The following is a 576,716-nucleotide window of genomic DNA, read 5'->3' as shown; positions in this document are numbered from 1 at the left end:
GAGCTCAACACAGGAAAACATATGGTCAACTATCTGATGCAGTGTGAGTACAAACACATCTGTAACTAGACATAACATAACTCTTGGTCAACTCAGTTCTACAACCGACATTTTTCCTTAAACTAAAGGTAAGCGATAATTAACTCGATTTACTGGATTAGTTCCTGTTAATCAAATTAGGATTACTCTACCGCATAAGCTAGAGCTATTAGCCTGTCCATTAGTGACGTAATAGGCACTTTAAGTATGACTGTCTTAGGATAAACATGTGACGAGGCAATAGGTACTTAAGTATGACACGGTATGACTGTCTTAGAATAAGCATGTAACTTGTAAGGTGCAGTCCCTTCTCACTCTCTCTTTGAGTGGCATGGCAGCGCTGGCTCATACCGTTCCTGACAACCTCTTAGAACCTTATTTACTGATCGTGGTTATCCGTTATATGGGATTCTGGTTTCCTTTTGTTGGAGGGTCTGCCAGAGAAGTCCATTGCAAGCTGTTGTGAGTCATCCAGGTAACACGCCAAGTCATGTGGGTTGGAGAAAAAGCGTGGTCTCCCGTGGTCCATGATCTTGAATTTGGCTGGTCCTGCAAAGGAGAATTGGATGCTTCTAGCTCGCAGCTTTTCTCGCAAGGAAAGGAATCCTTTTCTTAGCTCCACTGTTTCCTTGGAGTAATCCTGGGTAAAGATAATACGGTGCCCCTCCCAGACAATATGGTGATTTTTCCTTGCGTACTGTAGTATGGCTTCTGTATGTTGATACCCAAGTGGCTTGCAGATGAGAGGACGGGGTAACTGTTGGGATCCATGACTCAAGGAAGGCTACGCAGGAGTCCGCATCTTTTTCTGATTCTTCCGGCACCCCAACTAGGCAAACGTTGCCTCTCCTATTGCGGTCCTCTAATTCGGCTGTCTGGCGTCTGAGGTCCTTGGTAGTAGAGTGTAGTTGTTGGATAATCTTTTCGCTGCTCTTGGCTTTATCTTCATTGTCGCTTATTCTTTGCTCAGCTTCGCTCATCCTTATGCTCATGGTGTTCATATCCGCTCTGATAGCAGTGAGCTTGAGTTGCATCGAATTGGTGTTGCATTTAGTCGATTTCGCAAGGTCATGCACGTCTGCCAACTTTTTTAATATCACGTCCAATGTGCCAGAGATATCACCCTTTGTTTTGATGGGTGAGTCTGAGAGAGATGATTCAGGCCGGACCTTTTTATTCTTGATTTCTCTTTCCGCCATACTTGGTATTAAGTATGACCAGAACACTGGGAAATTTTAAATGTGTATGAAGGCACCAGTGGTTAGAGATGGGAGCCTGGATTGCCGCTGAACGCTGAAGATTGCTGAAGAATCGCAGTTCCTTCTAGTAGCTGATGGACTATGACAGTATTGCTGGTTTGTATCGGTTTACTGCCTGCCCCTGACTGGGTGTAGACTGTCGCAGTTGCTGACAGTCGCTGACTGACGTTGACTGTTGTTGATTGTCTCTATTGCTGGTCTCTGTCAGAGCTCAGAGCTAAGAGCAGATGTCAAGCAGGTGTAGAGCAGGTGTCCTGGTTCAGCTGACTACTGTTAAGGGAACCGTTCAGCAACTGGGCCACTGATTCACTGCCTTGGGGTCTTGACAGATGCTTCCGCTTGTTGCTACTGACTGACTCTACTGACTAAAGCTGGCTTCTAAGAGCTTCACGTTGGGAACAAACCAATTGTGGAGCAATTGTAGGGCAAGTTAGAAGTAGCGCAGTCATAGCAGTTATAGCAGTTGTGCGCCTGTCAGGTTAGTCGGTGCCAGACCCCCCCCCTCCCCCGAGAAGGAGAGAGCGCCAACCTCCAGCGCTTGAGATCAGCCTGCCATCCTTCCTCAACAGCTTGATCCTGGTACTATTAAATAGTGGCTGAGTAATGGCTGGTAGTATTAAATAGTGGCTGAGTAATGGCTGAGAGATGCAGGAGCAGCAGAAGTGGGATCAGGACATGAGGAACAGGTTAGTCGCTATTTTTAAACTTGCTTAATCCGCCATTTTGAAGTCAGGCGCGGCGAGCTGGGTGGTGGATAGGGGATCAATTCTCTTGTACATGCTTGGAGGGTTCAAACAAGGCAGCAGCCATGATTTGGCATAGGGGCACATGAACAGTCCAGAAAAACCCCTGAGCAGGACAGCATTGCGAGGAGGCAGCCTGCGTTTGAATCTGGCTCTAGTCACTGCGCCATTTTAAGGTCAGGCTTATTGGCGTGAATTATGCTGTCTTGCCTCCCGCTGCATTAGCATGTTGTAGGCACCATCCGTGCACCGCAAATGATGAGGAAGAGGAGCGCTCACCTCTGGTGCAGAGAATCTCACGTTGGAAGGGTCCCGTGATCAGCGAAGCTCCGCCGACGCGGGATCGGAGATTGCGATCCTAAGATGGCGGCTGGGCATCGGGACTCCCGTCTGTCAGACAGAGTGGGTATAAGTCCCTACCTACAGCACCGAAGTAATAGCAAGTCGGCTCTCCAAGCGAGCCGAGTCCTGCGTTCCTCAATTCCGCCGTCACGAGTACCTCTCGAGCCCTGAGACACACTGCATCAGTTGCGGTTCTGTCCCTGTGTGGAGCGGAGACAGATTAGGCGGCCATTACCACCGCCGTCCAAGCCACGCCCCCCTACTCGCTGTATTTTCTAATACCCAAGAAGGACGGGACACTAAGACCAATTCTCGACCTCAGGCCCCTCAATCATTACATACAATCATATCATTTTCATATGATCACTTTACAACAAGCGCTCCCACTGCTGCAACAAGGCGATTTCCTTACAACACTAGCTCTAAAGGACGCCAACTTAAACATTCCTATACATCCTGCTCACATGAAGTATCTAAGGTTTGTACTGGAAGGACAACATTATCAATTCAAAGTCCTTCCATTCGGGGTTATAACGGCACCAAGAGTATTCACAAAGTGCCTAGCAGTAGTAGCAGCACATCTCAGGAGACCGCAAATACATGTCTTCCCTTATCTAGACAATTGGCTCATAAAAGCCAATTCATTCAATCAGTGTGTTCAACACACACATCAGACAAATCAAACATTGCACGACTTAGGGTTCACAATCAAATACACCAAGTCGCACCTGCAACCCTCTCATATACATCAGTATGTAGGGGCTACAATAAACGCGTCTACAGCTCTAGCGTATCCCAGTCCAGCAAGGATACAGAGCATTCAAGCCTTAGTCACAGTCTTCCAACACCAACAATCTCTGCAAGTCAGAGTGTTCATGAACCTAATAGGCATGATGGCATCTTGCATCTTCTTAGTACCATATGCAAGACTGCAGATGCGTCCGTTACAGGAATGTCTAGCACGACAGTGGAACCAGGCTCAAGGGCAACTAACAGACCTGGTGTTGGTAGACAGCCGCACACATCGCTCTCTGCAGTGGTGGAACACCAAAAACTTGACAAAGGTGCGGCCGTTCCTCGAACCTGTTCCACAAATAGTACTCACAACAGACACATCTCTCACAGGAAGGGGAGCCCATCTCCTACATCATACGACTCAAGGACAATGGACCATTCAACAAAGATTGTTTCATATCAACCTTCTGGAGCTGCTAGCAATGTTCTTAGCACTCAAAACATTCCAAGTACAAAACAAAGCTGTCTTAATCTGGATGGACAACATGCCACTTATGTATTATATACAAAAGGGGGGGGCATACTATCTACAACTGTCCCAGCTTGCACAGAGCCTTTGGAGATGGGCCATTCCACACAATATATATCTGCTAGCAGAGCACAATCCAGGAGTTCACAATCAGATAGCAGATCTGTTGAGTCGGCAGAAACAATACATTTATGAATGGGAACTACATCCGCAAGTTCTTCAACCATTTTTCCACAAGTGGGGTCATCCAGACATAGATCTGTTTGCCATACATTAAAATGCAAAATGCCCAACCTTCGCCGCCAGGTTTCCACACCCGCTGTCCAAGGGCAATGCGATATGGATGAACTGGTCAGGCATATTTGCGTACGCTTTTCCGCCACTACCACTAATACCATTAGTACGCAAGCTCAGACAACAGTCTCTCAAATTAATCCTGGTAGCTCCCACATGGGCACCCCAACCGTGGTTCACACTGCTAGAACTCTCCCTAGTTCCACACCAAAAGTAACGCCTGACACCATCCCTGCTAACGCAGAACCATGGAGACATCGGACATCCAGACCCCAATCAACTGAATCTGGCGATCTGGCTCCTGAAGTCTGAGAGTTTGGTTATCTTAATCTACCACCAGACTGTATGAACATAATTAAAGAGGCCAGGAGACCTACTACCAGATCTTGTTATGCTGCTAAATGGAAAAGATTTGCCATTTATTGCAACAATAACCAAATTGATCCCCTGGATGCTTCAATCCAGAATATAATTTGCTACCTTTTACATTTAACAAAGATGTAATCTTGGCATATTCACCCATAAGCTTGCAGCAATTGCAGCATATTTACAAAACAGACATCTGTCTCTTTTTAGAGTACCTGCTATTAAAGCATTTATGGAAGGATTAAAAAGAATCATTCCCCCCAGGTTACCACCTTCTCCAGTGTGGAACCTAAACGTTGTTCTTACAAGACTCATGGGACCACCTTTTGAACCTTTACACAAATGTGAACTGCAATTCCTCACATGGAAAACATCTTTCCTTATTGCTATTACCTCTCTTAGAAGAGTAAGTGAGATGCAAGCTTTCACAATACAAGAACCATTTTTACAACTACATCGTAACAAAGTGGTTCTAAGAACTAATCCTAAATTCCTTCCAAAAGTCATTACTCCTTTTCATTTAAACCATTCTGTAGAGTTACCTGTGTTTTTCCAAAACCCTGACTCTGTAGCAGAAAGAGCTCTACACACACTAGATGTTAAAAGAGCTCTTCGCTACTATATAGATAGGACTAAGGGCCCGATGTAGGTAATTCTTATTTACCACTTCTTAAATACCGAATTTTACCGATTCGGTATTTAAGAAGTGGTAAATATGAAGGGGGGAGATGTAGGTATTTCCAGATGTGGAAATACCGAATCGTTAAGATTCGGTATTTACCGATTCTGTAATTACAGAATCGGTATTTCCTATTGATTCCTATGGGCTGTGAAGCCCATAGGAATCAATGGGCAATACCGATTCTGTAATTACAGAATCGGTAAATACCGATTTTAGCAAGGGTGCAGGGGGTGTCACTTTGACACCCTCTGGCACCCCAAAATTAGGCATGTGCGCCATGTGGCACACAGACATGCCCTAAGGGCATGTCTGTCTGTCACATGGCTAGGTGTGCATGCACACATGTGCATGCACACATGTGCATGCACACCTGAATTCGGTATTTTAACACCCAATTGGATTGGGTGTTAAAATACCGAATTTGTAGGGCCTTTGGGACTCTGAAGAGTCCCACCTACATCTGAGATTTACCGAATCGGTAAAAAATACCGATTCGGTATTTTACAGAATCGATAAATTTACCGAATCGGTAAATTTACCGATTCTGTAAAATTGTGCTCCTACATGCCAAATCTGTAATACCGGTCGGTAACGGCCGAAAATACCGATTTTCGGCCGTTAACGACCGACCTACATCTGTCCCTAAATCTTTTCGAAAAAACAAAACAATTGTTTGTATCTTTCTCTCCACCTCATAAAGGCAACCCCATCTCTAAGGGTGAAATTGCAAGGTGGATTGTAAAATGTATAGAAATATGCTATCAAAAAGCAAAACGTACATTAACAGTTCCTCCTAGAGCGCACTCCACACGCAAACTAGGAGTCTCTATGGCTTTCTTAGGGAACATCCCCCTAGAAGACATATGCAAGGCAGCAACATGGTCTACAACACACACCTTCACTAAACACTACTGCAAGCTGCAGTAGGCCAAGCTGTCCTTAAAACTCTTTCAAACTACTGCAACAGATACAGGTGACCACCGCTAGGGGAGACACTGCTGCACAATCGATGCAAAGCATAGTATCTGCAGCTCATATGCCTCGAACGGAAAATGCTACTTACCAGTATGCATCTGTTCTTGGCATGTAGAGCTGCAGATTACTACACGCCCTCCCGCCTCCCTGAGACCTGTATCTGTTCCAGTTTTATCTTACTTAGATGCACACGCATGGACATCCTTTTCTTTACTTCTACTAACTCCACCATTTCCCATCATGGCAAAAAACAATCTAAGGATGGAGCCGATGCCCATGCGCACTATCTTCCAAGGGACTATCTCGTGACTACAAAAGACTTCTTCCAAGACGACAACAACATGCAATCATCCGAGCCCAACACCAGGTGGTGATCTAATGCAAAGTGTAGTAATCTGCAGCTCTACATGCTAAGAACAGATGCATCCTGGTAAGTAGCATTTTCCATTTTTGCATGGTGCCCCACTTTTTGCCAAACTGTTGATGTACTTTGACGGAGTGTGCCCTGGGTTCCTGCCAACCAGGTACCCAGGACATATGTTCTTTCCCTAATACAAAACCCAGTTGGCACTCTTTGCCCACATGTCAGTCTATTGTAAATGGTACCATAGGTACCAAGGGACTGTGGCCTGGGAAGGCCTCAAAGGCTGTAGTACTTATTGTGCCACCATTAGAGGCCCTGAACATTTACACACACAGTGCAATTGCAGGCTTTGTGTTTTAGTGCAGAACAAAGTAAAGAGTCGACATGGCGCACATCCCTTTGTGCCATGCTTACAACCCACTGCCCTGGCATAGGTCAGCCATCCCTCTAGTGGGGTGCACTATGCCAGTGTTTAGGGTACAGGTGTATGAGCCCTTTACCCCTACAGTGTCTAAACCAATTCTTGGAAGTGCTGTAATGCCATTAAGAGTATATGGTGCTGGGAGTTTGTCATTATGAACTTCACAGCACCATAATGGCTTTACTGAAAACTGGAAAGTTTGGAATAAAACTTATCAGCACATTAAACCCACACTAATGCCCGTGTGGGATTTATTGAAAAATGCACTTGGAGGGTGTCTTGGAGATGCCTCAGGAAAAACCACTTAACTCCAGTGTCCTGGCTGAGTGGCTGCTCGCCAGCTGCCACCACCAGACATGTTTCCGGACCCCTGGGTCGAGAGCCTGCTGCTCTTGGGAGTCTGAAACAATGCACACCCTGGGACGAGGTTCCAAGCCTTCTCCCCCAGGATTGGCAGGGTCCACGAAAGGGAAGATTCAAAGGCTTGCCACCTTTGTGAGCTACCACAGCAATTTTTTGCAACTGCTCCCCACCGGTTCTGACCCCCCACTTTGGGCAGGAGAATTCGCAGGAAAACCAAGTGAGGAAGGGAGGTGTGCCCCCCTTTGCCAACCCCACTCCTCAGCTGGGGGAGGCGAGGTGAAGCACAACTTTGTCCCGCCATCTTGCAGATGGGAAGGACCCAGCCAACTAGAGAGAGGCATATGCCCCCTCCCACTGGAGGGTGGCATAATAGGGGGTGTACCCACCCCAAGGAAGGGACCCATTGGTCCCATCCATTACCTACCTGTAATGCCCCTAAATCTAGTACTTAAGGGCAACACCGAACCTTGCCTCCTCAGACATGAACCGACCAGAAGAAGTGAAGGACCAAAGAAGCTGTGCTGAACAAAGAAGACTGACTTGCCCCAGTCCTGGCCACACCTCACACGTGGTCCAGCGAAATCCCGGTGTATCTTGCAGACAGCAGCCCTCAAGAACCCGAATAACCTGCCCTGCATTCCAAAACTAAGACTTTGTCTCCCGTGAGCACCGGATTTGCTTACTCACAGACTCTGGCTCCGGCCAGATCCATGAGCCTGCACCACTCTGCAACTGACACCCACGGCGATCCTGACTGGAGATCTGGTGATCTCTGACCGGCCTCAAATCTCCAATCGACATCAGCAGTCCCTTTTTGGAGGATCCCCCAACTATGACTGGAGTTGGTAAGAAAACCCGACACTTAAAGACACCCCTGCACCATATCATGTGTGCGGAGCTAATCCGTTTAATTGCGTCACCAGTGAGGTTTTAAGAATTGCTTGGGCCTGCGTTATTTTAGATTGTCTGCCAGTCCTCTGAGAACAGATCCTTCCCTAAACTGTGCACGAAAGGGATGAAGCATAGATGTATTAGGGACATGTGTTTTGCAAATGGGTTCAGCCCATTTAATCCCCTTGGATTTTTCACTTTTGATTACATGGTGTTTGGACTTTTACTGTGAATTTACAGTAAATGGACAGAGAGTGCTAACGTCCATTGCCCGTCTTTTAAGATGAGGACACTGCTATGAACCTAGGGTAAAAGGCCCAAGGCAGGTTACACGTGAACATATAAGCATATCTGTGTGCTGGCTGCGTGTGTGAGATTACAGTCTTGTGCTGCCTGCTATCTATTGACAGGTAGCCTGTTGCAGAAGTGACCATCAGGGACTGTTACTGGCCTGAGGTAGGCCTTATAATATAAGTGAACATTCACAGTGTAGATCTGCAGTCGAAAGGTCTGGGGTCTTTAAACTGTATTACACATTATATCTGAAATCTGCACTAAAGTACAGTTTTAACCCTACTTAGGCAGTAGCGGCCGCCATAAATCGAAAGTGGGGGGCAAGAGGGTGAATTAATTTTTAAAACGTACCTTTTCTTCTGCTTACGCAGCCGCTGCCTCTGACGTCCGCCTCGGGGCTTTCCCAGCGGCCTCTGGGAAAGCAGGCTCCCTACCCAATCCAGAAGCTGCTCTCACTATGAGAGCAGCACCAGGTTTGGTCTGAGTGGCCTGCTCTGCCACTCAGACAGTCCCTAGGAGCCTGTGGTGTTTCTCCAACCTGGCTGTGAACACAGCCAGGTTGGAGAAACAGAAATGCAAATGTATGTATGTTTGGCCAGCCTAGGACTCCCGGCCAAACATTCATGAGCACTTCTAAGTGCCCGACACTCCTCGCTGCACTGACCTCCTCACTACATGTACGTGTAAGGCAGTCAGAGAAAAATAAAATTATGTTATATAATTTTATTTTTCTGTGACTGAGTGGGGGGACCCTCCTCCACTATTATGGAGGTACCACCCTGTACTTAGGCCTGCAGGGTCCAGCGAGGTATATCAATCTAGAGGAAAACCTGCACTCCGATTATAGATCCTCAGGCCTTTACAACATATCTACACTTCTTTTTAAGAACAGACATAATTCCCTGATTGAATTGATAGATTCCAGGCTTTTGTCCCCCCTAAATAGGTCAAGCTATTACTCAGCTGGCGTATTGAAGGCCTCCTCACAAAATAGAGCCGTTAATAGTGTTTGACCAAGTTTCTGGGAAAAGAAGTGGTGGTGAGGAATGTTGCTTTTTTAGGTCGAGCTAGAATACGCATGCGAAGCATGCATCTAGCTCAACAACTATAGCCGTCCGTCTCCTGGGAATCTGAGACAGGGGTCGGGCACGAGCGTCGACTTCACCTCGTGGGCGCGCACGCCCAGCCCGGCGCCGTGCCCATCCCCTGTGTCATATTCACAGCAAGACAGGCTCTCGCCGCTCTCAATCGCGTGCATGCGCACACACACACGCGCACACACACACATACACGCCCCCCCACCACCCCGCTCACGCGCACACACACAGCCACGCACGCACACACCCCCCTCCCCCCTCCTCACCACTACAGTAGACCGCGAGCTTGCCCTCTGCTGCTGCCGGTCCTCTGCTTTAATCCGACTCCCGACCGCAGCTTCACTTCATGCCTTTCAATCGCGCCCCACGCTGCTGCCCGCTCCCTGGCCACACACAGAGCAAGGTGTCTCCGCTCCCCGCCGCTGCCGCCACCCAACGCTGTAATAACGAGCCAGGAGGAGTCTCGTACCTGGTGACGCGCTCCTCCTGCCCCCACCGCAGCTTATTTTCAGTTTCTGCTCTCGCGTTTCTTGTCCTCCCCGCCCTACACGTAAGCCCCGCCCCCCGTGCACCTCCCTCCCCTGGGCTTTCACTTGTTACATTTCCAGATAGGCGGCTCACAGCACACATTCATATCGCGTGGAGCTGAATGTGAATCGACTCCAAGATTACTTACTTGTATAACTCACAGTTGTCCCCGCACCCTGAAGCTTTAATGCGAGGAATGCTGCCCGTGACCCAGCTCTCTGTACATAAAGAAGCGCCCTGAAATGGCGAGGGTGGGGGTGTGCCCCTCCCGGGATGCCGGGTGTTCTTGGCCTTCAGCTGTACTCGACCGAAGCTGCACTAATCCACTGGGAGGCTGCACTTCATTAAAGGGCACGTGCAGCCACGCGCCTCTCCGGGTCTATAAGCAAGTGTCTCATGCAGGCTTTAAACAGCAGTCATATGCTCTGCTGCTTTACGTTCCTTTGCGAAGTTTTTAAAGCGCTAGGTTGCTTCACGGCGCTTCTTACAGTTGTGAATGCATATGTAGGGGCAGGCTTAGTTAGCTGAGAAAAGTGATGCAGGAGTACTTTGAGATACGGAAACGGTGCAAGAGAACCTATGATTGGATGCACAGTATGCTCGAAGCGCTATAAGTGTAGAGTTGTTTATATCGTCTTTCTTACCAACTTGGAAAACACATGCACCTTTATATGTTTACTATTGCTTAGTTTTAGTAATGATGGACATTAGATCGTGGAGTTGGTATTGTATTTCTATCTAGGACCCTAATTCGATATTCCTAATTTATGCCCTTATATGGTTATAATACATAATATCCTTATAAAGGCATAAGAATCATATCCATATTTAGCCGTAGCCCATGCAGTCCACATAAAGCAAGGCTACCTCCCCGGACTCCTAGAAAGTACGAGTTCTCTAAACAAACCAAACCTCCAGCAACCTGGGAAATCCCCACAGCTTTTGTTTTGATTCGTCCTAGAACTCCTGTGAGCACTGTAAGAACGGCCAGTTCTTAGTGACATCTTTATTGACGTCTTATGTCCAACCTTACGTCAAACCCGGCACCTTTCAGGTATAAATATACCAACGTTGCCTTAAGCAAACACACGGTGGTGGTTTTGGAGCAGAGCGGCTATCTACTTGCCCGAGAGCCCAGCTGATGCGAGAGCCCATGGACGCCGCCCCTCCTTTTTGACGCACTGAGAGAGACGCTGTCTTTTTTCCTGCCGAGAAATCCAGCTCCGGTTTTCTCAGCCACCCTCGCGGGTTGCTGGGATATCGAGTCCTGAGAGAGAGATACCAGACCTCCTGCTTTCTATTACCCAGGTACGGAGCTGACTAAACCCTTAAAGAGAATTCTTGATTCAGATTCTTGGCAAAACCAACTTAACTTAAACTGCTACTTACTTACTCCTTCCCACGTATTCGGCTTAGGTCAGGTACACCGGGGTAGGCGTATTTAGAAGCACCAGTTGAGTTTGTTAGTCAATGTATATATGTATGTATATATTTTATCTATTTTAAAGTATCATATGGCTAAGAAACCATATCAATGCTTTTACAGTATTATTTCATAATACTCCTTTTACTGTACGCACTTTACTTTACTATGAGTATTGCAATTGTGGCAATTCATTTCTCTTGCATGAGAAAGAAGACTGCTCAATAAATAACACCTTTTATTGAAAACACCCGTCTCTCTATTCTTTGCACTCTGGTGAAACTAAGTATGCACGATTGACAGAGTGAAATAGCTGTCTATTGTTTTCACATGACTCTAGAGATACACTCTTATTCTGAGGGAGCAAAGTTGTCATGTTTTATGGTTGTCAGAAGCTAATCCCTTCTTGTCTATCCAGGGAGGTTAAACTCCTCGTTTATTCGAGAAAGTTTCTAGTGACCTCTGAGCTAGCTGGCAAACCTTAAGTCTAATATAGTCAGTAGAGACCTAGATGACCTCAGTCCTACGTCTACACTGCTGTTTATATTATTCCAATGCGCAGAGCCTATTGGGAATATAGGAACTACACTACATGTGCAACCATTCAACAACAACTGGTTCAAATATGTTCTCTCAATGTTTCAAGCTTTATTACAGATGTCACAAAAAGATGTTAATATTTCACATCTGTTCTTGGATTTCATTCACAATAAAATACACTGAACATAATCTTCACAAAAGTTATTTACAAAAGTTTAAGCTATTGCCATTATAAATTACAATCCCTTTTATTTAAGTATTAATTATTTAAAAAAATTAAAAGCCGTTGTTATTTGTAATATCAATACATCTAAGTTACGTAAATACAAAACATGTTGCATTACAAATGCTATAGGTGTCACATTTGCGAAAGTTATAACTATTGGCATTGTAAATGACAAAGCTATTAATTTAGATATTTTCAAAGCCAACACATAAATAAAAAAATTGTCATTTACAAGACCAATAGCTCAAACTTTCATAATGCGAGACCTATTGCATTGCAAATGCTTGTTGTAAATTAGCTTGTCGCTACATATGGGCAAGGGCAGCCTAGGCCCACAGAAAGAGAGTAAGAAGGCGAGACTCTTTAGCGCAACACAGGTGGGGCTTGACTTTGAAGTTTCAGTAGGAAGGGATAAGGCAGCTGTGTCAGACAACTTAAAATTGCTTTATTGAAATGTGAAAAGTGAAAGGGTGTTCTGTTGGATGGCTGTGGAAGGGAACTCGAAGTTGCCCATCAAAGCCTGAGAAAGCACATGGGGCCATATTATACAATGCAGTGCATTTTCCTTGTCCGCCCCAGGTGCACCTTTCAAAAGGTGTGCACAGCAATAACAAGGAGAGTGCTCCATATTAAATTGAATGCACTACCCCCAGGGCAGCCGTGAGCTCCCTGGGGGCAGCTCATTCAAGAGAAATATGGAGCAATTTTGAAGCAGCCGCTCTTTGTTTCACTGTGCAGGCGTTAACCTGCCTACACTTTTAAGAGGGGTGGGAGATCCCCTTGTAGGTGGGTGCAGTGAACTAACTGCACCTGCCTGCAAAGGGATGTCTAGGAGTCTATAGGACCTCATTCAAAACTTCCAGAGGGCTGCCATCAGGGGACGCACTGATAGGGCGCAACCTGTTAGGTGGTGCAATGTCAGCGCACCTCCTGACCGCGTCTTTACCTTTGCTCCCGTATCTATAATACAGCTCGGGCACTGAAGCAAAGCGATTCCCTCATTTGCATGGGCCCGCTACCATGCAAATGAGGGAACGCCCACTAATTATAGCACTGGCGCTTTGTGTGCCACCGCAATCTATATTACAGAAGAGTCCGCACAAGTGCCTGCGGCCTCTTCTGTAATACCAAAGTGCTCTGGGGCATGCAAAGCGGGTGCAAATGCCCAATGCGCCCCTCTCCCCCGGGGTACTTTTCATTATAAGGCGCCAGGAAGAGGACAGGTCTGACACAGGGAGCCAGTAAACATAGTTCTCAAGGAAAGGTTCCCTTTGGAGACTTGAATAAAGTGCTACTGGTAAGTAGGGATGGCCACCAGGAGAGTAAGGAGCCCGGACGGAAGCTATTACCATTTAATCATTAAAAGTTTCCATATTTCTCTACAATGCCCCTTCCCCTACCCCCAAGAGAGCTAAGCCAGAGGGTCGACACTCTGCATAATTTTCTTCTTCTCAGGAGGGAGGTCCCTATCCCAGAACCAAGTTTTGGCCCTATCTTCTGCAACTGCACAAGAAACAGTCTACCCTGGGACAGTGGGGATTTTGTCTGGGGAAGTGGTGTGCACATCTCTACCCCCAACCACCAGCAGCAGAATTCCCACCTGCGGGCAGAGGAAGCAACATGATGGCCCCAGCACCGTCATAGAGTGTGTCACTCGGTGGTGTTGTTGGCCAGGCAGTGCAGGTGTGACTCCCCAACCTTCACAAAAGTCTGTGCCACCCCCCTAAAAGTGTCAGGGCCACCCGACCTACAAACAAATCGAAAAGTGCAGCTCAAGGCTGCTGAAGTGTGGGAAGCCACTCATTACAGATGAATACCCAAGGAGAATAGAATACCCCATATTCCCTTGTAAAGGGATCCAAATTTACATATTTGTTTCAGGGGTACCCCAAGAATGGAAAGAGACGTCACCAACATTTGTATAACATGTATGAGGGGGCTGCTGGAGTGCAGAAGCTCAACCAGAATGTTTTTTTTTTTTTTAACTCTCGGGATTGAATCCCTGTATCCAGAAGAGGCTTACTCCGATTTCAGCTCAGCTCTAGAGCTCTTGGGCTCTAGAGTTTGAAGGTCTCGGTTGGCTGATCCTATCGTTGCAATGGTAGCATAGTAAAACTAGAAGAAAGACTCTGAGATCCATTTATTCAATGTTTTCTTGATAATGTGATGGTAAACAATACTAGATATTATAGTATAATGAATGATAATACATGTTGGTATTTCCCCCATTCACTTCAATGGTGGATCATAACATAACATGTAATGGTACTGTCCCCAATGACTTCAGTGGTGTTGCATTGATGAATTCTAACATGTGGCTGCTTTTACTGATGTGGTGACACCTATACAAAACCAGCAGGCCTGCCGTATTGATAATGCCCCCTTATATTATGACATTACATCTAATATAGGGGGAGGGTATTTTGACTATAGGGTTCACAAACCACTAGGGTTTTAACGTGATGACTGTCACCAAATCTATTCCATCTACCTAATTATACATATTTGTAAATTAATGTGCAGTATTTAATAGAATGTGTGTAATAAAAGCTCTGACTGGGCAGTAATTTATATAAAATGTTATTGGTGTTGTAGGAAGCTAGCTTAGTATATGGTGCACATTTATTTAACTCCTTTGCTGCAGGGGTAATTTCCCCACGGTGCGGGGGGGGGGGGGGGAGTCCGCGTGCACCTGTGCCCGTGACGAGCCCAGCTTGTCCTGACTCACAATGGAGCTGTGCTCATGACGAGCTGGGCTCGTCACAACTCCGCCCACTGATTAATTCTCCCCCACAGGTGGGAATTAACCGCGCGTGGCCGTTATGACGAGCTCAGCTCCACTGTGACTCATGACGAGCTGAGCTCGTCATGAGCACCGAATGAGTGAATCCAGACAACTCTTACGATGATTTTAGGGGCCGTGGATAACCTTAGAAAGCTCTCTAAGTGGTAGCTGTGGAGAGCAGCCTTAGTCCAGAAGGAGTGTTAAGCAGCTTGTTTTACAAGTACTAATTGTGTAATGTAGGTTAAACAAAATAAAACACACAGTCTAGTTATAATATATATTATACACATTTACCAACACATTGGTATATCTCCTACCCGAAGATATAAACACAATACACACATTATTTCAAATATGAGACTCGGTAAATATCACAAAGACACAGTGGTCTCCAGGAGGAATGCAAGTTTCGAACAAAGTTGAGACTTGACCCAGAAAACTTAAAAGAGCTGGGGAACCACCCAAGGTAAGTACCCAGGAATCCCACTGAGGCCGCGTGCAGAGCGAAAATACAGCCACACACTCAATGCAAGTCAAGAGGGAAGTTGCGGTTGTAGTTTTGCAGAAGAAGGACCCTTCCCAGAGGTCCCTGAAGAAACCCCATGGGATATGGAAGGTTAGAGAGTCACCCCATCCGTGGATACCGCAGGAACCAGGATACCTACATGAGGGAACCTGGTGCCTAGGTGTAAAGTGATGCTGGGAACCGACATAGACCACAATGGATGAATTCAGTAAAGATGCAGCTGACGAAGAAGGTAAAAGAGTCCGGTGGAATCCAAGGGGGGATTCTAGAAGAGGAGTACCTGCAAGCAAAGGGGACAGAGTCTATGCCACTCAGGAGTGACCAGGAGGCACGGTAGACCAATGACCATCGATGACGTAAGATGCAGGAGAGATGACAGTGACCCTGTCTCTGCAGCTGTGAGGACCAGACGATGCTGTGAAAGACCAGGAGCTGTTCACGAGCTGTTCCATGGCAGAAGTCGAGAACCAGGGAGTCTGTTTCAGGCAGGAGCACCAACAAGCCTTGGCAGCAGCAACAGACGTGGAAAACAAACAAGGTGCAGTGTCAGGACCAGCAAGGTACGAAGGGCTCACCAAGTGCAGGAACGTCAGAGCAGGCCCTGAGCAAGTGGGGAGCCCACTGGAGCCACAGAAGACCCTCAAGAGGACCCACAGGCTGAAGGCACAGGAGTCGCTAGAGGACCTCAAGTAGCTCACCAAAGTTGCAGGCCCATGGTGCAGATGATGTGGTGAGGGCAAAGATCTTGGCAGAAAGAAATGCTGGAGACTAGACCTTCTTGGTGTCCAAAGATCTCTGGAAAAGAGTCAATGAGCCTTGGCAAAAGCAAGTCAACGCGGCGAGCAAGGGTGCTATTTCAGTGATTCTGCCAAGAGATAATGGCTTCAAACTTGGTGAGAAGACCGTGCAGGTCTCGCGAGAGTTGCAGAACAACCACCTGTGCTGCTGGGCTTTTCAAAGTCTGGAGAACGTCAGGAGCCGCAGACCAGTCAGCTTAGTTGCGGTGCCTGGATATGCAAGAGAGTGACTCCTTCACTCAAAGGCGGATTCCTTTGGATGTCTTAGATGCCCACAGGCCTGGAGAAGAACCAGGATGAAGCACAGACAATACAGAAGACTGGCAGGACGACGAGACCAGGAGAAGCAGGAGTTTTTCCAGATGCAGTCTCTGTTCCCAAAGCAAAGTCCAAAGAGCCCAGACGGTAAAAGGAGAAGTGGTTTTGGAGCTGAATCCTGTCCCACAACAAATCTGAAGAGCCACCACAGGTTAGCCCTTTAGTACCCAAAGGAAAGGATTGGGATGATTAGGGGTCCCCCCAGAGGAGGGGCTGGACAGAGGGGAGGATGCTCTAATGTCCTTTTTCCAGTTTCATGCCAGAGAGGGAGCCAACGGCTCCCTGAACTGGTTTCAACTGGAGTATGCAAGTAGGCCACCAAATGTGCCCTTCAAAGCAGCCTGGTGGCGCTGGCAAGCGCTCCCATCCCATCCCAATACACTAAGTCCTGTCTAGGAGGTAGTCACGCCTCCCTGTGACCAGAAACCTATTCCACCTTCCCCTGCTCGAGCCTGGCTCAGCAGCAGGAGGGCGGAATTGTGTCTGTGGTCGGTGCAGTACTAGCTTGCTGTTAGATCCTGAAAGGCTGGTACAGGAAATACAGTATACGGGATCCTACATCAAACACTGGAATCTGAGTTGGGGTAGGATTCGAACATGTTTGATACCAAACATTGCCGGTTTCGGTGCAGCCAATATATAGTTAGAAATCTCGTAATTAACTTGATGTCCACTGTATGTATAAAATGGTTGACTGTATTTACAAAGCCTGGAGAATGGACTCCTGGATTCGTAGGGGGAGTCCTGCTCATGCAGCGCACCCTCACACTTGTAACCAAACACCCTGCCTTCAGGATTGAAAGGCCTACCTTAGGGGTGAAATATAGGTTTGAAGTGCAGTGACGTGACCTCAGATATAAGGAAACATCTGTTGAGTGGTGCTAGCACCAGCTCACACAGGCTGCAAAGGCAGGTTTGTAGTCAGTTTGAGTGGTCTCTCATGAGTGGCTTAATATATGCTGAAGCCCATGGGAGACCCCTATTGTACATATACCCTGGGTACGTCAGTACCATATACTAGGGACTTTGAACGGTACATCAGTAGCCAATTAGGAAGGTACCAAAGTACTTACCATAGTCCAATTTAGGCAGAGAACACAGTGACTAGGGTTCTTATTAGCAAAATCCCAGTCAGACTAGTCAGAAAACAGAATGACACCAGCAGAAAGTGGGGGTACCATGAAAGCAGATCATACCTTCCTTCAGTTGTGTAACAGTGAGCTGGTGTTATTAGCACACATCACCTCTCCTCAATAGGCCTTGGATTCCTCTGCTTCCCTTCCCAGAGAGAGTGAAGCACTACAATGGGGTGCGTTGTTCCCAGTGAAGGAGTGAACTTATTACTTGTTAAGGACTTGCATGCCTTGCAACTAAAAACCAAATGTCTTACAACACCCTTCCAATTAAATAGTCTCTTATGGACTAGATTTCTGATCACATCGGAATCATATTGAGATCCCCTCTTAAAACATTTGTAAGGAATAGATTAAACTCAGAATGTCCGAGACTATCCCTCAGTAATGTTATGTTGAATACTCCTGCTACTTTGTTGATAGGGCTTGGGTCTCGTGTCATAAAAAAGTTGTTGATTTCATTAGCCCAATAACAACCATTTTTGAGAATGCAGGAATGGCCAAGGAAATAGAGGCACAATTAACCAAACTGTTTAAATTGGGTGCAGAGCCATTTGTCAATAATTGGAATGCAGCAAACTCAGCCCTCACTCACCACGTGAGAGGCAAGATGGTGGTCAGATGAGGCCGTAGCTCGCACCGTGCCGAGAGCCCGATGGCGGATTAAATTTATGCTTCTGCTTATGCTGTGGGTGAATACGTGAATATACGGATTTGACTATATCTGAATATGCCAATCGAGTAGCAAAGGCAAAGGCGGCACTGGGAGAGAACGATGCAACCGGAGTTCACCTGTAGTGTCCTGACTCCGCAGGGGTGGTATCTGCAGCTGGTGGCGGCTTGCATTGGACTGACGCTGCTTAGTACCCGTAATCTTCGAAATATATTCCTTGCGTTTTCATGTCGTTTAGTGACCTCCGCTTCAGCGATCCCGGATCAGCTTACCGGCAGTGTTATAGGAGGTGGCGGTGAGACCGCTTTCTGCTCGGCAACGGATTCTGCGGATCAAGCAGCAGTGCGGGCAGAGCTAGCAGCGGTGGGAGAAGCGGCTACCTGTTCAGCAGCGGATTAGGGGGTGCTTGTGGAGAGTACAGAGAGCACTGTGAGAGCGGAAATGGCCCCAAAATCAGGGGCAGTATCGGCGAAGGCGAAAGCAAGACTCGCCCTGAAAACCCCTGCTGTGGCAAGATCGCCTGCTGCAGAAGTAAATTACTTGGTGACTACACCAACACTGGCGCACAGAGAAGATACCGGTACCGCTACCGGTGCAGGAATCAAATCATTATCAGAGAAGAAGGGAGGAGAAATGACAAGACCGACTGGTCCCACAGTAGTGGACCTCTTGAGAGGCAATGGCAGCAGCAGAAACCAGAGGGGCAAAGAATACAAAGGAGGTACTGGACACACAGGTATGCAGAAGGGCCTCTGAGTCTGACTTACAAAATGAGCATTCTTTGTTAAAAAAGGTGGGGGTGGACCAGAAATTAGGCTGAGCGATGATGAGACTAGGGCTCTCCCCAAGGATGCTAGTACCATCGAAAATAACACCAATGTGAGAGTGGACAATGCGGAAAAAGCAGACAATGCTGCCAACACAATTATTGAAGCCCCACTTCAGATAATATCGCAAGCCGAGGCAGAGATAGAGGAGGAAGGCTTATGTGCTGGAAGAAAACCCGAGAAGGACTCCGAAAAGGAGCTGGATTTCTATTCTGTCTCGGATGGAGGAGAGTGGTCAGATGAAGTTACAGACAGCAGCAACCCAGAGGCAAGTGACAGTGATTTAGAACTAGAGCTCTCAGAGGGTGGAAAACCCGGAATGTCCAGAGGAGAAGGAAAACACGGGAAAACGAGCTCTCATGGGACTATACTCCCACGGTCCAACTTACAGGTACACCAGAGATGGGAGTGAAGGGAGGCGAGACTACTACTGCGCTGACACTAGAGACTATCATGCAGGCGATATCCGCTCACCGCAAGGAGACCCAACAGGACGGCCGCCTTGCTCAGGCGGCAATGAGGAAACTACAGGGAGTGGTGCGAAACCTTTCCAAGACATGTAGCACATTCGGGGAGCAGATGACAGATCTGGAAACACAGATCTGTACCGCATAGACAGATTTGGCAAGTACCCAGGAAATGGCTAAATCACAGGAAGCACAGATATCTTATATCCAGTGGAAACTGGAAGGTCACGAGAACTGCCAACGGTGTAATAACTTACGCGTTCTGGGTGTTCCTGAGGGGGAGGATGCCCGCAGATATGTCATTGATTTATTTAGAGAATCGCTCTCTGAACTCACGGGCTGGAATTGGTCCTTAGCAATTCAGCGGGCGCATAGGGTACCCTTTGTGCAAAAGCATCCAGCCAGAGCAGGGTCATTGCCAAAAGCTATATTGGTTTACTTCGGCAGCTTGTGGAAGCAGTGTTTGAGAAGCCAAGGCCCGAGGCAAAACGTACTAGGAATAGGCTCTCATATTTTGTCCGCCCTGACTTCTGCCAACGGTGGAGGCTGAGGCAGATGATCAAACCATTCCAAGATAAAAGGGCTCAGGCTTTTTTGAACCTGCCTGCAAAGCTAAAGGTTATCTGGAATGGGCAAACACGCTTTTTTCTGTCCGAGATACAAGCCAAGGAATACCTGGACAGCCTAATACCGGGAGAAGAGCCGGATAAGGTTTAAAAATGAAATAGATGCCTTCTTTAGCACTTTGTTCTCTGGGCTCTTTCTCTTTTATTTTTCTCTTCCTTTGATCCTTGTTCTCCCTCTCTTTTTTTCTCGAAGGCAATACATTTAAGATATCGAGGGAGGCCAGTTACTGCAGCTGCTCAGCATATATTGAATAAAATGACGGTTTATTCACGGGCACTCGAGTTGGTGCGATGCACTCATCACACACAGACATATGTCTGAGTGTCTCTGGGAGGGGATGGGGGGTGTGGAGCGGGGGAGATGGAGGGGGCAGGGGGCACATTTTGGGAAAAACACACAGAGAAGAAGTAGGTAAAAGGAGACAGTTGAAAGACAGATACATAACTCACAAAAGCAGTTGTTTAAATGGAAAAATGTTGCAGAAAATCATTGGGAAAAGAGGACTAGTACGAGTACTAGAAATGGTTGGAACTGTTAGAATTAAATTAAGATGGGGAGAATAAATATCTGTTCAATACATGTGGCAGGACTCAATGATGTAACTAAAAGGGGCAAACTGGGGGAGCTGGTAAAATTAAATGCATTAGACGTCATCTGTCTTCCAGAGACCCATCTCCCTTGCGACAAAAGGCATCTGATGGTGATTCAGGGTTATATTCTATTGGTAGCCACAACACAAACATCGAATATTAGAGGGGTTGCCATTCTGGCCAAAACTTCATTGGGCCCAGTCAAGCGTAAGGTAGCAGATAAGCTTGGGAGGTGGGCCATAGTCGAGCTAAGACTAGGCTTTACTATATGTTCGATCTATGGTTCAAATTATGATGATCCCCAAATCTTCGAGGATCTTGAGGTAGAATTGGCAGCGTGGTCTACACCCCTTATCGTATGTGGGGATCTGAATGTTGCTCTAGATCCATTACCTGGTGTTAATAACCAAGGAAATTACCTAGGGTGAAAACCAAGGGTATATAGGGCACTTAAATCACGTATAAAGAGCCATGGATTAGTGGATATGTGGCAGGCCAAAAAAATACACCTCAGAGTTCGGGTAGCACTTATTACTCGTTCCCACATAGGAAATATGTTAGGATAGATTACTTCTTTTGTACAACAGACCTCCTTAATAAGGCTAATATAACAATCCTACCTAAGGTCATATAGGATCACAATCCGCTAGTTCTGGCGGTGGAAGTTTTAGATGGTATTAAAAATAGGGGAAAATGGACTATTAGTCAACAGGGAATATATCGAGCAGATAAGAAAATGGTTAATCAATATTTTGATATTAACAGGTATAGTGCTTCGAGAATAATAGTTTCTCCCCTCACACCTGCCTAAAAAGTGTCCCAAACTATCACCTATGTGTCCAAAATACGATATATACGTAGGGTGACAAATCAGGAACTAATGCGAAGGTTGAAAGTAGCAGAGGATGAGCACGCACTTTTAATTAGGCAGGGAAGAGAGACAACGCAGAGTCAGGTACAGATTCAGACTCTTAAGGCAGAGATTAATGGGTGGGCTGCACAAAAATCAGCAGAGGAGTTTCAGTCCTGCCGTAATAACTCATATGAAATTGGAGAGTTAGTTGGGAAGAGACAAGCTCTTCTCACTAGGCAAAAGTCAGTGCAGAATCAAATCTTAGCTATCAATAGGGGGGGGGGAGTGGAATATACTGATCCGGATGACATAGTTAAAACTTTCCAAGACTACTATCAAGTGTTATACTCTAAAGAAGGTGGTTGGGAGGAAAGTATTACATTAGATGATATCAGACAGCTGGTGACAAAAGAGGACTTGGGGGATGTTTTGAATGAAGATTTAAAAGACGAATTGGAATTAGAGATCTCACAAGAGGAGATTGAAATAGCAGTGCAGAGCCTGGCTGCAGGAAAGGCCACAGGCCCCGACCAAATACCCCTTGAGCTACACAAAATCTTGGGTATGACCATAATACCCCTCTGGCTAGATCTGTTTAAGGGGATTCCATATAATGGAAACCAGAATTGTCGTCTTTCCAAAAAAAGGGGAAACCTCCAGACAACCCAGGGTCATATAGACCAATCTCTCTAATCAATACGGATATAAAAATATACTCTAAGATCTTGGCGACTCGGTTAAGAAGGGTCAATGGCCGTCTGGTCTCCCCGTGGCAACATGGTTTCATACCAGGAAGGCAAACAACTTACCATATCCGAAGAGTAATCTCATTGTTTGATATTATGTCAGAAACGGGGGGGGTCAGATGGCCATGATCCTTCTGGACGCCAAGAAGGCGTTTGATCGTGTAACATGGGAATTTTTGTGGGGAATCTGGAGCTAAAGGGTTTGGTCAGGGATTTATAAGAGTGATTACAGCAATGTATTGTGACCCAAAATCTCGGATACACGTAATGGGCAAAGAGTCAGGGGAGGACTCAATACGCAGGGGAACCCCTGCTCACCCATTTTATGCGCTCTATATATTAACCCGCTCTTGGTGAAGATGCTCCAGGCAGTTCAAATTAAACCTATTTGCACCAGGGGGTATCAGACAAAAATTCTGGCTTACGCTGATGACGTGGCAATTGTGACAACAGATCCCGAGGAGGCCCTAGACGAGATTACTTTTATGTTCTGCTTGTATGATTTGTGTTACAAATCGAATAAAGCTTTTTGATTTGATTTGATTTTGATTACTTTTATAACAGGGAGGTTCGGCAGGCTATCAGGGTATTGCCTGAATAGGGGAAAAAACTATTGTAGTCTGCACACAGAACGTGGAATTCGAGGACGCAAGGTGAGCAGAATCAGCAGTCTATCTAGGGGTGCATGTCACGGCAAAAGTGAACAAGATAATAAAAGCAAATTTTGACACACTAATTAAAACTATAGCTTTGGAATTAAAGAAGGTCCATCTGCTTCATGGAGGGGAAATTTCCTGAAAAAGAGCATCTTGCCGAAATGTTTATACCTGTTCAGGTCAGTTCCATTAGCTCTGGATGATATCCTACTTAACAACATCAATTCTATGCTTTCCAATTTTGTGTGGCAGTACAGGAAGATAAGGAGGTCTATGAAATCGCTGACACTGACATAAGATCGAGGGGGGTAGGCAATCCCAAACATTACATTATATTATTGGGCAGCTTTGCTACATCAAATATCATTTTTATTGAAGTTGGATAGAACAGATTGTATGAGCTTGAGTGAAAAAATTCCCACAGGTTTCGAATTAACAATAGGAAAAGAAGCAGCGGGGCTTCTTTTAAAACCAGTGGAGCACAGCTATTATACCAAAGTCTGGTTTAAAATCATAGAGTGCATTGCGTATCTGGAAACAGATATCAAAATGTATGGGAATCCCGAGAGTCACACAATATACCCCCTTATGGCATGGGTCACTCTTTTCGAAGGACACTTGTGATATTTTGAGACAGGAGTAGGAGAATAATGGTATAACTACCATTGGAGAGTTTTATGGTGGGAAACAGCAGCCGCAATTCTTGGATCTACAACAGGAGTTTGGGATACACCCTAATCAGTTTTTTAAATTCGCACAGGTCAAGAGTATCCTAATGGCATATAGACCCAGGGTGATGATTGAGAAGATTCCCCTGATGGGTCTAATTAGAACTAAGTCTTGTAGAATCAGGGGCTTATACAATCTTTTATTGGCAGCGATGCCGGATGATCTAGAAACAAACGAGGCATCATGGGTAGTAAAACTGAATAATCCAGATGTAGACATCTACAGGAGTCTAGAGTTATCTGCGTAAATCTTGTTAGCCTTTAAAAGCACAGTTATATAAGACTATATTTAACTTGTATTTTACTCCTGCAAAGCTTTTTTCATGGGGGGAAAAGGGAGGATGATCGGTGTCCTAGGTGCGGGGTGGGCCCAGCCACATTGATACATATGTTTTTGTTGTGACTAATCGACCCTCTTAAAATCTGGGAACCTGGTCTTTTGGAGATCCTTATTTGGTAGTAATCTGGAGTTAACTGCTACACTGGCAGTCTTGGGGTATGACAGCTCTCTCAGTTGTAACAAGGAACAAGATTATTGCTTGTTTCTAGGCACAGCTATATATTGGATAATGCTGGCAGCACGATGGAAGGATAAAGAACAACCGCACCTTTCAGATGTGGTTAGCCAGACTTTTGGGAGTCTGGAAACAGGAGGCCGCCCTATATGCATGTAGAGGCAGGAAAGCTAGAAGTCGTGGGATAAAAATGATGCCTGCATTGCAAAGCGGAGTGGGGAGGCTGGGGGTGCGCAATAATGATAAAAAGTATAACAATGAGAAAAATAAGTCCTCTGTATGAATTTTGTAATCATTTGTTTGCCCCTAAGCTATACATCCAAAGGAAATGTTCATTTTTTTTCTGAGATGAAAATTTTTTGTATTTTGATATGAGAGATATAAGCAATGTCTATCTTTTCGGGTCCATTCTGAACACCGTATACCATATGTAGTAGATCATGTGTATACTTGCTTTTTCTTTGTTGCGAATTCTCTTATTATGAAATTGTGTATTATATATTTGCATGGTTAATCCTCATACTGTGAAATCATGTATTATATCTGATTCTTTTGGGAAAATATCTTCTCTGGAGCGAATTAAAAAAAATAAAAAAAGGAATGCAGCAACCTCGGAGCAACATTACAAAGGTCTCTTGATTACATTTTTTTACAAGCTTTTGCATTTTTTCAAGTGGTAGTCAAATTTTCTCTATTTTGAGGTTTTAACTTAATTGCAGTTTGTGGTGGAAAAAGATATGACTCTCGCCCATGGGCAAACCTAAAAAGATATACATTTCTGAAAAGTAAACGAAATTCTGAATTCAGCAACGGATCATTTGTGCAAATTGCTCATGTTTTCTCAAAGAAACTAATTGTTGAAACAATAAACGATGTAAGAAACACAGGAAAAATATAGAAATAGCTCACAGTGGTTTAATCTGTAACTATTTGCCTTGATGAACAATTGACAAAAATATTATACCATTACATCCATCAGGCCCTTCCGGTTGCAGGGATAAATACTATCAAAACACACAATACCTAGAGCCTACAACTGAGCTGCAGTTTTTTTTATGATTTTTCATTGTTCGGCGACCACAAATTCGTTTTGTAAAATTTAATGAACAAAAAATGGGTATGAAGGAAACCTATGCATTTATTAAAATATGTGCAGTTTAGACCAACTTGTTATTTGTACAACTCTGAATTTGGGGTTACTCATATTATCCATTCTAGTCCCAGCCACACAGTGAGGTACTATCTAGGGAGAAGTGTGGAAATGCTTGGTGGTATGAAATATGTGGATATCCCCAGATTCACCCCCACTCTCCTGACCCATATGTCAAAAATATTCCAAAATAATCCAAATTTCCTCTTACTTGCAATACAGATACTGTAGGCCTCAGGTGAATAGACAGACTGTTGGGGCTTTAGGGGTTGGGAATCGGCTGGATTCCTGGAGGCTGGTAAGCTTCCCCCCCCACCTTCCCGAGGAGGGTAGAAAGACTATTGCACCTGTTCTGTTGTGGAGACACAGCCCAAAGCTTGGGTGGGTCAACCCCACCAGTTAATTTTTTAAGAAAGGAAATAATGTCCTGGTGTCTAGCTGGGTTTCTGCTTCTTGAGGTAAATTAGGTATAAACACCCCCTTTTACACTCCAGGGAGTATAAAGACTGTTGAAGCCATTTTGGGATGAGGGCTTGGCCCAGTGCCTGGGTGAGTCACCTTAAACCAGTCTTTATTTTTTTATTTCTTTTAAGAAACATTCTCTGGTGTCTATGGACTTTTTGCTCCATTATATAAACACCCTCACTCTCTTCCGACCCAGGGGAGACAGAGAGATTGTTAGGCTAGGGAATGGCATATCAAGGGGGCTTTGCCTTTCCAAAAAGTAACCCCCGGTGTGTAGTGGGGTGAATCCTTGCTTGCGGATTGCACTCTGAGGGCCCTAGCAGAGCTTTCCACCGCAACAAGAGCTAAAACAGTCCATGTCATTTGTATGGGCTTCCAGGTCTCTTGCGCCATCTCGAGAGAGCAAACAGATGAACAGCAGGTCACCCACAAACTCACCAACTAAACCAGAGCATGGCCACTAGCGTTTCTTGTAATCTGTGCACACCAAGTGACAGACTGGGGCATTCAAGCAAAATAATCTGACCTGGATCACTGACCAGGGTTGAAGCTTCAAATGAGCCCTCGTTGGGACTTTCAGGGCACCACGAAACTCGAAATTCTGAACACTGAGTCACGCTAAGAAGCGACATGCTTGGTTTATTTATTTTAAATACAAAATATCACCAATGACATTGGTGTGGAACATTTTGCACCACCCATGTGGGAATGGCAAATGCCTCACATGTGTAGTTTAACACACAATTATAATGTTGCACTCCCCTAGTACTTTATAACAGTTCTGCCTATTAAAGTAGAAAAACCTTTTTTTGATCAGTTCTTCCGGAACGAAGATAGGGTTCATCTTAGGCTGTTAAAATAATCCAAAAATAGCAGATGTTTAGCACTACCAGACTTCAAACCATATTATTGGGCACCCTAGTTACAGGCAGTACCCGCAGTGGTCTAAGATTGAAAAAGACTATGTACTTGCGCTCAGAGGCAGCTCCTACACTAAGGCAGATGAGCGTTGCCCCATTGCTCGTTGAGCAGCGCAAAAGAAAATGATAATAACAAAAAATTATTATCATTTTATTTTTCTTTGCGGAACTTCAGCCAGGGCTGGGCTTGTGGACGTCAGAGGTAGCAGGGGTGGTTTGCACTCCCTCCCTAAGTGCGCATGATGGCTTCCCCGGCACTCTGGGCTGGCCAAACAGTCATGCGCACTTGGCATGTTTTTTCACTGGTCTGTATTGCACAGCCCAGTGGAGAACATGCCCAGCCTCCCAGGTACTGCCTGAGCGGCAAAACAGGACACTCAGACCAATCACGACACTGCTCCCGCAGCCTTGTGATTGGCTGGGAGAGTCCAGGTGCCTGGGTGCATCCAGTGGCAGAGAGCGAGGACGGAGGAGAGACGTGCGGCCGCGAAGAAGGTATGTTTATTTTAAAAATAATGTCCATGCCCACCTCCTGGCCCCCTCCTCCCTGCCCCTCTACCCCTGTACGGAGGCAGCCATCCACGAATAGAGAGGGTGGCCTATTTTGCCATCTGATTTGGCTCTGAAAACAGGACAGACCCCAGAATGCTTATCTCTCAATTCACAAAAATAGACAACTTTTACAATTTGAGGTGCCAAACCCAAAAGACTTAACCTCACTATCTTCCCCTCCCCGCACACTACTATTTCTCCATTGGCTGAATGCATTTAGCCAATGGAGAGAGCAAACCTGTTGGATAATCCCAGATCTTTTCTATAATACGATCATAATATCTTTAATTCAAGCTAAGAGCAATTTTAACATGAGGGACGTAGAGACACTGCAATATGCACAGCTTAAGCTTAGGGATGGGAATATAAGAATACATGGGATCACTTTTACGAAGGGATGTGCATCAAAAGCTCAGCAAGTATGAAAAACAATGAAATACGCTTCAAACGTATAGATGATTTGTATTACTGTCCTGTCAAAATTCAATTAATGTACCTGAATTCCAAACAGGGGCTGCTGGAGGGGTTGTGGAGATGCTCTTCTTATAATGTAGGCTTGCCCCGAAACCCACCCTTTTTGGAAGGACTTGGCAAACTAATTAAGGAAGTTTTTGGGTGTCCCACTTCCTTTGGAAATCAATCAATCAAGATATTTATATAGCGCGCTACTCACCCGGGGGTCTCAAGGCGCTTGGGGGAGGGGGGTCCGCTACTACTCGAACAGCCAGGTCTTGAGTTGCTTCCTGAAGGAGAGGTGGTCTTGGGTCAGACGGAGGTGGATGGGGAGGGAGTTCCAAGTCTTGGCTGCCAGGTAGGAGAAGGATCTTCCTCCCATGGTGGCTCTTCGAATGCGTGGAACGGCGGCGAGGGCGTGGCTGGTTGATCGTAGCTGGCGGGTGGGAGTTTAGAAGGTCAGGCGGTTGTTGAGGTACCTGGGGCCCAGGTCGTGGAGGGCCATGTGTGCGTGGGTGAGGAGTCGGAACGTGATTCTCTTGCTGACGGGGAGCCAGTGCAGGTCTCTCAGGTGTCCGGAGATGTGGCTGTGTCGGGGGATGTCCAGGATGAGTCGTGCAGGGGCGTTCTGGATGCGTTGGAGTCTTTTCTGTAGTTTGGCTGTGGTTCCGGTGTAGAGGGTGTTTCCGTAGTCCAGTCGGCTGGTGACGAGTGCCTGGGTGACCGTCTTCCTGGTTTCGGTGGGGATCCATCGGAAGATCTTTCGGAGCATGCGTGAGATGTTGAAGCATGATGATGAGACAGCGTTGACTTGTCTTGTCATCGAGAGAGAGGATTCCAGGATGAAGCCCAGGTTGCGTGCGTGCGTGGTCCGTTGGTTTGGGTGCGCTGCCCAGGGCAGGGGGCCACCAGGAATCGTCCCAGGCAGAGGGTGATGATCCAAGGATGAGGACTTCCGTCTTGTCTGAGTTCAGTTTCAGGCGGCTGTTCATCATCCACTTGGCTACGTCTTTCATCCCTTCGTGTAGGTTGTTTCTGGCGGTGGCTGGGTCGTTGGTGAGGGAGAGGTTCAGCTGGGTGTCGTCGGCGTAGGAGATGATGTTGAGGTTGTGTTGGCGTGCGATGGCTGCGAGGGGGCTCATGTAGACGTTGAAGAGGGTGGGGCTGAGTGATGATCCTTGTGGTACGCCGCAGATGACTTCGGTGGCCTCGGATCTGAACGGGGGGAGGCGGACTCTCAGGGTTCTTCCGGCGAGGAACGAGATGATCCACTCTAGTGCCTTCTCTTGGATTCCGATGTTGCTGAGGCGCTGCACTAGGGTGCGGTGGCAGACAGTGTCGAACGCTGCGGAGAGGTCCAGGAGGATGAGGGCCGCTGTTTCCCCGTTGTCGAGCAGGGCTCGTATGTCGTCAGTGGCTGCGATGAGGGCGGTCTCGGTGCTGTGGTTGGCTCGGAAGCCGGACTGCGAGTGGTTGAGGGATCCGTTCGTCTCGAGGAAGGCGGCAAGCTGACTGTTGACGGTCTTCTCGATGACTTTGGCAGGAAAAGGGAGGAGCGAGATGGGGCGGTAGTTCTTGAGGTCGGTGGGGTCTGCTGATGGTTTCTTCAGGAGAGCGCTGAGTTCGGCATGCTTCCAGCTCTCCGGGAAGGTGGCGGTGTTGAAGGAGCAGTTGATGATGTCCCGGAGTTGGGGTGCGATGACGGAGTCGGCCTTGTGAAGACTTGGTGGGGGCATGGGTCGGTTGGTGATCCGCAGTGGATGGTGTTCATCGTGTGGATGGTGTCTTTGGTGCTGACTGGGGTCCGGGCACGGAGGGTGGTGGTGGGGGGCGTCGGTTCGGTGGTTGGGTGCGTGGTCTGTGCGCCGAAGCTGTTGTGTATGTCGGCGATCTTGCTGTGGAAGAACAAGGCGAGAGAGTCGCAGAGGTCTTGTGAGGGAGTGATGTTGTTGTTTCCGGCGCTGGGGTTGGAGAGCTCTTTGACGATGCTGAAGAGTTCCTTGCTGTTGTGTGCGTTGTTGTCAAGTCGTTCCTTGAATGCTGTCTTCTTGGTGGTGTGGATCAGCTGGTGGTGTTTGCGGGAGGCGTGCTTGAGGGCGGTCATGTTGTCTGTAGTCGGGTTTTTTCGCCAGGCTTTCTCGAGGGTATGGCAGTTCTTCTTGGAGTTCTTGAGGTCGTCGTTGAACCAGGAGGCTTTCTTGCTGCCGGGCCTGCTGGGATGGTTTTTCAGCGGTGCGAGGTGGTCAGCGTAGTTGGTGATCCATTGTGTGAGGTTGTTGGCTGCTTGGTTGGGGTCCGTTGAGCTGACGGGAGGGTGATGTGGTGAGCTGGTCGGTGGTGATCTTGTTCCAGCTCCTGCGGGGAACTTGTTGCGGGTGGTGGTGAGTCGTGGTCCTTCTGAAGCTGAAGTGGACGCAGCTGTGGTCTGTCCAGTGGAGTCCGGTGGAGTGGCTGAAGGAGATGTACTTTCTGGAGGAGAAGACTGGGTCAAGCGTGTGTCCGGCGTAGTGGGTGGGGGTGTTTACCAGTTGCTTGAGTCCGAGGTTGGCGAGGTTGTCCAGCAGGGTGGTGGTGGTGGTGTTGTCGTTGTTGTTCTCCAGGTGGAAGTTGAGGTCCCCTAGGAGGATGTAGTCAGCGGAGGGGAGGGCGTGTGGGCTGAGGAAGTCTGCGATGTCTTCGCTGAATTTTGTGCGGGGTCCTGGGGGTCTGTAGATGAGGGTGCCTCTGAGTGTGGTCCTGGGGTCGGTGTGTATCTGGAAGTGAAGATATTCGTCGGCTGTGAGGGTGTCGTCGGAGTTGGTCGTGATGCGGATGGTGTTCTTGTGGACGATGGCGATGCCTCCTCCTGTCTGGTTGACGCGGTCCCTCCGGGTGATCTTGTATCCGTCCGGGATGGCGGTGGCGATGTCGGGCGCTGAGGAGGCGTTCATCCATGTTTCCGTGAGGAAGGCGACGTCTGGAGATGTGGTGTCGAGCAGGCGGGTGTTGAGCAGGTTGCACTTCAGGTGGTTGCTGCTGGTGCTTGGCTTGGCGGGGGCAGTACAGGTCCGGGAGCAGGAGAACTTGCAGGATTGGCAGGTGAAGTGTCCGTGGGTGCGTCTTGGGGTGGCTTGGTAGCAACCAGGGATCCGGCCGGTGTTGAGTGCGTTGAGGGTGGCGGCATCTTAAGTCCGGCGGGTTGGCTGGTATCTGCGGGGGTCAGGGGGTCTGGCGCTGTGCGCGGTCCAGGCGCGGACGGGCACAGACAGGCTTGCCTTTGGCGCGCAATCGGCGCGCCCGCTGCGCGTGAACGCAGCGCACATGCGCGGACTCTGCCATAAATGGAGAGTGGGGGGGGTGCGGGAGGAGGGAGGAGCAGCTGGGAGGCGGGAGCGGGGTGGCGGCGAGGAGGGTCGATGGTACAGAAAGAAGAAGGGGGCGGGGCCGCGGGGGAGCAGCGTCAGGGAGCGGGGAAAACAGCGGGAAAACAGGCGGCAGAAGGCACAAAGTAGCAGAAAATACAGGGGCCCGACAATAATGGGCACAATAGCAGTGAAAACACAGCGCACAGGCGGCAGCAAAAGTACAAAAACGGGATGAGCACAGAACACAATCAGGGGCACCTGAGCCCTGGGGGCAGTGGCGCTCAGGAGTCAGCAGCGGGGGCACCGGCGACTCTGGAGGAGCCACGCGGCGGGTGGAGCGACCGGCTCTGACGAGGTCAGGTCGGGTCACAGCTCCCCGTCGCGTGTGCCACTGCCTAAGTAGTCAGTGGAAGGGAGGAGCAGCTGGGAGGCGGGAGCGGGGTGGCGGCGAGGAGGGTCGATGGTACAGAAAGAAGAAGGGGGCGGGGCCGCGGGTGAGCAGCGGCAGGGAGCGGGGAAAACAGCGGGAAAACAGGCGGCAGAAGGCACAAAGTAGCGGAAAATACAGGGGCACGACAATAATGGGCACAATAGCAGTGAAAACACAGCGCACAGGCGGCAGAAAAGGTACAAAAAACGGGATGAGCACAGAACACAATCAGGGGCACCTGAGCCCTGGGGGCAGCGGCGGTCAGGAGTCAGCAGCGGGGGCACCGGCGCACTCTGGAGGAGCCACGCGGCGGGTGGAGCGACCGGCTCCACCCACCGGTCGCTCCACCCGCCGCGCCTCTCCACCACTGTTGTGGTAAGGCACGACAAGTGCAAGCATAGTTCTAAATCGGAGTGATATGTTGCACTCCAGTGTCTGGGAACAGCAAACATGGCAATAGACTTGTTCTGGAAGAAAGCACCCCCTCCACCTCTGCCACACATTCCTGCCACAAACCATGGGCTCAACTTGTCAGCACAGGCCCTGCCTGTCTCGTAATGTGGGCTCTGACTGCAGCAACTGGCACTGTGCAATATGCCACATGCACTCCCATGGTGGACTGCATGGAACTTTTCAAAGAACGGGGTCTGGCTAAAATTGCCCCGCACGGCGCCTTTTCTGATGATGCCCGTTTAGGTTGCAACTTTTGGTAGCGTTCAAGCTTTAGCACAAGGCATGGTGCCTATTACATATCAACAAGCTTTTAACAGGAAAAGAAGCATGGCGCATTGCTGTACTTGAGAACTTGTTTGTAAACGATCGCTTTGCAAAGTATTTGGACACAGCTGCTGTCATGTCATCATCTTGCTTGGTAACAGCTCCTGCCTCCTGACGTAGTTAGTTTGCCGTACTAACCAATTAGTTGTTTCTTAATTGAACTAATGGGGTTAAGGCGACGCCAGTGGAAAACATCTCTTTTTTCACTGCACAGAGCCGTCAGGTAAATTAGCAGGTGCAAGCATTTCCCCAGACGCAAGGGACTGACTCTTCGTGCTGCATGTGTGTGCGTCACACCGGCCCTGTGGGACCTCTGAGGATAGGCCCCGGCAGAATTACAGAAACTCCACCTCCGCTCTTTGGTGGCTTCTGCGTCATATCCGTTTTCTGACAAAAATGACGCACCACCGTTAATCAAATAACGTTTTGAACCTTTTCTTGGCCTTAGTAGAACATGTCTTTGCGTGGTATGTCGGCCAGCAGCAAAATAGCGCAAACAGGCATCTGCATTTTTTTTTCCAACACTGCAAAGTTTTTGTAATATGGCTGAAGTTATTTTACAATCTGAATGAGAACTGCTTCATGTCACTGAAGTTACAGTTCAGTTTGATACTTTGATAACTCTACAGTCGAAACATTGCGATTTACGACATGTACATGTGACTTTTAATCTAAAATGTTATTGTTTCAGGATGTGCCATAACAACATAAAATGTTTACAAAGCTTCCAATTGTTTATTCCCAAAGCATTCGAAAAATATCCCAAAATTATAAATATAATAATAAAATCAGTTTTAAATCAAAGCTTGAAGAGCAGTCTTTCCCTATATGCAGAAAATGGCAATAAAATCCAATACATTCAGGGGCTTGCGTCACATTTGCACCATGTAAAATGGCACCTGCATGATGCAGGGCTCTCATTTTGATTAAAGAAGCCTTGCAAAGCCATTCTGTGTGTCGTTGAGTGGCCTCATAAATCATGAGTAAGGCGGCACAGCGCAAATCGCTGTGTCTTCTTACTCTGTGCCCTGGAGGCGTTAAATGCGGTGGGTTTTCCCACGCAAACACCCATGGAATTTGACTCTGTCAAAGATTTACAAAGCAATGTAAACCTGGGGAAGTGCTAAATCTGTACGCCCGGCCATGTGTGCTACACAAAGAAAGAGGAAAATGAATCTTATGAATGCTATTGTGCATGAAGGTGCCTCTTCCTGCACAAAAACAATTCTGCCTGCCATGGAGGCACCTTTGCACGTTGGTGCTAGACTGCCAAAACGGGGCCGGAGCAGGCTGAAAGGACAGGAATGCACAGTATTGCTTAAATACGGTGCATTCCTACCATTTCCCTTTGGTCCTTTGGTATAGGGCAGTGCAGAAAGGTGTCTTACTGCGCTGCCCTACTCCAAAGTACCATAACTGAGGTCCTGAATATAATAAATAGCATATATATATATATATATATATATATATATATATATTTATTTATTTATTTTCTGGCATCCCTTGCCATTCACCCTGGCAACTTGCATGTGTCAATGTACTTCAATAATTTCGCTATAACCTTCCTCCTTGTGCACCGCCTGGGGTCTTGGAGATAATTAATGTGTCGTCCGCAAACAACAGTATAGGGGTTTTTTCTCCTGCTAGTTTTAGAGCATCCGTTTGGGTAGAAGTCCTACTGTTCACTATTCCATTAATGTATAATGAGAATAGCGTTGGGGCCATCACACACCCTTGTCTCACCCCTCTTTCTACAGGGAATGATTCAGTGACTTCACCATGGCTCCCCCATCTTATTTTAGCATTGTTATCCTCATGTAACCTGATAATGAGTGTCAGTAGTTCTGGTGGCATCCCTAGATCATGTAAAACATTCCAGAGTTTAGCACAAGGGACAAGGTCAAATGCCGACTTAAGATCAACAAATGCGGCATGCAAACTGCTGTTACCCAAAATGACTGTCTTCCAGTAGAGCAGGACAAACCTAAACACCTGGTCTATGGTGCTGGTAAAAGCCCGGAATCCTGCTTGCAGGGGAGATAAAACATTGGATTTGTCAATCCAATCCTGAACTTTATTCAATAACAATCTCCCCATTACCTTTTGCATACAGTCAATCTGACTGATTGGCCTGTAGTTCCTTCGGCATGACTTGTGCCCTTTCTTAATAACAGGTATAATTTCTGCCCCTTTCCAGGGTCTGGTATTGGGGCTCCATGGGCATTGGCATTAGTCAGCAAAAGGATATATCAGCACAATTTTTCTTTATCAAAAATTAAGACATCCCCGGGTATACCATGCGGCCCTGGTGCATTTCCGACCATGATAGATCTAAGTGCCATTTCCACCTCAGCCCGGCAAAAGGCCGCATCTCGGTAGGGTATTCTAATAAAATCCTCCTCCTCTGCAACTATTTTTAGAGCATATTGTGCTTTAAAATGAGTCACCCAGTCCCTTTGAGATACATGATTTTGCGGCTGCTGGGCCTGACCTCCTCTACCCCATTTGTACACATTCCAAAATGCTTTGGGATTTTTCGAGGCACAAGCCTCCCTTAAATCCTGCATCTTTTATCATCCCATTTTCTCTTTGCAGTTTCTGGGTGCTCTTATTAAGTACATTGTGCATTTCAAACTATTATAGGATCTACTGCTTTGATAGTTTCCCCTAGGGCAGACCGTGCCTCTCGACAATCTTTATGAAACCAATGCTCAACTTTCTGACATAAAACCTTTTTATTTCTACCCTGCTTATAAAAATACGTACGCAGATGAGCAAAAAAATGATTATGGGTGTTTGTTATTTGATCTAATGCCTTGTGATTTGCCAACTTATCTTCAAGCTCATTAACAGCACTATCCAAATCCTTGTTTATACAACCTATCAGGTCTGGCGACGAGGTGACCTCTGTTACGGTGCAGAGTAGAGAATACACGCTAGAGCACAGAACCGTACATTCGGGGCTTCCTGATGGGAATCAAGGAGAACGTCGAGAGCCGCCAAGACTGCAGACTTCTTCCCTCTAGTACCCCTCACATAGACATTATATATGTATATGTTTTGACGTGCACGCGTATTCAATCTAACTGCCTGGATATCTTTACTCTGGGTTAAGAGTTCCTGTATATTTAGATGTAAATTTTGCCGTACCCAAATGGTCAAATCCCCCGATGGTCTCCTCTACAGGCTGGGATGTAATAGTTTAAGTACCCTTCACAAAATAGAGGAGCCTCTGCTCAAGTCTCTTGAAAAAGACAGATGTCATATCCCTTTATATGTGTGTGCCATTCTGGAGAAACCATCTTCTTACTTAACCTTGCGATATTCCACGACAATATAGCGTTCTTGGATAGTGTTGTGCACGAGGGCGATGACCCAACAGATAGAAGGGGAGAAGAACTTCCCCCCCTCCTGCACGCCCACTATCCGTGCTGAAAAAGGCCACATTAGTCATAATGGTTTGTGCCGTTACTACAATAAGATCCTTAGGACACAGAAAACTGCCTAGGGACCATGTTAGTAAAAGTAGATTGGGCCACTTCTACAGTAGAATCCTTAAAGCACACATGCCTATTCCTAATTGTAAAATTGGAAATTATTCATTCTCGATTATTTAGGGGTTGAACTTTACACAGTTAATCGTTGTTGTCCAAGATAGAGCTCCCGACCATGCAGTGTGGCCTATATCTGGGCAAATAATCGCTACTACTGCTCGGAAGGAAGCGTCTAAATTGGATTGCTGAGTGCCCAGGTGGAGAGGTACGGAACTCCAGTGTGAAAAGATTTTCCACTTATTCTGTGCTTTTCATAATAAGCTCAATACAATCAAAATGATGGTTAGGTGAAGATAACCTTCGGGCTGCTACTATGTCTTCCCTTATCACTGAACGACAACCCCTAACATGCCTTATCAAATGGATAGCCTTATTGGTTAGGGAGTCCCAGGTCTCTATGCCTCTGCGTGCATCATATTTTGGTACATTTGTCATAATAATTCTATGAGGATTATGTATATATGGAATATTAGGTAAGATCTTTGCCCCAGGTCCAGACTGGCAGAGTCCAGGCTGAATGCCACTCTGTGGCTGCTCCTCAAAACCAGAGGTTCTTCTACGGAGAGATGATTGAACCCTCCTTTTGGCTGCCTTGATATCACTAATGCAGTTACTTAATACTTAATACAGTGTGAGATGTATGTTTTGACATCAACGGAGGTCCTATTTTCATGTTTGAATTGGCCTTATCTGGAGAGGGTAATGCCGTGCTTGAATTAGCTCTACTAGCTGAGGTTAGGATGGGCCGTGTGCCTATTTCAATATGTGGAGTGGCACTTTGCAGACATACTGTATGGTTATTATTATTTACACTCCATTTCCCACCTCGAGTTGAATCTAATACTAGTGATTTAACCATTAAGGATAACTGCTCTATCATACCTCTTATGGTGCCCTCTTCTGCTTTTAATGTATTAACTAGTTAGAACAAATCCCGACATCCTGCATCTGACCCTGGCGCTATAGCTTGGCTTTGTGTAGCTTCTGTCAATAAAGACTGATCCTTCACTGGCCTTTCACCCCCATCAGAATCTTCATTATCAATAGCCATCAAGGGCTGGAATATGTTAGTACAGATAACTCGGAGGTGGACATGATCAGTGTTAGACGGTGATTCCTTCGGGCTGGTATTTAGATCCTTTGCTCCCACATTATTCCTTTCCCCATCATTGCTATTTATTTTACCTCCTTTCTTTTTTTTTTGGTTTGAGGAACATATCCGGAATTGCCAGTTTAGAAGATTGACTCTGCTGTGGATTTTTTCCCTTACTGATTATAGATGTCCTCGATATAGGTTCTAGTGTGTCCTTGCACTCACTAATTCAACTATCAATGCGGTCCATCACACAATTCCTGCCTGCTGTTTTTTAAAATTTCTTAGCCTTCTTTCCCCTATTGCCCCGGGTTATTCTTGCCCCTCCAACCTCCTCCCCCTCCCCACACTCGTCCAATTGCTTTCTTTTTTCCCATTAATAGGATATTCCAAGGCCCTGATCCACACTGTGCCTTTCTATTCAAATATAAGAGATGTGCTTAACTTCAAGGTCTACTTTACCAGTCAGGCACAAAGAGGTGTGGACAACAAATGTTGTCAATCGAAATGACTTAAAATAAAAAAAATAACCATCAAATAAGACAATAGTAAGCTGTTCACACTTAAAGCTACATTGGGATCAACGGTGTCACAGTACCTTACATTCGCCCCTTAAAACAGTTCTACACCCTGGCCCCAAATATCAGGAGAGTAGCCCTGCCCTGCCTCTTCTGGGCGATGACGGGCACAGGACGGGCCCGTCCCTGGCCTGGGCACGTGTCGCGCACGCCCCGCAACGCGGGATGTGAGAGACGCATAAGTGAGTCAGATGACACCTCCCACTCAGCTGCGAGGGATTACAGCCAGCCGTTGCACTCTGGGACTTGGAGTCCAACCAGAGTGGTAGTGAGCGTCGTTACCAGTGCAGAGCAAGAAGAGGATTGCACCCCGAGGATATCAGGGATAGCAGGTGGCAGAGCAGGTTCAAAAGCAGTCTCGTCACCCTCCGGTTAAGTTAATCTGCCCAGCAGCAGCAGTTCGAGCGTCTCGCGCTGCGGGATGTGAGCGATGCTTAAGTGGGCTCAGATGACACCTCCCACTCAGCTGCTAGGGATTACAGCCAGCCGTTGCACTCCGGGACTTTGAGTCCCACCAGAGTGGATGTGAGCGTCGTTACCAGGGCAGAGCAAGAAGAGGATTACGCCCGAGGATAGCAGGTGGCAAAGCAGGTACAAGAGCAGTCTCATCACCCTCGGGTTAAGGTAATCTGCCCAGCAGCAGCAGTTCGAGAATTCCACAAATCCATTAATTTCTGCATAGAATTTGCTAATGAAAATAGGAGAGCAACATCTGCAAAAAAAATATAGTTGTCGTCTTATTGCAGTTTAGACAGAGCAATCTCAAATTCCTAAGAGAGACAACTTTATCTTTGAAAATAGGCTAACAAGTAACTGGGACAACAGCCATCCCTAACAGACACCAGGTGAATTTGGTGAAGTGTTCGTGCATGCCGCACTACTGTCCTAGCGTACTCTAGCTGATATTTCATAGTACATGCTTTGGGAGGGAGGAGGGGGGCAAACCAGACTGACAACTGTATTGTGTGTGTAAAAGGCCGCTTTATTGAAACAGGTGCACATCACAAACTTCATTTACTGGCTCCTTGCCTTACAATACTAAAACCTCTCTAAACATCGAGTTACCTGACCCCTTGGGTTTCTTCCCCCCCGCCCCTACGATCCCCACATGATAAAACATCCCCCACCCTGCAAAACACAATACATTAAATGCAAATACATTACATAAATCCCATAATACCCAATCCTATCCCATAACCTTTGACCTTCTTGACTCCCAAACCTAACCTCCTACCCTTCTTCCTGCAACTGTAACTAATGAGCCCCAATGTAAAACCTCCAACCTGTTTAAACCTTTCCCCGATCCTGAAACCAACTCCCCAACTTTACGCTAACTACCAAAAAACTCCAGCCAAACTTGGCCAACTTCCAACACCAACACCGCCACCCAGGAAATGTTGGGAGGATAGGTGTCTACACCGCCTCCCTACTTATCCTGCCCCCCCCCTCACCCCACCCCGCTCCCCCCAACCTGCACAGAACCATCCCGAAACTCTAACGAACCCCCAACAACCGTGCCAACACCTCGCGAAGCTCCAGCAGGTACAGATCCATGCCATATGGGACAAATGTAGCCCGTCCCCCTTAAACAGTTCCGGGACGTTGAACCTTATGTCTTTATCGCCTGGGGATGCACCGCCCCCCTCCACACCAGACGCGGCACAAACTCTGTCCACACCACCATACATCCTGACCACCTCCTTTTGATCTCCCCCAGATCCCTCCTCATGGTCCTCATAAGCACGAGACCAGTCTCCCTCACCATGTAGTTTTCTCCCAAGTGCAACACAAGGACATCCGGACACCTACCCGCCACTACCATGGAATTGAGAGTGGATACCAGTTCCCGCCACAACATGCCCCCTTTTCCTTTCCAAACAATAGAAAACACATTTGGTTGAATCCCAAATTGTCGCCGAAATAACTGGATTGCGCCTGCACCATGGCCCTCCTAACAAAAGAATGCCCCACGATCCAGACCCCCATGCCCCTGGCGAGGGGACCCGCAACAGAACCTAAGAAAGAAACAAACCGTAAATGCCGTGTCCCCCATATTCACCGCGCTCTTCAAACGCTGTGCGCTTCCCGAATGTACCGCAGATAGCAGTCCGATGACCACCTGCCCAGCCGCATGATGTCCCCTCGCCCCTGCCCCTGCCAATGAGCCTCCGATGCCGCTCCGATTCTGAAAGAATGGGTGCCAAAACACCTCCCATCCAGCCCCAGCCTCCTCAATGCCTTACGCAGAACCACCAGGAGCTGTGCCGCCAACACCCGCCGACCGTCCGCGTGTCGAAAAAACGCCCCAGCTGCCCCTCCTGATTCTCTCAGGCGCAAGCCCCACCTCACCGCCCCCCCCCCCCTTCCGACGCATTCGCCGACAAGGAAACCCAACGGCCCACACCCCTCTGATCCGTCTTCGCAACCCTCAACCACACGCGTACCTCTCTCATCCCGAATGACACATCCGACCATTGCAACCCCGCGTCCTTCCTCACACCCAGCAACTCAGAAACCCTAAAGGCTCCCGCAAACATCGATGCCATCAGGGTCGCAAACAAACACGCGGAGAAACACACACCCGGCAAAGCCTCGATGACCTGAACCAGCAAACCCGGCGACTACGGCTGGCGGACCCTGCACCCCCTCCCTCATTCTCTGGCCCACTCCTCCAACATGCGGGACCCTAGTTCCCCTGCCGATGGCGCATACCCCCACAGCAACTTGCCCATGAAGGCTATTCCCGCCAGTTTGCCTGCAATCGTGACCCACGAGAGACCCTTCTCAATCAAATCCAAAATGAATTGAACCACATCCTCCTGCCTTTCCCCTGTCACGTCCCGCCTCCGCGCCCCGGATGCCAAGAAATCACCCCAAGCAGTCAAGTACGTCACCTTCGTCGACACCGACAAGGACCCTAGAACCAGCTGCAACATCCGGTGCTGCCTACGTACCACATCTGAGGGGGAATGCTGGTCGACTCCCGGTCTGCATCCTTGGCTAAGCCACGGAATCTCCCCCACTGCGAACGAGACAAAGCATCCGCAATGTCATTGTCGACCCCGGGCACATGCACCGCGCGGAAAGCAATGTCAAAGCGCAAGCATCCCAACACAAACACACGCAGCAGCTTTAACACCTGTACATCTCTCGACTGCAGATTAACCACCTCCACCACCGCCATGTTGTCCACGAGAAAAGTTACCCTCCTGTGAGCCAGCACTTCCCCCCCACAACACTACCTCCACCACCAAGGGAAAAAACTCGAGGAAAGCGATACTCCTGCCCCCTCCCCCCCTCCGCCCACTCTGGGGGCCACTTCTCCGCGCACCACCGCCCCTGCCAGTACAGCCTGAATCCGTCACTCCCCGCCGCGTCCGAGAAGATCGTCACGTCCCACACCAGTGTCTCCTCCAACTGCATGGGAATTCCATTGAAATGCTGCAAGAAAAAACGCCACATCCGTAAATCCTCTTTGACTCCCACAGGGAGCCGGACGTGGTGATGCGGCGGGTGCTGGCCCGCCAAGGCCCTGGCCAGCCTTCTACAAAAAGTCCTCCCCACGCGCACCACTCTGCACGCGAAATTGAGGTGGCCCAGCAACACCTGAATTTCCAGAACCGTCACCTTGGGTCGTGCCACCATTCCTTCCAGCAGCTCCAGCATGTGTTGCTTTTTATCCACTGGTAACCGGGCCTCCATTGCCACCGAGTCCAGTTCGATCCCTAAAAAGGACAGCGCCGTGTTTGGCCCCACTGTTTTCACCGGTGCCAGCGGCACCCCCAGCTCCCCCATGAGCTCTTGGAACCTGTCCAGCGCCTCCTGACAGTCCACAGAACCGGGGGAGCCGACCAGGAAAAAGTCATCCAAGTAGTGTGTAACACCTTGGTGACCCGTCCGTTCCGTAAACAGCCACTGCAGGAACGTACTGAAGCATTCGAAAAGTGCACATGACATCGAGCAGCCCATCGGCAATGCTTTGTCAACGTACCAGCGGCCGTCAAAATGAATTCCCAGTAAGGCCCAATCGTCTGGATGGACTTGGAGCAGCCGGAAAGCCGACTTGATGTCGCACTTTGCCATCCTTGCCATTGCGCCCGCCGCCACTACCAAGGCCATGGCCGCTTCAACGGAGGAATATGAGACCGTAGTCTTCCGCTCGTCGATGAAATCGTTCACTGAGGCCCCCTCGGGCCAGGACAAGTGCTGTATCAGCCGAAACTGTCCTCTCTCTTTCTTTGACAAGACCCCTATCGGGGAGACAATGAGCTCCTCTAAAGGCCAATCCTCAAAAGGACCCGCCATGTGGCCCTCGCAAACCTCCTTCTCCAGCTTGCTCCGCACCACTTCCGGATGTTCCCTGGCGGACTTCAAGTTGTCTGCCCACCTTCGTCGCCTGGGGACCTCGTACCCCAAGCGAAACCAGGTCCTGGAAAACCTGCCCGCAAACGATCGGCGGCCCCCGCATCAGGGTAATCGCGTAGCGCCGCCACTAGCCGATCTACCCTAACCGGCGTAAGAGCCCTTGGACCCAGGACCATCTTCACCTCTGCCCGTCCCTGCCATTGGCTGGGGATATGCTCGCTGACCACCTGCTGCCCCTCGCTGCCCCCCTTTGGATGTGCCCACCACGCCCAGCACCTGACCAGGGGTGTCCGTACTTCCCGCAGCCGGAACACTCATGCCGGAACCGGCAATGCTCCCGTAGTAGTCCTAACAAGGGCCCGCAGTGCCGGACTGGCTTTTCGCCCCAGCCCCCACCCCTCCCCGGGTGGGGCGGCCCTGAAAGGGCTGGTAAAATTATAGGCAGGCCGCTCGCTGTAAAACTGGTCTTCCCGGACCCCGCCAACCCCATCGTGTGTTGCCAAAGATCAGTATCCAGCTCGCCCTATTTTGCCTCTGGGTCCCAGGCCATCCTCGCTCTGAACTCTTCATCATACTGCGCCCAGGCGAAACCGCCCCCCCCCCCCCGTGATCTGGGCCTTCCTGACCATGTATTTAAACAAGGACACCGACCGCTCCGGAAATTTCTCGCAGTACACACTCGCAAAAATTAAAAAGGCCGCGTCCAATTCTCTATTGTGAGGGTCACTTTTGGCCTCTTCTGGAGTTCATACTCCTCCTCTTTCGAACCCTCCTTTGCCCGCACTTCCCGATGGAGTAACTTGAGAATCTCCATGTACTCCACCTTCCAAATCTGTTCCTTCGTAGCCAGCATCAAGTGCGCCCCCAGTGGCTTGGTGACCCCCATATATGGGAGCTTCTTGATTTTTAGCTCTTTACTCTCCGGCTTAGTGATGTCCTCCCCGGCCGCGCCCGCGTCGCCCGATGCCGCCGCGCCCGAAGCCCCGGTCGCCCCTTTTGCCTCCTCCAGTGCACCTACGCCTGCCGGCTCCTGGAGCGCTGCATCCGGCCCTACTCCCTTGTCTGTCACATACTTTCCTTTGTGCAGCCACACACCCCCAACGCCCCCCACCCCCACGGACACCAAACGCGCTGCCGCTGCCTCTCCCGTACCTGTCACCAAGGCATCCACCGTCCGTCCTCCACTATGATGTTCCTTCTACGCCGCTCTCGGCTCCCAACGAGATGTCCGGGCCGTCCGCTCCCGCTGGCCTCGTGACCTCTGCAAAACACTATTGACAACATTATTACACCCCCCTCCACCCTCGCCATCCCTCAACTCGCCTTCCTCCAGGCTATCATCATCCTCAACCACTTGCACAAAACCTGCTCCACACCCCCGACCCGTCGGCGGAGCCGACTGCCCCCTTCCAGCCACATCAAGCGAAAAACGCGCTCCGCTCCTCCATCGTTGAGACTCCCCAGACCGCTGGTGCCCCGTAGGTGCTGGGGTCGGGCCTTCTTATGCCGGCCGCGACGGGATCCCCCGCCGGTACCAGGTTCGCCACGGGAGGCTCCACCCTCCCTTCTCCTTGGCACCGCTGGGCCGCCCCCAGCCCTGCCAATTCGGGAACTCCTCGGCGCTCTTCCTCCTGCAATAAAAATAGCCAGAGTGGTGTGCTGGGTCCCTCACTCCACCTGACCCACCCTGCCTCCCCCCCCCTACCCCACGCCCCCCCTCCTCCCCCGTCCGACCTACCACCTCCTCCTCGTCGTTGCTCCACGACAGCCCCCCAACCCCTGCCCCTCCATCATCGGACCCCGTTTCCCCCCTGCCAGCCACCCGCGCCTTCCCCCTGCCCCACCGAAACCTCCCCCCCGCCCCACCGAAACCTCCCCTCCAGCCCCCCTCCCTCCCAACCACAAGGCCTCCGACCCCCCAGGCCCCCCGCGCTTCCCTGACCCCTTCCTCCCAAGACTCAAACGTCCAAGCCCTCCCAGTCCCCTCCGAGAACAACAGCGGAACCACCCCCCTCTCACCCCGCTCCAACTGGGCCCCAGACCCCTCCCCCTCACTCCGCCTGGGGAGCCCCCCGCCTTCTCCAGGACCACCTCGCCCAAAGCACCACCCATCCACTGGTGTCCCCCAGCCCCCCCGCCTTGAACCCTTAGCCCGCCTGAACCTCCTGTCGCCGCCCCCCCCTCACCCTCCCAACTTGCTGACACCCCCGCGGCCCCCCTTGGCCCCCCCTCCCACCACTCCTGGGCTTTACCCCCCTTTTCCCTCCCCTCGCTCTGCCTGCACTCGAGGGAGGGGGCTGCCACCACCCTCCCCCGAGCGATTATCGCCGCATCCCTGGGGACCGCTCTGCTCCCAGGGAACCCGTTTAGCCTTTGCTTTGCCGCCTGCCCCTCCTGCACGCACCAGCAGCTCCCCGCGCACCGCGGGGGGGGCCCTCTTCGCGCTGCCCCTCTGCGGTGCACTCTCACATGTTCCCAGCTCCCCTGCTGGCACCACCACGGGGGAGGCGCTCCGCGCACCTCCCCGGCGTTTGTGCCCAGAAGCACGCACCAGCCCGCCAGCGCCCGCACCAGAGGTCCCGGGCGGAGGCGCGACCTCTGCTCCGGACCCCCCCCCGCACTTCTGTGACCGCCCCCGAAGCAGTGGGGCGGTCACAGACGACAACCGCCTTCCCTGCCAGCATACCCCCGGAGCGCCCTCACCTCAACGGCCTACCCTGACCCCCCGCCCCACAAACATCCCCCGCCCCCACCACCAGAGACCCTCCCGGCCCCTCCACATGCCCAGGGGGCCTCACCTGACTCCTGGTCATCTTCCTGGGCGGCGAGCAGGCCAGAACAGCCGCCGCCACCGCAGCCGACGCGCTCCTCACCGGCCGCCCCCCACCTTGGGGGCCCATAAGGAGGTCCATTCGCCCAGCCTCACTGAGCCGGCAAATGGCCTCCAGGACACGAAAATCCTCCGTTGACATATCGCAGCAACTACAAGACAGGTAAGCGAATACGCCTCTAAAACGCCCGTGCTACTCGCAACTACCGCCCAAAAACCTAGACAAAAACCTCTCCTTAAGCGCTCCCAGCCACCAGGTTACACAACCTAAAATGGTGGCTGGTCAGGCGCCGTTAACCCTTTTATCCCTTTGGGCTTCCTTTCTCACTTTGGGCTGCTTTTGGGCTATCCCCAAGCAGCCCAATAACCTAAAACCCCCCTCCCCCTCCCAATCTGTCCGGGCGGCAGATCTCGAGGCTCGGCTGCCCCCAAAACCCCCTTGGATCGCCTTCTTCTAGCGTTGACCACAATTTATGTCTATTATCCAAGTCAAACCATGATTTAAGGTCAATCAAGGTCATATGCATTATTTGTACTGTCACTACACCTCATGTAAATCATGCAAAGGCACATGGTCTGGTCTACAGTGCCCAGCCCTGCGTATCTATAAGTACTGTGCCAATATCCACCCAGAGTGACCAACTGGCATGGGTGAAAATTCAGGAGGATGAGTGTAAAAATTCAGGGCAAAGAGTCAAAATTCAGGACAAAAATTCCAGACAAAAGGTCACAATTCAGGACCAAACTTTGGGACAAAAGGTACGTACGTTTTCCAGACACATCAGAGGAGGTTGTGCAATAATATATAAGTAAATAGACAACCAACATAAGTACGTTTATATTAGGTTGAGACAAAAGTGCACTTTACCGTTTTTCGCGCAGCTTTGAGCAACTGTGAAAGTCTTTTTGTGGTATTTCATATGCTTATGATCTATTTATATGGTTACTGCACTGGGTTGTCTAGTCTGATATTTGGTTTACAGTTCAGGGTCTTGAGCAGGCATATTTGGTGAGAGAAGTGGTCGGGAAGATCTGCTCAGATGGACTTTGTTACCAGCATCTCACATCTGAGTGCCATTTTGAGATTTAAAGCAGCATGCATAGAATGTAGCTAATTGGGACTTGCAGTGCTGGACTAGAGTTAAATACTCTGAGTAGCCAGCTTTGTGTCAGATCGCTTCGGTAATCCATGTCTATTCAGCTGGTAATGACTGGTTTAGGGGCTGGTACAGTACTTAGTGATGGATAAGAACCAGAGGACAGGTCTTGTGTGAGGACAGGAAACTAGTTATTAACTAACCTGCATGAGCTATAATTGGCAATACACAACTGAGTGTTATGGTATTATTGTGGGCCAGAACAGTAAGATAGGAGTTGACATTACTATATCATGCCATGGTAAGCCATATAGCAGCCCTCCTTATTTTACCTTTATATGATAAATCAGTCCAATCAGAATGCTGACTGGCCTATTTCATTTGTGTCAGATGCACAGAAGTGTGTTACAGACCAGATACAGAACATTTAATTTTGAAATGGAAGCACAATGCCAACATGCAGTTCTACTGATAAAACTATATAGCGCACAAATATTAATGGGTGGAAATGAGGTTTCAGCGCCTTTATCGGGTGAGCCTGTTTTAGAGTACAGAGCCGGCATTGAGATGCAAGGCCAAGAAGCACACCCAGGGTACAGCTAGAATTGACGCCTCACTTGTCTACTATGTTTCATTTAAAGTTTCAAATAAAGTAAAGTAATTTAGCCACAGTTTTTCTGCTGATGATAATGTTTGTTAGCAGGTCCATATGGCCCGTGACCACTTATTCTGCTGCAAACGTTTTAACCTTGTGTAAAGCGTTGCACACTTTTCATCTCACTTGTTGTTCGTGTCACACTCACTTCTCGTAATCAGCATGAGTAGCTATTGTTTTGTGCATGCTGTTCCCTGTAGTCTCTTCCTGGGCCCTGGCATTTCAAATGCTATAGGTGTCACATTCGCGAAAGTTATAACTATTGGCATTGTAAATGACAAAGCCATCAATTTAGCAATTTTAAAAACCAACAAATAAATAAAATATGTCATTTACAAGACCAATAACTACAACTTTTCTAATGCGAGACCTATTGCATTTCCAATGCTTGTTACTCTTGCCTACCCTCCCTTATAAGCTATTTCATATTTTCTGTCTTTCAGCGCTGCAAGGTCATATAAATGACAATATAATCACTCCATTGCAAATTAAAAAAATAACGCAAAAAATCATTGTTATTGTCAAGGCTAAAAGCTCTACCTTTTACAAATGCTGGACTGATTGCATATGCTTGTTTTTTAAAAGTAACTGGCAATGTTACTTTTATCCAATGTGTTACTTTTTTCTTCCTTGCCTCCAGGCCCACTACATGCCTTAACTGCCCAGACTGGAACATTGACATTTTGTATGTGGCAATCAGCCGGCATATAGAATGACAATGGTTCCATCAGTCTGTGAGAGGCTGGGGAGGGGCTGCTCTTGAGCACAGAGGAGTGTGAGGCGGACCCAGAAGGGAGTTCTCATAACAGGGAGGCTTCTTAAAGGTGACAGTAATCCCCCCCAAATTACGGACAAAAGGCGTGCGTTAAAGGGATCATCATGAAAAACGCATGTGAGATCCAATTTGTAGTGTCCTCCGGCCGGGTAGTGGTGCAGTCTACCGCGCTACGAGGCCTCCCTCCAGTGCCGGCATGTGTCGTCACGCGCCGGCTATAAAATAAAGGGGCGTGGCCCAGCTCAAGCAGTCGGGACCACGCGGTTAGCAACTAAAGCCGTGTCTCTCATTTAAATGCGGCCGCAGCGCTAATCTAATGCACGCGCACACCGCATATGACACTGGAGACGAGGCGGTAAAGAGCCTGAGTGCATTAAGTAGTGTGCTTTGTCCCCAGAAGTGGTTTAGAGCCTTTGATCTGGGCCATATAACCACAGGGGAGCTGCTTCCTCTGCCGAGACCTGCTGTGTGCTCCTGGCAGGTGTGCTCCTGTTTGTTGAAGACCCCCCAGCCCCGGAGAGTGCCTGGAGAGGAGAGGAATTTTCCCTGCATGCCCGGCCAGAGCTCAACCTCGTGGGTGCCCCACTTTCCATGGAAGGAGGACGTTGCAGTGAGGCCTGCTCCCCAGGTTACAGAGGGAAGACCCAGCTGCGCTTTCGTCACCCTCGGCCAGGCGACTGCTACTAGGCCCAGGAGGTAGGCCGAGGACGTGCCGCGAAGAGTGACTGTGACTGCGCTAGGATGGTGTCAATCCCGGCCATTGAGCCCTTTGTAGTCGATGGCGCCCCCTTTTCCCTCGCCCCGCGATGGAGGGACTGGACTGACCATCTCCAGATTTACTTCGAAGGGGCGACATAGCCCGGGAAAGGCACAGGGCCCTACTCCTCCATCTGGGAGGCAAAGACATCTACCTTATTTACAAAACTCTGGTAGTGTGGTTCCAGAAATCCACAAACTCCTTCTCAGGGGTCTTACCAATAAGTCGTCCATTCAAAAGCAGCAAAGAAATCAACAGAGAATCTGAAATATGAAAAGACATCTTTATTACAATTAATTGTGAGGCTACGTCACCCAGTCACACCTAAAGCAACTGAAGGAGGCAGCCTGCTGAATGGTCTGAGCACAGACCCTTTATACCAATTATTATGCCCTAGTCACACATTTGAAGTACATTCCCAGAACGTGCACACAGATGCAAACCCCACTTTCAAGATAAGTCCAGGCCATAATCAATGTCCACATAATGCGTACATTCTCTGGCTGACAAGGCCGGATAAACTCAAAACACAGCCCATGTCATAAATAGCTCGTGGAGGTAGGAACAGGAACAGATGGAAGTAAGATAGGCACGTTTGTGTGTAGTAAATCTTAACAATGTCCTGTGCTCTAATCTATAATCTTGATCAGCTAAAGGGCAGGAACTGGTTTGGCAAGGAAAGGCCAGCTTCTAAAATTAACTCCAGCGCACGAAGAAATCCCTGGTTAATGTGTATATATGATTCACAACAGGTCAGACTGCTTTGCTCACAAACTAACTTCTGAAAACCTATATAAAAGTAACACTAGATGGCAGTCACGACACATAACAAAAACCCAAGTTTCAGAAAAGAAAGTCTTTAAGGAAAGAAACCATTTAGATATTGTTTAAGATAACACATGCACAAGGAAACTTAATGGTTAACAAGGTCCTAATCAGTAATTGAAAAACTCACACAACGATCAGCTAGCGAAACTAGTTTTACAAAAGGTCAGTTCCAGGTGAAAAGGGTTACTCTCTGTAGTTCATTCAGAGACAGAGAAACCCATGCTAAGGTTATGTCCTTAAATACTTGTTCTGCCACAGTGAAGGCCTACTGTAAGGGCAATCCACAAAATGGCTGCTATTCACAAAATGGAACCCGAGGGTTCAAGATGGAAACTCTGATTTCAGGGTGCTTTCTTCACCGAATGCGACGAAAATGATTGTGCATAGTATACTCGTCATTTCCAGTCTGCTGATACCAAATTCGTCATGATACGACGATGTTTCATGACACTGGTCCAGAATTTTCAGTACCACAGTAGCGGCCACACCCAAAACATATATGACGCTGCTCCATGCCCTAAACGCACACTTTGAGCCGATGGCAAACAGAGACTATGAAATATTTTTCTTTCGCCAGGCCAAACAGGAAGCGGAGGAGTCGTTAGACGCATTCCACGGGTGGTTGAAGGAACTGACCAGTACGTGCGGATATAGAGATGAACAGGAAGAAATCCGAGGTCAGATAATACAAGGTTGCTACTCGTCCAAACTCAGAGTGAACATCCTTCAGGAGGACGGCAAGTCTCTAGCGGATGTCCTCACCCTGGGCCGGTCAAAAGAGCTATCGCAAGCCAGAACATCCCACATGGAGGCGGCTCTCCACCAACCTATCAAAACGGTCAATGCAGTGGAAATGGCAAACGCGGTGAGGCCAGAAGCGCACCAAAACTCAGGGAGAAGACGGCAAGATAAGAAAAAGGAATGTGGCTACTGCGGAGGCACGCCCCACCGCATGCAAGACTGCCCAGTGAGAGGGAAGAAGTGCAGTGCTTGCGGGTGGATGAACCACTTCGCGGCGGTATGCCGGTCCACGAAACCACGGAAAGAAGCAGCGCAAGCAGTATCTGAAGCACACGACAGTGAGGACATGGACGATGATGCGGGAGACTATCCGGTCCACTATGTGTTTGCAGTAGACCAACCACGACGGAAGAGACGACGACTTCCCAAGTGCAGAATCAAAATCCAGCAGCAGGATGTGAGAGCCCACATAGACACAGGGGCCTCGATCGAACTAATGGGTACAACCAACTAAGTCCACGCCCGCCGTTGCAGGAAGCAAGGATCAGGGGGTTTGCGTACGGACAAAAGACACCCATCCTGCTCCAGGGATGCCTCAACACTGAGCTGAAGCACCGGGACCTCAAGATCCCCACCACAGTGTACGTGACCAAGGAGGGAAGTGGAATGCTGCTAAGCGGACAATCAGCAGAGGAGCTGAAGCTTTTCCCATTCGCCATGGCAGTACAAGGGGAGGAACTGGAGGTCATCATGGAGGAATTCGAAGACATCTTCAAAGGCATTGAATGCCTGAAAGGGAAGGAAGTCTCTCTCCACATCGACCCGTCAGTCCAACCAGTGGCGCTGAAGCACAGGCGGATCGCATTCCTGAAAGGAAGTGACAAAGGCAGTAGTGGTGAAGATCTTCCTTTAATTGCATCCAGTGTTCAGCTCTCCCGGCAGCAACTGCCGTCCCGGGAATTCTACAAACACATCGTACATCGCCAGTGAAAGGAAGTGACAAAGGCAGTAGTGGTGAAGATCTTCCTTTAATTGCATCCAGCGTTCAGCTCTCCCGGCAGCAACTGCCGTCCCGGGAATTCTACAAACACATCGTACAAGAAAGGCACGAGTACAACATAGCTCGTGGATAAAGCTCGTGGCAGTTAAAGAGATAGCACATCCCAACAATTCCACCTGCGGAAGAAGGTCAAAGAAGAGCTAGAGGCACTAGAGAAACAAGGGATTATCGAGAAAGTCAGTGAACCCACCCCATGAGTGTCCCTGATCGTAGTGGCATAGAAACCGAAACAGCCAGGCCAGGTCCGCATCTGCATTGACATGCGCCTTCCAAACGCCACGGTGAAAAGAGAACTTCACCTAACCCCCACCATCGATGACATCTTGGAAGAGTTGAACGGCGCAAAATGGTTCTCGAAAATGGACCTAGGGTCTGGCTATCACCAACTGCCACTACACCCAGACTCTTGATACATCACCACCTTTTTGACGCACGTCGGTCTCCGAAGATACCGACTCCTCAACTTCGGGATCTCGAGTGCCACGGAGGTATTCCAAAACACCATCCGTAAAGTTCTCAGCGGACTCCTGGGAGTCTTGAATGTGAGCGACGACCTGCTCATATATGCAGTGTCGATGGAAGAGCACCACCGCAGACTTCGCGGGGTTCTCCAGAAGATCAAAGAATCCGGGCTGACACTTCACAAAGAAAAGTGCCAGTTCTTGAGGAATAAGATCAGCTTCTTTGGCTACACGTTCTCTGACAAAGGAGTAGCCCCGGACCCCGACAAGGTGAAAGACGTCCAGGAAGCCCCAGCACCCTCCAACATCTCGGATATCAGAAGCCTCCTGGGGATGGTGAACTTCTGTGGGTGGTTTGACTTATCCAACCTCACGAAGCCCCTCAGGGAACTGACGAAATCCACCACCACATGGCAATGGGGCCCGAACAGAAACAAGCCTTCAAAGATATCAAAGCAGCCCTGTCGGCAGACACAACACTATCATACTTAGACCCGGCCCGGTCCACCAACATTGCTGGAGACGCCAGCGCTTACGGGCTAGGAGTTGTGCTCACTCAGTTACAAGGCAACGGAGAATGGGCCCCGATCGCATACGTAAGCTGCTCCGTGACGGACACGGAACAGAGATACTCGCAAATTGAGTGAGAAGCGATTGCCATCCACTGGGCCTGTCGGCACTTTCACGTCTTTGTATACGGTCATCCATTCCCCGTGTCTACCAACCACAAACCCCTCATCCCCCTGTTTCAAGGATCGACATCCAAGCCTCCCCCGACGATCGAAAAATAGATCCTTCAGCTGCAGGGGTATGGCAATAGAGTCGAATACAAGCCAGGCTCCTCCAATACGGCGGACTACCTATTGCGACATCCTAGGACCGCCACCAGAGTGGAAGAAGATGGCGAGGACACTGAAGAATATGTCCGGCTTGTATCGGAAAGATCCCGGCCACTCCCCATGAGCCTTGAAACAATTGTAGAAGCCACCCGGACTGATGAATGCCTGCAGCTGACCATAAGAGCGGTCCAATTGAATGACTGGCGCCCCATTCAGTCCACCATGACTAGATGGACGCCACAAGCAAAAGCCGTCCTGGAGTCCATTATGAAGGTCAAAGATGAACTTTCGGTAGACAGCAGTGGTTGTCTACTCAGATGCCCATGACTTATGATACCCTAAAGCCTTGCTCAAAAAGCCATGGACCTTGCACACAGGGGACACCAAGGCATGGTGAAAACGAAGAGCCGGCTGAGGGCAAAGGTGTGGTTCCCAGGAATGGACCCCCTGGTTGAACTAACGGTCATAACATGCTCCTGGTGCCAGGCATCGGGCCAACCAGATCGCCCTCACGCCGTCATCCCTGAAGAAAACCTCCAACGGCCATGGGAGTGCATGAGCGTGGACTTCGGACACCTCTCAGGCGGACGCTATGCCCTGGGGATCATTGATGACTACACGAAATATCCCGAGGTCGAGATTGTAGGAAGCCAGACACCCACGGAAGTGATTAGTAAACTTGAGAAGATCATTGCGACCCATGGCATATTCGAAGTGGTAAAGACAGACAACGGCCCACCTTTCCATGGACAGGACTTTGCAGACTATCTCAAGGCATGGGGAATTCAACACCGGAAAGTGACCCCACACTGGGCTCAAGCAAATGGGGAAGTAGAAAGGTTCATGCGCCCTCTCAACAAAGTAATACGCATTGCGCATGCCGACGAAGCACCACTTCAGAGAGCCATATATAGCTTTCTTAGGGAATTCCATCCGACACCATATCTCACGATGGAAGCAGCTCCGGGGCCGGCAAGCATGGGCCGAGTAGTGCGTGACACCATCCCACATCACCTGAGCTGGACCCCGTCTCAGATTGATGCCGGAAAGGTCCTAGCCAACAGGACCAGTTCCAATGACCAGGCCAGCGCCAACCGACGAGCCAGAATGTCGGTCATTCAAGAGAGGACAGAGTCTACGTCAAGGACAGGTACCCAGGAAGCAAGTTCCGGCTTCCATTCGAACACCAGCCATGGACAGTCATCCGCCGCACCGGCACCATGATAACAGCCAGAAGAGGGACCAAGGAAATCATACGCAACATCTCTTTCTTCAAAAGGGTACACGCTTGAACTCCGGAACATCCGCTAGCGGACAACTTGGATGCCAGACCACGTCATTAACCAGAAGAGGAAGGACCGGATGGTAACCATGATCCCTGCAGAGCATCCAGACATGTCTGGCCATGGTACCCCTTTGATGTTTGGAACGCCAGACAGAACCCCGCCAAGATCTCCAGAGGGTAAAGTCTCACAAGAAATTACCCCATCATTGCCATCTTCCTGGGGAGAACACTCCAGATACGACCTGAGATGCAAACAGGCTCCGTCCTCCCGCCTGGCCGGGTTCATGGTGTGATGAACCAAGGACTGGACTCTCCTAAGAACTGGTAACAGGTCTACGCTGTCAGTATTTTGTTTGATGTTTATTAAAGGTTGGAAGGAATGTAGTGTCCTCCGGCGGGTAGCGGTGCAGTCTACTCGCACTCGTAGGCCTCCCTCTAGCGCTGCTGTATGTCGTCACGCGCCGGCTATAAAATAAAGGGGCGTGGCCCTGCTCAAGCAGTCAGGACCACGCGGTTAGCAACTAAAGCCGTGTCACTCATTTAATTGCGGCCGCAGCGCTAATCTAATGCACGCGCGCAACGCATATGACACAATTAACGGACGGTCTGTGACATTTATGGCCGGTTCATCACCCTATATCCACCCAAGTCTGTGGATGATTGAACAGTACCCATCCATAAATGTCACGTGACCAAGCTAGGCCGGATTATTTTTTATGCCATTTGTGTTCGGTGGAACCATAGCAGCAGGTTGCCAGGATAATAGGGTTTTCATTAAACACTTTTTACAGTACCAGAAGGTAATGTTCAGTGTCTTTCTAATATAGGTCCTCTAGCACAAGGTAGACAGGCCTTTTATTCCGCCAAGCATTTCCCCGGTAGGGAAGAGTCCTTGGACGATGCCACTGTCACTTTTCCCAGCTCTCCGAGGTTACCTGCAGCAACCAGAGGGTTTAAAGAGTGAAGGAGGGAATGGGAAGGTAGAGAAAAAGCAATCAGAGAGGAGAAGAGAGAGAAGAGAAAGAGATAGAGAATACATGGAAAGAGATTGCGTAAAGAGAGGTAGGTAGCATTTCTGGTTTGAGCATGTTTGCCAGGGCTGCTTTTTGTTTGCCAATCCGGCCCTGCCTGCAAGTCTTCATAAATCTTGGGTAATTTTCTTTCTGTGCTGCAGAGTGTATAATGAGAATGCTTCTTTTGTCATCTAACTATTCAATACAACAATTTTGTGACAAAATTCAGTCAGGGGTACTAGCTCTCATGGCTCAAGTGATTCTTGGATTTTGGAAAGTAAGCAGGCATATCCAAGATTATGCAAACATTTTCGAGCATTGATCAAATTAAGACACACATTCCTCATTGTTGTCCATTCCCAGGACCACTCCTAAGCTTTATTGGGGTAGTTTTCTTTGTAATGGGTCCCAAGCTTAACAAAGTGCCACCAACAGCTTGAACTTGGGGCGAGGATGTGGTCTCACAGCTAGAGCTGCAGACTTTGGAGCTGGGAAACTAAGGTTCCAGCCTCAGGTTCGACTCCACATCTTGTCATTCTGGGCAAATCACTTAATCTCCCTGTGCCTACCAAAAAAAATAAAAATAATTATAAATGTGTCCTTGTGTAACGTAACTAGTGCTCATGTACAGCGCTCCAATACCTTCGGGTGGAATTCGCCCTAGATAAATCTGCAAAAAAAACAAAAAAACGTATGATTTGGGCTTACTTTAAATAGGTATTTTTATAATTTGACAATATGATCCAACGTTCCTAGAATCAAGAGGGCTGCAAGTGGCGGACATTCTTTTGCCTGTTTGGCCTCTTTACTGGGGAACTCTCTGCCTATTAATCTTAGATTGAATGTCAATCTGTCTAAACAACTGAAAACTCACCTGTTTACTTAACTGAGATGGTCCTCCGCAGGGAGGGCAATTGCGGGAAAGCCCGAATCGGGTAGCAATGTGCTTAACAAATGATGTTAATAATATTAAATAATAATAATAATAGGATGAATCCATGAAGTGTCCAGTAGCCCCTACATCTAACATAATGACCATCTCACCCTGTGAGCTTCTCCGATGGCAGCTGCACTTTGTAAGGTATTAGCGAGATTATGTTCAAGAGCTTTACAAATTTTACTACAGTTGGGGGTAGGGCGAAATTCGAGGTTTCGTGAAAATTTTAATGGAGCCCTTTTTACGTATATCCCTTTTTCTCCTTGATGATCTATGATGCAATTTCAAGGTTAAATTAATGAGATTGGTACAATTAGTGGGTTGTGGGTCGACCTGAGCTAATGCAACCTTCAACTTCTCTTTCAAAACGTGGAACAACTCAGCCTTCTTCTCTTCAGGACACCCTGTTTCCGTGCCTAGTCTGTTAAACTGTGTCAAATACATTACTCTGTAACTTAATTGCAGTAATTCAAGATCCGCAGTTTTGGCTACAATTTTGCACTCAAAAACCTTTTCAAATACGTCCCTAAATGTATCCCAATAGTGGAATCAACAATGCTGCTGCACCTTTATTCAAATAAGATATAAAGATAGGTGTTCTTGATTGACAATGGGGAAACACAATTGGCCTAACCATAAAGTGTAATTGCACTTGTGTCATGCATATCTTCCCCCTGGTTCAATCCCCCGAAAAACGTTCTGGAGATTCCAATGAAACCGGCACAGGAATAGTTACTGACACAGCTGGTGGCGTATTACTATGGACCTGCCACAGCTGATCCAGGTCCTGCCTTCAAATCAAACTGTCACCTGACTCAGCCTCTAACTCGATTCTGTAGCTGTGTTACCTATCCTGCCAGAACTGCAGACTCTACTCTAGAAGCTGTTCGGTCTTCTTTGAACTCTACCATCATTTTACGTTACTCTTTGTTGGACTTGTCCTCTCTGCAGGGTCATCCCCAAACATTTTGCCTAAACCCTCCTGTTTTCTGAACCGGTTTTTATTTGTACTTTTAGGACTCCATGCACTTTACCACTGCTAACCAGTGCTAAACTGCTTGTGCTCTATCATTTAAACATGGTGAAATAGGTGGCGTTTTTACCATTTGGGCGATGGGGCGTTGCCCCACTAATAATTATCGGGCAATTTATTCGAGCGGCGCGTTAATAAAAACTTTTATTAATTAACGCGCTGCTCGAATAAATTGACTGATAATTATTAAAACTGTGGCATCATGTCTTTAAATAAATCACGTGACGTACGTGACATGGCTGGCCCATTGACTGAGTCTGTCGTGTCGCTGCTGCTGCAAGTGCGCACTGCGCATGTGGTGTTTGCCCGGCTGCCTTTCTTCAGCAAAGTATCCAGTGGGCTTTGAAAAGCAAGCACCGCTGAGTACGGGGTTTGCCTAATGCCACAGACCCCAGTGGTCCCAACATGAGCAGCGTTTTTTTGATGCTCACTCCAATCCTGATGCTGCTCTCTTTAGAGAGCAGCTCTCCTCTGAAGAGAGCAGCGTCAGGATTGGCTACTGGGTTGTCATTGTTGCAGTCTAGTCTCGCACCGCGGGGGTGGGAGCATCCAACGTGGGGCAATGGCAATGCCCAATCACTGTAATGGCTTAGTGTTAAGCCATTCAGTGATTGGACAACATTCTGCAGTTGCTGGGAAAATCGGGCCGGCCCACAGCCAGTCACCCTTCCTCCTCCTCTCTACTACAGCACAAGAGCACGTGCAGCACTGCAGTCGACTCGTTGTGGAGATCGTTGGAACTTGGAGAAGATCATCTGACATCCAGTGAGTGACTGTGTGGTACCGTGCGTGTCAGTGTGGGCAGTGTGAGCTCATAATAAAAGTAAAACAGCAAATGCAAGATAGAAATATGTCGGAAAGAATGCGAAAGCTGTACAGACTCTTAAACGTTTTGAAGCAAAAAGAGACAGAATTGCAGTGTTAAAAGAAACCGAACACCACTCATTTTAAACCCAGCAGTGACTGTTATGCAAGTGCTGGCTTTTGGCCCTTCCGGGACACCAAACCAAGCTTGAATGGCGGTGTGTTTCCCTGACAAACGTGGCAATCACAACTGTGTATGTGGGCACAACCAAAATCAGCACTTCTAGAAGGAACATTAACTTGCCGTCCTTACAGTGCCACCTGTAGTGAGCGAGCTAGATGCTGGGGAAAAAACAAAAATAGCTTTTCTTTGGTGTATGGGGAGTGTTACAACTGGTAACATTTAATTTTACTTGGAGGGCTATAAATCATCCAGACAGGCCTAATTTTCCAATACCTTGCACGAAGCACTTGCTGATCCCACCACCAATGAGTTGGGCGTTTTAGGGTAAAGAAGTAGCTTCCCTTTATTTACTTCAAGAGTTCCACCGATTGTCCACCATGCTGCCTTTCATTGTCTTTGTTACAAACCTTAAGGGTGCTACAGTATGCAAAATGCTAGCAGGGGCACATTCCAGCTGGGGCTGCTCCAACACCTTGCAGCATAAAGCCACATGTCCACAAATCTACCCTTCCTCCTTCCTGCTTCCTGACTCTTTGTTTCACTCTTGCAGATTTTTTTAGTTCCTGCTTTCTCCCTATTCACTGTTTATCTTTCACTTTCTCCTCCTTTCCGCTTTTTCTGCTTATCTCTCTCTTTCTCTTGTTCCGGGTCAAAGTCTGATGGTAAAACCTAAGTCACAAGTTCCAGAAATGACTGCAGGTGCCATTTGCCTGCAACATTTGCACAGATTAAACTCCAGCTAGGTTGTCTGGGTTTAAGACCTCACGCTATGCTCCCAACATAACTTTTGAAATAAAGCCGGTATACTTTTGCCCTGATGAGGGCTGAGACTTGCATGTGGGTGAATTTAGGACCTGTGGAAGGATGCCCGCCCATAGATCCCTACCTCATTTTGCACTAGGGTTCTACTTCAAGGAGTGGGAGGTTGAGTGAGTGAATTAATGAGTTCAGTCTGTGTGGGGAAGAACAATTCTTTAGTGATACCACATGGAGGCAAATAGAAGTATTTTAAAGCTTAAACAAGTGAATGAATAAGCAACCGAGTTAACAAATAGGTGTATCGTTTTTGTGGACTGAGGTGTCTTAGGGAGAACAGTAGTAGTTGGGGGTACCAATAAGAGGGAGCACAAAGGAATATTTCAATGTAAACTTCCTAACTCACTAATTCTGAAAAAGGCATGATTCCTTGCATTTGCCTCTTCGCAGCCTCAAAGATTGTTGGGTCAGAAGAGAAAGTTCTGGAAAGTTGAAACAAAAGAGCGGACAAACATTTAAGAGACCCCCCCCTTCCAAGTTACTTATTCCTTTGACCCTACTGTTAACATCTATAGTTAATATTGTCAAACAATGGCATGGTTAAAACCTGAGCATACCTTTAGTAATTTATCTGCAACGTCTGCATTATTGTTGATGTTGCTGAATGCATAAAAGACCAGGTACCAGACCTGCAGTATGTGTAGTCGCCAATGCAAGCAATGCTTTGTACCAGAAAGAAATCGATGGAAACTGTTTGCAATCGGTACAAAGTCATCAGTACTTAATTAAAAAGAAATACATTTAAAGTGTATACTATTTATATATATTGTGCAGGGTTTCAAAGTGTTTGTTAGGAATTCAAATTGCCATTGCTTATTGCCACAGTTAAATACCAGGGCTGCCCATAGTGATTCCACCTAATGCCTCTTCCTCTGACCACCCTACCCTTAATCTTTCGCTATCTCACTTGTAGGTTCTTCATCATTAAAGCTTTTTTATTTACCTATCTTTCTCTTCCTCTCTTTTCTGCCTCTCTTGCTCTGGGGGAAAGTCTGATAATGAAAATTGGTCCCACTCCTCCAAAATTAGTGCTAGTCCCTGCAGTTGCCACTACCTGCAAAAATTGGAAACCAAGGCTTAATGCCACCTACTCAAGTGTACTTTTTGATGCTGGACAAGCTTTCACAGTTGCTTTATTAACCTTCCTGCTTTCTCTAATTTGCTTGAAAATGCACCATGTGTCCACTCTTTTTTCAAAATTTTCTCGGGGGGAAATCCCCCCGAAACCCTCCTTAGGGGGTTCGGGCTCGCTCCCTACGCTCACTCGCTACGGTGCAGTATGATTATCATTTTATGCCCCACCACTTTCAAATGTCACCAGCCCCCACTGAGGCTTACATCAAATTGAAACATTTAGGGCCTGGTTACGAAGATGGGATACTACATTACAGATATCTCGTGCCCCGTATTATAAGTTTCATAGGATTAAATGGATTTGTATGGCATTTGTCTTCTGAAGCAGATTAGTCTGCACACAAAAAGAGTCTCTATGTTAAAGATGGATATATGCCTGCTCTGGTTAGTTTCTGCTGTGAGTCTGACCACCTGTTCTACAGGATGATGACCCCAGTCTGGATTCCTCAGATGGGCTGCCACCAGCAAAGGAGGGAACGGAGAGGGAAGACTGTAGTGATGGAACTGTCAGAGGAGCATGTTGTGTTTCAGTACTGAGTATGGCTGCTAAGAATCAAACTTTTTCTATTCCTGAACACTCATATGCCCTCCCCATCCTTTTCTGTGGTCCGTGTGTTTCCGGTCCAGGGAGGACCTGGCCTGGCAGTTCAGTCTGGACTGTTCCCGTGGGGTACAGGGTCAAGACTGAGTTGCATATGGCTGGGTCCAAACTGGGGTGGCGTAGTGGGCAAAAGAACGATGGATTTAACCCAGATCTATTGACTGGGGGAGAATGTTTGGATTGTAAGCATTCCGTCCGTCATTTGTTTGCTGTAACACTTTTCGCCCTAAGTGGGATGGGTATGCCCAGACGTGGGTCCCTTGCTCACTGTGCCACTGGATTCAAGCTAGCCTGGCTAAAGAAGGATGACATACCCTGAACCGGTCCCAGTATGCTTATTTTCGGTACAGGGAGGACCTGGCCTGGCAGCTCGGTCTGGACTGTTCCCATGGGGCACAGAGTCAAGACTCATTTGCATATGGCTGGGTCCAAACTGGGGTGGCGTAGTGGGCAAAAGAATGATGGATTTAACCCAGATCTTTTGACTGGGTGAGAATGTTTGCATTGTCAGCATTCCGTCCATCATTTGTTTGCTGTAACGCATAGTGCATGAGTGGTATATCTGCACTGGGTGTATGTGTTCCTGGGAAGAGGACAATACAGCGACTTTGCAGTACTATGCAGTACGTGCATGTTGAATGCATGTGCTGGGTGTATGTGTGCCTGTGAGTGGTAAAATACATGGCAGACTATGTGTTCCATTTTGGGAGACCCATGGCTGCATTGTAAAACATGAGGAGAGGAGGCAGAGGACTCCCCCAGACAGATTTGTGTAATGCTGCATTCCTGTACACTGACCAGGACACACTGGTGTAGAGAGAGCCAGGCTTTCCATGTACACTTCAAAGGGTGTTCTTTGATTCAGAGATAAGTCACAAGGCAGGAGCCTGGGCACATCACGGGAAGGAGATGGAGTTGATAAAAGAATCATAAAGAGTAGGGCGGGGCCTTGACTTAAGCTTTTGATACACATATCACTGTGGCAAATATCCAGATGTGGACTCTAGTCAATCCCATGGCCTGTGTTGTGGGGCTATCAGCCTTGGAGTCACTACTGCTGTGACTGGCTGCTTTCTGTAGGAAGGCCAGGGCAAAGGAGAGGGCACTTCAAAAGGAAGCAGCCCCCCAAACATAAACTTCAAAGCTTCAGATCCTAAATCACATTTGGTGTCAGGAAATGGACTATAAGACGGGGCGGTTGAGACTCCATAAATTGTCAACTGCCAAGCAGCAGTTGGGGTGTGCAAAGAAGAGAAGCTCTGCAAGACTTCTGCCTGAGACCAGGAGAGGGGGCCAAGGTCTGATAGTCTGGCTGAGGGGACATCATCCAGGGAATCCAAGACCACCTGCCATGGAGCCTGGAGCAAAAGCACCTGCCTTCTTGCCAAAACCAGTGTGCCCTGTGAGGAAGAGGAGGGTGATTAATGGAGCAAGGTGCAGTGGGGAATTCAGTTGAATGGATTCCCTGAGTGAGGTGTGAGTAAACGGCTGCTGCACAAATTGGGTTGTTGCCTGTGTGCACAAGAAATTTGGCTACCACCCTTTGCCAAAGGTTCGCCGCCATAAACTGAGCCATGGATATCCTTGACTCGGTCGGGTCGGAGCCTGTGCGCAGTGAGACATTGGTGAACCCGTATGCCAGGAGGGGCCACCACAAATTGAATTGTAATCATCGCTGTGCCGATTGGGCCAGAGCCCATGAGCACTGAAGGAAAGGTGACCCCATATACCAGAAGGGGCTGCTGTGGATGGATTACTGTGTGGAGTGGGTTGCTGCCCTTGCGTAGTGAAGAGCCAACAGCCCTTGGTTGGACAATAATTTATTTCTGCTCTTATTCTGAGTGGTGAACCTGTGTTCACCCCTGGATTTACCTCCCTCCCGAGGGAGGCTTGGACTGCTCAGACCTCACAAGTCCTGAGAGTCAAGTGCTGGAGGGATACTAGGCCCAGTTGTTCAGGATCCATAGTATGTCCAGGCCCTGGGACATCAGGAGTAAAAGGCCTCAGATCCCAACAGTTAGGCCCAGCAGCTTCTGCTTGCCCTGTGGCCCTCTGAACAAGGTTCTGACAGACTTACTTTTAAATGTGCTGCTTCTCCTCAAAGTTGGGAGAAGCAGATAATAGCTGGTTTCCAGATTGGCTGAGAATTACATTGTGATTTTTACACTTCTCAATGAAAGCGCTTGTCACAGGAGGAGATGGGGTCATCGGGGAGCCATTTGACGGAGTTGTGGTAAAGATTCCTACGTTTGGACTTAGTTTCTTTTCTGAAAGTCGAAAATCTCCAGCAGGATGAAGCTGTGGGCTGCAGCTGACAAGGGCTCCATAAGGCCAAATAACCCTTCTGCGAGGTGCTGCTGAACTGGATTTGCTGCTGCAATTATCATAGCGAAGCTGCAGTGAAGTCAGGTTGACCGTCAATGCACCTTGGGTGGTTCGGCGAGCAGGTAGGTCACCGTTCCCATAGCACTTACGTAACAGTCTCCTCCTGGTTCTTGTAACAATTTTTGGCCGAACATTTACCAAGTCCCAAGTTTTGGATATGGACTATCTGGGCACCTTTAGCACCACTTTCAATGGTCCAGGACTGAAGGGGCACAACTTGGAAGGTCAGGACTCTCTCAGGATGGGTCCAGCTACAAGTTAAAGATGGTTGGAGCCTTTTTCGACCCTAAGGGTCTGATCAGGTTGCCAGCCAACTAGTCCTTGGAGTCGCTCTGGAAGTTTTGGGTTCAAGTAGAAATGCAGGTCTCAAGCAGCAGGGTGGAATTCTGAGGGCACAGAACAGGCTTCAGGCAGGAGAGCATTCTTTCTTGGTCTAGCAAGGCAGTCCTCTGACGTACACAGCTGGCCACAGCAGCAGGCAGTCCGCTGAGAATCATTCCCCTAATCCAGAAGTGAACTCAAGAGTGGGTCCTATTTTTATACCGGGCACCCACTTTGAAGTGGAAGAAACTTCTAGAGGCGCCCCTCACAGAAATGTCTGTAATTTCCTGCCTTCCCGCCCTGGTTCCAGTCAGTATGTAGGCACAAAAGGCTAGTGTGAGTGCTGAAGCACAGTCTTTTGAAGTGCAAGTAGGGCTGTGCACAGCTCCCTCACCCTGCTTCAGATGGCCCACCCAGGTACACCTAGTCACTCTTTTGTGTGGTTGTTTGAGAGAAATATATAAAAGCCAACTGCCAACTACACCTAGCCATGTGACCCAAGAACAGGCGGCAGTCACCAAATGTTTAGGACAAGAAAATGCTAACATTCTAAATGTGCTAGAGTTTAAGGAGTTAGGTCCTGGGTCGTGGGAGGGGCTGGACCATATATATCAACATCAACATACAAATTGACCCTCACACCTTTGTTTTACAACAAAGGTGTGAGGGTCAATTTGTATGTTGATGTTAACATTCTAAATGTGGCATTTTTAGAATTGAGATTAAAATCCAACTTTACCATTAAAGAGGATTTTATATTTCAATTCGTCAGACACCAAACATGACTTTCCTATGCACTTCCAATCAAAAGTTAGCACTTATTAAATATGATAAGGTAACCTAATGTTATTCTTGTGGGAGAGGTAGGCCTCACACTAGTGTAAAACAAATTTGTGAGTTTTTCACTTTCAGGACATGTAAAATTAAAAGCACATGTCTCACTTTTTAACTACAATGCACCCAGCCATATGGGCTAAATAGTACCTACATTAGAGGTAAAGAGGGAGGTTGTGGTTGGCAAGGGAATTATTTGCCAAGTCGAATTGGCACTGCCAACAGGATTCACTGGCAGACCTGAGACATGTTTAAAAAGGCTACTTAGGTGGGTTCCACAATAAGTGCTGCAGGACCACTAGTAGCATTTAATTTACAGACCCTGTGTACATGTAGTACCATGGTACTAAGGACTTATGATTAAATTAAATGTGTATAAGGATATTTTACCATATTTCAAGAAGAGAGCATAGGCACTTTAGCAGTGGTAAAGTACACAGAGTCCTAAGGCCATGAAAAACGATTTCATAAAAACAGGCTTGGTGAAGGCAAAACGTTTGGGGGTGACCCTGTGGAGAGGGCCAAGTCCAACACCAATGGCAATATATTTCTACAGCGGAGTTCTAACATCACAATGCCTGCTTCCAAAGTCAGCAAACGAGGGGAAGGGAGGTCAAGTCATGGAGCATAATTAATCATAGCCGAGGATGGATCATGCGGAGAAAAAACAAAAGCAACATGTTCGACATCGTCAATTGCATACAAAATACTTGCAGAGGCTCAAACATTCAAAAACTGGGGGATAACAACAACTCCGTACATAAAACCAAGATATCCGGAATTACTAATTCCTGCTGTTACAGAGGGAGCACAAGATTCTGTAATTAGGCACGGAATATCGGTACTTAGAACAGTGAGGTCAAATGGAGCAAGAAACATGAAACATAACAGTATTACTAGAAGTACCAAGGACAGGACATCATCTCCAACAGGATTAAGTGATCAAAGATGGATCGCCAGAACAATAAACATCCATGCAAATTGACAAAAGACAAACTTTAGATCGATTGAGGAAAACCACTTAAGAATATACTCATGAAATGTTAATGGACTGGCCTCTAAAATGGTGGTATATCTCAAAGAGGAGCCAAGAGGGAAGAAAAAGACCAGGGTCGCCCTCCACTCATAAGTCATCAAAAACCACTAAACCCTGTCTTATGAACGTAAAGTATGTCAGTATTCCTTGCAACAGATAAGTCTCATATCAATAATTACTGTTGTACTTCCCTATCCGAAATTGTTTTTTCGGGGGTGTATTACTACAATACGTCTAATATCTTAAAAAAATCTTTAAAAATATATATATTGGCCAACGTCTCTTGACAGTCACATAGAACAACACAGGATGTCTGAAACATCAATCTACACAGTGCATCCGTACACAAAATGAAAAGGAAGATTTGCAAAAAAGTGTGGCGAACAGGATGACACCTCACGGGAACACCACCCTCGGGGTAACTGGTAGGTACTCACCAGATTGGGCCCCTTTTCTCATCATTTCAGGAGTCCTATGATATGGTTATTTCCCTCTACAGCTGGTACGAGTGAAGGGAGCTGTTAGAGGGTAAATATTATGAATATGGCAACTCAAATACGGACTTGGAAAGTGGTGCATTGGGTGTTTTTAATTTTGTAATTATTGTGCTTTCCTCTACTTGACAGTCAAAATAGAACGAAGTGTCCAACAGTGGTGCGGTGACAAGGTGTGTAGCCCTGATGAATTTGTCAAAACTTTTGAGGCAGAGAAACATGTTGGCGATAGGTAATGGTATGCGATGGTAGCTACCAGCCTTTTTAATTCAACAGATCACGCATGATAATTAGGAATAAAGTTGCAAAGAGGTGTGCCTGTTGATTTTAATCACTTTTTGTCACGAGCAGAGTGAAAGTTTCTGCTACTGTGCACTTTTCACATTTCTGTTGTTTTGGTTTGGACACATTCTTGTTTCTCTAAAATGGTGGACCCGGATTTCATCGGCTATATAAGGTCGTTTGACATTTTGGTACTGCAAGAAACATGGCACGCAGACCCACCGCACCTTCATGGTTTTTTGCTCTGCTCCTTCTACGAGACGCCACAGAGGTGTCTCGTAGAAGGAGCTGAGCCACGCCGCTCATGAAGCCCAGGCTGCCTGATCCCATAATGGCCGCCACCCGAAGGACACTCCACTTGAAGCACTCCGACCGACTGGATTTGGCCCCCCCCAAGTACATGCAGCCTCCACGGTGGGTCGTCTGTGACCTACTTCATTGAGATGGGGGCCCTGACTCAGAATGGGGGCCCTGGGGTGCAACATGCATGGAGCCCCGGCTGCCTGACCCTGGAATGGCCGCCAACCTCAGACGCCCGACCTAAGCTGACAAGAAAATTCACCCCCAATGAATTATAGAGAACCCCCCACGAACCTGCAACCACGGTCTTCACTCTCTGTCCTGCCTGAGGCTCAAGAGGAAGGTCCTCATCTCGTGCAGGAATCTTCAGACCCTCGGGGGGGCAATGCCGAACAGACCCCCCCAGACACCAAAATAACCCCTCCCACACCCCCTCAGACACCAAACCTACCCCCCCATGCCCCCGGGCAACGCCTCATACACCGAACCGGCCCGAGGAGGAGGAGAGCCTGGAAGTGTCTGCTCCAGACCCCGCTCAGCGGCACCGCATGGAGAACTCCACTGTGGCGCCTGTGAAGAAACGGACCTGCTTTCTGAATGCCTCGCAGCAGATCCATGGGAACTTTTTACCGAACTACCTACCCCCTACCCCTCCCTGCTCTACTCCTCTCCTCCTTCCTGCTACTAACCTTTGCCTTCACCTGTCCTTGCCCTAGTCCCCACCCTGTTTACCTGTGAATTTCCCGTGTCATTTGAGAGCTAGCTATTTTGTCTGATGCCCGATGGAGCTACCTGGTTTGGCTATAGGGGAGACAGGTCAGGGATTCCCTCCTTGGATGTCACCTACCCAGTCGGTCTTTAGCCAGACTTCCTTTCGTCTCTCCTGTTGTCTCTTCCCGCTTCCTCCCTCTATTTATACCTCTACTTCTCTCTCTCAATGTATTGAGACTGAACTATTTTGTCTGATGCCCGATGGAGCTATTTGGTTTAGCTATAGAGCAGATGGGCCGGGGATTCCCTCCTTGGTTGTCACCTACCCAGTCGGCCTTTAGATAGATTTCATTTTTTCTCTCCTTTTTGTCTCTTCCCCTATCCTCCCTTTCTCACCTTCCCTGTTCCCTCCCCTCTACGCTCCATTTATTTTGCCCTCCATGTTATTTAAATGTTTCCCACTGAGACCTAGCTATTTGGCCATAGCCCGGTGGAGCTACCTGATAGCTATAGAGGAGATGGGTTTTGGGACTTCCCCATCGACCGTCACCTACCCATCCGGTCTTTGGGCAGATTTTCCTTCGTCTTTCTGCCGTTTCTCCCTCCCATCCTGTTTTTCTGCGAACCTCTTCCCTCGACACTTGAGACCGAACTACTTTGTCTGATGCCCGATGGAGCTACCTGGTTTAGCTATAGGGGAGATGGATCGTGGATTTCCTCCTTGGTCATCACCTACCCAGTCGATCTTTAGACAGACTTCCTCTCGTCTCTACGGTTGTCTCTTCCCTTATTCTCACGTTCTCACCTCACCTATCCCCCACTTCTTTTCTCTCTCCTTCCTCTTCTCTCCTAAATGTATTGCTAATGGTTTAATGTAATGTGTAATTGGTGATCTTTTTCCGTTATACTGTTAAACCACATTTTGCACTTCCTTTCGTCCCTCCTGTCGTCCCCAACCACATCCTCCCTCCCTCTATTTATGTCTCTCTTTCTCCCCTCTCTCAATGTATTGAGACTGAACTTTGTTGTCTGATGCCTGATGGAGCTACCTGGTTTAGCTATAGGTAAGATGGGCCGTGGATTCCCTCCTTGGTCTTCACCTACCTAGTCGGTCTTTAGACAGACTTCTTTTCGTCTCTCCATATTGTCTCTTCCCTTATCCTCCCTCTCTCACCTCTCCTGCCCCCTCCACTACTTTTCTCTCTCCTTTCTCTCCTCTCCTAATTGTATTGCCTAATTTTGAGGATTTATTGTGTTATTGTTGAACTTTTTCTGCTACATTGTTGTTTCTCATGTAAAGCGCTCTGATACCTCTGGGTCTAGCCAGTGCTATATAAAACTCTTTAAATAAATAAATACATTTATAGGTGCCACAAGGAGGGCGAAATATGGTCATCTTCAAGGTGGTTTAGTAACCTTCGTTTCAGCCACTAGTGCCCACGTGGTCAAAGAAGTTGGACCATCTTCCCTCAGTTCAATGGCAGTAAACTTTAATGGGCGGGAAAATGGGAGGTCTGTGTAAGAGTTTCATTGGGGAGCTAAGGAGATGGACCTGCCACTCTCCAAGTGAGACTGGACAAGTCAATAACGACTGGAATGGTAAACCACAGTTCAATAAATAGCAGGACTTTGAGAGTTTTTCTGCATAGAATACACACAATGGCTACCTTGGCTACTTAGCTATCAAGAGAGAGAGTGGAGCCGTAGCAGTTCCCAAGATAGCAAACAGCCTTAGAAGATGTGGGCAAAGGGCCTATCACCAGGAACCTGATAGTGGGGTTCCAATATGAAGCATCAGAAGAAGTGAGAAGGAGCTATGCCTTAGCTAACAGGTTTATGTCTCGGGAAGTTGCTGGACATCCATCTTTGAATAGGGAGAAAAAGTTGATTTAGGTAGATGGACCATCAACTTCCCTTTCCGAGCAGAGATGAAACAATGACCTAAAGATTTGCGATTTACACCATACTTTAAAAAGTGGTCCCCTGCCTGACGGAGAAACATATCTAGGGCTATATGACGATATTAAATATAAAAATGGGGCAAAATATTGCAGGGTGATTTCTATTGGCTCAGAACTAACTAGTGATACAGTGACAAACTGTGTCCCTTCCGCCAGAGATGGTTTCAGCAAACTTAGAACACATCCCGAGATGCCAGCTTGTATCAGTCTTGTATCAAGGGTGGCATGGTTAGAGATGTTGATAGCCACAGACAGATCTAACAAAACTAACCCTCGACATCACCCCCATCTGTAACTTCCTCAGGAAATCCAACACAGAGAGCATGGCCAAGTCTGCTCTTCTATGCAGACAACATCAAGTCTGGCTAGGATCCAAAAGCCGGGTTCCTTCTGCAGATTTCTGGGACTGCTCAAAAAGGAATTTTCCAAGCTTTTTGCTTACATAAGGGACTAAAGAGATGGAGTACAAATTACTTGGATCATCCACGCTCAGAGACAGCATCTTCAATATAAGGCATAAATATGAAGGTTTGTAAGACATTTGGCACGTCCCTGTCCTTAGGAAGTTATTGAACAGTGTAATAGTTCTTGATCCAACCATGGGATAGACTGCTTCTTATACTTGACTGCACAATTATTATCGGGTGATCCAGAAGGCCATCTACTAGAGAGAACCATCAGTACCTACACCTCAGAGATGGAATCAATGCTCCAAAACTAGTTTTAGACCTACTGCATGAACTCTATTTCCAGGTACTCATGTAAAAGGATTGAGGAGGAGACGATGGAGTGAGTGTGGGCAAGAGTTTGCATCTCTAACATTATTCTATATAGCTCCTTATAAAGACTGGGGCTTTATTAATCCGAGCAGGGTAGTAAGTTTCTTTTGTACCACCCCAATACTGTTTTTATAAACAACCAACAAGGCACTGTAGGTATTTTTTAATAGGAGTATAGGTTATACTCTACTTCCTCTGGGGTTGACAAACTCAATACCTTGGGCTCAAGAATTTGTGTGATGGAAAACAGTGATCTGATTACTATTCGTGAGAGAGACCACTGAACCCTGTTCAACATACTCCCAGTTATTTCGATGATAAAGATGCTACTTTCTAAAGTAGGGAAAGCATCAGAATCAATTTATCATGTCTTCTGAGTTTAAGGTTGTTCTTATTGAGGTATCCACTTACATAATTCCCTTCACACTCTCTTCAACCTTTTCTGTAATAAATGCTACATCTGATCAATACAAGTTGTAATGAACTACTATCAAATATTATCATTGTTTCATAGTGGCTACATAAGATGAGATTACAATATTGACCACCCTATGCACGATAGCAAACACCCCACACTAGCAGGTGGTTTACCAACAGTAATTATATAAACAATGTTATCCATAAAATACCTATATATGAGTAACAAAATAACACTGCAGCAAATGTTCTCTGACACCAAGGAAATAACATCAACAGTAAGACTTCTCGAATCAGCATGAGTTGTAATACAACTATTAGCTGTAAATATATTTCTGAAATGAAATATTTATATTTTCAAGCATCATTTTATCAGTTTCTGAAAATATACTCATTGTGCTATCAAAACACAATTTTCTTGATCACAAAGTCATTTCACCCAAACAGAAACTTGTAATTTTTTATTTGTTCACTTTAAAACAGCTGTTTTTATTTTTGGAACCTAAATGGTTTGTCCTCAAACACTTCCCTAAACACTGCCATTTCATTTTCATCAAGTATTCCCAAGTACAACTCCCTGGCATATTTTTTCTCATATGCCTATGCATTACCATCCCGTTAGCGATGACTACCATTAATGCCAAAAGTGCCCACAATGTGCCAGAGATATTAATCATTTTTGATGACCTATAGTGTGCCAATGTTTAACACCATAATGCCAAGAATGCTAAGAATATGCAAAGGATTGCCACCAGGATCTCAGCTGTAGCCACCATCAGGTGATATCTAACCATCATTGTGGCAACAATTACCCCCATGTGTCAAGGGCCACTGGTGGTCCCACAGCTAAGGGGCCGCTAGAAGGCATATTGAGGCCCTGCCCTCTCTCTGTCTCCTACCTTTGGCCCCCAGGTTCCTCTGCTCATTAGTTTATCTCACATCTGGCTCAGTAAGGTCTGTTCCCACTCTGCAGGCCTGCACTTGCTGTGCATTCACTATTATTGGCATTCTTCGCTCACATAAACAATATGAGTGATGGGGGTCTGGAACATGACCAATTACAATGCAGCATTGCCTCCTACAGATTATGCTGCAGGACTTCACCATCAGTTACACTGTGTGTGTGCTTGGTAGGCTCCCATTGGTTTGGCTGGCTGCAACTCTGCAGGACTGAAGCTCACCATTGCTGACTTTTGTACTTTACAGAAGGGGATGGTTCTCAGCATAAGACCCCGTGACTGACGTGATGTACTTGCTCCATGTCCACAAGCTACTTACTGGCATCTGGTGGGCTCTGCACTGTAGACCACTCTAATCATCAATCTAGAGCTGTGTCCCGGGGTGACCGGGGACACGAGGGGTGGGCTGCCCTCCTCAGGGGGAACCTGTGCGGTAGCGGAAGGAGAGGCGGAGACCGTGAATAAAGTTCTTAAGGATGGCTTTATTTGAGTGTAAGTCTTCCGGCTCCTACTGGTGATACGTTCTCTGGCGAACGCTGCAGGGTCGTAAGCAGGCTGGCGATGAGGGTCCAGGATGGCTCTTGCTTCAGTTCCCCACGTCGACCACTCGGGCTCCGCATAGGAGGAAAGAAGACAGGAGAGTATCAGTGCTTGAGACACTGCTGTTTTGTAAGGGACCGGGAGTGAGGGAAACCAGAGGTAGGTGATTATCACACACTCTTAGGAGTAGGTAAGTGCTCGTGAGAGGGAGGGGTCGGGGTAGCTTGATTACTCCTGTGCACTTCACTTGGTGTTGGTAGGGACTTGACCTCCCATCCACCCTGCCATACGCCCCCGTACCTGCTGTAGCCACGTTCCTCCCGTGGGACCGTGGCGGGGCGGGTCACAGAACCGGTGGCCTCCTGGCTTCTCCGGCACCTCTGTTCTCCGGGGTTGAACGTCCTCTTCCTCCTCTTTACTACGTCTCGCTCTCCTCTCCTCTCCTGGGCTAGCAGCTCGGGAAACGCCGTCCGACGCTTCCTGGTTCCGGGTCCCTTTTGACCTCGACGCGTCAGTCCCTGGGGGCGTGGTCTCTCTTCTCGGGTCCGGATCCTTAAAGGTGTAGACGTCCTCTTCGTCCGCGGTCGGCCACCAATAACCCGGGTCTCCTGCTTGCCAGTCGGCTTTGGCTTCCGGTTCCTGAGGCTGGGGAGAAGAAACGGAGGTGGGTGAAAACGCGGGGCCGGACCACCAGTCGGTGGTCAGGCCCCCTTCCAGGGTCCCCCCTGAACCCACCCCGTCACAAGCTGTTAACTTTACATATAGGCACCCAACAGCAAACATACAATGCAAAGTGTATTGGAAGCCCCACTAGTTGCATATCTAATAAATACATTATTTATAACATTATTTTTAGAGACTGTCCATTTATATTCATCTATCACTCACACAATATAAACTTTCATTCATCTTGCACAACTCCACATGAAACTTTTTATACCAACTGTATATTTTAAAGCAACAGTCATCTACCTAAAATCATCTGTACGTTTCTGACTCTTTTCATATTTTTCAATATCACTTTCATCATGACGCAGTTCACAGAAATACACCAATGTATTTACGAATGCCAGTGGCAGACGTCAATTTCTATATAAAATGTTTACAGGTAGAAAAATAAAAGACATTGCTTTTCTTTCTTGCTATGAAGAGTAATTCTATGCTACAGGACTGTAAGAAGTCACCCCAAAGTGCAATAATATCCTTACTTTTATGAAGTGAGGCGGAAATACATCCTCTGATTTAAAAGGCGATGAATGATTGGAAAAGGTCCGAACATGTTAACATACATACTCAGACCGGTGATCCCTGGGTGCCTTTGATGGCTACTCAGAGACTGTTTCGTGTTTAGACAATTAAATAATACTAGCAGATGCAGAATATTAAAGTGTATATACTTGAAAAAAGCAAAATGTAAAATTGAAAATGGTAAAGCACTGTACAATTGAAAGATTTGAAATTAAAGGCTAAAAATTAAGTTGGTATCCACAGCTTAAATCACGGAAGTAGGATAAGTATAGTAAACAGACCCGTGGCCTCAATTGTATGCGCCAACAAAGCGTACATTCAAAGCAAAGCAGATAAAGTGATATGCAAGTCTTTGGCATATTGCTTCATCCTTTAGAAACAGGACCACATTTTTTAAAGGTCCATCTTTCCATTAAATTTATATTTTCATTTTTTTCAATATTTTTGTTTGTAAATTAAATATATTATTTCATAATATGTGTAGCTTGGCGTATACTTGTTTCTGTACTTCTTTTTCTAAACAGATTTTATTGATTTTTTGGATGAAATACAATAGCAAGATGAAAAGGAGAATTCCATCCCAATTAGTAACACACATCCCTGCCCTCCCCCAAGTCCCTAGTACCAAGCCAATCATGGAGGATTGTGCCCCTTGAGGAGACAGCCTCAGGCGCAGTTGCCAAACCATAATTTTCCCACCATTTGCCCCACTCCGCCAACCTGGGGGGCTGTTGCGATTTTCATTTGCGTACTAGGTCTCTCTTGGCAACCTCATGCGGCCCCAAACTCATCCATAAGACCCAGAAGGGCCACTTTTGGCGTTATGTGTCTGTATTTTTGTTTATTGTTGTGAGATTCAAATCATAGAAATTGCTTAGGTCAGTAAACCGGGGTCCCCACAGTTATTCAGGGGTGGTCCACTTATGTCAAAAGGTTGAGAACTGCTGATTAAAACCATATTTAACAAAACACACACTTTTTAAACATATGCATCAGATCCTTAGGAATCCTTCTATTGATCAATTCCATGTATGAAGGGTGCAGCATGTTGAATGAGATACCTGTTGCATATGATGCTGGGGAGGCCTTAGTATTAAGGGGGCAGGCTACATTTGGCCTTGCATTAGATATTTATCTATTTGAGAAGTTTTGTAGAGTACGAACATGACCCGTCAGGGTATCAGAGCGCTGTACAAATAGCAGTCAAGTCATACATACAGGAAAAAATGCAAAAAAGGAATAAGCAAGCAGCAATAAAGATACAATATAGTATAGTGTGTGTGATACATATATCATTAGTGGAGCTATGAAGACTTTTTTAGTGGAATTCTTCTGTATCGTACCCGTATGCAACATTATCAGCTAGGTTACCCAGGAGTGTGTGTTCATGTGAAGTTAAAGAGGAATTGTCTGCTCTGCATGGCAGGTGGTCCCATACCATTACTCACAATGATTTTTAAAGAGAGCGATAGAAAGGCTTGTCACGAGAGGCCTTTGCATTTTAGCCTGCAATTGAGAGAAATAATACCTCTTTTATAAATGCAAACATGGCACTACCTTTTTACAAGTGAAATTGCACTAATGAAGCCTGATGCCACCTTCAATAGCTCATATAATTGTATTTGAAATTGACTCATCTCAAAAGCTTTTACGATGAAACAAGTACAAATGGATTTCGACCGCTGCTGTGCACCACACACATCATGTTTACACGACGCCATGGTTGATGATGTAAGTACTTTTTATTGTATGTTATGCACGTGTGTATTATGTAAAGCCGGACTAAAATTTGGTATGAATGCTTTAAAACAATTTGCTCAATGTCACGGTCCTTGGTACTAAATGAAAGTGGGTGCATTATGTAGGTCATTTTTCATTTCGAGTAACTTCCTTTAGAAAAGCTCTTTTCTGTGGAGGGAGGGTTTGTATTTTATGCTTAATCCTCCTCTGTGGGAAGTCAGCCAAACTGCAGACGTGTCTCACTTTTGTGGCAGAGTCATTACAAAATTCAGCTGTGGCTCTTCTCTCTGAAGGAGATGATATACATTGTAGAAAAGGCACTACTTTGTGGGGTCACCTGTACTAACAATTGGCCTAATTAGGACTATAGTGGTCTCATAACATAACATAAAATGTATATTTGTAAAGCGCACGTTCACCACTACGGGTGTTTGTTGTTACCCAACTCAATGGTACTCATTTTTATCGACCTCAGATGGAGGAAAGGCTGAGTGAACCTGTGACCATGAGGTCGAACACAGGCCCCTGCAGTAGATGCATTAGTCCACTGAGCCACTGATGGACAGTCGTAGCAATGGTGGCGGTGTGGCGCTCGGCCACACTGGTTTTCCGACCGCTCTATTACAAGTTGGGCAGTCGGATCGCCATGGGATTGCCGCAACTGCGAGTGATCAGAGATCCCAGATTGTTGCAGCAGTCTTGAGGCCACCATATGCTTGGCAGTGCTGCTGCAGCAACGCCAAGCATACTACAAGTTTCCTCTCTGCCACAGTTTTCATGGCAGTGAGCCTGCCATTAAAACTGTGGCTGAGATTAAACAAAAGGGGCCCTACAGGACCCCTGTTGCCTCAGGCCCATAGGGTACAGGCAGGGGGGCACATAGTGTGCCCCTCTGTCTACATGCACCCCAGTTCCTGCATGGTATGAACTGCAGAGTCCATCCAGTGCAGAAACTGCCTTTGGCGCTTATTTTTCAGAGGCACCGCCGTGGGACCAACAAAGAAACGCCCACCAGACAGGAGAAAACTCGTAGTCTGGCAGGCGTGCACACATGGCTTTGGTGGTGTGGGAGTGGGGTGGCTGCTCCGCTCCAACACCGCTAAAGTTGTAATGGGCCTTTTATCAGAGGGAACTTACTGGCAAATAATACTTTACCAGGGATGTTTGGATCCCCTCTACAGCAGCATCATCATTTAGGACCCAGTTTAGAGGAAGAGTACAGTAACCAAGAAGACATTACAGACATACTGTTCACCCTCACCTCCATTCACCTACCCAATGAGAAGCTACAGGAAGGCTAGTACTGGCTCCATCATTGAGAATGCTTTGTTTGTGGTTCAGATGCCTTCACAAAAGGTGATAAACTGGCCACCAATTTAGGCTTGTCCATTTTCAGCTGTACCCTCTGTGATGTAACTCACAAAGGTCATACACAGAGCTGCAGGCAGATGCCCTTAACGTGCTTGCTAGACCTGTAACAACTGTAGTATGCAATGGCAAACATTGGAATAGTAAGAATATATGAAAAACTGATATTATTTCCATGTAATATCAAGACTGTTAGGAATCAATCAATCAATCATGCCATTTGTATAGCGCACTACTCACCCGGGAGGGTCTCAAGGCGCTTGGGGGGAGGGGTATGCTACTGCTCGAACAGCCAGGTCTTGAGTTGTTTCCTGAAGGCGAGATGGTCCTGGGTCAGCCGAAGGTGGATGGGGAGGGAGTTCCAAGTCTTGGCAGCCAGGTAAGAGAAGGATCTTCCTCTGGCGGTGGCTCTTCGGATGCGTGGTACGGCTGCGAGGGCGAGGCTGGTGGACTGTAGCTGGCGGGTGGGCGTGTAGAAGGTCAGGCGGTCGTTGAGGTACTTGGGCCCAGGTCGTGGAGAGACTTGTGTGCGTGGGTGAGGAGCCGGAACGTGATCCTCTTGTCGACGGGGAGCCAGTGCAGGTTCCTCAGGTGGCTGGAGATGTGGCTGCGTCGGGGGACATCCAGGATGAGTCGGGCGGAGGCGTTCTGGATGCGCTGGAGTCTTTTCTGTAGCTTGGCTGTGGTTCCGGCGTAGAGGGCATTTCCGTAGTCCAGTCGGCTGGTGACGAGTGCCTGGGTGACAGTCTTCCTGGTCTCGGTCGGGATCCAGCGGAAGATCTTGCGAAGCATACGCAGGGTGTTGAAGCACGATGAGGAGACGGCTTTGACTTGTCTGGTCATCGAGAGGGAGGGGTCCAGGATGAAGCCCAGGTTGCGTGCGTGGTCGGTTGGCTTGGGTGCGGTGCCCAGGGCTGGGGGCCACCAGGAGTCGTCCCAGGCGGAGGGCGAAGATCCCAGGATGAGGACTTCCGTCTTGTCCGAGTTCAGTTTCAGGCGGCTGTCCTTCATCCACTCGGCGACGTCTTTCATCCCTTCGTGTAGGCAGGTTCTGTCGGGGTCTCTGGTGAGGGAGAGGATCAGCTGGGTGTCGTCGGCGTAAGAGATGATGTTGAGGTTGTGCTGGCGTGCGATGGCTGCGAGAGGTTTCATTTAGATGTTGAAGAGGGTGGGGCTGAGTGAAGATCCTTGCGGGACGCCGCAGATGACTTCGGTGGCCTCGGAGCGAAACGGGGGGAGGCGGACTCTTTGTGTTCTTCCGGCGAGGAACGAGATGATCCACTCCAGTGCCTTCTCTTGGATACCGATGTTGCTGAGGCGCTGGACTAGGGTGCGGTGGCAGACCGTGTCGAACGCAGCGGAGAGGTCCAGGAGGATGAGGGCCACTTTTTCCCCCTTGTCGAGCAGGGTCCGGATGTCGTCGGTGGCTGCGATGAGGGCGGTCTCGGTGCTGTGGTTGGCTCTGAAGCCGGACTGCGAGGGGTCGAGGGATCCGTTCGTCTCGAGGAAGGCGGTCAGCTGTCTGTTGACGATCTTCTCGATGACTTTAGCAGGAAAAGGGAGGAGCGAGATGGGGCGGAAGTTTTTGAGATCGGTGGGGTCCGCTGTAGGTTTCTTCAGGAGGGCGCTGATCTCCTTGAGTCCCCTCCATTTTTGATAGATTGAAGTCTAGCATGTACAGAAATAGCTTCACCTTTCAAATTTCCACAGCATGCTGGCTCTCACGGTTGATGGCCTCCTCATATGTCTAAAGCACAATACAGATATTGTTTGTCAGCTGTTGGTGTCAAGAAAGCCTTCCCTGATGCTCTTCCAGAATTGTTGATGCATACTTGACACTGGTTGCACCTCTCACAAAGATTGTTCACTGCATACAATGTGGAACTTTATTAGGTGAATAGTGACGTCGACTCGTGGTGTGGCAACTTATGGTACACAGAAATGTTGTGCATTGCAATAATAATAGTTGGAATTTACTACTACCAACTCGCGAAATGATGGCAAGCCACCAAGAACCCCGCCGACAGAGCAGCTCACAAAACAGCCCTCCGCAACTAAAAAAGCCAAGAAAGCAGCTATCACCACCTGCATCAACTCTGCGGCCCCCCCACACAAAGGAACTCTTCAAAATAGTCAAAGAATTCTCCAACTTGACAGCCCTAGAACACCATACACCCCTCCCAAGAACTTTGCAACTTGCTCTCAGACTACTACCACAGCAAGATCTACAACAATTTCAACCTCCAATCCACCACCCTCCACCCCAACAACCTCAACCAACCAGTAAATATCAGCCAAACCATCACCACCTAGTCTTCGCTCACCACCTGGATCACCTCAGCCATCATATCTTCCATCCACTCCAGGGCGCCCACTGACCCCTGCCCCCACCACCTCTACAACATCGCAACAAACCCAATCAGCACGCAACTCACCAGTAACTCCATCTCCACAGCAACCTTCCTGGACAGATGGAAACACGCAGATGTCAGATGCCTCCTCCACCGACTCCAGCGATCTAAAAAATGATTGTCCGATCTCCCTGCTCCCCTACCCACTCGAAGTACTTGAGAAAGCCATCAACCAGCAGCTCACCAAATTCCTGGAACAAAACAAGGATTCTGTGCCAACCACAGCACTGAGACCTCACTGATTACAGCCACAAATTACTTCATAACACTTCTCGACCGCGAAGAAACTGTGGCCCTGATCCTCCTTTACCTCTCAGCGGCATTGGGCAATGTCTCACACAACACCGTCATTAACAGACTCTACAACAATGTCATACAGCAAGACACCCTTAAGTGGATTGCCTCCATCCTTACAGGACACACACATAGCATCTCACTTCCTCCCTTCACCTCCGCACCCAAAGACATCATATGCAGAGTACCACAAGGATCATCGTTCAGCCCAACCCCATCAACATCTACATGACACCCCTTCCAGATGTCATCAGATCCCACAGGCTCAACATATTATCCTACGCAGATGACACAACTGATCCTCTTGCTCCCTGAGGTCCCCTTCAATGCCAAAACCAACTCCTGCAACGCCGTAAACAAAGTAGCCAAATGGCTGAGAGACAACTGCCTCCAACTCACCTCTGACAAAACTGAAGTACTGATCTTCAGGAAGAACACCTCCAAAAGAGACCACAGCTTGTGTACCGCTGAACTAAGACCTACACCCACACCAAATAACCATGCACCTAATCTCGGCATCATCCTCAACAGCCAACTGACCTTGAAATGGCAAGTCAATGCATTTGCCTCCTCCTGCTTCCACACTCTTTGCATGCGCCGCAGAATCCTCAGATGGATCCCAACCAACACCAGAAAGACTGTTACTTAGGCCCTTGTCACTAGCCACCTTGACTAAGGCAACTCCCTTTATGCCGGCATCTCAGAAGGCTCCAGACCATACAGAATATTACAGGTAGACTCATCCGTGACGTTCCCAAATGAACCCACATTGCCCCCCCAACCTGAGAGACCTCCACTGGTTCTCCATCCAGAAGAGATGCCAGTTCAAATTCCTCATTCACACCCACAGAGCCCTCCGCAACCTAGGACCTGCCTACATCAACCACCGACTGAACTTCCACCAACCCTCTAGATACCCGGGTTCCTCTTCAGTCACCCTCACACACACCCCGCGCATCTGTCACAGCCCCAGCGGTGGCTGCTCCTTCTCCTACATCACTGCCAGGACCTGAAATGACCTTCCCCTCCAGCTCTGTATAGCCCCCTCGCTGGCAGACTTCAGAAAAAGACTCAAGACCTGGCTCTTCGACAGAGACACAGCGCCCAGATACCCCTAGGGGTGACTTTTGCGCACTACAGGTGACTGTTGCACTCTACAAATGCTGTTAGATTGATTGATTTGAGAAGCTCTTAGGAGTCAAAGCAACCTTTTCGTGCACAAATTAACAATACATTTGTTTTCATGTACTGTGGTGAGTGCTGCTACCAGCAATTCTTTATTTACTCTTTCCTACTCCCTGTATGTGGGTTTGGTATCCATAATTTCATGGAAGGCCTGTAGCCCTGTCCCAAGTGAATAAACATGTTCATTTTAGTTATGCTCATCCTCAAGTTTTCCACACTGTCCCAGAATGAGTGCACTGTTTCTTGCTTGTGTTGTGCCTCATCAAACCTGAACACATGCACATTTACTAAAGTGCTTCTCCACCTTGATAGCTACTGTAGAAGTAGACCTGTGCCAGACTGTGATGAACTTCCGGCCTGCTTACAACCAACAAATTCTGTTTGGTTATGATAAAAATGAAAAATTACCAACAAATTCAGTATTAGTGCCACTACCAAACTGTCAGATGAAATCAATTGCTTTGGCTTTTGTGTAGTACAGGCATATAGACACAGACACGCAGGCACCATGCAATGACTTAGATCACATGTGCAACTACGTGTGCACATATAAGCCAACATAATTACAGACACCCACATGCATAGGCCACAAGATATAGAAATATTTAAATACAAAAATACCTGCACCCATGAACACGGCCCACTAGACTTTGAGTCACCCGTGCACCCACAACAACTAGTATAGGTATACATGCACAGAGGCTCGCACATATAGGCAATACACATACCGTCACACATATAGTGCCATGCCAGGGGCAGCTACTTTGAAGCACCATCACTAACCTCCTAGTTGCTTCAACCTATACAATGAGGTAAATGTTGAAAATGAGTACAAACTCAGGATGGCTCCCAAGGAGGGTAGAATGGCAGTAGACCATGGTGACGATGAAAGAGTATGGAAGTTAAGATAGGCAGAATGATGTAGTTTGATGCATTTATGAAGCAAAATAAATAGAAGAGTACTGTTGTGATAATCTGTGGATGGCGAGTTATTTTTTAGGTCAGGTTTTGGTTTAAAATTGTGCAAAGGGGATCTTGTCAGCATTAACTAAAACAAATTGCAATATACAAAGACATACATTTTTTACTAATATGGTGGATAGGAGCAATTTATGAAAAGTCTTTTTGAGGACAGTGTTTAATTTTGCAAACGGAATCCCACGCTAACAGATCTTTTCTCAAAATTTTGATACAGGGTGGCCCACAGTCTGAAATACTCATTAGGCAGGTTGCAAATTGTGACTCTTTCCGTTTGGCCTCAATCGCAGGGGTGGTGGCCTGCAAGGGTCAGCAAACCACCTTCCCTCTTATGGTTTTCAAAAATACTTTTCTCAAAAGTTTCATTGAAAGTTTGCAGGGGTCCCCTGGACCATTGCTTACTCCCACTGAAACTTGCAACCCGTCACAAAGCGGAAGGAGTCCAAATGGGACCTCTTCCCTTTTGCAAAAAAGTTACCACACCAACTTGGGAGACTATAACTTTTCAAACGTTTGCAACCGGAATTACAGTCTAAAACCATTTATACATCTGGGACCAAATCACCATTTCCAAGGGATGCCCACAGCACATCTCCTATGAAATTTGTTGTATCTTGATATATTCTTAATGACGCTGTAATGTTCCAAATGTCACTCTGTGCTCACTGGATTCCAGAGTGTGGAATCCAGGGAGCAGTCCAAGAATAGACAGTTGCTGAGGAAGTTGTCCATGGATGCATCTGGGGTTGTTATGTACTGAATAAACTACTTTCCTACTTCAACCACTGTACTCCTAGTCTTTACAGTGGCCACGAGGACGGGATCCATTTAAAGTATCCAAGGAAGAGAATCAAATTGATGTGGAATTTCTCTTCTGAAGACTAAAGAAGTGGAGTTTCTCTTTTGAAGACTTTCTGCAACAACCCCAGATTGAGACTGAACATGGTATGAACTTTTAAAATTACTGATAAATATATATATACAAAATTTTTTTCCTTTCTACATCATTTTGAAATAGCGCCGATGCGTTAATGTCGCCTTCAAAGCTTTAAAACTTTAAATATGCTTTGTTGCGCTTTAAGGGAAATTTTGATCTGATACATGTAACCTTCGCTTGATGAATATATGCCATTTCGTGGGAAATTACATCTTGGCATTCACTTATCTGTACTCATCTCGTGCTAAGGCAAAGCATCGTAACTGAACTTTTGCTCCTACCTTTTAAAAAATGCCGTGTTGATCTCCGGACATCTCCGCATCATAACGGGACCACATCGCCCGTCACGGCTCTCTTCTTTGTGCTGCGACGCCTTGAGGCATCACGTCATCACGTTGGATACGCTATCCACGCACTACGGCGGCCATCTTGAATCTCCATGGTGACTATCCAAAACATTTTATCGTCGGCTGTTCTCTCCTTTTCAGCATGAATTGGATGTAAACACAACGACGATTACAGAAAACAAATAAAAGCGGCAGCGATTACAGAAAACTAATAAAAGGCCAAATCTACATGCATTAAAAGATAATTAAAGACAAATTATACATGCATCAAAAACGAAGGCAAAATTCATACATACAAATGAAAACAAAAACATTTTAACATCTAACATCAATGGAACTATGGATGAAATAATATATCTTCAGCAACAATTGAACAGTAAGCTTTATTGATGATACGCTGACAACGGTGGCTACATTATTTATTTTAATTCATTTTAATTTCTTTCATAACTTGTGATATATTTCAATTCTTGTATGAACATGGATGTTTCTTCTTCTGTGGTTGCTCCTCCTAAGTTTTTACAATGTCCTGGTCCTCCTGCTATGAATTGGGAAGATTGGTCAGAATCTTTTGAGACCTATTTAGAAGCAATCGGTGGTGACGTATTTCTACCATCTAGAAAATTAGCCCTATTGAAACACAATTTAGGAGTTGAAGGCAGCAAAGTTTTAAAAACTTTACCTGTAAACAATCGTGTTGTTTCAACAGTTGCTGACAATTATCAGACTATTGATATATATTCTGAAGCTTTAAAAGCTTTAGAGGAAAACTATGGAAAGAAAACTAGTATTGTAGTTGAAAGACACAAATTTTTCTCTAGAGCACAATTGCAAGGTGAAAATGTACAGCAGTATGTAGCTTGTTTAAGAACCTTAGCTATCACTTGTAAATTTAAAGATTTACATGAAGAGATTATCAGAGATCAATTTATAAATAGAGTTAAAAATATAAAAATCCAAGAACGCTTGCTTGAGCTCAAAAATCCATCCTTGCAGAAAACACTTGATACTGCTAGAAAAATGGAAAACACTTCCCATTATGTTAAAGAATTGAGCTCTTTACCACAAAAAGACAAAGACGAATCTAGTAGTATTAATGCTTTGAGTAGTGGTTACAAAAAAACAGAGTTCAAAAATGATAACAAAAATATGAAAACTAATGCTTACAAAAACAAAAGCAGTTTTAATAAACGAATATGTTTTAGGTGTGGAAGTCAAAAACACACTGCGGAATTCATTAAATGTCCTGCTAGTAAAGTCACATGCATTAAATGCAAGAAGATAGGTCATTTTGCCAAATGGTGCAGAACGGGTGATAATAGCAATTGGAAACGATCTGTTAATCTTGTAGAATCTCAGTTAGACAGTGATGATGATGAAAATGATAGCAATGAAAATGATATTGAAGTAATGGTACTGTATGATGATTCTGTAAATGATATTTCTGAAGATTACTGTCCTCCCAAATGTGAAGTGTTGATAAACCAAGTGTATATGTCGCTTTGGGCAGACTCCTGTTCGCCATATACTATCATTGACAAAAACATGTGGGAAAATGGTAACAAGTACACTTTAATATCATCAGACGTACGACCTAAAGGATATTGTGGAATAAAGTTACCTGTGATAGGTTATTTTGAAGCACAATTGACCTTTAAGGGTAGATCTTGTTCAACCAAAGTATATGTTGTCGAACAAGGTCGACCATTATTGAGTTGGAAAGATCTTAAAAAAATGGGATTGTTATTAAATCCCAATCATCCTGATCAAGTGGTGTTATATGAAGATTATTCTGAACAGGTATTATTAACTAATGGAGAATCTTCTTCCAAATGGGAATCTGTTTTTCCCCAATTGTTTAGCAAAGATTTAGGGTGCTTAGTCAAATTTGAGCATAAGATAATATTAAAAAAGGACAGCGTACCTGCAGTACATAAGGTAAGAAATGTACCATTTGCCTTAAGAGATCCTTTAAGAGAAGAATTGAATAGATTGTGTGATGCTAAAATCATAGAACCTATTGAGGCCTCAGATTGGCTTAGTCCCGTTGTTTTGGCCCGCAAACCCAATGGCAAAATTAGGATGTGTGTGGACCTGAGAGATTTAAATAAAAATATTTGGGTTGATCGACATCCTCTACCACATATCAATGAGATGATATCCAGTATTAAAGATGCTATGTACTTCTCATCAATTGACTTATCAAATGCATATCACCAAATCAAATTACATGCAGAATCCAGGCATTTAACGTCTTTCATTACGCCTGAAGGTGCCTTTCAATATCTCAGAATGCCATTTGGGTTGGCATCTGCATCTTCTGTATTTCAGAGAGTCATGTGTAGTATTTTGAAGGATGAACCGAATGTAAGAATATTTCAGGATGATGTTCTTATTTGGGGCAAAGATGCATGTTCTCATGACAAAGCAGTACACAGTGTTCTGCAGAAACTACAACATGCCGGTTTGACTGTATGTGGTGAAAAATGCAAGTTTGGAGTGAAAGAAATAGATTATCTAGGACATACAATTTCCAATGAACGTGTTAAACCTAAGATAAAATTATTAGATGCCATTGAAAAAGCACCTCATCCTATCAATAAGGACCAATTACGGTCATTTTTGGGACTTGCAGAATACTATTCTAAATTTGTCCCAAATTTTGCTGATAAGGTATATAATTTAAGGGTGTTGATGAAAAAAGGTGCTTCTTTTGTATGGTCCACATCATGTCAACAAGCATTTGACAATATCAAAAAAGACATCACTAAAGCAGTCGCTCTTAAGCCGTATGATCCAAATCACACTTCCATAATTGTTGTGGATTCTAGTGCATACGGTTTAGGCGCTGTTCTGATGCAAAAGCATAGTGGAGTTGAACGCATAATAGCTTTTGCATCTCGTACACTGAGAGGTGCTGAACCCTCGTATTCTGTAATTGAAAAAGAAGCGCTGGCATGTTGGTGGGGTGTAGACCATTTTAAAACTTTCATTTGGGGAACTGCATTTGAATTGAGAACAGATCACAGACCTCTTATTGACATTTTTACCACAAAGGGTGCCTCAAGGGCTACGCCTAGAATAGCTAAGTGGTTATACAGGTTACAGGGATACAATTTTCAAATTAACTATGTTCCTGGTCACAAGAATATCAATGCAGACTGTTTATCACGTCTTCCTTTACCCAGTGACAAGGATCATGCAGTGGAAGATAATGATGAATGGTTAGTAGCCAATATTGAAGAATCGTGCAACAATGCATTTAATAAACAAAAATGGGTTCAAGCTGTGGCTGATGACACTGTGTTGCAACAAATTGTCAATAATCTTCATCTTGGTGTTGATTTATCAACTTTGGATAGGTCCATTCTAGCTGATTATAAAATGATTTGGCATGAGTTATCTTTTGATGATGGCATACTTAGGAGAGGCAACAGATTGGTAGTACCTTTAACACTACGAGACAAAATGTTGAGTTTGTTACATGAAGGTCATAGTGGAATGACTAGCATGAAAAGGAGAGCTAGGAATGATTTTTGGTGGGTCGGTATGGATAAAGACATAGATAGATGTGTTCGGAATTGTTTTGCCTGCATGTGCAGTGATAAATCTCACAAATCTCAAGAAACCACTATTTCTGCAACTGTTTTTCCGGATGGACCTTGGGACAAAGTCGCCATCGATATTTGTGGTCCATTTCATGTTAAAGGTATTGAAAATAAGTTTGCAGTTGTTTTAATGGATTTTCACTCCAAGTGGCCTGAAGTAGCTTTTGTAAAGGATATTAAGGCTTCCAATGTAATTGAATTTTGTGAGGAAATTTTTCGTAGAGAGGGTTATCCGAGCATGATCTTATCGGATAATGGTCCACAGTTTATAGCTGAAGAATTCTCTGTTTATTTAAACCAAGTTGGTGTAAAACACATTACCACCTCTGTATATAATCCAAGAGAAAATGGTTTAGTAGAAAGGTTCAACCGTGTGTTGAAAGAATGCATTCAACTCGCCAACAATAATGATGAAAATTGCAAAAATGCTGTTAAAGAAATGTTATGTGTTATAGAAATACTCCTCATACGGCTACAGGAAAGTCTCCCTTTTCCCTATTAAAAGGGTGCGTGGCTGGATCTAAGGTCAAACCAAAATGGATGTCAAGAGATCTTACAGAAAGAATTGATAGTAAAAAATTAGTGAATAAAGTGCGACAATATCAAAACAAATATGTACAAGATCACAATGTCAAAATTAATCGTAATATCAGAGCATTTAAAGTGGGTGATTGGGTACGCTCACAGCTAATGGGGAATCGAAAACCTGGATCTTCCAAGTGGTCTAAACCCAAACAAATCATATATGTATGTGGAAACATAGTGAAATTGGATGATGGGAAGCAATGGAATATAAGAAGTATAACGAAATGTAATGATCTGGAATGCAAACAAATTAATGGTAAAAAAAAATGGTCCTTCGAAAACATTTGCTACAAAGAAAGAAGATGTGCCTATTTCTGCATCTATTTCTGCATCTCTTTCAGCTAGGCCCAAGTGCAGACCATTGTGGATGAAGGATTACATATGTTCGTAATTTAGGTGCACCATAAGTGCATACAAGGGAAATGTAAGTTTGTATCACACTAATTTTATTTTTCTTTTAATTTTTAATCACATGTTAATATATTGTTATTTTGTATTTTTATAGGAAGGGAGATATGTTGTATCTTGATATATTCTTAATGACGCTGTAATGTTCCAAATGTCACTCTGTGCTCACTGGATTCCAGAGTGTGGAATCCAGGGAGCAGTCCAAGAATAGACAGTTGCTGAGGAAGTTGTCCATGGATGCATCTGGGGTTGTTATGTACTGAATAAACTACTTTCCTACTTCAACCACTGTACTCCTAGTCTTTACAAAAGTATGATATGATATCCAGTTGCAATTACGTTTTAGTAGTTGTTAAAATTATACTGATTATTAAAATAGGTTTTGTACATGGGAAATAACTTTTTTTGCAGTCATAAACTCTGAATCGGAGTGTTTGCGGCCACAATAAAAGTTTAGTACATCTGAACTAGAATTATCACAACAGTAAAATGAGGTTATACATCAGTGGCGGCCACCTCAGGTAAGTGCGGTGTGGCAGGGCACGGAAGGGGGAAGCCAACAGAAAATGGTGAATAGCTCCACCTGGAAGCATCATTGAAAAGGCAGCAACACGTTGACTATCTTGCCTTCATGTATCAGAGGCGGTGTGGTTAGTTTCTTTAGTGATTCGGCCTCTCTTTAGACTCTCTCTCTCTCTCTTCTGCACAAATGATAGCCACATATTTTTTCTCCAAGTAGACGATTTGATACTAGACCACTTAATGTAAAGAACAGTGAATTATTTGTCATTGGTTTTTTTTGCAGAGTTTTTTATAGAGTAAACTTGACATGAATCGGGTATCAGAGCGCTTTACATAGCACCAGTCATGTTACATGAGAACACGCATTCAATTTTGTTAGGCACGGGGAGATTAAGTGATTTGCCCAGAATCACAGGATATTCAGCGTCATTGCCGAGACTCGAACCCAGTTCCTCAGATTCGAGGTCGACTGCCCTAGGTGTTAGGCCAGATCCTTGCCTAAATCCTTGCCTTGTCTAGATCCTGGCCTTGCCTCATTTATAAAAGCACATTGTTTTGTCCAAGTGCTTTGTCTATGGCAGGGAGACGGGTCTAGCTCCCATAAATATGCTTGTCTTGAATCCACTTCTTCCGACCCTCGAGCAACTACAGAAAAACACACCCATTTGAAATCTGCCTGTCTTCAGTAAAATCATCGAAATAGAGGTCACTGTCTGACAATCTGAGATTAGTGGTGTACCTAAAATGATGGGGTCCCCTGCAGAATAGAAAGAAATGGACCTCGGAGTCTCCCATGGCTCCCAAATATTCATTGGCCTTGGCAGAGTTGGCCTTTCTGTAGGGTTTGGGTATCCCAGAATAACTGGGGACCCCCCTGTGCCCCAAACGCTGCAGGGGCCTGTGATTCTCCCCTGTTTGCGTTGCGTTGAAGTCCTAGAGAATGTATTGTCAGTATTAGGCACTGACAAAAAAAGGCTTTTCTGCATGCAGGTAATGTTGCAGGCTGGATAATAAGCTGTCAGATATCTCTTTGCTTCTGAATCTGGCATCACTTTTTTACATCTTTATTACATGAAATGCCCCACGGGGCACAACAGACATTTATGGCCACTATTTGAGCTCCGCGTGTCACATTAGCATTACAGAAGAGTCAGCAGACACTTGGGAGGTCCCTTTTGAAACATGGATCACAAGGGAGCATGACCTCATGCAAATGAAGCAAACACAAGGATATGATGGACAGAGCGCTGAAACTTTTCAGACACTCGCCACCAGTCACAGATCTGGGTTGAATCCATCATCGTTCTATAGCTTACTATGCCACTCCAGTTCAGACCCAATCATATGCAAATCAGTCTTGACCATGTCCTTCACGGGAACAGTCGAGCCTGAATTGCCAAGCTAGGTCTAAGGGTAACACCCCTCATCAGCCAGGCTAGCTTGAATCCAGTGGCAAAGTGAGCAAGGGCTCCATGTCTGAGCATACCCTGACAACTTAAGGCAAACAAAGCAAACACAAGGAGATCATGGACAGAACACTGAAACTTTTCAGACACTCACACCCAGTCACAGATCTGGGTTGAATCCATCATTGTTCTTTAGCTCACTTCGCCACCCCAGTCCAGACCCAGCCATATGCAAATCATTTTTGACCCTGTTCCTCATGGGAACAGTCCAACCCGAACTGCCAAGCCAGGTCTTCCCTGGACCAGAAAAAGCATCCTGGGACCAGTTTCAGGGTAACACCCCCCATCAGCTAGGCTAGCTTAAATCCAGTAGCAAAGTGAGGATGGGACCCACGTCTGGACTTACCCTGCAAACTTAGCGCCAACAAAGCAAACACGAAGAGATGATGGACGAAGCGGTGAAACTATTCAGACACTCATCCCCACTCACAGATCTGGGTTGAATCTAACATTGTTCTTTAACTCTTTTCGCCACCCCAGTTGAGACCCAACCATATGCAAGTCAGTCTTGTCCCTGTTACTCATGGGAACAGTCCACCCCGAACTCCCAAGCCAGGTCTTCCCTGGAACGGACACAAGCATCCTGGGACCGGTTTCGGGGTAACACCCCTCATCAGCCAGGCTACCTTGAATCCAGTGCAAAGTGAGCAAGGGACGCACATCTGGACATACCCTGCCAACTTTGGCAAACAAAGCAAACGCAAGAAGATAATGGATGGAGAGCTGAAACTTTTCAGACACTCACACCGAGCCACAGATCTGGGTTTAATCCAACATTGTTCTTAACTCAATATGCCAGCCCAGTTCAGACCCAGCCATATACAAATCAGTCTTGATCCTGTTCCTCATGGGAACAGTCCAGCCCGAACTGCCAAGCCAGGTCTTCCCTGGAATGGAAACAATCATACTGGGACCAGTTTTAGCCTACCTCCCCTCATCAGCCTGGCTAGCATGAATCCAGTGACAAAGTGAACAAGGGACCCACGTCTGGGCATGCCATGCCAATTTAGGGCAAACAAAGCAAATACAAGGAGATAATGGACAGAGTGCTGAAACGTTTCAGACACTCGCCCCCAGTCACAGAATTGGTATGAATCCATTATCGATCTTTAACTCACTTCCCCACCCCAGCTCAGACCCAACCATATGCAGATCAGTTTTGATCCTGACCCTCATGGGAACAATCCATCCCAAATTCCCAAGCAGATCTTCCCTGGAATGGAAACAAGCATCCTGGGACTGGTTTCGGGGTAACACCCCTCATCAGCCAAGCTAGCTTGAATCCAGTGACAAAGTAAGCAAAGGACCCATGTCTGGGCATACCCTGCCAACTTAGGGCGAACAAAGCAAACACAAGTAGATAATGGACAGAGAGCTGAAACTTTTCAGACACTCATCCCCTGTCACAGATCTGGGATGAAGCATTATCAAGCTTGAACTCACTTTACCACCCCAGACCCGACCATATGCAAATCAGTTTTGACCCTGTCCCTCAAGGGAACAAACCATCCCGAACTGCCAAGCCAGGTCTTCACTGAACAGAAAACAGGTATCCTGGGTCCGCCATTGGGGTAACACCCCTCATCAGCCAGGATAGCTTGAATCCAGTGGCAAAGTGAGCAAGAGCCCCATGTCTGGGCATACCCTGCCAATTTAAGGTGAACAAAGCAAACTCAAGGAGATAATGGATGGAACACTGAACATTTTCAGGCACTCACCCCAGTCACAGATCTGGGTTGAATCCATCAACGTTGTTTAGAGCACTTTGCGACCCCAGTTCAGACCCAGCCATATGCAAATCACTCTTGACCCTGTCCCTCATGGGAACAACTCAGCCCTAACTGCCGAGCCAGGTCTTACCTGGAATGGAACCAAGCATCCTGGGACCGGTTTCAAGGTACCACCCCTCATCAGCCAGCCTAGCTTGAATCCAGTGGCAAAGTGAGCAAGGGACCCATGTCTGGGAATGTTAGAATTTGGCAATTTATGTACTTACATGGACTGGTTATATATTATGTTATGTTAGCATTTAGAAGGCTATGATTTGCAGTAACTGCTAAACATAAAATGTACCCCACCGAGCTACCTTTATAATACAAACTTAGGTTAGCATTTGCGGCTCCATTTTGTAGTTTGTAGGCCATGTTAGGTGGTGACTGATTCAAGCTCTGCTATCTGTATTTCTTACTTCAGCGAAATACTGTGTTCAACTACTTTTTTTTTCTCTTGTGTTCAAGGTTGGATTTCGACTCACTAATGAATAGGCCATTCTACCTTTGCATGCATATTCTTCCTCATAGCCCTGCTCCTACGTTCGGAGGAGCCAGGATCTGCAAGGCAACCTTGAGATAGTACTAGTGTGTACCCACCATGCAGGTGAAGCCCATCCTTCTGTGCCTTCTTTGTTCATGTACTTCTCAAGCCGGTAACTTTCCACTGGAGGCGTGGTTGGGGATTGTCAGAAAAATTAATATGCATTAGCAAGGGTTGTGGAACTGGTCCCCTCGACAGCCATCTTCGGGTGCTGATCAGATTGGGCTCCGCTGCAGTGTATTTTACTAATAAATGATTGTTTATATTCTCTGCTGTCTGACCGACTCTTTATTTGTTTGGAAGGTTAGGAGGTGGTCGTAAGTGACCCTGGTGGCCCTAATAGAGTCACTTCCTTCACGTATACCCTTTCAACTTAGGGCGAACAAAGCAAGCACAAGAAATTAATGGAAGCAGCGCTGAAACTTTTCAGACACTCACCCCCAGTCACAGATCTGGACTGAATCCATCATTGTTCTTTATCTTACTTTGCCACCTTAGTCCAGACCCAGCTATATGCAAATTAGTCTTAACGCTGGCCCTCATGGGAACAGTCTAGCCCGAACTTCCAATCCAGATCTTCCCAGCACTGGAAAAGGTATCCTGGGACCAGTCTCGGGGTAACACCCCTCATCAGCCAGGCTAGCTGGAATCCAGTAGCAAAGTGAGCAAGGGACCCACGTCTGGACATACTCTGCCAACTTAGGGCAAACAAAGCAAACACAAAGAGATGCTGGACGGGGCACTGAAACTATTCAGACACTCACCCCCAGTCACAGATCTGGGTTGAATCCAAAATGATTCTTTAGCTCTCTTCGCCACCCCAGTTGAGACCCAGACATGTGCAAATCAGTCTTGACACTGTTACTCATGGGAACAATCCAGCCCGAACTGCCAAGTCAGGTCTTCCATGGAATGGACACAAGCATCCTGGGACCGGTTTCAGGGTAATACCCCTCATCAGCCAGGCTAGTTTGAATCCAGTGGCAAAGTGAGCAAGGGATCGACGTCTTGGCATACCCTGCCAACTTAGATGAACAAAGTAAACACAGGGATATAATGAATGGACGGAGAGCTCACACTTTTCAGACACTCACCCTGAGTCACAGATCTGGGTTGAATCCAACATCTTTCATAAGCTCACTGCGCCACCCCAGTTCAGACCCAGCCATATGAAAATCAATCTTGACCCTGTTCCTCGTGGGAACAGTCCAGCCCGAACTGCCAAGCCAGGTATTCCCTGGAATGGAAACAAGCTTTCTAGGACTGGTTTCAAAGTAACATCCCTCATAAGCCGGGCTAGCATGAATCCAGTGGCAAAGTGAACAAGGGACCCACACCTGGGCACACCCTGCCAACTTAGGGTGAAACAAAGCAAACACAAAGAGATGATGGACGGAGCGCTGAAACTTTACAGACACCTGCACTGTTTAATCACTTCTTTCACAAGCACTATGTGTTCACGTCTGCACTTTAAACACGCGTTAGAAAATGAATTGATGCTGCCATCAGTCTTGTGTATAAAAAGTATTTAAGCAATAATTCCTTTTGATAAAATATGAACTTTTGAATATAAGAAAGTGCGATTACGTGTTCTTGTTGCAATTAATTTACTGCTATAATCTGTACCTTTTTCCCATTGACTCCCATTGAGATATTGTTGCCGGAAATAATGCAAATAAAGGGTAGATTTTGCCACTGCCTGCACAGTATTAAAGAGGTGGAGCAATGGCAAAGTGTCTGCAATAGCAACAACTATGCACTACGTATACACGCCTTAGACACTTAGGGGGGATGCATAGGTATCCTAGGGACTTCCCAGCCATGTCTCAGCAGGTGGGTGCAGTCACACATTGCATTTGCCTATTGAAAGGATCCCTCCCCTTCTTATCAAGCGTTGGAAATGCAACAGGTCACGCATTTGCTGGAGTTGGAGCTTTTGGAATTATAAATGCCAATGTTTTTTACCTATCTAATAGATATGCTCTCCCCACCTCAATAAAATAAAGTACTCCGGTGTGCTTTTTTTGAATTTATTAAATCTACAATGGTGCCGTAGCTCTAGGAATGAAAATGGAAGTTCCGACTCCACGTTAAAACAAGCAGTGTTGTGAGGGTGCAGTATCACAGTCACCAGGTGTCCCTTGGAATCTTCTGGCCACATATGGTACTGCACCCTGCAACATGTCTAGACAAAGGATACGGCACCGCGGTGAGAACTGCCGACTGGGGAGCTGGGGATCCTGGTCCGAGTCTGCTGTCAGGTTCATCATCCTGTGATAATGGGCTGATTGTTTAATTTCCCTGAGTGGTGTTAAATAAATTAAAGAGTTTTTAAAGTAACAAAAAATTGAGCAGTGGCCTCGGAGGGTAATGGGAGCCTGCGAGGAGTGTTGTGCGAGGGGGTGAGGGAGAGGCACAGGGAGATTAAGGGATATGAAGCAAGAAGCAGTGTAATGAGAGGGGTGAGCGGGAAACACTGGAAATAAAGCGATGGCAACTGCAAACAAATGATGCGACAGCCATTTCACTGCACAAGTAAACAGAACAGTTAACAAGCAAAGAGAAAGGCCAACTAAAAAAAAAAAGAGTTCTCTCGAAGGATAAATAACCTGAATGGTAAGAACACATATAAGAGGGCCAGTTCTCATGTGAAGATACAAAATTCCAAAAGGAAGGACTACTAAGTGTATTCACCAATGAATAGCCAGCATTTCTAAAGAACAGCAACAGGAACCAGTGAAAAAGATGGCCTTTTTTCAAGCCCATATCTTAGATACCCATTATCAAAAATGGGGTGGCCCAACAAGTCAAAGACCTGGGCATTTATCGCTATAAAAAAACAAAGGTCTTCAACCCCTACTTTCTTTAGAGTCAAACAGTACTTTCTCACAATTCACTCAGTTATGGGATATGTCTCTCAGATCAACCCTGTACATTCAATGTAATGTAGCGCATACAAAATCCAAAGGGAGCAACAGCCTCCAATACAAATTCAAGGGCAATTTTTATTCATTGCTTTCAACATTATCTCTATACAGGTGAGTTTTCAGGTTGCCCAAAGCGAGCGTGCATAAGATGAAGTTAAAGTACCTGGATTGTGTAACACATTTTCTTGTGCAAGATAACTTTGGAAGCAATGTCTCCATCTATTGAAAATTGTGTATAGAACTTATATCACAGGTCAGGTTATACAATAAACACTGTATTGTTAATTGTAAATAGACTTGTATATTTCTTCTTCTTTTTTCCTTCACTTCTATTAAGCACTTTAACTTCATCTTATGCACGCTCGCTTTGGGCAACCTGAAAACTCACCTGTATAGAGATAATGTTGAATGCAATGAATAAAAATTGCCCTTGAATTTGTATTGGAGGCTGTTTCTCCCTTTGGATTTTGTATGCGCTACATTACATTGAATGTACAGGGTTGATCTGAGAGACATATCCCATAACTGAGTGACATATCTTAGATACAGCATGTCTCAAAGAGACAGCGCAAGTGCTGCCTAGGTGAGACCTAAGCATGAGACTGGAGCAGCTGGAATTGAAAGGTGGAGCTGTGGTTGAAACCATGATTCTGCCTTTCACTGATGTGCTCTCTTCAGCACATGCGTGGACTTGCATTTTCTTCCATGAATGGGTGCACTGTCCCTGTCTGAGCTGAGCATAAAGTAAAGAGGGTGCATTACATCACAGATATAGTATGTGCAACCAATCTGTACTACGTTTCTAGGGGCTATATTACACAGAGTGCTATCAGGAACAATAGTACGACACCAGTTGTTTATCGGGAGACTCAAATAAATGCCATGGGTTGAGTGCCTATCATAGAATTGGTGAACTTTGTTCCTTCTTTCCTTCATTTATTTAAGGTAATGTGGCAGCCGTTTTGATAGTATGCAAACATTGTTTTTCTACATTTTCAAGATGGCTGTCACGCTCTGATGTTCCACAATTTACTATATGCTTGAGATGGCAGATCACAGCTACTTCTTTGCCAGTGCTGGCTCATTTTAAAAGCACCCGTCATTGGGAAAGCCAACAGCGGAAACCACAGAGCATTGGCAAAGCAAATCCGATTAGCTTTGCCAATGCTTGTTTTAAAGAGAAATGTTCCGAATGTCATTTCTACCTCTGTATATACCACTGCCAATGCCACTTGAATCTTTTAATTTTGAATCTATTTCCCAACCCACTTGAAACAGATAGGCCATCATTCCGAAAAATATCTTTATAGATTTGTCTCACAGATCCACTGTCACTGTACCTTGTTTTCATTAATGATTGATTGTTGTTGGGACATTTCATACCTATTTGCTTTAATAAAAATCCTTTTAGAATTATAGGTCTCACATTACCAGTACCTACAAATATATCTGATTGACTTCACCCTCGACTCCTTTTAAAAACAAGCAAGTATAATGCATGCAAACTGAGATAAAAAAACATATGGGAATGTATGTACACAGACCAACACATCCAGAGATACTAATTTATAAAAAGCAGAACTAACAGTGGGGCATCACAGCATAAAGTCCAACAGTCATGTATAACCATAAACAGTAGGGCTTACAAGGCAATGTATACCGATGCAGCACAGGATGATGTGCAGGAAGGATTACAGCATGCTAGTATGTGCAGGGTGTTTCTTGACCAGGGGAGCACACGATGTTCACCAGTGGTATAGAAGTTATGCAGCCCAGGACAGTTTGTGGAACACATGACGGGATGTACTAGATGATGTTCCTCAAGAGACATAGGCTGTTGAATCTTGAGGTTCTGAGCAGTGTAGAGGAAGCTGAACTATCTTCCTTAATGCAAAGAGATCCAGACTTGAGGCCCCAATTTACTGTCCAGTTCTAAAAATGTATCCCCAGAGACTTTTTCCCATGGAGGTGGGTAACATCATGATGAATCTGTTCACTGTTCTACCACCTTCAAGTCCTTGATGTGTACGCCTATGATTGGCAACATATCCTTTTCTATATAAGCTTTTTGTGGGCCTTGAAGGACTAACTCAAGTATTTCCACCTTGAAATCTCAGGTGGGTCTTTGACTGCATTGTGAGCGTGGCAAAATATAGCTTTCTTCCTCAGGTAGTTAATGAGTGCCTCAAGAGCCCGTTTTAGTATTTTAAACCCCTTCGCATTGGAAGACTCATGGTGATTGGTAGTGGACCATTCCTGCTTCACTTTCCGCAATCCAAAGAATGTCCACATTCAAGCACAGTAGTTTCAGTGGTTACCACTTGAGGTGTGGGTGGATTCAGACGACCCTTCCACATCTCTCTAGGTTCCTCTGATTCACCCCCTACTTCTGTCAGAACCTGATGGCACTTGATATTGGTATCTTAAACTCAAAATCATTGTTAACTGGTTTCCAGTGATATAAAGTGCACTGAAGAATTAAATCTGTTTAGAGGTATGGTGGTGGGAATAGAAATAGTGTGGTCACCATTACTCTCTGGTCACATGATCAAGACATTGCCATGGCCTGAGGAAGGCCAAGAATGTCTGCTGGATTAATTTTCGGAGATAGAAGGAACTCTGCCAAACATCCATCTGGACGTACTCCCTTGTAAAACTTTAACTTCAAGTTAGTAACAGACCAGAATAAGAAATTGTTGTTCTAAGTGGAAGTAATGCTTCTGCTGCACTGCTAAAGTTTGAGATGAGGTATTTATGGACCTATTATCCAAACTGAGGCAGATGCTTATTCCGTCTGGATGAAGCATTCAGACCTCAAGAGACATAATTGTGAACAACCTGGAAAACAGACCAGAGTCCATATGAAAGGATGCAAAATTAGTAATGCTCAACTGGCATGGTGAACCGGCGATACTTTTGAAAGTTTCGTTGAAATCGGACATGGTGCTAACCATCATGAATATTCATTGATATCAATGAGTCCTCTGGTTCAATCAGGAATACTTTGCTGTATGCGAGTGACCAATTTGTATATGATATCTCTGTCTCACTTGTTGGATTTCTTGATGTCAACACTATAAACGTTATGGATTAAAAACCTGCGCCCGCTCGCTCTTGAAGGTTCGATTGTCTGTTTTCTATGAAGCCGCCCTGTATGGCTTGTGTTTGTCTGGACCCCTTGTGTATTCTACACAATAACCATTATTTGACACTATAATGCCCCAAACTTCTTTGGTGTTGCGTGCATATCAAAAAATCAACCTGCGGGTCTTCTGAGAAATCCCTCAGTTAAGACAGCTGTGCCATAGAACACGGCATGGAGGACTTTCCCAGTTCATTTTATTCCTGCTTTAAGGACTCCTGCACCGACCCCAACATTGGAAGCTTTCATGCTTGGTACTGACTTTTAGTATCAATCAGGCTCTTACCTGGAGAAATATAGAGATTTTCATTAATACTGGACCATAATGTAGGAAACAAATTTCTGGAGGATTTCTGTGCCTATGGAAAGGACCTATAACCGCTCCCTGTTTGAAGACAGCTGGTGAGTCTTCTTGGTCTGCCCTGTGTCTGGAAGAATGATATCTGTATAGTCTTCAGCTCCTGACAGGACCTCAGACGAGAAGACAACCTCTCTCCAGTTTCAGATCCAAAAGAGAACTCCCTACTCTGATTTTCTTGAGGTGAAAGAGATGGACAGGAACCCATTTGCTTATGTTGGGACATTACTCTGTGCTTTTGGCCTACAGCACCCACTTTAACTGTATCCTATGAAACTTTTTACATAAAGAGCATACAGTGCACCACCCTACTCTCACGGTTCCCCCGTTGTCAGCACTTTTGGCGACTGTGCACTCTTTACCAAGGCCAGGACATTTGGTCAGTACATTAACGAACAAGACCCACGAGCCTTTCGCAATTCCTGCTCCGGACGTCTCACCCTACCCTGGACATCTTTCAATTACAACCTGACCGATGGAAGTAGGCAATGGGAGAATTGTATTCTTCCGTAAGGAGTCTCAAAGATTGAGAAAAGCAAGGTAGGGGATAATCTAAAACAGAATGAGAAAGCGCCGTCTTCGGCAGAGTAGGGATACAAGTTAGTTACTGTGTGAGTAGAATGAAGAAAAGAAGAACGAGAAGACAATCTAAGCTCAATTTAAGTAACAACACCGCTCACACTGAAATGCGTACTCCCATTTTGGTCGCTTGACAATCAATATTTTTTTATACTGATGCAAAAATAGACAAATACATAAGAAAGTACAGTTGTTTCTCCCTGTGTGGCCCGCATGCATTCCACAATTGCAACAAACATTTTCCAGGTTCTCTTGCACAGGGAGAAGATGAAGACTTACAAAATTATTCAATCTGACATTTCTAAATTTGGATCTTAAAAGCAGTATTTGATATTATTTCTAAACATACTTTTTTTTACAGTACAAGTAGAAATGTGAAGAGTATCCAAACGAGTCTAAGCAATCAACAAAGTAGGTGAAATCCTTGTGCTTTATTTTTTGGGGGAATAATGTATTTCCCAACCCATTTAGTACATCAATTCCCCCCCAAAGTCCCCTTGCAAAATAAAACTGGAAGAATATTATTTAAAACTAACTTTTATAAACATTCACAAGTTATCAACATAAAAATTGCTTTTTAAGCAAACTTTGATATTAAAATAATAGAAGTTTCATTCCATCATAAAATCCCCTTGCAGGCAGAATATTGCGCTCCATCTGCTTCAGTACACAGGTTTTTGAGGTTGATCCGTACTGGATTGAATCAGCAGCACCCTGCGATTGATTATCGATAGGACATACTCTAAGACAAGTGGAAGTACCATTCCCTACTTCACAACGGGTTCCTAAAGTACAAATGCACTGTCATAACACGGTAACACCGGCGAGGTTAAAGGTAGCCCAGGTAAAAATCATCGAAAGTAAAGGCACTTCCATGCGGGCAACGCTTGTCTTTGAGTACATGCTGTATCACTGTTGTAAAAATACAACTACTATATTATTATTAATGCGCGGACTAACCATTGCTATCCGTCTTCCTTAGGAAAGTCACATATGGACAGTTAATCACCAGCAGCCGCAAGTGGCGTGCGCCTCGAAGCCCTCAGCAGAAGTAAAGGCTGTTATGTCCGTGGTAAAGTACGCCTGAGTATAACTTCCGGGTGAGGATCCTACCGACTCGACTCTAAAGGTCGTGCCACCACAGCTAGTACCTTTTTTTTCTTTAAATGCGTTTTAAATAAATAAATACTAATCACAGTGGAAGGGGGAGGGGCCTAGGGCTCGGGGGGCGGCTCGGAGAGCGACTGCAACAGATCCTTGTAGAAGCTCGAGTTCATGAACCGGGGGTAGGAGTCTCTGTGCATGAGGGTGTAGATCTGGAGCTGGGCGTCGTCGAACGTGCGCTGCGTCGGCTCCAGCATATTGCGGTTGATGACCTCTCGCACCCGGGAGTCCAGGCTGACCTGTGGGCGGAAAGAGAAAGACAGAGCTTTATGCATGTCGGGTGCGGTCATGGAGAGGTGATCAGGGACAGATGTATTGATGCAGAATGAGGTCTATCAACAACTGACTGCTAAGTGCAGAAGAATGCTCAATCCGAGCTGTAATTTCCAAACTTCTTAATTAATGAGAGCACCAAATGTACGCAGTTCAAAAGATAACATACAAACACTTATCTAATAACACAATTACCTCAATATAAAACAGGTTTCTTTTTTATTTATAGCGCGAGCTGAACCCGAAGGTATTGGGGCGCAGCACCAGTTACAAACAAAATGGTTTACATTACATTACAGTTACATTACAAAAGGAGGCGTTCATTTTTGGTAGACACGGGTAGATTAAGTGATTTGCCCAGAATCAGAGGATGTTGAGCCAACGACGAGACTCGAACCTGGTTCCCCATCTCCAAGGTTGGCAGTTCTGGCCGTTAGACCACATCCTTTCGGGTCGATAGATAAGAAAACAACCCCACCTCCTCTTCTATCTCCCAGCCCGCCATGAAAAGGCCGCAAGGAGGACGCCTTTCCCTAATTAATACTCCTAGCCGGACCCCCCACTGCCCACCTGCCCACCCCGAGGTCCCTCACACTGGGCAGCTCCCTTCTGGGGACCGACTAACAAGCGAACAAACAGCAAGGAACCTCCCGACCTGCTGGCTGCCGGTAGCTCCTGAGTATTGTTGCAGAGTAACCTGCTGCTGTTTTGTTGCTGAGTATAACATTGGTATTTAAAGGTCAGCAGAATGTTAATGACATACACTGCCTGGAGCCACCTCCATTCGCCTGCGCTCATTAAATGTATGTCAGAGCGTTTGTTGATTTAACTCAGCCGCCATGTTACAGTTTGAATGTGCATAGCAAAAAGTGCAACCCTGAGCTATGTTTATTTGTGCTTTGTAGCCTCTGCACAAAAGGCGCAGGGGCTGCAGTTTCTCATGCAAGCCTGTAGCCCCTTCACTAATACTGAATGTCAGATTGCGTGCTAATGTTAACTAAACTAAGTCAGAGGCAAAAAAGAGGGCTGCGCTGAAAATCCACCACTCTTGCATACATGCCAACATTTCAGAAGAGCAAAGTGGGAGATTTTGTAAAAAAAATCGGGAGAATGGGGCCTTTAATCGGGTTACTGTCATGTATGGGCTTTGGAAGTGTGCTGCTGCAGGATCGGACATTTGAAACGCAAATGCACGTTCTTTTTCTTACCTTTCAGAAGCATGTAGCACAATGGTAGGCAGAGAAAGGGTGATGCAAGTGTTGAACACTGCTTGGCCTGGCAGGTTGCTGGCAGTGCATTCACCCTACCGCCGCCCGCCCCTGAAACAGCTTCCTGGGTACACCACACAGCCGCCCGAGTACTTCACAGGTCTTTAAAAGAGCATGCGCTTGTTAATGAGGCTTAATTGTTTTTTCATCCCTTCTAGCCCCTGCATCGCCACTCTGACTTTTGCTGCAAGAATTAGCACGTTACACAATACCAAACCCTGTCAGCTGAAACCCCTGAGGAATCGGGTTTTTGTTTGCAGGAATCGGGAGGCGGGAGGCTAGCCTTCAAATCGGTAGTCTCACGCCTGAATCGGGAGGGTTGGCATGTCTGCTCATGAGACATCTAGCGCCCTGCCCCAACACCCGCAGAGAGGAGCATGGGTGGTCTCAAGGCTTTCTTTACTTACCACCTCAGTGGAGGAGGTTGGTCCCGGCCCGATCACCATTCCGGAGGTCAGGATTGTACAGTCGCAGAGTGTGTCGGTGGCAGTGTTGTACTGCACAGACACTGTCCGTTAAGATGCTTAGTACTGCCCTTACACGGGTGGAAGTTATAAATGTACTGGATCCGTGTCGTAAAAGTAACATTTAATCATTAATGAAGGAAACATACAAACACATGGACGGTATACAGAGTTCAGGGAAATCAGTTCCTTTTTACTCTTGAGATGAATCAGTCAAATTATACACGGCTGTCCAACAAAATAAAGAATGTAGGACTGTAAAACACTTAGTGGCTGATCGTGCTTAGTGACATGGTGCTGTACACAAATAATAACATAAGGGACATATAATCACACAAATGGACGAGATATTTTACACAAATGTCCAACATTAGATGCATTAACCACAGCAGGATAATGTATTCCTTATTCTTGTTGTGGGGTAGCGTGGACAAGTTGAACTAATAACGTCGATGTTTCGACCCTAAGATGTAGTGCAGATTCATAAGCATCTATGGCGGGTCTTCATCAGGACGAGAAAAGATAAAACAGCCTGGTGGACCGGAAGTGTAGTGATTTACTTCCTGGTATAATATTCGTGGAGGTGCCAGCCGACACCATTCATGGTCGTCTGTTCTATGCAGGCGTGATTTTAATTCATCACCATCCGGTGGAAATAGGGATGCGTGCCGCCGTAGCGATCACCCAGAATAGAGAGAGTCAGGAGAAAGACGTCCTCAACCATCTTGTGCTTATTGCGAGCCCAAGATGGACAAGGGCGTCTTTCTCCTGACTCTCTCTATTCTGGATGATTGCTACGGCGGCACGCATCCTTATTTCCACCGGATGGTGAGGAATTAAAATCACACCTGCATAGAACAGACGACCATGAATGGTGTCGACTGACACCTCCACGAATAATATTTCAGAAAGTAAATCACTTCACTTCCGGTCCACCAGGCTGTCTTATCTTTTCCTGTCCTGATGAAGACCCGCCATAGATGCTTATGAATCTGCACTACATCTTAGGGTCGAAACGTCGACGTTGTTAGTTTAGCTTGTCCACGCTACCCCACAACTAGATTAAGGAATACATTATCCTGCTGTGGTTTATGCATCTAATGTTGGACATTTGTGTAAAATATCTCGTCTCGTCTCGTGTGAATATATGTTCCTTATGTTATTATTTGTGTACAGCACCATGTCACTAAGCTCGATCAGTCACTAAGTGTTTCACAGTCCTACATGCTTTATTTTGTTGGACAGCCATGTATAATTTGACTGATTCATCACAAGAGTAAAAAGGAACTAATTTCCCTGAACTCTGTATACCATCCATGTGTTTGTGTGTTTCCTTCATTAATGATTAAATGTTATTTTTACGACACAGACCAGTACATTTGAAACTAAGGGGCAGATTTATGTCGGACTTGTGCCACGTTTACGCCGCCGTTGCGTCACGCAACGGCGCGGAAACGTGGTGCATCCCTGCGACCTATTTACAACGTGACGCATCTAGGCAGATGCGTCACGTTGTAAAGCCCTGCGCCACATGAAACCTGCGTCAGGTTTCATGTGGGCGTTCTGTCGCAGGGTGGGCGTTCCCTCATAGGAAAGCCCCGTAAAACTGACGCAGTGAAATCTACAAGATTTCACTGAGTCAGTTTTACGACGCTGCTGGGTCAAATCCTTACGCCTGCTTAAAGCAGGCGTAAGGAGTGACGCACCACGTTATGTATGGGTGGCCTCTGTACATTGCAGGAGTTGCGTCGCACTTGCGACGCTACTCCAGCAATGCGCCGCCCGTACACCACAAGATGCGTCACGCATCTGCCCTTCATTGCACCATGGTGCGCCGCATTGTAAATGCGGCACATCTGTGGTGCCGCAAGGAGGGAATTGTGTGACGCATCAGTTCTGGCGCATCCCTGCTGATTTGCAGAGATGCGCCAGAACTCATAAATCTGCCCCTGAGTATACCTGACTCCCGACAGAACCACTGTTATTGTTTTGCATACATACCCAGGTTCTGAGGGTTACTGGGTTACCCCATTATCTTTAATGGCTTACATGGGTGGAGGCTTTGTGGGATTGCAGTTGCACTTGTCAAACCTTTATGCTTCTCTTCGTAAGTAGGGCAGACCACCATCAAAGCTTGCCGTAGCCATGGTGCTCTGCAAGCTTTCTGCACAAGTGCATGCATGGCTTCTATTGCTTTGCTTTCCAAGAGGTTACTTCATGGATCCTCCAGGGTGCTTTGTGGTCGACCAGGCTCTACGATACAACACGCTATGCTAAGACACATTTGATTGGGTTAGAAATATAAATGGCTTGAGATGATCTGACTTTATAAACCACGGGTACCTCCACAGAATTGTGGATATCTATCCACAGAGCAACCAGGATCACTCGGAGAAACCTCTTAGGATACAAAGGGAAGATGGTCGAAAATAGGGTTACATTTGTCATCAGATTAATCCGCAGTTAGACTCGGCGAGCGTAAGGTAAGTGGTTTTATTTAAAAAAAAAAATTGACCTCTTCCGTCGTCTGTCTAATCCCTACCAGCTCACCGCTCTTACCTGTGCCGGCCGCCACTGGCCCCATCAACATTCAATAATCAAAGCCATGAGAAATGACTAACTCTGCCTAGGTGTGCCAGCCCCTTTGAGTCATCAACCTAACATGTTGCTGAGCCTGACCCTGCCCTAGCATTCTTTTTGTGACACCAGCAGAGTTTGTGACCGACTGCCTCCCAAATCGTACAAAGGCACTCATCGACCATATAATTGACTGTGCCAGAGCCATACAATGTGACAGACTCTTGCTAGCCCGCACTGCCTGCCCACAAACACTGAGTCACCATGGGACTAACCACACATTTGTACTACTTATCTTTCCGGTGCTTTTATCTGAACGTCACATACAGAAGCTCCTAATATGGGGTGCTCAGAGGTGCACCTAGAATGTAACAGAGTCAATCCAAGGGCTACTGATCTATTTTGACAGGTTCGACCCAATCCTGCAGGCCTTGTACGCAGGCCTTAGAGGCAGCCATGACATCTGACTGTATTTTATCACTGAAACAGACTCTGCAGCCCTTCAGATCGCCTCCGAGATATATGCCTCTTGACTCTACCTCATCCGTGCAAGCCTCTTTGAAGTGAAACCGCTGCCTGGAGACTTCATCCCTCCACGTCTCTGCCTGAATTCTACTGGAATTAAAGGACATCGCATTACCCCGGAGACCGAACAAAACGTTCATTTGCATACACCCGGTGCAGGCATTGTTAAGTTCCAGTGTGTGCTATGCATAACGTTTGAGTGAATGAATGTTACAATAAGGGGCACGTGCTTTGCACATACGAACATTGCTACAGAGCAATGATCTTCAATCTTTTTAAAGCCACGCCAACCTCTTGTAAAACAATTTCATTTCCCCACCTCCTCCCGAATGACATTCAAGATCATTTTATAAAATTGGCAGCTCTGAAAATATTTAGGATATCAGAATTTGCAGTATTGTTTAGTTATTTATGTTAACAATGTAACAAAAGAAAAATACGCCAACATGCTACTGGCAGCCTACTCTCCCTAAAAATGTAAACGTATCCATAGTGTGACACTACAATATGACACCACTTTAACACCTACAGCATATGGGTGACAGAAACATTACTAATGGTCCAATCCGGAGTGGCAGGCAATTCGCAAGTTAAACCCAGTGCAGGCATTTCAAATTTAGTGAAGTTAAAATAGGGCAGCCGTGGCGGTGTGTGTGTGTGTATGTGTGTGTGGGAAGGGCGGGGGGGGGTGGGCCAAAGGTTTAGGGGCATTCAAAATATTTGTGATTTACTAATAATTTTGACAACATTTGATTGATCTGCATGCCACTTGGCAGAGACTTAGGGGGTCATTATCCTATCGGATAATGGGACCGCCCGCCATAAGGGCGGGGTCCCGTGGGGGGTATTAGGATGCACCCGCCACAGTTGCGGGCGCATACTGCATTTTCAACATTGTGGTGGACGGTGCTCTCAGCACCGCCCACCACAATGCTAAAAATGCATGTATGCATTTGCATACACAAAGCGGCAGGCACCGCGCGGTGCCTGCCGCATTGCGTATGCAAATGCAGGGGGGTACCACCGGTATCCCCCATGTGCACCCCCCACCTCGCCTTCACCATGGGGGCCCGCAGTGGGCCCCAAAAGTGAAGACCACCTGCCTTTAATGCCGCCACGGAAAGGCATCTGTTTTGGCCCATGCAAATATGGCTGGCGGTGTCTGATAGACACCGCCACCATATTAAACCTTTTCCGCCCCGCCCGCATGGCAGTGGCGATCCGCCAGACATCCTAATGGGCCCTTTAGCCTGTGCAGCCTTTTTTTGGTGCCACACTAGATTGGCGGGCCATCACAGAAACATTTCTGTTGGCACCACCATTACCCAAAATGATCGGAAAAACATAATGAACAAGCATTTGCAATGCAATAGGTCTCGCTTTTGCAAGCCTTTAAGCGATTGGCATTGTAAATAACAAGGCCTTTTATTTATGTGTTCTAAACCCAACACATATATAAAATGCCAATAGCTCAAACTCTCGCAAATGCGAGAGCACTTTAATGTTGGACGCTCCCCTTTCTTTCGACTCTGATCATGGTATTCAGGTAACAGTGACCAGCGCCTGAACAAAGAAGCACTGACAATATTAAAGTGAAAGCGTTCACAGAAAGCCACTGAAGTGAAAGTGGCACGAGCTATTAATTAATAAAATAAATAAGCGCGCCCACTAATGTGAAAGAGGATGCCTGTAAAATAAATTATTAAAAAAGTGCGGCTGCTAAACTGAAAGCGGACAGCGCCGTAAATTAAAAAATTGAATAAGTGCAGCCGCTATAGTTAAAGTTGACCTCATAGTAAGTTAAATAAAAAATACAGTAGTAAGCGTGTGGCGTGCAGCGTTTTCGTGGGTGGAATAGGGGAAAAGCATTATGGAAAATAGTGCTCACCAACTTATAGAGCAGAGCATATAACAACACGAGTAAAAGGTCCAGGTCTAATGGGCCGTAACAAATGTAGACAAGGCGGTACCAAGGAGGAATTAACAGGCCTCATAATGAATCAGACGCCAGCGTTTACAAAGGACAAAGGCACAGGCCAATTAAAAATATGGGTGGAGAGTGGGTGGGGCTTCTAGTGCATCCCCTAATACAGCATGCCTCGCAGAGCGAGCAGTGCATGCGTGCTGCCGCTAGGCTCGACCTAAAAATGGGCTTTCATAACTACTGAAATATATATTTTGAAATGTTTGTACAGTTTGTGTAATAGCTATTTAAATGTGTTTTAAAAAAAAAAACCTGACACCTTACATACAGCCTTTCATTTCACACTTTGTAGAGCATGTCAGACAGTTGGATTTACAAAATCCTGGAATTCTGCAGTCAGAGAAAGAAAAGTAATAGTAACAAGATGTTAACTGACTTCTGACCAGTCTCTATACACATAGCAAATGTGACAAGATAAAAAAAATTAAAAAAAAGTAATGGCATCTCTATTGCTCCTTCGCTATTAGTGAACAGAACACTTGTTTTTTGTCAGCAAGCCAGAACGGGAGAGTTGATCCTAAATGTAGCTCGCCCTGAAAATCGGACTCACCATAGCGAGTGGGCAAATATATCTCTCGAGGCTTGCTCCCAGTCATTGGCGCACAAGACCGGAGCATCCCTTTGGTTCTTTCATCCCACACACTAGAGGTGGGTGACCCGCTTAAATCTGGAGCCAGAGGTCGAGCTCAGCTCGAAGTCCTCTTGGAACATCCAGCCCAAAACTGTCTAAGGTTTAATGTGGCTCTGCCTGCCACCCACGCTGCCATCACCAACCAACAATTTTTTTTAAAAAAAGAGAAAAAAAGCACCAAGAATTGGTGTTGAAAATGAGCTTGAGATAGCCGGGATCAATCCTGGCTTTCCCGCAATGAATAATTCTAGTGATTCTTGCCAATTATCAGATTTTATAGTCTCTTTTTTCTTTATTACATGTGAGTACCTTCCAAAATATGAACGCACGGTGGGCGCTATACAAAAATATTCTGAAGTATCAAGGTGAAACACTTCTGCATGTTAAAGTAATACCTTTAAAAAAAAATCACAAAATGTAAAGAGCCTGTCCTATCTTTACTTGAATTGTGTTGCTTTATTTAGCTGCCAGCTGCTTCCAGGGCTCGACTCTTCCTTGTAATTTGTTGGCTCATGCACCTCTACCCAACATGTAGGTTCGTAAGCACACTTTCTGCCAGCAATGCATGAAAGCGTCCTTGCCTTAAAGCTGACGGGGACCGCAGCGCATTGTGGGCCTCCGTTTCAGACTGTGCAAATCAGGACTACTCGGCTAATACAGTAAAATGCATAGTGCTTTAAATGAGCAGGTGCTTCATACCTGTGCTTCTATATTGTGAAAGGGAGAGCACCTGCACTTCTCAGTAGCACACAGGTACTCTGGGACAGCAAGCTTCCACACTTCTCAATAGCACACACGCACTCTGGGTGAGTAGGTGCACTTCTATAATTCCAGTTCAATCAGTGATAGTCCATGGAGGTTCGATTAAGAGCGTGAAGCAGTCAGTCCGAACTGGCCATGTGGCGTGCCCCTCCACGGTGACTCTGTACTGATTCATAGCGCCCGAGGCTGCCAGACCTCTTGTTGACTCAGTGTTCACTCAAGATGTAACTTTTACAACCTTTCACAACTACCTGTGATTTCTAGGAAGAGACCACCCCGCTTCCTGCTCTGGGACAGAATCTAGAGGTACAGAGAGGAATGCATGTTCTTAACACGTCCTCTTTGGCCATACATTGAAATACAGCTTTCCTGTGCTGTGTTATGTTATGTTAAGTGTAATTTATAAAGCGCACTGACACCGAAGCTTCCTGGCGCTGACAGACAGAACAGATGAGGGGGGAGCATAGATAACAAGTTCTAGCCAAAGATGGGGAAAAGGTGGGTTTTAACATTTTTCTGAAGGTCAGGAGGGAAGGGGAGGATTTGATTGGGAGAGGGAGGAGATTCCAAAGCACAGGAGCTAGGTAGGAGAAACGGCGGCCGCCGAATCTCTTAGTTTTACTCTTGGGCGTGATCAGCAGATCGCGGTGGGCTGATCGGAGATTGCGTGTGGGACAGTGAGGGCGAATGAGGGATTTTAGGAAGGCGGGACCAGGGCAGTGAAGTGCTTTGAAGGTGAGGCATGCCACCTTGAAGGCGACCCTTCGATCGACTGGGAGCCAGTGGAGGCTCGTGAGTAGAGGCTTAGCTGATTGCCATCTGGGGGTTCCATGAATCAAGCGGGCCGCTTGATTCTGGACAACTTGGAGACGTTGTATCAGGAATTGCGGCAGGCCGTGGTAGATGGCATTAGAAAAATCCAGATGGGAAAGTACCAGCGAAATAACGGTTTGGGTAAGTGCCGCCGGGGGAAGAAGGGAACGAACTTTGCGGATCCTCCGAAGTTGATACATGCAAGAGGAGACCACCGCTCCAACTTGAGCTCTGAGGGAGAGCTCGGTGTCAATGATGACGCCCAGACTCTTTACTGTTTTTACTGGGGTGGGGGGGAGCCAAACTCTGGGGGCCAGAACTGTGGACCCCAGTAGGTGTGACTGAGTCCAGGGAGGAGGAGCTCGGTTTTGCCGGGGTTCAACTTCAATTGGTTCTGGTTCATCCAGAGTTGGATGTGAATCATGGCTCCGTGGAAGGTTTTGATGGCATGTGGTGAATTGAGAGAAAAGATGATTTGTAGGTCGTCAGCGTAGTTATAAGTGACAATATCCCATTTCGAAAGTGACTGAATGAGTGGCCGAAGATAGAGATTGAAAAGGAGCGGGGAAAGGGAAGAGCCCTGGGGGACACCACAGGACGTGGGGGTTTGTTTGGCAGTGTAGGGACCTAGGCGGTGTTGCCATGATGGCTTCTCTAGGGGCACGGATAGGAGCCCGGATCCCTGGGCGGGGGTGCAAGGCTCTTGTTATAACACGCACTATAGTTGTGCTACATATTGTAGCCAGTGGTCGAAGTGGGCGGGAACGGAAGGGCACGGCGTGCTCCTACTTCTTTTATTAAAAAGATTCCGTTCCCCTACTTTTACTTTTCAAAAACTGTGTCTCAGGATGGCAGAAATAGCAAAGGCATTCAGGTAAGGCTCAGCTTAGACAAGGGCATCATCAGCGTATAAGCAAACTACATTGGTGGTCTTCCCCACCGTGATCCCCAGGGGCCAAGTGCTCGGGACAGCATCACTGCCATCAGCTCCACCGCCAGAACGAACAGTAGCAGTGACAGAGGACACCCCTGTCTAGTGCCCCTATGCAACTGGAATCTACCAGAGACCACACTACCCATCCTCACTCTGGCACCTGGGTCAGTGTAGAGTAGTTTAACCCATTGTAAATACTTGGGACGGAGCCTGTCTTCTCCAGTACCTGCCGGAGCTAGCCCTAGGCCACTGAGTCAAATGCTTGTTTGATGTCAAGAAATGCCAGGACATAAGCATCTCCCTGTAGATGTGGCACATAATAACCATGTGATAGCCGCCGCAAATTTTATAGGGTGCTTCTCTTTGGAATAAATCCACACTGATCAGCGTGTATTAAAGTTGAAAGGTGGGGCAACAGTCCGATGAGGATTTTTAAGATCCACATTTAACAGTGAAAGTGGTCTATACGATGAGGCCTCCATGCAGATACTGCCTAGTTGAATTTCTTTGTATGAGTGTTTACTATGTCACAATCTCATTGGTGTGTTGGAATCAATTCTTCTTAATTGTCTCAATCAGATGCAATGACAGATTGTCACTGATGGCTGGTCAGGGCAGAAATAGGTGTGTACAGGTTGTATGCAGAAGATTAGTCTCACATTTTGTCCAGGTTGTTCTTTTGTCTTGGGGCAGCAATGGAGAAGGCTTGATTCCAAGTTCTTGTGGGGCATGGCTTTTGAATCGGTATATTTATGGTACTGGTGGGCAAACCTTTGAAGCAAGGGATGGATTTATTAGTGGTCCATTTATGAATTTGTCCAAGCACCCCCTCTCTCCACCGAGTTACCCGTATCAGGGAATGGGTAACTTTTGTGAGGTGGGGGATTGTGGAAATAATCCAGAATATGGGTGTTTGAGAATTAACCTATGGCAAATCTTTATTCCCCCACTTGTTTTAGACCAAGAGATTTCAGTGGCTGAGATATCCTGATGAAGCAGTATATTGCCCTAAGACTGAGTGTGGATTCTTTTTTATCTAATTATATAAGCGGAGATCAGTTATTGAAAATAAATCAATCACACCCGAGTTCATTATGAGAGTTAGAGAAGCTGGCCGACAGAATGCACTTGAACTATAAAATGTAAAAGGCGTTTTCCCTAAATCTAGTGAGAAAATAAAATTGAGCAGAGTCATGCAATCAAGAAGAGATTGAAGCTCAATGTCATAATCTGAGATAGCAGCAGCCACTTGTGGTACACAGGCATGCAGGACAGAATTACTGTGGGTTGTAGAAAGCAAATTCCATTGGAATTCAGCATTGCTTTGTGACCTATTTAACTACCGAATTAACAAGAAGCAACATTTGCAGTGATGCATTAGCAAGTAATGTACTCTGTGGAGTTTCATGTGCTGAATTTCAAGTGGAATCAGATGCAATTTAAAAACAAAAAATGAATTATTTAAAACTTGGAAGTTCACACATATGTACACTTTAACCTAGGGGCACCAACCACTGTATTTTACAGATATTGTTGGCTACTCGACTAGAACTCCATATGAAGAGTGCTTCATTTCCCCCTTGCACAGACTTGATATCATGAGCATTTGCAGAATTACTAACTTTTACACAAAACATATTGTGGAATTTTAATCTGCTGCGAAATGCTTCCAAAATCCATAAAATCACAATCAACATTTTCCACCAATATGTTTTAAAAACAATGGACAGAATCCTTTTAAAATGGAATAATGATTTTGCAAAATAATAACTTGTTGTTTTCTTTCGAAAATACAATATATCTCTGTTGAGAGATAAACAAGAACTGACAAAGCCAGAGGGTCCGGTTTTAACGTGATAATGCATGTGACACACATTCACAAATGCTGATTTGCTGTGTTTCATTCACACATGCTGTTTAGCATATTAAAGTCAGACCAATTGTCTGTCAGACTACAAAAGAACAACAACAGTGCAAAGTGATGACCAATTTCCAAAACAAGTAATAATCCAGTGACAAATGAAGTCAGTGTGATTTTCCATCTGGGATATAGGTTCCATAATTCAACATTGTAACAGTATCTAAACATATTCAGAGATGGGTTGTCGGGTTAAAATCACCCAATCAGTTTTAAGCTCAGCAGGGATGTGGAGTTCAACTTCAAAATTTACTTTGATTTTTGTTACCACAAACACTTGTTTCTGTTAACTCCTGGAGGGGGTAGCTCGTGTACTGTTTAAAATGTCCTTTTACTGTGTATACTGAGCTGTTTGTATTACACTCACATGTGACTGTTAGTGTTATTTAATGGGTAGATCGAAATTCCAATATAGACACGTATTTTATAACATAAATCACAAATTATTTATCACACTAAATGAGATCTATTAGACAAATGTAATCTTGGCGTAATCCTCATTTGTCTACGTATTATTTTTTCCCACAGATGCTGTCAGTGCCACGCGCAACAAAAACATTCGATTTCATTAGTGAGCCATTTTTCTCTCACTCTACCTGTCAAATAGTCAGTTGATGGGAATAAATCACCTCAACATGGCCATCAACAACACCTCCACCTATGTTTTCATCTTTCTTCAAAACAGAACAAGTATCACTATTGTAGGCTCAGGCAGGATTGTATTTAAGCTGGAATCATGTGCGTAATTTTGCATTACTCTTCATGCGAAATTACTGCAATGTTGCTACCTCGCCATGTTGCATAGTTATGCTGTGTTGGCAGTAAATGTTTACTGTGAATGCACGGGAACCCCATGAATGACAGGTTGTTTGCGGCGCTTTTATTTTTTACATTATGCTTTTTTAGCATGAATGCGTCAAAAGTAGAAGCGATGATGCATTTCTACCTAGGATACAGCACCAAATGCCAATTTTGTATTTTGCCTAATTATGCCTAATTAAAATTTTACAATCTGAGTAGAACAGAAACGTTGATTATCAAAGAAAACTGAAATTTCTCTCAGAGAATACTGGAATAGGCACATTCTCATGAGAGCTATGGCACTATTCATTGGACCACGGGGGACAGGACCCACCTACCATCAAGACATCCATTTTGTGTGAATCCAGCTTTAAAATAGTGTGGTATAGTGGGTGCAGGCAGTGTTAAATGTTATATTTTATGTATTTTGTTTTTTGATGCTTTGATAAATATCTAAATGGCCTAACATCAAATTGTTTCAAACCCTAATTCTAATTGAAACCAGGTGCAAATGAGGAGGGCTACCAGTTCATGTGTGCTAGCTACATGTTACATGTGTGGTTTAGGGGAAAGCACCCATCTAACACAACTTGGCCACCTGCTGCCATTTGATGCAGGGAAGTGTATCCTATGCATAACACTGCTGCTCACGTTTGCGCCATGCCACAAGGCTTTACATTCGTTAAACAGCATTTTTTTGCACGCGCGCTGCCATTGACATCATTAGTAGATGATTCTTTGTAAATGTGGCACTGCATACTTGTCTATGGGTCGCACAACGTAGTGCTATTCTTTACACACCACTGTGGTATATGAAGGGTAGTATAATTGTAGCAGAGTGGTGCAGCAGATATGACCATCATGGATACTAGCATGGAGTGCCAGCTATTGCCTACCGATGAGGATGTACTTGAGGAGGAAAAGTCTGCTTCAGAAGGCACATTTATTGACAGTATTCAAGGCCATTGGAAAACATTGTGCTTTCACTATAATGAATGTTCAGAGTATTATAAGCTGGCTTCTCACTGGGGAATCTGTGCAATAAATAGCCAAACAGTGACTGACTCTTTTCTGGGATACAGACATACAACTCTTTGCTTGCCAAAGCTTCCATTGGACAAATAGCATTATGACATGAAGGAGCTATCTGCAATTGAACCAGGAAACGAGAATTGGCAGAGGCGGGACATGTAATAATTCTAGTCGTTCTCATAAATCCCCCACTGCCAAGTTCGTTTTGCCTGTTGGTGGGGTAGGGTGCTGGTAGGAGGGAGTTGAAATGGACTTGGCTGCTCCTCTTGCACTTTCTCCCACTTCCCTACCTCCCACCAACAGAAAAAAAATGGCCTGAGATGGTGGATCTGGCTAGGGCAGTGCGGGGGCATCAGTACAAATGGTCCCTCCTATAGCTTAACCCACCAAAATGATGATCCTTGGATTTACCTGGGATGGGCTAGGGAACCTATTCAGGACCATTAATGTGTGATTTCACTAATGATGTCACATACATATATGTATGAGGTGGCCTGCAAGTGAGCACAGGCCATCTCATTAGGAGCTTAATAATGCTCAGAAAGGATTGGGCAATGGCAAACTGTCTCACAGCTCCCCCAAGGAGTTTGACCTCCCATCGGTGGGAGAAAACATATAAACAATAGATGCAAGCCTAGAGGAATCCATTGGCAACCATAATGTATATATCGCTCTGAAGGGCATCCTGGAAACACCCAATGGCAGCCAAGGTGTTTAAAAGTTTAGTGCTCTGTCAGCATTTGAACTCTTGGACGATTACTTAGTGGGTCCTTATAAATTGATGGACTTATCTGTCTTTCTGGTAGCATCTAATCCACTGATCCCCTCCCCTCTTCATCCAATGGGTTGATTTGGCATCCATTCAACTCAGGACACACTTATATTCGTGTTATTTTGGACACATTGTTATGTAATTTGTTCTTTATTACTTTTTCACCCGCTTTTTTCACCTCTTGTAAATTCGTTTTCCGTGGAAAGATGAAAGAGTACTGATTGTTTCACTTGTAAACGTTTTCATTTAGTCCAGTCATTGTAACAAGAATTTCAATTCTACTAATTAGGAATAAAACCCCACATATTAAGTTACAAAATCATGCTATCTGAATTTTATTCTACTGAATTGCACTAAGTAATGAAGAAAATCCATCAGCATGGCAGAGAATAGTTACATTTGCAAGATAAAGAAAGGGAGAGCAAATGTAAGTATTCCAGTAGTGAGTGAACGTGATCTTGCCAACTGAAGTAAACACCTAGACTTTTACATTTGTGAATATCGACCTTCAACCTGCATGTACGTTCTTACCCTGGAAACAAATGCGGATTTACTCCTGCGGAAGGAATGGAAAGTGAATTTCCATGGTACGAAAGGTTATGTGGCACCCCCGTATTTTATGAGGGCACAAGCTACTGGGCTTCTCCACAGTGAAGCTTTTTTCCCTGTGTAGCAAAGACACTTAACTGTGCAAATGCACATTTGCTCATTATTTATGCTTGCAGCATTTCCCACCTGGTAAAAATTCTGCATACATAAATTTGTAAAAGACGGACAGATGATAGATGGAATGCAGAGCAAATCAAACATTCACCCCCAGTTAAGAGATTTGGTCTAAATCGATCGTTCTTTTGCTCACTATGCCACCCCAGTTTAGACCCAAATCAGTCTTGACCCTGTTCTTCATGGGAACAGTCCAGCCCGAACTGCCAAGCCAGGTCCTCCTTGGACCGGAAACAAGCTTCCTGGGACCGATTTCGGGGCATCACCCCTCATCAGCCATGCTAGCTTGAATCCAATGGCACAGTAGCCAGGAACCACATCTGGGCATACCCGGTGCTCTTAGGGCGAGAAAGCAAAAGACACACAGATGATGGACGGAATGCAGAGCAAATCAAACATTCACCACAGTCAAGAGAACTGGGTTAAATCCATCATTCTTTTGCTCTCCCTTCCACCCCAGTTTAGACCAGCCATGTGCAAATCAGTCTTGGCCCTGTTCCTCATTTATGCTTGCAGAATTTCACACCCTGTGAAAATTCTGCTTATATAAATTTGTGGCATTGACATACTCTTAGATTTTCAGAAGTACTCCTGAGAATCCCTTTAAAAATTAAAATTCCACTCCAAATGTAGGAGCAACCTTAACAAGGGCAGATCGCTTACATTTGCACAAAAGGCCTTGTCAGTCAGGCTATTAGACAGGAGTTACTGAAAATACATCTCAAATAACTTGGCATGCAAGATGCAGTATTGTTTATGATGTGCGTCTATGTTTGGTAGATACCGTGAAAACTCTCTACCGTATTCCTTAGGGAAGCTTGGTGTATGTTTAATTTGGAGGGCACTTAATATTTTAATACCAATTAAATAACAACTATTAAAATATTGAGATAAAACGATTTTTACCTCGAATAAAATGAACAGAGTTTGCTTTGTAGTATTTGCTACATGTTCCTGATCTTATGTTTTTTTATAGAGGCTGTGTGTGCCTAAAATTAATAATTTGTGTGTCCCCAATAGAGAATTAACATATATGGCAGTGTGGAAACTGTGACTGATGGCCCACTCATGATTTTGTCAAAATTTTGCCTCCCAACTGATGAACTTGTTAGATTTCTGAGCATATTCGGGAATGTTAAGATGTGTGAGGTGGCCTAAATTGAGGTAGGTACATTCCTTTTAATATACAGTGAGCTTAGGTATATCTAGTTCCTGGTGTCAGTTGTGCTGCATGGTGCAAAGAGTTCCATGCAAATTGCTAGTAGATTCATGGAGACATTTTGAAGGGCTTCAAAGTGAGTTAGTGTACTCTACCACAGAAGACTACAATGATCTAGGTGTTGAAAGGAATGCATCAATGACTACTTGTATCTTTCATGAAACCACAGTAAATTCGAAAGCCTAAGTGGAGAGGTTAATGATCATGCCTTTTCTGAAGCATATAAAAATGTTCTACTTTACCTTGAAAAATACGCCTCGCCTTTTAGTAAATAAATGCAAAACTTCACAGGCAGAAAGTACCTGGGACACATGCTTCTAAGATTTTGATGAAGGCCGATTCTTAGATGTAAGAAGAACAATTTTAGACTGATAATCTCTATCTGTATTTTATATCTATATTAGGCTTCCGACTTTTAAAACTGCAAATAATTGCCTTTGCACATTTCATTGAGTTCTTTAATGGGTTTATTGTTAATATATGTTCATGTTCATGAATTTTGCTCTTTGTTCAGTTCCTTTATTGTACAAGTGGATATTCTAGCTACTAACATGTATTGGACCAGGTTTCCCCACCCAGACGTATACAGGACTTCCAGACACTTTCAGATAAGATGAGACATTCGAGCTGTGTTGAGGTACCACTATGTTTGCCTTTAGTATTGGATATCAGTCCTATACCCATCATATGGATTAAGTGCTCAAGGCGAGGTGAACACCACCTTGTACTACGAGTCCATTCCTGGAACCAATCATCATACAGTTGTCAAACAGTGTAACAAAATCATCATGATCTTTGATTCAGAAAATGGTGACAAACCTCTTTAGGTGAAAGCATAGAGATGTAATCTTCATATATTAATCTAGCTTTCTCTTCAATGACATTTTTGTTGGTTTCCTTCTTTAAATCCTCACAGGCCATCCAGAATAGCATGTTCTCCTCACTGAATTCTGTCCTTAGAAATTCCCGAAAGGCATTTCTTCCTGCTGGCGTGGTCATCACCATATCAAATGACTGTCCCCAGTTGTTAACATCTTCAAGTGTAGGAGGCGGGCTTAAAATGAGAAACAAATATAAAAGAATACATTTCTCGTACAGAAATTCCAGTTTCCCTCAAAGAAATGTTTGTGATATTGCAAAAATATTAGAGAAAGATAATTCTTATGCTGAAATGTATTTACCTGCATGTTATATACCATTTTTTTATTTTGAAAGATAGAAATACAAACATATCACCAGACATGGAGGTCAACATTTATATTTATGAACAACGAAAACAATTCAGCAATTCTCCTCTCTATGACATTGAGCAAGCTAGTTATTAATCGAAGTCCACTTTTGAGGACTCCATTCAAATTCAATAATTAAAGTCTTAGATCAGAACAAGGAAAGTGATGATTTTATGTTACAATTTGCAAATAAGAACATTTGTTTGCATGGAGGTGTGGAGGCATGTGAGACCTCGCTAAACATCATATTAACTAATCTCACAATCGTTTTGGATAAAGCAACTCATTTCTGTGATAGTCACATTCCTTTAGTGCTTACACCAGGCCAAACTCATAATCTACCTTCCTAGAATTTCTTTGGGATGCTCAAATAATACATGTAGAATTGTAGAAGAGAAGCTATCAATAATGGTTTTGTTTTTCGCAAATGAGTAATTGAAGTTTGAGCTATTTTTAATATCACCTGGATACCCAAAATGGAAAATTCACAAGTTATTGATAGTCCAATGTTTATTTTGTGTATAGGTCTCCGTGAACACCATCAACCCTGTAAACAGATCCCCTAGATAAACTGTGCAGAGGAAGAGGGCTTTGTAGCAGCCACACACAAAAGGTTCTTCCTGCTCCTTCTTCAAGCCTTTCTTGTATCTCATATAATAAGATGAAATGGCATCTTGTCCTCTTCTCACATTGTCTGCTGGCTTTTCCTCCCTTCATCCTGTAAAGTCGTCTAAAATATCTTTTATTCTTACACTGTCGCCTACTTCCCTCTGTAATCACCCCCTACCCCGGGCATTGGGCTGGCAGTAACTCTGTCAGAGCCATTGCCACCAAGGAGAAAAATATCCTGCTTGCCTTAGTCTGCACAGACCTGAGGGATGGGGTTCTTATCCTTCAGCAGTATCCAAAGATAGCTGATATACTTTAAAACCTGACCAATAGAAAGCTTCAACTACTCCTTCCATGAAGTTATGAGCCTAACATACTTAAATAGGTCTTAACAAGACTATTACCGAAGCGTCCCGTACCCAACCTTTCTGACCAATTATTTAATATTAAGTAATTTCCACTCTTTGAAAACCTACATGGATCAACTCTTTAGAAACAGCTATAAGTTGTCTTACAGACAATATTCACATTCATTTTCACGTTTCAATCTGGTTCCTCAGACTGCAGTGCAGGTTAGTGAGACGGGCTTGTTTCTTGAGTCCTGTGGTTATTTTCAAGGAGTTTAATAAGGGGAAATGTGTGATTTTTATCCTAATACATTTCTTGATAGTATTTTCATCTTGTTCAGTGTGTTAGAATCTGCACTTCTTTGTTTTTCCACATTTTTCTCTACCCTCACTCAGAATATACCCAGAATGAATGCCTGCCTATTCATCATCGCTGCTGTGGCATGTCCCACAGGTTTCAGCAGGCCTTCAAGTTCTTATCTAATTTCATATGCAAACAAGTTTTTTGTAAGAACTTACGTATCTCTTTAGACGACTTCTACAAATTCTTGTGTTTCTCTTGCAGGATTCAAGGAATCTCTTTTGGTGTTTAGTAATATGTTTGTACTAACACAAAAGTACGTCTTAATGTACAAAAATAGAGTTTGGTACTTATTCTTTACTCCACAATGTTGATGGTGGCACATGTACTACAGAAATAGGGTTAAGAAAAGCAAATTATGTTTTGTCCTGCTAAACACCTCTGTAATGTGTGTTGTACAAAATAACAAGCAGAATCATATTAGGTCGCTGTAATTTCTATATTATGAATGTAGTAACTCTCTTTTAGTCTAGTTAAGAGTCTAATAAAACTCGATTCTCATTACTGGCAGAGAAAGACCTGGGTACACATAAGACAACATTGCCACTTTATATTACTAATATTCATCCTCTAACTTCTTTACAAACAAACCCCCTTACCACCGGGAATTGAGAGACCAATATAATTATCACCTGTTTGTTCTGGTGAAGCCATAGTGTTTGTGGTAGGACTGATGCACAACTTTGCTTCTTATCATGCATACATTGTGTTCATAAATTAATTACATCATTCACCCTTACCCCCAGGTGGATTTATTTGTTTTCTTTCTAATCTAGTAGGTAGTTGGAGATTCAGTTTCTTTAGGAATTTGATGTAGTTACAACATAGGAGAAATATAGCATCCATGTCTCCTCACAGGATCTTGTACTTGGTGTTTTCTACCATAATCCTTTTACTCAGTACCGGATGTTGACTCCTAGATTGATAAAGCTATGATCTGGCAACAGGGTTGGACAGGATGCCCCTGTTTGTCCTTGTCAGTGAAATCTTAGTGACTGACATAACTAATCAGCAGGACACCACTTGTCAAGTGGGTACCAATATCTCTTTCGCTTCACCTGTACAGCCAGGGATAGGATTTATGGCAGGTTGGCTCTTAGCTTCAAGGTATATTCCCTGACGATCTCCCAATGTACAGGTCCCTAAACCCACTGTTCTCCCAGCGCCAAAGATCCAGCAGATTGTCTTTGTCTTGGTACTTTGGACTCCAACAGAAGACAGACAGGAGAATCACATCAGGCGGAGTACACCTCTATATCTCAGGACAGATGTTATGTTATGTTATTTGGGCAGATCAGTGGGCTGCCTTTTCCAGCTGTGTTAGTCAAGATAAGTTCAGGGGAGGACTATAGTGAATGGGAGAAGAACACGTTTTGCTTCTTTATTCGGGGAGTCAAGAAGTTTTCGTGAATCAAATACTGTAGTTACTAGGCTTGTGAACCTAGTTTGGAATTTATAAACAAAATAACTTAACCCTATTGGTGCACTTGTCAAGCCTTTGGGGTACCAATCCTAGCCGTACCAAGGCTGACTCTGATTTACCACAGTGTGGCAATCAAATCTTAAGAGAGTTTAGGTTGGGCAGCCGAAGTAACCCACCATACCTTTTCTCATTCCAAAAACCACAATCCCTCACTTTCTGTATGGAGCTCTCTATCCTCTTTGTGCAGTGCAGGAGTGGAGGAATGGGGTCTCTCCAACTAGGCAGGGACAAGTGGTGTGACATTGTCTCTCTGAGAAATTCACAAATTTCTTATAAAATTACACTGAATTTAGGATTCAGCGATTATAGATTCAACCACCTGGGAAACGTGATTATACATATTAATTGAATTCAGAGGGTACCAGACACATTATACTCGAGACATTTAAGTGTCCTAATAGGCCCTAGCAAGCCTCAGAGAAAAGCAAAAGAAGTACCACTCGAATAAGAAAAAGGGCTTACCTATGTACAGATCACAGGCTTAACTTATTTTAGGCATTACTATTGTTAACAGTTTGGGCTGCAACATGGTGAAAAAGTTTATTTTAAAATAAAATATACAAGCTCCCCAATGATGAGCTTTTTAACCGCATGCGTGCGGCGCATTTTCCCGCTGTGTGCTGACTTTTAAAAAAACCCGCGGTTCATGACGAGCTCAGCTCGTCATGAGCGTACGAGAGGTGTACCTCATGACGAGCTGAGCTCGTCATCAGCGTCGAAGGGGTTAAGTGTTTTAAGGTTGTCAATAAAGTACAGGTATTCATCTCAGTTATTTGATTACCCTTCTTTTATTTTAATGAGAAGCAGAAGGCTATGCATTAATCACAATTAAATCTGTCCCGGGTGTATCAACAATAATTATAGGATTACAGCATTAACAAAAAATGTTTGACCAAACTTCAGTAAAGTGTATGTTGTTTTCGAGTGTTGTTCTATACTTATGCAATTTCTGGAATTCTGAATACGGATCAATAATTTGGCTAATACATCAATGCACTGACCTTGCCGGGACTGGGCCATATCATGAATAGCTGCTCTGGTTCGGCGCAGAGCTGAGCGCCCGTTTGTTGAGTTTGAAGGGGCAGATTTACAAGCCCCTTGCTCCACGTTTGCATCACTTTTCCCATGTTAAATCTGCCCCGTAGTGTTTAAAGTTCATGCATGTAACCAGCCGCGGTTCGTGCAGCTAACAGCGGTGAGGCCGGGTAAAGGGGGATTCCGAGGGATAATGCAGAGTGAAGATTAAATAAATATTTTTCCTCAGCATCGTTCCTCGAAATCCCCCCTTACTTGGCCCCAACGCCCACAGCTGTTACCTGCACGGACGGTGGCTGTATGTAACTCGGAATATCCCCGAGTTACTGCATGAATTGTAGACAGAACCAATCGGAAACAAAGCGAGGCTATCTCTGCTCACTATTTCCGACTTGTACTGCCTGCATTTCATGCACAGGCTAGGAGTTCTTCCGAGTTATGTGAATGAATTTAAGAGACCGTCCACGCACTGAGCCAGCGTAGTTCTGTAACCGCCCATTTGTTCATCACATGAAGGCAGGATGAGGATCAGTGCTTAATTTAAATGGTGGTTGCGGGTGTGTCCCACCTTCATTTATTTTGGGGGATCCACACTTATTTTTCCTCATCAGACTTTCACTCAGAGCAAGTGAGGGGAAAAACACACAAGGGGAAAAGAAGGAGGAAGAGAAACATGGAAAACGCAGCTAAAATAAGAAAGCACAGGATAACTGGAATACAGACCGTTGCAGGAATTCTGAACTGGCACTGAACATCGGCTAAATCCTACTTATTTCCATTGTGCTTGGGCCGCCCCCAATAGCATTACACTGTGGATTCACATCCGCTACGAGGGGAGTCCCGCACACTTCGCTACTTGGGGAAAAACATACACCATGAGGCGCAGGGCTTAATAGATGGCAATCTAACAAGAGCCATGGCATCACTGTTGCCACCGATGGCGTTTTGGAGTACATTGTCACTCACTGTACAGGACCTGGAATCACTGGCCAAGATGATGATGATACCCCACTTATTGTTCTTTTTCATAAGCTCCCAGTCCACTTTTCCAAATCCAATCTTCACATGTTACACTCAGCACTCGGGAGTTTCCAATGGAACAAGGGGAGAAGGCGAGTAGCGATTTGTAAACTACAATTTCCAGTAGACAAACGAGGGTTGGGAGCCACACATTTTGCGCATTAATATTTGGCAGCACTGCTGCAGTGGCCTACGCCTTGGCTAGCAGGGCGCTTTACAGAAGAACTGGGTCTTCCCGACATCACCCGTGCACAACAAGTAGTCCAACATAACTTCTTACCCAGTGCCCGACTCCTGACAAATGCGAATGGTAGCATATTAGAGCTTACATCGCAGTTTGCGAATCATGCGGAACATCCCTCGATGCTCGCTTGAGATCCTCTTGGGTTCCCTTGCCCCCTTTGATGATCTGCTGGCCAGGACAGAAGTGGAGGCCTGGGAGACAGCAGGAGTAGGCAACCAAGGGGCACTATTCCGTGATGGAGTACTCGTACCCTATGATCAATTACGAAAGGAGTATGAGTTCCCAGTGGGGCATATCCTAGCTTACGACAGTCTGGTGGCCATATTAGAGAGGCACTGGTGCATTACAGACACTAAACCTCCCCAACACCCTCTGATTCACATGCTTTATATAATGGGCAGTAGCTACAGGCTCATTTTGTGGCTCATCCGAGCTCTAGCATAAACCACACAGGACCCACTGGCTGCAACTCATAGATGCTGGGAAGGGGATGTAGGAAGAGTGCTAACACATAAAGAATGGGAAACGGTGCTTATATACCTCGGAAAGTAACCCGGAACACTAACTTCGAATACATCCAATATAATATCCTCCATAGAGCCTAGCTTACCCCAGCTAGACTACATCAAATGTTTGGATCTTTCCCTAGTTGCCCTAGGTGACAGCACGTGGGAGAAGACACGGTACAGAGGGGGTGTCCCCCCTCTGTGCTTCGCGACATCTGTCACACCCTTCCACATTGCATCTTACCCTTACTTAATCTTTCCCTCAACTCTGGCATAGTCCCCAGGTCATTTAAGGAGGCCGTACTGGTGCCCCTGTTAAAGAAACCCGGCGCGGACCCAGCGGTCCTCGCTAACTATCGGCCCATCTCCCTCTTGCCCTTCCTGTCTAAAATCTTGGAGGCACATGTCACTACTTGCCTCTCGCAATTCATTGAGGAGTCCAACTTCCTGGCAATCAACCAGGCCAGTTTCAGACCAGCCCATTCTACAGAGGCTGTGATTCTTGCCGTGTTGGACAACCTCAGAAGCAACGCCGACAGAGGACTACCCCAGGCATTAGTCCTACTTGACTTATCGGCGGCATTCGACACGGTGGACCATAACATCTTACTCCACTGTGTCGAGTCCGCCGGAGTCTGTGGGCCTGCTTTGTCCTGGGTTAAATCTTTCTTAGAGGGGAGATCTCAGGCAGTCAGTTTGGGTCCTTTCAGCGCCACCAGCGTCTCGTCATCTTGCGGGGTCCCTCAGGGATCTTCTTTGTCCCCTCTTCTTTTTAATTTGTACCTTCAACCCCTCCTCCACTCTTTAGGTAGGTGGGACATCACCGTGATTAATTACGCGGATGATTTGCAAATTATTTTCCCCCTCACCTCCCCTGACGCTGTCACCAACTTTCAGGCGGCCATGACACACATCCAGCACTGGATGAACCAAAATCAATTAAAGCTCAACCCTGGCAAGACTGAGCTTCTCCTCCCTGGGAGAAGTGCCCCTTATTGGGGCCCCCAGTACTGGCCCATTGAGCTTGGTACACCTCCCTCTCCTGCTGGCTGCGTAAAGAGCCTCGGGGTCATTATTGACTCTGGGCTCACTCTCAAGGCCCAGGTGAGTGCAGTAACATCCTCCTGTATGTTCCAGCTCTACAGGATACGGAAAGTTGCCCACCTCCTGACTCCCGAAGCCTTGCTACAAGTCTTAATAGCCTTGGTGATGTCCCGTCTGGACTTCTCTAATTCGATATATCACGGCCTTCCCAAATCCCAGCTGTCCAGGCTACAGATTGTTCAGAACCAGGCTGCCAGACTTGCATTCAAAATCCCCAGATGGCAGTCGGCCCAACCTTTATTACATCAACTCCACTGGCTACCAGTCAGTGAAAGAATAGCTTTTAAGGTCCACTGCCTGGTCTTCAAGGCTCTCACTGGTCCCTCCCCTGCTTTCCTGAAGTCCCTGATTACTCCTTATTGTCCCTCTCGCACCCTGAGGTCCACCCACCTCCAGCTCCTAGTCGTTCCCCGTTTCAAACTTACTAAATCTGGTGGTCGCAGTTTCTCTCACCTGGCCCCTAAGCTGTGGAACTCTCTCCCACTTTCACTCAAGACTTCTTGTTCCCTTCTTTCTTTTAGGAAATCTTTAAAAACTTTGCTCTTCTCCCATCCCCACTAAATTCCTTCTGTCCAATCTCAGTATCCTATCAGCGCCAGGAAACTCATGGTGACAGCGCGCTCAATAAATGCCTCTTAACATTAACATTTACACATGTTTTAGAGCTTTCCGGGAGTCAAATCACGGTGGAAGGAGGTGTCAAGCACGTTGATGGAGGTGACTGGTTGCACGGATGTATACACATTGGAGGGCGCTCTGCAGGGACTGTTTCAGTACCCCAGAAATATAAACGCCACCAATAGATTCATTGATTTAGCCCTGTTTATTACCCGTTGACTTATAGCCATGCACAGGAAGACTCAGACACCGCCAGGTGATGCACATTGGTGCAAGGTGACGTTTAAGTGGGGGCGGGCTGAAGCAATGGCGCTTCGACAAGAGAAAGCTCATAGACTACGCAAATGCCCAAAGACAGCAGATTGGGAAATGCTGTTGGCTGATTTGAATACTCATAGTGAGAGTCTTGTTAACTAGCAATGCCGCTTCTGTTTGCGCTATTGTGTGACTCTTACCAGATTTGTGACCTCCCTACTTTACTTATAGTTGCTCTCGGCTTGTATAGGCTCCACTGTGCTCTGGTGCTGACATTACCATCTGTTCTCTTTTACACATAAAACAATGATCCCTGAATGCATGCCGAGGGCCATATACGATGCTACACTGCTATGTGTAGACACTTTAATATATTTTAATGACCTCCTGTGGAGATTACAGGGATGAGACATGTAAACGACCCACGGTGATGTTTGTAATACCAATAATTGGGCTAATGCCTCCGCATGACCTCTTTTATTTGTTCCATTGTTTTCCAAGTTTGTAGAGTGAACCAGGAACTCCTGTAGATATTTAAGTGATATCCTGTTAATCCCAGTAATGTTATGGGAACGCAGATTATATGTATATGTGTTTCCACTGATCAGATGTAACTGAAGGAGGTGTTGATAAATGAAAATAAAAATTGGTTGCAAAAAAAAAAAAAGCAGAAAGCACATATGCAAAAAAACTAAAAAGAGTGAGATTAGGAGCGAAGGAGTGCCTGATGGTAAATTAAAGAGGTATATGGTGGCATCCTTGTTGTTTGGCACTCTGACTTTCTATAACATTAGGCATGGGCCGCAGGATTTTAAGCAAAAGTTTGGGCACCGCAGTGGTAGTTTCTCCTTTAGCTCTCTGGGGCTGTGCACCTCTGAAATTTCTACACTTTTGCCACAAAGAATATTAAATAGAGCTATTTATTTAGGGATACAATTGTATTTTTAAACAAATCATTGTATTTAAGTCTTGGCTGTCTGTCCAAGCCTGCCTTCCCTGCCTTGCTTTGAAGCAGGAGACAAAGCCAGGCAGTAAATCAACTTTCTGCAATGTGACGCACGACGCAGGGCTTACTTTTCTAAAGGTCTTCATTGCCATTGTGGTCTATGGTGGTATCCACTGTAGGCCAGTGATGCCTCAGAGTCATAGTTTAAGGCACCGGAGTCAGCATCCCTGTGTGAGGCCAGACGTCCCTCATTCACAGTCATAGATCCCACCCTTTCCCAATGTCACACAGTAGGGCTGATTGCAAGCATATGATTTGGATCCTTGTCCTTGGTAACTGTAAGTGTTATCATGCTAATGTGTTATGTATATTGTGCTGAGATCCCTGGTTATGCTCACCTCCCCCACTATGACACCAAGTGCCTGACTGCAGGTCGCCTGCCCCTTTAGAAGTGGAGCAGCTGTTTTTTCCCCTGTGAAATTGATCCAAAGGACTACCAGTCTTTTTGTTCGCTTGCAAAGTTGATCCCAGTATCTCAGTCAAGAGGAAGGGAATAATATGTGCTTATAATAAAGAAAGTTACATGCTGTATGGTGTTAAAACTAGCCCTATCTCAACCCCTTAACATTAATGCCAAAAACATGGACTGATTTACAAACAATAAATGTTAAAATGTTAAGGTAATGCATGTCAGCGATTTAGTTCCTCTTTTATTTCACATGTTTTATTAATCTTGCATTCTCCAAGAGTGTTAGCTATTTCATCATATTGTGTTTATTTGTTGTTGTGCCTCTTATTACTCTCGTATAGTACATACATTGAGTCGTGCCAGGTGTTTATGGGGGGCTTTGAATGAGTGTGCTGGCGCTGAAGCTGAAGGCAAAACAAAGTGCCTGTCGGTGGATTGGCCTCTCTGCAGAGCTCACACAGAACAATGGTCATGTATTCCAGTTGCAATTGAAATTCTGTGTAAATGTGTGTGAAGGTGTAAACAGATGTCAAAATATTTACAAGGAAAAAGTAAGAGAAAATAAAATGCTTAAACGTGAGTGAGTGTAGTGTATGTTGGGTGGTGGTGAAGTGAGGGATATGCGAGCATTACCTGGAACTTAATGAAGAACCCATTATGAAGAATTCTCAAAAACGAAATGCCAATTATTATTGTATGGATTGCGAAGATGAAACTATTATAATCAGTTCCTTTATGAGGAAATGAATTTAAACCTTCAGTCATACTAACCCTAATCCTCAGCCTCATCTTAACCGTAACTTGAACCGTAACTTTAACCCAGTTCCAGATTTTCAACTTCATTCTCGATCATGCAATCCTTTACCTATCCCTATCTCTGGCCCTTGCACCTATCCTAACTTAAAACTATTCTTTATTGTAACTTCTACTCTTGTATCACCCATGCCTCTTTATTTATTATAAATAGTTGATTTTTACTGAGAACAAGGTGCAATTCTTCAACAGTATTTTTGTTTTCACTAAGTATATCATGTGTCCAACTATTCTTCGTGATAGAGCTTTCTTCATAATGGTATTTGTTCATAATTGTTCTCACCCTGTTAGACCTGGCTTCTTTTGGTGTGTTTCCCCTGTCTTTTGCTTCTGACCTCCTGGCTTTTGTGGTATGCTGGATATTGATTTTACTGGTTTTCGTGTTTTTGTGCATTTTAATACTGCTGATCAGTACTAAAGTGCAAGTGCTCTCACTGTAAGTGGTTTTTCCGTGATTGGCTTATTTCTAAGTCCCTAGTACACTGCACTGTGTGTGCCCAAGGCCTGTAACTCAAATGCTGCTAGTGGGCCTGCAGCACTAGTTGTGCCACCCACACAAGCAGCCTTTCATAGGGGTGTGAAACCTGCCACTGCAGTGTCTGTGTGTAGTTTCTGCTGGCATGTCGACCTGGCAAGTGCACCCACTTGCCAGGCCCTAACCTTCCCTTTTCTCCCATGTAAGCCACCCCTAAGGTTGACCCAAGGTACCCCTGTGGGCATGTTCCATTGTGAGGGAAAGGTAGGACATGTACTGATGTGTATCACAAGTCCTGATAGTGAAATACTATGCAATATGTCTCATAGGTTAACATAGGAGCTGCTTGGTAACATCTTACAAGCCTAACTTTCCATGGGGACCAGATGGAAAATGGAGTTTAGAACTCGGGGTTTAAAAATACACCTTTTAGTAAAGGTAATATTTCTATTCTGTGTTTGAAAATACCACTTTTAGAAAGTGGGTATTTTCTTGTCTAAACATCTATGTGCCTCTGCCGGTTTGTGTACGCGCTGTTTGGGTTTTAGACTGACAGGCGCTGGTTTGTGCATTCACACTAGACAGGGATACAAAAGAGGCTAAGGTACGTCCTGCCTTTCCTGGGTGACTCATAGCCTGGCTGATGGGTCTGTCCTGCATCTAGAGTGGTGGGAGCAGTTGCCACATGCACCTGAATGGACTTTGTCTGCCTTCCGCAATGCTGTCTCCACCACCTGTGATGAACCTGACCTCAGAAAGACAGAACTGGATTTTATGTGCCAGGAGAACTTTGTTTGTGCCAACACCACAGAACTTCAAAGGGAAATGTGTTATAAATATTGGGGCTCAGACTCCAGGACTTTAGAACTCTTTCTGATCAAGGAACCTGCAAACAAGAAGAGCTGGAGAAGCTGTGAGGATAGACTAGAACTTTTCTGTGTGCTTTGCTTTGTTGGCCTCCAGTAGTTGCTTCTGTCTTGGGAAAAAAAAGGACTGCATTAAACTTTATGCAATTTCTTTCTTAGTGTCTCCAAGGGCTTGACGTAGAGCTTGCCCTCTGTTCAAGAACAACAAAGACTTCAAGATCCTCTGAGTACCAGCTTCTGGAACTGGATGCTTCAGTTGCCACAGAGGAAAAAAAAGCAAAACAACGCCGTCCCCGACGCCGCTGCTGGCTCCGTGACCTGAAGGCACTGCAGAGGGCACTGCCTAGTTCTCGCTCAGGGTGAGCATGGGCATCCGATATTCTATGTGTCATCATGGACACATAATGATTGCTCTGCCATGATAACATTGCAGTTATTCACACAAGACCGTACAGAGGTAGCGTCTTCTTTAAGCATTATTCTGTCTGTTCTGCTGATCCCTTGACGATTCTCTTGATCAACCAGAGCAGACTAGACATATACATTGATTCAATCACAATAAATTCTCTGCTATGAACAAAACAAATCAGTAAATGACTGGCAATACTTGCCATGTCAAGATTCTGGCACATTGTTTATGATAACCAGAATGGATTTTCATGAAGTTGTTCAATTCTTTGAGTTAGAAAACGACACTAGCACTATCAAAAGATGCAATCGCGAACTATGTGTATTTGGATATGTACCTCCACACATGACAATGCAGCAGGTGGTGTTTCTATGTATTGTTGCTATGTTTAAAGGTCTTTAGGGTGCTTTTAAAAGCTTTTTGCCGGGCATCCACTGCTCTTGTCCCGAAGGGCTGTATCTAGGCAGATTTGCATGCAATCCAATATTACAGTCAATGAGATCATCCTACGTTATGTTTCTAAATGGGGATTATTTCTGTATTAATTGGTTGGTGTTGAAACCTCAGATGAATTCTTTATCTGTGTAAATGACCAGTAAAGCTTTTCTTAAATGTTTCATGCTAAGCATTTGTACAGAGATGCCTTCTAGAGGGATTTGGGGATTGCACTGATTAGATGACAAAACAGCTGCTTCTAAGAGAAATAACAACAACAGTTTAGGCATAACATGTTGCAGTCATTTTATTAACCACAATATAAAGCTAAATCACATGTAAATGTAATACTCTTTAATCGCATTCAGTAATAATTGCCCTCTGCAAATGTCCTTAGGGCCTATTTGTCAAGGGTTTGCAAATGGTTTACAAAATCAGCTCAAGTGAACCAGTGTTAACGATTTGTTAGGACAGTCCATAAATATATTCTTCATGATCAATTGTGTTCCTATTTCTTAAACTAGTCATCAATTAGACTTATGCCATTCCTATAATAAATTAGATATACTTAGAGGCAATGCACACAGTCCCCCCTTTTTGACAATGTTTAAACCCACTTTGAAAAAAGATTTAGTCACTAATTTGCTGAAACATTCTAATCTTGACATCAATATCATATGTGATAATTGGTCCTTCAGCGGGCAACTTGTATCCTAAAATTGGCACCCCAGTACTGTGTTTTCTTTCACCAGCTATGGAACTGGAGGACCATTCTACTTCACCTTCTTCACCAAACCCTTGCCAAGTGTCAAATAGTGAATGGGGCATTTGAGAGATGGTCCAAACTATCTCTAAAACGTATTACTTGAAAAAATGTTATGGATACAGTATCATAAATGACACCACTCAGTTGTGTCATGACCTCTTCCCCTGAGCCCCCACAACAAGCTGTACACAATCTTTTACAGAAGACCATGGTCAGCAGGATCTGGGTACAAGACATGTCATTTGATCACCTCTTGCACCAATCCTTTGTGTCCTCTGACCCCGCTGTGTACAGCATTTGGTTACAGGCAGCAAACTCTGGGCACAGGACATAGTCTTCACTCATGCCCTGAACCTAATTTCCATGCCCTCTCTGGGCTTCCTACTTTTTAAAATCTGCAGTTTACATATGAGTGCATTGGATTCAACACAGTAGGAACTATGTTTGTTTATGTTTTTTGAAGTCGTTGGATCCAGAGCCTCCACTTTTTATCTTTTGGATCCAGTGACACTAAATGTTTTCTTTTTTATTTACGTTTTGAGGGCAGGACCTGCTCTGCAATGATTTCACTCAATTTCTTAGCTGTGATCAAGCAAAGCTGTACCAGTTGAACATTTTATTCTGTGATGAAGAATCTTCTGTATACTTTATTCTCAAAACACAACCATCTTATCATTGATGTAGAGCTTCTTTATAACACTAGTCAACATGCTTTGTTGCTGGATACTTATTTTCCAAATGACTTCATCAGACTGTCCTTGTTATTACTACTCAAGACACTACTATCAGAAAAATAGAAAGAGCAAGGTACTAATGCACTTAAATTAAAATCAGAATGACTGTTGTATCCATAAGTAGATTAATTTCTCATGCCTATTGGAATAGGAGCAATGAAGACTGTTTTAACTTTTCTCTTTTTTCTCTGGCACAGGAAGACTCTTCTCTCTCTACGTAATAACAAAAAACCTTTGCTCCCACAAAAGGTGGTAGTAGCCAACTTGAACTCTCTTGAGTTCAAGTGTGGGAATTACCAATGATGAAGCATGCCACGAATATGTGAGCGAGGGCCTTAGTATTCCCAGTGGTATATGTGTCCCTAATTCCTATTTTCAGATATGATTAGCCCTGTTCTTCTTTTCCTTTCTGTGAAATATTTTGATAGGGAGAATGGAAGAATGGGTATTTAGGACCTCTTTTCCCTTATTTGCGATATATTGTATTTTGCTATTGCCAAATCATTTCACTCTCTGGAGGGCTGTATCTTCTGCTTTAACCTGGTGCATTGTTTTTCAACGATAATCATCGATAATTTTGAGAATATCAAGGGGCTTATTATCAAGAAACAGAGTTAAAATGATCGCCGCTTTAGCGGCAGAAAACTGCTGCTGAAGCGGCCATTGAGAATTCCAATAGAAGCCCATGTTCTGGTGTCAACATGGGCTTCTATTGGAATTCTCAAGGGCATATTATGAAGCCCATTGTCGCCGTTTTAGCGGCAGTTTTCTGCTGCTAAAGCGGCCATAATTTTAACTCCGTGCTTGATAATATGTCCCCAAGTTCTTTATATCCAGCGTACCCAATATTGCCTCACGGGCAAGTACACAAAGGAATTTGGGGTCTATTTTTGCTTTCTTATCATTGAGTGAAGTGGAGATAGTCATGTACTGAAGCACCTTCAGTACTTCCTGAATGTCCCATACCACGTTGCTTCCTTACAAGGACCGAAGGAAGCTTTTTGCAGCCATGCATACTATTTCAATGCCTTTCTTGCCTTTGGCAGTGTTACAATTGTGTGTAAGAAGGAAGTGTTCTAATCTTTGATTAAAAAATTTGGACTTGATTCAAATGATATGAAGAATTTTTGCACCATTAATCTATTCTCAAACTGCTTCGCAAATTTTGGAGAAACATATAGCCAAGTGGCTCTCCATCTATCTTGACTCCTCATAGCTTCAAGGCTGGTTAAAGGCTTTCCTTCACACACACCTAGACACAGAATCAGTATTAGTGCAGTCTTAGATGAGCTCTGGGCCACCAGGAATCAAGGAGAGCAAACAAGTTACCATTCCTAGACTTTTCTGAGGAATACAACAAAGTTGACCACTCTATTTTGATTGAGTGCCTATGCATAATGGGTTGAACTTTTCCTGTGTTGAGATTATTCATATCCTGCTAAATTGAGGGTCCAGTCACCAATGGAGTATTTTAGAGGTTATCTCTCTCTCTCTCTCTCTCTCTCTCTCTCTTCTATTCTGTTTAATGTTTATGTTTAGTCACTAGGGAGCTGGCCAAATTGTTTGGCTTTCAGGTTTTCCACTACATCGATGACAACCAGCTTTTGCTTAAATTTCAACCAATTGTTCCACCTACCAGTGTTAATGTCTAAAATCCAAGATGGAGAGTGCTCATTTTGTTAAGCTAAATAGCGACAAGACAGTAATCCTCCATGCAGGAAGATGACTGACGCTGGTCTTTCAGGTTGTGGTCAGGTGAGCTTGGGCCTTTCCTTATCTGCCCTGGTCAGTAAATACTAATAATCTGGGAATCCTGTTCAATCAAGAGCTCTTGTTCAACACCCAAATGACAACAGTCTGGTTCACTGTTTTATTAAATTGAAAATGTTGAGGAAAATCCTTCCTTTGATATCTGACTGTAAACATGTCACAAATATGAGAGTGAGGGTACGTGGTCACACACCTGGATTATTGCAATACCCGGTACCTAGGGCTTTTTGAAAGGCGTCAGAATCACAATGTATGGATGAGAGACTAGTCTGATCTTTGGAAATTTGATTATGGTATTTTAGTGAAGCGCTTGTTGCATTAGTTTCTGATGAAATAGTAAACTCAGAATTGTGTTTGACATATATGTCTCGTCCTGTGTCTTTGCCACATGTTGGGGCATCCCTGCCCCATGTTCCTAAGAGGCCTCTGTGACAGGGTGCAACACCTTTACTGAAAGGCTCATGTTTTAAATATTTCACTGTGGAGGCAGAGCCTTTCAGGTACTTGACCCCCAGCTTTGGAAGACCCTCCTGGTTAAGATAACGTTGTTAACAATCCAATTTTGCTCGGTTTAAACATGCTGGAAAAACCTATTTATTCTGCTAACTTTTTCTGGTTTTATCATGGTCCCTCTTTTAAGTTCCAAAAGCCAAGACACACTTGGGTATATGTGTGCTTTTATTTCCATTGGCTCTTGTCACATCATATTGTTGTGGCTCAGGTGTTTTTTTCTGAGTGCCACCCGAGACCGTTTGCTTTAGATAAGTCAGTGTGAAAACCGAAGAAGGACAAGAACGAGGACAAACCATTTGAATAGAAGTAGCTTGATTGGTAGAACAAAAGCAGACTTGGAGTGCAGTTCGGTGAAGAAGTATGTGTGTATGTATGTACATAATATTTGTACAGTGCGAGCCTAACCAAAAGTCGGCAGAGAGGTACACAGGGTCAAAGGTAAAGATACATTGGATGAGTTATTAGAGAGATAGCTGTATTCAGGGAGCAGAAGTGTACTGTTACTACATTGATATGATGAAGTGCGTTTTTAGGACATATGTTTTCAACTCATTCCAAGATTGGACATGTGTTGAAGATACGTTTGTTATGTTATGTTATTGGTTATGTCAGGCGCTCTGTAGCAGGTGTGTGAGGCCAGCCCTGGGGCTTACTCGAAAAGCCAGGTCTTCAGCTTCGTGCGAAAGTCAAGAGAGGAGGCCATGATATGTTGTGGGAGGTTGTTCCAGGCTAACACATTTGAGCTTACAAAACTTTTCACAGTCCACACGCCCACACGCCCAAACTTGGAAGTTCAACTTCGGCCTCTTCAGCTGACTACATCAATAGACCTACATACCTTTCTTCGAATTCTGGGATGCCCTCGCTTCTACCTTCACGCGACGTCCTCCGCGCACGCTCCTCTTCTTGATTCCTTACTGTGAGGCTGCAAAAGACAAGTAGAGAACATTACTGAGCTTCCACAGCCAGCCATCCTTGGTTGGTCTGTTATATACCTTTTCAGAACCATATGGTAAATTCTGATACTATGCGTATACTCAGCCGCTGTCGGTAGGGGAGTACCTGCCGGGGCGGTGATGTGGGGAGGGGGAGGGGCAGGGTGGGGGTTAGTAATGTATGGATAATGGAGGTTTGTTGGTAAGTAAACATTTAAATAAATCAAACTAATTTCGTTGTGCGCACTGCATCCCCAACTGCAATGCAGTGCACGCAACGAAATTCGTTTGATTTATTTAAATGTTTACTTACCTGCAAACCTCCATTATCCATACATTACTAACCCCCACCCTCCCCCTCCCCCCCCCACGTCACCGCCCCGGCAGGTACTCCCCTACCGACCGCGGCTGCGTATACTGTAAGTTATTCTCAAAACTACGGTAAGGGAGGTTGGTAGACCCTTTGTTGAGGATAAAGGGATACGTCCTCCCTGTAAAATTACCCAATCAACATCAAGGTACCCCTGTTAGAAGAGACACTATTAAGAAGGGGGTTGTTACGTGCCACACCTTTACTCCACTGCAAAATGAGGTAGGAAAAAGGGGAAAACATATTTTTTATAAATAACCCTCACCCATTCTAAAAGTGGCATGCCTCACATCGGGTTCACTCTGACCCCTAAAAGTCAGGGTGGGCTCGACCATGTTCCAGGGAGCTCGTTCTATATTGTTAACTGGGGGGTGGGGGGTTTTACAAGTAGGTAACATCTTGATGTGAGGCATGCCACTAGCAGAGTGGGTGAGGGTTATTTATATAAAGGATTTTTTCCCTTTTTCCCACCTCCCTTTGAAGTGGTGTATAGGTGTGGAACGTAACAACCGCTTCTTAATAGTGTCTCTTCTAACGGAGGGGTACCTTGATGTTTAATGTATACCGTAAGTTAGACAGAAAAAAGTTCTTACTTTATAGAGCTATTTTTCAAGGCAATTAAACATTTATAAAACTGGCACAAACAAATGAGTGATAAAAATACCAGCATGCAACAGCTGACAGACCCTATTTTAAAATCAGTGTTAATATATTTCTTCCTTTGAGACATTTCTACAGCATGTTATCCCAGGACCAACAGGACTTTTACATTAGGCACAGTTATTGTATATTCATTCCTGTTAAAGACACACGCCTCATTTATGAGGCCCCTGCGCTGCCGGAACATCACTTTTTGTGATGTTCCTTGGCACAGGAGACTGCTCAATCTTTACGAGGCAGCACTAAGCCACTTTTTTGTGGCTTAATGCTGCCTCGTAAATATTGTTCCCTTTAACACAGAGAAATCGTAAATCTGAGGCATGCGCCAACAATGCATTGTGCAGCACACATAGAAGGAGGAAAAAGCCTCTCGTGATTGTTTTTGTGCAGGAAGGTTTCCCTTCTTGCACAAAAATAATCATGTCCGCAATGCAGGAACCCTTGCACCATGGTGCAAAGAGGCCTGCGTTGGCGTACGGCATCCCATTGTGAGATGGTGCAGGGGAAAAGGACAGGAATGCGCTGTATCTGATAAGATACAGCACATTCCTGCCCTTTTCTTTTGCCGTAGGACAGTGCAGCAGGAAGGCCTACGGCGTTGTCCTATGGCAAAACCTCCTAAATGAGGCCCACAGAAACCAACTAAGATATTGGCGGAACTTTGGGACCACCAGTTACAAGTTTGTCCTTAACCCCATTGTCGGCACTCTGTAGGGCCTAATTATGAGATTCCCACATTAACAGACAGTAATACTGCACCCATAATTACCATTACTGGGGATTATGTAAACCAGCTCCCAGCATTTACAGAGGAATATCGTTTTTGGCAGAAATTCCCATTTTTGGCCAAAATAGGAATAACTGCCCACTCATAATGAGGGACTGACTCTCCAGCAGCGTCTTTGTTGTAATTTTATTGCTCACTCCCTTCGAGACAAATAGATGCGTATCTTCTTTTGGTTGCATTGCCTCTTTCATTAATTCAAGGGGTCTGAGCACACATGACAGAATACCCTATTTGGGTTCAGCATACTACTCTGCAGAGACCGCACACAGCCCTCGCACTGAATGCAGCTGCTGCGCACAGGGGGTTGAGATGGAGCTGGTCCCCTCGGGGATGCAGCGTTTGGAGAAAGAGCTGCTCAGCTCCTTTCAAATGCTGGGCCCGGGGAAGAGCATACGGGCCTCCACAGGACTGCATAGGAGCTTCAGCAGGCAGATGGGCCATTCTGCACAGTATCGCTAAAACGGCAAGCTACTGTAGGCGATATTGTGCACATATAATAATAATAATAATCCACATTTGTATAGCGCACAATCACCCGTTAGGGTCTCTAGGCGCTGGGGGGCCGTCGGGAAGATTAAGCAAGCTATTGCCCAGAGTCGCATGGTGCTGGGCTAACCTGCCGCCGGAGCCGGGAATCGAACCGTGATCCCCAGATTCCAGCGTCAGTCGCCCTGGCCGCGGCGCCACACCTCTCCCAGAAACGTATGCATCGCATTTCCTGTAACAGAATGGTATATGGTTGTTTTAATCCACCAAAGAATTCTGGGACATCAGAGGTGAAGATGCTGCAGACTGAGACAGATATGATGCCAATGAACGGATTGTTAGTTACATGCATTCTAACATTCTAACACTAATACCATAGGTAGTTTTTGGAGGTTTACATCTTGGGCTGCACTGTTGACCCCTCACACACAGCAGATGTACATACAACAATCTACAACATTTAAAATAATAATAATAATACCAACATTTGTAAAGCGCAAAGGTATGCTAGTGATGTACACTATCAGTAGCAGTAGACAGTAATATTATATACATTAAGAACAATATTGTTTAATTTGTATGACCTTACATGAATAAAAATAAAACGAGTAAAATATGTTCTTCATTCCCTATTGTTTTATTAAAAATAGCACATATTTAGGCAGTCAGGTCCTTATATCAACACATGAAGAGATGCACCCATGGTGTGTGCTATATAAGTGCAGTCCTTAATTAATTATATTTATCTTAAACACTGGTAAGTGACTCATTCTTCTGATGGATACTTCTAACCGAAGATTTGTCGCCTTTAGGGGATAAATACCACAGACATACCTCCCAAAGTGGTGGATATGTGGAATGGCTCACACCAAAATTGTCCTGCAGGAATGAATAAGCCAAATTCCTTTCCATTCGGACTTGATTTTTTTTTTAATGAACCAATGAAGCCTACATAATTAATCACTGGTTTGCCACCAAAGCCATCATAGGCCGATTGTATTGAACATAGGGATTCCCCAAGAGCAACCACTTGCTTACAGTTATAGATATGTAAACAAATGTCAGTTAGTAAGACAATCTACAACATTTCTTAAGTGAGCAAGTCTTGTATCCCAATGGATTGTCAGAGGTGGTAACTAGCACCGCAATTCTTGACTACTGCATTAATCTGAGATTCCGTGAAACAATAACACTGTGTAATGGTTTTGCATTGGTGTAATAGCAATCCAACCTTACTGACCTATTGCCTTCAACATATGTTTTTCACAATAAATAAGTCTGGCCTACTGCCTTTGGTGTAACTTTTCATAATACAAGAACAGACAAATGACATCATTAGCTTGTCACTATAACCAATTCATACTAACTGCCATTAGGATAATTTTTCCAATGAGGCAAAAAGTGTCATACAAGCACTTTTTTTAGCTGAAGCTTATTGCTGCCCAATCAAATGCTGTATTATGAGGAATCAACATATAAGAGCCTAAGCCTGAGGTCGCACTTGAAAAACCAATGTCAAACATAATGCTAATCTGGCAAGAAATCAACATATCAGGCAAACCGTCGTCTAGTGTCTTGAATCACGGACACTTTCCCGCTGTCACTCCAACACACACACTCACTCTGCACCGCTACTCTGTGCCACGGATAGCAGACAAGTTTGTACAGAAGAGCTTGCACACATACGTACTCAGCACCCTAATAGGTGCCACTGATACCCAGTAGGTCAATTGGTTACACACTGCAGACCCCATGGCCCTAAGCCTCCCTCCGTCCTCTAACTCACCCGATTGTCCTCCACCCTTGGATTGGAGACCCCCCCTGGAAACTAGGCTGCACAGGGCTGAAGTCACAATTTTGCAGGGTCCCAGGAAGCAAGTGGAGGGTAGACAGCAAGGAAATTAGGAGGCAGTCAGCAAAAGGGGTTTGGCAGCCACTCGAGAGGTTCAGCTACAAGATGCAGAGCAAACACAGACCAAGGGCAATAGATTGTCACACTAAAGGGGTCACCAAGGGCCTTCTAGCACCGGCCAAGTTCTGCGAAGCACAGGGTGGGTCACTTGGGTCTTGTCTCGCTACCGATCGTTTGCAGAAGTATTCCTCCAGCCCAGTCAATCACTCTCACCACCTAGGCCCAAGCCAGGCAATACTACCAGGCAACATGGTGTCATCGGGAAAGGCCGGGTGAAGCAAGGGCAGTTAGTCCACCACTCTGCAGGCCAAGTAAGGGAAGAGTAGATGAATGGGGACTGAAGTGTGGGGACTCTCTCAAGGATGAGGCTCCCGATCAGGGACACATTGATCAGAGTTGCTCCAAGGCAATCCGGGCACAACGCTGGGTGCGCGATTATACGGGGCGCACCAGACCGTTCAGGTCACACACAATGAATAGTTTCAAAATCCATACCTCTTTGGAAATGAAGCACAATGTCTAGTGCACATCGATTTTGGCCGCACCAAACAGCTCTAGTCACACACACAGTGAAGATTCGCAAATTCCGTGCCTCCCTGGAAATGAGGCACAATGTCTGGTGCATGTTGATATTGGTTGCACCAGACAGCTCCGTTTGTACACACATGCGCAAGTTCAGCAGTGCTTCACGAGGTAGAAAGAGGCACTACTATTGTTACGCCCCACCTCTGAGGGTTGCAACCTGTGATTCATACACCGCACGCAGTGAGCATGGAGTCAGCATGTCACATGAGAGAGATGCGGCCCAATCGACAAAGTGGGCTATGCTGGGTCCCGCAACTGGTGAATCCCCTGGCCACCAACAAGATGCTTATGAGGGCCAAGGTCCCCACAATCCGGGGGCCACACACCTTAGATGCGGGCCCGAGTTCAGTGCTCTGCACCAGACAATCCTGACTCAAGGCACCATTTTTAGGCCACGCCCATGCCGCGCTGTCAGTTGGAATCCAGCAGACAATGAGGGCACTTGAGAGAACGCAGCACTTCAGGTGTCCCAGGTAGAAGGTAAGGGTCCCTCTTCGGATAGCTTTGATGTCCCTGGGACCTACGAAAGGAAAAGGGGCAAGCCCTTGGAGAACCAACTTCAGGATGCCACACAGCAGTAGGTAGTCGGCCCAGGCCAGCCCCTATTCAGGAAGGGCAAGCGTTCCCTTTCAATGGCAGTAACCCTCCTTGTGCATAACAGAGTCCTCTGGTAATGTGCACCACGTAGTACCAGCTTCTCCGGTCCCACATCCCTACAAGCGTATCTCACCCTGTGCTGAAGTATGGCACCAGTAGTTATACTGGAATGTGGCTTTGAATGAGTTGTTTGTAGATGGAGGTGGGAAAGAGGAAGGTGGGTCAAACTCAACATTGTCAAAGGTGATCAAACTGCTTGGTGTAAGAGTACCAGTTCACCTAGATGCATTATGGTGGATGCAGTAACAAACATTTACTCACAAGTTGAAGAGTTTTTGCCATGTTTTGACACCACACAAGCTTGTATCTCTGTACACTTGAACTTATGATTCTTTATTGATCTTCTTAAGATCTTTGATACGTTTCGGTACTCATCAAACGTGGGATTACCAATTTATTATTAGGGATGATTCTAGTGGTCCTATAGGCATTAATATGTAGCTAAGAAAACAGTTTTGAGGGTTGAAACTAAAAGAAATCTGAAACCCTAATTAATAACAGTCATATGCTGAATAATCAATCGCATCCTCTTAAGCTTGCTGCTGCTGCATGTATGTAGTTTGCTTTTATCCTGTGTTTTTACCTGAGATACACATCGTCAGAGTTCTCAGACTGCATTAATAAGTCTTGCTTCTGTGAAACGGGTCTAGATCAAGAAACCAGCCACGGCGGGTAGTAGGTTTTCCTGCAGGGCGGTGACGTGGGGAGGGGGAGGGGCAGGGTGGGGGGTTGTAATGTATGGATTACAGACTGTAACAGGTAAGTAAACATATAAATAAATAAAACGAATTTCGTTGCGCGCACTGCATCGCATTTGGTGATGCAGTGCACACAACGAAATTAGTTTTATTTATTTATGCAGGGATGCGCCAGTTATTGTAAATATGCCCCTTGCTATTTATCAAATGTTATATTTAAATTGAAAACCCTTAGTATTTGTTTGTCATTCCTTGCATCACACTTTGGTTTCTTGATGGTCTTTTGAGTTATTTGAACTCTTTTGTACAGCATGTTTCTACAGAAATTGCAGCTACATCCCGTGGTACAGTGAATCAGCGTCCTTACTGATAAGAACATCATATAATGAGGACCATCATTTAATTTCGAGAGCAGCTTTTCAAAAATGATGTACAGTAAAAATCGTAAGTAGTATGACTATAATGTTATATTTATTTTTGTAACAGAATAAGAAGCTAGCCACTTGGTTTGTGGTCCCTTCCTCCATCGTTCCTGTAGGGGAGTGAAGAACAGTCATCTACAACAGAAAGCAGTTCTATCAAACCAACAACATCCCCTGTCTAGGGACACAAGAGAACATTTCAAGTCGTCTTCGTGGTTAGCAGAGCCCATACTCTTTAAATCATATTTCTTCAAATTAAAACTATAGAAATCACCTCTGGAGTAGAGTTTTGACACATACCCCTGCAGTTCACACAGACAGCAAACGCTTCTGTCTTGCAGTAGGAAAAAACACACACCCACACCCTCAATTCAAAGAAAAGTACATCAATATTACACAGGAAAACTTAAAAACATCTCCATTCCAATGTTTTTCTTTGATATAGCATTCACAGGAGACTGCCCAGGCTTTCCCTCTTCCATACCCCATATGATGTCAGTCAGAAAACAAGACTGGCGGATCTTGCTGACCATCTCGTGGTTAAAGTGATCTAACTGAGAAGCGAAACAGGCACTTCCCTTGAGCAGTAGCTTCAAGTCTTCCAATGCATGAATGCAAAGTAGCCAGTGCAGGGGCAGTGTATGACTGCAAGTCTAATCGATTAAGGAAATACTTTTAGGTTGGTGGGAAATGGTTTGAAGAGGGAAAAGATTGCTGAGCAAATGTGAACGCCAGGGTTCTGCACTTGCCTCGTCCTTGTTTAACCTTGCCCTGGAGACACTCAGGCTGCCCCTGGCAGGATCCAGGGTCTCTACTCCCCCAAATGGAGACGACGCTTGTAATCCAGGCCCTTATATAGATAAGTGTTTAACATTTACATTGCAACCCTTTTGCATTGTACCCTTCACTGTTATCCATCTTCGCTTTTACAAGCACCTTTTGGGTCTTTTGAGTTATTTGAACCAATAATTCCATAATGTGTCTAGCTGCCTCCCTAATGCGCTCTGTGATGCACTGAATCAGGTTCTCTTGTGGGACCATTACTGGTTACTTACTTTACCTGGACCCCCCCTTTTTTTGTAATGGGGAGCCAAGCATTCTCATTGTTTAGTTTGTTCAGAATTGACAAAAAAAATCATACCCCACAAATTATAAATATTTACATAAATATAATATACAAAATGTTTTACTCAGCACTCCAATCAAGTCACAAAGCCAGTACAACTCTATATATAATATGAGTCAATTATCCATGTTTTGATTGAACATAATAGAAGAGTCCTATGGGTTTTTGTTATTTGCTTCTTTATTAATCATCTTCTTATAAAAAATAATTTTTGATTGTAGCCATAGCCAACACTGGGCAAGATGCCATACATGGACAGCCAATTTCGAGGGACACGTTTGATCAATAACTCATTTAATTGGGGAATCAAATATAACACTTGACAAAATGGGATAGGAAGAAGCACAGAATAAGTCCGAGGGAGGATGAAACGTGTTGGCTATGGCCACAACAAAAAAGTATTTACTCTTGTTACCCTTATCCATACCCTTGTTATCATAATATAAAACGTGTTTTTAATAGTTGAAATATCACTTTGAAGCACTATCCCCATCCCCCCATACTCTATAAGAAAAACTATGGCCTCTAAACTCCTAATCTGAATGTCAACGAAACATATATATATATATATATATATATATATATATATATATATATATATTACCTACTGGCGGTCGCCAGTAGATAGATATAGTTAGGACCTAGTTTCCATAGGAAATCCGCAACATTCTATTTGGTCGACGAATAAACGCGAAATTCTCCAAGAAAATGCCCTGCTCCGCTCTGCTCCTTCCCTGAAAGTTTGGGGGTGATTCATGAAGCGGGGACTGAGAAAATAGGGGGGTCCCAAAACGTGTTTTCCCCATGCAATTTTCCATAGGGAACTTTAACCAGGACTACAGCCCGAACGGCTGAACGGAATTGCACCAAATTTGGCAAAAATGTAGAGTTCGGTTCGCAGATTACCCTTTTGTTAAATGGTGTAAATCTGTTCAGTATGTTCCTGAGAAAATCAAAAGTAAAATCATAGATATATCTATAGATGAAGTACCGTACTCTGTACTGTACTAAGTACTGTACTCTGTACCTTCCCCAGCACGAGCTGCATGGTCATTGGCTGTCAACTGTCTGTCAACACTCCAAACCAGGAAGTGTTGGCAGCCATCTTGTGCCTCGGTAGAACCGAGGCACAAGAAAGCAGTGAAACAAATGTGCAAAACACGCATAGGGGACAGGGTAGAAACACCCTGACCCCCTAGGCTTGCTCAGGGGGTCCCACAAGGACCCCCAAGGCCAAAAAATATACATATATTTTTTTTAAATCACGGGGTACGCGTAGGAACGCGTACCCGTGAAAAAAAAACCCGGTCAGATTTTTTGTCAAATTAGCCCCCGGGGGGCCAAATCCCGGGGGCATAATAAAAAAAAGTGTGGGGGGGCCCCAATCCCCCCCACACTGCCCCGGGGACTGCCACCCCTGGGGCAAAGTAATTATAATAGCGGGGCACACACAGGCCCCCCGCAGCCCCGGGGACCGCCACCCCTGGGGCTTGTATATGTATGATGGGGGGTCTCTAAGGCTCCACGAGCCCCGGGGACCGCCACCCCCCGGGGCTTCATTTTTTTAAATAAAAAAAACCTGTGTGGGGGGGCTCAAACCCCCCCACAAGCCCCGGTGACCGCCACCTCCCCGGGGCTCTAATATGTAAAATAGGGAGGTCCGTGATGGACCCCCCAGCCCCGGGGACCACCACCCCCCGGGGCTTTTAACAGGTGGGAGGGGGGCGCGCGGCCCCCATCCTGGAGCCCTCGATGGCCTTGGGGACCGCCACCTCCCAGGGCCGGCTCCTGCAGTGTCCCGGGGTGCCTACCCCCGGGTCACTGCTGTTTGCTATGGTAGGGCGGGAGCCTCGCGGCTCCCACCCTACCACAGCAAACTGCTTTGATTTTTGAAAGAGAGAGCAGGAAACCTGCTCTCTCTTTCAAAAATCAAAGCGTTTTGCTTCAAGCAGAAAAGCAATGCCGGCTCCCGCAGGATGCAGGTAGCCGGCAGGGACCGTGGGGGGCTTGGGGACCCCCCCACGGTCCCCAACGGAGAGGGCAGGCTATGCAGCCTACCTTCACAAAAAAAATAATAGAAAAGTTGGCCATGCCCCGGGGCACCGGAATTGGCCACGGGAGGGGGGCCACGCGGCCCCCTTCCCGTAAAAAAAAATAATAATAATTGGGGGCAGGCCCTGGGGGATGGGGTCCCCAGGGCCCCCCCAAAAAAAGAAAGTAGTTTAAAAAAAAAACGGGATCGGGTGGAGGCCACGCCCCCTCCCTGCACCTCTCTGCAAACGCGCCCCCTAGCACGTTTGCAGAGGTGAAACTAATTCCACTTGCATACTGGGGGTCACTGGGGGCCAACTAGCCCACCAGGAGCCTCTAGTATGGGTCAGGGGGCTACCTTGCAGAGAGGTGTAATGAGGCCATGCCCCTTTTTACACCTCTCTGCAACGCAGCCCCCTGGCGCATACTGGGGGTTCCTGGTGGGCTAGTTGGGACCCCCAGTATGCAATGGGAATTAGTTCCCCCTCTGCAAACGCGCCAGGGGGCTGCGTTGCAGAGAGGTGTAAAAAGGGGCGTGGCCTCATTACACCTGTCTGCAACGCAGCCCCCTGGCGCATACTGGAGGTTCCTGGTGGGCTAGTTGGCCCCCAGGGACCCCCAGTGTTCAAGGGGAATTAGTTCCCCCTCTGCAAACGCGCCAGGGGGCTGCGTTGCAGAGAGGTGTAAAAAGGGGCGGGGCCTCATTACACCTCTCTGCAAGGCAGCCCCCTGGCGCATACTGGAGGTTCCTGGTGGGCTAGTTGGCCTCAGAGACCTCCAGTATGCAAGGGGAATAATTTCCCCCTCTGCAAACTCACCAGGGGGCTGCGTTGCAGAGAGGTGTAATGAGGCCACGCCCCTTTTTACACCTCTCTGCAACACAGCCCCCTGGCGCATACTGGAGGTTCCTGGTGGGCTAGTTGGCCCCCAGGGACCCCCAGTATGCAAGGGGACTTAATTCCCCAACTTAGAACACGCTACAGGGCGCGTTTGCACAGTGGTGAAGGTGGGGGGCGGGGTTTGAGGTGATGTGAGTGCAAACATGCCCTGTGGCGCGTTTTAAATTGGGAAATTAATTCCTCTTCAATCCAGAGGTCACCTAGGGGGCAACTAGTCCAACAGGTATCTCCAGTAAGCGCCACGGAGCTGTGTTGAAGTGTGTCGTAAAAAGGGGGCGTGCCCTCTGAACACCTCTCTGCAACACAGCTCCCTGGCCCATACTGGAGGTATCTGGTGGGCTAGTTGGCTCACAGGGGACCTCCGGATTGAAAAGGAATTAATTCCTCAACCTAAAACGCGCCACAGGGCGTGTTTGCACACATTTTACCTCAGGCCCCGCCCCCTTCCTTCACTATTGAGCAAAATATTCCTGTAAAATCAGCCGAACTACGAATTTGATTTACTCACCTGTTATCAGGAGAGACGTCAGTGCTGCATCTTTCAGCCCACTACTGATCCTGAAAAGTAATTCTAACCATACTTACAGTAACGTGAATTTCCTTTTATAGGCTAACATTGACTGGTTTCACTTGGAAATTTTTCTAAGTGTGGAGTTTTGGAACTTTAAAAAATTCCTTTAAAATCAGACGAACTACGAATTCCGATTTACTCACCTGTCATCAGGAGAGACCTCAGTGCTGCATCTTTCAACCCACTACTGATCCTGAAAAGTAATTCTAACCATACTAACAGTAACTTGAATGTCCTTTCGTAGGCTAACATTGACTGGTTTCATTTGGAAATTTTCCTAAGTGTGGAGTTTTGGAACTTTAAACAATTCCTGTAAAATCAGCCGAACTACGAATTCCGATTTACTCACCTGTTATCAGGAGAGACCTCAGTGCTGCATCTTTCAGCCCACTACTGATGCTGAAAAGTAATTCTAACCATACTTACAGTAACTTGAATTTCCTTCTGTAGGATATCATCGACTGGTTTCACTTGGAAATTCTTCTAAGTGTGGGGTTTTGGAACTTTAAAATATTCCTCTAAAATCAGCCGAACTACGAATTCCGATTTACTCACCTGTTATCAGGAGAGACCTCAGTGCTGCATCTTTCAGCTCACTACTATTCCTGAAAAGTAAATGTAACTGTACTTACCAGTAACTTGAATTTCCTTATATAGGATATCATTGCCTGCTATATAAAATATATATAAATAAAAAAAATATTAAATAAAAAAATATATATTACAATTTCAATATTTTTTTCCATTTATATTAAAAATATGTAATGTAATTTAAAAAATAAAATATCTAAAAATAAATACTTTAAAACAATGTAGTAAATTAGTATAAAAAAATATAACAGTTAATACATTTGAAAATTATCATTTACAAAACCTTTGAAATTCACTGAAAAAATCATAGGTTTCAGCCACGTTATATTTAGAAATTAGCATTTAAAAAACCTTTGAAATTCACTGAAAAAACCATAGGTTTCAGCCACGTTATTGTTAGGAATTAGCATTTAAAAAACCTTAGAAATTGATTGAAAAAAACATAGGTTTCACACATGTTATAGTTAGCTGGACATTTCACTCATACAGAACCATTGAAATTCCCCCGTTATAGTTAGTTCAGCTAACTATAACTCGCGCGCTCGCGATGAACTGCTGATGACTTCACATATTACATCACTCATGACATGGTCAGTGACATCACTCATGACATCACTGATGATATCTCAAATGACATCACTGATAACATCACTGATGACATCATCCAGTGAATGTGTGTCTTTCTGAAAAAGAAATATTTTTTATATATGTATATCTAAAGGTTGATGGAAGAATAAATGGGTAAATAAGTGTCCAAATAGATGGTTTTTTTTTTGTAAAATTGATTGTATAACTGTCTTATTAAGTATATCTTAGTGAATACATGTATTAGCGAGTAATGTTTAAATATGTAAATATCTGTATCAGTGTCTCACTTTGTGTATAAGTGGCTGCATGGGTTGGTGAGTAGCTACATGAGTGTCTATATGGGTTATTAGTTGTTTTTTTAGTATCAGAATGAGTGTCTGTATGTTTTGGTGGGGGGTATTACTTAGCGCACCGATGCATGAATGACTGACTCACTGTTTGTATGTGTTTTGAAGACAGAATGTGTGCAGGACTGTATGGGTGGATGTGTGTGTGTATGGGTGTGTTAGTGAGTGAGTGACTGTCTCAATAGTATCTTTATGAGTAACTACATATGTTTTAAACTAGTATATGTGAGTATTGATGTATATAAGTGAGTATATGTGAGAGTGAGAGATTGGAAGAGTGCCTTTATAAATAAGTATGTGTTTCTATAAGTGATTGTTTAAGAGAGTAAGTATGTGTACGTTTCTGTAGAAGTAAGTGTAGTGGTGTGTGTATAGCTGTATATGCAAGTAAATGGATGTTTGATAGTTTATTTGCATGTTTGAGTATGTGTGTGAGTAACTCTATGGATGAGTATCGGTGTGTAACAGGATGTTGGTGAATGAGTGGATGTGTATGTAGATGTTGGAATTACCTAATAGGTGGTTTTTCAGTAAATATATATATATATATATATATAATGTACCTACCAAGCTGCAACAATATAAATGTAATCACAAAATATTGTCTTCACTTTATTAGTCAATTGCAGTGTCCTTAGCTATATAAGATTAATAAAGTGTGTTTGACTTTACAAATGAGATGTGTTTCTTTACAAATACGGTTCAACTATCTATGGCATTTATTTCTACTGTTCTGAGATGCACAGGGACTGGGCTATAACCATCTCACATTAAAACATGTTATAAATCAATAAGGGTGAAACTTTTTACCTCTGAGATTGTAGGTAATGTTGATGTTGAAAGTGCTTGCTGCCGGATATGGCTAGAACAGGCTGAAGTGCTCTTATTTCTCCCAGAGGAGAGGATACACTGATTGTGCTCCCCTAGGAACTCACTCACTCCCCGCTGGGCTTTATAAGATTTGCAGAAACGGCATGACTCGTGTATTTGTTGCATGCATAGAATCAATTGACTGTGGTGTTGTCTTTTGTAATCCCAAGGCTCTCCAGCAGAAGTTCCATGATGAAGTAATTATTCCCTGGGGTAGATTCTAGATTCTGACTGACAGGGCAGGAAAACTTTATCGAATGATAGATGGAAACAGGCCTGATTGGGCGGACTCTGAATGAAGCATTCTTTCTTTTCCATACCCGCAAAATCAGCAACATCAAAAACAGTGACATCACGTAACATGATGGGTTCCTCCTGCAGAATGTGATGAAGGGCTCTGAATCTTCCACATCTCACAGATTTTCATTGGTCTTGGACTACGTTGGGGCTCGCGGAAGGGTTACACCCCTGATCAAGAACAAGGTATACGTTTTCACATGGGTTTTAAAGGGATTCCATTCATGAATCGCACTGCTCTGGATATTTATTTTAGTACAAAGTATGATAGAGACATGTATATACCCATAAAGAGGCACAATCAATGATGCCTGAGTGGTTGTGAGAGATGGAAGGTGGCACTGCAGATGATGTTACAGCATGGGCACAAACAGGTTTTTCTAAATGACCAGCCCTGCCAAGTACCACTCATCAGGGGTTAGACTAGCACATTTTAGTGTGGTGTCAACATCACTGCACTAAAATACATTAGTAATGCATTATAGCTCGGCCCTGACTACCCCATGAGGATGCGGCTGAATGAGGAGCTATATAACAACAAGTGTGCTGGCAGTGTGCATGTGCTCCCTAGGCTGCCTAAGAGCCTATTATCAGCGTCTAGATAGGCACTGTGGCCTCTTTATTCGACATGGACAAGTTACAAACTAACAACTACACACATTATTGGCACTGTACAGCCACAGCTTAAATCAAGCTGTGCCCAGCTGCCTAAGCCAGCATACCTAGTGGTCTGTCAGCGTGTGGTTAAAATAAATACACACTCGGAAGCAGGACCCAGCATTGCATTTCTGATTCTGGCGGGGGTGGAGGTGGGGGCACCTTGCACACTGTTCTTTTCCTGAAAGAAGCCACCCCACTATTACCACACAGTGCATTTATTTCCCCACTTTGACACCTCAAGTAGCTTGCAGCAGCTTTAATTGTTAATTTCTGTGCCCGCTACCAGAGTGGTGTCTCCTCGGTCCACGCGGGGCGAGCCCTCAGTGCTGCTCTGTGGAGGAAGTACGTGTGTAGGGATGGCACATCATGGAAAAATGCTTTACAAATTCTGAGCCCACCACCACAGCCTCAGGAAGCCCCACCACAAGGTACACTGCACGGGTGGGGCCCAGATGATAAACAACACCTGCCCTCCACGTGTTGGGGCGGTGTGAGCCACAGGTGTTGGTGTCAAGTGTCTTTAAAAGGCATTACTGACCAGCGTGTCGCTAACAGTCACCGGACTGCACCGCAGCACTGTCTGAGTCACCCGAACCCAGAGTCAAGAGAGACTGACTGAGGTGCACAGTGGACTGACTACCAGCATGACACCAGCATGAACAGAGTCGAGCATTCTAAGCAACATTGAGGTAATTAGAGCAGATCAATCCACCCATGCAAAACCATAATTAGGCAAACAACACTGTTGAGTTTCAGCATTTCCCAGCAGTGGTAAATTGCTACTAATTCAGAAGGGGAAGCACTGGCTAGAGAGTGATCATGCTGTCTAACAGGAGACTGTAACATTGTGCTTATACATACGAGTTTGGATTTAATGATTGGTCTGATGCAGGGTCGTAGCTACCATTTGTGCAGTGGTACCAGGGACAAGAGGCCTGAGGTGCCCATGACTGAACCCTGATGATTGCTACATTTCATAAAACAAACTGCAGCCAGATGACTCATTACTTTGCTTGCACGAGGGCCAGATACCCAGTATTTGCACTACTGACCTTGTGGTAAGTGTATGATAGGTCCATAGTACTACACCCAGGTGCTGCAGTAGAGCAGCTGTAAAATGTAGGATGTTAGAAGTCTGTGCACATATACAGGAGCGTTTTGAAGGAGTATCTGCATTGCTGAAAGTTGATGGAGGCTGGTGACAAAATTGTTTTACAGTACTATCCTCTTAGAAAGGGGCAGTAGTTTAGTGTCCTTCCATTTCAAGTTTTTATTTTTGGCAGTTTCAAGATCTTTATGTAGATTCTAGTAGCTCAAAAGGGTGTGATTTCTGATATTTATATCTTTCCATGCACTTCATTGCTTGGTTTTACTTGCGAGAAAGGGTCACTCTAAGTGTCACACATTGGTCAGTGAATTTCACTCATAAGTAGACTGAAACCATGGAAATGTCATACATAATGAATCTGAAAACTTGACAGCTATGAATGACATGTGTGTCTATACCTTAGCCAGCTCCTGAGAAATATGCTGAAATACAGCATTTGTGCTGCAGAGATTGGAAGGTAAAAAACTACAATTATAAAAATGCCATCAACAGTTTTACTGATGTGAAGGAGAGGAAGAGGAGCCCCAATACCGTTACTTCCTGTTGCCCCCTCCTTTCTCTTCTATTGACATCAAAGGAATGCAGGCCCACTTTACTTGCCTCATCGCTACCAGGACAGCTCTGTAAGTCTCAGCCAGTCTGGGATGGGGAAGGCCACAGGCATTCTCTTCTAGTTGAACGTGGCCGGGGTGTATCGTACCCTACCGCTCCACTTCCCCGCTCCTAAAAGCGACACCAAGGCTGGCATGGGTGAGGTGGCATCATACAGGCACTGCCTATCAACATTTGCACAGGAATAGGCAGGCTGTATCTAACTCCTTGGTTCTTCAGCATACCTACCACTGGATGGAAAGTGCAACAGATGGCAATGTAGGGACTTGTGATGTGTGCCCTTACTTTTCAGGTGAACATCCATTTAGGCCATAGAGAAAAGAACACCTGCTAGAGAAAAGAACACCTGCTCTTCGGCAACTGACCACACAAGAAAACACTGACCATATATACTGTAGGGATACATTCAACAGAAACTTATTGTTAGAAACTGAGTTGTTGGTTGACTGGAGTAGGAGCCCTAGTTTAACGGCAAACACATTCCTAGTCAGGGTAAGAAGCGGGCAACCCCTACATTAACCTGTGCCTACCCTCAGGTAGCTTGGCAAGGAGCAGTCCGGCTTTATTTTTATAGGCAATGTGTAAAATATTTGTGCAACACTTCAAATAGTAAACAATGAAAACACCACCCAAAAAGATTCCACTCCAGGTTAGAACATAGAGCTTAATTTAATAAATTAAACAAGACCAAAACAACAAAAATTCAATTTGTAGAACTTGAGACATTGAATTTCAAAGTTTTATGTAAAATAACGGCAGGAAGCAAAAATTGCTATTTGGGATATTTGGTCGTGCACGACCGGCACATAGTAAAATATCAGGCCAATCGTGATAGAGCGCAGACCAGCTACAGGGACCCAGTTAGTTGACCTAGCGATCTTCATTGAGAAGAAGATCATTAAGATCCTAGAGGACATTGATGACTTTTCAGATGGGGAACAGTTTCTCCCCTTTAAAAGAATCAGTATCACTGTGGTTTTTCAACTTAATAATAAGGACACAGAGATGCTAAATCTCAAGAATGGTGTGAGACAGGGGGCAAATTTACAAGCCCATATTGCCATAGGAATGTCTCTTTTAGTGACATTACTGTGGCGATATGGGCTTTGCCTTATTTACAAGGCAGCGTTAAGCCACTTAACGTGGCTTAACATTGCCTTGTAAATAAGGCACCCATTCACACTATACTTAGTGTGAAAGGGGTGGCCAATGGGTGTCGCGGTGGGCGTTCCACCGCAACACCTATTGATTTTGACGCTGCCCCATATTTACAAGTGTGGCGTAAATATGGGGCAACACCAAAATTAAGACTAGGGAAAACCTAGTGTTACCCTGGCGAAACAAGAAGAAATGCTTTATTTCTCCTTGATTTTGCTGTTTCTATGTGTGCTGCGTTGTGCAGCACACATAGAAACTACAAAACACCATTGATTGGTTATTTACAGGAAGGTGTCCCTTCCTGCACATACATATTCATTAAAAAAAGATGACAAGCTGCAACTTCTATCTGTGCTGTACAAAGCACCACACAAGGAAGTTACAAAATGCCATTTCGGATTGTTTATGTGCAGGAAGGGACACCTTCCTGCACAAAAACAATCCTTCCCCTCAACACAGACAGCGCTACTCTATGGTGCAAGGGTGCCTGCATTGGAGCTAGGCTGCTAAATTTAGTGCCAGCGCAGGGAGAAATGCAGGACTTCACTGTATTCTTGTAAATATGCTGCAGCCCTGCGTTTCAGAAGTGGCGGAGTGCGGCATTAAGCCAATAAGGCTACCGAAGCGCTCTGTCAATTCTTTTGTAAATATGCCCCAGGATCTCTCTGGGAGCATCACTTGCCAGATGGAAATGTTTTGATCCTATCTCTGTAGAAATGTCCTCAGTTTAGCCATAACCACTATGCCAGGTTCCCCTCTAGACCCTCTACATCCTAGACAGTGGAAGAATTGGGCAGATGAGCTTATGCCATCATAGAGACTATCCTGTAACCAATCACTGGAGTCAGGGGTGGTACCACGTAGTAGGGAAAAAATCTATAATTACACCTTTGTTGAAAAAGCCCGCAGTAAATCGGCAGTTTTGAGTAAATATAGGTCTAGCTCCCTTCTTAGATTCCCAGTAAAGATACTGGAACGCCATGTGAGTAGGACCCTTTCTCTTTAACTGGAATCGTATTCCTTGTTGGAGGAAGAACAATTTAAATCCAGTCCACAATGTTAATTTTGCTTGATTTGTCAATAGCCTTTGACACAGTTTACCACCACACCCTGCTATCAAGGCTAACATCTTTTGGTTTCTGTGGTACTTTGTTAGAGTGGATAAAGTCCTACCAGTAGGAACAATGTCAGGCTGTTGCATTATCAAACTATCGATCTGACTTTAGAGGTGTTTAACGAGGATCAGCACTGTATTGTTTAACATTGATATGAAGCCTCTAATTTATTTAATAAAAATGCATAATATTACCTTGAATTACTATGCTGATGATACACAGTTGATCCTGTCTCTTAATATTAGTCAGCAGGATGCAGCACATTTATTTCAGACCTGTCAAGCAGACATTGTACAGTGGAGGAAGGGGAATTCCCCTGAATTAAATGGGGATAAAACAGAATTCCTCTGCTGTTCAGCAAATAAAGTCCCAATGCCACTATCCACTAGCTTCTGGTCTCTACCCACAGAGACACAGTTGCACCACTCTGTGGCTGTTCGTAATTTGGGAGTCACCTTTGATGATCATATCTCTCTTGAGAGGTAAATTAATAATTTGGCTGGGGTTTGTTTTGCACTGCTCTGTGGCCTCAGAAATCTGTTCCCGGTGCAATCTGTACAGGCAAAATTTCTATTAGCATGGAGCATTATACTGATTCAACTTGACTATTGTAATGCTCTTCTCCCTGGAACACCTGAGTATCTGGTTAGGAAATTGCAAAGAGTTCAGTCTGCTGCTGCTAAACTAACATTAAATAGTCCCCGATGGTCCTCTGCATCGACTGCCCTTAGAGAACTCTACTAGCTTCCTATGGAACAGAGGATCTTCTCAAAGTCTATGTGCAACGTGTTCAGGACCCTTCAGAACAAGGGCCCGGTGCTGTTGCAACGTAGACTGATAAGATATGTTCCCAGGAAGTCATTACATTCTGCCACCGCAAATCTAATTCAGATACACAGGTTCTGTAAGGTCTGACAAGGTGGACAAGCCTTTTCAATAAAAGCTGCTCAGTTGTGGAACAAGCTTCTGCCCAATCTAAGAGCACACACGTACCAGTTGAGATTGCACTACTGACCTTGTGGTAAGTGTATGATAGGTCCATGGTATTACATTTTTACCTGTGTTTTAAATTTCTTTTTTTTTTAACTATTCCAAAATGAAATGTTCTGATTTTTTTGTATGAAAATATTAAATATACTATGTTTTCACACAATTTTTAACCAAATTGTACCTCTTTATGATTGATTAAAATGATGTTATTGAGACAGAATTTTCTTTTGTTTGTTAATTTTTCCCATATACCATTGTGTGGACAACTATATGTAATTGCCTAGGTGTTGCCTTTCTTCGATTACACGCAGGTGCTGCAGTAGAGCAGCTGTAAATTGTAGGATGTTAGAAGACTGTGCACATATACAGGAGCGTTTTGAAGGAGTATCTGCATGGCTGAAAGTTGACGAAGGCTGGTGACAAAATTGTTTTACAGTACTATCCTCTTAGAAAGGGGCAGTAGTTTAGTGTCCTTCCATTTCAAGTTTTTATTTTTAGCAGTTTCAAGATCTTTGTGTAGATTGTAGTAGCTCAAAAGGGTGTGATTTCTGACATTTATATCTTTCCATGCACTTCATTGCTTGGTTTTACTTGTGAGAAAGGGTCACTCTAAGTGTCACACATTGGTCAGTGAATTTCACTCATAAGTAGACTGAAACCATGGAAATGTCATACATAAGGAATCTGAAAACTTGACAGCTATTAATGAAATGTGTGTCTATACCTTAGCCAGCTCCTGAGCAATATACTGAAACACAGCATTTGTGATGCAGAGATTGGAAGGTAAATAACTACAATTATAACAATGCCATCAACAGTTCTACTGATGATCGGGGGAACATGGCGGCAGCTAGTTGAGCTGCTGCGGCGCTCCGATCTGTGTTCCCGTTCGTCTTTGCTTACCGGCATTAGTACGCTCTCACACCGTCCCGATATGCAGCAGATCTGACCGCGAGCCCCCATGGAATCAAGTTCTCCCCCAAATTTTGAACTTATCAGGCTTTTTCAGGGGGGTTTCTTTGTTTCGTGTAATTGCGTGTAATTGCACGGCGGAGCTCCTGATTGCAGAGTTCATGTGCGTTGATGGGGCGTGCCGGTCCTGCTCGGAGTCTTACGGCGCCTAAGCCACGCCTCTCCCGCTTCCTCAGCCCGAACAGCGGTTCCAGTTCCAGACCGGATTCAAGCCGTCTACAACGCGGAGCCTGTTGCCGACTTCACTGGTATTGCAAGCGCCGATATTTCCGCAAAGCACCCGGCAGGCTGCTTCTGGCTTGCAGCTTTGGCACTTGGCAGCGCTGGAGCTCCGTCGTGGGAGAAGGACCCGCAGTCTCCTTCCGGGACCCCGAGGCGGCTCAGGGGGGTCCGGTTCTGGTTCCAGCTCCAGTTCCATTTTCTTTTCACATACCGGTAAGGGGCGGCTGAGGAGGGTGGAGGAAGAGGAGGATATTGAGGCATTTCCTGAGAAGGTGGCTGGCACGACTAGAGCTGCACTACCAGCACTAATTGAGGTTCAGACTCAGCAGGAGGGTCAAGTTGATAAGGGCTGTGAGTCATCATGCAGAGAGTTGGAGGACTCCGGTCCGTTGCTAGTTTCAGAAAACTCTCCCAAATCTAACCTAAAGCAGGTAGACAGTAAGGGGGCAGCGGGTCCCAGTAGAGAGGAGGTTAAAAACACGGGGAGAACAGGCTTTGAGACTAGCATAAGCCCTGACCCCTGTAGTAACAACAGTGGTTACCAGTTTCAAGCTTCATGCCAGACAGCATTGGGCGCTCTCTCAAAGAAGAAGCTGTCCTCATACTTATCTAGAGAAGTTAAAGCTAAGCGAGCCTTCACCTCCAAACTAGCAAAAAGTGCCAAAAAGAGTGCTAATGAAACCAAATTAGCAGCCAACTCTGGATCAAAAAATAACACCGTCGTTGCGGGCCTATTTTAAGGCAGTCCCACAGATTTTGCGCCTCCCTGACCAACAGCTTTCCGAGGACACTCCTCTTCTAATGGCTTCACCGGAGCCTGTGGGGCTTATTGTACCAACTACTCCCGAAACTACTCCTGAAACTGAAGAAACAGCTTCCTCTACAGAAAACGAGATGCAGGATAAAATTGTTAATGCAGAGTGAGGTGCCCTTAGTAACAATGGGGCTGAAGATGGAGATGGAGCAGCGATTATGGCGATTATGGCTGAAACCGAGGGGGGTCTGACAACATTAAGGTTGGCTCCTTAGCCCCAAGAGAGAGTCCAGTGGAGATGTTGATTGCCTCCCCTAATTCCATTACTATTCAGATGATGGAGGACTCGCATCCCTCTGGGCCATCGACTCTTTTACCTCTTTCACCTTCCCCTGCATTATATTCAGCTACGCCACCGCTTGAATCTCATTTGGAATTTCACCCAGCCACACAGCAACTTGGGCTCCTCAATAACAATGTGCCTATAGAAGAAGACGGGCTGCGGGGGGCAACAGCCCCTCCAGATTTCAACATCGGTAGCGGAGTAAATCCAGCTTTGACCTCTTACTTGCAATCAATGTTTTCATCTTTGTCAGTAGACATTAGGAAAGGCTTTGAGGACTCCGCTTCCATTCAATCGGATATTCGGAATTTTTGCGAGTCCTTGGATAGGAAAGTAGGCACTCTTGCATCAAGAACAGAAGGTCTGGAAGACACAGTGTCGGGTCTCTCATTGCATCTGGATGAAGCCAAGACAGATATTGTAAAGCTGAATAAGGAGGATCAGATTTTGTCAGAAAGATTGGAATCATTGGAGAACAACGCACGTCGAAGTAACCTCCGTATTCTTAATGTACCAGAGGGCAGTGAGGGGTCCGACATAAAGCAATATATCATTCATCTGCTAAAAGACTGTCTGAAATTAGATCAATCTGTGGAAGAACTGTCTGTGGATATTCAACGTATCCACAGAGATCCCTTCAGGAGGAACCCTCAAAGAACAAAGCCAAGGAAGATATTAATAAATTTCCACACCTATACTCTCAAAGAATCTATATTAGGTCTGGCATTAAAGCAGAAATCCTTAAGCGGGAAGGGATTCAACTTTCAAATTAGGTCTGACCTTTCGAGGGCCACGCTAGACAAACAATGGGAGTTTGGTAGAAGGCTTGAAGCTTTTAGGAACCTAGGGGCAGTAGCCCATCTGGTCTTTCCGGCGGCCTTGAAAGTCATGCATAATAACACAATGCATAACGTCAGGTCAGTCCAGGCAGCTGATGAACTCCTGCTGTCCCTAGGGAGAGAAAAAGATAAAGATAAAAACAAGGGTTCTTCAAGTTAATCTATTAATCCCCAGGAGATTAGTATATTTGGGAAAGGAAAGATCGCTTAAACCATGAGTTGATGAAGGAGGTCCAGGAAAGGAAACAAAAAAAAAGGGAAGAGGAAAGGATTAACAGAAAGGATAAAGAAAAAGAATTAAATTTTTTTTTTTAAAAGGGTAAGAAGGGGAAAAGAGAAGGGAATATAAAATGAATAAATAAATAAATAAATGAATAAATGAATAATTAAAAAAAAAAATAAGGGGAAAAAGAGATAAAAAAAAGGAAAAAAAAAAAAGAAAAAAAAACTTTTGCATCATTGGTTATGTTAATATAATAATTAACACATTTAATATAAAACTTAACATGTATAATTTTGCTTCCCTTCTACCTGAAATAGCTCTCTATTTATTTATTTTCTCTTTGTTTCCTCTTCTCCTTTTTGCCACGATTAACCCCTTGACCGCGGCGAAAATTCCGCCGCGGTGCGGGTGATTTATGGCGTGGGCGTGGTTCGGACGGCCCCCGGCCGTCCTCCGCACACGCCCACCGTGACGTCGGACGGCCGCCGGCCGTCCGACGCATGGAAGGGGTTAAGGGGTTATATACAGACAGGACAGGAACACAGAAGGGGTGCTATCTTCTGGTATATCCAGATAGATAGAGTAGGGGTTTCCCACGGGTGGGGGAGGGTTTTGGGGTGCTTAGGGGAGGGGGACAGCTGGGAATATTTCTTTAAAAAAGTCCTCATTTTTTGCTCAGTTCTATTTTTTAGGTCCTCATTGGGGAGAGCCATATATTTTATGGCAAATATTAGCTCTAATATTAAGGGTTCTTTTACTCTGGGTATCGGTCATGGGGTGATGGGGAGGATGTTCCTATGGAGAAGATAGGAATTCTCTCCTGGAATATAAATGGCCTACGCACTAGCCCCAGAAAATGGAAAATATTGCAGTATTTGCGAGATTCAGACGCTCAAATTCTTGTACTCCAAGAGACCCATCTTACAGAGACTGAGATCACCTCTGTTGTTAAAAAAAATAGATGGGTAGATTTTTGCGTATCTACTACACAAACTCTAAATTCCAGAGGGCTGGCGATCCACTTTAAAAAATCTTTAAAGGCAAGGTTAATTGATAAGCTCGCAGATCCAGGAGGTAGATGGGTAACTGTCTCTGTGATGGTGGCGGGGGCTCCGATTACGATAGTAGGTTACTATGGGCCCAACCACGACGACCCCTCAGTATTGAATACTGTATTTTCCCACCTGCTTTCGTATCCGGAGCCCACGATACTGCCTGGAGACTTTAATATCGTTTTGGACCCTATGCTGGATAAATCACCTACCAATAGATCGGTAACCCCCTCAAAAACAAGGGCCTTTTTACTTGACAAAATGAAGGAATTAGGCTATGTAGATATTTGGAGATTAAGATCTGGGCTTCAACAAGGTGTCTCATTTCACAACTATAAATACCATCACCAGTCGAGAATAGATTATATCTTAATCAGTCAACAACTAGTTAAACAGGTACAAAACATCTCTCATCTCCCATTCCATCTTTCCGATCACGCGGCCATCTCTCTAGAATTGGGCGGGCTGTTGAAAAACACACCTAGAGTTTGGTCATTTGACCGTTCATTACTTACTGCTCCCGATGAAGTTACCGCTTTAAAAATTGAAGCACAAAGTTTCTTTGATAACAACATTGGGTCCGCTTCCCCCGGGTGTGTCTGGGACGCATTTAAAGCCTTCTTGCGAGGCATAATAACAAACAAGGTCTCACATAAAAACAAAATCTATAGAGAATCTGTCACCTTATTGGAAGCTGATATGGCTAGGGTGCAAAAGAAAATCTTGCTACATCCGGCCGTTTCCCCGGTAACTATGAAACGTTGGCAAGACGAGTTATCTACCCTAAAAGGAGAATTGGGCTCAATTATAAATACTCGAGTCCTTCAGAGATGGGAGGCCAGTAAGCTAGCACATTTTCAATATGGAGAGGGGGCCGGCAAGCTTCTGGCCTGGAAAGCCAAAACTGATCGAGTTAGAAATAACATAGCTCAAATCAGCATTGATCAGGTGACTCACTCAGCAGACGCTGACATTAGAAGCGCCTTTTGTGATTTTTTTAAGAACATCTACCACGAGGACAAACATGTTGAGGCTTGTCATGTTGATGACTGGTTAAACAGGGTGTCTCTCCCCTCTCTTTCACCTGAACAAAGGGCCACCCTAGATAGATCTATAACGCAGGAAGAGGTTAGCCGTGCCATCTTAGACAGCAAGAAGGGTAAGGCATCGGGTCCCGATGGCCTTCCTTCAGAGCTCTATCTGACCTTGTTGACAATAATAGTTCCTCCTTTAACTTCGCTGTTTAATCAGATCTTTCAGGCAGGGCTGTCTCTCCCTAATTCGTGGAATGATGCTTCTATTACTTTGATTTTGAAACCAGGTAAATCAGCCTCAAGTTGTGGGTCTTATAGACCTATCTCGATTTTAAACGCGGATTATAAGTTTTTCATATCTGTTCTTGCCAATAGACTAGGTGTAGTGGCACCTTCTATATTACATCAGGACCAGCGGGGCTTTGTGAGGGGTCGCCAACTTTTTGAATTAACCTATGATCTTATTGGGGCCATAGACATGGCGACGGCGGACTCTCTTCCCCTTGCTGTCATCACGTTGGACGCCACCAAGGCCTTCGACAGGGTCAATTGGATGTTCCTGTCGGGGGTCTTGGGCAAATTCAACATTGGGGAGGCTTTCCGCAGAGCGGTGAGCCTACTATATCAGAAGACTATGGCCTCTTTACTAGTTAATGGTGAATTGTCAACCCCATTTAACATTACTCGGGGTTCGCGGCAGGGCTGCCCCCTCTCCCCTCTCATATTCGACCTATATATAGAGCCTTTCGCCCAACGATTAAGAGATGACTGTAACATCAAGTCTTTTTCATATATGGGTTGGGAGAGGAAAGTGGCCCTGTATGCCGATGATATTCTCATCTTCTCTTCAGATCTCCGTACCGCTCTTCCCTCTATAATTGCTCTGGCCCATGACTATGGTGAGGTATCTGGATACCAAATCAATGCATCTAAAACTGAGATGATACAGTGGAACGACCCCGAGCCAGTGGCAGGGGCTCAGTTGAGTCTTTCCATGCGTTATCTTGGCCTCACTATTGTTAAAAACATAGACAAAATTGCAACGCTGAATTTTTCATTGGTTGCAAGAGAATGTAGAAAACTTATGAGGTCTTGGTCTACACTCCCGCTTTCTATTCAGGGTAGGGTTAACCTTGTTAAAATGTCTATTTCGCCCAAAATTTCCTTTTTGTTTAATACTGTTCCGCTTTATTTTGAGCCTTCTATCATAGCAAAATTGCAAAGCGATATTAATTCTTTTATTTGGAATGATCGCATAGCTCGGATATCATGGAAAAAAATCAGGCGTAGGAGAGAAAAGGGTGGTCTTGCAGCTCCGGATTTACAACTATATGCGTGGGCTTTTCAATTCTCCCATGCCAGGATGCTGCTTAAGATGCCCACGAATGTGGGAATAGGCACTATGTTCTCCGCACTACTTAGAGGAGAGGGAGTTGGCCAATAGGGTTTCTTGTTTAAATTTGGGGATCCTAAGTTTTTAAAAAAGGTGAAGCTGAAGGTATTATTGGGAGTGACAAAAACGTGGGTTAAGCTAAGAGGCTCCATAAAACTAGGCTATTTTGCAGGCAGGTCTCCAATGTGGGATTCCCCGGGGAAACCTTGCCTTGTGGATGACCGGAGCACTGTGTGGAGGCTCTTACCTTTCCTGACTGTCGCCGTTGGATTACCGCGAGGGAAAACTCTACGCCTTGCAGGACCCGCTGCGCGGGTCCCGCTGCGCCTGCACCCACTGAAGGGCTCGTGTGGGGAGCTGAAAACTTCCTGGACCTCTTGCACACCGGCAGGGCTGCGAGCAGCCTAGCAGGGACTCCATTGCCCAGGAGTCCCTGCGTGTCACACCTGTGGCCGCTCTCCCTGCCGGCCACGCCCCCCGTCTGCTTAAAAGTGCACAAGATTTACTAGCAAGCGGGAAACCTTGCCTTGTGGATGACCGGAGCACTGTGTGGAGGCTCTTACCTTTCCTGACTGTCGCCGTTGGATTACCGCGAGGGAAAACTCTACGCCTTGCAGGACCCGCTGCGCGGGTCCCGCTGCGCCTGCACCCACTGAGGGGCTCGTGTGGGGAGCTGAAAACTTCCTGGACCTCTTGCACACCGGCAGGGCTGCGAGCAGCCTAGCAGGGACTCCATTGCCCAGGAGTCCCTGCGTGTCACACCTGTGGCCGCTCTCCCTGCCGGCCACGCCCCCCGTCTGCTTAAAAGTGCACAAGATTTACTAGCAAGCGGGAAACCTTGCCTTGTGGATGACCGGAGCACTGTGTGGAGGCTCTTACCTTTCCTGACTGTCGCCGTTGGATTACCGCGAGGGAAAACTCTACGCCTTGCAGGACCCGCTGCGCGGATCCCGCTGCGCCTGCACCCACTGAGGGGCTCGTGTGGGAAGCTGAAAACTTCCTGGACCTCTTGCACACCGGCAGGGCTGCGAGCAGCCTAGCAGGGACCCCATTGCCCAGGAGTCCCTGCGTGTCACACCTGTGGCCGCTCTCCCTGCCGGCCACGCCCCCGTCTGCTTAAAAGTGCACAAGATTTACTAGCAAGCGGGAAACCTTGCCTTGTGGATGACCGGAGCACTGTGTGGAGGCTCTTACCTTTCCTGACTGTCGCCGTTGGATTACCACGAGGGAAAACTCTACGCCTTGCAGGACCCGCTGCGCGGGTCCCGCTGCGCCTGCACCCACTGAGGGGCTCGTGTGGGGAGCTGAAAACTTCCTGGACCTCTTGCACACCGGCAGGGCCGCGAGCAGCCTAGCAGGGACTCCATTGCCCAGGAGTCCCTGCGTGTCACACCTGTGGCCGCTCTCCCTGCCGGCCACGCCCCCTGCCCTGCCCCAGCCCTATTTCAAAGACAGAAGTTACCGCTGCGCGGTAGCGACCGGGGCGAAGACCGGGCAAAGAGCGGGCCGTTTGAGGCCGTTAGAGAACGTGAGAGACTGGACTGGGCCATTCTATATACATCAGGTACCTCCCTTATACCTACCACTGGACATATTAATTTACTGTCACACTCTTGGGTGCCCTTGAGTCACATTGCTCACTATGAGCAAAATGGAGACAAGGAGCAAAGCTAGCCTGGCAGCTAATGGCCCCATTACAACTGCCCCAAATCAAGGTAAAATTGACAACTATTTTTTGAAGGCAGGTTGCCTTTTGATAGATGATATTACCCTCCTGGAAAGACGAATCTCGCAGGAAATAGAATGGGTCAGGAGATCATCGATGGGGGTCATAGCAATGGCGAAAACTCCCGAGGACAGACGGGTCATAGATAGCTCACAGCTTGGTGCTTGTGGTGGGGTACAGCGAACAACTAGTGTAGATCTCTCCGAAGGAACACTAAGCGATCTAGATGATATGAGCCTTCTTTCACTCCCTCTAACACAAATCACCCAACCACCAGATACTATAGAAATGGGGGAGGATACTGATATAATCATCCAAAGCCCTATCTCTCTGAGGGAAGAACTTACCCAAACTACAGCTGATACCCCAAAATTACTAGGGTCATCTAGTGTAGATCGAGGGCCAAGGGAGGGTGCCATACAAAAGAGGAAAACTGGGAAACAGAGCACTAAGGAAAGAAAGGTTAAAAAAACGAAGTTAAACGTAGGGTCAATACACAATACAACTAGCATAGATCATAATTCCCAGGATAAAACACCACCTGCGCTATTAATTGACCCTTCCCAGGAACCGCCCAATGACACCCTCACTGATCCGCCACCCCCCTCCATTGTACACAATTCTGAGGCAGCTGAAGAGGACATAACACTAGCTGACATAGGCCACCTCCTTAAATCAATAATAAGCCCTCTGGAAGCTCGCCTGATAAAAATGGAGGCGAGATTAATTAAAATTGAGAAGACTGCCTTACAAGTTATCCAGGGTTGGAAATCGGGGGCCCCTCGACCTACATCCTCCTTCATTGATCCAAAACATAACAACAACTTGGTTCCCCCTAAACCTGCAAAAGTCAATGAGACAGGAACAACAACTGTTGCGGGTGCTAAAAATATCAAATTAAATAGCAACCAACTATTAAAATCAAAAGCTAAATCGGCAATCCCAGTGACTTCTGGAGGTGTCCCCAACAAACAACCCCCTATCACGCAACAACAACCACCGATAGCTAACGATAATACGCAGCCTAATTTACAACGTAAAAGTCCCCCCAAACCCCTGTTGAACACCAATCAAAACGCACCTGATTTGAACAATCCAATGGTAAAACCACTAAGATCAGTCACTGTCAATCTCCCACCTGAGGTAGCTCAATATACTGTTATTTTAGTTGGGGTCCCCGAATTAAAATCAGACTCACATGAGACAGGGGAGTCACTAAAAAACAAAGTAATCAATTGGCTCTCAATACATAGACCGCTTACTAGAGGTAAGACCAGCGATATTCGCATGGTAAGAAGAGTCTCGTGGGTAGGTAAGAGACCTAAAACAATTTGTGGTGACTGTATACTAGTGAGTTTTAAAGAATCAGGAACAGTTTCATTCATCTGCAGTTCTTTTCTGGAGGATGAAGGAAGTACCAGTCACCCAGTCCCTCTTTCGTTTTTTTATCCATCTAACGACCATGTAAATAATGTACAGAGGAGAGGATATCACCAGGACTCACCGGGAAATTGGGAGGGTAACCAGGGAAGGAGGAGAATCCCCTTTAATCAATTACGAATACCCCCTATCCATCCATCTACATATAGCGACTTCCAGGGATGGGAAACTGTACAGAGAAGAGGAATGGGAAGGGGTGTATTTGATAGAGAGGAGCCATGGCCCCCAAGATTCTGTCAGCCACCATTTCTACCACTGTCTAACCGTTATGACTGTCTAGAAATGGTGGACTGACAGCTGGCTTCTGTAGTGGGGGCAAAAGAGACTCCATCAGGGTTTAACCAAGGTAACCATGTCTCCCTTAATTTTAGAGAGGAGAAATCCACTAATAGGGCCCCAGACCTACCCCATGAGCTAAATAAAAGGGAAATTATCCTAGAAGCCCCATTAATGGATGAAGGGCAAATAGACAGTGCCCTACGTCCAGACCATACTAGCACAAGGGCTAGTCAATTTGGCACTCAGCCCGCCCCTCAAATCTTAAAATTGCTTTCGTGGAATGTAGCCGGCCTCACCAACAAAATAGATTCGGATTCATGGGCTGAGTTAATACATCCAAAAAGTGTTTGTCTCTTCCAAGAGACCTGGACAAGGGATGAGACTGCCTTTAGGGGATTCCAGACCTTTTCAATCCCCGCTTTATGGGGGGGGGGGGAGAGGCCGACCATCTGGGGGTATAGCAACCTGGGTTGCCTCAGACCTAGGATGTGTAGCCTCAAGATATCCAGTAGACTCAGAAGATATACTGGCCGTCCTACTTGAATGGCCAGGTCCCTTTAAATTATTAGTTATAAACATCTATTCCAGGCCAGTTCAAACAGCGGCCATTTCCAAAACTATAGAGTCACTGTCGTCCATTCTAGAAACCATCCCTGGGGACATGTCTTACCTAATAGGGGGGGACTTCAATTCACATTTTGAGCCATTACCTGGTCTACTTGATGGACCCTCCCTAGAGGAGGATTCAAGTTGGCAGGTCCCTCAGACTGAAGCACCCCCTCCTAGAGCTTGGACACCTTTGGCCGTCCAAATAAACACCCCAAATCTCACCTATGGTTTGAGAGCTTGTAACGGCCGCACTAGGTCTGACATCCCGTCCAAATGTACATTTAATAAAGTAGGGAGGCAATCCAGATTAGATTACTTCCTGGTACAAATGCAGGCATGGAAAAGGGTATTGGATTTTAAAATAATAGATAGGTATGATAGTGACCATAACGCCTTGGAATTAGACTACGCCATCCCTTCTCCGGGGGAGACGGTGTTATGTGTCCAGGAATTGATAGGAGGACACCTCTTGGAGAATAACAGGAGGCGGATAAGATGGGAAAGGCTCGCATCCAGTGGAGAGAAGCTAGCTGCCCTTTATGCTGGGATTATTCCTATCCTCGAGAAGGCTTTTGACCTATGGAGCCTTGACTCCATAAAAGATATTAGAGAGGATTTAGCTCAGCTACATCTAAACCTAATCAAGAAGCTTGAAGCTGATCTTTTCAGCACAGGGCGACCAAGAACTCAGGGTTTAACCAAAAACACCTGGTATAATAGTACTTGTAGACTGGCAAAGCGAGACCTTCTATCTACCATAAAAGAAGGAGGCTCCAGGGAGGAGATCCGCTCTAAAAGGAGTGCTTACAAATCACTTATAGCCAACGCTAAAATAGAGTGGGACGTACGGCACTGGGAGAACCTATCGGAGTCCCTAGCCAAAATGGACTCCCGTAGATTCTGGAGAATAATTAACCAGGGAAGCGGGGATCTCCCCTCGGCTGTCGAACCAAACATTGCGGCAAACGTTTGGCAGGATCACTTCCAGCAGCTATATTCCTCCGAAAATGAGGAGTTAGCAATAACTACACCTATTACTCACAACACATATACTTCTGCCCCTTTTACCATAAAAGACACCAGGGTGGCAATAGCAGGGCTTTCCTCTGGAAAGGCCCCGGGCCTGGACGGGGTGCCGGGTGACCTCTTCAAACAGGAACCTGGGATTTGGGCACCCTACCTGATGGTTTTATTCAATGCAGTGCTGGGGGGGATGAAAATACCGGATACTTGGCTGGGAGCGGAGGTGGTCCCGATATTTAAAAAGGGGTCGCCCCTGCTCCCAGTCAACTATCGCCCAATCAGCCTCATTGATGTAACCCAAAAGTTGTTTGGTAGATTAATCCTGGATAGGCTTCAAAACTGGATGGAGGAGACTGATATTTTAAGCCCTCTTCAGGTGGGATTTAGGAAGGGTGTCTCAACAGTCGATCAAATACTTAGATTAAACATCCTGTATTGGAAGACGACACACCTAGAAGGCGGATCCCTGTATGCGGTCTTTGTAGACCTCCGTGCCGCCTTCGACTTGGTCCCTCGGGCCAAGTTGTGGGCGGTACTGGCGGACCTGGGTGTCCCTGGGGATATACTCCAGATTTTAATCAGGCTACATACAGATAACTACGCCCGTGTAAGATATGGAAAGGGCGGTAGGCTGACAGATAGGTTCCCTGTCCAACGAGGGGTAAGGCAGGGATGTGTGTTGGCCCCGACCCTGTTCTGTCTATTTACGAACGGGGTGATAGAGTATTTAAGCAGGATCCCTAATGTCGATGCGCCACAATTAAACAACAGCAGGGTGCCTGCGATCATGTTCGCGGACGACACCCTGCTGTTGTCAAAAACACCAATGGGGCTACAGAGGGTCTTGAATGGGTTCTTGGAGTTCTGTAACGAAAGGGGATTAGAAATAAACCCCTCCAAGACCAAATTCATGATTCTCAGCAAAAAACCCAAAAGCTGCCCAATTCCCCGCCTGGGATCTGCATCCCTCGAAAGAGTTTTTGTAATTGAGTACCTGGGTATAACTCTTAACCAGAATCTAACTTGGCTGTCACACAAAACAAAGGCAACCACAAAACTAATTCAGAGGGCTGGTGCTATTACGAGAATTGCCAATAAATCCTATCTTTGCCCACTGACACCTGCAATACACATTTACAAAGCCCAAGCTCGAGGAGGCATTACCTATGGGGCCGAGTTATGGGGACATACACCACTCCAGACTATACAGGTCGCAGAAAATAACTTTATCAGACAATTAGCGGCTCTTCCACCGAGTAGCCCCCTTCTCCCCCTAAGAATGGACTTGGCACTTCGTCCAATCACTGACGAACTGGGCCTCAAACCTTTGACATATTGGAGACGTCTCTGGAGCAGTCAGGACCTGGGCCACTATAGAAGCGAACTACAGGAGCTTCTTAGGGCAATACATGTGTCTAAAATCCCTTGGCTGAAGTACATTAGGGACATGTGTACGACCCTCGGAGTCCCAGAGCTATGGTGTAACCCGGAAGGAACGTCCACAAGCCTTCCGAGGAAAGAACTTTCCAGACTGTTTTATAGCTTTATGTCTCAAAGATCTCTGAGCTCAATCCGGGAAGGTTCTTTGACTGACATATTTACCAAATCAAAAGACTCCTATAGCCCTGAGTATGTCTTAGATGCCATGTCCCCCGTGTATGTAAGAAAGATTTTCCTGCAATGGAGATACGGCTCGCTACCGTTGAGGTCCTTTACTAAATCCTGGGACGGCAACTTGGAGTTGGCTAACTGTCCAGCATGCAACTACAAGCTGGAAAGTGACCTACACGTGGTCCTGTTTTGCAGAGCCTACAGTAAGATCAGGAGCAACTGGCTGGTCCCCTATTTAAGGAATCTGGGTTTTCGATCTTACGCCCCAGCCTACAGAGTGCTTAAAACAGACTTAGCAGCTCCAACTGTGTTTATCATGGCGAAATTTTTGACGGCAATGTGGAGAGTACGCGCAAGAATTATAAAGGACTCTAATGAGGCACGATCTACTAATTCCTAATCTAAAATGCACTTATTTTTTCAGACTGTAATCATGAATTTTTTTAATTTTCAAATACCGAATTTACTTTTATAAATTTTATGGTGTGACCTTTTGTATATCTTTTATGATCTGTAATGATCGAAATAAAGATTATTTGAATTGAATTGAATTAAATTTGGGGATCCTAAGTTTTAAAAAAAGGTGAAGCTGAAGGTATTATTGGGAGTGACAAAAACGTGGGTTAAGCTAAGAGGCTCCATAAAACTGGGCTATTTTGCAGGCAGGTCTCCAATGTGGGATTCCCCGGGTTGTCCAGGATGGCTTCTCGATAGCTTGGCAACACCATTGAGGGAGGCCGGCTTGGAGGTTTGGGGGGATCTGTTTATAAATGGTTCTCTCCTCCCTTGGGAAGCTTTACTAGCTAGAGTAGGGCCGGGTCTCTCCAGATTCAAGTATTTACAGATTGCGAGTTGGGGTTATTCACAGCGTTCAGCTAGGGGGAGATACCAACTGGGAGGAGATAGCAGCTTAGTGGCCCTGATGCTGGACAAACCCCCTGTGAGTAAGGAGATTTCAGTCTGGTATAACTTATTATTGGAAGAGGTTGACGGTGATTTCACTCTACCGGAGACATTGTGGAGCGCTTCCTTTATTGATCAGGACATTTATAACATCTGGCACGCCTCTTTTAAAATCTTGTGGGACATAGTGAAACCAGCCTGGCTGCGTAGGAACCATCTTTTTACCCTACACAGGGCATACCATTCACCACAGCGGCTGACGAAATTTTCAATAAACTCCCCTGTAGCCTGCCCTAAATGTGGGCTTCTGGCAGCTTCTGATATACATATGTTTTTTGAATGCCCACTCTTGCTTTCCTACTGGGATTCAATTAGTAAACTATTGACTACATCTTTGGAGGTAGAAATCTCAATCAATGCAATGACTGCAATTTTTGGAATATTCTCGGGAGTTCGAGGCCCTGCTAAGAACCTTCTTTTTTATTGCATGTTATTGGCCAGAAGAGAAATCTGCAGGAAATGGAAAGACTCAGCACCTCCTACGTTGTTAGACTGGCGTATCTCAGTCCTGCAAACATCCAAAGTTGACCTTGCAAGATCTGGCAATCCCGAAAAACGTAAATTCTGGTTTCTCCTAAATTTGAATTAGTTGGCTTTTGACTGTGTTTTTTTTTTTTTTTTTTTCTTCTTCCCCCACTGTCCTATGATTAAGCTGCTTGGTCTATCCCTATTTTTCTTTTCGATATATCTAATGGTTTCCCCCAACGGCAGTGGGTATCGAATTGCAGCAACATCTCCCTGCTACGGTTATATTGTGGTGCTTTATGGAGAGACGTGATTATACTGAGTGTCAACATTGAATTATCGGTGAAAGCACTACCAGTATATCTGCGACAGTATATTCCTCTCTCCCAGAGCCTGATGCGATATACCAAGGGCGAAAATGAGGACACAAAATAAAAAAAATAAGAAAAAAAGAAAAAAAAACAGTTCTACTGATGTGAAGGAGAGGAAGGGGAGCCCCAATACCCACTACTTCCTGTTGCCCCCCTCCTTTCTCTTCTATTGACATCAAAGGAATGCAGGTCTCCTTTACTTGCCCCATCGCTACCAGGACAGCCCGTAAGTCTCAGCCAGTCTGGGTTGGGGAAGGCCACAGTCATTCTCTTCTAGTTGAACGTTGCCTGGCTGTGTCCTACCATATTTGCTCCACTTCCCCGCTCCTAAAAGCGGCACCGAGGCAGGCATGGCTGAGGTGGCATCATACAGGCACTGCCTATCAACATTTGCACAGGAATAGGCAGGCTGTGTCTAAGTCCTTGGTTCTTCAGCATACCTACCACTAAATGGAAAGGGCAACATATGGCAATGTAGGGACTGGTGAGCTGTGCCCTTACTTTTCAGGTGAACATCCATTTAGGCCATAGAGAAAAGAACACCTGCTCTTCGGCAACTGGCCAGACAAGAAAACACTGACCATATATACTGTAGGGATACATTCAACAGAAACTCATTGTTAGAAACTGAGTTGTTGGTTGACTGGAGTAGGAGCCCTAGTTTGACGGCAACCACATTCCTAGTCAGGGTAAGAAGCAGGCAACCCCTACATTAACCTGTGCCCACCCTCAGGTAGCTTGGCAAGGAGCAGTCCGGCTTCATTTTTATAGGCAATGTGTAAAATATTTGTGCAACACTTCAAATAGTAAACAATGGAAACACCACCCAAAAAGATTCCACTCCAGGTTAGAACATAGAGCTTAATTTAATAAATTAAACAAGACCAAAACAACAAAAATTCAATTTGTAGAACTTGAGACATTGAATTTCAAAGTTTTATGTAAAATAACGTCAGGAAGCAAAAATTGCTATTTGGCATATTTGGTCGTGCACGACCGGCACATAGTAAAATATCAGGCCAATCGTGATAGAGCACAGACCAGCTACAGGGACCCAGCTAGTTGACCTAGCGATCTTCATTGAGAAGAAGATCATTAAGATCCTAGAGGACATTGATGATTCTTCAGATGGGGACCAGTTTCTCCCCTTTAAAAGAATCAGTATAGCTGTGGTTTCTCAACTTAATAATGAGGACACTGAGATGCTAGTTCTCAAGAATGGTGTGAGACAGAGGGCAAATTTACAAGCCCATATTGCCATAGGAATGTCTCTTTTAGTGACATTACTGTGGCGATATGGGCTTTGCCTTATTTACAAGGCAGCGTTAAGCCACTTAACGTGGCTTAACATTGCCTTGTAAATAAGGCACCCATTCACACTATACTTAGTGTGAAAGGGGTGGCCAATGGGTGTCGCGGTGGGCGTTCCACCGCAACACCTATTGATTTTGACACTGCCCCATATTTACAAGTGTGGCGTAAATATGGGGCAACACCAAAATTAAGACTAGGGAAAACCTAGTGTTACCCTGGCGAAACAAGAAGAAATGCTTTATTTCTCCTTGATTTTGCTGTTTCTATGTGTGCTGCGTTGTGCAGCACACATAGAAACAACAAAACACCATTGATTGGTTATTTACAGGAAGGTGTCCCTTCCTGCACATAAATAATTATTAAAAAAAGATTACAAGTTGCAACTTCTATCTGTGCTGTACAAAGCACCACGCAAGGAAGTTACAAAATGCCATTTCGGATTGTTTATGTGCAGGAAGGGACACCTTCCTGCACATAAACAATCCTTCCCCTCAACACAGACAACGCTACTCTATGGTGCAAGGGTGCCTGCATTAGAGCTAGGCTGCTAAACTTAGTGCCAGCGCAGGGAGAAATGCAGGACTTCACTGAATTCTTGTAAATATGCTGCAGCCCTGCGTTTCAGAAGTGGCGGAGTGCGACATTAAGCCAATAAGGCTAACGAAGCGCTCTGTCAATTCTTTTGTAAATATGCCCCAGGATCTCTCTGGGAGCATCACTTGCCAGATGGAAATGTTTTGATGCTATATCTGAAGAAAATGACCTCCGTTTAGCCATAACCACTATGCCAGGTTCCCCTCTAGACCCTCTACATCCTAGACAGTGGAAGAATCGGGCAGATGAGCTTATGCCATCATTGAGACTACCCTGTAACCAATCCCTGGAGTCAGGGGTGGTACCACGTAGTAGGGAAAAAAGCTATAATTACACCTTTGTTGAAAAAGCCCGCAGTAAATCGGCAGTTTTGAGTAAATATAGGTCTAGCTCCCTTCTTCCATTCCCAGTAAATATACTGGAACGCCATATGAGTAGGACCCTTTCTCTTTAACTAGAGTCTTATTCCTTGTTGGAGGAAGAACAATTTAAATTCAGGACTGGCCACGGTACTGAGACAACCTGCTGTCTGACATGGATGAGATGCGTCTGAGGGTTGACTGTGGCCAGTCCACAATGTTAATTTTGCTTGATTTGTCAATAGCCTTTGACACAGTTTACCACCACACCCTGCTATCAAGGCTAACATCTTTTGGTTTCTGTGGTACTTTCTTAGAGTGGATAAAGTCCTACCAATAGGAACAATGTCAGGCTGTTGCATTACCAAACTATCGATCTGACTTTAGAGGTGTTTAACGAGGATCAGCACTCAATCCAGTATTGTTTAACATTTTTATGAAGCCTCTAATTTATTTAATAAAAATGCATAATATTACCTTGATTAACTATGCTGATGATACACAGTTGATCCTGTCTCTTAATATTAGTCAGCAGGATGCAGCACATTTATTTCAGACCTGTCAAGCAGACATTGTACAGTGGATGAAGGGGAATTCCCCTGAATTAAATGGGGATAAAACAGAATTCCTCTGCTGTTCAGCAAATAAAGTCCCAATGCCACTATCCACTAGCTTCTGGTCTCTACCCACAGAGACACAGTTGCACCACTCTGTGGCTGTTCGTAATTTGGAAGTCATCTTTGATTACCATATCTCTCTTGAGAGGTAAATTAATAATTTGGCTGGGGTTTGTTTTGCACTGCTCTGTGGCCTCAGAAATCTGTTCCCGGTGCAATCTGTACAGGCAAAAATTCTATTAGCATGGAGCATTATACTGATTCAACTTGACTATTGTAATGCTCTTCTCCCTGGAACCCCTGAGTATCTGGTTAGGAGATTGCAAAGAGTTCGGTCTGCTGCTGCTAAACTAACATTAAATAGACCCTGATGATCCTCTGCATCGACTGCCCTTAGAGAACTCCACTAGCTTCCTATGGAACAGAGGATCTTCTCAAAGTCTATGTGCAACGTGTTCAGGACCCTTCAGAACAAGGGTCCAGTGCTGTTGCAACGTAGACTGATAAGATATGTTGCCAGGAAGTCATTACGTTCTGCCACCGCAAATCACATTCAGATACACAGATTCTGTATGGTCTGACAAGGTGGACAAGCCTTTTCACGCTGCTTAGTTGTGGAACAAGCTTCCGCCCAATCTGAGAGCACACACATACCAGTTGAGATTCAGGAAAGCCTTAAAGGCTTGGTTATTCTCAAATCAATAAATGCCTGAAATGTGGTAAAGTGCTCAGTGTCGTAGGGCCAGCAAGAACATGGTTAGAAAATGTGGAGGAGGAAGGCAAAAAGTTTGGGGGAAGACAACCCTGAGGCTGTTAGGTCTAACACCCTCTCATGTCACAATGAAACAGATATACAGATAGTCTTATGCAATAAACTGATAAAAGAATTCATGATTAATTAACTCAAATTCCCAGTGGAAAGTTATTATTTCATTGTGGTATGAGGTATTCTTTGCTCCCCCCTCTAAACAACTTATGCAATTAATTGATAAAATAATTCATTATTAATTAAGTCAAAATCCCGGTGGAAAGTGATTATTTCACTGTGGCATGAGGCATTCTTTGTCCACCTTCTAACCAACTTTATGCTTCAGTGCCAGGATACCAGTCTGGCCATAGTGCGCTTTACAAATACTACAAATAAATAAATATTAAATAAATAGGCCAGCTGAACCAAAGTACCATAATCCTGGTTACGGAGCTCTTACGTGGATCCATGTCGAAGATGGTTTGCACAGTTGAGGCGATGCGCTGGTTCTGAGATGCGATGAGGCTGCAGTGTGAGGGCCTGATGCGTCGAGGATCATGTCGACGGGACTTGCGATGCGCAGTCTGGTGTTGAGGATATGAGGCGATGCATCGCTTCGGATGATCGGTGAAGCTGCGATGCGGAGATCCGTCATCGAGGCCGATGCTTATGAGGTATGCGTGGAGCTTCTGTCGGGTAAAGAATTGCGTAGCGGTGGTTCCGAAGGCAATGCATCAGTCCCAGATGCGAGATGCTGTGGTGATGCAAATCTTTTGTGATGGGTCCAATCCATGCAACATTGGCGATGCATCAGTTCTGCTCAAAGATGCGCTGCTCAGCAGGGGAGATGCGTTGGTTCTGCTCGGGGATGGGTTGCTCTGCAGAAGATGCATCTGTTTTGCTGGAGAAATACTGTCGGCCCACTTCCAAGGGTCCAGGACTGTGGTGGCACCACTTGGAAGAGCAGACTCACAGATGGCAGAGTCTAGGTGCAGAGGCATGCTGATTGGAAGCCTATTATGTCCCTGAGACTTCAGATCAGGAGGCCAGCCTGCTTGGCTGTGGAGCCTGGGTTCAAGTGATGAAGGTCCAGTCCCCTCACCCAGGCAAGAGGGCAGCAGGTCAGCACAGCAAGTCAAGAGTTCAGCAACACAGCAGTCCTTCTTCCTGTCCGGGTCTTCACAGGTCCAGAAAGGTATTGAAGTGGTGGTGTCTAAGGTCCAGTACTTATACCCAGTGGTGTCTCCAAAGACAGGCATTTGAATTGTACAGAGGTCCTCCCTTCCTGCAATGGCTCCAGACTGACTACAGGGGTATGCAGCCCATTGTGTGGGGACAGAACACAGCCTATTCAGGTGTAAGTGAGGCTGAGTTCAGCTCCTCCCTCTCTTCCTTCCAGGATGGCCCATCAAGTCACATCTACGCTCCCATTGTGTGTGGCTGTCTAGGGGAATACAACACTCAGCTGTCACCCACCCCAGACATTGGATCAGAGACAGGCAGCAGGCACCAAATTTTCTAAAGTAAGAACATGTCAACTTTCTAAAAGTGGCATTTTCTGCATTGCAATTTAAACGACTTCACCATAAGGTTGGGTTTTAAATTGTAATTCCAGAGACAGCAGACTCGAAGGGTTTATCTCTTCCCAATTGGGAAATATGTTATAAAATGTAATAAGGTAATCTAAATGTTATCCAATGGGAGAGATAGGACTTGCAGTAGTGAAAAACAAATTTGAGAGTGTTTCACTACCAGGACATGTAAAACTTAAAATTCCATGTCCTGCTGTTCTAATACATTGCACCCTAACCTCTGGGTAGTCCCGGGCCTAGCCTAGGGGTGACTTAAATGTATTAAAAGGGATTGCTACTGAGTGTGGAGTGTTGTGTGAAGCGTCCTGAGGCGGAAAGCCGGGACCTGTAAGCCGATCATTTCATACATTCGTTAGCGCTTTTTAAAATATAGCAAATTGTTTTTACTGCTTTTAAAAGTTTGTTCACTGATTTTACGAGTTAACAAATACTGTGTGTGGGAGAGGTGTGGCGCCGCGGCCAGGGCGACTGACGCTGGAATCTGGGGACCACGGTTCGAACCCCGGCTCCGGCGGCAGGTTAGCCCAGCACCATGTGACTCTGGGCAATAGCTCGCTTAATCTTCCCGACGGCCCCCAGCGCCTAGAGACCCTTACGGGTGATTGTGCGCTTTACAAATGTGGACTTTACTTTTTTTTTTACTCACCGCCGCCACTTAAATCTTTCTGGTGTGCTGTGTCTTGATGCTCCCCTGATCACCCCCTCTGCAGCCGAGTAGGCGCTGCTGGGGCCCCCGCCATCTTGGGTGAGGGCAGGAGCAGGGCGAGCAGACTAGTGCTCGGCCCCTCCCACCCTCCCGCCCTCGCCACTACAAAAAGCCCTATCACGCACTCCCCCTTTGATTGCTACTGAGTGTGGAGTGTTGTGTGAAGCGTTCTGAGGCGGAAAGCCGGGACCTGTAAGACGATCATTTCATACATTCGTTAGCGCTTTTTAAAATATAGCAAATTGTTTTTACTGCTTTTAAAAGTTTGTTCACTGATTTTACGAGTTAACAAATCCTGTGTTTTTACTCACCGCCGCCACTTAAATCTTTCTGGTGTGCTGTGTCTTGATGCTCCCCTGATCACCCCCTCTGCAGCCGAGTAGGCGCTGCTGGGGCCCCCGCCATCTTGGGTGAGGGCAGGAGCAGGGCGAGCAGACTAGTGCTCGGCCCCTCCCACCCTCCCGCCCTCGCCACTACAAAAAGCCCTATCACGCACTCCCCCTTTGATTGCTACTAAGTGTGGAGTGTTGTATGAAGCGTCCTGAGGCGGAAAGCCGGGACCTGTAAGCCGATCATTTCATACATTCGTTAGCGCTTTTTAAAATATAGCAAATTGTTTTTACTGCTTTTAAAAGTTTGTTCACTGATTTTTTACGAGTTAACAAATACTGTGTTTTTACTCACCGCCGCCACTTAAATCTTTTTGGTGTGCTGTGTCTTGATGCTCCCCTGATCACCCCCTCTGCAGCCGAGTAGGCGCTGCTGGGGCCCCCGCCATCTTGGGTGAGGGCAGGAGCAGGGCGAGCAGACTAGTGCCCCGACCCTCCCGCCCTCGCCACTACAAAAAGCCCTATCACGCACTCCCCCTTTGATTGCTACTGAGTGTGGAGTGTTGTGTGAAGCGTCCTGAGGCAGAAAGCCGGGACCTGTAAGCCGATCATTTCATACATTCGTTAGCGCTTTTTAAAATATAGCAAATTGTTTTTACTGCTTTTAAAAGTTTGTTCACTGATTTTACGAGTTAACAAATACTGTGTTTTTACTCACCGCCGCCACTTAAATCTTTCTGGTGTGCTGTGTCTTGATGCTCCCCTGATCACCCCTTCTGCAGCCGAGTAGGCGCTGCTGGGGCCCCCGCCATCTTGGGTGAGGGCAGGAGCAGGGCGAGCAGACTAGTGCTCGGCCCCTCCCACCCTCCCGCCCTCGCCACTACAAAATGGAGCCACCACCCCGGAAGTGCAGCGGACGGGCGCAGCGGGCGCGCCGTCAGCGCGCCGAAGGCGCGCCAAAGTCAAGCCCGTCTGCGCCGTCCGCGACAGTCCGGGACCAGGGGCCACAGCCCCTGTCCTACCCACCAGCCACCCACGACCAATGAGCACAAGTGTCATCACATACTCGAACTAAGAAAGTTCAACACCTCAGGCGCATTACACCAAGCGTCATGTGCACAACTGGGACCCCTGAATACTATGGGGCCAGTTAGCTGTCTGAACTGCAACTGGGTGAGTGACCCCTGGCACTGCCCTACTAACTCCACCACCTCCGACCTGGTCTTGAGATGTATCCATCTAAACGCAAGGTCCCTCCCCAAACATGCAATTGAAATCTGGGACATTTTGGAAACTGATAAACCAGACCTAGCCTTTATCACTGAGATGTGGCTTGACAATCATAGCACCCCGGACATTGCTACGGCCCTCCCAGACAACTATAAAATTCTCAATTTGAACAGGGAGAAAAAAAAGGGAGGTGGGGTAGCAATGCTGTTTAAAGACTCCCTCACTTGCAGACAGGAGGCGATTATTCAGGCCAGCAGCCATGAAGCCATGGCATTCTCAGTATCCACCAACACCAACATTTTATTCAGTGGTTTATTCAGTGGTGTTATTATTTACAACCCAACTGGTCGCACGTCTGATTTCAATGCTCAACTTCTGGCACAAGTTATGCCAATCTGCCTTCATAGCAAAAATATATTGCTCCTAGGGGACTTTAATATTCACTATGACGACAGTAATAACCCCCTTGCCAAACAGCTAACAGAGAATATGGAGATCCTGCAGTTGTCCCAGAGAATTAAACAACCAACACATAGGGCCGGGCATACCCTAGACTTGATGTTCTCCAATATAAACCCCATCTCCATTAAAGGGATAAAACCATTACTGTGGATGGACCACTCTATGGTCGAGTTCAATATTCACCTACCTGTTAAAAACTCCAGGCCCTCCTATCAAGCAGCAACCCATAGGAGAAGTTATACTAACTTTAATGTTGAAACTTTTCAGCAACATTTTGTCCATTCCTTTGCAGAAAAAACAAGTATTAACGAAGCAACAGACAGGCTTCAGAACCATATCATGATGGCACTTGAGCATTGCTCACAGCGTCGCCGCGATGCCAAACCCAGGCGTACCATGTCAGAAAATTGGTACGGGCAAGAACTAAAGACGTTAAAAAGGAAATGCACAATGCTCGAACACAAATGGAGGTTAACAAGAACTCAAGAGACTAGAATGGCATATAAGAAAGAACTTTCACAATACACCAAAGCCATCAGGAAGGCAAAAAAGGACTATTTTTCTCGTAGAATTACAGAAAATAAAGACTCTTCCAAAGAGCTCTTTAAAATAGTAAAAGAGCTATGCAGTCCTACCAGTCTCTCATCTAATTTGACTCCCTCACAAGTAGGCTGCGACAAAATGAATAACTTTTTTTGTGAAAAAATAGACAAGATCTACTCATCATTTTCCAACCCCAAATCGGGTGGCTCGGTGGACCACGAGCCATCACAGCCCAAGCTTGTTGTTCTAGCTTTGGCCCATTCTCTGAAGAGGAAGTGGGCAAAGCTATGCTAGAAATCAAATCTGGCTCCCCTTTGGACCCTTGCCCCCACCATATTTTTCGGCAACTCATCCCATTAATCTGCCCAGCAGTGACTCAAGTGCTGAATCATTCGCTAGAAGCTGCTGAATTCCCAACCAGCTGGAAGAACGCCACAGTCACCCCCCTTCTAAAAAAAGCAGGTCTAGATGTCAACAACCCGGCCAACTACAGACCCATATCTCAACTTCCCTATTTATCGAAAGTACTAGAAAAACTGGTCAACAGGCAACTGGCCAGTTTTCTTGAAACAAACAACCTGCTGGATATCTCACAAATGGGTTTTAGGGCCAACAACAGCACGGAAACAACACTCCTGGCCGTGCTGGATAACATCAGAATGCATGTAGATCAAGGGAAAACAGTTGCCCTAATATTATTGGATCTCTCGGCGGCATTCGACACCGTCCCACACAATCTGCTCCTAGAAACTTTAGCATCTAAGGGCATTAGGGACAGAGCACTGGGATGGCTGCGGTCCTTCCTATCGGATAGAACGCAATCAGTGCACATGGGCAATTTTTCATCTCCACGCCGGAACATCAAATACGGGGTCCCACAGGGGGCCTCACTAAGTCCAACATTGTTCAACGTATTTGTGTCTTCACTGGCGGTAATAGGCAGAAAGTGGGGTGTCGAAATCTGTTCTTATGCAGACGACACTCAACTAACTGTAATCTTGGACGAGAGGAACGACCCCAAAGATAGGCTACTAAACTGTCTCTCTGCATTGGCTGACTGGATGCACAATCACTGCCTTAAATTAAACGCAGACAAATCAGAGATACTGCTGTTCGGAGGTCACACTCAATTGTGGAACAACAGCTGGTGGCCAGAAGCCCTGGGTACTCCACCAGCTCCGACACCAACAGCAAGAAATCTTGGAATAACAATTGACACCTCTCTATCCATGAAAGCCCACGTAGCTACCATATGCGGCAAAGGCTTTGCAATATTAAAAATGCTTAGAAGAGTTTTTCCCTGGATTCCCATAGAGTGCAGAAAGATCCTGGTCCAGTCTCTACTGATGAGTAGGCTGGACTACGGAAACTCCCTGTTCGCAGGCATGGCAGATTATCTCTTCACCAAGCTTCAAATGGTGCAGAACGCAGCGGCCAAGGCCATTTGCATGAAAAGAAAGTTTGACTCAGCCAAGAGCTGTCTACGTGATCTCCATTGGTTGCCAATGAAGCAAAGAGCAACTTTTAAAATGATGTGTATAACACACAGAGCGCTGCACAATACAGGCCCACTTATTCTTAGAAACAGCATTCAGTTCTATCCTCCAACCAGGAACCTCCGCTCTCAATTCTCGGCACGTGCCAGAACCCTTCGGGTAAAGAGAGCCAGGATGGGTGAGCGAGCCTTCTCCCACATTGCTGCATCCAAGTGGAATGAACTGCCTGTGGCCCTCCGACTCACAGAATGCCATTTGGCATTTAGGAAACATCTGAAAACCTTCCTCTTCCCTTATCCAGACTAATCTAACTCGACCCATGCCAACTGTCCACGCTCTTTAGCAATTACAGCGCCGTGATATCCTACTTGGATGATTGTTAGCGCTTTATAAGAAATAAAAAATAAATTAAAAAAATAAAAAGTTTGGGCCTGGCAAAAGGTTTTTCTTGCCAGGTCAAAATGGCAGTGTAAGCTGCACACACAGGCTTTGTAATAACAGCCTAAGAAATGGTTAGGGGGGCTACTTAAGTGGGTGGCAAATAAGTGCTTCAGGCCCAATAGTAGCATTTAATTTACAGAGCCCAGCACATTTGGCACACTTTACCAGGGACTTATAAGTAAGTACATTTGCAAATACATATAGATATGATACATCTGGCCGTAAACCCTAGAGCCAAGTGCTGGACGTTTTTAAAGGTGAATACCAATTTAATATATGGAACCACAATTGTTAAATGCTACATTTACCTCACCATTGTGTATGATCATGTAGTCTGTTTATGGTACACACTGTATAGATGAAGTGCTTAGATAGAACAGAAGATTTTTTAAGGAGCTCTAAAAAGTGGCTTTAGATGTCAAAACACGTGTTGGCTGCATAGGAACTTTGCCACATGGAAAAACATGTTAACTTGTGATTTTCGCTGAAGAGCTGCACTGGATAAATCAGGTCTGCGATTTGTGATTTGTATTATCCTAAATGTGGTGCATACATTATGTAGCATGGCCACTGGTATTTCGGTGTGTAGATATGATTGCTAAAAAGCCAGGCAATGCCTACCTTCGAGGTATCATTGGGTTTCAGGAAAAAATAAATTGAGATAAAAATAACATGTGCAACCCACACTTCAATGTTGGTTAGCTGAGGCGGTTCACATTTGTGTAGACTCCCTCAATTTAGTCCTTCCTTCTACTAAAGATCTACCCTCAACCAACAGCAGCTCAGCCTTTTTCTTTGAAAAAAATGTGTTTGCGTCAACTTGCGACAAGCACTGCATGACTAGACGGAGAAGAGCTCCATAAAAGGAATGGTGTTCACATTTGATACAAACGACAGCGAATACATTCTAGGATCTTGAGATGGAAGGTACAAATCAAGAAATAGTTCTTCATTTTCTTCACCTTATTCCACATAGACAAACATCCCGTTTCAGGAGCACCGCCACTTGCCCTTAAACCTCTTTTACTTTATTAAACAACGCGAACCACCAGGAACAACTTTTCTTTGTTGCACGCTTTATGCTGTTTTTCTCTCTTTCTTTAGGTTTTGGAATGCTCATTGTGGGCTGTGCGAAAACACAAGTTGTTCAAGTAGTGTCTTTCCTCCTAATGTGCTAAGCACGTGGTTATTGTTGCTATGCATATGTCCATCATTCAAAGCAAGGTCCAGGCGGTGGCTATGTATTTGCTTTAAGGTCATCATTCAGCTTTTACTCATTTCTCCCTGACATGCCCACTCTTGTGGAAATATTGCCTGTGCAGGTGTGTGAACACATTGATACGTCCCCAGTCTAACAATAATAATAGTAAAGTGCATTCTTCGATACAACTGTAGAGGGTAAGCTGTAGTTCTATGTGATTTTATATATTATTTGTATACCATGTTTTAGCACATGAAAAGCATATATTTAATCTACGGTTTATAAGAACTGCAATGTTTCTTGAAAATTACTGTTTAGGTTTCCAGTGTTACTTGCCTCAAAAATTGAAGGGGGAAAGCCCAACTAAAAGAAGGAAAAAAGACATAACTGTAGTGGCAAAAAATAATACACACAAACTTAATGCAAAACAAAAACGGTGGGGGTGCCTAGTTTAATACAAATTTAACATTTGCATCTAACTGTTTCGTTAACAAAATCCAAGGGGGAAATAATTATTTTTCACGGCATAAGGTACAGTATAGGTAAAATAGGAAAGTACAGGGCGGATAAACATGACCTGGCAGAATTGTAGCCAAAAAACACACAAGATTTTAATGAGTTTATCTGGAGACATTGTTAAATTAAATGCAACAACGGGAGTAGACTTCAGTGTTGCCTAAGATGTTAAGATGGATGGAAAGGGTTATTTAAGTCTAGGATGATCAAACCACAATCTGGAAAAATATAGTATAAAAACAATGCCAGTTTAAAGATGTTTTGAATGACCACCACCCTGAAGCCATGTAATATTCTTTCTTTGTTCTGTTCATACCACCCAGTCCTGAATAGATATTATTATTTCAGAAAAGTATGGGCTGGCATAACCAGAGCTGAAATGAGAAGTAATGGCATAGAGCTAAGCGTAGATACTCTTTGAAATATATTTTAATGCAATGCATATAGAGTTGGCGGTCAATTATCCATTTGATAGAAGAAAACGAACCTATGGCTCAGATCAAGCACAGGATACCACTATTTATGACATTGTTTTCATTCAACAAAGCTACAAGTGATTAAGCATATGCTTGACAAAGTATTAAGAAAAGAGATAGTGTTATTCAACACAAAAAAGTCAAGGAAATATAAAAATGAGTGAAAAAATAGGGGTATAAGATCGAGGTGGGAACTCCCAAATCTGTATTGAGAGGACCTTCACAAACTTCTTACCTTCTATAGTTAATAAAAACCATAGAGAGCAGCATTAACATCCCTTTGTAGCAGTGGGAAACTGTTCCTGCTGCGATGAGGGGCTACTTAAACCCATAGGGGACTGCGCCATTTACTAACCAAATGGCTGCCTGAACTGAGCCCCATCTCACCTAAGAGCAAAGATCCACTCTCAAGCCGCCTGCAACCTGCATAAGCCCAGACTGGCCTTCCCATGCATACCCTACATCGGTCTGCCCCCATGCACTGTCCACATCTGCCACCTTACCAAGCATCTACTAATGATCGCAGCAGGGTGCAGTCTGAAGATACACCATTTGCTGCTGAAATGCGTGCTGCTTGGGGACATCCTGAGCAGGAAATTGTCATAGTTGGCAGAGCAGTAGGTTCTTTGTATGCCTTTTATAGTCAGGTGACATTGGAAAAATTTGGACTACTTCACAAATGCCACAATTTCTTGGATGTTATGTTATGTTATGTTAAAAAGCTTGTAAAGCGCACTTACACCCAACGGTTTCATGGCGCTGTGAGCAAAAGAGGATGAACGTTCAGCAATTAAGGCAGCGGAGCAAAAAGGGATTAATCATAAGCTATACAGAATAGGTGAGTTTTCAGAAGGGATCTAAAATGGGCATAAGAGGTAGTGAATGTCCATGAAAATGTGGCTCTAATAAATAAACATTCAAAACTAAAAATCAGTTCATTGAAATTGGGGATAGACCTACCTCATGAACATTAAAGAGGTAGGTCTTGGCTTGCGACCCGTTGGGAATTGCAAAAATCACAGGGCTGATATCCTGCTAGGATCAGCAGACCACCATGTCTGTGATTGCTTTTAAGTAAAGCAATCTTTTTTTAAAAATGCAGACTGTTTTCCTTAAAGGAAAAAGCAAGCTAAAAGAGGTTCTCCCAGTTATCAACACTTGTTTTTAAAGACGGAGATTTTTTCTTTTTTCCTATACTATCAGGAATCTTTCCACCTCCACTCAGGATATGCATTTAGCACCCCTACAATATTAGGAATGTGATCACTTGAAGATGCAATGTCTCTGAAAAGCCCTTGATCACTGTTGACCTCTCGCTTCCAGAAAAGAGTATGAAAGAGCTGAAGTGGTCATTCCACAAAATGGAGGCACTTAGCGAATGCATTAGTAGCAGCCCAATGCAAAACTTTGCCATCAAATCCTTTTGTTATGAGTATTTATATAGCACAGTGCCAGCACTTGTATCGTCCTGAAGTGTTTTTGGAATATGCGTTCTCTTTATTGTATTGGGATTTTCGTTGACTGCAGTCAAAGTGGTAATAATAGGGTTTCCTTTCGTTAAGATGGCAGTCAATTGGCCAGCAAAGTTGTAGTAGAAAATTATTGTTTGGTGATTGCATATATTGGATAGTGTCTGACTAGATTCAGTTTTGGCTCTGTGTAGGACATTGTGTGCATGGATACTGTGCCGAAGGACATTTCCTTTTGTTTTACTTGCCATATCTGTACTGTTGACCATTGTGTGGCTTCAGGTGGTTGTTATGTTTTGAGTTAATTTCTCCATTATGTGTCTTTGATATCATTCTATGTGTATTTTGGTAAGGTATAGGGGAATGGATGTAGCTTTGAGATGGAAATCGTTAGCAATCTAAAGGGCTTGAAGCCATGCTATGTACATGAGAGTGCCAGGAGTTGTGTCTTTGGGTCCTCATTGCTGGCTTTGGAGCATTTCTGAGCTGTGTTGGGTTTGTGTGAAAGGTGGAGTTCTAAGTGATCTGTTCGGCTAGACTGTGGGCCTGTAACCACACTGATAAAAAAAGTCAAGTCTATCCTTAAAGGAAAACGGGATACATTTCAAAATGAAAAATGGAAAGGTTTCTTTTCATTTTTTAACAGTAGACAGTGGTCTATGGGATGACTGCCTTGCTCTTACACTTTTTTTAAACAAATATTCATAAAGGGGAAGGGGTCCCTTAAGGACCCCTTCCCATTTGCGAATGGGTTAACACCTACTTGAATAGGCAGTAAAATGTGAATGTTTTGCAATCGCATTTCAGTCGCAAAACATTCACACATACCAATGCAATTCGGTATTACGAGAGGACACTCTAATTCGGTAATAGGTTACCGAATTGCAATTAGGGATTTGTACATTACAAAAAGCCTTTTTGAATTTGCAAACGGGCTGATTCGCAGAATCATCCCATTAGCAAACACAAACATCTGTCCCTAAACTCTTAAATATGGAGCTGTGAACATGCCAACGCATGGATCTCGATCCACCACCAACTTGTTCTCACAGAATGCCAGCTACTCTTCAAAGCTGTGAAAAAGATATTATAGAGGAGTCAAATTCCGAAGCAGACTAACTCCACAGGGGGTGGGGGACTAATATTTTATTTGAAAGAAGTGCTGAATGTGAATTCCAGTCTTTGTGTTGAAAACTAGCTAGGAATCACGTCAACGTTGGCTGCCTCAGGGGAATGCTCCATTTATGAGCTCTCATTTAATTTGCAGTCAGTCATTTCTATGCAAGCCCACAGCAAGATTATGAAGGTGAATTTGGTAGTTTTGACAGCAACAGCTTTCTCCCGATGAAAAAGCAAGCTAAAAGAGGTTCTCCCACTTATCAACACTTGTTTTTAAAGACGGAGATTTTTTCTTTTTTCCTATACTATCAGGAATCTTTCCACCTCCACTCAGGCTATGCATTTAGCACCCCTACAATATTAGGAATGTGATCACTTGAAGATGCAATGTCTCTGAAAAGCCCTTGATCACTGTTGACCTCTCGCTTCCAGAAAAGAGTATGAAAGAGCTGATGTGGTCACTCCACAAAATGGAGGCACTTAGCGAATGCATTAGTAGCAGCCCAATGCAAAACTTTGCCATCAAATCCTTTTGTTATGAGTATTTATATAGCACAGTGCCAGCACTTGTATCGTCCTGAAGTGTTTTTGGAATATGCGTTCTCTTTATTGTATTGGGATTTTCGTTGACTGCAGTCAAAGTGGTAATAATAGGGTTTCCTTTCGTTCAGATGGCAGTCAATTGGCCAGCAAAGTTGTAGTAGAAAATTATTGTTTGGTGATGGCATACATTGGATAGTGTCTGACTAGATTCAGTTTTGGCTCTGTGTAGGACATTGTGTGCATGGATACTGTGCCGAAGGACATTTCCTTTTGTTTTACTTGCCGTATCTGTACTGTTGACCATTGTGTGGCTTCAGGTGGTTGTTATGTTTTGAGTTAATTTCTCCATTATGTGTCTTTGATATCATTCTATGTGTATTTTGGTAAGATATAGGGGAATGGATGTAGCTTTGAGATGGAATTCGTTAGCAATCTAAAGGGTTCGAAGCCATGCTGTGTACATGAGAGTGCCAGGAGTTGTGTCTTTGGGTCCTCATTGCTGGCTTTGGAGCATTTCTGAGATGTGTTGGGTTTGTGTGAAAGGTGGAGTTCTAAGTGATCTGTTCGGCTAGACTGTGGGCCTGTTACCATACTGATAAAAAAAGACAAGTCCACCCATCCCTCCCAGGCATGTTACCACTAGGGAAGTTTTTCTATATAATAAATGTTACTTTAATACAACATTGATCCATAATCCTGCTAATATTATTTGTAAAGAGAAATGTTGTTCATTCATGTTCAGATTAATGAATTAATGGCTAAAACTTGATTGCATAGTCTTTTGAGAACTGTGTCTAACTGCACAAAATGTTAGCGTTTGTGTGTCTTTAAAGCAAAACAGAATTGAGCATGAGATTTTAGAGTACTCTGTCAGAGAGAGGACTACATTTTCTCTTGTCCCTCCCTTTTAGGCGACACCATGCTGAATAGTCCTCTGATTTATAAGACTTTGATTTAATTTAATTAGCATATTCACTGACGCATGCACATTCTGATTATAATTTGCTACTAGCCTTATTTTGCTTTCTGTAAACCATTAACTTTACAACTGTATTTTCTATCATTTTTGCAGAGTGCGTCACATATTATTGAATGTATTGAATTTGTTGACCAGGCTCAGGTATGGATCACGAAAATCCATAAGGGAATAAAATTGTTCCCAGTCCATCCAGAGAAGCACTTTATAGCCTCTCAATTTGTTATTAACAAATGAGCTAACAAATCCACTAGCAGGGGATGGTTCCCAACTGGGCCTGGTTAATTTAGAATTTACTCCCATACTTAAAACCTTGCCCCGATTCATCCTGATTTCCCGATCTCCTGTCGTCCCATTTGGATAATTGACAGAGTTCCAGCAAGCCTGAAAAAGGCTGCAGTATCCTAGAAGTGTGAGTATAAGTAGGGCATTGTGTTTTGCTTTTGTAAGTTTGATTATGGTTTCTTGAGAGTCTGGGTTTTTGGGATTTTAATGAGTTGTCTAATTTTTTCAGTTATGGCGTCCAACTGTGTAAAAGAGGACTTTTTGTTGAATTTGAAGATTTGAGTGTCCTTTCATGTTTATCACTTATTGTGATTAATGTGCCTAATTTTCAGAGTTAAACTTTAGGTCATTGGATTTCCAGGGATAGATATATTTGACTAGTATTTGACTTTTCTGTTAAGAGTTAGGTTTCGGACTGAGAAGCACCACAGCTGCACCAGAACCATACATTTATTAAATTCTATTCTTATACAAGTCTTGTACCAGTAAAGCAGGTAAAGCAGACAAGATTTGTTGTGAATTTTTGCAATTTTTATAATGTGAAGTAAGTCAGAGTACAGTGTGAACCGCTGTATTGTGAGTTACATCATTGGGTTTCACCTTTAGATTGGTTGTTCAGCTTTGTGTGCAGCACTGGGATTGGTTGTTACGTTGATTGGTGTTGCTCCACAATTGGTTGGTTCTTTGGAGTAATGCTGAGATTGGTTGTTTTGGTTGTTAAGTGCTTCATTGCAATTTGCTTGTAACTTCTAGCCCTTTCATTGGGAGTGACAAATTCTGTGAGTTGAGAAGATGAAGTTCTTTAATTAACTTGCTCCCTCGCCATTCAGTGCTTATGACCATACATATTACAACACACATGACATGATCTGTGGCCTCATTGATAACATTACTGATAAGAACTGAACTGATATTATTGACAACAACACTGTGCATGGCAAGGGAGTGAGTTATAGTTACTTTAAATAACTATAACTGTTAAATTTCACTGTTTGTTTTTAGTTTAAAACATTACGTTTAAACTGACATTTTCTCCTATATATAACATAACTTTAACCTTTATGTATACACACACACAACCATATCTACATCTATACCTATGTATATAGATATTGATATATATTCCCTGAAAAAAACAAAGGTTACAAGGACGTTATAGTTGGAAAATGAAATTTAAAAAAACTTAAACTTTCACTAAAAAAAAAAGGTTGCAGGGACATTATAGTTAGATTCACATTTTACATGCACAAAACCATAGAAATTCAGTAGTTATGGTTAAAGTTATGTCAAGTAACTATAACGTGCACCCCCGCTATGCACACTTTTCTCATCAATAATTTTACAGCAAATGTTGCACTGATATTATCAATGATGTCATGGAAGATGCCATGAGTGATGCAATATGTGGGGAATAAGCATTGCATGGTGGGGAGGCTAGTATTAGTTACCTTAGGGCAGGAGTTATAGTTACTGGAGATAGCCATAACTATAACTGCTGAATTATTATGGTTTTGTGCGTATAAAATATGAGCATCCAATCCCCCCCGCATGCAGCCAACCCCTTGCCGGCATGGTCTTTTGCTATATACTCTGTGGGCAGGTTGCATGCAGGACTTGACCTACAGCCAACCCCCCACATACAGTCAACTGGACACCGTGCACGGCCTTGACCCATGCGTGGCAGGCCTGGTAGTCAACCCTCTGCATGCAGCCAACTCCATGCCATGCACAGATGAAGTGATTGGCCACAGGCCCTGACCTGCAGCTAGGCCCTCTGACCAACCTCCCAGGAGCAATCAACACGGGTGGGAGGCATGCAGCCCCCCTCCCCGGTCCAATTTCTGCCCCGGGGGCCCCATCCCCCATGGCCTGCCACCGCTGTAAGGGGAGGTTGTATGTGGCCCCCTCCCCAACCCATATTTGACCCCAAAGCCCCCATCCCCGGGACCCATCACTTACATTATGGGGGAGGAGAGCAAGCAGACCCCGTTCTCAGGTACATTTTGGGCCAGGGGACCCCAACTTCTGGGGCTCACACAATAAATGGTGGGAGCCTTAGAGCCCACAAAGGGTACCCACTTCATATATAAAAGGGGGAGGGGGGCACGCAGGCCCCCTCCCCGAGCCAATTTTGGCCCGGGGACCGCATCTCCCAGGCCTGACCTTATTGTTAAGGGGAAGGGGGCATGTAGCCCCTCCCTGTTCAAATATTGGATCTGGGGACCCCAAACCCGCCAGGGCCTATCCAGCATAAAGGGGGAAGGGGCACGCATCCCCCCACCCTAGGCCAATATTGGCTAGGAGATCCCATCACCTGGGGCCCTGCCAGTTAATGCTGGGTGCCCTGGCCCCACCCATGTTACCCATTACCTCTTTGTAGGAGGTCGTAGCACATCATCAGCCGACTCCCCACCTCTGCATGCATGGTGCAGCAAAAGATTATGCTCCCTGCATCCAGGAGCAATTTCATCATCTGTTTCTGTTCCTGCACGCAGATTTAAATTGCTCCTATGATGCAATAGCAAACAGAGGTTTCCCTTCCCACACTCATGCTGGCAGGGAAACTTTGTCTCGGGGGTGGGCACCCTGGGACATAGCAGGAGCCCGGCCCTGGGGGATGGGGCCACCAGGGCCATAAATGGCTCATGGAAGGGGGCCATGTGGACCCCTTCCCTTTTCATGGCATGGCCCGACCCATGGAGTATCCCACCTTCTTTTATTTGGCTGGGCCATGGGCAATGGGGTCTCCAGGGTTGAAATTAGCCTGAGGAGGGGGCACTTACACTGCCCCTTTATAATTTAATGATCTACTCTCCACGATCTGGCCCACCCCGGGGACATATAACAAACAAACGCAGAAGCCCACACATGTTTAAAAAAAAAACTTGTCATGGATTCAAGGATCCTCTGTGGATTGACTGTAAAATAAAAAAATGTAAAAAACATTTTGGGCCCCAGGCGGGAATCCTGTGGGACCCCACCACAAGGCCAAGGGGGTCAGGGTATTTCTCCCCTGCCCCCTTGTCTCTTTTTAAGTGTTTCTTGGAAGTCTGTCGAGTCCAAATCCCAAAACGGCTGCAAACACTTCCTGGCTGGTTAACTCCACAACTATTGGATGGATTTGCCCCAAATTACAAACAACACACTTTCTGGACCAAGAGATCGTTTTCTGCCAAATTTGGTGAATTCCGTCCAGTGATTTGGAATGTAGTCATGACTAAAATCCCTATGGAAAATTGCATGGGGAAAATACATTTTGGGACCCCCCTTTTTCTTGCTCCCCCTCTTGACAAATCACCCTGAAACTTTCCACACTGCAGCAAAAGTGAGTTGTGCATTAGTTTTTAAAACTTTGTGAAGATTCATCAACCAGCGCCAAAGTTATTGGCAAAACAAAGAAATGCTTAGTCTATAGAAACTAGCTCCTAACTATAACTACATACTGGCGACCACCAGTGTGTGTCTGTGTGTGTGTGTGTGTATATATGATGCATTTTTTGGTGTTTATTGGATCTGTAGTCACCAGCCCTTTTTGGTGATATCCGAGTGTGCTTTTCATGGTCTTTGTCTTCTGAACTGTTGCACAGTTTTGAAAACAGGCCTTGGCTCTACGGAGTCAAATTGGCAAACTTCATCATCATGATTTCTGGGTCACCTCTGAAGCATATTTTCAGCTTTCTCCATCACATCTAATATCTTTTCAACTCACTTCCTTCATTGTTTCGACTGGATGCATTGAAAAAAAATTAATTAATTTTATTATGACTCAAATGAAAAAACTGAAATAAAGAGATACTTTATGTTTATTTTTTTACTTTACTATAGATTTGATCACACTGACCTATCTTAATTATGTTTTAAATGCATGGTGCGTGCACAGCTAAAGGCAATTCTTTTTCTACATTTGCTAGCAAATTAGTATAAATTATTAACATTCTCTCATGATGAAAGTCATATTTTCATCACATTTAGGTCAGAATGCATTTTTAATCACTGTATCTGGTACATATTAAATGAAAGGCTCATTTTGCCCCCTGTTGTTAGAATAAATACTGAAGTGTAGTCACAGAAAGTGATAGGTGTTAAGATTGTGTCCTTCCTTCATTACATCTCCTCACTTATATTTACTTAATTACATCCCCTCACTCATATTTAGGTTTATAGCCTACAAGGCACCTCTATGAAGGTAGTTATACTAAGGTAGATGTCCTACGTACAATCCGAAGCACGTTATATGCTTGGCAGATGTCCCTATCCAGTTCGAGCAGAAGGGTTCCCTACTCCCGAAACAAACTCCTGTGGGATATACAGCATTCTGACACAAAGACGAGAACCTAGGCATGTCCAGTTGGAAAGAGGATGGATGTTGGGATTGTGGAGGGTTCTGTATGAGAATGGCCAATGGATCACCTTGCGGTACGCCACTGTGAAGTTTCACCTGGTAATGGGGTAGTTTTTACAATATTATGCACTACCCCCCAAAGCATTAAAAGTATGGGAACAGTTACTGACACCACTTGTAAATCATGTGCACTAGAACTGCTACTTCAGACAAACTGTGGCAGGGGAATTATACTACAGGCATACTTAGCATTGCTGGCAGATATTCAAAAACCTCAGCTGAAAACCAGAACAAAATGGGAAGCAGATTGCTGTAATACCTTAACTGATAATCAGTGGAACAAAATGCTAGCATTGATTCACAGAGCTACCAGCAATGCTAGGTTCCGGTTAAAAGAGTTCAATTTAATTCACAAGATATATGTCACCCTTGCGATGCAGCACAAGATAGTCCCAACAAAGCCCCAGAACTTCCGCCAGTGTCAACAGACATTTGATGTGGGACTGTCCTTTAGTACAACCATACTGAGTGCAAGTAGTTGACTGTTGCAAAAGAAGGATTCCAACTGGACCTACACAATAGCCCACAGATTGGCCTGTTGGGGCAGAGTGGCAGCAAACCTCAGCGCTAAATGAAGCATACATTTATCCATTTCATGCTTATGTTAGCATGGAGGCATTTGGCTATCCACTGGCTGAACCCTCAAGCCACCAAACCTATAACCGGAGAAAAGACATTGAAGAATGGTGTATAGTAGAAAAGATCCGAATGAAAATTACACGGTGAGATGAGAAGTTGGAAGAAGATTTAGAACTGAGGCAATTGCTTACTAAAAAGTTACTATTTCCACCAGATGAACGCCCACCTTGAACAGCGCACAGTCCTCAGGGTATCAAAAGTGTAAATATGGCATGTTAAAGAACCTCATACTGTAGCCATGATGTGAAACTGTATTTTGGCAGTGTCTGAGGTCTGTTTGTCTAAGAATCCTGTCTCCCCATAGACATGGACAAGCTAATTGTATTTTATGATCTGTAATTTGTTGAATGTATAAATCCCATACATTTTTTTTAATGAGGCCGCCTGAAGAGTCTCATATTCATGTTTCTTTAGAATGCTGCCAGATTTAGGACCTGATTACAATCTTGGCGAATGTGACCTATATCACGTCCGCCAAATTACAATTCCATTACGTCCTATGGAACTTGTTATACGGTGGACGGGATGGATCACTGACATAATATCGACGACACAAATATCGAGATACACAAATATCGAGTCAAAAATATCGATTGACAAAATATCGACTCCCTATCTTCAAACAGGTAAGTACCAAAATATCGACTCCAAAATATCGACTTACAAAAATATAGACTGTCAAAATATCGATTTTTTTAAAAGTCTTAAAATTAAGTTAAAACTAATATAGTAATAAATATATTTAATATAAACTTAGAAATAATTAATAAAAAAATGTAATTTTAATAAATAATTTATATAATTAAAAAAATTATATCACCAAAAATTACACACACACATATATATATATATATATATATATATATATATATATATATATATATATAAACATATTATTAAATAAACATATATAACATTTTAGAAAATGTTTAAAATTTATTGTTACAACTATAGTGATTTCAACATTAGCAAAAGTGTTGGATAGCGTAGAGGTCAAATTTACTACTCCCACTCCAGTGGGTGCAACAGTAGGGAAAGCGCTGGATAGCGTAGAGGTTAAAATTACTATTCCCACTCCAGGGATGTATGACGTTACAACGCATACTTTTACAATGCCTACCATTACAACAAAACTTTTACAACGCAAAAACTTTTACAACGCATACATTTACAAAGCAAGATTTTACAACGCATATACCTTTACAACGCATACCATTACAACGTAAGTATTGGTAAGTATATAATAATTTTTTGAATATAAATTAATAAAAAATATTATAATATAATTTAATATAATTTAATTTTATTAAATAAATTTAATTTAAATGTAATTTTACTTTATTTTTACAAAGTACCCCTGTACCCCAAAAACCCAAAACTGACCCTGAACCCTAAAAATACCCCTTTACCCATAAACTGAAAACTGACCCTGAACACTAAAAATACCCCTTTACCCGAAAACTGACCCTGAACCCTAAAAATACCCCTTTACCCCAAAAACTGAAAACTGACCCTGAACACTAAAAATACCCCTTTACCCAAAAACTGAAAACTGACCCTGAACCCTAAAAATACCCCTTTACCCCAAAAACTGAAAACTGACCCTGAACCCTAAAAATACCCCTTTACCCCAAAAACTGAAAACTGACCCTGAACCCTAAAAATACCCCATTACCCAAAAACTGAAAACTGACCCTGAACCCTTAAAATACCCCTTTACCCCAAAAACTGAAAACTGACCCTGAACCCTAAAAATACCCCTTTACCCAAAAACTGAAAACTGACCCTGAACTCTAAAAATACCCCTTTACCCAAAAACTGAAAACTGACCCTGAACCCTAAAAATACCCCTTTACCCAAAAACTGAAAACTGACCCTGAACCCTAAAAATACCCCTTTACCCATAAACTGAAAACTGACCCTGAACCCTAAAAATACCCCATTACCCAAAAACTGAAAACTGACCCTGAACCCTTAAAATACCCCTTTACCCAAAAACTGAAAACTGACCCTGAACTCTAAAAATACCCCTTTACCCAAAAACTGAAAACTGACCCTGAACCCTAAAAATACCCCTTTACCCAAAAACTGAAAACTGACCCTGAACCCTAAAAATACCCCTTTACCCATAAACTGAAAACTGACCCTGAACCCTAAAAATACCCCTTTACCCAAAAACTAAAAAGTGACCCTGAACCCTAAAAATACCCCTTTACCCAAAAACTGAAAACTGACCCTGAACCCTCAAAATACCCCTTTACCCAAAAACTGAAAACTGACCCTGAACCCTAAAAATACCCCTTTACCCAAAAACTGAAAACTGACCCTGAACCCTAAAAATACCCCTTTACCCAAAATCCCAAACATATAACCTTTTTAAAATAATTATATACTTACTAATACTTACATTGTAATAGTATGCGTTGTAACGGTATCTGCGTTTTAAAAACATGCTTTGTAAATGTATGCGTTGTAAAAGTTTGTGCAATTTAAAAGTTTTGTTGTAATGGTAGTGCATAGTAAAAGTAGCGTTGTAAACGTTGCATACCCACTCCAGTGGGTGCAACAGTAGGGAAAGTGTTGGATAGCGTAGGGGTTAAAATTACTATTCCAACTTCAGAGAGTGCAATAGTAGTGAAAGTAAATACTTCACAAATATATATAAATAACATAAATAGTAATACCAATTACAAATAATTAAAATATTAAAAAAGTGTATAAAAATATTAAATATTTATTTATAAATACAAAAAAAAAATATTTAATTATAAAAATTGCCTACTCATACTAATTAATTACCTATTAACAATAAATTAATTTACAATTTAAAAAATAATAAATTATTTTCAATTACCAATTATATTTTAATTAATTACCAATTAATAATTAATTAACAATAAATTCAAAATAAATATCAATAAATAAATTAACATATTTAATAAATTATAATTAAATTACTTCCCACCCTATTCCCCTATAAACACAACACCCGCTACAGAAAATAAATTACTAAAATTAAAATATTTATCAATTAATCAATTATAATTAATTACCAATTATATTTTAATTAATTACCAATTAATAATTAATTAACAAATAATTCTAAGTAAATATCAATAAATAAATTAACATATTTAATTAATTATAATTAAATTACTTCCCACCCTATTCCCCTATAAACCCACAACCCGCTACAGAAAATAAATTACTAAAATTAAAATATATATCAATTAATCAATTATAATTAATTACCAATTATATTTTAATTAATTACCAATTAATAATTAATTAACAATTAATTCTAAATAAATATCAATACATAAATTAACATATTTAATTAATTATAATAAAATTACTTCCCACCCTATTCCCCTATAAACCCACAACCCGCTACAGAAAATAAATTACTAAAATTAAAATATTTATCAATTAATCAATTATAATTAATTACCAATTATATTTTAATTAATTACCAATTAATAATTAATTAACAATTAATTCTAAATAGATATTAATAAATAAATTAACATATTTAATTAATTAGAATTAAATTACTTCCCACCCTATTCCCCTATAAACCCACAACCCGCTACAGACTTATATTACACAAAAAATAAAAATTATTATTAACTTACCTTAAATTCGATATTTTTGTTGTCTATATTATGTCTAGTCGATATTATGTCCATTCTATATTTTTGATTCGATATTATGTCCATTCTATTCGATATTAATTTTCTCTAGTCGATATTTTTGTTGTCTATATTATGTCTAGTCGATATTATGTCCATTCTATATTTTTTACTCGATATTCTGTCCAGTCGAAATAAAAGACTCGATATTATGACTGTACACCGGACGGGATATCCATCACGTTTGTGATGGAGTATCCTATCCACCAAGATCGTAATCAGGCCTTGGTTTGTTCCTCAGACCTTGGGCATAAAAGATTCAAGAGATGAGTGCCCAGATAACACAACAATCTGTCTGTGTTTGATATTCGATTGAATCAGCTCGTATGAGCAGATGTATTTATTTTGAATTATTTATTTGACATATTTCTGTAGTGCAGAACTATTAAGAAGGGAAAGAGGAAGAGGGATAAAGGTGAGAGATTTTAGAGATTGTTGTAAAAAAAAATTTTTTCAACAGAATAAGATGTTGTGAGCGAACATGCATGATTTATGAGATGAAACACAGGACAATGACAGATCATCGGATAAAGTAGTGAAGCCTAGAGAAGTTATTTAAAAGGAAGAAGATACAGCATTGAGCATTTGGGTAGAGCTCAGAAAAAGGTACCGTTTGGAAAGTGTAAACATCGCAGGAAATAGGATACTTGTGTCATGTTGTGTTATGCTGCTTATAGTGTACCCCACTAAGTGAATGCCCTTTAGGGCTGATGACTGCTTCGTGAATGGAGACAAATAGATGACACTATGAGGGATGAGTGTGAGTTCAAATATATATTTTTTAGAACTTATCTATTGGATAAGAGCTAGTCTTTATATCAGGAGGAGATTTGTTTCTGAGTATGAGGACTTTGAGAGTGGCCAAGCATATAAATCATTATAATATTTATCAAGCTGTCATTTATATTTAAAGCATATAACTTTAAACTTAAGTATAGCTGTGATTGAACACCGCTGCCACTTTGTAAAAAGCAGATTTACTAAGTTCAGTTGTTTACATGTCGACGATCCATCCACCAGCTGTCTTTCTTTCCATTTTTAGTCGGGCTAGCGGGCACTCAGGAAGAGCTTAGCGCAGAATGGCATATTTATATGTGCCATTGATGGGCATCAGAAAAAGTACAAGATGTGGGTAGTGAAGGAGATATACGAAAATATTAATGTAAATTGTCATGAAGAAGGTGCTGGTTCTGAGTAGGTTATTTGGGGTCCTATTCAAAAAAGCATTTTGGAGTTCATATATCAATTCTGTAACACTATTTTATGTACTCTTACATGCTTTTGTGTATTGACTCCAAAACATTTAAAATAGGAATACAATGGAAATATTCATATACAATCAGTACAAATAGAACAGAGGGTGCCCTCTTTGCACTTTTACTAATAAGAAGTTGGATGTTTTGGGAACAATTCAAAAATGAGTGTAAAAGTACGTAAAAGAGTACTCTTGTACACTACCTTCTGTAGTTATAAATGCTTTTGCGACTCTGCCCTATTGTGTCTAAGGAATGTTAGTTGTTGTTCGATGAGTTTGAAGACATTTCAGAAAGTCCCAAGGGCCAAGGAGCAGTATATTCATTTAGGTGAGATCACACTATACGTGTAGCGAAAGTCCATTTCAATACATTTGTTAAAGAATTCTATGCATTTTTTAAAGAATTGCAAAATATACTTGTAGGATACAGCTGTGCGGTCATGCCAGACCTACAAATGACACCAAGCCCACATATGAGGATAGTGTAAGTGTTACAATTGTGTGGCAACACAATAATGGTGCATACTTGCCATTTTTGTGCATTTTAATGTATGCAATAAATCTGCAATGTGTGATTGACCACACCATGCCCTGTAACCACCAGAAAAAGGCTGGTGTTAAAGCCATGCAAAATATAATCCCCAAACCTCTGGCAATATTGTTACCACACATTAGTCCTCTTTATGTTTCACGGAACACACATCAGCAAGTGGTAACATGTGTTAAGTTAAATACCGCAAAAAAGCTTTTTCATTAAACTTTGCACTTTGTGGACCTGATTCACAAAGGTAAACATATACTTTTTTGCAAGTTTACGATTGTTTACTATTCACAAAGATGTTTTTCTAGTAGTATCTTTAAGACTACAGAGTCTCCCAACATAAAAAGTTAGGACTGTCCTATCTTTTTATGGGCGGAGATGCCACATTCGTAAAGATACTACTAGTAAAATATCTTTGTGACTAGTAAACAATTGTAAACTTTGTGAATCAGAAAGAATATGGAAACGTTCTATCACAATACCCCACAGAACAAAGAGTGTTGAATTTTTTTCATATCTAATTTGCACACTTGCTGTAGTACAACAATTATGTAGGCAAATGTGATAAATCATTGAGAATGTTGAAAATACCTAGAAAGTATCTATGCTGTAGGTTTTCACTACATTCCCAAAGGCCACGTACCTGCCACTATCCACGTTCCTTTTTCTAACCCTAATGTCATGGCTGTGGAAAATCAACCACTATGTCATATTCTTTTGAGGTAATACGTGCCATATCAAAGTATGAATGAATGAAGTGTCTATAAGAATTTCAGTTTGCTAAAGCAGCTGTATCCATGACTAAAAGGTAGGTGCACAAAAGTTGTTGGTGAATCTGGACCTACGTAGACATGACATATACCTTTATGTTTTACAAGTCCTGGCAGTGAAAAACCCTCAAATTAGTTTTTTACTACTACAAGGCTTATCTCACCCATAGTATAACATTGGGATCACCTTATTACAGTTTAGTGTAAGTCCCATTTGGGAAGAGATACACCCTTCAAGTCTGGTGTCTCTGGAATCACAATTTAAAATCCAAACTTATGATAAAGTCAGATTTTAAACTGCGATTTCATAAAATGCCACTTTTAGAAAGTTGCATGCTGCAGCAACAAATGATAGATGGAATGCTGAATAATTTATTTACTCACTACACCTCCCCTGTTTGGACCCAGCCATACGCAAATCAGTCTTGACCCTGCTGCTCATGGGAAGAGTCCAGCCCGAACCGCCAAGCCGTTCGCAGTACGGGCTGGACTGTTCCCATGAGGCACAGGGTCAAGACTGATTTGCATATGACTGGGTCCAAACTAGGGTGGTGTAGTGAGCAAAAGAATGATGGATGGATGGATCTCTTGACTGGGGGTGAATGTTTGATTTATTCAGCTTTCCATCCATGGGCCGGAAGCAAGCATACTGGGATTGGTTTTGGGGTATCACCCCTGATCAACCAGGCTAGCTTGAATCCAGTGGCACAGTAAGCAAGGGTCCCACGTCTGGGCTTACCCACCCACTTAGGGCAAAAAATGCTGCAGGAACAATTAATGGACAGAATGCTGAATAAACAAAAAATTCACCCTCATTCAAGCGATCTGGATTAAATCTTGGCAGTTTGGGCCTGACTGCTCCCATGAAGACCAGGGTCAATACAAAAGAACAATGGATTTAACCCAGATCTCTTGACTGTAGGTGGATATTTGATTTATTCAGCATTGCGCCCATCAATTATTGCTGCAGCACTTTAAGAAAGGGTGCATTTTGTTACTTTAGCCATTTGGTGCCTGCTGCCTATGTCTGATACATGTCTGTGAGGTGACAGTTGTGGTTTTTGTATTCCCCTAGACAGCCACACACAATGGGAGCTTAGGTGTGGCTTGATGGGCCATACTGCAAGGAAGGGAGGTAGGAGCTTGACCCAGCCTTAATTACACCTGAAGAAACAGTATCCTGTCCCCACACAAAGTGCTGCAAACCCCACTTTAGTGAGTCTGGAACCCGGGCAGGTAGGGAGGACCTCTGTTCTCTTCAAAATCCTGCCTTTGAAGTCTTCCTCACTTCACAGGCACCACTGGGTATACGTACTGAACCGCAGACACCATCAAGTCAGTACACTTCTGGACCTGTGAAGATTCTGCATGGATAAAGGACTGCTGTGCTGCTGAAAGGACTGCCACTCTGCTGGACTGCTGCTTTGCTGGACTGCTGCTTTGTTGTGCTGACCTGCTGGTCTGCTGCCTTCCTGCCTGGGTGAGAAGGAATGGACTTGCACCACTTGAATCCAGAGTGACTCCAAGGGCTAGCTGGCTGGCCTCCTGATCTGACGTATTAGGGACATAAAAGACTTCCAACCATCCAGCCTTTGCATCTAGACTCTCCCATCTGTGAGCCTACCCTGCCAAGTGGTGCGACCCCAGTCCTGGTCCTTTGGAAGTGGACCTAAGGTGTATCTTCAGCAGAACCAACACATCCTCTGCTGAGCAATGCATTCTGGAGCAGAACTGAGGCATTTTCATGGCTGAGTGATGCATCTTGAAGCAGAACTGACATATCACTGCTGTTGCGTTAATTGAACCCATTGCAACAGGCGTGCATCGCCACAGCCTCCTGCATCTGGGATTGAGGGATTGCCTTCGGAAACCACAGCTGCGCATCACGTTTCCCGGCGCAAGCTCCTTGCATTCCTCGTCGACGGCAGCCTCGACGATGATGCCGGATCTATACAGTGCAGCTTCAGTATTCATTGGAAAAGATACATTGCCTCTGCTGTGCCTCGCATCTTCAACACAGGACTTCCCATCGCAAGTCCCATCTACAGGATCCTCGATGATGACGCATCAGGACCTCGCACTATGGCCTCGCCGCACCACAGAACCAACTCCTCACCTCGCCTGCACAATATATTTTGATGTGGATTCATGCAAGCACTCAACTGAATCCATGTATCTGGCTTGAACTCCATCGCGGTTGGCATGAACTTTTGACTTTGTCCTGGACCGGCATGACCAGATATCCCAAATACCAATTTTTCCTTCTTAATGCTAATTTACAGTTTATTCTTTGAAAATTCATAACTCAAGTTCTACTTATTGGATGTTTGTCGTTTTGCACTTATTTTAATAATTAAATTAAGCTCTCTTTTCCTAACGTGGTGTGGAATCTTTTTGTGTGATGTTTTCATTGTTTCACTGTTTCAAGTGTTGCCCATCTACTTTACACAATGCCTCTAAGTTAAGCCTGTCTTCGTCTGTCCCAAGCTACCAGAGAGTGAGCACAGGTTAAATTAGGGTTTGCCTGTGTCTCACCTTGACTAGGATTGAGGTTGCTGCTTGACTTGGGCAAATACCTTACTCAACCACCAACCCAATTTCTAGCATGTATCATAAGCAAACAAAAATAGTATGGATGTGTTATTAAGTGACAAATGAAGAGCAAGTATAATGTCTGGCACAAAGAGCCAAACCCTTACACACCCTTCAAAGCTTCAAAGAAAGTGAGTGACACTAGATAATATACAAATATTTACACTTTTACCCTGTTCAACCTTTGATTATAAATATTGGGCCCCACTCACAAAGAAACATTTGGTAGTATGCTAAACGTTATGACCAAACATACCTTGTTTACGCCAGCAGGAATTCACAAAGGAATTCCTAGCAGGTGCAGATGCATTCAGTACTGCAGATTTCTCTACCATGTGGGCAGAGAAATGTGCTGTTGCAAATGCCACTCAAGCGTGGGTCATGCGAATTCCAAGGTTTGGTTTGCTTTGTAAGTTTAGGAATGCCCACAACGTGGTAATTTGTAAGCATCCACAGATTGCGAACCTTCCTCTTTTCATCCTAGAAATGGTCACACATTTCATCACCAAAATGGGAGAGGATCACCTCCACATTTGATGAGGGTTTAGGGAAAGTGTTTTCTCCATGAGAGAAATGTTTTCCCTGTAGAGAAAAAAAAATCTGTATTTGCACAGTTGTGTTTGTTTCTCCTGTTTCGACTTCTCCACTATGGAGAGTTCTGCATAGTTGGAATAGGACACTATTGGACATGTTACCTGACATTCCTACTAGTGCACCTGTAAATCTGTGCTTGTTTCTGGATAAGAAATGAATGTAAAATATGTTTGAGAGGAGGAGTAAGTCTCAGTCCATATTTTTGTGTCTATTTTTGTCTATTAGGTTCATTGACATTACATATCTAGCACAATTGTCTCTATTAGTTGGATTACATTCTCAATGCCAAGAAGCCCCAGAGCCTTTTGTTTGTACCTGCAAATCCCTGGACTTTATAAACTTATCTATCCAGAACCATTCACCTTCTCATCTGGTGTATTCCTCTAGGAAAGGAGGTTTTGTACCCACCAGTTTTGCATAATATATCATGGTGCAAGTACCTCGCCCAGATTAATGAGAGATTTCACAAATGAGTTGGTGTCCACCTCATCAACTATGTAAAGAAGTTGCACGTTTGGGGATAAGGGACTAGCTGGCAACTCACACATGGATCTGTGAGATCTCACACAAATATATCAAAGTTGTGTGTAAGAAACTCCTCTCATCATAGTATCAGCTTGGGGAGGAGTTTCTCCTTAACTGCCAAGGCCTCATAAAGGTGTAATAAATTCTATTAAGATGATTACATTGAATAACCCATTAATAACTTGTTAATAGTTATCTCCTGCCAGGGCCACACTGGTCATAATGGCATTTTTTCCAATAGACTAAAGGCCCAGGGTACTGCTTTCAGTGGAGGAAAGAATGCTGTGATCCAACCATGCCCCATAATCATTTTCTGGTTGAAGCCTCCTGCAGTGTGATGGTAGTTTGATTAGTTTTGCAAGGGCTAACTTAAGTTTCCAATTTGGCCCTGTCTCCTTCAGTGATATTAGAGAATGTGTTCAATCTTCTATGCCTCCTCTGTGAGAGTCACCACATCTGCTTCCTACGCCACCTGCATGGCAGGAAATGTATCTGGTGTGTTTATGATGAGAGATTGATCTATAAATGGGAAATATCTTTTCCGCCAGCTCAAATATCTAAAGTATTTCAACATATGGAGTTCAAACTGCTGCTGTACATCTGAGAAGGTGCTTGTAGAAGTCTGGAATACCATTGTTTATTTGTGTGGCACCAATAGTGTCACACCCATAAAAACCTTAAGATAAGTTCCAACCCAAAGTGTAGTTTCACTTGTCAGCATGGGATCCAATGACTTCCATGAACACTGTACCCCCGTAACCTAAACATGGTTCGGTGGCTGGAGACATGTTTCCAGGAAGTTTCCCAACATACAAGTAATTTAGAGGGCAACTCTTGCATAGAATCCATTTCTCAAATCTTTTAGTAGGATGTTATTGATAGCCAAAGAGCCACTTATTATTAATGAAAAGGAGAGACACATGGCAATACATCTAGATGTCAATCATAAAGCGACCTCTGTCATAGGGAGGTTTACAAAATTTGGTCAAAGAGACCCACGGGACTCTCTGCCCGTATCCCCATAGAAAAGTTGTAAGTTATGCAACAATGTTAGAGAAAAAGAAATGAGATATGTGATGTGGGTAATTTTTCAATGCATACAGAAGTTATGGCTAAGATCCCATTTTTTTTTCAATGGCCATGCGTTCCGTGATGGGTAGGAGAATGGGGGTCCAATGGTCAACATCCTGCGTGAGTGAATTCAACATTGAGACTATTTTCCCTGTCCAACTTCTTGAGATTTCCTATGCCACAAAAAGCCTCAGTATCTAAAACCCTGAGTCTTCACATACAGCTCAGAGGCCCAGCTGATATCCAGTTGTAATCCATGTATTGAAAGATTTAGACCATGGGTACTCGCAAACATTTTCCCAGTGGCCAAAAAGTTTGGTCTGTAATGTGACAGATGGCTGCATTGAAGCCAGCACAGTGGATGTCAACAGGATAGGTGGAAGGAAGGTTGGTGTAGGGGAGGCAAAGCATGTAGATCTATTGGCTGAATTGCACTGTTTGAAACCAGAAAATCTAGATCAATCCTGGCTTCCCCACCTGATCAATTTCATTGTTGTCTCCTTTTACTTCATTATCACATATAAGAGGACCTCCAAAATACAAGACTTTGGGATTTGCACTGTACAAAACCTTCTGAATTTGATTTAATAACCCATAATGTTGTTTCTGTTTATTAACAACCCGGGCTGCCCTAAGGATACACATAACAACTAACTTGCCTCTTAGTTCAGTACTGGCATTGTTTTCAGTGTGGGTGGCGGCATGAATATTTCTAAATTCATGTCTGAAAACTATCACTTTTAAGAAATACTTCTCAATGCACTGATGTAACCTGATGTATGAAGGTGAAATGGTTTAGCAAGTTAATGAAATGCACTTTTTGAATTTACTTATCATAGTTCAAACTTTCAATCAGGAGTTTATATAGCATGGCTACTCACCCATGAGGGTCTCAAGGCGCTGGGAGGGGGGGGGGCTGTGCTGCGTCTGGGCGTGGAGGTTCAGTCGAAGGGCCAGGTCTAGAGGTCCTTACTGAGTTGGGTCATTGACGGAGATTGCCTGAGGTGGAGGGGCAGGGTGTTCCAGGTCTTGGTGGCGAGGTAGGAGAAGAATCTTCTCCTGTCCTGGTCTTGTGGATCTGTAAGATGGAGGCCAGGGCAAGTTGGGCAGAGTGAAGATGTTCTGGTTGGTACTTGGAATGTGAGGCAGGGGTTCAGGTATTCTGGTCCTGCATTGTTGTTAGCTTTGTAGGCATGTGTGAGGAGCTTGAAGGTGATTCAGTTGTTGATTGGGATGTCGAAGATCAGTCTGGCTGCAGCATTTAGGACGTTCTGTAGTTTCCTGAGCTGTTTCTGGGTGAAGCCGGCGTAAAGTGCATTGCCGTAGTGAAGTCTGCTGGTGATGAGTGCCTCGGTGACCGTTTTCCTGGATTTTGTGGGGATCCATATGAATGTCTTTCAAAGCAGGTGCAGCGTGTGGAAGCAAGATAAGGATACTGCATTGATTTGGCAGTTCATAGTTTGCTGCAAGATTCAACTAACATTTAAAGAAATTCTTGCCCGTTTACTTAACATCTTTGTTAAGTTTAGTTGAGTCGAGTGAACAGCATCTCAGTGCTTCTTTGAACCAGGAAGCTGAATGTAAAGGTTAGGAGGGTCACATGCGGCCCCAGGCCGTACTTTGAGTATCACTGATTTAGACCAATTAATTGGCAAACTGGAAAACTGTCCAGACTAATTCAGCAGTGCCATTGATTGTAGGATTAATATTCTAGGGTGACTAAGGAAAAATAACAAATAATCAGCATAAAGTGAGACCCTGTCTTCCAATCCAGACACCCCAAGAGAACAATGAATTGTAGCATCAGAATAAAGACACTGCCAGTGGTTCAATTGGCATAGAGCAGGGGTGACAGGGCAAAGGGTTGAGAAAGGACTCCATTGAACTGGAACCTTGCCAGTAGTCAGATATAAAGCAGATTGACACAGGTCAAAAAGCATGGGCCAAAGCTCATGGCTGAGGACTCACAAAGACAAAACATTTTGACTGCTGTTAAGTAAGGTGGTTTCTATGAGGGGTAACTGACTATTCCTTGGGAGCCTTTCAGAAGAAGCAGGCATTTTCCCAGAGAAGAGCTCATTTGGTACATGTGCAACAGCACCAAAACAACAATACTGTGAAAAACAAATAACGTACGGTTTAAAAACTGAATAAAGTGACACAAAATAAAACCAAATCGAATGTGAGGGTCAGGAGTTATTGCAAACGCTAAAACACTTCATACAAAACAATGGGAAGTCAAAAAATAATATTTGTCTACAGGGTGTGGTCGAATGAGACGCAAGAAACGTTTGTGGGTAATGCTTGCTGGACCACAGATGAGTGGGGGTTCATCTAGTTTAAAATCTGCACTTTCTGTCTGACTTTTTGGAGGCCAAATATCTTAAGCGGGGAAGGCCTAGCAGCTATAGAAAGACAGTGGTGCATGAGGTCTGATCATCTTTTTTCATGGTCTGGCAGTAGTGGTAAAAAAATATAAGAAATACATTTTCTGCATGTTTTCCTTGGCTTTACAAGATCTAAATCCCTAAGGTCCCAACATTTACTAAAGTTTCTGTAACTTTTTTTTGGGTGGTCTAATTGTTTCCAAAATGTTTAATAAAGACTTCTTAAATGTAGGTTTTATGGAGGGTTGCCACAACTTCAGTTTTGGTCCACACTTCACTGTCCTTTTACAGCTGGTTCTCCGAATTCCTCTGCAGTAGCTTGAACTCTCTGTGTCCACAGGATCTTGTTTACTTTCCAGACGCAGCTGAGAATTTTCACAGTCAGGTGGTATGTCCAGTTACAACTGGTTTAATAATTTCCTCCCAGGCAATCATACCTTTTTCTGGCAATAGGACCTTTCCCACTATTCAGCTTCAGAACAGATGTTCCACAGGGCAAATAAGGTTTGTGAAAAAGACCTGGAGCTCTTTGTTCTTGGAGATCTGCAAATATTTAGTATGGCTAGATCTGGAGAAATATTCTGTATTCAGAGAAGTTTCAAGTCCATAGCTGCAGACTCCACTTTCAAATACTCAGACGTCATTGCAAAAAGCAGGACATTCTTTAAACCGGTACTAAGAAGTTTCGGTTATATGTTATTACAACGAACTCCGTTGTACCACGCATGCGTTACAACGGAATACTATTTTCACGCATAACCTTCTCCACGTTTTTTCCGTGGTGACGTGTTACGTAATAAAAAAAAACCGGCTGTTTCCTTCCTCTACGATGCCGATTCCCTGCACTTCTCTAATTAAGGTTAGTGGTTTTTTTTTGAGGGGGGGGGAACCCCCCCCCACCCCCCATTTTTTTATTCTACCCTTTACCACACATGCCTTTACTACGTACCTCGTAGTAAACGTATGCGTGGTAAAGGTTTTCGTTGTAACCATGCATGCGTTGTAATGCATGCTTGGTTAAGCTTTTCGTTGAAACGGCCGTGTTGTAGTGGCCGTTTCCCGGAAGTTTCACCTCATAATGCATTGATCAAGGGAGCATACATTTTTAAGCATGTATCTGGTGGGTTAAGAGCCCTAAGCGAATCATACTAAACGTTCTTACACCGTATGCCTCAAAGACTTTAAAAAAAGTGACAAGGTTCCTATTTTAGCTATATATTGCGCGCCCTTCATCGCATTTTGTAATGCAGGGCGCGCAACAAAATTCGTTTTATTAATTTCATTGTTTACTTACCTGCAATCATCCATATTCCGGTGTTTACCACCCCCCACCCTGCCCCTCCCCCGCCCCGCCTGCCTCCCCCACGGAACTCCCTCCTTGGGCCGCGGCTGTACAATTGGAGTTGACTTATCAAAGGGTGCTACTGCAACTTATTACCAAAAATGTTTTCTTTTTCAGGGAGAAGACTGAATGGTTGGGGTCTGGTCAGCAGACAAATACTTACATTTCAACATTACAATATATAAAAAAAATCTGAAACATGGCAATAAGATGGAACTCATACAAATTATATTATGCCAAACAAAAAGTACCTACGTTTTTAATCACTTTTTCTATTATTGCACTACCCACTGGCTTGGATGACTGAATAACTATTTTGTCCTAGGCTTCCTTTGAATAGCTGTGTGTTGTCTTTTTGGATTTGTACATTTTAAATTAGGTGTACCCCTTCCTGTGTGCTGCCTTGTTTTTATGTACTGTTAAACAAGCCATAAGAAACAATTTCAATAAACTCTTTTCTGTAAAATGATCTTGTGTTTCCAAGAAGTTGTTGGACATGATAACAAGACACCTAGGGCCATATTATCTTTGGGACGCACAGCACTTTTCGACGTAGTGGTGCACTGTTGAATGAGTGCCCGGGAGCATACTTGATTAGTAGGCCCTATCACAGTTAATGCTCCTAGTGCAGCCACAAATGAAAACTCTGTGTTTGAAGTAGCAGGTCCACCTTTCACTTTAAAGGTGGTAATTCAGCCTGCATTTCAAAGGGAGGCAGACATCCCATTGGAGGCAGGTACAATGAGTAATTCCACCCACCTGCAGGAGGATCTCTGGGGGGACCAAGGATCCTCCATTTTTAAGTGTCACCCTCAGTGACGCACTGACTGTACACCACCTCCTTGTGGTCCATGGTTGCACTGACCTCTTGACATCTCCTTGGCATCTGTGACTGCATCTCTAATTAGATACATGCACGGAGCACTATTTGCATGGGGCCATTACCCTATGCAACTGAGGGGACCCCCCTTCCTGGAATTAGGGCTGGTACTTGAGCACCTTGCAATCTGTACAACAGAAAGGGCACACATCTGCAGCCTCTTCTCAAATGCCCCAGGGGTACAGAATCAGACGAATGTAGAACATGCCTGCTGCACTTCCAGGAAGCTCAGTGTAATAAAGCCTTTTGTAGGAATTCTCTGCAGATCCCTATACATTTATAGTACATGTCAAAGGTGCCAGTATATATTGAGAATGAGAGTTAGGTGCTTATTTTCCGTATCTGTGTCTTCTACGTAACACAACTAATACAGTGAGTAAATAACAGCCTCCCTCCCCTAAGTACTTTTCATCCAAATGTTTAGAATCAGGCATCTTTTGGAAATTGTATAAAGTCAAATCTCTATTTTGCTGTTAAACAACTGGGGTTTGGCAACAAATCTATGAAAAAAGAAAAAAAAGTCACGAAACTAAGGGGCAGATGTATCAATATTTCACTCAACGAGCTGCGTGAAAATTAAAGAAAGTAAATGGGTCAAAGGTGCCCAGTTACTGGCAGGGTGATTTTTGTGCAGGGAGGTACACCTTCCTGCACAAAACAATCCTCTGAGTCTTTTTCCTCTTTCTATGTGTGCTGCAGAATGCAGCACACATAGAAAGAGGAAAGAACTCGGAGAAATAAAGATATTTAGCTTTGTTACATCTCATGTGGGAAGGGGTAGCATTTTGCCGCATTCCCCGGTCTACCACTCTTGGTAAATCTAGAAATGTGTCAAAATCCATTGGTGCATGTGTGGGAATACCCACACCCCATCGATGGAAAGCCTTCTTGAGGCAGAATAAACAAACCAGTTATTTGCACTGCCTTGCATTACTTCGGATTTACCAGGCACCTCAGAGCCAAGCAAAATAACAAACAACAATTTGATAAAATTGCCTGGTGTATGAAATTTTCATTTGCAAAAATCGGTCGCAAACAAATGCCTCGACTATATGTGAATGGAAAATAATGTTTCAAACTGACTTATGTACTAAAAGGCAGTGTCATAGAAATCCAAATATTAGTGGGTCGCAATCTGACCTATCTTATCATTATTCATGAAGAAGTTTGCAAATTTTGACTCACTATGACTGGATGTTGGGGTCATCAGACCACAAGCTGCTGTTTTCCTTAAAGAAAGCAAGGTTGCGTTTAAAAAGAAATTTTGTTTTTCTATGTTTACGATTTGGCAGTGGTCCAATGGACTACTGCCTACGCCCCAACAGACTTTTTTACATCCGCAAACCCAAAGTGGGGCTAAAGATACCCCTTCCCTTTTGCAAATGTGCTCCCATCTAAACTCGGAACTCAGCAACTTTTCAATGCTTTGTGGCTGGATTTCTATTGCAAAGAATTGATAAATGCCATAATTCTAATAAGACGGGTCACCACAAACACGCCCTTCCAAATATCGATTGATTATGTCTTTTTAAACCCATTTTGCTAATTGATAACCTATTACTAAATTACATACTTGGTTTAGTACATTCGAAAAGCCATTTTGTGGACACAAACCAAATGATTTTGTGAATCACAGACTTCAGAACTGGAACATGGCTTTGTACATAAGGCCCTGGATCTTAAATTTTGCAGGATTTTACTTAGTTGAGGGAATTTGTATCCATGTTCATAGGGGAGATATAGGTGTACCCCCAAAATATTATGAATGTTGTAACTTTAAATGAAGTATGTGCAAGCCCTTTTTAAATCCAGTTGAGTTTAGTGAATCTCAACATGACTTTGCAGAAGCTATTAGTACAACCATATAATGCTCCTGTTACCAATATATAATGTGGTTACCAAAATATTTAATCTAACCTGGAAATAGGAAACCTTGAAATAATACATATAAATAGACATGTACTCAGTGGATGTTCCAAAAAAAACACCACGGTAAAATAGTTATGTTGGTTCAAAGATTTTCAAAGTTAAAACTAAAACCATGTTTTGGCTTTCACTATCTATTGTGATTCTTTGATGTAGCCAATGAATATCCAGTTGCCAAAGATAAAAACCTTTTCCCAGTAGTCTGCTGAAACATAAATATTACACTGTTTGTAGGCTTCCAGCATACCTAGTTCATTCAGGCTCTCCTTACTAGTAGCCCAATAACTTCCGAAATATGCTGCAACTCATGTTGCCACAGATCAGAATTATGAATATTGGGGCTATCATCATACCTGGTACACACATAAAAAACGCATCCTGTGTATACATTTTAGCAGGTCAAACCTGCCAATATTAATCAGGAGAAAAACATCCAGTAAACAGTGGAGAAATCAACTCACAATAGTGGAGGACTCAACCTAATGCAACACTATCAGAACTCTCCATCCAAGATCCTTCAGATATCGATCTACTAGAAAACCAGGCCAGAACAGATCATGACTCTAATTCTATAGTAAGAACAGTGAGTGATTTGGGGATCAGCACTGATGCAATAGAAAACACACGCTTATCTTTGAAATCAACCTTTTGTCTCCAACTACAAGCTTGTAATAGAATTGATGCATTCTACTTAGCTGTCTTCCATGACGCGGATAAGGAACATCTTAGATACACGAAAAAGCAATTTAATTTGAACAAACAACACATTCATACGTAATTTCACTTGTCCTGGTGCAACTTTTTACAGCCTTGGTATCCAACTAAAGTAGATGGCCTACGAGGGGATCCTTTACAAGTCTAATTAGAGTTAATGATCACTATTTAAGCATCTGTTGAATGTGCCGCATTGAACTAAATCATGAGTTAATCAAGGTAAACTTTTATCAACAATGTATCAAAACAAAAACAAAAGAACAGGCGTACAAAAGTCATGATGTGACATTCATTTTGTGTATATTATATTACAAACACAGAATTATTCGGGGTACAAGAACACCAAAATACATATAATAAATTAAACACATATCTATCCAGTGTGCCGTTTGTCCATAATATTTCATAGAACACTTGTAAGACAGATGTGTGTGACCTCCTCTCTACATTGAGGAACAATCCAGGGAACGTATCCCTATGATGTAGAATATATTCCTGTATAGCTTGATTTACGAAGAAATAATGGAATTTTGGGTCCTAGTGTATTAAATGTTCAACACTGTCCTCAGGAATAACTGCCTTAGCATTCAGTACCCTGGAAATTCGGTAGTGCTCTGCACGGGTTCTGAAGAAAAGGTTTGGCCCTGGCACTTATTGTTTTGCAAATTAAGCACAGTAGTGATGTACGATCAGGTGTGCAACGGCCATTGGGCTCCAAGTGCTTCAGCCCCGCCCACCGTCTTGTGTGTCAGCCCGGGCTGAGACAGCTTCCCGGGCACACACACAGCCGTACCCGAGGACTTAGCAGGTCTTTAAAAGACCATTTACTTGGTAATGAGGCTTTGTTGTCCTTTAACCCCTTCTTAGAGCCCCTGCATCTCCACTCTGCCGATTGCTGGAAGAATTAGCCCCCTCCCAACTGAAATTTTTATTAGCCCCCCCCTCCCGAATATTTCACTCCAGTTGCACCTCTGTGTTAGATAGAATGTGGGAATGTGTATTTCTTTTACATATAGTAAAAACTTTAGTACTTATGGCTTGGTTTATAGTTGTGTGATGACGGAAACTCCTCCTGCTTTAGGATACCGGGCTAAATTTTGGGAAACTTCATGTGTGGAAATTTCACAACCATTAAATCTATTTCTGGAAGAAAACTCCCCATGCGAATTCCATCCCAATTTAATATTTCCTTCCTACATCTGTGGGTTTTTCTTAACCATCCAATTTCTAATCAGGTCCTTAATATCGTAATGTTCAATTTCTGTTTTTTTTAAAAAATGCTTGGTTAAATCTCTTTAAAAAAAACTGTTTTATACCCCACTTTTGGTAGAAAGGGCCATTCTTGAATTCTCACCTGGTCATTCTCATTCTTCGCAAGGGCATTATGAAGGTGCCTGATCTCCTGTATGTCTTGCGTCGGGGTAGTATCGTTGAAGTTGGATAAAGACAGTTTTTTAGGACTTCTTGCATGATACTTTGGCTACTTTTTGTTGTCCCACAAAAGGGTGATCACACTTGATACAGCAGAAAAGAGATTTCAACACTTACCACGAACAACTACAGCAGCAGCACCAGCAGAAGCAGCAGGCATTGGATCCACGGTTCAGTCCTTGCTGTGCCTGTGCAGAGCCGCCTGTCTCTTGGTAGGCTGACATCTGCCGCTTGCGCATCTCCATGCGTTCTGTTCCCATGGGCTGCAAACAAGAATCACAGGAAAACTGTAATGAGTGAATAAGTGCAGTATGTGGACTGAATACTGTAGCAATATACACATCTGAAACAAAATCACAAAAACTTTGCAGGCATTGTACAATCAGAAGGAGGTCAAGGCAAGTCCTTGGTAAAGAAATAGTGTTACACAGGAATCGGTCATAGGATGTTAATGGTGTTGGGGTAGTATACATTGTATACTTTTGTGAACTTAGGCCTTGTTGCAAGTGGGATCGGTACCAAGATATTACACATGACGTAAAACTGCATGTCTAATGACTAATACAAGTGATTGGTAATACAGTGCTGCAGTATTTCAAGGCGATTACAATTAAATCTCCTATTGGATCCTAACAATGGGAAATAACATGGAAATCAGTGCTACCACAATGACTTCTAGTATGCATCTGTAATTCTAAGCCCTTTTTTGGGGACCTATTTATGAGAGGCTTGTGCCGCCAGAGCGTCACTTTTTTAACGCTTTTTTGGCGAAAACCTCTCAATCATTTCTATGAGGCGATGCAAAGCCACTCTGCCTGGCTTTCCATGGCCTCATAGATATGGAGTAAAAGAAAGCATGAGCGTTGCGGTGGGTTTTCCCAAACGAAACACCCTTGGATTTTGACGCTACACCAGATTTACTTAATTACATAATCCGGGGGCAGCGCCAAAACCTACCGCCTCCCCAGAGCAGGCGTAACGAGAAGAAATATTTTCCTTTTTCCTCACTTTTTTCCACTTTTCATGTGTGCGGCATTCTGCAGCACACACAGAAAGAAGACATCACCTCTCTGGATTGTTTTTGTGCTGGAAGGCGCACCTTCCTGCACAAAAAAATCCTGCTTGCAACTGAGGCACCCTTGCACCATGTGCAAGATTGCCTACATTGGAGCTAGGCTGCAAATTGTGCGGCAGCGCAGAGGGCAAGGACAGAAGTGCACTGTATTTTATAAATACGGTGCATTCCTGCCCTTTCACGTTGGTGTATGACAGGTCAGCAAGAAGGCCCAAGGTGAGCTAGATTTGACCTAAAGGATTCGTCCACAGAAAATAGTGCAGCTTCATTCGATGTGGTAATATAGTGTGAGTCGTCATACTAGTTTGTGCAGAAACTTTCTTAAAAAGCTGTGTTAAGAAGCCCGTCATAACGAGGCCCTTAGTGTGTTTTCAGTAAAATAAAGACCTTTGTGAGCAATCAACAATGGATTTGGACACAAGGATTAGTTGGGACCGTGAAAAAGTATGTAAATGTACAAACCAAGTAAACCACATAAACGTAATGTTCCCTCTACACAAGGGGTGGGCGAGCCAACAAATTTAAAGGGAGAGCTGAGTCAGCGCCGAGTCAAGAGTCTGGCGTGGCTCTAAGAGGCCGTGCACTAGTCGAGACTTGAACATATTTGGCATGCAAATCAAGCAGCAAATATCGTAAAAAATGATGATAAAGTCTCTTCAAATTACATTTTTTTTATTTCGTTAACACACTGAATTCTTCCAATTTAGTACATCAGATTGTATCACTGGATTGAGAGGCATTTATTGACAGTGATGTAATAGGTTTAATGAATTCAGCCCACATTGTCTAGTTTTGCATTGTCCAATTCAAATACTAGGTGAGCTATGTCTGTCTCGCTTCTTTTTTTACATCAAATATCAATGCTTTGTTTCTGATTCTTTGTGAACGAGGATAGTGTGTGGATGGCTGCCAAAAACTACATGAAAGCTCAATCTTTTTAAGCTCGAAGGGGACCTCGAGCTAAGCCAAAGCCAGGTATCTAGCTTTAGCTTTAAGTGCCTAACCTACATCTACGCCGCACTTAATCTGTGTACAGAAGAGAAGTTACATGCAAAGACAATGGCATCTCTGCTAGCAAATCCCAGATCCTGACTCACAAAATCTGAATATGTGTACACTGAATTTACGTTTGTAAAAGGTTTACAGGGCGTGCAGGGTTATTAGCAGTCAGTCAGTCAGTCAAAAATACTACATTCGGTAATTTAAAACTATAAAAGTGCAAAATATATAAACCACAGCAAGGTAAAAACCATCATCTTTAGTAACATTGATTAATCAATATTAATCAGCACCCCCTTTTTTTAACAATTTATTTCATTTTTTTTTAAAAGCTCCATAATACAACTGACATCATAAATATTTTAAAAGAAACATACAAAACATCTACATATTAGCAGTCATAAGTGGGAATCAAGGAAATGGGGTTTCCGGTGGCAGTGCCTTAGGAGTGGCCGAAGCAAATGGGTGAACTTACACAAAATAGTAACTTTGTGGAAATTTTAAATAACCTTCCCATGCTTATTGCATGATTAAAGTTACACATAATGACTATGCGCACGTTGTCTAGTAAATGTGACAAAGTACGGCTAACGCCCGGATTGTGAGGGAAAAAAATAGAAAGCAAAATTGTGCAAAGGAACCTTTATATAACTTTCTGTGCATACTGTGTTCCATACGGAGAATCCGCACTATTATTAGCCTTATTGGAACATGGTTATGCATATGATTGTAGGCCTTCATGGCCTTTTATGACTTGGGAAAATTCTATACGTATCAGTAATGTATAGATGCTAGTCTACGCATCAGGGATACATGTTTTCCAGTGAATTGGGCAAAATAATACAAGCTCTACCGACAACACCAGCGGGAGAAGAAACCTGAAGAGACAGGATAGCCAATTAAGTGACTTCCATGGAGGTTTTACAAAGGGATAAAGAGAATATTCGTTTTTGTTCAGGGTCCTTGAACAGCATCTGCTCTTTTCCCATTGTTATCCTTTTATAATGTAGGACCACTATTATTTCCTGCTCAGCAGGTTGAGTAATTATTTATTGGAAAGTGGTACCAAATAAATTTATTTTCTACGTTTTAGATGGTTTTTATGTTTTTCGATAAGGAGGGCATCTTGAAAATCTAGGCTTATGGAGAAATCACAGCATGTAGCAATCTAAGAAAATCATTGTAAAAATGAGCATTTGTGCCTGCATGTGGATATCCCTGCATTTAATCCGCCAGCATGGTGACCTGTTGGGATAAGTAAGTCTACTGATGGGATGGAAAAGAGGGCATCATGGTGGGTGGGGAGTGGACAAGCTAACTGCAATGAACACCCACAAACGAATAGGTTTATGAATATTTACAAACACTTTAAAAGTGGATTGCCCTGTACATCTAATGAAGAAGAACGTTTTGCTGGTTATTTGTCACAAAAAACTACTCAGAAAAAGGGATGAGTAAATGCATCTCCAGGGTGGAAAAAACAAAAACCACCCTCACATTCCACTGAGGTGTAGGATAGGAGCCTTCTCCACAAGAAAAACATTTTTGGTTTGAAGAAAAGAGTAAAATGTAAGAGATGGTTTAATGCACATTTTTTCTAGGAGCAGTGTTACACATTAGGTGCACTGTGCTGGTCTGCTCCACGGTCCACCTTTAACTGGATGAGCCGAATGATGATGGGCAAAGCTTGCCCCTATCACAACAAATGTTCTGTTCCCGGTCGATTACCAAACCCCCTCCTCCACTGGCTATAGTACATAAGTAAAAGAGCGACCGACTATTTCAACGCACCTGCCCACCTTTCACCATAGGTAGAAGATCTGGCCTCACTTTCAAGGAGATAGCGGTATGTGACTGCACCCACCTGCAGGAGGGATGCCTGGTGTGCCCCAGAATAAGGGCGCCAGCTTTCATACTTCTGCACCCACGTTTTTGAACAGGTGTGGGAGCACATTCAAAATGTTGCCTATTCCATGGAGCCATGCCTCAGTGGAAATAAGGGAATGCCTCTTTGTCGCCATGCTGGTTCACATTTTTGCAGTAACGTGATTCTTGTTAGAGAAGGGATCTCTTAAGCATCCGCAGTCCCTGCTGTAAAACCAAAGTGCCCTGGAGTGCCAAACAAACGGTGCAAATGCCCACTGCACCCCAGGACACTATGTACAATATGGCCATAAGTGTTCTCCAGTGAATGAGCCACCATAAGGGCAATTCCCATGAGTAATAATGGAGTAATGGGATTATGGAAATCTATGACTTAAATTACATCTCCTTGTATATTCTGGGGATCTCTATTAAAAGGTAAATTGCTAGAATCCACCCAAATCTAAGCTGTAAATTAAGATTTCACAGATATGCGATCTAAAAAAACAACATTTGTGAACCTCGTTCAAAACGTCTAAAATACCTTGTGAAAAAGTTAATCATAATAAACATCACATTAACAGCAACATAATTAATTAAAAAAGTGTACGTAATCCCAAAAGATTGATAGCAACATTAACTTATTTGTATACACTGTTTTATACCACACTGAGCTTTCTAAGTACATGTGTGCCCATAACCTGCAATAGCATCACATACCAGGAGCACGTGTTCAAATCACTGAGCTATCTTACCAGCTAAACAATACATCAGAAAAATGTCTGAGTACCGTTTAGTCCACTGTCAACAAGGACAACCAATGGAGTTTCTCTTAGGTTACATGTATTTCTTGTTTAAATGCTAATTTCACTTTAAAAACACATTGGAAACTCATTTTGTTTATTTGTGTCTATAATCTATTTTAAATAGAATCGGGGACACAATACTAGATCAAGTAGTTTCAATCCTCACACCATCCAATCAGGTCTATGTAGAAAGGCATTATTGTTATGTGGTTAAAAACCCTTACAATATAAAAACAGTTGCAGCATATTCTTTAAAAGAAAAAACAGTATATAAAATTACACAGAAGTCCAAAATTTGCATTGTACTTTGGAACCTTGGAGACCTTCTTGGCGGTTAATGTTCCAAACCGAGGGCCAGCTTAGGGTTGGCAGGTTTTTGGTAGTTAGAGAACAGATGCTGACCCCAGAGATGGAGTGCCACTCTGCCGTAAAGGGAAGTGGTTGGAAACATTAATGGCTTCCAACTGTTTTAGCGCCTTCATTACAAGTTTTGTTAATCCGATGTTCAGCTTCGTATTGCTCGGGTTTAAAGCTGCTATTATGGCTTGGCAGCATGATCGAATTCCGAGCCTGTTCCGTTCTTCATGCAGTAAAAAACGTCTGACGTCGAGCAATGCGGGACATAGACAAACTATGTGTCCCAGTTCTTCGCTGTGGTAGCCACACAGTGAGTGTAGTTATCTGGTCGGCGCCTTTCTGGCAGATTCATTAAAAAAGGCCATTTACCCATCCTTAGGGCCAAAAACTTTCTTTTAAAAAAAAGTGCAAATGTGCTTGATAAATGGGGGGTTACAACCCCAGGTTTAAAATTTGTGATCACTGCCCAGGCATGTTTCTTTTTTGACAGTATTGCCCTGTCTGAATGGAAGGACCACAGCCTGACGCTCTTCTTAACTGCATGCGTGCGGCCGCGATTTTCGCGCTGTGCGGCATTTTTAAAATAACCGCGTTACATGACGAGCTGAGCTCGTCATGAGCATGCGAGCGGCGCAACTCATGACGAGCTCAGCTCGTCATGAGCATGGAAGGGGTTAATGACTACTTTTAATGCCGACTGGGAGGGATTTGTTCCCCAGAATTCCTCGACACCGAGTTGTTGTAAACTATGGTCCAAGTGGAGCCGATATTTGTTACTGGCTTGACTTTTCTGAATTTCTTGCCAGAGTCTGGCCTCCAAAGAGCCCTCCCGGGCATGACGCAGTCCATTACAAAACTTTATGAAGGCATCGGCCTCTGTGCCGTGGCGGTCGAGTAGACCTAATTCAAGGCGAACTTGTGCAGGCGATGCTGACTTTGGCAGATGAAATGCACGTTTAAAAATGTATGTTATTAATTTATTTAAGAGGGTATTTGTGGTGCCCATCATGATCTCTTGACCATACGTTAATGACTTGGTTATCTTGGCGTTCATCACCTTCAACAATGGGATTAAGCTGGGGCCAAGTAGTTTTTTGGAAAGTTTTGTGGCGACAACCTCTAAAGTCAGAGCTTTGGTCCTCAGTGCTTCTTTCTGTTTGACAAACGAACTTCCTGAGTCAAGAAATATTCCCAGATATTTATAGTGAGTTGTTGAGTCTATTTTTACCTTGTTGAAATCATATCTATGGTTTAACACGATCATGTAACTTAGATGTAATAAAATTAAGCACATTTCATAGTCGTGACGTGTATGGGTAAAACAAGAGAGCTCGGATCTTACATGCTGACATTGCAGTGTGGTTGAAGCTATAGTGATGGTATCTTTCAGTTTAAACCAATAGAAAGTTCCATCTACTGGTTTCTACCAATACACTCACAGGGGAAGTTTCCCAAAGACGGTTATAACGACCGGAGTGTGATGCTCCAGTTGCCTGAGTTATAAGAGTGTATCAAAACATCTGTACAAACAGCATGATTCACAAATGAGTTTCCAAGCTATAAATGACACGCTTTGATAAATATATCACTTGTGGATGTGTATATTTGTAGATGATTCACAAAGGCACAAGTACATGCATAGGTAATGTACTTACTTATGCATATATTATTTGCATGCAGTTTTTTATGTCTTTCCTACAGACAGCTTTTAGCTGTTGGTTGCTGAATGAATTCTCGTGAACAATAGCAAAAACTTAGCATGGGCTTTGTACAAGCGTAATGGTTACTATTGGTTGGTTTTAATGTCATTCTCAAGGTGCTACTTGTAACTTTTCACACACAGACAAATATCTCTGCCACTGAGGTGGTGATCTCCTTGTAGTAAAGTATAGGGAAATATTAAAAAGTATATTAAAGTTAAAAAAATAGAAAGAATATTTTTGTGTTAAACATTAATGTTAATTCATTTTATATATCTGTTCTTAAAGTAGAATGATGTAAAAAATACAACTTTATTAACTTAATTTTACATTTAAAATGCAATTTGTTTTTAAACAAAATGTAGCTTGAGATTAGGCCCCAATGACTTTTAGGGAGCTGGAGAGCGCCGGCTGCTGCACTCACTCAGCTGATGCTGCACATTACTGAGACTGAAAAGGAGATCTCTCTTCTCCTGGAGGCCCATAAAACTACTACCTGGGCTACTGCAGAAGACCAAATGGCTAGAGCATTTGTTTCCATGCAAATTAGGCCTTGACAAGCCTTTACAATTACCTTAAATTCTGATACCTCCTTATTCTTATAAAATTCTGCTCAGAGTTTTCTGAGTGAAAAGTATGTGAACATTGACCTATGCTATTTATAAAGATTGAATTCAATGATAAAGATTTGAGATACCTTTATGGCCTGTGTTTTCTTTTTGTCCAGTACTTTGAAATGTTTTTTTTCATAGTACTTTTTTTCATCAGTGCTTTACAAAGAAGCATTGTCAAAGCAAATAGCTTGATACTCGCTTATATAGGTGAGAAAAATTGGCTTTAACAATGCTTGTTTATAGTCTTTGCTGTAGTGGCCTTTCTCAGTGATATGTATAATAGTGGAATTCCTATATACATGTGGCGAACACATTCTCTCTCTTAATGCATTGGGTATTAACATGCAATTGAACATGCATTTCCCACAAATGCCACAACTCATAATGAAATTACATAGGGGCTGATTATGATGGTTGTGAACCCGCCAGGGACAGGCTGTCGATGGCGAGTTCGCCGCCATCCTGAAGCCATTTTCCGCCTGCCATATTATAATGGTGAACGGTTCTATGGCGGTTGGAAACTCTGACCACCACCCCTCCGACGGGCTCCTTGAGCCCACCGGTGCACGGACGCCCTCGTATTCCCCTGGTAGGCACCGCCATTGTGATTACGATGGTCCATCCCCAACAGCCTTTCCGTGGCAGTTCACCCGCCATAGAAAAGCTGGCGGGGATGGACTTTGGAGGCCTGTAGCGGGCCCCCCTTCATCCTGGGCACTTTCGTTTGGGGGTTGGGGGCACCTACATTGCCCTGCACCATGTGGCAGGCACCGCACCACAGTGCCATTTTTACATTGCCAGCAGGGCCCCCTTGGATGTACGGCCTCCTATGGTGCCCCCCTGTTGATCCCTGCACCCCGTTGCAGGCACCTTGAGGTGCCGGCCATGGGATACAGGGATGAGCCACTCCTCCCATTTTACTATGGGAGTATGCATTATGGCCGGTTTATGGCTGGAATGCATGCTGCCATAGTAAAAAGTAGGAATGCAAACCAAACAGTGTTCGATCGCAAACTAATATGGAGATCGGGACCGCCGACCTAGTGGCGGTCAGTCCAATGACCAATGCGGTGTCAGGCAGAAGTGATTCCGCCCAACATCGTAATGAGGCCCACAATGTCTTATGTTTTTGCTGAAGAGTGACTTGTGTTACGTATTTAAGAAAAGCTAATTGTAAAAAGGATAGCAGTTTTGCTTGAACATTTGAAATCGTTTGCCAAAGTGAGGCTTTCCTTCTTAATCCAATAAGAAACTTCAGCTGCAAATTGACTATTATGGTGTTATTGATGTTTTGTAGAACCACATTTGCTTAAGAGAACAATGCATGCCTATGCACTATGCCAATATTATCTAGTGCATGGACATTGAAATCTAAGGAAGGCTTATTGTGACTGAAGATATTTTGCAGTTGTTTGGGTGTGGTTCTTGTGTGTTGTCAACACCCAAGCTGCATGCCTTGAATTCTACTTACAAATAGAGAAATGAATGAGCCAAAACGAATTGAAGTGTTTATCCAGCAGCTCCATCACCTGAAGCAGAACCAGTGATACCCACGGTACATTTTGCTGAAAGCCTGTCTGGAGAAGAGATTGAAGAACTGGCTGTGTTGTTGTACCTCCGAATGTCAAATTGCTTCAGACAAATTGAGTAATACAAAATAATAGTCCCTAGACTAATGAAGGCAACAATACTACTAACTAAATGGTTATTTATTCAGAACAAGTCCAATTTTCACACATGATTCTCGGGCTCGGTTATATCTAGAGTCCTGATGAAGATTTTGTTATTTCCTTAGGGATCAAAACATAGACTGAAATCGTGGACCCTTATCTATATTGTTGATTAGCCAAGAGTGGCCATGCAATTCTTGTTTTTAGATATGCAGTTTTGATTACTATTGTCACATGTGTGTATCACCGATGAGAGATCAATGACATTTTTCATTCCCACCCACTGCGCCGCTATACAATGCTCTTATAAAAAAACATTTTCTTGGTTATTGTTAGGAATTAATAGCCATTTGGTTGGTAGAATTGTTGCAGTCATATGTCCAGGGGCCATTGTTTTAAACAGCAGGATTTAACCAAGGTCACTGGCGAATCTTGTGTTTCCTTGTTGTGTAAAAATATCGGGAAAATTCAGAGCACAATCATCTGAACGTTGTGAAACACCAAGGGGAAGATTTACAAGCCCCCTGCGCTACCACTATGTCACTTTTCGTGACGTACTGGTGGCGCAGGGGGCTCCTCCATATTTACATGCAGAGGAAAAGCCACCCTGCGTGACTTTTCCTCTCCTCGTAAATATGGCCCCTTCAAACGCAGCACTGTGTATGGAAGGGGCGTGCCGTGGGTGTTGCTGTGGGCGTTCCCACGCAACACCCATGGAACAGGACACATCTCCAGATTTACGAGAAATCGTAAATCTGGAGATGCGTGTGAATGCTACGCCACCCTAGAGGTGGAGTAGCGAGGCGCAACAAGGAGAAATGTTTTCATTTCTTCTCGTTTTTTCCTCTTTCAATGCGTGCTGCATTCTACAGCACGCACTGAAAGAGGAAAAAGCCTCTTGTGATTTTTTTTTTGCAGGAAGGTGTCCCTTCCGGCACAAAAACAATCTCCCCACGATGCAAGTATCCTTGCACCATGGTGCAAGGGTGTCTGCGCATGGCTGTAGTTTGTGCGCCAGCGCAGGGGAAGCACAGAGATGCAACACATTCTTGTAAATATGTTGCATCTCCGTGCTTTCCAAACTAACGCAGCACAGCACAGCAAAATGACTTGTGTGCGTTACTTTGTTGTAAATCTGCCCCAAATCTTCAAACATCAGGTAGAGGTAGAGCATGATTTGATGAATGACACTCAGGAACCAGTATTGAGAAGAAGAAAACAACCGCAATGAAAAAGATGTTACAAAGTTGTTGTCATGACAGTAGAACACAAATCTTCAAAAGGACACTAATTGCAGAAGGAACAAATGTCCACAACGAATGAAAAAATATATATAAACTGCATTGTGCAGAAAAATAACATGTGCATGGAGATAGTACGTGGCTCTAACACGTTTGTGGAAATGTTCGAAACGCTAAAATGCTGGCAGCGTAATGCACAATCTGTTGATCCATCAGTAAACGAAATTATTCAAAAGTTAATTCACTACGTGTCAGTGGAAAGAAGTCATGCTCGTACAAAAGGAATATGATGGAAAGATGATTCTTTATGATGAAAATAGTTATTCCCCCAACAGATTTAGGACGAATTAGGTTAAAGTTTGTTCTTTTCCATGTATGTAAATGAGAATTTCAGGAAACACCTTTCTTTTGATTCAACCTTGTTAAGGTGCATTATATTTCCGTAACAATTAAGAAAAAAGACTGCATTTGATTTTTTTTTCTGACTGTTATTTGATTTTTACAGCTGTAGTGCATAGCTTATGTTTAAATAACTAACTAACAACATTATGACGATGGTATGTCTTGCTGCCTTTCTAATAACAGATCATTTAATTCCCTTATGCCACTCAACAATTGTCAAATGCCGTTGGTAAACAAAGGTTCAGCGAAGGAACGTGTCCTGTGGTTTCGTTGTCATAAATTGTTACCAGAACTGTTATTGTCTATTGTGAAGCTCAAGTTAAAAAATATTATGCTAGTATGTGCCAACACATGGGCCCATCAGGTCCCTCGTCATTGAGTCCCCTATCTTGCCAGTTTTTTTCTCTGTGGTCTTCTGCTATGTTTCGGCTTCAAAGAAACAGTGCTGATGTGAGTCATTAGGTGAGTAAAACGACTAACTGCTGTAGGTGTTTGTTTGTGGAGTGCCTGTGGGGATACACTACGGGATGGAGTACACTTAGTGACATCACCTTGTTTCTTTTTAAATGCAGTACTGTCTTCTTTAAGGAAAACAGGTTAAATAGTACAAATGGCCCATATGTCATGTTCTGAATGACCTGGGTAGAACTGCTTATCTGAACTTTGTGCATTAGACATATACGGAAAAACAATTGTTCCCTCGTGCACTCTTGTATTCAATGTTCCTTTAATTTATGGGAGTCCATCAACCACCTGCGCCATTTCCATCGGCGCTGAAAAGCAATATCGAGTGAAAGTGCAAGGAAGGTATTAATCCATACATATCAATAAATGAGTTCCTTTTAAACCACAAGTTCATTCATTCATGAATTCTGTGTTTTATTCATATAGTGCATTAAACTTTATGCATAATCCATGTGTAGATATTCCACTGATTAAACGTTCCTTGTTAAAACCCAATGCATTTCGGGTCATGCAATTGACCCTTCATCAGGGGTCGCGTCACAACTAAAAGAAAACGGAAACCAGAGGCTCTTCAGTTAAAATTGCTGATTCTTTTGAAAAAAATGGTGATATGAAAAAGTCAGCGTGAGGGTATTTAGTGTATCAGTAAACGACTATGTTAGGGTGCCGAAGCAGTTAACAAAATTGTGAAGAAAATGGGAGCAAAGTGAAGCAGTTACTACATGAAAATTCGTGGGCTCATGCCTGTAATCGTTATAAGTGCAAACTGAAGTTATAAAGCCCATTTTTATAGTGCTTGCTGTGAAGGAAGTTTAAGCCGACATGACCAAAAAGGTTTGTGAGCATTCAAGTGATTTTATCAGTTTAGGTGGTGACGCCGGAGGCCGCTATGTGCAATAATCGTAAAAATGCATTTCAAAGTGCCGCGTCATTGTGCCTTCACTTTGCTCCCATTTTCTTCACAATTTTGTTAACTGCTTCGGCTCCCTAACATAGTCGTTTACTGATACACTAAATACCCTCACGCTGACTTTTTTGTATTTTTTAAAAAAAAGAATCAGGACATTTTAACTGAAGAGCAGGGGCGGCTCTAGGCTCATGGCGGCCCTGGGCAGGGAGCGTAGGTAGGGGGCCCCGGAACATCCCAGAGGCCAGTGAAGAGGGGGGAGTCAGGGTGTTTGGAAGTGGAACAGAGCCAGAGGCCGCCAAATCCCTGCTAGGGGCCGCCACGCAAATATGTATCCATCCTCAGAGGATTATTATATTAAGGATATATATTGGCGTGGTGGCCCCTGGGGTTTGGTGGCTCTATGCAGGTGCACAGCTTGCACATGCCTAAGGCCGCCCCTGTGAAGAGCCTCCTGTTTCCATTTTCTTTTAGTTGTGACACGACCCCTGATGAAGGGTCAATTGCATGTCCCGAAATGCATTGGGTTTTAACAAGGAAGGTTTAATCAGTGGAATATCTACACATAGATTATGCATAAAGTTTAATGGACTATATGAATAAAACACAGAATTCATGAATGAATGATCTTGTGGTTTAAAAGGAACTCATTTATTGATATATATATGGATTAATACCATAAGGTATACGAGACTAGTGCTCCCACCAGCACGGAGAGTCCCTCCTTGCACTTTCACTCATTATACACATATAGCATACAATATAAAATGAAAATACTTTTTACATTAAACGCATGGTTAATATCATGCTTAATACAGACTAGATGGTGACACTCTTCTTGCTGGCATCAGGTGTGGCCTGCTGTTCATGAGGTAAAACTCTGCCAGCACCTTCCCTGCGTCCAAGATTGACAAACTGACCTTACATTTGGAAGCAGTAACACTGGATATTTGTTTAAAATAGAAATGCAAGAAATGGCTGTAGTAAGCACTATATGAAAACATGCATTATCAAAGCCAATAGGTCTCATCTGTGACAGCTATGGCTCTGATAATACTTGTTTTTTTAACCAGATGGACACCACAGATACCCCGAACTTTCCATGTTTGCACCACGAAGCACCTTGAAGAAGATGTGCCCGATGCAAACATGGAAAGTGCACACTATTAGGAAGAATGCGCTGCCCTCGGGGCAGTGCGTTCAAAATAAATACGGAACAGCTGTTTAAAAGCGGCTTCGGTTTTCTCTGGGCAGGTGGCAACCCGCCTGCACTGTTAAAAGGGATTAGAGATCCACTTGCAGGTGGGTGCTGTGAGTTACTGCACCCACCTGCAACAGGATGTCTGGGGGGGTTCATGGCACCCCCTTCAGAGGGCTGAATTTAGAAGGGAAACTAAAAGTGTGGCACCTTTTTGTGGCGCACTTTCAGTGCGCCTTTTAAAGGCATGTTTGCCTCTGCTCCCACATCCGTAATACGGCACGAGCACAGAGCAAAGCGATTCCCTCATTTGCCTGGGGCCACACCACTATGCAAATGAGGGAACGCCTCTAATGATAGCAGTGGCTATTTATTTGCGCCAAAGCAATCTGTATTACAAAAGGGGCCACATAAGCACCTGCAGACCCTTTTTTAATACAAAGGTGTTCAGTAGCGCATAAAGAAGGCACACACACACATTACGCCCCTGCGCGCTTGTGTAATAGGGCCTCAGGTGTTTATCTTGAAATGTTTTTCCTGTGCTTCAATAAAAGGTCATTTAAAAATTGCCACTGTATGGTATAAAGGAAAACCATTCAAAATAAGGATGCCACACCTGTGTGCACATGCATGGTCACCATCTTAGAATGTTTTTTTTAAAGCATAAGAAAATGCATTCTATGGTGGCTGTCACACATGCAGACATGCACTTGCATAAGAAGCCATCTTGGAGTGGTTTACAAAAAATGTAGGGTGCCATATGATGATAGAGATGCTGCCAGCATTAGGTGGTCAGTGGGCAAGCAGCCACTGGGGCTTGTTTTTTAATAAAGAATGTGCGGGTGAGAAAAGAGTGGAGGAACAGTAAGAGACAGAGTTAGAGAAAATAGTCCCGAATGCAGTCCAATGCAAGGTCTGGCGTCAGAAGTGTAAGGATGTATACCATCCAATGAAAACACAGTGGGATCAAAATTCCCCTTGGGTGAGACAACCTCAACAAACACTTGAATATGATGGAAAATCATTGAATCATGAGCAGAGAAGTGAGCTAGAAAGAACACAGTCAAATCAAGAGCCAGGGGCATTCACAAAGCCCACTCTACGTCTATATTCAATACAATAAGTCTGCTTGTGAACTAACACTGTCTGTAGGCGAGACCTAACAAGTTATTATCATTAAACCATTGATAGACAGTATGAAATGCATGATCAAGTGTAATTGTATTAAGCAGAGACTAGTTGGTTAATGTTAGTACCAGTTTAAACTCCAGTCAAAGCAGGACTATTATAGACCAATGTTACTTTTTGTGAACCAGAGTTGCCAGTTTGTAGAAAAAAGGTTTTTCCATATGCTGCACTGTGCAACGTTTAAAACTGGAGACATAATAGATAAAGGTTTCTCCTTTAGTGTTGTTTCCGTATATCAATATTGGTAATGATGATAACGTGTCACAGTATGGCATCAGTAGGGTTTTGCCCTTACTTGCTCTGAAGTAATAAGGGGGAGCATACTGCTTTCTTTTGTCATTACCCTTAATCTAGACCTATAAGTGGGATGAAAAAGGGGAATGTCTCTAAATGTGATGTAGCCTATGAAGGGTAACTAGCAGTTTTGGCGGGCACAGGTAAACGCGGTGGGGTGAGGCGGGGTGGGAGGGGGTGAAGTCGAAAGAAGATGGAATATGTATAATAAAATAAATAAATAACACCTATTCCATAGTCTGTCAGCTTCCCCCTCCCCTGCCCCGTCTTACCGCGCTTACCTGTGCTGGCCGCCACTGGTAAGTAGGACCCCCTTACCATGTGTAACTAAGGGCATCACCCAGTACATGTTAACTGGAATCCTATGCTTTCCAAAGGGTACATGGTAAATTTACAGAGCTATGTCCGGGTAACACAGACCTTAGTAGTGCAGCACTCAGGTGGGGAAGCCTCAGGCTTAAGATCTTCTAGGAATCCCACCTTTTACATGTAGCTATAAATAACATGCCCCTCTGGACACAGCAATAAATTATCATTTGAGCTTGTGTTTGTTTTTAAATCAGGAACACTGAGGCCACCCTCACCGACACCCAACATCTGCAACCACTTTTGCTCAACCCTGTGTCACTCAGAACAACATCAGAATTAGCTGCAGTGGATCATGTATACAGGAGAAGGCAGGGTCTGCCAACAATCCCAGGCACCCATTCTGGCTGCAGTGGTCCTTGTGCTGCTATTCTCTGCCTTATGCACCCCTATTACTTTTTCTCACATCTTGTACTGCTCAGTGTTTCCCCGCCTCTTCTCTTACACTGCATTTGCAGTACCTCACCCTATAATTTCTTGTTTCTTGTGTAGATCTCGCTCCCCTCCTTTTTAGCTCTTTTTCTTTTAGAGCATCTGTTGTAATATGTGGAAGTGTTTTCAACCTTGTTGGCGGGTAGGGAATGTTTTTTGCATTTCCTACAGCTGCATTAATTAGTGTTGGAGAATTATATAAGAACTACAAAAGTGCCCTACACCCAGGTGGACAGGCTGAGAGGAAACTCAACAGCAGGTGCCTTCCCTCTGCGGCAGTTACCTTCCTTGGAGAGAACTGAGTAGCAGGTGAGTTCCCTGTGCGGTCTGTCTCCAAGGGAAGAATTATTAATTAGTTGAGAACATGCCTCGCTATACTGCAATAAGTTGTTTTGCTAAGTGTCAGATATTTTACTTTTCCTTATGTTGTTGGGGCTGCAAGGCAGGCCAGTTATGTTAAAGCTGCTGCATTACATAAACAATCTGGTGAAAAGAAATACTCAAACTCAAGGTTTCTACTTCTGTAAAACCACAAAACTAAAATATTTTGCCGTTTATGAAGTATACTTTAAACAAAATCTTACCTATTTCTCTAACCCAGTCATTGGGATTATTTTCCTTTCTTTATGTAGGTCTCGTGGTAGTTAATTGCAACAGAGGCAGTTACTACTGAGTAGTTATAGTTAGGATCATATTTCACAGAAAAAGCATTTTTGGTCTGCTTAGAACTTTGGTGCTATTTGGCGAATCTTCACAAATTTTTCTAAAAGAAGACTGATTCACCTCAGCTCCTTCCTGGAAAGTTTTCAGGTGATCCGTCAAGCATGGGCAGAGAAAAAGAGGGTGTCCCAAAATGTATATTCCACATTAATTTTTCCATACGAAATCTAGACACAGCTACAGCCCAAACATCTATCATGATCCAGAAAGTGTGCTTTTTGTGTTTTGGTGAAAATCAGCTTAGCAGTTTTTGAGATATTAAGGTGCAAAAAAATTGTATATTTTCCACCATTGAGGATTGGCCTCGGATATGTGGATACCTGAGCTCACCCATGTGCTGTGATTGGCTGGCCGCCACCTGAAGGACAAGTTGTAGATGCCATCTTAAGACTTGGGTACACAATAAGTTATAAGGGCCTTGTGCTGGGGGGTGGTGTCCTCTGTGTTGCATTAAAAAAAAAAAAGTTTTGGGGGGCTTTCCATTAATCTGAAGATTCACCTCATGCCCAGTACAACACCCCTGGAGTGGTAGTCCATGCGCAGTGGAGGTGGGGCACCTAGTCCCAAGCAATGCACGGTGATGAACATCTTAGTTTACGTTAAAAAAACATAGAAAGTCACTGAAAAAAACAAAGGTCAAAGTGAAGAATCTTATTTTATTATAAAAAAAAAACCTTAGAAATTCACTGAAAAAAACTAAGTTTAAGGGACGTTATAGTGAGGTGAAAATGTCAATTAAAACATACTGTTAATTCAACGATGCATTCACTTTCATTAAGGATTTGAGAGTTTTTCAACATGCAACTGTAGAGAAAACACACTGTTCATCAGCCTGAAAAATGGTGGGAATGCTGTTGCATACTACTAACGTGGATGGGGTGGGGCCAAAAGGGGGAGCTTGTAGGTGATTTGGTGCCTATGCATACTCAGAATCAATTAAAATGGAGAACCGTGGATTCTGCCCTCAGACCAGGAAACATCAAGAATGAACCCACTTGTCTTGGACATTCACTACAGAAGAGATTGCGCTCCAATAAATCAATGATGCTTTTACCTCCATCATGGATTTCAGATCTCTTTTCAACGTGTAATTGTAATGAAAACACACTGTCCATCAGTCTGGAAAATTACAGGAATGCGGTTGCATTCTGGTAACGTGGAAGGGGCGGGGCCTAATGGGCATAGCTTGTAGGTGATTGGGTACCTTTGCATACTCAGCAGCAATTAAACGGGAGAACCCTGGACTCTGCCCTCAGACCAGGAGACAGCAAGAAGTAACTCACTTGTCTTGGACAGTCACGGTAAAAAAAAGTGTGCTCCAATAAAGCAACGATCCAGTCACCTTCATCAAGAATTTCGGATTGTTTTTCATCTTGCAATTATAGAGAAAACACACTGTCCATCAGCCTTGAAAATTTTGGGAAACACTGTGACATACTAATAACTTGGAAGGGGTGGGGACAAATGGGCAGAGTTTGTGGGCGATTTGGCACTTTTTGTTAAAGGGGCGGGGTTCGCTCGGTCCTCCTCCCCGAGCCTATTCTGGCCTCAAAAACCCCATCGCCGGGCCTATGTTTAATATAGGTGGGTGCCCTCGTGCCCACCCAGGGATCCCACCATACACAATGTTCAGGCCACAGGGGAAGCCCCAGGGACACCACAGCACCAGCCGGCTTCCCGCGTGCTGCGGGAGCTGGCATTGCTCCTGTCCGCAGTTGCAGGTATTTATGCTGCTACCTCCAGGTGGGAAAAAATCTGCTGATCTGTTTCCCTCCTCACATTAGCACGGGCAGGGAATCCTATCAAAGGTCTGCTCCCAACTGGTGGGAGCTTTCACACGTTTCCCTGCCTGCACAGGTGCGGACAGCGAAACTGCTGTATCCCTGGGCTTGCCTCCCTCCCTTTTAGTATAAATACCGTCCCAGGGGGATGGGTTCCCAAGGGCCTTTTAAAGGCGTGGGAGGAGGGTGGTGCAGTCGCCCTCCTCTTTATTAGAAGTTTGAGCCCGGGGGTGGACTACATGGGGCCTATAATAGGTCGACTCCAGGTGGCCTATAACAGGTGGACTCCATAGGGCGTATACTAGCTCAGGGAAGGGCATCCCTTCCCTTTACTTAAATAAACTGCCCCCAGGGGTGTGCTCCCTGGGGCCTTTGAAGGCTCGCTCAGGCAGGGGGACCTGGCGGCCTCCTCCCCTTTAAATCCCATGGTGGGCTCCCAAAGGCATTTGAAGGGTCTGGGAGGGGGACTGCATGGCCCCCCTCCCTTTGTGTTCACATTTTGATCCCGGGGTGGGCTCCCAGGGCCTATAATGGCTCGGAGAGGGGGTCCATGCGTGTTCCTCCCCTTATGAAATGTGGTCCAGAGAGTGAGCTTCTCTGGCCTATAATTAAAGAACGACTCCCCGGCCACCTTTTAAAAAAAAATTTATTAGTCTGCGATCCAGTGTGAGTCCCACGGGATGCGGCACAGTTTGATGTTTTTTCTCATTTTGGCCCGGTGCGGAGGTCCCTCCAGGTACCCCCTCATAGGGCCTAGGGGTGCAGGATATCCCTACCCTGCCCCCTTGTGTTATTTTTTTTTAACTTCAGGACAGGGGACTAAGGGGCATATTCACTAGCCGCTATCGCCAACATAACGTCACTTTTTTTGACGTTGTGATGGCGATACGGGCTTCACCTTATTTACAAGGCAGAGTTAAGCCACTTAACGTAGCTTAACACTGCCTTATAAATAAGCTTCCCTTTCCTGCTATTCTTAGCGTGATAGAGGTGGGCAATTGGTGTTGTGGTGGAGGTTTCGCCTCAACACCCATTGATTTTGATGCTGCCCCATATTTACAAGGTAGGAATAAATTTGGAGCAGCACCAAAATTAAGACCAGGGTAAACCTGGTCTTAACAGGGCGCAATGAGGAGATATGCATTATGTCTCCTCGCTTTTGCTGTTTTTATGTGTGCTGCATTGTGCAGCACACATAAAAACAGCGAAGTGCCAAGCATGATTGTTTATGTGCAGGAAGGTGTCCCTTCCTGCACATAAAAAATCATTTTAAAAATTAAGAGTTGCAATCTTTATTTGTGCAACACAAAGAACAGAAATAGAAGCGACAAATCACCATTTAAGATTGTTTATGTGCAGGAAGGGAGACCTTCCTGCACATAAACATTAATTTCCCACAACACCGGCACCCTTATACTATGGTGCAAGGGTGCCTGCAGGGGAAAACGCAGGGCTGCACAGTATTGTTCTAAATATGGTGCAGCTCTGCATTTCCTGAGTGGGGGACTGCAGCGTTAAGCCAAGAAGGCTAACGTCAAGCTCATCACTTCCTTGTACATATGCCCCTAAGTCCCTGAGTCCTGTAATGGCTGCCAGAAACATTTTTCTCATGTTGCAGGCAGCTAGTCAGAGCACTCACTCACAAGGGAGTCTGACTCCTGTGAGAGCGAGATGGCCTACGGGAAAAAAGCTCCATGGGCAATGAGCGCTATCATTTTAAACTGGCACTCCTGCAAGCCTCTCTCGAGCCTCTCTCGTACCCAACCATCTAGATATACAACTATTTTTAAACCTTAATTTCTCAAAAACTACTGAACGGATTTACACCAAATCACAACAAGCACAACAAGCAAATCTGAAGACACAGATCTAGGTTCCTCATATATTTTGTGTAGTTCTGTTCAGTAGTTTTTGCTGTAGCCCTTCTTATAGAAGTCTATGGAAAATGCATGGGGATTTTGCATTTTGGGAGCCCCCTTTTTTCTCACCCCAATTGACGGATCACCCCAAAACATTCGATACACAAACTAGTCAAACAGTAGCTCCTTTTTGGAACGTTTTGTGGAGCCTAGTCAAACGTGGCCAGAGTTACTAGCAACACAAAACACGCTTTTACACACACACACACACATTTATTTCAATTCCTTGCCCTATTGGTTGCTGTGAGTTGCCATGTATGATTCTAGACATACTCCATACCTAGACTGGAGTACATATACACCTGTTTTGACACCTTTGGTAGTGTAGTATCTTGAGAAGTGTACTTTGTGAAGAGCAGTGGTCTTACTCTTTCGTGGGTGCATGTTTGTATTTACAAATCCCTCTATAAACCGCTCTTTAAATGTATTTAAATAACTCCCATTTAGTAGTAAGTATTCTCAATTTGCAGCCACTCCAACTTGTCTTAAACGTATACCTCTGTGTGCAGAGGTCTTCCCACAGAAAAGATAGGAAAAGTGGAGCTCCCAGCCTGTAGGTGTGTGAATCACATTTTGTAGTAAGTGAGTAGTACTGTAGTGCCACTTTACCGCCTACAAAAAGCAGTTTCTGAATAGGCCCCAAAGAGTCTAATGATTTGTGCAGCCCAACTATAATACTTGAAAATTACCTCTATGGAAGCAGTGCTATAGTGTTGACTTGAATGTCATGTCACCATTGCTGTATCTTGGTATTATCTTAATGTTCTATAATGACTATGTCATGTTCACTGGATTCTAGAGTGTGGAATCCAGGGAGCAGATCAGAGGTGAACAGTTCCTGAAGGAAGAAGGACCTTGAATGCCTCTGGGGTTGTATTATTGAATAAACCTACTTCTAACCACTGTGCCTCAAGTCATTTCAGTGGCCACGAGGATGGGATCCATTTAAGAAGAAATTGATGGGATCGATTTCATGAAGAATTTGACTTGATGGAGATATATTTACAACCCCTAAGGCAAACGACCACATTCTCAATTGAAGCGTTGGACTTACAATGTATTTGATGAAAGTTTTATAAACTTTATTCGTTTAAACCCCGTGAAATATTTTTTCTCGTTGTTCTGAAGATTTTTCTTCAGATCAGCTTAAGGGGTATCAAAAGTAATGAGAAAACTTCTTCTGCACCTCGTTAACTATCAATTTCATGGAAGACAGTTTCCTTTTGTGATCGTAATCGTGATCTGCTGCTTGAAGCAACGTTTTTTTGCCTGAAAATTTTCACTTTTTCTATTGTTTTTGAATAATTGTTACCTTGTTGATCTTCGAAATGCGATCTGGAGTTTGTCATCACGCGCAGTGTTGATCTTCAAAATCATCTGCCTTTACTTCCTTCACGCGCTGCAAGACTTGTTTTGTTCTGCGTCCTGCTGTTACAGCGTCAGCGTCAGCGTGGACGTAAGGGAGTAGCGCGTATGACATCATTGTGTCTCTACATTTAAGACGCACAGCGGCCATCTTTAATCTCCATGGTAACGCAAACAACTATCGTGTACGCGAAGGAGTACCTTCAATAAAATTGTATTACGAAGATGGATTTCGCCGATGCGCACGGCAGCGCAAATAATATATTATAGAAAGTATCTATTTATAACCATCTCAAGAAGAACATAGACTTCGGTGACAACTTTTTTTTATTTTAATTAGTCTATTCAACATATTCAGACAACGGTGACTACATTAATTATATTAGTTTATTTTTTTTCTCATATATATATATATAGTGAATTCACTAAATTGTTGATATTCAATTATAAAGTCAGTATGGATGTTTCATCTTCTGTTGCAGCTCCTCCTAAATTTTTGCAAAGCCCTGGTCCTCCTTCAATGAATTGGGAGGATTGGTCAGAATCATTCGAAACTTACCTAGAAGCTATTGGCGGTGATGTATTTTTACCCTCTAGGAAATTAGCTCTGTTAAAACACAATTTAGGGGTTGAAGGTAGGAAAGTCTTAAAAACTTTACCTAAAGTTAATCGTGTTGTGTCTACAGTTCTTGACACCGTTGATGAGGGTAGTGAAACAAGTGAAACTAGTTCGAACGACACATCAGTGGACGTATATTCTGAAGCTTTAAAAGCTTTAGAAGAAAATTATGGGAAGAAAACCAGCATAGTCGTAGAAAGACACAACTTTTTCTCTAGGGCACAGTTGCAAGGGGAAAATGTGAAACAGTATGTAGCCTGTCTAAGAACCTTGGCCATTACTTGTAAATTCAAGGATTTGCATGAGGAAATAATTAGGGATCAATTTATTAATAGAATTAAGAACATCAAAATTCAAGAACGTTTGCTTGAACTTAAAAATCCTACTCTGCAAAATACGGTTGACACAGCTAGGAAAATGGAAAACACGTCCCATTACGTTAAAGAATTGAGTTCTGTGCAACAGAAAGATAAAGATGAGTTTAGTAGTATTAATGTGATAAATAATAGTAATAAAAAAACAGAATTTAGGAGTGAGAACAAAGATGTGAAATTTAATGTTAACAAGGGTAAAGGCATTTTAAATAAACGAATATGTTTCAGGTGTGGAAGTCAAAAACATACCAAAAATTTCAACAAATGTCCTGCTACTAAAGTTACATGCATGAAATGAAAGAAGATAGGTCATTTTGCTAAATGGTGCAGGACTGGTGACAATAGCAATTGGAAACGTTCTGTCAATGTTGTTGAACCTCAATTTGATAGTGAGGATGATGAAAATGAGATTGATATCGAAGTGATGGTTGTGTATGATGATACTGTGAATGATATTTCTGAAGATTACCAACCTCCTAAATGTAATGTGCTAATAAATCGTGACATCATGGCACTTTGGGCAGACTCATGCTCACCGTATACCATCATTGATAAAAGTATGTGGGAGAATAGTAGCAAAACAACGTTGATATCTTCTGATGTACGACCCGAAGGGTATTGTGGTATAAAATTACCCATGTTGGGTTATTTTGATGCTCAGTTAACCTTTAAAGGCAGATCTTGTGTGAGCAAAGTTTATGTTGTTGAACAAGGACGTGCCTTACTAGGGTGGAAGGATCAAAAGAAAATGGGGATAATATTAAATCCTAATCATCCTGATCAGGTGCTGTTATCTAACGATTATCCAGATCAGGTTTTGTTAACTAATGACAATTCTCCATCTAAGTGGGAATCTGTATTTCCCAAGTTATTCAGCAAACATCTTGGATGTTTAGTTAAGTTTGAACACAAGATTATTCTTAAGGCTAACAGTATACCGACTGTTCACAAAGTAAGAAATGTGCCATTTGCGTTGCAGGATTTATTAAAGGAGGAGTTGAACAGGTTGTGCGATGCCAAAGTAATTGAAACTATTGAAGCCTCTGAATGGCTTAGTCCCATTGTTTTAGCTCGGAAACCCAATGGAAATATTAGGATGTGTGTGGACCTGAGAGATCTAAATCGGAATATATGGGTTGACCGCTATCCACTACCTCACATCAATGAAATGATATCTAGTATCAAGGATGCCATGTACTTTTCATCGATTGACTTATCCAATGCATATCATTAGATCAAATTACATGCAGAATCTAAGCATTTGACATCGTTCATAACACCTGAGGGTGCCTTTCAATATCTCAGAATGCCATTCGGATTAGCATCTGCATCTTCGGTTTTTCAGAGAGTGATGTGCAGTATTTTGAAAGAGGAGGTGAACGTGAGAGTATTTCAAGATGATGTTCTAATTTGGGGTAAAGACTTATCTACTCATGATAAAGTATTGCATCAAGTTCTTTATAAACTACAAAATGCTGGATTGACTGTGTGTGCTGAGAAATGCAAATTTGGTGTAAAACAGATTGATTATCTTGTGCATACCATTTCCAATGAGGATGTTAAACCAAAAATGAAATTGTTGGATGCAATTGAAAAGGCACCTCATCCAATCAATAAGGATCAATTACAATCATTTTTAGGGCTCGCAGAATATTATTCTAAATTTGTCCCAAATTTTGCTGACAAGGTACATGAATTAAGATTATTGATGAAAAAGGGCACTTCTTTTGTTTGGTCCATTTTGTGTCAACAGGCATTTGAAAATATTAAATTAGACATTGTAAAAGCTGTTGCTCTAAAGCCTTATGATCCCAGTCATACCTCTATAATTGTTGTGGATTCCAGCGCATATGGTTTAGGTGCTGTTCTTATGCAAAGACACAATGGAGCTGAACGAATTATAGCTTTTGCTTATCGCACGCTCAAAGGTGCTGAACCTTCTTATTCCGTAATTGAAAAGGAGGCTTTAGCGTGTTGGTGGTGTGAGGACCACTTTAAAACATTTATTTGGGGAACAGCATTTGAATTAAGGACAGACCATAGACCTCTCATCGACATTTTCACTACAAAAGGTGCTTCTAGGGCCACACCTAGAATAGCAAAATGGTTGTACAGATTACAAGAATACAATTTTCAGATAAACTATGTTCCAGGTCACAAAAACATCAATGCAGACTGTTTGTCTCGTCTTCCCTTGCCCTGTGATATGGATGATATACTAGAAGATGGTGATGAATGGTTAGTTGCTAGTATTGAAGAATCGTGCAACAATGCAATAAGTAAGCAAGAATGGATTCAAGCTGTAGCCAATGATGGTGTGTTACAGCAAATAGTCAATAATTTGCATGTTGGTGTGAATTTGTCATCTTTGGACAAAACCATTCTTGCTGATTATAAAATGGTTTGGTCAGAGTTATCCTTTTCTGATGGTATCCTTAGAAGAGGCGACAGATTAGTTGTACCTTTAACTTTACGGGACAGGATGTTGAGCCTATTACATGAAGGACACAGCGGTATGACCAGCATGAAAAGGAGGGCTAGGAATGACTTTTGGTGGGTTGGTATGGACAAGGACATAGATAGATGTGTTCGGAGTTGTTTGGCATGCATGTGCAGTGATAAATCACACAAGTCTCAGGAAACTACTATATCTGCAACTTCTTTTCCTGATAAACCCTGGGACAAAGTCGCTATTGATATATGTGGTCCTTTTCATGTAAGAGGAATTGAGAACAAATATGCTATAGTTTTGATGGATTTTCACACCAAGTGGCCAGAAGTTGCATTTGTTAAGGATATCAAGGCTTCCAACATGATTGAGTTTTGTGAAGGAATTTTTCGCAGGGAGGGATACCCGAGTACCATCTTGTCAGACAATGGTCCACAGTTTGTGGCGGAAGAATTTGCTGCATACCTTAATATGGTGGGTGTGAAACACATCACCACTTCTGTGTATAATCCAAGAGAAAATGGTTTAGTGGAGAGATTTAACCGGGTGTTAAAAGAATGCATACAGCTAGCCAGTAACAATGATGATAATTGTAAAGATGCTGTCAAGGAAATGTTATGGTGCTATAGGAATACTCCTCATACAGCTACGGGAGTGCCTCCTTTTTCTTTATTAAAGGGGCGAATGGCTGGGTCTAAAGTAAAACCAACTTGGATGTCAAAGAAAAGCACAAAAACACATGATGTTAGGGATGTATTGAGTAAGGTACAGGTGTATCAGAATAAATATGTTCATAATCATAATGTTAAGGTCAAGAGTTCTTTAAGGTTATTTAGAGTTGGAGAGTGGGTACGCACACATCAGACAGGGAATCAAAAACCTGGCTTTTCCAAGTGGTCTAGACCAAAACAAATCATTGATGTTGCAGGAAATTTTGTGAAATTGGATGATGGTAAGCGATGGAATGTGAGAAGCATAGCGAGATGTAATGATTTAGAATGCAAACACATTTCGAGTCATAAATTGATGAGTAAGGATCCAAAAACATCTGTTGAGATTAGGAATGATGTATCTGTTCCTCTCAAATCTGGTGCCAAAGCATCAAGTGTGGATATGAAGGAGAAATCTATTCGACCTAAGTTTAAACCAATCTGGATGAAAGATTATAAATGCTCGTGAGCTAGAGTGTACTTAAATTGGGAATCTAGTCTAATGCTACACCTTATTTTTACATATGTTTCTTGTTCATTTTTTATTTTGTTTTGTTGTTTTTATAGAAAGGGAGATATGTTGTATCTTGGTATTATCTTAATGTTCTATAATGACTATGTCATGTTCACTGGATTCTAGAGTGTGAAATCCAGGGAGCAGATCAGAGGTGTACAGTTCCTGAAGGAAGAAGGACCTTGAACGCCTCTGGGGTTGTATTATTGAATAAACCTACGTCTTACTTTTAATCACTGTGCTTCAAGTCATTTCAACCATTTCAAGCAATATTCCTCACACAGACTCATCATACCATGAATGGAAAACCAACTGGTATACAGTTTTTAGAACAGACATATCTTTCTTCTGAAAAGCATTCTCTTAGGCAATGAGGAGTTATTTCCCATCAATAAGTAATTCTGCATTTCTGCTTTAAGCAGTTTTCTGTATCCACATCCTGATTCAGAAACACTTAAGGCCAACAATTCTGCTTTGGGTAGTGCAGGGAGTTGATCCGTCTGCTCACCTGCAGTGTGTTTTGCTATAAACACAGAAATTGTTGGTTATACAAGGCACATTGGAGATTAAATAGTGCTTGTATTGTGGTGCATGTTTTATCTACAGCAATGTTGTTTTATTGGTGGCATGTTTATTTTATGAAAGCATGAGCCATTTAAAGATATCATTGCATACGGACAGAACACCTGAAACTATTTGCCGGGAAAACTGTTGGCTGCCCTGGGCCAAGCGGCTTGTCATTTCCACAGTACACTTCATGCATTTTCCAATGACTTTAGTCAAACTGACTGTGGTGATTTGGCTTCGTCATCAAAGGGCCAAAGAATTGGGAGTAGGGAGCTTACATTTCCTAAACTGAGAGCCAGAGCCCATATTGCCCTAGATAGAGCACACGTGGGTTGCGCAGAAGTAGTCAGTGGCGGGCATCAAAACACAAAGTTGGGGGGGCGGGGAAGGGCGGGACGGACGGGTGGACAGGGGTGGGGAACGAATAATAATACTTTTTTTTTTAACTTTCCTTTTCCCCGCTTCCTCCAGCAGTGACGGCCGTGGCAGCTTCAGAGCTCTCCCAGCAGTCTCTGGGAAGGCTCTGCCACTCAGACACTGCCTGTGAGACTGCGGAAGTGCACATGGTATGTTTGGCTGACCTAGGACGGCCGGCTAAAAACACATGCGCACTTCTAGGGCCACCACCTGCCTGTCATGGCCTGCCCCGGCCCCGCCCTGCATGCATGTCAGAATAAGTCAAGGAAAAATAAAATGATATTGTTTCATTATCATTTTATTTTTCTGTGACTGACTCTGACGAGTGGGGCGACACTCCTCATCCATTACAGAGGAGCCACCCCTGGGAGTAGTGCCTTTGAAGATAACAAACTGCCCAGGTTGACGGTGGAAGACCAAGCACCAATCAGAATTGCGATGAATAACAAAAGCAACACAGTTAATGACGCGTAGAAAATAAAATGATGGTAGCCATTCTGGACTGCATATAGAAGCTGCAGTAATTCATTGCTTGCAGCAGCGGTGGGCTTAACATTGAAACTAGTGTTAAACCAAAGAGAAACAAAACAAGATTATTAATTGGATTGAGAACCATGCCAAATATTCTTCCCTTTCCCTTTCATAAGTGATTGTATACCAGATTTAAGGATTATGAATGACGTAGCAGTAAGAAATCCTGACAGAGCTCTGCTCATACAGTACCTCAGTTGACTAGGGTTGAGGAGTTTTGCACTACTGACTTTCTGTAGAAATACTATGTCAATACCAGAAAACACCATCATCCACACACAGCCAACCCTATACCAATTCCAGTATCATTGGTTAGGGTGGCATTGAGCTATAAGAACATCGTACAGGTTGGTCCACTATTCATGTGCTAAGCTATCATTTAGACTGGACCATTATTTGTGTGCTAGGCTAACTTTCAGGCTGGCCCATTATTCATGTGCTAGGCTATCCTTCAGGCTTGCCCATTATTCATACGCTAAGCTATGTTTCATGCTGGACCATTGTTCCTGTGCTTAGCTATTCTTCGCACTTACCCATTAATCATTATCATAGGTTCTTTATTTGATTGCGAAATTTAATCATAAAAGTTCAAACAGATATTATATAATACAATATTACAAGCAACAGTAATTGCATCTTAAATGTTGATATAGAACACATAAAGAATGATTTAAAAAAAAAAAAAAATAGAAAGAGAATAAACAATCAAACGTAATTCAAGTTATCATAAACAATTCAGTGCAATCTCGTCATCAATATATAAATCCTAAAAAGCTGCAGAATTTCGCCAATAAAGAGCATTTTTCAGAAAAGCTCCCACAGAGTTAGTCACTTGGTAATTCGGGAGCATCTGTGAATAGTGAAGGGCTGGTCTATACTGGTTAAAACCCTGTTTTTTAACTATCGGTAATAGAATTTTTTTTCTAGGTACATCAAAAAACGTACAAAACAATCTAAAATGTGCCAGGGTTTGGGGGGATGACTCGTCACAAGGACATAGCAGAATGGTTATTGGGTCGAATTGGCCAGATGGGAAATTCAAATGGCATCTGATGGTACCTAGGCGAAACTTCAAAAGTAATGCCCTTTCCCTTATGTTGTTGACATACAGCAAATATGGCTCGATCCCTTCTGTTGTTTCTATATTCAACAGTTCTCTCATGTTAGGCCTCATGTCTTCTCTATTAGACACTGCCTAGTTTAAAAACAGGTCTTTAATTTTTGAAGACTCCACCTTAGGTTAGAGAACAATTCTGGTCTTTATATGGCTTCATCTGTTTTTGTATGTTTTTCAGCGATGGGATTCTTAGGGCATATTCATAAAACAAGCAGTCCACTATAATTTCACGGTAAAGGAGGCCTCTGGGTTGCTCCAGATGGAGATCCATAGAAGGAGGGGGGCAACTCCCATCGAATCTGTGACTCAAGCCAAGCCCAGTTCCTCATGAAGAAGTGTCGTAAGCTGCCTGGTCTAAGGCCAAGAAGCCGCCTGCAGAAGCAATTTTCCTCCCTCTGCAGGATGCTATAGTCTCTGCGCCCCCCTATTCCAGCCTCGTAAGTGGGAACAGGTAGGCATTTCAATCTATAGATTTCCAACAACGGAATAATACATTTGCTGCCTACTCTGATGAATACATTAAAGCGAGCCCCCACTGCGCTGTTAAATCATAAACAGCGGTTGAAAAGGCAGGGCAAAAAACAGTTGTTGGTATTAAAAAACACTCCCAAATAGGGAAATTCACTGACCTTGGTGATATTAACTCCCCTTAATATATATTGGTCTTAACCTGGTGCGCTGTGGGCTGCACACCATATAGTGTGTTTCAGAGAAGTTGGTATCTAAATCCAGATTATCCATGAAGGATACAAAATTGTCAATTAGGGCTCGAAGCCCAGTAGGTCCGCAGGAAAGCAGAACTGCATCATCAGCATATAACAGCGCTGATGCTAATACACTGTATTAAGCTATCTTTCAGGCTGGCCAATTATTCACGTGCTAAGCAATGCTTCAGACTGGACCATTATTCATGTGCTAAGCTATCCTTTAGGGTAGTCCATTATTCATGTGCTAAGCTATCCTTTAGGCTGGCCCATTATTCATTTGCTAAGCTATCTTTCAAAAAGTGGGGGTGGTGATGGACAGAGTATCTGAATTAAACAGAACACTCGAACCCAGTCAAAAGATCAGGGCTTGATCCATCACCGTTTTTTAGCTCACTGCACCATCCTAGCTCAGAACCTGGCTATATGCAAATTAGTCTGTCCCTGGCCCAGTGCATCATGGGAACAGGGCAGACCAAACTACCAAGCCAATTCTTTACTGGAAAGGAAACAAGCTTCCGGGGGCCGGTTTCTGGCATTGCAGCCGTCTTCGGCCCGGCTTGCTTGAATCCTGATGGTGCAATGAGCAAGGGACTCACACCTGAGTATTCCCTGCCACACTTGTGGTGGCTAAAACGATTCAAAAAGTGGGGGTGGTGATGGACAGAGTATCTGAATTAAACAGAACACTCGTACCCAGTCAAAAGATCAGGGCTTGATCCATCACCGTTTTTTAGCTCTCTGCACCATCCCAGCTCAGAACCTGGCTATATGCAAATTAGTCTGTCCCTGGCCCAGTGCATCATGGGAACAGGGCAGACCAAACTACCAAGCCAATTCTTTACTGGAAAGGAAACAACCTTCCGGGGACCGGTTTCTGGCATTGCAGCCGTCTTCGGCCCGGCTTGCTTGAATCCTGATGGTGCAATGAGCAAGGGACTCACATCTGAGTATTCCCTGCCACACTTGTGGTGGCTAAAACGATTCAAAAAGTGGGGGTGGTGATGGACAGAGTATCTGAATTAAACAGAACACTCGTACCCAGTCAAAAGATCAGGATCAAGCCCTGATCTGTTGACTGGGTAGGAGTGTTCTGATTAACTCAGATACTCTGTCCATCACCACCCCCTTTTTGAAATTATTTTGGCCACCATAAGTCTTGGTTCTGAACTGGGATGGTGCAGTGAGCTAAAAAACGGTGATGGATCAAGCCCTGATCTGTTGACTGGGTAGGAGTGTTCTGATTAACTCAGATACTCTGTCCATCACCACCCCCTTTTTGAAATTATTTTGGCCACCATAAGTGTGGAAGGGTATGCTCAGACATGAGTCCCTTGCTCACTGCACCATCAGGATTCAAGCAAGCCGGGCCGAAGACGGCTGTAATGCCAGAAACCGGTCCCCGGAAGCTTGTTTCCTTTCCAGTGAAGAATTGGCTTGGTAGTTTGGTCTGCCCTGTTCCCATGATGCACTGGGCCAGGGACAGACTAATTTGCATATAGCCAGGTTCTGAACTGGGATGGTGCAGTGAGCTAAAAAACGGTGATGGATCAAGCCCTGATCTGTTGACTGGGTAGGAGTGTTCTGATAAACTCAGATACTCTGTCCATCACCACCCCCTTTTTGAAATTAAAGCTATCTTTCAGGCTGGCTCATTATTACTGTGCTAGGCTAATCTTCAAGCTGGCCCAATATTAGGTGCTAAGTTATCCTAGAGGGTCCCATTATTCATGCACTAGCCTCTGCTAACTATTCACCGGCTCCAATTGAATCCTGGCATGTTTTTTTCAGAAAATCCCAGGATTATGCCATCTGAGAGGGAACTTTCTGGTGACCAGTTGTTTGCAGCACTAGATCTTCTGAATGAAACACTTTGGGCTTGATTATAATGTTGGTCGGAAAGCATTCCGACGAATCAGTCTCGGAATGGTTTCCGACCGAATTGGATTCTGGGAGTCTGACCGATCGATTACGATTACGGAGCCTGTATTCCCATTGAAGAAAGGGGTGGGTGGGGAAAATCGTGCACCCTGTGGTGGGCACCCCTTTGTGCCTGCCACACTGTGCATGGTCTAAAAGGGGGGGGGGCATGTGTACCCCCACTGGACCTCTTTGGAAGGCCCCAGGTGAAGGGGGGCCTGCTACTGGCCCTCATAGTTAGTTTCCAACAGCTGATCCATTTTGGACAAACCAATTATGAAAGGCTGTCCAAATCCAACATCGTAATCGCTTGGTCAGAAACATGGTTCATAGACCTAACAACTTGGTTCTTCCGAAAACCATGCGGAACCGAGTCGGAAAATCCGAATGCTTTACGAACATCGAAATTGGTCTTCAGAAAGCTTTCTGAATCGGTAGGAAATGCATATTCCGAATCGGATACGGCAGACCTAAAACTGATTGGGAGCCTTTCCGAGCGACATCGTAATCGACCCCTTAGTGATCTATGGCACCTCACGATGACAAAATTCTGATATTTCAGAAGAGTACAAAAGTTAGGGTTTATTAAAGATTATGCCACTTTAGAACCAAAATGTAATCCCACTTCTCATGCATTGGTGTCTTCAGAATACCAGTTTTTTTAAATGTTTTCCTCATAATCTCAGTGATGTGTCTTATTAACCAAACAACAAAGCTTTAGCATCTACAAAGGACTTCTTATTTGGCCAGTCCACATAACACTCCCTTGAAATAATTTACATAAACCAGGATTTAATTGCTGGAGGGGGATCATGAGTTTGTCCTGAGCATGAGCCCACTCTTTTGATTATTTGTTGTGCCCTACAGAAGTTTAATATAATACATGTGATTCTGCAATCCCCTTATACAAACTCTTCTATGATTTCTTTATAACAGGCAACTTGTGATAAACCCATTCTCCGATTATAAGGAACTGACATCAGAACTCAACTATAATAGCTTATTACAGTTGAGTTCTGATGTCACAATGGCTTCTGGCAGCAGCTGAGGGGAAAGGCAGGTCAGGTCACAGAGCATAATAAAAGCAGCTGTTTAAAGAAGGAAAACACAATGTTGCCTTTCTTTCTTCTGCTTTGTTTTCCTGCTTTATATTGACAGAAAAAGCTGATATTTATGACATGTTTATTTTTTTTCACTTGTGGGTCAGTATAGAAAAGGTGCTCTTCCGCAGAATTTGTTTTTTAATTAACTTGTATATTAAACTGCTTCTAATATATTTTTGTATCAAATTTCTAACAGTTTTTTTGATGTGTTTAATTTTGCATTAGAGATTTTATTTTGTATTCTTCAGATTTGCAAACATGCTCTCTCTTTCATATGACAAAGGTATGCACCAAGGATTTAAGTGGTTTGTGAGAAAGGTGATGGTGTGGGAAAAGTGATGGTGTTGCCATGTACTATACTGAATAAAGTACCCCCTGCCATACATGATAAGGATATTGCAAGTCACCTCGAAGTTCAATAACCTTATAAAGGAACTCAACCCTTGGCCACGTTGTGCCATATGATCATGAAACTTTTCAGTTACTTGCAATATCATTATCATGTACGGCAGAGGATCCTTTATTCCATATATAATGGACACCCCTTGGATCTCTGTCATCAATATGTCCAATAGGGATATCATGCTTTGTGTGGGACCATTGTCCTGCTCCCATCTGATTACATATGAAGGGGAAGAGTGGGTCTTTAGCTTGAAGACACTTTGGTAATATACAGGGAGTTTTGCGTTGAGCTATTTCAGCTCCAAAAACATGAATGAACGGACATCCAATACAAGTTTTTCATCCTCTCAGACATCAAACAAGGAGAAAAAAAATCCCAGGGAGGTCGAAGCTTCACATGCTGCTTACTAAAGAAGGTTTTTAACTTATCTTTTAAAGATCACGTACTTGCGAAACAAAAGACACATATCTTAATTGTGAGCAATTTTAGTTTTAGTAAATTAAGAGACGGAATATGAATATTGTTTTTTAACACCTTGCTATTCTACAGAGGAACCAATGAAAGGAAGCGATAACCAAAGACAGGCTGAAGCAAGCACTCATTGGCTTGCTCCTGGCTTGCTTAGAGCGCCCACTACTCACTTCCTGGCATGGCAGAGAGCTGCTCCATTTTCTGGAGAAGCGCTGTTGTGTGATGAACTGCAGACTAGTAGCTGTGCGGGATCTTCTTTAGGAGATCAGGGAGTTTTCATAAAAAGGCTTTTAATTAAGTCAATTCACCACCACAAACTCTGCAGTTCTAATGGGCTCTGTGCATCCTGTTATTGATTTAACAGCAGTTTCCCGGCTGGTTACATATGACCCTGGAGACAATCATGAGAAAATAGCAGAGATAGAGCTTCATCTGTTTTGCAGAAAACAAAAATAAAAAAAACCACCAACTTTCTTGGCATTGTGCAGGGAATGGGCTTCCCAATGTTTAGGATCTTGTCCAAGCATGGCTTTGAGTGGCACTTGTAAGTCATAGTGAAGTACTTATTAGAGGCAGGTAAAAGGTCAGACCTCAAACATTATTTTATTCTGGTTGTACAACTTCAGTGCCTCATTGACATGATGCAAAAAGTACATGGGGGTGGGAGAACTTGGCGGTCACTAATGAGCCTCTTTTGGGCCCATGGATCTCATGCTGCACAAATTATTGATTGTAATCAGTAACTGTGCATGTTGAGAAGAGCAGTACTTGGTAGCTGTGAAGGGGTGTGCTCATATGGCATCAGATCATTTAATTTTGCCAACCTAGAGTTATCTGGATGCAGGGAAAGAGAGTACATATCTGCTTCCTTAATAACTTTGTGCTGTTTGCCAGTGATGGCACAGGTGCAGGATAGGGCGATTCATTTAATTATTAACATTTGTAAGGCAAAGCAAATGCCAGGGGTCCAGCTTTTAGGTGCATCACATTATTTGACAGACAAATCAGTTTCTTATGACCGTAGGTTGAAAATTGACAATAGTAAACAATACCAGTAACATAGTAACAGTTTGTCTGCTGAGGCTTTTCCACCCTGTGCTCAGCCCTCTTTTGATGTTTGGGCACATCAAGCCTTTATAACTTTTATTTACATAAAAGGTATCCCGGCCAAATATGTGTCTTTTTCCCACATTGTGATGATTCTAAAGGTACATAGGGTTTGTAGATTCATTTTGAGCACGGGTACCTATAGTATAACCCGGGGCCGCCAGCGGCCCGGCAAGCCTTCCCTGGCGGCCCGCGGACCTTGAGACATCTTACCCGGGTTTAAAAAAAATAAAAATTAAACTCTGCAAACACTACACGCGACTCTGACAGACTCTGCTGCTCTGAGGCGGCCGGCATTCCAGTGATAGTCAGAGTGGGGCTGCAGGGGTGCTAAGAGGTGAAATACAAAAGCCTCATTAACATACAAATGGTCTAATAACGACCCGTGAAGTGCTCGGGTGCGGCTGTGTGTGTGCCTGGGAAGCTGTCTCAGCCGGGCACACACAGGCAGGGTGGCAGAGGGAGGGAAGGAAAGGGAGGGAGACGGAGGGAGGGAGGGAAAGGGAGGCAGACAGAGGGAGAGCGAGGGAGGGAGAGAAAGGGAGGCAGACAGAGGGAGAGCAAGGGAGGGAGAGAAAGGGAGGCAGACAGAGGGAGAGCAAGGGAGGGAGAGCAAGGGAGGCAGACAGAGGGAGAGCGAGGGAGGGAGGTAGAGGGAGGGAGACACAGAGGGAGGGAAAGGGAGGGGAAGGGAGAGCAAGGGAGGGAGAGGGAGGGAGAGCGAGGGACGGAGGGAATGGGAGGAAGACAGAGGGAGAGCAAGGGAGGGAAGGAAAGGGAGGGAAAGGGAGTGAAAGGGAGGGAGGGAAAGGGAGGCAGACAGAGGTGAGCGAGGGAGGGAGGTACAGGGAGGCAGACAGGGGGGGTAGGGAGAGCGAGGGAGGGAACTGGAGGGAGAGGGAGGGAGAGCGACGGAGGGAAAGGGAGGCAAACAGAGGGAGAGCGAGGGAGGGAGGGAATGGGAGGGAGAGGGAGGGAGAGCGAGGGAGGGAGTGAAAGGAAGGCAGACAGAGGGAGAGCGAGGGAGGGAGTGTAATGGAGGCAGACCGAGGGAGAACGAGGGAGGGAGGGAAAGGGAGACAGAGAGGGAGACAGAAAAAGGGAGAGGGAGGGGGACAGACGGAGACAGACTTAGGGAGGGATACAGACAGAGGGAGGGATACAGACAGAGGGAGGGAGAGGGTGACAGAGGGAGACAGACAGAGGGAGGGATACAGACAGAGGGAGACATACAGAGGGAGGGAGAGGAAGACAGACAGAGGGAGGAGGGTGACAGACAGAGGGAGGGAGGAGGGTGACAGACAGAGGGAGGGAGGAGGGAGGGCAACAGAGGGAGGAGGGCAACAGAGTGAGGAGGGCGACAGAGTGGGGAGGCCGACAGAGTGAGGAGGGCGACAGAGTGAGGAAGACAGGGAGAGGGAAGGAGACAGAGAGAGAGAGAGAGACAGACAGAGAGAGGGAGACAGAGAGAGAGAGAGGGAGAGAGGGAGACAGAGAGAGAGAGAGGGAGTGAGACAGTCAGAGTGAGTGAGACAGAGGGAGTCAGGGAGAGAGGGAGAGAGGGAGAGAGAGGGAGAGAGAGGGAGAAAGAGGGAGAGAGAGGGAGAGAGAAGAAGCGAGAGGGAGAGAGATAGATAGATAGATAGAGAGAGAGAGAGAGAGAGAGAGAGAGAGAGAGAGAGAGAGAGATGTGTGTATGCCGGGTCTGGTGGCTCAGTGGACGAAGACGACTGCTGCAGGGACCTGTGTTCAACCTCATGGTCACAGTTTTTTTTGTTGCTCTAGCCACGCCCCCTCCCCCACTGACCCCGCCCACACCGGTGCGGCCCTCGGACACAAACCACACTGTAAATTTGGCCCCCCGAGAACAAGTTTGTGAGTACCCATGCTTTAGAGGAAACTGAAAAAATTGCCAAAAAATAACAATTGTTTTTTGGGGGACAAATGTGAAAAAGAACTATGAAAGAAAGCATTTTTTCCCCTAAATATGGCATCAATAAAAGGTTTGGCAAGGGAAATCACTATCATCTCAGCTTCCCAAAACAAGCAGAGTTACCCCAAAAATGTTTTAGCCACAAGCTTTAGCATTTTTTTTTAAGTGGTAGGCTATTTTTCCGTTTTTTATGGTTTCATCATACTTGCAGTTTGTAACGGAAATAGGTGGGAACCCCATGGGTGAACCTACAAACTATACATTTTTGAAATGTAGATACAATTCTGAATTTAGCATGGGGTCACTTATGTGAATCTCTTATAGTTTTCTCAAAGAAATAAACAAAACAAAATGAAAATATGTTGTAAAAAATAGTAACGTTTTCAGCTGTAATTTCTTGCTCTGTACAAAGCAATATACTGGTATGCCTGTGACAGGGTTATATAGTGTTTGTTGGTTGCCCAAAAGCACATGATACAGAGGCAGCAACTGAGCTGAAGCTTATAATTTTTTTCTTGTCTACCAACCATGCAGCAAATTATTCCTAATTAATGACAAAATGAATATGAAGGTGAAACCTATGTCTTTTTTAAATGTGTACAAAATACTAAGTTTAGAAATTGCGTTTTTTTTACAATTTTGTTTTTGGGGTTACCCATACGATCATGAGAATCAGAGGTCATTTTACAAAACTTGTTCGTTCTTGCACACTGGCTTACTTTTGGAAACAAAAATGGAGAGAAATCCAATTGATAATAAGAAATGTTCGACTACTGTGTGTTCTTCCACTTCTCTCAATAAATATGATGACCCACTTGTGTGTCTGGGCCTGGAACCAACAACGGGAAAGCCCTAAAACACGATCTGAAGACATCAGATTTTGTAATGTGAAATGACCCAGTTTGGCGACGTGGGTAGCTGTGGAATTTGGGGACAGGCTTGCAACTGCCCTGGGAAACCTACCAAACCCGGAAATTTCTGAAAACTAGACACCCAGGAGAGACACTTGCATGGGTTCCACTATTTTTTTTTACCCACAATGCCCTACAAACCTCAAACTTTTGCTAAAATAACACACTTTCCTCATATTTCTTGAGGGAAAGTTCCTGAATCACAGTGATCAACAAAATTCCTACTACCCAGTGTTCCCCCACTCCTCTCGATAAAAATGTTACCCCACTTCTGTGGCTGGCTCTGATGCCTGTGACTGGAACGGGTAAGAACTGTGACCATAAAAAAGTCAATGTGATCTTATCCTGGTCCCTGGTTTTGGTGTTGCCTAGTTTCACTTTCAGTCACTGTCACATAGGTGCACTGCAGTGTGCATCACAGTGATTGAAAATAAAATGAGATTTTCCCTGGAAATGTGGAGGATGAGTCATTCAAGTCCTTCGCGTTCCATAGCTAAAGTGGAGGACATAAACATGACATCCTATGCATTAAAGCGTTTAAAGGAGGGAAAAGCCTTGATAGAGAGGTAAACCTGTCATAGTTGCAAATCTGCCTAATGGAGGGGAAAACGTTCATAGAGGTCATACATGGGAAGCGTGGATGTCGGGACATCAGACAGAGTAGAGAGGGGACTGAAATATATTCTCGATCAGTAGGTGGACGTTATTATTTCTGTAGAAAGCTGGAGAGTCACTAGGGTCATGCATTATTGAACTCAAGGGTGTGACAGCAGACAAGAAATGCAGGAGGCCTACTTAAGAGTTTTTTGGGGGGGAAGTAGCATTAATGGATAGCTATTGTCTTGAGTCTAGCAGTTATTTTAGGGAGTTTTTGGTGGCTTTAAAGTCGCTCAATGACATTATTTCTACAGGAAGGTTGTTCCAGAGTTTTTTCCAGCCACTTTTGGGGTTTTGCCTCTAAATCTTGTTAGTCGCCAATTTGGGATGATCAGTTTGCATTTGGCTGTATAGTGTAGACAGTTGATATTTGCTGGACCTTGAATAGATCTGATAGGCATCCAGAACTTATTGCGTTGATGGGTTTCCACCTAAGAGAGAGGACCATGAGTTGTATTTAGGTTCAGCTAATTATAATAGCTGAATTCAGAGGCCTTCTTATATAATAAATAATATTAGCAGGAAATTACTGCTCACTGAAGCACAGAGCTCTGTAGGTGGTAAAGAGCTACTGTAAATATGGTATTACCATCAGCACTAAACTTTGCCAGAGGTAGTTACTGAAAGACTACATTCTTCCAGATTTCCACCACCCAAGCAGATACCAGAGTACCAGAGGTGGAACACTGCACTGCAAATGGGTAACATGAATGGCCAGCCATTAATTATGGAAGTTCAGGAGCAGGTTTGCCTCCTGCACAGGGCAAACTACGTTTACAACTGAAACTGAGTGGCATAATTATGGCAAAGTAAAGCAATGCAGCGCAGCAGACATGCTGCGCTGTGTTACAGGGAAAAGGAGGGAATGCGCTGTTTTGCAAAGAATACAATGCATTATTTTCCTGCACTGGTACCGTTTTGGCTGCCTTGCACCAATGCAGGCACCCTTGCAGCACGATGCAAGGGTCCCTGCTTTGTAGGCAGGATTGTTTTTGTGCAGGAAGGAACATCCTCCTTCACAAAAACAATCCTGAGAGGCAAATTCCTCTTTCTCTGTGTGCTGCTGAATGCAGCACACATAGAAAGAAGAAGTAATGAGGAGTAATAAAGATATTTCCCCTCGTTACGCCTCTCCTGGGATGGCATATCTTTTTGGTGCATTCCCAGGTTTACCAGTTCTGGTAAATCTTGGAATGAGTAAAAAACCATTGGAGTTGCGTGGGAACACCCACGCCACATCCATGGAACACCTCCCTGGTGCAGAGTAAACAACACAGCGATTTCGCTGCATTGCTTTACCCAAGATTTATAAAGTTTGAAAAGAGAGAGGAACCCCTTGGAACTTTCAAGGGAATTGAGGTTATCTAACCAGTGAAAAAGAAATTATTCCCTTGAAAATTATTACAACACAAGCTAAAACTTAGCCTCAAAAAACATTCTGTCTCTAAGAACTCATATAAGCACAGAAGTGAAAAGATTAACAAATTTATTATACTCAAAGTATGATTAAAACAATTCATAAACACATTCTATACAAATTATGGTACATAAAAAATTATGAAACAACAATAACACTTGTATTGCGACCTGCACAAAACAAAGGACAGACAAAGGTTTGTAAAACACACAAATGGTAAAATACAAATTGTACATTAAAAGAAATCCCAATTGTATACACCACTGTTTTATCAGTATAATTTTTTAGATATAAACATTGATGGTGCAGGTTTTAATTGTACTATACAGGAGCGTCGACGCGTTTCGGTGGTTTTGAGTAAATGTAGTCCACCTTTATCAAGACATTCTTTGGTTGTCTGTCGAATTGAAGGGTCTGTACAATGTTCCTATTGATAAGATCCTTGGGAGTCTTATTAATCCCAGAATTGCGACGTAGTTGTGGATAAAGTTAAAATTCAGACGGTTCTATTTAGAAAGATTATGGTGACAATCCTCCTGTAGGGGTCGTTCATCGAACGTCTCTTTGGAGAATTATTGGAAGACCAAGAATAAAATTTCTAGTGACGATCCGCTACTGTGGGTTGCTCGTCATGGTTCTCTGCAGGTATATAAATTTTGCAGTGCGCTTGGATTTAGAACTTTAAATGGGTTGTCGTATGTCAGTGCAGTCCTGTGGCAGCACAAATCGGTGCCCGATGCATATTTATGTAGTAAAAATACGAAAATCTTTTTTTTGTGGCAATGCAGCACTGTCAACCACAAGAAGGAATGAAACTAAAGAAGTAAGACAGCATACCGCTTCAGCATGTAATAGGCTCCTAAACACTATCTAGGTGTAAAGAAGTGCCCCAGGGGTTTCTATAGCACACAAGAGGAACATCAATAACTAGATATTATGCACAGTTTCTTTTTACATAAAATCTACGTTTAAACCTCTAAAATAAGACATTTCTTTTAAGTGCACGCGCCCCGGCGTGACTCCAGGCGATGGGATCGGGTGATCGCCGCTAGTGCGCAGTGACGTGATTTTAATTGGCACGTTGCGCAGTGCGCCCTGGAAGTCATGGGTCAGACAGGCGTGACACTGCCGCATTAATCATTTTGTAGTTTGACACGGAGTGGTTCGGAGAGGTTTCTAACCCCCTGCCTGTAAGGCCTCATAATCACCCGCACTGACTGAGGCTGCAGCTGACAGGCAGACAGTGTCACAGGCCCATCGAGGAAGGAAGGAAATCATCTCATTTAAAAAACAAATTCTCAATCGGGAATTCAGATTTTTTGGGAAGGTTTGGGCTTGCAGTATTCTATGATCATGTAGCTGGTGTAGATTGTATTTTTATTATCGAGAGACCTCCTGGCCCCTCTTGCAATACTGCCTGTCCTCTCAAGCGTGATAGGCGAAGCTCCTTTGTATGGAGTTGTGTCATGTACAAATCTGCTGTTTTCCTGTCGCCACAAAACTGCATGCAAAATGTGAAAGGTGAGCGAGGCCCTGGCAACTAGAAGAAACGCAGAATTCAGACCCAAAACCAGGACGGATAACAAAAACATACCACTGCAGCGGGGTGCAACACCACAAACACCCCGCTGAAGCTACGCCCATGTTCTTTCTTCTTCCAAAGTTAGAATGTGAAATCATGAACACCATTTGGTACAACTGGGCATTCAGGCGTCCACCAAATTAAGAGACAATGTCCGTCTTCTGCCAGGGCAGTTCACTGAGGGAACCTGCAAAGGGAGGATTACTTGAATTAAAATCTGAGCCACTTGCAAATTACTGTGGGGTGCATTCTAGCCCATTGTTTTTTTGCCAACAATGCCACCTCAGACAGAAACCGGCCACATGCAAATCAGCCTTAGCCCTGCTCCAATAGGAAGAATCCAGCCCGAAATGGAACGCAGGGGACTAGATTGTGTCTCAAAGTGGCTGGCACTGACTTAGATTAATTCAAGCATTCATCCATTAGATTAATTCAAGCATTCATCCATCACCTTTTTTGTTTCCCTCAGTGCACTTGTGCGATGCTCCCTTACTGTGTGTGTAGATGCTGGAGCACTGCCAGGCATTGCAGTGGTGCAATTTTTACAGTCTTGGAAATGTGGGCATAAAATGACCCCGGGTTATTGGGCATTCCATTCATACCTCGCAGATTAAAGGGGAAACATGAAAATAAAACTTAATAGCTGAGAGCTGGTACAAGGAAGTGCATCAGGATTTCTTTATATTATTTAACGAAAAATCTGCCCAGTTCTGACCTTTGCTCCATGCTTCACTTTCATTGATTGGAGTTCACACTCGAGGACAGAAAAGTAGGGCCAGGCTCAGGTAGAGCTCTCAAAGACTCAGGAAAGCATACCACAGGCCATCAGCATAAACAAAGGTCGGGAAAGGTTGTCACTGCCCAGCTTCCCTACATTGTTGTCTGAAGTCGGTGCATTATCCCATTTGGATTTCGTGCTGGATGTCGAACAGATATCCCTCGAAGATGCATGCCCAAGAACATCGTGCTGGAAACAGTAGTTCTTTGCCATTCTAGTTATGTTTCAAATATTTTTTAGAGGGTTTTACAATTAATTAATGCTGTTATACACTGTAAGTCAATTCAATAACCATCACTCCACAGTGAACATTCTTTCAAGAGGCAAACATGTTAATAAATGTAAAGTTGCATTCTCTTGTTATCGCGCGAACTATGTCCCACTAAAGGCAAGTCTTAATTATCCTAAAGCATCTATGGCCAGATGTATGACCCTAAATTGCGTTCGCAAATGGGCAATCGGCCCGTTTTAGACCGCAATTTAGGGCATGGTCATGTACAAAGCTCATTTCGCGAATCAGTAAATGTTACCGATTCGCAAAAAGAGATTTGCGACTCGCTATTAGGAAGGGTTGTGCCAAAGGCGACCTATCCAAATAGCAACTCGCAAAACACTTCCAATTTACCACCTACTTCAAGTAGGTGGTAAACCATTCGCAAACTGGAAAGGGTTCCCTTGGGACCCCTTCTCCTTTGTGACTTGGTCAAAAAATATTTTTTAAGGTCAGGCAGTGGTCCCAGGGACCACTGCCTGTCGTTAAATGAAACTGAAAAGTTTCATTTTTCTTTTTTTTTTTAAATGCAGCCCGATTTCATTTAAGGAAAACGGGCTGCATTAAAAAAAAATGCTTTATTTAAAAGCAGTCACAGATATGGTGGTCCGCTGACCCCAGCAGGCCACCATCCCTGTGAGTGCTAGACATTCCTAATGGGGTAACAAATTGCACCTGACTCATTAATATTAATGAGGCATGCAATTTGCGACTTTATTAGGAATCGTAAACAGTGTCTGAGACACTGTTGTACATCCCAATTTGCGAATCGAAAATTGCAAGTCGCAAATGCGATGCAATTTGAGAGTCGCAAATTGGTGGGTCGTAGATCTGGCCCCTAGCCTCCCAAATGTTGCTGATTACACACCAGGTATATATTGACAGGGAATTTCAACTTGGAGAGGGGAAACAAAAAGGAGTGCAAACAACATAGAGAATAGGTGGGTAAATGGTCAGGAGGGATATCCTGAGCAGAGGGGTAAGTCCGAATACATGCTGATCTTCACATCAACCACCATCCTAGACATGATGATATTTTTAGCTACTTTTGATGTGATTACCCATTCTCTGTTGCTGCAGTGTCTGATGACCTTTGCAGGTAAAAGGACTAAGAGTGTTGAAATGCCCTCTTGTTGATGGACAACAGTAATCATTGGGTGGGAATGAATCCCTTTGGTTTCTGTTGTTTGTGCTGTCCGTATGACGCACCTTGAAGCTGAATGGAGTCCCTTTGATGTTAAATATATTTGTAAACCTTCTAAGAAGTATCCTGAGGGGGTATGGAATGCAGAGTCATCAATATATGCTGACGAGTTATGTCATTATCTCCTTCTTTTCCTATCCTGTGGTTGCAGTTTCTATCCTATTTGAGAGTTTGCTTGAAGTGGTCAGATAGATGCAATGCAAACCCAGTAACTTCTTTGAGTCTGAACTGAGTTAATGTCTTTTGGGTCTGAATGGTGGCCAAATATGTGGCTAATGCACTTACTCTACACAAGCAGTGTTAGACCTGTCAGCCTTAGGGTGGTCTTGCCCCAAACTTTTTACCTTCCCCCCTCCTATTTTTCTGAATTTGGTTTTGCTGTCTTTTTGATTCTGTGCACTTTCTGGCTGCTGACCAGTGCTAAAGTGGTTGTGCTCACTTCCTAAAACATGGTAAACTTGGATTAGACCTGATTGGCATATTTGATTTGCTCATAAGTCCCTAGTAAAGTGGTATACTATATACCCAGAGCCTGTAAATTAAATGCAGTTAGTGGATGCATACAGCACTTATTGAGCCCATTACTCAAGAAGCCTTTTAAAATACGTTTCAGGCCTGCCATTGCAGCCTGACAGCAGTTTTAACCTGCCAACTGTACTTGGCAAAATAACCCCATTTCCTAGCCTAATACTCCCTTTGTAATACATATACGTCACCCCTAAGGTAGGCCCTAAATGGCCTTTTGGGCAGGGTGCAGTGTATTAAAAAAGTTGGACATGTACTTTTGTGGTTTTTTTTACAGACAACTTTTTATTACATTTAAAAGTACACGCATTATCCACTGCAATACAATTGTCCATTAAATCACAGTCTACTCTGGTCCAAACTGAAGCAGCAAGGCCTGCCGGATTCAATCTTAACCCCGATAATGGACCTGTACACCAACACCTGGATGCAGGTAAAGATTGACAACGGACAGTGGCTAACCCGGAAGATCAGCACCTTTGATGGACTCAAACAAGGCTGCGTCTTGGCCCCACACCTCTTCAATTTATTTATGGCTGACCTGAACACCGAGGCTAGACAGGATCAATGCTCATCCACCGCGGCTAGGAAACCTTCGTTTAACACATTTATCCTATGCCGACGATGTGGTCCTACTCAGTCAGACGAAAATAGGCCTACAGCGTCTCCTGCAAAAACTGACCGGATATACAAAACAGAACCTGCTGGAAATAAATAGCAAGAAAACAAAGATTATGGTCATAACACGACGCTGCAAAGTACCACCAATCTTTGTAATAGATAGCAACAAATTGGAAGTAGTGGAAAGCTATAAGTATTTGGGGATTCCACTGGACAAGCGTCTTAACTTTATCACGCATTTCAATGCCATCGAAAAGAAGGGCATCGCCCTGTTACACGCATTTAGCAGTTTAGCCATCAAACTTAAAGGCCCTCTGTTCAACCCACTATTAACAATAATGAAAGCCAAGCTACTTCCAACCATAGCTTACGGGAGCGTGTTACATCATGGCAAGAGTGCACAGCTAATAGACAAAATTCAAACAAAAGTCTACAAGCGTGTATTTGGGTTACCACACAACGCATCACCTGCGCAAGTGCGCCTCGAATTCGGCCTGCAGTCTCAAGTATTGTTGAGAAAATATGGGACAGTCAGATTCTGGTACGACATCTGGATGAATCAAGAAAACGAGGTCTATCGCGCCATGTGGGAAGCAATTTATAACAGTTCGAATTCCCAGTACGCCAAATACCTACAACAATCCCTTGAAACCACCGAACTAGTAGCGCTTTGGGGAACTAAGCTTCCGGTACCAACGTTCAAACAGGCGGGAAAGAAGGCTGCCAACAGGCACTCACTGCTCAATGACAAATCAATCCTGAGCCATCGGTCACATGCGTGGACGACAATACAATCATATAAAAAGTCTACGCCGGCAGCCTACCAAGAACTCGCATTTTCATCGCATGTTAAACAGAAATACCTTAGCCTAAGGTTGGGCAACCTGCCAACCAATGCTGATCAACCCAAATGGAGGACCCAAGACATCAAGGAGTGCGACCTATGTGGTGCAGAAAAACAGGATTTCATTCATCTGATCTGCATTTGTCCCGCACTGGCCCAGGAACGTCAGAACAGGTTAAAAGCGAAGTTCAAGGAATATGGAATTCGTACCTGTCGTTCCGCGATTAAAGAAGTCCTGTGCACAGTGGACCCTCAACTCATTTGTAGAGCAGTCAAATTTATCACGAACTTTGAGAGAAAGAGAGGAACTTTGGCAAAGATCCAATTTATATCCTGAATTTACATAACTTGTGTAACCGTTTCATCTGTAACAGACTCTGGCTTCTTTGAAGTTCGAAGGACATTTTTATTCCTGATTTTTAACTTCTAATTATGTATGTATCACCAGATCAGTGGTTTTTTTTGTTGTTGTTTTTTTCTCTTCTCTTTTTTTTTAATACTTCGGCATTTTACCTTTTGTAATGGTTTTTATTACCTATACAATAAAGAATTTACTTACTTAAAAAAACATAAAAAATAAAAACATCTCTGGATTACAATATTATGTAGAACGGCACTCTCAAACAATACTTCTCTTATGGTTGTATCCCATTGTATGCCCACCACTTCCCCCAGCTCGCTATCATAGCGGCAGTCTGACACCCAATTATGATGCAACCACCAGGCTGCCGGTTGCAAAGTGCTAATTTTCACGGCCGCTTGTGCTGCAGCCCAGGAAAAGAGACGCAGAACAAGCCTCCTTGTACAGGAGCACTTCCTTCACATCCATGTACCATGTGCTGCATGGCACATGGATTTGAGTGGGGGCACTACATGTTCCCCCACGGCCACTTTGTAGTGGCCAACAAGGAATGGGGGCCCTGTTTTGTGCCCCCAAAGTCCGGTTCCGACAGACTGTACAGGAGGTGTTTCCACCATGAAAAGGCTGTCTGAAAGGGATATCGTAATCCAGAAGGTGGTGCCTGACACAGCACTGCTTCCATTTGGGACTATGATTCTGACCGCCGCCCAGTCGAGATCTGAGATCCTGACGGAGGCAACGGTCAGTCCCCCGACAGAATAGGGTCCGACTGCCAGCATTGTAATGCGGTGGTCAGACCGAAGGGCTGTTGGTGGTGGGGCCTCCACCGATGTCATGTCTGTGGCAGTCCCACCACTATCATAATGAGGCCCTTTGTCATGTTTTTTGGACATCCTGGTGCCTCATTAATCAGTTTCTCCTGGTGGGCCCACCAATCAACTCCCCTTCGCCATAGTTGTAGCGAGGGGGGTGATGGTTGTTTCCTCAGGCAAGAAATGTCTCTTTTCATCACCAGACAAGCCATTCCCTATGAAAATCCTCAGGCAACGAAGTCCCCCAGCTCCTCCTTGAGGCCAAGCTGTTCCATCCTGGGTCCCAGATCAATCAAGCGATTCAAAACCACAGAGATTTCACAAACCAACCCGTCCCAAAAGTAATGTAAAGCTGAGCAATGCCATGCCACATGATAAAAGTCGGTAGCAGCCTGAATGGATCGACTCATCTGTTGTATGCAGTGTGGGGACAGAAAGGTTGCATAAAGGTAGTTTGTCTGGATCATATGCATCTGCTATTTCATCACCAGTTCTCTGGGAGCTAGACATGCCTCCCTCCAATTGTCATCATCCATTTCGCCCACCCACCACACCTATTTCCGCTGAAGAGAGGGGAAACTGGGGTGTTGATAATCAATAAGTGGTAAATCGCAGATATAGCTCCCTTACCAAGGCGTCCATGAAGATTTTAGCTTTGAGCGGATTGTATTCAGGGATTTTGTCATCTAGTGGGAGGAGAGCCTGTAGAGCATGGCGCAGTTGGAGGAAATGGAAAAATTGTGTGTCTCTCAGTCGCCCATGGGTTATTTTAAGCTTGAGTTTATTTTGAGCCAGGTATGGCATCCATCAGTCCTTTGGATCAACTTTTACTCAATCTTTAACAATTTGGGGAGGGGGAGGCTTTCCGGAAGTATTTCCCCATAATAATTTTTTATGACTAATTGTATTTAATTTAGTTGGACAGCGCCTTAATACTGATGTCAAAATGTCTACAAGTAAATGAAATAAAGATGTGAAGTGGATATAAACGCTTACCTTGTTAGCACCCAAGAGCATGTAAAACCACACAGGGTGAAGGAAAGAATGGAAACACTGTAAGCAATTGTCTTAAAAAGATTTTGCCTAATCTATGAAAGCTTTGTACAAGAAATCCACGAGACACAGTATTTTCTTGCTCTTCTTTGCTCCGGTGTTGAATAGCTAGTTCTCTGAAAAGGCACTGACTTTAGATGTCCTTATTCATCATAAAACCCAATTTCATGTTGCAGGACTTTTTTAAATCTTTGCAATGCTACTATTTAATGCTTGCTTTGCGTGGCTCTTTGATGACTACTCCCAAAGGTAAGACAACAGTTATGCTTCCATATCATGATCAATTTAATAAGCCTCCTGCGCGTGACAGTGTTAATGAACTACGGTGCTGGTGGTTTTTTGGTACTACAGAGTCGACTTCTGAGACCACCAACTGGCTTATGAGGATTCCATAACAAAAATGCACCCTAGCAAAAAATGTATATTCTTGCAGCGGTCAACTTCAAGGACCCAGATATTAGCTGAAAAACCAACATGCCGCCTGTGTGCCATCAAATATTTACATTTATAAGCCAATCTCCTCCAATCAAATTGCAGAAAGTGCATTAGCAGGAGACGCTACAATAGATCTTACCAGAAAAAAACAGAAACAGTAATGTCTTTAGAAGTAATTGGGAACCTAAAGTTGTTGATTATTTGCTAATTAAATGTTGCATATCCTGGGGTACGAGGCTAGTGGAAAATGCACACAAGGTACCTGAATTCACAAGAGACAAAGCAGCTAAATCAAGAACACCTGAGCAAAATGTCTCATGGGGTAATTTGCTAAAGGAAGGACACAGGAAGGACCACAGAGTTCCAAAGCCTTCGCCGTGAGCATCGCTAATTAAATTTGTTCCACTTAGAAATAAAAATGGAGGATAAAGTTTGCTCCCAGAATCATAGAAAGGCGTCAACACGAAAGCAGGAATTACAAAACAAGTAGAAATAGCAGAAGAAAGTGTGAGAAATAAATTGCCAGAGATAGAGAATGCTAGTTCAATCTCTGTTTAGTCAATTGCGGTTGTGTGTTGGAATACTATTGATGTTAATATCATCCTAAAAGGATCACGTAGATAAAACAATGACTATAAAAAATAATGTAAAGATTAATATATATCGGTAAGTACAGATTTACTATTCTTAACTCAATAGCAATATTTCTTGAGAGGTACATGTATGTGGAGTTAAGTATAGTAAACCTAGCTTTACCTATGTACATATATTTAATTTGATCATATTGCGGTAGTCAATATTCTGGCTACATCATTTTTGCAGGATAATAAATCTATGGTATTCTTGTACCAGACTCAAGAGGGAAATCAAAATGTGAAAGTAATCCACCAATACATAGATAATTACCAATATACTTTAACATATATTTTCAGAAGATGCCAAAACACTTTAAAATGAGTCTGTGAAATAATAATTACTCCACATTCACGTTTATTAATTGATTCAGACACAAATGAGATGATAAAAATTCAATTGAGAAACAGAATACTAAGCACAGCTACTATATTGGGGTATACATTCACTGTGTCATATTGTGACATGAACTGTGAATGTAAGCATAAAACTCATCTTTTGTCTCTCTTTAGGAGGACTCAGGATCCTATGTTTTACAAGATACCTGATCGTAGTCTAGAAATTTTACTCTTGTATTGCATGTGGGACAGTTTCCCAAATAACATACGCAGTTAAACGATCCCTTTCAATTTGCCTCCCATAATCCTATTGACGTTCTCACTAGGATCTGATTCAATAATAATTTAAATCAGCCATAATGCCTAATCTTATAGCTCAACCCGGACACAACTGGGTTCTTCCTTATTCAGCATAATGACAAATCTTTCATTTGTGCTTCACAATGGGTGTGAGTGTTGCCGTTGTAGGAACACATTAGTGATGCGTTAACAACAATGCATGTGTTACAGCTATGTGCTATGATATGTAATGGATCAGGGCCGGCTTTAGTGCTGATGACGCCTGGTGCGATAATGTTTGTAGGTGCCCCCCATCCGTGGTGGCGGTGGTGACCACCTCCACCACAGATTCCCTCACCACCAACTTTTAACATTGCCCCTCAAGTTTCCATAACCACTCTCTTTCATATGCATTTAAGTAGTTGTATGGCGCCTCTTATACCAGCGTAGGGTGTCATAGCACTTTGCAGCACACACACAGTACTCAGAGACAATCAACCATATGTGTGTAAATCAGTGTATAGGAAATGTTTCTTAAGCCAGGGAATGTCAAGGTACAGGAGTGACATGTCATCCATACTGGTAGGCAGTATAGTTTAAGTGTGCTTGGTCTGAAGAAGCACAAAGTCAGAGTTGAAAACGGAACACCATAGTTGAGGGGTTCTCTATAATAATAAGAATCAATTTCTATGCTCTAATCCATTGATGCTCAAAGTACATCCCGGGGGCCGCTTACGGCTCTCTTCACCTTTACATGCGGCCCCCCTGGTGAACAGCAGCACGAGCTGCTGTTTAGTTACTGAGCAATAACATTCCTAAAAACATGTTAAATAAACAGGCAAGCATTTATTAACCTGCAAATAAATGCTTGCCTGTTTATTTAACATTTTTTAGACCTCCTTACCCATTTCCTGACCCATCCAGGACCCTACCGCCACCCTGCTGGCATCAGTGTGGCCCTCGGTCACACCACAGACCATACTTTGTGGCCCCTGGGCAAATGTTTGCGAGTACCCTGCTCTAATCTATACTTTGCTGTGTGCATGCAGTTCTTTGATGACTGTTAATAATTCACTGTTCTATATTAGGATTTTACCTTATAAACAACTTATAAACTGCAAGTAACAAAAAGATGTCTCTTAGAAAAGCAGTAACCCGCTGACCTATTTACATTGTATGCACTTTGTGATCTGCATGGTACACGTTCATTGCAGCAGGCATATTCGCCATCTGTGCTATTTTATGATAGTCAAAACGTCAACTGGACAAAACTTCGATCTCTTTCCAGGAAGAAAATTGGGTTATCTTGACATTTTTATTGTATTCTGGAAATTACTGGAGGTAAGAAACGTGGCAGCAGGTGCTTTTAAAACCAAAGTATAATTGCAAACTCAGCGCTCTCTGAAGTCAGCACCCGGTGCGGCGGCACCGGTTGCATCGCCCTAGACCCGGCCCTGTACCAGACGCCTGTAGAATTTGCTTATCCAATTCGCAACAGTGTTTAGGATCTTCAAACCCTTGTGGGTTTATCTGTTCTTGAAACCATCCTGTCTCACTATCTGCTGGAGGTTATTTTGACCCGACTATGACAGCCATCAGTCCTTCGGATGAACTTGGCAATGAGTCCAAATGCAAGAAGAAGGAATTCTCAACTCTCTTCAGAGGCAGTTGTAATGTTTTATGACTATTTGTATTGCATTTTGTTGGACTGCACCTTGTGCCAAACATATCTACAAATTAATTAAATAAAGTTGTGAAGTGGATGTGGATACACAGGATTCAAGGAAAGAATGAAAACACTGTAACTGATTGTCTTAAACAGATTTTACTTGATTTATGAAAGCTTTGTAGAAGAAATCCACGTGACTGCATTTTCTTGTTCAGTGTTTTTCTTTTGCTTTTTGAATAGCTAGTTCTCTGAAAAGACATTACCTAATTCATCGAAAATCCAATTCTATGCAGCGGGATCTTTGGGCTGATTCAAAAGTCATTTAAACCCCCCTAAAGTTTAAAATCTTAAATCTTAAATCCTAAACTGAATCCGGACAAAACTGGGCTCTTCCTCATTGCACCAAACGACAAACTGACACCTGCTCCCGAATGTACACTAAAGTCAAACTCTTTAGGAACCAGACCAATGCTTGTAAGTAAAGCAAATTCCTTGGGCTTCGAACTTGACAACAAACTCGTGTTAATACATCAGGTCAACATCACCACAAAATGCTGAATAGCAAGTTCACACCATTTGTGACAAGAAACACTTGCCCTCCGAACAGGGACCATCAAGACACATCGGAGAGTCTGGGTTCTTCATTCCATCTCGGAAACATGAATAAATGAGCACTTAATGCCTTCCTTCCACCTCGTGGGATGCGGACATTGAGCAGTTCCGCGTGGGCCTCTTTGCACCTGAGCGTGTTCTCACAAGCCCAGCATGCACTTGCATGGAAGCACACTTATGCTAATAAGAGAACACCCTCTGGCCGCTGGAACAGTGGCTGAACGTCCAGTGCAATGGCGTAATATAAGCCCCAGCGGGTGGTGGAGGGGAGGGGGGTTTAGTCACCGAGCTCCAGGGGGGGCCTCAGCAAAAGTGCTGGTGGTGGGCCAGGAAATCCCCTCCACCTCAGTGTACTTTGCCCCCCTCAAGTTTCGTAATGCCACTCATGCAGTGTTGCAGTAAGAGCAGCCGCACTTGTGATACAGCCTTGGAGATTGGCCTTTGATCGGAAACATACCGTCTGCTGACCTGGTACCTTCAAGAGGGTGCGGTTATGACCAGATTACCGGTGTTTACTCTACATGCCCTCCTACCGCGGCATTTTAATCTTATATGCAATCCCAAACATTCCAGTTCGTGGTCTGATATCCGTGTAATGTGCCAATCCTACGGCGGGAGGCTCTAGTTCGAAGACAGGTGTGCTGAATGATGGAAACATAAGATGCCAGCAGCACGTAAAAACTAAGACGACCACAGGACGTCATTGCAGAGTCAAACTCCAGCGCTTGGTCAAACGCTGCGACACGCGGAAGGAGGAAGTACGTGAGCACGTCAAACGCTGCAGGTGCAACAACGGAATGCCATCAGCCGAGGGTTGTGTGTGCTCGGCTCCAGGTGTGCGGCGCCGGGTAAACACTACGGCCGTGTCCTCCCACGTGGTCGGCGGCAACAGTTTATTTGATCACCTGCCGAAGTATTCAATAAAACAATCCCGAAAACAGAACAAGGAAGTGTGCTGTCCTATGCACCTAATTTTTTTGTTATGTTGAATCACACTTTAGACAACTCCAAAGCCACTTCCCGCCACTAAGGTCCCTATTGTAAGTTTCCTGTTGGTCCGGTAATTCCTATTAGTCACATTAGAAACTACTAATATGAGTTGGACTCTCCAGGTGAAACGTCAGGGGAGAATGAGAAATTACCAGTGGAATCAGGTAAAATATTTTTGATTCCCCTTGTAATTCCCAATTTCACAGAGAAACCTTACAGTGCCTTTTGACATTTTAGGTGATACTGCACCCTCAGAGTTATTTGTAACCCTCATGTTGTTAACTCTGGAAGGGGAGTGGAATTACAGGCTACAAATCGGGGGCACTTGTAACAAGGATCTAAGAGGGAGCAGTAGACATGCAAAAAGAGAAAAAATTGGAGGTTGAGGGGCGGATTCGGGGGATAAGAAGGAGGTTTTGTGGACAGAGTGATCTTCCCCCAAATTTTACTATGTCACTAGATGGCACTATATTGTGCTGTGGGTTGCTTACCTGCCACATCTGACTGGCTGGTAGTGAGGAAGAAAGGAACACGAAGTGTACACGGGGCATGACAGGGTGGAAAGGGATTGGAGAGTAAGAAAGTAGTCAGAGGAGTTATTGATGAGCCATCCTTAAGAGGCCGAGTCTAACTAACCTGAGGGCACAGCCATGGGCAAGTGGTACACAGGGAACAGGTTGATAAGGGTGGGGCACTGGATAATCTCTTAGCCCACCCACACTCTTCAAAGGCAGGGGTCAGACACTAGGGCGAAGGGGGAGCCACATGAGTGAAGGGTGAACTGCGCAAGGAAGCCTGCTGGAGGTTGGGTGGAAGCCACAAAGCATATACACCACTTGCAGCCCAAACATGGCCAATGAGACCATGACAGAAAAGTCTAATGATAGCAAGGGAAACTGAGAATCTGCAACTCTCAACTCCTGAGCAGAAGAGCGGCGAGAAACAGTAAAAGAAACAACTGTTTGCAAGTAGTGAAAGTGATTGATTTATGGTGTCAGTGTGTGATGAAATTAACTTTAATAAACTGCAGCCTGTTACATCCAACCAACAGCTCTGGCCTTCTGTGGGAGCAGTGTCTGTTGTGGTGTGTCACGGGTGGCCGGTGGCCTAATTGTGCAGTTTGTTAGGAGGCAGGAGATTTCGTCCTCCAACCTTTTTACAATGTCAATAGTGAGCCTCTCATGCAGTTTAACCCAAATAGGTATATTTCAGTGGCAGCTAGGGAGCGAAGAAGTTACTCACTATAAAAGCGGAGCAAGAGCACAATCGCTGTAGCACTTCTGCTTTCCCCTAGCAGGAAAAGGAAGGACTTCCTTCTTCCTGCTTGTGGAATGGAACTGTAACCAATCCTGGAGCTGCTTTCATTCTGTGAATGCAGCTCCAGGATTGGTGGGAGCAGACTCACTCAGAGCTCATTTTGAGACTGGGGCCTGTGACAATAATCCCAAGACTGTTTCACTACTGAGTCTGCAGTGCGCATGTCGGGCATGCCATCCAAAGTCGGCCGCTCAATCCGACATGCGCACTGTAGACTAGTGCTGACATCCTGCATTTACAGGATTCAGCCCCATCCCCATCCTTGCGTTGTAGACAGCACGAGCCGTTGCAGTGGCAAATAAATAAAATGGCATTGAAATGCCATTTTATTTATTTGTGTTTGCCTGCTGTACTCGCAGCTGGTGGGGCGCCGCTCCCCCGCTCCTGAGGAGGAGTCGCCCTGGTATATTTACTTGTTGTTTCAGAGAAGAAGAGCCTGGTGGAGAGAGGGACAGCCAAAGGGCTGAACCCTTTCCTTGGGTAATCATCTATCTGTATAACAAAGGTATCAGGGTTCAAGAAGAGGGTGCTCAGGGCTTACTTCCAGCACCCACCTAGCATAGCTAGACCGGACGTGTTTTGTCGATGACTTCTTCGGGCTGATGCGTAGAGAGAGTCAATTTAATCACATAAAGTTCCAAAGTAACAGACCCAATGGTGTTGGGGCCATAACATGGTAGTTGTATAAACTGAGGTCCATTCTGCAACAAACACGAGGAGTATTCTCCTGACCTCGCTACTTTGACGCTATACCGCAGCTTATACAACTACTGTTTTATGGCCCGGCACTATTGGGCCTGCTACTTTGGAACTTTATGTGATTAAATTAACTCTCTTTATGCATCAGCCCTGAAGAAGTTGAGGTATCACATGCCTATCGACGAAACACATGTTGGTTAAACTGTCTTATGCTGGCTGTGTAATTCTACTTTAGTTGGAATTTATTTTTTCATTGGCTGTGTGAACTTCAACTGATTTCATGTGAAGATTTATGGATAACACCTCCTTTAGCTCGAACAGATGAATTGGATTGAAGTGGACTTTACAGTATCAATTTAGGGATTGAATAATTTACTTTTCTTACCTTTTGAGTGCTCGGATTAGTTTTATAATACTTTGGATTGTAGTTGGTCTGGTTAGGGATTTAGGGGAGTGACAAAGGGAGCAGAACCACGCCTGCCTCTGTCCAGGAATTCCGGGAATCAGTGTGAAACATCTGTAGAAACAAGGCCTCATAACTAGCTGACTGTATTAAAGTACTGGGAAAGTCTAGGTTTGCAGTACAGTGCAGTACAAAATATGTTATTAGCAAGTCAAGTCAGATAAGTGAATGTGGTACACAAGGATTCCAGTCTCTATATGTGATGCCTCTTTTGTGACTTGCAGGAGCATACCTGGTAACTTTGCCTGGTCTGTGGTCTGCGGAAAGGGTTTGAGTAACAAGGTCCTGGACAATTGTTTTTACAAAGCTCATGTACCCCATGAACTGTTGTTTGGGAGTTGGACGTGTGCAGCAAATTTGGAACTTGCAACTATACATACATTTTTCCAGTTGTGATGCACAAGAATTGACAGTGCAAATCTTCTCCCTGACTCAAACTTTGCACTCAGGCTAGAGGTTCTTGAGTTTCGAGAAGCCATTGTTTCGAGTGCATCATCCATGCTGTTGGTAAATCCTCCTACCCCATGAATGGGGACGGGATATTTCTGCTTACTTTTCTTCATGATGTGCTTCCTTTTTGCATGTGTTTATAGAACTGATATCCATTCTGGTGCTTGTTAATAACGTTTTGTGCTTCTTTCATGGCATTTATGGTTCAGAATTTGGTTAAATGTTTGTACTTTTTTTTACAGGCATTTACCTCTGCGTTTGCAAGCATTTTGCCTTTATTTCACTTCCTTCTACTAAATGTGCTATTTTTCTCCGAAGTACTATATATTTCAGTGACATACTTTATACAACCTCTAAGCTACCTCAGTCCCTTTGTTTTCCCTACTCACATTTACTTATTAATCTATAGTTCTGTAAGTGAATCATGTGCCGATCTGACTATGTGACAGCAACTCATGGCCTCATTACAAGTTGTGTAAAGTAGTGATTCCACACTTTTCTTGTGGGAATACCACTTCACATGATTACTCATTTTACCAGGGTGTTAGACCTATCAGCCTTAGGGTAATCTTCCCCTAAACCATTTGCCACACCCCTCCTATTCTGATGAATTTTTTCCTGTTGGCCTTAGGACTCTGCACACTTTACCACTGATAACCAGTGCTAAAGGGCTTGTTTTCTCTCCTTTAAACATGGAATATTTGGCTGACACCCAATTGACACATTTAATTTACTTGTACGTCCCTAGCAAAGTGGTACTACTTGTACCCAGCACCTGTAAATTAAATGCTACTAGTTGTCCTGCAGCACTTATTGTGCCACCCACTTAAGTAACCCTTTTAAACATGTTTTAGGTTTGTCATTGCAGCTTGTATATGCAGTTTTAGCTGGCATTTCGACCTAGCAAAATGAACCTTTTATCCAGGCCCAAACCTTTTTTTAAGTCCATATGTCAATGCTAGGGTAGGCCATAAACAGCCTTCAGGGCAGGGTGCATTATATAAAAAAAAGATAGACCTGCACTTTTAAGTTTTACATGCCCTGGTAGTAAAAAACTCTTAAGTTCATTTTTCCCTACTGCAAGGCTTACCTCTCCCATAGGATAATATTGCATTGGGTCACCTTTTAACATTTAATAGGTGATAACTTTTAATTGGGAGCAGGTTAAAAAAAAGTAGTGGTTGTTGTCTGAGGAATTGTAATTTAAAATTCTCTTTAATGGTAAAGTCAGATTTTAAGGCACAATTCTGAAAATGCCACTTTTGGAAAATAGTCATTTTCTTGTCCTAGACGTTTGTTTTCTGCAGCATGTTCATGAATCACATGACTAGAAGTAATTGGCAGTTGGTCTTTGTGTTTTCCTCCTAGACAGTCACACAATACAGAGTCTGGGTCTTGGCAGGATGGGCCATCTTTGGAAGGATGAGGGGGCGGAGATGTCACCTACCCCACTTGCAATTCATTTGGGCTGCCTCAATATAAATGTAAAGGACTTCACACTAGCCTTTTGTGACCATAGCCACACTGGAGCCAGGGCAGGGAGGCAAAACATTTCAGACACGTCTGAGGGGGGAAAGCCTCCAGAATTTATTCCCTCTACAATGTGGGTACCAGGTAAAAAAAGAGGACCCTCACACTCACTTATCAGTACACTCCTGCAGCTGTGGATACTGCAGAAGAAGGACACCCTGCTTCCTTGTTGCTGCTTGAGGCTGCCCTGCTTCCTAGAAGAAACACTAGCATCCTTCATCCCAGGCTCAGTGACTTCAAGGGTCAGCTCAGCTGTCTTACCTCCTCTTATGAGCAATAGGGACATAACAAGCTCCAGAGGCCTCCCTGTAAGTGCCCAGCTGACCTACTGCACAGGATCTGCCTGGACCTGCATCTGGTCCTGCCTGAGCCATGCTCTCCTCGGCTGAGTTCTTGCTCACCAACTGGTGCCTCCCCAGGTCCTGGGCCCTTGGCTGATTTCAGAGAGAGCTTCTTGTGGCGTAACTGAATAGTCCACGAAATTCCAGCGCGAAGTGACACAAATCCTGCTGCACAGCTGAAAACGTAATCAGAACTGGCAACAAGCGATGCAAAGCCTTACCGCATAGCTGCCAACCTCATCCGAATCGATGCAGAGTGATGCAAAGTCCTGCAAAGGCTTGCTATACTGCTACCAGTTTCATTAGAATTGAGGCAGCGCAACACAACTCAACTCAGGACCTTGCATCGCAGAACCTTGCAGTTCTTCATAGGAATCAACGCAGTATGGGACCTTGCATCACAGCCCTCGTAGCTCCACATCATAACCAATATCAGATGATGCAAATCCTCACAAAGCAATGCTACACAGACCAAGGACATAAGGTGTAATCCTCAGCTGGCCAAACTTGGTCCTGTGCCCGGCCTGAGATCCATCGCTGTCAGCCTGACGTGTGGCTTTGTCCTAGTCCAGCATTGTGCTTTCTCCAGTTCTACAGTTTGGATTTTTGCCGTTTTGGTGTTAAAATATTTATTAAATTCTACTCAATTGTTCTAAATTGGTGTGGGATTTTTTTCTTGTGTGGTGTTCTCACTCTATTGCTGTTTGTGTGCCACATAAATATTTTACACACTGCCTTTAAGTTAAGCTTGACTGTTTTTTGTGCCAAGCTACCAGAGGGGTAAGCACAGGTTAATTCAGTGAGTTTTTGTGGTTCACTGTAACAATGATTTAGGCATTTGTTTGAGGAGGAATTCACCCTCCTCAACCAACAACCCAATTTCTCATTCCAGGTGATGTAATACTAGGTGGTAATAATGTACTTGGTAAAATCATCTGCTTTTCCAGTCACAAATTACAAGGGGAATATGTGAGCAGAAAAGGGATCAGAATTTGGAAAACACATATGGCAAAGGGCCCGTTGTTACCGGGCACCCACATATTAAATCTGATTCCGAGTCTCAAACTGATAATGACTGATAATATTAGCAATAACAACAATCGGAATAATAATGGACATTCCCACACTCTTTTTGCTGAGCAGTTTATAATGCAGCCCGAAGTCAACCAAATTGTTCTAGAATGCGCCGTTTCCCAAACAATACACATCACATTTTCAAGCTTCTGAAGCTCTGCCATAAAATCTGACTGGAATACATGATAGAAACAGACTTATGAAACCAACAAAATTCCTTTGTCCGAATTGATGGCAGATAAGGACTACAAAACCATCTAGTCTGTTCATTTCCTGGCAACTGTAATAACAGAAATCTACATTTTCTCCAACTGCGTATTCGCTCTTCTATGTTAATAATACCGCAAATCCCTCAAAATCTTTTGAAGCCCTTTTTTGTACCATGCACTCATATTTGAAGGATGTTCAACACATTTCCATACTTTTTACAATTAATTATGTTAAAAGGAAACAACTCGTGTAGTACAATAATAATATACAAATAAAACAGAAATCTAATTTTACACTGCTCGAAAGCACGCATAACTCTTTAGATGGCATTTCAAAATCTTTCTGCCATTGCAACAATTAAGGGCATATTTACGAGCTCAAACTCACGACGCAACCCAAAGAAGAGATTTATGAAGCCACATGAAGCCACCTTGCGTGACCCTGAGTGGCTTCATAAATCTCGAGGAAAGCAAAACAGTGGAAATCACTGTGTTTCTTTACTCTGCACCGGTGAGGTGTCTCCTGGCCATTGCACGAGTGCTCCCACGCAACTCCCATGATTTCTGACGCATTCCCAGCTTTACCAGAACCTGGGAAATGACCAAAAAGAAATGCATACCCAGGTGAGGCTTAACAAGGAGAAATATCTTTATTACTCCTCGTTACTTCCTCTTTCTATGTGTGCTGCATTATGCAGCATACATTGAAACAGGAATTTTGTGCAGCAAGGTGTCCTTTCCTGCACAAAAACAATCCTGCCTACAATGCATGCACCATGGTGCAAGGGGGCCTGCATTGGTGCTAGACCGCCCAAAACGGCACCAGCGCAGGGACAAGGAAAGGAATGCATTGCATTCTTTTAACTCCTTGTGTGCTTCGGACGGCCCTCGGCCATCCGACGTCACGGTGGGAGTGTGCTGACGACAGCAGGGGCCGTCCGAATCCCGCCCACTCAATAAACCTCCGCACAGCGCGAAAATCTGTGCAGCGGGGAAGGAGTTAAATATGGTGCATTCCTTCCCTTTCCCTGTAATGCTGCGCAGCAGGGTGAATTGCTGCCCTGCATTGCATTACTTCGCCAAAAATATGGCCCTTATTCTTTTTGTTTATTGAGCCTTTATGCTGCTCCTGAGCATCTTCCCATTAAGTCCTAGCTCAAGACTGTTTGTCTTAGTTTGCATCCTTGATGCTTTAATGGACATCAATGGATCCAATTAATACATTCTGAACTGAATTCACTATATCCAACCCTCTGTGTATGCACATTGAAGTCACCAGTGACGACCATGCACTTTTTCCAAAGCTTTCCTGCTTCAGGCATTTTGTCACTTTTTAGATCTGGGCTAACTGTGCAATTTCAGTTTACTGTATGCAATCAAAAGAAAAGAAGCAGTATTAAGAGAGGGTCTTAAGCTCTGCCCATATGTTGCTCTTCCTCTCTAGCAGTTTTGATTGGGCAGAAGGTGTGTGCTTCCACTGAAAAGTGAGTTTGTATTACACTTTTTTGTGTGAGAAAGTTTATGCTCCAGACAAGACAAGAAGCCTAAGTTGGTTGTCATGACAAAGCAATGATCAAAGCTGACCTCTTTATTCTGAACAGTTACTTCAAAGAAAATGGTCAAAAAACATAAAATACCCCAAAATTAAAATACCCCACATTGAACCACGTCCCATACAGGTCTTAGCAAATGGATGAGGTAGGCAAAGTCAGCTGTCACTAGGGAGATTGCTCCTCCTGAGGGCATTCTGAAATTCTTATATTTCCTTCCTTCTCTCTATCCTTCGTTCACTCCTTTATCCATCCAGCCGTCCGTCCGCTGCCCACCTGCCTGCCTGGCCATCCATCCATCCATCCATTCTAAATATTATGTTCTTTTCACATACCACACTTCAAACACTTCTGCCGCACGCTAACCCTACTAGAAGAGCCTGGGATACTCTGGCTTCAGCAGCCGGAATTGTGGCTCACGCAGCACAACACTGGACAAACAAATACTGTCAATCACTTGGGAAATGGCAATCATCCCACGTATTCTGGAGGGCTCATTGTTTCTATATGTCTGCTATGATACGTAGTAAGCTAGAATAAGTAATAATTGGGTAATCATCTCCATTGCAATTCTTTAGATTACTGTGAAATACTGTATGTCTCACATTTGTATTTTAAGGTAGAGGCGTAGCTAGCATTGGTGCATCAGGCGCAGTGCCCCAGGGCCCGGAGCTCTCAGGGGCCCATTGAACCATGATAATTGTTGTATTTCATTACATCATCAACAGTCAAAGGAGCTATTTTCTTGCTTGCATCAGGACCCATGGCATTCTTGCTATGCTAATGTTTTAAAGAACATTAATATCATGTAATTCCTGAAAATGAATTAATTGCAGCTTCCAATGGGAAAGCAGTGAAGGTACAGGGAGCTTGATTCCCTCACTCCTATAATCTTTTATACTTCATAACAGAGACACCGATCCTATGTAATCAACTCGGCAACACCATCCGACTAGTGCACTTAGAGGTAGAGTCTTACTCCATTCTGACAGAACACAGACTTGGGTCAAAAGGGAGATGCTCTGTGACATCCAAGGCAGGGCGAAGATAATTGGGTGCAAAATTAACCTCACAAAATAGACGTATGAATCCACGTCCAAAACGTTTGTAGCCAGGGAAATAACCTCCTGGTCTGCAGTCCTCTTGCATTGAGATACTGTGCCTGTCTGCATTAACTGTGATTAAGGGGCTGATTACGAGTACGGTGGTTTTGGGACCGCCGTATTGTCGGTCCAACCACCATCTCCTCAGCTGTCCGACTGCCCAATTATGAGCATGGCAGTTGGACCGCCAAGAGACCACCACCACTGCCATGATCTTAGATATCCTCAGCAGTGGGAAAAGCTGCGGGCCATTGAGTCGGTGCTGATGTCAGCAGCACCTACATTCTGATCACAACCTGCTTTTCTGCTGACCTTTTCATGGTGGGAGCCCCGCCATGAAAATGTTGGCGGAAAGGCTGGGAAGGGGCCCCAGAGCGATTTTGCCCATTGGGGACTGAGCATGGGGGCACAGGTTGTGCTCCCCTCTGTTTGCACTGTGATGCGAGCAGTGTGCTATCCACAACATGGTGCATGGTACACAGTGCACCCGACGTGCAAGAGGCGCTGCAATGTAGCAGCATTTGCTTCTGGCTCTCTCTATGAGCTGAAGCATGCCGCCGCCGTCGTGGAATCGCCGCAGTGTCACTGCCAGCCTGTCGGTCATTTACGTAATGCAGCAGTCGGGATGCCACCAGCTTGTCAGCGTTCTCCCGATCACCGCTGCTGCAGGTTGGCGGTGGGACAAATAAGGTCGTAATCGGGCCCTTAATTATTATTAATAGTGGTGCACCCTACTGGAAACATGACTGTGGACAGCCGCCAGGACACACACCTGTGGGCAGCTGCCATTGTATAGATACGTTGAGCCATTGTATGCCAGTGGGCAGATAACTTTTACCTTCCAACTGACCAATTTGTTTTAAACAAGGTAACATTTAAGACAAGTACAATCTGGTGTACAGGATCTCAATTACAGACGTCCATTGGACTAGGTGTTTGTTTCTCCGGTTGCCAAGATTGGCAAAATAATTATTCGGCCTCACTACAGTTATAACTGAGTCCTAGTGGCTCAAGAGCTCTGCTGCAACCAACATACACCTTTGCCAATGCCAACCAATCTCGCTTACCTCTACCACATAAAATAGGCACTTAATGGTGCCATTCCTCCATGCATTTGGTATGTGAAGCAGAGAGAGGCTGCAGCCGCTTCACCCACATTATGTTGTTTTCAAACACCTGTGGTATCATATGCCACGACTTTGGCAGGATGGAACTCATTGGCTCTGCCAGACGCTAAAAACGCAAAGCCGTCCCAGAGGGCCTTGGGAATTGCGCTTTTCCTGCGCCGGGACACCAGGGAGTGAACTAAACCGATAACTTAATCCTGTTCTAGTGGAATTCGGAAAAGGCTAGATAGAATTTGTTTAACAATCCTCTCAATGTTTACAGGAAAATCTGAAAGTGCATTTTTACGGTATGTATGCCAGTTATAAATATGTGCTAATATTCGCTCTAAAGATAAGAAGTTCTGCTTTGGCCTTTACAGTGTGATACACCTCAGCGGCTCCCATCAGCCACTCTGCCAACCGTCATTTCATTGAACGGCAAGAGGGCACCAGATCGCCTTGAGGTCTTATTGCTACCCAGCACTTTCACTGAAGCACCTTACAATCACTTGAGCTCATTTTATTGACCTTAGAAGAATGAAATGCTGAACCGACCCAGAGAATCAATAAAACCTACCCACAATGTAACAGTCACAGTGCATTATTCCCGCTTCGCTGCATCACACCTATGAAAATAACAGGAAGCTGTCACTATTAATATATATTTTTTTGCCATCAGTTGGAATAGCCCATTGAATTGGTAATGATGTTTAAACCTATAACTGTGGTTTTTGAATAAAATTAAAGATTTTATCAGGCACTGCTTTGTTGTGTGATATGTCACTTTAAAACATAATTGGGCCGCCATTAAAAAACTGATGGTGACCTGCAGCAATATTAACGCACACGAGGCACTTTGGTGCTTCAAACTTTCCTATAATGCCCACAATTATTTCCAGCAGCTAATGGCTGTGGATGGAGCATGCAGAAATGAGTTTAAACCCGAATTAATGGCCATTCTCTAAATATAGCGGTAATGACTGCTTTCAGTACTATTTCTGCCACAGACATTACCGCCATTTTTACTGGGGGGGGGTCACAATCAGGCCCTGGTAGCATTCATGCCTGAGACGTGTACGCAGTTCGGACCAGTGTGTGGTGGGGTGCTGTAACTAAAATAAAGCATGCGCACATACAGTTTATCTAACGATTACCTCTAATATTTGCATTCAGAGACTTTCAAGGGATACTTTTATACTCCTCTCTTCAGATTGGGACTTACCCGCCTCACGCTGTATATACATGGGACGATTCCCAGTACGAGGCAACTCACGGCCATCCTCCTAGTTCCCGTCCCTCCTGTCGTCTGCTAGAATGTCACTTCCGCTCCCTCAGCCCCGTCTGAACATGTCCAGGACAGCTAATCTCTCGCTGTAACTCTTGCCTGACAAATCCCTTCCCAGTGTTGCTGACCTGTCGTGCACTTTCAATCCCTTCTATGTTATGGCACTGTAGTGAGTGTCAGTGTGGAGTAAAAATAGCCGGTGCTCTTTCCTCCATTTCTATTTTTACTTGACACGTGAATGCTGGCATCCTCCCAGGGCTGCCCTGAATAGCAAGGTAGCGCTCTGAGTAGGTTTGTCACAGGACAAATTTAGCACTTCTGCAAACATTATGCAAGTAATCTGTAGTGACGTGGCATGCCTCGTTTGTCCTGTGTGTAAATAAAGGGAATGGGTATCCGTGAGACAAAAAATTGAGTACATACTGTATTTTGATTGCATTTTGGATAAACTGTATAAAGTGGTGATATGGTGCTTGTGATTTTAGTTCCTTAATTGTGAAATAGTATTGATGCAGTTGGTATAGTTAGAAGTTTGTTTTATTGCGCTCAGTTGTCTCAGAGCTGGATGGCCTGTGTAGTGTCTTGTGAGTTAAAAATGGCAGGACCTTTTTGTTTCCTGGTGGTCCCCACAGAACACTTACATAGGTGCATGGGGGATAGAATTCATAATATAGAATGTTCAGTTAATGGTTACACGCTGAGTAATAAAGACGTTTTATACCACGCTCTGTGTGTGGTACAGGCGTGTAACACCCATTGGGCTCACGGGGCTACAGCCCCCCCCGTCGTGTGTGTCAGCCCGGGCGAAGACAGCTTCGCGGGCTGGCGAGCATCTAATTGCAGCCACACCCGAGTACTTAACAGGTCTTTAAAAGACCCTTTAGTTGTAAATGAGGCTTTTGTTGTGTGTTCACCCCTTCTTACAGCCACTCTGTCTAAGTTTGGAAGAATTAGCCCCCCCCCCCAAATTTGGCTCTAGTTGCCCGCCTGGTGTGATGTGCTCATTTGCATGAACCCAGGCTAGGGAGGGTGCTATATCCGATGACAAGTTAGAGGATTATGTTAACCCCCCAACCCAAAGAACTGAGAGTGCTCTCTCGGAGAGTGTGCCGTGTTCCAGCAAACTGCTCATGCACGCCACGTGTGCCTCAGTTGAAGTGGAAATTGTCAGTTGGTGTATGTGGAGTCAAAGGACCTCTCCAGTACATGGCCTCTGAAGAAAGTGCAGCCATTACCAAAAGTTTGTTGTCATCAGCTAGAAATTTGCTGGCAAAGTCAAGACAAGAGGTACCAGGCCACAGCCTAACTCATAGCTTTCGTTCCTACAGGATGACAACGCTAAAGGCAGTAGAAACTAGGTACAATGCAAAGAGGTGAGAAGGATAAAGAACCTGTGCAAGAAACAAAGCCGCTACTCACCACCAAGGAAGAAGACAGTGCCGCAAGGCCAGAGAGCGGGTGCGACGACCTAAATGTCAGCACACAGCAAGTGCTTGATGAAAATGCTGGTACAAGAGGGCAGCAGACACTGCTGAAGCAAGCTCTGCTCCTTATAGCAGAAAGTTCCACAGGTTATGATGCTGCCGTATTCCTAAAACCCCCACCTCCTTTTGATACCACCAAAAAGCAAAATATTGGTGACACATGAACAGGCTGGATCAAATCCTTTGATGATTTCATTGATGCGCTAGAAGAAGCAATTGACAATAAGACCATTAGGTATCTAAAAAATTAAGAGGGCAAAGGAGTAAAAGATATGATAACGAAAACACCGCAAGGTGATGAAGTGACGTACTGTCAAATCAAAGAAGCGTTAAACATCAAGTTAAATCCAATGCAGAATGTCGACTATGAAAGGTACATTTTCAGTCAGGAAAGGCAGAGAGCTGGTGAAAACAATGGATGAGTTTGTAGAAAGACTTGATCCGCTAATCAAGCATTGCAAGTTCAATGATGAAGAGGCCAATCGTCTCAGAGTAATAGATGGTTGTCTCTCCAATTCTTCAGATGACGAATATTGAAAGAGACACTAAGCTTGGAGCGAGTACTCATGGCTGCCAGAACAGAAGAAAGAGCTGACAGACAAGCGGCTAACATGGAGGCCGGAATGGCCCAAAATGAATCAGCGATGAGTGTGAAAATTACGTTGAAATGCAAGGTAGAAGGCCATAAAGTAATGTATCCAAAGAAAAAGAAGTGGTGTTTTCGATGTGGATTTTCCTTTCCACATGAAGGTAAAGGTCCAGCCATTGGACAGATATGCAAAGGATGTAATGGTTTGCAAAGCTAGAGAAAGATCAAGTGTGTCACATTGAGAAAACAAAGAGGATGGCAGACCATTCCAAATGCGACACTCTATTCGCGCACACATGGCTAAGCGAACACACCAGGTCAGCAAGTAAAAACTGAACAAAGTTGAGTGTCATGAAATTCCTCATCTAAAAGTTTGTCACCCGTCACTGTCGAGTGACAGTGAGGAAGATGGGTGTGCAATGTCAATGTTGACTGCTGGACAAAATGTGCATGTAGGATTCATTTTTTGCAAAGAGAAATGCTGGTCCAAGCTAGGTTGACAAGTTAAAGTGCAAAATTCATTTGGACAATGCCCCAAGATCACACTGAAAGTGAATGGGTGCACCATACCTTTTATCATAGACAATGGTGCGTTAATAAAAATTATGTCAGTGGAAAAGTATAATTAAGTGTCTCCATACTCATGTTTAACCCCGCCGCAAACTAAAGTGTATACGTGGGCTACTTCGGCGTCACTGGAAATACAAGGTTCATTCATAGCGACTGTGAAGCATAAAAAGACTAAAGTACATGATTCATGTCTTGCCAGGTACTTCATCAAGTGCATGTTTACTCAGTTTTGGTACTGCTGCTGACATGGGGCTGATTTCTGTAAACTACAATGTCAATGCCTATCATGAGATAGTGAATCAGTTTCCGTTATTATTTCATGGCCTGGGAAGACTTAAGCCATGAAAGTACCACTTCACATAAATGAGGCTATTCGTCCGTTTGCTCAGTGACATCTTCAATTTGCATTTCATTTACTAGAGAATGTTGAGAAAAGAAATTGAGATACTCATAAAGCATGACATCATTGAGTGATTCACTGGTCCGATACCATGGGTATCACCCATAGTGGTAGAGGTGAAAAAGGATAGTGGAGGAGGTGTGCACATCTGTGCTGATCAGCGCCATGCGAACAAGGTGATTAAAAGAGAATGACATCTAGGACCCCCACTTTGCTGATATGATTACGCAGCTGAATGGAGCTAAAGTCTTTTTCCGCCTGATTTGAACAAAGGGTATCACCAGCACAAACTGGACGAGAATTGCAGGTACATTATTACCTTTTTGACTCATGTTGGTTTATTTAGATATAAAAGGCTAAGTTTCTGAGTGTCATCAGCTGCAGAACTTCTTTTAGGATGTTATTCATTGCATAATACAGCCAGTCACAAATGCTTTCAATTGCAATAATGGCATACTAGTTTTTGGGGCCACATGAAAGGAACATGATATGCTCTTACACAAGTGTGTCATGTGCTTTCAGATGCAGGTCTCACTTTAAATGTGACAAAGTGTGAGTTTCATTAAACCAAGCTCAAGTTCTTTGGTCATATCTTTTCTGATGGGGGAATGTCTCCAGATCCCGATAAAGTACAAGCCTTGCAATCCACTTCCCCCCACAAGATGTAACTATGCTGCGATCCTTCCTTGGTATGGACACTTACTGTTCAAGGTATATACGTGACTTGGTCAATGTAAGTGCTCCATTGAGAGACTTAACAAAACAAAATGTCCCATTTTGATGGTCAAGTGAATGTGAGCAAAGCTTCAAGAAAATCAAGCATGCAATGGAGAACACCACTGAAATGTCATACTTTGATCTGAAATTACAGATGGAGGTTGTTCTTGGTCCAAGTCCATTAGGGTTGGTACCATCTTTGCCCAGCATGCTGGACATCCCAATGCCCCAAGGCACATTGTGGGTATGCCAGCCAAAGTTTGTCATAAATGGAACTTGCATAGTTACAACCTGAAAAAGAAAGCCTTGTTGTGATGTGGGCTTGTGAGCATTTTCATGTGTTCTTGTATGGAAAGCATTTCACAGTAGCCACAAACCACTCAGCATTGCTCACCATTTTCGGTATTCATAAAGCCAAAATGTCCCCTTGCATTGAGAGATGAGGTTTGCAATTGAAGGAGTATGATTATACGATTGTGCATCATCCAGGAAAAAAACAAAAACCTGCTGACTACTTCTCAGGTGTGCCAATACAGTGTCATGGCACTACTTATAAAGCGGCAAATGTTTATGTTAACTTTAATGTGAAATCCAGTACCCCAGCTGCCATATCGGTGGAACAAATCATTGCTGCAACAAACACTGACAGAGATATGCTGATATACTCAGAGACATTATCATACATCAATCATGGCAAAAACATACTTGACCACTTCATGATAACCTTGAATGCCAGGAATTAAAAAATGTGCAGGAAAGACTTTCAGTTACCCCAGAAGGCATCAAGTTACAAGGGTATAAAATTGTCATACCCAAGAGTCTGAGACAACATGTTATTGAACTGGCTCATGAGGGACATCGTGGAGTTGTTGCTACTAAAAGAGCTCTACTTGACCGAGTGTGGTTCGCTCGTCTTGATGAAAGAGTTGAAAAAGAGTTAAAGGCATGCCATTTGTGCAACTGCTTGTCATCCAAAACAACCCTGCATCCACTAAACATATCTGGTTTTCCAAAGCGTGCATGGGAGAAGATTATAATTGTTTTCTTTGGACCCCTTGACAATGGACATCATCTACTAACAAATGTTGATGAATATTCCTATTTTCCCCTTGTGGAAGATCTGTCATCAACTACTCATGACAGAGTCATTGAGAGATTAGAAATAATTTTTGTAGCATGGGGTGTTCCTTTGATTTTGAAATCTGACAATGGCCCTCCTTTTCAATAATCGAGAATGTAAAGATTTATTTTCTTACTCATCTAAATGTCAAGCATCAGAAAACCACAACTCTGGTGTGGTCGAGAGATTTATGAGCACCCTCCAAATGACTATTTAGCACGCAGCGCTGGAAAAGCTTGAACTCAAATATGCTCTTGAGTCTATGCTTTGTGCATGCAGGTAACTCCCCATTCCACCATGGGAAAAAGCACTACTACCCTAATGTTTGGGAGAGCCACAGGAACCAAACTACCACAATGGACCAATGAGTGATCTCTTAACATTGATAAACTTCGCACTACTGACTAGTCTCATAAATGCAAAATAAATACCTATGCGGATAGTTGTCGCTATGCTCGGAGCACTAAGTACAAAAGAGGAGACTAAGTTATCATCAAGTAAAAATGAAAACACAAGTCTGATGCTCTGTTTGATGCTGACCCACTAAGGGTTGTGACCAGTAAAAGTCACATAGTGACTGCTCATCATCCTAGAAAGTCCATTTCACGAGATTCTTCGCATTTCAAGCACCTGCCTCAACCTTTGCCAGCACCAGATGTCAGAAGTGAGACTTATCCACCCAAGAATCTGGAGAGCCCAATGACTGTACCAGTGTCTCTGCCACCAGTGCCAGCCATGGACACTTCTCCTGTATCTCCTCAATCTCAACCTCACATGACTAGATCTGGGTGATTGGTTGGAGCACCGAAATGACTTATTGAAGAGTTGTGATGTATATATGTGTTATTTGTACTTTTTATTTAACAAAGGAGGAGATGTAGTGTCTTGTGAGTTAGAGATGACCGGACCCTTTTGGTTCCTGACAGACTCCATAAAACAGTGACATAAGTGTGTGTGTGTGTGTAGGCGATAGAATTCATGATATAGAATGTTCAGTTAAAGGTTACAAGGTTACACGTTGAGGATAAAGAAGTATAATACCAAGCTCTGTGTGTGGCATGATCATTTGCATGTACCCAGACTGGGGAAGACTCTACAGCCCGGTGCACAGATATATGAATGCTGTAATAGATGTGATGAGACAGTATTTAAGAAATGCTTACAGGTGCAAATTCATGTGTATGATTCAAAGGAGGCTCTATTGTTATGAGATGAGTGAGGGGTGCCTTGTTGCAAACAGATAGGAAAAAAGTACATCAGATTTGGTGATACGAAATAGAAGTGGGCGATTGACAGGGAGGGCTAAGGCAAGAGGAGAGCTAAGGGTTGGCTCTGGCTCTAAGAGCCTGTGCTCGAGCTGAGCCCTGAACATATTTGTTATCTAAATCATGCAACAATTATCATGTCAAAACATGACACGGTGTCTTCATAAACAAGTATTTCTTTAACTTGAAAAAGTTCCACCTCCATACATCAGATTATTTGATAATTATTCTTTACAGTAGAGGTCTTAAAATATGAACTGAGAAATATTCCTGTCCCCGATGTGATGACAATGCTATTAGTAAACTAAGAGGAAAGTTTGGGTTCATGTGTACCCCATATGTGGCCTAGATTTTTATTATAGATGGAGCTACATTATAGGCTACTAAGCACAAGAGATGTTTTTGTACATATTTGAACGTATTATTATGTGTGATAATGAACAATAAGGATGCTCGAATAAATAAAGTATTTGCCTAGGTTCACACAATTTGGTCAAGCAGGGAAGCTGGGATTGATCCTATATTTTCCATTTTCATACTGTGTAATTCAGCCACTAGATGGGTATCTCTTTCTGACATCAAAGGATAATGGTTGTCCTTAATTCTTGGAGGATGAGATTAGAGCGTGGGTGACAGCAGGAATCCGCATTTTATTTTTATTAGTCCTACATAATGCTAGCTTTGCCCAGTGACTTAAGAGTACTTCACAGCAGACACAGATCTCGTTACACATGTATTTTTGTCAGCACAGGGTGATTTGTTGGGATCAATGGGATTTGAGCTGAGTCCGGGATTTGAACCTAGTTCCCCATGTTACATTGTTGGCAGCTGTAGCCACCTGGCCACATCAGTTCCCATGAAAGCTCTGCTCTTTGTGGGGTCGAGGATCCAAGAAGACCTTGAGCTGAGGAAGAGCCCAGAATCTCACTCGAGAACGGCTCAAGCTTTCAGTTACTCGCCCACCTATATTATGAAGGAGGGGAATAGGAATAGCCACCATGTCACAAAAGACAAAAGTGTAGTACACTTGTTTATGATGATAATAAAATTGGGGAAGAGTAGTAATCTGTAGCATGAGAAAGCATGGGGAGGTACACCAGGGTTTGCAAAAATGGAGAAGGGTAGTACCCTGTCATGAGAGGAAACATGGAGAAGTATAGTACCCCATGTGTTGTGAGTGGAATCCACAAGTCTTCTTGATTGTGCTCCGGGACTAGTCTGGGACTAGTCAACACTGTGCACAAATAGGAAGTTTCAACAGGTGCATGGTACTGGTAGCAGAGTACATCAGTGCAAGGTGTTTAGCTTTTATTTCTTATTGTGTTTTTGTTTGAACCATATGTGTTTTACAAATGGGAGGATTGGACAGGTGCATGATAGTTGAAGCAGAATATATTGGAGATTGTCTTGCTTGTGTTCATGATTATGTGTACTGGAGTTATGTTTTGTTGCTTATGGATGGGAGCGTATCATTTGGCTTCAGTAGGTGTATGTGTAGGGTGTGGTATGCAGGTGCTTCACTATCCTGGCACCTTGAGCCTTTGATCCAACGTACGGACTTGGAGTGGTGTAGAGGTGGTAGTATGGGACAACACGAGTGTTTGAATGTTTTAGATGGGAGAAGTTCTGTCTGATGTCTGTGAAGCTTCAAGAGGGCCTAATGCTGAGGGCAGATTTAGGTGCTTTCTATGGTCTGGCAACTGGTAATGTTGGTTGGGCCAGCAAGTGTGACTGGGTACTAGGTTGAACGTTTGTGTGTAGTTGTAAGAGTGTGATGAACTGTGTTGTCCTTGTGATGCATGTCTTTGTTATTTGTTGAAGATTGAGACAGTGTCATAGTATGCCTTGTTTTTGGGCGATTATTAAAATGGAAAGAGGATGATGGAGTGACATGGCATGGCTGGGTTGTCCTCTGTGTATGGAAAGAGGATGATATAGTGATGTGAAGTGTCTGTGTGGGCATGGGCTGAGTAGGAATGGTGTAGAATGTTGAATGTGTATGCTTGGAGAATGTGGTGATGCATAGAATGGAGTGATATGTGTGCTGGATGAAGCCAGAGAGCTGATGACATTTGGAGGGAAGTTGACGCTCTACCAGGGGCAATCATGCTGTGGCTGTAACCTAAGGAAAATAAAGAACTTACATCTTGCCTGAATGACTCCAGACCCTTCTGTGAAGGCTCAGCCCTCCCACTACAACATATGATTTAAGTGCCTATACAGTGTCAAGGAAACGATAACACTGTCAGATATGCTGGGTAATTGTATCCATTGTGCAACCAAGCAGCAAACAGCTGCAATCAGTGTCCTTCTAGAAGCTGAGTAAACATTTTATATAGCAGTAGGGCGCAACTGCAGAAACAGCATGACACTTAAGCGGCCACCCCAGCCTACCATAGATGTTACTACCTTCTGTTAGACACATTCATCATATAGCCCAGGGGAATATATGACATTACAACACAGGCAATTACAACGCATGCTTTAACAACACAGGCTTTACATCGCAACTACCATTACAACACATGCCATTACTACGCAAGTTTTAAAACTACCATTACAACGCATTCCATCACAACGCATACCATTACAACGCATAATACTTTTAGGGCAACATTATGGTAAGTGTTGGATAGTGTAGGGGTAAAAATTAATATTCCCATGTACCCCAAAACCCATTCCCACTCTAATACTAAAAAAATCTCCACTACTTACCTCATAATGCATTGCAATGGCATGCATTGTAATGGTATGCATTGTAATGGCATGTATTGTAGTGACATGCTTTGTAATGGCATGCATTGTAATGGCATGCAATGTAAAGGCAGTTGCGCTTTAACAATTGCGTTGTAAAGCTAGGTTGCTGTAATGACTGTGTTGTAATGGAAGTTTCCCATTCAGGAGGCTTATTTACAAGCCCATTGCATCGCTGGTGAGCCACTTTTTTCGATGTACTGGCAGCGCAATGAGCTTGCCCATATTTACAAGGCCACGTAAAGTCTCCCTGCGTGACTCTTCATGGCCTTGTAAATATCGGTCACTTTCGCGCATTACTCTGCGTGTAAGTGGCGTCCCATGGGTGTTGCTGTGGGTGTTTCTACGCAACATCAATTGAACTTGACACATTCCCAGATTTACAACATTTTGTAAAACTGGGAATGCGTCAGAATTCTACTCCCCCCTCCCCCTCCCCGGGGAGGTGTAGGAATGGCTCAACAATGAGAAATACTTCTATTTCTCCAAGTTTGTTCCTCTTTCTATATGTGGTGCATTCTGCAGCATTCATAGAAAGAGGAAAATGCCATAATGTATTGTCTTTTTGCTGGAAGGCGTCCCTTACTGCACAAAAACAATCATCCCTGCAGTACAGGCACCCTTGCAAATTGACGCATGGGTGCCAGAACTGGCTCAAGGCAGCCAATTATGCACCAGCACAGGGAAAAGCACAGGGGTGCGTGGTATTGTTGAATTGTTGTTAATAGGACTTATCTGTGTGCTTTGAAAATGACGCAGCATGGCGCAGCTAAATGGCTTGCAGCGCAACACCATTTTCTTGTACATGAGGCCCCAGATATTTATCCTAGATTTTTTTAAAGGTCAACTCTTCAGTTGTCAGTTTGTAGGTCACACTCTTGAATGATTCTTTAGTTCTGTCATTATCCACTCTTCTTAACTCTTGGATTCATATCATGTTGTGCTCCTAATGAAAAAACAGTTCTTTAAAATCTGAAAAGATGGTTTCGCAAATAAAAATAAACCAACAACCAGTTGAATCCTGGATCTGATTTCTTCCCGTCTATCACTAACTGCTGCTTAGCAAATGAACACATGTCTGTCTCCATATTGGCTTGCTTAAAAATTTAGCACAAGGAGCCTACTGTGGGCCTCATCTTTTGCTGGTATTAATACATATTTTTCATGTTTCATAAAGTAATTTCTTGTGAAGTATGTTTCTTATAGGATTGTGTTGTAGAAAGACTTTAATGGATGGATATCAACTATTAATGTGCTTTGATTGTGGTTGTGCATCATACAGGTGTGCAGTAATTGCTTAAGAGACCGGGGTATATTTACTATACTTTTACATTGAAGCTTTTATGGCACAATGGACTGCTAAACATAGCATCTCTTTATTATATATGAAAAAATCAAGAAAGTTCAGCTCACAATTGTGTTGCGCTACTTGAGAGTTAGTAAATATACCCGTGGATGCAATAAGACTTCTAAAATGAATACCAATGTTATGTATGCCTCTCATAGAGAGCCTCAATTGTTTATTTCAGTTTCTGTATCCCATAACCCACTGCTGTGACATAGCAGCAGTTGATTACAAAACTGATTACCCACTGTTGTGATATTGTAAAGGCCTTCCAGGCCAGGCTGACAGGACTCTCTGAGAGCCTGTCAGCAGATTGCTGCATGCCTGCTTGGACTGAAAGCAGAAAGCATAGCTGCAGGAGGGGAAAGGAAGGCAGGGAAAGTAGCTGGACTTGGTTGACAGGTAAGCTTTTTTTCTCCAATGTTTGGGACAGGGATACATAACAGAGGCCATGTTATGTATAGCTCCCTCATAACTCCTCTGCCACTCTGTAGCAGTTGAAAATGGACAGAAGATTATGGGGAACATGCATAACATAAACTTACAGATGGGTAAAAAGTGAATTACAAAGATGTTTTTCACCCTAGGGTTCTGAGTGACATCATAAGCAACTCAATCGTTGCTCTTGTCTATTTGGTGTCACTCTGAGCCCCTCTGCTAAAAACATCCATGGAATTCATTGTTACTTGATAGAGTAGAATAATGTAATTAAACAAATGCCATAATCTAAACTAGAGATTAACACAAAATTTCTTAATAGAATGAAACGTAGGAAAATGTGCCCTTTCTTAAACATGCTTCTGAGACTATTTTCTTAGCCTAACTTTGAACAGTTGTTGCTGCGACTGTTTGAGTTCAGAGAAGAGACATACGGGCACATGCATCAACCTATTTAGGAAGTGCAAACGGTGCGAATCGGTAAATTCGACCGTTTGCACTTCCTAAATACGTTTTTGGGATGCATGAAACAATGTTTTCAAAATTCGCTTTTTTTGCATTTCCTAAAAATGCGAATGCATTTAAGGAATCGCATTTGTGCGATTCCTTAAATGCAATGCATCAATTTTTAAAAAAATGCGAATTTTGAAATAGGAAGTGCAAATTAACACGAGGTTGACCCTCGTGTTAATTTGCGAAAATCTTTAAAAAAGCAAAAAAATGCATTTTTTAAACTTTCATGTTACAGACACACATGTCCTTAGGACATGTGTGTGTGAAACATGCACTTTAAAATACATTTCAGGGGTGCAGGGGGGGGTCCTTTGGATCCCCCTCTGCACCCTTGCAATGCATCAACAAATTGCGAGTTCAAAAAAAAAGAAATGCAAAACGTCATTGATTCCTATGGGCCTCTAGGCCCATAGAAATCAATGTAATGCCATTCCTTAATTGCGATTCGCAATTAAGGAATCGCAATTTCCAAAAATTAAGAAATCTTAAAAACTTTTAGGATTTCTTGATGCATAGGATTTTGCAATTCCTAAATTGCGATTCCTTAATTTTCGCAATTTAGGAAGTGCAAAATCCTACAATGATGCATGTGGCCGTCAGATACGTTTCTGGAACTACTCTGCATGATGAGTTCAGCTTCAATCTGATTCTATTTCAATGCTCCTTTAAATCTAGCTCTTTTCCCAAAATAACTTTTTATGGGTTCTGGTAGGTTAGAATCCACTTAGAGTAGAGTAGGGATTAAATTCCTTTACGGAACATGCTGCAATTTTCATGATTGACTCTAACCTTGATTGTATTGATATTTCAGTAAACTGATTTATCAAGTTACTAATTTGAATAAAGAGACCGAAATAATATACTAAACTTTTATTGATAAATAAAGGTTTTTGAGCTAATCCAAAAGCCTCTTCATTGACTGAACTAAATGACTAAATTTATGATGTCTATTGAGATAGTTTTCTTTGATACCCCATTCTAAAATGGTGGCAAAGATCCTTTGCAGAGAAAAAGAATTTCAGTGCGGAGCTGGAGACCCTTATTGTAAGTTATGTGTTAAACTGATTGACATAAAGAACATTTTTCTACGCTAGCATCACCTTCTATAATTCTATATATTTTATCCCGCACTGCAAAGTGGCATGCCCTGTAATTCCATGGGAACAACAATTATATTGCTATCCTTAACTCACCGTGTTAGCATGCATTGGAATGTGAAGGTGTAGGGAGGGAGGGATTCTTAGCTCTTCTTTTTCACAATCCAGTAGTACAGTGTTTCCCAAACTGTGGTCCGCGGACCCCCAGGGGTCCGTGACACATTCCCAGGGGGTCCGTAGGCAGCATTCCAGCAACAATAAAAGTGTCAAGATAATTCCAGTGATTAATGTACCTGCGGGAGAGCGAGGCGAGTTTTGTTCAGTGGCAGCTTTGATTTAACTAATGTAGCACAGAGGGTTAATGTGCCTACTGCAAAGAACGTGTAACATGCATTTTAGAAGAGCAGTATTTTATGTGCATAGGTTCGTGGTTACTGCTTTTGTCACAGAGATTATTTTGTTACTGTGCACTTCATAAGTGGCAATCGTAATCTAGCAGAGGGGCCTATAAACTATCATCAAAGAGCTGCTTGCAAACTGCATGTTACCAGTTAGTAACTTATGTTTTTTCCCAGTTATTCATTATCTGGATGCTGCTAAAAAGATTTATTTAGGCGGAAATACATTTTTAATGTTACTAGCCAATGTGTTATGTTCTGAATCCTGAGTTTGTGCTTTTCCAGACCAAGCACTCTTTAAAAATGCCTACCAGTATGAATGACATGTAATCTTTGTAGTCCCCTTTACCTTATGTAACATTTTATATACACACTGATTTACATGTATGATTCAATGTCTCTATATGTGTGTGATGTAAAGTGCTCTGACATCCTACAATGGTATGAGAGATGCTATAAAACAAATGAAATCCATGTGACAGAGGGGCTGTTCCTTCAATATAAAATACTAAGGGCCAGATGTACGTTTTTATATGCACAAAACCTATTGGGCCATGTACATAGCCTATTTCGTAAGTCGCAATTTGTTTGTGACTCACTAAATAGGTTTTGCAACTTGCTATTTGGAAGGGGCATTCCCTTCCAAATAGCTTGTCTCAAAACCATGTACAAATGTTTTTCGGTCGCAAAACACTTGCAATTACCACCTACTTCAAGTAGATGGTAATGCATTTGCAAATAGGATGGGGTCCCCAAGGGACCCCTTCCCCTTTGCAAATGCATGCAAAATTATTTTTAAGGGCAGGCAGAGGTCCCAGGGACCTCTGCCTGCCCTTAAAAAATGAAACTAAAACGTTTCATTTTCTTTTTTTTTTTTAAATGCATGGTAAACGGGCTGCATTTTTTAAAAAACTGCTTTATTTAAAAGCAGGCCATCATCCCTGGGAGGGCGGGCATTTCCAATGGGCACGCAAATTGCGAGAGGCTCATTAATATTAATGAGCCCTGCAATTTGCAACCCCATTGGGAATCCCAAACAGTGTTAACACACTGTTGTACATTTCATTTAGCGACCCGCAATTTGCCACTTGCATTGTGTCCCCGATTGGAAGGCGCTAAATTAAATGGTCGTACATCTGGCCCCAAAATCCTTAGTACTTTGAGTATTTGTTTTGTGTGAACACGTGTGTTTTTTTTTTAATTACTGTTTTAATATTTGAAATTTAACTCATACAAATTGCTTGGGGGTCCCCGGCTTCCAGTGGTGACTCAATGGGGGTCCTCAGGAGTCAAAAGTTTGGGAACCACTGCAGTAGTATATATACTATTGTCAAAAAGAAAACACAAGTTTCTTCACAATTGGGTTTCCTCTCATTTGCAGCATCAACGCTGTTGGAAATGGCCCTTTTTGCAGGGTTATCCCCAAACTTTTTGCTTCTTCCTCCCTTATTTTTCCTGACTCGTGGTTGTTGGCAGTAGGACTCTGGGCACTTTACCACTGCTGATCGGTGCTAAAGTGCATATGCTCTCTGTATAAATTGTTATTGTGATTGGTTATCCATGATTCGCATATTTGTATTACCAAGAAGTCCCTAGTAAAGTGCACTGAGTGTGCCAGGGCTGGTGATTCAAATGCTACTAGTGGGCCTGCAGCACTGATTGTGCCACACACATGAGTAGCCCTAAAATGGTGTCTCAGGCCTGCCACCGCAGTGCCTGTGTGCAGTCTGTGAACTGCCATGTCCTTCTGGCACGTGTCCCCACTGACCAGGCCTAACCCTTCCCTTTCTGTACACATTGGGCACCCCTATGGAAGGTCCAATGTACCCCCCTGGGCAGGGTGCAGTGTATGTGAAAGGTAGAGCATGTACTAGTGCAGGTGACATGCTCTAGTAGTGAATTACAGCCATTTTCATTTTTCACTATTGTAAGGCTATCTTGCCCGATAGGCTATCGTGGGGAAGGCTGGCTACAGTGGCTACCAGCATATCTTCCCATAGGAGCAAGATAGGACATAAAAGTCTGGTATCCCTGAACTCAGAATCTAATAACATATTTTAGGAAAGGTTGTTTTTAAATCCTGTGTTTGAGAACAGCACTTTTAGAAAGTTGCTGTTCTCTTGTCTGACCTTTCTTTGTGCCTTGGCCTGTTTGTGAATTGACTGTCTGGTTTGTGAGTGACAGGGGCTGGGTGGCTCCCACAGGTTGCGTGGGCCATCCCTGGGCTGAATAGCTTCATCTGCACCTAGAGTGGTGGGAGGGGGTAGCACCTGGGCCTGAATAGGGCTGTGCCTTCCTTCCACAATGCTGGCTCCACCTCCTGCTGAGCGGCTGACGACCCTGCCCCTCTCTCTGAAAGGAAAGGAGAGGCCAGGAAAACAAAGGGGCATATTATCAAGGACAGGCGATACATTATCGCCGCTTTTATTGGCAGGAAACTGCCGATAAAGCGGCGATAATGGCCTTGATAATATGCTCTATGAATTCCAATCGAAGCCCAGGTTAGATGTGTTCAGAAGTTCAGATGTGCCCTGTTAAGAAGTCCCAGGAACAAAAGGACTTCACCCCCAGCTTCCCTGAACTTTGCTGAGAGAGTTCTGTCCTTCCAAGAGTGCTTGGGCCAGTTGTGGTGCCTCTGGAAGTTGTACCTGTGTTGGGAAGCTGGAAACTAAGCTTTTAAAGACTTTCTGCAAGTTTTGTCTCATCGCTCGCTTGCGGAGCGCATTCCCGTCAGTGCGAGAAAATTCCTGCCGCTACGAAGGCCGAGATTGTCGAAGCGCCTGTTGCCGCTGCCAGAGTCGACGCGTCCTTCATTTGTGGGGCGCACCTGACCTGTGCGGGAAAATTACCATCGCTGTGAGCGTCGTCGCAGAGCCTGTCGTCGCTGGGTGAGATCGTCGCACCGCTTGCTTGCAGACCGCATTACGTTGCTGCGAGTGTCATCGCGGAGCCATCACATCGAGGAGCTGCAAGAGGAAGATCACCGCTGGTCCGCGCATCGTCACCCCGGAGATCGTCCCAGCCCCAAAGATCATCGCATCATGCCTTTGCAAGCTTTTTCACTACGGTACCTCCGCACTGGAATCCATACAAGGTATCGTATCCCTCCCCATACAGACCGGAGTCACCGCACCACGCCCGCTACATCCAGCGGGGCTGTCACATCGCCTTCCCAGGGTCTCAGGAGTGACGCATCGCTTGTTTTCCACCGCACCAGTTTCTTTTTTGGAACTTTGTCGCATTTAAAGGTACTGTTGGCTAAACGTGACGCAACTGTGAACTTTTCACGCAACTGGGGATTATTTTATTGTAACCTTAAGAACACTTTTGAAACCATATTCTTGAACTGTGTATGTTGGATTTTTGTTGTTTTGGTCTTGTGTAGTTTAGATTAAATACCTTTATTTTTCTAAACTGTTGTGGAGTCAGTTTGTGGTGTTTTCACTGCGTTACAGTGAGTGTTGGTACAAATACTTTACACATTGCCTTTGATAAGCCTTGACTGCTCGTGCCAAGCTACAAAGGGGGTGAGCAGGGGTTATCTAAAGAGTATATCCTCCTTACCCGGACTAGAAGCAAGGGTCCCTATTTTGACAGTGGTACCTACCTCTGCGAACTAGAGACCCCCAGTTCTAACAAACGTAATTTACCTATGGACGATACCTTAGAAATGGATAAAGAAATCTAAAAGAAACATCTTATTACAAATGCATTGGAGGATAATGGGTTTGTAATATGACTGACTGAATATATGCCACATTTGTGTCTGAGTACCTGTCTGCCAAACTCTAAATCAGGCCCTAAGTTCCTACTAATTACGAAGTAAACCTAAAAAATCTTATTTAGGCATAGAAATGTAATTTCTATGTGCAATCTACTTTAAAGTAGACTAGCTGGTTCACCTTACTATCCTTCCTGTTTTTTTGCTGTAGTAGTATATTTATGGGCATTTTTAGAAACTGTAGTGCAGTCATTGAAATCAATAGATTACTTGTGACATTTGAAATAATACCACCTGACAAATCTTGTTTGCAATCAACGGAAGAGTGAAAAAATAAACTATCTGTTTACCTTCATTAGTATGAAAGTGCTAACTTCACACTTTGAGAAAATGACCAGATCATCAAAAAACATCAAAAAATCGGTCTGATATCCATCGACAGAGAAACATAGAAAAATTAATCGGTTTTTTTACAGGTAAGAGCTCTGAGCGAATGTAAACCAAAAAAACCTGAACTCTCCAGAACTTGGTACTCCCATCAATTAAAAAACCAAAATGTTGAGAATGAAAATTGAATTATTAGTTGCTGACCATTTGCGAGACTACATTACCACCATTCTGCTCACACCCACCGACCGGACATTGAACAACTGTAGTATCTGCAATTTAAACCACTTTGACAACCAAGTGGTACCTTACTTTGATGTGCGCTTGGATTACTCTTGGTCCAAAAGATTGCTGTTTGTTTCTACTGCTAGTGAGGGAAAAAAGCAAAAAGATGAAACATCGACAGTTTTTTAAAATTGTAATTTGCTCTGCACTCTTTTAGAACCTTCTTTATTTCAAGACACCTTACACTGGCTGTACCACCATTGTGGCATCTAACCATTTTATCTTCAAGGCTGCAGTCTTTACTTGCACGACTTTTGGGGAGATATACCTCCTGTTTTAGTCAATATGCCAATCCCACACAAGTTGTTTGAAGCCAGTTGTTCACCAGACTATTGAGGGTCCTATGTAAACATATTAATACACTTTTCTTCCTTTCATGATTGATAAATGTGCCCTGTTCGTTTCTTTGAATTTCATGGTTGTGGTAGAGGTATATTGCCAAATGCTCTGGATCAGGAGGCTATCCCGAAGAATGTCATCAGGTTGCCGAAATCATATACATTAAGAAAAGAATTATTGCTCTTAATGTGTAGTTATAATGGTATTCATTGACATAACTTATCAGTTCCCCTTGTTCTGGGGGAAAGTTGACCAGAGGTTTTATGGATATACTTTTGGGGAGATGTATGAGCTGTTTTGTAAGTGCATTTTATTGAGTTTTACATATAAAAATATAAAATTAAAATGTGTCTTTTAAGAGAAGGAGTACATTTACACATATTTCGCTCCGTTGGTATCATGTATTCAGTACAGTGGGATAGGCAAAGCCGGATGACATAGTTAACTAAAAACATAGCAATCGCATACAATGGAAAAATTAGAGGGAAATTTACTAAAATTTGACATCATGCAGCACAGCAAATGAAGAGGATGCACTGTGTTTATTGAAAGCTAGAATGGAAATGGCACTGTATCTATTAAGTTATGATACTGTTTTTCTCCTGGAATGTCGGTACGCCTTTGGGTCTCAAGTCATGGCCGACACTTGCGTCTTTGTGCTGCAGCGTCCCTGTTTACAAGTTGATATTTCACTGTGTTGGTCTCCAACCTTCGTGTCACCCAGAGTAGACTTCTCTCCTGGCACGCTCCCACCTTAATCGTCCCTATCTGGGATTTTCTATAGTTCCTAACTTTGGAGTTTTGCGGTCGCACACGTGTGGGTCCTGTGCTGGCACGCTACAGTGAGGCTAGGCCTGCCAGTTGTTGCAACCCGATTTTATTTGAGATTCCCTGTCCTCGACGGGTGGCCTTATGCGGGAATTCTTTGCTTACCTTTTTCATGTGAAGCTGAACTTCTCTAGACTGAGAATCACCCTTGGCGTTTCGTTAGAGGAAGATTTCTGGTTGCTTCTATTTAAATGTCTTATGGACAACTGGTCCTGATGATGACCCTGGCCAAGTTTACCATGAGGGCTGAAACCGTGACAAAATACTGTAATATGGACTGCCTAAATTGATTGTATTATATTTCTCTAGATTAAAAAAATTTCAGCTGACTACCTATTTTTCATACTCTGTGTCTTTTAATTGAAGCCTATTATTACGATTTATTCAGTTTTTAGTATTTTTGTATTGTATTTTTGTTTCACTAATTATTCTCTGCATCGTCTCACTACTTACACTGCACCGTTTGGAACTTTATTGTAATTGGGATTTTAAAGTCAATAGATTTTTTCGCTTTTCTGATGATACTATAAATCTCTATTATGAATTTGTCCTTTAGCTTGTGTGCATTTACTTAATTTCAAAAAGTCACATTTACTAGATTCGGGCTTACCTTATTTCATTCTCTTTTGTTTTTTGTTCAACAGCTACATTATACAATAACACATTCATTGTCGTAGGCAAGGGAAAGAGTAAGAGGTTTGCTAAGAATCACACAATGTGAGTCTTTTTTGCCCCCATGTTCACTTCATTGTCCTGCCCCATCTCACATAAAAAAGCGCTATAACGTGCTCATCAAATCACTATATTCAATGACGTTTAGTCATGCAGGCAGCAGATGTGTTGCTAGATAACATGGCTCAAAGACATTCACATTGACAAGGCCAATAGCTCGGACATTGCTGAGATCTTTTGGATTTTCCACTGCTTTGTTCAGTTTGCTACACTGTGAGATGCAGCACTTCCTAAATTGTGGTTTCAGTCTGTGTTACTCTGTATGGAGCAAAAGGATCATAATGTGTTAGCCTGCTAATTATTGCTTATTTTGTGCATACTTGTATTTTCTAATGCACTGTGCTGGTGTTTTGCAGGAAAAATTCCTGTTTCTGAGACTTTTCTCTTCTTCTCTCTAATCCATGTGGTCATTGGCCAGCTTCCTGACCACTTGAAGATGGTGTGCCCTTTGTTGAGAGCTTTCCTCTTGGATGTAATTCAGCCATTCTCACTGTTTGAGGCCGATTGCCTTGGTGTCTGGTAGTGTACTGTGTGTCCCTGCAGTTGGTGGTTTAGTACTGTGGTGTTCTGTCCTATTTTGTTGACTTTCTGTGGTTTGGTATATGGACTTCCAGTGACAGTTTTCCGTAGAGGTCTTTGACACAATACTGACTATCTATTTAATATGTATTTACTATGTATTTTTTTCACTATATATTTTACTGTTTTATTTTACTGTTTTATCATCTCCATTTTTATTATATTACATTATATTGTCTTTAGTATATACTCACTGTATAGTAAAATCAAATCAAATCAAATCAAAAGTCCTTTATTCGTTATTCAATTTTCGAAAAACCATAAAAGAACATTTCTTTTAAAAAGGTTTACATTAAAACAATGGTTAAAAACGATAGATTATAAGGATATCGATAATTAAAAATTTTGACGACCAGTCCAGCGAGTAAAGTGCTACAGTAAAGGCTAATTGTTAGAGAGTACTCTAAAGGTAGTTATAAGCATGAAAAGATAATGAATAACTTAGTTTGTATCAATTCTGAACAATTCATGTCCTACCCTAGGTTTGGCCTATGTTTTACACAAAACTTTAAGAATTGGGCAATGTTTTTTGAAATAGATGGTTCCTCCAGCAATTGTAAAACAAGGTACGCTGGGCGACATCTCCTTTAACCAAGGGCTTTTAGTATCGGAATCAGCCAACGGATCCTCGGCTCTTTATAAAATTTACAAAATAGGACCACGTGGATCGTAGATTAGGTGGATACTTCGTCACAGGGGCAAATTATTAGGTTCGTAAACTAATCATTGGTTTTTGGGAAGGACACCAGGCGATGGAATATATTCCACCTAAATCGAATCAGCAAAAATCTTTCGTAACTACTCAGATCAAAGATTAAATATGGTTGCCGGCAGCCGATCCTTCTCCTACCTCGCAGCCAAGACCTGGAACACTCTCAGACCCAGGACTTGCTGACCTTCAGAAAACTTCTCAAGACCTGGCTCTTCGATCAGTAGCAGCCCCTTCCCCCAGCGCCTTGAGACCCTCACGGGTATGGAGTGCTCTACAAATGATTGATTGATTGATTGATTGTTTTTTTTAAAATTTATTTATATATGTAGAGCGCAACAGCTAACCAACAAAGGGTTTCCCGGCGCTTTTCTGAATAGATGGTATGCTATTACTGGACATAATTTAGATGTTAAACAGCCAGGTCTTTAAGGCTTTTTTGAACTTCATGTAGCTAGTATACCAATATATATATTGTATTGTTAACATATGTTGGACGGAAGATTTGCTTGCCTCGGTGGCCAACCTGAGTTGCTCCAGATGGGCCAAACATATTTTTTTAAACCCTTTCCTGGATATTTCAGAGATTGTTGTGGGTGAATGATAATACTTTGCCAAACCTAGATCATACAGAACATTTTTAATATATACAAGCCAATCAATGTTGTGCCCATTTTCAAGGGAAAGGCAATCCTGTAAAAGTTCTTGGCTAAAAGTAGCATTAGTCGCTGACCAGAGGCGGTGTCCTAGAAGGATTGGTTGGAGCTTGACTATGTCAGAAACATACGACAGGCCAAGTTCCAAATGGCAGTTATAAGTAGAAGAGCTTCGGGGCACAGCGAGAAGAAATCTCAGAAAACTATTCTCTACTTTTTGTAGGGCTTCTGCTTTACCATAACCCCACACCCCCGTTCCGTAGGTCGCTACACATACATTTTGCCTGATAAATTTGTATCAGTTCCGCCGGTGGCCTTTTTCCTAGTCTTTGTGCAAAACTAACTAATGCTATTGTAGCCCTCATAAAAAGCAGTTTTCTTGCCTCAATTGCCTGTCTCCATGTACATTTATCATCCATTAAAATGCCTAAGTAGGGATAGGTCTTTGTATTCTCAAGTTTAATATTTTCAATGGAGATATCCTTTATTTTCTTACATCTAGTTACTATGGACATTACAAATGTTTTTTTGATGTTTATTCTGAGATCTAAGTCAGCCATATAGCTATGATATCTCTTAATAGCGCGTTGAAGTTCTAGGGGGGTTCGAGCTAATATCACAGCGTCGTCGGCGTTGAGTCGGGCAGCTATTGGGTGTTTTTCTATAAGGGGTAGGTCCTGGCACCCCTCTAACATAGCACGTTCCAAACCATTTGTGTAAAGGGTGAAAAGGGTGCCAGGACACATCCCTGCCTAACCCCCCTCTCCACGCCGAATGAGGCTGTGAATTCCCCCTTTTTTCCAAACCTCACCCTCGCCATGGCATTAGAATATAATTCCCGAAGGAAATTTACCAGCGGGAGAACAACCCCCAGATCCAATAATATGGACCATAATTTGGAATGGCTTACGCAGTCAAAGACTGCAGTAAAGTCAACGTACGCCATATACAGGTTCCAGCCTTTTGCATTAACATATTTGCCAAAAAGGATGGTCAAGTTGAGCACTTGCTCCGTGGTACCCAGTCCTTCTCTGAACCTGAATTGGAGGTCTGAAAGTTTCTTATTGTCTTCTGCCCATTGCTGTAGACGATTGAGTATAATACGTCCCGCTACTTTCCCTAGAGAATCTAACAGGGATATGGGATGATAGCACGAAGGACAGTGACGATCCCCCTTTTTAAAAATCGGAACCAGGATTGAGTCCGACCATGATTCTACGAGGCCCACGGCACAAGATGCCTCGAGGACTCTGGTCAGTATTGGGGTCCACAGTTCCATGTTGTACTTAAAAAGGTCTACTGGGACCCCTTCAGGACTGGGAGCCTTTCCGCCTTTACTGGCTAACAAAGCATGCTCTACTTGTAGGAGGGTTATTTCGAGGGCAATAGGAAAAACAGATCTCAAAGGATTCAAACTTGACTGTATAGTCAATATAAAGGTAAAACACATAGTTATACTAAAAATATAATTGCACATCTAGCCTTAATCCTAACAATGGAAAAAATGTAGCCCTAATGCCAACCCTACTTCCAATCCTAAATCTAATTCTTGCTTAAGACTTACCTGACTGTGATAATATGACTTGCAATGTCTTTGTCCTTTTGATGTAGTGCCTGCAACATTATTGTAGCACAATGCTTCGAATGCGGTATTGTGATGGGACACTTTCTGCAACTAGTAGTTTGATGGTTAACTGAGTGGTTGCTTACATTCTTGAGCAGTGTTTTGTAAACTGTACATCCAAATGATTATGAGTGGTGCATGACTCATGTGTGGCAGGGATGGCTATTGCTTCAAGACTTGCCACTCCCTGGTATTTTACAATGTAAGGACTGTGACAAGGAAGACGGACAGTAAGCCAAGGTATGCTTACATACTTGTAATCCTCTTTACATAGACTATTTCTGTTCCTAGTACATGTTCTCCCACCTGTTTGTCATTTACCATTGTGATACCTCTACAATATTTAATGCCGGAATGTGATACAGCCTTTGACCAGTATATCTATGACACAGAGCTCAACTAGAGGGTGCCGTCTACTACTGGTGCTGCCGAATGGAAAGAATGGAAATCTACCCTCATCAATCTACAATGTTGAAAGCAACATATTCTTTAAAACTGAGCCTAGTGAAACCAAATGCTTACTGCTGTATCTAAGTTTCAGAATCACAAACAATTTGTGAAGCACCCCAACACTAGGGATGGAGAATTTTTTTTAAGATTTCATGTGCATTATGAAAGGCGGGGGATGACTGCGACAAAATTCAGCCACTTGCAGGGTGCCAGTGTGTCTTGCAGAGTGTGTCCTGCAGGCCCTCTTATAACCCAATTCTCTCTACAGTGGCACAAACTTTAATCCTACCTGAAACCAACTACAATGGTTCATTGAGGAGCCTCCAAAGGCCACCACTGCATCAGTTAAATCAGTGTAGCATGCAGAAGTATGACTATCCAGAGGAGCTTGCCTCAAGGAGAATGTGACCTTGGTCTTGGTATCCTAAGACAACTATCCCTTTAACAATGATAACACTTCAGTAACAACTTCTAGAGCCAAACGCTATCATAAAAAAGTCTCTCGGTTACGCATCTAAAAATGCATCATATTTCTGATTGAACGTGTATGATTCGCAGTGGGACACCATTCACCTTATAAATAAAGATTCTGAAAAACATTGATAGTCTTTCTCAGTCTCCCTACTCTTGGAAATGCCCTTTGGTAGTGCGTTTAAATAGAATGCAATAATATAGGTTATAATAATAAATGTGCAGTATTTAATATGCAAGCTTAAATAAAAGAAAAAGTTATAAAATCATGAAAAATGAACACACCTGCCACATTTACACATACTAGGCCTCCAACAATTCATTTGCACAGTCAACGGTTGTTCATTTAGAAATGCTCACACACAAATTGAATTAATTTTTTTGTTAAGAATGGGATCATATAAAATTTTAATATTCCAAAAATGTGTTTCTCTTGACCTTCGCTAGAAGATGCTATTTCATAATAAGATTAACATTTTATAAACTGATTAACATTCTTCTTGTAGAAATGCTGCTTTTTCAATAGAGCTTATTGTTATATTTGATTAGGATGTAGTCTGTTAAATGCGATTTGTGCAACCATCTATGAAGCATCAGCGAATAATTTACATTTTGATCTCTTAAACTAATTTGTATTTCCTTTTCCATTAAAAGATGTTTCAACTTCTACATAACTTACTTTAGTTTGAAGGATAAATTGGTACATGTGTATGTGGGAAAACTCAGCCATAAGTGGAACTGAACCCTGTTCGACATTAGTTGCAACAAAGTTGACTAACATGTTTGATAGTTCATTGTTCTCTCAAAGATATAATGAGGAGTAATCCAGTTCATAGCAGAATCTCCGATGATGATTGGATGGAAGAAGACAGCAGATTCAACTGCTGCAGATTCTAACAAACTGTGTTGTTTATATATGTGTGTGTTACTAGATTCGTTCTGCCTTCTTCTCGCGGTTTCGCGAGACTGACTTCTCAGACTTCTCGCCTTACTTCCCTTGCCAACCTCACGCTGGCTTGCATACACAGACATTCTTGTCTGCAGGGATTTGGTTAAGATCTTTTTCCCATTTGCCCCAGACTCTGTGCTATATTGTACTGAGACTTTACTGAGTTTCTTGAACTTCTCTTTATGAGCTGTTCTGCTTTGATTTTTCTCATAATATTTAACCAGATTTATCAAAGCTTTATGGTTGTTTATACTCTCTTGATATAGAGCTTTTAATTAGTTCAAATTGACTCCTTTCTTTTGGTTTTATAATAGAAATTCTTTCCTTTATGGAACACGCTTATTAATGATTTATGAATTGTATTGAATGAGCTGATTTGAATTATTGATTGATGAATAAAACTGACAAAAAAAAGATAAACTACTAAAGATTGAAATAAATAAAACCTCTAAAACTTTTTAAAAACTCTCTTCATTAAGTCACACCAAATACTGACTAGTCATGATAAAATATAGAAGCGATTAATGATTTGATTTCTCTTCTAGCCACAATGGCTAAGGACCAAGTGAGAATTAGCCGGAATGATTTGTAAACCATAGTACTTAATTTAACCTGATTCATGCCCCAACATCTGCCAATGGCATTGTTCCTATCTTTCCCACCTTGCCCTCTACATGGGAGTTGTCAAGGCCTACTGACTTCTTCATTGTTTTATAATTTGTCTTAAAATAGTATATACTGTGCAAATGTTCTGCCACGTTATCACAACTTATGAAAATTGCTCTATTGCCTTCACTCTCAACAAACATGTACCATAAATAAATACATACCTACATGAAACCAAGGGCAAATGTATTTCAAAAAACGAAAACAAACACTGCAGCCTGACCCACTGATGCAGTCATCTATCATTTCTGCCGACAGCCTGCTCTGCTGTAAATATCAGGGTTACAGGGTTACCGTTTTCTTGATTGGAAAACCTAAGGTACAACGATCTTTAACCTGCGTGCCTTCATATTTGGAATGTGTCAAACGATATAACATATCTCTGTGAAATGTGCGGTACAAACAAAGCGTGGAAGCAACTCATCTGAGTCAACCACGCTTCATATCTTATGAGTTATTTACCAACTTGAGATTTATAACAATGCACTTTAGCAGTGCCAGATACTTATCTGCTATGTATTTGACATTTGTCTCTTCCATTCCCTCATTCTACCTGATCTTTAATTTTAAATCTTCTCTGAGGCCTAAACGTAGAGATACTCAACCCAGGTGTACTGGGCTACATGGATATTGGGGGGGGGGGGGGTCTTTGCCTGTTTATAAGGGGTTGTATGTGGAGCTGGCCTGGGTATCTTATGATGTATGTAGCTTCATATGGCCAGTCATACTTTTATATGGCCAATTACAGCCTAATTTGTTCATCTAGAGTTAAATATGCTCAGGGGCAGCCCCTTAAGTTTTTATACAGATCGCTATACCCAGGCCAGCTCCACATACAACCCCTTATAAACAGGCAAAGCCCCCCCCCACAATATCCAAGATATGAAGCGTGGTTGACTCAGATGAGTTGCTTCTACGGCTACGCTTTGTTTGTACCGCACATTTCACAGAGATATGCAGTAGCGGTCGGCAGTAGGTGTTTCTGTAGGGCGGTGACGTGGGCAGGGGGAGGGGCAGGGCGGGGGGGTAGTAATGCATGGATTACGGAGTTTTACAGGGAGGTAAACATTTAAATAAATAAAACGAATTTCGTTGCGCGCACTGCATCACCAAATGTAATGCAGTGCGCACAACGAAATTCATTTTATTTATTTAAATGTTTACTTACCTGTAAAACTCCGTAATCCATACATTACTACGCCCCACCCTGCCCCTCCCCCTGCCCACGTCACCGCCCTACAGAAACACCTACTGCCGACCGCTACTGATCACAATGCAGTTGTACCTGCACTTCTAAGACTTGCAGTTAACATTAGGCTATTCTTTCACATAAAGCACCATATCTGAATAGATGGGATGGTTATAACTAAGGAAATTAAGCTTTATTAGTCATATGATGTCAAACTTGCACTTAGATGCACATACAAAACTGAGCATGTGGGGCTAGCATATGTACTTAGCGTCCTTGGTTTTAATTGGACAATTGAGACTTCATTTGGGCAGTTAGAGTGCTTCCTATATATTACAAGGTATACCTGGAATTATGATGGATGTGCTATTGTATCTGTGGCTGTGCCTGAAAAAGTGTTGGCACATAGGGGCCGTATTATAGAATCGCCCCGGGGCGCTACGGGCGTTTGCGCCCGCTATGTGCGCCTGGGATACTTTGGTATTACAGAAGGGGCTGCAAATGCTTATGTGTCCCCTTCTGTAATACTAAAAGCACTGGCGCACATACAGCACCAGCGTTTCCTCAAGAGGGCGTTCCCTCATTTGAATGGGACGTGGCCCCATGCAAATGAGGGGATCCCTTGCCTTAGCGCCCACGCCCTATTACAGATGAGGGCACAGAGGCAAAGAAGCTCTCAGGAGGCGCACTAATAGTGTGTCACCTAAAAGGTGGTGCACTGTCAGTGCCCCCCCCCCGATTGCATCCCTCTGGTGGGGAAAAGGGGGTCCCATGAATCCCCCAGACATCCCCTTGCAGGTAGGTGCAGTCACTGACCTCCAATCACCTTTAAAATTACAGGCGGGTGCCACCTGCACTGTGAAAACACAGATTGGGTTTAAAGAAGTCGCTCCGTTTTTCACACGAATGCGCTGCTCCAGTTCGTGCCTGTCCTGGGGGCAGCGCATTAGTTGTAACAAGTTGCACTTTTCTTTTTTTAAAACATGTGGGCCAAGTGCAAACAGGAAATGTATGCACTTTAAGTAATAAGGCCATAGGTCTGCAGTTATGTATTTACAGTTATAATGGGACAGTTATTGCTATAACTGCAACATTTGAGTTTGTAACTGGGTGTATGATCAATGACATTTACTTATTATTGATGTATCCTGGAACAGCATGCTACACCCTTACTAGTAAGGCTGGCAGCTAAAAATTGATAAATATTTCTATTCTAATATATTTCTATTCTTTTTTTATGTATATTTTTACTTCAGTGATGTTACTTCCTGTGATGCTGTCTCGGCCAAAGTAACTTTGACATTGTGTCCTTGGATATTTCCTTGGCAAAGAAAAATATCTGATGTCACTTCTGCTCATGTGGTCAGGAGGTGGGGTATATGCCTATCCTAAGTTCCAAAAAGATCTGTGAAATTGACTGAACTTTGCTCTTTATACACCTGTGCGTGGACAAATGACAAACTTTGATTTGATTCGAGGCATACTTCACAAAATCTATGATGGTCACAGATTTCCTTGAGTATTCATATGCGCAACACTAATGGTTGCAGGATTTCTTTAAGGTGGAAAATGCCACATGTGGCAATGTGATTACTGTGGGTGAGACACAAGTAGTAAGACTAACCCACAGTGAAAAGTCAAAAACCGGGTGATCCAAAAAGCAAAAAATCTGGCCGTACTGAATGGGCGTAACCTAACTGCAACAAATTTGTACAATTTAGAAGTGTGAAGGTGTGTTCAACAACTTGTTGGTGGACCAACCCAGGAACATTCATACATTTGCCCCAAACCCTGGTTGTATAATGCAAAATCTACCATACAAACTGATTTTTCGAATTGGGAATTTACCCCAGCAAATGTTTATGCTTTGTTTCATTTTAAGTTGAACTTGGATCTGAAAAATACTTTAAGAATCAGGGCCTTTACTACTCCAGCTTTTTTCAATATCATTTAATGTAACAGTTCTTTTTATTAGAACTGTATTTGAACATTTGTGATTACCAGCTTGGTCATCACATTTGAGCAAGTGTATTTTTCATATTCCATGATACAAACAGTGGGCATTCATTCCTCGACTGCTTCAGTAACCAGTGGCTCTCAGGAGCCACATGAGATGAGGACCTGGGGTCTGCTCAGGTCAGCAGACACTCCATTCAATGGCTGGAAGAGGAGAATTTCTTTGAATGGTAAATATGCACAGGCACCAAAATAAAAGTGTTCCCTACTGAACCAGATAGCTAACAAATGAGCCACATTTGCAAATCAGGGGTGTTTGTAAGTACACGCTGTACAGGGGTTTTCTCAAGGCATGGGAAACTGCTTGTATTTGTGATTGCTGCAGTCAAGGTTTGTGGTAATATTATAAAAATCAACAGTAAAATCCAGACCATCAGAATTAAAAAGTGACCAGAAACAGCTGGTCCCACACACTCAGACCATGCCTTTAGGCGCTGCCAGATTGTCCTGTAGGCCAGTCCGACCCCAGGGTTTTGACGTGAAATATTGTACACCACTGTTTATGCTTTTTACAACGGTTAAATAGGGCCACTTAAATAGTAATTTTATGCTATGCTAGCTGCATAATCTATCATCTGCTGAATAATTTGGTGAATATAACAAAAATATTTAGTTTCGAGCACAAATGAATCAAAAGTTATTAAATTACGACTTATTGAGTGCAATGTTGTGACTGGCAAGAGTAAACTGCTCACCATAAGCTGAATTCAGCCATTTAAAGAGTGAACAATATTACCCAGGTTTTGGCCTATTCCTGTTATGCAACAAGGACCTGGAACAAGATCCTAGTGTCCGTAAAGACCACCCCAACACTGCAGGAATTTAGAAAAATTTCAAGATTCACCTCTGTAAAGAGCACTACATCACAATGGATTAACTGTTCAAAACTCCGCTTCGTCTCCTATTTCTCCCGACTTTGTTTGTCTTTGACCATGTACTGGACTCCGCTGCTTTTTTGCTAGGTTTCTGCTATACAAATACCACATACAGGCATAAATATCTCCATGTGCTCATACTCAGGGAAATAATTTTTTCTCCAGCAGGAAACAAATATACTCAAATGAAATTCAGACGTGAAGGATAGAATCATTCCCTATTTTTATTTTTTATTTTATATGTTTCACTATTAACACAAATTCATGCTTATTTATTTATTTTTGCAAATGTATATATCGCAAACCAGACTCAAGATAGTATCTGAGTGCTTCACATGAGAGCACTTACTACTCGTAGAGGCTTTTTACAAGAGAACAGTTACAAAGGTTTAGTTATGTAAGAAACAAATATACACATGATCATTAGTAAGATAAAAGGGACAATAGTACTTTAATGTATAACCATCACCAATAATTGAGCAATAAAGAGGGTGAGTTGCTACAAAGTGTTTTTATGCTAAACCATCAATAGGAATAAATCTTAAGTCAACTCTTAGATGCCTATATTTAGAGTAAGTTTTTAAAAAACATTACATTGCATAGGATGTCCAGCATAAACAAAGAGAGGGACTGCAACATCTTAAATACATGAGAATGAATATCAACATATTCAAACTGCTTTAATGAACAGAAATGCAATGGTACTTAGACAGAATATCTGAAACAGAAATATCATGGTCCAAATGATCGTGTCAAGAATATTGAGGACACACATATTGTGAAGGTAAGTTTCTATAGGTAAGCAAAGTTTTACTATGTATAACTCCACATAAGTGTACCTTGACATTATATATGAGTTAAGAATAGTAAATCTATACTTGCCAATTTACACTTAACTGCTCAATATTTTGGTCTTTGATAATATTGACCTGATTTTATGCCCACACAATATTTCTGTTTTCAATGTTCTGTCAGTGATCCAAATATAACAAATGATCATAGTTTCAGAGAAATAACCATACATAGGACCTTATTACGATATCAACACCATTACGGAATGGAACAGCCTGACCATAGGTTTTGATTCCACCCGCATAATTTGGATGCAACCGCTCTATGGGCGGTCAAAAACGTAAATTTTTCAATGCAGCTGTGCAGCAGGTGGAAAACACCATCAGCACAAGCTGCAATTCAAAAATGGATGTTTGTACTTAGGAGGTCACCTTAGGTGCCCTCAGGTCGCATAGCGGAGGGCCAGGGGGGAATGGGGCCGCTAGCAGTCACTTTCTGACAACCATTCCATGTCGGAAATGCCAACATGGGAAGGCTGTGGGTAAGGGACATCATAATCACGACAACAGTATCTGAGCAGCCACTGCCGGCATTTGGGAATTATGTGTCCGACCGACGGCCCAACCGCCCGACGGGGTCTCTGATCCTGTCAAGGTGTTAGTCTTTCCCCAAGGCCATAGCGGTCTGAACAACTGCGTAATGCTGAGATCGGATTGCTGAGTCCAATGTTGGGCGGATCTCTGACGACTACCTGTCACAGGGGATCTGCCAGAATTTGTTATCGGGCCCTTAGTCTTATTGAAACGATGTCCCATATGATTTCAAGACCTACACTGTAGTGCATCTCTGCTCCAGAAGTTGAGGACCAAAATCAAAGACGTGCCAGAACTCAGGGGTCTAGAGGCCTAAACCATATACTTCTCAAACCCTCAGATTTACATAACTTTTTACTAAAGTTTTCAAAACTCCGCTCAGGTCAGATGTTTTGCTCATCTATATGTATTTATTTGTATTTAAAGAACACTTTATCGTGACCTAACTCCACTTAACACTTGACCTCTCTGCAGTCCACTTCATCGCACTGTTTGCATTCCTTCTCATTGCACCAACAGTACACACATGTGGAGGGCCGGCTTTTTCATTTGTGTATTAAAGAGAATGGGCGATTTACAGTCACTCCTTTGCTAAATCTGAGCCATGACCCCAATGCCGCAAACCTGCAAAGCTCTGAATACCTCCTCCATTTACTCTCCAGCGGATTAGGATGCGTATTCAAGCTCTGACCGACATAAATGAGCGAACACATCAGGGCTAAAATGCATTGTCCAGTTGAAAAGCAGCTTAGTGTTGTTTGATGGTCTGAGGTATTAAGGGCCCATCTACGGCAGTGCATAATCTCTGCAGCTAGGAAGCCATCATTCAAATGAGAAACATAACAAAGCACGCACATGGTTAGTTTTTTTAAATTTTGCTTCCGCTAACATGAAAGAGAATTCCCTTTCTGCGACTGTGAGTCCAGGTTCCTGGGCTATGGGAGGTACTGGAGACAAGATGGAGGGTAGGGGCAAACGGTATAGGTTTAAAAGCATGGCCTGCAAAATTAATTGTCTCAGATCGCCTTCAACTGAGCTCAACATAAATAGGGTTAGTGGCTGAAGAATATCTGACTTGGGGCCACCACGTGCCGGGCAGACTCTAACGTCCCTGCCAACATAGCATCCAGAGTTATGTTCTTTTCTAGTGCACTCAGGTAACCAAAGGGGTGCAGCACTACATGATAATTTTATAGAAACAAGAACCATGAATCATCCAAGCACCACTGGCATGGCCAAGCTGAGAACCTGGGACATAGCCAAGTTCTGGGGGGTAGTTTTGGTACCTCAAGGGACACCCAAGGTACAGAAATAGCCAAAAATATAAAGCATAGGGGAAGAGAGATATCCAAAGTAAAAAAGAAAATGAGCTGCAATAATCAAAATAAAGACATAATTGGATTTTATTTTAAAACAGAACAACAATGATAGCACCAGCTTTATGCAAGACACGGCCAGGGCTTGAAAACGGTAACAGATGAGAGAATGGAAAAGGATTAAAAGAGAATGAAAACAGCACCATAAAAAATGGGAAACATCCTTTACAACGCAACTTTTACCACGGTGGGCCTTTACGACGCAACTTTTACAACGCAAACCATTACAACGCATTGCGCTGGGGGGCGATCTAGGATAGGGAATAGGTTTAATTTACTATCCAACACCTTCCCTACTATCCACGGGGACTGGAGTTGGAATAGTAAATTAAACTATTCACTATCCAGCGCCCCAAAGCACTATGCGTTGTAAAGGCATGCGTTGTAAAAACAGCGTTGTAAAGGCATGCAATGTAAAAGCATGCGTTGTAATGTCATACATCCCAAAAAATTGCTGTAAGTTACAGTTTACTGAGAGAAGCCTCAGTGAGTTAATGCACCTACAGGAAGCTTTCTAAGTATTCTGTATGCTAATGTTTCCGATCTTAGTTAAATATACCACTGAGGTTACATACCTACAACAGGATCTGTGTTTAATTTGCAATTCACATGTTTTAAGCACCTACACAGTGGTTAATAGGTAAATCCAACAATTAAGGCCCTGGTTAGGAATTGTGTGAAACAGAATTCCCATGTGGAATTTCGCTACAGGCAATGATGAGAAATTTTGGACATTTTAACTAGTAAATTCTTCTTAGGGATGGGCTGCAGTAAAGTACAGCTACTATCACCGGCCTCTGCCAAGGGGGCATGTAAAGCTCCTCCAATCACAGATATGTCCCCCTGTGCTCCTGGACACTCCTCGTCTCCTTCCTCCCCCAAAGTACCACACAGGACTTCTGCAGACATGTACCACCTCTTCAGAGCAGGGGGTAAGTAAATGTCTGTGTTAAACCCTACGGAATAGGGATGTGACTCAATTGCAGGAATTGTATGCCGAGATTCCATCTGGTATCACAAATTCAAGCTTCCTGCAATCTCGACATACATTTGCTCAATACTTTTCATCCGGGATCAGCAGCAGTATGTCTATAACATGTTGCTCTAGGGATCGAAGTCCAGGGAGAAAGCTTGTTGGGTTAACTCATATGCTGTGGATATTTGTATTAAACTCGGGCATAGGCTCCAATCCTACTGCAAATACTTTGTGCGTTAATGCACCCACTGCAGATAGCTGGCTGAAACAAATAATTCATCTGTGCCATTCTTAGTGAAATCTTTCTCCCAGCAGTGAGGTATGTGCAGAATCTCGATGAGCAGAGGTGAGAAAGTGGATTAATAGTTGGGGTGGATGGCAATCCACCACAAGTATTAATGTCACTTTTTTTTGTTAGGTCCAGTAAAAGTTTCAATCATTTAAACCTGAGCATAACACCTAGTAGCTGAGGCACAGAGCAGCTAGCTCAACTTAAGGAAATGTGTTAAGCATTTACAAAATCAAAATTTGCACCCCTATAGGGTCTCTTGGTGGCCGGATACTTTTGCCACATTCACCCGGTGAAGATTTCCATATTCAGACCTACTCACTTTTTGGAGCTTGGATTCAGATGCAGAGAAGCGAGGCTGTAAGCAATAGCTTAACAGTGCTACATGATGCTAAATACCCTCTCCACGATATCCGTCTGAAACAGATTTGCTTCTATGGAAAGCTAAGAGCAGGAGAAACCTGAATCGTTGACCCAGTGGCAATGCACCTTCATCAGATTGCTATGTTTTGTTTTTGACTGCAGCATGCTTTTTTGAAATATTTTAGTAGGGACTCATAATTAAAGCCAATGAGTTGCCAATGCTTGCTTAATAGGGTATTAGACCACTGATGGAAAATGTGGGAATCGTGAGCATTCTATAATTTGATCAAATGGAAATCTTTGTGAATAGTATAATTCCTGTTCCAAAACTAATTCCCATTTATGGCACAATCTACTTTTGTTTCTCCTCTACCTGATAAAAACGTATTTATTTAGCTCTCATCTAACCTACTCATAGGTATTCCTTACACTAACCTCATTAACTTAATCTTCATCCAGCCTAAAGTATGTAGCTAATCTACCAGTAGCCTGGCTTAAAAATTCACCAATGAGCAATATTCAGAAAATATCAGACAAGGCGGCAAAACTTCTTAAAATGTAAACTTCTAGTACTCGTACTATGTCTTGCACCATTCCTTGCTCTCTTTCAAAAGAAATGAAAAACAGATCCTAAAAGTATTTAGCCACCTGACGTACAAGATCCTCTCACCCATGTTCACTCTAAAAACTCATGTATTATATTTCTGGCATTGTAATATGAAAGTATTTGATTAAGTAGGACTTGCAGCCTCACTTCATAAATATGTTGCCAAGGATGTATATTCAAGGCCATTGGAATTATGTGGCAGAGGAGTGCCAAATTATGTGGCAGGATTGAGTAAAATATGGGAAAAGAAAAGGTAAATTATGAGGACTAATGCAGGACATTTTTTAATAGTATTACTTAATTATTTTGTACTTTTTGCTCTTGTTAACACTGTCTGGGCATTGGGTGCACCTCATTAGTACCAGTTTAATACCCAAATACAGCAATAAGCAACAGAAAGCTAACCAGGCAAATGACCATCCACTGCTAGGCAACACATGCCACTGCATATTTAGTAGCTTTGAACCGTTTGAGCTAAAAACATATTTTTTTTGTCAAAATCTGCAGATTATGCAGCAGACAATGGATTATGTGGCAAATGCGGCAAATCTATAAATATGCAAAGATAGGAGTGGCCACACAATCACAAAATTCCAGTGGCCCTGTCTAAATCACAATGATTAAATGCAAGACGCTGTTGCCTATTCCATAAAGATGCACCTTTGAAAGAATAGCCGTACCCTGTTAAATCTGTGGCTACTCATTAGGCACACATCTGAAATAAAGGGAGTGCTTTGGGGAGAGTTGTTTAAAGACACACCGACCACGAAAACTCATAGGGAAATCAGTTTGTCTCCGGAAAGTTGTACTATGTAAGACTACTTCTGAGAACACACACACACTGACAACAGTTGAGTGCCCAAGACACAACTATACCAGACAATAGGCTTTGTTGTTACAGACCTGGCACATTGAAAAATAAATTTGTCATGTGTGAGAGGGCGCGGCTCGGACAGGATGGGCTTTATGCTAAGAACCAACTGAGAAGAACATCTGCCTCCTTCCCCTGGGCCCATCAACCTCCTTCCCCGCAAATAAATAGTAAAAACAAAAGGTTGCTGAGGCTGCTGCCAATGTCATGGGGTGTTTTCACACTGGTTGTATGACAGAGGCATGGCTTAACCATGCTTGCCTCTACAACGCAGACCAACCACAAATGTGTCTTAACCATGCATTCCTTTTACCACCCATGCCTTTACCACGCAATTTTGTGGTAAAGGTATGAATTGTAAAGGGATGTAAGTGGTAAAGATCACCACTACCCCCAACCATCCCTCCCCGCCCTCAGGCCTAAAATCTTATCCCCCTACCTCGTCCCCTCCACCTTGAGGCTACCCAGCCCTGACCTTAAAACTATCCCCTTCACCTCCCCTCGCCTTGAGGTCTAAAACCCTTCCACTACCCCATCCCAAGCCCCACGCAATGAGCCCTAACATGTATTTCTGCGCTGCCCCTAAAACGACCCCTGTCCCTTTCACCATTCTGAGGCCTAAATTCTGACCCCCTTTAAAAAAACTACACCAGCCCCTGGCCCTGAGCCCTAAAACCGACTTCCACCCCTAAACCCCCCCCCCAAAACCCAGCCCATCCTTCAAACTACCCCAACCACCTCTCCCGTTCTGAGCCCTAAAACCCTGCCCCTTTTAAAAAGACTAAACCCTGCCCCTTTTAAAAAGACTGCCTGACCCTCCCTGTCCTGAACCCTAAAACCAGCCCCTACCCCTAAAAACTACCCCCCCACAACCTGTCCCCAGCCCTTAAATCTACCCCGACACCCCCACCCTAAGCGCTCAAACCCTGTCCCTTTCCAAGTGCTACTTCACCCCCCCTGAGCTCTAAAACCTGACCCCCATTCCCAAAAACGACCCCCTCAGACCTGTCCCCAGCGCACTTACCTGTCTGTGTCTGAAGCTTCATGTTCAGAAGCTTCATCTTCCTTTCCACGCCCATCCATAGGTGGTAGAGACAGGTCTTCCTCTGTCTTTCTTGCAGGATCTTGAGAAAAGTTCCCAGATCTGGGAGACACCTCAAAAGAGCATCAACCAATATGTGTGGGATGCATGATTACAGTTACTATCTAAGCAGCTGTTCTGATTACCATCAGTGACCGAATAACAACCCAGAGCAACCCAGAATAAAGACAAAGTTCACTGATCATTTTTTAAATTCTTAATGGGCACATCACCTCTCTGCCCCCAAATTTCCTCCACTTTCTCCCAAAAGTATTTGGTTCTTTCTCTCTTTCTGAAAGACATTTGACTCCTCTCATCAGAATATTGCATTTCATGATAACCTCTCATCCTAGTGCAGATGTAAGAAATAAGAGCTCCCATCTCAGACAATGCACTGTGGAAGTTTTCCACATTAACATTGTATATGTGCATTATCATTTGTCATTCCACATTGAATTCGTATATGTGAATGAGAATAGAGCTATTGCAATTGAAGTTAAATCCTTATGATGTGTTTTGATGTGTTTTTCTGGCTTAGACTAAACTAGGATTCAGTTAGGCTTCAATGCCATCTTTGTTAAAAGGGCTGCCGTATCACAATCTGTGTTTACATTTCTCACTTGACATCACATGCATCAAGATGGGCACTTTTTATTTTGTATGACTTTTTTTCTTTTTAGAATTTTATATAGCGCTAACTCGACCCAAAAGTATCAGGTATCACAGTGCTTTATATGAGCACCAGTTTCATTACAGACTGACACATTCATTTGTTTTTGTTAGGCATAGAGAGAATAAATGATTTGATATTGCTGGAAGGTGGATCATTAGTAGAGGTAAGTATGCACCAACCACTAGCAATAAGGTCACCAACGCAATATAAGGTCCAGACAAGATCTCAATAAATTATTCCTTTGCTCAACCCTCGGTAGCTGGCAATGAGCAGGCATGCTTAACTTAGGAGACAGGTGTACGAAGCACTTCAAAATACCAATACATTTAATAAGTAAGACACAACACAGAATAAAAATCCACAACCAATTTATAAAAATAGAATATATTTTTATGATTTAAATGGCACCAAAACAACAAAACTCCAATGAGTAAAACAAGAGATATGCATTTTTAAAGAATAAACACTTTCTAGTGCCTAAGAACATATAGCATCAAGTTGGAACATCTGGTCCTTCGCACTTAGAAACTTTTCTGGAGGATTTTCTCTCATCGTAGAGTGAGGCTCCTCTTAACTGTTTAACCGCGGCGGCAATTCTGCCATGGTGCGGCAGTTTTATTGAGTGGGCGGGGCCGCTTCGCCCAACAGACGCGTGTAGCAGTACGGAGGTACTGCTAGCGACGGCCGTTGGCCGACGGGCGCATCAAAGGGGTTAAGGCCAGGACTCGAGTCGACGACAGCGGCTATGCCCAGTGGGTGACCTTGGTGAAATCCTGGAAGTGTTAAGCTCTGGCCCGTTCAGCGGGATAAACCTGAAATCTAGGTTGGGTCACGGTTCGACATCAGCGCCCTGACTCTCGTCGACGGGTCGGTCAAATTATAGAGCTTTTTCCAAAAGTTGCTCCAAACATCTCCAAATTTCTGGAACTTCTTCCTTGAGTTCCTCTCTTGGGTACAAAATGTCAAGAACACAAACCAAAGGGTCTTGAAGCTCCGAGATGGTCACTGGACATTAGAGACTACAATTCCCACAATGCACATGGCCAAATCCTTAAAGTCCACTGGACGAACTCCAGGCTGGGGACTTCTTGGTGGAGATGGTGCAGGTGAGCTCTGTTAACCTGTTGCTTTCAGGGAGTCCACTTCCTAATCCTTTTTGAAGCAAGACAAACTCCTCAGGGCTGTATTTCCAAAAGTGCAGCAGGAGAAGTCCTTCAGAGAGCAATGTTTTGTGCTGCAAACCAGGGATCCAGCAGAGCAAGCCTTCTTCTCCGTGTAGTTTCAGGCACCAGATCTGAGTTGCTAGGCAGCTCCACATATTTACCCAATGTTCTGGGGAGACAAGTGACAGGGCACCCCTATCCAATGGGGTGCAGGGTGCCACCCAAAAGCATGACAGCTTCCTCCAAAGTGTGGCATATATGATTTGCTGTAATAATGCTTATAACATGCTGATTTTGCAGTTTACATGATTTCCAATGTGGAAAATGGTTAGAAAACACCCTGAATTGGGAGTAAGCCATGACTTAGGGAGGCTGCCTGATTTTCTATTGATTTACTGTACATTAGAGACTCAGTGTATTAACCTGGTTTTTGCTCACTGGTACATTATTTTTTTGTAACTGATAGCCTTCTTGGCAATTGATTTCTTTATATCATGAGTGTATCAATTAACATTTGAGAAAACCCTGTTTTTTTTTACTAGTTATTGATCTAACACTCTCTTTTTGGGTCACTCCTTTCTCGATGGCTGTATTTGAAATGATGTTTTGAATCTGACTCTAGGGACACATTACTTCATTTTTTTTTTAAGCCAGCACCATCCCCAACCCCACAATTAGGTACCACTATCATGCAGATTGCCTAAGTGATAGTGTGCTCAAGTTTCTGACAACTCATCCTAGTGCAGATGTAAGAAACAAGACACCATGTATGTAATTACACATCCAAGACAATGCACTGTGATGCAAGTATGTGGTTGCCTGCACATTGTGACACTGTGTTATGTTATGTTATGTTGATTTGTGTATCACACTATCACAGGAGAGGGTATCCAGGTGCTTGGGCAAGGTGTGTGGTCCCAGTGTGCTTGTACGGAGAGCCAGGCCTTCAAATTCTTGCAGAACTCAAGAAATGAGGAGAAGGATCTGATGTGTTGAGGGAGGTCATTCCATGTATTGGGTGCTATTTAGGAGAAGAGCGACCTCCAGTTTTGCTTTTGCAGATGCGGAAAGTGTGTGAGAGTGAGAATGAGGCAGAGCGTAGGTGTTTGGTGGGATGGTGAAAATGCAGATATTCTGTTCCTGTGGTATGTAGGGCTTCGTATGTGTGAATGAGAAGTTTGAATTGGCCATTTTGGTCTTCTGGGTGAAAGTTGGGGTCACCACAGTGAATATAGGCTCTGGAGTCGATGGTGAGCGAAGCAACAACGTCGATGATGAGGTGGGTAAAGGTGGCTTGTGGTCCTGGTGGTTGGAAGGCGAGGGTTCAGTTAAGTGTGAATTTTCCAGAAAATTTCCGGTGTTTCAGGAATGAGGTGGCATTCTCTGTCAATGTTGTGCATTTGATGGATTCTTTGTAGATAATAGTGAGTCCTCTTCCTGACTTGTGTGTGAGGTCCTGTAAAGCGATCTTGTAGCCAGCTGGGATTGCTGTAGTGATATCAGAAGCCAATTAGGGGTTGAGCCAGCTCTCTGTGATGAAGAGAATGTCTTCTTTGTCGCTGCTCAGAAGGTCCAATATTTCGGTTGTCTATCTGCTGACTTACTGTGGCTTCCCTCTGAAAGATTGTGCAGTCTTTCACATGTGAGACTATTTGCAAGCCTGTATTTTCAGATATTGCTGCTTCTCTCCAGCTTGTACTGTGTATTTGCCTCATGCCACACTGATTACTCAGTCACAGCCCACTTTATTGTGAATGGGTTCCATGCGCCAGTTCTGCTGTACTAGAAGCTGACTTTTACTGTTTTGCATTTGAAAAGTGGTAGTGAGATGGCATATTTGCTTGTGACTCACACCAAATGTTAAGGTATGTTCGCATACTGGCATTGAGAAATGACTCATGCCAGAGAAAAAAAGTGGTAGCTGGCACCTAAATGCATTGAGCTTTGAAATTCCATTCACAAGTGAACGCGCCTCCTGGGGCTTTGAAGAGTGACTCATACTGCTTCCCGTTGGCTCTGAATCAGATAGGCATGATGTGAATGGTATAACACACTGCACAGTTGCCTTCTTTCACAAGAGGGCCAATGCGCAGTGAAACCCTGTGTTATTAGCATTAGTAACATTCTTTTCTTTAGTGGCAGGGCATTAATGATCAGCCCATTCATATGTTGAAAATATATAGGGGTACCTCGGGTCTTTGCACTTACATGAGCAACATTAGAAATATTGACTTTACTTTCAGATGACTACATTATTCACTAATTTCCTTGTCTTTGAAGGAAAGCATCTTGTTTGGGTAAACTATTGTGTTACTCCACAGTACACTTTAAATCCAAGGCCCAGTTTTACTAATATTTTGCACCGTTGCAGAGTCATACAGTCACGTAAAGCACCCGAAAGTAACACATTGGTATTTACTTTCAGCGTAAAAGGTATATTGCGCTGCAAATTTCCCATTTTTTCCGCTCCAAAAGGATTACAATGTAAACACCCATAGTTTTTGTTGCAAAGCCCGCTCTACCAAGACAGGCAGATAGGACATTATGTCAAAAACCTTTCTTGGACGCAGGCACTAACAAGGAGAAATGCTTTCATTTCCCAAACCAACTCATGCATTACATATGCTGAAGTTCACAGAACAAATCTAGAGCGTGGGATTCTTCTATGCTTTCAAGGACATAGGACTTTGTACTGGAGTATTTACTAGTATGGTAGAGAAAATACCCATGAGTCTGTTTTCCTTGTCTATTATTGTTTTCCAACTTTATTTAAAGAAAGTAAAGCACTTTCATGGCGGGACAGTGGCTCTGACAAAGACCGGACAGGTCGAAATGTGTCAGCCAGTCTATTAAATTCATATTCCAAGACTCCGAGTGCGAGTTCTTTCTTGCGCAGTAGCACAAAATTTTGGTCCTACGCCTGTACAGCCCAAACCAACCCTGTTTGGAGGACATCGGAAGAATTGCAGGGAGCAGTTTGTGAATATATATATACATATATATTATTTTTTTTCACTGAAAAAACCACTGACCATATCATGAATGATGTAATATGTGACGCCATCAGTAGTGCATTGCGTGGTCGCGATTTATAGTTAGCTCAACTAACTATAATGGCCGAATTTCTCTGGTTTTGTACGAGTGAAATGCCCAAGTAACTATAACGTCCCTGAAACCTGTGTTTTTTCAGTGAATTTCGAAGGTTTTTTAAAAGGAAAATTTCTAACTATAATGTCCCTGAAACTTTTTCAGTGAATTTCAAAGGTTTTTTAAATGCTAATTTCTAACTATGCCTACAGAGATAGAACATGTGCAGAAAGTGGAAGAAATGCACAGAAAGAAGCAAGAGGAATGCAGAAAGAGGCAACAGAAGTCCAGGAAGAGGAAGCAAGGTGCAGAAAGAACCAATAGGTATGCAGAAAGAACCAACAGATGTGAAGAAAGAGGCCTTGTTGCAAAGTCATCCTGTGCCCTGGTCAACCCCCAACTTTTTGCTGGCTGGTACTGGTAGTAACTGACTCTGACTGACCCAGGGTTCTGCCTAACCAGGCCCGGAGCCAGTGCTATACTGAAAGACATTTAGAAAACAGTGAAAACACTTACATACACTAAGGTACAGTATGGGTTGGGGTACCCCTGTGATTGCCATGATCTCCCCTGTAAGGCCCTAGCACATAATAGAGCAGGCGGATTAAAAATACCTCTAAGTCCCATACATATAATAGGGCATGGCAGTTTCGAGGCCAGCAGCCCTTTTCTGCACTTGCATGTGTTCACTGCTGAGCCTGAGGTCCGTTTATAAGTATCCCTGTGTGCGCAGAAAGAGGCAAGAGAGGTGCAGAAAGAGACAAGAGAAGCAAAGTGGTCCAGAATTCATGTATTTGTATGAATTGGAGTCTGAAAAATATAACCTTTCTATATAAAATGCTGATTCCATGTGTAGACTTCCCTACCAATAGTGAGAGTGATATCTTTATATCTGAATTATAAATGTCCAAATGTGTGACTATTTTTGATCAACAAAGTAACATCTTGAAAGGGAAAAGGGCTCCATATGGAGAAATAAAAGATTTGAATATCTTTCTAAATAAACGGGCTGACCCACAGGCACTTTAAAATCTATTTAGTCAGTTGAACAAAGGTAATAAGACTTGAGGAAGATCTAGATATAGAATCTTCCATGAGAAAGAAACAGGCTGATTTAGCCTGCAATTATTTGAGTCGTGCTGCACAGGAAAATAGCTCAAGACATTTTTGAAGATTATAGCTTCGTTGAGTAGGGTGAAGGTAAATTGCTCTGTTATGTTTTGCAGCTTTATGCTGTAAATATGTCAGAAGAAACGTTCTCCCAGTTTCAGGAATTGGATTCTCTTCTAACTCGGTTCACTTATCGCACAGCAAAACAGGTAGCTCAATTTATTTTGGGAGCTAAGCATTCTGGTTCAATGGGGTGGATCACTTGGATAGACCCTAGACACTAACCTGATCCTCAAGGACACATTCTCAAAACAACAAAGATGGCCTGGTACTAGCCAGGTATTTTTGAAGATCCTCTTTTCCCAACTCCTCCCTCACAGACCATCTTGACTCTCACAGTCAACAAAAGTCCTCATGCGTAACTCGTGGTCGCCGCACACCCCGTTCCACAGCGGAACGGGAAGGACCCTATGATGAAGCATGCCACCAAGGGGTAACCCTGGTGGGTGATGGTTTCACAGAAAACGTTATGCTTTCTCCTGGGCACAAACTAGACTTTCCTAAATTTGTTTGGTGCCTTTTTTCTGTGTTATGAATCATGTTTGGAGGGCGGCCCCAGCTCTTATCCTCTAACTCCCTCTGTTTTTTATGTTTTTTAAGTGTCCGTTTGCACATTTTTTCCACACTCCTAAGGTCACAGTTACTCCTCATTCGGATGTACGAAGACGGTGTGATCCATTTTGATCGTACTCCTATAGATCTTCAATGTGGTCTGAATAAAATTTATTGTTGAGCTACTAAATATTTTTTGAGGAATTATGTCTCAAAAAGTAAGGTTGAGGAAGTTCATTGAATTCAAATGAATGTTGGGTCATGAAAGAATGGAATAACAACATAACATAACAGGTGTATTTGTAAAGCGCACGATTACCCGAAGGTGTCCTGGCGCTGAATAACAGATGTTTATTGTTACCCAACTCAATGGTACTCATTTTATCAACCTCAAATGGATGAAAGGCTGAGTGGACCAGCCGGGATTTGAAACTGTGACCATGAGGTTGAACACAGGCCCCTGCAGTGGCTGGCTTAGTCCACTGAGCCACCAGACCCGGCTAATGCATAAAAGCCTATAAATTTTAGGAAGCGTGTTTCCTAAAATGTGAGATATAAGCATCTTAAAATTAGCAAGATACCAAGACTCTGACCCATGAGGGTGCCTGTGTTGCTTCTAAAAGTCCATTGGCTGAAAGTTGTTTATGCAGCTAATACATGTTTATATGATCAAAATTCCTTCGAAATTACTATGCAGTAGAGTATAAATTGCATGATTTATGGCCATTTCTATGTAAATCAGAAGCCAAACTATTGAAACGTTCTGCTTTTTGAGCCCCTCTCTCTCAACCCAAGCTTTGCAGTTGGATTCAGCAGGAGAATGCGCCCCCTCATTCTGTTGCAGCACCATTAGGTGGGTTGCCGTTGTAGGGAAACAATATCTGGTTGACATTACACCATCATCTTCTTGACAGTGCTTTGGAATTAGTGGTTGGTGGTGGTGGCAGGACCTTGGCGCAGAGAGTCTACTGTGGAGTACCATGAAGATAGGTAGAGAGATAGAAGTCCTCCCAACAAGTTGAGAGTCAAACGAACAGAAACTGGTTAGTGGCGTATGTGTTTTGGTTGGTGAATCTGGGTTGACTTTGGAAGCAGAGAGATGTTTATGGGTGTAGAGAGAGATGATTCTAGACAGCTAGGCGGGGTCTAATCAGTTGACTGAGTCAGTGACAACAACGAGGAATTTGTATAGGTCTTTCTGTGTTGAAAGCAAACATCACTGGTAGTCAAAAAGGTGGGACAAGGAAGAATCAAACCAGGTTTCGATGGTGCTGCATTTTCCAGCATGCCTGCATTTGGCAGCTTGGCCACCAAATGTGTGTTGATGTACCCACTCCACCGCATTGTCTCCGGCAGGCATCCATTGACATAATAAACATTTTACTCAGCCTTTTGGGAGTCATGTACCCCAAGCTGTTCATTGGGATCTCCTTCATCAAAGATCTGTCCCACTACTCAATATATGTAAATGTTTCCAACTTCAGGGGAACATAAACCAATCTGTATAGTTCTCACTTTAAACCCTGCGTACCAGTGAAAGTTGTGATCATCCTTTCAAGTAGTGTCAGTTGCACCATGACAGCTTTTCTAAGTGGCAAATCTGTTGGTAATGAAATATCTCCCCTTGTGGCAGCTCAAATTAATTCTTAAAATCCTCAATTGACTCTCCTCTGTGTGTCATTAAACATGTTGGTTATTGACTAGCAGTCAACCACTCCTTTTTCTGAAGGCAACTCCAGTGCTCGTTGAAGAAAAATCCAGCTTTAAGCACATGGTGGTTTGTGGAGAGGGAGGCAGTGACCATCCCCTTGCTATGACTAGAGGTTCCCAGTCATCTAGGTATGTATTTCTAATTGAGCTGTAATACCTTTAAGGAAGCTGCATAACATCCCAAAGTGACTTGCCTTCTACATCTGGTTCCATGTCTGCCCAGTGCTTGCTCCATTTCCTTTCAGACCATTCCTTTTAGGATGTGCACTTGTGCTTGCTTGTATCAGTCCCTACATTTTCGCAATTTCAATGTTCCCTTCCTTGTAAAATGTCTGGGGCTTGTTGTGCCATATAAAGTTCAAACGGTCCCTTTGAAGAATGACAAAGGCCTTCTTTTCTATTTAAGATGGAAGAACCTGGAAGATGTAAAGCAGCCTCAGACATTTTTAAATTTTCATTATTGTCACTCAGCCCAACCATAACAAATATAGACATTTCATCATCTACAGAAATATTTTTAGACGTCTTGGATCCGGGTAGGTATCTTTTAACCAGTGTCCAGATTGGCAATCAGTGGGCTCAATGGGATACCTAGTTACTTCACTGAGTCTTCATACATGTGAAATGTACCTTGTTCCTCAGACATTGGATCTTCAAGCCAGTTGGTTCCAAGAGCAGCAATACTGATTTGTCTCCATTTATCTCAACACCTCCCCGGAGAGCAGAGGTGGAAATATGACATTGTACACAAAAAGCTCTGTGATTGGAGCTGCCAAACCTGATCCCTTTACTTGAGAGAGAGGTTGGAATCTCCATGGATAATAGCTTGAATAAGGGAATCAAAGGGTGGAGCGGGACAACAGCCGCTCTTGTCTGTGTCCTCTTTTGGACATTTAGGGGTCACAGAATACTCCATTTAGGAATATCCTGACAGTGAGTATTCAGTACTCCTCCGTGGCCATCTCTATGAAATCTTTGTCCAGGTCAAACCATCACAAAAAAGAAAGTTATGAAGAACCAACTTCGCCTGTCAAAAACCCTTTCTGCATCCACAGCTATCCATGCCAGACTGGTATTTTCCTATTTGACTTTTCAGCATAGTCAGTAAGATTGCAGATCTGAAACATCTAACGCCCTTTGAGGCATCCTACCTGATCCTCGCGTAACAGGGAATGAAGTAACAGGGAAAGCCTATTGAGCAGGATATTTGTGCACATTTTACATCTAGATTACGTAGGGCAATGGGCCTGTTTGAGGCACATTTAAGCTTTCTCCCACAGCTTAGATATGACTATAATATCAGCATCCAACACTGAAAGCATCACCATGTTTATATCTCCAAACTAGAGAAATCATTTTGTAAGCTTAGGTGTCAATCTTGTACAAATGTTTTGTAGAATATTTGCACTCTCGGTCTTGACCTTTCGTTGCCTCCAAGCAGAAAAACGAAACCTGAACATGTTAAAAAAGCATTGTCAATGCCAATAGACCTGGCTTTAAAGGAAAGTTATATTGTAAGGTGAAGAATACAAGTAAATATCATGAACATTGATATATGTGCATAAACAAAGAAATGTAGAGTAATATTGGTGTAGGTTAAAAGGTCAGGTGACAGGTGCACTGTTAATTAAGGAATTTAATTAATTAATTAATTAGTTAATTAATTAATTGTTACATTAAGGCAGACCTAAAGATCCATGTAGGTTAATGACTGCCCTACACCCATCTATGCTGCTATCACAGAAAAACAACATAAATGATCTAGTTACCAGGGTCAGCAGACTCGACAATTCTCGCCTCGGTGCCTACTCTAACCTGGTGTCCCACTCGGCAACTCTGGGCATTAGCTTGCCTAATCTCCACAACGGCCCCATCAACGCCGGGGATGCCTGGCTCCACCTTGGGGATTCCCAGTAGGGACCATCCCACAGGGAAAGCCAGGACGGGTTCCCCAGCGGTATACAGCGCCGGGACGCCCCTTTGCTGGGGCAGCTGTGCGCTTTACAAGTATACAACATTTAACACTTAACATCTAGGACACTTTAATAGCATTCCAATGTCAAGTGTGTGCCTCCAAAAGTTTAAGATGAGGCAAATGAATAAATAAACAAAATGATTACAGCTATGTGGAGGCCAAGCACTCTTTTTGTGGAAGCACACAAAGTCTGTACAAACAAAATATCTATGCTTGGTTCCCAACCTGTTGGCATAGCCAAAGTCCCTTCTAGTAATGATGCTCACATAATTGTCTCTATGGCATATGTTACACTTCTAGACATTTCTAGATGTTTAGCTAAACGTTATCAACATTGTGTGATGTGTAGGTTTGTTGTTTCTAATATATGGATTTGTTTAAAAATCCCTGCATACTAAAGTGATGTTGGCTGAAGGCTTCACATGGCAGGGAGCCACTGGGGGTTGACTAAATCCTGTGCATATAATTAATGGGAGTCTACACTTTGATTCACATCACCCATTCAAATTGGTGTTGTCTTTCAATGTCTGTTGCCTCCTCCAGGTAGAATATAAGTAACAACAGTGCAGTGTACGCCTCCCCTTCACAGAATAGGTATACAGGTTGTGGAACAACAGTGAAAGCTTCTCTCCTTCACAAAACAGGCATAGGTCAGGCAGAAGCAGTGCACGCAGGGCAGCAACAGCATTGCAAGTGTCCCTAATTTACCAAAAAGATACACATAGCATACCATTAGTTTCACCTTCCCTTCCTCCCAAAACAGGTAATTATGTTAACGGTAGTTTCCATTTCTCACAGAATATGACATGTAGGTTACACACAGATCTCTGCAGTAAGTGCTTAACCCACTGGGAGGCGGAGTACATAGGTGAATGAGTAAATACATGCTCATGTCAGTGCTTCTGCCTTTCTCCTTCAGTGGTTATTCTCTGTCAGTAAACTTAATGTTGCTTTTGCACTGTTTTCGTCTACAGCTATGTCAGTGATTGGAAAGAAGATAGAGTTACAGGAAAATAATGTGACTACTTTATAAACTAGGCGGCTGGCTTAAAAAGTGGTGCATGTTTGGGTCAAAATAGTGGTACAAGATGAGAGGCTTGTAAGTATCCAAGCACTGGCACATCAGTGCTTGGTGCTGGTGAAGCCATGTGTGTCTCAAACGCAGGGATATCTGTGCACTGTGCAGGCCAAAACAGAATCTTGGCATCCCCATACTGGGACAGCACCGTATACTGCAGGTCAAGTTATATGTACACTATAAGCAGTGCTTAATTTGAGCCAGTGGTTTCCGGAGCTCGGCACCAGCATTTAATTACCAACACCTGCACGTATGACTGTTATCACATGGTGGCGCTGTTTGCCTAATTTAAAGATAAGCAGAACAACAGTTGTTTATTAATTCAATAGACATTAAAAACAACTAATTTCCTGCTCCCAGACCATTCTTAGAGGGATGTATGATGGTACGACGCAGGCCACGCGTACCGTTACAACGCGTGTTTTACAACGCAAGTCGTTACCACGACTTGCGCTGTAGGGTGCGGACTTAGGAATAGTTTAATTTACTATTCCATCACCAGTCCCGGTGGATAGTAGAGAAGGTGTTGGAATAGTAAATTAACTATTCCTTGTCCTTGAGCGCCCTCCAGCGCAAGTCGTGGTTACGACTTGCGTTGTAAGAGACGCGTCGTAATGGTAGCGCGGGGTAACATCCGAGTTGTAAAGGATGTTGCCCTTCTTAGAGCGGTGGGGGCCTCTAACAGTGTGAATTTTCACACTTTAGGAGTGTGCCAGTTAGAAGTTGTGATGGTACTGTAATTGGCAGCACTACCAGTGGCAATGGTTTGTAAAAGCTGGAGTGGCCTCCTGACATGGGTCCTGGCACTTATTTGTATACAAATTAAGCCCTGGCTATGAGGACTTCTCTATCATTTGTTTTTCTCCCTCGTCCGACAACAATACCACCCATCCTTACCCCATAGCCGTATACAGACCAAATGGTCTTTTGCTTTTGAAGCATTGTCCCTGTATGTATCTAATAAATAATCTGTGCACACTAAGCATGTTTCAAGGTGCTTTGTACATTTTGTGAGAATCTCCCTGTCAGTTACTTTCATCACTAGCTTAGCCATCTCTATGTGAAGTTTCTATCAATTGGTGCACGTAGGAGGGAGTGAAGAGGGACCATAATATCTGCATGGACTGGAGTTTTGCTAAACAGAGGCATTCCCTCAATGCACGCAATGTGTGCATTCAATGCTGCAGCTCTCCTCACATCTGTGAGACGTGCTGTACAGTAGCACGAGTCCCGACTCTGAACCCCCAGGCCATCTGATTGCTTTCATGTTCAGAACACCGCCCAGGAAAAATAATGATCCTGTATGTAAAAGTGCTTTGGCAGATCTTGCTTGATAAATAAAAGGCAATAACATCAAGTCACATATAGGAAATCGTCAGATTAATGGTTCATAAATCATTGCTTGAAAATAAATGAGTAGAGCTGACTACCAATTAAAATGAATTACTCACGTGAGGAAAAGCGGTGCACGCGCTTGTTAGTGACACATGAAGGAAAATTCGCAACCTCCCCAGGGGCTTTGGGTAGGGCGACTTGCTTACACGTGCGCCACCACGAACCTCAGTTGGAGATCCGAGCTTTTTTAATGGCCACAGCTCTCTGTGAACCACGCTCATCACAGTGGCAGCCTTTAAAAGCACAGCATTCCTGCGACCCGCCATTTCTTTACACTTGCAGTGTATTTAGCTCCACACATTGGCATTAATTGCTACTGAAATGGTGTGACAGCTTCAGCACAATGCCCACAATCCAGATGTCCAATCTTGACGCCAAGTGGCTTCATGTGCCGCAGTCGCACTTCATAATTATAGCTGTTACTTTCCAATGTCTCTCCCAGCTGCAATGTCCTGCCCCGCGCTTATGCAAATGAGCGCTGGTGGCACGAGGCGCTGTTTCATCATGATTCCGCAAGATCCTCATTAGCCGCCCTTGAAACAGAAGGAACGTGGATCAAACACAGAGCAGGATAAATAAGGGGAAGAAACTGTAATGTTGTGGGGCCCTAGACCCCCGTGCAGTATTAGTAAGGACAGGGCACGTGCACCTGGCCCCTTTTATGATCTGGGTCACATGTCCTGTGATGCCTGTGTTGGAAGGGTGTGTGGTGGGGTGTAAGCCAGCCCTTGGGGAGTGGCTGGCACAGCAAACACTAGACCAGTGACCAGCAGGTCACTACATCCCTCCCAAACTTTATTTAAACTGGAACAAGTCCTACCTGTAGAAGAGAGTAAAACAATGACAGAAAACTTCCCCTGAGTCTATTCAGCTGCCTGCAGAACAAAGACGATGGTACAACTGCAGCTAGGATCACCAGTTCTACTTGGCACAATTGAAGGTCGCACTGCGGATCCAGTTCTCCCTGGGCTCAAGGCGTGGAAGTTGACACCCAAAGTCTCTATATATACAGTTCTCTGTGACAGTGCAGGTGGAGTGATCATAAATCTGGCAGATGTTACATCTTCACAAAATACGTCATGGCTCCACGAACATCGAGCCTCCGACGACGGATGACATCTTGGTTTTGTCTAATCATCGCCGAGGCAACAGTGCTTCAAGCTGGTGAGTGGTGGAATAGTTACAGGCATCCTTTTCTCACCAAGATGCCCCTCTCCCGGGTGTTCCGCGCTCACAGGATGTCCCGGAGGCCCTCTTCCCCAGGCTTCCACTGGAATGGGTGTACTTCCCCGTGTCCCTCCAATGCCACTTTTAGGTTTGTGGAGGAAGCGCTACGAGTCCTACCTTCAAGTCCCTCGCTCCATCTGGAGGGTAGTTGTTTCTTGGATAGGGTTACTCCTGCCATCCAGACTCTGGTGCACCGGCATTCATAGGCTGGTCTTTGGAAAAACCAGCTTACGACACAAGATCTTCATCTTCGTGGGACCTGTGGGGGAGCTGCTGTAGACTCATCTCTCGTGCAGGACCCGCTGTCACCGGTAATCCCTGAGGCCCTTGTCCCTGGATCACCACGGTCTGGTGTGGCGTGGTCGGAGCCTCTTCTAGACCTCATATCTGAAGTCACTCAGGACGTCCGAGCAGGACCACAATCATCCAGTCTCACATGTGATCCCAAAGGTGGATGTTACAAATGGTCCAACTTGCTCACAACTGCAGGCGCCAGGTCTGCTTCGTGTAAACGGAGATTTCTGGACAGACAGTCTCTCATGGTGCCACCAATGTTACCTAGGTACTGTGCTCCACTCTGGATGTTCTTGCACTCAGTTATCCTCTGTATCTTGCGGTGCTCCCGGTGTCTGAACAAACACTCCTCTCTTCTTTCTTTTCTTTTCTTTTCTTTTCTTCTGCGGTGACCTAATACCACACAATTTCTTTTTCCTTATTCTTTTCTCTTTGCAACACTGTCTGGTCCCATCTTGTCTTACTCTTCTTCTCTGACCAGGCCTCTCCATGTGATGAGCACTTCACACTAGTCTCCCTGGCCATGTCCTACCCCTAGGACAATCCATTCTCCTCCTCTGGTGACCAGACCTGTGGTCACAACCTTCTTCCATTCTCAACCTCTCCTAGGCCCACATACTTTGACTTCAGGTCAAGATTGTCAGAATTCTCACGGGTTATCTTATCTGACCTCTTACTGGTCACCTCTTCTCTGACCTCTTCATGGTCTTCTCTTCTCTGACCTCTGGAAGGTCATCCGTTCTTCGACCTCTGGCAGGTTATCTCTTCTTTGGCCGCTGGCAGGTCATCTCTTCTCTGAACTTTGACAGGTCATCGCTGCTCTGACCTCTCACAGGTCATCACTTCTCTGACCTCTGACCGGTCTTCTCTTCTCTGGCTGCTGGCAGGTCATCTCTCCTCTGACCACTGGCAGGTCATCTTCTCTAACCTCGCTGGTCATCCTCCCTGACCTCTCGCTCTCTGGCTTCAGCACGTACTGTCAGTGTCCAGGGTACAATCTTCAACGCACGTCTGTCCTTGCGCTCTCCTTCCTTCATCTGGGGGTGCACCTGCTTCCGGCAGATTGCGCTCTCACTTCTTACACTTGCGGTGGCATCCTTCGCCACTGGGCATGCATGCAACGCACATTCTTCAGTCCTTCAAGGACTTGCTGCCTGGGGCTGTGGTTCTGTACACCACATGCCATCCCGGGTGCATTAATCACTTGTGTCCTTAGTCTTGCAGTGACCACCCATCGCCAGTAGGCATCACCGCAAATCTCCTCACCAGCCCTGGCAGCCTTTGTCCTCAAGGTTCTTTTCAGCGCGCACTCGCTGAGTGAGGATGTAGTCCTTCCTGCACCCATAACAAGGCAGTCTTTGGGAGGCTGCCACTTCAGAATGCAGTTGCACTTTCCCCCCATCAGCATTAAGCCACAGCAGCTGTTCCTGTGCTCCTGATCGTGTCCATTGCACTGTCCCTTTTAAAACACTTTAGTGTACTTCGTGGCAGGCCACGGTGCTTCCGCATTGAAAAGCAACCAGACAAGAATACATATAGGCATGCATGCTGACATTTCAAATTCACATGTAAATACGTATAGGGCGCGCATGCTGACTTCGACGTCACTGGGAAACATCCTTTACAACGCAACTTTTACAACGCACTACCATTACGATGCAACTTTTACAACGCAAGTCATTACAACGAATTGCGCTGGAGGGCGCTCTAGGATAGGGAATAGTTTAATTACTATCCAACACCTTCCCTACTATTCACGGGGACTGGAGTTGGAATAGTAAATTAAACTATTCACTATCCAGCGCCCCCCAACGCAAGTCGTTGTAACGACTTGCGTTGTAAAACCTGCGTCGTAATGGCATGTGTTGTAAAAGCATGCGTTGTAACGTCATACATCCGACGTCACTACAGGCACATACAGGCTTCACTGAAAGATAAGTTATTCTGAGGTATGTGCTTTACAAATATATCAAGGATTCACTAAATTGTGCTTAATAATTCCTACCACAGAAATAGCTGAGACAAGACGAGCTTGAAGAAAAAGAGGGAGCAAAAGGTGAATATCTAAGTACACTACATTCTCTGCGCCTGTGCCTTTTTCAGAATTGCTATGTTACATACCAGAAAACCTTGCCCCTAATTTCAGTTCATGGTGGATTTTTAACTTTCTAGACTTTTGTGATAACTCACTAGCTTAAAGCACCTGCTGCTGAAATTCAGATTTTACTTAAAGGACATGATAGGTTTGAACCCGAAAATAATAAATTGATTACCCCGCAGCTGAATGATACGAAGCCACGAAACCACGACAGTAAGTTCTGCAAGTAAAAAAGCTTTTGACTAAATTAATTCAGTGGAACAGGAAGGAGGAGAGTCGTTTTGGTTGCAAAATACACCAGCCTCAAAATAATGTGTAGATTACTCTGCACATGCGTAGATAAAAGAGTATTTACAGAATTATGCCTTTGTATGCTTTTCTTACCTTACCACTGATCAAGCCATTTGACCCTCCCTCGAGACCACCTGCGTTTCCTTCCCCAACCAAAACATAGCTCTGTTGAAAGCCCACTGCACTGGTAGGCAGTGTCTGGTGTTAAATTCAATTCTGAAGTCCTAATTCTGTGAATGAGGAACTGCCGATGGTGACAAAGGGGGGGAGGGGCAAGTTATAAAAAATGGCCGGCAACACACTGCGTGTTTGTCCAAACATATTGCACTCATACGGCTCTTCTGAAGCACTGAATGAGCTACATATTATCTCATGGCACCTTCAGTAATTCCCATTGCAGTGGCGCATAGTACACACGCCCTAATGTGACAAAAAGTGTTCCTAATTGGTTCAGAGCATGGCTACACGCAAATGAAAAAAATACCTTTGCCCACACGTCTACATCACATTCCAGATGCAGGTGCAGAGGCAAAATACATTTACTGTGCACCACCTAGGAAGCAGCACACAGGCATGTGGTCCACCAAGGGTGCCCTTTGGGAGGGCGGCATGAGTCCCTGACCCCCAAGGCCGGTCGTGTCCATCAGCAGTTTGCTGATCGTCAGGCACACTGGACCAGACTGTGTGACCCAGAAGAAGTTTGCAAGGATAAAAACTGGGGCTGTATGCCCATTCTGGAATGAGGCCCTAGATTCATTTTGTGTCCACCTATTTTGGACTCGCTTGCACAAATATGTCGGATTCAAGGCAAACTCCTTGTGCATGGTTACCTGATGGGTACATCTGAGCTCTGAAACTCAGCAAAGCACCCACTTTTGAGTAAAAGCCAGTGCAAATCAATAAATAAAAAAATAGTAGGATATGTTTTCCATCTCTTTGTACATGCATCGTATGTTGGCCAATTCATTATCCTGCACTTCTAAATTTGACACGTTGTGTTACTTTCATAATGAAAATAGAAGGTGCGGTGATTTTTGCAAAATTGTATGACTATTTCCTCTATAACACAAAAAAGAGGTCCCAGGGGAGGTTTAACGACCACGACTGCTATGCCCCCTAACTGAACAATTACACCAACAAAAAATAGCAGTAAGTCAAAGGACTATCTAAATTATGTATCTAACCATAAACAACAATGTGTTGGCAAACAAGTAAGGAATCTTGTGACAGGAAACCACTCACCGTGAACGAGTTCCCATCAGTCCACCTTCGAGACCGCCCTTCATCATCTGGGATCTCTTACACACCAAGAGTAATGGTACCCACAATAAACCGGCAGATGTTACAAACCAATTCTAGGGTGTACCAGAAACAAAAACTCAGATGTGAACAAAGTGTGTCTTGCAGGGAACTGGAAAGCAGTGCTCAATAAAGTGAAAGTGATAAAGTGAAACAAAAAGGAATTGTTCTAAAATTGGATAGTGATAGGGGAAACAAACTTTAATATGCACCCTTTCACTCCTAAATCAATAAAAACAGTGCAAGTAATAGTATAACAAATGACTACCAACAAGATTGTTAGGTCGACATGTTTCTGCAGTCACTCGGAGCTAAACAGCTGCTTCTTTAGGACCATTAGTGCTACTGCTATATACAAAAATTAAAAAATATCACCTGAACAGTGCGATATGTACTCATCCTCCCATTAAATGGAAGGGAACAGCCCCACCTCACCTGGCACCAGCTCAGGTACTGGGTGCACCGCTCTATCCGTTGGTGCACCGGTCGTCCCTCTGGGCTATTTCCTCACCTTCAAGGCAATGAGTCCTAAATGCATTGTGCCAGATTTATCATTGGGTTGCAGTGCCCTTGTGTCATGCATGTTGTCGCAAGGGCAAATCAATCCTTCGGTAACATTTACCAAGCAATGCAAGGCCCACTTGCATGGCCCCGCGTTGCTTGAGAAATCTGGAATAACGCTAGGCAGTGCAAGTAGCTACCTTGCATTTCTCTGCCCTGGAAAGGTGTTCCATGGGCGGAGCATTGGTGGTCCCATGCATCCTCCCTTGGATTTTGGTGTGTCATGTTGATAGTAATAGAGGTGATGGGGTACTACTTCCCCTTATCCCCACATTCTCTTTTTATACCAAGTAACATGGCTACTGAATAAATAGGATTTAGGATGTTACATTGTTTTTAATTCTCTTTCAACACAAGTCCATTCTAAATTAGAAGTGCCTCCATGTCTCCAGGTGTAGGCCCGCTCTCCATCAACCGGGTTTCTGGAGAGCGTGAGATGTTCTATAATGAAGCATGACACCTGGTGGTGTGTGAGGACAACCTGTTACATTTTTGTGTATGTCCAGCACTCCTTCTGAGTAGTGCTGAGAGGGATATATTAACGTATTTGGAAATATTACTTGAGTAGCTCATTTTGTGTGCATATACTAGGTTGGAAGCCAGCTCACCCTTGAGTCCCCATAGCCTCTAGTTCCATACCCTGGGCACTCCCAGGGGTGTGTGTTTATATCGGTAGAAGCTTACCACTCCCCCTTCTTCTCTCTTTCTTTTGGTAATATAGCAGACAGACCCTGAAGACCATGAACTGTGCTAAGATAAGACCCCTTCCTGTCATTGTACCCATCTGCCATTTTTTCTGTTCCTCTTCTCCTCCATTTACTTCAAGCCTGATTAAAACTTTGTGGAAGCAGTCACATCTCTCAAATAAACATCTCGCTAATTTATCTAACTTTAAGACTCTGTAAGGTTTCAGATAAAAGGGTTTTGTGGAACTTTATTAAGCAGAAATATTTGTGTATTCTAAAATTATCCAAATATTGCTTGGGACCCTAAACTAATCTCAACCTGGAGTCCTTCCTCTGTCTTCTCATTGCTTTCATCATCATCATATCACATGACATTATGAAACACAAGGTTGAGTATGAGTTACGTTGGGTCCCAGAAGAGTATCACTTTCAAAAAGCATCATTTTAGTAGGGTGAAGTCTGGGACTTATAATCAGGTCTTGGCAAACAGCTTTCACGATAACCTTGACATTCCAATTCATCAACCCATTACCAAAACTCACATTCATGCATTGACTATTTTAAACACCTGGGTATTTTATTGCACTCTTTTGTGCTTGACAATGATTAATCAAATTGTCTGGGGTAGCAGACATGAGAACCCCACTTCCTTGGACCCATTGACTTGAGAGGGTCTACATCTTTGCCCAACAATAGCCCATCCACAGTTTCTGTGTTTATACCTAAAAGCTATAAGTACACTGACTGTAAATTATAGAAAGTATTCCCTTACCTGTTTAAATCAGTGCACGCACTTATTCACCACATCTACACCTATTGGCCCCTCACCCCCACGACACCATACGGCATGGAACAAAAGATCTCCGCCAAAGAGCCCCTCATTGGGTGCCCATCGGGTATTGCAGTGCTGACCCGACGAGGAGCAGGCCCAATGATGAATCAATACACCTCGCTGGTTGGGTGTATGAAGACCCTAGTTCCAAAGGGAGGAATTCCCCTCCCTCTTATTACATTGTTTGGACTACCCTCGTAATAATAGTTTCTCTAGCTCCCTCACCTTGCTCAAGACCCTTATAAGGAACTACGTACCCTCTTTTATGAATGTCTAGGGCATGTACGTTGGACCTTTCAAAAATCCCATTCGTTCCCTCTTTTTTGATAAAAAATAAAATATAACTAATTACCATATACCGTTTTCATCAGAGCATTGGCCCTGGGCCTGGAAAGCAGAGCCCAGGTTACAGTCAGAGTCAGTTACCACCAGTATCAGTCAAAAACAATGGAGGTGAACAGGGCCAATAGAATGACTTTCTCACAACAACCTCATTGTCCTGACAAGCACAAATAAGTGTACAAGAGGTAGAAATGGGCCAAAAACTGGCAGGAGGGGAACCGCTGAGTAAAAATGCAGTATACAGGGTTGGGCTGACCTATAGGGCAATCAGGCAGTGCCCGATAGACTAGTCTGACTGGTAAATATGAGCTGCATTTTTGGGTCTTTGTGGACCTGTTTTATGGTCTATTGGGTCGGTTTTTATTTTTAATTTCCCTATTAAAACAAATATTGCCTGCAGCAAGCTCAAATCCATGCAATCTTTCATATCTTGCAAAACAATTATACAGTGTGTCTTTACAAGTTCACATCCGCCACTTTGTTAGCTATCCAATTCACTAATGGGGGCCACTTTTATTATGGTGAATGACGCCTACGCCTATATTCTGTCCCCAGTCCGACCCTGACAGTATAGACAATGTTTAGAAGAAGAAAAAAAAATAACACTGCATGCTTAGCTCTCGCGCCCCCCCCTTTCCCAATCTGGCGACCGCTAACAAGTAGGGGTGGCCACATTCCTTTGTTAATAATCTGCTTTAAGAGGATGCGAAAATTCGAGAAATTCTGCCTTTGTCCACAGGTTTCACATCCACTTGCCTCGAATTATTTAGAAGGAGAAAAGCATGCAAAACGTCCAGAGCAGGCAGGAAAAAACATACGTATTTTGCATGCTTTGAAATTTTCCCAAGTATTTTGGCCAACGCTATTAATAAGCAAAGGTTACCAAAGTAATCATACATATATAACAAACTAAAGGTAACAGTTGTGCCACTAAATAAAAATCTTTAGGACTGTAAGTCTGAATATGTGTCCACGAATAAACTCTATGAGAACACAATTAAACTGTAACCATGACATTTTATAAACAAATATCTGGTAGTGAGTGTAGTTAAAAAAAAAAATATATATATATATATATATGCAACGCCGAAAACATACATAGAAATGTGCCTCTTCCATACAGAATATCGAAGCTATCTAAAAAAATATTTACTTGCGAATTTGTGACTTTGCTTTTGTTAACATGCAGGTTCGAATGTTACCAACTCTCCAACAGTGTACAACTCAGAAGACCTTCTAACAATAATGAGACAGCCGGGGTCCTTTATCAAACAGGTGCAGACCATCCCTCCCAAGCAGCGGTGTAGCTGTCGATAGTGCGGCTGGTGCAGTGGCACCGGGGTCCACGAGTTGAGGGGCCCTCTTAGCCCAATTATGAATGTATTCTACTACCTAAGTGGAGGTAAAAGAGCCCATTTCCTTTGTTTGTATTAAGACAGAGTGCAAGCTTGCAAGGCCACTGCACCTTTATATTTAAGACACTTGTACCCATGCAGCCACTTTGCAGCCCGGATTATACCCCATGCAAAGCACTGAATGCATCCCTAACTACCTTGTGGATTCGGGTCTACAAATATGCCTTCGGGGATTCCGAACCTAAAGGGACCTAATTACAAATATATATGTAGCTGTGACATTTGCAACCGTATTTTACAGATCATTGGATTTCACGTAAAAATCACGTTCCCATCAACATATATTGCCTGGCCACTGCCAATCCAAACTCTGCACAAATTTATGTTGCATTTCTGCTTTTACCTGACATTGTAATTAGGAAACTGTTCAATAATACTATATTCTTGCTGTTGAGCATAATATTGTATTTTGAGGTAGCCAATCTAATTTAACTGAACAAAATAATTTTGTATTTCTTACGTCCAGATTTATGTGGGCAAAAAAGCCATTGTAATATATTCTTTTTTTTTCGCAACACATACTTTTCATGAAAATATATAAAATATTGTGAGGTCTTTCTTGGTCCTTTTATTGATTGCAGTCAAAATAACTACGTTATTTTAAATAAGTCAAGCATATGTTAAGTAATAAATATTCACGGGTTCAGTTTAAGTCAATAAACTGTTTAATAAATAGAATAAAATCGGATTTGTTTTGTGTTAGTGCTTGCTTCCTACCTTGGGTGGTAAGGACGTTAAGACGAATGGTTCGGGGTAGTTTAAGTTGGCTCTGACTATTTAGCTCTCTTATGGATCTACAGGAGTGTTCCCAGTTCTGCATTTATCTCCGAGTTATTGAAAGTCGAAGCACCACAATGCTCAAGAAGAAGCTAGAATGGTTATGGTTGCCCTACCGCTCCACCAGAGGTTTGGTTTACATACTCACTCACTACTCCAAGATCGCTATACGCATTCCAAGGCCGTGCTGTCTCAGTGTGCACATGCCACTGTAGATTCAGCTTGAACCATGTACAGTAACCAATTGGACATCATGAGCATGGAAGGGGTTAATTGTCCATAAATTATGTATTCACATAGAATGTCCCTGAAAAATAATACATATTATAGAAATTGCTAATTTTTGTCATGTCCACAGTGAGCTGGATTGAAGCATGTGTAATTTAAGAAATATCATGTTGTAATAAATGCAAATAAATAAAATATGAAAATGGAAAGTAATACATGGGCAATCTGAGCAGTAAAGAGAGCTCCAGTTATTAGCTCAGAAACTGACAGCGGCCACTACCCCTACATCTCAGTGGAGACTCCAGCATTTACAGATCAGCCTCTTCTCTGAAACTCAGGCGAATCTCCAGCATGACATTGATTGTTATGTGTTGTGACAAGTGCACACTGCCACTTCATATTTGGGTATGGTCTTTCTGATAGATTACAAAAATATATGGACCGAGCATGCAGTTAACTGAATAAACCATGTATGTTATGGCAACCTAGTACCTTACATGGATCGGAAAGTGTAACTTACATTAAAGTAAATGCTGTTTTGTGTATTTTATAGTTTCAGGCGGTACATAGTAACCGGCTATGGTATCTTTGAAATGTAGCCTTGTTTTGGGACTTGTTTCTTTTTTACTGATATGTCACAACTGATATGTCACTAAAGTCAGAGGCTCGTGAAATTCATAATTTCACGAAAACTAGTCCACAATATAAGAATCTAAGGACCATATGTATGAACACTTTTTCCCATAGACACAGAATGGGTAAAACCCTTTGATACATACATCTGGCCCTTAGGGACAAGCAGGAGAGTCCGGCACCTCACTTACCTGTCAATTTGCATGCAGCTTGTGAGCTCCTTGGCAAAGATAAATAAGGGCCAGGAGATATAATGTGGAAATAGTATATAGGAGGTGGAGGGTATGACATTAAGCACATGATTACAGGTACTCCTCCCTCAACAAAGATGGCTGCTGAGACTGCTGACTGCCAGAAGGAAAATTTCGTTTTTGACAGCTGCATTCACTTAAATGGAATGAATCTCCCTTCTGGCCAAATGATGTATAATATTGTTATGGTTGCATTGATGGTCAAGGGCATATGTGCATCCTTCAAGCAGGTTTTTAGCTGACAAGAAAATATACGAATTTATATGTACTAGTTGTGCGTATCTGCTTGTAATCCGAATACATGGCTGGCCTTCAATGACTCTCCATGAGTGGCCAGAACAGATTTGTTACTCAGCTACAACAGTCGCCGCAAAACAAACTCTTATAGGATACCTGTCACCAATCACTATATTTCACTCATTCCACCTCGACAAAAAAAAAAGATAATTCCCAGAAAACTAGCAATAAACTCAGGACCTGGCAGTACTGGTCCACTCAACAGGCTTCGCAACTTAAATCCCAAAGCCTAGCGAGTCGTGCAAACATCTGGGCGTGAGAACCCCTTCATGAGCACAGCTAAGCAGAAGAGCAGGACATGCCAAATACCTCTTGAATTTGTAGATGGTGCAGAATGCTTCACCTGAACATCTTGTATAAAACCCGCCTATGTGACCCATCCAGTGGCCCTTCATATGCGAGTCCGCGGATCCGAGGAGGAGTTTCTTAGAAATTGATTCTAGCTCCAGTAGGGATCTTTACTGGTGTAGAGTGATGCAGTTTAGACTCTGGTTCTTACAGATGTACAGCTCAACACTTTACTGAAGCCTTAATCACTCACTTAGTCAATACTATGTCCGCACAACTCTTTTTCTTACAACTCGTTTCCTAGTTAAAGAAATAGCAGAGCAAGTGTATTATGGACCCTAGTGCAAGGAAGCTAATGGGCCCCCTAGCCGCTGTTTGAACGGAGAAATACATCACACATCAGGGTTCAGTGGGCCCCTTAGGCCTCTGGGCTCCGGTGGTAGTGCACCTACTGCACCAATGGAAGCTACACCCCTACTCACACAACGTGAACCACAAAAACCCACATTCGAACAATTCTACAGATCAATGGAAAACTACTTCAGAATGTAGGGATAGGTGTATCTCCATACCTTGTGCCCACACTGCTGTCCCCAAGTTCTGTGTATTAGGAAAATATACATAAGCTTAATTTGGGCTGGTGGTTGGAGTGTAGTTCCCTAGCACTAGGTTTTGGGAACCAGTACTTATTTTTCCTCATCAAACTTTGACTCATAGTGACCCTGAGCAAGAGAGAGGAAAATACACAGGGTGGGGAAGAAGGATGGGACAAAGCAGGAAAAACATGAAAATGGAAGAAAACAGGAACATGCAGGAGTGAGATAAAGGTGCAAGGAGTGTCTGGTTGTGGATCAAAGAGGCAAGAGGTGGAATCAACACTACACAGCATTGGTTTTCGATACCCGACCATCAATAGCACCAGTCACTCTCTTCAGAGCAAAACTTTGGGTTCTGGTACTTATTCTTTAACAAATCAAGTACCAATTAGCATGGAAAATGGGACGAAATGCTTTATACAAGATTCCTGATAGAGGCCTCGTTGGACTTTACAGAACAGAGGAACAGTGGCACCAAAGTCCAGTGGCTAACACAAAGGGGCCTATTTCAAAATCGTCTTGGTGTGAGAACCGACCGACCATAGGTCAGCGGTTCCGCACACCTTATCATGATGCGACCACAAACTCCCACTTCTCAATGAGAGCTTGTGCTGTGAGTGGAAGCTGCCCGGAGCACAAGCTCCCATTGAGAAATGGGTGTTTTTACATATCCATGCACCGTGTGGCCACACAGTGCAGGGATGTGAAGGAGGGCACCATAGGTGCCCCCCAGGGCCTCAACCGAGGGCCAAGGGAGAAGGGGGCCCTGCTAGGGGCCGCTAAAGACACTATCCGATAGTAGTTCCATGTCGGAAAGGCTGACATGGAATTGCTGTCGGAAAGTACTATAATAATCCTGAATGGGAAAACGCCTTCCTAAAGGGATTATGTGGCCTTTGCAACTGGCTGGTGGGCTATTGAGCCCATCAGAACCGAGTCAGTTTCCCCGGCTAGTTAACACTCCAACCGCCGACGTTATAATTCCGCGGTCGGAATGTAAACCTACCATTTTGGTCAGAAAGCCTCTGACAAGCGGTTGGAGGCCTTCCGACCTACATCGTAATCAGACTCTTTGTTTAATTAGGTAGATCACAGAACAGATACCTATCTTCAATTTTCTGGGAAAAGACAAAACTAAGGGCAATGATCCAGGAAGTAAAAGGTAAAAAATACGCCCGGTTAACACAAGGGGCTCATTTATTGTTATTTTACTCAACGTGATGCAGTAAGGGAATTTGCTGTGAATGAATAAATGAAACAGCACGTATAGAGCGAGAAGCTACCTGGAGGCATTCCAGCGCTGAAGCGGTAAAGCTAAAGCCTCAAGTGTCACTTAGGAAAGAGCCAAGTTTTCAGCAGCTTACGAAAGGCCATGTGATTGTGTTCCTTTCGTAAATAGAGAGGGAGGAAGTTCCATAATTTGGCGGCGTTGTACGAGAATAGCCGGCCACCGCTTATGACCCTTTTAATTCTGGGGACAACGGCCAGGTGTAGCCCGTCAGAGCACCGCGTCCTATTTGCTCGATAGGGCTGGACCATCTAGGAAATAATCGCAGGACCATTTCCTCCTATCATCTTATGGGAAATACACAAGGCCTTTAAGTAAACTCTCTCCCGGACTGGGAGCCAATGAAGAGATTTCATGGCAGTTTTTGCAGACTGCCTGTTCGGAGTCCCCACAAGAATCCTTGCGGCACAATTCTGCACTGTTTGGAGCTTGACAAGGACCGAGTTTGGAGCCCCAAGGTTTAGGGCATTCCCGTAGTCCAGGCGTGAAAGAATAAGAGCCTGGACGATAAGCTTTCTTGTCTGGAAGGGAAGCAGAGGGAGCACTTTACGAAGCATCCTTATGATGCCGAAGCAGGAGGCCACAACCTTTGTGGCCTGGACTTTAAACCTAAGGTCTTGGTCCAGCCAAAACCCCAAGCTCTTTATCTCTGACTTAGGGGCAGGAGCGGGCCCATACAGGCTGGCCACAAGGTGTCTGTTATAAAAAGAGAAGGATTGCCAAGGAGCATGAGCTCAGTCTTGTCACCATTCAGTTTTAGATGTGAGTGTATCATCCAGTTGGCTACTTCTTCAAGGAAAGGGCAAAGGCAGATGGAAGCCTTATCTGAGTGATTCAGTGCGACGACCAGTTGGGTATTGTCGGCATAAGTCACAATATGTACCCCACAGGGAAGAAGAATGTCTGCGAGAGGAGCCATAGAAACATTAAAAATAGTAGGGCTCAGGGACGATCCCTGGGTTACCTCACAGTGGAGAGGCAAAGATTTTGAGATAGCCACACCCTCAAATATCTAGAAAGATCTTTCCTTCAGGAAAGATTGCAGCCAAGTTAGAGCTACTCCGGACACCCCCAGATTTCTGAGTCTTTGGACCAGGATATGGTGGTTGACCGTATCGAAAGCGGCTCTGAGATCTAAAAGACACACCAATCTTTCATTCAGTTTAGTTTGCGACCTCAAAGCCAGACTATCCTATCTAGTTATATTCCTAAATGTCTACATTTTTGCAATTTATTACAGAGTTGAAAAAGATAAATTCTCAAAATAACGGTATGTTGTCAGTTTTGAAATTATTAGCAGCTCAATGAGCACCACCCAAAAAGGCTCTAAGTCCAAAATATTCAATTAAAGGTTCCTCAGATTACAACAGTCATTTTCGAAACGGAGTCCTAACTGCTCAAAACTTAACACAAAGGGAGTGGAAGTAAAACAAAACAAAGAAACAAAAAATACCTAAAGAGAAAGGCACAATGTGTTATGGAAATCTGCATTCATTTAGAATGTACATGATTGTAAATTCGGAGATGCAAATAAGATCCTTGTGTTGAATTCCAGTACCACTCAGGCAAAAACCATTTGTCAAGATTTAGCACAAATGTCACTAAATTAACCTGTGCTTAACCTCTGGTAGCTTTGCACAAAGCAGTCAAGCTTAATTAGAGGCAAAGTGTAAAGTTGTAATGCAGCACACAAACAATAATAAAGGTAAAACACCCTTCAAGAAAAATAACAGACAAATTTAGAAAAATAGAGTACATTTTGATAAAAAACAATTATACCAGAACAATAAAATTCCAGTCAGCAGAACTCAAAATATTCAATTTAAAAGTTTTAAGTAGCTATAGTGCCTAAAATTAAAAAGTGCCACTCACTGTCATCTGGTCGTGCTAGACTGGGAGAAAGCCACATGTTTAGGCTGATCGCAATGGAGCGCAGGTCATGTACAGGGACCAGGGTAGTCCCTCTGAAAGAATTCCCTTCTCAAAGTCCAGCCCGAAACGTTCCTTTCATGGTAGAAAAGGACTCAAAGAGAAGGGAAAGTGTTACAGGTGGTCATCGCTGTAGTGCGAAGAGCAGGTCGAGTGGCGCTGATTATTGTTGCTGGAGCTGCAAATTTGCAGTCAACTTGGGCGGCTGTTGTTGTAGCGCGAAGTATAGATCTCACTTTGCTGGATGTCACTGGCAGTCGCTGTAGCACAAAGAACAGATATTCACCTGAGCTTTGTATTCGTGGCAGTCACAGGTGGAAGAGTCTTGGCCCAAAGGGGGCCGTTTGTGGTTGTAAAGAGTGCAAACTTCCGGATTACATCTTTTCTGTTTGAGAGGAGTTCAGACTGATGGCAGCCAAGGGTCCAGCATCTGGGGAGTGCGGAGTATCTCTTGGGGATCAGAAATTCACTCCAGCAGAGGACAGCAGGGCTCGGGAAGGTCCAGTTGCAGCAGGTCAGCTGTGCAATTGCAGGGAGACCTCCAGAGCGTATTCTCTCCCTGTATCTCAAAGAGGAGGTAAGCTAACTGACCCTTGGAGTTACTCAGGTTAGCCTATGATGAAGATAAGCAGATCCAGCCTTCCTTCTCAGACAGCAAGGCAGTCCACCAGCAGCAGGACTTTCCTCTGGCAGCAGGGGAATACTCCTTTTATAATGACCACAGGTCCAGGAAAGTTATGAAGAAAGGTTCTGGAGGTCCCATATTTATATCTGGTGCCAGTCTTTGAAGTGGGGTGATTTCCTATCCTACCCCCACATCTGGTTCTGGAAAGTTCTTACCTTCCTCTGTCAAGGCTCCAAGAAGTCTGGTGTGAGGCAGAGTCCTTTGAAGTGAAAGTGGGGCTGGGTGTAGCTTCTCCCAGTAATCCTGCTGAATGGCCCATCCTGTCCACACAAAAGCCTCCTTTGTGTCACTGTCTTGAATGAATATACCAGCCCAACAGCGGAGCCATTCACAGTCATGTGACCCAGGACACAGGCAGGAGGCACAAATGGCAGGGACAAGAAAATTCCAACTTTCTAAAAAATAGCTTAAAGCACGAAACCGATCCTAGGACGCTGGTTTCCAGTCCAGGGAGCACCCGGCCTGTCTGGACTGTTACCATTGGGCGCAGGGTCAAGACTGATTTGCATATGGCTGGGTCCAAACTGGAATGGCATGGTGAGCAAAAAAACGATTGGTTTAGGCACAGATCTCTGTACTGGGGTGAATGTATGACATTGTTCTGCATTCTGCCCATCAATTGTTCTTTTTGCAAATGTTTAAAAGTGGCATTGTCGGAATTGTGATTTAAAATCCATTTTTACCATTAAGAAGGTGTTGGACTTGGCCCTTTCTACAGAGTCATGCCTAAACTTTTTGTCTTCCCCCTACTGTTTTCTGAACCCATTTTTGCTGGCTTTTAGGACTCTATGGAGTTTACCTCTGCTAATTAGTGCCAAAATGCTTGTCCTCTCCCCTTTAAACAAAGTAACATTGGTAACATTGGCTTGATTGAAGATATTTTGAATGATGGGAGAGGTTTTGGAGAGCACACAGTTATTCAGAGTGTCCCGGGCTACGGCTATGGTACACAGCAATACACAGAAAAACCCATTAGTAAGCAGAAGAAAAAAGGCAAGTTTTTTGTCTTCTATGAAAGACCTCCTCTGAAGGAAGCATCCAAAGGTGCAAAGGAATCTGATTCCAAACTTTGACCACTAAGTATGAAAATGCATTACCATCCCTCCTTGCATGCCTAATACTAGTCACAGCCAACAAGGCAGTGGATGCCAATCACAAAGCTCGGGTGAGACAGTAAGGGAGGAATCTGCCAGTGAGATACCCTGGGCTGGATTGAATCAATGCCTTATGGACCGGAGCTACATATTTGAAGAGGATCTACTTCTTGATAGGTAGCCAATGTATAGATTTTATAAAGGGGGAGAGCAATGCCTGTCTAGGACGGTATCAGAATGAGCTGGGCAGCAATATTTTACACCAATTGGACCTGTTCTAGCAGAGCATTGGATGCCACTAGATATAGAGGGGCAGATTTACAAGCCCCTTGCGCCTCTTTAGCGTCACTTTTCCCATGTTAAAAATTACGCAAACGTGGTGCAAGGGGCTTGTAAATCTGCCCGAGAGTGTTAGAATAGTACAATAGAAAAGTGATCAACGGCAATGTCTCCTGCAATGCATAGGAAGGAAACACAAGAATCTCCTAGGTTTACGAAGTAGCCTAAAACACGTACCAACTACAGAGGAAATCTGTGGTTGCATACAGAGTTGGTTATCCAATTTAACTCCCACGTGTTTTGCCACTAAAGCAGAATTGGAGGGAGCTGACAAAGCAGAATGCCATGCAGCTCCCCACCAGGGAGCCAAATGGGAGCCAAAGAGAAGAATTTCAGCTTTCGCCGAATTACATTTTAGCCGACTGCTTTGCATCCAATCAAAGACTGCCAACCAACAATTATTAAAAAAGACTTTTTTACCGAGCGGTAAGACCCCTTAAAGGTAAAGAGCAACTAGGTATTGTCCACGTAAGAATTCATTTTAGAGCTGCATTGCTCCGCTAGTGTAGCTAGCGGGGACACACAGATATTAAATAGGGTTGGGCTCAGAGAAGAAACCCGAGGCACTCCCTGGCTCACTGCTGTAATGGTGGAAGTAAAAGGCACTACCCATACAGACTGTCCTCTGGACTGTCCACAGAGCCCCAGGTTAGGTCAACTTTGTTAAAGGATTGTGTGAGGGACGATATCAAATGCTGCCAATAGAACAAGTAAAATCAGCACAACATCTTTGCATTGATCCAGGGACATCTCAATATGGTTCAAAATTTCTAGTACAGCAGTCTCTGTACTGTGACGGGGACAAACCTGGATTGACTAGGATGCAGCAACCTGCTCTAACTAGTCTGAGAGTTGAATATTAACCAGTTTTACCAGCATTTTAGCAAAAGCTAGCAACAAAAAGATGGGCCCGTAGTTGCTGAAATGCTTGGATCTAAAGAGGGCTTCTTAAGAAGAGGGATCACCTTAGCAAGATTCCAAGCAGCTGGCATCCTGCCAAAAGACAGAAAGACATTGAAGACTCTGTTGATTACTGGATTGATCACCTCAACTGCAGCTTCTAACATTGCAGGAGGGCAGAAGTCAAGTGGGGAGCCAGATCTGTAGTTCATAATTGCCTCAGCAGATTCCTCCAGGAAATATTACCCTGAACTGAGAAAAACTACGGTCAATATAATCCGGCCTCACAAGAAGCAGAGCAGTCTTAGAAATACGAAGAGTCCTTTGAATATCAGCAATCTTAACCTCAAAAAAAATCTGCAAGCCCATTACACAATTACTGAGAAGGAACAGTCACCCTATTACAAGCCTTTGGGGAAAAAAAGGACTTAGCGACCTGAAAAATGGCACAAAAGCTACTGGCAGCGACACTAATTCTTTCCTCAAAATATGAAATCTGTGCCCATTTGATTGAGGTGTGATAAGTCCTAAGGACAGATATACATCTAATTTTAATGTCCAGGGAGTAGTCCTTATGCCAGGTTCTCTCTCATTTCTAACATCCTCACCTTTCCGCTGCCGGAAAAGAGGAGAACCACGTCTCCTTCTTCAATGGCCGCCGGTCCAGAGCATCAGCGGCCCTGCTCAACCAAGAAGTGATAGCCTCCACACTTAAATGTATGTCATTAGTAGGGGCAGGAACAGTTCTAGCTAGGAACTCCGACCAAACAGTGGCCTGAACTTTATTCCAGGCACTAATGTACGTGCAGCAGGGCTAGCCTTTTGGATGAGGTTATCAGACATCCACCTTAATGGAATTTGAAAGCGATCAGACCAGGGAATTTTCTGCGGGGGACTGATAATAAGAGAACAATTCAAGAAGACCAAATAAACAATAGAGCCTGCAGAGTAAGTATGGGAAGTTACAAACTGTGACACATTAAGAGGTGCCATGGTTTCAACTAGAGTAGCTACCATCTTCTCTGAAAGATCATCAAAATGTAGACTGGAATCCCCTAGCAGGTTAAAGTAGGCAAAATTCAAAGAAGAAAAGACCAACACCAAATTAAAAGTCAATTGCGCCGATATTGTGAGGCAAAAGCTCAAGCTCTCTGCTTATAACAGTTTAGGTAGCTCAAAGGTGGTACACTTAAATAAGCATTAAAAGACAATCAACACCTCCCCACCCTTTTTGTGGGTTCTATCCAGATGTATCTGATAAAAACATTCTGGAATTACTAAAATGATATCAGGAACTGATGAATCATTCAGCTAAGTCTTAGTCATAAATAGCATATTCAGTTCAAAGCTGCTTAGTTAGTAAGTCGAAAATATTCAGCATGTGTTTATGTAAGAAGTAAACATAGATTAATAACGCAGATATATCTATCTTTTGACCACTCCTCTATGTAACTCCCCCGTGACCCCCCTCCCCACATTTGGACAGGCTTCCACCCAATTAGTACATTTCATTTTGTTATAAATCTCTAGTAAAGTAGTACTGCTTGTACTCAGGGCCTGTAAATGAAATGCCACAAGTGGGCCGGCAGCATTGATTGTACCGCAGACTCAAGTAGCTTTTCAACATGTCTCAGGCCTGCCATTGCAGCCTGTGTGTGCAGGTTTTAACTGCAATTTCGACCTGGCAAAAGAAACCTTTTTCCTTTCTAATACGTATGTCTCTCCGGTGTAAGGCCCTAAAGAGCCCATAGTGCCTTGTGCAGAGTAGAAAGTTGAACAAGTGCTTTTATCTATTACAAGTCCTGGCAGTGATACGCTCCTACATTCATTTTTCACTACTGCAAGGCCTTGCTCTCCCATAAAATAACATTAGGTTCCCTTATGTTAATAAGTGATATCTTTCAACTGGGAGCAGGTACAAATATTACGTTTGGTGTCTAAAGAATTGTAATTTTAAACCCTCTACTGGTAACGTTGGATTTTAAATTACAATTTCTAAAATGCCACTTTCGAGAAGTTGACATTTTCTTATCCCAACAATTTGATGTCAGCAGCCTGTATCCTTAGTCACATGACTAGGTGTAGCTGGCAGTTGTTCTTTGTGTATTGCTCTCAGATAGTGAGACAAAGGTAGAATAGGTGTTGACAGCTTGGGCCATCTCTGTCAGGATGAGGGGATGAGCTGTCAACTACCACACTTACACATCACAAAAACTCTGCCTCAGCACACACTAAAATGGTTTCACACTAATCTTTTCTGCCCTCAGACAAGCTGTTGCCAGGGCAGGGAGGAAGGAAATTGCACATACCTTTGCAGGCGAGGACTGTAGGAGCTTCCCCCACTTAAAAGTGAGCACCAGGTATAAGTAGTGTACCCTCAGACCTAACTCTTCAGTAAACATCTTGACCTCGGGTAGACTCAGAAGAAGGACTGCTGTCCTGCTCTGCTGCAAGAAGGAATGATACCCAGCTGCCCTGCTACTTTACTACCCTGCTGCCCTTCTCCCTGACTGAGAATAACTGGTCCTGCATCTTAAACCCAGGACCCCCAGAGTGACTCCAAGGGCTAGTTGGCTGTTCTCCTGATCAGAGCCTCAGGGACAGAAAAGGTTCCAACCACCTTGAACCCTGCACCTGGACTCTGCCTGTTGTGGGCCCTGCCCCCCAAGTGGTGACACCCCAGTCCTGGACCCTGGAAACTGGGCCTGAAGGTGCCCTGCCAACCCAGCTGTGGCGCTAGCAGAACCAACGCAGCACAACGTATCACCTTGCAGCTCCACATCGGAGCTGCTGCTGTGCAACGCCTTCCCAATGCAGGACCCACAGCTTTTTGGAAACTGCTGTTGCACAACACATATTTGCTGCAGGACCTTTGAATTGCAGTCCCGCAACTCTTCAAAACAGCCGGTGTGTGACGCATCTTTGATGCAGGCCCTCGCATAACAGCCCTTCTGTTCCTGGTAGCTGCTGCTGCATGATGCAGAACCTTGCATCACAGCTCTTGGAACTGCTGCCATGCAATGCATCCTCGACGCAGAACCTCACATTGCAGCCCATCAGTTTCCAAAACTGCTGTTGCCTGATGCATTCAAGGCAGGACCTTGCAATGCTCAACAACCAAGAGTTAAGGTACTTTAATGAGAGGGCCTAACCTGGTCCCTGTATCTGGCCCGCGCTCCATGGTGGTTGTCCTGAACGTGTGGCCTTGTCTTACTCCTGAGGGACCAGATAACCACAGCTGGTAATTTGTGCTCTTAAGCACTATTTTTATCTAAACATTTCGAATTGCATATCTCCAGTTTTACTAACTGGATTTTTGTCCTTTGGTGTCAAATAATGAATACAGTATAATCTATTTTTCTAAATTGTTGTGGCATTTTCCTGCGTTGTGTTTTCATTTTATTACTGTTTGAAGTTCTGTATAAATACTTTACACATTGCCTCTAAGTTAAGCCTGACTGCGTGTGTGCCTAGCTACCACAGTGTTTAGCAAAGGTTCATTTGGGGTTTGTTTGTGTTTCACCCTGACAAAGATTGTGGTTGTGGCTTGTGTGGGATTTAACCCCATCTCAACTAGCAATCCAATTTCTCACAAAAGGATTTTAAATTACAATAAGTCTACACAGTGTATTTTTATCCGCTCCCAATCTAAAGTTATCACTTGATAAATGTAACAAGGCAACCCAGTGTTAGTCAATGGGAAAAGATGCCTTACGACAATGACAAATGACTTCGAGGGGTTTTCACTGCTAGGACATGTAAAACTTAAGTACACATGTCCTACTTTTATAATACAATGCACTCTGCATTGGGGGTGACGTATAAGTGCTAAAAGTGGTAGGTTAAGGCCTGGCAAAACTTTTATTTTTCCAGGTCGAAATTGCAGTTTAAAGTTGCAGTACAGGCTGCAGTAGTAGGCCTGAGCTATCTTTTAATAGGCTACTTTAGGGGGCAGCACAGTGAGTGCTGCTGGCCTATTGGTAGTTTTTAATTTACAGGCCATATGCACAAGTAGTTCCATTTACTAGGGACTTATGAGTACATTACATGTGCTAATTAAATGAAGGGCAATTTTACCATATTTAAATTAGAGAGCAAAAGCAATTTAGCACTGGTTAGCAGTGGAAAAGTGTACAAGTCCTAAAGCTGAAAACACATGTTCATCGACAAAAGGCAAAAAATCGGGGGGAGACCCTGAAAAAAAGGCCAGTTCCAACACCAGATTGCTGCCATTTCATTTACAAAGCGCGCTGCACTGATTGTTTAAATCCAGTACATTGTAAAATAATGGCCTCTCTAGCCACTCCTGACCTGCAATTACTGAGTGGAAAGACATGCTCTGTCCTCTGATTCTGCCTAACGAGAAGGACGGGCAGACAGGTCAGGCAGGTGGTCATTGGTCGAGCACCCTAACATGCAGGACCTATCGGCGTGCGGATGACGCCAAGGTGATGTGACGTCATCCAGAGCACAGCGCTGCGGCTCTCTATGAAAAGGCATGTGGCCGGGCTATGGAAAGACAGGAAAGCACCATAGCATTTTGGAAAGTTGGGACTGTGTCCGTGTGATGGGACCTAAGATTTCTGCGCCCCATAAATAAGTACCGGGCAGCCCACCGGCACAAATTAATTACTGCAAGCCCTCAAACACCCACAATATGAGGGGGCATATGCACACGTGAAAACAAAGCAAACAATTACTACTGCAAGCACAAGAACACCCACAATATGAGGGGGCATATGCACACGTGAAAACAAAGCAAACAATTACTACTGCAAACACAAGAACACCCACAATATGATGAGGCACATGCACACGTGAAGACAACGCAAGCCTTTACTACTGCAAGAACACCAGCACCCACAATCGAGGGGGCACATGCACACGTGAAAACAAAGCAAGCCTTTACTACTGCAAGCATACGAACACCCACATAATAAGGGGGCATTTGCACACTTGAAGAAAAAGCAAGCCACTTGTTCTAATATCGTGCACCACCTTCGGTAAACACAGCTTGTTTTTGTTCTTCATCTTTCAAAGGAATAAATGTGCTTTGGCATTTTGCTAAAAAAAAAAGAAAATGAGACAAAATGTTTTGAACCCTTCGGTACACTGAGCTATAAAACTTTCCAGAAGCACGTGTTTTTCAGATTTCGACATCAGAAAACGTTTGTAATTGGACATGAGGAATGCTTGTTAGTGTTCAGCCGCTGCTGTGCAGATACTGAAATACACACAAGGCTGTTCTGTCTCGAAAGCTTTTTATTAAATGAATGCTGCCAGCAGCTTTCATTACCTCGCACTAACAGAAAGACACTGCCCGTCTGGTTCTAGGAGCAGAGTGATCTGAAGATTCTCATGGAGAAAGTTTATTCTATATCTTGACTTTGACGTTTTGCTCTTCGAGTTTCATATGTAATGCGCTGTCAGTCATTTCTTCTGTGAATTTCTCTAATTTTAGACCAATTTGGCCAAATCACCGGTCTGTAATGTTGAGCATGCAAAAAGTGGAACTCCTACTTCTGGATTCAGTGATGAACTCATTACCATTCACAACCTTGATGCACTTTCCATCAAAGAAACATGGGTAAGTTCCCTATATCTGCATATCCTAGATATCAGTCTTTCCATAGGCTACAGCATTCAGCATATGGACAGTGCTCATAAGAAGGGAGGTGGTCTCTTCGTTATGCATAAGTCCTCATGGTCCTGCACCATAGGCAAGAAAGCAACATTCAACCACCATATAGTACCTCACATGCCACTGCCGACTCTCTGCAACAAAATCCGCCACATTCCTCATCTACAGGACTCATGAATAGAACAAGGACTTCATAGACAAATTATCTGAACTACTCAACACATCATCCAACCAATAAGCCCATACCTCCATCCTCTGCAACTTTAACCACGCAGAAAACTCAAGCATAATGAGATCACACTATCCTGAACTTCAGTTACAAACTCAATGTTTTATGGTATGTCACCCAATCAGAAGACTGCACATCTCGGACCTTGTATTCTTGTTATCGCTAATCATTCAAAGCAAACCTCCCATTTAGGTTCTAGCTTATATGTCTTGCTGCAGTCAGCGCCGGGACGCCTCTTTGCTGAGGCAGCTGTGCGCTACACAAGTTGGATTAACATAACATCACATAACATACCCTTAGACTGGATCGATCACCTTGACATCCATATCACCTTGCTCAGGATCCAGGACACACATCAAGGTCAACTTGGTAAGAGACCAACAAACTTTCAGATGCTTCAAGAACTTTTCGATAGACAATCTAAAGATCAAACTAGTCTTTCACCCTGCCATCTCCATGTCTGATGTCAACCCCTTTCGAAATGATGCCAGCAAATTTGTGGAAATCCAGCTCAACCCCCCTGCTTGAATTAAAACATAAAAATTTAAGCCAACCCCTTCATCAACAGGTTACACCAAAGACCTCATCAATAACAAATGCTCCACCTGCAGACAAGAAAGAAAATGTGAGAAAAACAGACCCCCCACAATTACCTTGTGCTACTGAAGTCCCTCCACCCAACACACAGCCAAATTCAAGTACTATACCAACACCTTCAACAAAGCTGTTAATAGAAGCAGACTACTTTACAAAATGATCAAGTACTACATCGACCACATGTCTGACCCTCCTAGCCAATACTCCATTGACAAGCACCATGTCATCAACCATTTCTTTACTGACCAAATACAACAGCTACAAGAGGACATCAACAACACCAAACATTCTTCTCTTCTGACTCCCACAATAGTGATCCTTCAAATCCCTATTTCTCCAAGACCTTGCCATCCTCCTCCAGTCCCCCTATGGCATCCCCTTTAAGGATTGTAACTTACCCGTATCATTCATTACAGTCCTTATGGAGAAGCTCTGTCACTCCTACTCACCATGTGAATGCCTCGGCAAGGCATCTTTTCTGAAGCTCTCAAAACAGGCCAGATCCTCCCATTCATAAAGAACCCACAATAGACCCTGACAACCTTGCCAACTACTGGCCCATCACTCCTCCACCCTTCATCAGCAAGATCAGCGAAAATATAGTCTATACACTGTAGCAAACTGGGCTTTTGTTGGCAGTTATCCACCCACTTTTTTGCCCCCTTTTTAGCTACTAGATGCCGATTTTTGACTCAGATAGTGCACTAGTGTCTGCTGACCAGACCTCTGTGCCAGGGCTTCTTCCCCCAAACAAGGTATTGTCTAATTGTGCTACAATTTGCTAAGGACTTTAGCACCCCTGTAAGTCCCTAGTAAATGGTACCCCAGGTATCTAGGGCATGAATGCTAAAGAGGGTCCCACAGGGCTGCAGCATAACGTATGCTACCCAATGGGACCCCCACACAAATTCCACACAGACTCCCATTGAAGACTATGTGACATGGTGCAAACCATGAGTGAAAACATGACATGGCACACTCCTGTGTGTCATGCCAAACTCACTGCATCTAATATATGTAAGTCACCTCTACAGTAGGCTTTCGAGCCCCATGACAAGATGTATTATATTTCTAGTGAGGACATCGCTGTCTTAGCAGACATGCCCCTGTGATGTCTAGTTCTATTACTGGATATTGCAAGGGAGCAGGGAAGCCGTCTTAAGGTATGTACTGGTCACTGGTCAAAACAAGTTCACCAGCTACATAACAGCTTCACTGAAACATATGGGGCTTGGTATCAAACATCTTGCATTAATAAACCCACACTGATTCTATCTGTATTAATACATGCATCACAGGGTACCTTAGAGGTATACCCTGAAACTTACCAGCCCTCTGTGCTGGCTGACTGGTTCAGTCCTGCCTGCCACCAAACAGATGTTTCTGACCCCCAGGGGTGAGAGGTCACACTCTCGGGAGTTCAGAAACAATGCCTATTCTGGAGGGAGGTGTTTCAAAGAGCCCACTGCCTATAGTATGCAAATCTGTCTTCCCTCAGAGGTGAAGGGATGCCAACCCCTTGAACAGGGCCCATTTGGCACCAGGTCAGGTGGGAAAATTAGAAGTCACAATCAATCACTCAATCAATCAGAACATTTGTAAAGATCACTACTCACCCGTGAGGGTCTCAAGGCGCTGGGGAGGGGGGGTGTGCTGCTACTGCTCGAATAGCCAGGTCTTGAGTAGTCTTCTGAAGGTTAGTAGGTCCTGGGTCTGCCGTAGGAGGATGGGGAGGGTGTTCCATGTCTTGGCGGCGAGGTGGGAGAATGATCTGCTGCCGGAGGTCGCACTTCGGATGCGGGGGACGGTGGCGAGGGTGAGGTCGGCAAAGCGGGAGGTTGGGTGTGTAGAGGGGAGTCGTTTGTTGAGGTATGCTGGTCCGGTGTTGTGGAGTGCCTTGTGTGCGTGTGTGAGGAGCTTGAAGGTGATCCTCTTGTTGACGGGAAGCCAGTGCAGGTCTCTCAGGTGGGGTGTGATGTGGCTGCAGCGAGGCATGTCGAATTAGGCATGAAGAGGCGTTCTGAATGTGTTGTAGTCATTTCAGGAGTTTGGCCGAGGCTCCTGCATAGAGGGCGTTTCCATAGTACAACCAGCTGCTGACGAGGGCCTGGGTGACCGTTCTTCTTGTTTCGGTGGGGCTATACCTGTAGATCTTGCAGAGCATACAGAGGGTGTTGAAGCAGGAGGATGAGACGGCGTTGACCTGCTTTGTCATGGAGAGAGTGGAGTCCAGGATGAACCCTAGGTTTTGTGCGTGGTCGGTGGGTGTAGGTGCTGTTCCTAGTGCGGTCGGTCACCAGGAGTCATCCCAGGCCGAGGTGGTGGAGCCGAGACGACTTCTGTCTTGTCCGAGTTTAGCTTCAGATGGCTGTTCTTCATCCACTCGGCGACAGCTTTCATTACTTCATGGAGGTTGGTTTTGGCAGTAAGGGGGTCCTTGGTGAGGGAGAGGATCAGCTGGGTTTCATCGGCATAAGAGATGATGTTGAGGTCGTGCAGTCGGGCGACGTGGGCGAGCGGTTCCATGTAGATGTTGAACAATGTCGGACTTAGGGATGAGCCTTGGGGTACGCTGCAGATGATCTTGGTGGCTTCGGAGCGGAAAGGGGGGAGGCGGACGCTCTGGGTTCTGCCAGAGAGGAAGGAGGTGGTCCAGTCCAGAGCCTTGTCTCGGATCCCAGCTTTGTGGAGGCGTGTCTGTATGGTGCGGTGGCAGACAGTGTTGAAGGTTTCTTACAGGTCCAGGAGAATGAGGGCCGCGGTTTTGCCGTTGTCGAACAGGGCCCTGATGCCATCGGTGGCAGCGATGAGGGCAGTTTCGGTGCTATGGGTGCTGCGGAACCTGGACAGGGACGGGTCCAGGATGCTGTTCTCCTAGAGGTAGCGGGTCAGTTGTCCGTTGACGGTCTTCTTGATGACCTTTGCTGGGAAAGGGAGCAATGACCCCAGGGGTAATAGCCCATTGGCAACTACTTTACACTCCCCTAATGTCCCTAAATCTAATATTTAGGGAATTTCCTAGCACCAGGAAATCAGAGTCCCGCTGACCTAAGATGAATAAGGACACTGAAGACCCGCAAAAAGCAAGGACTGTGGAGAAGCAACCGATCTTGGCGCCAACTCTGCCAGCCTGTCTGCTGTTTCCGCCAGATTGAGCTAAAGTCATCTTGTCCTGTAGCTGTTGTGCCTCTATAAGCCTATAGGACTGCCTGCCTTCAACAAAGAACCAGGAACTCCCAGGGGATAGCAGACCAGCTTCCCTGCATCCTTCAGGCACGTCAAAAGAACTGTGACGACCCCAGACATCTGCAAACCTGACACTAGAAAGCACCACTGCACTTGTGCTGCATAGTACAAGTTGAAGTGGGCCAATGGTGCCAGCGTGGTCCCCGGACCCTCCACAGACAAAGCTCACCTTCGGTTTTGCCCACAGTGGACTCACCCAAGCAGCCTGAAGCCTCTTTGTGTAGGCTCCCTCTACTGCGGTCGTCTCCGGTGACAAAAATCTGAAGCCTCAGAACACCTCTGCACCTGGTTGCACTGGCCTGAGGAGAAGAGGACCAAAGGTGTCCCCACATCCCCGAGCATCATGAGACCTGTCCCCCCTTGTTAGTTCAGCATGACTTGTGTCCCAGTCCCAGCTTGCATCCTCTTTGCAACCAGACTATTTCCTATTAAAGTAAATAGGACTCCCAATGCCATAACTCACCTTTGCACCCGGATGCCCCAAAGCCTCCCAAGGTGACCTGTTGGTGTGGCCTTGGACCTTGCCCCATACTTACCTTAAGTCCAGGAGATTGGCCCCATAAGTCGCTGTGAAGTGCCCGAATGCAGTACATGTTTTTCCCTCTTAGGATAACAATGGGCACCCGATGCTGTAAAGCACCTCTGCACCCGGCCTCCCCAGTGCCACCCGAGGTGACCTGTTGGTGCTGAATTGGACGTTGTTCCATACTCACCTTAAGTCGGGAAGATTGGCCCTATAAATTGTTGTTAAGTGCCCGAATGCAGTACATGTTTTTCCCCATACGATAACATTTCCGCACCCAAAAATTGCAGTGTGCCAACTTTTGCAAACTGTCAAAATTCACAAACTCGACAAGTATTTACCTGATTCCAATGATCTTGGTATCGAAATTCATATAAAAGTATGTGTTATTTTTATAAATTGGCGTGAGATTTCTTTATTGAGTGAGTGTCTCATTTACTGCCTTTGTGCATGCAATAAATGCTTAGCACTACCCTCTGATATGCCTAACTGCTTTCCCACACTACCACAAAAGAAAGCATTTGTGGTGTAATTTGTACCTCTTTATTTCCTTTGGAGTTTGCTTGGACTCTTTACATGGTGTAACTCTTTTTGTTCTACTATATAAAGAGCCAACTTCCTACACTCGCAACTGAAAAATCACATAAATGTCAAGCATCTCCTGCATGACTATCGATCCGACTTCAGATCATGCTATACCATGGATACAGTGACCTTATAAATAATAGATGAGGCATGCTGACGACAGAAAAAGATGAATGATGCCTCTATGTACTACTCGCCCTCTCTGCTGCCTTCAACACCATTGACCACTCCACCATGATGCACACCTGGAAATATTGAATGGGCTTAACTGGAAACATCTTTCACTAGTTCTCTTCATACCTTCCCAACCAACACGAGTTCATTCAAAATGGCACCCCCATGTCTCAAAAGTTCCCTATAACCTGTGGATTTCCTCAGGGTTACATCTTGTCTCTTAAGTTCATACATGGATCACCTAGGGGTTCTGCTGGCAGATAACAACATCAGAATTCTCCAGTATGCCACTGGCAGATGACTATATTTGAGAATCACCTCTACTCTAGACATCAAAGACCTCAAACACTGCCTGCACTGCACCCAGGGCAGGTCCAGCATCTACATGAAGTTTAACATCCCCAAAACAGAGTTCCTGTCTGCCAATTAAATGTTACTAGTGGGCCTGTAGCACTGATCGTGCCACCCACTTCAGTCGCCCTTTCCACATTTCTCATGGCAGCAATTGCAGAGCCTGTGTGTGCAGTTTTTATACTGCCATGTTGACCTGGTAAGTTAACCTTCTTGCCAGACCCAAACCTTCCTTTTTAATACATATACTGTATCCCTTAGTTAGCCCTGGGCAGATCAAGGACATGGGGCAGTGCAGTTAGAAAAGTAGGACATGTACTTTTAAGTTTTACATGTGCTAGTAGTGAAATACTCCTATATAGGTTTTTGATAACTACAAGACCTAGCTCTCCCATAGGTTAATATTGGGATAACCTTATTACATCTTATAAGTGTCACTTCCAATTGGGAAGAGAAGGGGCCCCCAGGTTTGGTGTATCTGGAGTCACAATTTAAAATCCCAATTTATGGTGAAGTTAGATTTTGAATTATGATTCTGAAAATGCCACTTTTAGAAAGTTCACAAATAAAGGTGTAGGGTCCTGCAACTGACCAACCTGGACCTCAGTAATTGAAAAACAGAACAAAATGGCTGATCAGGGTAATTGGAAACAAAGTATATAACCACACAACCAATGAGTTTCGTGCAGCCAAGGGTTTAGATATTCCCAACAACTTGAGTATTTTTAGAAAAAACTTTTATATTACTCCACAACAAATGGCATCAAATAGACACTCCGTCACAACAGTTAGTGCAAAAACATGGAAGAATATATACAAATATATACAACAAATATATATACATCACATTAAAGGCAACATATACTTGAAGAAATGATGAATAACAATATAATACAATTATTGTGATAACACCAACTATAATATACAATGTGAATTCAAAAGCACATGTTTGCAAATTGAACACTTTTTTACAATTCATTAAAGAAATGAACCAGTCCTTTGGTAACAAAACATGTGAACAGGGCGGACACTGAGGTGGAATGGCCTGCCTGTCACACAACACCTGTGAATAGTAATTTATAAGAAATTGCAGGTAGGGCCCACAAAAGTGGTATGAATTTGTCCCTAGCTGCACCCTCCGTTCTTGACACAGGCTGGGGGTCAACGCGTTTCGAACCTTGTTTGTTCTAGGTTCTCCTCAGGACGAGGACTGGGTAAGGAATTACCTGAAAGGGAATATGGGGAAGGTGTCAGCAACTGTATAAAGTGTATATATCTAACAAGATAGTGCTCTGACTAGCTACCCATGAGTAAGATTACCTTCTCAGCCAACACGTTGACTGCGTGGAGAGAAGGGGAAACACCGGAATAATTCTGAAAGAATAAAAGGAGGCTTTCAATAAAAGCGTTACATAAGGTTTACCACACATGGGTTAAGCAGATTGGCAGGTGCCTCGGTATGGTGAAGTATCAAAATACCTGGTTGTGGTGTCAAAGGTGCCGCAGTCTGGGGCGCCCTAGGCGAGCTGTATTTATCAGCGCGGACTCACATCCTCCCTTAATGGTGTGTTATTCAGATGAAGAGGGCTGGGGAGTGAAAATATAGAGTTGACAGGTTCAAACTCTGGGGCGGAAAAGTTTGTGCTTTACTAATCAGGCGAGCTTTGAAATGAATAGAGGAAGCGTTTCCTACCTGCACACGTAGTGCGCTGTTCAAGGGAAACGGGCCGCAGTGTATTTTCAAGCTTGCGCGGGGGAATCAATCTCTCGCTGTCTACTATAAACAAACAAAGTCCGTCAGACAGTTGGTATGAGGCACTCGTTGTTCCGTATTTCGAGTAAACGTAAAAGACGGCTTGAATTAACTTACTTCAAGCCTTGCTTGGATGAGTCGCGATGTTTGTCTGCCGGTAGGGTCAGGTTAGTGAAGCGGCGCCGCCCTGCTGCGGGTTACTTAAAGGCACGGCAGCATAAACGAGTATGGAAGACTGCAAGGGCTCATGGTCCTTGTAGTCCACAGTGGGAGGGCAATTGTAAACGGTGAGAAGTGTGGGGAACCAAATGTTATTTAAATATTGGAATGACTGGGGTCTTCTTGGTATGATGTTGTTAACCCACCCATGATTATTAGACCGTTGGAAGAATGCATTACGCATACAAAAAACCAACAGAATGAAACCATCATAAGCAAAATACACTTTTTATGCGTCATTTCCCCTGATATGACATGGCATACACATTTCAAAATATCAAACCAAAAATGGATGTGAGCCCCTGTACATTGTGGGACTTTGTCATTCTACAAGCGGATATTACTATGCCCATCTGGCCCCATGATCATTTCAGTTTGAAGGGTTAAAACCCAAGAATAACAGCCAGACATATGGAAGCCTTGGTGCAAATGTGAAATGAAAGTCAACTTAAAAACAGAAACTGCAGCCACAATATCACAGCTCAATATAGGTTCATTGCGGTTGCGCATGCAGAACAGGAGCAGTTGAAGGAAAGTTTAGGGTCACAGATTGGAAAGTTCGGACATTTCATTTAATCCTGTGTTAGAAGTGTCAAATTTTAGGATGAGGTACGCTTCTTTTTGTGACAGACGTACATCTGGGTCACCACTGCCTCCTCGGATCACTGCCAGAACGGTCCATCGCATGTCATTCACTGTGTGTTTCTGTTGTAGGAAATGGGCCACCAAGGGTGCCGTGAGAGTCTTGTTATTTATACGGGACCTGTGTTGTATAATTCTCTGGCGCACCTCCTGCGTGGTCTTGCCAATATACAACTTTTTGCAAGGACACTGGATTGCATAGACTGTATACTTGGTCTTGCAGTTGGTGTGTTCCTCGTGGCGCCAAAATTTGTTCCCATCGGTGAACAGTGATCCTTCCATTGTTATATGGCAGACAGTACACGTGCCGCATTTGCGATGTCCCTTAACTGGTGTTGACCCGAAGATGGTACTCTGGGTGTCTTTTTTTGTAGGCGGCCTGGTGGACGTGATCATCTGACCTATACTCCGGTTCTTCTTTAAGGCAAAGAGTGGAGTGCCAGCGTCCGGTAAGATTTCCTCAACCAGGTGCCAGCTCTTTCTGATGATTTTTTGTAATTCACTAGTATGGGGTCCAAAGGTAGAGACGCACACCATCCTCTGAGTGGTGGTTTTCGATCTTTTTTCTAGGAGATGCTCCCTCGAAGTCCATCTTGCTCTCTTCATCGAGTGTTTTAGCAACTTGCGAGGATAACCTCTGTCCTGTAACTTGGCCGTGAGCGCTTGTCCATGGAGCTCAAATTGTTGTACTGAGGAGCAATTCCTCCTTACCCGAAGGTATTGCCCATATGGGAGATTGTCCCGAAGGCTCCTCGGGTGGTAGCTCCTGTAGTGGAGGGCGTTGTTCTTGTCCGTTTTCTTTTGATACAATGAGCACGTAAGTTCTTCATTCCTGACCGTGATCTCCACATCTAAGAAGGGCAAGGACTTGGTACTGTGGCTCAGACTGAATTTGATATCCGGGCTCCTGTTATTCAGCCATGTATGAAACTCCTCCAGGAGCGCTTGAGAACCATTCCAAATGCACCAGACGTCATCTATAAATCTGAGCCATTGCTCAATATGATCGATGTAGGGATTGTCATTGTACACAAATTTCTCCTCATATTGGCCCATATACAGAATGGCCATTTCAGGAGCGAATGGACAGCCCATGGCAGAGCCCTTCACCTGTAGGAACATCTCTTCCTCAAACGTGAAGAAGTTCTTTTTGAGAGCTAGTGTGGCAAAAGAGACAATCAATTCAGTGGGGACTCTGTGGGGACGGGGTCTGCTTTCTAGATAGAGTTCAATGACATCTAAACCGTCTTGTTGGGGTATCTGTGTATAAAGCGAACAGACGTCCATGGTCACAAGTAATTGGGAAGATGAGTCAAATTTCCGTCCCTCCACCTTGTTAATGAAGTCCATGGTATCCCTAAGATATGATGGAACTTGGACCACCAAGGGTTTCAAGTAAATGTCAACGAATTGTGCAATGGGCTCCAACACAGAATCGCACCCAGATACGATAGGGCGTCCTAGAGGTGTTTTCGGGTCCTTATGTACTTTTGGCAGAAAATACAAGTGGGGAGTTCTGGGGTGTTTTTTTACAAGATATTCAGATTCTTTGGGTCCTAATATTCCAGACTCCCTGGCCTCGTTGACAAGTTTTGTAACTTCATCCTGTATTTGTGCAGTGGGATCTTGATTGATACGGCGATACCATTCCTGGTTGTATACATGATTTCTTCCCTCAGACCTGTAGAGATCCTTGGACCACAAAACTACTGCTCCTCCCTTGTCCGCTGGACGTATAATCGCTTCCTGTTGGTCCTTAAGTTGATGTATGGCCTCTTTCTGTTTTTTTGTGATATTAGCCCGTACAAAAGGACGTTTTTTTTCAAGATTGTTCAGTGATGACATGACCGAACGTTCAAAAGCAAGGATATTCTTAGACATGTTGTGATTGGAGGGGCAGAATGTGGATTTATTCCTCAATCCAGATGCTTCACATGATACCTGGTCGGGCGAGTCTCGAAAGAACCATCTTAGGCGAATTTTACGAAAAAATTCCATTACTTCCATTTTAATTCTTGTGAAGTCCATGGCGACTCCGGGAACGAAAGAAAGACCTAGTTCCAACACTTCTTTCTCGGCTGATGATAAGACTTTGTCAGAGATGTTAATGATGGATGAAGGTTCTATGACTTGTAGTGTTGTTTCCGGGTGGTCATCTCCCACTCCGGCTTGATTCCTGTTGTGTTGGTTCCTATTGGACGCAGTCAACGTGTTGGCTGAGAAGGTAATCTTACTCATGGGTAGCTAGTCAGAGCACTATCTTGTTAGATATATACACTTTATACAGTTGCTGACACCTTCCCCATATTCCCTTTCAGGTAATTCCTTACCCAGTCCTCGTCCTGAGGAGAACCTAGAACAAACAAGGTTTGAAACGCGTTGACCCCCAGCCTGTGTCAAGAACGGAGGGTGCAGCTAGGGACAAATTCATACCACTTTTGTGGGCCCTACCTGCAATTTCTTATAAATTACTATTCACAGGTGTTGTGTGACAGGCAGGCCATTCCACCTCAGTGTCCGCCCTGTTCACATGTTTTGTTACCAAAGGACTGGTTCATTTCTTAAATGAATTGTAAAAAAAGTGTTCAATTTGCAAACATGTGCTTTTGAATTCACATTGTATATTATAGTTGGTGTTATCACAATAATTGTATTATATTGTTATTCATCATTTCTTCAAGTATATGTTGCCTTTAATGTGATGTATATATATTTGTTGTATATATTTGTATATATTCTTCCATGTTTTTGCACTAACTGTTGTGACGGAGTGTCTATTTGATGCCATTTGTTGTGGAGTAATATAAAAGTTTTTTCTAAAAATACTCAAGTTGTTGGGAATATCTAAACCCTTGGCTGCACGAAACTCATTGGTTGTGTGGTTATATACTTTGTTTCCAATTACCCTGATCAGCCATTTTGTTCTGTTTTTCAATTACTGAGGTCCAGGTTGGTCAGTTGCAGGACCCTACACCTTTATTTGTGTACTGTTTGGTTGGGCGGGCCTCGGCTCGCAAGGTGTTTATGCTTTTTCGACTATAAAGCGTGGTCGATTGCTTGCATTAAGTGCTCTCAGGTTTTCCTGTTAATCTCAATATGGCTGAAAAGGACACTCTATCTTTCAGTGAGGATCACATCCAAAAACTCCTCTCTGACGCTACCCTTTTTTCCTCTGTCAAACTTAGTAGCACAGCAAAACAGCTCAATTACAGTGACAAACTTACCAGACTTCAAAAAAAGCATGTCAGAACCGAGCTTCATGGACATTTCCTACTGGCCAATCTCCGAGCCGGGACCATCCCGTGGGGGCTTCAAATAAAAAATGTGCCAGTTATATTCACGGATGACCCAGTCTATCGCAAAGGATTCAGTTTCATCAGCACCAAATGCAGTAGAGATCTGATGGTCCACACCGTAGAAACTGCACAACGAATTTTGAAAAAGGAGGAGGAGGAAATTGAGGAACAACTACGAGCAATAAAAGACAATCATACGGAAAGTGAGGCGAAAGCTCTCCTAGATAAGATCGAAAAGGAGATAGTCACTTTCAGAGACAACACCATCAATTTCAAAACTCTCAAATTCGAGAAGGATCAAAAGAACTTTAACATTGAGACAGTGTACCCATATCTCAAGGATGATTTCTATTCCAAACCAGAATCCACGAGATATTTGAATTCCAACCAAGGAAGGTCAAAGAAAAGGTTCACTACCTTCTCTGAGACATCATCCTCAGAATCAATGGAAGACTCGGATGCAGGCGAGGGCCCGTCCAATAGGAACCAACACAACAGGAATCAAGCCGGAGTGGGAGATGACCACCCGGAAACAACACTACAAGTCATAGAACCTTCATCCATCATTAACATATCTGACAAAGTCTTATCATCAGCCGAGAAAGAAGTGTTGGAACTAGGTCTTTCTTTCGTTCCCGGAGTCGCCATGGACTTCACAAGAATTAAAATGGAAGTAATGGAATTTTTTCGTAAAATTCGCCTAAGATGGTTCTTTCGAGACTCGCCCGACCAGGTATCATGTGAAGCATCTGGATTGAGGAATAAATCCACATTCTGCCCCTCCAATCACAACATGTCTAAGAATATCCTTGCTTTTGAACGTTCGGTCATGTCATCACTGAACAATCTTGAAAAAAAACGTCCTTTTGTACGGGCTAATATCACAAAAAAACAGAAAGAGGCCATACATCAACTTAAGGACCAACAGGAAGCGATTATACGTCCAGCGGACAAGGGAGGAGCAGTAGTTTTGTGGTCCAAGGATCTCTACAGGTCTGAGGGAAGAAATCATGTATACAACCAGGAATGGTATCGCCGTATCAATCAAGATCCCACTGCACAAATACAGGATGAAGTTACGAAACTTGTCAACGAGGCCAGGGAGTCTGGAATATTAGGACCCAAAGAATCTGAATATCTTGTAAAAAAACACCCCAGAACTCCCCACTTGTATTTTCTGCCGAAAGTACATAAGGACCCGAAAACACCTCCAGGACGCCCCATCGTATCTGGGTGCGATTCTGTGTTGGAGCCCATTGCACAATTCGTTGACATTTACTTGAAACCCTTGGTGGTCCAAGTTCCATCATATCTCAGGGATACCATGGACTTCATTAACAAGGTGGAGGGACGGAAATTTGACTCATCTTCCCAATTACTTGTGACCATGGACGTCTGTTCGCTTTATACACAGATACCCCAACAAGACGGTTTAGATGTCATTGAACTCTATCTAGAAAGCAGACCCCGTCCCCACAGAGTCCCCACTGAATTGATTGTCTCTTTTGCCACACTAGCTCTCAAAAAGAACTTCTTCACGTTTGAGGAAGAGATGTTCCTACAGGTGAAGGGCTCTGCCATGGGCTGTCCATTCGCTCCTGAAATGGCCATTCTGTATATGGGCCAATATGAGGAGAAATTTGTGTACAATGACAATCCCTACATCGATCATATTGAGCAATGGCTCAGATTTATAGATGACGTCTGGTGCATTTGGAATGGTTCTCAAGCGCTCCTGGAGGAGTTTCATACATGGCTGAATAACAGGAGCCCGGATATCAAATTCAGTCTGAGCCACAGTACCAAGTCCTTGCCCTTCTTAGATGTGGAGATCACGGTCAGGAATGAAGAACTTACGTGCTCATTGTATCAAAAGAAAACGGACAAGAACAACGCCCTCCACTACAGGAGCTACCACCCGAGGAGCCTTCGGGACAATCTCCCGTATGGGCAATACCTTCGGGTAAGGAGGAATTGCTCCTCAGTACAACAATTTGAGCTCCATGGACAAGCGCTCACGGCCAAGTTACAGGACAGAGGTTATCCTCGCAAGTTGCTAAAACACTCGATGAAGAGAGCAAGATGGACTCCGAGGGAGCATCTCCTAGAAAAAAGATCGAAAACCACCACTCAGAGGATGGTGTGCGTCTCTACCTTTGGACCCCATACTAGTGAATTACAAAAAATCATCAGAAAGAGCTGGCACCTGGTTGAGGAAATCTTACCGGACGCTGGCACTCCACTCTTTGCCCTAGAGAAGAACCGGAGTATAGGTCAGATGATCACGTCCACCAGGCCGCCTACAAAAAAAGACACCCAGAGTACCATCTTCGGGTCAACACCAGTTAAGGGACATCGCAAATGCGGCACGTGTACTGTCTGCCATATAACAATGGAAGGATCACTGTTCACCGATGGGAACAAATGTTGGCGCCACGAGGAACACACCAACTGCAAGACCAAGTATACAGTCTATGCAATCCAGTGTCCTTGCAAAAAGTTGTATATTGGCAAGACCACGCAGGAGGTGCGCCAGAGAATTATACAACACAGGTCCCGTATAAATAACAAGACTCTCACGGCACCCTTGGTGGCCCATTTCCTACAACAGAAAAACACAGTGAATGACATGCGATGGACCGTTCTGGCAGTGATCCGAGGAGGCAGTGGTGACCCAGATGTACGTCTGTCACAAAAAGAAGCGTACCTCATCCTAAAATTTGACACTTCTAACACAGGATTAAATGAAATGTCCGAACTTTCCAATCTGTGACCCTAAACTTTCCTTCAACTGCTCCTGTTCTGCATGCGCAACCGCAATGAACCTATATTGAGCTGTGATATTGTGGCTGCAGTTTCTGTTTTTAAGTTGACTTTCATTTCACATTTGCACCAAGGCTTCCATATGTCTGGCTGTTATTCTTGGGTTTTAACCCTTCAAACTGAAATGATCATGGGGCCAGATGGGCATAGTAATATCCGCTTGTAGAATGACAAAGTCCCACAATGTACAGGGGCTCACATCCATTTTTGGTTTGATATTTTGAAATGTGTATGCCATGTCATATCAGGGGAAATGACGCATAAAAAGTGTATTTTGCTTATGATGGTTTCATTCTGTTGGTTTTTTGTATGCGTAATGCATTCTTCCAACGGTCTAATAATCATGGGTGGGTTAACAACATCATACCAAGAAGACCCCAGTCATTCCAATATTTAAATAACATTTGGTTCCCCACACTTCTCACCGTTTACAATTGCCCTCCCACTGTGGACTACAAGGACCATGAGCCCTTGCAGTCTTCCATACTCGTTTATGCTGCCGTGCCTTTAAGTAACCCGCAGCAGGGCGGCGCCGCTTCACTAACCTGACCCTACCGGCAGACAAACATCGCGGACTCATCCAAGCAAGGCTTGAAGTAAGTTAATTCAAGCCGTCTTTTACGTTTACTCGAAATACGGAACAACGAGTGCCTCATACCAACTGTCTGACGGACTTTGTTTGTTTATAGTAGACAGCGAGAGATTGATTCCCCCGCGCAAGCTTGAAAATACACTGCGGCCCGTTTCCCTTAAACAGCGCACTACGTGTGCAGGTAGGAAACGCTTCCTCTATTCATTTCAAAGCTCGCCTGATTAGTAAAGCACGAACTTTTCCGCCCTAGAGTTTGAACCTGTCAACTCTATATTTTCACTCCCCAGCCCTCTTCATCTGAATAACACACCATTAAGGGAGGATGTGAGTCCGCGCTGATAAATACAGCTCGCCTAGGGCGCCCCAGACTGCGGCACCTTTGACACCACAACCAGGTATTTTGATACTTCACCATACCGAGGCACCTGCCAATCTGCTTAACCCATGTGTGGTAAACCTTATGTAACGCTTTTATTGAAAGCCTCCTTTTATTCTTTCAGAATTATTCCGGTGTTTCCCCTTCTCTCCACGCAGTCAACGTGTTGGCTGAGAAGGTAATCTTACTCATAGGTAGCTAGTCAGAGCACTATCTTGTTAGATATATACACTTTATACAGTTGCTGACACCTTCCCCATATTCCCGTTCAGGTAATTCCTTACCCAGTCCTCGTCCTGAGGAGAACCTAGAACAAACAAGGTTCGAAACGCGTTGACCCCCAGCCTGTGTCAAGAACGGAGGGTGCAGCTAGGGACAAATTCATACCACTTTTGTGGGCCCTACCTGCAATTTCTTATAAATTACTATTCACAGGTGTTGTGTGACAGGCAGGCCATTCCACCTCAGTGTCCGCCCTGTTCACATGTTTTGTTACCAAAGGACTGGTTCATTTCTTTAATGAATTGTTAAAAAAAAGTGTTCAATTTGCAAACATGTGCTTTTGAATTCACATTGTATATTATAGTTGGTGTTATCACAATAATTGTATTATATTGTTATTCATCATTTCTTCAAGTATATGTTGCCTTTAATGTGATGTATATATATTTGTTGTATATATTTGTATATATTCTTCCATGTTTTTGCACTAACTGTTGTGACGGAGTGTCTATTTGATGCCATTTGTTGTGGAGTAATATAAAAGTTTTTTCTAAAAATACTCAAGTTGTTGGGAATATCTAAACCCTTGGCTGCACGAAACTCATTGGTTGTGTGGTTATATACTTTGTTTCCAATTACCCTGATCAGCCATTTTGTTCTGTTTTTCACTTTTAGAAAGTTGGCATTTTCTCACTTTAACCATTTGGTGCCTTCTGCCTGTCTCTGAATACATGTCTAAAGTGGGTGACAGCTGGGCTTTGTGCATTCCCTCTAAAGAGCAAGACACAAAAGGAGTTTAGGTATGACTGATGGGCATCCACGTCCTGATGGGCCATCCAGGTAGGATGGGAGGGAGGAGCTGACACAACTGAATTGGCTGTGTCCTTTCCCACACAAATGGCTGCATACCTCCCTGAAATTAGTCTGGAGCCAGGGCAGGGAAGACAGGGACTCTGTGCACTTCAAGGCCCTCGATTTGAAGTATCCCCCACTTCAAAAGCACACCTGGGTATAAGTACTGGACCCCTGGCACCAGCAACTCAGTATACGTCTGGACTTGTGAATACTCTGCCAGGAAGAAGGACTGATGTGCTGCTGAAAGGACTGTCACTCTGCTGGACTCCTGCTCTGCTGTGCTGACCTGCTGCCTGCTGCTCTCCTTGCCTCGGAGTGAGAAGGACTGGACCTGCATCTCTCCAACCCAGAACCAAAATTACTCAAAGGGCTTGCTGGCTTTACTCCTGTTTCAAGTCGCAGGGACATCAAAGACTTCCAACCACACACCTACAGCACCTGTACTCTGCCATCTGAGAGTCTTGCCATTCCAAGTGGTGCCAATCCAGTCCTGGGCCCTTAGAATTGGGTACAAAGTGCTGGAACTCCCAAAATCCACACATCGCCACTCAGAACTGGTGCATGTCTTTTTACGGCGATGCATCGCAGCTGCTGCGAGGAATGAGTACAGCACTTTGCCATTGGCACAACGCATTACCTTTTTTTTCTGACACACATCTGACTCTGCGCGGCTTGGAACCGATGCATCGCCTACACCATAAGGATCGAAGAAGATGCATTGCATCAACTGCTCCTCTCATCGGCTCTTCGTCAATGACACAAACAAGGTACTTTGCAGCCGGTCAAGGTTGCGTCGTGTATCTGACCTGCTCTCCGTTGTGCTCGGCCTAAACATTTGGATTTGACCCGGTCTAGCGCAACCAGAAAGCCTGGTTTGGCGGTTTATGCTTTTAAGTGCAACATTTCAGTTTAATCTTTAAAAATTCATTCATAACTCTGTGTTAAGGGTGCGGGATGAATAGGCAACAAGTGAATTTTAGTCTTCTTATGTTTTATTTTGTGAAACAATAAATCCGAACTTTTCTTTCCCCTTGTTATCGTCCCACGTGGAGACCGGCTTCTCGCGGTTCTTCTACGGCCGAACTCTGTGGGTTCTGTTCGACGGCCTCTCTCGGGTGTCCGTCGACGAAGAGTCTCGTCCGGTTCCGTCTTGTTGCTCGAAGCAAACAGAAGGAGAATACAGGGTATGAGTCGAAGGTCCAATTTATATACTACGTTTAAAGGAAAGGGTGTGAGGAGCTAACAACCCGTGCAACACATCTATGGATAATCTCGACGTGAGGGGTAAGTGCTCAGGGTAGGGACACAATACCAGGGATGTGGGAGTGCGCAGGTTATTCGGAGAACTTTCCCTTATAACTGACCCAGCCCCTGATCTTGTCTCGTACCTGGGTGAGCCATACACCTCCCGCGGGTGTATGGCTGGGCGAATCACGGAGTCGTTGGCCTCCTGACTTCTCCCGTCTCTCGTCCTCTTCTCGGCGTCTCGTCTCCGTCTTCTCGAACTCCGCGCAGCTCTTCTCCGGGTCGCCTTCTCTCTCCTCTCCGCTCCGGTCTCCTACTCGCTCCCTCCGGGTGAATAAACACACTGTTGATTCGTCTTTCTCAGTATAAGATGCCTCTACGTCCTGACGTGACTCCTCCCACTCTTGATTCCAGTCCAAATTAAAGGGCCATTGACCTGTCTCGTTCTCTTGTAGTTCCAACTCGGTGTTGAAGTTCTGTGGAGAGTATAAGGAATGAGAGGTGGTACCTGACTTCTGTCTCTGTGATCTCTGTATGTATCCCTGCTTTTGTGACAGTCCCAGGCCGTTACACTCTGGTTGTACTTATTGGATTTTTATCGCTTTGGTCTTGCTTTGTTCATTAAATAAATCTCTATTTCTCTAACTAGGTGTGGTATCTTTTTGTGTGGATTTCTCACTATTTTACTGTTTGAAGTGTTTCACAAGTACTTTACACATTGCCTCTTAAATTAAGCCTGACTGCTCTGTGCCAAGTTACCAGAGGGTGAGTACAGATTAATTTAGGGTATGTATCTGACTTACCCTGGCTAGAATTGTTTTTCCTGCTTGGACAGGGTGCATATCTCTGTCAACCGTAAACCCAATTTATAATACTCACATACAAAAGGCATGCAAGATATAAGCTCAATGTATTGTGAACATTGCTAGTACAGTGCTTGAGGCCACAGCACACATTCAGATTCATAGTTGCTGCAAGACATTTTCTGCTTGAACCTGGTCTTCTGCAGGTGAAAATGATCTGATCGGCATATAGAAAGCCACAGAAAATGAGGGACTCATCCGGATCTTGGATAGAGCCAAAAGATAATTAATCAGATTGGGTCCTTGGTCAGTACGAGTGCATGCGCTTTTTTAATTGTTCTCCGGTTCATTTACCTCATTCAGTGCCAGACCACCAGAGGGCCACGTCCATGCCAATTCATTTAGCACTGGACCAGTTTCCTCCTGGAATCATTGCACATCATTATTCCACTTCAGGTCGTCCTTGCTGGAATTAACCTTCCAGATGGAATTATACACAGAGAACTTATTATAGCACTTATCTACTTTGCCCAGGTTCTGAGGAATACAAGGTTGCCCCATTATAAGTAATGGAGGTTTTCTTGTTGGTAAAATCATCTATAGGAAATGTGAGGCATGATCCAACACCACAGCCTTCCATCCTTAAGCCTTTTACAGGTGGATTTTAACCGCTCCCTTGACTGTATGGACTTTCTGATAGAGGCATTTTGGGTTCATTGCACTTGGCCTACAGTGACGCAGATTGAGCTTCTAAATTTGGCTAAGTCTGCCCTTCAATTTTTCTCTATAAAAGATGGCTGTTGTAGCTCATCACAATTGCTATTCCAAGGAATTATTTGTTACTATCAGTGTTTAAAGACCCCCTCAAAGACCATATACTTTTCGAATTGCAATCAAGACCTCTCCCCTTCGTAGTTATACATAGTCAAGTCTAAAATGATGAAACCATCCAAACATCACAACTTCAGCTAACAGGATGAGTACAATTCACGCCATATTTGCTCCTCAGCATTACACAATATGTTATCACTATAATGTATAATTACATAAATTCCTTCCAAACATCAACAAGGACATTCACAATTCAAACGAAATCTAATTTCCCCAGATAGTTTCATACCCTAGATATGAAAAGTACCTTGAGGTGTTATTTTGACAAACTAAAAGCATCTGCAAATCTAAGCAGGTTTAGCATCTTGTATGCTGTCCATAGTTAGAGAGATGTTGTCCTGCATCATTACTTGTTATCGCAAGGCTAACATAGCTCCTTAGGATGAGTCCAGTGTTCTTTCTATAAGAAAAGCAGCAACGCCAGCCCTCATGAGATATGTGCTGCTCAAGGTGCTTGGCAGACAGGCCACTTGTAGATCATTCTACAAGTTTAGCTTCTCGCTATTTCTCTTTACTTCTCTCTGCAGTTGAGGGATAAGGTTGATTCTCTCTTCTATTGTGTATCAATATGTAAATAAATCCCACGATGGAGGCGCAAACATTACTCCATTATCATCTTAGTGCTCTGTCACAGGCATCTTCTTGAATTCTTGAACAGCCCACCCCCCTCCTCCTCCTCCTCACTAGCCTAGGAGTAGAATCATTGCTAGACTTGTTTTCCTGTCAAAATTAACTGCATTGATTTTGCACTCTATTCTGAGACCAGAAATCTGATAAGTTCCTTAAGGAACAGCGTCTACATTTTCTCATGTGAAAGGTGATGCCTAGATGAGCTATTTTCTTCTTTTCTTCTTTAAGGGGACAATTCAAGTGCATTTTTCAACCAGATATGTTTTATAATCTTACATTTGAATTCTAATTGACTGTGTTGAGAAAACAATAGTGTTGCCCACTAAGGGAAAATACGACCTGTCCTTATGCTACTTGGGGGGGATTTTCTGATGCCTATGAATTTTAAGAAAATACCCTTGAAGGAGAACACAATAAAAGGTGAGTACATTTTTCTTCCACAGTACACCTCTACACACCAGGCCATTTTGTGCATAACGAAGACTCAGCTGCTTTGCTAGAACCAGGAACCTTGGATTCTACTAAAGGGTAATTGCTGGGCTAGTATTTAAGCACTCTTTCCCTCCAATTTCTCCCTCTGCTGCTTGTCACTTTCCAGGAGGCAACTTGAAGGCATTCCAGGCAAGGCATACATTTTCTTACCAGAATTTGGAAAAACAGGGTTTTATTCAAGTTAAACATCTTCTGTCTAAAGTTAACTTTTGAGGTGCAAATGGAAACGCTTTTCATTTGCTCCTGTAATCCCATAATGGAACATGGTACAAATGCATAAACCTTCTGCACACTATTACATTTGAGCTGTAGCACTAAAACAACTTCAGAGTAAAACAGTTGTCTTTATAATGCTTAACCTTACGCAATTCCAAAAAAAAGAAAATGTCAGATACCATGGCCCATAAAATGATGCCAAACATGGAACAAAAAATGATTTTCTAGAGATATAATTAGATTTACCTATGTGGTACCCATAATAAATAAATCATGGAAGCTTCAAAGCTGTACAAACAATAGGGACAGTAAGTGTTGCTAAAATTAATACCGAGTCCTTTGTACCACTTTCGTTTTCAAATTAAACCCTTGGTTTTGGGAATAATACATTTGCAGATTATTGAGACATGTCTGTTACTTTCGAAAGTGGGAAGGAGAACACATAAAAGCCAAAAGAGGCAAATTAAAATAATTAATGAATGACAAAGTGACTACTTAACAAGCAAAACTACTTTTGCCTTTTTGTGATAATGAAGGATAGCACAAGGAAGCAAGAGTCACTTCATTACTAATAAGCACTTTAAAAAGGTGCAGTGTAGGAGACAATCCTTGATATCTCTTGCTATTAAAATATGCCTATCTCATTGCTAGAACAAGAGAATCAGCGAAATATTCCAGTTTCTAACATCACCGATGGTCCTGTTTTCTTTAGTTTCAAGATTCACAGGGGTTGGCCAGTGACCTACAAGGAAGAGTAGAGGATATCAAAGAAGGACCCTGTATTTCAGTGCATACCCTCCTTTTCCCATTCGTAACTTATCCAGAATCTCTCCTCTGTTCCTTTCCAATTCTATAGGTTGTTCAGTTATCTGTAAAGAAGAATGGAGGAAGCTAGTGTAGGAGCCCTGCATAGCAATACGTGCCCACCATGACTAGGGCGATCTGACTTTGCCTTCCATCATCCTGATTGGTATGCATTTGGCTAGACCAGTTCCTTATTTCTATTCACCCCTAAGGATTGGTCAATGGTTTCTTAAGGCTCCTCCCCCTGTTAAGGGATTGGTCCTAGCCTTCTTTTTGGCATTCGTGGAGCCGTGGCATCCAGGAAGTTGTTACCTGAGAGTGTTCCACTATGGAACACACAACCTGGGGGCTGCTGCGAGTTTTCTTCAGGAGTCCGACAGCACCAATTGACAGCAGGACCTAGTGATGAGTGGGGCCTGAGAATGGGATAAAGCTGCGCTGTGCTAGTCCATAAGGCGTTAGAAACAGTAAGCAACACGATGAGTGTTTACTCAGGAAAATTTGGCAGAATACATTTCATTCATGTACAGAAGGTGGCCAACTGTCCATCTAAAGGGAGCCACCAACCAACGACAGAGGCCGACGATTTATCTATCTTCAGAAGAGGTAAATGTGGTTTGCAGGGCTCCCCTAGGAACTGTGGCCCAATACTGGTGTGTTATGTGGAAGCCGGGGTCGCTGTGTCAGAGGAGGATAGTACAGAGTCCTAGTACACATAATACTGGACAGATATACATCACAATATTGACCCTCGAAATATCAACCTACCGTTATATCATGACCATAATAATGACTCCCGAAATAGGATCAAGGGTAGTGTACGTATACTCTTATTAACTGTGAGGAGATTGTGAGGCTATTTCAGCGATAAATATGATGGTCTTGATGTACCTGTGGGTCAGTATTTTTATGGCCATATTGTAGTCTAATACCTACTAGGCATGGAAATACACCTGTCTGCAATTGAAATGTAATTGCAACTCATATTCCAGATGTAGTCCAAAGTAGATATTGCTCATTAATAGGGAATAGGTGGCCAGTGTCATCGCTTGCAAGAAAGAGCAGTAGGGCAGGAGAGAAATCTGTCCAGCTTGATCCTCTAAACTAGGCCACTGTGATACAAATCATTGGAGTGATCTAGAACTAGGCTTAAGCGTCATATAAAAAGATAGGTGGGCCCAGATTTACTAAGGACTTGTGTTGTCTTTGCATGACTGACGGAGTCATATGGCAATGCAAGTCATTATCTGGGATTTTCTCAGCCACGCAAAGCCACTTAGCATGGTTTAGTAAATACAAAGTAATGCAACACAGCGCATAGCATTACTTTGCATCAGGGAGGCGCTCCATGGGCAGAGCATGAGCGTTCTAATGCAACCACCCGTGGATTTCGGCACAATCCCAGATTTACTAAGGTTAGTAGAACTGGGATTGGGCCAAAATGGGGCACCTCACACACCCAGGTGTAACGAGGAGACTTCCTTTTTCTAAATGTGATGCATTCTGAATCACACATAGAACAAGGGAAATGCCCTTAAGGGGCTTTTGTGCTGGAAGGTATCCCTTCTTGTACAATAACAATACTGCTCGTATCTGAGGCACCCTTGCAGCAAAGTTCAAGGGGGTCTGCGTTGGTGCTAGACACTCTCATGTGCGACAGCAGAAGAGAGCAGAAGTCCACCATATCTTAGTAGATATGGCGGATTTCTGCTAGCTCCGTTTCACTCAACTCAGTGTAGCAACTTAGCTTGCTTCCCTGCGCTAAATGTTTGTAAATATGCCTCCCAGTGGAAGCCTTCCTAATCAGTTATTCATGAATCTACAGCTAAGGTAATGTTGGGCAAAAAAATGTATTCCGTGTCAAGACTATTTGTTACTTAACTTTGCCATCTAACTTTTTACATATAAAATGCTCACTCATGGCTGGTACCAGTGAAAACGAACGACTGAAAGTATATTTGAATTTTAAATCTAATTGTCAATTCATTTCTAACTATTACAAACAGCCACGTAGAGTGAACTATTTGTTTTTTTACCACTGGAACAGTGCCAATAATACAACGTTCATTGGGAAAAATGTAAATGTCTAACCAAATTGACAATATACATGTCTGTTGCCAAAATATTTATCATCATACACCTTTCCTTAGTCTAAAAGTACTAAATGATGAAATCTACATTTGAAAAATAATATTTGTTAGCTATTGAGTGGGCATTATAATTGTAATCACAAGTTTTACATACCTTATCACAGAACACAAGGATGCACATGCATCAAGGGTTTTTGCATTCGCAAACGGTGCGAATTGCATAATTCGGCCGTTTGCGAATGCAAATTCCGTTTTTGGGATGCATGAAGCTTTTTGCCATTTTCGCAATTTAAGAAATCGCAATTTTGCGATTTCTTAAATGCAATGCATGATTTTAAAAAAATTCGAATTCGCAAATTAGAAGCGGTAAATTACCATGAAGTTAATTTTCATGGTCATTTTAGAAAACTTTCAAAAATGCATAATAGTGCATTTTTGAAAGTTTCATTTTAAACACACACATGCCCTTTGGGCATGTGTGTGTGAAAAAAGCACTTTCAGGTACATTTCAGGGGTGCAGGGGGGGTCCTTTGGACCACCCCTGCACCCTTGAAATTGCATTCTCATTTTGTGATTCCTTAATTGCGAATCGCAAAATGAAAATGCCTTCCAATTGATTCCTATGGGCCTCTAGGCCCATAGGAATCAATGTAAAGGGATTCCTTATTTGCGATTCGCAAAATTGGGAATCACAAATAAGGAAAAATAAGGAATCGCAAAAAGAAATGCGAATTTGTAATGCATAGGTATTTGCGATTTCTAAATTGCGATTCCTTAATTTTCGCAATTTAGGAATCGCAAATACCAACAATGATGCATGTGGCCGAAGGTGTGTTAATGTGGAAAAAATTATGAAGGCCTAAGCACGAAGTACACCAAATAGCCAAAAAGGGCTCAGCATTGGGGTCAAAAGGCCTCAGTAGTTAAGGGGTTAAAGGATACTCTTCGTACCCCATTATCAGTCTAACAAAAGGACTACTTGATACCCATGACCAAAACCTAAAATGAACACTGAAACTGTTGAACCTGGCATTTTCTGCAGGGTCATCCCAATACCTTTTGCTTTCAGCCCTCCTGTTTTCTTAACCAATTTTTGTTAGTTTGGGGGACTCTGACCACTCTACCACTGCTCACCAGTGCAAAAGTGTTTGTGTTCTCTTTTTTAAACATGGTGAAATTAGCTGCCATCTAATTGGCACATTTAATTTACTTTAAAGTCCCTCGTAAAGTGGTACTACATGTAAGTTACAATTTTGAAAATGTCTCTTTTAGAAAGTTGACAATTTCCTTCCCGATTTGGTGCCTGCAGTCTGTACTTGAATCACATGACTGGGTGTATTTAGCAGTTTGACTTTGTTTATCCCTACCAGAAAACCACGCAATAGAGGGATTAGGTATGCCTAGATGAGCTATCAACTGGTAGGATGGGGTGCGGACCTGGGCACAGCCTACCTTGCAACTGAATAGGCTGTGCCTTGCCTTCACACAAAGGACTTGTCACCACTGCACTGTTCATGCAGATAGTTTGGAGGTAGGGCAGGGGAGGCATTACGCCTATTTCAAAGTGGCCGCCAGATATAAGCATTGGATCCTCAGACCCAACTCTTCAGTACACATCTGTCTTATTCCATCTTATGCCTGAACTTAAGTACCCTACTGTTGGACATGGTCCCTCTTAGGGGATTTCCCTAAAACTTTTAGCTTTTTCTCCTCCTGGTTTTTGCTGAATTTTTTTTCGTGGCTTTAGGTCTCTGGGCACTTTCCCACTTAAATGCAAAGAGAAAGTGTGTGCACCATTCCTACTGATGCTAGGAAGTGGTGCTTAGTTGATAGGTTTAGGTGCTGTACCTGTAAGTGCCCTGTTAGAGGGTAAACCACATACCTAGGGCAGGTACTGCACTGGCTAATGGTGGGACGCAGCACTGATTGTGCCACCCACCAGAATAGCTTTTCAAACATGTATCATGCCTGCCACTAGAGGCCTTATGGTGCACAGTTGTGCCTTTACTCACGTTAACATTTCTAACTCAGCCAACCCTGAGTGGGCCTTCCACTACCACTAGAGCACCCATAGGGTAAATCCTGAGGGGTGGAGCAAGTGGTAGGCGAAAGGCAGGGTAAGTATGCCTTGGTGTTTCCTGCACAGGTAGTGAAGAGCCCCCATGTGGGGTTTCCCTCTCTAGGAGGTCGGCTCTTCCAATGGGACAACTCAGGGGGTTTTCTGATTCTCTTGTAGCAGCCTTAGGACTCTGGACACTTTCCCACTTTAAATGCAGTGTGAAAGTGTGCACGCCCTTCCTACACATGTCGGAAAGTGGTGCTTACCTGATGTTTTTAAACATATCTCCAGTCTGCCATTGCAGGCCTGTGTGTGCACAATTGCACTTATGCTCAGGTTAAACTTTCTAAACTACTGGCAAATTCTGATTTCACTACCACTAGGGCACCCATTGGATGAAACAAGTTGTAGGGTGAAAGGCAGGACAGGTACACATGTGTGCTCCCTGCCCAAGTAGTGAAGAATGCTCATGTGCGTTTTCACTCACTACCGAAACTATCTGGTGCAACTTTTATCAACGTGCATCAGATATTGTGCCTCCTTTCCAGGGAGGCGCGGAGGCCCGGATTGTTGTTCTAGGGCGCTTGGATTGCCTGTGCACTACTTTGATTGGTGTGCGTTTTACAGGGTGGCTCCTTCCAAGAGGCTCCCATGCCACATCCCCCATTCATCGATTGTTCCTTTCTGTGCCCTCAGTGTGGCGGACCAACTGCTCTCTCCTCACCCAGCCCGACTACTTTTTGTTGTCAGGTAGTGCTGTCTGGATAGGGCTTGGGTGGTGAGAGTAATTGACAGAGTGAAGGAACGCTTTCAAGAGCAATCGGAAGTGGGTCAAGAGACTGCGTAACCCTCACCAGTGCTTTGCAGAACTGGGCACAGTGTGGAAGCCTTTGATTGAATGATTATTGCCCTCAGCCTGCTTCTGCCCCACATACCATGGGTGAAGTTCTTGAGTAGTAGCCAAACCCCCATTTGTCGACGGCCGCCTAATTAGTCCTGCTGCCTAGCCCCACCTTCTTCCCTGGGACCCTGACGGTGTGTGACTCTGGCCGCGATCGGCCTAGTATCAAGGGAAAGGTTTATCTCTAGCCCTTGGGTATAGGGTAGTCGGGGTTAGCTGAAGGGTGGAGGGTGGAGGAGGGTTTGGGGCCACGGGGTCTGCATGTGCATTATCAACTGACCTGCCGGATATCAGTTGCACCGCATTACAGTGCTGTGTGCATATGTGTGCAAGTGCGCTCCATATGGACCTGCCTGATATCCAAGGCACCGCGTATCGGTGCTGAGAGAGATTGTGCTGTGATTAAAATTACATTGCACGGCGATGTTGATTTACACATTGATTCCTTGCCAAAAGAACTCCCTGTGCGGCCTTGGCCCACGGGGCTTCTTAAAAGTATTGTAATTATCTGTGTGTACACATTTCTGAAATCGTTGTGATCTGTTATTTACCCTATAACTGCGTGGTTTTGAATTATAATAATAGCAAGGGTGGGCCTCATTCTGACGTGTCACACTGTATAAGGGTGCAGGGGGGAGTAAAATAGGATCGTTCCCAAGTGTGCATAGTACTGATGTCATTTTAACATGGTTTGGGCTAGTAATGCTAGTGATATTTCCAAATGTGATTTATGACCAGAATTGCATATTGTTCATGTTGCATTAATGAATGTGTGTGTTCATTACGAACATTATTTACATACACCATGTGTGAAGTCTCTTTTGTGACAGTCAGTGTATTTAATGTGTGAGAGTGCTGTGCCAATGCTTTACACATTGCCTCTGTGAGAAGCATGAATGCTCAGTGCCAAGCGACCCATGGATGAGTGCAGGTCAGTGAGTGTAATCACCCTATCTGATGGGAGTGGTAACATCTGCCTGGCCAGGGCCTCACCTCAGCCAACCAGAATGTGCCAGTTCCAACACCTACTAACTAAAAAAAGGGGGGCCGATGCACAGACACACTGCTGGTGCACTGCTGGCACACCAAAGGCAAGCCAGTCTGCGCCAGTTTGGGCCTGGATGGTGCCAGGGGCCAGATCCTTTGAATACAAAGACTGTTCTTTATTCTGCCTCCCAGTTGAAGTCGTGCCACCCTGTACTGAGCAGTGAGTGCACTTATTCTCTGGATCCGGGGGAGGAGGGTGCTATTTGTAAACACTGTGGTTTTTCTATAAGCACCCCAGACCCACCAGACCCGCTTGTAGGTCTCCGGGTTGGAGGGGGGGGGGTGAGACATAGTACCTCCAGAGTTAAGATGTTTAGCATTAAATGCCATTCTGTGGTTTGCCATCATGCAGAAATTTCAGACTTTATTATGGAACAGTCACCGGATGTTTTGTTCCTTTCGGAAACGTGGCTCAGCCAATCGACTCATGCTGAGTCAGTATTAGCTCTTCCTTCTGGCTATTGCATTGAAAGCTAAGCTGCGACAGATCTCATAGTGGGGTGGGTTGGTATTGCAATCATTTATAGTAATTCTTTTGTATGTAGTCTTACCCCTTGCAATATACAGGACTGTGAGAATGCTGTTTCAGGTTCATTTGATAAAAACTTTACCTTCTCAGGCGTCCTGATTTATAGACACTGGGGACCAGTGAAACAATTTAAGGAGACACTAGTAGATTATTTCTGTCCTCTTGTGTTGAAAGTGACCAATTTAAATATCATAGGTGACGTTAACTTGCACTTTGAGCAGAGTGATGGTGGGTGTGTGCACAATCTTACTAATGACTTGGAAGCCATTAAACTGATACAACTAGTGGCAGTCCACATGCATGTTGTGGGACATCATTTGGATTTCATCTTTTCCAATTTACCCAACTTATTTGTATCCACCTTTATTCAGGTGATGCAGCCAGATCACTTCTTGGTTCCAATTGGCCTGAACATCCCAAGTGCCCTGAGTATTGCTGCTGCCAATCCTGTTATTGGAAGGCAATGACACAAACTTGACATCAGGAAATTCGGCAACCATATTCAGGCTCACACTCCCCAATTGTATCCGAACATTGAAGCAACTGTGCTGAAGACAAAGCTTTAGTTAACTTCAGCTTTGGATGCCCTTATACCTATATGTTCGGGCCAGCTGAAAAAGAGACCTTATGCTTCTTGGTTTAATGAAAATTTGACTGCCAAAAAAAGCACTGTAAAGTGCATGAACACACTTGGAGGAAATGATATGATGCTTTAGCCAAAAAAAACTATATTATATAGTATATTGGTGGAGTGGTGTGGCTCACTGGTTAGAGGCGGCAGACCCGTAAGCAGAGAACAGCCCGGGACCAGAGTTCAATTCCCGACGCGGCAGGGTCGTGGACCAGGGTCAAAACGGACTCGATAATTCTCGCCTCGGTGCCTACTCTAACCAGGGAACACACTTGGCAACTCTGGGCATTAAGCTTGCCTCATCTCTACAACGGCCCCCCACAGACGCTGGGGATGCCTGGTTTCACCTTGGAGATACCCAGAAAGGGACCATCTCACAGGGAAAACCAGGACGGGTTCCCCAGCGGTCTTCAGCGCCAGGATACTCCATGGAGTGGCAGTGCGCTTTACAAGTATCCCACATTTACATTTACATTTACATATGAGAGCCATCAAAGTTACCACAAGATGATTAAACAGGCCCTCGCGGATTTCTTAGCTGAATACAATTTAAAAAACGTAGCAACCCCCCATGAAAGTTGTGACAGACTTGCAGACTATTTTTTTTAAAGGTTAACATATTTATATGGATTTCTCTACAAATGTTCATAGTGCAGAGGCTGATGGCTCCGCACTAAGGATGGGCAGCATGCCACAGGGGGATGAGCCGAGGGAGCTAGACCTGCTGGACAATACCTTCTTCATCTTCCTGATGAGCAAACTTAAGGCAGGCTCTCCCAACAACCTGATTAAACCTGAGCGGATATTTAAAATGCAGGAGTTTGTTATGTATACATTTTAAGGCTAGCCAATTTCTCTTTGCCTATGGTGGTGGTACCACATGCATGGAAACATGCGAAAGTTATTCCTCTCTTGAAAAAACCCTTGCTTGACCCATCCCAGACAGAAAACTATCAGTCTCTCTCCTACAGTTCCTGACAATGTTTTGACTGCCTTATTAGAGAAGAAACCATTGTTAGACTCCTCACAGAATGGGTTTTGACCCTCCTACAGTACCGAATACGCTCTCTTTATGGTGGCTGAGGCTTTGCGTCTTGCTGTGGATGATGGTGGCTCGACTGCACTTATTCTTTTAGATTTAAGTGCAGCTTTTGATACAGTGTCTCATGAGGTGCTGCTATGGCGACTTCATGAGATTGGAATGCAAGGCAAGGCCTGAGCTTGGTTCGCCTCTTTCTTAAGTGATCATTATTTTCAAGTAATATCCCCTAGTTTCTCATCTTTGCAAAGAACTTTAGAACATGATGTCCTTCAAGGCTCGGCCCTAAGCCCAACCCCCTTTAACATCTACTTTAGACCACTAGCAGTTGTGGTGAAATCCTTTGGGATATCATTGGTATCCTACTTAGATGATACTCAGCTTATTGTCTCAATGTCAGCGGGGTCTATGGCGGTTGTTGTCAACTTCCAGAATTGTATGACCGCTACTGCTAATTGGATGCATTCTAACTTTCTGAATTTAAATGCCAATGAAAAGGAAATTCTCCTTCTGGGGAAGCACTCTCACGACTGGGATGACCACTGGTAGCTGAGGGTGTTCGGTCTCCTCACAAGCCAAAATCTGCTAGGTTATTTCTGTGTTGGCTCTCTAATATATCGCCTTGCTAGTATGTTAGAGCTTGGAAACCCAGTTTCTGGGGAAACTATGCGCTTTATAAGTCTTTATAACATAACACAATATCTGGACCTGTGGAAGCCTCAAAAGAAGGACTGCTGTGCTGCTTTGCTGAAAGACAGACTGGAACTTGTGGGACTGATGATGCTCTGCCAGCCCAGGTGTGGTGAACCAATGCAGCACAATGCATTACCTTCCAAAAATCTGCATCGGAACTGCAGCACATTGCCTCACAAAACTATGCATCGCTAATGATGTGCAATGCACCCCAAATACAGGACTTCGCATCACAGCCTGCAGCCTCCTCTGAACCGCCACTGCGCAACACATCCTCGACGCAAGTCTTCGCATCACAAGCCCCTCATTGATGACATCCTCAACCACGATACAGGACCGTGCATCACAGCCTCCTGGAATTGTCGCTGTGCGACATATCTCCACACCAGGACCTCGCATTGCCTAAGCTGCGTGATGCAAACTCAACACAAGATCTCACAACACTCCGCAACCAGGACTCAACGTACTGTTGTTCAGCATACCTAACTTGGTCCCTGTAGCTGGCGTGTGCTCCATCACAGTCAGCCTGAACTTGTGACTTTGCCTTGGTCCAGTGCAACCAGATAACCACAGTTGACGCTTTGTGCTTTTAGACACAATTTTCAATTCAATATCTAGAATGTCATATCTCCAGGTCTACTGATTGGATTTTTGTTGTTTTGATCTACAAATAATTTATCACATTTTACTAAACTGATATGGCTTTTTTTTGGGTTGTTTCACTTTATTACTGTTTGAATTGCTGCATGAGTACTTTACACCATGCCTCTAAGTTAAGCCTGACTGCTGTGTGCCAAACTACCAGAGGGCTCAACAAAGGCTAATTTAGGGTTGGCTTGTCACCACACCCTGACAAGGAATGAAGTTGCTGCTTGAGTAGGGTTTCACCAGTGCCGGACTGGGAACAAAAACCGGCCCTGGCAAAGTGCTTGGCCACCCCCGCCCCCTCCCTGGGGGGTTTTGGGTGCCGCCGAGCTCTTTGCCAGGGCCGATTTTCGGCCGATTGTGTTACAGGGTCGATTTTGCAGCTATGCTGCAAAAACGGCCCTGTAACAAAAACGGCCCCCAGGGTCCCCAAACCGCCCCCCCCCCCCACCCTTGAGGCGCACCGGGGAATTGCCCGGGGGCCGCTACGGCCAGGCCGGCCCTGGGTTTCACCTCCCCATCAGTGACCCAATTTCTTACTAGTAACCATCTATGAAATGCTGTTGGCTTGACAGACAGATCCAAAATACAATAGAGGAAGTATAGAGGCAGTAGTGATAGAATCACCCTCCTGAACGCTGTATATAAACAATGAGATTCTATCAATGTGATGGAAATGATTATTTTATTGGTATTTTAATTTTTTGTGAAGACCTACTGTCTTATGGGTGAGAGAGGCCCTCTCTGCAGTTGGCAGAAGGAGAGCACTATGTGCTTTTAAAATACCCCTCACACACTATGAATCTCATAGTGTCATGCTTCACCATAAGGGTCTTCCCGTCCCTCTACGGGGCGGGGCGTGCTACGACCTACGAACTACGTGGGAGCACTTGCGTTTTTGACGATAGGCTATGTGTAGTGTAAGGACAGTGATAAGTGATAGGGGTGTAGGGACCTAAATACGTGAAAAAGTGGTGTAGAAAAATTAAAATTTCCCTGGCTAGTCGAAAAAATTAATTTAATGGTTTCGCTGGCTGGAAAAATTAAAAGGGGGTGGATAAGTAGAACAAAACGTATTGTCTACTTGGTCGACATGACATGTTTCGTAGGCAGACCCCTCCTGCCTACTCCTCAGGACCTCTGTTGGTCCCTACTAAGAATACTCAATTTGTAGGTATATGTTGTATGCCTATAGTCCTAAGACCTGGTAGCAAAAATCGGCTGCCTGGTCTATTCCTCGGGGCTTGAGTGGGCCCTGTTGAGGCGTGAAAAAAGCAACAATATGACCTCTTGTGGTCCCTGTGGAAATAAAATAGAAGGAAAAAGAAACAAAGAAAAATAATTCTTAAACGAGAAATTGTTGTTTACATAGTTCTCAAGACCCATTTGTTGCGTGAATCACATTGTGTTATGGTATCTGAAAGCATTTCACAATTGGTATGCATTAGATAGTTGTATTTATCAACATAGAACCAGTAGTATCTAATCCATAGTTCTGGTCCGTGGGCAGAGTCGCCCTCCAAACTTTCACACTGACAGAAGACACACACCTCGACACACGTCACACATACACCTTGCAACCGACCAGTACTAGGTCGGTGTGCTTTAAGAAAAGTTAAAGGGAATGATGTTGGTTACCCTATGAAGTTGCATAAAAATACTTGATCAATAAGTTCACCAAAGAGCCCTTCAATTGATTATGTGGCCCGTTTTTTCGAAATCGGAATAGAGAATAAAAGCATATATTCATTACGTAAATGCCCTCGATAATACATACAGTTTATTCAATAGTTGCATGCCCCATGAGCTTGCATCTAAGGGATTAAGTCTGCGGGGTACTGTAAAGAAAAGACAAGATGGAATCACTCGCGATGTTTCTGAACGAGTGTTCATTGTGCCCCAAGGTTGCGTGTGACCTGGTTTTTTTAAGACCCATGGTCTGGGTCTAACTTACGTGACCGCCAGATCTATATTGTTTTAGTCCATTCCCTGCCGCAGCTCCGTGGGTTCCCGGTGGTCTGCCGAGCCCTTGGTATTTGTACCGGAAGTAGTCTGGGAGGCTGGGTCGGCGTTGCTTCAGAGACGCTAGAATGCTGACAAAAATGGCTGTGTTCTGGCGGACGTTTGTGAGGAAGAACGGGAAGTCTGTCTACTGTTTTTATGCTTATGAAGTAGAAGGAAGTTTTTTCTACTGTGATCACATTATTAAAAAAATAAAATAAATGAAATAAATATCTGTATAGTGGAAATGTTTATGCCTGAAAATTCAAAATATGTGATAAAATGTAGGCGATAATGAAGGTTCTATTAAAAAACTGTGCTTGGTATCACCGGTTATACATGTTCATTGTTGCCAGGACTGAGCATCCATAATCAGATCTTGCCACTCCACATCCATCATCAGATCCTGTGACTACACGATATCTAGCTTAGACCTCCGTGAGATAGGAATTTTTAAACATATTTACATTTTCGGTGTTATATGGAGGAGTGACCAGAGTGGATGTTACAGGTCAACTTAGTCGATACCCTTGCACTATTCTGGAAGAAATAGTTTAGTGGTGGCCCCTCTTTCTTGGCATTAGACCGGTAGTCATTATCAATTTTGCGGCGGTTGTCTTATACATCCAAGTCAATACGGGAATTTATGTTAGTTTATCTCACAGTTGTCCCCACGGGATGGCATCATTGAGGCCGGTATTGTTGGTGTCCAGACGAAAAACCCACCTTTGTTCCTTCTCTAGGAGGAGTTGTTCTCTTTCTACTTGTTCGATTATTGTCCATGAGATCTCTGAAGCAACGCCGACCCAGCCTCCCAGACTACTTCCGGTACAAATACTAAGGGCTCGGCAGACCACCGGGAACCCACGGAGCTGCGGCAGGGAATGGACTAAAACAATATAGATCTGGCGGTCACGTAAGTTAGACCCAGACCATGGGTCTTTAAAAAACCAGGTCACACGCAACCTTGGGGCACACTGAACACTCGTTCAGAAACATCGCGAGTGATTCCATCTTGTCTTTTCTTTACAGTACCCCGCAGACTTAATTCCTTAGACGCAAGCTCATGGGGCACGCAACTATTGAATAAACTGTATGTATTATCGAGGGCATTTACGTAATGAATATATGCTTTTATTCTCTATTCCGATTTTGAAAAAACGGGCCACATAATCAATTGAAGGGCTCTTTGGTGAACTTATTGATCAAGTATTTTTATGGAACTTCATAGGGTAACCAACATCATTCCCTTTAACTTTTCTTAAAGCACATCGACCTAGCACTGGTCGGTCGCAAGGTGTATGCGTGACGTGTGTCGAGGTGTGTGTCTTCTGTCAGTGTGAAAGTTTGGAGGGCGACTCTGCCCACGGACCAGAACTATGGATTAGATACTACTGGTTCTATGTTGATAAATACAACTCTCTAATGCATACCAATTGTGAAATGCTTTCAGATACCATAACACAATGTAATTCACGCAACGAATGGGTCTTGAGAACTATGTAAACAACAATTTCTCATTTAAGAATTATTTTTCTTTGTTTCTTTTTCCTTGTATTTTATTTCCACAGGGACCACAAGAGGTCATATTGTTGCTTTTTTCACGCCTCAACAGGGCCCACTCAAGTCCCGAGGAATAGACCAGGCAGCCGATTTTTGCTACCAGGTCTTAGGACTATAGGCATACAACATATACTTACAAATTGAGTATTCTTAGTAGGGACCAACAGAGGTCCTGAGGAGTAGGCAGGAGGGGTCTGCCTACGAAACATGTCATGTCGACCAAGAAGACAATACGTTTTGTTCTACCTATCCACCCCCTTTTAATTTTTCCAGCCAGCGAAGCCATTAAATTAATTTTTTCGACTAGCCAAATTTTAAATGTTTCTACACCACTTTTTCACGTATTTAGGTCCCTACACCCCTATCACTTATCAGTGTCCTTACACTACACATAGTCTATCGTCAAAAACGCAAGTGCTCCCACGTAGTTTGTAGGTCGTAGCACGCCCCGCCCCGCAGAGGGACGGGAAGACCCCTATGATGAAGCACGACACTATGGGATTCATAGTGTGTGAGGGGTATTTTAAAAGCACATAGTGCTCTCCTTCTGCCAACTGCAGAGAGGGCCTCTCTCACCCATAAGACAGCAGGCTTGACAGACAGCTCATCTAAACAATGGTGAAGCATGAAATACATAAGAAATCCAATGGATTGTCAGGGGTGACCCAATGTCCATTCTCTCCATATACTTCTAACTGCACTTGGTTTTCAAGTAGTGATGTTTCCTCTCTTGTCTCAAAACACAAATAACTCTACACCGACAGGCTGGGGTACTAAGAACAGTTTACTGACCCTTCTGAGTGCTGCACACACTGCTGACCTACTCATGCCCCACAATGTGCCTTCACTGATGCCACTAGAAGCAATATTACTATATTGCTGCAGCAGGAACAACCCAAGCGCATCACCCAGGATGTTGACAATTCCATCTCCCAGAATCAGTCAATTTTCTACTATTCCCAACTCACTAACCCCTCTTTTCCCTCTGTCGAGCTCTGGACATAAGTCAGAGAGTGCTCCCAGAACTGCAGAGGAAGGGAATTAGTAAAGAAAGAAAGGGTGAGAGCTAGAGAGAGAGAGAGAGAGAGAGAGAGACAGAGAGATTGCAAGGGTGGGAAGTGAGAACACAAGAGTTTCTAGGAATGTAGACCCAGACAAAGAAGGGAGGAGAAAGGGACAGGAGGATTAAGAAGAGGTTGTGGTAGTGAAACACAACTGAGGGAGAGAGAGGGAGGTGTGACGAGGAGAGGTAGGTAGTGAGAGGAGGGAGAGGGCGGTACACAGAAGCTCATGTGAGCATCTACTTGGAAGACAGATATTCTTAGCACCCAATTTACCCAATGTCATATTTTAGCCAACAAGCTATTGCATGCTCAAAGCTATAAACGTGCAATTCTGATGGGACAAAACAAATTGTTTCTCTCCGGATGCAAAACGCTTTAGGTGAAATGTCAGGACAGGGAGTAGGTGTTAGGCATGCTATGGCGCAATCTGGCAGTAGCAATTTAAGAGCTTGTAGGGTTGCCCTTCCCAAGTTCTGGAATAGAATCAATAAATCAGTGCTGGGTGAGGCACAAACACGCAGAAAGTTTAAAATGTTTAGTTAAATTCCTAAAATGAAGAACTAGCGCCGCCCATCATGTTTTCCTATATTAAAAGTGACGCACCGGCGGTGCAAGGGGCTTGTAAATAACGAATGCGGCACAGGGCTGAAAGTTGAGCGCTCTCCATGCAGTTTTCTTCGTGATGTAAGTCACTGTGCTGTCAGCCACAGTGCCTGCATGTGTGTGTGCGTGTGTGGATGGAGAGGCCAGTGTGCCACTCAGCTCCACTCCAAACCTCAATATGGCATACTAGGATCCATGCCCTGCCCACCAGCTGCTTACAATCAGCAGATGTGCTGCTGGAACTTGGCACGCTCACACGGTACTCGTTGGAGAACCCTAGCCTACTGGATAAGGAGCGGTCCTTATATGTTACCTCTTCATGTATTAAGTCTTAAAATAAGGTCACCCTACGAGAAGCCCACAAGGCTCTAGAGACGCGCAAGCCGAAGGCCACTATTCAGCAGCCTAATTTCTACCATGCCAAACAAATAAGCCAACAAGCAACAGATGTGCTTATTTATGAAGGCCTTGGGCCGCCGCTATGTCACTTTTCCCCATTTTAGAAGTGACGCAGCGGCGGCGCAAGGCCTTCATAAATAAGGGCCGCTGAGTGTTTTCTCTGATCGCACATACTGGTGAGGAGCGTCTGCCCTTCGAGCACATTCTGCTAATTTGGTGCTACTGCCCATGTACTGCGTTGGTGTTTCTTTTTCTTCTAGGAATTCGAATTCATTCGAAAAGAGTTATTTCTTGATTCTGATATAGTTGCTTTCACTTTCCCTTGCATTAAACGCACCACAGGGGCTTATTTACAAGCTCCTTGCGCCGCCGTTGCCCCACTTTTTCCATGGTAAAAATGGCGCACCGGCGGTGCAAGGGGCTTGTAAATAAACCCCCAAAAATATACAGAGGAGTTCGGCTTAGCAAGCGTGACTTGCAAGTCCCTGGCGTGACTCTTTCAGCATATGTGTGAAGCTTTTCTGTCAGCCAGGTGAGTGTGTGTGAGTATAACATGCACATGCCTCACGAGGGATACCTGGGCACTTTCTCATGAAGCCATATAGAAGGAAGAAACGACACAGATCGAGAGCACTGCATCTCTCTGACTCCATGAAGGTTCGGCACAAATTATTCATCGCATTTGTAATTTTTTACATTGACCCTCCCCTGTATTTTTAAACCCGACTCCATTGCCATCCGTTGTATAATGCCATAGCCCGTATTTCTCATCCTCCCTTGTACAGTGTCTAAAGCTGACCTTCAGATGTGATCTGCAACCCCTTCCAATCATTTCTTCTAAGGGCTGGTACGTTTTTTGACTGTGGCAAGCAGTACAACCAAGACTGAGGTATGCACCTCATAGTGCGAGAATTTGTTGCCATCTTTTTATATCTCACATTGGAAGGGAGATGGTATATCTTTTGTGTTTGGTGTCTTCCACCCCTTGCTCAAGCCGGAATGTCCCATGCAAAGCGGGTGTCATTTCTGCATACTCTTTCTGTTGTTACTGGGAGGGGTTGCTTAGGAAGTACTAAGCCCGCTGTACCAGACGCATACCCCATTCCAAAATGGTGGTGGTCCACTCACCTTCAGATGCCGCACGGCTGGGTGAGTTAACTAAGGACAGTGACACTGGGATGCCTCACGGCTGGGTAGCTTGGCCTACCTAAGGGGGGGGGTAGCAAACGGAGACGGCCCTCACAGCCCAGCCCCCGCCGGATGGCAGGGCACAACAAAGACGGACAAGGTAGCGAGTCGGCCTAACCCCAGGAGAGAAGCTACCCCCTCCCCGCACAAAAGGGGCGCAAAAAATCCAACCTGCGCTAAGAAATGGCCCTGAAGGGCCCAAAAGACAATACCAAAGAACTGTGTGATGACGTAACATGCAAAATGAAAAATACATACGTTTTCTTGTATTCCTAATAAACTGCGGCCAACAAACGACCACGAAAAGAGACGAGTGTGTAGTTGGCCTTTCTTGCGGGAGATGGGATACCAGAAAGGAAAGAGGGTGTTGCATGTCATGGGAGTGGGGCAGAGTGCGAGGGTTATCGCAGAGGCTTCCCCCAAAGGGGGATCGTGAGCCGGCGCCATAACCCAGCGTCGGGCCCCGGACAGGATGGGGCGGAAGAGCAAATGTTTGTACGCGAAAACCAGCCAACCCCCCCCCCCCAAGGGAAGACTAAGGTTTGCACCAAACATCTCCCCCCGGCCAATGGGGGCCAGGGCGGGATTCGAACCCCCCAATGGGGGTGAACGGCGCGAGAAGGATGGCACGGGGGGCATATAAGAGCTGCTCCCCCAGACAGGCTCCTATCGACAAGGAGCGGGGGAGCAGCACGGCGGGAGCTTACAATCTTGTCCCACCCACACCTAAGGAGCAGAAATGTCGCAGTGCTGAGAGAGACACGAGCGTGGCATAGAACTACGCCGATATCGGTTGGTACGGAGGCACACCGGAGTGCGGTGCGCCAGAATAGGTCCACTCACCTTCAGATACTGCACGGCTGGGTGAGTTGACCTAAGGACAGCTACTATGGGATGCCTCGTGGCTGGTTAGCTTGGCCTACCTAAGGGGGGGGTAGCCAACGGAGACGGCCCTCGCAGCCCAGCCCCTGCCGGATGGCAGGGCACAACAAAGACGGACAAGGTAGCGATTCGGCCTAACCCCGGGAGAGAAGATACCCCCTCCCCACGCAAAAGGGGCGCAAAAAATCCAACCTTCGCAAAGAAATGGCCCTGAAGGGCCCAAAAGACAATACCAAAGAACTGTGTGATGACGTAACATGCAAAATGCAAAATACATACATGTTTTCTTGTATTCCTAATAAACTGCGGCCAACAAATGACCACAAAAAGAGACGAGTGTGTAGTTGGCCTTTCTTGCGGGAGATGGAATACCGGAAAGGAAAAAGGGTGTTGCATGTCATGGGAGTGGGGCAGAGTGCGAGGGTTATGTATGCATCACAGCAATGAGAGGATGACTGGATGCCCTGAAGTGTTGAGGAAGGATACAGTAACACAGCAGGTCATTTCTATGCCTCCTTAACCGTACCCCATTGCGCTATATCAGGATGACTAGTGACTGCGCAACCAAAGCGTAAAAAGCAGAAGGGAGTGTGAGAATTAGGTGTGAAAGGGTGCATTATATTTGGGGGCATCCTGCAATTCCGAATTAAACTGACCTGAGCTATTGGCGCACACAAAGAACCACCAACAATATCTTATTAATAAAGTTATCCTTTGAGAGTTCACCTTGTAAACACTTCAGATATTTCGGGCAAACATTTTACTTCTGCATTTTTAAGTATTGTTATTTATGTGCCGCAGAGTACAAAAAGATGGAAGTTAAGTAACATTGCATGATAAACAAATAATGTTGGTGTCTTATGCTTTTTCTGATAATTATTGCACGAATGGCAGGAGAGGAACCCTATTAACGGTGTTCTGAGCTCCCCACAGCTGTGACATGGCGGACCTTTGCTGCAAGATGCAGGACAGAAGATGGCGGAGAGTGTCATAGAGTGGTAACTCCAGCTGTTTCCGCCTCCTGTCATGCTAACGTTAGCTCTTCAAATTCTCCAGTACAAAAAAGGGTGGAAAAAAACCCGAGTACGGCCACAGTCGGCTTAAGCGTGATGAAAAAGCTTTGATGTGCACACTTTCTCTCCCCTGTGCCCGTGGGAGGAGAGTTGGGTATGTTTTTAATCTGCTCTGGGATTTATTTCCCATCTGCGCTGTTGATTCTCGAGCTCGCAGGAAAATAAAACTCAGGCCTCTGTGCTCCTCACCCTGACAACCACAAATAGCTCGTCCGGTCTGGCCTGAGCATGCCTCCCTGTGCAAGAAGGTGCATATTCCTGTTTCTTTCCTGGATTGCACATCTTGCAATCGGCTTCCAGCCCCACTGTACGGAGTGTGGGGTGTGTTGGAAAATACTGTGCAGCATGCTGTCTCTTTCTCCTTTGAAAGTTTTAAAACTAGTCGCTCGAGCAGCATTATTCCTTAAAGAAGCTTTAATTTAAGAACAGCCCCGGGCAAGGTGCAATTGTTTTCCCTTTGGGGCACACATGAAGCCAGAAAATTAACGCACTATTGCCACTACATTTTTTTGCATTTTTATTTTGCTAATGAGAATTGTATGCACTGTATTTATCAGGGATGCACAGTGAAGAGGTTTGTAGGTAGGGTATAATTGTTTTTCACAATTGCATGACTGAAGCATCTTGCGAGTTTAAAATCCAATCATGGATTGAAAAACTGTAACTAAAATCACACCCACATCCACAATCCTATAAGAAGACTAAGCTACAGTCGTGAACACTCAGGCAGCAGCTGCCATGGTGTTGCTTACATTTGAGCCAGCTTACACTGTAACTCTGAGAAATTCAATCTGTGCTCTCTCTATAAATATGTATGAGGAGGGGTGTATCCTGAAATTGCCATAGTGGGTATGAAGCCTGGCATAACCTTATTCAGCCCAAATCAGGACTGGACAAACTTTTGTGGCATGGTTCTTAAAAGCTGAAGTAAAACCTGTGAGGAATAAAGAGAACAGTAAATGGAGGCCCATATTTACAAGGAAGTAACACAGCGCGGTGCCGCAAGCTATTTAGCAGCGCCACTCTGCGTTACTTCCGAAGCAAACGGATACGTCATATTTATAACAATATGACGTATCGTGGAATTCTCCCCTGTGCTGGCGCACAATTGGAGGCCATGCGCCAACGCAGGCACCCTTGCACCATGCTGTGAGGGTGCCTGCGTTGTGGGGATGATTGTTTTTGTGAAGGAAGGGACACCTTCTTGCACAAAACCAATCACGAGAGGTGCTTTCCTCTTTCTATGCGTGCTGCAGAATGCTGCAGATTTACAACGTTTCGTAAATCTGGGAATGAGGCAGAATCTATGGGTGTTGCGTGGGAACACCGACAGCAACACCCATGGAACGCCCCTTTCATGCAAAGATGCTGTATTAAAAGGGGCTATATTTACAAGGATACGAAAAGCCACGCCGTGTGGCTTTACGTGTTCTTGTAAATATGGAGCACAACACTGCCCCGCCGGTGCATCACCAAAAGTGATGCACCGGCGGCGCAAGGGGGTCTTAACTATGCCCTGCAGTGTTTATGGGTGTGTTTGCTAAGCTCATGGTGAGATGCCGTGCAGGACATGGTGTACATCATTCTAAAGGTAAATGAAACAGGCCAGCAGTGAGATCAAAGGCACACTCACGAAAAAAAGGTCATTTATAAGTCCCAGATCATTATTCTATTCTATTCTTTACATTTATAAGCACATTGCTACCCAAAGGGCCTTAACCAGCTCTAACATACCATACCAGTACCCATATATTAACAGAGTTAAATAAGCAGCAGTGTCTTCAACTGCTTCCTAAAACTCCATCCATCTTTAGTCTTCTGCAGCTCTGTAGTCAGTGAGTTCCATAAGTTAGGACGCAGGTAAACAAAAGATCTTCCTCCACTTCTTAACTTGTTGACCTTAGAATTTGTCAGTAGAGAGACAGCAGAGAACGCACTGTTCTCTTGGGAAGGTAGGGATGGACCAGGTATTGTAATAGCAAAGGGCCCCTACTGTGCAAGACCCGATGGACTACGCATAGGACCTTGAACTGGGTCCTTTTAGGAACAGGGCGCCAGTGGCAGTCATTTTGTGCACCCCCGAACTTCTTGAATGCCTTAGTGGTGCAGGCACAGAAATGTGCGACCATTGCAACTTGCTGACTGTTGTTGTAAACAGGTAAAAAGGTCTGGGGATCTCCACGCTCTATATATTCTTTGGAAACTATGGGCCAGGTTTACTAAGGTTTTGCATAATGGAAAGTGTTGTAAAACAAAGCAAAGCGACAGGTTGCATTTATTATGCGGCAAAAACGTATTTTGCACTGGAAAGGTGCACTTTTGGAGCACAAATAATGCTTTGAGCTGCTTTCAGTCTCTTTGCCTCAATTGGGTGTTGCTGAAGTGGATCAGCACAAATGGACACATGTTTTGACACGAAGCCCGATCAACTAAGATAGCCAGATGGGGATTTCCATCAAAAACAATTGTTTACATGAAGCAGTTAACTATCTGTTTATTTCTAAAAACAACTAAACATTGCATGTATGCTGATACTGCACAGCATGCATCTGAAGCGTTGTATGTCTAGACATAAGAATTTCAACTAGTAGGGTATGCGGTCAATTCACCCTCTGCTGGATAGCGCACACCCACCTGTGGACCATGGTGCGGGGCTGTGCGGCGTGCTGTGCGGCGTGCAGTGCAGTCTTTCTAGAGTGCCAGCAGCAGTTGGCCAACCTTAGTAGATATGGCTCTTTATTGCAGCACAGGGATTGTTATTGATGGCTGCGTTGCATGAAAAATGAGTACATCTGGGCCTACGTGTCGACTTTCAGATGCTGTTTCAGCTTGTCTCATACAGAAAGCAAAATTACCCATTAGATTTTAGTTTTACAAAAAAATTTACCACTGCTGAGACATGTATGTGCATGTTGTTACATAGTTCCCAAGGTGCCCGGGGTCATTTGTGAAACGTTCATTCATTTTCGGCTTTTTAGCTGAAAGGACAAGCCCCAAGGATCTTATATCTCTCCATTTACCAATAAGAGCATTGTGGGCTTATTTGTAAAACCCCATGCGCCGCCCGTGCGTCCCTCTTTGTGATGCACCGGTGGCACAGTGTGTTGGCCCATATTTGCAAGGCCACGCAAAGCCACCCTGCATGGCTTTTTATAGCCTTGTAAATATGGCCCCTTTTCACGCTTCACTTTGTGTGAAGGTGGCTTGCCATGGGTGTTGCTGTGGGAGTTCCCATGCAACATCCACAGATTCTGCGGCAGTCCCAGATTTACAACATTTTGAAAACCTTCTAATGCATCGGAATCCTACACCTCCCCAGGGAAAGGCATAAGGGGACGCAATGAGAAATATTTGTTCTCCTTGTTTTTCCTCTTTCTATGCATGCTGCACTCTATAGGACATATAGAAAGAGGAAAACACCATCAATGATTGTTTTTGTGGAATCATCCCCGCAACGCAGGCACCCTTGCACCAAGAGGGTGCCTGTGTTGGCGCATGGCAACCATTTGTGTGTCAGCGCTGGAGAAAGCATAGGGATGCGTAATATTATTGTAAATATGATGCATCCCTCTGCTTTTAAAATGACGCAACTCGGCGCAGCAAAATGGCTTGCAGCGCTGTGCTGCATCATTTTTTTGTAAATGAGGCTCTTGGTTTATAAATTCGAGCAATAAAGCTGCAGGTTACAAAAGAGTAACCGCTGTTTGAACGTGCCACAAAAGACAAGAGTCACCAGGAATGAGCACATCTAGGCAGGGCCCAGTTACAAAGAACACCCACCTTTCCCCAAAGTGTTTCCATAAGTAGGAAAGTCAATAGGAAAGAGGATATGAGAGGGTAACAAGCAAAGAAACAGAGAGGAAAGACTGGAGGACGCTTGGGATGAGAAAAAAAGTGAGTTTTTCATGGAATTCGCAAATTACCACCAACTCGAAGTTGAGGGTAATTTGCGATTCCTTAAAGCCAGGTCGCAATTTTTTTTTGCTTCCTGCATTGCATTTAAGGAATCGCAAATTGTGATTCCTTAAATGCATTTGCAAAATAGGTAATCGCGAAAATTGTGATTCCTTGTTTTGCTAATGCATCCCAAAAGGCTTTCACCCATTCGCAAACGTGCAGATTCTGCTAATCGGCCCTTTTGCGAACGGGAAAATGCTTGGTACATCTGGCTCTAAGTGCTTTACACAACAGGTGAAACTATCACCCAATAAATGTGTACTCATTGTACTGACTTGTAAAGAAAACAAAGCTGAGTTGTGCATTGCTGAGATCTGTGAATTGCATGTTGCATCAGATGTCAAGATTGGGCAATAGTTCACACAGCCATGTATGCTGTCTAAAATCCGATGAAAGGAAACTGGTTCTTGCAAAGGTTCTCTATAAAAGCAGGGTCATATTTACTAGCATTTCACGCTAAGCAGGGCAATAAGCAAAGTTACTGCGCAATGGTGCGTGAAACCAAGAGAGCAGAAAACTACTAAGATATGCAGCATTGCGGTTCTCTCCTTGTTGGCACACTTCAGGATAATATCTAACTGACAATGTGCTAACAAAACACTTGGAATTGATTTATCATAACCCTCTACATTTTGACATTAGGAGAGACTTACAAAAGACGAAAGTTGCTATCAAGAAGCAGAATGAACACACAATCTTTAAAATATTACCCAAGACGTCCTGGAACAATCGCTAGTACACAATCAATCGAGACCGTCCCCGAGGAACTGACTTCATACTTTAATAAGGCTCTCAGTTAATTAGTTAACATCTGTGTACCTGGAAAATGGTAAGACTAATGCTCCAAATTAAGTTGATGGGGTGACAAGGAACTGAGGGGCATGAAAGTTGATCTATGGAAACTACAGGGATGATTGCAGAAAGATTCCACTGACTGTGATATGAAGGGATATATAGAAGGAGATACAGAATGGTTATTAGTGGTTAAAAAGCACAATTTGTAGCCCGATCTGACAAGTAGGGAACTCCCTTTAGAACCCTGAAAAGCACTGCTGATATTTTGCAGACATGGATTAATAAATTAGAGGAGTGGAACCATAAAGAGCATAGTGTAAAATGTCCAAGTCATAGCAGGCTCCTAGTCATGATACATAAGGATGAAAGACAATAGAGAGAAAGAAATAGAAGATCCCTAATAAAACAATCAAACATACATGTATTAAAGAGATGAGAGAACGAAGGTGCACATATCCCATAAGCACGAATTCTATAACTTGCAGGAAGAAACCTGTCTATCAAGGATTATAAAAATATGCTATGTGGAGCTGGGTCCCCTGCTAATGATTTTCATGACTACATCACTTTGAACAAATGTTATACCCAAATGAGATTACACAGGTGGGGGGCACTTCTTAAATTGCAAAGCAAACACAGTATGTGACTGGTTCCAGAACAACCACCAAATAAATAATGCACAATTTCTTCTAAGTGCATTACAAAAGACAGCAACAATGCTGTCCAAACTAACCTCAGACCTAACAACATACAGGGGGACTTGGCAGTCAGGCGTCTATCCAAACAGAGGTAAAGATATAGGGCCTGGTATAGACTTTGGCGACGGGTTACTCCATCACAAATGTGTCAGATATCCTGTCTGCCTCATTACCGGGGCATTATCCTATTGCACTTGTAAAACAGCAGAAGGGTTATCTGTCACGTTTGTGATAGAATATCCCATCTGCCAAACTCTAAATCAGGTTCATAGTATTAAACATACTATTAAACATAGTGAACAAATGTGCCCAAGCGTTGCTGAAGCTACTTGCCTTCTCATTCTACACTAATGAGTGCCAATCATAATGCATGGACCTATGTGGATGGGTGTCGAAGTGTGATTAAATATCATTTGTAACAAATAAAAAAGCAATGGTCTTTGGAGGGGCAACATCAGAATACCAATCAGAATTAGTTTGCTATGGAGTTTCTCAGAAGTCCTGCTCGTCGCCTCTGCTTTTAATATGTTTATCTGTCGCATTAAATTCTGGGTGATATAAACATACTGTTTACCAGAACCCAGAAACTAATCTGAGATTGGCTGAAGAAGCTATCAAGAATATTAATAATTGACTATCTCAGTGAGACAAAGACTTTATTCCATGAGGCAGGCAGTGGTGAGTTATTAAAAAAAAGAAAGAAATATACGACAATCAATATAGGGCTTTCTTTAATCACTTTTAAAGGTAAAATTTTAACTCTAAGGGGCAGTTTTGTTTTCCAGATTCCAAGTGACTAGTCAAGGTATTGCCAAGGCATTCTTGTTAAATTGTTATCTTACTTTGTGTTAAAGAGCTGAACCTCTTGGTAGAACATGACCGTATCACAATTTTAAGGACTAGTATAATTACAAAAATAAATTACTGCAATTCCCTCTTAACAGGCACTGGTAAGGGTAATATTGATAAACTGCTGGCACTTCAAATTCGGAAGCTCATACCTTTTTCTTTATTTCACGCAGATCGCATCTTTCATCAACTTTCAGCAAAGTACATTGACTTCCAGTTGAAGACAGAGTAAAATGTAAGGTTCTGATGGCAGCTTATTTATGATTTTTTCTTGCAGGCCAGGAAAGGGGTCTCCAGATTTCTCTCTTAGTTGAGACAATTCAGGTTGAGTGATATCAATTTGTTGATTACAGTGTTAACCAACAGGATTACAGATGGTTGAAGGAAGCTCATTTGAGGTATAGACTAGGATTCTGAGTAACAAGCTTCTAGAGAACCAAAGGTGATTGGAACATCTTTGCCAATTGAGTGGACCACATAAGACTGCTTTATTCTGCTTTTTTTCTAGGGGAATGAGCAGCTGTAACATATGTGTAAGCTGCATGAGTGATTGGGTGCCAATTTGGTGGTAAAGCTGGATACAAATACTAATAAATGGAACACCAAAAGTAGGTAACATCTTTTATAGATATTATTGGACCTGCCAGCCTTAGAGTGGTCTTCCCCCACAATTTTTCCTTGCTCCTTTTTTGTGAACTAGTGCTAAAGTGCTTGTGAACTCTCATTTGAACACGGTGACATTAGCTTACATCCAATTGGCACATTTAATTTACTTGTAAGTCCCTAGTAAAGTGGCACTGCATGTACTCAGGCCTGTAAATGAAATGCTACTAGTGGGTTGGCAGCACTGATTGTCCCACCCACTTAAGTAGCTCTTTAAACACATCTCAGGCCTGCCATTGCAGGATGTGTGGTCAGTTTAAACTACCATTTCAACCTGACAAAATAAACTTTTGCTAGGCCTTTCTTTGTAATATACATAACTTATCCCTCGGGTAGGCCCTAAACAGCCCATAGGGCAGGGGTTCAGTGTATTTAAAAGGTTTTACATGTACTTCTAAATTTTACATGTCCTGGTATTGAAGAGCTCTTAAATGTTTTTTCACTACTGTAATGCCTTCCTCTTCCATAGGATATCATTTGGTTACCTTATTACATTTAATAAGTGATACCTTTCAATTGGGAGCAGGTTGGGAAATTTTGTTTGGTCTCTAAAGAATTGTAATTTAAAAATCTCTTTAATGGTAAAGTTGCATTTTACGTCACAATTCTGATAATGCCACTTTTAGAAAGTTGGCATTTTCTTGTCCCAACTATTTGGTGCCAACAGCCTATATCCTGGGTCACATGACCAGATGTACCTGGCATTTGGTATTTGTGTATTACTCCCAGACAGTGAGACACAGGGGAATAGGTGTTGGCAGGATGGGTCACTTCTGACTTGATGAGGCAGAGCTGTCAGCTACCACATTTGCACATCACAAAGGCTCTTTCCCAGCACACTCACATAGTGTTTCACACTAGTCTTTTGTATCCGCAGAAAAGCTGGGGCCAGGGCAGAGAGACGCAGGAAATTCCTGACACCTCTTTAGGGGGAGGACTCTAGAAACATTTCCCACTTCCAAGTGGGCACTAGGTATAAATAATGGACCCTCAGACACAACACTTCTGATCACTTCTAGACATGTGGACCCTGCCAGGAAGAATGATTGCCCAGCTATGAAGTCTGCCCTGCTGACCTGCATTTCATATCTCCAGTTCCACTAATTAGGTTTTTCTCATATTGGTGTTAAATACGTTATTAAGTTTTTCTCTGTATTTCGAAATTGGTGTTGGATTTTTCTTGTGTTGTGCTTCCACTTAATTACTGTTTATGTGTTGCATATATATTCTTAACGCACTGCCTCTACGTTAAGCCTGACTGCTTTTGTGCCAAGCTACCAGAGAGTTGAGCCCAGCTTAATTTGGGATTGGCTTAGTTTACCCTGACAAGAATTGTGGTTCCTGCTTGAGTAAGGTGTCACCCCCCTCTACCAGCATCTACATGTCTACAGATGCCCAAAATACATAAACAATATGCCCACAAGAGTTACCATCACCATTATGCCAGAGCCAGCATTATCCCAGAGGCGGACATCATCATGAAATGAATGCACTCAATATGCCAGGCATTACTATCATTATGTGAGAAGAAGCATTATATAAGTTGTGGGGAAAATCATGCTACGGATGTTTATAATACATCAGAGGTTACCACCATTCATGCTATTGCCAGTGTTGTACAGGTTTAGGTCAGTGTCATGACATAGAGTCCCACAAAAAAACAAGAAATGTATCACAATTCTGCCAGAATTGGCATTATATCAGGGGTGGGCACAATTATGCCATGGATGCCCACAATAAGCCAATAGATACTGCCATTATGCCAGGGACAGCAATATACCAGCAATGGGCATCATCGTACAAAAGATACCCAAAGTAATTTCCAAACTTCTCAGATATAGGATTACAATGCCAGGGTATTATATGTGCTCTACACAAAAGCTAACAGAATATAAATGGGCGGACAGGCCTTATGGATATGTGGTTATGACATCTGAATGGTGAATTGGAGGAATCCTAGAGCCAAATTTACAGAGAAACTGTCATGAATGTATTCGTAAAAAAAGGGATACTTTTGGGGGAAAGATGAAGAAGGGGATCACACTGGCTACTATCTCTTTTCAAAACCATTTCTTATATTTTCTTAAACGTTTGTGTTCTGTTTCTGCGGCAAACACATACATATTTCACTTCATACCAAACCTTATTAAAAATACCTTGCAGCATAAAATCCATTCTCCTTTACACTCTGCATATGATTATCAAATAGCTTTGTACATCTTCAGTGATGCACACTTGATTTTAATTTCATATAACTTTTGACATGTTCGCCTTATCTTTCAGTCTTGGTACACTGTGTGCCAGGATGGAGAATAATATGATTGCATTAATAAGAGACTTGGAAACCATTCTGCACTATGCTGCAGTTACATATAATTAATGTGAGGCGTGTGCTAAATCCATTTTTAATTGAAAAAGTCAACTAGTTTGGCCCGGTCTGGATATTTTTCCTCTGTAAATAGAGCAAACTTTGTTCCATGTATTAATACAGAGGTTGGCTTGTCGGTCTGGCTTTAAAGAGATGTTGTTCTTAGACAAACAGAACTAATGAAACTGTTGGAACAAAAGAGTGAGTGAATTCACTTAACCGCTGGCATGGTTGTTGGGGTTCTGGCTGATGAGGTACTGATATGTAAGCCATTATTTAGGTCCATTAAGGATTTTACCATTTAATATTGGACATCCATTGAGTAGGGTGTTTCAGTTGATGTTACTTTATGTATTATTTTACATATGGACATGCTGAAAACACAAGACAGGAGCCAGTAGGACAAGCTCTTGAGAGAGGTAATTATAAGTCAAACTCTGTAGCACAATAAAAAATAAACTTCCTGTGGGACACTGATCAGAAGAACACACTGAGATCAGTGCTTAATTTGAGGCATGGTTTCACAGTCAGTCACTTAATCATCAACACCAGCGCTTTTCATGGGCACACGTTTAGGACACATTCATTTATGGGAGGCACAGGGGAGTTGCCCAGAATCATTGGATGTTGAGCCGACGCCAAGACTCGAACCTGGTTCCCCAGCTCCGAAGTCAACAGTTCCGGATATTACATCACATCCTCCCCCACTTTCATGGCTAGTAGTTGGTTCTGTTTCAGGCGGCGCTAACAGGAGAAATGGTCTTGTGCAAGCTGCCTCCTGACGAGAGCCCCAGCACTTTTTTTTTTTTTTTTACAAATTAACCACTGACTGAGACACTGGAGACACAGTGCTTAATCGGACATGCTCAGGCAGGACCCCAGGCAGCATGCTCACAGGGATATGTACTTATCCCAGAACGTGCTCAAACAGCATGACTAGAGCACACTCACAAGGTAGACAGGGGTCAGCCGCCATGTTGAGACGGCAACACACAGAGCGCGCTGACAGGGGAGACACTGTACAGGTGCAGAAATTAGCACGACTGTTCATTCTTGCAGGGGACGGCCGGACGTGCAGCCAGGTAGGGCATGCTGAAACAGCAGCAGTACGTGGGGCGGGTGGGGGGTAGGCAACAAACGACGACGAGGGAAAATGAATTATTTATTTAATTTTCCCTCGTCGTCGTCTGTTGAGTTCCCCCCTCCCCAACCCTGCCCCACCTCTCAACCGCTCTTACCTGCACAGGCCGCTCCTGCTCACTGACACACCACCCCTACAAAGAAAACTCACAAGAAAGGTAGCAGAAAATGCTCAGACCGACAGTGGTTGGGCAGAGATAGTGCACGCCTACGTACATTAATTGGGAAATGTTCACTTAAGGTGTGGAATGCAGTGTTCCAGGTGTTTTCATGAGAAATGTAAACTTCAGTCAGCACATGTTCAGAAAGCAGCAATCCAAAGCGCACTTACAAGAAAAAACACTTATCAACAAACCACTTAAACCAGTAGCACCTGAGCGCTGATGACGTGTGAGACATTGAACACATCCAGCAGAATTACAGGGCACAGAACACTCACAGGTGAGGTAATCATCAACAAGAGGTGTCGAGATATCACTTTTCCCGCTCACAGGGGAGCTGGTGACATTGTGATACACTAGGCAGTACTGACTCGATTCACAAAGTCTTCGCACACCTAGGTGAAGTGTAGGTTTCACAAATATCAGTATTATATGTACAAATTCAACATTGTGATTCAGAAAAGGCGAATTTACGCTTCTAAGTGGATTTACGCACACGTCAAAAACACCAGTGAGGTGCCATTTTACTTGTTAGTTAATCCCTTCACACTGCAGGTGTTTCGGGGTGGGCACACATGCAAAGCGCGTTGAGCATCTACAGACATGCAAGTTTGTGGGTATTCGAAAAGCTTTTACAGGTGGTTTTCCACCATGAAACCAGCAGCATACTTACTCTTTTCAATGGCATAAGCATGGGAAAGGGAATGGGGCACACCAAAAAGCTGTGAAGGTTTAAGGGTAAAATATTTTCCCTGTGCAGAAACTAAAACATGATTCCGCACAAATTTACTGCTTGGTTGGATACATTTAACCATGCAAATATGCACTTACTGCATTTCAAAGTGAGTAACTGTTTCAGCTTGTGAGTACTCCTTGAAAGCTGTGACAGTATCAGATTCACAGGAGTACACCTCAGATTCCAAGATAGCCGAAACCCCTTTAAATGTAGTATGAACCCTTTGTCAGCAAATGTCCAAGTTTCTTTGTGAATCAGAGCAGAAGTGTACATGAACCATTGTGCAGACTGGCAAATATGTGTGCTTTGTACATTGTGCAAATGGAAATCGGTGCATAATGTGTGTTAAATGCATAACATTTAGCAAAGTTTTCAAAGGCACACATTCAATCCGTTCTGCAGAGTGTATTTAAATCGTAAGTGTATCTGACCAATTGTACCAACCCAAAGTGTCTCAAATCACACTTCTTCATTTGGGTAATAAATGCTTTTAGGAAGACATCTCAAAGTTATTGTAAGCTGCATGAATTTTTCTCTGGACAGGTGTAACTTGCCGCTCTTACCGAATTTTAAAGTACAATTAAGGGCACTTCACTGTTTAGGCCCCTTAAAGAAAAATTCAATTGACGTTAAATGACTGCACATTATCTTTGAAATAAAAGCATACTCTTTGGGACTTTGATGGACAGAGACTTCAAGGCAACAAACATATAGTAACGAATATATATTTGTCACTACTTTGGCCAGGTCTTTTAAGAAACGTACCATGCCCTATCTCATGAAGACATTTCGACAATAAACATAGGGGCTTATTTACAAGCCCCTTGTGCCACAAATGTCGTCACTTTTAATATGGGAAAACGTGACGCACTTGGGGGCATATTAGCAAGAACCTTGTTAAAATTATCGCCGTTTTGGCGGCAGGAAACTGCTGATAAAACGGCGATAATGGGCTTGCTAATATGCGTTATAGAATTCCAATAGAAGCCCAGGTTAGATGTTCTGCACATCTAACCTGGGCTTCTATTGGAATTCTATAACATATATTAGCAAGCCCATTATCGCTGTTTTAGCGGCAGTTTCCTGCCGCTAAAACAGTGATAATTTTAATGAGGTTCTTGCTAATATGCCCCTTGTGGCACAAGGGGCTTGTAAATAAGCCCCATAGATTTAAAGCTGAAATTATCTCAAAGTAGGTTTATGGGCACTGGGCAATCGGAAACTCCGATCCCGCGCTCTTCCTCCCTGGAAACGGTCGAACAGTTACTTCCGGGATGGAAAGCGGGAACGGCTCATTGGAACTTCGGTGGGTGTCTACAGGAAGAGCTTTCTCCAAGGGGAAACATGTTTTCCCTGCATGGAAAACGAAAACCAAGTGTGCGTTTGCACAGAGGGTTCTATTCCCCCCCCCCACCTTATAGGATATGTAAGATTTTGCACAGATGTCACAGGACAGTCCTTGTGGTACACCTCGAAACCTGCACCTGACGCAGCGTTCCAGATTTTCTTCCGGGATCTTTGTCAATAGAAAAGAACATAAAAGTACGTTCAAGTGGAGATGCAAATCTGTGCCTGTACTTTTATGTTTTCAATAGGTTAATATGTGCGACCCTTAACCGGACAGATCCTCTAGATAAAAGCGCTGGGCGTGTGACACTTCATTGGATAATCTCTTTTAACCAGTGGCGGCTCCTCCGCTAAGGTGGAGAAGCGTTGCCCCACTGCTCAGAAATAAAAATAAAATGATAATAACGTATAGTTACTATCATTTTCGTTTTCTGATTGCAGCCAGTGGCTCGTGGGGAGGGGCTGGTCAGAGCAGGGGGAGGAGTGGTGTGCACTCCCTAAGTGCGCATAACTGCTTGGCTGGCCCTCTAGGTTCAAATCTTGACAGGTCCACTCAGCCTTTCATCCTTCTGAGGTTGATAAAAGGAGTACCCGATGGGAAACAATAGAAATCTGTTATTCAGCACCAAGATACTCTTTTGGGGGAACCTGCGCTTTACAAATACATATGTTCTGACCTTTTTTTAGTAAAGCAAAATTTGCACTTTAAAAATTGTCGAAAACTCTACACCCAGATTTTCAGCGAAATAATTTTCAGTGCATCAATTATTATTGTTATTATTCAATTTGGTAAACACGATTATCAAAAAATAAATATTGGTATACACACAGCAACATTCAAACAGCCACAGAGCGTGATACTTCACTGGTCAACCCATTAAATAAAGTGCTGATGCTAGATCGCTTCCAGGCAGGCTCTTCAGAGAAAAAACATTCAAAGCTCTCTTTGAAGGATGCTCTGAACAGATTTCCCACTCACAGTAAGAACACTATTGTTTTCACCAAAAGTCACACTCAGTGCAAGTGCCTTTTTCCAAGGTTAAAAAGCAAAAGAACAAAGCTCCTAGTGGAATGATAACACAACCAACAATTATCGATGAGTAAAGTCATTCACCTAAATCAGATAATCAGCAAATGGTACAAATTATCAAGCATAGTTCAGAAGAGCAAAACAATCAAGGGCAATAGCCACTTAACAAAAAAAACAATATTTTACATTTTTATATAATCGTGCTCAATGATCACGTGATGACATGCTGCATAGGGAAGTAAAGGAAACAGACAAGTGTGTACAGCAAAAGGCGAATCTATGAACAAACAAATCATTTGTTGTTGTTTGTACAATAGCTAAACAAAACACTTTGTAATCAAACCAAAATGTTCAATTGCCAACTACTTTGATGGTAGTTTGACCCGCAGTTAGTTCCAGGTTGTCATCAGGACCAGGAAATTTCGACCATAAGCAAAGGTCTGTGATATATAAGAAAGTAGAAGGTGTGAAAGCATTAAGCAAATGTGTGAATAGAGTTTAAGGTTTTGTTGACCTGAGGCTACATCCCTGCCAACACTGCCAAAGCAAACATTTTTGTCAACCAGATCGGTAACACGAGGCTCGTTAGGGAAACCACGTTGGCAAAAAAGTTACTTGAAAGAAAGAGCTTCTGTCAATTTTTTTGTTGCAGATTTATATCACACAAACTCGACCCGAAGGTATTGGAGCGCTTTACATGAGCACCGGTTACGTTACACAAGGACACATTCATTGTTTTGGTAGGCACGAAGAGATTAAGTGATTTTCCCAGAATCACAGGATTTAGACGCGACCCGGAGGCTCAAACCTTGGTTTCTCAGCTCCAAACTCAGCAATCTAGCCGGCAGACCACATCCTCTCCCCAATGGTGAAAGAACAGCTCCCTTGTAGTCAAAAATGATATGTGATGCTTTTAAAGATGCACTCCGTGCCTTCACCATCTCTTATGTATCTAAGAAGAAGAAGGTCACCAGAAATAAATATAAAGATCAATTGCAAAAAATTAAAGAATTAGAACATAAATATTTTACTTCCAAATCTCCTGATAACCTTCAGGATTTAATTGTAGCTAAAACTGAACTTAATAAATTAGCGACTACTGAGGCATGTAACATCCTGCTTAAGATTAAGTCTAAATATCATGGAGGTCAAAATAAGGTGGGGAAGATGCTAGCAAACTACTTAAAAGTTAAGTCTGAACGTAAAACTATTGGCCCTATCGTCAATGAATCTACTAATAAACTAGTCTCATCAAACGAAGATATTGCTGAGGTCTTTCATGAATATTATCAGTCTCTTTAATCTGATGATACATTCCCCTCTACTCAAAATGTAAAAACCTTTTTTTCTGGTCTCCCCTCACCACCATCTCTCCCGGATGAATTTGATGCACTAGAGAAAGATATTACTCTTCAGGAAGTAATCAATGCCATCCACTCTTTAAAAAAATCGAAGGCACCGGGCCCTGATGGGTTACCTGTTGAGTTTTATTCTACCTTTAATTAAATTTTTGCTCCCAAATTGCTACAACTTTTTAACTCTTTTCTTGCTGATGCTAGAGCTTCTGGGTCTTTTATGGATGCTTTAATTGTTATAATTCCCAAACCTGATAAGGACCATTCTTATTGTAAAAATTTCCGTCCTATATCATTAATTAATTACGATTATAAAATGTTTGCCAAGATTCTTGCATCCCGCCTTGATAGCATCATTCCTCTTTTGATTAAAACTGACCAGGTTGGATTTGTGAAAGGTAGACTAGCTTCTGACAATGCTTGAATGTTTTCTAATATTATTTCCCATGGCAAAAAATCCAAGGTTCCCCTTGCAGCCCTATCTTTAGATGCTGAAAAAGCATTTGACCGTATCAATTGGCAATGTATGTTTCAAACTCTCCAATGGTTTGGTTTTGGTCCCTCTTTTATTTCCTGTATTAAACTCTTGTACTCCTGTCCCCGAGCCAGTATTTTTGTTAATAACCATTTTTCAAGGTTTTTCTGTTGTCTAGAGGTACAAGACAGGGTTGCCCTCTTTCTCCTTTATTATTTATCCTATACCTTGAACCATTTTTAGAGCGTATTCGATCTAATTCCCAGATTACTGGCTTTAAGCTCACCTCTGTTAAAACTAAAATATCTGCTTATGCAGATGATATCCTTATTTATATGTCTAATCCTGTTGATTTCCTCCCACATTTTATGAATGAAGTCCGACTGTATTCCTCTATTTCTAGTTATAAGCTTAATTTATCAAAAACAGAAGTTTTACCTTTGAATTCTATTTGTTACCAATTTATGTTTAATGGTACTAATTTTGCTTGGTGTCCCTCCAAAATTAAATATCTTGGCATTTGGTTTTCATCCACCCTCACTGACACTCTTAAATTCACATTTAATGCACTGTTGAAGAAACTTCAATCCCTCCTCCTTATATGGTCTCCCTTATATCTTTCATGGTGAGGTAGACTAGACTCTATCAAAATGATGATTGCCCCTCACGTATTGTACACAGTATCTATGCTTCCTATTAAAATCCCTAATGTATACTTTTCTCGAATAAACTCTATTTGTATAGAATTTTTATGGAATAATAAACACCCTCGTTTTGCTCTTCAAAAACGTATTTGACCTAAAAATGATGGAAGTGTTCGTTTTCCTAACTTTAAAGCTTACCACTCAGCTTTTTTGATTAAACAATCTTTTTCATTAGCTTTTGATTTTTTTGATATTCCTATCCCCAGATGGATTCTGTTTGAACGTTCATTATTAAAAGATCTTTCTTTTCAACATATTATTTTTATGTCTAATTGCTCCTTCTTGACCAAAAACCCTGTTTTGAAATACTCCCAAACGTTACTCTATAATACATTTTCTGAGGATTTGACTCCTCTCCAATGTTTTTTATCCTCCATTGTATGGTATAATACATTTCTTAAATATAAAGGCAAATCTTTTTACTACAAATACTGGAAAGAAAAGGATATATCTTTTGTTTATCAATTTCCCTATAATTTTCTTCATATTCCCTTACATGAGCTACAAATACACTATCAGTTACCTAATTCATTTATTGCTGAATACAATATCATTGTCAATGCCATACAATCTCATTTGACTACTTTTTCCCTCCCACCAGCTCTACCATCTTTAACTCCCCCCTCGCCTCTATATCCTATATTTTCAACCCACAGACCTAAAGCCGCCCTTGTATATAAATTATTGTTATCCAATGTTAATGCTCGTTCTAAGTCAAATATTGAGATTGCTTGGGGAAATGATTTATCAGTTTCTCTCCCTGTTATAACTTGGGAGAAACTGTGGTCCAAGCTGTTTAAAGTTTCTGCTTCTGCGCGTATACCTCAATCTTTGTTTTTTATTTATCATAGAGCTATTATTACTCCTGTTAGCATTTGTAAATTTTCACCAACCTCTTCTCTACTTTGTTGGTCTTGTTCTATTGAAACAGGCACGTTAAAACATCAATTATATGAGTGTTCTTCTTTTTTTATCTTTATGGAATTCAGTTTGGAATGTTTGCATGTCAATGTTTAACTTTAAGGCTACTTTATCATTTCTGAATGTTTTTCTAGGATCTTTATCACCTGATGTCGATAATGTATCCTCTGTTTCAAGAATGTTTGATGTTTTTATTGCTTTAGCTTTTAAGGTTATTTTATCATCCTGGAAAGACAATTCAAAATTATCATTAATCACTTGGTGGAATTTTATTTGTGTTGAACACAGAATTGCTACTGTTTCTTCTTCTTCTATTTCTCAAAAAATCAAGTCTGATCTCCTTTAGCTTCCCTTTACTACTTATCTTTCTTCTAACGCTCCTTTACGTTAACTCTTTTTCTTTCTTTCTACACTTTATCATCCTTTCTATCATTTTCATTCTTCCTTCCCTTCCTTTCTTTCTTCTTCTCTCCTTTTCTTCCTTCTTTCTCTTTCTCTTTCCTACTTTTCTTTCCCTTTTCCTTCTTTTAACTTTAAATGTATCTTATATTATATGCCTGTTTGTTTTTTCTTCCCTAGGCTAAACATATGTTTTGTTATGGCATTTGTTTTGCATTTGGAAATCTTCAATAAAAATTTCTTAAACAAAATAAAAAAATGATATGTGAGGCGAGATCATTGGTAAATAAAGCAAGCAGTAGTTTGCTTGAATTACAGGGTGTAAGGGTGCAGAGGAGTGCCTTTTGCAAGTTATGACTTCAATGGTAGAAAAGCAGGCACAGCCGGCATAGGTAACAGTAGTGGGGCGGGGGAGAGGGGAAGTCGACTGACGACGGGATAGGGAAAATAAGATTTAAAAAAAACACTTACCTTGCGCTAGACGTATCGCAGCGTCGGCGAGCGCAAAATAAGTGTTTTTATTTTAATTTTTTTTATTTTACATATACCGTTGTCAGTCGACTTCCCCACCTACCCCGCCCGACCATCTCACCCCGTTACCTGTGCCAGCCACGCCCAGGGCCAGCCTTCCATTTTAAATAAAAAATAATAATAATAAAGGGCAGGGGGGCCGAGTGGCCCCCCTCCCTAACCCATACTGGCCCCGGGGACCCCATCCCCCCGGGCCGGCCCTCAAATTGGGGACCCTGGTGGGAGCCAAGATATATATGTATATATGTATGTATGTCTATATATATATATATATATATATATATATATATATATATATATATATATATATATATATAGATTGATGATTTTGAGTGGACAGAGGACATGTTGTTGTTGACTCTAGATATAGAGTCCTTATATACTAGCATTAATCACGAACAAGGTTGGAAAGGAGTAGAATATTTTCTTAAAACTCGTCCAGCTGAATATGTGTCACATAATGAAATGATAATGTCACTAATCAAATGGTGTCTTGAAAATAATTACTTTGCCTTTGGTAAGGAATACTACAGACAGAAGAGAGGAGTGGCCATGGGGGCCTGCTTTTCCCCGAGCTTTGCGTGCTTGCACGTAGGGTTCTGGGAGAGGCAGGTCCTCATGGGCCAACATCAATATGAGATGGAAAATAGGATTTGTTTGTGGCTGCATTTTATAGACGACGTTTTTGTTATCTGGAGAGGAGATACCCTAAGTGCCATGGATTTTGTAGAAAAAATTAATGTGAATGACTACAATCTATTTTTTACCTCATATCAGAGTACTAGTAAAATTGAGTTTCTTGATGTTCAGGTAGTAGCAACTAACAACAAACTGACGACAACAGCATATAGGAAACCCACAGCAGGAAATGCAATTCTCCATGCGTCTAGTGCACATCCCAAGCATTTAATAGCGAGCTTAACCTATGGCGAGGAACTGCGACTCAAGCGAATCTGTAGTTCTCCTGAAGAATATGAAAAGTGCAGAGATGAGAGCATAGTAAGACTACGTGCCAGGGGATACACAGAAGACACACTTAGCAGAGCCATTAGCAGAGCTGACATGAAATCAAGAGCTGAATTATTGCCTACACATAGAAAATCTGCAGGGGGAGTAGAATCAGGTAAAGATACAGATGCGCCAAGATTGATAACTACATTTAGCAGGCAGGAGCGCAGAATAAGAGCCATATTGAACAAAAATTGGCCAATTGTTCTGACAGACAGCATCCTGAAGGAAGACCTCCCTAATAAGCCACAGGTAACATTCAGGAGATGCAAGAACATGGCTGTTCAACTGACACAACCACTGGGGGCAGGGGCAGCTGCTCCCACATGGATGCCAGTTAAACAAGGATTTTTCAAATGCTCCACATGTCGAGCATGTACCATTGGTGTTAATACCAGCAAATACAGCACACCCTTCAGTAAGAATGAGTTAAAAATAAAGGGGAATTATGACTGCCGTACAGAATTTGCTGTATATATTCTCACGTGCACCTGAGGCCTAAGGTACGTGGGCAGCACGATTAAGCCGGTGCACGTGAGAATATTGCAGCACATCAGAGCAATCATCAACAGTGACTCCACCTACCCGGTGGCTAGACACTTTAAGGCGAGACATGATAAGAATTTTAAGTGTCTATCATATTATGTCATTGATGCAGTACCAACCCCGAGAAGAGGTGGGGACAGAGAGAACTTGTTAAGACAGCTGGAGACTAAGTATATACTTAATCTTAACAGTAAGTCTCCTAATGGTTTAAACACCACGGAGGACATGCATACGTTTCTGTAGTAAATCTTGATGAAAATAGGAAATACAACTTAATCTGAGAAGGTCGTAAAAATTTTGTGTAAAAGAATGTCATTGATTAGCATCTACGTTCAAAAAAATATATATTTTTTTAATTCACTTGTTTTTTTCATTTGTACAGCACTATGCACTTTCTGTTGACTCAATGAGTTTTAATATCTTATGAGCTGTTAGGGGGGGGTGATTTTTGGATATCCAGGCTTGGATTTTCAATACCATGTAACCCAGTGTCAGCTCACAGAAAATAATTATCACAGTTCACATGGAGATAACGGTTCTGATTGAAATGATTTGTTTGGTACGAATTCAATTAGTTGCAGTATTTGCACAGAAACACGATTTGCACTAAAAAGCGTAATTTTGCACATATTAATTTTATAGGCATTTATGCCGAAATGTTTTAACTCCATATTGAATATTTCTACAAAGTTTTTAATATGAGATGTTTACATAATCTATGCATCAGAATGCACATAATAACTTTAGGCATTTATGCTGTTATTATCATCTAGACGCAATGATGCAAAGATAATAATAATGAGAATTGAGTCTCTATATATGCATATATGTATGTTTAAATTATTTATTGCGCAAGATTGAGAATCGTGAGATAATGCATTTAGGCAGAAATTTGTACACAACGTTATTAGTAAGAACCTATCCAATGCTTTAACTGGTCGCCATTGATATATGAAGACAGAGCGTCAACAGAAGTATTTCTTCACTGTTTGTCATCACATGACTGAAATGTTTGACAAAATGAGTATTTAAGATTATAACAAACTGCAGTGTAGCTATGTGATCAAGGTTACTGGATAACCGAAACGCGTCATCCCTGGAATACCATTTTGTGAGAGCAAATAAATCTTCCCACTGAAAACTTACCTGCTGCTGGGGGTCCTTCTTTCTGCTTGGTGTGGAATCGCCGAAGAAACAGAATTTGCAACGATATATATATATCCTATAAGAAATGGTTCCCCAAACGCATGACTAACATGTCACTTCCTCTCTCATCACTAAGAATTCTGGAGTATGTAGTCAATAGGGCATTTCCTTTTATCTCCACTATTTACACATTTTTAGATAAGTTTTTCACAAACAAGTACTTTGTAAATTGGTGCTGTTATTAGAGCAGCAGCAATTTTCGCACCTATTCAGTTCCCTTTCATTTCAAAGGGGCTGGTCATTTTTTACCCACAGTTTATCGGTAATATAACCATTATATCCTATTTATACGGAGCTCAGTTTTTTTATTACTTCTGTTATTGCTTGGCCGACATCGCATTGCCTGCTATTTAAACTATTTCGACCTCGGTTGAAGCCCTCCGGTGGGCCCGACTATATTATAGGACTTATGAGACCCTCCCCTTTTTTTGTGGTTAGGTTTTAAGCCCCTATTTATGTGTTACAGGTCTTGGTTTGTTTTGGACGTTACGATCTGTTGGGACATTCAATTATACCTATTTATCCCCAATCAGGCCCTCCAGTGGGCAGTATTATATGGGCGCACCGGAGGGCTTCAACCGAGGTCGAAATAGTTTAAATAGCAGGCAATGCTTAGGATCGCGATGTCGGCCAAGCAATAACAGAAGTAATAATAAAAAAACGGAGCTCCGTATAAATAGGATATAATGGTTATATTACCGATAAACTGTGGGTAAAAAATGACCAGGCCCTTTGAAATGAATGGAGTTTTACGGGCAAAACCACCCTACTACAAAATTCAACTATTCAAGAAAAATTGGAGGTTGCAGTTTGTTAAAATCGTGGACGATAACATCAGTTTAATAAAGTTTTGAATCCCGCAATGACAATGTCATGAATGCGCAGGGAACTGAATAGATACAAAAATTGCCGCTGCTCTAATAACAGCACCAATTTACAAAGTACTTGTTTGTGAAAAACTTATCTAAAAATGTGTAAATAGTGGAGATAAAAGGAAATGCCCTATTGACTACACACTCCAGAATCCTTAGTGACGAGAGAGGAAGTGATATGTTAGTCACACGTTTGGGGATACCATTTCTTATAGGATGGTTCAAACGTTACAAAGTATCTACCGTGAGCAAGTTACAGTGTGTAACGAAACGCGTCGGTATTTTCTAATGCTGAAGTTTGCTGATTGGAAATAAAGAAATGGAGAAGATATGATGATCCTGTAAATGCGTATTCTTTTTCCGAAAGGGAGTTGTAGCGAATTGAATTCGGCGGGGCTCTGCCGAGAAGTACTGCACCAATAAGAGAATTGCCAGGGGTCTACGAATGCGAGCCAAGGTGTGTCAATATATATATATATATATATATATATATATATATATATATATATATATATATTTGCCGCTCAATAAACACCAGTGCGAGGCACTCCCAGGCGGGTGCTGACAATGCGAGGGTGCACTCTCATAACCGTTACCGCTCCACTTTCCTCATGTAGATAGCCATCCACAGGAAAAAGCACTCACGGGGGCTGTTTGTATCAATTTATTCAGAAACAAACACAGCAAACAAACAGATGCGCTTCGGTCGTAACCTTCTTCTATGTATATATAAACGCTCCTCTTGCACCAATTACGAGTCACTCAAAAGGCGGGTGCTGTTTGCGCGAAGGTGCCTCACGCCAATATTCATACTCACGAAACTTCCAAATTCTCAAAGAAGATATCCAGCACTCGCGGGGTGATTAAAAAACACTGCTTTATTCAGCAAAATCGACAAACGCGTTTCGGAGACCACTTCTTCGTCAGTGTCAATGCATTAATTTAAATGGCACCATTTTAAACAAACTTTTGCTCACTTGCTGGAAACAAAGAGGGGACTGGCGTGCCAAATTCTTAGCGCGCGCCATCTTGGAAAGGTACAAATATGATATTTGTTCAGTTTCATGATTATTTTTTAGTTAGGCAAATCATTAGTCGACACAACACCATTTGTTGTCAGTGGTTAATATATATGGCTTAACATTGTATGATTTTGCCGTGGATCGGTGGTTAGCAACCATCAGTAGTTTCCAGCAAGTGAGCAAAAGTTTGTTTAAAATGGCGCCATGTAAATTAATGCATTGACACTGACGAAGGAGTATTCTCCGAAACGCGTTTGTCGATTTTGCTGAATAAAGCCGTTTTTTTAATCACCCCGCGAGTGCTGGATATCTTCTTTGAGAATTTGGAAGTACCATCTTTGCCACCCCTACTAATATCCAAAAATTAAAACAATGCAAAACCTGGATGATGGATGGGACATACAAAATATGTCCCAAGCCATTCTACAAATTATACAGTACCCATGGAGAATACCAATACACAATAACACACAAAGAGGAACAATTCCTTCTTCATGACAATAAAAGTCATGAAAAAGGAATTATCATCTTTGCCACCACTTCTAATATCCAAAAACTAAAACAATGTGAAACCTGGATGATGGATGGGACATTCAAAATATGCCCCAGGCCATTCTACCAATTATACACTATCCATGGAAAATACCAAGAAACAAACAACACTTTCATATATGCACTACTACCCAATAAACATTCTACAACCTACACAGAACTCCCACCAGAGATAAAAAAAACGGACACAAAATGTCTTCCCCCAAAAATAATCATTGACTTCGAACAAGCAATTATACAAGCACTTTTAAAAAAGTACCTACATACAGTAATACAAGGATGCTATTTCAACTTCAATCAGAGCATATGGAGGCATATACAAAAATCTATCCCAAGGGAGTCATTACGATTTCGGGCGGAATCACTTCCGTCAGACACTGCATCGGTCATGGGACCGAGTGACACCAGGTCAGCGATCCCGACTGCCTCATTAGGATGTGACCAAACACTGTTCGGTCGCATTCATATATTTTACTATGGGAGCATGCATTTCGCCCGTAAACTGGCCGTAATGGATGCTCCCATAGTAAAATGGGATGTGCAGTTCATCCTCGTGGCAGGCACCAGAAATTGCCGGCCACAAGGTGCAGAGATCAACAGGGACACCAAAGGTGCCCCCGAGGTCTTCAACCTGAGGCCATGCACCAAAGGTGGCCCTGCTGGGGTCCCCCTAACATGCTTTCCAACAGGGTTTCCATGTCAGACAGATGCGTGCATTGTAATCTCAACAGCTGTAAGAACCACCTTGAGATTACAGGCTGCATTCCAACTTACGGAGGGGCTCTATGAGCCTGTCGGAAGCAAGTCGGAATGACAGTCATGTTTCCATTCTGACCGCTTCCATCGTAATGAGGCAGTCGAAAAGGAAACCGAACGGTCCATTACGATATGGCTGTAAAGGCTCCGAAGATATGTCAGAGCCTTTACACGCTGCATTGTGATCGTCAGCCCCTTAGTGTAGAATATGCAACAAACAGTAACTTTGGATATCAAATTTAAAAAATTGATATCCCTAGCTTTTGTCCCCATAATTGATGAGGCAAACTACTACAACATACTTATAGAAAGTCTGTCCTACCAATCGAATGAAACAAAAGGAACTACTTTACTAGACTATTTCGAAGACACACGGGTAGGAAGACTACACAGATCAGGACATCGAGGACAACCCAAATTCCACATTACCTGATGGAAAGTGTACAACAGTACTCTAGCCTAAAAAGCTAAAACCAACAATGCGGTGGAAAGATGGCATAATGCCTTCAAAGCCACATTAGGAAGAACACCACCAAGGGACCGATTCCGATGCGGTTTGGAAAGCTTCCCGACCGAATGGGTTTGGGAATTTGTATCCGACTGACTTGGATTGGGAGAGTCCAACCGACCGAGTACCAAGCATCGGGATGCTTCCAGATACGATTCGGTCGGACTCCCATTGACTTGAGTGGGTGCCTATGTTCTGACCAAATGGATAGGCTCCCATTGAAGAAAGGGGTGGCTGGGGAAAATTGGGCACACTGTGGGGGGCACCCCCTGGTGCCTGCCACACTGTGCATGGCTGGTAATGGGGGCCCATGGGTACCCCCATGAGCCCGATTGGGAAGGATCTGAGGGCAGGGGGGCCTGCTACGGGATCCCAAAGTCTGATTCCAACTGCTGATTTGAGTCAGAAGGAACGGTTCTGAAAGGGTGTCCGAATCCAGCATCGTAGTCGGTCGTTCAGAAACGCAACCCGTTGAGACGTGCAATTCTGCTCCGTACGGCTCGGTCATTACAAATGCCATCGGGTTCAGATTGGGATATTTCTAATGCCTAACTCGCATCGTAGTCATCGGTTGGAAACCTTTCCAAGTTGGTCGGAAAGACACATTCCCGATCTGATTCAGACGAAACAAATCCTGTTAGGAGGCCTTCTTAACCTTATCGGAATTGGGCCCTAAGTCTACACAAGCTACTAGAATCTATTATAAAAAAGAACAGAGCGACAAAGAACTAAGGGCCTGATTACGACTTTGGCACAGCAGCAATGGCACAATGCTGCCTCAGCTAAACCAAAGCGCCTATGTACAGCCGACCATATTACGAGTTGCAAATGTGCAACTCGTAATATGGTCGGCGGTTCTTTGGCCTTTCCCAGGGCAGTGCCTTGAAAAAAGGCACCGAAATGAGAATGGCCCCCTGAATGTATCCCGTGGCGTGGGTACATGGGGGCCCCCTTTGTTTTTGCACTGCCAGCTTTTTCATGGCTATGCCCTGATACTAGACCCATCTGTAACTAAAATAGGTCATAAACTAAGCAATCAAACCAAAACAATGTACGAGCATCTAAAATACAAAACTAGATTATATCCAAACACCCAAGTACTAGAATACCTAGATAAAATTGCAAAATCTATACTCTAAAAATAATACCTATCCAAATACCAACTACTACAATAATCTAAATACACTGACCAAAAACTATTACTTCATTTAAAATTTAAATATTACTATGTCATATTTTTTTCTTTCCAAACAATAACATATGGCATAAAAGTATTACAATTAAAAAATAAAACAGCAAAACAAATCACAAAATTAAATATTTCCTACCCATAATAACATAATTAAAAATAACTTACACTTTTGTTGCAGTAGTTCATCCTCAAACAAGTAGATTTCCCAAACAAAGTCGATCCAAATCCAATTCCATATAAAAAATATACTCCCTAAAAAATGAAAAAATGCAACTGTAAAAATAAGGATCCAACAACGCAACGCTGTCTATAACCGAACCCTCAAAAACCCCCAAAATATTTTTTTCAAAAAGAAACGCTCCATGAAAACCGAAAAATAAAAGAAAATGTATATAAAATTAATTGTTTCAATTAAACTATATAACATTTCCTTTGTTTTTAAAACGCAATTTCACCTCTGCAAAAAAATCGGGAACGGAAAACTACAAAAAAACACACAACACACTCCCACAAAAACCAACAATCAATAAAGCAATAACACTAACAATCTAATACACTATCTAACACTTCCAAAGCACAACAAAAACACTGAACACTACACTAATAAAACTACATTACACTACAAAACAAAACTAAATTTAACACACCACCCATACTACCTACACATATACTAATTCCTCTACCCTAAAATTAGTTTAAAAATAATTTAAAACAAACTTACCTGAACCAAAAACAATCACAGCTCCCAACCACGAGCTTCCCTCTGAAAAAGTAACCAAAGTCGTTTTCTGACAGGCTTTCCATGGAGGAAAGCCAACATAAAAAACCTGTGGGAAACTGGCATCGTAATCCCGATGGCAGAAACGCCGCCCTATTAGGATTACGTGCCAATTCCGACCGGCCAACGGGCTCCTTGAGCCCATCAGAATCCAGCAGATATGACCGGCCGGTTTCACTTTTGACCGCCTAGATTGTAATTAGGTGGTTGGAAGAGAAACCGTAGATGTTGGAGGCTTGCCGGCTGACATCGAAATAGGTTCCTAACAGTTTAAAAATATGTTACATTATAAAAAACATATTAAATAGTTGTATAATTTCAATAAAAAATTGTAACATGTATTGACTTTTTTTGTAAAAGCTTTTGTATTACAAATGTATCTGGGTTTTTTTTCAAAATATATGTAACTATATTTTTTTTAAATATATGTACTGGTAAAAATTACAAAATGAATATGATTGTATATCTGTTAAAATATAAACAGCTTACAAAAAATTGAAAAAGAACAAATATATTGGAAATACATAACTGTGTCAAAATATCTAAAGAAAACAGTGAAAATTTTACATAAAAATAAACATGCACAAATGTTTATTATTTTTGTTACTACTAATATTTGTGATAAAGCTTGGAAACACCATTTTTTCCCTTCAAAATGTTCAACAAAATGTAAATAAAACTACTAATAATAAAAGCTTACACATTATGTTCTATTCTTCAAAAATATATAATTTTGTTTGATAAAAAAATATGAAAAATAAAAAATGTATCTCGTTATTGTGTATGACAAAATATTTCAATGTATGCCCTGGAAATGAAATACAACATAATTAAAATAAATACATTAATAATTACATGATTAAATGTAACCATACACAAATCAAAACAGTGTTTTAATAAATATTAAAACTTAAAAACAGTACTACAGACTTAAGGGTTTATGATGTTGGGCGGACTTGCGTCTGCCTGACACCGTCGTAGATACGGGTCCGACCGACCTCCGGTCATCGATCCTGACTGCCTAATTACGATGCAACCGCACATGCTGTGGTTGCATGCTCACATTTCCTTATGGGAGCATGTCCTACAGCCGTAAATCAACCGTAGCACAAGTTCCCATAGGGAAATGGGAGGTTGTGTTCATCCCTGCATCGCATGGCACACACGGTACAAGGTGCCCCCTCAGGCCCCAACTGGAGGCCCCAAACAGAAGGGGACTCTGCTAGGGGCACCCAAACTCACTTTCCGACAGGCTTTCCATGTCGGAAGGCCCGGCATGGAAACCCTGCCGGAAAACAAGCATCGGAATCCGGACAGAGTAAAACGCTGTCCATATGGATTGTGGGCCAGTTTCTGACTGACCGATTGGCTCCTTGAGCCCATTGGAATCCAGCCGGAATGACCGGCCGGTTTCACTACCAACCACTAAGGGCCACATTACGATGTCGGTGAGAAAGCCTTCCGACCGACTCCTTGTCGGAATTGTTTCCGACCGACTTGGGTTCGGGGAGTATGACCGACTGATTATGATGGTTCCGAGCACCGTTCGGTTGGACTTCCTTTGACTTCAATGTAAGCCTGTATTCAGACTGACAACACAGGCTTTCATTGCAAAAAGGGATGGTTGTGGAAAACCATGCGTCCTGGGGCAGGCAAACCAAGGTGCCTGCCACACTGGACATGTTTTGAAAGAGGGGTCTAATGGGTACCCCACGGGCCCCAACCGGAGGCCTCTGGGTGAAGGAGGGCCTGCTAGGGGCCCCCAAAGTTAGTTTATGACAGCCTTTTCGTGTCCGGCCAACTGAGTTGGACAGGCTGTCGGCATCCAACATTGTAATCAGTCGGTCGGAAACGCTGTCCATTGAGCTGTACGAATCGGCTCCGACAGACTCGGATTCTCCAAATGCCGGTTGGAACCGAGTCAGAATGACCGAAAGGTTTCCTTCTATAGTATTCGCTTGGTCGGAAATGTTTTGGAGTTGGTCGGAAACATGGGTTCCAACAAGGGTTAAGAAAATCTGAATACCATTCGGAGCCTTTCAAACCAACATCGTAATGAGGCCCAAAGTTGTACCGAAATTTAGAAAAAATATTCCGTGATAATTGCTGGCTCGCTATTGCTCACAATGTCTTACTTGGAGCATGATAAAATAAAAGAGCCCGAAATATAATTGCCCATGTACATTAAAAGAACAACTAGTTAATCCTGATTCAAAAGAAACTGCTTAAAGCAGCAAGGTTTTCTTTAATAAACAAAGGGACATATGTACAAGCTCGTTGCGCCCCTGCTGTGTCACTTTTATTATGGGATAATATGACGTACTGGCGGCGTAAATGGATTGTAAATAAGCCTCAAAGTTTTTTCAGCACCTTACCCTCTGTTTTATTAAGGAAAGAACATTTCTCAACGTCTACATATTCAGTTGCATAAGACAGAGTTGGTGAGATATTTGAGCTATAAGCTTACACATAAATTATGTATTTTCTCTAAGGATTTAAAGGCAACCTTAATACTACCTGAAGAGCTAGTAATTTTGCAGATTAATTATCTACGTGTGAAGAATCAGACAAACTCATAAGAAAGAAACATACTCAAATATACATAAATGGGCCCTTTTTATAAGGTCTTCTTGTCCTTGGTGAATGTTTCTGCTTCACATTAGAGCACCTAGTCCTCCTTGGAGGTTGGCTGATATAAAGTCAATACCAATCTTTTTGCAGTATACAAGAGTGTATGGATTGATTTATAACCCAATGGAGGAGGAAATCTCCATTCAGTTTCAAAGATTGAAAGAACATTGTGCATATAGAGAGAAAATAACATGGGGGGGCATCCTAGTTGTAACCCTGTAGGTGTTTTGATTCTTTCTGCTGCGCTACTCAGTACACATCCCGCTCAGCAAACTGGGCACGACACACAAGACTAACCCTCAGAGCACAAAAATGATGCTTTTTTTCCCTAGCAATAAGATGGATCTCTGATACTCCAACCAATCTTGAGTGTCTGGTCTGTGATACCTACTCCTTCATCTGTGTAATTAGTGGGCTATACAAATGAGAAGTTTATTTTCTATGTAACTTGTATCTAAATAATGTACACTTCCCTCCACCAATCAGAGTTGAAGGGCCTTATTACGATGTCGGACGGACGTACCGATGAGGAAACAGGACCGCCAGTCAGTGTTTGTGCTGATGGCATTACGATGCGAACACCTTCACAGAAGTCGCAATGTGTATACTTTGCATTGCGACATGGGCTGTGGGCTGCAGCACATGCCGCAGAACAAAATATACACATTTTTCCAGCACTATATGGCAGGCACCATGCGGGGCCTGCCACGTGATGCAGGCATGCTTAGGGGGCCTATAGCTGAGGGCCAGGGGGGAAGGGGCCCTACTAGGGTCCCCCAAAATCACTGTCCATCTGCATTTTCATGACAGGCGCAATGTGTATTCTTTGCACAGCTGCATATGCCGCGAGGTGCAGCACAAATTCCCTGCACTATGTGGCACTATGTGGCACTATACGGTGCCTGCCACATGGTGCAGGGATGCTTAGGGGGGCACCCGTAGTGGAGGGCCAGGGGGCAATAGGCCCTGCTAGGGACCCCCAAATCACTGTCCGTCTGCCTTTTCATGGCGGGCTAATTGTCATGAAATGGCCGGCGGAAAGGGACATCCTAGCCCCTGAGCAGGCACCACCCCATTGTAGGGAATAGGAGTCCAACCACCGCAATGATTGGATCCTTAATCCTGTTGGACGCGGCGGTCTTTCCCCCCCGCCAGTCTAGACCCAACCGCCTGCATCCTATTGCAGTGGTCGGATCCAATGGGCTGGATGGTGGTGGGACCGCCACCGATGGCCTGATGGTACTGGTCTCACCGCCATCGTAACCAGGCCCTAAATATTTGAATATAGCCCATCTACCTCCATTGGTTTCCTTGTATTCTGTGGAAGAAAGCAAACTTTTCTATCATTGTTCCTCAGTTTGTCAGTAGAATTTGGGAACTCAGAAACATGCCCAACAAACTTTTTTCAAATGAACAAAAAAATCTGAAAAATTAAATGACTGGCTTTCTTTTGGCTATATGACACCACAGCTCATTTGGCCAGTGTGGCCAAGTGGCTCACACTGGCGCTACATTCCTCTGTGGCTCTGAGCAGCACATACTCTAGCAAATGCAACACAGCAGCAATGATTAACTGTGCAGGCTCAATAGCCATACAGGAATACTTCTAGACTAGATGACGGCTATAAGACAATAAGACATGTCGCCCCCATTAAAATGTAAAAGTTTGATCATGTCCGTAAAAAGGAGTAAACATACGATTTGGCCAAAATCACTTCACCTCACTAATAAGCTTAAGGAATAGGTTGAGGCTTGATGTGTTTGCATAAAAGGCTTTAAAAGATGGATGCATGGGAGTCTAGTGGGTTGTGTGCACTTATAGTTTACATTACATCCCATCCTGGTCGCCATTACTGTAAACAAGATGTTGGGTCGACAAAGTAATAATTATGTTATATGTTTATTGGTAGGAGACCTTGGCAACCATTTTTTGCATTAACATCCCCTCTGGGTGTCTCTCAACTGTCCCCTTAGATGCTTCCCAAGCCAAGGTTCGGATTGTCTTAATGCTAATCATAATGCGAGGGGTCCCTACTAGACAGATGTGTGTGAGAACAAAGGGGAAACTTCTCAAATATATGAATATTATATTAACTTATACTGATGAATATACTTTGATACAAGTCAGTCAGTCAGTCCCAAAAACAATGCAATTAAATGGATAAATGGACAAAACTAAGCCTGAACGTTGTATTGCTCTGCATTTGTAGACCACTGTTTACCACTTGGCCATCTCTGATCAGTCAGATAAAACGTATACCAAGTTAAACTTGCTTAGTTCACAGAAATAACAAGGTGATAGAAATTCTTAAGGAAAAAGCTTTGTAAGTACTTGCCGCTGTAAAAGTCATTGGCCCTCCTGTAGAAATGTACAAGGTCCAAGCAAGGGAGGCCGCAGTGTATGGAGCTGAACTCTGGGGTCACTTCTCCAGTAGATCCTTGACAGTGACGGAAAACAATTTCCTAAGGCAACTTTTGGGTCTCCCACAGAGCACCCCTCTAACTCCATTAAGGCTCCACTTGGGAGTTGTCCCGATAGCAGATTTGATTGCTCTTCGCCCACTCCAGTACTGCCGACGGCTCTGGAGCACGCCAGAGCTGGAAAACTTTAAAGAAGAGTTGAAATCAGTCATGTCAATCAGGGGGGCGGGGAAGATCCCCTGGCTGATCTTCATCCGGGACTCACTTTGTAACATTGGGAGAAATGATCTATGGCTGGAACCCGAACAGGCTTGTCTAGCTATTTCCAAACAATCCCTAACTTTGGCCTGGACTGGACACAGAATGGAGCGCCTAATCCAGTCTTTAGACTCTTCCTGTCTAACATCTAGGTTCCTGGATGTTAAACAGTGCTATAGTTTGGAACCTGCTCTTGACCTCATTCAGCCCCTAGCAGCCAAGAAATTGTTTCTTCAATTTAGGCACGGGACGATCCCGCTCTATGTGTTCACAAACAGGTAGGCGGAGGGAAAAAAGTTATGTCCCGGTTGCAAAATCACAGAAGAAACTGAGATCCATGTGAACTTTTTTTGTCCTGCATATAGGATGGCTAGGGCCAAATGGATCCTCCAACTTTGTAGAAATCTGGGCATAAGAAGCTACATGGTGGTTTATAGGATATTTAAATATGATACTTGCCCAGTTTTTGTGGTCACAATCGCCAAGTTCTTATTTGCAATGTGGTGCAAACGTAGACAGCATGTGTTAGGCTGAGTGGAGAACTTTGATGCTTTCTAACGTTGACAAAGTTTACTTTACAGATCTAAGATGTCTTTCGTACTTCCCGATTCTTCCTAGGTTTCTTAGCGTAAATTATTATTATTTTTTTTAACACAGGCCATTTTAACGTCTGCCTCTATGTACCATCTTCTCCTGGGTGTTTGCTGCTGCCCCATTGTCTGGAGTGGGGAAATTACTTGATATGGAAATTTCAAAACTTTTCAGTATCTCTCCATGTTTGTTCAATTTTTTTAAACCTTGTAACTACTTAATGGTAATTTTTATGATGAAGTTGATATGTCAATTTTATATTGTACTATGTACTTTTATGGCTGTAATTTGCCGAAATAAAGTGGTATTGACTGACTTGCCATAAAGGCAGGGCTGTTGGTTTCTGCTCCTCTGTGTCACTACAGAAGAGGACTAACCATATCAAAATTGGTCTTGGTCTTTTTATTCTCCTGAAGAAGGCCCTTGCTAGGCCGCGGCTGTCCGCGCAGAAACACAAGCAACCACAGATGCGTTGGGAGCAGCCTAAATTCAACATGTAACGTGAGCTCAATACTGTCTGTTCAAGCCCCTTGCCCTGGAGAGCATGCTATGGTTCCCTGATTTACCTGATCTTGGTTTAATGTCTACACTGAGAAATGAGTGCCTTCTACACCATGTGCTGTCTTCTACATGTTCCCTCTATAGAAAATAATCCATAAACATAGAATCCTTCACAGGTGGCTTCAGTCTCTCCTGATGAGTCAGCTGAAATAGCTTTAATCATATGTCTTTCAGCCTGTTCGAATTTGGATGGGACAACTTTTCGAAGAGTAAATGGTGCAGAGACAGACGTTCTGTTCTCTTACCAAAAGCCCACACTCTGTGATAAAGCACCTCTGGGGTGGATTCGCGATCGTAAACTTACACTTTTGTGCTACTTTACAAGTGTTTCCTATTTACACAGGTTTTATACCAGTAGTATATTTACGACGGCGGAGTCTCCACACATAAAAAGATAGGACAATCCTATATTTTGTGTGGAAACGCCGCAGTCATAAAGATATTACTCATAGAATACCTTTGTGGGTAGCAAACAATCGTAAACACAAATGTGTGTTAACCTTCGGGAATCAGTCCCCTCTGCCTTTCCCTCCAATCACGGCTAACACGAGGAACTCAAAAAATGAGAAAGTCACTCGGGAGCTTCGTTTGATGGGCGTCTCTTTCTAGATGTTACATTCGAACTCATGGTGACCCTCAAATAAAGTCTCCCTGCAATAAGGATTGTGGAAAAGGAGGTTCTTGACCAATAGTCAGGGGGTCTGCTTAAGTTCGTACTGATGTATTCTCACCCCCAAATCAATTGCAGAACTTCAAAGATTGATAAACTCAACAAAAAGTTTGCGTGCAGAACTTAAAGCACCTCGTTGCACGTATGTGGGCACAAAACGTGTCTATTGGCTATCCGGGCCTGCATTGACTTCACTCGCACTGTCAATTACACAGATGTGACCCCGGCTTCACACCAGCCTTCTGGGTTTTAAAGATGGAGTGCATAATCCCAAAGCTGGTTTTCTTTCAGTGTGCCACCAGTGGTGCCCAAAGTCTACCTTGCCCTGGGGGTTGCTTCCCTGTGGTGGGGCATGCACCATGGAACTTCCTCCCACTGCTAATGAGATGATACAAAGAAGAACTAAAAGCATGTATAATATCCATGTCGCTCCAGCCTCTCACTGGATAGAATTCCACAAAATAGTTTATTGCTAATATAAAATTCCATTAATTGTGAGTAGTGATAACCAGGATATTGCATGAGCTGGTGTCTGGAGTGAATGCCCTTTTCTTTTAATGGGGCCTCCTTTCTCTATAGTATGTGTGCATGCGCGCAGTCTTATGCAAGGACGCTAAGACACGTCTGTAGAGTCCTAGCATGAACACGGTCTAGTGTTCAGAAGTGATGTAACACACTTTACACCCACCCACCACAGACGTCATGGTGTCACATGACGCTGCCAATAACAGGGGCCGAGCGCACGTGCTCGTGGCCATTCCCACTACCCCTAACTGGTGTCTGTGTGCATGTTATTGCTGCTGTCCACCATGCGGGCTTAGGGCCCTCCACAATTCTACACTGGCGACGAGGCCGGTAGTGCAGCCCATGCGTGCCACTACCCACTGCTCATTTACAAGAAAAAGGGGAAGAGAGCTGCCCGCTTAGAGGGCATCCCCTGCAGCGAGGCGCAACGCGCCGAGAAGCCGGTGGGCACGTCGGAGCCCCGCAGTGACCGGGAGCCCCACAGCAAGCCGACCGGAGCCCACCCGCGTCGACCGCCACCAACGAGTGCCACCTGGAAACAGCGGACCGCCCAGAGCCCACCTGCGACGGCCGCGAGGCTGAAAACCCCACCGGAGAGGTGCACGGGCCGGGCGGAGCCCACCCGCCACGACCGTGACAAAGCATCTGGCCCGCCGGCCGAAGGTGAGCTCCAGGGGCGAAGTGCCCACCACGAACTGTGCAAATGCATAAGCAGGACCAGCGGAGCCCACCCGCGGCCTGCCCGAGTCGTCCCCTGCCCCCGCCGCGTGTGTGCCTAGAAGCGGTGGGGCACAGAGACTAATGGCGGCGTGGGGAAGTGCGGCCGGACCCGCAACAACCGTCAACAACGAGGGGGAGGGAGCGGAGTAGCTAACCGCCTCCCGACCCCCCTCGCAACGTGATCCGGGCCAGCGGAGCCCACCCGAGGCCCGCCGGTAGCGCCTCCCCCAAAAGGAAGACTCAGCAGCGCCTGCGGAGCCCACCCGCGGCCCGCTGGTGGCTCCCCAACAAAGAAAGTACAAGCCGTTCCAGCGGAGCCCACCCGCGGCCTGCCGGCCCGACAAGGACTCACACGCAGACACAAGCATGGCAGGTCCCCGCCGCGCAGCGTGTGCAAAGTGAAGCTGCTGCGGCGGGAGACCGGAGAGTGGAGCCTCATCAGCATTTAAAAAGGCAGTGCCGGCGGAGCTCACCCGCGGCCTGCCTCAAGCGCCCCCCCCGCCTTGGGAGAAAAGTGACTGGAGCGACGCGCTCAGAACATTTGCCCCCCCCCCGCCCGCGCGAGGACTGCAGAAGCCTGCCGCGGGCTGGGAGGGCTCAGAGAAGGAAGGCACAGCGGGCGCCGGCAACAGGAGTATGCCACCACCTCCTCGGTTCCCCGGCAGACAAACGAAGCGCCTACAAGCGGCCAGCGCCGCTGAAATTAACTGCAACTGTGCCCCAGGGACAAGGGCTGCCAGCACGCTCACAAATAGGGGAAAGTGAAAGTGCCGGTGCACCCGGCAAGCTTCAGAACATTTGCATTTCTGCCCCCAAAAGTGAAAAGGAAAGAGACTCACCGGGAGGACAGTTTGAAGCAGGTTCCCAGCAGCAGCCCCAGCCCCCTGTGCACTGAGAGAAACAGTAGAGTGCACATCAGGGAAGACAAGACCCACAAAACAGGCTGCTACCAAATCCAGCAATCACTGCCACCCAGTGGCCAAAAGCAAAAGTGCACCTACATCCACAAGAACTAAAACAAGCATTGCACAACGCAAGAGAAATCAACAGCAGCAAGGGGCAACAGACTGAGTAGCGCCCCCAGGGAAAGCATCTAAACTCCCGCAGCAAGAAAGCATCTAAACTCACGCAGCAAGTAAGTGCGCAACAGCGCAGAAGACACCCACACACACCAGCAAGGAGTTGGCGGCTGCCACTTCCAGCGCGACGTGGGAAGAGGCGCGAACGCCTCACTAACATCCAAGCACTGACGTCTGGAGGAAGCGACTGCCAAGCACTGGAAGAACGTCCAGGGAAAAGACTGCCGCGATCAAAGGACGGAGAGAGCAGCGACGCCTTGTGGCCACAGGCGCTCACCGCAGCATCAACTACTCCCGCCAACGGTCCAAAGCATCAAGTACCTGACGACAGCCAAAGCAGCAAGTACCCAACGTCATGCAACAGGCGTCCCAGAACCCTGAACAGTAAGTGCGCAATCAACGCGCCACGTGGCGACGCACAGCCACCGCAAGCGAAAGAAGAGCGCAGGCAGCGCCATAGCGCAGAACAATTATCACGCACGACCACACGACGTGGCGCCTCCCAGGAGCCGATCCGCAGAATGATCGCCCATCAAGTGCTGACCCACAACTGGTCCCCCAGTAACTGTTGTAGCGCAAAGTCCGACAGGACGACCGAAAGCAACCTGCCAGGCATCGGCAGAAGTGGACCGCCAACTGGTCCAGGACGTTCAACCATGAAAAGGTCTACGGACGTGGACCCCCGAACGTCACCAACAAGCATCAAGAAAAGAAAACATCAAGAAAAGGAAGTTCGCGACACCAACTCTGGCTGCTGAGGAAGAAGGAGAAAGTGTCCCCGACGGGGACAAGACCAGGGGTACACCTGCAGGGTACGCGCACTGCATGGAGGACCCAGGTCAGAAGAGAAGACACAAGATCGGTCCAAGTGATGTCGCAATGCAGGAGGAAGAAAAGGAGAGATCCGAGTGGCACGTCTGCCACCGCGAAAAGGAAGGAAGAAAAGGAGAGATCCGAGTGGCATGTCTGCCACCGCGAAAAGGAAGGAAGAAAAGGAGAGATCTGAGTGGCACGTCTGCCACTGTGAAAAGGAAGGAAGAAAAGGAGAGATCCGAGTGGCACGTCTGCCACCGTGAAAAGGAAGGAAGTATATCCATGTGGCCCGTTGCCACAGTTAAGAGTAGAAGGAGAAGTCAGGGCGAAGCAACGTCCCCACAGTGAACCAACTTAGGAAAGAGAGAGGAGTGCAGGAAGACCACTCACACTCCCGAAGAGAAGGAAGGCAACAAGTGCCAGGACAACGGTGCGAGGAACACGAGGCCGGAAGAACACCAGTGGCAAAGAAGACCAGCTGACAGACGATGTTTCCGCACACCCAGGATCTGCGGAGAGGAGCAAGCGAGACCGTTTGTGACATCCACCTTTGGGGTCACACGGACACTGGACAAATGCCAGCCGTGGTGACTCAGGGGCAGAGGCCTCCGGGACGCAGTCCCCGCGACGAGAGACGGTCCTCCGACGCCCATCCGAAAGGTCCGGGGAGGGCGAAGACATCGCAAGCAAAGACAGAAACCAACAGCTACCTCGGGACGAGGCTGCGGAATCTGAGGTGAGACACATCGTCTCTTCCATACCCCCACTGACGGCGGCGTAGGAACAACTGATGTGGCACATCCAGCCCAGCGCAAATCCGAGAATGAGGACCTCAAGGATATCCCGTGGCAGGGGAACACCGACGAGAGGGGTCATCCTAGTGAGAGGGATGCCTTGCAACGGATCTGCCTTTTGCCAAGTAGGACACAGACTACAAGTGAAGCTAAGGCCGAGACCGGAAATCGTGCATCACTCCCCAGCGAACGACAAGAACTCTAACTGCACCCGTCGCCATGGAAGTGAGCAAAAGAAGGACTGTGAGGACAATTTTGTCACAGAGTCGTCAATAGACTGGTTCCATCGAGCACCCCCAAACCGGTGCGACTGTGAACTGACGTTCCCCGCAGCAGATTGAACATCATCTGTGATTCCAAGCAGCGGCGGATAAAAGGACTCAGCGGAAGTTGAACACTTTACTGCATCCTGATACAGTTTGTTTTTCCCATAGGTTGATTTCTGTATGTGGGTTTTTGCGATTAAAAAAAAAGGGAGGGATGTAGAGTCCTAGCATGAACACGGTCTAGTGTTCAGAAGTGATGTAACACACTTTACACCCACCCACCACAGACGTCATGGTGTCACATGACGCTGCCAATAAAAGGGGCCGAGCGCACGTGCTCGTGGCCATTCCCACTACCCCTAACTGGTGTCTGTGTGCATGTTATTGCTGCTGTCACCATGCGGGCCTAGGGCCCTCCACAATTCTACAACGTCTAATGTGCAACGACTTCGGTCAGTTTTAAAATCCAGAGCACCAGCACATTCCATGGATTGCGTCCCCTCCAGGGATTTAAATATTGGGGGAGTATTGGATAGCCGACCCTGAGTCTGCAGTTTATGAGGTAATTTCAAATGACCATTCAGACACGCGAATTGATGCATCACCCCAGCAGACCCACAGAGACTTCACGTGAGAGCAGCTCAGGGCGCGCTGCGGAGCCACAGCAGCCCCAGACAGAGGCTTCACAGGAGAGCAATGCTTAGGACGCGCTGCAGTACCACAGCAGCCCCACAGAGCCTTCACATGAGAGCAATGCTTAGGACGCGCTGCAGTACCACAGCAGGCCTACAGAGGCATCACTTGAGAGCGACTCTCGGGACGCGCTGCTGCGCCACAGCAGCCCCACAGAGCCTTCACATGAGAGCAATGCTTAGGACGCGCTGCAGTACCACGGCAGCCCCACAGAGCCTTCACGTGAGAGTAACGTTCAGAACGCCCTGCTGCACCACAGCATACCCACAGAGCCTTCATGTGAGAGTAATACTCAGGATGCGCTGCTGCGCCACAGCAGCCCCGCAGAGCCTTCACATGAGAGTAATGCTTAGGACGCGCTGCAGTACCACAGCAGCCCCACAGAGCCTTCACTTGAGAGTAACGTTCAGGACGCCTTGCTGCACCACAGCAGGCCTACAGAGCCTTCATGTGAGAGTAATACTCAGGACGTGCTGCTGCGCCACAGCAGCCCCGCAGAGCCTTCACATGAGAGCAATGCTTAGGACGCGCTGCTGTGCCACAGCATACCCACAGAGCCTTCACGTGAGACCAATGCTTAGGACGCGCTGCTGCGCCACAGCATACCCACAGAGCCTTCATGTGAGAGCAATGCTTAGGACGCGCTGCTGCGCCACAGCATACCCACAGAGCCTTTGTGAGAGAGTAATACTCAGGACGCGCTGCTGCATCACTTGATGCATGTGCCACAGCAGCCGCACAGAGCCTTCATGTGATAGTAATACTCAGGACGCGCTGCTGCGCCACAGCATACCCACAGAGCCTTCATGTGAGAGTTTTACTCAGGACGCGCTGCTGCATCACTTGAGAGCGACTCTCGGGACGCTCTGCTTCGCCACAGCAGCCGCAGAGAGCCTTTACATGAGAGCAATGCTTAGGACACGCTGCAGCACCACAGCAGCCCCAGAGAGCCTTTACATGAGAGCAATGCTTAGGACACGCTGCAGCACCACAGCAGCCCCAGAGAGCCTTTACATGAGAGCAATGCTTAGGACACGCTGCAGCACCACAGCAGCCCCAGAGAGCCTTTACATGAGAGCAATGCTTAGGACACGCTGCAGCACCACAGCAGCCCCAGAGAGCCTTTACATGAGAGCAATGCTTAGGACACGCTGCAGCACCACAGCAGCCCCAGAGAGCCTTTACATGAGAGCAATGCTAAGGACGCGCTGCAGTACCACAGCAGCCCCACAGAGCCTTCATGTGAGAGCAATGCTTAGGACGCGCTGCAGTACCACAGCAGCCCACAGAGCCTTCATGTGAGAGCAATGCTTAGGACGCGCTGCAGTACCACAGCAGCCCCACAGAGCCTTCATGTGAGAGCAATGCTTAGGACGCGCTGCAGTACCACAGCAGCCCCACAGAGCCTTCATGTGAGAGCAATGCTTAGGACGCGCTGCAGCAACACAGCAGCCCCAGAGAGCCTTTACATGAGAGCAATGCTTAGGACACGCTGCAGCACCACAGCAGCCCCAGAGAGCCTTTACATGAGAGCAATGCTTAGGACGCGCTGCAGTACCACAGCAGCCCCACAGAGCCTTCATGTGAGAGCAATGCTTAGGACGCGCTGCAGCAAGACAGCAGCCCCAGAGAGCCTTTACATGAGAGCAATGCTTAGGACACGCTGCAGCACCACAGCAGCCCCAGAGAGCCTTAACATGAGAGCAATGCTTAGGACACGCTGCAGCACCACAGCAGCCCCAGAGAGCCTTTACATGAGAGCAATGCTTAGGACACGCTGCAGCACCACAGCAGCCCCAGAGAGCCTTTACATGAGAGCAATGCTTAGGACGCGCTGCAGTACCACAGCAGCCCCACAGAGCCTTCATGTGAGAGCAATGCTTAGGACGCGCTGCAGCAACACAGCAGCCCCAGAGAGCCTTTACATGAGAGCAATGCTTAGGACACGCTGCAGCACCACAGCAGCCCCAGAGAGCCTTTACATGAGAGCAATGCTAAGGACGCGCTGCAGTACCACAGCAGCCCCACAGAGCCTTCATGTGAGAGCAATGCTTAGGACGCGCTGCAGTACCACAGCAGCCCACAGAGCCTTCATGTGAGAGCAATGCTTAGGACACGCTGCAGCACCACAGCAGCCCCAGAGAGCCTTTACATGAGAGCAATGCTTAGGACACGCTGCAGCACCACAGCAGCCCCAGAGAGCCTTTACATGAGAGCAATGCTTAGGACACGCTGCAGCACCACAGCAGCCCCAGAGAGCCTTTACATGAGAGCAATGCTTAGGACGCGCTGCAGTACCACAGCAGCCCCACAGAGCCTTCATGTGAGAGCAATGCTTAGGACACGCTGCAGAACCACAGCAGCCCCAGAGAGCCTTAACATGAGAGCAATGCTTAGGACACGCTGCAGCACCACAGCAGCCCCAGAGAGCCTTAACATGAGAGCAATGCTTAGGACACGCTGCAGCACCACAGCAGCCCCACAGAGCCTTCATGTGAGAGCAATGCTTAGGACGCGCTGCAGCACCACAGCAGCCCCAGAGAGCCTTTACATGAGAGCAATGCTTAGGACACGCTGCAGCACCACAGCAGCCCCAGAGAGCCTTAACATGAGAGCAATGCTTAGGACACGCTGCAGCACCACAGCAGCCCCAGAGAGCCTTTACATGAGAGCAATGCTTAGGACACGCTGCAGCACCACAGCAGCCCCAGAGAGCCTTTACATGAGAGCAATGCTTAGGACACGCTGCAGCACCACAGCAGCCCCAGAGAGCCTTTACATGAGAGCAATGCTTAGGACGCGCTGCAGTACCACAGCAGCCCCACAGAGCCTTCATGTGAGAGCAATGCTTAGGACACGCTGCAGCACCACAGCAGCCCCAGAGAGCCTTAACATGAGAGCAATGCTTAGGACACGCTGCAGCACCACAGCAGCCCCAGAGAGCCTTAACATGAGAGCAATGCTTAGGACACGCTGCAGCACCACAGCAGCCCCACAGAGCCTTCATGTGAGAGCAATGCTTAGGACGCGCTGCAGCACCACAGCAGCCCACAGAGCCTTCATGTGAGAGCAATGCTTAGGACGCGCTGCAGCAATACAGCATACCCACAGAGCCTTCACATGAGAGCGACTCTCTGGACGGACTGCAGCACAACAGCAGACGCACAGCGCCTTCACATGAGAGCAATGCTTAGGACGCGCTGCAGTGCCACAGCAGCCCCACAGAGCCTTCACGTGAGAGTAACACTCGGGACGCGCTGCTGCACGACAGCAGTGCCACAGCAGCGCGACAGCCGCCCCACAGAGCCTTCACCTGAGAGTAACGCTCAAGACGCGCTGCTGCGCCACAGCAGACCCACAGAGCCTTCACGTGAGAGTAACGCTCAGGACTCTCACTCACTGGCGGGCTCTGTGGTGATGAGGGGCCGGCATCTTCTGAGCACAACAACGGTGAACCTCGCACGAGTCTACAGGTGCAAAGTTTCAATGCAGTCAGGACATAACTGAAACCCCCAGTCTGATATTAGAGAAAAAAGTTAACAGAACAACACGAGTGAAAGAATCCGAGACGAAAACCATCTGTTGTTAGTAGGGGCAACTATCTTCTGAAACTAAAAGAACCGCTTTCAGATTCGCATCTTTGTGTACGAACTAATCGGCAGCACGCTCAGGAGATGGTGTATAAGGGAAAAAAATACCCCACCCGCTTCCAAACCGACTGCCACTTTCATCACGTGAAATCACTCGGGAGCAGACCCCAGAGGTGAATCCTATCTCCGTGCACAGGAAAGACCACCTGGCACTCAGCCCCAAACCCCCCGACCCCTCATCAACCAGTGTACTTACCCCCTGGCTGTCGGCGGCGGGGGGCCCCTCGGCACCCTTCCCGGCCTCCAGGGTGGGCGGCTCTCCCAGCACGGGCTGCTCATCCTCCATACGCATGTGTCCGGGGGGCGCGGGGGCTCTTCCAAGGTGCGTGCCCGGACTCCCTGAAGCGCTGCCCCGTGGTGCTGGCCTCTCCGCGGAGCCCCCGGGGCGGACACTGGAGCCCGGACCCGGGCGCTGCAGCTGGCGGGAGCGCGGGGCCAGGGGGTGCGCGGCGGCTGCGAGTGGATGGCAATGATCTTGGAGTGCCAAGGAGGGCGATTACTGCACGCTGCGCTGCGAGAGCCTGCCAGCCCCCCCCTCCCCCCGCCGAATCCCTAGACAGTGCGAGCGCTCGGTTTCCGGAAGCGCGTACATCCAGGAGGAGCACAACACTCATTTTTTTTTTCACCTTAATCCGCATTTTATTATAAAACATTCAAATGAGCCGCATCGAGCAATCCTCAGAGTCTGCAGGGGAGCTCCGCGCATCTCCCCGGTTCGGAAGCAGGGGCACACCGGCAAGGGGGTGGGGGCACCTAAAACCGCACATAACACTAAATACACACCGGCATGTAGATATATCACTAACAACTCAAAGCACCAGGCTGCACCTGCTGATACAGTATCACAGCACACCAGACTACATCGGCTGATGAACCAACAGACAGCACCATTCTACACAGGGCGCAAGTCCTATAAAAAGAAGTGGGGGACTGACCAAGTCAGACACTATGCAAGTGACATTATGACGCGTGCCATGACCTCACGACGTAGTGCTATAAAAAAAATAATGCTATTTCAGGGCTCGAGTCGGGGTATCACGCGGTTGGACAGAGTCCCCCCACTTATTTTACAGGGTGGACGCCACCCCCCCTGCCAAACAGCTGGACCTCACCTTTCTGGCCTCTCTGGGACGAGATCGGAGCCACCTTTCATGACGTCACTTCCTGTTGTGACGTCACTTCTGCTGACAGCGTCCCCCCACTTCTTTTTTTAAGACTTGTGCCATGTGCTATTTCAATTATTTTGGTAAATACTGGGACAGACCACTCCATCTGACAGTCTTACAGTGTCTGCACTTCTATAGAGGGAGGGAACAAAGGTAAAAGTGTGCTTCTCCTAAGTACCTGTGAAGTGATAGCAAGCTGTGTGCCTTTGTTTCCCCTCCCGTGCATTTACATTTAAATCTGAGGTTCCAGGCGCCTCCACTCAGGATATTCAAATAAAAGGGGGCCTGATGGTCCCTTAACTTCGGCCCAGCTGGAGGTGAAAAAAAAAGCCCCCTCGCTGCCTGCACATTGCTGCTGGAAATGGAAAGCAGACAACGTGCAGACGCTGCTGACCCTGTCCCAGTGTCTTACACTGGGACAAGTGCAACACATTTGTGTGGGGCCCAACTTCCTGGCAGGGGGGACGGCGTCCACCCTGTGAATATAGTGGATGGACGCTGTGTACCTGCGTGTACCCCCGACTCGTGTCCTGATACTACACCTACTGATAAAGCCACACTACACCTGCCTATTGGTACATCACTAAAGCAACACGCAGCACCATACCAGACTGGCTGATAAAGCAATATACACCATCACTCTACACAAGCTTTTAGCCAAATCACAAAAGCAATGCACTTCACCATACTACGCCAACCTATAGATGTGTTACTAAAGTAGCGCACGACACCACATTACACTGACGTATAGTTATATCACGAAAGCAAGCCACAGCACAACACTGCACCGGCTGATAAAGCAACACAAAGCACCAAATCACACTGCCCTATACATATATTACTAAAGTAACACACACCACCACATTACACCAGCTCAAGCATTACTAAAGCAAGACACAGCATGACTTTACACCAGCCTATAGCTATACCCACTGCTTAATGAGTAAAATAATAAGTGCTGTGCTCAAATATTTCTCAGAAGCCTGAGGCCAGTGATGTCAAATACCAGGGTTGCTGTATACCTAGCCTGGTTAGTTTTGATCCCACCTCAACCCTCTTTTACCCACCACCAGACAAGCCTTAAATCGTTATCGCACTCTTTCAGGGGTTTTTCCTACTTCCTCCCTTTGTCATTATTTTCTCTTCCCCCCTTTCCCCTTTTTGTGTTTTTCTTTCTCTTGCTCTGAGTCAAAGTCTTTTGAGGAAAAAAAAGTGCTAGTCCCTAACAATGAGAGACGGTGGACCTCACCTGAAACCTCTGTTTCAAATTAAGTACTGGATGCATCACTAAAGCAACACACATCACAATAAACCGGCTGATGAAGCAACGAACAGCTCCAAAATTAAGTGGCCTATAGGTGCATCACTAAAGCAACCACAGCACCACACTACACCAACTTATCACCAAAGCAAACCACAGCACCATATTACACCGGCCTGGTAAAGCAACAAACAGCACTACTCTACAGCAGCATATAGCCATATCACAAAAGCAACAGACAGCATCAGACTACCCTGGCCTATAGATACATTAGTAAAGCAACGAGGAGACCACACTACACCAGCCTTTGGATACATCACCAAAGTAACATACAGCACCACACTACTTCAGCCTATAGCTATATCACTAAAGCAGGGCACAGCATCACACTACTCCAACTCATAAAGCAACAAAAGCCTATAAATGTATCACTAAAGAAGCAGACAGAAAACACCACACTACATCAGCTAAGGCAACTTACAGCACAATATTACACTGGCAGATAAAGTAGCACGCAGCATCTTACTACATAGATCTGTAAATGTATCACTAAAGGAACACACATCATCACACTAAAACGGCTGAGAAGGCAACGCAACACACCACACCACACATTACCAGCTGATAAAGCAGCACACAACACCCCACTACATCGGCATATAGCTATGCTGTTAAACCAACCCATTAAATCAGTCAACAGATATATTACTAAAGCAACACACCACAGCAGCCTAAAGCAAAACAATGCAGCACATTACTCTGTGATAAAGCAAAGCTATGCAATACACTACACGGTTGGTAGATATATCACATTCTCATAGTTTCCACGTTTTATTCTTCTTGAACTTGTTTTAATCTACCAGAATCCCCAAGAATTCACCCTAATTAATTTTACAGGAACATATGATACCACACTTGAGGAACTTTTTCCTATCAAAATTGTGACTGAATTAAACACTGTAATTGCCAATCTATCTACCTTTCCTCAAAGCATATCTATCTATCTATCTATCTATCTATCTATCTATCTATCTATCTATCTATCTATCTATCTATCTATCTATCTATCTATCTATCTGTCTATCTGTCTGTCTGTCTTTCTCTCTGTCTTCCCACCCACCCATGGGCTAACACTCACTTAGCAAAATCTCCATCCATTAATCTTTCCATAGACCCATTTGTCCATCTATTCTTTCACTCAGACAACAATTCATCTCTCTGTACGCTCATATGTGAGTTTATGTATGTGTCTGCCAAGCCACATCTGCCCATGTTTTTACTGCCACACTTTTTATCCAGCTGCCCACCAATTTATGCATCCACCGTACCATAACCCACCAACCAACCAACCATCCATCCATCATTCTGTTAATCACTCGGTCTATATGTCTGTCACTCTAGATCTGCCCACATGTATTACTTTTATACTCAGTCAGTCAAAATACACTTTATTCGATTTTTGTTAAAATCATAAAAGGACAAGATACAGTACAGTACAATGTTTTTTTTTTAAACATCAATAAATTTGATTACTAAATTTATGACATGAGTTATTTCATTATTCCACATAATTGCAATGATTAAAATTTTAGATAAAACCAAATTTAAAAGTAGGTTAAAATAAAGCTTTCCTAGATGGTTTTTTCTTCCTTAATCTGAAGGCGGCTGTTAAGTAACATGCAACTTTTATACTCATTAATCCATCCATCCACCCATAAGCCATTTCTACAATCTATCTACTCCATTAGCACCTGATCCATCCATCTTTTCATCTTTCCATCATTCTACATGTTTGTCAGTCTTAATCTACCCACCCAAAGTCCACCCATCCACACTTACTGCTCCCACTCATCCATCCATGCATACTCCCACCCATACATCCACCAATCTACTTTTCTGTCTATCCATCGTTCTGACTGTATTGTCATCTATATTGCTGTCTGGCTGCAGGGGCAGACTGGCTACAAAAATCAACCTTGGCAAAGTCCATCCATCCATCCATCCATCCATTCATTCATTCATTCATTCATTCATTCATTCATTCATTCATTCATTCATTCATTCATTCATCCATAAATCCATCCAGCCAGACATCCATCCATCCATCCATCCATCAATCCATCCATCTATCCATCCAGCCATCCATCCATCAATTCATTCATTCATTCGTCCATCCATCCATCCATAAATTCATCCATCCAGACAGACAGACAGACAGACATCCATCCATCCATCCATCCATCCATCCAGCCAGCCATCCACCCATCCATCCATTTTTCTTGCTGACAATGTATCTGTTTTCTGTAAGTCTATCCATATATGTTGCTGTCTTCGCAGAGGGCGTCGGGTGCGCTTCTCGTTTGCGGGGTGATCATTGGAGTGTACTTAGATTTGCCAGACGGCACAGTGCGCAGATTGTGGCGAGTGTGTATGTTGGGGTGGGGGTGGCCGGTCGCGCCTTGGAATTATTGCCCCCGTTCTTCTTGTATTCATTACACACAGGGCAGGGAGCGGGCCGTGGCTCCGGTGCCGCCAGTGGTGAGATGTTGAACACGACTCGTCATAGCCTGTGGCTGCTGCAGCCTTTTAAACCCAGTTTACTGGCGCTTGCGAATGAAATACTTTCTGCGGAGGCACAGGAGCGAGCTCCAGCCCCGGGTAACACGCCGGAGCCCCTCGCCCTCTCCTTTCCTCCGGCTGGATCAGGAAGACACTGTTTTGCGCGAGAGTCAGACGGCAGTAATGCCCCATTCCCTCCAGCGGGAGAGGAAGCGCTGCACGGACACACAGATAACGCCGGCGTCACTTCCTCTAATTACACCGGAGCTGGAATCAGGGCTCCCTGGATACGGAGATAAATCTCGGCGTTACAAATAGGCCAGTTAATGAGGCCTGCCTACTTTACGAGCTCCACACAAGGACCCGCGAGAGGAAGGCTTCAGAGGCGGCCTTTGATTTATCCTCAGACCCTCGGGTGCGTGCGCGGCGCTATGTCTTTAAAGACTGCAGGGCTGCGGACAGCAACTCTTAAATGCAAGGCCCTGCCCAATGCTTCCTTCTCCAGGCATGGGCACTGTGAATGGCTCTGCTGCACACCCAGGATCACACAGTAATGCGTTGCAGGAGCCGTGCTCTCTATGCAACACCACAATAATACAGACTGCCCTGCAGGGCCGGTCTTAGCCCAGGTGCAGCCCTGATCCGCTTTTTTGCTGGCACCCCTCAATGACCACCTCCGCCACGGATTCCCTCACAGCCACCCTTCAACATAGCCTCTCACGTCTCCATAATCACTTTCTGTCAGATGCATTTGATGAGTTTTATAGCGCCACTCATACCAGTATAGGGTGACATAGCACTTTACATCACACACTTAACACACAGAGACAACTCATCATACGTGTTTTAACCAGTGAATAGGAAGTGTTACACAAGCCAGAGGACTAAGGTGCATCCACACTGGTACGCAGTACAGTTTAAGAGTTATTGTCTGGAGAAGTACACACTCAGAATTTAAATGTGGCACCATGGTTGGGGGCTCTCTTTAATATTAAGAATGTATTTCTATCCAAATGTGCTCCTTTTGAAACATTATGATAATGAAAGACATATCGCTCTAACATATACTCTGCAGTTTTCATGCACCTCTTTGTTGACAGTTAATTGCTCACTCTTCTACATTAGGGTTTAGTCAAAACTTCCACTAGACAAAACTTAAACTCTCTCCAGGAAGAACATTAATCAGTGGAGTTATCTTGACATTTTTATTGTTGCAGGGAAATTGTTGGAAGTAAGGAGCGCAGCAGCAGGTGCTTATTAAACCATAATATAAAACCCCAACTGAAGTCGGCGCCCAGTATGGGGGTCGAAGCCGCACTGCCCAGAGATGGCCCTGCTGTGCCATGGAAACACAGGCTGGAATGTGGGGGGCTCGATTCCGGTTCCAATATGCATTATTGAGCTGATTCTAGGCCAGCCTCAAGGAATCACTCCTGCACAATATATCGGCAGCTAACCCTTGCACCAATGCCAGCACACTTCCAGTGTGCTTGTTGGGTTAGCAGCCGGGGAGGCGGAAAAGCACCTTGCTCCCCACTGCAAATAACTTACTTCAATGGGTAAATAGGGATCCCTTTTGTTTCAATGCTATCCCACTAGGAGCAGATGGTTGATGTCATACCTTTCCCCCTACATAAACTCACACCTTGCCACCAAAGTTGGCACCACTTCAGGGCAAACAAAGATGAACCGAGCATGCCACTTCTCAAGATTACACGAAATAAACAAGTGATTTGAAAGTTGTTTTGATTCTTTCGATCACTGCATCTATGCAAGATACGCAGTGCTGTGCCTGGCCCGTGGGACAGTCATGGGTGTGCAATACTGTTCTTAGCCCCTAAGATTTGCAGGATACATATACATCTTCACAACAAGCGCTTTAAGACCCTAAGCTATCTTAAAAGTAATGTTTTAGCATCTGAAGTAAGGTAGAGAGCTTTGCTAAGCAATTTCTTTGTTAAATTCTTTAGAGGTAGCGTTGTAAAAATAACGGAGATGAACTGGCAACCCAAAGAATGACTTCATTGACTCTTCTTTTGCTCATGACACTTCCTTTCATCATGATTCAGCCCCCCGGGGACTCCAACTCTCGGGACTCGTCCCTTTACTCATGTCCACCAGTGCTTAACTTGAGCTTGTGGTTGAGCACCATCTCTCATTTTTCGGGAATGGTAGTTATTTTTCTTCATCAGAGTTTGATCCAGGACAAGTGAGATAAACACACAAAAAGGGAAAAGGGGGAGTAAGAGAAAGACAAAAGCACAGTAACAAGGGAAGAAGGCAGGGATGAAAAACCTTCTACCCTCAGCCTCTGATAAACTACATTTTGATATGATGTCAACAGTTTTCTGCTTTTTGAAATTATGTCACCCCTTTTTTTTTTTAGATATGATGTAACCTGTTTTGGGTTTTTACGTTTATAAAAGGTGCTCATTCTTGGGTAGGGAAGATGAACATTGGCTAATAAGATTAAGACACGCCTGGAAGCAATAAAACACTAATGGCAAACTTCAGTTGTCAAATCAGACTTTTGGTTTGTGATGTAAACCTCAAAACCAAGGTTGGAGTGAACCATACTCCTCCTTGGTGCAAAGCCATAAAAGCAGCAGGATGCAGGCGTGCTAGAAAGTTGAATAACACAACATTACATGATTTTACCAAAGTACAAATCAGTAGGGTGACACTGCCCCTAAAGTCAAGCGAGCCCTGGTACAAGAGCTGTGATTTCCCAGGGGCTGCAGCCAAGAATTGGAATAACATTCCACAAAACCCGAGGAAATGCGCCCTGCCCCCCACTGTGTTTAAACGAGGAATAAAAGAAGTCCTGTCACCCCTCTCAGAGTCCCTTGCTCCTCCGCGGACTCCCTGGACGCGCCCTCTCCTTGGAGGTCCGCGCATAACTTTCATCTTCAATTGATGTTGTTGTCTATTTGAGGATCTGGGCCCAGTCATCATAACATGCACATATTTGTACTACCATTAACGTCTGCACGACGGTCTTTAAGGTCAAAACTTCTGATTGACTTTGTTCTTATAAATATATTAACGCTGCTTAATACAATTACTACACTGTAAAGCGTTCAGACGTCGTATTCATGTAGTCCAAGCTATACAAAACCGCAAATGCATAAATAAAACACACAAATAAATACGGAAACAAATACATTGATTCATTCATTCATTCACTCTAAGAAACGGCTCCCCTCGTCATTGCCCACTGGGCATTTCGAATTTTCAGATAAATACTTTCTCTACTGCTGGCACTCGGGATGGCACAGGGCTGCATTTCCACTCTGGCTGAGGCTGGGAGCTATCCAGAGTGCTGAGCTCAGCATCGGGGCCTGCAAAAGACTCTAGGAGCTGTCCGCGTGCTGACACTTCAGCGCACAGGAACACAATTGGTGCTTCCCGAAGAGAACAGGAGCTGTCCAGGGTCCTGACCTTACCTCCAGCCCGTGCCGCCAGGGCGTACCTGGAGCTGTGCAGGGTGCTGATGCCGCCTGCAGCACACATATATATATATATATATATATATAGATATATATATATATATATATATATATATATATATATATATATATATATATATATATATATATATATATCTATATCTATATATATATATATATATATATAGATATATATATATATATATATATATATATATATATATATATATATATATATATAGATATATCTATATATATATATATATATATATATATATATATATATATATATATATATAAAAACACACAATGCAGACAGAAGGGAGATCTCCATGGTGCTGAAACATTTGTTCACAGGGCATCTAGAGTTCACCACGAGAAGCACAGACTCGAGAGTCCTTAAACATTGACCACACTGTACTCAAGGCGTGCCGGGAAATATGAGCATGAGTCCTTGTAAAGTAATCCTTTCTCAAAATTGACTTGAAGAAGTAGACGAAGCAGAAAGGGTATTTAAGCCAGGAAGGTTTATTCTTGGGTAATAGACAACATATCACAAGAGCACGACTGTTCCAATAGAAGTCCAACTGCTGAATGCCCGTTTCAGCAGTGGAATTTCTAGCGAGAACAGACATCACTAGCGATGCACCTTTGAAGGTAAATATACCTGAAAGTGCATACGCTGTAGAACACTATAATACAATGCATGAGAATAATTGACACAAAAGAAGAACAGCACTTTAATAACCATTGAAGCAAAACAGCTCGTTACAGTCCTGCTCGCCGAAGCCACAGATGGCGAGCACACCTGTACAGGTCGGGCGGGGTGATCAGGTCACCGAGATGCAGAAACATACCCAGGCACGCGCGCTCACACCAGCCAGCGCTTCCAGAGAGCACCGGGGCTTCCTGGAGCGGTCATTCGTGAAACAGCACACGTGCGCACTGAAGCCAGCGTCTGGAGTACCAGGGGCACTCGGAAGAGCTTCCCGTCAAGCACGCAGAGCCGCGCAGTCCACCCCCGTGTGTCCAAGAGCGGCAGTACGAGTGGGTGGATTGTGAGTGGGCGGGAAGCGCTGAAAAGCGACGCTCTGGAAGCGGGAACCGTAGCCAATAAACCACAGTATTCGTCTTCTGTACTTCAGGTCAAGTGCCAGAAACCACACCGAGGGTTTCCCAGCGCAGAATCCAGACAATAATCCCAACTTCAGTTATTAGCTATTTACAAACACTTTCAATGATACAACGCTGAGAAAAAAACATATTTTTTAATATGCCTAGCCAGAAGCCAGCGTGGTGTGTAGATACAGAAGATCTTCCTGGTATGTGAATGTGAGGACTGTAAGGTATTACATGCGTGTGGTATGTGTATGGTAGGGCTGCAGTTGGCCAGTCTATGGATCATAGAGTGGGGGGGATTTTGTTACTGGGAAGGGGTCTGTGTGATGATGTGTAGGTGATATAAGGGCCAGGGATCTGTCATGAACAGCCTTTAGGGCTGTCGGGTGGTGTGTTGGAGATATATGTTTGCTGTTGCAGGTGACAGGACCACAGGAAGTCTGTATATTGTATCAATGACACTGTAACTTGGGCGTGGTGTGTAGATTTGAGGGTTGTATGGGCCAGTGTAACGACTGGATGCATAGGCTTAGGGGAATGTGGTTAGATATGTGGACAGTGGGTTTCGTGTGGATAATAGGTCTAAAGGTGTGTGTGTGTTGGTCGGGGTGGCAGGGCTGCAGTGGGCGAGATGTGTGGCTGTGTGGGCCTGTGCAGTGCACGGGCGACGACAGGGCTGGAGGGAATGGTGGTCGCATCATCTGATGGTAGTGGTCCTTGTGGTGTCTCGATGAGACAGCTGCCGTGGGTGTGGTGTAGTGTCTAGATGCCAATGCTGCAGGTGGTGTCTGTGTGGTAGGACTGCGGGGGTCTTGGTGAGATGATAATGCGGTGTAGAGATCTTGGTTTCGTTAGAGGTCTGTGCAATGTGTGGCTGAGTGGGCTGTATTGGGCGTGATGTGGTTCTATATACTAAGGCTTCAGGAGGCCTGGGTGGTTTCCTGGATGATAGGGCTACATGGCCTGCGGTGTGCAGACGAGAGGGCTGTAAGTGTCCCGTGTGGTGCCTGGATGACAGGCTCACAGGGGTTGAGGTGAGTAGATGAGAGGGCTGTAAGTGCTCTGCGTGGCGCCTGGAGGATAGGGTTTCACGGGGTGTGGTGATTGGATGACACGGCCACATCGGCTTTGGTATGCAGATGAGAGGGCTGTACGTGGCCTGTGTGGTGCCCCGAACGATAGTGTCACGGGGATATGGTGTACTGCATATAATGGAACTGCCTGAGGTCTGTGCCTAGATGGAAACGCTGCGCGGGGTCTGTTTATTGAGTGGATACTACGGCGGCCAGTTGTTTGTGTGAAGGCTGCTGTGTGTCTGTTAAGTGTCCAGGCGACGGGTCTGCAGAAGGGCTGTGCCATTTCGTCGCGGTAGGGTTGTGGGGCAGTGGCATGCAGTTCATAGAGCTTGCAGGCTTTCATATGTGGTAAGTGTGTGAGAGGAGGCGAATAATTGTCATGGCTCTGGGTAGGGGATGCATTTTATAGCTTGCACATGTTCAAGATGTATATTTCTGTTCCGCTTAACAGTTTTGACATTGCACCCAAAACAAACACCCCAGAAAGAGTAGGCCCCTGTTCCCAGACTACAGGATCTAAAACAGTGGAAGAGGCACTCATTCGGCTTCGCAGTTACACCCATCTCTGGCCGCTTCCGCCTCCCTCCAGGAATGCCAGTTGTTTGGGTAGAAACAGAGCCGAGGTGTTACCTAATGCGACGGATGACGCGCCTTTGTTGACGCTGCGGCGTGAATTGCAGCGCGCGCCGAAGTTCCTCTGCCTCCCGGAGGCCCTGCAGTTGGGTTGCTTAGCAGCCGAACCGCTCCTCTCTGTGATCAATGGGAGATGCTGAGGGGGAAGCCAGGCCCGGCAACGGCTTCCCCTCTCTAGAAGAGCCCATCCCACGCATCTGGCTGCGCGCGGTGGGCGCTGCAGCAGCAGGGAGCTGCGTGCTGCAGGGAGGCGGGGCTCGGGGTGCATAGAAACCCGTGCAACTCTGGACCTGATTAATAGGGTCCGAAATAAGGACCTGTGTAAGTTAGAACTATGGCGTGACGTAAATTGCCCTGCTCTGGTCATCCAAGAAATGTTCCAACTCAAACATTATTAGCTTATTACAAGCGCTCGTGTATGATATTCAGGACCACTTAAATTATGCGGCAGGATTGACTAAATTATGCGACAAGAAAAGGCAAAATATGTAGCATAATGTGGCACATTTTTTGATAGAATTAAATTATTTTTACACATGGTAAGAGTGTCTGGGAAACATTTTACCTCATTAGCAACAGTTTAACAACCAAATACAGACATAAGCAACTGAAAGATGACCAGCTAACTTTTGCAAAAGGGGTTCCACTCCCTGCAGACCCATGTAGTTACATTTTTAATACCCTTCGATCATTTTGAGCTAGAACATTTTTTTAAATTAAAATCTGCAGATTATGCAGCAGATGATGGATTATATGGCAAAAGCGGACTATTCACAATCGTGCAAATAAAGCCACAACCGCACAACCACATACTTCCACTGGTCCTGAAGACATTTAAGAAACGCCCACACTTCCAAGTATTATCTTCATTTTCCTAAGGTGCCCCTCCCGCCCCTGAAGAATGGGGCAAGTGGTGCTGCCATCTGCAAGTACATGGTGCAACTTGGTGAACTGTAGAGAGTGGTAAATGCATTCACAAATGTTTGCAAATAGCTATTGTGTTACAGGGGCCCTTCAGTGAATGCTGTCACAATAAGTCTCACAACTCCATCAGACCTTGCCAAAGGAACATTCTAGAAGGTCTATTGATGTTGATTGTTAGTGAATCAGAACAGGGGAAAGAACACTGGTTCTCATTTACTAACAAATGATGCATTGCAGCGCCACAAGCCATTTTGCTGCGCTGATCTGCGTCATTTTAAAAGCCCAGGGATGCGTCATTTTAACAACAATACGACGCATCCGTCTGCTTTCCTCTGTGCTGTCGCACAATTGGCTGCCATGCGCCAGCACAGGCACCATAGTGTCATGTTATAAGGTTGCCTGCATTTCGGGGATGATTGTTTTTGTGCAGGAAGGGGATCTTTCCTGTACAACAACAATTATTGATGGCATTTTCCTCTTTCTAAGTGAGTGGTAGAAAGCAGCACGGATATAAAGAGGAAAAAATTAGGCGAAATAAAAGTATTTCTACACATTGTGCCATTCCTACGCCTACGCATCCCCTGGGGAGGAGTAGGATGCTGACACATTCTCAGCTTTACAAAACTTTATAAATCTGGAAGTGTGTCAGGTTCCATGGATGTTGCGTGGGAACATCTACAGCAACACCCGTCCGTTTCACTCAGTGTAATGCATGAAAGGGGCCCACATTTACAAAGCCTTGAAAAGTCACGCAGGGTGACTTTACATGGTTTTATAAATATGGAAAGGCGCATTGCGCCCCCGGAGCGTCAAACAAAATGACGCACCAGTAGTGCAATGGCATTGTAAGTGAGACCCACTGACCTTTTCTCTCCACTAGATGACCCCTTTAATCTAGAAAGAGTGCTCATGTTTACCACACGAGCATGGGATTTCCATAACTTTGCACCAGACACTTTCTTTGGAAGTTCCCCAAGGCAGTCACCACGTTTACTGTAAAATTGTAGAGCAAAAAATGCGAGTGCTCAAAATGCAGAACCAATAATTAGAAAATGGAAACTACTGTATTTAAAAAAGCACTGGCAAAGTCAAAAAGTAAAGGGTTTGTTATTAAAGTTCTGGTTACTGGATGAGAGTTTGTGTGTGTGGTTGGATGAATGCAGAGGCACATCCGTCTAGGAGGAGCCGGGCTTATGACAGTGATTCCAGGGCCCGAACCGGGGGTCGCAGTGCAGGTCACAGCAACCTTTAGGGCAGGACCAGGTGTGGGATTGATTGACTGGGCTGTGGCACCTAGAAGCATTAGAATGCTTGCTTCCGGGGTCATACCTTGCTATTTGGTCATCCCTGCCCTTTAAAAGGTGCCACAAGGCATCTGGCAGGTCTCTTCTGCTCACTGCCTTGAACACAACAGGACCTTGTGACGCCCCCCCTCCGTCTTGTGGCTTAGCAGAAAGGGTAAAATGTAAAGTTTGGCAATCTTGCTGAGTGAAGTCATCTGTGCTTTATTGGAAGTTGTGGTAATGGCTTGTCATGTGTAACACCTTTTCTCTTGCGGGTCATCGTAGTATGTAGTATTTATGTTAATTTCTTTTGCAGGTCAGATTGACGTCGTATTTCTGTTGGTTGGCGGGTGAGGTCATGATTGGTGGGACAGTCCGGTCCATGTTAGGCCCCCTTTTAGTTAAAAGTAACAGCGGTATCACTGGACCCTCCAAGGGGTGCTGGCAGCAAGTTAAAGAAGGTTGCAGTGGCACGGGGGGTCGGGCAGTCGTTTACACGCGCCCCTTACGTCACACCCACTCGTGCATGTGCAGTTGGCACAAGCTAGCACAGCCCTTTGGGGGGAGTAAAATGGGTATACAGAGGTGCCTGAGGGGGGTATCCTAGTGGAAGACAGGACCCTGCACAGGCACTCCCACTATGGGAGAAGGGTGTCCATTTGGCATTGGACTAGAGCTTCTAAGAGGAAGGGTCCGGGAACCAGTCATGATCTCACTCAGAAGATGTTTGTGATGAATGCACAGGAACAATCTTAGTTATGGTTAGGTAACTCCCATGTATCAATGACTCTTTTAAGGCTAGGACTTAATTCTGTAAGCAAAATGTCAAATTACGGGTTACTGTGCATAAAAATGACAATGTGTTTTTTCCTGTTTATATGTTTTTATAACTACGGCTGTGGGTTTCACAACCCCTAACCCAAAGAACTTGATTTTTGTATTCATGCTCTCTTATACGGGGTGCAAAGGTGGGTGGGGGCTTTTGGGAGGGGGTTTCACCAAGGGACATCAGCAACTACCTGACCTTAGGAGCAAGGCCATGACTGGAGCGTGGGCGGATGCGTGTGGGTGACGGTGGGTGAGCATGGGTATGATTATTAATGACTGTGTCAATGTGAACTTGTGGGTGAACGTGATTAGGAATAACTAAAGTGGATAAATGTGAGCGGGTAAGTGGGTTAAGGTTCACAGGATAGCCACAAGCAGCCACAACAGCAGGCAAGTGAAAATCGTGTAAACAGTCTCCATCAAGACTTCAATGTGCACAAAGTCATAACAAACTCTTCACCCCACACTGCAGGCTTGTGAGATACAAGGGTGGCAGTGTTATACAGTTTGCACTCCTTGCAGAATTCTGTTCATGTTGTTACTACAGTGTAACAGAAACAGTTGTCATTTAGAGCATTTAACAACGGTAAGACTATGATAGTGTATACAAATATAATGTAAAAGATAATCTTGCAGTCAGTCGCGGCCTGCCTTTGAACTGCTGGACACCAGTGGAGAGCTTGAGCCCACGCATTGGCAGTGGCGGCTCCTCCGCTAAGGCGGAGGAGTGTCGTCCCACTGCCTCGGAGCAGCAAAAGAAAGGAATAAATAAAATGCTAATAAATAAAATGCTAATATTATTATTATTATTATTATTATTATTATTATTATTAATATTAATAATGGTATTATCATTTTATGTTGTCCTCCTGCTGCAGCAGCTTAAATGATGACAGGGCGGGCCTGAAGCGCAGGGGTGGAGTGTTACAACCCTCCAAGTGCACAATGACTGTTTGATCGGCCCTCTTGGGCCACCCAAACCAGTCATGTGCACTTTCCCCCTTCTCCATGCAGATTGCATTGAGAGCATGCCCACCTCTACAGCCCCTCGCTGAGTGCAGTGTCACAGCGCTCAGGCCAATCACACTGCTGCATTGCAGCATTGTGATAAGTTGCGGGGAGCGTGGGAGCCCTGGTACTTCCTGTTTCTCAAGCCAGGAAGAGGACGCAGGAGAGGCGGGAGTGGCCGGCCGGGAGGTAAGTAATTTTTTCCAATAGTGATCCCACCACCCATCCGCCCCACTGCTGCTACCAGGCAGCAGCCTCGACTGCGCTTTGGTTTGTATAGGAGGGGTGGGCTGTGGTTTTACACTTATTGATTTCTGCCCAGGGAAATGGTCCATATCTGAGCCATGCACTGTGTGTGGAACTAATGCCCCTGGTGACAAGTGGAAATAACGCCCCTTTACTGAGAACGAGGGGCGACATAAGCTACACAACTGGTTTTAGGTGATTAAAAGTCAAGGTATTTTTCACGCACCTCTTCAGAGCACAATGAAAGCGAATGCAGGAGACAGGTGAAAAATGCAGCTTTCGTTTTGACAAAGAATACAATCAGCACTGTTCTTAAAACCTTTACACCTTTGTAGGGGAAACAGATAGTTTGCTGTCTAGCTTTCAGCGGCACCCAGACCCCTTAGCCAAGTAGTTCTTGCCACCGATAAACGGTCTTGTGTGGGCCTGGCAGCTGGCGACTAAGGTATGTTTCCCAATGAAACCACAGCTCCTGCAAGACGGCAACCTCATTTTATTTTTCCATAACATTTTCATTCTAGAGTAAACTTTTCTTAATTGGTACTACTGTAATGAGACAAAGCGGCCATTTTATGGACAGTGTTGTGGTTCCATTTGGGACCCCTGTATGCAATGCCTGTCACACGGCAAGTCCATGGTTATCTAAGATGTTTGCCATCATTGACCCCAGGAGTCTATGTGGTGCACCCAAACTAATCAGTGTGTTGCTCCGCCTCTAAATGCTTGGCACAAGAACTTTTTAATTTTGTGGAGAAAGCCAGCAGTGACATTTAAGGGGGGTCCTTGCCAAGTGGATATCATGTTGTGCTACATTATGGGGCCCTGTTTGGGGCGCAAACAGCCTCTTACCAAACCCACTTCACATATGGGCTACATTACATTTATGTAACATGATTCAGTTTTTAGATATAATCTTGACATACAAGTAAGCCTGGGCAGAGTTCCGATACGCAGAACTCCGTAAAATGCAAACAAAACTCCACTGTGCTACGCGGAGCTCCGTAATTGGCAGAGTGTGTTAGATAAATGCTGTTCGCTGTTGTTTTCAGTGCTGGGTCCTTGTCCACACTGTGCAATCATCGCGAACAGCACCATGCACAGTGCAAGTGGGCGCTGCTTCCTTTCTGCTGCTCAAGAAGATATTTACTCGGGGGGCAGCTTTCTCAACGCGAACGGGTGGTTTCTCAAGGTGAGGGGTCACGAGCATACGCGACCACTCGCAATGAGAAATCTGACCAGCCATATTGAGAAATCTCGCCGGAAGGTTGATTTTCCATGCTCGCCAACTTGATGTTGATGATCGGGAATGAGGAAAAATCTCTCTGGGAGGTGGATTTTCCTCGCTAACACTCACCAACTTGACGTTGATGAACGCGAGCAAGGGAAAAAACTCCGCTCTCATATGCGGAGTGGAGTTTTTAGGAAATACACGCGCTCCTCATAAAGCGGAGTGTGGAAAACTCAACAAACTCCATGACTGGAGTGGAGTTCACCACCCATACAAGTATCTCCATTCCTGTTAGGTTATATTATCACAGACCATTGTTGCAGTATGTGCTTTGCAATGCTGTATCTTCTCAGGCATGATCAGGACCATGCGGCAGGTGAAAGCCAAATTAAGCGGCATGGTTGACTAAATAATGCAGTAAAAAGGGCAAATTATAAAGGGCCGGACTGGCTACCGGGCAGTTGTGTGTGCTGCTGAGGAGGGGGATGATTTCGTTGATGGGGACCTGTGTGTGCAAAACGAAATTTGTTTTCCTTTTTTTATTTCAAAGCGCACGCAGGTCCCCATCAACGAAATAAGCCCACACCACAGAGAAATTAGCCCCCAGCTCGGCAGCACACACAACTGCCCGGTAGCCAGTCCGGCCCTGAAATTATGTATTGGAATGCAACAAATTTTGTGGTAGCATTATACCATTATTTTGTCATTTTTACAATTGTTAACTCTGTCTGGACATAGGTTGCGCCTCGTTTGTTCCAGTTTAACAGCAAAGTACCAATAAACAATAGAAGGGTCACCAGTCAACCTTTGCAAAGTGCCTTCCACTGCACAGAAAAATGCATTGCTAGTAACTGCTAAACCGTTTAAGCAAGAAACAATTTTTTGTTAATATCTGAAGATTATGTAGCAGATGATGGATTATGTAGCAATGAGGCAAATCCATTCTATGCAAAAACGTTCTGGCCGCTCAATCGCATAATTCCGGTGGTCCTGGGCATGAGGCAGTGAAGGAAGCACAAAGCTTGCAGGGTCATTGCCCTAGGGCAGCATAGCTCATCATCGCCTTGGGGCTGAAACTATGGACTATAAGTGCCAGAATCCAGCACATCCACTCACAGCCTGGCTACCACCTCCCACCTACACTTCCAAGTAGAGGGGGAGTGCCTACACTTCAAATCACCTGAGCTGAACAGGAGATACCTGTGCTCATGAGGAGGGATCACTGCATGAAACTATTGCTCTCAATTCCCCAGACCTGCATCACTCTGGAACACTGTGGTTTTAACACTGAGGATTCTGTGTACCAGGATCCTGCACAGCTTCTTGCAGATCTGCTAGTGGCTACTGCCACCATCTCCGGCTAGGGCTAGGCACATACAAATTAAATCACCCAGCACTGATAATGAGCAGTGGATCTCGAGGCCACCTACCTACTGCTCCTGCTTGCCTCATTGGTCCATGCATGCATCACTCCATGCTGAAAAGGGTACACAGATAAGAATAACAGATAAGAGCAGCTCCTTGAATCAGGGCGAGCCTAGCCCCAATGATGTAAGCCTATCTCAGGTGGTGTTCAGCACCACAAAGCACCTTAGTTGCCGCTCTTGTGCTGTACATTATAGATGCTACTTTAAGTCCCACCCTATGTATGGGGACCAATCTACAGTTTCCGAAGCACTATTGCGACAGACACAACAGCTAACTGGTGTGAGGTGCACCCTGGTTGTGACTGCGAAGTGGCCATAACCCAGCTAGCTTGCCTATCTCTTTTTTGAGGCAGACTCACATGAAGGCTTACAGTACAAGCATCAAATGGCTATTCTGTGGGCTGATCCAAAATGTGAATGACACTGGCAACAATGTCAATGAGGGCAGCACCAAACTTTCTATGTATTATTTACATGCACCAAGGCTTATGTCTTAACTGCAAGCGATTCGCCTCATTTGGAGAGTGAAATAGCCAATTCAATAATGAAGAATCTGGAGGATAATGAAAGGCAAGTAGTCCTCTAGGCAGTATGAATGACACTTTCTCAAGCAAAGGCAAACCAAAAGCAACCAATGGCTGAATGCAGCTGACCAAAAATCCTTCTTGTGTATGTTTCTTGATCTAGTTCCTGGGAAAATGCATAGCTGCACCAGATTTAAAGACACTTAAATTGATAGGATACCAAAATTTTACAATGTTGGTAGTCTCAGACTTCTAAACCCAACTGTTCATGAGATATTGCCAATTATAACATTAAGCGCTCAAAGGATATGGGAGAATGCTTGCAATAAGTGCAACCACTTGCAATTGCTTGGGCTTGTATTCCAACCCATAATTCTTTTTCCCACCTTGCCACCTCAGATTAGACACAGCCACGTGCAAATCAGTATTGACCCTGCTCCAATAGGAACAATCCAGCCCAAACTGCCAAGCCAGGTCCTCTCTGAACCATACCACAAGCAACTCAAGACTGGTTTCGCCCTGACAGGGGGTCTTAATTTGGCTGTAGCTTGGTTCCAGTGGCACAGTGAGCAAGGGACGAACTTGTGCTATATAAAAACTGCAGAAAAATACACAAAGAGGTAAAAATAAAGCCTTAAAATAAAGAAAGACAATGGATAACTAGTTAATTGCTTATTTGTACAAAGTGAAAACAGAAAATCTAGCTAAACCACAGCTTCCCTGCTTAAATTGTATGGTCTAAGGCAAATATTTTATTTCACCAAACTCTTTTTTCCTCATTATCACGTGAGTCCAGAACACCAGTTGTACAAAAACCCATTGTGTTTGATTTAAGAGGCCATAATGTTGCTCTAGAATCATCTGAGCCAATGACAGGGTTTACATGACAATTGTTTTGCTTCTTAGTGCACCGATGGTTCATGTTTAAAAATGATTACTTATGATAAAGTACTTGTCAATGCAGTGCCATAATTAGGCCTATTAATATTTAATCTCTCACAGGTCAATGAAATACATATTTCAGAATTTTGAAGGCACTTTATAATATTTTACTTAATGTTTGTAGTATGATTTACGCAACAAATATGTTCAGGGCTCGGCTTATGCACGGGCTCTAAGATCTGAACCAGATCCGTGGCTAATTTCTGGCTCTCCTGGTTAATTTGTTGGTTCTCCCACCTCTAGGATGCTTGCAATAAACTTAACTACTGGCAAACCCTTGCGGTAGTATTCCAACCCATCATTCTTTTGCTGACCCTGCTACTTTAAATTACACCCAGTTTTATGCAAATCAATCTTGACCCCGCTCCAATAGGAACAGTCCACTCCGAACAGCCAAACCAGGTCCTCACTAAACCCTAAAACAAGCAACCCAATACCGGTTTCGCCCTGACTGGGGCTCTGCAGTCAGGTGTAGCTTGGTTGCAGTGGCACAAGGTGCAAGGAAATCAGCTCTGGGCATGCCCTTGGCCACTTAAGGTGGTACATAAAGCACACAAAAGGTCACAGGAGGATGCTTGAATACGTGTAACCACTGGCAATCACTCAGGGTGCTATTCCAGATTATGCTGCACTGCAGTACAATGCATAGTTTCGCTATCCAAGCACAGCATCTAGCTGTAAATCTAGTGGCCCAACAAACCCCCAACAATGCATAAGAACTTTACAGACATGCGCAAAAAACAATGACAGGGGTGCCCTACTAGAACCACGTACTAAACCTAGAACAGAAGTGCTAACTTGTGTCACTACATTCACAACTGCGTCCAATGTCCTTCAAAGAATCGTTAGGAAAAACTGGGCCATCCTACACACAGGCAACGTTTCGCTACCACCACTTAAGCTTGCATACAGATGGTCTGCCAACTTAAAGGATATGTTGATCCACAATAGATCAAGAAAACCAATAAGAACTGTCAGAGGCTTTTGTGGGATCTTCGCCCAGTGGTGGGACATTTCCTTTGCAGCTCTTGTAATGTATGCACCTAGACTGACGCTACAAAAGAAATTCAGTTGAATAACACTATGGTACAAAAAAGCACACAAATTGCAACTCAAAAATTGCATATACATGATCACCTGTCTGTGCTACATAGAATACATAGGCATGACAACCAGAGTAGTAAAGTTTCGGATTATGTTACATCGCAGCAACATACACTGCAGAATATCCGGAACTATAATGAGTACCCACTTTTTAACTGTAGGCCACTCTTCTGATGACATTAGATGGACTATATTAGCGGCCCACCAACACTTGAGCAAAGAAAATATGTTTAGAAAAGAACAATACTGGGTTTTCTGGCTTTCCACACACACTATTGGCCTCAACAATGAAATTCCATGGGCTGCATTAAACAATTAACACACTTTTTGTGGTGGGCACCCTGCACAGACAATGACCAATCAGCATTGGGCACCTCTGCCCCCGTTACCTCAACTCCTAGATGGACATTCAGTACATGAAATAGGGGGCACAGTATATGCATGTGAGATATTGGCTACACTGGCAAAATCCAAACGATTGTGTAACCTGGAGTGCTGCATTTTTAAGAGGCAATTTATGTCCAACACAGTGGAACAACAATGGGCATCATATTTGCTCTGTATTATGCCAATATTTTAAAGGGTTGGTTAATAAGAAGCAGGCCTGGCCCGTTGAGGCTTTTAAATACACTTAGTACATAGTGCCATGGACCTCATACACTGATGATGTGCTAATCATTTGTGACTTTTTGGATCCTGTAAAAAAATATTCTGTATTTTTATATGTTTCTGCAATATCAAGTTCACAAAAGTAAGAAGCAAAGAAAAAAATATTCTGTCTAGACATCGATTTCATTATTGCAAATTACTATTTAAACACTACATTTTATAAACAGGAGATAATTTCACAGCCCATCATAAATATAACTTTCTCAGATATAAAAGAATTACAATTCTAAAAGGACAATTTGTCAGTATTTATCAGGTTCCTAGTTGTTCAGGTAATTTTGAACTGGAAACCTAACACAGTGATAAGTGTTAGGAGCAAAGTGGCTATGGAAAACTGTCACCCTCGTCTATTCAAAATAAGATAGGTATACCAGACATGCATCAAATACCCCTGGCAAACAGGTGTCTGTAGGAAGGTGGTGAAACTGGATACTTACTGTGGGAAAAGAAAAAAGGGTTATGTGGTTAAGGGCTAATCAGCTTTTGCATGCTCTTGCAGTGTCTACGAGACTGGTAGTGATCTATAAAGTCTTAGTGTACTGTTGGGGGAGGGGACCAAAAGGTTTCTTGGTCTCATCCACAAAACAATGCCTTTAGCAGAAATAACTCTGTGCAGTATGTAATCTGAGAAACAAAGGTTTAGAGTACTAGTCAATAGACTCTGATATCTGAATACTGAATCAAACTCTGCTAAACACAAACAACCTAGCCAATTATATGCCAGTGTTGCCTAATCTGGCCTTTCAATCTGTTGTCATAAGATTTGTGTGAAGAACTTGACTGAATTAAACCCCTTTGCCATCTTTACAATTGTTACAGGACATGAATGTGTTACCATTAACAGTATCAGCAGATACAGCTTAAGTTTGTGAAAGAGCTACAGTAGACTACAAAAAAGGCAAAGACACAGAACTTACTACTTCAAACCCAAAGACTCTAACTCCAAAAATATTAACTCGGGGGAAGTCCAAAGACTTACTGCTTGGCTGGAATGCAATGGGCCCCTGTCACTCACCTGAAATTCAGAACTTTCTCACATATTAATAGATGCGTGTTTAGGGGCCAACAAATAAGGCTCAGGCATAGGCGAAATAAGCACAAAGACAAAGGGAATCATAATAGACATATTCTCAACCTTAGCAAAGGCATAGGATCTCCATGCCTGCAAGTGGAGGAAAATTCAAGAGAGTGGACCATCGAGAGTGGGAGAGGGGTGATGTCAGGCTCCAATCAACTTATGATATGCAGGAAGAACACAAGGGTATGGCTGAGGACAGTGGTAAATTCAGACATAGAGGACAGATAACCTGGGGTAGAACCGAATGATACGTGAGCATTAATAGGTGCAACCTAGGAGACACGTGAAACATCAAATCTGTGAATAGTCGATAACAGGAGCACAAGAATGGCAATGGAGTTTTGCAAAAAAGAAGCTTCAATGGATAGGCATGCTTTCTTCCCACATTTGAAATTCAGAGTATGGAAATTTAAAGACCTTGTGAAAAACTTATCAAAGCTATCTGGACAATAATTCTTCACTCAGTGAGGAAACATGCCTCCCTTCCTCACATCATACCATGAGAGAATGTCTGCTCCAGAAGTTAGTTCAAAGCACTCTTTTCAGCTGACCCAAAGCCCTCTGTAGTTTGAGGACACAGACAACCAGTTTATCCGGTCTAACTCATCCACCTCGAGGAACCTGACACGTAAAAAAACAGTCAAAATCTCTACCACTAATTGTACTAGCAATGTCTGAGAACTTTGAAGGACAGCCATGGAAATGCGGGCTGGCTGTGCTTGTTCCTCAGCACTGTACCAGTCACTTGGGGTGTCTCACATGGTTACCTCCTTCCCCTGCCCTACTCAAGATTTATAAAGAACCTATTGTGCATCTTCTGAAGCTAGATGGTGTGATGTTTGGCTCTGATGCAGCCAGCATTTTCATCCATTTCCTCAACGGGGGCTTCCCCCAAACAACCAATAGCCTAGTAGAATTGATGGGTGCACATGAACTTCACTTAAGTGAAAGGCCTTCTTCTGGGCCACAGACGTCACATGATCCAACCACTGAGGCTACCACCCATCCTTCTAGGACACACCTCCAGAGCTTTAAGTGTGCTGGTTCGAATAGGACACTTTACATCGCATGCATTTACAACTCATGCCATTACAACATAGTCGTTACAACTACTGCGTTGTTACATTACAGTACATTACAACGCAAGTTGTTACATCGACTTGCTGTAGGGGGCGCTCTAGACTTAGGAATAATATAATTTACTATTTCAACTCCAGTGTGCGCAACAGTAGGGAAGGTGTTGGAAAAGGAAATTATACTATTCCTTTTGTTAGCACGCTCCCTACAGGAAGTCGTTACATTGCCTTATAATGTACTGCGATGTAATAACGCGGTCATTGTAACGACCACGTTGTAATCTCATGCTTTGTAACACATGCGATGTAATGGCTGTTTCCCGCAAGGGCCTGCCTGTGCTTAGCACCAGCAATTCTTAAAAGCAGGTGCTGAGACGGGTCCCTATCAGGCTCGTCATTTTTGCCCGCACCCTCCGGGTGAAAACAAATCTTAACTCTGTAGCAGTACCACTGCTCAACGCCTTTGATGTAACTTCAGAGACTAGTTATAGTTCTTTCACTCTCATCATTTCAGAACTAAAGCATTTTCAGTATTATATACCACAAAACCATAGTTGTTGCTTATTTATTTTATGCAACTAACAACCACTGGCAAAGCCAATAGTCCTGGCTAGTGAAGGTGTTGTACGGGTGGTTCCGACAGTACAGGTGTAATGTTACTTGAATTATATTTCTGAATGTAATGACAGAAGCAGCAAAATACCAGTCGGTTGGCACACTATGCTAAGCACAGACTTTTAGCTTATCTGTTTTTAAACCGCGCTCTTAATTACATCGGTCACGCCCCTTGGAGAGACCCCCAGTTTTTTCATTCCACTTAAAGCCGTGCACACCTCCACACCTACAATCTCCTGCTAAAGACATTGGCACTTCCTCTGTGCTGGTCTCACACGAACACACGCTGATTGATACCAAGGTGGCATTTTTCTAAATCAGCCCTTGCTGGACAACTCAAGAGCACACACTCATTAGACTCCAGTCTGTCCAGACCTCTACTGCCGGCCTCATCACAGGTGTAAATAAAAACTCCCTCTGTCGCCAGACTATGGTACCTGCAACGCATGTTCAGTCATTCACCAGACAGTGGCCCAATTAATACATATGATTATTATTAACCAATCGTTTGGATCTCATTTCATCTGCCTATGAAGGGTGAATGTAAACTGTCCTTTTATGTTGGGTCTGGTGGCTTAATGGACTGGTGCACCCACTTTAGGGTCCTGTGTTCGACCTCATAGTCACAAGTTCAAATACCCACGGGTCCACTCAGCCTTTCATCCTTCTGAGGTCGTGAAAATGAGTACCATTGAGTTGGGTAACAATAAACATCTGCTTTTTAGTGCAAAGATACCTTTCTGGGTGAAGGTGCCCTTTAACAAATACACATGCTATGTTATGAGCGTAGAAAGGTGACTGCAGCATGTGCATTACTCCGTAGAACTATCTTATTGGCACTGGAACCTTTCGCCTGCCAACTACACACATTTACCTGCAACAGGTGCATTAGACCAGCGAGCTATCTTTATGGAACTGGACACACAGTGTCACATCTGCCTTGCACACACAGATTTCTGCAGCAGCAGTAGAATTAACCCACTGCGCTGGCATAGTATGAATGCAACCTGTGAAGTGTATGTTATAGCTAGAACTCAGTGGTGTTTACATTACAGCACTGCACTACTTTAATGGACTGCAAACGTCATAACACCGCTTTATCTCCACCAGGAAACTTTTTAGAGAATATATGGCCATAGCATTTTCCTAACGTCTGCAGTTCCATTCAAGCTGTCTTCTGGTGCCCTGTATGCACATTCATTGAAAATCGATAATGTGCTCCAAACTCACATTCTACCACCACCAGCCTAGGTCCCGGGCTCCCTAAGAGCCTTTTTATCACCAGTGTTTCCGTGTGCAGAGGTGGCCTCTCCAAACCGAGCCACCGCTCAAATCAGTGCATCCCACATAATCCTGCCCTGGCAGGCAGAGGAAGGCCTCCCCCCCCCCTCTTCCCTCCCCACCCCGGCCCGCACGACTCCTCCACATAGCTAACCCCACCGATCTGCCCGAGTCACACCCCCGCTCTCCGCGAGACGAGGAAGCGGCTGCGGATTACACACACCTCCCGCAGCCGTGGACAGCTCCCCCGGGACCGACTCGGAGACAATGGCGAGTACCTGCACTACTCCCTCTGAGCCGCCGGGGCGCCCGCTCCTCTCCGAAGACGAAGCCGCAGCGGTGAACCCGGGGGGTTTCCCCCTTCTCCCGCGGAGCTGCAGCAAAAAGGCAGGCAGATGAGAGAAAGGGGACATGGCCCCCCTCAGCTGCCAGGGGGCGGGGGGAGGTAGGCCTGCCGGGGGCGAGGGTGTGCGGCCTGACGTCGCTGGGTGGTGCTCTGCCTGCAACTGGCAGGTGGAGCTGCACCAATGGGGGCTGGGGGTGTAGCCGGCAAGCAGTGTGTGGGAGGATGCGGGCCATGCCTTGGAGATGACAGGCCCTTATCTGACTCTGTGGCAGCGCACGCGGAGACCCCTGGGCACAGGCTCGCGCACGTTCAGGAGGGGGGCCTGACTGACAGGCAGGAGGGTGCAGAGGCAAGCACCCCCTTGCTGCATCAAAATATGACACGCACCTTATTTATCCTTACATCTCCCCAGCTACGTTTAAAGGTAATTACAGATTTGTGTGTAATGAAGAAAGTTCACCATCGTTCACAACATAGGGCGCTATTTGACTCAAACGTCGGGGAAGGGGGAGGGAAACTGAAATTGTGAACAGTGGGGACAGAGCCACGGGTGTAAATGAAGATACACTCTTGTAGGCAAGTAGTCAAGTCTCTTAGGTTGTTGGATGCCGTTTTATTGAAGTAGAACTTCCTTAGTTACAGATTACAGGTTTTAGGTAACAGCCCATTAGTAGCAGCATCCTTGCTGTTCTGCTCACTCTCTCCAGCTGATGTTCACACCAACCAATCACCCTCAGCAGGGAGCTGAGCATTATGGAGAGGATACACAGCAGCAATCACAGGCCACAGCAGCCACCTTCAAAGCTTGACTGAAAGTTACATGTTGGGCCTCTCTTCACTGTTCTGGTCCTTTGTGTGATACAGGGAACCCTTCTTTTAGATATATGTACAGGATGGCTTATGGCAAACATGCCTGTCCAAAGCAACAATCTGAGCGTCGCAGGGCTTAATCATCTTCACTTGATGTGCAGGTTCTTCAAACAGTACAAAACGCAGCAGCTCGTTTTGTCGTAGATGCCCCTAGATCTGCCTCAGGCACCTTAATCAGGAAGGATTTGCACTGGCTCCCCATCCAGGCTAGAATAGAGTTCCAGGTCCTTTGTTTCACCCACCGTGCTTTACACGGTCTTGAATCAGAAGACGTCAGATCCTTGGTGACCCTCTATGTACCCGGCAGGGCACTTCGCTCAGCCAACAAATATCTTCTTGCCGTACCCAAAATCAACAAAGCCAGATGGGGCAAGAGGGCTTTCTGTTCCCTTGCGCCCAGGATTTGGAACACCCTGCCGGCCGAGATTAAAGGACAAACCTCCCATTCTCTCTTCCGAAGGGCTCTGTAGACCTGGCTCTTCAGGGAGGCATACCTGTAATCGGCACTCTCCACTTTTTCATCACACAGCTTTTCCATCCTCAGCGCCTTGACGCCTACGGGCAAAGTAGCGCTTTACAAGTCCTATAACTCAACTCAACTCAACTCAACTCATGTTCTCCAAAAAGAATTTTAGCAAGAAACAAGAACCATATCTAATCACATCCCTAGACTGCTCAAAGTGCCAAGAAGCCATACCAATGGTCGGATGTATGACGTTACAATGCATGCTTTTACCAAGCATGCTGTTACAATGCGGTTTTTACAACGCAAACCTTTACAACGCATAGCGCTTTGGGGTGCTGGATAGTGAATAGTTTAATTTACTATTCCAACTCCAGTCCCCGTGGACACTAGGGAAGGTGTTGGATAGTAAATTAAATCTATTCCCTATCCTAGAGCGCCCCCCAGCGCAATGCGTTGTAATGGTTTTCGTTGTAAAACCTGCGTTGTAAAAGCACTGCGTTGTAAAAGTGTCGTTGTAAAGGATGTTTCCCCAATGGCCGTCTCTATGCTATGTTAATGACAACTAATAATAAGACCAATGGCAAATGCTGGATTTTAATACACATCATGCTAGTAAAACTGACATGTATGTTGAATTTGGGTCTTAGTTTCTGCGACAATCAGTGAAAAAGCTTACTTTCAAAATCACATTCTGCCTGTAGTTCTGGCCTAATAGGGCGAGGGCAAAGTATTTGGGTACCTCCACCCCGAGGAAGTATTGCAAATGGGGTGGCAAGTGGTGTAATATGCACATTTATAAAAAAAAAATAATCTTTCATTATTTGACAGCATACAACACTGCAGAAATTCTGTTTTTTGTTGCATGGTGTCCCAGGAGTTTTTCCATTTTCTATATTATATTTGTCCTACCATTAGAACTCTCTACGCTTTACCCCTGCTTAATAGGAGTAAAGTACCTGTGCCCCCCTCTAAACATGATTACATTTGCTTATCTTTGATTGAAATATTTAACTTGCATACAAGCCCCAGCACATAGTGTAGAAAATGTACCTTAGGGTCTGAAAGTTAAATGCCACCTATGGAGTGCTGTAAATCTATGAAACGTTTGGGTCCAAGATGCACACTAGAAAGGACCACAATACTTTTTATACACAAAAGATTTCTAGTGGTACAAGTTAAATACACAATTCAACATGTAACGAGCCAGTGTTTTTAATCCACAAACTCTTGTGGTTTATTTCACAATTAATCTCATATTTTTGAAAAACAAAATACACATTAACAGTATGTTATGTTAAAGAACACAATTTCACGGTTTAACATTGCATACATAGACAATTCAAATTGTTGACACTACATAACATCGAAAAAACCAATGAACACAATTGCTAAAAACACAGATCACCAGTCCTATATTAATAGATAAACACACTGGGGCTGAGGTGGTCTGAGGTATACAGGCATCAAATATCGACAATCTCCTGCCTATGTGTGCAGCCCTGAGACTTGAGATTGGAAGTGTTCACACTATGAGAGTAATTATTTATAAACTTTTCTCATTGTACACTTGTAAGAGTATCTTGTCCCAGATGCCAGGGTGAACGTTTTTCCAACCCCACATTCATTTTGGGGATTTCGTCAGGTATGTGGTATTTTATGGAGCAACTGCTCTTCCGTTATGGCTTTGATGGGGAGATGGTGAAGCAAGGGCCACACGGTTGCCTGCAGCAGTTGTTGATGTGAATTGTTTTAATGCGGGGGTAAGTCTTCGTCCTGTTTTTTCTGCTTTCTAAACGCATTGTGGAACCATATTCCAGAAACGGATGTACGTCATTACGACGCACACTTTTACAACGCGTTCCATTACAACGCGGTTGTAACAACGCAAGTCGTTACAACGACTTGTGTTGGGGGTGCGCAAATTAAAAAAAAATTAATTTACTATTCCAACACCAGTCCCCGTGGATAGTAGGGAAGGTGTTGGGATAGTAAATTAAATGATTTACTATCCTTGAGCGCCCCCCAGCGCAATTCATTGTAACAACTTTCGTTGTTATGACTGCGTCGTAATGGAACGGCGTTGTATTGGTTGCGTCGTAAACGTCGCATACCTCCAGAAACAATCATAGTCCACTCTCCTAGCGTGAACATTTCCAATCTCAAGTCCCAGGGCTGCCCACATTAATGTGTATATTGTTTTTCAAAAATATGAGAATAATTGTGAAATAAACACTGGCTCATTACATGTTGAATTGTGTATTTAACCTATGGAGTGCAGCACCTATTGGACCATCCATAGAGTGGGCATGTAAATTAAAACATAGTTTCATGTCTACCATGTATGCAGCAGTATAAACGCCTGCTGTCAAACCTGTCAAACCAACCCTTTCTGATGGCTGGGCAACCCTGCTTTTATATGTAATGTTAACAAATCACCCTGAAGCAGGCCTTGTTATTCATAAAGTAGTGTGCCGGATATTTAAAAGTGGAATATGTGTGAAACTAAAGTTGGCATGTTCCTTCAGTGACTAGCTCCAAGAACCTATTTTAACTAGTGCAGCTGGATCCTAGGAAATGTCAAAGTACATATTATAAACTTGAATCTTTAACTTTTGACAGGAAATAGAATATTCATTCAAAGTCTATTTAACATAATACTTAGTAAAAGTTTCCTTTTCCTGTGCTCTTCGAAGCTAATTTGCATTAGCCTATCAGCAGCTGCCCATTCTATTTTAAGTCTGTAGTTCTTATATAGCGCATAGCTACCCGGAGGCTAGAACCAACACAACATTGGGGAGAGTATGTAGCCTTACGGCTAGAACGGTCGAAGTCCAAGCCGGGGAACTGGATTCGAGTCTCGGCAACAACGCTCAACATCCTGTGATTCTTCACTAAATATCCCCGTGCCTAACAAAATAATTAATGTGTCATCATGTAATGAAACTGGTGCTATGTAAAGCGCTCTGATACCCGATATCTTCGGGTCTAGTTCACGCTATATAAAAAACTCTAAAAAAAACATTCACCATTACCACCACAGGAGAGGGTATTAGTTCCTAAACCTACATGTTTTCAAGGCCTTAGAGAACGAGAAAGCATGGTCCCCTAGGTGTAACTCTTATCGATAGGGTGTTCCAGAGTTTGGAGATCAAGTACGCCATTGAACGACCTCCCCATCGACATCTGAGAATCTTAGAGACATTCAACCGGTGTACCGAGGATGATCGGAGAGCCCCATAAGGAAGTTAGAACTTTTAGCAGTAAGAGGCTTTCTTCTTGAAGTGCTCTACGCAGAAGGCATAAGGTCTTGAACTGTACTCAGTGCTATACCGGAGCCAATGTGGTTCCACCAAAGCTTTTTTGGTGGGCTGGTGCCTCTGGATGTTCATAAGGAGGTGGACAGTGGCATTTTGGATGACCTGTAATCTCTTTAGGACATATCGGGGAGAGCCACGTACAAGGCGTGCCATAGTCGAGGCGGGAAATCACAAGGGCCTGTACAATCATTCTTCTGGTTGGAAAAGGGAGGAGGCCAAAGTCCTTCCTCAGCATTCAAAGAACGCCGAAGCAGATGACTGCATCCTTTTTCACTTCTTGGTCCATAGTGAGGTTGGAGTCCAAATACATCCCAGGACTCTTTATTGGGCTTTTTGGGCTGGTAAGATTCCCCAGCTAGCCCGACCAGGAAGTTGGGACCTTGTTACTGATGTTGTTGCCCAGCAACTTTACCTCTGTCTTGTCTCCATATAACCATAGTCAGCAGTTTTCCATCCACATGGACACTTCCTGAAGACAGGGGGTCAATGGGAGGTGATTTGAGTTAGAGTCTGGGGAGATTAGCATGACTAACTGGGTGCCATCGGAATAGGAGACCAACAACAGCCCATAGGAGCGCACAATTTCAGCCAGGGGTCACATATAGAAGTTAAAGAGGGTGGGGCTCAGGGCAGAGCCTTGGAGCACCCCACAGTTCAGCAAGAGGCTGTTAGAGTAGCAGGACTGATCTAGCAGCTGGAAGGTTCTATTCTTCAGAAAATAGGTGAGCCATTTCAATGCCCTGCCTTCTATGCCAGCACTACACATTTTCTGAATGAGTGTTGTGTGATCGGCCGTGTCGAAGGCTGCACTGAGATCTGAGGGAATAATGACTGCAGAGCCAACTTGGTCCAGTAGCCATCTCAGTTCTTATACTACAGCCAGCAAAGCTGTTTCTGTGCTGAGCTGTGGTCTGAATCCCATTTGGGTGGAGGACTATGTTGTATTCGAGGAAGGCAGAGAGGTGTTTATTGACATGTTTTTCCAGGAGCTTGGATATTCCTGTTAAAAGGGAGATTGGCTATAGTTAACCGAACAGAGGGGGTTGAGTCTTATTTATTATTTATTTATTTATTTATTCAAAGTTTTATATAGCGCGAACAAGATCCTTACAGATATCAGAGCGCTTCACAACGGAGAGAGGGCAGAAGGGGTGAACAGAGATAGTGGGGGCAGTATAATAGTACAAACATGGTAGGATAATATTAACATACATAGAACATATCAAAATACAATCAGGTAAACAGAATAATATAGGATAATATAAGACGGCACAAGTCATTGACCCCACTACCTAGGTGTTCAGGTACACCTTGGGTGCGTGGAAGGCTTATACCAATACCCTAGTAAAGAGAGAACACTGAGTGGGGGCATCGGGAGAGTGAATCAGTAAACTAAGTGTAACATATATTGGTCGGTAGTGAGAGCGTAATGTAGTGGTATCCCCACCAAGTAGAAGTATAGTGCCAAAGGCCAAAGTGAACAGAGGTACAGAGCAATGCAGAGTCTCTGATCCAGCACCTGTAAGGTTCAGGAGATCTTGGCCAGAAGGATGGTTTTCACTTCTTTCTTGAAGAGTGCGGTGGAGGAGATAAGCCTGGTTTCAGGAGGGAGCGCATTCCAGATCCTGGGTGCCATTCCTGAGAAGGAGCGCTTGTATGTTTTCTCTTTCCGGAATCTACGGGGCTTCAGGAGTAGATTTTTAGCACTTCTATTGGATCTCGAACCTCCTGATATAGACAACTTTTGAGCGAGGTAGTTGGGTGCATTGTGGTGCACGGCCGCGTGTGTCATGACTGCAATTTTTAGCTGTATTCTGGCTTCAAAAGGCAACCATTTTAGGGACTTTAAGTCTGGGGATATATGCGAATGTTTTCTTGAGCCAGTAATGAGTCTCGCGGCAGCGTTCAGGGAGGCTCTTAAGGGTGCTGTTGTGGATAGCGGGAGTCCGCTGAGGGCCACAATTCCGTAGTCTATTCGAGGGATGACTAAAGCTTGCACAGCCGTTCGGAAGTCTTCGGCAGGGAGGAAGGGTTTAATTTTCCTCAGTGTGTTGATTTGGAAGTTAGCTCCTTTTGTGGCTTTGCTAACGTGCTGCTGCATGTTGAGGTTGGCGTCGAGTGTGATGCCTAGGGATTTCGCCGAGTCCACGATGGTAGGTTGGACATTAAGTGCTGTTAGGTTATTGAGCCACGTTTGGGTGGTGGAAATTTTCGCCGGGGGTGAGATGAGTAGGAACTCAGTTTTCAGAGCATTTAGTTTGAGGTGATTATCGGCCAGCCAGGATTGAGTGTTGATAAGCGTGGAATTCAGAAGTTTGATATCTTCCAGGGATTGTAGCTTTAGATAAAGTTGTGTGTCGTCGGCGTACATATGGAACTGGACCTTGGAGGCTTGGAGCAGGGTGGCGAGCGGTTCCATGACGAGGTTGAACAGTGTGGGGGAGAGGGAGGATCCTTGTGGAACACCTAGATCTGCAGGCACGGGTGTAGATAGCACATTGTTGATCTTGAATTTCTGAGATCGGTTGTGAAGGAAGGACGAAAACCATTTGAGAACAGTTCCTGATAGACCCATTCTAGTGCTTAGCAGTTCCAGCAAGTTCTCATGTTTGACCGTGTCAAATGCTGAAGAGAGGTCAAGAAGGATGAGGAGGCAGGACTCATTGCGATCAAGAATTTGGAGGGCGTCATCAATTATGTGTGTCATAGCTGTTTCAGTGCTATGTTTCGCTTGGAACCCAGATTGATGAGGGTTGAGGAGGTCAAATTGATCAATGTGTTTTGTTAGTTGGAGTTGGACACATTTCTCCAGCAGTTTGGCCAGGGTGGGGATATTGGTGATGGGCCGATAATTGTTTAGGTCAGAAGGATCAGCTGTAGGTTTCTTGAGTATAGGCGTGACTTGCCCCACCTTAAGGGAGTCTGGGATGAGGCCTTGTTGAAGGGAGCTGTTGATGATTTTGGTCCAGAGAGGGAGGAGCAAGGGGATGAACTCTTTTACAGCATTAGCAGGTAGAGGGTCTGTGAGGTGATTAGAGGGCTTCAAGGTGCTGAGCAGTTTGTGTATTGCTTCTTCCGAGTAGGTATCGAAGTACAGCCATGATGCCTTGTTTTTAGGTTGAATGTTAGTCATTCTGGTGTGAATGGGGAAGCGGTTTACATCCATGATGAGGTCATTTCTAATGTTGTCAGTCTTTAGCTTAAAGAAAGCAGAGAAGGCTTCACAGTGTGGGGTGTCGCTTGTTGCACTGTTTGATTGTAAGGGTTGTGTCTTCGTTTGGGTCTTGATTAGTTCGAACAGCTTTCTTGGCCTGTTTTTTGCTTGGTCCAACTGGCGGCTAAAGAAGTTCGATTTTGCGCGCTTTATTTTCCTGAAGTAGGCATTTCTCTTGTTCTTAAGCCTTTTGAGGTGCAATGCTGAGGGGTCCGATCTCCATGTGCGCTCTGCCATTCGCATAGTACGCCTGTCGTCATTGAGTCTGTCATCATACCAGGGGTTAGAAATTTTGGTGGAGACTCTCTTCAGTTGCAGTGGGGCGACTTCATTGACTATTGTATTCATAGAGTCAAGGTAGTGGTCCATCAGTGAGTGAACATCCGAGGTACCTGAAGGGGGAAGGAGGCGATTGCCTATGTGGGGAGGCAGGGTAGCGGGGTTAAGATTCTTCATGTCCCTTTTCCATGTTTTGGATTTGGTTGGTTGAGCCGGGTTAGGTTTAACTTTTTTATTGATAAAGAAGGTGATAATGTGGTGATCTGACCAGTCGCAGGGTTGTATCGCTTCCAGTTGTGTAGAGTTCTCTTTGGCAATGATGAGATCGAGTATCGCGCCTTTGTCGTGTGTTGGTCTTTCGCATATTTGGGTGAGGTCAAGAGCTTTAAGGAAAGTTTTGAGACTATTCACCACTGTGTCTTTCTGGTCGTTCCAGTGGAGATTGAAGTCACCCAGGTAGACTTGGGTGGTCTGCCGACCGGCATTGGAGGTGATCAAGTCCATGAGTTGTTGGGTGAATATGATGTTCCCACCAGGCGGGTGGTAGATGAGATGTAAAGCACAAACTTGTTTGCCCTCGCTGGTGATGTCGAGGCAGAGGAGTTCACAGGAGGAGAGGGAGGGGGAGTTGACTTTGGTGACGGAGAGGTTGCTCCTAAAAATGCATGCAATTTCCCCGCCCGTCTTGCCTGGAGACCTGTCCAGCCTGATGATGTGATAATTGGGGGGGGACTAGTATGTCCATAATCGGGGTAGAGGCTTCAGTAAGCCACGTTTCCGTTTGAATGGCTAGGTCGAGATCCTTAGCTGAGACTAGATCAGCGATGTCGGTGGAGTGTCTCTGGGCCGATCTGCAATTGAGTAGGATGCATTTAAGTTTGGGAGCGAGAAGGGTGGTCGAGCTTTCTAGTGTGAGGGTGATTTTTCTGAGGTTGTTAGGGACGGAACCTCTGTTGTTGAGCGTTGGGAGCCTCAGAGGGTTTGTATGAATTGTGGGTATGGGGGTGTGTGTGTTGGGTAAGTGTTTTACTGGACCTGGGCCATAAGTGCGTAGGAGAGAGCATAGGTCGCGGTCCGACAGTGTGTTGAGGACACGATGGGGGCGGGGGGAGTTGTTGCGAGCGGGGATAGTCGGCCAGCGTGGGTGTCGTTGGAGGCGAGGGTATGTAGGGAAGGTGCGTCGTTTGTAGGGTAGAGGGAAGGTGGGAGGTAGACTGGGCTGTGAGGAGAGAAGGTCTTTGATTGCGTGGACATCTTTTTTTATTTGAAGAATATCCTCTTTGAATTGTTGGAGGGTGGATATAGTCAGGTCAGGAGGTGTATTGGGGATGGGGATGGTGGTGAGAGCCATTGGTGAATGGTTGAGTAGTGAGCTGGAAAGCGGGCAGGGTATCGAGGGGGGGGATAGACTAGCGTTGTTGGAAGGTTCTATGATGCTAGTAAGTGGGATGGCATTCAGAGTATGGGAGTTATTGTGGGCGAAGGGTGTGGGTGAGGAAGGTGAAGGCGGTGGGTGGGAGGCATAGGTAGTGCCGTCAGTGGGAGACGGTGCCGGAGAGTAGAAGAGTGATTGGAGGCTGAATACAGTGGGGGAGATAGGAGGGAAGTGGGGGCTGAGAATAGGGGGTGGGAGAGAGCCGTGGGGGGGCTGGGAGGGGGGGTGGATAAACTCCGAGTGGTGGTGTGTTCAGATGGTGGCGTGTTATGGGTGAGAGTTGTTGTGTCAGGTGTGAGAGTGTCGTGTTGGGTGAGAAGAGTGGGGAGGGAGCTGGGGAGTGAGAGGGGTCTGCCGTTGGGGGGGTGGGAAGGGGGGGTGGATAAATTCCGGGTGGTGGTGTGTTCAGGTGGTGGCGAGTTGTGGGTGGGTGTTGTTATGTCAGGGGGGAGAGGGATGGGGGGGGTATGAGTGGGGAGGGAGCTGGGGAGTGAGGGGGGTCTGCCGTGGGGGGGTGGGACGGGGGGTGGATACATTCCGGGCGGTGGTGTGTTCGGGTGGTGGCGAGTTGTGGGTGGGTGTTGTTATGTCAGGGGGAGAGGGATGGGGGGGTATGAGTGGGTGTAGTAGGGGTCATGATAGAGGAGCGGCTAGTATTTGAGGTGGAGAGGTTTGTGACTGTGCATGGGGAGTGTGGGGCTTTAACAGCAGGTGGGCCATTTACTGGGGCGCTGGGGGTAGAGGTGTTGTAGGCGGGGGCTAAGGCGTCAGGGGTGATAGTGCTGGTGGAGTTCTGGGTGTGGGTCTGCAGCTTGGAAAGGTGCTCTTTAAACTTGGGGAACAGGTTGTCTAGTAGTTCCAAGTTCTTGTCCGTGGATTGAATTAGGACCATCCTGTTGTTGTAGATAGTAATGGTAGCCCTGCCAGGGAGGAGGTGGGAAGGTGTGATAGAGAGAGTTAGGCCGTGAGTTGTTTTCCTGGTGGTGGAGACGGTGAGTAGGGTTAGGAAAGCTTTTCTCCATTGGGCTCTGCGTGAGGTGTGGAAGATGATATCAGTAATCAGGGCACCCTTGCTTGGTGAGAAGTGGGTGTCGGCAAAGGGTGTTTCGGGGTGCGACCTCAAGAAGTTATGTTTAAAACGTTTAGTGGCTTTTTTGGTGAGGGTGGAAGGGTAGATGATTCTAAAAGTGTGCTTGCCGTTGAGCTCCATTTTAGAAGGGCTGTGATGTTGGGTGTAGGAGATAGGACGACAGTAAAGACTGTCCGCCGTTAGTTACAGGGCGAGGGGTGACACTAGTGTGTGACCAAAAGAGTAAGAGGTAGAAGTCAGTGCAATCCAGGAACAAACAGTGCGTAGGTGCAGCTTACATCAAGTATCCTATATCCTATATGTGTGGTAGTAGATAGCTTACACCATGCACAAAATATGAGAGGTAGGACCGGTTAGGTGGAAACAGATTACAAATCAGAATGTAAAAGGTAGCAGCTGTGTAGTCTTGGTGTAGAAAGTGGCAGGGTGTAACTTAGCGCTTAGCTTACAAGGCTAAACGAAGTGAATGAGGTAGTAGTAGTCAATGCAACAACGTGAAGTAGCTTACATCGAAGGACCAAATAAATGAGGTAGCGAACAGAGAGGGACAGGGATAAGGTGTGAATGAGGTAGTAGTAGTCAATGCAACAACGTGAGGTAGCTTACATCGAAGAACCAAATAAATGAGGTAGCGAACAGAGAGGGATAGGGATAAGGTGAGATAGGTGCATCTACCACATGTACAGTATAAAAATGAAAATGCAATATAAAAATCGGGCTAAACTACTAATGAGTTAAAGAGTCCACTATATGTGCATACAACTTACTGCTAATATCATTCAAAATACAGGTAGCAGAATAATACTGCAATAATAGGTATAGGTACAAAGTTCAAAATACAGGTATAAACATAAAACTGCGATAATAAGCAGACATTCTTACATATGTGAGGTAGAAATCTGTGCGTAGCAAATGTTCACAATTTAAATAGAAAAATAATACTGCAATACTAGGCCAACATTCTTTCACAAGAGGGTCTAGATACGTAACTGAGCGCATTACCCGGTAGCTGAGCTTAGTCAAAGATCATAAGTTCTTAGTGTGAAATCAGGTAATGATGAAAATGACTAGTCCAGGATGGCCGCCCTGGGAGAGATTAGTCTAATCTAACATGGCCGCCAAATAGGTGTAATAGAGCCAGTAGTCCTCTGTTTGTTGCTGTTGCTTAGATAGCAGTGCAATGCTCCAGGATAGCTGGGAGGAATTCTTATCTCGGTGTGGGGGAGTTAGGCAGAGGAGCCTCGTGAGCATCAAAGGAATATCGGAGGGGAATTGATTGCTACAGTTTTATGGCCCCAGCCATTTTGAACAAAGGAGGTAGTTATTTTTTAAAGTGATCAGGCGGGTGGGGGAGATAAATACCTTAAGTCTCTGTATGATTGTTGAGTCTGCCAGCAGCGATTTTCGGCACTGATTTAAAACAAGAGTGGCTCAATACCTTCAAAATCCTTGAGATATGTGAAATGCAGGTTGAATAAAATGACTTGAATTTTGAATTTTATGTGCGTGATCCCAAATCCGAGCTCCAGGCGTGCATTACCTTGTAGACGTAGCCTCTCTCAGCCCTCCTGTGCTGTGGAGTGGGCGTGGTGGCGGGCCGTCGTCGTCGCCTCACCCCTGCTAGGCAGAACAACCGGTGGCCAGCGCCTTGAAGCGGGCGGGAGGGGGGGGCCTCTCTCAGCCCTCCGGTGCTGTGGAACTGGCGGGGGGGGGGCCGTCGACGTTGTGGCCTCGTCTCGGCAACACCGCAGGCCGGCTCTTGGACTGCCCCTGCCGCTCAGCCGCTCAGCTCAGCCCGCTACCGCTCAGCCCAGCACTATTTCACAAGTGCTCCGGTGCTCCAGTCAGGCTCCAGGCGCCCGCTACGCTCCGGTGCTCCAGTCAGGCTCCAGGCGCCCGCTACCGCTCAGCCCAGCACTATTTCACAAGTGCTCCGGTGCTCCAGTCAGGCTCCAGGCGACGCAGGGTGATCTTCTGTTGAGGCGTGATCCGGTCGCTGGCTTGAGTGTCTGAGGGCGCACACACGGCGGCTCACGGTGCCTGCTCCCGGGTCTTGAGCCTCATAGTCCCTCATCAGCGCGGTGGAGGTGCCTGAAGGCGCACACGGCTGTTCACGGTGCCTGCGCCAGCTGTAGCTCCTCATCTACGCCTCTGACCCCTTTCTCCTTAGTCCGTGTGCATCCCCCGGAGACTGTGGGCTCCGGACCACCGTCGCAGAACCAGTGAAGGGACGCGGCAGGCAGGTGTGGCGGGGCAGATGCAGCTGCGACCGCTCGGTCGTGTGTGGATCTCTCGGAGCTCCGCAGGCTCCAATTGCCTCCGACCCTCCGCACCGACTCGCCAGTCAATCCTCGGTCCTGGAACTCCAGCTGCCCAGTCTCGGCGGACGATTGGGGGCAGAATGCAAGCGAGCGTCCAGGAGCAGGTCCCAGGTCTTCACAGGATCTCGATCTCCGCCATGCAGGTAAGTGTGAAAAAAACAGTTACTTTTTTAATCCAGTTACGTTCATCATCCAGTTACTTTTGGTATTGCAGTTCCTTGAGGCTGGTGGGTGCTTAGCAGGGATAAAGCCGAGTTGGGATCCCTAGCGCCGGGAGCTCTTTACAGGAGCTCCCACCCGGCAGCCATTTTGCTTTTAGCTGGGCTTTGGCTTTGGCTTTGAGTCTGGGCTTATTTTGTAGTGGTTAAACTACTGTGTGCTTCCATTGTGATCGATCGGCCCACTGATAAGAGACAGGTTTAGTAAGTTCAGCAAGGCGGGGAAAATGCATTCAGACTCTAGGCTGAGGATGTGAGGGGTCCGGGTCTAAGGGGGAGTCTGACTTCACTAGGCATGGAAGGTCTGTAAGAAAGGCTCAGTGTGAGGTCAGGCAAGGCAGAGAGGCTGCCTCCGTCTGCTCTGGGGGGATTTGCTGGGTTGGGGATCCTCCAGGATTGGTAATTTAGAGAAGGAGGAGTATATATCCATTATCTTCTTTTGGAAGAAGTGTGCCAGGTTATTGCAGTCTTCTGGAGTGGAACTGGCTGGTTTGGGCTCCGTGATGGCTCTAAGGGTCTGTAAGATCTCTTTAGGGGAGTTAAAAGAGTTTTCAATCTTTGGCAAGTAGTAGGAGGCTTTGGAGGTTTTTATTTCGGTGTGGTAATTCCTAATAGCTTTCCTTAATTCAGATTTGCGAGCCTCATCATTGGATTTCCTCCAACTCCTCTCTAAATGCTTGCATTCTTTTATTAAGGCAATTAGGCGAGGATTAAACTAGGGTGATTTGTTGCCTTGATTGAAAACTCTTGTGCCGCCTTGCTGGTCAGACTGTATCTAGGGAGTTGTTGATCCAGCCGGTGAACCTGCGGGTGGATAAGTTGATTTTGGTTAGAGGGGTCGAGGGTGACTGTGTTCAGGGCAGCTGACAAATCCTTGATGTTTAATTTAGACCAGCTTCATTCTAGTTGTCTGGCTGTGGAGAGTGAGTGGGTAGGAGGGGCAGATAGGGTGATTTGGAGTAGAAAGTGATCTGTCCAGGTGAGAGGTAGGGGACTGCCCAGCCAGTGCTTGACCTTAATGAGGTGTGAAAACTGCTCCCAGAGCAGAACAAAGGCTTAGGCCTGATGACAGTATGAGCTGGGGGTGGGGAATCTGCTCCCTATGAGCATGAACTTGAAAGGGACAGAGGTAAAGCCTGCCCCTTCATACCTTAGTGTAAGAAGAGACCTGAGAGAGGTGAAGCATGAGTGAGCTAGTAGGCCACCACTCCAGTGACACAGATAAAAGGTCTGGACTCACAATACACAATGCACTGCCACCACTGCTCTATGTGCTGCTGAAACCATCACAAGAAGTGTAGTGCACTGTGTGTCAACAAGGGCACATTTGATACACCCCTCCAAGTCACAGGACAAGTCCAAGACCATACTCATATCGAGGGTTATGCCTAGGCCTCTGTGCATATAACTCCAGGGCTACAACAAGAAATAAAGATACCAAATAAACGCAATCGAGCACTCTGGGCAAGGGAACACAACTGTATAGGATGGAGGGGATATTCTCTTCTGAACAGATGCCACTCCAAGGTCAGACTGCCTGGATCCTTACTCCGCCATTGAAGAAGTCTGATCGGTAAAACCTGTGGATAAATCTCTGAGCATTCCCATGATTCTTTTCAGCTTTGCACTCTACTGTGAAATCTAGGCCATGTAAGAAGATAGACCATCTCAGTAATTTGGGATTCTCGTCCTTCATTGCCATGAACAACTTGAGTGGTTTGGGATCTGTTTGCACCACAAACTTAGTGGCAAATAGATACGACCAAGACCTTCCTCAGGCCCACATTATGGAAAGGCTTCCCTTCGCATTGGCTGCCCAATTTTGTTCTCTGGTAGGTAACCTATGACTAATAAAGGCCACCGAATGCTCTCTACCTTTTTTAATCAAGTTGAGTCAGTTCTGCTTTAATTCCTTTATATTGGGCATCATTCTGTACAATGAACTGTTGACTGTAGTCAGGAGAGTGCAATACAGGTGCATTGCATAGTGTTCTCTTCAGATCCTCAAAAACAGTTTAATACTCCTCATTCCACATACCTTCTTGGGCTCCTTCTTGGATCTCATAGCTTTCAATGGGCCAAGGATATACCCATGGTTAGCATATTTAATAACAGGTTAGTCCATAAAAGGTTCTCAGCTGTGCCTGGTTGCTGGGCACCACCCGCTCCAGCACAGGCTGGTCTTGACATTTAATGGTGTGATCTTCCAGTTACCCACCTGATGACCATGGTAGTAGACTCTATCCACCTAGAACTTGGAGGCCTTAATATTCAATTTCTACCCCTGTAACCTGACCAACACCAGTTCTAGAGACTTCAAGGGGCCCTTCCATAAATAGCTAACCACCACAGTGTTGATCCAAGTAAGCTGCAGAGACCTCTTCTTGCACTGTTAGAACTTAGTTTACTAGGCACTGGACAGTGATAGGAGCATTTATCAGCTTATAGAGCATTACTCTACAGTGGAATAATTCCTCTGTCATGGGGGATTGGGTGTGCATCTATCTTATTGACTTCATTGAGGGCCCTGTAGTCCTCACAAAACCGCAGTTCTGTGGAACCTTGCTTGGGCCACCAATATCAGGGGGTTGCCCTAAAAACTAAGTGATTTTCACTGTGTAATCTCTCCAGAGGTAAGGCTTAAACCAGTTCACATGGAACAGCCTCTTTGGCGTCCGCGTGGTACATGTGTTCATCAAGTACTTCATTGTTGAAAGCTTCTGCTCTAACTTGTATGAACAAATAGGCTTCAGCGCCAATACTTCCTGACTCTCATTGTATCCAGTCAGTGTCACTTTAGGGTCATATCACCCTTTCATCTGCCTTTGGATCTTTGCCTGGATCATGTCTTGTGTAATCAACATCCTGAGGCCAATCACATAGCCTACCACACCATTCTGTGATGAACTGCAAGTTCTTTCTCACTCTTGTCTGGTCAATGTGAGTAGGTCATACACTGAGGGCTCAAACAAAAATTCAAAGGGGCTGCCAATTACCCTCTTTTGTGGAACTTCCCTGTAGGCAACAAGAAACATAATAGGAGAAGATTCCAATTGCTCCGGAGGTTCTAGGGTAGAGTTAAAACTACTAAGCATCATCGAATTCGATTTAACTGAGAAAGGGAGTGTTACAGCAAGAGAAGCTATTGACATAGAAAATAGAATTAGCTTTTGGAAGAAATGCATATAACAGTGAAGAATACCAATTTGGAGAACAAACAATGTTTCAAGATCTCCAGAATGTGTTATGCTCCGAATAGAGACATAAGAGTATTCCAAATAGAGTAGGTATAAGAGCAAAGATACACCGTATCATGGACAAAAGATCTCATTTGTATAAATCATTTAGTACAGGAACATAAATTGATCTATTCTACACTGATGTTACAGAGTATCTGTAATCAACCTCAAAATATGGTAAAAATAGGAGACGTCTGCTCAAAAACCTGAATCCTACTAAATTTCTAGACCTAACAACTTTACATGAAATCCCAAGTACAATAAGTAAGGAAGTGGGCAAGGGAGGAGATAATTTCATACTGCTCCCCGATGATTATACAAAAGCAACACACAGCTATTGGAACCAACATGTTGTACGGAATTTGATTCAGACTCAGCTATTAAGGTAAAGCACCATCTGAAGCATAAACTAGATATCTGTATATAACAGATTCTGTACCTTTCCTGGTTTTACTAACTACAGAAGACAAAATCTTCCTTTTCATTGAGAGTCCTACCAATCCAACCATGCACCTCATGAAAATGTAAAAGAAAGTCTTTCCACCATCCAGCCCTGTGATAATATCTAGAAGACCCCATTCTGCTACAATGTAGTTAATTTTACAGCTGTTTATGAAAAGCTTACCTACTCCATACACGATACAAAGGACATTCTGAGAAACCTGCGTACATGCAGTGGCAGGTGGATTTTTTGGCTACCACAGCCTGTACATCTCTATTCTAAGAACACATGCAATTACATCTACTATGTTAATTGTCCGCCACGTTTATCAATTGTGAAACAACATAATCCTTGAAATTCTAATAAGTTAGCCTCAATATAAACTATTTTTCATTCTACAAAGAGAATTTTCTCCAAATACAAGGGATTAGGGACAGGAACTTAATATGTTCCCCTAGGCACTTGTTTGTTCATGTGATATTTTCAAGAAAATATGATTCTTGGATGATTCATTCTCAGTATGCACTCTTCATATCTATATGAGCAATAGTATTGTTGTGACTACCTTCCTTTTCCCCCTCTCTAGTCCAGCTTTACCATGCCCTATCCTTTATTCACTTCTATCCCCCACGCCCCTAGTTACCCCCATCAGTGGTATATCCCTTCGAATTGACCTTTAGAATGTAGGAACCTCAGGATTTTACTGGTGAGAGACTGAGATGACATTGTTGCTGTTCTCTTTGATTGTGTTAACTCGCTTGGTCAAACTTCATGTTTTTTTCCCTTCATTACAACAATTATATTAACAATATTATTTTAATGTAGCAGGGTCCTACATAACATCTTCCAAATTACACTGACTAATTGACTCAGAATAGCTTTATTATCAAACCTATGCATAATATTTCCAAATTTAATGTTGAATTTCTGGGTTTGATAATATATATTAAATACAATACACTACTTAGAAGACTTCATGCTCTTACATGGAACTATTGGCAATTCACTTATGTAAGCAGTTAAAATTTCCGTTCTACCTATTTTTCTTTTACAGAGTTTTATATAGCGCGAACTTGACCCAAATCGGGTATCAGAACACTTTACATCGCACCATTAGTTGCATTACATGAGGACACATTCATTTTTATTAGGCACGCGGAGATTCATTGATTTGCCCAGAATCACAGGATGTTCAGCATCATTGCCGAGACTCGACCCAGTTCCCCAGATTCGAGGTCGACTGCCCTAGCTGTCAAGCCACATCTGGGGAATTGTCTAAAACACCTCAATATCATTGGCCTCGGTGCTTAATCTGAGCCGGCGGGGGCCACCCGCACTCATTTTTGGAGACCAGCACTTACTTGTCTCCATTAGGCATTTACGAAGTGCATATGAGGAAGGCAGAAAGACAGAGAAAGATAAAGACGGAAAAAATGTCACAAAGGGACAGAGAAGGAACCTTCAGAAGTGGGATAAAGGGACGGAGAGTGTCTGGTAGTCGATTAAAGAGGCATGAGGTGAATACTACATAGAACTGGCATTCGGCTGCTCTGACATTTAATTGCACCAGCTGAGGATTCTGCTGGTGGCCAAATTAGAGCTTTGGCCACCAGCACTTATTCTTTTACAAATCAAGCACTAATTGGCCTTCACAGTGAAACTTAGAGCCTGATTTATAGCTTTGCGGACACTGTAATTTCCATTGGTCTGGTGGAGGAGTTAACGTCTGCCAGACCAAGACTACTCAGCCCACCAAGCTGGTGGTCATTTCTAAAGCATTAGCAGGAACTGCTGTCACCTCGGTTCCGATCAATGCTGTTTAAAGTTTGGTCCAGGGCTCCATCTATATGACACGGCCCTGCACCAAACTGTTTATTTTTTTTATTTTTATAAGACAAATCCCAAAGCAGGATTTTGTTTGGTAGTTTTTGGAAACAAAATAGTTCCCTCACAATAGGAGGCTTCTCCCATGGCAAGAGAACATTCAGCAATTTGCAATGCTCCTTAACACCAGACCTTACTGGCGGTAATAGTTAGTGAAAAATGACCTTCAATTCCACCAATCTAAATTATGTGGGCGGAATTAAGGCTCTGCCTCAGATGGCCCTCACTCCACAGGGCTGTCGCGGGTGTTCAAACATGGCGTTGACGGAGTAGCCTTCGCTGTGATGAAAATTTAGGTCCTCCCACTTATAAATTTGGATGGAGGACCTTTATCTTGGCGGTATGTATACTCTGTTCCGCCAAGAATTAAATCGGGCCCTTAATCTCATAAAATGAATATAGATTCTCTGAGACATGCAACAGATGTGGTACTCAATAAGGAACTCTGGTGCACATGCTGATAGAAAGGCCCCAACTTTAGACATAGTAGTAGAAAGAAAATGAACGACTTAGATTCCTGTTGTTCCTTGTGTATGGTTGGGGATAGCAAAGAAAATGGTGCCTTCAATGAAATTGAGTGCAACTTGCTATTCTCACTAATGATCATCGCCTGACACTAAGGGGCCCTTTAGGATAGCGGGCGGAAAACCACCCCGACTGCCATGGAGGCGGGAAACAACCGCCCACCAGTACCGGGGATAAACCGGCGATCAAATTAGGATCAACCGCCAAAAAAGACCGACCGCTGTAGTAGCGGGCAAACCAAAACCGCCCGACGCGGGCGGTGACGTCCAAAAACCGACCGCGGCGGTCGGTAACCCTGCAGAAAAGCAATAACCCGCAGCAAGCAAAGCGGAGAGACTGCACGGGAAATTAGGATATCCCTGATGGTCCTGGGTACGATCCGCTGTTACCGACAGCCGCGGTCGCACACAGGAGTGAATAGGAGAGACAGCGGAAGAGCTGCAGCATAGCCACCACAGCGGATGGTGAATGAAAAACATGGCAGAAGATGCCAAAACACCGCAACGATGCCAAAGTTTGCACAAAGCAAAGTAGCCATGCCCTTCAACTACGCAAAACACCAATGAAAAAACAAATGCCCCCCAAAAAATACCATTCCATGGACAACACCCACAACACAACTGACATCAAAATCCCATTTGGACACACCCACACAGCTGAGTATAAAACCAGCCCCTTTACTGACCACACTCCTTTGCAATACTCCAGAAGAGAAGGCCGTACACCACATCTGACAGGAGAGGCAAAAGAACACAGCACACACACCACCACCACCACCACCACCACTACCACCATCAGTACCACCATCCCACCAGCACTTACTATCCCCAGCACACAACACACCTCACACATCAATACCACACCCACCACACACCCACTCCAAACACCACGCACCCTGGCAGTACAGAAAATGCCCAAATTCACAGAGAGTGAGTTGACAGTCATGGTAAACGAGATAGTGAGAGTGGAACCACAACTGTTTGGTAGCCTGGTCCAACAGACCCCATAAGCCACAAGGACACAAATGTGGGAAAGGATAGTACAAAGGGTCAATGCAGTAGGGACCACCCCGCGATCCAAGAAAGAGATCATGAAGCGGTGGCATGATCTCAAGAGGGTTGTCAAAGAGAGGAGAAGCAAGAAATGGGAGCTGGCTGAGAGGACTGGCGGTGGCCCTCCCATTCCACCAAAACCAACCACACCATGGGTGGAGAAGGTGCTTGCCATACTTCATCTTGAGAGTCTCACAGGAGTATCTGGGGGAATGGAGGCTGGTAAGTTCAAAGAAATGTTAACCAACACACTGATATGTACTTTCTTGCACAACCCAAACACCATTGCACTGTTCACCCTCACCTAACAGGTAGGTAGCCATCTCGCCTGGGAGGCCTGTTTGGGGGTGGGAGGCCTGTACCACTACTCCCACCATGCACCCTGTCCCACAGCCTACCAAGATGGAGTGCTCCCCCACCCAGGAGCATGTGTCAGCCATTGCAATGTTCACCCTCACCTAACAGGTAGATAGCCATCTTGCCTGGGAGGCCTGTTTGGGGGAGGAAGGCCTGTACCACGACTCCCACCATGCCCCCTGTCCCTAAGGCCTACCAAGATGGAGCACTCCCCCACCCAGGAGCATGTGTCAGCAATTGCACTGTTCACCCTCATCTAACAGGTAGGTAGCCATCTTGCCTGGGAGGCCTGTTTGGGGGTGGGAGACCTGCATCACTATACACAGCACCTATTACATGTAATGCCTCGATACATGACATGTACCAGTAATTTATGTTCCTCTGCACCATGTAATTATGCCCAGTATTGCACTTAATGATAATAGTGACGATCTCAATTGTGTAGTGTACAGACAGTCGATGACATGCACCAAACAGATTGCTTGCACAGTGCCCAACACTGAACATTCCCCATCTAATCCACAGGTGATGAAGAACTTGCTGCTGACGACAACAACGACCAGCAGAGCCAGTCTCCACCGCCGGTACATGGACTCTCGGATGTTGACTCCCAGGATAGTTTGGACGATGAGCTCCAGGCCGGCCCATCCGGTGTGCCAGGGATCAACAGGTCCCAGGCCCCCATCCTCCCCACCACCACGGCTGCTGCTCTAACACCAGCACAGCAGACCCCTGCAGTCATGGCCTGTGCCTCCACCGCTGCCATCTCCGCCACCACCACCACTAGTACCACCTGCAGCACACTCCCTGTCCCAGGGGATGACCAGGACACAACAACAACTGTGGATGGCAGGGAGAGGGTGCGTGGACCCACCGTGGCGAGGCAACAGGTCCATGGCAGCAGGACAGGTGGGAGGGCCAGGGTCAACCCCAGACTGCAGGAAGTTTGCGTACCATCCCTGGACCACTTCACCAGAGTCATCGGGGCATATGAACAGGTCCAGGGACAAAGTGGACGATCTGATGAACTATTTTTATTATTTTTTTTGCAACCCAAGGGTTTCCTGGCGCCGCCTGCATAGGTCAAACAAATATGGGAAAGGATCTATTGATTAAAGAGCCAGGTCTTCAGCATCCCACGAAAGTGCACAAAATTGGTCTCATTTCTTAAAGTCAGAGGAAGAGAGTTCCACAAGATAGGTCCTAAATAAGAAAAAGAACGACCGCCCATTCTAGACAGTCTGTATCTAGGAACCGCAAATTTAGTCTGACTAGCAGACCGAAGACAGCGAGGAGGAACATACAGTTGGACAACAGATTTCAGATATTGAGGAGCTTTACCCATTTTGATCTTATGCATATAGGTTAAGGTCTTGAATTTAATACGATTCTCCACTTTCAACCAGTGGAGGTCACATAGAGAGCTGGACACAGAAGAAAACTTTGGAATTTGGCAGAGCAGCCGAGCAGCAGCATTTTGAACAACTTGAAGTTTATGAATTACTTCCTTGTTAGCTCCAAGAAACAGGATGTTGCCATAATCCAGGCGCGAAGTAATCAGAGCCTGGATGACAGTTCTTTTAGTCGATTCAGGCAGCATCCATACATTTTTTTGGAGCCATCTAAGGATGGCGAAACAAGTAGAAGAGACTTTGATGGCTTGCGGCCTCATAGAATGCTGATCATCGATTATAAAACCTAGATTGCGGGCTTGTTTAGAAGGCCGAGGGGTGACACCCAGCTCAGGAGGCCAATGTTGGGGGTCCCAGAGTTCTTTATTTTTCCCTAAAATAAGCACCTCGGTCTTTTCTCCATTAAACTTAAGAGAGTTGTTTAGCATCCACTGCATGATATTACTCAAGCCTAACTGGAGACATGAGGACCGAAGACTTCTTTAGCAGAAAGGGAGAAAATTAATTGTGTGTTGTCAGCATAAGAATAAATTGACAGCCATGCCTCCTCTGCAATCTTGGCCAGTGGTTTCACATAAATGTTGAATAACAACGGGCTGATAATCGAGCCTTGAGGCACTCCATAGGGTGAACCATGAACTTTAGAGGCTGCCCCTGAAAATGAAACCTGGAAAGTGCGACCAGACAAAAAGTTAGCAAACCACTCCAAGGCAGCACCCGACACGCCAATGGATCCGAGTGTTTGCAAAAACACAGTGTGGGACACCGTGTCAAAAGCAGCGCTCAGATCTAACAGTATGAGCGCCACGGTGTCGCCATCGTCCAAGTGGCTGCGCAGCATTTCACTCACTCTCAAGAGTGTGGTTTCAGTCGAGTAGCCTTCTCTAAACCCTGATTGAGATGGGTGTAAGAGTTTATGGGATTCCACATAGTGGGTTAGTTGTAGATTCACATGTTTCTCCAGTAACTTGGAAAAAACCGGGAGCAGGGAAATAGGCCGAAAATTGCATAGTTGTGCAGGATCAGCATTAGGCTTTTTTAACAGAGGAAGAACCATAGCATGCTTCCATTCAGGAGGAATCACAGCTTCACGTAGAGAAGCATTGAGAATTTCTTTAATCTGAGCTAGAATGGACGGATGCATTTTTTGTAGGATAGAAATAGGCAGCAAATCACGGGGGGAGCCTGATTTAACACTTTTTAGGACACTGTTGAAGGAAATAGTATAAAACAGTGACCATTGTTCAAGTTTAGTCGCATTATTCCCAACCTGAGTCACTAGCTGAGTATCAAATTTGGATGAATCAGTGGTGGCCGTAAATTGTTGAGAAATAGAAGCTTTAATCTGGAAAAATCTGTTCTACTTTGTCAAGAAAAAATATAGCAAGCTCCTCACATTGTGAATCTGATAAGGTAAATTGTGGAGCTTGACAAGCCATTCCGGACAGTTTTTTGACCAGATTGAACAGAACTTTAGGGCAGTTTTGAGCATTCGTAATAGTGGTACTTACATACTCTGCACTAGCAGTATTACATAGAGAATGATATTCTCTAATAGTTTGTTTATATATAACTTTGGCTTCAGAAGCATAGTCTTTCCTCCAGAGTCTTTCCATTGCTTTGCATTTGCTTTCATAGTTTGCAAAGTCGGTGAATACCAAGGAGCCGGAGGGCGATGGTTTCTCACCTTCTGGGAAGACACTGGGATACAGATATCCACTGAGTTAGAAATCCAATTCATAATAGTACCTCGGTCAGCCATAGAGGTGTGACTAATAGAGGGCATAGTTTCCATTAGGTGATGCTTAAGATGATCCATGTCAAGTTTGTTCCAATTTCTAGACTTAAGTTTCTCCCCCAAATTTGAAAAGGACTGGTTCAGATGCTCTACCATAAGTCGACAGGTCACTATAAAATAGTCGGACCAGATGATAGAGAGGGTCGAAGTACAACATAGGTTAGATAAATTAGACAAAACTGGATCTAGTAAATGACCTGCAGTATGTGTAGGTTCAGAGTTAATTAATACACAATTAATAGCCGCTAGGTCAGAGGTTAAGGATATACTAGCAGGACACGACGGATCATCAAAATGAATGTTTAAATCCCCCAAAATAGTAAAATTAGCAGCACTAAGCAAATGTGGGGAGAGCAAATTGGGAAAGTTCAAAGCCCATGGACCAGCAGGGCCAGGAGGACGGTAGAGTAAGATTCCTGAAAAGGTAAACTGAGGACTAAGAGCAAGCTTGAATAGCATAGCCTCACTATATTTCCAGTCAAGTTTTTCAAATTTACAATTGTAAACGTTTTTAGAAATTATGGCTAAGCCGCCACCTAATTTACCATCACGATCCCTGCGAAAAATAGAATAGCCAGCTGGAAGCGCGGCCGCTATATCCGGACCAGAGCTTTCATGAAGCCATGTTTCGGTTAGAAAAACAGCATCAGGATGCTCATTATTGAGAAGATCAAATATATCAAATGTATGCTTAGGGAATGAGCGACAGTTTAAACTAAGGAATTTAAATTCTCCATTCTTAATAAAAGTGTTATTTGGCAAGCAATTATCCTTATAGTTGTTAGTAAAAGAATGACAGTTAAGGTCAAACTGACCCTTAGTAGGTCGAGAAAGTAAAGTAAAGCCGCATTTCTGACAACTTTTTAATGCTTTGTGCAGAGAGCCAGGATGCAGCAAGGAACAGTCAGTTAAAAAAATCAGACCGTAAATCCCACAGTTGTTTAGAAGAATATATGCGAGGGGCAATATGAGTTTGAGCAGAAAGCATAGCCCCTGGGCCCGTACTGGTGCAGACGGGCGCAGACGGGCTATTCTTTGGCGCTCAATCGGCGACTCCGCTGTGCGCGACCGCTGCGCCTCCGTCCCGACTCCATTAAGTAGCTTAATGGGCGGGTGACGTGCAAAAAAGGAGTCAGAACAACTAGAGCGCTACCCGCTCAAAACGCGAGTCCCTACAATGGTGGCAGGCACGAGTAAATACGGAGTTTAGCACACTCCAACACACACTCTAGCAAGGAACATTAAACCCCCTAAATTCCCACACAGTTTTCAATTAGGATTGTTTTAAAAAATTTTAAAATGCTGGTAGGATTAAGTGCAAACAAATTTGAGGTAAAGAATAACCTGTCAGGCACTGCGCGTTCGTCCCGACTCCATTAAGTAGCTTAATGGGCGGGCGGCGTGCAAAAAAGGCGTCAGAACAACTAGAGCGCTACCCGCTCAAAACACGAGTCCCTACAATGGTGGCAGGTACGAGTAAACACAGAGTTTAGCACACTCCAACACACACTCTAGCAAGGAACATTAAACCCCCCAAATTCCCACATAGTTTTCAATTAGGATTGTTTTAAAATGTTTAAAAATGCTGGTAGAATTAAGTGCGAACAAATTTGAGGTAAAGAATAACTATTGCGTGAGCTCATCCTGTTGATGAGGTCCATTGACACATGCATGGGACAAATGGTGGAACTCATGGCCCAGCAAGTGGTGTTTGTAAATAAAATACCTTACACACTTCAATTTGTGCAGTTTGGTTTTTACGGCAATATCTACAGTTTTGAAATGGTCCATGATGTGTCCAAAAGATGTACAGTAGGTAGGCCTGGAGATTTTAGATGCACCTAGGGAGACACAACAGAACAATAGTCGCTGGTGTAAGTGTGGCATCACAGACATAACACTACACAAAACATCCACATTATTCTACAGGCAGACAACACAATGTGCAGCAAGTGTCACCAGAGTTCTGTATACGTCCACATGTGAAATGTCACTCCCACATTTCCACACACAGGTTACTCAACATGTGCCAGTCTGTAACATCCACGCATAGCCCTTCACAACAACTGCAATTACACCAGAAAATGTACAAGTCGTACCTCATCACCCACCTTCAAGTGAAGTAGCGGGTGATGAGCTGTTGACGCATGTCAACTCCTTCCTCCGCTCCACTGTCCTCATTACTGGACTCAGGGCCCTGAACAGGCGGGGGCCTTGGGTCCTCACCATCATCCAGGAGCAGGGGAATCCCCTTGTGAATGGCCATGTTGTGCAGCATACAGCATGCCACAACGATCTTGCAGACTCTCCCGGGCGATTATGACAGTGCACCTCCAGTCCTGTCAAGGCAGCGGAATCTTGACTTGAGCATGCCAAAAGTCCGTTCAATGACACGTCGGTTCCTGCCATGGGCCTCACTGTACCTGACGTCATCCGGGGTCCTGGGATTCCGTAGAGGGCTCAGCAGCCATGGACGGCTGGGATATGCAGAGTCACCTGTGAATGACAATGACAAACACACATTGCAATGTTGCACAGGCAGAGGGCAGCAGGTCACCCACACAGCACACCATAGCACGAGGCATACTCACCCACAATCCAAGCACGCTCGGGAAGCAGATTTGCCGTCATCCGGGGCACCATGCTGTACCTCAGGATGTATGCATCATGGGCTGAGCCGGGCAATCTTGCACACACATGTGATATGGTCATGTCCGCAAGGCACACCACTTGCACATTGATTGAATGATGATGTTTACGATTTCTAAAAATGTGCTCACTTGCCTGTGGTGGCACCAGACCTACATGGGTGCAATCAATGGCACCAACAACATGGGGGATGTGCCCAAGGGGATAGAAGTCACCCATCACAACGGCCAACTCTGCTCCCCATGGGAAATGTATATATCGATCCTTATATAACATCATGACTGCAAGAACATCCCTCAGCACCAGGCTGAACATGGGTTGCCCTGCAGCGCTGTTCATGGTCTCCTGGAAGGAAAGAAGTGGAGGGCTGCCATCACTTTGTATGTGGGTGTGAATGCTGTTGGGTAGTGGCGATGAGGCTGCAGGTGGGGTTTTCAACAGATCACAAAGGGTCTTCAGTGTCGGTCTGTCGAGGCAGAATTTGTGAAGGATCGCTATATCCTCCATGTCCTTCAGCACTGTCAGGTGATGTATGAGATTAGGCCTCCTCCTAGTTGAGATGTAAATAGACAAATGTAACACACAACCATCATGAGATGGCCACAGCACATACTGTTAAGGATGTCACGGAATAGCAAAGACTGCCATGATGGATGTGTGGCACACCAGGTTACATGGGTGGACATTTGAGACACACAGAGGGCACACCTCTCCATTTACAATACACAAGTGCCGCAAAAAACACATTGGTCAATGTGAATGCACACATACTGAACCCCACAATTCACATGTGCACGCCTTGTACCGTACCATGTGTACAATGACCATGACTAACACATACCCATCTGCTGTACCTGTCACCCCTCAATGCATCATGTGAACTTGTCACACATCCACAACCCAATATTCACAGTAGCTGGAAAACTGTCGATTGTGTGCATGAGCTGATATGAAAGCACAAGTAAGTGACAACACCATACAGTGAGACAAGCCTTGCCAAGATCTGCACTGACCCCCAACACATTGATTTCTTACACATTATTGACACCAGCTTAACACTGTGAAGCATCATCAACCATCCAATGCATAAGTGACATGGCAGGGACCACAGACCAATGTGCATCACACATGACGTGCGTCCACCTGTGGATCATATGGAATAATGGCATTGTGTGCACAATTATGTGACTTAACCATATTGCTGCTGTCTACTGATGCAGTGTTCACAATGGACATTGCCATTGCATGTGCCCCAAATCGCGGAAGCTACCCTGGCCACTGCGGTTTGACACCAGCACCACCCCATTCACAACTGCGGTAGTCATTGGCATGGAGACATAGGAAGATGGCGGTGGGCATGCTCTGCCACCCAAATCGCGGAAGCTACCGCCTGGCCAGGGCAAAGTGACACCAGCACCTCCCCCTTCATAACTGTGGTAGTCATTGGCATGGAGACATGGGAAGATGGCGGTGGGCATGCTCCGCCACCCAAATCGCGGAAGCTACCGCCTGGCCATGGCGGTGCATCATATGCCTACAGCCCATGGGAGCGATGATTGGGGTGGCATGAAGCAGTTTTGAAAATTGCAGAAGGCGTGCTCTGCCACCGCGGAGGTGGTCATTGGACGCTTTTGAACGATGCACCATCGCGTTAGTGCACCCCGGGCCCTTCGGTGCATCACCACCATGGAGCAATGCCTACAGTCAATGGGAGCGATGATTGCGGTGGCATGATGCAGCTTTTAAAATCACGGAAGGTGTGCTCCCCCATGTGGAGGCGGTCATTGGATACTTTTGAATGTTGCACCATCGCCGTAGCGCACCCCGGGCCCCTGCGGTGCATCACCGCTATGGAGCAATGCCTACAGTCAATGGGAGTGATGATTGCTGTGGCATGATGCAGTTTTGAAAATCGCAGAAGGCGTGCTCCGGCACCGCGGAGGCGGTCATTGGATGCTTTTGAATGAGGCTGCCCTGGAAAACCAATTGTTGCAGTTTTGCACCTTACAAACGACCCCAGGGTGCTATAAATCTGTGGGAGTGAGCCTCACATTTCCACTGCTCACAGAGCCTGCGGCCTGGGACACTCTCCTGCTGCTGCCTCAAGTGTCTGCTGCCTGGGACCCTCTCCTGCTGCTGCCTCAAGTGCCTGCTGCCTGGGACCCTCTCCTACTGCTGCCTCAAGTGCCTGCTGCCTGGGACCCCTCACCACTCACTTCCACCACAGGTGTTCCATGTCCACAGGGATGGCAACGACAGAGAAGATCCGTGCTAGTCCATTCACTAGCTAGGAACTGGAGGTCCTAGTGGATGAGATGCTGGCACAGTACCTAAGGCTGTATGGTGGCCCCAATGTAGTGGTAAGTCAGCATTAAGGAAGCTGTAGGGCAGGGGGGTGTCAGACATGTAGTTGTGCTGCTGCACTATATGCCTGAGAGTGTGAGGTTGTGTCATACACTGACAAACAAGCTGTCTCCAGGGCGAGGGAGGGTGTGTCCCCCAAGGTCACTATTTTCACTGCCTGCAGTTGTATGTGTGAGTGGAGTGTGTTACATTATCAGCCATCAAGAGCCACAGGATGTTGGACATGTAGGTGCCAGGATAGTAATTGGTCGGGTGAATGTTTCTGTGTGCCACTGTTCTCCAACTCAGTGTGGACCCAGAGACTAGGCCCACTACCTTCCCACCCAAACGAGAACACATTACCTAACTTACATGGTCCCTGCTCCTGTCCATTCACACTGAATAGTAGATATGCACCATCTCAGCCCTTTATATTTGCACACAAACACACTTCTGTAGATGGCTATGTTATTGGTGAGTACATGTGCCCCGAGGCCATACACATTACAAAACATATGTTCACAGGACATGCTCATTGGATGCTGCCCAGTCATGCACACAATGCTTCTACACACAGACACAGGTAGATATGTGATGTATTTAGTGGGCAGACATGCATGGGACTGGTGATGTCTGCAAGCCACTGAGGGGGTTCAGTTCAGTCATCCTGCATGTGTGTGACATTATGATGGACCCTCTACGCCCTCATGTATGCATGCTATCACATCTGTTTGGCCCATGCAGAGTGCCCTTGTGAGGCGTCCCCCAGTTTTGGATGGATGGAGATTACAATAGGTCCTGAGTCTGTGTCTTGCTACTGTACTGATAGATGTTTGTAAATGACACTGTGTAACTGGTCATTTACCCTTCTTTTCTCCCATACCTGCAGCTCAAGGTACACCAGTGTAAGGCCGTGTGGAGGGCCATTGCAGCAAAGGTGCGAACCCTGGGGGTATCCAACCGACGACGCACACACTGCCAGAAGAGGTGGGACGACATCAGTCGGCTGGCAAAGAACGTGGCAGAGATGACATTGGGGATGCTACCGCGCACTGGGCATTTGGCATGGCGCAACATGACAGCACTGATGGTCCGCATATTGGCAGTGACTCATCCGGAGCTGGATGCACGTCTGCAGGAGCATCGCCAGCAAGGCAGGGGTGAGTATTTGGGGAGGGTGACTTTGGCTGGGTGCAGATGTAGTTCTACAGGGCCTGTGGCAGCGGTGGCCCATGTGATGTTCGTGTGGTGATGCTGTGCTGTGTCATGTGAGTGGCTGCTGGGATGTGTGCCAGTGTCAGGCATTGCGCCAAACTGCCCTTAAAAAGCTGATCCTCCCTGCTGTGCTTTCTCATAGCCAGATGCTTTGGGATCTACATGGTCATTCAGCATTGGGATAGTGTGAGGAATCTATTAGGGGGTGAACAGCAGGGTCCACTATCTGACTAACATCATGTATGCCTACTTTGCATGCACCATGATTGGTGAGGCCCACCCATCTGACAACAAGGTGCCCCAGAGTAGCACGTGGTGCTTGTTATGGCCAACTTGGCATTGTGGACTGTCATGTCCTGATAGGTGTGTGTGTTGTCCCCTCCTGTTCCCTGAAGGTCTGTTAGTGGCAATGAGTGTTGTCCCCACATCATGTCTCTAGGTGTGTGCAGGGCAAGTTGTGTGTCTGTTACACTTCATCCATGGGCAGGGTGTTAGGCTGTGTGACCTCAGCATGGCTCAGTCATGGCAGATATTCAGGGTTACAGGCACTGTTGTGGTCTATGTAGTGTGTTGCTGCAATGTGATTGCAAGGTGTGGTGGTCCCCATGTTGATTTGGGCATCTCCTGTACTGCATTGACCTGATTGCTTTGTCCTGATGATGAAACTAACACAACCCTGCATCTGTCTCTCATGCAGAATCGCCAGTGGACACGGAGGAACGGGAGCCGGAAACCAGTGGTGGTGAGAGTAGCACCACAGCTGCACCGGAGGCCAGTCACACAGAGCTCACCAGTGCATCTGAGGGGGACCGTAGTATGCAGGAGGAATCCGTGGCTAAGACACAGAGTACTACATCATCTGATGCCAGTGGTGATGTTTCCATGTTGGCAGGCACAGGGGATGGGGAGTCTGCAACATCATCTACCACACAGCAGCCAGTGCCCAGCCTCCCATCAACTTAATCTGGTTCTGCCCGTGTCCGTGTCAGTAAGAGGGGACGAGTTACATTCACACCTGGCACCGCTGAGCCTGCACCTGTCCCCCCTGCTGCCCTCAGTGCAGAGTGTGTAGAGCTCCTACACCAGCTTTGTGTGGGCCGGACAGCCCTGCTCAATGCCTTCAGTGACCATGACAAGAAATTAGGCCAGGTGGTTGCATACATGGAGGGCATACACTCTGATGTGGGTGGGCTGCACCGTACAGTCCAGGCTTTGTCATCCGCAGTGACGTCTGCCCCTTAACAGGCACATGCTCCCATTCCTGCTCAGGTGCCTTTGTCCACCCCCCAGTCAGTGACAACATCAGATGACAGTGTCCACGGTTCGCATGCGTCACAGACATGATACAGCACGAGGAGCATACAGCAGACACAACCCAAGCGGTCCCGGCCACAGACACCATCCCCACAGAAGAGTTGAGCCACCCCAGAATGCAAAGACAAGAGCCCGTCAGGGAAGAGCAAGGGCGAAAAAGCAATGAGGCCAACATCAGGCTTACATGCCTCGGAGGCATCACCAGGAAAGGACTCTACTGTCCCAAAAACGTCACGCAGAGCTAGACGTGCAGTGTTTGTGCCCACTGAAGAGGTGTTGTATGGCAAGGGTACACCTAGGAATGGCACAGGGCCACATCCTACCACCACATCAACTCCAATTCCAAGCCTAGTGAAGCAGATGGAGGAGGGCACTGTCGGGGCTAGTGCTAGCAAAGTGGCAAAGGAGGGCACTGTAAGTGGGACACCTGGTAAAAGAGGCAAAGGAGGGTACTGTAAGTGTGACACCTGGCAAGCAGGGGAAGGTGGTCCAGAGGCGTAGGCAGACAAAGCGTTCCGCAGGATCCAGCACGTCACCAGAGGGAGTGCCAGTGTCTGCACCTGATGCGGGACAGTTGGTGTGTGTGCCTGTTGTCTCATCCCCAGTTCCCATTAACCCCAAGACAGGGAAGCCATTTTGTATTCCCAAAAAGTGGAAGGGCACCCCTCCAACCTGTCCCACCCACACTGTGCCACAGGTCTGCATGACTCCACCTCCACATGCCACTATACCACCTGGTCCAAACAGCCCTCCAGCTTGCCAATCCACTGCTAGCCCTACATCACCTGGGCCTCGGTCTCCCCAGTCAAGTGTTCCTGCTGTTCCGACACACAGCCAGCTCCAAGTCCGCCTGACAGCAAAATGTGAGTGGCAGTCCCCCTCATACACCTGTCTCTTATACAGGTGTGCTAGCCCTGCCCATTGCTTGCCACCTGGGTGTGTTGCTGGTCATAGAAGGGTATGGGCAAACACACTCACAGTGCAACTTCTCATGTCCTGACTCCGCATTTGTCCCTGGCAACTTAAATTGTCATTCACTGCTGTGTTGTACTCTCACCTGTGCCATGGACACTGGCCCTGTTGCTCTGCTGTGTTGTACTCTCACCTGTACCATGGACACTGGCCCTGTTGCTCTGCTGTGTTGTACTCTCCCATGTGCCATGGACACTGGCCCTGTTGCTCTGCTGTGTTGTACTCTCACCTGTGCAGCCTCTCATGTAGTTGCTGTGCCACCTGCCATGGACACTGGCCCTGTTGCTCTGCTGTATTGTACCCTCACCTGTGCAGCCTCTCATGTAGTTGCTGTGCCGCCTGCCATGGACACTGGCCCTATTGCTACGCTGTGTTGTGCTCTCACCTGTGCAGCCTCTCATGTAGTTGCTGTGCCACCTGCCATGGACACTGGCCTTCCTGTTTGTACTTTGCCTGTGCATATTATCTTGCATAGGATCAGCATGTTGTGCCTTGCTCTTCTGTACTGTTGTTCTACTGTCCCATCTGTGCAATATGTAAACAAAGACACTTACTACTGTTGTCTGTATTGTCAGTGTCCTAGCTGATTAAAGTTATTTTGGTATGTGCATTTGTTTGCCTGTGCCCCATGCTCTATGTGTTACTTCAACATTGCCAAACTATTTGGCCACAAAACATTTGTAAACAGGGGTAACAGGGTCTTCAGTCCATTCAGACACTGATACTAGTGTTATCGGTGATGGCTATTTTACCTGTGATGCAGTTCTCTTTTTAGTGGTTTGCTATTGTTGGCTACGTTGTTGCCATGTCAGGTTGGGGGACACTGCCAGCACAGGATGTGATACTGTGCACAGGTTTGCAGCAGGCTGGGCATTGGTATGATGTATGTGTGTTATTCCTGTATATGTGCCCAGCTGTGTCTGTGTATGGTCATTTTGTGTTGGCCCTTAGTCCTGGTCCCCTGGCCTACATGAGATGTATGCTCTTGGGTGGTGAAGAGGTGTGCAGTGTGAAGAGTGTGACTTTGTAGTGGTTGTGGATGTGTGTGTGCCCCTGGATTGTGATAGACACACATGTGTCACCCAGGAGTCGTGTGCCTGTTGTTTGGATTGTCCTGCCCTGTGTAAATGATGGTATGCACTTGTGTGAGTTGTCTGTTGTGCACTGTGCAGTGTGTTGGTGTGTCCATGCAGTTCTGTGTGACTCTTCCTTGTTTATTTGGTCACTTATGAGTGTGCAATGTGTGTGGCTTGCACATCAGTTTTGTTTTTGTTTGATCATCAATGTGACTTGAGTGTGTTTGTGTAGACTGTGTGGCCCTGCTGCTCCTCACTGGCATTGTGTTTGTGTTTGTCATGCATTGCAGGCACATGGTGCCTTTTCTCCTCCTGTATGGCATGGTGTGTGGTGTTATGCCATCACTTATATGTGCCACCTGTGCCTACGCATTGTGAGTCTGCACTCCCTCTATTTGTGTATGGTACACCCCTTCCATGTCTACTACTGACATGCTAGTCAGTTGACTTGGATGTCGGCTGTCCCCTTGGTGTACATGCGTATATGCCTACCCATCACTTCATTTGTGAGACTGTGCCTTGTGGTGTGGTTCTTGGGCCAAGAGTGATGTTCCACTCTGGACATTGCCCCAATGGTTTAGGTGTGATGTTCTTGTGCTATTTATCAGTGAGGATTGCTCATGTGCACTTCAGCTGTGTGTGCTGCCCAGTGATGTGGTGAAGATGGTTCTGCTCTTTTATCCCAGAGTGGTGCATCCTGTTGTTATTGTTGTGTTGCATGTAAGTGTGTTGGATGTGGTATTGCTTCACTTCCTGTGTGTGCTGTTGTATTTGTGCTGTGCTGATTTGTGGTGTGTGTGTTGAATGTGTATCAGTCATGTCTGTGTGTTGCTGTTGTGCTTGGTGTGCACAGACTGCTTGTTGTGCATACAGTGCTGTGTGTATGTGGTCTTGTTATTGACTGATGTGCATCCACTGATGTCCTGTGGTGTTTCTTGATTTTGGCTTTCATGTGCATGTGTGGTTGGTTTGATGTGGCAATGTGGTTCTGTGCTGGTGCTGTTCTTGTGTGATTTGTGGTATGTTGTGTGTGTTTTGTTCTTGAGTGATGATGTGCACTCGTGTTGTGCTTGTGCTCCCATTGCCTTTCCACAGTTTGGCTGACAGGGTATGTCTGTTTCTGTAGGGGTTCTGTGTCTGTTCCTGTGGTGTTTGTGTGTTGTTTTTGGTCAGCCATCTGTTCAGGCTTCCCTGTGTGTGTGTTCTGTTTGTGGCTACACCCAGGGTGTGTGTTTGTTTGTGTGTATATGTGCTGGGAAGTATTGGCAGCCCACAGTGTGTGAGGCACTTGTGTTGTGTGTTCCTTGTCAGCCACTCCTGCAGTGGCTGTCTCCCCGGTTGTTTGTTGTGTGGTGCAGGGTGTGTATGGTGCTTGCTTGTTGCTTGTTGGTGTGCATGGGGGTGCACAGGTTGGCCACCTGGCCTGTGACTTGATGGGGTGTGTGGATGTGTGGTTGGGGGTGGTGTGTCCCTGTGGTCTCTGTGCCCTGCCCATGCCTTGGAGTGGCACTGCCTTCTGCATTGTGCACATGTGTTGACCGCGGCGGTGACGTGACCGGGAACGGGACGTTGCTGCTAGTTCGCGGTCGATGTGTGTCCCGGATACAGAGGGGTGACTTGTTGGTAGGTGGGTCATGTGTGGGTGCCCTTTTGGATGTATTGTAACCCCCAGCAGGGTGTCTGTTATGGTTTTGGACCCTGTGTCAGCCCGTGTGTTGTGTGTTGTATTTGTGTATTTGCATACCTGCGTCGTCGTCCGTGGTGGCCCATTTTATGATAGTGCTGTAGCAGGTATATCACCGGATGCATATGCAGGTCTGGGTCCATGGTGTTCATGGCCGGGTGGAGAGGACCAGGTCTCTGCTATCACGCTCCGCTGTCGAGTTTCCGCCGTCTCTGGTTGGGCGGTGTCTCCGCTGCAGTGCGTCTGCCTGTTTGGGCCATCCTAATTTGTGGAGTGGGGCGGACGTCATTCCGCACGGCGGTGAGTCTCGATTGGCTCCCACCGCTGCGGTGGTGGGCGCTCTTTGATGGTGGTGAGCGTTGCTCTGCGGCGGACGGGAAATGACCTATGTTTTGCTCTACTAATGTGGCATACGTGAGTACCGCTGCTCGCGGGCGGAAAAAGGCGTTTTTCTGCCCCGCCAGCACCGCGGTGGTGCCACCACTCGACATCCTAACGGACCCCAAATATTCAGAACATTCATAAGCAGATAGACTGAAAGAAGGAAGATGGTGGGTGAATGTGATGACCAATATGCATTTTGAGCTCTCGCTGGACGAAGACTGAGATTGCGAGGAATGCATTGTTACATCAGGGATATATGATCTCCAGAGTGAAGAAAAAGTGAAAACTCTACAAGGAATGGATTTTGAAACAGAGAGTTAATATACATTGTTGATGAAGAAGAACAAAACAACCTTAGTGGGCAAATGTAAAGTACTCTATGAATGAAAGGCTCAAACAAAAATAGGAAGTTAGTGATAGACTTTTACCTGTGGGACAGAAGGCCTGCCACTTAACTGTGGTGATACACGAGAAATCTGAGAGGGCAGAAATTAAAACTAACAAAAAGAAAAGTAAAGTATTGTTTAGTTGAAAGGGGGGCTTAGATTGTGCACTGATCTCCACTCTACTCCAGTTTTTATATCTGCTAATAGAAATGGGGTACCCAGTGTCCTTGTTCAAGGTTAATGTGAGGAGGGTGTAAGAATCTGTACTCAAAATACTTAGAAAAAATGTCCACAGCATTGGACAGAAACCTCAATCCTCAGAGCGCATATTTCATATGCGATTCTTTAGTCTCCTTGATTGGATTCCTGACCAGAGAAGCAGATTGCCTCAGGCTCAAGGAGCTTCTGGCTGACTGGCTGTCACTGGATAAGCTCCACACACCACACTTCTAATTAGCACAAATTAGCGATACTGTTTCTGCCATTTACTTTCACTCCAGCAAATGCGCCTCTCCACTCAAAAACGCCGGCATATCTCCACCCACGAAAAAACTCTTATTAGTGCAAATTAGCCATACCCAGCTGCAACGTATTTGCCAGCCTTAAAAGCACGCCATTAATTCCCAACTGAGGAAGGACGACACTTTTTCTTCGTAACTTTTCAATTCTAATTTAGAATGAGCAAGAGATGGCAGCACAACACTGAGGGCCAGGGCACACATCATTTGTGATTGGTGTTATGTCATGCCCTTGGTGTTAATTTAAGGCAAGGCTTAGTCCAATCATCTTTTATTACTGTATTATGAAAACAGGAGCCTGGAGATGATAATGTGGGACAAGAACATATGTGTATATATGTCATGTGCTATTTTGTTGTGGTGGGGTTCTGTTCTGTTGTTTATTAGGCTGCTATGTTTTGATGCAACATTTTTGCAATGTGATTTTTTTGTGTTGAACATCATTTATTGAGTTGCTTTATGTTTTGACTGATTTGTTGTGTAGTGCCTCGTTATGGTTTAAATGTGTTGTTATATTGCTTTGTGTATGTTATTGTGGTATGTTCTACTGATTACTTTAGATATATCAACACACGTTGCTGCATTTCTAGCCAAAAGTAGCATGTTACTTTAAATTTCCCATTGCAACTGTTGCAGATACTAAGTCTAAACTTAGCACTCAAGTGCTCATATGTGATAAGGCCCAAATGGTATGGCCCATTGGAGTCGAGTGGCTGCATGGGCAGGTGAGAGTTGGGATGATATCTTTACAAATATCCTCTCCAGACCAAATAATATACTTAAAACGTTAAATCTGCCAAGCAAACACAAACACTCTCCTGGCATAACTAGGAAAGGTATAATTTCTCAATAAACTTCACATTCCTAGCTTCTCTTTGAGTAGTAAGTAGAATCACAGGAGGCTATTCACAAAGGTAAGTTACACTTTTGTGAAATGTATATGTTTAACTTTTCTCTTACACTTGCCAGTAACTTTACTACTTTTGGCTTTTCATAAAATGTTAGTTGAAAGTTACTCTAAAGTGTAGACTTACACTTTTCCTCCACCCCCTGAAAACGTAGCCAGTTGCTACCAAAAAAGCAGTAGTAAATCCAACACATGGCCAACTACTGATACAGCAACACCCTCCCATAGAAAATAATGGAGGTATGGACTTAAAATAAAACCCCATAGGAAAAAATGTTAGTTTAAATTAAATATTTTCAAATAGTTAAAATAATAATAAATATAATTTAATGTTAAACATGTTTTTATTAGTACATATTTCTATTTAATTATAAAAACAAATTACATTTCACATTTTATTAAATATAATCATGTTACTTTTAATTAATTCTATAGAATGATTTCAATAATAAATAATGCTCAGTAAAAAATATAATTATTTTTACTTAAGATAGTCATTTATTTTTCAATGTCAACTTGAGAAAAATAATTGAAATATAATGCAATATATATTCACTTTAATGATTCATAGAAAAATCTTAATATTGCTGTACCTTTTTTCACAGTTCGACATTCAAAATAAATACATACAATTAATTTACATTTATAATTAACATAAATATATTTTACAAACTTTTTCCAAGTTTAATTCATTGTTTTACTTTCCCCTATACTTTACTATACAGAAACTTCAAAGTCAGAGAAAAGATCTCTGTATGGTAAAGTATAGCAGGAAGTTCCCCTAAATTTACTATAAGGGGAGATCTCCTAAGTCAGGTCGGAGATCTCCATAGGGTAAAGTATCTGGGAGAAGTAAAACACTTTATCAAACTTTGAAAAAGGTTCTGAAGGTGCCCAGTAAATTTGAGCCAGCATGATGGATGTGAACTTGATCCTTAAGTAAACCAGTACCCAACAAATAGTTTTCAGTCCTAGCATACTATATGTATTTCCTTTTACGCAGGCACATTCTAATGGCCAGAACAGGCACTCTTTCCAGTCTGTCAATAAGTTTCTTTCGGAGTCGAGTGTAAATGACATTGAAGTGATTAATTAGGTCTTTTCCCAAAGAATATGTATGTTTTATGCAGTAGAAGGTTTAGAAGTATTTTAGAACTTACTAGAGTTGAGAGCGCAAAGTCAATTTCCTTGCTCACTGCATTGGTTTGTGGTGTGGGGCTAAGGTCTGAATCGAAAATGATACCTATGCTTCTGACCTGTGGAATAAAATGGGAAGAGAGCTCAAGATGGTGGCCAATTCAAAGAAGGCGACTGTGAGAACACAGGGCCTGAATCACTATAGTAAATTTAGCTTTGAAGTCTTAGGGGGTCATTAGGATGGCGGGCGGACTTAGTCCACCCACCATCTTATCGTTGATGGGGACCGCCCGCCATAAGGGCTGGGGTCCCGTGGGGGGTATTAGGATGCGCCCGCCACAGTGGCGGGTGCATCCTGCATTTTTAGCATTGTGGCGGGCGGTGCTCTCAGCACCGCCCGCCACAATGCTAAAAATGCATGTGACGCATTGCATAAACAAAGCGGCAGGCAAGGTGCGGTGCCTGCCGCTTTGTTTATGCAAATGCTGGGGGGTACCACATGTACCCCCCGTGTGCACCCCCCACCTCTCCTTCACTCTGGGGGCACGCAGGGGGCCCCCAAAGTGAAGACCGCATGCCTTTCCAACAGCCCATCCTAATATGGATGGCGGTGTCTCTTAGACACCGCCACCGTATTAGACCTTTTCCGCAAGCGGCGGACCGCCACGGTCCCCCCCGCCATACTAATATGGTGGGGGGTCATTTAGGTGCGGATGGCGGGCAGATTGCCCCCGCCAGGCCGGCGGTGGCTACCGCCAGCCTGGCGGGGACAATCCACCCGCCATCCTAATGGGCCCCTTAGTTTGGACTTAAAGTCTAAGGGCCCAATTCACAAAGGTAAACTGAGCCGAAAGTCTAACTTAATGATTTTCGGTGACTACAAAGGGCATTTACGAGTAGTAAAGTTAGACTTTTGTCTCAGTTTTGGTCTCAGTTAAACTTAAGACTAAAACTTAACTTTAACTGAGACAAAAGTCTAACTTTACTACTTGTAAATGCCCTTTGTGAATACTGAAAGTAGTAAAGTTAGACTTTCGACTCAGGTTACCTTTGTGAATCCGGCCCTTAGTTTAGACCTAAAGTCTAACTGTAGACCTAAAGTCTATGATTTAGATGACAACCCTGCTTGTGAGAGGACAATAACAGTTGTCAACAACTTGCCCCTTAGCAGGGATTAACTATCTGGGAGGGGTACATGACTGCTGTCAGAACAAAGGGTTGCCTTAATTCTTCTTCTCAATTGCTGATCCCAAATGGTACTGCCAAGATCTGCTTCTATCCATTTCCCAGATCCTTTTGCTTAAACCCTTACAGCAAGGAGAATCATTTGTGACCATGATAGATTGGAGGAAAATTCAACTAAATAGGTTGTGGCTAAGGGTCTGCTTGGGGCTTTTCCACAGGGAAAAAGGCTCTGCCATTTTGTATTTAGGGCTTTGGGAAATGCTTACAGTAAACTAAAGAGTAAGTATTGTCAAGGGAGGTGGGCAGGAAAAAAGAAAGGCATAATAATAACTGGCTAGTGCACAGTACAAGAATTGCACTGCATCGCCCCCTCCTTAGAAAATTCCTGGACCCGAGAACAGTACAACTGTTGAAAAAGGCCCTGATGGAAAAAAAAAACTTCTGACATCTGCAGAAAAAAACCTCACGTACTCCTGCTGAGTAAAAGCCTCAAAGACTCCTGCTGGAATAAGAGGACTCAAGTACTCCTGACTCTTGCTGGCACCCAGGGACTGAAACTGCTCCCCAACAGTCAGATCGCTGACCTCCTATTTGACTACTCTAAAGACATTAAAAGCAGAAGAACTCTTAACTACTAGATGGCCCAGCTGACCACAGCCATTTGGACACTCTGGGAGCCTTGCTTGTAGAGATATCTAGTGAGTAGAATCCTTCCCTGAGGTCCTGGGTGCTGTAGGACTGGCCAGAAATAACTTTCCCAGCATTTGGAGAAAAGTAGGACTTATAGGGCGATTTAGAGTCACAAACGAGCACCCTATCCACCAGTTTGATGGACCACCTGCCCTATTTAAGGTTGGCAGGAATAGGGGCTTTCCGTCCACACAGCCCTCATAGGCTTCTTTGATGGAGACCTATATCTGATGGCCCAACAGAGTAGGGGCGTCACAGTAAAACCATCACAGCACCCACCCTATTCAAAGTGGGCAGTCATATGATATATTTTTCTGTCAGCACCAGAGCAAACCTTTCGGTGAAGGAAAGAAAAATAAATTACGACCCTCACACCCTGGGAGGAATGTCCTTGGGTGTGGAGGTCATTACTTTTTCTGTTCATTTTATTCTTCAATAAGTAACTTCCTCTTTGAGAGTTTGTTTTAAAAAAACAAAGGGGCATATTACCAAGCAATAGCGATAATTATCGCAATTGCTTGGTTAGAGACAAAAATTTACCGCTGAGTTGCGGCGATTTTTATCGCAGATAAACTTTGTTATTACCAAGGTTTATCGCAAATGCGATAAAAAATGGCCGCAATGCATGAATATCGCTGAAAAGTCAGCGATATTCATGCATTACCGAGCTAATGCTCTTAGCCATGTCATCCACCTCTCAATGGATAACATGGCTAAGAACTGCTCAGGGCAGGTGTTAGCTTTTGGAGATATTCGCGCTTAGCGCGAATATCTCCAAAAGTTGGTCATAGGAGATAGCGATGTTAGCGACTGTTTCCAGTCGCTAACATCTTGGCACACCCACTTTGCATGTCATTAGTGATAAATATCACTGACATGCAAAGTGGGGCCCAAGATGGTCGCTATCTCCTACTTGCTGTTGCTAACTGATGTTAGCGACAGCTAGGTAATAGGGAGATAATTTTATCTCCGCTTTCTTGGCTTTTAAAGCCAAAAAAGCGGAGATAAACCCCCTTGATAATATGCCCCAAAAAATGGTAAACGTTTGGTGAATGGCTGTCAAATCTGAGAGCAACTGTCCACCAAACATTTTGTACCTTGATGGGAACAGCCGTGGCCACATTTCCAACCAATGTGTACAAAGGTGATAACTGGGCTGGCTTTCATTTCTAGGATGGACTATGATCCATCAGGGTGATGGGTGTTAAGTCCTTTGCCAACCCGATAAATGGTACTCAGTCTTCCAGGGGCTAAATGTGGCCTTGAGTTTTTTCTATTTCTGGAGGAAGTCATAAGGCAGTTGTGCCTCTCCAGGGAAGTTGTACCCAAGGTTGGCTAGAAAAGCGGTCTTGTCCTGCTTGGAGCTTTTTGCCACACAAAAAATTAGTTCAAAAGGACCCTGCGGTAAAGATATCTGCCTTGTGGAACCTTGCCCTGCCACAGCTTCCAGCTTTGCCCCATTGGAGGATTTTCAGATCTGATGGAAAAGACTAGAATTCCAAAAGTTTTCCGGCATGGGTTGAGTGACCAAATCTGGCAGGCAAAAGTCCTAGGGGGTCAGAGAGGATACTTTAGACACTTACCTGGCCACCAGAGTGTTCTTAAGGCAAGTTCCAAACTTTATAGACTGTCATAGACATCAATGGAGTGGTCCTGATGTGGAGGATACAGAAAAAGATGCTAATAGATGTTCTGGTTGAAGTGCAGTTGATGGAGATGTCTTTGTGGTGGTCTCTCGGTCCATGAGTGATGAGGAGCAACTTTGACCACAGAGATCAGAGTCCTTGAAAGTCCTCCACTTTGCAGTAGCTGCCAGCTAATGATGGGCTATCGGACTCCTTGCACCTCAATTGGGGCAAAATCCTTAGGTAGGTGGCTAGTGTCCCTTGTGTATAATGAATCCATTATTTTATAGCACTCCTGGGCCCGGCAGACCAAGTTGCAACTTTTGGGTATCTCAAATATGTCCTTTTGTGCCCCCGGCGACTGCTAGTGGCAAAACTGCTGCAGAGGCTATCAACTTGTCAGTTTAAACTTCTTCAGCACTTGTGTCCCTGAAGCTGGTTAGGATCAGCTGACTGATCCTTTCAGTCACTGCCGTAAGTTGGAGCTGAAAATCAACTTTCCCTGCGCTAAGAGCCGCATGCACAGTCCAAACTTCATTAGCCCACAGTGCAGCAGGAGCAGTCCACCCAGCAGAGCAGTCTCTCTTTGTGCTCTTTCAAGGGCAGCAGGGGAGCCGTTCTTCGGCCCTCTCTCTGATCCCAGAGTGATCTGAGGGGATGGATGCCAGGGGTGCAACATTTATTCAAAGAAAAAAAAACAAAGGGACCATGTGGTCACTAGCCAATTGGCTTCTGGCAACCCTCCTTCCTAGTGACATGTTTCCTGCAACATGTGCCATCTAGCTATCCCAGAGTGCTCCATTATTGCCTCCTTCAAAATGGCACAACTCGTCCTTAGGAGCACGGTAGCCCACTCTATAGTTGAATTGAAGTCAATGGGGTGACCCTGTGTCCCTTGGAACCTGGGTAATAATAATATAAACTACAAGTGGTTCTGTTGAGTAGAACCAAACATTTCTTTTGTGACCTTAATAATTCATGAGAAATATTAAAATGATAAATCAATTACCGTAGTATACAAACAACAAGAATTCACAGCAAATCAACATTCCTTATTGCTTTTTAGTCAATTTTTTTTTTTTATATGTCAAATTTTCAAATCGGCTGTCAAACAAAATTAAACATATATTAACAATAGCACAGCAATTGGTGACTGGTGTGACAAATGGTGAAAGAGACCAAAATTATTTCAAATTCATACAAAACAAGACAACAACATGAATATAAAAGTCTCTGTCCTATTTTGAATTTCAGCAGTAACCCGCAATGTCTATAAATGTATGGTTACAGTGACTCAGGATATCAGAGAACACTACATCGACGTTTCGACCCTGGTATCTGTGTGATTGTAGAATCATCAAGTAGAGTCTTCCTCAGGACAAGATAAAACCTAGTGACAGCCAAATCACCAAAGAAAGGGAAGGGAAAACTAATATTACAGAAGTGTCTGCGTATAATATGACGTAATAGTATAAGGCATGATTAGTTGGCCGGAGAGTAACTCACCCCAATTTTCCAAAAGTAATGATGAGCTGACTCCTCCAATTATGGAAAGAGCATAGTGGCAGAAGGCTAACATCAACTACCAAGAATCGTCAACATATGGTCGATTGTCTGTGGATAAACAGTGGATAAAAATCACTTATTCTGATCCATAAAACATATTGTCTTTAAAGGTCTAAGAGATAGATCAAGCACTCACCCTATGGTTTCAATAATAGGGCATCAGTCAAGTCCCTACCTTCTTCGGTCCTACATATAGGACCCATATGTTTCCGATGGGGTGTTCCCAGGTTTGTGCAGAACAATGGCCCGAAATATAGACAATCTGTTGAAAAATGATGTGTGCAACAATCATGATATGGCCATTTATCAGTGCTCGGTGAGGATGGTGTGAAGATTAAAAGAGCTTATCCAAATGAGTGATGTATCTCGTTAAACTGGGAATTACAATGCACCCGTACCAAATCGCAGTGGCACATCCGCAGGTAAAAAATTCCTTTTTCAATCGCATTTTATGGAAGAGTTAAACCTCTTTCCTTAAAATTGCCTAGAACTATGGCAACCTTCTGGTGGAGAAAATTACAAAGATTCAGGGAGCGCCCTTGTAGGAAGAGACATGCCAAGTCAATGTGCGTGTACTAAGGCACTTACTAAGGTAACTTCATAGACTCCATTTGACTTGGGCCCATGGTGGAAGAACGCGAGGAACTCCCAAAGTGCCCCACCGGGGAAGACACATAACTGAATAACGTGTGTCACATGATAAAGGCGCAAGTCACTTGATGCCTGTAGACCAAATCAGGTTTGGTCCATCCTCGACATGAGCGTCATGTTGTGCATTTTTCTCCTTTCCCAAACGGTGGACATATTGGAATATGTCCTATCCATGAAAGTCAAGGTGCAGATGTAGAACAGTGATAATATCCACACTCATCTAGATGTGAAATGGCCAGAAAAAGTATCTGAATTTTTAAGACCATAATCAATTGATGTGATATAGAACAGCATGAATCAAGTGTTTTATTCAATGAAAACAAGCACAACAAATCGGCCCACATTCAACACCAGCACAATATGGTATGTGTAAGTACAGGGGACATTTTGAATGGGTGACAGACAAGGCCTATAAAGTGGATTGTTGCGAAGCATGCAGAGTTGAATTATACCCCAGTACATATAATGCATCTTTACAGAATACAGATAAGTAAAAAAGTACAATTAGATACATATTACAATACATGGATATACAACAAATAAAATATCAGGTACAGACAGGGGATACCACATACCTCCATTTCAATCGAGCAATACATCAACCTTTAGCATGCAACATGAGTGCATACTAGAGTGGAAAATCAGATGTTTGTTAGCAGCCCAGTCCGTTTATTTATTTCCTCAATTTCATTCAGACCACCGTTCACTGAGTTTAGGACATGTATCCATCTGCACTCTCTTGCATTGAGTTTCAGGTCAATATCAAAGCCCCTGGGGTTATGTAGTATTTTTTCAAGCATCCACCACATTAGACTATCTGCAGGATGACTTTGTTGGTGAAAATATTCCACCAATGGAGCTCCTGCAGTGTTGAAGAATACGTGATTTGATATTTTGTTTCTACTGTCCCACATATATTTTGTTGCATGGACATTTTATGGCATAGATTACTTCATTCGTATTGCAATTGGTATGGTACTGTACTGAGTATGTTCTGCCCAGCCAGTCAGTAATCCTGTATTAGCCAAGGGGGCTACCAACTTTCCACAGCAAAACAACAATTTGGAAGTATTGCTGTTAAAGCATTTGAAAAATATTCGTCCTACTTAACAATTTACAGCTTGCTGCCATACGGCTCCATACGCCTTCCTTAGGAGAGCCTTAAATATAATGTTAAGGGAAGTGGGGGCTCTGACATTAGTTGTAGGCTTGGTCCATTTTGTCCTTGTCACATTCAGGGTGGCACAAACAGTGCTGCATTACCGGGTGAACTCTCTGCCTTACATGCCCTGTGCAAGATATACTAGGGACTTATAAGTAAGTCAATACTTGCCAATTGGGTGTATCCAATTCAATATCTCTTTGGTGAAGGGTTAGCACACTGGCACTGAGGTCTGGTTAGCAGACTTCAGTGCTCTCTCAGAGTCAAAAAACCAGCAGCATCAGGCCAAAAATGTGGATGTGAACATGGAAAAAGAGGCATTTCCTTACACTCTCCATTTTAAACCTGGTAATATTGGCAATGGCCTAATTGGCAAACTTTATTTATTTATAAGTCCCTGGTATGTGCTACTATATGTGCCCAAGGACTGTAAATTAAATGTTACCAGTTGACTTTATCACTTTCTGTGCCACCTACTAAAGTAGTCCTGTAAAACATGTCTCCAGTCCTGCCAATGCAGTCTGAGGAGGTATTTTTCAACTGTCATTTCATCCTTGCAAAATAAACTTTTTGCTAGGCCTAAACCTTCCTTTTTCATGTCCAAAATGCCCATGTGGTAGGGTGCATGGCAGGGCATTTATATTTAGACGTATACATGTCCTGGCAGTGAAAAACCTTCAAAGTCTTTTTTGCTGTGGCAAGGCTGGCTCCCCCCCACAGTAAAACATTGGGTTACATTATAACAGCTTATAATTCTTAACTGCAGTTTGGGAGTAGCTAGAAAATGTTTCAAGGACACATTTTAATAGTAATTTAAAAGCCAACTTACTGGTCAAGTTTGGATTTTGTATTACTATTTTGAAAAGGATTATTTTATAGTCATTTTCCTGCCAAGGCCAAAAGGGGCCTTAGTGCTATTCTCCTGACAGATGATGACACCCTTGTGGTCAGATGTGGATTGCTCCCAGACAGTCGACAAGGGGTTGGGTGTGGAGAGGTTTTTTTCTTCCATGAGCAGTATGGCCTAGGGGCTGTTCCCAGCCATCTCCTGAGATTCAAAAATGCCTATCCTGTCACTGGCAGAAGTAGCTCACACCAAGGCATGCCTCCCTTTTGTCTTGCTATTCAGCTTGGCTCCAAACCCAGTGGGAGGGGAACCTACCCCAGAACAGGTTTGGAATGACCATAAGAGAGGGGTAGCACACTTTCATAGACACAATTCCTGGTGAGCATTAGGAGCTCTGAGCAGGAGAAGAAAGGCTCTGCCATGTTGGATTTAGGTACAAAAGGGGACTGAGGAATAGATTACAGAAAACCACAGAGGAAATGCTGCAAAGGTGGGCAAGGTTGCCCCAGAACTTTCAGCCCATTGGTTAAGGAATGGCCAGGAGTTTCCCTCACCCACACCCTGGCAATGGGCATAAATGTGGCAATCCCAGTACCCACCTCAAAACACTTCTGGACCTGTGAAGTATCAGAAGTAGAAATACCCTGCTGTCTCGAGAACCTGACGGAAGAATGGACCTGCTTGCCTTGAACCCAGAACCCCAAAAGGGATCCCAAGAGTCAGTTGGCTGACCTCCTGTTTGAACAACAGGAACAAAACAGGCTTCCAGAGGCAGAGAACTACACAGTTAACCACTACCAACTAGACCTGCCTGGACCTTGGTATTTTGCTCTGTTGTATTGAGTCCTAACCCCCATGTGGTGCCCACAGGTGCTGGACCCTTGACTGGCATTAGAGTGTATTCCTCCTGCACAAAAACTACAAGAATTGACACTTAGAAACGTTTTTCAAACTTTCTGCCTGGAGAATTAACAGAGACCGAGGTCAACTTCAAAGCGGTGATAGAACGCGCAGGTCACCCGACTCGGTTTACCATACTCACCTGGGCCCATAAAACAAAACATAAACTTGTATGTGAGTCAAACCAGGTAACCTGTGCACTTTCTTCTAATCAGTGATTTATACATTTCATTTAGGACCTATACCATTGGCTTACCAATCCTTGCCGCCAGTACCTAAAGTCCTATTGGATCAGGGAGTTAGCAAGAGAATAGGTAACATTAACATGTGCACTCATATAATAACCACAGACTCGGGAAGTGTTTAAACTCTTTATCTTAAATTCTTTAAATGTCTTAATCCAAGCATTAAGCAATAGAAAATTCTCAATTAAGAAAATAATGATTAGAATAAAAATATGTATAGATTTTATAAGACAGTCTCTATGCATTTGTCATTTACGGTAGGGGAAAAGAAGGAGTCAGAGCAATGACATACGACAATATGCAAAACCTTTATCATTTACCATTAGGATGGGAAGAGAGAAGAAGTCAGAACAATGACATACCCACATAGAATATTTACCTAGAATTGTGTGAAGAGCTAACCCTGACCACGGGTCAGTATAAAGGACAGAACTCCGAAAGTACAGGCACCAAATAGGCAGACAGGTGCAGATCAGAATCAGGACAGGAAGAACCAAATTTGATCAGGACAGGGCCACCACAGGCTAAGACCGGCACCCTCAGTTAAAGTTGCAACGCCTGCGTTACTCCCTCTCTGCAGCTAACGCCAGAACCCGGTAAGAATTATCGATTTCTCCGACAAAGGGCTTCGCCAGCACTTCAGCTTTCAAACCCCGATCTGGGTTTCAAACCTTCTGACAGAGTACTCTGCCAGCACCTCTGCTCCCGATTACCTATTGAGTGCGTTGGGTCAGGGACAGGTCAGCTATTCGGACAAGTCAGACAAACTAACTAGCTAAGCCTACCCTAGTTATACTATTTTCCAGGTCAGTGTACCACCCCCAAATGTTGCAAGTGTAAGGATCCCCAAATTTGATTGGACAAGAGATGAGGAGAGGTCATCACACCATATCAAAATTTAAACTTTTGCCAATGAATATTATAATAATGATCCCGCCCATCAAATTTTATTTCCCCATGTATATTTTATTCCACCCGACAATTAATGTTCCAATAATGATTACATTTTAGTCCATTTGAGAACTTTAACTTCCTCCGTAGGGTCAAGAGGTAAGGTTCCCACAAGCATCTTCTAGCAAGTTGGCTCTTTGGCAGCCTTTCAAAGGTCATTCTGCTTCATGGACTTTGTGATTCGTGCGCTGTCGCAATTTCTCCAAGATGGAGTTCACCGGTAAGCGTCAGGCTCAAATTGTTTTACATGTAATAATAGAAAAGAAACAATTTGAGAACACAGAATAAATGAATGCACTGCACACCACTTATCTCTACTCTATTCCCATTACTTTATATTTAACTATTGCGTTAGTGTTAAGCAGAACGAACAGCTTACCAAAAGCAGCAGTGCAAGCTTCATGCATGCTGTAACACAGGGCAGCAATTTTAGTTTTAATGCGCAGAAGACAAAGTTTCCCTCCAAGCGAAAGATATGTCATGTCATGTGAGTGTGACAGACGCATGCGCAGTAAGAAATCCCACGTAGCAGCAGCCATATTATTGCAAGCAGATTAACATTAGTAAAAGCACATATGCAAGCTTCCCTCAGATGTCGTCTAATGCGATATTAATAATACAAACATGTTGATTAGTACATTAACGTTATGTCGAGAGGACTGATTACAAGCAAGTTGCATTACATGCGAATCCTTGCTCCATCAGCTGCAGACATTGATGTTGAATTGCCAGTCGACCTCAGCTCACTGGATTGTTTCACTGAAGGAGATTTGACTTCTAGAGCATCTTCTAAGTCTGAACGTAGAGGATTTCCTCGAACCGACACAGAGGAGCAACCAGTCAACATCAATGCCTTCCTGCACAGACTTAAGAGTTAGCCTGCTCTGAGATTTCTTGCCTTCGTCAATGACCGCATCAGAACCCCACTCGTCAGCAACCAGTCATTGTTACGTCCTGCTTTGGATGCAGCTTGCCTTGGCCGATCACTTCTCGACTCCCACTTTTTCACAATAAAGGTTTTTAAGTCTGAAGGTAAACTTTCCACGGTGGCAAACCTGGTCCCCATAGCTCCTTCACGATCACCAAGACTTCTAATTTTTACTCAGTCGAGCGTGACCAGATAACCACGGTTGGTGCTGTGTGCATTCTGGCATTATTTTTAATTCAAGCTTTAAAAAATCATATCTCCAGTTCTACCTATTGAATTTTTGTCACTTTATTTTTTAGAATATTCTCTATTTTTCTAAATTTGTTCGAGTTTTTGTTGTTGTGTTTTCACTCTATTACTGTTTGAGTACTGTATAAATACTTTACACATTGCTTCTAAGATAAGCCTGACTGCTTTTTGACCAAGCTAACACGGGCTAAACACAGGTTTATTTTATGACATTTGGTGGTTCACCTTGAGAAGGATTGTGATTATTATTTGAGATGGATTTTCACTCACTCAACTAATTCTCTAAGTTGTTACAAGAACCAAAATTATGACTAAAGGACCAATTTACGTCTTGGCAGATGCATCCAGACCGTCAAAAATTGATGTCCCATCCATCTGCCTTCAAACCTGTTCACCCGCCTGATTTATATGTTTGGGGTATAACAAATGAAAGTCCATCAACTCACTGCTGCCTCCGTCACATGTAGACTTCTCCTTTGATAGAGTAATAGCCTAAAAGTGGCTGATGCAGACATTACAGCCACAATTCCACCCAACCAATCATGATGCTGCCTACCATTGGTGTAACCATGGTGGTTAAACCTCCACACCTGATCTGGTGGATTCAAGCCTATAAAAGGGCTACTCTCACGTTCCCTATCTTTCCAACTAGACCTTCTGCCATGTACCTTATGTTGCAAGATGCCACTTACCTGCTTTTTACTATGGATGATGACGCACCACTATGCCACCGTAATAGGAGGTGTGTGTACTTAGTTTGTTTTTTTGTAGCTTGTTTGCACTTAACTTACCCATTCTAATTTGTCACATAGTCTGTTGATTTTACATGAACTTGCAATAAAACGAATCAACATCACTTACAAAATGTAATGTGCGATATATATGTATTTGTGTCCTGTATCCTCTTAAGGTTAAATAATAACTTTTATACATCCTTATACACATTGTTGACATAAATGCATAAATCTCAACAGTAAATGTGTTGTAAGCCTCTGTCATCATGATGGAAACACACACCAAGTATTTAATGAACATTATAACTCTAAATGACTATTAAATTACAAATCTAAAGGAAACTACATCAAACGTTTGAAAGACACTCACATTTATATGTGTACGTCAGAGTGATCTTATATTGCAGTTGTTTTTCCATATTTCGCATGTAAAACATTCACTAATTCAATCCTCATTTCTCATTCGTAACTTTGGTATTTATGATATTTATAAAACTGTTGAACTTTGCCCTCTCCTGTTACCTGAACATATTTGTTTGATTTTAAGACTCTGGTCTCTTTACCAATGCTAACAAGTGATAAAGTGATTTACACCACTCCTTTGGCTTACACCTAATTGTTACATTTCATTCAATGATAAGTTCCCAGCAAAGTGTTACTTAATTTACCCTTGACCTGTACATTAAATGCTACTAGTGGGCCTGCAGCACTTATTGTGCCAACCAAGTAAGAAGCCTTTTAAAAAGGTCTTTGGCCTGTCATTGCCGCCTCTGTGCACTTTCATTTTAAAAAATCGGATTGGCAGCATTAAAATGATGCCAAACCTAAACCATTTAGTTACTATTGTGATTTACCCTGACAAGATTAGTGCATGTTGCTTGAGTAGGTTGGCAATACCTTCCAGCACAAAACCAATTCTGCACCATGAAATTTCAATGGTGTTGAGGACTATATCATAAAATGACATGTTAATAACCCAAAATACTTATGTACAAATTGTTACTATAATTCAAACAAATTCATTTGTACCTTGTGTATGCGTTCAATAGAAAACCTAACATGGTGAAAACAATGATTTTATTACTAAGAGACCTCTCTCAAAACAAATTTTGTAAATGAAATGTATGTTTCTTACAGAAAATTAAATAATCAAAAACACAGTCCACAGCTGTGGGAAATAGCATCATAGCTACTTAACCTGCCTTCTAGCCCCATGGTACATCGTAATAAAACCTCCTCCTAAAGGGGGTTGTTTCCTTCGTTGAGCAGATGGAAGCCAGGCACCTCTAATAAATAATCATTGGGGTGGGCAATTATTATGGGGTTTGGAAGGAGTTATGGTGAATTGGGAGGGAGGAGGAGGAGTAGATATGGTGGGTGTTTGGGTGGGAGGTAGAGAGTGCTGGGATGGTTGATGTGGTTGTGAAAGTGTGTCTGTTTTGTTGTGAGGCTGGGTGCATGTCTAAGGTCTTTTAATATGTGTAGTTATGGATTTGGATGTGTGTTTGGGTGTGCTGTACTGTATGTGCTGTGAGTGAGGGATTGGATGTGGGTGGTTTGGAGGTGTTATTTTGTTGATATAGTGATGTAGTGGCTTTGGATGTGTGTTTCTGTGATTTATGTGGTGTAGTTTGTTTCAATGATGGTGTGTCTTTTGCTAAGGGTGTGTTTCTACGATGTAGATTGCTTAGGTTATGGGGTGTGTTTTGCTTAGTGTGTGTGTTTTGGTGGGGGTGTTTTGCTCAGGATTTGGTAGTAGTTGAGGGTGTGGTAGTGGTTGAGGGGTGGTTGTGGTTGAGGGAGTGATAATGCTTGAGGATGCAGTAGTGGTTGAGGGTGTGGTGGTGGTTGAGGATGTGATAGTGGTTAATGGTGTTTGTGTAGTTGAGAGTGGGATGGTGATTGATGGTGTGCTAGGGTATGAGCGTGTGAGCCTGATGTTTGTTATTATTGATGGATGTTTGGGTGTATGTGAGTCTTTGTGTGTGTTTGATGTGTCTGCGGTGGTGAGGTTGTAGTGTTATTTTGCATGTCTGTGTGCGTATATTTGTGTTTCTTTGTAAGAATGTCTGTGTATGTGCCTGGGTGGCTATCTTTGTCGGTCTGGGTGTGGGTGTGATTGTGTGTGTGCGATTGGAGTTGTTATGACAGAGGTGGTAGGTGGGGGTTTGGCAGTGGGAGGATGGATTTGGGAAGAGGAAGGGTCCAGAGAAAGGAGAAGGTGGTGGTGGGTGGAAGGCAGTGATATCTGAGTGGGATCTGATGCGTGCCATTCCTCTCTAAATAGCAGACACTGCATTGTGCATACAACCCTGGAAGGCCAGTAATTTTGTCAATTGGTTACTGAATCCTGGATGGCACACAACAGTGTAGCGTATAGAGAGGGTTTGCAAAATTTCAAGTGCCTCCTCAAACATCACTGGTGGAAAGACAGGGGCAGAAGTGAGGTGCCTGGGGCAAAACACACCACAGCCTTTTTAGGGACTGGGTGTTGGCTAACTTGGAGGGAGTAGGTCATGATCATGCTGTTGCCTTTGGATAATGACGGAAGTCTATGAGATGGTCTAGGGTCCGTCACTACTGGTCTGATGTGGAGGCCTCAGAATATGATGAACTTGTGGACTCCTCTCCAGCTCCCTCACCCTTTGTCCCACTTGGTGCCTTGTTTTTGGTAGCACCACTTTCAAACTCCCACTGGACTTACAGTTCCCAACCTTCTTGGCCAATGGCTCCCTTGCGAGCTCGGGAGGATTCCTATAGGAGAAAGAGAAATGTATGGACCTATCTGTGCATTATTTATATAAGATAAAGTATTTATCAAGCACATGTTCTAAGTATAAACAATGCGGCAGCAGTACATAGACAAAATTCATCATCACTCCGTATGCAAATACTTAAATTACAATACAATCACAAGTGACTGTTTAACTTGTGGATGTATGATCAGGTCACATATGTGTCTGATAAGGTGTCATTCACTTAACATCTATCATATGATATAAACAAGGCCACTGGAATTATGAGGCAGGGGAGTATTAAGTTATCTAGCAGGGTTGTGTAAGTTATGTGGCAAGAAAACACAAATTATGTGGCGTAATGCAGCACATTTTATGATAGTACTACTTCACTATTCTGTCGTCTTTACACTTGTTCGCACTGCCTTGCAATTGGTTGCAACTCATTAGTATACCATTTTAACACCCAAATATAACAATAAACAGTGGAAAAGTGACTAGTCAAGCTTTCCAAAGGGCCCTCCACTTCACGGCAACACATGTCACTGCATTGTTTGTAACTTTTGAACCATGTAAGCTAGAAACAAAATCTTTTTTTGTTACAATCTGCAGGTTATGCAGAAGACAATGGATTATGTGGCAAATGCCAAAAAATTATAGTTATGCTAAAAACACCACAGCTGCACAATCGTATATTTCCAGTGGCCCTGGATGTAAACTACTTGTAATAAGGTTGACGGAATTTCTGAAACTTTACTGACGGATAAAGGCATCCACCATCATCAGCATCAGGACTTCCATTTACGTTTATAGCAACTTTTCAACAATAGGATTGACTGTATACACTTTCCTAACTATGCACATATCTTGTATTGTGCTTTTGTTTATGTATTGCATGTTTAGCTAACATATTTTCTAGGCACATATAGACAGGAGGCCACTTAGCATGTTTTCATAAATGTAATACATTACAGTATATGTTGACATCTTCCTATACTTCCTCTCCTATTATGTGTACATAGCTTGTATATGCATCAATCCACCAATCATACTGAGGGGTATATTTACAAGAAATGGCGCTCTGCTGTTTTCATGCAGTGGAGTGTCACAATATTTACCGCTGCCATATGCCAAGTACTAAAGCCATGTTACGTTTGTATTTACAAAACAGCACTACATGGAATTAGGCTGGATTAGTGGTGAAAAAATTACGCTAACACGAGCATCAAGTTGATAAAAAATGCATACTAGAGCTTAATACAATCAATTTAAGCTTTTGTTTGCAGGACCATACCTGCCTGACATGGTAACACCCCAGTTAGAATCACCTCTTATTTATTCTAAGGATCTCTTCGCGAGAAGTGAAATACAGTTCTGCATCAACTCAATCACTCAAGCTAAGACTCCAGGACCTGATGGCATCCCTGGTGATTTGTCCTTATATGACAGTGAAAATTGGTCGGCTTGTATCTTGTCCCTGGCCAGTCCCATTGCAGGGGTGCCCCAATACCTCAGTCACGGAAGGGAGCAGAGGTTATCCCCATCTACAAAAAAGGTGACAGGTTAAATACCCATGAGCCTTATTAACTCTATACAAAAAGTGGTCTATTGAGCACCCTTGGTCAAGATACAGGGTTGGATTGGTGAGAACAACATCTTAACTACCTTTCAAGCCAGTTTTAGAGATTAGATGGGAGCAATAAACCAGGTGTTCCGCTTTCTCCTCCTCTTCTGGAAGACAGTGGTCAATGGCCGGTGGAGTTTATATATGGCTTTTATTGATCTAAAAACTGCCTTTGACCTCGTCCCCAGACAGAAACCATGGCGAGTCTTAACAGATATGGGCCTGCTGCTGGAAATATTATCTTTAGTTATCCGTCTCCATAATGCAAATTTCGCCAAAGTCCGCTGAGGGACCAAGGCCAGGTCACTGATCCAATTGACGTTAGCAGGGGGGTCCCTTTAGGGTGTGTTTTGGCTCCCACGCTCTTTTTGCTCTATATGAACAACATTGTGCAGTATCTCCAGCAGATGCCAGCTGAGGAGAGAAAGGATTGTCATGCTCCTGTTCACGGACGACATCCTGCTAGTGTCAAAAACTACAGGGGGGCTACAGCTATTGCATAACCGATTCAATGATTTTTTTTGATTGCGTGGTCTAGAGATTAATACTTCAAAAACTTAATTTGTGTTGATCAATTCCCACAAATCTTATAAGGGCAGACCAACTCAGGGAGACACCCCGCTTGAGAGAGTTAGCACCTTTGATTACCTGGGTATAACCCTAGCCGTAGATAGGGTCTGGAAGCCCCTTGTGGCTAAATCGACTTTGAAGCTCAAGCAAATAGCAGCGGCTTGAGTAAAGAGCATAGTACTTCCTACAGCACAGCAGTGGCAGCGGCACTGCAGATATATGAATCTAAAGCAGTGAGCTCAGCCCTATATGGGGCAGAAAAGTGGGGATTCGAAGGGATGGACGAACTTTCCAGAGCCAAGAATACATTTTTGAGGAGACTAGTCTAGTTACGTCAGAGTATGCCCCTCCATCCCGTAAAGCTCAACTTGAGCGAGAATCGATTGCAGACAAGGCTAGACTATGACCACTGCTGTTTTCGCAGACCATCAGGTCCACGCCCGAGTTATCCTCCTAAGAAGCCAAGGCCCTCTAGGAAGTTATCTCCCTAGATAAACAGAATAAGATAGGTTGGCTAATGAATGTAAAATGTCTATCAATCAACATAGGGCTTGAGGGCCACTGGGAAAATGGGGACCCAACATCACTCCCTACCAAAAATCACATCAAAGCGTAGTACTGGGGTTGGGTAGCTCAGTCTAAAGTTGTTAACTCCAATGGGGGCAGGCTAACTTCGGAATTCATGGGTTTTAAATCCGTTGGCTCCTTGGAACCTTGTTTAGACATAATTCAGGCACCCACTGATAGGAAATTATATATGCAGTTTAGGTTTGGCACACTTCCCCTCAATGCCTTCACTAGCTCCTGGCACAATACCCCAGCATCATCTTGGTTCTGCTCCATTTGCTCTGCTATAACAGAAACACCAGTGCATGTGCTATTTGCTTTCCCAGCCTATTTATGTCTGAGAGCTAAGTGGTTTACATCTGGGGGACACGCAGTCATGCTGAAGCTCTGAGAATACTGAGATCGGACCCAAGACAAGTGGTAGCCTGTGCAGTCGCAAAGTTCTTGGGTCACATGTGGGGCATTAGGAAGAAGCTGGTGCAAGTAGGATGAGGATAATTCTGTATTTTAATTGTTGTTTAACTTGTCTAAAGCATCAGCAGTATAGCACTTTATTCTGGATGAATCCAAGGTCTGTATTGGTCGCAGGTCAGACAAACATCGGCAATATAGCGGACTCTATTAAAAGATTATGGCTTCTTTGAGGTTTTTGTTGTTACTGTTTTGTCTGTACTAGATAGAGGGTTGTTTAGTACGCGAACTACAAACCTGGCTCTAGTCCCACATGGCTCGATGCTCCCGCTATGAAATTTACGTTTTAACTCATTCTTAAAGTCTTATGTATGAGCAGAATTGCACATTGCACTTTCATGGCCTCACTATGTAACTCATGTCTCATCTTAATTTTTTATATTTTATGTATGAGCTGTACTGTACACCGTACTTTTATGGTTGTATGACCAAAATAAAGTTTTTGAGGATGGCATGCTACCGTACAAAAAGTGACATTCAGCCAATTAGCGGCAAAAAAAAGAACGCTAGCCGGCCTAACGTCATTTTTCTGCACCTAACAGCGAAAAAAAACACAAAAACACCGCTAAGAAGAAGAAAAACGTTAAACTTACCTGAATGCAGAACTGAGCAGCCAAAAATGAGCACAGCACAGGACAATGACCACCCAAGCCCAGTACCAGCCATGATGGCCAGGGGAAGAGGAATTGCAAGTTCAATCAGGATGAGAATGGGATCTTGATCAGCTCGTCAGCTCGTCAGCTCCAAAGGTTCATTAGGGAAGAAAAAGACCATTTGGCAGTCCATAGTGAACAAGGTGAATTGCGTAACTAAAGTCAAGAGGACAGTGATGAACAGTAAGAAGCTCTGGCATGATGCCAAGCGCAAAACTAAGGATAAACTGGCAACCAATCTACAGGCAGCATTGCAGACTGGAGGTGGTAGTCCAGCACCCCGGGAGTAGCAGGATCGCTTGGATAAGCAGGTGTCCACTGTCATCTCTGAGGAGTCAGTGGTTGAGGTGGCAGGACAGGACAGTGCTGATTATCACCAAATACATCTGCCACAGGGTAAGTTCCAATTAAGGGACAACGGGGGGACTATGTAATGTCATGCATTCCAGGCAGCTATGTCCCAGTACTTTGCTGCTCTGCCTACAGGTCAAATGGTATCCACTTGGCTACTCTATGCTTAGATATGTCATCAATGGAAGTCTCATGGGCATTTTGATCACATGTTGGCATAGGGCAGCGTCTAACTCAAATTGAAAGAGCAGCAATTTGCTGTTTATTCAAAATGCCTGTGTTAACTGCATGGGCTGGGGCACATACAACAGATGTACACCAAAGCCTGCCTCCCTGCACCATAGTTCAAGGGTACCTGCATTGGCTCTACTCGGTTGAATGCGCACCAGCAGAAAGGAAAGCACAGGGATGTGTTGTACTGTCCTAAACACAGCGCAACCCTGCACTTTCCTATTCACACATTTTGGGGCAGCAAGGTGGTTTCTTGCAAGAGGATGTAGCCTAATGGCTTGGGCAGTCAACTTCAAACCTGAGGAACCGGGTTTGAGTCTTGGCAACAACGCTCAACATCCTGTGATTCTGGGCAAATCACTTAATCTCCCTGTGCCTAAATAAAATGAATGTGTCCTTGTGTAACACAACTGGTGCTCATGTAAAGCGCTCTGATACCCGATAGCTTTGGGTCAAGTTTGCGCTATAAAAACTCAGGAAAAAAAAGAAAGATGCCCCTCTGTCACACCTGGGCCATTGCACATTAACATAGCCAGGTAATTCCAAGAACACATTTGGTATATCACATAATGAACAACACACCTGGGGGATGGGGGAACCGTGGGCCATGGGTAGTACCTACACATAGGGACATGTATATTCTGTGGCAGCTGGCACGGATCGAGGGTGGCAGGGTGTGTCAGAGGGCAGGATGGTGAGGGCAGAGGGCAGGGAGGAGGGGGTAGAGAAAAAAAAAGAAAACATCCTCCTCACCACGTCTCTCCTCTGTCCTCACTCCGTGTTGTCCCTCCACACGGCCGGAACAGGAAGCACCCAGGCTCCCCTGACCAATCACAATGCTGCAATGTAGCATTGTGATTGGTCTGAGTGCCGTGGTTTGGTGCTCAGCCAGGGAATGGGAGCCTGGGCATGTTCTCCACCCGGGCTGTAATGCAGCCTGGGTGGAATGCATGCAAATTGTGCATGACTGTTTGGCTGAGACAAGAAGTCTGGGCAAACAGTTATTGCACATTTATAGAGTGCCCACCACTCCTCCCCCGGCTCTGAGAACAGAGCAGCCCTGCGTCACCCGCAAAGATGCTGCAGCAGGAACAAATAAAATGAAAATAACAACAAGTTATTATTTAAAAAAAATCCTTTATTTACACTGCTAGAAGCAGTGGGGCAGCTCTCCTCCACATTAGCGGAGGAGCCTCCCCTGTGTATATTGTCACTTCCATACTCGTCTAAAGCAAACTACATTGCAAACAGCTGTCCTGGCATGCAGGTTCAGACCACACATGTGTTAGCTGCCATGGTAGGGACCACCTGAACTCCTCTCCTCTACATATATATGAATGGGTGTGGGAGTGAATTCAACATATTTACTCCAGTGAAACATGGGCATATGCTAAAGTGAAAAGGCGCAGGGTGTTGATGCATACTTATTGACAGGGCCAACATGCATCATTTCACAAATGCGTGGATGGGCTTTATTCACTGGATTATGTCCCATCCCTTTGCACACCCCTCCACTGCTGCAAAACTAAGAGCTGTGCACCAATTCAGGCACCCTTGCACCATGGCACAAGGTTGTCTGTGTTGGTTCTTGGCTGTCATCGTGCCAGCGCAAGGGAAAACACATGGGGCGCACCCACTCCTTGTGAATATGGTGCTGTCTTGTGCATGTGGAATGACGCAGAGTTGGGTAGATAAAGTACTTGCTGTGCAGTGTTGTGCCATTACAATGTGAACATGCCCCTTGGTAGGTACATGTCACCATTCCCAGCAACCCTACCATCTGCGGTGCTGTCTGACACATGTCACTCTATAACAACCTGCCATGTCAGCCCATTTGAGATGGCCACGCATGATGTGGCCATGTGGAGAGTCATTGTGTGATCTGGGTCTCACCACGGTGTGGGAGTAAGTTGCCTGCCAGGACCTATTTTGAAATAGCCAGAGAGGTAAGGGACACATCCGAGTGAATGGATCGGATTAAAGAGATGTCTGATACCCTGCAGATGACCAACTCTGGTCATGATGAAATGGCATGAATGTCAGTGATTAGATTCTGACAACTATGACAGGGCTCATCCACTCAGAGTGGGGACACAGTACTACTGATAACAATGCTTAGGTCCTGTCATCTGAACAAAATACAGTGTTATCTGCAATCCATACCCTAGTGTAACAGCTGTACAACTCATTAATGAGGAACTGCAAGTGTCATGTCATGCGCTTTGTTTGTCAACTGCGTTAAACCATGTCATCATGTAGAAACCTCACGGTACCATTTTCCCATCTCATTGCAGAGGATGAACCCTTATCTCCTGGCCAGTACCTTGTCCCGGACATCAGCGACAACCTACCAACCATCAACCATGACACCTCCAAGACCTCCTGGACTCCATTTGGACACCATCTCTGGACCCAGGGAGGGTCAGCAGTGTTGTAGCATCTCCTTGTACCCCGCCTAATAACCAACAAGCACCACTAAGCACCACTGAATTGCGGTAGGAGTTCAGCTGGAGTTGGCAGATCAGGTGCGGGCAGGAGTGAAGGGGACCACCCTAGATGGGGTCCGTGGTGCCTCAGTCCAGATAGGGATTACAATGCCACCATCAAAGGCACCTACTCTCTGCTTCTGGGCCTCCAGTATTCCCTGGTTGACATTGTTGGTGTCATGAGGCAGAGGCATCAACAACTGCTCTGCCAAAGTGGCACCAGCGATGTGGACAGAGAGCTGAGAGCTATCCACACCATCTTGGAGACCAAGGAGTGGAAGCAGGATGCCCACATGGCTGCAATGGCTGCCTACCACCACAACGTTGCTCCTATGTTGCAAAACAAACAATTCCTCCTCACTGCTGTGCTGCATCATGCAATGGCACAGACAGTGGCGACTTCTCCACTATGGTGGAGGAGCGTCGCCCCAGTGCTTTTAAGCAGTGCAATTAAAGGAAATATAAAATGATCATACCTTTAGTTATTATCATTTTATGTTTCCGTGCTGCCTTGTGGGTAGGTGGGTGGTGCTTCTGTGCTCTTGGAGCAGGGCAGGGAAGGAGTAGTTTGCCCACTCCTAAGTGCACATGACTGTTTGGCCGGCCCTCGGGGACCAACCAAACAGTCATGCTCACTTTCCAACTTAAGAAAAAAGGATTGTGTAAAAGTCAATCAATGCTTTTTCTTTCCAAAATTCAAAGCATTGATGGACTTTTACATGCTCCTTTTTTTCTAAAGTTGGACTTTGCATTAACGTGGCCCAGGGGCAGTAGGACCACATAAAGTTGAGCGTGAAGTCTGTCTATTGATGGATCTTGATATTACACCATGCTCCCTTGTTCTTAGCCCATTACTGCCAGTTGCATAGTTGTGAGTCATGCTCACGTTTCCTTTTCTCCAGGCAGGCTGCATTACAGCCTACATTGAGAAAATGCCCTGTCACCCATTCTCTGGCTGCATTGCAGCATTGTTATTGGTCAGTGGAGCCTGGGAGCTTACCAATCACAATGCTATATTGTAGCGTTGTGATTTGTCAGGGGAGCCTGTCTGTGCTTCCTGTTCCTGGAGTTCGACGGAGGAGAGCAGAAGCAGAAACGCGGGACCCACCAGCAATGTGTTTTCTTTACATTGCACCATCCCCCTCACCCTATCTGCACGCCCTCCCTAGCACCTGCCCCGCCACCAACGATCCATGCCGGCCACCACTGGGTACAGATACATTCTGCTGCTGGCACTGTATCATTTCTTCCACCCCTAATGTGTGTGTGCCTCCCTCGGCTGCTGCATCTATAACACCACCCTCATGGGAGACACCACACACATAAGAGGATGAAGATGTGGACAGCACCTCTTTCCAGACAAGAAGTGTCCTATAGCATTCATCTGTGTCATATACCCAGTTTAACCTTAGCCCTGTGCTGATCAACATGCCACTTAAGGTGTGATCTCCTACAACATTGGCACTTGTAAATAAATGCAGCAATAAGTACAACCTGTGTATTGTGTGTCTTCTATGAGTCAGGACATGGTTCACCATTGGCCATTCTGTGAGGCAACTACACCAACTACTAGCCAAAGGGACATAAGTTTATTTGCGAAGTCCTGGACAATGCTAGGCAGTGAGAATGTAACATATATTGGAAGCACCATTAGTGTGATGACTGGTAAGTGCTTACTAAAGGTTGCAAGTATTTAGCCCAACTGGTGTCATGCAGTCATTGTGAATAGTGAGATTGTTCACCCCACAAGTGTTGAGTCTATCCATGGTTACTGGTAAGTATACAACATTGGGTTGAAAAGTACACACTGCAAATGTGAGAGGTTATGGGGCAGCCATCAGTGTATAAATCCAAATACCTACTAAATGTGCCAAAGTCATAGAGCACAACGTCCCTCCAAGGCATGTTGCTTTAGGAACGCACACATTGATCTTGGATGTGAACACAAGATAAGCACTGTGTCATCATTCATCCATGAATGTCACATCCACTGCCCAACAATGTCTGATCATGTAAAGTTATGGGCAATCTCACAGATCCCTGTCCATAGCTAAGAAACCCACACACACATGTTTCCAGATACTGCAAGCAAAGACAAACGCAAATACAAAACTTCACCAAAGCACAGATTCTCACTCACACACATTAAGTCATTACGTACACCTGTATGTAACAAACTATTAGATTTAATGGAAATATAAAAGTTTAAAAAGGAATTACTATCTACCCAATGCTAAATACCTATCCTAACCTAGATTACACTATCTACTATTTAAAACGACCTTAACTTAATTTAGCTTATCCTACACAATTAGCACAACATTTTAAACATCAACCCTCAGCCCCCATAAGTCACATTTTCACACAGGACAACAGAAACTTCACCTAAATATCAACTACCTACACATAGAAACCTAAACAAACATATTTTTGTCTATAATTTGTTTTAATTGTTACTTTCTTTTGTTTTTTTTATACATGTAAAACACATCAACCCCCACCCCAACTAACCCAAAGTAGCCCTACCGACTAACAAACCATCCCACCCTTAAAATTGCCCTAAAACCACTATCACTACACTAAAACTATTCTTCCATAAACTAACATATAAAATCCTATAAAAGTATGTCTGCATGTCAAGCAAAGGGAATGGCAGAGCGGGTCCCTGTGACAGTTATCTTTTGGCCTGTCCAACTGCCTGCATAATATCCTGGAGCAGTGATATGGCCTGGTCCACCTTGTTTTCAAGGACTACCACTTGAAGCTTCAGGTTAGACATGTCCTTCGTCATTTTATTTATTTATTTTTTTAGATTTATTAAGCACAACAAATACCCATGGGTTTCTTGAGGGCCCTCCTGTGGGCTGAGATGTGGGTGCCGGTGGTTGAGAAGGCTTGCTGGCGGAGGAACTGGGGATGGCTGTTTGTGAGACCCCTGATGCTGATTATCTTTGGCTCAGCCGACCTTCACTAGTGGTGGTTGGTGGGACCAACGGAAAGAAGGACCCAACCTCTGGGCCTTTTGTGCCTGATAACGCTGCTTCATGGCCCTGTATGCTTTGGCAACACTCTTTATATGGTGGAAGAGCACCGTACCTTTGCTGAATTGGTGCTGCTTATCATGGATCACTCAAAGACTGAATAGGAACAGGTATCACCATCGTGCAATCTCATTATTAACATTACACCTCAGGTAGTAGCCCCTACACTCTAAATTCATCTTGCAGCTTACCTAGCATATCAGATGTAGTCTGTCCTATTTGCAAAGGAAGGCCAATTATTAAACTGTGCAATAGCAATACCATTTAGATCTAATATTGATAATTTCAGTACAGAGTATGTTTGGAAACATACATTTTAGGTACCCAAGGAATGGTACACATTTTCCCCTTCACTGTGCATTGTTGTACCTCAGGCATCCTGCAATGACATTCATGCCATGGGCATTTAACACATTCAGAAGTGTCATGTCTTGACAGCACATATCTTACCTACCAACGGGGCACATGCATCATTGTAAATCCCGGTAGCAAAGGGCAGAATAGCAGAATCGGCCCCTTTTGCGATAAGTATTTTTGCATTTGGGATGCATCACCCCAAATGCAATCTCGCAATTTAGGTAATCGCACATTTTACGATTATCTAAATTGCGCATGCATTTAGGGAATTGCAAATTGCCATTCCCTAAATGCAATGCATGATGCACTTTAAAGTTGCAATTTCACAATTTGGGATCGCAAATTACCATCAATTTAAAGTTGAAGGTAATTTGCGAAAACTTTGAAAAATGCACAAAAGTGCATTTTTCAATGTGCCATGTTGCACGTTAAGCGCTACATGTGATCACATGCAAATTCCAGGGGTGCATTAGGGTGGCCTTTTGGCCCCCTCACACCCATGAAATTGCATGCTTACCAATTTGCGAGTACCTATTTGTAACTCGCAAATTGTGTATGTAATCAATCAATCAATCAATATACTTATAAAGCGCACTATTCACCCGTTAGGGTCTCAAGGCGCTGGGAGCGGGGATGCTACTGGTCGAAAAGCCATGTTTTGAGGCTTTTCCTGAAAGTTAGGAGGTCCTGGGTCTGGCGTAGCTGGAGTGGTAGAGAGTTCCAGGTTTTGGCTGCGAGATGTGAGAACGATCTTCCTCCGGCGGTGATGCGGCGGATGCGGGGGATGGTGGCGAGAGCATGGTTGGCGGAGCGGAGATGGCGTGTGGGAGTGTGGAAGGAAAGTCTGTCATTGAGGTAGGCTGGACCGGTGTTGTAGAGAGCCTTGTGTGCGTGGGTCAGGAGCTTGAAGGTGATCCTTTTCGGTACGGGTAGCCAGAGTAGGTCTCAGAGATGAGGGGAAATGTGGTTGCGGCGTGGGACGTCAAGTATGAGACGGGCGGATGCGTTTTGGATACGTTGTAGCTTGGTTTGTAGCTTGGCCGTTGTTCCTGCATATAGGGCATTGGCATAATCCAATCGGCTGCTGACCAGGGCGTGGGTGACGGTTTTCCTGGTCTCGACGGGGATCCACTTGAAGATCTTGCGGAGCATGCGGAGAATGTTGTAGCAGGAGGAGGAGATTGCGTTGACCTGCTGAGTCATGCTGAGAGTGGAGTCCAAGATGAAGCCCAGGTTGCGAGCATGGGTGGTGGGTGAGGGTGCGGTGCCTAGGGAGTTGGGCCACCAGGAGTCGTTCCATGCTGAGGGGTTGGAGTCGAAGATGACGATCTCTGTTTTATCGATGTTTAGTTTGAGGCGGCTTGATTCCATCCAGTTGGAGATGGCCTGTAGTCCGTTGTGTAGGTTGTCTTTGGCAGTAGTGGGGTCTTTCGTAAGGGAGAGGATCAGCTGGGTGTCTTCTGCATATGATACTATGTTGATGTGGTGTGTCCCAGCGATGTTGGCGAGAGGAGCCATGTAGACATTGAAGAGCGTTGGGCTGAGGGAGGATCCTTGAGGGACTCCACAGATGATCTTGAAGGCCTCAGACAGGAATGGCGGAAGGCGGGCTCTCTGGGTTCTGCCGGTGAGAAATGATGAGATCCAGTTGAGAGCCTTGTCGCGGATTCCCGCGTTGCGGAGTCGTGTGCGGAGGGTGTGGTGGCATACCATGTCGAATGCGGCAGAGAGGTCCAGGAGGATGAGTGCTGCGGTTTCTCCTTTGTCGAGCATGATCCTTATGTTGTCTGTGGCAGCGATGAGTGCGGTCTCGGTGCTGTGATTTTTTCGGAATCCGAATTGGGAGGTGTCGAGCGCCTTGCTGTCTTCTAGGAAGTGGGAGAGCTGGGTGTTGACGACTTTTTCGATGACCTTGGCCGGGAAGGGGAGGAGGGAGATCGGCCGGTAGTTCTTCGGATCGTCTGGGTCCGCCTTGGGCTTCTTCAGTAGTGTGTTGACTTCTGCATGTTTCCAGATTTCCGGGAAGGTGGCTGACTCGAAGGAGCTGTTGATGGTGTTGCAGAGGTGGGGAGTGATGATGTTGCTAGCTTAATTGAAAATGTGGTGAGGGCAGGGGTCCGATGGGGATCCGGAATGGATGGAGGCCATGGTGTGAGTGACGTCCTCTTCGATGACGAGGGTCCAGGTGTGGAGGAGGTTGGTGTTGCTCGGGGCGTCGGGTTCGTGGGTGTCTGCGGTCTGTTTGGGGCTGAGGCTGTTGTGAATTTCTTCTATCTTGCGGCGGAAGTGGGTGGCGAGGGAGTTGCAGAGCTTTTGTGACGGAGGGGGTTCATTGGAGGAGGTCCTGGGGTTTGAGAGTTCTCTGACGATGCCAAAGAGTTCTTTACTGTTGTGGGTGTTGTTGTCTATGCGGTTTTTGAAGTGGGTTCTTTTGGCGGTGCAGATCAGTTGGTGATGCTTGCGGATGGACTCTTTGAGTGCGATGTGGTTAGGTTCGGTAGGATCCATGCGCCAGGCCTTCTCTCATTTGCCGCGTTCTCGTTTGGAGTTCTGTAGATCAGGGGTGAACCAGCTGGGTGTTTGAGGACTTTTTGAGTGGCGCAAGGGTGTTGGCGCAGTCTACTAACTAGCGATGCAGGTCGGTGGCGGCTGCGTCGGGGTCCGAGGTTACTGGTGGTATGGGCCTTTTGGCCCATAGGAATAAATGAGAAGCTATTCCTTAAGGATGAATCGCAATTTGCAATTCGCAACTAAGGAATATGTAGGAATCGCAAATATTTTTGCGAAACCTATATGTATAGGCATTTGCGATTCCATAATTATGATTCCTCAATAATCGTAATTATGGAATCGCAATTGCCTGCAATGATGCATGTGCCCCTAAGTTTTGTAAATGATAAGGCAAGGAGCCATATCGGAATGCATTTCTACCTATACAGATAACTTGATAGAAATGACATGTAACGATGGATTCAGGAGAAGTACCCCACATCATACAGAGGAATATGAACCTTCTCATATTTGACCTGTAGCAACTCCAAACTGGACCAGCCACTGCCCAGTACAGGCTCCCACTATCATGGCATGTGCAACTGACATGCATTCTGTAGCATTCACAGCCACATCAATTTGTAATTTCCATCTACTACCACATACAATAGCATTGTCTGGCACTGCGATCATGGCTCCCCTCTCAATCATCTTTCAAATTGTTCTTCCTAGATGGGCAAAGAGTTCTCCTTGGCAGTAGTCAGACGCTGATAGACATGCAACATGTCATCACAACTTTCCATGGCCTATTTTTCACCTTCCAAAAGTTTATTTATGACGAGAATGCAAATTGAATCTGGTGATTGCCTCATCATCTAACATCACATTCACTCTTTGCAGTACGCAAATAGCACAGATGAAGGTACTCAACGGTAAGTTGGGGTTCTTGAAGTTGTCCATCTCAGGTTCCATTTATCCGGGGTGTCCAACTACGAGATACATGAAATAAAGCACATAATTTAACCTACTGCACATATTTGATAAGCAACAACAGCACAATCCATATGCAAGGCTATTGGCTATGTAACCCTTCAGTTTGTAAGTGTTCAGATGACACAGTTGACATGCCCGGATAATACACATTGTTAAGGCTGGCAGAGTCAAATATACATGTGAACGCCTTACACATACACCTGTTGGCCATATAGCAGAACCATGTGCTGACCTGCATCACTACCTAACTATACAATGGTAACTGACTTGGATGATGCTGGGCACCTACAGAATTGACATACCATACTGTGGCGCCCCGGGGTCTCCCGGTTGTTCCGGAGTAGGTGCAAGTGAGGGGGATGTAAATTCCAATAGACTTACTGACACCGGTATTCGGGGTAGAGCAGGTTTTATTGACTTAAGAGTTCTCTTTCAGTGTAGGGTCTTCCTGTAATACGGAAGGGGGTCTCCGTATCCTCCATCAGTCTTTGTTGGCGCTTCTCACTCGCTTTTCGTCTCTCGTCCCGTTGCCTTCTGGGACTGGAAGTCCGGCCGTCCTCCTCCACGGTGGCGCGGCGTCTCGTCCGTGCAGGGAGGAAAGAGAAGTAGTTGTAAAAACTGTTCCGCCCAACAGCACAGGGTAGGGAGTGAGGGTACACACGTGTACAAGTACTCGTCTAGGGTCCAAAGTGCAAGGGTAGTGAGGGATGGGTAGTGCACTGGATGGGGGTCAGGAGTACTTTAGGGGGTTTTCCGCCACTTAAAACCCGCCCAGCCCGAAAGCCTTGACCGTACTTCTGGTAGCCACACTTCCCTCGATGAAGTGTGGCTGGGCGAAGCGCCTTCCTGTTGGCCTCCTGGCTGGTTGATGTCTCCTCCTGTCGACCCGCTTCTGCTCCTCTCTCCTTCCTCGTCGGTGACGGTCGCCTGGGTTCCCCTCCGATGGTGTCTCTCCTCCGGTTCCGTCCCCGCCTCCGTCCTCCGATGTTCTGTCTCCGCCGTCTCCTGCTTCAGTTCCACTGTGCTTTCGTCGCCTCTCAGCTCCCGCCTCTTCTCCGTCTCAGCTCTCCAACTCTGCTCCCTCACGTATTCGTCCTCCTCTTCTCCTCGTCTCCTGTCTCTCTCACCTCCGCGTCCTCCGAGTGCATAACACACCTGTGAGGAGTCCTGGGCGGCCTTTACCTGGTATGAGGGGGTGTGTCCTGTGACGTCATCAGTTTCCAGCTCCGCCCAATTAAAGTAACATGACTCGCCTCGGTCTTCTGTGTCCGGGTCGTCCTGGATGTCGGTGTCTCTCCAGTCCCCTGTATGCTGGTCAAAGAGAGGTGAGACAGGTAAGCCTGGTGGTCCCCCATCCTCCCCGTTACACCCCTCCCCCCTAGGATTCTCCCGATCGGGGAGAGGATATCGGGACAGGTAGTCCGCGCTAGCATTGTCCCTTCCTTTCCGGTGATGTACTTGGAAGGAAAACGGCTGTAAGGATAGGAACCACCTCATGACTCTTGGGTTGTTGGAAGCATTGCGGCTCATCCATTGGAGCGGGGCGTGATCGGTGTACAGTTGGAAGGTGCGTCCCTCCAAGTAGTACCGTAGCTTGTCTATCGCCCACTTGATAGCCAGGCACTCTTTTTCAATTGTGGGGTACCTCACCTCTCTAGGGAATAGTTTACGACTTATAAACAAAATGGGGTGCTCAGTTCCCTCCACCGATACCTGTGATAACACTGCCCCTATCCCAAAATCGGAGGCGTCCGTGTGTAAAATGAAGGGTTTCGTGAAGTCGGGGGAGGTGAGCACCGGGCGGGTGGTGATTATTTCTTTTAGGGACATGAAGGCTTTTCTCATTTCTGGTGTTGGTGTCAGGAACCCGGATTTTGGGGTCTGTTTCTTCAGGGTGTCGGTGAGCGGGGCGGCTATGTCGGAAAAGGAGGGTATAAACCTCCGGTAATACCCAACTAACCCCAAGAAGGCCCGCATGTCCCTGAGGTTGGTGGGAAAAGGGGTGTCTGCGATGGCACAGACTTTTTCTTCTTGGGGTTCGATGACTCCATGCCCCAGTACATACCCCAGGTACTTCACCTTTTGGTAGCCGATCCTCGATTTCTTGGCATTGACGTGGAGTCCTGCTTCGGTCAATAGGGTCAGGATGGTTTCCAAGTGTTTGAGGTGTGTCTCCCAGTCAGGGCTGAAGATTATTATATCATCAAGGTATGCCGAGCTATACTTCTGGTGTCCCCGGAGTACCTCATTCATCAACCGTTGGAACGTCGCGGGTGCCCCGTGTAACCCGAACGGGAGCACGGTGAATTCGTACAGCCCGTCAGGGGTGGAAAAAGCGGTTTTCTTGCGATCTTCTTCTCTCAGGGGCACCTGCCAATACCCCTTAGTGAGGTCGAGGGTGCTGATGTATCTGGCCTCGCCTAGCTTCTCGATCAACTCATCGATTCTCGGGATGGGATACGCATCGAACGTTGAGACTGCATTTAGGGCCCTGAAGTCCATACAGAACCTACTGCTTCCGTCCGGCTTCGGCACCATCACTATAGGTAATGACCATTCACTTCTGGACGGGCGTATAACACCAAGGTTGAGCATTTCTCTCACCTCCCGACTTATGGCTTCTCTTTTTGCGGCGGGTATCCTATAGGGACGTTGTTTCACGATGGTACCATTTGGTGTATCAATCCGATGTTCGGCCAGAGTTGTGGACCCAGGGAGGTCGGAGAAGATAGACGCACACTGACTTAGGACATTCTGTAGCCCTTCTTGTTGTCCCTGGTACAGGTCTTCGTTAATGACGAGTTGGCTCACCGTAGACGCCTTTTTCTCTGTCTTGGCTGGGGTAGTATAGGCAGAAAGGGGAGGAGCCCCCAACCACTTCTTCAGGATGTTAATATGGAAGATCTGGGTTTTTCTGCCGGTTGTTTTCAGTCGGTATGTCGTTTTACCGATTGTTTTGATGACCTGGTAAGGGCCTTGCCATTCCGTCTGGAATCGTTTCGTGGTTGATGGAAGCAACACCAAGGCCCAATCGTTTACCTCCAGTTTTCTCCATTTCTTTCCCTTGTCGTACTGTATTCTTTGTTTCGTTTGACTTTTCTCCAGTTGGGAGTATGCCAATTCCCTTATTTTCCCCAACTGGTTTTTGAGGTTCTGGCTATACTCAAGTAGGGTTCTGGTGTCTCTGGTAGGTTCGGCCTCCCAATACTCTTTTGTCATTTCTAGGAGGCTTCTGGGTTGTCTCCCATACAACATTTCAAACGAGGAGCATCCAAGACTGCTTTGGGTCTGGCCTCTAATGACATAGAGGGCAAGAGGTAGCAACATGTCCCAGTCCGTTCTGTTGGCGGTGAGCATTTTCTTTAAGATGCTCTTCAATGTCCCGTTATATCGTTCCACGAGGCCATCGGTCTGGGGGTGATATACGGACGTTTTGATTTGGTGGAGGTCCAAGAGCAAACACACCTCTTTCATCACTTTCGACATGAAGGGGGTGCCTTGGTCCGTGAGTATCTCCTTCGGAAACCCCACGCGAGAGAAGAGTTCCAGGAACTTCTCGGCGATGTTCTTCGATGTGGGAGACTTCAATGGAAAGGCTTCGGGGAATCTGGTGGCATAATCCACGATGACTAAGGCGTACTGGTTCCCCCTCTTGGTCTTCGGGAGTGGGCCTATGAGGTCCATCGCTACCCTCTCGAACGGGGTCCCGATGATGGGTAGAGGCTGCAAAGGTACAGCCGGGGGTCTGTGGGTGTTTTTGCGTTGACATATATCACAGGACTGACAATGTTTTTTATGTCCTGGTAGACTCCCGGCCAGTAGAAGTTCCTCAGGAGGTTCTGGGTGGTTTTTTCGCTGCCCGTGTGTCCTGCGAGGAGGTGAGTGGGGGCATAGAACATCACTTGGTCCCGGAAGCACACCGGTACAAGAAGCTGTTTGGGGTCGCCTTGTTTCCCCTGTCGGTAGAGGAGGTCGTCTTGAATCAGAAACCGTGGGTACCTGGGGCTTGGGTTATCTTGGTCGGCATGGGCCTGTTCCCAGGCATTAAAAAGCGTAGAGTCATTGGCTTGGGCGAACTGAAAACTACGGTCGCCCTCCCAGGGTTCAGGGGAGGTGAGCACTTTCTTGGGATCGGCCGTCCCCTTTCTAAGCGACTCAGAAAAAAGATCCAGGAAGTGGGGGTTGTCTGTCCCTATAATGAGTTCTTCGGGGAGGCTATCCATAACCCCAACCTTTACCACCACATACCTCCCCCCTTCTAGCTCCAAGGGGACGTAAGAGACCGGGTAACTTTTTATATCTCCATGCACACACTTGATATGGACAAGCATCTCTGGCACTACTTGGGGAACACACACAAACCGACCCTGCATCACCGATTGTTTGCACCCTGAGTCCAGCAGCGCTTTTACCATTCGTCCGTTAACCAGAACACTCACGTGAAAGGCCCCTCCCAGCTCGGCTGTGTACATGACTGCACGGGGCAGGTATCCCACCTCCATGGGCTCTTCCTGATTCCTCTTCCGTGGACAAAACCTAGCGATGTGGCCCCAGGAGCCGCAGTCAAAGCATTGAGGGCCCCTAAAAGGGGTTACCTCGGTGTTTGTTGGTCTGGGTCCCGGAAGACCTGGTGGAGGACGCGGTTTGCGTTCCAACCAAACCGGGGCTTTGATGTTTCTTTCAGGCTCCATAGGGTGTAGTCGTGGTTGTGCCCTCGAAAACGTCGAGGCCATCTCCATAGCTTGAGCAGTGGTGAGATTGGAATGTTGTCTCAACCACCGTTGGGTCCCGAAGGGTAGGGCCTCGAGATACTGCTCCAGGTAGATCTTGTCCATTATAGCTTCTTTCGTGCTCTGTGCAGGGGTCAGCCATTTATCTGCTGCTGCCTTCAGGCGGAAGAACAGGGTCTTCGGGTTCTCCCCAGGGGTCCCTCTCTCCTTTCGGAAGCGGACACGATATGCTTCCGCATCTAACCCTAAATGATCCAATATGATTGTTTTTATCTGTCCATAGGGGGTCTGGCCGCTACCATTGGCCACCTGGTAGGCTGCTTTGGCTTCTCCTGTAAGCAACGGGGCGAGAAAGAACGGCCATTTCTCTAGGGGCCATCCACAGGCTAGGGCTACCCTCTCGAAGTTTACGAGGAAGGCATCTGGATCTTCCCCGGCGACGTACTTCTGTAGGGAAATCCCCGATGGGGTGGGCACGTGCTGTCGTACTTCGCGAACGGGGTTGCCGGCCGGGTCGATTGTGAGTGGTTGCTGCTCTCCCAGCCGTTTAACTACCGTGTCTCTGAGAATATCCCGGTCTGCTTGAGCGGTTGCTATCTGCTGTTCTACCGCCCACCCCAACTGCTCCTGCCCCTTGACAAGTCTTTGTAGCAGTTCCTCCATCTTTAGATCCCAGATGGCTACAGCGCTGCCCGCATTCTCCACCACTTGTGGCGCCCCGGGGTCTCCCGGTTGTTCCGGAGTAGGTGCAAGTGAGGGGGGTGTAAATTCCAATAGACTTACTGACACTGGTATTCGGGGTAGAGCAGGTTTTATTGACTTAAGAGTTCTCTTTCGGTGTAGGGTCTTCCTGTAATACGGAAGGGGGGTCTCCGTATCCTCCGTCAGTCTTTGTTGGCGCTTCTCACTCGCTTTCCGTCTCTCGTCCCGTTGCCTTCTGGGACTGGAAGTCCGGCCGTCCTCCTCCACGGTGGCGCGGCGTCTCGTCCGTGCAGGGAGGAAAGAGAAGTAGTTGTAAAAACTGTTCCGCCCAACAGCACAGGGTAGGGAGTGAGGGTACACACGTGTACAAGTACTCGTCTAGGGTCCAAAGTGCAAGGGTAGTGAGGGATGGGTAGTGCACTGGATGGGGGTCAGGAGTACTTTAGGGGGTTTTCCGCCACTTAAAACCCGCCCAGCCCGAAAGCCTTGACCGTACCTCTGGTAGCCACACTTCCCTCGATGAAGTGTGGCTGGGCGAAGCGCCTTCCTGTTGGCCTCCTGGCTGGTTGATGTCTCCTCCTGTCGACCCGCTTCTGCTCCTCTCTCCTTCCTCGTCGGTGACGGTCGCCTGGGTTCCCCTCCGATGGTGTCTCTCCTCCGGTTCCGTCCCCGCCTCCGTCCTCCGATGTTCTGTCTCCGCCGTCTCCTGCTTCAGTTCCACTCTGCCTTCGTCGCCTCTCAGCTCCCGCCTCTCCTCCGTCTCAGCTCTCCAACTCTGCTCCCTCACGTATTCGTCCTCCTCTTCTCCTCGTCTCCTGTCTCTCTCACCTCCGCGTCCTCCGAGTGCATAACACACCTGTGAGGAGTCCTGGGCGGCCTTTACCTGGTATGAGGGGGTGTGTCCTGTGACGTCATCAGTTTCCAGCTCCGCCCAATTAAAGTAACATGACTCGCCTCGGTCTTCTGTGTCCGGGTCGTCCTGGATGTCGGTGTCTCTCCAGTCCCCTGTATGCTGGTCAAAGAGAGGTGAGACAGGTAAGCCTGGTGGTCCCCCGTCCTCCCCGTTACACATACTCAATAAGGTAAAGGTATCCTGAGGCCCTCTGAAAAGCAGATACCAGTAAATGAGTAAGCTGCATATATCTCGATTCTTGAGTACTGGTCCACTAAGTCACATGAGTACTGTACCTGGCAGTGCTGCTGAGTGCATGATATTGAACATGTTCCATACATCCCTAAACATATTACCACATATTACATTCAGAGGTGAGCTAAGCAGTGCAAGCCATGGCAGGCCTCATTAAACAGACAACTCAGGGGAGGTATGCCAAGGAGTATCGTTGGCACATCTCTATGTGGTTTCTTTACAAATGCTCTAGCACAGCCTCAGCATCTCTTTTGACATTGTCAGAAGTGAAATGCCAGCAGTACAAGGGCCTTGTAAATAAGCACCTTTATGTATGAAGTATCTTCTGTGAAGCGACATCACAGCTGCACATGACAAATGCCTGCTGAGAAATTAGCAGCAGTGGAGCGCATTTGCACTACCTGCTCTGTCATCACATGAATTGTCTGGATGGGCTATGGCAATGTACATCAGCTCCATGCTTCCCTGGGGCTCATCTCTGTCACCTATGGTAACAGTGACAATAGTGTGGGCCACACAGTATCACAGATGGCACTGGTTCACATATTGTGCCTATAGGCATGGCATTTGCTCCTTTTGCATGGGGGCATGACTAATTAGAGCAAAACATTCTTGTGAGCCGTATTTAATGGCTCAGAAAAGCATCAATGGGTAAATGAGAAACGTATGCGAGCAAACACATTATGTGTACTTACATGTTGGTCCACCAAATTTGATGCCCTCGAACTGTAGTAGGTTGGACTCCCTGCCAACCATATCTGCCCAACAATGTTTCAATTGCAGTATGTCACGATCCACTCCATGGATACGCTGCATCTGTTGCCATATGCTCTCCGATATTTGCTTCCTGAGTTTGATAGTGTAGCCTTGATCATACGACCCCCATGAGCTATCATGTTTGGAAGATAATGGCAGACCAGCCACAGGAATGCTCATAACTTCTGTGAGTTAATATGGCTACTAAGGCTATGCCCCAGCATTATTCCACCCACAAACAACAATCCTACCTCTACAAAGAAAAACAAAAAACAACCTAATACCCTATAGCAAATATACCCAAAGAGACAAACACCTGACAGCACACAGGACAATAAACAACAATATACCACTAAAACACACACAAAGGAATTAAGGGACACAACAGGGACAGCAGACACAATGCACAAACTCCGAAAAACTGCGAAACCACTCTGAATCACAATCAATACACCACCACTCCCAAGCACAGATAGTAATACTGTGACTTATTGTGGAAGTGAAAGTAACTTAACAATTCCTGGTATGCAGCATGCAGGATCCATTACATCACTTCCCTTAATCCATTACTTCAATTCCTGGGTGGATGTGGTACGCTTTCAGCCTATGCATCGGGTTTTTTACGCTAACGCTCAATGCGTCTATTTCACTAAAGGTCTAACAATGTAAAAAAGTTAATATTGCCCATCTGCAAGGAAGCATAATTCTTTACTAACACGACAGCAGAAATATTTCACGCTAAATGGTGTAGCGTAATTTTCTTTTTTGAAACAAGAGATCTACATTATGTTTTGTTACGTATTGAGATGTGCAGTTCATGTAAATATTGACAGTGCATGCTGTTTTGTCAGTAATGGGTAGAGTTGACCTATTTACATTGTTTGTACATGTGGCATATGCGTGTAATTAAGTGTACATATGTGTGGGATCATCCGGTTCATGGATCATACTATGCATAGTGAGCAAGCACTGTGGTAGCACAGTGCTCCACCTTCCCAGAGGTGCTCTGTGTGCTAAATTATTGATGTCACCCATTGATATTGTATCAGCTTCCCACAAGGATACCAAAGACTACTACTGCCTCTGGGTCAGTTAAACTACAACTACGACTACTCAGCCTATAGCCAACTAGCGCTGTGACAGTGGAGGCATCAGGTTGAAGTTAAAATGTGAAGGTGTGCAGCTTTTGCCGGCACTCACCTAGAAGGGGATGTACGGATGGTGCTATTCAATTGTTTGCATGAGTGTAATTTGTATCCAAGTGCCATACCACACAGGACAGTGACACTGTCACCATTTGTGGCCACCATGATCTTCATTCATGGTGCTATTCAATTGTTTGCATGAGTGTAATTTGTATCCAAGGGCCATACCACACAGGACAGTGACACTGTCATCATTTGTGGCCACCATGATCTTCATTCATGGTGATTGTGGTATAGTAGGTCACCATTCATGCCTTGGTGTGTCCTCCAACATATTGCTGACAGTAAGGCTAAGTAAATGACTCCATACCTACACTATGCATCAAGACAGTGTTGCATGTGCATAGCAGATGGACCTCGTACAGCATAGGGCATGGTTGTAGGTCTACCGGGCTTCTGTTTGCGGGATATTTACAGGAGTCATGGCCCATGACATCTGAGCATAACCTTGGTTTGCCGCAAAAAAATGAGGAGTTGTATCAGTCAAGACTCATGAAGAGGGTTAGTCCAACATTAATTTCCATTCTGGTCTGTGTCCAGCTTGACTAATACACCTTGCAAACTGACATGAACATGGTATCACATTGTGTGGCATACAGGCAAGTTGAAAGTGGCAATAGCTGACACAGAGCTATACATACAAGTGTGCTATCTTCTGAGATACACTTAGTATTTATTATTCACCTGAGTGCCAATGCCGGTAATGATTTGTCACAAATGAGGTTAGTCTATTTGCCATTGAGTAGACACACGTCTCACAATCATCAATTGTGTCAATTTTCAGCTACTATAGCAAATCCTTAACTGATAGCTGTCTGATTGGACAGCAACAAACAGTAGCTGGTGCTGTGTCTTGATAATCTTAGCAAACATGTTTTTATGTGTTCAGCCATGGGATGGTTAGTGGGTGTGTGTGAATATGGGACATGGTAGCATACACATGGCAGTGCACAGAGTCTACTATGGTGACAGAACGTAAGTGTTATTAGATATGTGGTAATGTGGCACTGTACAGTGTGACAGGTAGACTGCATACACTACAGTGCCACACGTCTTCGGGGGAGAGTGTAGGCTATATCTTCCACATGATTCAGTGTCCATGGTTGTGTGTCCATGCAGGCCGAAGAAGTGCAGCATATCTCCATAAGAGTCACACTATTTTCCAGAAAACTGTATTGTTGGCTGTCATAGGGAATGTAGTTTGTGCATGAGGGGGCGCTTTGCTGCAGAAACTGGCTCCTCATGCACCTGACATCTTAAATAACTGCTGTGGTGGCTTCTGCACCAAAAACCTATACATGTGCACCTTGGATGTGATGTGTGTATATGATGTGTGATATAATGCAGCGTAGATGAGTTGATCCAGTGAGGTGACTATTTGCCCATATTTCTCAGTTTCACAGGTGTAGGATAGATCTTCATGTCTCCTGCCCATGGGATTGAAATGTGATACACAGACTTGAAACAGGGATTGCCTTGCTTCAACAATGTTTTTGGAAGCCCTATTTAACTATTATTCACATATGTGTTTTTTTTTACACAAATAGGTTTGCACTTAGGGCCTCATGTAGAATTTGTAGCCACTGGGCATCAATGGACGTGAAAAGGCTGAGCCGACCGGCATGCAACATGTAGTGATGGAATGTGCCTTTCAGTTGACATTCAGCACATCCACGGTTTGTCCACATTCAAAAACTCACATAATAGTGACTATTGGCAACACCCACCTTTGCACCATGGTGCACATGTGTCAGCTTAGTGTCCAGATATGACGTCATGGTTTAAGGGACACATTCTAGCATCAAAAACATACAATTTGTGCTGTTCTCTCCTTCAATGTGTCATGTGGAATGCTGAACACATTGTAATTGGACATGAGAATGAGACATTTGATTATGTATCCTCTTTTAACCTCCCCTTGGGAGGCATACAACTTGCATACTGTTGCAGTATCCCTGTACATAGGATGTGTGTGAATGTATATGATCTTCATTGGTGTTGGATCCGAAAGGCCAATGCAACACCCATGGTAGACCTCCTTGACATAGGGTGAATGAGAGATGCACTTTGTTGTGGCTACTAGTTTGGGTAGCGGCTCCACCAGAACATAATGATTGATGATACTCCATCAGCCCATTTGACTTGCACATGTGGGCCACAGTGACGTAGGCGCTGTCAATATGAGTGACTTGTAGGAAATGCATTGCACATATGTAATGTAGTATGGGACAAGTATATGGGGCCACACCAACAACGTATGCACTGTGTCATTCAACCCAAGACTGATATGTGAACGTATTCCTACTTGATTGAGTGCCTTGTGGTCTGTCATGTGCTTGGGATGTACTTACCAACAAGCAGACCATTCCCACAGGCCATTCTGGAAATGCTCATTGATGGTGGAATTGTGGAAGATGAATGAGTCATGTTCACTGCTCAGGTACTTGACAAGGACATTGATGAAAAGGCACAGATGGTCCATGATTGCCTGCATGTTCATTGAATAGGCGTGCTTCCTGTTATTGTAGCCACAGGAGGCAAAAGTTGCACATGTGTGAAGTCTAGTGCACTCAACACATGTGGGAATCCAGCAATGACTAAAAGCCTTGCTTTTTGTCCTGTTGTTGCTGCACTGTGTTGAGGAAGTAGAGGTAATGCGGTGTGAGGCTTTTGATGGCATCCAGGACAGTGGGAAGGAACCTGGAGAAGGATGCCTAGGATACTCCAGCCACTCTGACTGTGGTGGGTTGAAAAGTTCCATAAATACTGCAAAGTTGGCTGCAGCCTTGGTGCAATCTGGTGCAGGAGGTGGACAATGGATTCAATCTTGAGCCTGTAATAGGCAATGTCCTCTTCATCCCTGATGTCACTGAGGGTTATCCTCTGGTGCTATGTCCTCTCCCTTCTCCTGAGCTGCCTCTGTGGTGGTCTCCTTGGTGCTCCAAGCTGCAATAGCAGTAGATCCATCGTGTAGTTGAGCTTTCCAAAGTGATTTGAGTCTGTTCTGCTTTTGTACCAGTGTGCTAGAGTCATTTTTAAGACCAGCTTTTCCCTAGAGGTAAAAAACTGCTGCTCATGTGACCTAGCACCAGTTTTTGAAAATCCTTGTACATATGGCAGCATCTGTTTTATGAGTGTTTTTATGAGGGAATGCCTACCTTGCATATCATTTTCAGAAAATGCTGCTATCTGAACTGGAATTGAAAAAATAGGCCATAGCAGTAGAAAAGTTGCTCTAAAGGGCTCTGGTGTCACTTTGTAAATATGGCACTAAAAAAAAAACTCTAAAGCGTCAAAAAAGTAACGCTGCAGCAGCGTTAAATACTTGTAAATATGCCCCTATATCATACACTTACCCCATACATCATAGTGATGTAGACTCCTGGTATGAAAAGGCTTTGATGATGTTAGCGGCATTCTATTGCTTCAGATTGTTAAGTAACACATTTTAGGTTACAATTCTGCTCCATACCTAATATATATGTGCTACATAATATATAATTCTTCTACAGCAGTCCTATTCAGAAAATATGGAGCAATATGCTTCTTTGCTCTTGTAAAGTTTTGTACCGGTAATCCACAAAGAATATGCATAAAAGGCATTTGAAGATATGGGGGCATATTATGAAGTAGCTAATGCAGCGTTAACGGCACTTTATCACAGCCAAAGTCGCTATAAATTTATCGCCCCATTCACAAGCTGGTGCTAGCAGTCCATAGCACCAGTTTACCTGGGATAGCAGCCACAAAAAACATCGCCACAGAGGACCTCCATAACTATCGCTAATGAGATGCAGAGTAGGCGTTACCGAGCAAAAAGCCGCAACAACACCACTCCCCAACATTCTCAACGACCAGCCAGATTGGTGATAAGATCACAAAACATGCGATAAGGCGCGTTACCAGCAGGAAACTAACACCTGCTCTGACCTGGTGTAAAGTCGGACCACAACCTGTACCACATAAGGGAGGCCAGCCCTGAGCCACACCTGAAGAACAAAAGATGCCATGGAGCCACTGAACATGTGGCCCGGACTCCCATGAGAGCCACTACACCCAGCGCCACAACCCCCAGGACCATCCCCCACCCACCGGACTTCCACCACTCCCCCGACCAACACTGAGGCAGTGCGGACAAAGTCAGCGATCCTCCAAAAATGCAGCAACCTCACAGACCCAACACCAGAGAATGTCATAGCCCACCACAGGCACGAAAGATCAACCATCCTCCGCATCCTGACCACCATTGCACACAGGCTGACGGTACCACCACAGACCAAACTGCTGGCCGTGATGCACCTGTTGGCCACTGGAACCCTCCAAACAACATCCGCGGGTCGGAGGAGTCACACAGCCAGCCCAACCCATGTCCCTGACAACGGTCATGGATGACACCATCAGCTTGGTACCCCACTCTCTATACTTCCCCCACACTGCGCAGGGACAGCTGGAGACCAAGCAAGGCGTCTACACCACAGCTGTCTTCCCGCACATGTCAGGGGGCAATTGACTGAACACATGTCCTACTTGTGCCCCCTGGCGGCACTTCACACAGTAGCGCAACAGAAGGCTCACGTTTCCCACCAATGTCCAGGCAATATTGGACCACTGAGAAATCCCCGCAAACGTCGCCGCCAACCCCCTCGGCAGTGTGCATGAGTTCTATACCTTCCGACAGTCCATCATCAACCTGCGTTACCGGGATGGCACTGACTGAAATGCACTGCTCGTTGGCCAATACCAAATGAACACACCACACACCTCAACTCCATAATCATGCAACTCACAACACAGGAAATGTAAAGCCCACATACAACATGCACACCCACCAGACATGACAGAACAACTTACTGTGGGAACCTGGGCCAGCCATGTACATGAGCCATCAACGGCATGGCACCTCAGCCACACAATAGCAGGATGTGGGAAGAGGTGGGGCCCAGGCATGTGCGAAGGAGGAAGTGACCCATGAATGAGAATGTACACAACGGCAAGTGTGGCGTGGATGTGCTGAACAGACTGCAGTATGCAGACCACACACATATCCATGTTGACACACCGTGCTGGTGTATGGAGTGTAGTGGATAGTGGACGCAACCATGTCACCCCAGCCAGTGGGGAGGAACATGGAAATCTAGCTTGTTACGTCCCCCCTCTAAGCGTGAGTGGAGTGGGCTAGAGGGCGTATGCCAGGTCAGAGTAGGGGTGTGAATAAAAGGCATGTAGCTCTGGGCGTGGTTCTCTTCCGGAATGCCCAACGTATCGGTCAGGGAGGCCCCCCTTATGCCGTGAGCGGGGTTGCTTGCAATTCTGTGTGCCTGCTGCACCCAGGGACACGGGTCCCCGAACCAGTCGTACCCGCACCTGTGCACCCAGGCCTCAATGCCCACCTGTCGACACCAGCTTGTGTCAAAGAGGGCCCACAACATGCCGGTGAAAGCTCCAGGCCTGAGGCCTGCGTCTCTGGCAACCTGCTATTACCATCAGGTCCTCCGCGAGCAAGGCCTGCAGTACTCCTTTCTCATTGACATACTCTACCGGCGTACACTGCGGACAAGTAGGTCACACATTTGGAACTGAGTATTGATTACACTATGGTTGAGGACGATGTGTATGGCTGAGCTGAAGTCACTATACTCCCTTCGATGTGGTGACACCAAGTCTGTGCATAGCAGTACAACCACATGTGTCTGTGGGCCCACGCGGACTACTGCTCCCAGGCAACACTAAGCTCGAGTAGGTCACACATTTGGAACTGAGTCTTGATCATGCAATGGCCGGGTACACATGGCAATGCAGACTTTAAATCACTATACTCCCTTTGATGTGGTGACACCAAGTGTATGTATAGCATCACAGCCACACGTTTCTGTGGTCCCTTGCTGGAAACGCCTACCGCCTACACTGCGGTCGAGTTGGCTGCACAATTGGAACTGAGAATCGATATTTTAATGGCAGAGTACATATTGCATGCAAGGAGAGGTATAAGAGGATGCCGCGTTGCAGGCAGGAGCAAAAAAGATCATCATTACGGAGGTGATCGAACACTACCGACAACTACCCTGGTGTCACTAACTCTGTGCATCGCAAGCAAATGACACGTGGCTGTGGGCCACTGCTGACCGCTACCTCCAGCCTACACTGTGGTCCAGTAGGTCACACAGTCTTGATTTAGCAATGGCATAGTTCATATCAGTGTATCGGCATCATCACAGACTGCATCCCCTCTCAGCCCCGGTGCCACTAAGTCTGTTCGTCGACATTAATGGACATTCACTGGTCGTACATTGGTGGCGTCTGAGTCTATGGACTAGGGGGTAGTTTCATACTCATGTAGCGGATACCGAATTGGTTCTGACAATGAGGCTGTCGCTTTCCAGTCCACCATTTGCTGCGTCCGGATAAAATCAGACCTCCCGCATCATGCCCTGGAGGACACCTTCCACTGTCCCCCGCAACCCTCCACCACATTCACCCTCGACATCGGTGAGGACCCGCCCAGTCCACGTGGCCCTACCTCAATGCACTGCAAGTCACCGTCCCGTGGCAGGGTGCCTGTGCCGGCCGCTGTGCATCCGGGGCCACTAACTCTGTGCTGGTCAGGTCCGGGACCCTTTCTTCTGAGATATTGGATGGTCTCTGAGGCGATGGCCTTAGGTTCCTCAACGCCATGTGTCTGTGGCCCTGCGCTTTCTGCTGCCTCCGGCCTCAACTGTGGCCCACCAGGGCTCACACATCCAATCAAGTCCTGACCGGCCCGGATTTGGCATCACCACAGGAGTCACACACCACCCTTGCCAGGACCACCTGGCACTGGCAGACTGACGGAGTTGCCATCTTCTGCCTAATCCCCTGCTCAGCACCCCAGGTGCCACTGACTCAGTGCACTGCTACTCATGGACACTTCTGTTTGCATGTTGGGTGACCTCTGTACTTGTTCCGGCTCCCTCCATGTTGCTCAGCAGTTATGCAGGTGTTTTCTGTTTCCGTTGCACTGGTGTCCACTGTTCAAGTTGTTGCCAGCCCCAAGAACTCTGTGCGGGCTGGCTTACACTCACCCCGCACACATCCAGCACAGGTGTCACTGTACATGTGGTCCTGCCAATAAAGGGGGCGGGCACCCATGCCCGTAGCCAGTTCAACATAATATCTGCATGTGTCCCTGTGGTCTTGTTGTATACATGAGGGCCCTGGGTCCTACGACATTACATTGTGCTTTGTACAGTGGGCGCAGATATGTCACTGCAGGCAGCGGATTGGAGCTTGGACATGTAGCTTTGTCGTCACCCACTCAATTTGTAAGGGGAGTGGCTGGGCCATCGTATGCAGAGCCAACGTGGGTGTGTGACTGCCATTTGCATGCCTCGGGGCATGGTTCTGTACTGTGCATGTGCATCTGCATGTGTCTCTGTGGCAGTGTGGGTCTCCTTTGTGGGGTGTAGGTGGTCCCTGATGGATAATAGACACCAACGTATGCGATCTAGTTCACCTTCCATGGGTTCCAACCCCACCCACACATGTTCGGCCACCTCCTTTTGGCATGATGACACCTGGCATTGAGATGCCATGTGTGGGTGGGTGAAGTGTTGTGAGCCAGCTGTGCTTGTGGGTGTTTCCTGCTGTGTGGTCTGTTGCAGGGTCTGTGTCTTCCTCTATGTAGCTTGGCTGCCTGGTTCCTGGTGGTGGGTTGCATGAGATGTCCAAGGGCTGTTGTAGGGCGTCGGTGTCGAAGGTGTGGTGGTCGTCTCCAGCATCATAGATGTGTTGTCTTCTGTGCTCTGCTGGAGGTGTTCTGTGCCCCTCTGCAATGTGAAGGGGAGATGCATGTTGACATTGTGTTGACATGTATGTTGTCGCATTATTCTTGTTTACATGCAGACTGTATGAAAATGTACATTGTGACTGTTTGGGAGATGCAGGATTTGGATGCGGGACATGTGCATTTGGACTACATGAAGGACGTGAGGTTGTACGCGAACATTTCCAATTCACAGTTTCCAGCTCTGTCAGATTTAGCAGGTATGTTTCTGTCCATTTGCGGAGCCAGTTGTGTTCTCTGTTCTGCAGTGTTGGCTTTGCGCATTGTACCACATTGTCGTCAATGTGGGTGTGCTGTTCTTGCTATGTGTGTGTGCTGGAGTGTGCCACAGGGATCAGGGACACGATCCAGGGTAATTGTAGGTGTGCAGTGTGCTACACCATTGTACTCATCTTCTCCCGTCCCCCCAGTCCCTGGTCATTACTCACCCTGTTGATGTTGTGTCAGGTCCTCTCGAGCTGTGTCCGTACTCCCACCTCCTTGCACTGTCTCCACACTGATGACTGTGGCCTCCATTTCCTCCAGCTCCTCCTGTGGCACTGGACTCCCACCTCCTGTCGCCGTTGCCGCCTTCCTGTTGGCAGCGGGTTTGTGCCTGGTTTAGGATGTCACATCATGCCGGCGCCTCTTGGCCTCCTCGATTGACCTCCTCGACACTCCGACTGCATTCACGGTAGTCTACTTGTGGGTCAGTTGAGGGCAGTGTTTTGTCACCTCTGTGACACTGATCTGGTTTTCCTGCAGACTGCACCCCATCTTCCTCTCCCTCTTCTCCTTGGCCGTCCCCGTTGTTCCTTGCTGGTGGTCTTTGGGGGTTGTAGGGTTTGCGTTGGCCTCTGCGCTTGGTCAGGATGCATCCATGTTGCTACGCACTTTGGATTGTTTCTGGTGTGTTGTTTCTGTAGTTTTCATGGTGCATTTTCCCACCAGACGCGTGGGATTTGCAGGCCTGTTGCTGGTTTTCGCTGCTTTTTGTACTGCAATCGGCCTCATCGCAAGATTTTTTGACATCCCATAGTCTAGGATGCAGTCTGATTAAAAAGTTGGACCTGTAACATCCAGGTCAATGCGTATTTGGATGTTAACTCAAAATATCTGGAAATGTGTCTCAAAAAATGAAACTGTAGTTTTTCCTAACCATTTGGTGCCAGCAGACTATGTCCTCTGTCAGTGGAGTGTGATCATTTCGTCATGTGGTTTTGGTTTTTAAACTCATACAGATAGTCAACGTGTTTTATTTGGCACATTTGACCACCTTGGCTGGATGGGTGTATTGGAGAATTTCTCTGGGCATACTACCTTTAAAATGGTAGTTTCCAGTACAATCACAAAGAAACTTGGCGCTAGTGTTTTAGGACCCTACAAATCTTATAAGCTGTCATGCCCAGAAATTAGGTTGCTAAAACCAGTGTGAGTTTATATTAGATGTTGGCCACTTTTCCTAGGCTGACAACATCTATTTTTGCAAGGACCTTTTTAGTGGAGATTAACTAAACAACTTTCTGAAACTTACAGACATTTTGTTGCTTTCCGTCTTTGAACACATTTGTCTAATGCCTTTATCATAGAATAACTCCTTAATGCAAAATTATTTAAATTAATGCAAAAATACATTGTAACTTATACCAAAATAACAGATATATCTGCACATTTCAAATATATGTTGGCTTACACATCTTGTTCACATGTACATTTGGGTTAGCTCCATCACACAAACCATTAAAATAGTAGGGGGCATTTTGATGCAGTTCGAAATGCACAACAGTTTTATACAGCATTCCGCTAACAGAATAGAAAATACTTACACCTTAACAAAAAATGTTGTCACAGTTGTGATGTGACAACAATTACTCCTACTTAAGTAGCGGCTCTGGAAAAAATAATAGTAGTCACACAACAGCCCACACAGATAACATTATACTTACCCCTTCTTGCTGACCTTTGACCTTCAGCTCCCTATCAAGCAAGGGATAGGGCAGCAGCAAAATGCGAGCCAATAAGGGGGTACACCAGTGAAGACGTTCCAAGCTGAACCTCTACTGTAATTTTGGTCCAGCGATGCAGGCCTTCCTACCACTTCAATGGAGACTGCGGTGTCTAAGGACTCCCCCCCGCCCCCCCTCCCCCGGGTCCACACTTGTCTTGCAATTTCCCTTCAGAAGGATTTCTTATGATGGGGAGTGACCTATAATAATCTTCATCCAATTAGTCTTTATGAGCAGTAAAATTGTGGAGATATATATATATATATATATATATATATATATATATATATATATATATATATATATATATATATATATATATATATATATATTCACAGAAAAAACCATAGGTTATAGACCATATATAGTTAGGAATTAGCATTTACAAAACCTTGAAAATTCACTGAAAAAACCATAGGTTATAGACCATATATAGTTAGGAAATAGCATTTAGAAAACCTTATTTTACTCACACAAAACCATTGAAATTCCATATATAGTTAGTTGCACTAACTATATATCGCGCACCTGCAATCCACTGCTGATGATGTCACATATTACATCATTCATGACATGGTCAGTGACATCACTGATGACATCACTGATGACATCTCAAATGACATCACTGATGACATCACTGATGACATCTCATTTGACATTACTGATCACATCACTGATGACATCATTCATGTGATGATACAATGAACCTCTTCAGACTCTAATATAACCTTAGATACACTCAGTGTAAACAGACACTCACAGACTGTCACTCATCCATGGAGTTACTCACACACCTAGTCAGTCTTGCAAACAATCAATCACACCTCGATTTCCTCAACTATATAGTTATACACACCTTACTTATTGGAACATATAATAACACATATTTACTCTGTTATACAATCCCTGATACAAGTTCACAATAATCCATACAGCCACTCACACATTCACTGGCTCTTATGCACAGTTATTTATATATGTCAACTATCACATGTACTGTGTTTTACATATGTACTTACTTTGACATGTAGCACTGAGATATCCATTCACTCACCAATACACTCATGCACACAGTCAACCGCCCATACAGATGTTTCCACATGCACTTTTCAACCCATACATCTAGTGAATCAACTGCTCACACATCTATGCACAGAGTCATACACCTCCCAGACACCCACACACACACTCAGTCTCCCATACAAATACTTGGGCAACTAATCAATAACCCATATAGTTAGTCATATAGCTAATGATCAACACATGCATCAGATTACAAAACAACAGACACAATGATGCACAATTTAAAACAGTTTAGTCACTAACCCATGCACTCAGTGAGACACATTTAATCACTCACTTATACAGTCAGTCATGCACCTACTAAATCCTTCATCCAGACACTTATACATCCACTCATTCTTCAATATGTAAGACATATTTTAACTTTACAGAAGCATACAGTCACTGGATGTTGTCATCAGTGATGTCATCAGTGATGTCATTTGAGATGTCATCAGTGATGTCATCAGTGATGTCACTGACCATGTCATGAATGATGTAATATGTGACATCATCAGCAGTGGATTGCAGGTGCGCGATATATAGTTAGTGCAACTAACTATATATGGAATTTCAATGGTTTTGTGTGAGTAAAATAAGGTTTTCTAAATGCTATTTCCTAACTATATATGGTCTATAACCTATGGTTTTTTCAGTGAATTTTCAAGGTTTTGTAAATGCTAATTCCTAACTATATATGGTCTATAACCTATGGTTTTTTCTGTGAATTTCATTGGTTTTTTAACAGCTAATATCTGTAGCTGTAAAATGTATTCTTCTTTAAATCCAAAAATATATTTTATATGTTTATGAATAATTTTTTTTTAAAATATTTTTTTTTCTTCGTTCCCGCTTCGCGAATCGGGAAGCTTCCCGTTAGCTGACCTTGATGCCGCGAAATAGACCGCGAGCCGGTAAACGTTTCTTTACCGCAAGTGCCGCGTTAGAAAACAACATCGTGACGCCTCCCGTCCGCATGACGTTCCACGTTGTCGCTTGATACGTCATATGACGTGCTACGTTAGCAAACTGGTACGCGAAGCGAGTGCCAAAGCGCAGGTTTCTGGAAGCAAACCGGGAGGCCCTGCAAAGCGCTTAACGTAAACACAGCAAGTCATGTGACTTGGTAATAACACTTTTCATTGGTTCATTTCACTTTTGGTTTCCTAATGATGTAAGACTAGGTCATATAATCTAAAATGAACACTTTTGATTGGTTGAGAACTCTTGTTTTTCCCAAATGATGAAAATCCCTCCTTCTTTCCTCACTCTGACTTTCATCATTGTGAGAGAAAGACCCTTTGTGATCACTGAGCAATGGCTTCTTTAGTAGCTTCAGCTGGTGCTTCCCCACCACCTCCACCACATCCAAGGAAGAGTGGACCACCTGCTCAAGTTGTAATTCAACAAGAAGAAGAAGAAGAGGAACAGGAGGACGAGCACGAAGAGAGGCAGTTTTTGCCTGAGCAGCCCAAGACGTCTCACCGGAAAGAAAACTTCATTTGGCAATTTTTTAAAATTCCCAAAGGTCAGAAAAAAGTAAATGCAAGATACGTAACTTGCCTTATATGTCAAGATAGACTGTCCAGAGGGACCGACAAAAAATACAGTTTCGGAAACTACACAATGCATCGCCATATGACTAGGTGGCATCCTAACAACTACAGTGCTGCACAGTTTCGGAACGACCTAGATAATCTCCCTATTATGGCCAGAAGATCTGTTGTACCGGAAGTAACGGGACCAGAGGGCAGGGAGATGGTGCCAAATATACAAATGAGATTTGGTGAAGTAAAACACACCTGCGTATTTTGCGATGGATTCATTTCCTACGGAGAAAGAAGCATCACTCTGATCAACAGAGCTATTGACTATCATATGCAAGTTTGTCCGAAACGCCCAAAATAATAAATACTTCTTTTTTTTGTTTTGTTGCTCCTGTTGAGCCCTTTACAATGAATCGTTTTCATTGCCCCCTCCAAGAAAAACCCCAAAAAATATAAAACTGTTCCGAAAAATTCAAAAACAGTAAAAAAATGTTCAGAAAAATAAAAAAAAAAGTTCTTTTCAGAACTACCTCCCCGTTATTAAAAAATTGGTACAATATTTGGAACTGTGCCAACCTCTATTTCTCTTAGTTCGCTTCCTAGTTCGCTCGCTGGTACGCGAACTGGAAGCGAACCAAAAACAGTAAGTATAAGGGAAGGAAACACACACTTATGTTAAAAGAAAGACAGCTATAGGGGAGTAAACTAGAGATACTATTACCCATAATCCACTACTGATGATGTCACATATTACATCATTCATGACATGCTCAGTGACATCATCAGCAGAGGATTGCGGGTTTTTTGGCAACATGCCTTATCCACGGTTTAATAACGCTGCCTTTTGCTTTATATAAGTTTTCAAATTGTATGAAATATATACCAATAGGTCTTTATGAACCTTTAGGTAGTGCTTTTGTTCATGAGGTCTGGTCGCTTCCATACACATACAGATGTTTCAAAGATGATCAAGAAGTTTATCTGAATGGAGAGGAATGCACTGAGACGCCAGATCATTCACTAATGTGTAGGCACATACAGTTACACGATTCATGCAACAAACACCGACCAAATATGGCTTGCGTGTTGCAAGGCACGCCAGTTCCTGCTATCATCCCCACGTTCAAGTTGTTGGAAAATGGTAGTTATTTGATGCTCAATAATGAAGATTGTTCTGAGTTAATTAAAAAGTATTCCTTTTATCGTAACAGTAAGTGAACGGGTTATTTGCTGCAGAAATGTTCTATTTCCTCCCACACATGAACATAGGGAGTTTTCAATCTGGCCACAAATACCAACCTTGGGACACGTTTCAACGGCATGACAAGAATAAGAGCTCTTTTGTCTCAGAGAGAGGTGGCCTTGAGTTCGGCCCGTGAAACTTTCGTACTTCACATAGCGAACACCCGTACACAGGTTTGCCTTTCAATTTCAGCAACATGTTTCCGACTATCTTTAACGCATCCTCCACAAAATCCCTGGCACACTTTTTTAAAGTTGTTACCAGTGGTCTCGTGACTTCATTTGAGAAAATCTTTGGAGTCATCCCTGCTCCCTTTCATTCCATTTTCTCCACTCTGGTTCGTGGATTGCATTTTTACTTGCATTACCAGCGGACGCTCTTGTGCTTTTTTACATTTTTAAATATGGATGTCCCTCCTATGCAACCTCCGACCCTGCAGCTGCTGACACTGTTCCGCAATCGCATGCTAGAATATTATGGCACAATGCCGTTGGCGATATTAAGCACGGCATATGGATTATCTTTTCGGTTCTCCTACTTCACCTGTGTCCAGCCTGTATTTCACTGCCTGACCTGTGATTTCGATTGGGCCATTGATTTGTGTCTCTGCGGACCGGTTTCTCCTGACGTCGACTTTAATCAGCTGATGACTCCTATCATTACTCACGAGTTGATTTGTCCTGGCGAAAGGATTATGGCTGTGGCATTGATGCATGGACTACTTGGTCCCTGGAATTTACTGGCGGCAGCACAGTCTTTCTTGGAACACAGCTTTCTTGAAAACCCACCGAGCTGTCCTCTGATGGTGATAGAGGATCCGGTGCTGGGAGAGCACGTATGTTCTTTTCCGCTTTTAAATTGGATGGCTGAACTGTTTTCGGATGAAGACGGTGACTTCCTATTGGAGGCTGTTGCAGCTTATTTTGCATACACAGTTATGTCATAGACCTTTTTCATGTTTGATATGCTGAGTACTAGCATTTCATTGACAATTCATTGACTTATTTGTCAAGTTTTTATTATTTACCTTGCCTATTGGCTTAAGACTCGATAAAGTACTTGGCTGTTTTATTTTTCTTTAGCATTGAATTTTCCTAGTTTTTAATGCTTTACCTTGCGGACCGTCCACATATAAACTTGCAATCTGCTCTCATGAGATGGCACTTCTATTATCTTATTCAGTTCGTTTCCGGATCATGAGGAGGTGTCATCTAGGTCCTGGATATCTTTACACCGTGTTAAGTTAGCATGGGCTCATTACCGGTTTAAACGCCATTTTTCCTTTTTTGCAACTTCTGCACACGACACTTAGTTGTTGCTTTAGCTTTCCACCTAGTAGTTCATCGTGGTTTACATGAGAATAATATGTTATTGGTCTACTATCTGCTTTACTTGTTAAACTATATCTGTACAGCGAGTGCTAAAGTTTCAAGAACAACACGATACAGAATTGTTATGAGGTCTGATCTCCACGACTTCATACTCATAACATAAGTGCAACTTCTGCCAATTCTGGGCATGAGGCGGGTTTTATATTGCTTTGCCGAACACACATACACAACAGTTGATGCGGTTCACATGAAGAGAGAGCTGGTGTATGCTGATGTGATTCCTTCAAATCTAAGACACTAAAGTATGGACACGCCCTAAACCAACACAAAGAGACCTTCTTAGCAAATAATATAATATGTGTATTAGGGAGGGTGAGATATAAGCAGCCGCGGGCCGTGGAGGGAGTTACGATGGGGCAGGGAGGCGGGGAGGGGGAGAAGCAGGGTGGAGCCCTCTCTACCTTGCCCCTCCCCCTCCCCGCCTCCCTGCCCCACCGTAACTCCCTCCACGGCCCGCGGCTGCTTATAAGTGTTGCTAACTCTTATTCATTTACAGCATGTTAACATACTGTCACCATTCGCTTTTTATGTACTAGTAACTATGCTGGTAATTTTGCTACTGATAATATGTGTACTTGTATTCTCCACCCTGCTTCTCCCCCTCCCCGCCTCCCTGCCTCACCGTAACTCCCTCCACGGCCCGCGGCTGCTTATAAGTGTTGCTAACTCTTATTCATTTACAGCATGTTAACATACTATCACCATTCACTTTTTATGTACTAGTAACTATGCTGGTAATTTTGCTACTGATAATATGTGTACTTTTATTATCTAAGGTACTACGCCTGAGAAGACGGCATTAGTAAATAAACATTTCAAATACACATGTGTTCTTCTTAACTCCATGTTCTGGTTTCTAAGAAATATATAACGACCGACTGTTCATGAGTTCCACGTATCCTGAGGTACTATAAGTTCATATTCTGGATTGTCTAAACATTGAGAGTTTGTTATATCCAATGTGACACTGTACCTAGCTTGCTAAATAGTTTTTGATTACTAACGTGAGTTTTGGGACACCCTAATTTGCCGAGGTTCCAATCCTCTGTCCACAGTTCTGTGTGAGAACAGAAACCCTGCGACAGGGGCACCCCCGACCCTTGCTGGAGCTTCATCACACTTGCGATACAACTCCAGCAATGCGCCACCTTTACGGCACAGATACATCACGCATCTGTGCTGTTTTTGCCCCATGATGCGCCGCATTGTAAATGCAGCACACCATAGGTGACGGAACAGCGGCACAGAATGACTAACACATCCCTGGTGATGCGCCAGTCATCATAAATCTATCCCTATGCTTCTTATCTTGTTAGAGATGAACCGCCATATGTATCATAAAAGTTATTTGCATTTCCTAAATAGCGAACTTTAAGGAATAAATAGCGATTCTTTACCATTCCTAGTTTGCGATGAGCTATTTGCTAATTAGCCGAATGTAGCCCAATGAAGCCCAATGTAGCCCAATGTAGCCCAAAGATGGCCGCCAGACACAGAAAAAAACAAATGTAGCCCAAATATCAGCCAGATGTAGCCCAACTATAGCCCAGTGACAGAATGACCAATCAGCTTCGCAAACCTCCGTTACGCGAAGCGGAGCGCTGTTACAGATATATATCTTTTTTTGAACGTTAATTTCTCAAAATCCACTGGAGCACATATATTGAGACCTAGCAAAGGCACATCGGGCTACCAGTCCCTAATATTTTGCCAAGTTTCGTGCAAATCCATTCAGCCGTTCAATTATTATTTTTATTATTTTTTTTTGCCCCGCGGGGCCCTTTTAAAACCTCCACATCAAACCTAGGGGGTCAGCGAGGATCTACTATGCCCCCTTATAGTTATTTCCCCCTTTGTTTTGACCTCCTCTTGTCTCTCGATCCTACCGAGAGACAAGATGGCGGCCGCTACGGACTGTTTGGAATGTTGACAGACGCCGGAGAACCAATCAGCTTCGCTTCACAAAGCTCCGTTGCGCGAAAAGTCCGCGAACCAGAGCGCTAACCGGTCCGCTGTTACAGATATATATCTTTTTTTAAACGTTAATTTCTCAAAATCCACTGGAGCACATATATTGAGACCTACAAAAGGCACATCGGGCTACCAGTCCCTACAATTTTGCCAAGTTTCGTGCAAATCCATTCAGCCGTTCGGGCTAAAAGTGAGGCCAACCGCCCTATGGAAAACTCAATGTTAAAAACACGTTTTGGGACCCCCCTTTTTTCTCGGCCCCCACTGGACGAACCCCCCCCAAATTTTCAAGGGCTGCTCAGAAACAAAATGTGCCATTTTCCTGAAAATTTCAGCCGATTCCGTCCACAAACGCCAAAGTTATTAGACATAGAATTTTCAAAAGACCCATAGAGAAAAAATCCTAACTATATATACCTACTGGCGAACGCCAGTAGGTAATATATATATATAAATATATATATATATATATATATATATATATATATATATATATATATATATATATATATATATATATATATATATATATATATATATATATATATATATATATATATATATTACCTACTGGCGATAGCCAGTAGGTATATATAGTTAGGATTGTTTTCCATAGGGAAATTGCAACATTCTATTGGGAATAACTTTGGCGCCGGTTGAGGAATCTTCCTGAAATGTTCCTTAACTTTGCCTCGTGGCGCTCCGGTCCTTCTCTGAAAGTTTGGGGGGGATTCATCAAGCGGGGGCTGAGATAAAAGGGGGGTCCCAAAACGTGTTTTCCCCATGTTAATTTCCATAGGGCGGTTGGACTCACTTTTAGCCCGAACGGCTGAATGGTTTTCCACCAAACTTGGCAAAATTGTAGGGACTGGTAGCCCGATGTGCCTTTGCTATGTCTCAAGATATGTGCTCCAGTGGTTATTACGAAAATTAACTTTGAAAAATATATATTGGGCTACATTGGGCTATATATGTTAGAGCCCAAATGTAGCCCAATGTAGCCCAATGTAGCCCAATGTAGCCCAAAGATGGCCACCAGAGACAAAAAAAACCAAATGTAGCCCAAATATCAGCCAGATGTAGCCCAACTATAGCCCAATGACAGAATGTCCCACAGTGTTCTAAAGAACAACTAGAGCGCTAACAGTCTTACTTATGACAAAAGTATGGCACACCTGAAGTCATCTTGATTGGAATAAAGTGTTAACACTTAAAACATTTAATTTGCAAAGGAACAAAATGAGGGGGTTCATTTTGCCATAGATATTATGATTAGTGCTGAAGAAAGGAAAATTAGGGCACATTTTGAGTGACTTCTCAAATCCTCTTATATTTCATTAAAAACATTCTGATATGCAGTCTCCCAAGATGGCCACCAGAGACAAAAGAGCCTGTGCTTAAAAACTCTGTTAGCAAAGCAGGCATTTGAGATTTAAAAAACGTTTTAATATATAAAAACGTTATCCGCTAATAGAATTAGCATTTAAAAAACCTTGCGAATTCAATGAAAAAAACATAGGTTTCAGGCCTTATATAGTTAGGAATTAGCATTTAAAAAACCTTGCGAATTCACTGAAAAAACCATAGGTTTCAGGCCTTATATAGTTAGGAATTAGCATTTAAAAAAACCTTGGGAATTCACTGAACAAACCATAGGTTTCAGGCCTTATATAGTTAGGAATTAGCATTTAAAAAACCTTTGAAATTCACTGAAAAAACCATAGGTTTCAGGCCTTATATAGTTAGGAATTAGCATTTAAAAAACCTTGCAAATTCACTGAAAAAACCATAGGTTTCAGGCCTTATATAGTTAGGAATTAGCATTTAAAAAACCTTTGAAATATATGCACAAAACTGTCACGTATACAATAATGTACCTTAAAAGAAGACCTAACTAAAAGTAATAAAGAGTAATAAAGATACATTGCTGCCCAAGCAAAGTCATATTGCAGTATTATATTTCAACAATATTCAAGTTCTATATTCAGTGTTATGGGCCGTATCTCCTATTTCCCCAGATGGAAAGCCATCTCTTCCCCACTATTGAGGCCTTTCGGTTGTTTGGTAGAGAGGTCTATAATATATCTTGATTCCAACCTCCTTAATCGTCTTAGGCGGTCACCCCCTCTCACATTTGGGGGCACAGTGTCAATACCAAAATATTGCAGTTTGTTACGGTCCCGCCCATGGGCCTCAGCAAAGTGGCGAGCCACCGGATAAGTCTGGTCTGCCTTCTCTATAGCTCTAAGGTGCTCAAGTATTCTCAACTTGAGCTCCTTAATGGTGCTACCAATGTAGCGAAGTCCACATGGGCACTGTAAGCAGTAGACGGCGTATTGCGTACTACAGGTGATGAACTTGTTGATTATCATTTTCCTCCCTGTTTCTGTTATTGTGTACGACAGGACCCGTTTACTACCTGCGCACGCTTTGCAGCGGCCGCAGGGGTAAAAGCCTTTTTGTTCTCTTAAGGTGTTAACTTTAGGGGCTACTTTCTCAAGGTGGCTAGTTACTAACATGTCGCCCACTGATCTTGCTTTGCTGAACGTGAGAAGTGGATGTGTAGGTAGGTCTTCCTTGAGTACACTATCGGTCAGCAGGATGTGCCAGTTTTTTATGAGCATCATCCGTAGGTCTTTCGCCCCTGATGAGTATGGCGTGATCAAACTGAATTTCCCTTTATTGCTGGATTCCTTCTCTCCGCGTCTTCCCCGTATAGGGTTCGAGGTGAGGAGGGTCCCTCTTTCAATTTTCCTCACTCTGTCCAGAGTCTTTTTGAGCAGTTTCGCGCCGTATCCCCTTATCTTAAAACGGGATACACACTCAGAGGCAGCCGCCTCGAAGTCAGAGTCTCTGGAACAGTTCCTACGGAGCCTAAGTAATTCCCCGTAGGGAATACTGTTGATTAATTGGGGAGGGTGACTGCTGCTGGCAAAGAGTGTAGAATTGCCAGCAGTTTCTTTCCTAAATAGGGAGGTATGGAGATGTCCTTCTTCGATAAAAATTCTCAGATCCAGATACTCTGCTGCCACCGGACTAACCGAACCCGAGAAGTGAAGGTTCACACTGTTGTTATTCAGTAATTTTATATATTCATATGCTGTATCGCTACCACCATCCCATATGATGAACAAGTCATCGATGTAGCGATGCCAGCATATTACCCTCCCTTCTTGCTCCTCAACTTTACAGCTCCTGGGCACCTGCTTCTCCCACCAGCCCACGAATAAATTTGCGTAGCTGGGGGCAAAGCAGGTGCCCATCGCCGTCCCTGATGTTTGTATATACAGTTGATCTTCAAATAGGAAGATATTATGGGTCAAGCAAAATTTGACAAACTCCAGAATCATGATGTTGTGTCTGGCAAAGCGTAATTGACGCTGTTCTAACGCATGTTTGACTGCTTCTAGGCCATGTTGATGTTCGATCCTAGTATATAGGCTAGTAATATCTAATACCATCAACAGGTACCCCTTTTCCCATTTCAGATCCTGAATTTTTACCAGAAAGTCCTTCGTGTCTCTGATGTTTGATTCCAAATTGGACACCAAAGGAAACAAGGTGTTGTCACCAAATCGGGACATATTCTCTGTTAGACTCCCAATAGAGGAAATTATGGGACGGCCAGGAGGACAGTCTCGGTGTTTATGTAGTTTGGGGAGGATGTAAAAAGTTGGTGTCATAGGGCAGTTAGTCCGCAGGAATAAATGTTCATCCCTGCTAAGCATCTGACAATCGCACCACTTTTTGATTAATTCATCATATTCATTGATGCTCTGTGGATAAATTACACTGGTAGATTTGTTGTAAAATTTCTCATCAGAGAGTTGTTTCAGAGCTTCCTGTTTGTAATAATCCCTTGTCATTAAAACCACATTCCCCTCCTTGTCCGAGGGTTTCACTATGATGCTTGTATCTGCCATTAGAGTTTTAATGCATTCTTCTGAGGTTCGGTGATATTATGTACAAGATTGTGGTGGTCCGCTTTTCGGTATTTCATAAGATCGGTGTTCATCGCTTCACTGAATACATCCACTGCATCCCAAGGGGACTGGGGAACAAAGACAGAGACTGGTTTAAATCCACTATCCTCCCTGTCCTGTTCCACTCCTTGCCGTTCTGCTCTTTGCGCCACATCCAGTTCTTCAGTATTCTGAGTATTCTCCATTTCAAGGTCTTCTAATGTTTCTACAATATGTAGATCTCTGCTACTTAGGATATCTGTTCCAGTTATCCTGGATCCTTTCTTACCCTTATCTTGTAGATGTGGACGCAATTTGAAATGTTTGTGAAGTTTTAGTTTCCGCGTGAAGCGGAACAAATCGATCTTAGTCTGTGTGTATTCCAACTCATTATTTGGACAGAACCTTAATCCGAGGCTTAGGACTTGTTCTTCATCAGTCCTAAGTTCTCTTTTGGTTAAATTAACTACTGTAAGACTGGCTTGACTGTCAGGAGCACTGGACATAGGTGATGTTATTGCTTGTTGTTGCGGCTGCGATTCGACCAATGGGGTACCCCCGTGCCGCCTCTGCCTCTTCCTCTTCCTGCCGCCGCCTGACCTCCTTGTCCTCCTTGTTTTGCTGCTTCCGAGGTCCCTGCATCCGGCGGTTTGTTCTTTCCGCCCCGGAGCCAGGATTTCTTTATTACCTCCTGGCGGTCGCCAGTAGGTAGCTATAGTTAGGATTGATTTCCATAGGAAAACGCAACATTCTATTGGGAATAACTTTGGCACCGGTTGAGGAATCTGCCTGAATTTTTCCTCAACTTTGCCTCGCGGCTCTCCGCTCCTTCCCTGAAAGTTTGGGGGGGATTCGTCAACCAGGGGCCGAGATAAAAGGGGGGTCCCAAAACGTGTTTTCCCCATGTTAATTTCCATAGTGCGGTCAAACTCATTTTTAGCTCGAATGGCTGAATGAATTTCCACCAAACTTGGCAAAATTGTAGGGACTGCTAGCCCGATGTGCCTTTGCTATGTCTCAAGATATGTGCTCAAGTGGATTTTGAGTAATTTAGGTTTAAAAAAAAATATATATTTATAGGCACGCCCCGGTATGCGCACCGGGGAGCGCTCCGGGCGCGCCACGCGACTTGCGCACGGAAAGCCGATTGGCTCTCGGGTGTCTGTAAACATTCCAAACAGTCCGGAGCAGCCGCCATCTTGTGTCTCGGTAGGACCGAGACACAAGAGGTGCAAAAAACAAAGGGGCAAATGACCAAAAGGGGGCAGGGTAGACCCCCTCTGACCCCCTAGGTTTGATGTGGGGGCCAGAAAAGGCTCCGCGGGGCAAAACATTTTTTAATTTTTTTTACGAATTTTCGCGGGGGGAGCGCCTGGTACGCGTACCGGGAAGCGTACCAGGGAGCGTACTTTGGTGAAAAATTGTGAAAATAATAGTGTAAAATAATCATTTTGAGTGATTACAGGTAGGGTAGCTCTGAAAAGAGCTTTTGGTTCTGTGGCTTTTTTAGGTACCTACAAGTACGTCCCACACACACCCACACAACCCCACACCCCCACCCCCACACACTCCCCACACACACCTCACACATGCACACCTCCACCCACACCCAAACACCCCACACCCCCACACCGACACCTTACACATCCACAACCACACCCACACCCACACATCCCACACACACACACCTCACCCCCAACACACACACACGCACACACAGATACCTCACAGACACATCTCACACATCCCACACACACACCTCCCCCCCACACACACACACACGCACACCTCACAGACACATCCACACACCCCACACATACACACACATCCTACACACATACCCCCCACACCCACACACACCCCACACACACCCCACACACACCTCACACCCCCACACCCCCACTTACACCCAAACACCCCACACACCCACACCCACACACACACCTTACACACCCACATCCCCACCCACACCCACATACCCCACACACCTACACACACCTATACACCTCATCCCCCCTCAGACACACACACACACACACCTCACAGACACACACCACACATCCCCCACACACACGTCCCCCCCCCACACATGGGGAAAACTCAGTGAAACACTAAAATAATAATTTAAAGTGCTTAGAGGTAGGGTAGCTCTGAATAGAGTTGTTGTGTTGTTTGGGTGTTTTAAGTACCAACAGGTAGGTACCAATGCTGAGTCTTAAATTTAATGTACACCGTTTTCTCTGTAGATAACTTGCATGTTGTTACAGAAGTTATTGTGGTATATGGAATCCATATCATAGTCTGTCAGGAAAGCAGAAACAACATGGAGGCAGGAGATGAAAAAGAGATGTCAAATACACATTGGAGATAATATATTGGGAGAAAGGAAGTATCTATGAGCAAAATTACTATGTAACATAAAAAAGTTACACAGTATACTATAAATCTGACTTTACATTATAATCAATTTGGTACTAGTTTATGAATTACATATAAAAATGAATAATGTCTCAAACAATTTTAGAATGATTAAATATACATTTATTTTTCAGATTCTTTTTCAAAATTTGATAGAACTTCTAATAACAGATTGTCGGAAATGTCCTCATTTTGAATTAGCGAATCTACCGCTTCCACACATTGAACTAATTCATAGTCCCGTGATGTATCCATGATTTCTAAGTCATCATTGGGTTCAATAACTTGTTCATTGTTGCTCTCCAGAATAATTTCGAAGGAAATATTTTGCTGTCCTTCCATTTTCTTGCTGTAATTTGCATAAAAAATAAATATATCAGTAGAGATAGGGCACTGTTGGGTTTAAGTTCAGACAGGTAGTTTTGATTTTTTAACAGTGAAGTTATCTTTGGGCAGTGTATGGTATCAGGCTGGAAGTAGAATTATAAAAAAGTGTATATCATGAAGCATAATTAAATTTATAATTATACAAGACAAGCCTAACTCCATCCATAACTATAACAGAGAAGTGTATCTCAATCTATAACTATTACAGAGGGATAGTATATAACTATCAGAAAATGTTTTCCAAATTAACTTAAAGTGCACAACATACTTCAGTTTTCAAAATAACATCTTACCTTTCAAAAAGAAGTTTAAGTTCTCAGTGGAAATGGTTTTGAAATGTACTTCAGGAAGTAGTAGTCAAAATGGCTGTGTTTCCCTCTCTTTCTTTATATATATTCATGTACATAACCAATCAAATGTCATGAAATAATAGTAGAAAATGAAAGTAACATTTTAATTGGTTGTAAATTCTAACATTTCAGATGTGTTTTTGTCAAGTAATTCACCTCAGGATATTTAGAGAGGGCTACAGGCTAAATGGTTCAATGGAATTCCACCAAATTTGGGAAAATGGTAGGGACTGGTATGTAGTACGGCCTATTCTATATTTGGTGAAAGTGTCTCCAGTGGTTTTTATGTAAATTAACTTTTAAAAATGTTTGGGAGCGCTTCCCGGTGAGCGCCCCGGTACGCGTTCCGGTAAGCGCAACGGGAGTCCTCCATTTTGTGTTTCGGTAGATTTGTGACAGAAAATGGAGGACAAACAACTTTGGGAATGGGTAAAAGGGGGCATCGTAGGCACTCCCTGACCCTCTAGGTTTTCTGAGGGGGTCTTAGGAGGCCCATATAGGTGAAAAAAATATATATATATTTTTCGCGGGGGGAGCGCCCGGTACGCGCACCGGGGAGCGTACCGGGGAGCGTACTTTAGTGAAAAAAAATGAAAAAAGATAATCTTTTGGAGTGATCAGAGATAGGGTAACCCTGAAAAGGGCTTTTGGGTTCTGTGGCAGATTTAGGTACCTACAAGTAGGTACCAATGCACAGTCTTAAATTCAGGAGGAATATTCTATTCCCCTCATCTGAAAAGTGCACACCATCTCCTCTGTAGATATCTTGCATGTTGTAGCGCAAGTTGTTGTTGTATATTGAACCCATTCCATAGTCTCTCATGTACGCAGAAACAGATTTATTCACATGTTTCCGTGCTTTCTCAAATTGTGGACAAAATTGGTTGGACCAGTTCCATTTCTGCCTTTGGCATATATTGGAATATACCAAGGCAGTTTGTGGAAAAAGTGTTATCAATTGTCCAAAGGTGTCCTTTAAAGCCATCTCCAGACCTACCCCAGTCAAAGTGCCTAGGTCATTTCCACCACAGTGCAAAATTATGAGGTCAGGGTGCGGCAGATGGTAAAAGGTTTTCACCAATGGTATCAATTGATGACATCTCAATCCTCTTTGGCCAATCCATTTTATGTGCACATTTGGTAAATCAAGGTTGTGAAAATTTCTGATAGCTGCATACCTTTGAGCCCAGTGAATGTAGCTTTGTCCAATAATCCAGACAGAGTACATGGTGAGAGGAGGTTGCAGTCAGATGAAGTGTAGGAATGAAATGGCAGTTGGAACAGTAGGAGTTTGCAAAAAAAAACTGTGGAGTTTCAGTGCTCTTGAATCACAAGCAATGATTGGTGGATTCAGATAGTTGAAAACTGAAAGTTAGGGTGCATGGTTCTGTTGTGTGTAAGAAGTAATTTGAACGGGTAAAAAAGTCATTTAAAGAAAGATTGCAGTGGATAAGCTGGTGTATTGAGAGGTCAAACATCCTTGCTCATTTGATTTGCAACATTGTAGAATAAACTTTTAACCCAGGGAGCTCAGTGAGGAGGGAGTTGCTATGGTAACAGGTAGAAAGGGCTGGGGGGGGGGGGAAGGGTGTTGATTTGAAAATAGAGAGGGAAGAGTTTTGATTGGTTACCATGAGGAATATCTGTGTACAATTAGAGGTTTTCTGTACCATTAATGGTTGCAGTGCCTGGAGAACATACCTTTTGCTCTGCTAAAGAAATATTGGTGTGTGTATCTGACACTGTTCTGAATCTCCCAAAGCATTTGTAAAGGTGAATTATGATTCATTTAGATAGAGAGTTCAGATTAAGAAGCACATTGATTTTCTTTGATGTTGGTTTGTGTGATGCTTTTTGAAAATGCATGGTTTCTATTTTTGTAAAATAGAGGATTTGTATTTTGTGAAATAGTGATGTTTCAGTAGTGAAGTTGAATGGTTGTACATAGGACTTGCACTCTGTATCTAAAATGTTATTTTAAAAATCAATTTTAGGGTAAATGAATGGGTTTCAGTAGTGAAAATAAATGCTTGTACATAGGACCTGTGTTGTTGTCCTAAAATGGTAATTGAAAAACGATTTTAGTGCAAATCAATGGGTTTGAGTAGTGAAAATGAATGCTTGTATATAGGATCTGTGCAGTGTTTCTAAAATGTTAATTTTAAAATGATTTTAGTGCAAAACAATGGGTTTTTGTAGTGAAAATGAATGCTTATAAATAGGATCTGTCCTCTGTTCATAAAATATTAAATAAAAAAGAGATTTTAGGGCAAATTAATGGCTTTCAGTAGTGAAAATGAATGCTTGTACATAGGATCTGTGTTCTGTTCCTAAAATGGTAATTGAAAAACGATTTTAGTGCAAATCAATGGGTTTGAGTAGTAAAAATGAATGCTTGTATATAGGATCTGTGCAGTGTTTCTAAAATGTTAATTGAAAAAGGATTTTAGTGCAAAACAATGGGTTTTAGTAGTGAAAATGAATGCCTGTAAATAGGATCTGTGCTCTGTTCATAAAATATTAAATAAAAAACGGTTTTAGGGCAAATTAATGGCTTTCAGTAGTGAAAATGAATGCTTGTACATAGGACCTATGTTATGTTCCTAAAATGGAAGGAAGCAGATTGAGTTTCTTTGCTGTTCGTTTGTTTAATTTTTTGGGTAATGCTTGGTAGGAATGTTTCCAAGAGATAGGAAATGTATTTTGTAAAATAGTGACTTTTCAGTACTGAAATGGAATGATTGTACATAGGACTTGTACTGTGTTTCTAAAATGTTATTGAAAAATCGATTTTGGGGCAAATTAATAGCTTTTACATTTTTGATAAAAAATAAAAAATGAGTGCATGATTAAGTAAAATAATTTGAAGGTTTCATAATCATGTCACCTGTGTTACCTCACATTAGGAAGCACACTGAGAGTTTTATTTATGAAAACAGCGATGCATCACTTTTCACTGTGCACTCCTTGTGACACCAATGATGCATTATATTTAATGTATGACGCATCATGTTTCTAGGACTTACAGATAAGTCAGTATTTGTGATGGATCTGTAAGCGCAAAAGTGGCGAATTGTTGGAGTGTGTCACAAAAATGACGCAACTCCTGCAATGCATACTTTCACATGGGGAAAGCCCCATGTGAAAGTGTTTGCCTGAGTCTTATGGCTGCTGTTAGGCAGGTGCAAGATTTTGACGCAACAGTGTCCTAAAAGTGACGCAGTGAAATGTGAAAGATTTCACTGCGCCACTATTACGAGGCTTTTTGCGGGGAATGCCCCCTCTGTGTACATTACACCTGACAGAGGTATAATGTGGCGCAGAGGTTTAAAAAGTGACACATCTACCTACATGCGTCACTTTTTAAATATGGCGCAACAAGGCACATGTTTTATGCCGCCGATGCGTCACAAAAAGTGACGCATCAGCAGTGCAAAACTGACGCAGAGCCTCATAAATGAGGCTCATCTTTTTTTGCACACTACTCCAGTTTAGTCCTGTCCACTGCACTATTGGACACAAGCCTCACCTTTTGTGGTCCCCTGGACAGGCTTCACTACATCTGCACTCCTGCTTAGGCCTCATAATCTTTTTTTAGAAAAACATTTGAAAAACAGAGAAAAGGTTATATGTATAAGCTTTTCATTACACTACTGAAACATTTTTGCGGCAAATTAATGTCTTTTAAATTTTTGAGAAAGAATAAATAGTGTGTGAATGATTACATAAAAAAATTTGACCTTTTCACAATCATGTCACCTGTGTTACGTCAGGTTAGGAAGTAGATTGTGCAGATGAGGTGAGGAATGTCCAGAGGGACAGAGGAGGTGAGGCCTGTGTTCAATACTGTAGTGGGAGAGAGGCTTTTCTTGGAGAGTGTAGGTGGTGAGACCTGTGTCTAAGAGTGCAGTGGAGTAGGCTTCATGAAGCCTATCCCCCACTGCACTCTTAGACACAGGTCTCAAATTATTTGCACCCGTGGACAGATCTCTCTTCTACTACACTCTTCAATAGAGGCCATACCTCTTGTGCACCCCTAGACAATCCTTACCTTATATGTAACCCTGAATAGACTTCAACTAATTGGTATGCTTAGACAAGCCTCATGTTATTTACACTCTTGGACATGCGGTAGGATTGTTTGCAAGAGAGAGGAAATGTATTTTGTAAAATAGTGAGTTTTCAGTATTGAAATGGAATGCTTGTACTCCAGTTATTCATCCTTTCACATGGGGAAATCTCCATGTGAAAGCGTTTGCCTCAGTCTTATGTCTGCTGTGAGGCAGGCGCAAGTGTTTGACGTAACAGTGTCTTAAAAGTGACGCAGTGAAATCTCATTGATTTCACAGCGTCACTATTACGAGGCTTTCTGCGGAGAAATGACCCCTCTGTGTACATTACACCTGACAGAGGTATAATGTGGCGCAGAGGTTTAAAAAGTGAAGCATCTACCTACATACGTCACTTTTTAAATATGGCGTAACAAGGCACATGTTTTATGCCGCTGATGCGTCACAAAAAGTGACGCATCAGCAGTGGAAAACTGATGCAGGGATTTATAAATGAGGTTCATCTTTTCTTTGCACACTACTCCAGTTTAGTCCTGTCCACTGCACTCTTGGACACAAGCCTCATCTTTTGTGCTTCCCTGGACAGGCTTCATTACTTCTGCACTGCTGCTTAGGCCTCATAATCTTTTTTTAGAATAACATTTGAAAAACAGAGAAAAGGTTATATGTATAAGCTTTTCATTACACTACTGAAACATTTTTGGGGCAAATTAATGTCTTTTACATTTTTGAGACAGAATAAATAGTGTGTGAATGATTATATAAAAAAATTTGACCTTTTCACAATCATGTCACCTGTGTTACCTCAGATTAGGAAGTAGATTGTGCAGATGAGGTGAGGCATGTCCAGAGGGACAGAGGAGGTGAGGCCTGTGTTCAAGACTGTAGTGGGAGAGAGGTTTTTCTTGGAGAGCTTAGGTGGTGAGACCTGTGTCTAAGAGTGCAGTGGACTAGGCTTCATGAAGCCTATCCCCTACTGCACTCTTAGAAAGAGGTGTCAAGGTCTTTGCAGCCGTGGACAGATCTCTCTTTTACTACACTCTTCAAACGAGGCCATACCTCTTGTGCAGCCCTAGACAATCCTTACCTCATCTGCAACCCTGAATAGACTTCAACTAATTGGCATGTTTAGACAAGCCTCATGTTATTTACAGCCTTGGACATGCGGTAGGATTGTTTGCAAGAGAGAGGAAATGTATTTTGTAAAATAGTGAGTTTTCAGTATTGAAATGGAATGCTTGTACTCCAGCAATGCATCCTTTCACATGGGGAAAGCTCCATGTGAAAGCGTTTTCCTCAGTCTTATGTGTGCAGTGAGGCAGGTGCAAGATTTTGACGTAACAGTGTCCTAAAAGTGACTCAGTGAAATCTCATTGATTTCACTGGGTCACTATTACGAGGCTTTCTGCGGAGAAATAACCCTTCTGTGTACATTACACCTGACAGAGGTATAATGTGGCGCAGAGGTTGAAAAAGTGACGCATCTACCTACATGCGTCACTTTTTAAATATGGCGCAACAAGGCATATGTTTTATGACGCCGATGTGTCAGAAAAAGTGACGCATCAGCAGTGGAAAACTGATGCAGGGCTTTATAAATGAGGTTCATCTTTTTTTTGCACACTACTCCAGTTTAGTCCTGTCCACTGCACACTTGGACACAAGCCTCATCTTTTGTGCTTCACTGGACAGGCTTCATTACATCTGCACTCCTGCTTAGGCCTCATAATCTTTTTTTAGAATAACATTTGAAAAACAGAGAAAAGGTTATATGTATAAGCTTCTCATTACACTACTGAAACATTTTTGGGGCAAATTAATGTCTTTTACATAGTGTCTGCATGATTAAATACATATATGTCATCCTTTCATAAAAATGTCACCTGTGTTACCTTACATTAGGAAGTAGATTGTGTAGATGAGGTGAGGCATGTCCAGAGGGACAGACAAGGTGAGGCCTGTGTTCAGGCCTTTCCTGGAGAACATAAATGGTGAAGCCTGTGTGTAAGAGTGCAGTGGACTAGACTTCATGAAGCTTATCTCTTACTGCACTCGTAGACACAGGTCTCACTTTCTTTGTACCTGTGGACATACCTCTCTTCCACTACACTCTTCAATGCATGTCTCACCTCTTCTGCACCCCTTGAGAATCTTCAGTTGATCTGTAACCCTGAATAGATTGTTTGCTTTTTGTCATTGCTTTGTTGTTTGATAATAGTGGTCGATAATGTGCTATTTTTTTGTTTAACACAGATTGAAAACAAGATTTCAAGAGTAAGGAAAGATGCCCTCAAGGCAAAGATCAAGAAAATTTGAAATACGGTTTAAAACAAAAACAGCATCGAAATTACAGCAGTCCTCCACAACAAAGACTTCAAAAAACAGGAAAGAAGTTCCTGGTAAGATAACTAAGTCTTTTTTACGGAACGTATGTAGAACAAAAATAAATGTTGGACAGCATGTAACAAAAGAGAAGGAGAGAGTAATTTTGAAAAGGAAGGAGAGGCCCTCAAAAAATGTTAACACTGGAGCAGGAGAGAATAATATGTATCGGAATAGAAGGCAGAATCAGTTTAGAGACATTCGTAAATGAATGTTTCACAATAGGGTGGTTTTAAATTTGTTAAAAAACATTAGGAAAGGCAAACAGAGAGCTGCTTTTTATAAGAAAAAGAAAAATGTAGAGAAGATTGTTGATCAGGCTTTTGAAGTTAAGAAAAAATATTTATTTTAATAATTAATAGAATTAGGACACTTAACAAGACAATTGATGTTTTTAAATCAAACAGTAGATGGAAAAGAGTAATTAATCGGACTAATTTTTGTAAAGTTTTTTCAGGAGAATGGATGCACAGTTCAAGTTGTGAGCCATTTTTTAATGAGGAGAGTTACTTTCAGGAGAATGATTTAGTGCATGCAGTTGACACCAGTGGTCGAGCGTATGAAGTGAAAGACGGTTGTCCGATTGAAAAAGAGAAACTTGTGCCTAGAGAACCAGAAGAGGTGTTAACTGATGAAGTTTTAGGGAGACGTACTAAGGGTCCAGTGTACACTTGGAAGTGTAGTCGTATTTGTAGTGTGCGACAGGAATCAATTGATTTGTTTTGTAATTTCTTACGTACATATAGTAAGAAAAGTCTAAAGCAGAAAGTGAAGTTGTTGCAAGACTTAGATCCTTGCAGAGTGAGAGAAAACACAGGTTTGCAAGGGCATTCACTGGCTTGTCTTTCTAGAAAAGTCTGTCAGAGTGTTTTTCATCATTTTAGGATGTTAGCAGTGCATCATACCAAAATGAGGAAATTAGTGAGAATGTTGTATTATGCAAAAAGTCCAGCACTTAAGCTTAAACAATTAAACAGTGCTCTTTTGCATGGAACTGAATTAGATGTGAAGAAGATTTGTGAAGAAATTGAGATTTGTTATTTTGGTGAAAAAGAGGACAGTGTAGAAATTGACACAGCAATTCAAGGTAAGGTGGAAGAGAATGTACAGATTTCAAGTAAAGAAAAGTTTGAGCAGGAAATTACCAGGTTTAAGGTGAAATCAAGTGAAAGGCCGAATTTTACTTGTGTGTGTTGTCGACGAAGTCATTATAAACATCAAACTAGATTAGTTGATTTATACGTAAAAAGTGAAAAGATGAATAATTATGAGTGGAAGGATTTTGCAACCTATTTGTGGGTGGAGAATTGTTTTGATTTGAGTTGTGATCAGCGTATTTGTAAATATTGTTATGATAAATTAAATCAAAACAGAATGCCTGCCAGAGCTGTTCATAATAATCTGGAGTTGGTAGACATTCCCCGTGAATTGATGGATTTAAATACATATGAGTCTATTTTGATTCAATGTGTCCATCCTTTTCAGGCAATTGTTCGCATGGAGCCTAAGATAGGGAAATTGCCTCCTACAGATTTGAAGAGAGGATTAAATGGAAGAGTTGTTTATTTGCCTCTAGATTTGAAAAAAAATATTGATACAATTGGTATAGAAAAAGTAGAAGAGGAACCTTTAGTTATTCTAGTTAATGGGGTTCCGACAAAGAGTAAGAAAATCTGGCAAAATTTAGTGGATGTTAGGAAAGTCAAAAAGGCAACGTTGTATTTAGTGAAAAACAATGAGTATTACAAAGATGTATGTGTTGCAGCAGAGGAAACAGCTGCAGATAAAGACAGTGATTGTTCAGGCGGCCAAATTGAAAAAGTTGATGTGTCTAGAAGTGAAGAAATATATGAACATTATACTGTTCATCCTTTGCATTCCAAAGAAGTAATGGGGAATGCAATTGAATTGTTTCAAATGAAAGCAGCAAAAGGAAGTCCCATTAGTGTATGGGAGGAAAGTTTGGAAGCTCGTTGTTTTCCACAGCTATTTCCAACAGGTCGAGGTGGACGATATGACGATCGACCACTTCAAATTCCTGCATCTGAATATCGAACTGTAAGATTATATGCTGAAGATCCAAGGTTTCATCAATGCATTCCCTATTTGTTTCATTTACTGTATGAAAGTGACTTGTCTGGGCTTTCTTATGCAGTAAACCATATACTGAAAAGTGGAGCACATCTGCAAAATGTTTTGGCGAGGGACTTTATGGAGAAAGTGAATCTGCAAGATAATATTTTGGAATCTCATTTAATCAATCTCATGGCATGTCAGCGTGGTACAAACGAGTATTGGTACCGTCGTCATGGGGAATTGAAATGTATGCTAAGAAACTTAGGAACACCTACATGGTTCCTCACTCTTAGCTGTGCCGAGTATGCATGGGACGACTTACTTGAATTTCTACGCGAGGCAAATGCAAATATACAAAATATAGAATTCAAAACAGCTGGAGAACTGTGTTCTTTGGATCCAGTGAATGTATGCAGATATTTCAATCATAGATTTGAAGCTCTAATGTCTTTTATTACCAACCAAAAAAATCCTCCCTTGGAGAGGTTTTGGATTTCTTTTGGAGAAAGGAGTATCAAGCGAGAGGTGCTCCTCACATACATATGTTGTTATGGATCAAAGATGCACCCAAATTTGGAACAGATTCGGATGACACAGTGATGAGCTTCATTGAAGAGTATTCAACATGTGCTGTTCCGAAAACTACCGAAGAAAACAGTTTAAGGCAACAAGTTTTACGCATTCAATCCCATCGTTGTGGAAAGTACTGTCGTCGAAAATTCAGAAACAAGGACAAGTTCTACACAAAATGTCGTTTCAGCTTTCCACGACCAGTGATTTCTAAAGGAAGAGTAAATAATTTGATGTCTTCTCTGCGACATACTGTGACGAGGAAGTCACCAAAAAAGACATACAAAGAAACGAAGAGTCCAAGTACATCAATGACTACAACACAGTGATTTTGTCCATGTGGAATGCTAACATGGATATTCAATTCGTTGCTGACAACTCTATTGCTGTGGCTCGATATGTGACGTCTTACATCACAAAAAAAGAAAAGACAGAACTGAAGGAAATGTGGGAGGACATTTCACATGAAAAGAGTCTAAGCAAGAAATTATACAGTTACAGTCTAAAGATGTTGTCGCATCGAGAAATTGGAGCATATGAATGTTCTGATCGATTGTCATCAGCAAGTCTCTATGCCAAATCTAGAACCATCATTTGGGTGAGTCTAGGTCTTGCTGCAACACGAAATCGAGTTTTGAAATCTGTACAAGAGATAGAGTATTTGGCAGAGAAAGAACCAAAAAAGTACAGATATTTTGAAGACAAACATGTTGGATACATACTATCCAAATAGAAGTCCTCACCTTGAGAACGCTTGTCTCTATGAAGTTCTTCAAAGCTATATTTATAAGAGGAACATCAGAGAAGATATCAATAATGGAATATATGCTGTCATTGGATGTGAAGGATGTCTAGTGAAACAGAAAAAAGGCCATTTGATTAATCATCGAAAATTGAGTTGTGAAAATCCAGACAAAAGGGAATTTTACTATTTAGCTCTTTTGCAACTCTTTAAGCCATGGCGTACAGAAGAGGAACTACTTGGAGATTTTCTCTGTTACGAAGATTCTTTTAATGCAACCAAAGATACCATAGAATGTCTTGTTTTTCCAAATTATCTGCAAATGTTGAACGAAGAAATAGAGCAAGAAGCCACAATTGCTGCAGAGATTGCTAGAGACAGTTCTCAAGACAGTCAGAGTTCTGCTTCATTGAGTCAGGATCCACTTGGAGGACCAATTATTCAAAATGAAGCTGCCACTGCCATGGATGAGGTGGAAAGAGCTATGGAACAAGCTCAAGATGATGTAGTTAACTTAGAAGATTTGGTGAAACAACTAAACCTTGAGCAGAAACAGATATATGACGAAGTCACAGAACAGGTTGAACATGGATTCAGTCATGAGAAGAAAGAGTGCTCATGTACATCATTTAGCATGTCCAACTGTACGTGAGTTGAGAAGCGGGAACTGGAAAAAGTTTTCTGATTAAAGCAATTGCAACTTATCTGCAGAAAAGGACTGAATCACCGCTGTCTTGTGTTGTTACAGCTCCAACTGGGCTGGCAGCACATAATATTAAAGGGATTACTTTACATCGTTTACTGATGCTGCCAGTGGAGCATGATAACAAATTGCAATATCACAAGCTATCTGGAGATGCGTGTTCCGAAGTTTCGAGAGTCCTGAAGAAAATGAAACTTCTTATCATTGATGAAGTAAGCATGGTGTCAAATATAATGCTTGCTTTTGTACATTTGAGAATGCAACACATTCTTAGAACAGACTATGATGTATTATTTGGGGGAAAACATATTATTGTTTTTGGAGATCTACTGCAGTTGACTCCAGTGAAAGGTCAACCAGTGTTTAAAATGGTCACGCATGAAGATACGAGGAAGTGCCTAGGAAGCATTGGAAACGTTAATATATTGTTAAATTTCAAATATGCAGAACTACTCCAAAATATGCGGCAGGCAAAGGATGAAGATTATAAAAATATTCTACAAGATGTAAGTATTGGAAAAATAAGTCAGCATGGGAAAGAAGCTTTACATGGACGATTAATTTTTAATTTGTACCCAAATGAAAACATTCTTCCAGAGAATATTTTTAAGAAAATTAATGAGAAGAAATCTGGGATATGTTTGATGCCTACTCTGAAAGAATGTTCCATGTTCAACAACAAAATGTTGAAGTTAGAAAATGAAGAGATAGTGAAACTGGAAGCTATAGATAAAATAGAGCATATGGGAGCAACAATTATTTTGTCAGAAAATTTGAAATCAAAATTGGATTCATTAGAGAAGACTATATCTAAAACTGCTGGTTTTGAAAAGACTCTGAATGTGTGTTTAAATTGTCGTATCATTTTGAGAAGGAATTTAAATGTTGAAAGAGGTCTGGTAAATGGAGCAATGGGTCATGTTGCTGGTTTTGTGAATTACAAAAATAGAGATGGAATTGAAATTTTAAAAATTTAATTTGATGGCATTGACGAAATAGAACAAATTTGTCGTTGTTCAGCTAGATTTTTGCTTGTGAAAGACTTATATGTTCGCCGAAAACAGTTTCCTGTTTGTTTGGCATATGCAGTGACAATTCATAAATCTCAAGGTTTAAGTGTAGATAGTGCTTTGGTGAACATTGGAAGTTCTGTGTTTAAAGAGGGTATGGCATATGTGGCATTATCACGAGTCAGAACTTTATCAGGATTGTACTTGATTGAGTGTGATGAAACAAAGATTTCCGCTGATCTAGATTGTGTTAAAGAATACAATAGGTTAAGAAGAGAGTATGCTCCACATTTGCCTCAATATCCTCTGTTTGAAAAACATGTGGTAGGCAGAAAAAGAAGAAATGAGATTAATTGCAGTGAGGTACTAGCAAAAAGGCAAAAAGTAGATAAAAGTGTAATTGTAAAGAGAAAGAAAAAGGATTCTGTTGAAGATGTTGTTGGATTTCAGTTTGAAAACAGTTCTGGTGTCAACTGCTATGCTAATGTAGTGCTTAATGTTGTTGTTTTTCTTCAAAATTTACAAAAACAGATTGTTGAAAATCGGGATCAAACATTGTGCTGTTTATTGATTTCTGTGTTAGAGAAATGTAGCAGTGATAGAGCAAAAATAGAAAGTGTTTCAGAAATTAGAAATCTTCTAGACATATGTTCTGGTCAAAATCAATTTTCACAGTTTATTCAGCAGGATTGTCAGGAATTTTTAATGTATATGTTTGATGTATTACAAGATGAAGGAGTAGATATAAAAAATCTTTTTAACCTTTCTTATCAATGGCAACATGACTGTGATAACTGTACTTCATCAACTACTACAAGAATAGACACTGAAAGATTTATATATTTGACTTTACCAGACTGCAAATCAGTGTCTTTCAATAATCTAGTTAAAGCAGCTGATCACAATATGGTGTGTACCCAATGTAAGTCTGCAATGCTGTCCACATTATTTCTACAAAGTTACGGTCACTATGTCATTTTAATGTTCCAACGATGTAGACCTGATGGAACGAAATTGACAACTTCTATTAAAAATTTTGTGGCTTCTCAGATATCCATTTCAGGAAGAACATTTGGAACTGTAGCTATTATTTATCATGACGGTCCTTCAACAACATCAGGGCATTACACATGCTATTTAAAAAGTTGCAAAGGTTGGACCCTTTGTAACGATACTCATTTGACTTTCAAACAACGTTTGCCTTTTGACTTAAAAAATTCATATCTAGTGTTTTTAGAACCGAAATTTAAGTAAAGGTAATTGGCGTATGAAGACGGGAGCAGTTAATAAAGGTTAGTTTGCTATTTAAAATTATATTCAGAGTAAAAGTGATCAAGATAATATAAATAATTGATTTGTCATATAGGTACTGTAAGTGGATCTTATAGGAAGTGATATTAGTATTATTGGAAATGATGAACATGAGTAAGTCACAGATGGAATTAGTTAAATTTAAATATTATGAAAATGTTGTTTGAGCCTTTTTTTCAGAACGTCGGAAAAACGGTAATTTGAGAGTTTGTTTTAATTCATTTGTAAATATAATGATACATCCGACACTATTTGGCCTTAGGGAATGGTGAAGGAATGAGCAAAGAGTTATGAATGAAAAGAAGGAGTATATGAAAATAATGAAAATATTTCAGATGTTCTTCAAGGTTGTCTTCTAGGAAGTCGATGAAATTGAATTTTTATAGAACAGCAGAGTATTTTCCAACGAAAAGGAACTTCATGATATACTATTTGGCCTAAAGGAAAAGTAAGTAAATCAAAGATTAGTGTACGTTTGTTATTTATAACTTTAGATGGGTTTTTTTAAAACACAATCTTTTTGATTGTGTTTTTTTTTTCCCCGCTGTAATATGATGAGTAGTTTGAACTCACTTTTTTAAGTGAAATTCAATATATTCTGAGAACAGCAAAAATAAACTATGTAACATGTTGTACAAGTTAATCTATAGTTTGTATTCTGTAATTTAAATTATATTCCCATTGTCTCACACTCACTTTTCTTTTTCCACCCTCTTTCAGCTCTTTTTACTCACTTATAATGTCTTTCTTTCACTCTCTTTCAACCCTGTTGTTTTTCTCCACTTCTTTCACAACCCCTCATTCTCATTTCAACTGTCTGCATCCCCTCTTTCCCTTGCATAACTATTCAGCTTTCAGTCTGTCTGCTTTACTTTCTTTTTCCGTGTTTTCCTCCTTTGCTCTTTTAGTAATTCCTCTTTACTCACTCACCAGTATTGTCGCACTCTATCACTATAAATCATCCACTCTCCCTCGTTTATCTTTGTTTCCTCCTTTCTTTTGACCTCTTCTCACTATTTTCCGTTCACTACCTCTATGTACTCAGTCCCTCACTCTCCTTGTGTTATGTTCACTTGTGTTTATCTACCTTCTATCATTTCTCTTACAACAACTTCACTGCTCCTCTCTCATCGTTCTTCAACCAATTTCTTTTAGTCCGGTTCCATTACTACCCCTCATTTCCTTTCTTTCAATGTCCTTCTCTTTACTTTCATCACCAAATTAGTTTCTCTCATTACCACTGTTTTAGTCGTTTTCTCCTCTGTTTTCTTTTTTTGCTCCCTTACTCATTTCCTTTGCTCACTCATTGTACTCCACCTCACTCAGTATTTCTCTTAGTGTGTCTCTTTACTAACTTCCTCACTCCATTTCCCTCAATCATTGTATATTATTATCTCTCTCTTCATCCCTTCACTCTATGACTGTTCTTCACTTACTCTCAGTTATCTTCTATTCCTCATTCTTCTAAATTATTATTATTATTAAGGGAAATTTGTAGAGCGCATGGTTACGCAAAAAGCGTGCATTCTTAATTAGACTCTTTTCCATCTCTGTCATTATCTTTTTACTTACTACTGTTTCTTGACTTAGTTTTACTAACTCACATTGTTTTAGTATTTTTCTTACCTTCAGTTCATTTCTCTGTTCTTCTCTTCCTCTCTGTCGGTGAATCTATATGCCTTACTCTTAGTAATTTGCTCTGCTTCTATTTCTTTTTCTCTCTTTTTTTCATTCTACTTTACTTTATTTCCCTTTCTATGTCCTTCACTCTTACTTTATTTCTAAATACACTGTTATAATTGTTAACCTCTTCATTTGTATATTTTAATTTAAAATACACATTTTACTAATTATAACTTATTTTTTCTTCTCTCTTTCACAGATACAAAGTGTAGTAAAAAAATGTTATTACTGTTACATTTATTATATGGTAAGTGTCACTACAAAAATGTAGTTTGTCATCGCCCTTTGCTTTTAGCTCACTAATATTTTCTCAACCAACCTCACTCCTGTTTTTTTACTCTGCTTCCCTCACTTATTCCTATTCTCCATGTTTACTCCCCTTTCCCTATTTCCCCTCTCATATTCAACTTCTTTCAGTCCCTATTCTTTATTTCACTTACCCTCTGTTCCCTTCCTTTGCTTCTTCACTCATTCTGTTTTTCTTAATTATTTACTTCACTCCTACATACACACCTCATCCCCCTCCCAACACATACACACACCTCTGATATACACCCCACACACACACCCCACACATACCTCATACATACACACACCTCCCCCACATATACTACTCTCACACACACACACACATTCCATACAGACACATACATCCCACACACATACCCCCCACACCCATACACCTCACACATATCTCACACACCCTCACCTCCACTCACACCGAAATACCCCACACACCCACACCCATATACACACCTTACACACCCACACCCCAACCTACACCCACTAACTCCATATAAGTCACACATACTGCATTACTTACCTTTCTTTGCTGTGTCACTCAGACCCATTCTGACAGTCTTTCCTTTACTGTCTCTGTCCTTTCTTTTTATCACTCCCCATGTGTTATCCTAATTCAATTTTTCACCCTCTTTCACCCCTCTTTACTTATACTCACTGCTCTTTCCTTACCCTCTCTCACTGTTGTTCATTTATCCTGGATCCGTCACTACTCTTTATTCCCCATTTTTTACTGTTCTTTCTTTGTCTTTTAACACCCATTCACATTCTCTCACTATGTCTACTTTAGTCTTCTTCCTCTCTCTTCCCTTCTTTTGCTTCCTTATTCATTTTCCTTTTCTCACTTTTCCCCTATTACACCTTTTCTGTTTTTTACTATGTGATAAACAATCCCTCTGTGTTTCTCCCTCTAGCTCTCTTTCTCTCAACATTACTCTCTTTGTGTTCTTCCCTCATGCTAACTTCTTCATAAATTTTTTTTTCTGGTGCGCTCCCCGGTGCGCGCCCCGGTGCACGTACCGGTACGCGTACCCTGCAGAAAAAAGATTGACACAGATTCATTAAAAATATTGGTTTATTTTTATAAAGTAAAGGTAGTTCTAAAAAGAACTGTTTTTTTCTTCTTTTTGTTGTTTTATATTTTTTTTATGTTTTGTTGAACATTTTGTACTTTTTTTGGCTTTTCTGAACACTTTTATTTTTTTTGTATTTTTTATGGGGAGAAACAAAAAACAGGGAATTGTAAATGGCTCAACTGGAGCATAAAAAAAATCAGGAAAAATTAGGTTTTTTTTGGACACTTATGGTTATCACCAGCAACCATAATAAGTTCGATGCTTTGCTCACCATAGCAAAGTGTCTTGTTACAAAATTTGCATAAAATGTTGTAATCGGCAAACTTAGGTTGGATAGTAGCCAATGTGTCTCTTGCCCCCGAACCCGATGGAGTGGGTTGTTTTGATGTTGAGGGTCTAGACCTTGATGGGGGTAGCTTACTGCAGAGGTCCCTTAACTCTGCATTAGAATAATTGTTTGGATGCCAACGCATCATGTGGCGAATCATGGTATGATTCCCGACGGAATACTTTTTGTTAGGCTTCCCCCTAGACAGTTCAGCACCACAAATTAAACAAGTCACCTTTGCAGCGTTGACTTTCTTAAAACCCCTTGGAATTTTATAGAACTCCCATATAAAGTGTTCTTTTGGTTTGTAGGGCTGTTGATCTTCAGGCAGGAACTCCCTTGTCTGTGCCTCCTCTTCATCATCCTCCTCCTCTTCCTGTTGACCACCAATGTAATCATCTGGTGGTCTTTTAGATGGTGGTGGTGGTGGTGGGGCAGATGCTCCAGCTGTTGCTGCTACTGTAGCCATGTTATACAAGTAAAGAGTACAGATAGAACTCCAAACAGGTCTTCCTCAGTCAAAGGACAAAGTCAGAATAAGGAAAAAAAGGTGGGGCTTTCAGTATTTGGAAAACAAAACTGTTCTGAACCAATGAAAAGTGTTATTTTCAAGTCACATGATCCAGGCTTTAATCATTTGGAAACCAAAACTGATTTGCACCAATGAAAAGTGTTATTTTCAGATCACATGACCCGACGCGCTTACGCTACGTGCCCCGGGGCGCGCCCCGGGGCGCGTGGCGTAAGCGCGTCGAGACATTGCGCGATCGTATGCGATCGCGTGCTTCCGGGTGCGCTTACGCAGTGCGTCATATGACGCATCACGCGACTGCGCGAAACGTCACGATGTTGTTTTCGTTCGCGGGAATACCGCTAACGGGACGCTCCCCTGTACGCGCCCCGGGGCGCGCCGTAACATTGCGCTTACCCGTGCGTTCACCGGTACGCGCCCCGGGAGCGCTCCGGGCAAAATATATAAACAATTTTTTTTTTTTTACATATTTATACAATATAAAATTTGTTATAAAACATATTACTTTTCATACCTATAGAGATTTGCTATTAAAAAACCATTGAAATTCACTGAAAAAAACATAGGTTTTTTTCATCAGTTATAGTTAGGAATTAGCATTTAAAAAACCTAATAAATTCACTGAAAAAAAATAGGTTTCACACCAGTTATAGTTAGCTGGTAATTTTACTGGCATAAAACCATTGAAATTCCCACGTTATAGTTAGTTGGACTCACTATAACTTGCGCGTGCAATGCACTGCTGATGACGTCACATATTACATCACTCATGACATGGTCAGTGACATCACTCATGACATCACTGATGACACCATCCTTGTGACAGAGTGACAGACCTCCTTTCACTGTAATGTAACCCTAGAAACACATATTCAAAAATAGAAACAAAAATTTTCTAAAAAATGGAGATATCCATACCAGTTACAACAACCAATTCAGTAATTCCACCATCTATATACACATCCACTCATTCACCAACAGTTCTATGTAGTCACTCATACATATACTCACTCATCATATGTAGTGATACACCTATACATCCTGTTACACACCGACAGTCATCCAAAAGATACTCTCACACATACTCACACATGCAAATAAACTATTAAACATCCATTTATTTCAATATACAGTTATACACACACTACCACTTTACTTTTAAGGAAAATTACACATACTTACTCTCTTAAACAATCACTTATAGAAACACATACCAATATAAACAGGAACTCTTACAATCCCTCACTCTCAAATATACTCACTTATATACATCAATATTCACATATACTACATTAAAACATATGTAGTTACTGATAAAGACACTAGTGAGACAGTCATTCACTCACTAACACACACATATACACACTCATCCACCCATACAGTCCTGCACATATGCTGTCTTCAAAACACATACAAAGAGAGAGTCAGTCATTCATGGATCTATGTGCTAAGTAATACCCCCACTAAACCATACAAACCCTCATACTGATACCAAGAAAAACATCTAATAACCCATATGCATACACATGTACCTACTCACCAACCCATGCAGCCACTTATACAGAAAGTGAAACTATAATACATATATGTAAATATTTAAACATTACTCACTAATATTTATTTTTCAGAAAGACACACATTCACTGGATGGTGTCATCAGTGATGTCATGAGTGATGTCACTGACCATGTCATGAGTGATGTAATATGTGACGTCATCAGCAGGTCATTACACGCGCAAGTTATAGTGAGTCCAACTAACTATAACGTGGGAATTTCAATGGTTTTATGCCAGTAAAATTTCCAGCTAACTATAACTGGTGTGAAACCTATGGTTTTTTCAGTGAATATATATATATATATATATATATATATATATATATATATATATATAAAACCAAAGTGCTCCCTAGACCTCCTCTCGGCGAAAAGAGAGCAACAGACACCTGGTTAGAATGACAAGTTGTTATTTATTTCTCACTCGTCCTCTGATGACGAGTTTCGAGCAACTAGTGCCCTTGATCACATACAGAGTTCAGTACGCCATACTTTTTTATAAATGCTTTGTGTGCACCCTCCTACAGTCACGTGATAATAGACATAAAGAAAATACTATGGATTTCATTTGAGCACCTATAATTATACAAGAGTATATATACTTTACATTATAAACACAATGTATTGTTATAACATTACTAAAATATTTATAAAATTCAGTAATGTCATGGTAAATAAAAGCATATAAATACACAAATAAAATACATGTATAAATATATATGTAAAAAATACTCATAAATAAATAAATATATACACATTATGACATCGGTACAATATTGTATGTCCAATAAAATATTGCGCCATAAGTTCCCATTTCATATTTCACCATATTGCACTTATAAATATTGTGGTACCTCATATCAGTTTAAATGCTGTTACTGATAGCTTTCTTTCAATAATGTTATGACCACATTGACTGATGTACTCAAATATAAGGTGCTTAAGATTTATTTTCCATGTTTTTGTGATATTCATAACAGCTGAATATCAAATTTTCCATTTATTGAAAAAAGTGCTTCCGTGTTTAGCAGTCCCTGCTGATTGTGCAAAAATTGCTATGTCCATGAGTCCCTAGTGCTGTGTAAATACATGTCTAAAATATAAAAGTGCTAGTGCCTATGCTAAAAACCTATTGACTAAAAAATGTTACATTAGGGATGTTTAAGAACCATTATTTACATTGGGATGGCAGCGGGTACAGTCTCACTACTGTTTCAGATGTAAAAATTATCCTGCTCCAGTTACAACAGTGTTATTGGTCTTCATGGCAATACAAATAAAAAATTAAGATTCTGTAAACCACGGTTATTCTTGAAAAGAATAAATGAGTATCACAAGAAATTGTGCATTCCTCAGTGTTATTTAGTTCATTAGGTATTTTACTGTCAAATTCTAAAATCATGCGGTTTTCCAACTGCCTTAAAATTCATTCCCTATTCCCTCCTCTCTGGAGGATGGGAATGGCATTGACCACATAGTATGTTAGACAGTTGACATCATTATTGTGCATGCTCTTAAAGTGTCGTGCTACAGGATAAGAGGGATTGTTGTTAATGATAGCTCTTAAATGCTGCAAGATTCTGACGTGCACCCGTAGCTTGGTGCTCCCAACATGCCTTAAGCCATGGGTGCACGTCAGAACATATATAGCATATTCTGTCTTCCAGTTGTAGCTGCCTTTTATTGCCATTTCCTCCTGACAGAATGGAGTAGTAAAGTTATTCATGTTTACTCCAAATTTGTACGCTCGGCACGATGAGCATTTGACAAATCCTGGTTTGGGTTTTAGCCATGTACTTATGGGGCCCAGTTCCTGACTATTTCTATTTAGTTTGGACCCCATAGATAGTTCTTTTATAAATGTAATGTTGGGAAATGTGAGGAGTCTAGTTCCCAGAACATTAGTAGTCAGAACAATTGTCCAATTCCTTTTAATTATAGACCTTATTTTTCTTTTCTAATGGCTAAATGTAGATATTAGTTGAGGATCTTCATCTATGTGTGGGGGTCCTATCACTTCTTTCTGTTGTGGTAATAATGTCACCCTTGGCCGCTCTTTAGCTTTGTTGACCACCTCTCTCAACATTCAAGAGCTGTAGCCTCTCCTCCTAAGCCTAGCCAGAGTCTCTTGTGTACATTTATCAAAGTCTTCCTCTGTACTGCAAATACGTTTGAGCCTTAAGGTTTCCCCATATGGAATGCTCCGTATGAGGTGCTTAGGGTGCGCACTGCTAGCATGTAATGTCGCATTCCCTGCAGTAGCCTTTCTAAAAACTGTTGTTTCCAATTTCTTTTGTTCACATAAACTACTACATCTAAAAATGCGATGCGTTCTTTGCTCAGGTGAAATGTAAAGTTGAGATTGGCAGAGTTGATATTGAGGGTCCTAATGAACTGCCTAGCACTTTCTTCATCCCCCTTCCATACTAAAAAAAACATTGTCAATATAACAAAGCCAGCACATTGTGAGTTGTGTGAACATTTTATGATGGTTTTTTTAAGAACCTGTTCTTCCCACCAGCCAACATGCAAGCATGCATAGCAGGGGGACAAACAGGCTCCCATGGCTACACCTCTTAATTGTTTAAAAATCTCCTTCAAGGAAAACGGGCTGCATTTTTTTTAAAAAACAAACTGCTTTAACACCTTCGACGCTCATGACGAGCTGAGCTCATCATGAGCCATGGCGCTCCGGTGCTTGGCCCGTGGAACGCTCAGGTGCAGGGAGAATTCCCCCGCTGTGCTGAGCGTTCCACGGGAGCCAATGCACCTGTGACGAGCTCAGCTCGTCATGAGCACCGGAGCGCCGTAGCTCATGACGATCTGAGCTTGTCATGAGCATGGGGGTGCTGTGCGCGCCCCCCTCCCCCCCAGCACAGCGGGGGAATATCCCCCGCAGCGAAGGGGTTATTTAAAAGCAGTCCCAGACATAGAGGTCTGCTGAGCCCAGCAGGCCACCATACCTGGAAGGGCCAGCCATTCCCAATGGCGCCTCATGAATGTTGAAGTGGTATGCAATTTGCGACCCCATTGGGAATCTCAAACAGAGTCTCAGACACTGTTGTACATGGCATTTTGCGACTTGCACATTGTGAATCACAAATGAGTGTAATTTGAGAGTCGCAAAATGCCATGGTTGTACATCTGGCCCTATGATTGTTGAACATATATACCAAGATACTACAAAAGGTAAATTAGGATACTAGGTGTACTCTTAATGAGTGATACTACTTCTAACATATATTATGTGAGTTTATGATTGTTAAACATATATACTAAGCTACTACAAAAGTCAAATTAGTATACTAGGTGTACTATTAATGAGTGATACTACTTCTAACATATATTATGTGAGTGGGTGTCTGAGTGGCTGTATGGATGTGGGAGTGGGTGAGTGGCTGTATGGGTAAGTAAGTGGGTGAGTGAGTAGCTGTATGGGTGAGTGAGTGGCTGTGTGAGTAGCTGTATTGGTGAATGAGTGGCTGTGTGAGTGGTTGTATCGGTGAGTGACTGGGTGTGTGAGTGAGTGGTTGTATGGGTGAGTGAGTGGCTGTATGAGTGGCTCTATGGGTGGGTATGTGGCTATGTGAGTGGCTGTATGGGTGAGTGAGTGGTTGTACAAGTGGTTGTATGGGTTACTGAGTGGCTGTTTGAGTGGGTGTTTGGTTAACTGAGTGGGTGTACGAGTGGCTGTATTAGAGAGTGAGTGTCTGAATGAGTGGCTGTATGAGTGAATGAGTGCTTGTCTGAGTACTTATAGGGATTAGTGAATAGGTATGCAAGTGGTTGTGACAGTGTGTGAGTGGGTGTGTGAAAAGTTGTATAGGTGTGCCAATAGGTCTGTTGAGATGCTGTATGGTTGAGTGACTGGCTGTCTGAGTTATTTTATAGTTGATTAGGTGGGTGTGTCAGTAGCTGTATGGGTGATTGTATGGCTGTGTAAGTTGTTGTATGGGTGAGTAAGTGGTTGTATGGGCAGCTGTATGAGTGAGTGAGTGAGTGAGTGGTTGTGTGAGTGGCTGTATGGGTGAGTGAGTTGGTATGTGAGTGATACATGGATGAGTGAGTGGGTGTGTAACACGTTTTATGGATAGGTGAATAGGTATGTGAATGATTCTGTTGGTGTGTGAGTGAGTGTATGGGAGACTGTATGGGGTAGGAATAAGTATATGAGTAGTTATGTGGATGATGTCATTGATGAAGTCATCAGTGATATAATTTGAGATGCCATCAGTGATTTCCCTGACCATGTCATGAGTGATGTAATATGCGAGGTCAGAAGCAGTGCATTGGTGGGTATAAGTTATAGTTAGCTCAGGTAACTATAACTGCTGGGGTTTTGGGGTGGTAAGGTATTTTTTAGGATTAAGGGTGGGTATGGACTTGTGGGTGGCAATGGGATTTTTTTAGGGTTTATGGTAGATATGGGTTTGTGGATGGCAAGAGAATTTTTAGGGTTTAGGATGGGTATGGGTTTTTAGGTGGCAAGGGAATTTTAAGGGTTTAGGGGGCATGGGTACCCCTATCCGCTCACTCACCCATGCAGCCATCCACACAGATACTCCCTCTCCAATACAGCCACTCACACACCAACTCACTTAACCAAACACCCACTCAAACTGCCACTCACTTACCCATACACCCACTCACACACCCAGTCTATCACTCAAACAGCCATTCAGGCACCCATTCACTCATCCATACAGTCTCTCAAACACCCACTCACCCACCCATACCGCCACTTACATACCCACTCACT

At 44.1% G+C, this 576,716-nt stretch overlaps 1 protein-coding gene and 1 non-coding gene across 3 annotated transcripts; both read right to left on the bottom strand.

Moving 5' to 3' along the window:
- Window positions 1–97,734: 97,734 nt before the first annotated feature.
- On the bottom strand, window positions 97,735–454,205 carry RGS20 (regulator of G protein signaling 20). Of its 2 annotated transcripts, none has more exons than XM_078685657.1 (5): window positions 454,071–454,205; window positions 209,874–210,019; window positions 133,024–133,110; window positions 115,998–116,232; window positions 97,735–98,721 (listed from the first exon to the last, which is right to left on the bottom strand). In XM_078685657.1, the coding sequence occupies exons 1-5, from the start codon at window positions 454,203–454,205 to the stop codon at window positions 98,533–98,535; spliced, it is 792 nt and encodes a 263-aa protein (XP_078541783.1). In that variant the 3' UTR covers window positions 97,735–98,532. The 2 variants fall into 2 exon arrangements, with proteins under 2 accessions (XP_078541783.1, XP_078541784.1); XM_078685658.1 differs by lacking the exon at window positions 454,071–454,205 and adding an exon at window positions 273,114–273,217.
- LOC144829857 (small nucleolar RNA U3) lies at window positions 139,774–139,988 on the bottom strand. The gene has a single exon (XR_013610851.1). It is a non-coding gene; the product is annotated as a small nucleolar RNA U3 (small nucleolar RNA).
- Window positions 454,206–576,716: the final 122,511 nt, after the last annotated feature.

Source organism: Lissotriton helveticus, chromosome 4_1 (genome assembly GCF_964261635.1).
Source record: "Lissotriton helveticus chromosome 4_1, aLisHel1.1, whole genome shotgun sequence".
NCBI lineage: Eukaryota > Metazoa > Chordata > Amphibia > Caudata > Salamandridae > Lissotriton > Lissotriton helveticus.
The sequence above is the reverse complement of the archived record's forward strand: the minus strand, read 5'-3'. Positions and strand labels throughout refer to the sequence as shown.

Excerpts from the sequence above, each read along its gene's own strand:
- RGS20 (XM_078685657.1), bottom strand. The coding sequence starts at position 454,205 with ATGTCCCCTTTCTCTCATCTGCCTGCCTTTTTGCTGCAGCTCCGCGGG. Across the intron at positions 210,020-454,070 it reads GCTCAGAGGGAGTAGTGCAG|CCCATGGGAACAGAACGCAT; the intron begins GTACTCGCCATT and ends TCTTGTTTGCAG. Across the intron at positions 98,722-115,997 it reads CTATGCTTTCACCTAAAGAG|GTCAGCCTGGACTCCCGGGT; the intron begins GTTTGTCACCAT and ends TTCCGCCCACAG.